The sequence below is a fragment of the Rousettus aegyptiacus genome, unplaced genomic scaffold (assembly GCF_014176215.1).
Source record: "Rousettus aegyptiacus isolate mRouAeg1 unplaced genomic scaffold, mRouAeg1.p scaffold_m13_p_16, whole genome shotgun sequence".
NCBI classification, from domain to species: Eukaryota; Metazoa; Chordata; class Mammalia; order Chiroptera; family Pteropodidae; genus Rousettus; species Rousettus aegyptiacus.
The window spans coordinates 27,037,693-27,550,182 of NW_023416291.1; the positions used below are offsets into that span (position 1 = coordinate 27,037,693).

General features: G+C 37.5%; 4 protein-coding genes, 2 long non-coding RNA genes and 1 pseudogene across 16 annotated transcripts in view; 4 read left to right on the plus strand and 3 right to left on the minus strand.

Annotated features, from left to right (window-relative positions):
- Positions 1-17,474: 17,474 nt before the first annotated feature.
- LOC118612438 lies at positions 17,475-26,154 on the minus strand. Its single transcript, XR_004954892.1, has 3 exons — positions 25,924-26,154; positions 24,296-24,435; positions 17,475-19,366 (listed from the first exon to the last, which is right to left on the minus strand). It is a non-coding gene; the product is annotated as an uncharacterized LOC118612438 (long non-coding RNA).
- Positions 26,155-59,448: 33,294 nt separating this feature from the next.
- CBR4 (carbonyl reductase 4) lies at positions 59,449-143,875 on the plus strand. Of its 3 annotated transcripts, XM_036233614.1 has the most exons (6): positions 59,449-59,746; positions 61,942-62,062; positions 62,795-62,931; positions 65,128-65,262; positions 110,079-110,160; positions 142,660-143,875. In XM_036233614.1, the coding sequence occupies exons 1-5, from the start codon at positions 59,461-59,463 to the stop codon at positions 110,123-110,125; spliced, it is 726 nt and encodes a 241-aa protein (XP_036089507.1). In that variant the 5' UTR covers positions 59,449-59,460; the 3' UTR covers positions 110,126-110,160; positions 142,660-143,875. The 3 variants fall into 3 exon arrangements, with proteins under 3 accessions (XP_036089507.1, XP_016003676.1, XP_016003675.1); XM_016148190.2 differs by lacking the exon at positions 142,660-143,875 and having other exon boundaries at positions 110,079-112,435; XM_016148189.2 differs by lacking the exons at positions 110,079-110,160; positions 142,660-143,875 and adding an exon at positions 73,701-74,493 and having other exon boundaries at positions 59,452-59,746.
- Positions 111,081-458,081, minus strand: PALLD (palladin, cytoskeletal associated protein). 3 transcript variants are annotated; one of them, XM_016148183.2, is made up of 21 exons: positions 457,968-458,081; positions 442,193-443,165; positions 313,221-313,399; positions 304,251-304,317; positions 302,948-303,053; positions 300,438-300,512; positions 296,293-296,434; positions 295,730-295,753; positions 283,791-283,910; positions 281,390-281,732; positions 150,228-150,803; positions 139,652-139,787; positions 136,278-136,376; positions 134,082-134,303; positions 130,452-130,601; positions 121,625-121,719; positions 119,663-119,795; positions 117,232-117,439; positions 114,813-114,978; positions 114,163-114,296; positions 111,081-113,159 (listed from the first exon to the last, which is right to left on the minus strand). In XM_016148183.2, exons 2-21 carry the CDS (start codon positions 443,083-443,085, stop codon positions 112,987-112,989), a joined length of 4,041 nt encoding a protein of 1,346 aa, XP_016003669.2. In that variant the 5' UTR covers positions 443,086-443,165; positions 457,968-458,081; the 3' UTR covers positions 111,081-112,986. The 3 variants fall into 3 exon arrangements, with proteins under 3 accessions (XP_016003669.2, XP_036089505.1, XP_036089506.1); XM_036233612.1 differs by lacking the exons at positions 442,193-443,165; positions 457,968-458,081 and adding an exon at positions 343,844-344,084 and having other exon boundaries at positions 139,640-139,787; XM_036233613.1 differs by lacking the exons at positions 281,390-281,732; positions 283,791-283,910; positions 295,730-295,753; ... (5 more) ...; positions 442,193-443,165; positions 457,968-458,081 and adding an exon at positions 191,009-191,125 and having other exon boundaries at positions 139,640-139,787.
- On the plus strand, positions 190,039-191,429 carry LOC118612439. Its single transcript, XR_004954893.1, has 2 exons — positions 190,039-190,465; positions 190,638-191,429. It is a non-coding gene; the product is annotated as an uncharacterized LOC118612439 (long non-coding RNA).
- On the plus strand, positions 389,633-389,751 carry LOC118612766 (annotated as a pseudogene).
- On the minus strand, positions 447,797-449,562 carry LOC118612384 (iron-sulfur cluster assembly 1 homolog, mitochondrial-like). Its single transcript, XM_036233340.1, is given in 3 exon segments — positions 447,797-448,198; positions 448,293-448,402; positions 449,457-449,562. Coding segments are annotated over 3 exon segments (618 nt in total).
- Positions 458,082-484,707: 26,626 nt separating the features above from the next.
- Positions 484,708-512,490, plus strand: part of LOC107512537 (probable ATP-dependent RNA helicase DDX60) — an 88,484-nt gene continuing 60,701 nt past the window's right edge. For 5 of the 7 annotated variants that reach the window (XM_036233615.1, XM_036233617.1, XM_036233618.1 and 2 more), the window contains exons 1-10: positions 484,709-484,867; positions 491,900-492,012; positions 492,190-492,259; positions 492,893-493,082; positions 494,176-494,517; positions 496,205-496,321; positions 503,369-503,530; positions 505,035-505,193; positions 510,536-510,677; positions 511,626-511,781. In XM_036233615.1, coding sequence (XP_036089508.1) covers positions 492,009-492,012; positions 492,190-492,259; positions 492,893-493,082; positions 494,176-494,517; positions 496,205-496,321; positions 503,369-503,530; positions 505,035-505,193; positions 510,536-510,677; positions 511,626-511,781 — 1,342 coding nt within the window. In that variant the 5' untranslated portion in view covers positions 484,709-484,867; positions 491,900-492,008. Of the gene's footprint in view, positions 484,868-491,899; positions 492,013-492,189; positions 492,260-492,892; positions 493,083-494,175; positions 494,518-496,204; positions 496,322-503,368; positions 503,531-505,034; positions 505,194-510,535; positions 510,678-511,625; positions 511,782-512,490 lie in introns of all 7 variants that reach the window. The other 2 variants (XR_004954894.1, XM_036233616.1) reach the window with 2 other exon arrangements.

The following is a 512,490-nucleotide window of genomic DNA, read 5'->3' on the forward strand; positions in this document are numbered from 1 at the left end:
AATCTTCCATGGAATACCAACAAGTTGTAAGCTTAAAAGAACCACGTATGTCGTTTTAAAAAATATTTTCCTGCTTTAATGTTAGTTACTCTCAAATTATCAGAATGAATAACCAGGAATTCTACATTGTGTCATAGTTTTGCCAAAAAAAAAAAAAACCTCTTTTAGTAGCCATCTGGACAAGTCAGTTATTACCTAGTTTCTTCCTGTTGCTGGTCTGTGCACCTCCCTGAGTGAAGGTGACGCACGCAAAGGAGACAATGCCACCGTTTTGAAAAGTGCTATTTTAATATATGGTACTATTTCCATCTGGTTTCAAATATTGTATCTCTCTGCCTAGGAATATAAGTATCTAATGCCCTTACTGGGTCTAATTGAGTTTAGAAGGAACAAATTAAGGTGAAGTACCCAACTGCTATGCATTTAGTTTTCTATTCATAATGATAAAAAGACAACTTTTTTGCATGCCTCTAAAAGTTCAGGTGAATGTTTCAGTCCAGAACTCTAAATCATTAGAACTGAAGTTTGGAAAATGCTTTTAATAGACTTTAGACTAAGTCGTACAGCTCACCACTGTATATATTCATGTGAAATTTTTAGAAGTATTTTTTTCAAACCAATTAATCTTTTTAGTAAGGTAGCATCCTATTGCATGTCCTCCTTTCCTGGAAAAAAAAGAACTTGTCAAGGTAACAGAGTAAATCAGCCAGTGTCTAGGCCTAGCAAGGGCATACTCCTCACTGGCCCCTGGGAACTCCAAGCGGGAGCAGGGTGTGCCAAGGTACTTTGCTCTGTCCCTGGTAGTAACTGTCAGCAGAAACAGGATGGAGCTGTTGGAGTAGGAACCAGCCGGTATGAACCATGACAGCTTTAAGATACCATCCCTCTGGTTTACACATGAACATTTCTTTTGTGTTTTCTGTTAATAACTTTCTGACTTGGCTATTTCTATTTCAAAAACCACCTTGATCTCGCTCAGAGCAAAGTCCTATTGTATTGCAATGACCCATATTTCCAGGAACCAGGGTGAAGATACCTACAGTTGGCATTAAATCTCTGAGCCATCATCCAATACTGTTATTACTATTAGTGAGTCAGACTACTTTTAGCCTTAGTGCCACGTCCTCTCAATAGAGCTATTGTCAGCCAGAGGGTGAGGGGTAACAAAAAAATAAAAATAAAAATAAGACCTTCATAGAGCTCAAAGTGTGTAAGCAAGTAAGATGTAAAATTCATAGAGCCCTTGCCAGCACTGTGACTAGAGGCATTTTTCTTTCAAAGAATTCAGTTATTTTTGAAGGTGGAGTCTCTGAAAGACCCACTACTAGAGGACATCAGTATGCCACACCCAATTGACCATTAAATTAGAAGACCTAATTGACAGCTTAGTCTAACAGCAGTTGAAAAATTACATTGGATTGATATTTAAACGTTTGGGCATTCTGAATATATATGTGGGAGCACAAGAAATAAACTTCATTAATATCTATTGTCTAGAGCAACACTGTCTAATAGAACCTCTGCTCCAGAAAACGACGGCAATGTTCTGTATTTGTGCTTCCATTATGGGAGTCACATGTGGCTGTTGGACCCTTGAAATGTGGCTGCTGTGACTGCAGAACTGAATTCCTAATTTGATTTAATTTTAATTAATTAAAAATGAACTATAAACAGCTGTGTGCGGGTAATGGCTACCATATTAAACAGTGCAGTTTTAGAGAATAAAAATCTATTTTTAAATGATCACCCAAAAAAGGGATAAGCAAAAAGGTGGCATTGCTATATCGTGTCCAGCCTCTCCTTCGGAGGTACCAACTTATAAGTTAAAGATCGCAGAACTTGATTGTGTTAGAAACCCACCCAAGAGATTTGAAAACATCTTAACTTTGAGCAATGAAGTTATTTCTTTAATTTTGAATAGCTTCTCCCTTCCCTGCCCTCTCAAAAATATATAAAGTAAGAGATTAGATTCAAGAAGAGAATCGGGGGGTCCTGCTGAAGCCTTTTGGTGCAGCTGAGTGGACCAGTGCCTTCTCTGCAAGTGGAGATCCTGTAAATTCCTCAAATGTCAGGTCTTGTCTCTTCTAAGTGTCTTGATTTTAACATTCACCATGGTCTTCACTCCACCAGGGGTCACCAGAATAAACACATGACTCCCAGAGCTGTTAAGATGATGATCAGATGATCCGCCTACTGTGAACTTAATGAACATTTTCTCAGCAGACTGAAGATAGGGTTTATAGTGAGAGAGAAAAAAAATGGAATTCTAGCCCTCTAATTAAACATGAAATGACACTTCTGGAACAAAGACCATGCTTCTTTTCCCCCAACCCCTGAAGCAAGGTCAGTTCAAGTAAAGGCCAGTGCCTTATCTTTCCAATCACTACTAGTTCGTTTCTTTTGCCAGTGGAAATTGAAAGCTTAATGGAATTACCTTTTTCCTTTTTTTAAGCACTCAAGAGTGCTACAAGACATAAAGCAAAAATGTCCTTTTGAGTAAAACCAATTTCCTTATAAATTATATCACAAAAGCACATTCAATACACTCCCTAAAGGCAGAGACAAAGTAAAGACCGACGCTTTGTGGCCAGCCCACTCTTTAATACGAACTAATTCGATCATCGCCTATGGTCTCCATTTGTGATCCCACCCCCCTGCGTCTTTTTCTTTTCGACTAAGATTTAGTAAGAAGTCCTGTTAAGGACTGAGTCCAATTGAGAATCCTGATTTTGGCGTGGGGAGGGAGGATTCTATGGGTAAAAATCCTTTTTGTGTTTTAGGAGAGACCAAGTGGTAGCAGCAAAAATCTTGCGTTTCTTGTGGAAAAAAAAAAAAAAACAAAACAAAAACAAAAAACTGGTGGCGTTAAACCTCTCCATTTCACATGAGAGCACCTTGATTGTTAAAGTCTTTTGTGTACAGTAGATAAAGGTGGACATAGAGACTAATTTAAGAGACGCGGTGCTTCAAAGTGGCTCATATGTTGGCCCCATGATGCTCAAGCAGCCACGCTCACTCAAAGCCTGCGAGGACAGGCTCTAAGGTAAGGAGTGAGGAATCGTTCCTTCATTCCGGTGTGGAAAGGAAGGGCTGGGCTCCCACAGACGTGAGAACATGTGGTGAGCTGCCCGCTCCCTCTTTTCCTCCAGCCACTATGGCCATGGGGCAGTCTCCATATATAGCCCACTCGGCTTGTTCTGGGGTAGCAATTGTGGATTCCTATGATGTGGTGATGGCTGCAGAAATCAAAGCTGGGCTTGAATTTCTACCCTTTAAGTTGAAATATTCTTTCCTGTGATTTATTTACCCACCAAGACAGATGTGCGGGATTGGCATATTATCAGTCAGCCCCTGTAATAAGACTAAAGTGAGTGAAGCTTTCAGGAAGAGGGTATCGCAAAAGAAATGCTTCACAAAAGGAAAGCTGTAATAATCTCTCCACCATCTAACTTCACCCAGTGGCTTAGGCACGAAGACAGCAGACTCACTTATAAAATCGGACTCTTGGCCTTTGATTCTGAACAACTTCTCATGCCGGAGAATGCAGCTTTTCTTACACTGTGTCTCAGATTACTGCTTGCTTAGCTCACTGTCTCTGTCTCCATCTCCACCTGCCCTCCCCTTCTTCGCCACCTCCGTGGCGTCGGTGAGGGCGTTGGGGAAGGGAGCTTGGCGTCTGGTGGAATACCCCTCACACACGTATCCTCATCTAGAAGTGGTCTATCAATGACTCCCTTAAATTGCCATCTGAAGAGCTGTTGGGTTTTTTTGTTGTTGTTTTCATTGCTGTTTATTTTTACCTTTTCTCCTTTTAGTTTTAGTTGTATCAAGTCGTTATCAGGGTACTATGATATAAAAGAGTACAGCTGAATCATAGGGGAAAATGCCTTAAATGATTCCATTTAGATTTGGATTTTTCAGTTGCCTGAAATTAATACATATATGCCCTACTATATTTCAAAACCGATTATATATTTATTGTGTGGGTTCTCACCAACCACTGTGTGTTTAGCTAGCACAGTGATTGGTATTGTGAAAGATACAGAAGAAATGCCTTTTTATCCTGCAAATGTTTGGAATAGCTTACAAAAACATATACAATAAAAATGGTAAAAATAAAAATAAGTAAAATGTGGGATCATGGAAAACAAATAGGATATCAAGAAGAGGGGATAATTAGGAGGAAGAGATAAAAAACATTGTCCTTGTTCTTGAGATTACAGTCTGGTTTGGGAGAAAGTACAAACTGAAAATTGTTAGAAATATTAGAGGACAGTGCATCATCATCATAACTTTGAGGTAGAGATCACAAATACAGTATGAGCTCAGAGGAGAGAGAAAGGCAGGAGTAAGTTTTAGATGAAAAGATAATAGGACCTGGACAATGAAGGGGGAAATTTTTAGTAGGTATCAGAGATCAAAGGACATGCTGGGGGCAGGACAAGAGGTACAATGGCTCAGCAGCAGACAGCAGGCTGGCACATTTGTGGGGAGATAGAAAACCCATGACTTATATAGAAAATGTGTGTTTTGTTTTGTTTTGTTTGTAGTTAGGTTAGGGCCAGATACTAGCAAGTCATGAAAGCCAAGCAGAAGTATTTACCTTGATACTGCTAGAGCTTTCCTAATACAGAAGTGGAGAAGAGAGTAGAGTGCCAGCTGTGTGTCAGATTATACCTGTGGAGAGGAGCAGGTGTATCGGGGGAGTGGGTTGTGTGCAAAGGGAATGACCAGAGAAATGAAACAAACTGAGACATTTTTGAGAAGAAGAAGAAAAAAAAAAAGCCAGTAGGGATTTATGGCTGAATGAATATAGGAAATGTAGGCAGTCCAACAAAAATGACACCTGAGATCTGTATCAAGATGACTGTGACAATGTTGGGGCCTTTGAAAGGATCCAGAGGTTGGATGGGAAGAGAATTTCCATGTAAAAATAAGTTTTATTTTGGAAATGTTGAGTCTGAAATGATGGCAGGACTATAAATGTCTATGGGCAGCTAAAAATATGACATTTAAGTTCAAGTGGGTGACAGAAAAATCAATCAGGTGATTTTGAACTCCCTTCGAGGAAAAGGGTTATGTGGAGACAGACAAGACCAGGACCAAAGACCGGGGTCGGGAAAGGCTCTCAGGCAGAGGACTTCATGAAGCGGAACGCCCACAGCACTTCCTCCTGATAACAGGGCCGGAAGAAGGGTCAGGATGAGTCACACATCCCAGAAGCCAGGAGAGCAGCTCCAGAAGTAGAGGTCGGCAGGATCCAGCACAGCAGAGAGAGGAACTGAGAAGGAAGTTTATATTTCCCAACCTCTTCTCACGTCCCCGACAATCCGACTGAATCCCCGAATGGGATGTTAATTTGACATTCTGAGAGATTCTGCTCAGAATGCTTTGGAACTAAACCAAGAAGTTCCTGGCAGCCATCCTGACCCTTTTCCCTCCTGTGTTTAAAAAAAAAAAAAAAAAGAAGAAGACGAAAAAGAAGGAAAAAGCTACTCCTCTTCTGGAAAAGAATGCAAAGACCTTGTAGACCCAATCAGTGTTGAAATAAAATTTCTATGTTCTCGCTGTATTGTGATTGTGCAATGACATGTAAATCCTGCTGGCAGATCATATGGGGACTGACATATAAAAAGGTTGTCTTTAAAATCATACAAAGATCTCTTTGGACACAGCACAGTATTAGCTATATAAGAATGACAACGTTCTCGTCGCATTGATTTTTTTTTTCCTGTGCAAAATAAGAACAGACCTTTTTAAGAGAACAGCCACATCCCTCTCCCTGTCCCCCTACCCGCCACTGGCCTCCAGTGCCACTCAGACAATTGTGTGCAGAGAACCCACGTCCCTGGAATGAGGAACAAGTTCGGCAAGTGTTTGCTGCCGTGGACACAAGCGTTTCCATTTGCTATGTAGATTCATATCTTGGCCAGTCATTCCCTTTATGTGATTTTCTTTTTCTCTTTTTTTTCCATCTCTAATCATTTTCTCTGCTTCTTATATTACACGCTCACTCTGGGCATGTGGCCACGGAGAGGGAGGAAACACACATTTTTGTTGATTCTGCAGTACTTGCGATGTCTGGTAACTCTGCTGGTGATTTCTCAAGATCAAGAACATGGCGTGACTTTAAAAAATGTTTTCTTCCTGACGGGACAAAATGAGAAGTACCCAGAATTATTTGTGTTTCTCCAGTGCAGAAAGGAAACATCCTGGGAATCAGACAACTCTTTGCCGATTCTCAAAGACAACAAGTCCAGACCATGGATTCCTTTGTCTTGAATTGCCATGTATGTTCCCTTTGCTAACGCTGGGGCCCCAATGCTGTCCCCTCCGGCCTGGCTTAGCACAGGCTGGAGACCTGGGGAGGTGTCATCTGTTGTGACTCAAGATTCTCTCCAGTGACCTGTGTCTGTACCTACTCTCCCCATTTCTTCTGTCCTGGGTTGATAAGTTATTGCACACAACTGTGGCATATAAAGGGCTGCCACGTGTCCCGAATTACCAATCTACAGGGTGCTAGGTCCCATGGAGGGTGGGGCCGTAAAGCGTAGTCTTGTCGCAAATTTAAGCTCTCCCAGGATCAACTCTGCTCCACTGCCTACAGGTAACTGTCAGACGTCTTGTACAGAAAATAGCAGAGAGTACTGTGGTTTATAATAAATATGTATTTGGTCTTCATTGCCATTTCTGACACCGAGGTCCTAAAACCCTTGGAAAGTCCCAATAAGGACAAAGGTGTTTCTTGTTATGCTGAGTGAATCGATGCATTTAAGGAGGGGGCGGCTCTGGTTGCCCATGGAACCTACCTTGTGATTAGAGAGTTGGAGCGCGCAGTCCCGCCCCCTAGCTCCTGGGAGGGGAGAAGCCCTAGGGTTCCTCTCAATCACAGGTGGCCAATGATTTAATCAGCCATGCCTATGTAATGAGGCCACCATGAAAACCCAAAGGGCAGGGCTGGTGGAGCTTCTGGGCTGGCCAGCTCGTGAGGGGAGAGGCCATGGAAACGCAGCCGTCTTTTCTCACGTCTTGCTCCACGAATGTCTTCCACCCGGCTGTTCCTGACTTACACACTGTTGTAAGAAACCAGCCAGCAGGTGAGTAAAATGTCTGTCTGAGCTCTGTGAGCCGCTCTCGCAGATTAATTGAACCCAAGGAGTGTTAACCTCTACTTCGGAAAGCGCTCTCCCGGCTCCCGGGATGTGTGGCTTATCCTGCTCCTTTCTTCGTGCTCTTGTCGGAACCTCCGGTCTGTAGCCCATGGGTCAGGAGCATAGGTAACAACCTGGGCTTGCACTGGTGTCTGAAGGGGGAGAGGACAGTCTAGTAGGACTGAACCCTTAACCTATGGAACCTGACACTGTCTCCTGGTGGATAGTGTCCAAACTGAGTTGAATTCTTGGACCCCCTGCTAGTCTCTGAGAATTGTGTGGTGGTGTGTAGGAAGCCAGGCCCCTCTTGCTAACACACTTAGTGTAGAGGCCCAGGAACGTGGTTTAGAGGCCCACCTGGAAAGTCTCTGGTAATTACTCATTAAAAACAAGAGTTAAACATTTTAAGCATTTCTCCTGCTTCTGTTCTTTGAAAGGGGCTAGTTACTCCGATATCTCAGGTTGCTCTCTTCTGTACTGTTCAGTCTTTTCATATGTGTGGTGATTTTTGTCTGTTGTGGTCTTGATTGTCCTTAAGGAAGGGAGTTCTATGTATCTGGTAATGGGAATGAGGTGTGTACTTTTAGAGCGGTGTATATTCTGCTAACCTTTGGGAGATGGGAAATGTTTGTTGTAGTTTTCTTTAACATCTTACAGGTAAGGATGAGAGCAGGTGGTTGGTACCAAAGGCCATATCTTTTGGGCCTAAAGATTTCTTAGAGGACTGACACGACCCATTCCACATCCAGAGAGCAAGTGTGCAAGAGCCCCCTTCTCATGATGGCGGGGAGCCCAGGTGTCAGTCTTCCTGAAATGCTCCAACTTCTTGCTTCGTATCTGTCCATGAGTATCCTGGTAGTTTGGGCCTGGCCCACCTGGGCCTGATCCCGTGTCAATAAGTGATTAGAGTGGAGGGGAGCTGCTGACTGAATAGGGCCTGGTGTTGGCAAGTTATGTCCAGAGCCCAGAGCCAGACAAAGCCCTGAACTCACCTAGTGGCCAAGGATATTCAGGAGAGAGGCAGTATCTCCTGCAGGAAATGATTTCAGAGTGTGTACTCCTTCTCTTCCCATCGTACTGGCCAGGGGCCTTCAGGTTAAAGGTGTTCCACATTACCTTCATCTCAGGGAAGGAGGGTCCCAGCCAAACTAGCCCAGGGACTTTAAGCCCAACCCCTTCCATTCCTCATCAGCTTGTGGGTATAGGGTGGCAGAGGGTACTGGTGAGCACAAGCAGCTCAGGAGTCGGGAGTGGTTGGGTCTCCTCGGTAGAAGGGAGTGGAGTAGGGGTCGACTCTGTCCCTGAATTTTGTGTGTGTGCCCTGCTGCTCCATCTAACCTAGAGCAAAGCCCTTCCTGTAGGAGCTGTGGAAACGGTGACTCCCTGGAACCAGGCTTAGTTATGGGGGACCTCACTCCTTACCAGACCCAAACCCAGAGTGATGCAGCCCTTAGAGACCTATTTTTTCATCATAAGCTCCCTTGCCCAGGGCATAACCATCCCCACCCCACCCCTTGCCCTCCAGGAGATGGGCCACAGCTTTGTGCAGTTGCAGAGAGCACCAGCATTGTCTTCTGCATGACTCCACCTGCAGCAGTGCCGCCAGGAGCCTTGGGTTGGAATGATTCCCAGCTCACCTCTCTGGACCAAGACCACCCACCCTCCTGCTCTTCCGGGGTCTGCTTTCCAAGGGCTGGGGCCAGTTTCCTTTGAAAGCCTCAAAGTGGCTTGTGCGTTTTCTCCTTTCTCCAGACAATGTGGTTTTTGACCCTTTTCTGCTCTCAGGGAGGGTCTTCTCTTTCGCTCTCACTAGCTTGGAAAAATAACTCAAAGCTAATTTCTGGCAAGGCATTTCTTAAAAAGGCATCCTGCCCCCAATGTGTTGTACAGCCATCTGAAGTCATCCAGGTTGGTGACCTTAGTCTAACTACTATACAGACGTCCTCATAGGAACCAGAGTGGGGAGAGACCTGATTTGTTCATCTCCCCATTTGTGCTAAATGTAAGCCTCAGACACTACAGCCAGATGTCCCTTGCATGGGATCCAGCATCTGGTCACTTCTAAGAAGCATTGGTGGTGCCAGCTGGCCCTGTTCCAACTGTCCAGTGGCCTCATGCCAAGCCTCACCCCACTTTGACTCAAACCAGGAAAGTCGGCGGGTTACCACTGGGACTGGCTTTCCTTTTCTCAGACAGGACTTTTCCCACTGATGCAAAGGATCACAGCCTGGCTAATACTTATTTTTCTCTGGTCTTGACCACAGTCCATGCTAAAGAAATCCCTCTAAGCTTTTGGCATGTGGACGGCACTATCCCTTACCTACTAGGAGTCGAATAGATGTTTAATCACATTATTATCGTCAGGTCACTTCAATAAGGATTTAGGAGTAAAGGGGGGGTGGCATTCTGGGCATGATGTGGTGAAAATTCTTTTGGTGTGCATTATGGAGCCCACTTCCACTGCCAGAAGAAACATCTCAGTCCTGCCAAGGTGCCCTGGTCACTTTTCAGTGTCTTAGATTTCTTAAAATAGCCTAATTGCCCACATTTCTGAATCACCACTTCTCCAACAGTGGGCACAGTTTAATGACTTAATTCTCAGAACGCCTTTAGCTGAGGGTAAATAGAAAAATGAAACAATGTTAAAGCAATTGAGTGCTGAATGTATTCGTGTTTTAAAACTAAGAAAACATGAAGTCTATCAGGATGATTTGGTATAACCTCTGAGGAACCAACAAATCACGCTGTCAGCGGGAGGGCAGGAGATGCCGGAGATGTGCTCTGTCTGCTCTGCTCTTTCCCGCCTTCTCCGCTTCTCCATCTCGTTTTTCCTCTTCCTCCCCCAAAACCTCTGCTAATTCTCTCAACTTCCTTTCTTTCTTCCCTCTGAGCACTTTGTTCTTTAGGAATTAAATAAGAGTCTGGCAATTTTGAGTTCAAATTGCTGGTTTGCAGCTTAAACAGTTTTGCAGGAAGTATGAAGGGCATTTTTTTTTAAAAAAAAATCAAGGAATACGAAGTACTTAATCATGACACTCTGGATATAATCATTCTCCTTGAAAACTACCTCTATTTTCTCACCTTTCTTATTCTCATCTTCCTTTCTTGGACATTTTCTCACCTCCAATCCCATTTCTCATGGTCTGCATATTTCATTAACTGAATAGTGTCTATTTGTGGATATATTAATTGAATGTAATATGATTTTAAGATCGATGATTCTAAGAAACAATGTGAAATAATCTTCAATGCTTTTGTTGGTCAAAGATATGTAAGCTATATTCAGACTAAAAGGTGATGCTTAAAGAAGTTAAATAAGACCCAGGTGACATAAACTACCTTTACAAGGTCATTGGTATTTTTCCACAGAATTTAAGTATGCAATGATAGCAGTGAAGTTCAAATAGTCTGAAGGTATGCCTGCGAGTTATAGTTTGTTAGCTTTGTTCCACCAACATAAGGCACTTACTATGCAAAAGAGTGGTACGTTTAGGCTTGAGGGCATGGGGTTCTTTTCAGACATTTGACATTGCCCACTAGGGCTGTTCCTTGCCTTGGTCTTCAGGGATGTAGACAGGCTTTGAGGAAATTTTGTAATGTAAACTGATGGTGTGGTCTTCAAAAATAACAAAGAATTTCTCAACTCTTGCTTTACTCTGCTTTCTTAAAGGGTGTAATTGAGTACCTTTATAAATGGCTAAAGGTTGCCAATCCTTTTTACTCTCGTAGGTTTTTATTGAGCATTCCCCAGGACTCTGCATTTTTGTGCTACACAGGGTGTTTTTTAATCAGTGGTTTGGCTAAAAAGAAAATATGCTTATTTTTTTTGCAGGTGACAAAAAAGTAGAGTGGAATGCTAATACATTCAAGGGAAAAATCAGAATCACAAAGAGCTCCAAAAGTCTGAACCAGTCAGCCCACATCACAGAACCAAGTCTATCAGTAGTAAAAGGCAGGCTCTGTTTTGGGGTTTTAAAAATCTAGCTACTCAAATATGTAGTTGCTGCTGAGAAACAAGCCATAGTTAAATGTGGTTGCCAAGAAAGCTAATTAAACCCTAGGCTGTGTGAAGAGATCCATAGTATTTAGAACAAAGCCCACTAGCTCTGCACTAAAGACACCGCAGCTGAGCTCTGTGCCAGGCTATGGACACCCCAGTTTACTAGGGATCGGACAAGTTGGAGGATGTTTAAAGGGGGGAATTGGGATGGTAAGCGATCTCAGACCCCTGTAGGAAGAATGGTCACAGAAACTGAAGGGGCTTTGCCTGTGAAGAGAGGCCTTGCAGGGAGTAATAAGATAGAGGCATACCTCATTTTATTGCGCTTCACAGATTATAGGTTTTTGTTTGTTTGTTTATTTTTACAAGTTCCTCCACCAGTGTAATGATTAAGACTTGCTTTATTAAGATTGTTGCTTTATTGTGGTGGTTTGGAACTGAACCCACAATATCTCTGAGTTATGTCTATAGTGGTAACCAATTACCGAAAGAACTACACATGAAGAGGAATAAGATTTATCACACAGGGTGTTAAGAGGCAAACCTACGGGCAATAGGTAGTCTTTAATAAAAGGAAGACTTTCTATCTGAGCTATTCAAAGCTGGACAGGCCTGTGCTGAGACCTAGTCAGTAACCTGTCCCGAACAGGTTCAGGTAAGAGGTTGGTGGATAGAATTTGAAGATGCTGTTGAGGGCCCTCAAGCTATGCTTAAATTAAATAAACTTTAACATATTTTTTTAATTTTAATATTTTTATTAAAAATATTTTATTGAAATATAATTGACAATAACAGTAGTTTCAGGTAGGCAACATAATGATTCAATATTTGTATATATTGGGAAATGATCACAATAAGTCTAATTAACATTGGTGACCACATATAGTTAGAAAATTTTTTTTCTTGTGAGGAAAACTTTTAAGATCTACTCTCTTAGCAACTTTCCAATACACAACAGAGTAGTATTAACTGTAGTCACTGTAATGTACATTATATCTCCATGACCTATGTATTTTATAATTAGAAGTTTGTAATTTTTCATCCTTTTCACCCATTTTTCCCACCCCATCCCTACCTCTGGCAACCAGCAGTCTGTTATCTCTGAGTTCAGGTTTGTTTTGTTTAAAAATTAAGATCCCAGATATGTCAGACTATTGTTATTGTCTTTGGCTTATTCACTTAACATAATGCTCTCAGGGTCCATCCATGTTGTCAAAAATGGCAGAATTTCTTTTTTGGTGCCTGAATTATATTCCATTGTATATACATGTCACATCTTTATCCATTCATCTATCAGTGGACACTTCGGTTGTTTCCAAGTCTTGGATATTATAAATAATGCAACAATGAACAGGAGGTGAATCTATTCTTTTGAGTTAATGTTTTTGTTTTCTTCTGATACCCAAAAGTGGAATGCTGGATTCTATGGTAGTTCAATTTTTAATATCTCGAGGAACCTCTGTACCAGTTTTGATAGCTGCTGTGCCATTTATATTCCTACCAACAGTGCACACGCATTCCACATCCTCACCAACACTTATTTCCAATCTTTTTGATTAACAACCGTTGGAACAGGTTTGAGGCGACATCTCATTGTGGTTTTAATTTGCCTTTCATTGATGGTTAATGATGTTGAGCACCTTTTCATGTACCTATTGCCCATCTGTATGTCTTCTTGGAAAAATGTCTATTTAGATCTGTCCATTTTTTATTGGATTATTTGATTTTTTTTTTCTATTGAGTTGTATGAGTTCTTTATATATTTTGGATATAGCCCCTTATCAGATATATGATTTGCAAATATTTTCTCCCACTGAGTAGTGCCTTTTCATTTTTTTGATGGTTTCCTTTGTTGTTTAGAAGCTTTTTAGATTGATAGTCCTGCTTGTTTTTTGTTTTTTTTTTGCTTAGAACTTTCAACTTTAAGATTCTATTTTTTATGAAACTATAAGGTTTTACAAAGGTAGTATAAATATCTTTAACATACATGTTAAATACATGTTAAAATCTTCTAATAAACAATTAAAAAGATTGTTTAATATTAAAAAATACATAAAAATATTTTGTGGATATCCCAAAGCCTATAAAGATTGCTTATCCCCATACATGGGATGCTCCAAAGGCAGAGTAGAAAGAATGCCAAGTGAGGCTCACCGATGGCCAAGGCAAGGATCTTCCTGAACTTGTTTGATTTGGGCTCTGTGAGTATGGGCCACAGTAACAAAGAATAGCCAAGAATTTAGTTCCTCTCAAGGAAGGACTCAGAACAGAGCCAAGGCTGCAGTCCTGGAGAGCTCCATGATTTCTGGACACCCACACAAGCCAACATGCTTTTCCCCGAGGACAACCAAAGCAAACAACCAGTAATCTCTAAATCAATCTCCACTGAATACTCGGGCTACACTCAATTTATCATGTAAGGAAATTTAAAGAACATCCTCATTTTACCTGCATGCTTTGTAATACTTTAGTTCATTTACTCGTGAATTATTACAGTCACATAAACCTGTGAGCTGCAGCCTTTTTGTACAAAGGGAAGAAGTGATAAATGACATTACTCCAGAGAAAGCGAATAAGGGCATTTAGCTCCAGAGTACTTGGAGAACCACAGTCTGAGCCTCTCGTCTACATACCAGGAAAAGAATAATTCAGAGGCCTAACAAAGTGAAGTTAGTGGTCATACAGGTTGAAAACCTGGCAGACTGCACCCAGTTAGACAGAGCTGGTGTCTGTCCGTCCATAAGGCTGTCCTAATTATCGTGGATGGCATTTCAAGAGGACAGTTATAGCAAATATTTACATTGCAATTTTCTGCTTCCAAGATATCAGTCAGATTAAAATGGAAAGAAATGACACCATGCTATGTATTATATTGTCTTAGGTTAGGACAGCATGGTAGTCATGATTATTAGGATGACATTGGGACCATCAATTTTCATATCAGTATTCAATATTCATGTCACCTATATAAGAAACCAAATGTTCCTCTCTCCTGAATACTTTCCCAATTTGGATTTTGGGAAGTCCAGAGTCCTGTTTTGATAGTAGTAGATTTCTGAAGTTGAAGTATTCCTGTATGTCTGGTGTAGGTCCTACTAACCACAGTCCCCAAAATGCAGACAAATTCTCAGCATACAAAGCTGCCTTTGTGATTGGAAGTTTTGGGAGGGCAGGGCTTTCAGATGTGTACAATGGGTTTCACATTTATAATGACGTCTCAGATAGGCAAAAGTAGAACTTTGTTTCTCTGTAATTGCACTCATTTATGAGGTAGTGGAAAACTCAATCTTGGCACTTTAGGACAATTGACTGCCTCCTGGCTTAAAAGCCTCTTTGGGGTAATTCCTGAGTCGAGTCAGAATTTTAGCTCCACCAGGACTTTTCTCTCATGTTTTCCTCCTTACTGAGTCCTGGGTATGAGTCCCATGCTTTCAGTTCTCTGGCCCAAATTGGCCTCCTTGGTCTTGTCGCTTGGTCATGGGTGCTGGGCTTGGTCCCTATTGCCTTCACCACTGACCCACCTTGTCATGTCATGTGATGGGGGTGCTGCTGGATGCTGACCAGGCCCCATCTCCATAGCAGGTGGTGCCGCTCTCACCAGCTCTCAGTGTCCTCGCCGCCCCCCCCCCCCCCGCCCCACAGAGCTGTGGCTCTTTTCCCCACACAGAAAGGAATTAGGGAGACTCAGGGCAGACAGTCGTTGAAGCCCTCTGTCAACCTAGGTCTGCTCTGCTGACCCACCTCTACTTATCTTCTCTCCCCATGTTCTTGTAGGGCAGGTGGTAGGAGTTTTAGAGGGAAACAAGGCCTGGGTCCCTTCTGCCCTCAGTCCCCTGCCCTCCACCTCCAGCCAGCAGAATTTCAGCTCAGGAGGCAGGGCACAGCCCCACAGTCACACACACAGCGTGCACTCCTGTGCAACCCTTTCTCTTCTCTCCCTGCCTGTCTAGGCTCCACCCCCAGCCCTGTGTCCTGAGTCAGGAAATATTTTTATTGCTTTCATTCGTGATGGAGAAATGATCTTATGCTATGACTTGTATTCCTTAGAGGTTAGCACCCATACATTTTATGCTCTGGTCCTCCAAACTTTTACTGTCATCTTAAAGCTAAGCCCTTTTGGAGTTCAGAATAAAACCACCTCTCTTCACACACACACACACACATGACCAGCTCTTTCAAGTCTCGTCCACTTTGGATGTTGTGAATTATAAATCCATCCAGCACTTCCGCTTGACTGCTCTCATGTGGCTATTTCCACTTTCTTTAGTAACGAAAGACATTGAACCAATGGGTGGAGAGCCAATAACTTTGGGAAGGAAAAGAACCTCAATTTAAAAGTTGAAAATATATTATTATTTCTTTAAACCCATATGCCTCTACTTTAGGTAAATGAAGATCAAAATATGTGAATAAAACTCAAGGTGACATCAATCTAGTTTTTCGCAGTCCTGGTGTAGCTTGAGTAAGGAGAAGCAGGTATCACTAGTAATAGCTCAAAGTAACTCACCAAGTTTGTTAATATTTCTGTTTTTAATCTGTCCCCCAAAGAAAATCATACTACCTTCATCAAAATCTAGTGGACGCTTATACCATCTACCTTCTTGTTTTCGTCGGCAAAGAACTTATCAATTTTAAAATGATTGCACTGGTCATGATTTGTTCTGTATTGTCATAAGACTTTAAGTTTTAAAGGGAAACTAGGTTTTCAAGTCTACCTTGGACCAGTTATATGTTGTCTCTGATGTATTTTTTTTGTAAATTTCTGTTGCGGAAATGATGGTGCGGTTCAAGGTCCAACGCCAGTGATCACTGGAATAGCTGTCATGCCCCCTCCAGACCTTCTGTGAAAGCGTCGCTTCTAGTACAGGCATCACCAGGGGTCCCCTCACTTCTGGATACCACCTCCTGCCAAGCCCAGTCCATGCCCAGTCTCCTGGATCTTGCAGGTGTTGGTGGGCATCTCAGCAGAGTTGACGAGGTTTTGATGGATGATCCCGATGGTAGGTAGAGACAGTGGTCCAGAGGAGGCAGCTCCAGGGAACCTAGAGAAATATGTGAGCTTGATGCGATTGAGGGTTGGCTTATTGGTGAAACAAACAAACAAACAAACAAAAACAAAGGAAATACTTTTTAATGAGAAAGAGGAAACCGCATTTAGTTTGGCGAACATTTCAACATTTTGCCCAGCACTCCTCTTACCCTCTCTAGGGGACAGAGGCAGATCTTGGATTTATGAAGTCTGAAGTTTACATAATCTGGGATGGGTGTTTGTGGGGGGGGGGGCTTGCTAAAAAAATATATAAAATGTATACAAAATTTGTTATGACATAATGAGAAAAGAAATCACAACAAATTGCATATTTTAAAAAGCTAACAAATAATACAAAATCACTTAAGTCCAGAAAAAGAATAAAACATTTTTACTAATTAACTGCATGCTATACTTTTGTACTACTTTTCCTTCTTATAGTCTGTGGCTGTATATTTTTCAGTTTCCCTTTTTTACAAAACAAACAAAAAAATTATAATTTCATTTTCTCCAAAGTAGAATCCATCTTTCCTCTGGCATAGTTGATTGAAAGTTGTTCATGGATAGTATGAACAGATCATTACTGGTAATGTCATTTAAAATTTTAGGGTTGTTGTTGAATTTGGGATAACCTTTATTGAGTTCTCTTTATATGTGAGCTATAAAATCTGGAAGAATTTTTCCCCAGACTGACTTCTGGCTCCAAGTGTTTCAAACTATGGTTTAAGCTCGTGACCCACTCGCTCGTGGGCGCCAGAAGCCACAGTGTGATCTATACCGTGATGCAGGTTCTGGCCCTGCACGCTCGTCGTGGTGCAGGGCGAGCTGGCACACCGGGTGGTAGTTTTCCTGGAATCCATTCCTGAGTCGGATGCCTAGCAGGAACTCTAACTGTACACAGACGTGTCTGTGAACCAGATGAATATATTCTTCTAAGTCTAAATGTGTCCTTAATTCAACTTAGCAGGATCCCCAAAATGCTCGTGACCACTTCTGTGCCATCTAACGCGAGGGGAGGCACAGGGTGGAATGTGAATAGTCTTAAACCTCCGAAGTTAAAATATCTTACCTTTTGCATATTTTGTTAAAAAGCGGACATTGCTAGGGTCCCCCCAGGACCTTGGAAGGGGCCTGTGCAGATGAGGGATTCTGAAGCTTCCATTCCATTGGCTTCGTAGTGTAGCCGTATCTGATGGAGTGGAGGGCACTGAGCAAGGACAGAAATCAGATTCTTTCTGAGACGACCAGCATGGAAGACCACAATACATAGCGTCCATTTCAGTGGCTTGCTATGTCCTTTGAAGGAGAGGTGAGTTGTGGGGATCAATAAAGCATGAAGCTGCAACTCAGACGGGAGTTTCTGCAGGCTCTCGAGCCTTCGCTTACCCCAGCGCCCACTAGCACAGTCAAAACCACCCCCTGCCTTGGCACAGCCTCATCATGATGAGTCTTGGGAGAGATTTAAGCAAAGTCTCTGCCATCTTCACTTTTTGGACAGTCAAATGATGTGATGTTTGTTACCACTCCGTTTTCTTTGCTCTGTTGCTACTGCGAATGGCTGGTGATATTGGTCTCGGTGACACATCTGCTAACAAAGGGCGCGTGCTTCGATACGTCAGAAATGCAGAGACTCTGCCATTCTGCTGCGCTGAAGTTTGGTGGGGAGCACATGGAATTAGAGGCCGCAAAGGCAGCATTTAGCTGAGGAATTACAGTTGTTCCCCATTCGGGTGTATTGTCTCATGTCTGGAAAAGTTAATGCGTTTCACGGTTGCTACCAGGGAAGGACACAGACCCTGGGACATCTCGGTTCAACAACGACTGTTTTATGTAACAACCATTCACTTTACGACCACCTGAGGAACCACTAAGGAACATAAGAAGGAGCACACAGAACTGGTTGTGAGGCTTCCCTTTCTCCCTTGGACTCAGATGGGAAAAGATAATCAAGGGCAGAATAACGACAGTCAGTATGGAACAGTGACTATGTGGTTATTAACCAGTGCTTGTCCTAGCACTGCCATGTCTATCTGGTGTGATCAGAACTATTTTCTATACACCCTTCCTATTCAATAGCATCAGAATTTCAGGAGTGATGCTTAAAGTAATTATCTCTCCCCCCTCCCGTTTTCTTTTTCCTCTGAATTGCTGCCAAAGCAACTAGAGTCATATAATTTTAGAGCTGGGAGCTCAGGGGGAGAGGTTTGGATCCTGATGAGCCAAGCATGGGAGAGACTTGAAAAAATTTGAACAACCCTCAGTTGTTGATCCTACACACTTAATATTAGCTGGTGTTGGCAGAGGTTTATATTGGAAAGGCTGCAGCTTTCTGTGCCCCACATAAGCAAGATGAAACTCAGAGAAAGGAGTGTTGGTTTAATTTAGAAAGGTTCTGGTTTTTATTTGATGCTAAACAAATCATGCCGTTTACAAGTCCTGTGACACTCAAAGATCTAACCAGTATTTTTTAATACGCTATATAGGTTCTATGAAAGACAGATGCTAGGATGGGAGCTTTGAAAATGTAAAACAGCTGTAAATAATAACTCGTGGACATTTCACCTGTGGTTGCTTCTTTTCTTTATATTCTTTTGTTCTAATATTAATTTCGATCTGGCATCCTCTTTCTGTTCCTCCCAATGCTTTTTGCCAAAACATATTTTTGGAATAAGAGGCAAATTGGATGGTTAAACTTCATTGCGTTACTCCCTAATCTGTCACCTTTCGCTTTTGAACTCTAGCATTTGTATATGCGGATTTATAAACCTCATCTAGTGTGAGCAAGGAATGCACATGACGATATTAGTTTTCAATCTGAAAGCCCAGGATTTCAAATACTTTGGTGTAGCTAGTAGAACACAGTCTCAGAGGTTTTCCGGGCTTCGCACGCGGGTGCTGCGGGAAGCACGCCCACTCTCCCAGGAAGAGCGCTCGGAGGTGCTCGGGGGAACGCATTTCCTCTTCTGCCAGATGTGTATCCAGGCCTGGCCTGGGCTCTGTTCCCGCACCCTGACATCAAAAACAACAACAGCATTGCTGAGAAGATGACTTTTTTTTTTTTTTTTTTTAATCTCTGCAGTTAGTATAGATGTGAAGCATTGATTTTGCCTTCCAACAGGCTCCAGTCACAACAACGACGAGATTCTTGGCCATTTTGTCTGCTATGCTGGGCACAGACAAACTTGGCTACAGGAAAAAAGAGAAACCATGTTTTCTTACAAGTTGTCCATGAAAAAAAAATAGAGAGAAAGAGTGGTATATGAGCCATTAGAAGAATAGACATGTGTCGATGACTAGGTTTCTTCAATTGAAAAGAGAGCTCAATGGTATTGACCTTCAAAGCTTAAGACCCCAGGGGGCGTTGTGACTACAGTGGTCCCAGGAAGGGGCGCAGTCAGTATGGCTTTTACAATCTTTAATCAACTCATCTCCCACAGTGAAATTTGGTCCTTGAATGTTTTGCTGGAAAAGAAGCAGACTTTAGGAGGTCTGGTTTCGGGGGTGCTCCAAGAGCTGAATGTTAGATTTTATTTGTTCCAGAAAGTCCTGGCAACTTGGTACAGCAGATTCGATCAGTGCCATACGCGCGACCCGCCTCAGGGATGGTGCCGTGCGTGTGACGAGGACTGCAAAGCAGCATGTGTTATTGGGGGAAATGACAGGCACAGGAAGGAGATGCCGGGAACATTGAAACTGTTCCTAATGGTGCAGCAAGAAAGAGGGGGCTACTGCGTGGCGGAAAGGCACGTTGGCTGGGAGGCGGGAGGGATCAGCTGCCAGCAGGAAGCGCGCAGACGTGTTGTGTGAGCTGACAGAAGAGGCAGCAATCTGGAGGAGCCTCAGATCACAGAGCCTGAGAGAGAGGGATTTCATTTCCCCCACCAGGGAGCTGGCCGGGGGGGCCCAAAGGAACCTTTCATGAGAACTACGGACAGGGCTCCTCTGTTTCAGAGGGACAAGCAATGAACTAGATGCTCACTGTTTTCAAAGGCCTAAAAGTCAGAGGCAGGTTTGCTTCAGTTTGCTGAAAGACACTTTCTTGAGAGGATTTCCACTTAGGTTCTATCTGCCCTTTCTCCCCTATCAAGATTTATCCTCCTCATAGAGGTCTAAACCTCACAGCTTTTCCATAGGGACATGTTTTTTTTCCAAGTGGCATTACTGGTGTATTTGGTCTGAAAAGCATCTGATGTACTAGAACATTGCTGTCACCAAACTGAGCCTTCCATGTGTTTGGTGTGACGGATGTTTGTCAGACAGTGCCGTTTCCAAGGTAGGCCTGAATGAAAGAAACAGGTAAAGTTGAAGGAGATGTTTGTCAGCTTTGGGAAATGCTGAATTGTCTAAAGCCTAAGCCTTAGACTGTTGTAAGTCTGCAGAAGGAGACTCTCATTGACTTGTCCAAAGGATGGGAGCAGAAAGCTGGGAACCTTTGGAGAGCTTGGAGGAATTGTCACTGGAGAGCTCTTTTCCCACCTCCCCAGGTCACACAGGCTCACATTGAGCCCTGGAAGGAGAATAATGGTCCCTAAGACTCACAGCATGCTTTGGTCTGTTTGCTCAGAAAGGTACCATGGCATTCATTGAATGACATAGTGGCCCTGTCCTCGGAACTAAGCCTGCACTTAGGGGCACAATGTGGGGTTGGACATAAAGGAAGTTCCTTTGTCGCTGTGCTTGAGTTACAAGTAATTGTCAACACGGGAGTGGTGGATCAGTGACTTTCCAAACTGGTGGCTGAACTCAAGAGGACTATTATAGACATTGTGGGAACCATGGCCTGAGAAAAGAATTACTACCTCCTTCTCTGTCCCATGACCCCTGAGAGTCTGCTCAACATGATGGCCTTTTGTTCTTGGAGAAGACAGGAACTTTGCAAAGTGGGGTCACTCCCTTGCTTCTGTAGGTCATCTTCCCAGACTTGTCTAAGCCTCAGCATTTCAGTCTTCAGCTTTGTTTTGTATATCTTTTTTTCCGAAAGTTTTTTTTTAAATTATGAACTACTGTATTTCAAGCATACAGAAGAGTGTGAAAAATAATATAGTCGATATCCAAATATCTACCATCCAAATTTAACAAATACTTCTTGCCTCATTTGTATCATATTTTTTAAAATTGTAGATAGAATTCAAATCCATGCATATCTATTTTTAGTAGATAGAAAAGCATAAACAAGTTTCATTCCTAGTAAGTTGTTAGTTATATACAGCAGCTTCCTTTGAGTCTTCAAATAATGGAAACTGTGGATTTGTGCACAGCACTGACGATCCAGTGATTTGTCCCAACCAGAAAAATTGCCAAGAATGTTTGTCTGAATGCTAGAACAGGTTTTCTCAGGTTTGTGTATATTTCTTCACTGGTTTTCCAAATGTTCATCCTAACCAAATGCCAAAGACCCTCTAGTTCCAAAAGTTATAGGTGTGAAAAAGTTCACTCTATCTACCCATCTTGCCTCATTGAATAAAAAAGAATTACTAAATATTTTTGGAAAATTAAAAAGCCCTTTAAATAATGTTCAAAACTTTTCAATGTCCACATAAGCAAAACTTTTGGAAAGTTAAGTGTTAATTCACCTACTGTGATAGAGTAATTAAGACTTTATATAGAGACATCTCTCTTGAATTCTAGTCCTAAATTTCCAATTTAATTCATTTCTACCAGAATGCCTTGTGAATGGTTTAAACTTGAAATGCCTTAAGCTAAACGTATTCTCTTTCCATCTGATTATGTCCTCTTTCCAATTTCCTCCCCTGCCCCCACCTCCATTAAAGGTACCACTAGTCTTCCAGCCACACTGATTCAAATTCTTGGAGTCAGTCTCAATTCTCTTGTTCCTTTGTCTTCAACACCTAATGATTCACTAAGTCCTGTTGAATCTTTCCTCAAAATGTCTGTACTCCATTCCAATCTTACTGTTATTTTTCACCTTTATGGTTTGGCTATAGCAGCAGATTCTGCCTTTCCTCTTTCTTTTTTTCAATCTATTATTAATATCAGATTAATCTTCTGAAGGAAGCATCCAGTGCCATTCTGCTCAAAGATTCAGTGTTCCTATAGCTTACCAAAGACCAGTTAGTTTGTTTTTATCTAAAACCTTCAGTATTTTTCATAATTTTTTCTATCCCCCACCCTAAAAATGTATCCCACAGCCCTATCCGACTGAAGGCTCTGCCCCATGCACGCAGTACTACTTGCCCTCTCTAATTCCAAGTCCTGTTCAGTGATTTCCTCTGCCTGAATCTTCCTTCTCCTCCATTAAACTAACCAACCTTCATTGGGCACCTAATATGAATCAGATCATGTGGTAGGTTCAAAGAACAACAACAAATAAGATAGACCCCAACCCTGCCTATACAGACCTTATGACTTAGAAAATAAAAGAATGAATAAGCAACCAGGCTTCCGGGCTGCACAAGAAGTGCCGTGCTGAGGAAAGAAGGGAACCCCAGACCCAGGTGTGGAGATTTGGAGCGGATGCTCCAGAGGGAGGGACACCTAAATGATGATTCATTTTCTGATGGGTAGCAAGTGGAGGAGAGGGAGAAGAGGGAAAGAGTTTTGCACCAGAGGGAATTATCCCTCTCAACTCCTACCCCTCCTTTAATACGCAGCTCAAATGCCTTCTTGACAAGCGTTGTACTTGAGAGCACAGGTTAGAAGTTGCACAGACCCAAATTATAACCCTGACTCTGCTGCATGCTAGTCATAGGGATGACCATGCTTAACTGATAGTTTTACTGAGTCGATCTCTTCATCTGTAAAAATACAAGCTCCTGTATCAAGAGTTTACCTGTTCAGTAAATATTAAGTATAAGAACAAAGTACTCTCCTTGGTGATAAGGATACAACTGTGAACACAGTAGAAGTCCTGACTTTTATGGTACTTATTTTTTATTAGGGAAAAGTAGACCTTAAATATGTAAATTATACAGTATATTAGAGAGTAGGATGTTCTATGGAGAAAATAGACGAGGGAGTGTAGAGGGCTTGCAATTTTATTCATTTGTTCTTTAACTTATTAGAAAAAAAAAAGTATTGTACATGACAGGCACTGTTCTAGGCCCTGGGAATACAGCAGGAAGCAACAAGCATAAATTTTTGCTTTTATGGAGCTTACATTCTGGTGGAAGAAACAAACAAGATTTAAAAAACTGGAAAATATAGAGATGTTATGTAAAGTAGGAAGAATGGACGGGAAAAAGAGGAGAGAGATTCAAATATTAGGTAGGGAGGCCAGCTAAGCCGACTGAAAAAGCGATCGTTAAGGACCTGGAGAACGTGAAGAGCAAAACCGAGGGAACGAATGGAGACGAGAACGCCAAGCGCAGCAAGTCCAGGGGTGCCAAAGTGGGACTGCGCTGGGGTGGGGGGGAGCAGGGAGGGGCAGAGGGGAGATGTGGACAGGTAAGGACGGCGAGGCAGGTCAGGGTCCCGTGCATCGTCGTGAGGACTCTGGCTTTTACTTGGAATGACATGCAAAGCCGATTTAGAGCAGATAAGAGACTTGATCAGGCTTGTATTTGAACAGGATCACTGGCTGCTATGTCAACATAGTCTGAAGGGGACCCAGGGCAGATCTGGAAGGACAGCTGGGGGGAGCTACTGAAATAATTTAGTCAAGGGGTAAAGTCAACTTGGACTAGGGTAGTCGCAGCAGAAGTGGGGAGAAGTGAGAGGGCTCTGGATATATTTTAAGGGAAGGACCAACAGGACTTGTGATGGATCAGGTATGGGGCACAGTAGAAATAATTTGACTCCAGTTTTTTCTTGAGCAACTAGGAGAGTGGAATTTCTCTTTACCGAGGTAGAGAGGACTCTAGGAGGAGCAGGTTGGGGAAAAATAGTAGTTCAGCTTTTGACATATTGATTTTGATTTAGAACGATCCAATGAGGTTTTGCTGAAAAGGAGAAGACACAAACTTGAAGGAGATGAGGCAAAACTTGGGAAGACTAACTGCAAGGATGTATGAGAAAGTACCTAGCACAGTGCAGTGCCAGACAAGCTCAGGACCAGTTAATTTCATTCCATCATTTATAAAGATCTGCTTGTGTTCCAGGGGGAAGCAGCTGACGCTTACTCATCATCACATCCTCATTTTAGTGGGTAGACCTTACCTTGTGCATTGTAGTTGCTAAACGATGTCTTCCGAGTGCATGAGAGAAAGGAAAAGGCTATAATCAGGAAAGGAGACTGTCCCAGCAGCCTTCCCTTCCAAGGACAAGATTCTGTGGGGGTTCTCCAAGTGCGGCTCCACCTGCAGCAGAATCAGCAGGGACTGGGGTCAAATACAAATTCTTGGACTCTTTCCCAGACCTTCTCAATCTGGGAAGGCTGGGATCTCTCTGTTACAGACTCATCAAGTGATTTTTCAGAAACTAAAATTTAGGAACTACCAAACACTGACGATGACCGCTCATTGACACTTTTCCTTGGAAGGAGATATTTTTTCTAGCTGTGATGTGGTGAATTACAGCTGCTCTGCAATTTTATGATAATGTGTACTCATCACCTAATCAAACCGCCCCAGTTGAGTTAGAACCTGGCCAGCTCAGGTCCCCACTCACATTGTCAGGTGATTGCTTCAGCAAGAAAAGCTTTTGCCAAGCATCTCTCAGTTGAACTTTTTGCAGCCTAAGGAGAGAAGTATGAGGGGACACATAATGCCAAATCTCTTATTATTCTAGGAGTTTTCAATGAGTATGACTTCATCACAGGTTCTCAAGGAACAAGGCAGCACACCTACTTCACTGCTGACTGTAATGAAGTAACAAACTCGGTTTCTTCATACTGTCGGTGAGTCTATGCCACAAACAGGAGTAAAAGTCTCATGTTGACTTTCAAAACCATATATTGAAAGGGACAAATTAAAAGATGAACCAAAGATTAAGCCGTTCGGGAAGACAGGAAAAGGAGATGAAAAAGAATTGGATGAAAGAGAAAAAGCTGAAAAACTGGACAAAGAGAACCTGGATGTTGAAAGCACCAAGGGCAAAGCTATACGTGGCCCTAGAGTTCTGACTGCAAACTTACAGGGGAAAATCCTAAGAGCCCTGAAGATGAGAGTGACAGACACTACGGAGAGACAAACGAGATTATAAATGAGATCAAGAGCTTGTGCTTCAGGAAACAGAGGCTGCAGCCGCAAGGACAGGCCAGAGGCAGAAGGAGAGCCAGGAGAAGGAGAAGCTTTGAAAAGAGGAAGAAGAAATGACAGGAGAGAAAGAAGCACTTTGGGATAAAGGAAAGACCGAAAATACAGATCCCGTAGGCAGCTCGGAAAAAACCTGAAAAGGAAGAGGAAGTGGCTGAGATGGCATAAGAAACAAGGATCGCCCAGCAGTGCAGCTTTACCAAGCTCAAAGCTGATATCCGCTGTCCTGATGACAGCACCGACTCTAGAGATTCAGGAACCAGGGGAAAAGCAAGTCTCATAACCTGAGTGCATACCCTCCCCAGGCGCACCAACATTCGTTCCTGTTAAATAGCAACTTTTAGCCTTAGCTTGTATTGCATTGATGCCAAATATCAACATCACTTAAAAAAAAAAGAATAGAAAAAAAAAATTTTTTTAAAGCCCTTTATGGCCCATCTTTCCATGCCACTAAATTGTCAGCTCCATGAGGGCAATTTTCCATTGCTCTCCCCAGTGCCTAGCTGAGTGCCTGGCCCCCAGTAGTCACTCAATATCTGTGGGTGGATGAATAAATCCATTCTGCTCCCAGAAGTGAAAAGCCAAACTTACACACATTTCCATCTGTGGAGGATCACTGTTTTCTGTAGTTTACTTCGTACCTCACCCCACCAGTTAACTACCCCCTATATAAATCGGTGCAGTTTCACTTAAGATCTAACTTCCTGATGACCCCATAAAAAATTGGCAGAAATCCTAGGAAAGGATGATATTGTAATTGGTCTCATGGGGGATCCCTAGAGGGATAAATTTCACATTATTCATGTTTCCAGATGGGCTTTAGTCCCCAGGGCAGTCATTCCAGAACCTTTTCTCAGTCATAAGTTTACTTCAAGAAAGATAAATAGTGATTTAGGGCTTTGTGGCTCCTACCAAGGCTCCCCTGTTTTTGGTGCAGAGTGGGAAGTAGGGCAGAGGAGAAGGCAGCCAGGATGAGGGGCTGGCGTCCACAGGGTGGGCACTGCGTGGGAGATTCTAGTCTGCAGTGTCTCTCTGGAGGATGAGGGCATGGGGGGCAGAGGGAGGGGTTAGAGATAGAATTGTCTGCGTGGCCAGGCAGTTTGGGACACTTACAAGAGCCTTGGGTGCTGGCATGCCAAGTTCGTCATGGGTGCGGGTCCTTCCCACCCTTCCACAGCAATAGTCTTTGAATGCCAAGGCTGCTGTCCAAGTCCACTTAGCTCAGTGCATTAGAGTGCTTTGTAACTAAGGTCTAATTATAGCGTTTCTTGAGCTTTTACTAGGTAACTCCAACAGATATTTATACGTCAGCCTCCTTGCTGGGTGCTATGGATACAGCCATGAAAAAGGAGGTGAGGAACATTTTTATCAGTGAAATCTCTGTTTCATGGCCTCAGATTCTAGCCCTAGTCAGATATTTCTCAAATGTCTGTTTTCAAAGGCATGCATGCAGATGAGGTAGGTCAGAGTAAATTCTTGAAGGATTCTCAGCTATAGGTCAGAGGAACCCCATATTCTAAGGATGTAATGTAATAAACCGAAAATCAGTCACATACTGATTAGGCATTCAACTCCCGTGAGGCTCGCCCAGAATTCCGGGGTAAGCCTGAAAGGACCACGTCTTCATTTATGAAGAAGGGAACCGTAGCTTGCCTGGACCGCTGCACAAAGCCTCCTCAATGGGAGCTCTTGATGCCACTCTTGCTCTGCAGAGTCTCTTTTCTACATTGTAACCAAAGTATTTTATCGTGACTTGGCCGAAAATCCTCCAGTGGCTCTCTGCTGCAATTAGAATAAAATCCCATCTCCTTACCGGCATCTACACAGCCTTAGGATCTGGCTCCTGCTTATATTGCTGATTTCATTAAAAGCTTATTCTGGCCTTAGAATTGACCTGAAATTCTTCCCCACCTTATTTTTGCTTGCCTAGCTCCTCATTCTTCAGGGCTCAGTTCGAATATCTTCTGAGACAAGTTCTTCCTAACCAGCCCTCTTAAATAGCTCCATACCTTTTCCCCACAGTTTCTTTATCCCTTTAGCCTATTTCATATCCTTCGTAGAAGAAACTTCAAGAGGTTCATCTTATTTATCTGAGTACATGTTATTACCCACCTTCCCCGACCAGAATATAAGTTCCTTGAGAGCAAGAGAGCAGATGACGCTCAGTAAACATTTAACTGAATTACGGCCTGTCACATTTCCTAAACCCGGACATTTTCCTGGGACATCCGTGACTGGTTACCAGACTGCCGATGCCCCGGCAGCACTATAGAAATCTTGTTTGAAAACATAGTACGTGACACACAGGCCCAGCACCTGGTATTCACCTAATGCTTAATATTTTTTGTTAAATTGGCTTAAACTAAATTAGCAGCAAACCAATGACTAGAAAAATCACATGTGACCAAAGAATCCCATTAATTCTTCAGTGAGTCAGACAGTGTCCCAGGAAGATGAGTTCATAATGACTGCTCGTTAAAAGCCGACGTCATCTCCCTTCCTTTACTGGAAATGCATGGCTGTGACAGAGCCCAAGGAGCATGATGCTACCCGTTCCCTGCTCCACCAGCCCCCCCACCAAAAAAAAGTCCGTAACTGGGCCAGGGCTGGTTAAAATGTGATGGGAGGGTAATGGCACAGCATTGCTGCACTTGGTGTCATATTGAGACCGATTGTCGGTAGGATGATGCCCTTCTGTGATATGTTCAGTAGTTGAACTTGCCAAATTGACAACCTCTCTGTTTAAAACTGACAAGGAGAAAATTAAGTTTTCCCTTTTGTGTGTGTGTGTGTCACAAATGAATAACCCATTGCTTGGCAGCTAGTTAAAATTTATATTTCCCTTGTCAGATTTTTAGCAAGTGTGAAGATCGGGTTAACTTGTCTCCCCTACCTTTGCCCTCTTTAGTAACCAGTTAGCTATATTTGCATTTCTTTTTATATAAATCTTTTTTCCATCCCTTTGACAGCATAGTATCAGAAATGGCAAATTATCTTCACAGATGTTCCATGTTGGAATGTGTTTGCTCTTATAATAAAAACAGGCATAAAGAGTCACGTTGCATGTACATATTCAATCCTTCTAATGACTTAAGGTCAGAGGTTTTTTTTGTTTTTGTTTTTCCCTTAGTGGAATGACCAACAAAAAAGACTTGTCAACTGCTAGGAATTTAAAAGTTTCTAATCCTGCTGGAAGGGGAAGTTCTAAACATTTGAGAAATAGATTTTCCCATCCATTATAGATTCATTTACAGATCCTAAACCATACATTTATGTCACCAACTTGTGGGGAAAAAAAAGACTCATTTCAACTTTAGCGTGGCTTTCACGTCTGTGAAACACCTGGAGTGGCATCTTCCTGCTCTTTTCTCAGCTCGATAGAATGATCAGATCTCAAAACTGTGGAAAACAGGCAGATTTTGCTCTGACCCTCTCTTCATGTCTCTTCTTGCTGCACAACTTAGCATAGAATTGCAGCTGAGACTCACTCACTGGCAGCTGTAGCCACAGATCTTCTCTCCGCATCTCAGAGAATTAAGAGTCGTCTCAAGTTTTCACAAACAGTGCCTCAGAAACAGGGCTGAGCATCACCCTGTACAAGGAACAAGAACCAGAGAGCAGGATATGAATTTTCTCACCCCAGAGAAACCCAGGAGAGATACTCTCTGAAGGCCTGTAGGAAATTTGTTTCTGACCCAAGGGTCACAGAATAGCTCACTATGAATTTTAATTGATTGGCTGCCAAGTCATTGCCAATTCATCTCTGACTTTGGTAGAAAAAAACTAAGTGTTACAGAAGTGAATTTAGCGGGAAGTTTTATTTTTTGGTTTTTTTTGTTTGTTGTTGGTTGGTTGGTTGGTTTTTACACGAGCATGATTCTACAGCTGCTGAGAGTCTCACAGAGGGGATGGTAAATAAACATATAGAGCAAGGGCGCATTCATTTTCAGAACTTTCTGATAAGGGAGTTCTCCTCCTACTGCCCAAAACAGGCGAAACCAATTTTGTGATGCTATGAGACAAGGCTGAAGGGACAGGGCATAAGACCTGTCACACGGTATATGTCAAGTGAAACCAACACCATCTTTGCTTTGAGAAACAGAACTCCTAGACCTTTCCTTTTCTTGTGTGCTTTAGAGGATTCCTCTCTGTTCCTACCCAGTTCTCTCATTTTTTTCTTCCCTGTTTTTCCCGACTTTTCTCAAAGTCCCATTTTCTCTTTCTCATACTTGATATCTATTACATATATGCATTATAATATTTTAAAAATTCACAGTTGAATTATTAAAAATCCTAATATCTGTTAAAAAAAAAAAAAAAAACCTGAGCAGTCTTCCCAGGAATTTATGCTTCTTTACAGGTAATGTCGATCTGTTCATTCAACATGCATTCCTAGTCACCTTGGCCCTTGTTTCCTTTATTGGCTAAAAAGGAAAACTCTCAGCTTCCCAGCTTCTCTTGCAGCTAGGTAGAGCTGCAAGAGTTTGGTTGCTGGGTGAAAACCTGTGTGGGCTTCTTCCGGCCTGACCACAGGCAATTCCAAAGGCTTCACTTGGCAGACCTTCAGGGAGAAAGCTGCCTCCTGGACACCAGACTCCTGCACAGCTTGTGTGTTATAGTCTCAAAGGGGCTTGCAGTCAAAGACCCAGGGACCCCGGCCTGCCGTGCTCATATATGTAGTTGCATTCCTACCCTGGAGCCTTTGTTCAGAGGTCTGGATTGAGGAAACCTTGAAGATTTTTTCCCCACTCTGACTCAATACTTTTCTACTCCTAGCACTTCTCCTTCACACTCCTCCCTTCCTCCAGGCCCATAAAACTACAGGAACCTTTTGCTCCGGGTTCCCTCAAGAGTAAGACAATCCAGGTTTGTGCTGACCTCCTCACTCCATCCTCCAGCGATGGGGGGGTGCCAGTCCATGGAGTAAAATGAAGCTGTGGGGTAGGTTCTTTCTCAGTTTAGCCTCTTGCTTACCCTGTTGCATTAAACAATTTAAGGTTTCACTGTTGCTTTCTTTTTGGTTTGTTTTTTGCTTTAATTGGCTGCTCTTGCACCAGCTCTCTCTCCCACCTCACCTGAGCTCCTGACAGAGCTATGTGACACAACTTTGGGCAATAAATCAAAGAGGAAGTCAGCTGGATGGTTTATAAGAAGGCTTGTACTTTCCTGCTCAGGCAAGTAAGGGAGTTTGGGCTGGGGAACAAATGGCATTCTGCCTTCATCCTGCTTAGAATGCAGAATTGATGCCTGCAGAGGCAGCAGCCATTACATGAACGTAACATGATTAATCAAGTCCTTACAGATGCTGAGAAGGTTTGAAGAGCCTGGGTTTTTGATAACACTAAGCTACTCCAATAGCCTTGCGATATATATTTTTGTACTTCTTATGCAAGTAAAATAGACTTCTTATAGTAATTTTAAAATATGTCTCACAAATTCTTCCCATCGAAAGGAAAAGCCTAATTTCATTCTCCTTAGTTATGCATCAGCTATAGCTCGTTGCTTCTAACAAAGAGAACACAGCACAGATGATGCTGAGGCCAGGTCTTTGAAGGTGATACAACTTCTCTCTTTTGCTTTCTTTTTCTCTCTCAACACATGCCGTGAGAGCCTTTAGCTGACAGATAAGATGTCCAGCTATACTAAAGCCTCCATGCTAGAGAGCCCACATTTATTATTTTTCTACATGAACATGATCCTGCAGCTGCTGAAAGTCTGACAGATAAACATACGAGCCAAGGATAGAGAGCTGGAATGTTGAGCACTAGGATTTGGATTACTTAGGATTTAGCATGAATCATTCTTGGGGGACCAAGGGGAGAGTAATGAATGCTACTAATTAGCCTCTAAGTATTCTCTGTAACTAGAGGATATCTGGTTGCAACTGGAAAGCTGAGGTAATTATCTCTTTATTATGTATGAATCTATTTACATGATCCACCTGGGCATTTATGACTGGTTAGCTCAGATAAATGGACGGCCAGGCTAATGACAATATCATGGATTCAGGCCCTGTAGCTTCCTTCTATTCTAGAGTAATAGGCTTCATCCCTTGTAGTAAAAGACAGCCACTCAGTCTGGATGCACAAATATAACTTTATCATGTAATATTAATAAGTCATTTATTATGTGTTTTATCTGCGTTTTCAGAATTTGGTGGTCCCCCTGGAGACACTCGGGTGGGGGTGGGGGTTCTTTACCAAAACTCAACATCACAGCTCTCAACCCATTCCAGCTTCTCTGAGAAATGCTCCTGATCCGCCTGAGTGGGGTCCTAGTGGCTCTGCCTATGTTATGTGACTCACCTTCCTGGCCTCGGATGATTGAAGAAGTAACCCTTGGTTCAGGCAGGACCAACCCGATCTCTCCCAGGAGCAGGAATGGAGAGCCAACTAAGCAGTCTCTGCTAACGACTGAAACAGTCACAGATAAATTCATTAGCTGTGGTTCAGCCATATTCAGTCTTATGGAAAGGGAAGCAGAGAAAGCTGAACTCTAGTGTTAGAGAATGTACAAGAAAAAGCAGAGAAGAGCTGGTTTCAGAGTACATCTTGAGATGGTGGCTGCTTTTCGTGTCTTAATTCCGGCTGTACTCCTCTCCTTATTTCCTTGGTACACACCTGTATCCTTACACCTGATTTCCCCAATTGTGCTTAAGTCCAATTGTTTTTTGTTACTTGCTACCAAAAAGTCTATCTAGCATAACTTTAAACCATAGGAGAGGAAAAATAATTTTCCCTCTAGCTTTCTGAGTTTTTAGCAGAGACTCTTGGAATAAAAAAGATTACTAAGAGAAAAACAAACAGAAATTTATTAATGTGTTTATCTCATCGTGTGTAACTGGGAGATGCCTAAGGAAAGATGAGTAACTCCCCAAGGTGGCTTAGAATTCAGGGTTAAACATCATCTTAATAGGGAAAGGGGGATGGAGCACATGGGCCTCTTAAGGGAGAGAAAAGGAAGTTTAAGAAAGATGAATGGGATCTTAGAAGAGTGGATGGGAAGTATGACAGTTTGTGACAAAGTTGGGTGTGGTATCAATTTTTAGTCTCCTCCTGTGACAAGAGTCAACCTTCTCTGGATGAGACTCCTGGGGTGGGTGGCAGTTTGTGACAGGTGAGTTCCTTTTGGGGGATCTGTCTTCTGGCAGCTAAGTGGAGTTCAGAGAAAGCCTCTCCCTACATTTGCTTTTTTCAAATGCTTGCAGCTCAGCATAATCAATACACCCAAGTGGCATATTTGGGGTGGCATACCTGCTCCCCTTCAAAACCTTGTGCGCTGTCTCCCCCAGGGATTTCCATTGGCCGTGAGGGGCAGGAAGGAATGTGGAGCTGAGCATGCATCCGCTGTCGCCGAAGTAGAAACCTTTTAAGAGCATCGTCTTCTGGAATCGCACCAGCAGCGTGATCTTTAAACAAAGGGCAGCTGGACCGGTCCTGTAGAGCGTGGCAAGCTCTTCTTTCTATTCCCAAGTTGATTTTTTTCCTAATGGGAAAGAATTTTCCTGAGGTGCTGACGTAAGAATCTGTGCTTTGCAAAATGACTCTAGATCCTCACGTGGCAGCAAATCCTCACTAAACAGGAAGCTGTCCTCAGATAGCCACGGCCAACTTGTTCTCATAAGTTTTTCGCACCGTCCTTCACTAAAATTATCTCCGCAGGGTGTCACCAAATGGAATTGCTTTCCCAGGCTCGGTTCTATAGACAATGTCCCCAAACTGCACTTTATTAGGTGGTGTGGCTGGTGTTTTCAGTGGGTAGCAAAAAGGGGCAAAACGAGGCTGCTTATTTCAGTATAATGTCCCTTCTTTATCAGGCTGGACAAAAAATAGAGGGAAAATAGCAAAAGACTTTAATTGTGAATGTGAAAGACAAGAATGAAGGAAAGAGGCTAACAATCAAAATAGCATAACGAGAAGCAGCGGGCGGGGCGGAGGTCAGTATGTGAATTCCTTAAGGGCTAGAGGATTACTTTGTCCCAGAGCCAAGAACTTCGCCTAGAATAGAACAGGAAATGAATAAATGTTTGTCAGGTTAACTGAATGGACAAATGATTGAAAGGATTGATAAAGTGAAGGCCAGAAAACTAGATTACCCACTGCTAATAAGATATGCGTTTGTTTCTGTCGAATTGCAAGTATTAAATCTTCCTGAATTTGTCCACTCCAATTAGACTCTGATGCAGCCTCTGGATATAAAAAGTAAAATTCTGAAAGCTGGTCAGACTCTCACAGCTAATGCTCTTATATTATTTTGAATGTAGACATAAGTCACGACCCTGACCTCCCCTCATACATATATAGCAGAGGGGTTCGCTCTGCCTTCAGGTAGATCCTCCCTGAGTGACCACCTCAGTAATCTAACGTCTGCTCTGTTTGGGCCGCCAACTCCTCCAAGGACAAGAGTGGGAGGAAATGTCTCTGACCTTGTGTCTCGAGTCTGGTGCCAGTCCTGTCGCAGGGCACAGGGAACCAGTGCCACCCATTTTTAATTACAGTCTCTGGAAGAAGAGGTCAAACCCCCTCTGATTCAGCGTAAGGTTGGTGTCTTCATCTTATTAACAATAACGTATCCCAGTGCTCCAGTAATTACAGACCTATCCCCAAAGCAATCAAATTGCTTATTTGAAAGAAAGACTATTTCCTTTCCCTAATAATATGAGCAGTTCCTCAGAGCCCGAAGGTGATTGTGTATGAATACCTTACTGTAACAATGAAAAGCGATTATAAATAAATGACACAGAGCTGCTCTGTTCTTAAAAATCACTGCATGATCAATTTGAGAGACATGTATAGAGATGGGACTCATGAGGTTTTGTTTTAATTATTCTGCCAGAAGGAAAATGATACTTTGTTCTTTGGTGGCACCCTGCACATTGGAGCTTGAAGAAACTTTGAAAACATGATTCTTTTCATCTTTCTCAAACCACTGGCAGATACAGTTGCCCTCATTTTTTAGGAAGGGAAACTGGGGTCCAGCTAGATAAGTGTTTCTGTTCTTAGCAGGATCATTAAAGGTTTATAGCCAATAGATTTTTATGTCTCTTCCCTACTCAACTGCTCTGATAATTTGTATTTGAAAATCCACCAAAAAGGGGAGAAATTAAGAGAAGAAGGTGCCAACTTCTGAAAAATAACATAAAGTGAGAGGGATGTGTGTGTCTATCCTTATGTGGGTACACCTTGGTTTCGAGGTCAAGAAATAGTAAGGATAGAAAGATGGGAGGGGGTGGACATTCCACTTCAGCCGGTGACGCTGGAGCAACCATCCTTCCCTGAAAGTCGAAGCATTTGAGGTAGAGGGCTTGCAACAGCCAGAAGTCAGAGTGGGAAGGGGACTGGTGAAGAACCATCGAAATCACAGTTCTTTTGGAATAAGGAATAATACCCTTGGAATAAAATATTTTAGAATAATAAAGGAGAAACCTTGTTACTTGTTGATATAGGACCCCCATTTGCGTCAAACTGCCACCCAGAATGGCAGTTTATAATTTTCGTTCAAGGGTCATGCTACAGATCACCATGATAAGTCTCAGAGAACATACTGAGGAATCAGCTCATTACCCTTCACCATTTCTAAAATATGAAAATCAAACCTGTTTGAAATTCATAGATATGAGTCTACAGAATTCTCAGCAAGATAAACTAAAAATAGTTCCTCAGGATTCCGGATATTTATATTTCCAGAAATTCTTCCCTGAAGTATTAAGTTATCAGTATTTCTTTGATGAATTTCTTGGTCCCGGATGACATGTGGCATTGCATTGCATTTTTGCACAACTCTTAGCCATGCGACATTCATCAGGAGTTGGCAGAATTTCCCCCACCCCAGATTTAGAGGAGCCTTATTTCTGCTAACTTTTAAAGGACAAGAACACAGAAATTACTTAGAATTGTTTGTGGAATTTGGCTGTAGATATGGATTAATAGTTTTAAGGGAATCGACTAATCATGTTGAGCAGATAAGATAGTTCACTAGGCAGTCCAGTAAATCAATCAGTTAACTCATGGTCTTATTGATGATCAAATCAATTAACTGCTTTTGTTTGAGTTCTTTGTTTTTGTTTTATTTTTGTCATAGTATAGGCACAGCTCAGGTTTAGGAAAACAATCTTATCAATGCCTATGGAATAGAAGTGGACAATATGTTAAAAAATCTGAGAGTTCATGTGGAAAACAGAGCCTCATTAAAGAATTAGGTGGAATTAAATGGGTTAAGCTCACCAGAAAAAAGAAAATTTAAGGAAAAGGCTGTTCTTGCCAGGGAATGTAGTCTCTGCAGAAAATGATTATGTGGAGTGTCCCTCTGGGCTTTGGAATAATTAGCTCTCAGAAAATTAGAGGATAGCCTTTGTGCTTCTGGGGGTTCAAATGTAACAGGTGTCTCCTGTCCCTTGGGAAACCTTCAGTCCTTCCAGTCTCTCATTTTTTGGATGTTTGCCCCTGCAGGGTAAACCCAAACCCTTGAGAGTTAAAGATTTAGCGTCATAGAGAGTCTGAATAATTGGATAGTTGGAAGGCATTACTTTTGCAAGATTCTGCCACAGATGTACTTCTTGGGGCGTTTTCTATGCAGAAAAAAAAAAAAAAATCCCTTCTCCTGCTGGGAAAAGGCAAGAACTAAGATGCTGTATTTCCTAAAGTGAGTGATAAGAGGACACTATTTTTTCTGTTCCTTTACTAACTTTATTCTTAGGACAAAGTGAGCAGTGGGAGAAGATAACTAGGCCTTAATCTTCTAGATGCCTGAGAAGAATGAAATGTGATCGTCGGGAGCGGAGGCAGTGTCATTAGGCATTTAGAGAAAGCAGAGGGAGCACAACAGAAAATGGCAAAGGAGAGCAATTTTCTCATTTTATCTGCTGAGAACGTTTAGATGTATTTATGCCGGGGTGGGTGTTATTAACCTGATGCAGGACAATCTGACAGAGTTAATGAAGGATCTTGAGTGTAAGGAGCCAGAAAAATAGGTATCTCCTCTCCTGGGTGGAGGAGGAGCTGTAGGAAAGGTGAATTAGAACTGTAGGGTGAATACATTTCCCGCAAGGAGGAGTCGGCACATTCTTTCTTCAGAGTAAAAAATTTGACACATTTCGGAATGAGGTTCAGCATACTGTATATTTTTAGCAACTGATGTGAAAAGTCCTGGGGAGAGACTGGTCTTTGGGGAAATTGCCTCTACCAGACCCCTGGGAGGACTGTGGTACCCAGGTCGACGAGGCCAGGGCCCAGCTTTCAGAGGCCAAAGTCAGGCAGAGTTAGAGGATGGGGCCTGAGAGCAAGAGGAAGAGGACATAGAAGAAGGTCCTCAGAGAGGCTTCAGGATTGGCCGAGGTAACATAATGTTTGTTTGATGGTAATGGATTTTTTTTTTTTTTGGAAAGCAATGAAGGTGATCCTCTAGGAGTGGAACAAAGAATGTGTGGCTGTAGGATCTGGATGCAGAGGGGTTTTTAAAACTGTAAGTCCATGGTAGGGGCACAGGAATCACAGCGGGCCCCACCTGATGTCTGGGCTACAAAGTGAAGCAAAGTCGGAATTTGAGAGGGTGTGTTGTATTTTAAGATGTGGCTGCACATAACAGCACATCTGACTTTCACCAGAAAAAGAGAGAACCACTTTGCAGTATAGAAATCTCCTCCTAGTGGTGATTTTTACTTAAGCGGGTATATTAACACATCTTTTGGGAGGGAAATTTAACATGATCTAACAAAACTTAAAATGGGCACACCTTGCAACTCAATAATTGCACTTCAAAGAATCTTCCCTATAGAAAAATAGGTGTACAAATATGTAAGTTCAAGGGTGTTTTATTGAAGTACGATTTGCAGAAGCAAAGACTTGGAAACAGCCCGGTCGTCCATAAATAGGGGACTGGCTGCACCAATTATTATACAATTGTAACGGAAGATCTCCAAGGCACTGATATTCGATTTTTTTAATGATGTAAGATTCACGTAATAGGATTAGCCATACACCATGTTAAAGGACACAGTTCGGTGGCACTCAGGCCCGTTGTGGCCTTGTGCAACCGTCACCTCTGCCTCGTTCCAGGACATTTTCGTCACTCCAAAAGGAGACCTGTCCCCACTGAGCAGTCACTCCCCTTTACCCCAAGAAATGGTTTTTAAATGTCAGACTATTGTGTACAGTATTATCTCGCTTATGTTTTCTGAAAACCTCCACGCTCCGCCCTGGGTTCCCACACACCTGTAGAGGCAGCGTAGAGCTGTGCTGATAGGCAGGAGCTCTGGAGCCTGGTGCCAGCTGTGCATCTCCGGGCAAATGTTTAGCCTCTCTGTGCCTCCATTTCCACAGGTATAAGTTGGGGATAATAACAGTACCTATAGAGTTGTCATGAAGAGCAAATTAGGACCAGCCTCATGCAGTCAATATTTAGTCTGTCTATGTCCATGTTGTTTAAAGTTGTTTAAGCCGAAATCATGAACAGATAACACTGTTTTCAGCTTAGAGAGCAGCTGTGCTGAGCACGCATCCCCAGAGTAACCCCTTTCTGGACACTGAGGGAGGCCCGCAGCAACCATGGCGGCCTCTTGCTTAAAGCAAAGGCTGCGAGAAGATGCTTTTTAGTACAAGCAACAGAGCTGTCAGTTCTTTAAAATCTTAACAGCACAGCAGAAATGTAGACTTTAAGTATAAATGAAATTCCTATTTTTGATACATCTAAAAGGCCAGCAGGCAATTCAGAGAGGAAGAGGAAGGGTCTCTGAAGCTGAGATACCTAAAAGGATAGGGAGAGAGGGAGAGAGAGAAAGAAAAAGAAGGGGAAAGAGGGAAGAAATAAAAAGAAATGATAGTTTAGGATGAAGGCAAAGAAGGAATGGGGAAGTGCAGAGAAACCGGCATGCGTGAGAGAGACTTACCTGGCCCTGCTGTGACTGCAGCCTCAACTGTAAATGGTTCAGGTTAAAACATAGCACCTGGAAAGCATTTCATCCAAAACTTAAAAAGAGAACTCAGCATTTGTGATTGACATTTTTTACAAAAATCTACGTTGAGGTCAGAAGTACAAAGCTGCCGCATGCCGAGAAAACATGATGACCACCGCCAGGCTTTCACAGTGCACGGTTCTTTCTGCGTTTCGCCCCATGCCCCAGATGTGACTGCAGAAACCGCTGCACCGACAATCCCCCGAAAAGCCCCTAACTTTGTTTCTGGGTCTGAGCACAGGCCAGTGCAGGTTCTGGGATCCTGGGCCATCGAGGGTTTGGGAACATCTAACGAGGCTTGGAGATGGTAAACAAAGTTCAGGTACGGTCAGTTTCTGTTGCAGAAGAACGTATACTGTCTTTTCAAAGGGAATATTTTAAATCTCAGATGCTATAGAACCACCAGAAATGAAGTAGCATTTTGCTAGCATACATTTTCAATGATTTAAAGAATGTTTCGTATGCTTCCATTGATTTCATGAAGTGATCCGAAAGGGTTGAGCAGGGCGTGGCATCTTCAAAATGGCGATTTTGCTTCTGAAAGCTTTCCAGAAAAATTAAATGTATTGGGAGGGATAAATTACAGTTCGATTTGAGTTGTCTTGTTAAAATGTCATTCCTCTTCCCCAGCAACCTACTTCCCGTCTCATTAAGCCAGTTGACTAGATATATCTAGATAATTATGATGGTGATTTACTACCCTAGTGCTCAGTTGTTACTGGAAGCTGAAGGGTGGGGGAAGGGAAATACTATTCCCTTCTGTGTCTCATGGAGGGATGACCAAGTCCTCAGCTGTAGCATTAAACACAGCAATAGAAAGCAGAGACACAGTAAAGCATTTTCACTGCTGTTTTGAGCTGAGATATAAATGAGATTTATTTGCAACAGTCTGATAGAGAAAATTGAGTCCTGGGGAATTGATGTCCCAGAAAGCCTTTCAAGTCAGCCAGGAGTTACTGTAGGACGTGAGTCACACAGCAAAATATGAGTCAGAAGAGAGAGAGAAAAAAAATGAGCTTTGACATTTTCTGCAGCAACTGTTAAAGATAAAGGAATTGACCAGTTTATACAATATAAATTATGGCCACAATTACAGTCTTCCCCAGATCCAGTCTCTCCTAACAGTTGGCTATCTTGGGCCCTTAAATTGGTGCCATAATTCAGCTTTTTGCATTTTTTAAATGGTGTTCTTCTGCAGATGGCAAATAAACAAAACTCACAAATGGTGCTCTCCTTTTCCCAAATGGTTTAAGCCTAATAATTTTAAATAATTGTGATGATTCTTCTAGTCTTTCACATTTAATTTCTTGAATTTTCTGAAAATTACCATTGAAATTTGAATTTGATGACATAGAAATTCCCAGTGGATATTTTAAAATGAGAGTGGAAATTACTCGGGCATTTTTCAGAGGCCAACGTTTGTCACAGTTTTAATGTGTGTCTGGTGTTGCTAGGGTATGTTTGGAGAGACGATATACGTGATTTTTCAATTTGTGTAATTTGCTTCCAGAACATTTTTCAAATCTATACATGTTTGAAAACTATCAGAGGTCACAGGTAAAACTGAAAAAAGAAAACCAAAAAAAAAAAAAAGGTGCAGGTGCATAAATATATGAAGGCTTTGCTAAAATCAGAATGACCCCTTCCCTGTAAGGTTAACTTCAATTCTTTTTAATAACTAAGGTCTCTGAAGCTTCAGAATGCCAGTGACAAACTAGTTCTACTGTATCCTCTATTGTACCTACAACAATGCTGTACAACATTCATGTAATGTCCACGCCCGTTTCAGCTGCTAGGGGGAGTACTTTTTTTCAAAAGTTATAGCAATACAGACTTTCATGTGATTCGGGGATTTTTGACCCTAATCTACAGTTATATCTATGAATGCAGTTGACCACTCCCGAAAGGGAAGACTTTCTGACACTTTGTTACCCCCTTTAGGCAGAAATGGGAGTCTGATATCATTCCGGAGTAACCGACACGTTCAGCATAACTCACTGCCTCACTCGAGGCAACAGTGTGTGCTTCTCTTTCATCCTTCTCAAAGAGGGTCAGTGTAAGAACCTTATGAGCATTTCTTGTTCATGAATATGTACAATTTATCTTTCTGGAAAAAGGTCATACAGCTTTGGTGTAGCTTGCTTAATAGTCATAGTTTGTTAATCTTTTTTTCCTAAGAGAGGTAAAAAAAAAAAAAAAAGATGTATGGTGGGTGACAGAGTCTTTCTCTGGCCCCTAAGCAGTAATAGAATCAAGAGTTTCCCAAAACAATATCATTGACTAAAAAATCACATCTGCATTGTATTTACATTTACCTTATTTTTTGACCCATTGCTCATGCTTGAATCAATTTCAGTTCTCTAAAAATTTGAAAATATTTTCATTGTTTTATTATAATTCATCTCTGATATGCATTGTTCCTACCCAAAACTTTTCTCTCTCTCTATAGTAGTGTCATATTAACTTTATTTAATAAGACAAAATATCTATCAAGCTTGAAACTATATGAGAAAACACAGATTCCATTCAGAAAAGGTACTCTGGATAGCAGTTATCTCTTTTCTGATTATTCAGAATTACTTAAAAATTTTTATATTTTAAAATAATTATAGACTCACAGAAAGTTGCAAAATGAATAGAGTTTCTTGTACTCTTCACCATCTTCCGATGATGGCAGCTTATACAACTGTAGTACAATCAAAACCAGTAAACTATTAACTGGACTGTAGACCTCATTCAGTGTTCTGCCAGTTTTTGTGTGTGTGTTTATAGTTCTATGCAGTTTGACCCCAGGTATACTATCTGTATAACCATCACTGCAATTATTCCATCGTTATGAAGGAACTCACTCGTTTTACTCCTTTATATTCTCAGCCTTCCTCCTTCCCTCCTTCCCCTGTCCCTAACACCTGGCAATGACTAATTTGTTCTCCATCTCTATATTTTTGTCATTTCTGGGATGTTATACGATGCAAATCACACAATCTGTAACTTTTTGAGATTCACTTTTTTTTTTTTTTATTAAGCATAATGCCCTCGAGATTCATCTGGATCTTTGCACTTATCTATAGTTCACTTTTTTTATTGCTGAGAAGTATTTCATTGTATGGATGTTCTAGGTTAAACCATTCACTCTTTGAAAGACATTTGGGTTGTTTCCAGGTTTTTCTATTATGAAGAAAGTTGCCATAAACATTCATTACAGGTTTCTGTGTATGAACTTTATAAGCATTTCTTGTTCAAGTGTGTGTGCATGTGAACATAAGTTTTCATTTTCTTGGGATAAATGCCCAAGACTATACTATTGCTTGATTGTATAGAAAGTGCATGTTTAGTTTAACAACAAACTACTGAACAATTTTCCAGAGTGGCTTTATCATTTTATATTTCCATCAGCAATATAGAAGGGATCCAATTTTTCTGTATCCTTGCCAGCATCAAACCTTTTTTTAGAAAGGTAAACAAACATCAAAAACATTGTAAGAAGTTGCACAAAGGCCGCATACATACTGAGCAAAGTCTGTGAAAAGAGATACTTGGCTTGTATATGAGCCTTAGACATTTTCAGGAGGGCTGACAGCATTGCGTGTTTAATAATTTCCCCAGGCTTTATCAGCCTGCAGCCACATATCATTTAGCAATGGCTGCAAAGTGAGAGAAGGCTTAGGTACAGCAGTTAAGCTCATGAGGCTCTTTTCCTCATATAATGAGACAACCAGAAATCAGAGGTTGCAGAAGCTCAAAGAACGTGGCAGCTACTGCTTCAAGAATCATTTTGACATTCATTTGGAAAAAAGATAGGATAAAGGAAAGTGTTTATACCAGAAAGGAAAGTGTTTTCCCAGGAACATCACTACAGTCTGTTTTTGTCACATTGCCCCGAACACTGTTCTGAGTCCCTTGTGGCTGAAATGCTGTAAGGAGAAGGGCCTAGGAATGCTGCTTGGGTCAGGCATTCCACGTTGTCTGCCACAGGAGACAGTCAACATTAATGGCCAAGGCCATCTTAAGGCTTCACCTAATGATGTATGGCCTTGTCTTGTTGCACTGTCTCCCTATCCTCCAGTGTTTCTGACGTGACCGTGGGGTATCTCATTTGCGCTTATAAGCAAAATCCTGTCCCACTTAGCTGTACTGTGCTCTGGCAGGTCCCTGTGAGGTATGATGATGTCCACGGGGCCCTGCTTTAGGCCTCTGACGTGGTTCTCTTTCTGTCACTACTGAGGAACTAGAACTCTCACCGCAGTTGAGGCTGCATTTCTTGCCAAAGTGGGGAGAGAGCCCATCTTCCCTGCTCTGCTCACCCTTTGCCACGGACGGTGTGCCTTGTGTTCCATGAAGCCCCTCCTGAAGCCAGGTACTCACTTGGGCCTGCCACCCTTTTCTCCATCAATTTCAGCCTTGCCCATGTGGCTGGGCAGATGACCACTCACTGGCCATCTTTTCCACTGATATGTCTGTCTCATTCTTGACATTCTCACAAAAGTACATCCTAGCAATGTCCTTTCAGAGGCAAAAACGTCTCAGGAAGATAGACAACTGTCAATGGGACTCCTCCAGTCTCACCTGCCCAGACATGAATGTCAGTTTAAGCCTGAAAAGACCACCCACATAGACTGTCTTCCTGTTTGATCACCTGTGTTAATTTAGCTGGTCTAACTCGCTGGATCACTAACTCTAAGCTCACTGCTCAATGTTTGTTTCTCTGGTGGTAGTGTTGGAGACAAAAGGGACTATTTTCCAATCAAGAATGGAGATTCAGAGCCTTTCTTAAATTCCATTGGGGCAAAGAAAGTTCCTTCTATCTTAACCACTGCCTTCTTAACTTAGTACATGCAACAGTAGTTGTGACTGGCATTGGTTAAGATGCAAATGCTAGTTGCTATAACAAAGACTCCAGCATAACAGCGGTTTAAGTAAGACAGCAGTTTATTTTTCTCTCTGGTCTCAGAGCTGATCTGGCACTTCTACCGTATCAAACATCCCATTGTCTTATCCTATTGCTCTACCATCCTCAACGGGCAGCTTCAATCCCTGTATCCTGTATGGCTAGCTGTCACCATCATGTTCAGTGAGAAGGGAGAAAAATAGAATCGAGGGAATAGTCCTTTCCTTTTAAGGGCATGTCTAGAAAGTTACCACATAATTTTTGCTTAAATCCTATTAACCCTCATTTCATTGTCCCATTTAGCTGTAAGGGAGGTGGGGGAATGTGGTCTTTATGCTAGACAGCCACAAGATTCGCCGGAGCTTATACAGCTAGAACAGGGTTAGATATATTGAGGAGCAAGTAGCAGAATCAGTATAATGCCCTCTAGATTTGGAGCCAGGAAAGACTTCTATCATTTAGGGCAGTATTTCTCAACCAAGGACGATTTTGCTCCCCAGGAGACATTTGGAATTTCTGGAGTTATCATTGATCATCTTAACTGAGAGCAGAGGGCAGGTGCTCCTGACATCTAGTGAGTAAATGCTGCTAAATGTTCTATATTGCACAGACAGCTTCCTACAACAAAAAATCAGTTATCCAGCCTAAAATGTAAGTAGTGCTGAGGTTAAAATACCCTGCCTTATGGATATATCTTTATAAAGCCTTAGCCTACCACATGTTAACAAGCCCTCTTGGGCTTCATTTTGTACTTTTCTAAGAAAATTTCTAAGACCAGCGTCCTCTTAGGTGAGATTTGAGTGATATCAGTATGCTTCCAATAAATTAGAACTGGAACTTGCTATGGTCTGAATGCTTGCTGCTCCCCACCACCACCCAATTCATATATTGAGATCCTAATGCCTGATATGATCGTATGGTGGGGTCATGGGTGCAGGGCTTTTGGAGGTGCTTAGGTCCTGAGGGTGGAGCCCTCATGAATAGGATTAATGCTCTTATAAAAGAGACCCCACAGAGCTCCCTTGCCCCTTCCACCATGTAAGGACACAGAGGAAAGTTCCTGGCTATGAACCTGGAAAAGGGCCCTCACTCAGCCTTGCTGACACCTTGACTTTGAACTTCTAGCCTCTATAACTGTGAGAAATAAATTTATTTATAGATGCCCAGTCTGGTATGTTGTTATAGCGGCCTGAACAGACAGACAAAACTGTAAGATAGTTTGCAATAGAGGTCATTTTAACCAAGGAATGAAACTTGTCAACCTTCATGCAGCATTGTGTGGTAGCCATTACCAACCCAGCTTTCAGCTAAGAAAGATTTTCTTCTTTGGGTTTTCCCAAGTATTTAATAATATATAATACAGCACTAATCCAGAGGAAAGAAGGAAATCTATTTAATTAAAGACAAGTGTAATTTTGTATAATTAATCATAATCTTCTTAAGGGAAATAAAAATAATTTGTTTTTAGTAAGACGAAACCTATAATTATTCATGAGAGGAAAACCCACTCATTAATATATCCTGTTTACTTTGAATGTGGTGACATACATTGCAGGTTTTGCTGTTAGTCTTTGGCATGAAAAACTATTAAATCTTGTCATTTCTGGTTCTGATAATCTGCTTTGATGACAGATTAAAAATGCAGCGTGGCATTTCAGGACATAAATCTCAAATAATCAACCTGAGAGAACAGCACCAACCCTCCAGAGACGTCTCTAACATGAGACAATGACATTTCTTAATAAACTCGGGGTTAGTGATGTGACTTGTCACCAGTTCAGCCAGAAACAGCAGGAAAATGTCACGGTTGCTACAGTGACCTCTCAGAAGTTGTGTTCTATAAATCTGGAAAATCAACTTCTGGAAATTCTCCCCTGGGATGAAGATATACTGTGTGTCAGCCATGCATCACGGAAACCTTTTATGATTTGGGGCTGCTATTTAGGTATCATACCTTTTTCTTGAGGACAGAAACAAGCATAGTGTTCTTCACTTCCTATTTTCCTGTATCTGCAAGGCCTTCTAGGTCCTTCATAAAACTTTACAATCACTTCTCTTAAAACATCTATTTCACAGTGAATCACATGCTGCTTTCGGATTTGTGTTCCATTTCTATTTTGCTTTTCAAATCCTTATTTTTGTCTTTTCAATTATACGGTAAAAATATATCGAGGAAATTTTTCAATGTTTATATATTTTTTCCCATGACATCTAGCATATTTCCTTACATATACAATACATCTTTGTTGATGTTGGTGTTTTAGCTTTGCTTGATCCTGTGGTTATTAAGTATGCTCTTAGTCACAATTACACTATGATAATTATGAGACTATACAATTAGGTTGTTCTTAATTATGGACTACAAAAGAATGTGGAACATAACAGAATAGAAAATAAAAGATCTGGATTTTATGTCAAGATGAGATATTTTAAATAGGGAACTAAGTGCACATATACATATACATTAAAATAATATGTTTTATTTTGTTGTATCTTTTGGTATCTAGTAAAGACCATTTAAAGTAAATGCATCTGAAATGTTAAGCTTATGTGGCAACAAAGAAAAACTTTTACTGTCCTTGTGCTTTTGTGAGGGCAAAGGAGCATAGCCTCTGGTATCCAAGGCGAAGTCAAAGACCTGAGCCCCTTGTCAGGCTTCACCACTTAGCTGTGTGTCTGTGGGCCCATTACATTAGCCTCTACGAGCCTCCTTGAGCATAAAATGGGGATTATGTTATCTTCCTTTCAAGGCAGTTGTGAGTATAAAATTAAAGGAGTTTACATATAAAGTACCTAGCTCCCTGCCTGGCAGTGTCAGAGTTCTCGGGTTACAAGCAACAGAAACCAGCACTGCCAAACTTAGGAGAGAAAAGCACATTTATTAGAGTGATATTGGACACCTCACAGAATTAAAGAAGAGGTTTCAGAACTGGGAGATTCTGGGCATCTCAGCAGCAGGAACTTCTCACTATTTTCTGTGCACAACCGTTTCCATGGGTGAGTGGATTCATCTGCAGCCACTCTTGCTTGCTTCTCAAGACTTAAATTCCTAGGAGACAGGTGTTCTAGATTAGGTCACCTGATTTTACAAAGGCTGAGTGATTAGATTAAATCATTGGCTTCCTCACCAGAACCATAAGGAAAGTGGGAATGACGTTCTCTGTAGGAAATGGGAGATATTGTTATCAAAAGAAGAAAGAGAAGTAATGCTGGGCAGACAAGACATAGATATCTGCTACACCAGCACATAGTATGTGCTCAGTAAATGTTAATTTCCTTTTGGTCATCCTTTTTAACTCTATTTGTTTTACATCTTACTATAAAACTTGCATTGTGTGTGTGTGTTAAAATTATGATTCCTGAGCAATTTTTAACAGTTGGTAGGCTAAGGTTCTCATCTCCCCTCTCCCTTTCCCATGATGGCCTTCTGTCTTGTCCTTGACACTTTCCATCATTCAGCAGGGACTCTGGTATCTGGATCATTGGTCTCTCTTTCCACTCTAAACCCTGCCATCAGCTTGGTTGACTTCAATATCCTTATGGTCACTCCCCCTCTTCAACACTAGCCTCTTTTCATGGCCAATGGCCTTTTCCTCCAGCTATACCTAAGCCATTTGTTTCCACATTTATCTGGAAAATCACCAATGCATACATCATTTCTTTGATTACAACCGACCCCTAGCCTTCTAGTTTGCTTTCTCAACTACTCTCACTATCGCATTTTACTTCATATTATGTCTTCCTGCTTTATTATCTGATTTATACAGCTTGGAATCCATGGTCTCTCATTTCAGTCACTTTCTTGCCCATCACTGAATTTCCTGAGTTGTCCATTTTTCACATTTGCCTAGAAAAATCAACATCTCTGAGTAAACTCAATAGCACCTGGACTGTAGAGTTCTTTTGAGATAGTGATAGGTATTAGCCTCGCATAAAACCTCAGTGTTCTCTGGCAATCCCACATGTTTCTCTGGTTCGCTCATATCTCAACTCTGTGTATTGACATGTTGCGTTAAAATTAATGTTTGAAAATCCACGTCCTATTGCTTTTGCTCTTAAATATCTCTTAAATCCATTGACTTTTCTCCATCCTCACTAAGGCCACCCCAGTGTAATCTATCATAATCTCAGGATTACTACAGTAGTCTTTGGTTTCCAAACATTATCCTTTATTTCCTCCCAATTTGTTTTCTCTAAGTGTATCCAAGGTCATATTTTAAAAAACTTCTATGGCCATGTCCTTAAAATAAACATTAAAATCTGCATTGTGGCCTATGAGTGAGGCCTAGCATAAGCTGGCCCATGTTTATTCTTTTATTCTTTTTTCTTCTTTCTTTTTTTTTATTTTTATTTTTTTGCTTTTTCTCATTTGTTTCATCTTCCTCTTAAGCTTCAGGTGCATTGGCCCAATGTTCAGTTTCTAGAATAGTTTTTAATCTCAGATCATTACATAATCAGATGCCTAATGAATGAATCTCTCTGACTACATCTGCAGGCATGTGCCTCCAGTGAGCTGCACGAAGGCATTCCAGTGTTGGCCCTGAAAAACAGGGGTCTTTTCCTGGTGTTGAGAAAACAGTTTATAAATCAATTTTTCTCTATTAAAATTTTTTTTCTCCAATTATTATTTTGAAACTCTGGTTTGGGTCCTCACAAATCCCTATGTGGTCCCCTAAATTAACAGTATAATACAAATTAAATATTGAAAGTAGCTAATCATGGATGGCTTTAGAGTTCTTGTCTTCCTCATTGATATGGACCTGAGTTGGTGATATATATTTTTTTAAATATTAAACATGTATTCATGCAGTACATGTTTTCCGGTAAGGTTATTCTTAGATCATGTAATGAAATTAAATATATTGCTATTTTGTGGTGTTCCACAAAAAAATTCCACGTCTTTCATGTGCTGTTTGTGCTATTGCTGTGAGGCTAGTTTGTGTTAACATTTCTTCTTTACAGACGAGATGAGACAAGACAGTGGTTCAGTGTCCAGTGCACTCTGTGTTAAGCATATATGTATTTCTATTTGATTTAACACTTTATCAATAGCTTTCAAATAGCTTCTGGAATTCCACATAAGTCCAGACTTACACTAAAAAGGAAAAGGAAAATGTAATAGTTGCGAACAGAGAAATACACTTTATTAAGCAATTCAGTATCCTTCTGAATACTAGAATATTAGAAGCCTATTTGAAGATAATTCTTTACAGATAAAGAACTTTGTCTGAGTTGAGCCCTCAGGTAATAAATACATTTTTTATTCATTGATTTCAAAAAAAAATATGAAAGGGGTGCAAGTTAGAAACCAGAAATATGATTGATGTATTTTTGTCTGAGATACAAGAAGTAGCAGATATGAGAAGAATAAAACAAGCTGAGGAAAAGAATGCTTTTTACATGAGAAACCAGAAGAATGATATAAGGCAAGGCGCTAACTAATAATTATTAAAACATAGTTCTCAGTGCATATGCCCAGAGTTCCCATTGAAATAAAGTGCTACTAATTATTGATATTTCTGAAGTGACAGCATTGTGTTTAAGTGCTTTACATAGGATCAATTCATCTTATGCTTGTGAATAACCTTATAAGAATACTATTTTCCCTACTTTCCTGATTCAAGATCTTATTCGAGATCTTTTTCAAGATCACACAGCTTATGGTACAGCCAGTATCAAAGTCAGATAGTTTAACTCTAGTTAAACACCATACTCTATTGCCAATCTCGTATTTATTTATATAGTCTTCCCTAAAATAGCAGACTAAATCTTCGTTTTGACTGAAAAGTATTCATGTTTTACTTCGTCACCTTTTAAGTAAATTTTCAACTGATTTATTCTATCTGTGCAGCAAAAGAGGAAAAGAATACTTTCTAAAATTTTGGTTAAGGATCATGGACTTTATACTAATTTATTTTAAATTACTATGGTCTAGGGGTTAGCCTAATAAATTATCCAGATAAATTAATATGTCATTTTTTAAAGTAAGAAGATGAAGTCCCCATTTTTTCTACTCATAGGTTATGTAGGGACCCATAAATATTTGCTTCTTAACTCCCTAACTTAAGCAAAAATCATGATGCTGCTTCCCAGAGGAGACCAATTCTTATTCCTGATAGTTTGGCATCTGTTTCACTTCTAAAAAATTCATCTCTCTCTCCTCAGATACCACCTCCTTTTTCATTTCACTTCATGCTTAATGTTATGTGCTGTTCTGAGACCTACTACTACTTACTTGGAACAAAATATTTACAGATTTCATGGGGCATTGGGTTCAGCTATATTTAAATGAAGAAAAATGCAGTACAGTAGTCTGTTAAAGAGATTAAGTGATGTGCATTTTGTATTTAAAGTGAATGCTTATTTTTAGCAAGGATCACTTAGGGGGGTTGACGCTTGTGTGGATGTTTCTGACCTGCTGTGGAGTACCTGCCCTCTCATGTCTGTGTTAATAACAACCTTCACTCTGAGCCCCTGTGGAGGAGGTGTTTGGCTGTGGTTGTACCTTACGTCTCTGAGCTTCTGACTTACACAGCACCCTGCTTCCCCAGCCCCACTCTTTATCCCTCACCTGGTGAAGACCAATCCAATTCCCTGTCTTAGAGAGACAGAGTTTAGCCACAAGAAATGAAAAGCCCTATGGGGCTGGAGTGGCCATTTTCAACTAACTATGTGCATGTTGGCGAGTAAATAAAGTGGCTTTGTGGGAAGAAGTAGGAATTTAGGACAGGAGAGCAGAGAAGGGGGATCTCGTGGCCTCAGAGCAAGAAGGAGGGTGAGAGATGTGCTACTGTGGACCCTGAGGCTTCCCCGTGCCCCCTTCCAGTTCCCGTGGGGCCCTCGCTGGTTTCCTTTTCATGTGACGTCACATACAGAAATCCCTGGGTGCTTGAATTGCTTTGGTAGGCTTCTCCTTCAACCAGGAAAATCTCGAATACCATTACAGCTACCTAAAGACCGTTTCCAGATCTGGCTTTGTGTGTATGTGGCACACTCTCAGGGCTCCTGCAGGATCAGAGTGAGACACTATAATGTGCTGGCCAGGAGCACAGGCTCTATAGCTAGACCGCATGCGTGGAAATCTCAGTTCTGCTGCTCGCTGGGTGTGTGATCTTGGACAGCTTTTTTCTGTGCTTTCTTTCCTTTAGTCATAAACATGAGGATAATATTTTTGACATCATAGTTTGTTGTGAGGATTAAACACATGTGAACTGTGTACTCGGCATGTAGTATTTAAGAATCCAATGAGCGTGAGCTGTTAGTAAAGCCCGGCTTTTACACACACACACACACACACACACACACACACACATACACATGCATATATGGGTGTATATATATATATACACATATATATATGTATAATGTACACATGCCTATAATATATGTATTCTCATACATAGGTGTATACACAAACCCACTCATTACCTGGCCTGAGTCCTAAGATCTGTGTTTCTATAGCACTTTGTCCACATTTATATTATAGCTTTCCTCATACTGCATTATAAGCTATTTATATGTTGTTTCTTTCACTACATGTGAGCTCCAGAGTGCAGGCAATTGTCTTTGTTCTCTTATCCCCAGAGCTTTGTGTCTGGTACCGTGGATATTCCTGAGGACAAAATAGATGTACGTGTTTGGATAGGGAGAGGCTAGGTGATACTTTACTGTTAGATTGTCATCCCCTTTACTTAACATTTGGCTCTCTCTTAAATTTACATGTCCCTAGGCGACTTAATGTTTCATGCCATTCTATTATTTACCAGTTAGAGGGAATGAATTTCAAAGACCTCTCTGAAAGTAAGCTTTGGCAAGAGGATAGGAGAGAGACCTTAGGAGGCTGAACACCTGTGGGTGGTGGGCCAGGGAAGAGGGCGAGATTCATGGTCTTCATAATTTTGCTCTGGAATAGTTCTCATGGTAATATTTCTCTTCCCAGTTCAACTCACATGATCAGCAATGGTGCATGCTCTTATCTAGCAGCTTGGTTGTAGTAGACAAGAAAGCAAATGGTCACATTGTATTATTTCTGCTGGGGCTGTCATAACAAAATCCCACAGACTGGTGGCTGAAATAACAGACGTTTGTTTTCTCAAAATTTTGGAGGCTGGGAGGTCCAAGATCAAGATGTTGTCGTGGTTTGTTTCTTGCGAGATCTCTCCCCTTGGCTTGCAGATGGCTGCCTTCTCACTGTGTCCTCACATGGCCTTTCCTCTATGTGCACATGGAGGGAGGGAGAGAAAGAGAGCTCTCTGATAGCTCTTCCTGTTCTTATAAGGACATCAGACCTATGGGATCAGGGCCTTACCCTTGCTATAGACTGAATGTTTGTGTCTCTGCACAATTTATATGTTGAAATTCCAACCTCTTGTGTGACGATATTAGGAGACGGGGCCTTTGGGAAGTGATTAGGGCATGAGGGCAGAACCCTTATGAATGGGATTAGTGCCCTTATAAAAGAGACCCCAGAGAGCACTTTTGCCCCTTTTGCCGTGAGAGGTTTTAGTGAGAAGAACTAAGATGAGCATCCTCATCAGACGCTGAATCTACCAGTGCCTTGATCTGGACTTCCCAGCCTCCAGAACTGTGAGAAGTAAATTTGTTGTTGATAAGCCATCCAGTCTGTGGTAATTTCTTATAGAAGCCCAAATGGACTAAGACAGCTCTTATGACTTCATTTAACCTTAATTACCTCCTTAAAGGCTCTTTTCCAAATACAGTCACATTGGGGGTTAGAGCTTCAACATATGAATCTTTGGAGGGACACAGTTCAGTCCATAACACACATTAATCCCAACTGGAGTCCTATTTTAATTAAAAGTTTTTGTGTCTGTTAGGCCCAAGTGTTCTACTCTGCATAAATATGTAATCAAAATGCGAGCTGAGGGATGGGTCTCTGTAGCCTATAGAAAAGGAACAAAAAGCAGTGATCATTAAAATGAAATCCCATAGTCACAAAAGTATGATCTGGAAATGCAGAAGCCCTTATGTTTCAGGTCAGTCTCAAATGTTAAAACCACACAGTGTCGATTCTGGCTTTCCCAGTTGAACTTGGAACCGAGTCAAAATGTGCAGAGGCCAAGCGCAGTCAGGGTTGCCAGTCGGAGTCTCTGGAGGAGGTGGGATGTCCCAGAGCCATGCCAGGACCTCTGATACAGATCTGTCAGTCTGAGGTGAGGCAGGGCCAGGATAAGAAAAGCTCACTGAAGACTGGAAAACACAGCAGGTGACTTGAGAGCCAAGTGAGACTCTTCAGCCAGAAGGACATGGCAGGGAAGTTGCCAAAGAAACAAAGAGGTAGAAATGAAATAATAGGAGGATGGGGTCAGAGGATTGAGGCCATCTTCAGAACTACTTTTGGGAACATCAAGTTTTCTTATGTGTGGCTTGGCAGACATACTACTTTGGGGGGTTGATCTTAAGTATTCAGAGCTGGCCTTATGCCATTATAAAAATTTTGGCAGATCAAGAAAAGGAGTTTCATGAAATTTCAGGCCTTATACTCTTCCACGGTACTTCCTGATGAAATGTCCAAGCTACGTGATCTCATCTGGGAGCAATACTAGCTCTACTTTGACTAATGATCTCTTTCATCATTAAAAGTGAATTTTTAAATTATGATTTTTATTCTGTATGGATACATTATGCTATCTCCTAGTTAATCTTGTGGTATGCTAATGGGTAATAACAACTGTAGCAATTCTTTGTAATATTTTTTAGTTATTATGCATTTACTTTATGAACGTTACATTCTCAGAGATGCCTTCTCTGACCTCAGATTCCACATTGGATCAAAGCCCCCAGTTATGCCCTCACCTAGCAACCTGTACTTCTCTTTTACAGGCCTTCTCACTGTTGCAGTTAAATAGTAATTGCACGATTGTTTAATTTCTGTCTTCCTTGCCAGATCATTTCCTCAGTGAAAACAAGAACCAGGTCTATTTTAATAATAGCTATATCCAACACTGGTTCTTGCCCATAGCAATAAATTCTTTATAAGTGAGTTATTTCATTCACTCATTTATTCATTAGCTAAGATATTTAATGTTCACAAGCCCTAGGAACCATGCTACAAACAGGGGAGCAAAAATTAATGTGTCTACATTCAAAGAGTTCACAATTTACAGAAAGTCCTTAACCATTGTAGGGGAAAGTTTCCCTTGAGAACCAATGAAAGACATCCCTCTCCCTAGAATCTGCTCATTTGAAATGGATACAAGATTTTGTACTTAACTCGCTATGTTCACAGATCCCCAAAATTCTATTTACTATCTTCCTAAAATACCATGAATTCTGAGGTCAGGATTTCTCCATGAAAGACAGACTTAAAAACATACAAGGTAAAGGGAAGGATGAAGGAAGGCATCCACATGTCATGCTATGGGTCAGGAAAAGCTTCCATTGGAAGGAATATGGTTTTACCAGGAGAAGAACTAAGAGCATTAGAGGTTGAGAAGACAGTTTGGAAAAGCTGGAGATGTGAAAGAAAACGGTTCTTCAGGGAATCGTTAAGTACCTTATATAGATAGAATGTGTGATTGAGCAGTTTGGCGGGCGAGGGGTAGGGACAGGTGATCAGGAGAGGAAACTGGAGGGGTTACTAGATTGGAGAGGACTTTGTTTTGTCCTGGGCTTGATGGGGCATTGTTGCAGGGTTTTATTCATGGAGTGACAACATCAAATTTATTTCAAAAGGAGCCTCCCGGTGATGGTGTTGAGGGTAGGTTGAAGTCCACCATTCTGGAGCATGGCTGACCAGCTGTGCTAGTCACTCAGGCCCCAAGGCCTGAACAAAGGCTAGGCATTGGAGTTTTCAGGAGAGGGTCCAGGCAGAAGTTACATTTAAGAAGGAGAATCAACAAATCTTTGTGAAGTGAATGTTGAGTATATGAGAGGGGGTAGGAATAAACTCTGCGTTTCTGCCTTAAGCCATTGAGTGCATGATGGGGGTAGGTCTCCTAGGGCAGTCTCTTTGGCATGAATGCTAATTCAACAAAAGTGTTCATGGGACACTTTTCATTCAAGATGAAATAAGCTTTTGTAAATGATAAAAAGTACATTCCTTACAACTTAGATTACCCAGCAGATTGGAATGGAGAATGTCGAGAAAACCAACACTGCTTTATAGTCACAGAAGTTATATCTATACAATCACACTGAGGCAGAGTTCTAACCTTTTTGTTGAAATTAGAGTGCAGGCTGTATTGAGCAGCTAGACTGGCCACATGCAGTCTGAGTACTTTGGGTTACTCATCACTGCCTGAGGAATCCCAGGAGGAAAGGTGACAATTCAATTATGGACCTGCGAAGTTGGAGGCACTTAGTACAGTATGTTGTGTAAGGAAGATTTTCAACAAATATTAAATCATAAATATAAATTTCTTGTAAATAAATTTTCTTATAGAGAAGGATTCTGGAAGGATTATAAACCTTATGATAAAAATAACCATGAAAGGTATAACCCACTTTCAATTAGCTGCAGTTTTAAACATCATGCACTAAGACAGTGGGCTTTCAATTAACTTTTTAAATAGCAGCTTCATTGAGATATAATGTAGATACCATGTAATTCACCCATTTAAAATGTACAATGCTTTGAATCAATTTTTATATGTTAAGATATTTTCTCAATTTTTTTTGCAATTGAATATTATTCCTTTTTTTAACAAGAAAAAAATAATACAAAGCATTATGAATATTTAAAAATTTGGCAGTACTTATATATAAGGGATTTTCTCAGGTGCCTCTGATTATTGGAGTTAAGAGAGAATTTAGTCTTATGTAGATTTAAATTAAAGTATAAAATGTGGTCAAAATATTATCGCAGATGTGACGTATAGTGAGAAGAAAAGACTGAAGGTGAGCTATTCTGATTGTTCTCTTCAATGCCCTGATGGGGAGAGGAGACCCAGTTTAATTTACAGTCTCTCAGTTCACTACCAAGGGGCTAGGGAGAAACTTCTGCCAGTAACGTCCAGGTTAGTGGTGGATATGTTGTGATGAATGTATTCTCACCCAGGATAGCAGTGGTATTGTATTAAGAGATGGGGAAAAAATAGACTTGGGGTTTAAACTGAAGTATGTGTTGAAAGAACACCTCAAGCTAACCATTACTGTACATAAACAGTGAGAAAACTGGAAGGTTTTGAGAATTACGAATGTCACCTCACATCGTGTGTTCATGACCTTTGTAGTCAATGGTATAGGTCTAAAAATTATGCTTTTTGCTAACATAACTGTAGAAAAAATATGACCCTTTTCCTATTGAAATCAACAGAACTGTCCATAAAGGTTGAATTTCTCTAGGTTTCCCTGTGATACTGGATGCCAAGAATACAATTGGCATTTAGACTGACTCATATTGGTAATTTTTCAAAAACAATTTTCTTTCCAAGTTTGCATATGAGTGGGGAGAGGGGCTTAGACAAATTTGGTCCAGCCTATCCTGATATCACTGCTAGTCTAATTCTTCTTTAACGCAGCTTTGATCTTGTGACTTCTGGAGTTAAAGTGCCTCCTTATTTGATGCCTGCATGTGGCTTTAAGCCTGCTATCACCCAGCACTATCCCAGCTTTCCTGTAATCAAACTTATTTCCTCATTGTTTCAGATATGTGAAGACTCATTCTTGTGTCTGAATGTTTGCTTATATTGTTTAACTTCCTATTATATTCACTTTTAGGAAACTCTGCTTTGGTGTGTTGTCCTCAGCTTACAATAATAGATGCTATGAAAATAGCCTTAAACTATATTTGTTTTTCATGACCATTAAAGTCCACTATAATGCTTACTTAGTGTGCCCTTTATAAGAATCTATGAGGAGGAAATTTCACTCAGACCTCTCTGCTGCACAACTAATGTATATATTTCTTATAGAAATTACTAATTGTAACTAATCATGTTTCCTTAGTGGCTTTGGTCACTAAGAAACCCAGAATCACATATTATCTCTTCTTTAATACCGAATAGATTGTTATAGCATGACTTTATTTTATAACTTTGCCACTCATCTCATATTATTGCTCTGGTCTTGGGGGGGGTGACAGTGGTCCTTTGCCTATTAATTTACTCATATATTTTTTGAAGATGACACACATTTATTAATCCGACACTTTCCATGGGTCAGGAGTCTGGGCACCGGGTAGCTGGATCCTCTTCTCATGTTTCATAGACGAGCTCAGGTTGTTGGCTGATGCTGCACTTCTCATCTGAGGCTCTGGGTCCCCTTCTCAGCTCACTGATATTGGCAGAACTCACTTCCTTGCACCTACAGGACAGAGGTCCTTGTATTCTTGTTAGATTTTTAGCTGAGGCTGCACTCAGCCTCTAGAGGCTGACCCTCTTAGTTAACAATTCACAGCATGGTGTTTTGCTCTCTGTCTGGAGGGCAAAAAGCACAGTTCATATGCCCTGAGTCCCCTTCATGCTTCAAACGTCTTTGGCTTCATTTTTCTGCCACCAGAGAAAGTGCTCTGCTTTTAAAGGTTTCACCTGAATAGATAAAGCTCACCCAGATAACTGTATATTTTAAGATTAATTGAATTAGGATTTATTTATCTTTACATTTTTTTTCACAGTTGTTCCTAGATTCGTGTTTGATTGACTAGCTGAGGTGGGAGAGGGAGGATCTTGGGGATGGTCGCCTTTAGAATTCTACCAATCTCTGTCCCCATGACGTAGGACTATGCATCTGTGAAAGGAAAAGGAGGGTCTCAGTACACAGCTATGGAGCAATCTCCAAGAATTATCCTAAAAAAAGCAAGGCATGGAGTGATATTTATAGTGAACAAACTTTTGTGAAACAGGAAAGATAGGCATTTTTTAATATTTTCAAAAAGAATGAAAGAATAAAAAATTAACAAAATTGGCAGTTTATAGGGGTAGGAAGAAAACAGGAAACAAGGGCAAGGATGAAAGCTATATTTTCTGAATGTACCTGTTTTGTGGTTTACACTTAAGAACATATAAATGTTTTATATATTAAAAGACAAAATTAAATAAAATGATAAAATAAGGCAATTTCTAAAAATTGAAAATAACATAGTATCAAGGTTGTGATATTACTTCTCAGAAAAGATATCTAAAGTGCTTTTAAGTCAGTATTTTGGCAGAAACCAATCCCATTAAGAAACCTTAAACTATTCAGTGTTCATGTTGTCTCAATGTTAATATTTGTATTGCTGAGATTTTTCCCTTCAATTTTTAAAATTGTGGCAAAATACACATAATGTAAAATTTACTGTCTTAACCATTTTTAGGTGTACAGCTAAGTAGTATCGAGTATATCCGTATTGTTGTGTAGTCATCACTATCATCCCTCTCTAGAACTCTTTTCATTTTGCGAAACTGAAAAATTATGCATATTAAACAATAACTCTTCATTCCTCTTTTCCCAGCCTTTGGCAGTTACTATTCTTCTTTCTCTATGATTTTTACTACTCTAAGTACCTCATATAAATGGAATCATACAGTATTCATCTTTTTGTAATTGGCTTACTTCATTTAGCATCGTGTCCTTAAGCCTTACTCATGTTGTAACATTTTTCAGAATGTCCTTACATAAGGCTGAATAACATTTGTGTGTGTGTGTGTGTGTGTGTGTGTGTGTACATGCCACATTTTGCTTATCCATCCTCCCTTGATAGTTACTTGGGTTGCTGCCACAATTTGGCTATTGTGACCAATGCTGCTATGAATACTATGTGTATACAAATATCACTTTGAGAACTTGCTTTCAGTTCTTTTGAGTATATACCCAGAAATGGAATTTCTGGATTATAGGGTTGCTCTGTTTTTAATTTTTTGAGGAAATGCCATACTGTTTCCAAAGTGACTGTACCAGTTTACATTCCTATCAATGGTATGCAAGAGTTCCAATATCTCCACATCCTCATCAACACTTATTTTCTTTTTAATGGTAGCCATGCTAATGGACATGAGGTTTTACTCAAGTATTTTCGTAAGTCATTTTAAATCCCTTTTGTGTTTAGGTGGAATAAAAATAATATTTTAAAAATAATGCTCAATTTGCTTAGATTTTTTACTCTTCTTTTCCTTCTATTCTGCATCCAGGACTCAAATCTAGCTTTTCATATTCCTTCGTTCTCCGTTTTCTCTGATTTCTTGTGGTGACAGAATTTTGTACCTTAAGATTTCGGACTACTCCCTAGTGTTTCATGTGTATTTACTCCTGTCATTCTACATTGTGTACTTTTTCGTAGTTGAGACTATGGTTTATACTTTTCTGAATCATCTAATGCAATGATATTATATCAAGAAATGCTTCTTTTTTTTACAGTATTATTGTAATAAATGCTCAACTTTTAGCTTGACTCTCAGAGCACTCAGCACATCTCTTTAGAATTGCAGGAATCTATTTTTGTTTGCAGCAGCTGATGCTTGTTTTATAAATCCTGCAAAAGTATTCATTCAAGTAACATATTTTTCTTTTTTAAATTTTTGTTTCAATTAGCGTTAACATCCAATATTATTTTACATTAGTTTCTGGAGTACAGCATAGTGGCCAGACATCCATACAATTTAGGAAGTGATTTCCCCCACCACCAGTCCAGCACCCACCCAGCAATGAATGTTTTTTGAACCTCTATAATATAGTATTATTATAGGGCATCCAACTTTGCAACGCCCTATGAGATGAATGGTAACAACGTCCAGCTGGGAGGAGGCCCATTTCTGAGGCAACTTGGGGAAGGGAAAGGTAAGAGAGGTTTTGGTATGAGTCCTGATACTTGGAATCCACTTCTTCAACAGGTTCTGGACATCTAGTTTCCAGTCAAAGGCAAGCCCTGGATGAAAGACTTCGAATAGTGTGTAGTTGACCCATGAACAACGCTGGAGATAGGGGTGCTGACGGCCCCCCACCTCCCAGTTGAAAATCCGTGTATAACTGCATATATTCTGGGTTCTAACTATGGTGATCAACTTGTCCTGGTTTGATGGGGACTGTTCTGATTTTAAAAGGAATACAGCATCTTGACATATCCCTCACTTATAAGGCAAACCAGAATGCTTAGTCATTCGAGCTCCAATTCTAACTCCCCTATCCAAAGGGCTTCTGGAGGTAGCGTTTCATGCTGAGTGCATTTCCCACTGCGCAGCGCGCCCAGCTCTCCTTACCTCCTGCATCTAGACTACAAGTCCCAGCATGCAGCTCAGCCCCCTTCTGGGTCAGCCCTTGGCCTGCACGGCCCCTTTACGCCTGTGGCCTCTTAAAGCATGGAGCCTGGGAGCCCGTGCGCGCTGACGTCATGCGTTTACGTCAGTCTTAGCGCATGTTTCCGGCCCTCTGGGACGCTAGAGTCTTGCCGCAGGAGTGGTGTGGGGGGTGCTTTTTCTCCGCGTCAGAAGCCGGAATCTGGAAAGAAGCCGTCACTCCTAGTTCTCTTTCCTCCAAATTTGAGACTCCCGGGTTCAAAATGGACAAAGTCTGTGCTATTTTTGGAGGTTCGCGGGGCATTGGCAGGGCAGTGGCTCAGTTAATGGCCCAGAAAGGCTACCGACTGGCCATTATCGCCAGAAATTTGGAAGTGGCCAAAGCCGCCGCTAGTGACCTCGGTGGTAGGTACTGAACTGGAGTTGTCCAGTTGTGTGGCTGCAGTCCAAGCAGCTTGGCTCCTCGTTTGTGAAACGAGCAGGTCAGGCCTTTATGGCTCTGAGGTTTAGGAGTTCAGCTGCCCACGTGCAAGAGCACTTTTGTCCCGAATGTAGCCTGTAGCTTGTGCAGAGACGCTCCTTCCCCCTCCTCCCCATTGTTTCCTGCAGGGTGCCTCTGTCCACGCTGCTTGTCACCAGTGGCTGAACTCTTAGGGTTTTCTTTTGAGACTTAGTTGTCTTGTGATGCCCTATTAATAAGAACCCACCTCCCTGAGGCTAGTGTTAGCAGAAACGAGCTGCTTTGTTTTGGCGTCTGGAAGGAGGGAAGCACAAAACAGTTAACTTTTTATATAGGGCAAAGAGCTCACTGGTGGTTTAAGAGGAGGGCTGGACAGAAGGGAGTTCTGGCAGGAAAGGTAGGCGTGTCGGTCTTAAAAGGCTTGCTTCATTTTGCTGAGGGCTGTTCCGGCCTGAGAGTGGATGCGCAAAACTGTTTCATAGAGAAATTTCTGAGTACCAACCAGTTTTGAGATGGACCTGGTTTGCTGTAATACCACCATAAGCACTTAAGTTACTAACTCCTTTTGGTGACTTTAACAAATGGGCAACTGAGATTTGTTCTGCCAAATTCCTTTTTATTGCATTTAAACTTCAATTTTTTTTTTCTGTTTTATAATGGATCAGTAACTTGTTTTACATTGTTTTTGCGAATTTAAGTTTCTTTTCCTGGTAAGAGAAAGGATGTTTGAAAGATGCTGCTATTTGTTTAATTACAAGAATGTACAGATGCACCTCATTTACTATCAAGGAGGCATTAGGGGAAAATAGAAGCCTGGGGATGCATCTGGTGGCTGTAACCTTTAAAATAACATTACTGATTGGTTCCCCCTAATTGGTTATATGGGTTGGGAGAATGTTAGAGTTCCTAAAAGTAAAAAACACAAAGAAGTTATAGATGAGAGACGATTTTAGTGAATGCTTCTTGCTGCTTCTAATTATCGCCATTATGTTACTTTGACGAATGGGCAAAAAAGTGTCAGGCCTTATGCTTTCCACTCATCAGTGTTTGCTGGACAAAATTAAAACTGTTGGTTGAGCTTTCAAGGGGTGTGAATCCAACAACTCTTCAGATGAAAGCCAAGCATGAGACACAGGGTGCTTTTGTGTCTTTCATTTCCTTGAATTGTATTCCATAAGTGACTTCCCAATGACTTACTCTTTCCAAAGGCTTTAGTAGGTAATTTTAATATTAACTATTAGACAAGGTCAGCCAGAAAATAAACAATTTTTTTTTTTAAATCTACATTTTAGAGTGTTAAAATGGTTATGGGTGGTGAACACACAATGCAATGTATATATAGGTACACTTAACACTTACTGGATTTCATTAACCAATGTCACCATAACAAAAATTTGAAAAAGTAATAAAAAAAATTAAATACAAAAAAATTAAAATGATATATTATCAAATAGAGAATGCTTTCTTTGAAGGGTAATATTTTTTTGGTATTTAAATATTTGAAAACATGAACATTAAAAAAGATAAGTAACAGTTTATAGGAAAAAGCTTTTTTTCATTGTTTTTAGTTTTAGCATTTTTACAAATTCCTCCTTTGTTTTACCTTTCCTAATGGTCAGACTTGAATAATAGCCATCGTCATCAAAATAATATATGTGCCTAATTAAAAAAAAAAAAAAGAAAGAAACTCTAGAGTTTATTATGCTCAGGGCAGGGCCAGGAAACCAATTTGACAAAAACCTAACACAATTAGACATAAATTTCAAAAAAAGGAATACAAAACCGAGAAGACTGTTGAACTGAGTTAGGTAGATTCAGTGTCAAAGCTATACATGTTATCGGATGAATTTTACAAAGCATTATGAACACAAAAAGACCCTTCCTCCACTTTTTGTTGATTAAAAACAAGTTTTAAGGTTTACATCCTGCAGTAGTTTATTTTTCCTTGTTTACAGCCACCCACTTCCCTCTTTTATTAGACTGAACTCAATGAAAGCAGGAACCAATGACAATCTTTTATCTCTAGGTTCTAGATTAGCACAGGCCTAGCTGATTACTATAAGTGATGCTTAACAAATGTGTATTGAATAATTTTTTAATTCAAGTTACAGTTTATAAGTAATTGTAATCTTTTGTGTAGGTAGTCATTTGGCATTTAGCTGTGATGTTACCAAAGAACAAGACGTTCAAAATACGTTTGAAGAGATGGAGAAAAATTTAGGTCCTGTTAGTTTTTTGGTAAATGCAGCTGGAATTAACAGGTTGGTCAGAAATTTAAGCGCCTTTCTAATATGTCATTTCTTCTCTAATTTGTCGTTGCTTAACATGAGTTAATATGTTAATTAACTTGGTTTACTTCTAATTGGAATAAAAACTGTATTTTAAAATTTGGTTAATCCATGCATTCTTTTTTTTATTGAGATATAAAATAAGGATATAGTTTGTTCAATTTTAACGTTGTATTCAACACCCATATTGAACTACAGGACATTTTCAGCTCTCCAGAGGGCTCTCTCAGTTTCTTCCCAATTCATAGTTCCTTATAGGTAACCACTATTCTGAGCTCTCTTACCATATGTAAATTTTCTTAGTTCATAAACTTTAAATGGAATCAGAGTGGGAATTCTTTTTTTTATAATGAATTTGGGACAGAATATTTAGAATAATATTAATTTTTTTGCTAAACATAGCTTAATATGGCCATTGTTTGATTAATTCAAGCTATTTTGAGTACATGGCACTACTTTTTAGTTAAGAATATTTGTCACTCTACCTGAGAGGGGATAGGAACGTGACTTCCAAGTGGATCTTTTAGTTGTTATTTTAAAGCCTCTCAAACCAAGTGTAAAATGGGACTTTTTAGGTATTCTAGTTCAAATATGAAGCATTTCTTAAACTCTTTCAGTAAAAATGTTACACATTTATTGACATTTTTTGTTTTATCCCATTTTTAATTTACGTGCTTTTTTTGTTGTTGTTTGTTTGTTTTTAAGGGATAGCCTTTTAATAAGAACAAAAACTGAAGATATGCTATCTCAGCTTCATACTAACCTTTTGGGTTCCATGCTGACCTGTAAAGCTGCCATGAGAGCTATGATTCAACAACAGAGAGGGTCTATTGTTAATATAGGTGAGTCTTCACTTTGGTGAATTTATAATTACCTCAGTACCATAAAAAATATTTAATTGACTAAATTGGAATTTGTGTGAAACTTGGATGAAATGTGTCATTGTCTGGAAAAAGGATTTGATTAACCGAGTAATAGGTAAAACAGGAACCACAAATTCATTTCCTTATAGTAGTCAAGTAGGTGTTAACTGAGTTGACACCACCAGCTATTAGAAAAATGATAGCACAAACCACATGAGAGATGACAAATGATGGCCAGCTTTGTTGTCTAGAGGCCATTTGGAATGGCAGGTGCAACCACTGCTCAGATCCAGTAGATTGTTGCTAAGCAGAATGTGGTCTCGGTTTTGTGAGCTATTTTGATTTTTTAAGATAAATTGGACATCCTGATTTTTACGTGATAACTAATTTTTAAAATATGGACAAGGAATTGAAAATTTTTAGATATTGGGGGCTAAAAATAATGTCTAGAGCAGTCACCTGGGTCGCCGATAAATCTAGTACAGAGGTTTAAAAGGAAGCTTAAGAGAATGACTTTTTCTGTTTTTTAGCATAGATGTAGGTAATGCTTAGGTTTTAGAGTCAGATAAACTGTAGTGTGTGCCTATAGACCTTAAAATGCATAATGACTTGAAGTTTTATTTCAATTTGGTAATTCGAAAATAGTAGCATACTGTCTACCTTTTAATTTTGAGCGGTAATACTTTAAAAGGCCACAAAAGGGAGATGCTTCTCTGTTATAGTAAATGACCCTGTTCTTTCTAATGTAGAAAATAGCTTTCCAAACCAGAATATAGGATTTTCCTCTTTTGAAAATGAGAAGAGGAAAGAATTCCGTACTAATAATAAGCAGAACTTTTTTAACGCTTATCCTTAAAAATATAAGAGATCAGTTTTCTTAGATGAGTAAATGAGTTGACCTTTGCCTTCTACTAGCCAGATAATGATTTGGGGTTCTTATAAGCTAGTATACTGGCCTGTATATATCACCAGATAACACGGGATATGTTTGTTTAAGTCTAAAACATTTACACTTTTTAGATAGATTTTAAAAACCCATGTCAGTTCTTCATATATATAAATTTTTAGAATTGCTCTACAAGTAAAAAATATATAATTGAATATAAATTAAGAGAATCTTATTCCAGAGAGGACTACTTTAAACTGCTAGAAAATTTATGATATTTCAGAAGGTACCACTTTTCACCCGAAGAACAGTAGTAGTGTGTGGTATGAATCAAAACAAAGCTTCTCAAGTGTCTCGTTTGGCCTTCCATGCCTGTGTTTTTCTTTCTTTTTTATATCATATTTTTCTTTCTCCTAAATACCCCTTTCTCTGTTCATCTGCATTTTCTTTCTTATCTATTTTCTCTTTGTTCTTCACAATTCTCTTCCTTTGTCATTAACTGGCAAATAATATATAATGTAAATAAGTATTTTAATATTGGATTTGTTGATTATAACATAAGTGTTTGGAATGTTTTGTAAAATAAAATTTTTCAAAAATTGTGAGGGTCTTGATTAATTTTTGTATCATAAGTACAGGTCACTGGTGCAGAAAATTACTTCCCCACTTATGTTTTGCATGAACTTATTTGCATACAGTTGGTATTTGAATTATAAATTATTCTTTCATATTCATATAAATGAGGCCATTTAATATTTAGTAGAAATTACAGGTTAAAATACATCACTGAAAGTAACAAATTGCAATTTTACAAAAAGTGTGCGGTTGAAGCTTTGCTTATTTAGATTGACAGTAGTTCACATTTAGTGAGATCTTCAGATGAACTGTTCTTTCAGGTGGAAATGAATATTGTGAAATCATAAAATTATTCAGCCATTATCTGACATTTTTTAGTTTTAACTTCTTCCTACTGGAAGCCTTTATAAATACTATAGAACTTTTATCATGTCTGATCTAATCAGGTGAGAGTGGATTCTTTTCACTTAATGATCAGTTCTCAAACCCTATCTGGCATTTGGGATTTCACACAAGTTTTCAAAACCTGTTTTCTGTGTATCTGGAGCAGACTCAGATTCTTACCACTCAAATGACAGTGGTTAGAAATCCTGATTTAACAAAGGACAAGGTGAAATAATTTGTACCTTTTTTGTTTGTTTACTATAAATTATCTGAATATTCAAATAACTCCATTATTTAGTTTGAATTTTATTTCACTTTTTTTCTCCTAGGAAGTATTGTTGGTTTAAAAGGCAATGCTGGCCAGTCTGTGTATAGTGCCAGTAAAGGAGGATTAGTTGGATTTTCACGTGCTCTTGCAAAAGAAGTAGCAGGAAAGAAAATTAAAGTGAATGTAGTTGCACCAGGTCAGTGAAAACTTTTTTCTTTTTTAACATAATTTATGGATGTTTATGGTTTTGTACTGTAATGGCAAAGATTGTTCTTGGGTCTGTAATTACATCAGCATCATTAGGCACTTCTTAGAGAGTATCAGAACAGGAACTTGGAATCTACACCGTTACTAAACTCATGAGTAGCAAAATGAGGGAGGGTGTGACTATGTCCTGACAGGACTTAAAGCGGCCATACCTGGCAACACTGCCACGTTGCATTTTTTATTGAATGATTATATATATACAAACTAAAATCACAAGAGAAACTTTTTGTTTAAAAATCAATTATAAATTAAGAATGACCAATGAGAACCCTGCTATTCTGGTACCAACAAGCTCTATTACATATGCAGGAGGTACATTTGCAGGGAGTGGCCAGCAATGAAGATGGTTAGAGAGGTGGCTGTTTAATGAATTTTCAAAATAGTAGAAGTTGGTGGGAAGCTTAGAACAGAGCCGCTGCCCTCCTGTAGGAAATCTGTCAGGAACACTTGTATTCTTAAACATGTCAGAAAAACAAAGCCCACAGAGATGCAGTTCACCTGTAAGACAAAGGAAGTGTGATCTGGGTAAGTACACAGAAAATAGAGCCTTTTCTAGATGGCAAAGGGAACATTCCTTTTACTATGCTGACTTTGGGTATTCCACATTACTTGAAAATATTGATGGATTAAATGGGACCCAAAGCCCATTAACTTGGTCTGTTAGTTAGTTACCAGTAATTGGAAAATATTAATGATCAGAATTATAGTTTAGGTTGTTGAAAGCTAAAGAAATTCTTTAATTCTCTTTTTTGATTTAGAGAGAGGGGAGTCATTAGGTCTATTAATTAATTAGTACTCATGTATTGATGCCTGGGTAGGATAGTTCTAAAATTATTGTGAAAAGAATCAAGTAATGAACTGTTGACTAGAAAAATTCTTTGTACCTTATATTTTCCATAAAATCTTTATTTTTAAATTTTGTACTAATTTTGGAGTAACTTGAGGTGGAAAGGATTTTAGAGATCATTTATTCCAGTGATTTTTATGGTTTAGATGGGACCTAGGAGACAGAGTGATTTGCCGAAAATTACACAGCTAGTTTATGGCAGGACTGTTACTAAAAGCGTTATCTTTTGATTTCCAGCTGAGGTAAGCTTAAAAATAATGGCCCCTTAGATTTTCTTTATATCATTGCAAGCAGTTTAGATGTTTCCATCCTTTTGCTAATGTGGTCTGTCTAAACTTTCTGGACTCTTCCAATTTTATAACTTTTGGCTTTATATTATTTGCCTTTTACCAAGTTACTAGTTGATAAAATTGCCTGGAATAGTTAAGAGGGTAATAAAAAGATGCTATAACTTAATTCTACTATTATCGCTCATTTGTTGGGGTGATAGAAATTTTTGTTAGGTACTTATTTGGCCTTTGAATAAAATGAGTGTTTTTATATACTTCTGCCAGTTAGCCATGAAATCTTTGTCTTAGTTTACTATAGTATTTGAGAATTGATTACCTATATGAGAAAAGACATTTCGTTTTTGTTCATTGGCTGTTTGTAAGAAACTATAGACCTTTGCCACCTTTATGTTTCAAGTCACTAATGGCTCCAGCTTGGACCCTAAAGTTGGAGTTTTATTTGGCACTAGTAGGGATCAAGGAATTGCCAAAATGTTCCGATAGCCATTTTGTTCTCTAATGTGCCTTTATCCCAATTTATTGTTCAGTAACAGACTAAATTCATTCATTGCAAATCCATTCAAATTTGATAAATGACCATGGTTTAGATACAGTACATCTATTTTTTCAAAAAAAAAAAAAAATCCAAAAGCTTCACTGTCGTTTTGGCACTGCTTTCTGTTTGTTTATGCTTTATGCAACATACTTGATTTTAGTGTTAGCCCAGTTTATATGGAGAGTAGATTATTTATGATTTAGGACTGCATGTATTAGCTTTCTTCTCTTATAGGGATTGCAATGGTGTGAGTTATGAAGAGTCATTCTGGTTCATTTTGATTTAAAAGCTGCATGGTTTAAGGGTAATGCAAGTGTTCTTAATCTATAATTAATCATTGAGCAGACTTACTGTCATGTATTCTATATGCAAAGGCTGTGCTAGGTTCTAAAATTACAAAAATGAGTAAGATACTTCTGCTACAAGGAGCTAAGTACAGTGGGAAACACAGACATAAACAAGTAATTACAATGTCATGGGATGAATGTAGAGATACATATCTGTGATCTATGGAAACACTGAAGACTGCTTAATTTTGTCTGAGTGAATTAGTTGTCAAGGCAACAGCCTCAATAGTGAGAATCCAGTTTGTATACAAAAGGAAGTTTTATGAGTGTTATGGAAGTGTGTTTGTATATATAACCTTTCCTAAAGATCTTTCTAGTACAATTTATACTGCAGAAAAAAACCTGTTACTAAAAAGGTGGCCATTTATAGGTTGACTTTTATTTTATTGGCTATGTATATCAGATTTCATGGTATGAATATGCTTCATTGGTCAGAAGCAAACTATAAGTTAAAATAATATGATTAAATAGATGAATTATTTATTAACTATATTTTAGATAGGAATTACAACCAGATTCTTCACCAGATCTTTAAATAGACCTGACAGACATTGAATTAACACATTTCTTTTTCTGTCAGTTTTTCTGGTCGCCATCAAATGGAGTTCCTAATTAAGGAAAATAGCTAAAAAAGCAAATTATAACAGGACAAGCAAGAAAAATAATAAATTAGGCTATCATTTACTGACTAATATTACTGATATTTTAAAGATGAGTTAGTTGCTAAGCTTTGGTATTACTTTACGTATAAAAATAAATTCCTCATGGATAAACCTTACTGATATGAGAAATAATATTTGATAAATTGAAACTGTAATGGGAACATTGCTTTGAAATATATGTGTTTTCAATAGATAAGACAAACTTGATACAAAATTCTAAAGTAGGATGAGGCATAGAGGGAAAAGTGAGTCTCCTACTCATCTAGTTCCTTTTCTCAGAAGCAACCTATGGTTAACTAGTTTCTTCTGCATTTCATATACAAGCCAATAAAGTGTGTGTGTGTGTGTGTGTGTGTGTGTGTGTGTGTGTGTGTGTGTGTGTATTTAAGAGAACACTATTTACAATGTTCTGTACTTAGCTTTATTTGTACCATGTATCTTGGAGTTGATTCCATATTATTCCATATATAGCTGCTTCATTTTTTGAGTAACAACTTTATGGAAATATAATTCACATACTATACAATTCACCCATTTAAAGTGTACAGTTTGGTGGTTTTAGTATAATCACAGAATTGTTCTGTCACCAAAATACATTTTAAAACATTTTCGTCATCCCAAAAGAAACTCTGTAGCCATTAACATTTACTCCCATTTCCCTCCAATCTCGTTAGCTTCTGGCAACCTACTTTCTCTCTAGATTTTCCTATTCTGGACAGTTCATATAAATAAAATCATATAATATGTGGTCTTTTGTGACTGCTGTGTCACATAATGGCTGAGTTAAAAGACAATAAATTCTGTTTTATAGGTGTACCATAATTTATTTTACCTGTTGTCTCTCGTTGGGCATTTAGGTTGTTTCTCATTTTTTTTGATATAACAAGTAATAATGCAGTGACAATATTTGTGTGTAGTTTATTTTGCACATGTGTGAGTATATGAGCATAACCCTGGGAATGAGACTGCTAAGACTTGAAGGGTACATGCATTTTAAATCTTGACGAATGCTATAGCATTGAATTGATTTCTATTGGATACCTTAAATGTTTTGCCTCCCTCCCTTTTTTTAATTCGGAGAGTTCTTATGTTTACTACTTGGAGAAAACCTTGTTGACAAATGCCGACATAAATTTGGCAGCCACTCAAAACAGATAATTCTCTGCGTGATCTTATGGGCTGTTTGGTATGGAATCGATATTCACACACTGCTTCCCTATACGTTTTATAAACATTAAGACATAGAAATTCATTCTCTTTAAAATATTGGTCTAGTTTTTGTCAACAGCCTTGTTTCTTCTGCCTTAAAAAAGTGGGATCATAATTCTTTTTATGCTCTAAAGACTTATACTAGAGAATGGACATCTGAGCTCGTAGATAAAGCAAGTAAGTGCATGCACATCCACAGTTGTTAATACTAGTGATAGGCAAATATCCTAGTGTCTTATTTAAACATAAAGTTTCTGCTATATGTAAAAATGTTCAAAACTAAAATAATGACCAAGTCATATAGAAATGAAATGCTAGTCATTTATACTATACAGCTAGCCAAAAATGGATAAGGAAATAAATTTTCTTTAGAATTTATCAAATGTGAATTCTTCTTGGACAAGTACCATACATTTTCTTTTATGAGAAAGAGTATTCCTATTCCTAAAGAGTTTATATTTTAAAAAAAGTGATACTGTTTGTGTCATCACATATACTGAACTAAAGTAGAAGTATCCTTGTGCTAAGTCAAGTGCATGTCATTTCAGTTATCCGTTTATTGATTTAAGGAGTGGTACCTTGGTAGCCAACCGGAAACCTCTAATTGTGCAACAAGTGATCAGTAATCATTTGTTGGATAGTGGCACCTACTGGTAGTTTGTAATTTTTATAGGGCAGTTTGAAAGGCATTGTAAATATGTATGTTGTAAAATGAGTAGAACCAGTTTCTGGAACATTGCAAATGAAGTGGAAGAATGATATGGAAGAGAGTCCTATGGGGCTAAGGAGAGAGAAGAAACTGAAAAGCAATACACGCACAAAAACGGGTGTGTGGAATGCTACTGATATCTCTGCTCAGGTCTTACGATATATGATTAGAATCCAAAGCCTATTTATGTGCAATGTCCTGGGCTGTAATGTCATGAAGATTCTGTAGTTCATGAGCTATAGCATAAAATGACATTCAAATTTGGTAGAGCTGAAGTAATTATCATTAGAGACTAGCTCTAATGGGGTATATGGGGGTATATGAGAACTCTTTGTACTTTCTGTTCAATTTTTCTAAAACCTTAAAGCTGCTCTAAAAAATATAAGTCCATTTAAAAAAGTTAATGAGAGATAAATGAAGAGAGAAAAATCTTTGGACATGTTCTTGCTTTCTGTATCAAACATCATAACCAGAGTGGAAAAGCCAGTATTGGTGAAGTCATCCCTTTCCTTTCAATGTGGCCTCTAAACGCCTACTTTACTTTAGGCTATTAGTGTAGATAGAGTTCAGTGATGGCTACCTGCTTGTCCCATGAGGTTTATCATTCCAACTACAAGTCTGGGGAGAGGCTATAGCAAACTTCCCCAAAAGAAATAACACCCTTATCTTCCAAGTTTGAGCAGTGGAAGGAGAATCTTCATGTGAGGTGGGTGCCAGACATCATGATCCTCATCGTCGGACTCAGAAGGCTTCTCTCTCCTTCCTTTACAAATGACCTAACTGGGACACAGATCATAGCCGAGGTGACTTCAGGGTGTACTGAGCAAGATTTTATTAAAAGCTTTGAGATGTTAGCTTTTATCTATTCCATATATCTGGCTTACTTGGTTGTTTTTGGAGGACTACAGTCTGTCCTAACAGCCCATATTTATGTGACAGAGACCTTCCCATCTCATTGAGATTGCCCTTGAACTTGTTTCACTGCCTTATCTCCCTCCATATGTATGGTTCACCTTCCAGTACCCCATACCTTGTTCTAGATCTGCCTTTTTTTTTAAAGGTAAAAACACCTTTGTATGGCCTCCCACGGGTCATGTAACATCACCCTTTGTGTCTGAAAGTACAAACACATCAGAACTCAAATCTACCCGTAGGAAAGGCAAATCAGTTTCTTTCAACACAACATGGATAAAAACTCAGATTAGCATCTTCAACTGGAATATTCTAACCTCCACACAGCTATCAGTATAAAAATTGAGAGTCCTTTTAGGGAGCTCACTCTTCTAAACCTGAAGTAAGAAAAGTCATGAAGACGACTTAATGAGGCATAATTTTCATCTTCAGGTCATAGTTTTGTAGAGCTAAAAGATATTTTAGTGATCTGTGATTTTCAGTCTATTTCATTTTGTGAGACAGAAACAGCCATACAGTTTTAGACAGTACATGACTTTCCTCAGGTCATAACTTTGATGGTATTAGCAGAGTAGGGAACAGAATCTAGTTTAATGTATCCTAATTCATTGTTTTTGTTGTTGTTGTTTGTTTTTTAACCACAAAATGCTCACCAGAGCCAGTTAGAAGTTGAACCTAGAATTTGTTAATCATAGTTACAGGATCTCTTTGCAAATCATTTTTACAGCAGATTATTGAGTTTTTTTCATTAAGATTAAAAACACATTTTTCTTTTGGCTGAGAGTTTGAGATTAGTGGGGAAATATGTTATGCGCATTTTGTTAGAATTCAAAATGACTTTAGAATAAAAGATAATTGTATCATGAACTTTTTCAGAGGGAACAAGCTTTTAAATGTTACATTCATAATTTAATTCATTAAACTTTTTAACTTGTGAGGTGAATTTTCTTCCTAATACACTCTGAGGCATCTTAGAAAATACGTGTGTCCAAACACATAAAACTTTGGTTATCAAGAAGCCCCATGATAGTGTTTCTTATGATGTTTGAATCATCTATTGATTATTATGACTTCACTGTAGATGAAGTTTCATTTACAATTCACTTGAAATTCAGCAGAGTGTGGTTATCTGGTTTTATCATAATTTCTATCAGCTGCTGCTTTTATTCTTGCATTCCTCTGCCATCTCATTGTTAAAGATGAAAGGGAGCGAAGGAAATGTTGCTGACTTTTAAAATGTAATATTTTATAGTAGAGAAGATCATATTTCATAATGTAATCTCACAATGAAGCACATAAATAATACAAAATTGTTTAATTATTCCAGGCCCTCATTATAGACAATCTGGTTAGTACTGTGCATCTTTTTTCAATAACTTTTTATCTAGATGCAGAAATAATATATCTCTTGTGGACAATTGGGAAAGTACCTACAAGTACAAGGAAGAAAATAATCATCACCTGTAATTCTAGTATCTAATGATAATCACTATTAATATTTTGGTATATATTTTTTCAGTCATTAGTATAGATTATTTTTTAAAATTTTTTATTTTTTATTGAGGTATAATTGACATATTAGTTTCGGGTGTACAACATAATGATTTCATAATTGCATATATTATGAAATGATCTCCACAATAAGTCTAGTTAACATTTGTCTGCATACAGTTACAGATTTTTTTCTTGTGATAAGAACTTTTAATGTCTACTCTCATCTATATTCAAATGTATAATAAAGTATTAACTATAAGCACCATGCTGTACATTACATCTCTGTGACTATTTTATAACTGAAAGTTTATAGCTTTTGATAGTAGTATAACTACTTTAGTAACCTGCTTTTTAAATATACAAATGTTATTTTTCATGCCTGGAGGATGTACCATGATCAATTTAACCACGTCCTTATTGAAAGACATTCAACTTGTTTCCTATTTTTCTCTAATAAAGCTATCATTGTCATAGGCTTCATGATAGAAAAAAAAATTATGGTAATTTCTTACACGGCTGTTAATAAAATGTTTCAGTATTTCAAGTGAAAACCTAAGGCAAAGAAAAATTAAATAATTATATAGTAGTACATAATAAACTTATAGCTTGATGCTAATTCTTAATTCAGTACTTAGTTCATATTTAACCTGGTATTTTAAATGACAGTATATTTAGATTGGTTTACAGTTTGAATTGTAAATGATTTAATACAAGCCAATTTTGGAGCTGTACTTTTGAGATTTCACATTAGACTTTCATTTCATATGTCATGTCTAACTCTTAATCCGTCATTTTTTATCACTTTAAAAATTAAGATTTCTCTAATTGTTCATTTTATGAGGAGTAATTATTCACTTTTGCTTTTAAAACTTAAATGATTGAATAGTGTACAGAATACTGATTATATAAGTTAAGTATTTCATAGGTAATATAGTCGTGATGTCGTCTTCCCTCTACCACTTGACCCCACGCAAGTGAAAATTAATCAATTCCATTGTAATTTGTGTATATCTCTATAAGGATATTCACTAGACTTTCTTAAATTATAATTAAGGGTGCACGTAACTATTTCCTCCATAAATTATAGATTTCCTAAGGAATAGAATTTTTATTCATGTTTTTACATACCTACTTACGAGTTGGGCCAAATATTTGGGAATTAGGTATTGTTCAATAGATGCTCATTGAGTTAAAGTGAATAAAAATGGAGACTTGGTTACTCGATTGCTAGCAAAACTCTGTATTTCCTAAATAAGATTTATTAGTAACTTCAAATTATCAGGAGTAAATTCATTTTTATTTGAAATTGAGGAAATGTCTTAGTGTCTACTCTTTTCTTCTAAATAAACATTTCTCTTTTAGGATTTATTCATACAGATATGACAAAAGACTTGAAAGAAGAACATTTGAAGAAAACTATCCCTCTTGGGAGATTCGGAGAACCTATTGACGTGGCACATGCAGTTGTGTTTCTTTTAGAATCGCCGTATGTTACAGGGCATGTTCTGGTGGTGGATGGGGGATTACAGCTCAGAATGTAATTTACAGATTATTCAGTTATAGTGGTGATTAGAACCAAGGGCACATTTTGGCTGTTGATTAGACAGTCTTACTTATGTGGGTGACATTTGCTAATCAGATCTATTCATGCTATAAATGTTAACTTCTATCTTTATATGTATATCTCTGAAAAAGAACAAGGTGTGATCAGATGTGCTTTGTTGATGATATGTACCTTATAGACTAGCAGTGTTAATATGTAGACATTTGTCCAGTGATAAACAAGAATTAATTTATGTATTTTGTCTCAAAAGTGGGAAAAATTATATAGTTTAATTTTCTTGAGTTATATTATTGTATCAGACTGAATACTCTAGAACAGCGGTCCCCAACCTTTTTGGCACCAGGGACCGGTTTTGTGAAAGACAATTTTTCCACGGTCGTAGTGTGGGTGGGTGGGATGGTTTTGGGATGATTCAAGTTCATTATATTCATTATCCACTTTATTTCTATTATTATTGCAATATATAATGAAATAATTATACAACTCACCATAATGCAGAATCAGTGGGAACTCTGAACTTGTTTTTCTGCAACTAGACAGTCCTGTCTGGGGGTGATGGGAGACAATAAACAACCCAAAGTGTGTTGCTTATGCCCAGTCTACTCTGTAATCTTGTTTTGGTGGCTGTCACTGCAGAAAACTGTGCTTCGCAAAGATAGGATTTTGGAAATGGAAGCAGGCTTTTCAGTAGTTTTGTGATAATCTCAGGATATTCTGCCTTGACTGTAATCCAGAACGTGTGAAGATTTGAAGTTGTCTCAAAGATACTTTCAAGGCCACCATCATGTGTGATCTCAAGCAGTTGATCCTCTTCTAGCATGGATGAAGTTGATTCCCCTGGCTATTCACAGATGGGTCACAGATCCATTCCTTCCCAGTTCGAGGGTTTTCTGTAATTGGGAAGTAATGCTCACATTCTTGCAAGCTGAGACAGGTGACCATGCACCAGCTGGGAGAAAGAAGACCCCGGCTCAGTCTCTTTCAAAATCTCTGCTAATGTTAGAAGTATGTCAGAAATCCCAGTGTTTACTCATTGCCCCCATAATTTCAGTTTGTCTTTGAATGCAGCCATTTTAACTGCCAACTTGAACACAGTTGTCATTCTTTCCTGAAGTGACAGATTGAGTTAGTCAAGCAGGTTGAATATGTCACACACGTAGGCAAGTTTTGTTACCTATTCCATGTCATTGAAATGTGCTGCCAGTGGTGACTATTTTTTTTAAAAATAAATATCTGGAGTGGCTCTCGTAACTTAAAAACTCTGGCAAGTGACCCACCTTTAGAGAGCCATCTCACTTCTCTGTATAGGACCCGTGTGTGCCCTGTGTCCGTCTCCTCACAGAGCTGCGCGAACACACGTGATGAGTTAAGGGCGTGCACTTTAATGTGGCTGATCGTTTTAATCACATCCTGCAAAATGTTAAGTTCAGGTGACATTTTTCAGCTAGCCAGCATTTCTCTACGGACGACGGTGAGTAGACTCACATTCAGAAGTGAACTTTGACCCAAGTAGTGAAACCAGAAAGCCATCCAGTCTTGGCAGCAGCTCCATCAGTGCATACACCGGCACAAAATGACCACTTCAGTTTTCCTTATATGCGATCATTCAAAAACTTGCATCGTTCTGCAGCTGCGGTGTTGGTTGGCAACAAATGTCCACATAACATGTCCTCATGCCCATCCTCCTGAAAAATACATCACACAAAACAAGCATTGTTGCCTCGTTGTCATCAGTAGACTCGTCAACCTGGATCGCAAAGCACAGTGACTCATTAATCCTCTCTAACAATTGTGCCTTAATATCCTCTGCTGTTTCATCAATTCGTCTAGTTATGGTGCTAGCCGAAAGAGGAACACTTGCCACCTTTTGAACTGCAGCCTCTCTTAAAATTAGTTTACAACAAATGTCCTTAACAGCAGGCAGGATCAACTCTTCACCAATAGTGAAGGGCTTCTTTGCTTCAGCAATGCGGTTAGACACTGAGAATGGTGCTCTCAGTGCACACGCGTTTGATGTAGTGGTAGCCTTCAATAATTGCTTCTGTTATTCATAGACACGTTTTTTTTTCTTTTGAAAAACTCCAAAGGCCTTTCTTTTAATGCAGGGTGTTTTGTCTCCATGTGGCGAAGCAGTTTTGAAGGTTTCGTGGCTTCATTGGCTAGCCGGTTGCCACATATTATACAAAACGGGTTTGGAGAATGTGAGTCACCTATTGCAATGAACCTGTAATTTAAGTAGGACTCTCGGTATTTTCTTTTAAATGGAGCTTTCTTTTTGTTGGCAGTCTTAGAGTTGTCTGCTGTCTCCTCATTGGATCTTTCCCTCTTTTCAAAGAAGTTCTCCAGTGATGTTTGTTTTTTACTCATTTTGGCTAGGGTTAGCTTGTGGGCTTACCAAAACTGACTGAGACAAGTGTGCAGTATGAGAAAGAGGTGTGGACAGAAGTGGTAAATAAAATAACAGGTGGGCCAGGCGTGGACTAAAATAAGTGTCGGATTCTGACTTAAAGTTTGCCACCAGATGCAGCTGCACAATTGAAGGACATCAACTCACTTGCTACTATAAAGCCTGCCACCAGATGCAGCTTAATTGTGACTTGCCACTCACTGATAGGGTTCCGATGTGAGTCTGCAAGTAACTGATTTATTATGGTCTCTGTGCAGTCAAACTTCTCTTCTAAGGTGAATCTAGATTTGCAGCTGCTCCCCAGCACTAGTATCACCGTCTCAGCTCCACCTCAGATCATCAGGCATTAGATTCTCAAAGGAGCGCACAACCTAGATTCCTCACATACACAGTTCACAGCGGGGTTCGCGCTCCAATGAGAATCTAATGCTGATGATCTGAAGTGGAGCTGAGGTGGTGATGCTAGTGCTGGGGAAGTAGCTGCGAATATAGATAAAGCTTTGCTTGCCTGCTGCTCACCACCTGCTCTGTGGCCCGGTACCAGTCAGTGGCTTGGGGATTAGGGACTCCCGCTCTAGAAGTGAAACTTGTGAGTCATTGTCAAAGTAAGAGTATTTACAGGGTATTAGTCGGTTGTCAATACTTTAGTAGCCCTGCTAAGTTACACATTGTATTCCTTTTCCGTATTCCTTGGACGATAACTTTTTATACAGGTTGAAAAAAATATCAATTTGATACAGACATGAATTTAGTCTGATTTATTCGAGTGGTGTTACTGGTGATCAAGTGACTGGGCAAAATAGTCAACAAGCGTTAAGTGTGGTAAAATCAGTCCATTCTATAGAAATTCTCAAAGATGATGAGGTTAACCCTTAAGATTTTAATATCCGTTAAGTTGATCTCATCAATTTAGGAAATTGAAGTTTTTTTTTTTTAAATCGCAAACCACTCAGTATAGCAAGCTACTGAAAATTACTATAAGAAATAATGAAAATTTAAAAACGAGAGTATTTTGCATTAATATGATTCTTTCCCTAAAATTTTACTAAGATAGTAAATACTTAAGTACTTATTAACAATTGTAAATGATAAATGTGCAATAACAATGGGCTGTCTTTACAAGAGACAAAATCATTAGTCTTAATGGAAAATATTTGAGAATAGAAATAAAGACACAAACTGAATGTAAAATGTCAGGCAACATATATTTTGCCTTAAACTATTTTGTGAGGAATAGTATGATATTTTAAATGTTATTGGATTCATGTTGATTTTTATTACTTATTTAAAAAGTTTTTAAATATTTATTGCATTTTAATCTTTTTAGTTTTATTGAATCTGCTCACTATTTTATATAAATAGATTTAATTTTATAGGAAAGTCAGTGCAAAAGTATGAATAGTTTATAATTCTAAAATAAATAGAGTTATAAAAATAAAAAGTAATAAATCCATATTTTAAATTAAGATTATTGATTCCTTAAAAATTACTTATATCTTTGAAATAGTATTCTTTACTTACAGAAGTCTATTTAGGATGTGAGAAAGTTAAGCATGAATAAAATTACTGTTATTAATCAAATTGTTTACTAAATGCAAGCATGGTAATTTACAGAATTTTTTAGGCATTAACTATTCCAGGCACCTATAGGAAATGTAGCATTAAAGATAGTTTCAAATGTGGTAGCTGATGCTTCTAAGCTAGTAGAGTTTATGCAGACGGAGCAGGCCATTTTTCTAACGCTGTCTCACCTCCAGGCCTTTGGCTGCCTGCACCTCTTCATTATGTCGTCCTCTCAGGCTTGAATTCCCTTCTCTGGATCTTCGTGTTCTAAACTCATCACTGAGGCTGATATGACTGGTGATTAAGAAGAAAGCAATGTATTTCATGGAACTGATGACACTAAAATGTAGGTTACAGATAGGTTTAAACTTTAAGTGTGTATATTTACACTTTTAAGAAATGTAACCATTTTAACTATTCTACCCTCTCCCTCAACCCATATTAAATTGCTGGTGGAATATGGGGAGAGATCTCGAAATTGTTAAAATGAGACTTCACTGTTCCACTCCAGGTGAATATTCCTTCCACTTCCACTAACTAGCCTGGTAGAATTTGTAACTTAATGCTTGTATCTACTGCTGAAATGTTTCCTTTGCATATGTTCAGAGGTTCAAGAATTTTAATGAATTTTTAACAAGAAGACTTCTCTGTAGCTGTTATGTGACTTATGAGCCCATAATCCAACCTGTGTTTAGCACTTTTAAAAAAATTGTTAGTACTTAAGGCAAGTGTGTTAAAATTTTTGCATGGAATTTTTTAAAATTTGTGCTCTTTTTCATACTTTTATTCATACTCAGTTTATGAGACAGTGTTTAGCTGCTTTCTAGAGACAGAATTATATGTTATAAATTACTTTGGGAGGACAGTATTTGTGCAAAGAATAGTGTTTATATGATTCCGTTACGTAGAATAAAAAGAGGTGACTATTCTGGATATTAAAGAGTGTTGCCATACATTGCTGAAACATTTTCCAAGCTTTCAAAATGGAAATATGTGCAAATTGAGAAACATACCACTATCCTAACTTGGAAAATACACTAAAAGTATTTAATAATTTTTTTAAGTTTATTTTAATTTCATCTTTTAACTACATGATAAGCTCTTCAGAGTAAATACATCTAGGCGGTCTTTAAGGAAGTTTTTATAGTTTTCATCATACACATCTTTCACATATTTACTGATACTATCTCTTTTTTTTTTTTTTTTTAGATATAATGATATATACAGCATATATACAGTATTTGTATATATTGGGAAATGATCACAGTAAATCTAGTTAACATCCATCACCACACATAGTTATAAAAATTCTTTCCTTATGATAAGAACTTTTAAGAGCACCATTAGCAATTTTCAGATCTAGAATACATCGTTAAATGTAGTCATTGGGTATACATTACATCGCCAGGAATTATTTATTTTATAATTGTAAGTTTGTGCCTTTTGACCCCCCCTTCACCTATTTCACCTACTACCCACTCCTGCGTCTGGCAAATACCAATCTGTTCTCTGTATCTATGAGCTTAAGATTTTTAATTTTGTTTTGGTTTTTTTTTGGTTGCTGTTGTTTTTAGATTTCACGTATAAGTGAGATCATATAGTATTTGTCATTCTATATCTGACTAATTTCACTTAGGACAATGCCCTCAGGATCTATTCATGTTGTCATAAATGGCAGAATTTCATTTCTTTTTGTAAATGAATAATCCGTTGTATGTATGTGTACACACACACACACACGTGAACACACACGCACACGCATATCACAATTTCTTTATCCGTTCATTTGTCTATGGACACTTGGGTTCTGACATGTCTTGGCTGTTAAAAATAATCCTTCAGTGAACATGAAGGTGCATATATCTTTTTGAGTTACTCTTCACATTTTCTTATAAGTTCCCAGAAGTGAAATTGCTGCATCATATGGTAGTTCTACTTTTAATTTTTTAAGGAACCTCCATACTGTTTTCCATAGTAGCCATACCAATTTGCATTTCTCCAAACAGTGCACAAGAGATCTCTTTTCTCCACATTCTTACCAACACTTGTTATTCATGTCTTTTTGATAGAAGTCGCTCTGATTAGGTATGAGAAATGCTTGTAGTTTTTGGTTTGCATTTCTTATTATAGTTTTTATTGTAGTTTTATTGTAGTTTTGATTTGCATTTCCCTGATGGTTAGTAATGTTGAACACCTTTTCATATACCTGTTGGCTATCTGCCCATTTTTTAAATTGTATTATTATTACTATTTAGTTGTATGAGTATTTTATTTTGAATATTAACCCCTCACCAGACATATGATGTACAGATATTTTCTCCCATATAGTTTGTTGGCTTTTCATTTTGTTGATGTTTCCCTTGCTGTGCAGAAGATTTGTAGTTTGATGTAGTCTCATTTGTTTGTTTTTACTTTTATTGTTTTTTGGTCTTATTAAAAGAAAATCATCACTAAGACAGGCTCAAGGAGCTTACTGTCTGTTTTCTTCTAGGAGATTTATGGCATCAGGCCTTACATTCAAGTCTTTTATCCATTTTGAGTCAATTTTTGTTTATGGTATAAAGTAGTGGTCTAATTTCATCCTTTTGTATGTGGCTGTCCAGTTGCCCAACACCAGTTATTGAAGAGCCTTTCTTTTCTCCATTGTATGTTCTTTGATTCTTTGTCATAAATTAGTGATTCATAAATGTGTGTTCACTTCTGGGCTCTAAATTCTGTACTTTTGGTTTGCGTGTCTGTTTTTCTGTTAATATCACACTGTTTTGATTACTATAGCTTTGTAGTTTAGTTTGAAATGAGGGATTGTGATACCTCCAGCTTTTTTTTTTCTTTTCTTTTTTCCTCTCAGGATTGCTTTGGCAATTTGGAGTCTTTTATGGTTCCATACAAATTTTAGGAGTTTTTGTTCTATTGCTGTGAAAAATGCTGTCGAGATTTAAATTTTTTTAAAATTAAGTTTATTGAGGTAACATCATTTAATACAATTACATAATTTTCAGGTGTACATTATAACTTGACATCTGTATATTTTATTGTGTGTTTGTCACCCAAAGTCCAGTTTCCTTCAGCTACCATATATTTGATCTACTTTACCCACTTCACCTTCCCCCAACCCCCTATATTTGACCCCCTTTACCCCATCTATCTCCCCCCTCATCCCCCACCCCCTACCCTTTGGTAACCACTAGTCTCTAGTCCATGTCCATGAGTCTCTGTTTGTTTATCCTGTTCCTTTGTTGCTTTTAGGTTTATATGCCACATATAAGTGATATCATGTGATTTTCAACTTTTTCATGTGGTTTTTTTCTCTTAGCATGATTATCTTGAGGTCCATCCATGTTGTTGCAAATGGCAGTATTCCACCTCTTCTTATGGCTGAGTAATTCTCCATTGTACATATGTACCACGGCTTCTTTAGCCAATCACCTATCATAGGACACTTCGGTTGCTGCCATGTTCTGGACACTTTGAATAGTGCTGCTATGATCATCAGTGTGCAAATATCTTTTCAGATATGGGTTTTCAAGTCTTTGGGGTAAATACCCAGTAGAGGGATTGCTGGATCATATGGTAGATCAATTCTTAGTTTTTTGAGGAACCTCTATACAGTTTTCCATAGTGGCTGTACCAATTTGCAGTCCCACAAGCAGTGTATGAGGGTTTCTTTTTCTCCGTATCCTCTCCAGCATTTGTTATTACTTGCCTTGTTGATAATAGCTATTCTGACAGGTGTGAGACGGCATCTCGTGATTTTGATTTGCATTTCCCTAATAGCTAGTGATATTGAGCATCTTTTCTATAGTCGTTGGCCATTTGTATGTCCTCTAGGGAGAATTGTCTGTTCAGGTCCTCTGGTCATTGTTTGATTGGATCGTTTGTTTTTTTGTTGTTATTGTGCAGTTGCAAAAGGAATTACTTTTTCTACTTCTTTTTCTGATACTTCATTATTAGAGTATAGGAATGCTATAGATTTTTGAACATTGATTTTATATCCAGAACATTTACTGTATTTGCTTATTGTTTCTAGTAGTGTTCTTGTGGAGTCTTTAGGGTTTTCTGTGTAGAGAATCATGTCATCTGCAATAATGACAGTTTGACTTCTTTGTTTCCTATTTGGATGCCTTTTATATCTTTCTCTTGTCCGATTGCACTTTCTAGGGCCTCCAATGTTATATCGAGTAACACTGGTGATAGTGGACAGCGTTGCCTTGTTTCTGACCTTAGAGGGAAGATTTTTAGTTTTTCACTATTAAGTATAATGTTGTCTGAGGATTTGTCATATATGACCTTTATTATGTTAAGGTAGTTTCTTTCTGTACTGATTTTGTTAAGTGTTTTGATCATAAATTGATGTTGTATCTTGTTGAAGGCTTTCTCTGCATCTATTGCTATGATCATATGATTCTTATTTTTTAATTTGTTTATGTGGTGTATCACATTTATCGACGTGCATATCTTGAACCATCTCTGTGCCCCTGGGATGAAGCCCACTTGATTGTGATGTATAATCTTTTTAACATGTTGCTGTATTTGGTTCGCTAGGATCTTACTTAGGATTTTTGCATCTGTGTTCATGAGAAATACTGGTCTGTAGTTTTCTTTTTTTTGTTTTATCTTTACCAGGTTTTGATATTAGAGTGATATTGGCCTCATAAAATGAGTTGGGAAGTATTGCCTCCTCTTTGATTTTTTTAGAAGAGTTTGAGGAGAATAGGTAGTAAATATTTCAGTGTTGGGTAGAATTCACTGGTGAAGCCATCTGGTTCTGGACTTTTACTTTTCGATAGATTTTTGATGATTGTTTCAATTTCTATACCACTGATCAATCTATTTAGATTTTCCAGATCTTTTTGATTCAGTCTTGGAAGATTGTATTTTTCTAAGTACTGGTCCATTTCTTCTAGGTTATTAAATTTGGTGTTATATACTTTTTCATTTTCATAGTATTCGTTTATGATTTTATTTCTGCAGTATCATTATTTCTCCTATTTCATCCCTGATTTTATTTATTTGTGTCCTTTCTCTATTTTCTTTAGTGAGTCTAGCCAGGCAGGGGTTTGTCAATTTTATTAACCTTCTCAAAGAACCAGCTCTTTGTTGCATTTATTTTTTCTATTTTTGTTGTTGTTGTTGTTCTCAATTTCTTTTAGTTCTGCTCTAATTTTGATTATTTCCTTCTGCTGATGTTAGGCTTCATTTGTTCTTTTTCTAGGGTTTTTTTTTTTTTATTTTTTTTAAGATGAAGCGTTAGGTTATTTGGGCTCATTCTTGTTTTTTAAGATAGGCCTGTAATGATATGAACTTTCCTGTTATTACCACTCTTTCTGTGTCCCAAAAGTTTTGATATGTTGTACTGTCATTATCATTCGTTTCTATGTATCTGTTGATCTCTCTTCTTGTTTCTTCTCTGACTCAGTCATTCTTCAGTAGCATGTTGTTTAATTTCCATGTATTTGTGGTTCTTCCCACTTTCTTTTTACAGTTGATCTCTAGTTTCAAAGCATATGATCAAAGATTACAGTTAGTATCATTTCAACCGTCTTGGATTTGTCGAGGCTATCTCTGTGTCCCAGTATGTGGTCAATCCTTGAGACTGTTCCACATGCACTAGAGAAGAATGTATAAGCAAGCAGCTGTTTTGAGATGAAAGGCTCTGTAAATGTCAATTATGTCCAGTTTGTCTAATGTGTCATTTCAGGATATTATTTCCTTATTGATTTTCTGTTTGGACGATCTGTCTATATCCAACAGTTGGGTATTTAGGTCCCCTTCTATGATAGTGTTTTGGTCTGTTTCTCCCTTTAGTTCTGTTAGTAATTGCTTTATGTATTTGCTTTATATATTTCGGGGCTCCCTGATTGGGAATATAGACTTTTTGAATTCCAAGCTCCTGCTCATTTCTTAGATTTGGGAAATTTTCGTCAACTATTTGTCTGAAAATGCTTTCTGATCTGTGCTCCTTTCCTCCCCTTCGGGAATACCCATTCTATGTTTCCCTTCCTTATGGTATCAGCTAGTTCTTGTATTTCTTTCATTATTTTTCATTCTTCAGTATTTCTCTTCTTCCTTCTGACTGATTTCTAGGTTTCTATCTTCAGTATCACTGATCTTTTCCTCTGTTTGGTCGACTCTATTTCTCAAGCTTGCTATTTTATTCTTTGTCTTTTAGTCTATTTTTCATCTCTAGGAGTTCTATTTGGTTCTTTTTCAGGATTTCATTCTCTTTGCTAAAAAACTCAATTCTATATGATTTAGTTGTTGTTTTTCCAATTCCTGGAATTGTTGATATGAATTATTTTGGATCTCAGTGAGTTTTTTCAGAAGTACCATCCTGAATTCTTTGTCATTTAAGTCTCATATTTTTATGTATTTAAACTTATTTTCTGGAGATTTTTCTCTTTCTTTATGAGCTGCCTTGTCACCTTAGTTGTTCATGGTGTTTAATGGACTATTTCTCTGCCTGAGTGTAGCCTCCCCCCCCCCCTCCCCCCGCCGCAGCAAGAATATTTATTATATAAAGGTCTTTCTTTAGCTTATTGCTGAGAAGGCATTTTTCTTTTGGTGTCCAGTAGGTGGCGTCTAAGCGTCTTGGATCTCTGCTCTATATATAGTCTTAATAATGTCCTTTTTTTCTTTCTTATAAACATTCAAACAGGATTCCTACCCTCAGTCTCAGCCCTGTCAGTGTTAGTGACAGTTTCGCTAGCATTCGCTCAGATTTTCCTTTGGCTTTGCGGTGTTGGGTCTTGGAGGACATGGGGGCAGGGAGTACCCAATGGGTTGGAGAATGAAAATTGTGGCTCAGTCTTGTGTTTTGCAGCCATGACTGGTAATGATCAGCTGTTGCCTCTCTGCCATTCCCACTTCTCTGCTTTCTGCCCAGGTCCCTGGGCATTGCCGCCGCATGGAACTTACAGCTGTCCCAGGCAGGGTCGTTCAGGAAACCAGCTGCACCTTCTCCCCTTTCCCTCCTCCTGTGGGGTGCTCTGGCTGCAAGAGGCAGCTTCTTTGTTTCTCCCAGTCTCCCTCCCACCACGCTCCCGTGGTTCTGACCTGTGGTGGCTCTTATTCACAGATCACTTGCTCACATGTGCTTTTGTGCAGGTTGGGTGTTGTTTGTTGTGTTTTAGGTATTCACCTTATTGTTATTTCAACGAGAGAGATCTAGGGACATCTCTCACTTCACCATGTTTCTCATGTCAGTTCAATATAGATTTTTAAAGTCGGGGTGCCCAGTGCGGTGTTCAAACTCCTGATTGAGAGTCACTCTGTTGGGGTTGGCATTTATGGCACGATCGTGTCTAAGCCTCTCTTACCCATTTCAAAGTGGGGATTTTTCTATTTTGCTCAATGTGTAGGAATTTCTCAGCTAGTTTTGAATTTTTTTCAGAGTAAATTATTCAAACGTGTGTCTGTAGATTTGGTGTGTCCATGGTGGGAGGTGAGTTCAGGATCCTCCTACATTACCATTTTCTGGTAAGTCGTCTTAAGTAAACCACTTGTACATGAATTTTTAGCCCAGAAACTAAAATGGGAGGTAAAACGTTGAGTGACCTGGCCCAACATATTTCATACAAGTAGTGCTGCCAAGAAGCAGATTCTAAGGTTGGGATTCTGGAGTTAGATCATTTACTGAACAGAATGGCAACAGGGATTACATACAATTGGAGTGGTCATAATTCCTGTATGTTGTAGCCCTGCATTTCTGATTCACCTGTTGTGGATTAGAATGGCCTATAGATAGAAGAGAATGTATTGGCTAGCTCAGTATCTCAAAATTTCATGACATGGGGCAAATGATGATTATGGGAGCTGTGGGATGGTTGTTTGATACCTAGTGCCACTGATAATGCTTAAAAAAATAACGTGCAGGTCAGCTAGTTACCCACTTAGGACACAGTGTGACAGTAAGTAGACACTATTTAAAAACATCCTCATCTATTTGTATTTAGACAGTAGACTGGACTGAAGATGAAGTCAAGGACTTGATAGAGTATAAGAGCTACAGTGAAAATTGAATTCTTAGCCTTGGCAAGTCTTCTATACTAAAGGGCTCTGATAGGAAAGGAGTGAGACCTGGCACCTGGGGTGGAGCATTTGGGCAGATGCACTCAAGGATATTGAGTCTTAGATCTTCCCCCCCCCCCCCCACCCCGCCACCCCACCCCACCACACACACACACTGAATCTTCTGGGCCAGTAGGAATGGCCCAGTTACCCTTTCTGGAGGATAGAGGCCTCTCCTTGCTTGGCTATCATGCGGAACCTTCAACAGAGAGTACTTGAAAACCAGTACTTGCCCACTTTAAGATCTATTTCCACCTTCTCTTTTGGATGTAAGACCAAACTATAGGGTCAAGTCTCATAACCTGAACATGGAGAAGTAACGATTCCGCTAAGGAAGGAGAGGGATTCATTTAAGGAGCAGCATGGAAAACATGAACTGACAGGAATATGGTATAGGAATAGATCTTGAAGATGCTGCATAGTAGAGGGAGAGTCAGGGGAATGGGATATAAGGCTGAATAAAGGTGAATTTGTTGATATGGGGACTCTCCTGTAAATCAAGATTTAGCTTCCTGAAAAGGTCACCTGGAGCTGGTACTAATTTGCTACTATGATGGCTCCTTTGAAGCTTGGAAAAAATGAAGGTTCACATTACATGAGGTGCACATAACAGAGCTGCCTTATCAGAGTGGTAACAAAGTGATCAAAAGTCTGAGACCAACATGTAAAAATAGATGTATACATGCAAGTATTATATACGACCCACAAATCTCCCAAATGAATACTTCCTTTAAAGGAACAACTCTGTTGTCATGAGATAATAAAGGAATGCGCTAGTGAGGGGGACACAGAATCATTGAGGAGTTGGGTAGTGGCTGTTCTCAAGGGTAAGGTGTGGATGTTTCCATGCACATGAGTTCCCAAGTATCAGTGGAGATGGTAAAATTCTTGCCATTTGCTTAACTGTCTGCAGGAAGTTGGTCACATTAACTGTAGTGGGCAGCAAGGCCAGAAAGACCAGAAGGACCCTGGCTTGAAAGGATCTGTGTTCATGATTAATAGACTTTGGTTTTCCCAAAGGTACTACATATAGATGGGTAGAGAGCAAGGGTCTTGCTTAAGATATAGGATTGACCCTTGAACAGTGTGTGGGTTTGCGCAATTGAAAATCTGAATATAGATTTTGTCTCCCTGAAAACCACAGTCCCTCAATATCCATGGAGAATTGGTTCCAGGACCCCCCACAGATACCAAAATCTGTACGCTCAAGTCCTCTAAGTAAAATGGTGCAGAACAATGCATACAGTTGGACATCTGCACTTGAGGATTTCCAACCTTGGATCAAAAATACTGTTTTCGATCCATGGTTGTTTGAATATATGTAAAACCTGGAATATGGAGTGATGACTGTATATTTATTGAAAGAAATATGCATATAAATGGACCCATGCAATTCAAACCCTTGTCGTTCAAGTGTCAAGCATTTAATCAAAAAAGATTAAGAGCAGATGAATAGAAGATAGTGTCATTCAGTTCCATGAATGTATTATTTTCTATTGCTTCTGTTATAAATCACCACATACTTAGCATATAAAACAACACCCATTTTTTATCTCACAGTTCTGTAGGTCCAAAGACTGAGTATAGCATGATTCTCTTGGTTCCTCTGCTTAGTTTCACAAGGCTAAGCTCAAGGTATTGGCAGAGCTGTATTAATTTCTAGAGGTCCTGGGAATAAATCTATTTCCCAAATCATTCAAATTGTTGGCTAAATTCATTTATTTGTGGTTAGAGGATTGAGTTCCTCTTTTCCTTGCTAGATGTCAAATGTGGCCCAGTCTTTGCTCCTAGAGGCTGTCTATCTTCCTTTTCATGTGTCCATGTGCAACATGGAAGCTGAATTCTTCTCATGCTTGAATCTCTCCAACTTCCCCTTCTGCTGCTTCTAAATGCAGCTCTAAAAAGTTATTTGCTTTTAAGGGCTCCCGTGATTGGATTAGGTCCATGCAAATAATCCAGGATAATTTTCTTATTTTAAGGTCCATAACTTAATTATATCTGCAAAATCTCATAAGCTATGCAAAGTCATGTTCAGAGGATCCAGGGATTAGAGCACAGACATCCTTGGGTTATTCTATCTGCCATATGGAAAATTATGATCTTCCACTCGATTCCCAGACCTGGACTAGATCTCAGGCCCAGAATTCATTAATTTAAGGAGAAGCTGTGTCCCCTTGATGAAGTCAGCAATAATATAGCACATGTACACAGCAATTTCTTTTCTTTTCTCAAAGGAATCTGAGATCGTTTTCCCAAGTAACAGTATTCCGGAGAAACGGATATAACCAGATTTTTCAAGGATTATTGGGAACGGGGTCAAACTAACATTACTTCCAGAGGACCCAAGAAACCGTAATGGCTCCTATGTGAAAATGGAGACACCTGGAGGCCGGGCAATAAGCGATGTCCTGGCTGGCTCAAGTTCATCTCACAGCTGAGAGTTCTGTGTCCCCAGACCCACTCTGTGGTCATTTTCTGAGTTCTCGAATGCATAATCAGAATAGAAATCTTTAGTAATTATCAGAATCATCACATTGGTTTTTTGACCTATGGAGAAAGAGCCATCATAGTAGACTCATAGACATGAGTAGACAAGTAGAAATTACTGAAAAGACATAAATCAGAAGCAATACAATATTATGGTAGAATCGTAGAGATTAGTGTCGGTCTCAAAGACCTGATGACTGAGGGACGATGATTCCCCCGTCATACCCCCATTTAGTTGAGATTGCTCTAGCAACAGACTGTGGTAGGTGCTTGTGAAATGTTACACATTTAACCAAGCAATTTCCTGACTATAGCTGCTCTTTCAGGTATAGCTTTAGTAGATTAGATCACAGCCCGTGGCACTTCTCATGCAGCTGTTGACATGGAGAATGCCTTCTTTCAGTACCTATTAGGAAGGAGGATCAGAAGCAGTTCATATTTATTTGGAATGTAAACGTATACATTTATGCTCATGCCTTAGGGCTGTAACAGCTCTTCGCCCTCTGTCACGGTATAGTTCAGAGGGACCTTGATTGTCTTGAATTAAGCAAAATATTTGCTGTATTAATATTTGTTAATATTTGTTAATAACACTCTTTGGCAATACCCTACATTCCCTTATCCCTTTGTATTTTCATCACGTCTGTGTGGTGCAAAACCATAAATCTATATGATCAAGTTTTAGCTTTCTTTGTGTTTGTGCCAGAAAAGGTAAAGGCTGTCTTAGACAGTCATATAGAAGGGCAGATTGATTTTATTTTAAGTTCATGACTACCAACCTCAAGTGGTGACTTTTATTTTCTCTGTAGAATCCGAGGAGTTATATTTTAGGAGGAAGGGCGTTAGGATTTTAGGAGAGTAGAGGAAGTTTGAATTTGTCTTTATGGAGAACAAGAGAATGAGTCACTGGAGGAAGGTAGTATAATCACTGGATAGTGTTGAGGACCTTTTTTGAAGACTAGCTACAAGTGTTGAGGCATGGTGTATTCAATAATTGTTTTCTCCTATTCTCATTTTCGGAGGTTTTTCTGGAATTAATAATTGTTTTGTTTTATATTTAGTTTAAAATGTATCTAGTGACAAGATTCAATCACTAACTCTTCAACAGAACTGTAAAACTCATAATACCATGACTTATCAGTTTTTGTTTGAGATACCTCCCCTGGTCCCCCCCCTCCCCCCCGCCGCCGCCAATCCACCTGCTTCAGTCTGAACTGAATGTGTAGTGTGCAGCACTGTGCTCAGTTTTCATACTAAGACTTTCTTTTACCACTGTCTTAGAAATTTATTTTGGCTTATTTTTTGTCTTAGATAACCTATTCCCTAGGTAGCAGAGATTGCTGGTTGTTCTCTGAAGTCTGTTTCCTCCTTTTATAATAGAATCCTCTGTTTTAGGTTTGACACATGGACTTCTACAATGAAAACTACATTTCCAAATTGTTTTGTAGCTAGATGTGGCCATTTGACTTAAGTTCTCCAATGAAATATAAGTTTAAGTCACTGTCACTCTATTGTTTAACATAGCGATCAATTCAGATGCATAATAAATATTTCTTGACTTACTAAATCAAAATGTTTCCTCAGCCTTGGAGCTTTATCTCTTGACAGAGAGTTTTTCCTGTGTATTGAATTCTTACTCTTTAAGGCTTCTGTCCATATCCTCCAATGAATTTTCCTTGTCCCCAATCCTCCGCCATTAGAAGTATTTCTTATATTAATGTTTATACCTTAGTTTGGGGAGTTACAGCTGATATCCATTTTCTTGATAATGATGATCTCTGTGTGGTTGCTATGGTGGCTGAGTTGCTTAATATGAAGAGTATTGGGTACTAGTCTAAGACATTTTTAGCACTGTTTACAACAAAAAGTTGATGTAAGTAAGAAGGTCCTCTGGCTTGCAGCAAGAAAAATAATGCTGTATTAGTGTAGTCTTTACTTATCTCCATTGGATTGTGTATTTAAGTGTCATCTTTTTTATTTCTCATTGCCTTGCCACATGTCTGGCACCATGACGTAAGGAAATTGATTTTGGCAAAAATAAATTGTATGGGTGACAGATTAGATGAGAATTGAGAATCTTTCCAATGTTTAAGGTTACTGATTTCCTGGAGGAAAAGTCAATCACTATTGCTAGATGTTAGTCTTAAATTTATCTATATATAGATTCAGTACAATCCCAATCAAAATTTCAGCAGATTTTTTAAACCTAAAATTGATGAGCTGATTTAAAAATTTGTATGGAAGTGTAAACAACCTAGGTTAGTCAAAGCAGTTTTATGTAAGGTGTACAAAATAAGAGAAATTACTAATTTCAAAACTATAATGCTACAGTAATCAAGACGTATGGTATTGGTGAAAGGATAAACATGTAGGTCAGTGGAACTGAAGAGAGGACCCCCTCGAGGATGATCAGTCGCCTTTTAACAAAGATGCCAAGACAATGCAGTGAAGAAAGGTGAGGCTTTCAGCAAATGGTGCTGGAACAACTATGTAAGTCATATAGAAAAATGAGCCTCGATCTCTACCTCATACCATACATAAAAGTTAACTTGAAATGCATATGACATAAATATATAAACTAAAATTATAAAACTTTTAGAAGAAAATATAGGAAAAAAACTTTGTGACCTTGGGTTAGGTAAAGATTACTTGGATAAGACACAAAAGGAAAAATACAGAAAAAAAAAATGATAAATTGGGTTTTATCAAACTCAAGAATTTTTGCTCTTTGGAAGACACTCTTAGGAAAATGAAAACATAAGTTGCAGACTAGGAGAAATTATTTGCAATACGTATATATGTAAGAGGACTTATACCCAGCATATGTAACAAGCTGTTAAAACTAAATAATAAGACAACTGAATAAAAAATGGCTAAAAAATTTGATTAGATACTTCACAAGAAAAGGTAAATTAACAAAAGTACATGAAAAGATGCTCAGTTAGCCTCAGTGATCAGAGAAACTTAGAACAACAGAGTGTATCCTTTCTGTTAAATTGAGAAAGAGTGATCATACCAGTTGCGGATGTGGAACAACCAGAACTCTCATATGCTGCTCATGGGGATGTAAAATGTTAAAAAACCCTTGAAATTTTTTAGTAGTGTCTGTTTTTTTTTTAAAGTTTCAAGTATACAGTACATTGGTTATATATACATTTATAGAGTTTAAGAAACAATGCCCCTATTACTCTTACCTCCCCTCTGGCTCTACACACAGCCATTATTTTACTGCCATCTGCATTTCCAATGCCGTGCTCCCCATCCCCATGACGGTCTATCAGCTGCAAATTTGTACTACTTTAACCCTTCCCAGTTTCCCAACCCCTCTCCCCTCTGCCCGCCACCCAATTGTCCTCTATATTTGTGAGTTTGTTTTCGATTAGTTCATTTTATTCCCTAGATTTAGCATATAAGTGAAATCATATGGTATTTACCTTTCTGTCTGACTTATTTCACTCAGCATAATAACCTCTAGGTCCATCCATATCATTACAAATGGTAGGATTTCATTTTTTTCATGGATGAATAATATTCCATTGTATTATGAACCGTAACTTCTCTATCCAGTTGTATGTTGATGGCCATTTAGGTTGCTTCCATATCTTGGCTATTGTAAATAGTGCTGTCATGAACACAGGGATGCATGAATCTTTACAAATATTGTTTTGGTTTTCTTTGGATAAATACCCACAAGCGCCAAAGGGAGATCCATTTTTAAATTTTTGAGGAAACTCCAGACTTTCTCATAGTGGCTGTACCAATTTTTAATCCCACTAACAGTACATGAAGGTTCGCTTTTCTCCACGTCCTCACCAACACTTGTTCTTTTGGTTTATTCATGATAGCTGTTCTGACAGGTGTAAAGTGATACCTTATTATGATTTTAATTTACATTTCTCTGATGATTTGTGACCTTGAGCATCTTTTCATATGTCTACTGGCCATCTGTATTTCCTCTTGGGAGAAATATCTGTTCAGGTCTCCTGTCCATTTTGTAATTAGATTGTTTCTTTTGTCGTTGACTTATATTAGTTCTTTATATGTTTTGGATAAGCGAATATCTTCTTCCATTCAGTAGGTTGTCTTTTCATTTTGTTGATGGTTTCCTTTGCTTTGCTTTTTAGTTTGATTTAGTCCCATTTGTTTATTTTTTCTTTTGTTTTCCTTGCCCAAGGGGATATATCTGAAAAGAAATTACTAGTAGTACTATCAGAGAGTTTACTGCCTGTTTTCTTCTAGAAGTTTTACAGTTTAGGGTCTTACATTTAAGTCTTTTGTCCATTTTGAATCTATTCTTGTATGTGTGTAAGAAGGTGGTCTAGTTTTACTTTTTTGCATGTATCTGTCCAGTTTTCCCAGCACCATTTATTGAAGAGACTAACTTTACTCCATTGTATGTTCTTGCCTCTTTTGTCATATATTAGATAAGTATATAGATGTGGCTTTATTTCTCAGCTCTCTATTCTGTTCCATTGATGAATGCATCTGTTTTTATGTCAGTACCGTACTGTTTTGGTTACTGAGGCCTTGTGGTATAGTTTGATATCAAGTAGAATAATCTGTCCAACTTTGTTCTTTCTCAAGATTGTTGTGGCTCTTAGGGATCTTTTATGATTCCATATACATTTTAGGATTATTTGTTCTAGCTCCCTGAAAAATGCTATTGGTATTTTGATTGGTATTTGATAGGTAATTTGATTTCAATTGCACTGAATTTATAGATTGCTTTGGGTAGTATGGCCATTTAATGTTGATTCCTCCTATCCTTGAGCATGATATATGCTTCTATTTGTATCTTCTTCAGTTTCTTTTTCAATGACTTATAAATTCCTGGGAACAGGTCTTTTGCCTCCTTGATTAATTTGATCCCTAGATATTTTATTGCTTTTGATATATTTGTAAATGGGATTGTTTTCTTAATTTCTCTTTCTGAAAGTTCATCATTGGTGTATAAAAATGCAACTGACTTCTGAATATTAATTTTGTATCCTGCTACTTTACTGAATTCATTGATCAGTTCTAACAATTTTGGGGTGGAATCTTTAGGCTTCTCTATATATAGTATCATGTCATCTGCAAATAATGAGAATTTTATCTCTTCCTTTTCAGTTTGGATTCCTTTCATTCTTCTTGTCTGATTGCTGTGGCTAGGATTTCCAATACAATGTTGAGCAGAAGTGGTGAAAGTGGGCATCCTTGTCTTGTTCGTGATCTTAAGGAAAACACCTAGCCTTTCTCCATTGAGTATGTTAGCTGTAAGTTTGTCATATATGGCCTTTATTACATAGAGGCACATTCCCTCTATTCCTACTTTGCTGAGAGTTTTTATCGTAATTAGATGCTGGGATGCGTTTTCTCCATCCGTTTATATGATCATATGATTTTTATCTTTCAATTTGTTAATGTGTATCACATTAATTGATTTGAGGATATTGTACCAACCTTGCATCCCAGGAATAAATCTAACTTGATCATGGTATATGATATTTTTAATGTATTGTGGAATTCAGTTTGCTAATATTTTGTTGAGAATTTTTGCATCAACATTAAGAAATACTAGCCTATAGTTCTCTTTTTTTGTAATGTCTTTCTCTAGTTTTGGAATCAAGGTAATGGTGACGTCATAAAAGGAATTAGGGAGCCTTCTCTGTTCTGGAATTTTTAAAAATAGTTTAAGAAGAATAGGTATTTTTCTTTGAATGTGTGGTAAAATTCTCTTATGAAGCCATCTGGTCCAAGACTTTGGGGGGAGTTTTTTGATTACTGATTTGATTTCGGTGGTGGATATCATTAGTTGGTTCCGATTTTCTCTTTCTTCTTGACTCAGTCTTGGGAGATTGTATGTTTCTAGGAATGTATCCCTTTCTTCCAGATTGTCCAATTTGTTGGCATATGATTGCTGTTAGTATCTTCTTATGATCCTTAGTATTTCTGTGGAGTCCATAGTTACATCTCCTCTTTTATTTCTGATTTTATTTGAATCTTCTTTTTTCCTTGATGAATATGGTTAAGGGTTTGTCAGTTTTGTTTATCTTTTCAAATAACCTGCTCTTGGTTTCATTAATCTTTTGTATTATTTTTCTAGACTGTATTTTGTTTATTTCTGCTCTGATCTTTATTATTTCCTTTCTCCTACTCATTTTGGGCTTCGTTTGCTGTTCTTTTTCTATTTCTTTTAAGTGTAAAGTTAGATTGTTTATTTGAGCTTTTTCTTGTTTCTCAAGGTAGGCCCGTATTGTAATGAATTTCTCTCTTAGGACTCTTTTGCTGTGACTCAATTTTTGAGTCATTGTGTTTTCATTTTCATTTGTCTCTAGGTATCTTTTGATTTCTTCCTTGATCCCATTGTTAATCCATTATTTATTTAGTAGCATATTATTTAGCCTTCATGTGTTTATTTTCCAGCTTATTTTTTGTAGTCGATTTCTAGTTTCATACCATTGTGATTGGAGAAGATAGGTGATATGATTGCAGTTTTTAAAAATTTATTGGTATTTGTTTTGTGGCCTAACATGTGGTCTCTCCTGGAAAATGTTCCACGTGCTCTTGAAAAGCATATATATTTTGTTGCTTTGGAGTGAAATGCTCTGAAAAATATCTATTAAATCCGTCCTTTCTAGTGTCTCTTTTAGTCCCGTTGTTTCTTTGTTGATTTTCTGTCTGGAAGATCTGTCCACTGGTGTCAACGGGATGTTAAAGTCCCCTACTATGAATGTATTACCATTGAACTCTCCTTTTATCTTAGTCAATAATTGCTTTATATACGTAGGTGCTCCTCTGTTGGGTGTGTATATGTTTAGTAGGGTTGTGTCTTCTTGATGTATTGATCTCTTTATTATTATGTAATGCCCTTCTTTGTCTCTTATTATAGCCTTTGTTTTAAAGTCTGCTTTGTCTGATATAAGTTATTGCTACTCTGGCTTTTTTTTTTTTAATTCAATTTGCATGAATAAGTTTTTTTTCCATCCCTTTACTTTCAATCTGTGAGTGTCGTTTGATCTGAAGTGGATCTCTTGTAGACAGCAGTTGCATAGATCTTGTTTTCTTATCCATTCGGCTACCCTATGTCCTTTGATTGGAGCATTTAATCCAATTACATTTAAAGTGATTATTGATAGATACAGTTATTGCCTTTTTATTATTCATATTTTTTATTTTTGTCCCCCCCTTTTTTTTTCACTATTTCTTGTAATACCAGCTTTTTAGTAGTATCTTAAAAAGTTATACGTCTATCATGTAGTTCAGCCGTTCTGCTTCTAGAGATTTTCCCAGTATCATTACAAATATATGTCTGCACAAAGATTTTTATATTTCACAGCAGCTTTATGATAGCTCAAACTGTAAACAACCACATACTCATAAGAGAAATGATAAATAAAAAGTATATCTATACAATGAAATGCTACTTAGCAATACAAAGAACCAACCACCAATACACTTGGATGAATTGCAGAATAAGCTTAGTGAAAGAAGCCAGACTTAAAATTTGATTACATACTCTGTGACTCCAGTTATATAAAATTCTAGAATATGCAGACCAATCTAAAATGACAGAATGCATATGAGTAGTTGCTTGGGCCTGAGGGTGGATAGAAGGATAGACTATAAAGGGGCATTGGAAAACATTTAGAGGTGATGGAAAGTTTTATCTTGATTGTGATAACAGCTTCATAGGTATATATGTCTTCAAAATCAGTCAAATTATACATTTTAAATGACTGAATTACACCTCAATAAAATTTATAAAAAAGAAAAGGAGAATGGTAGTGGTAGGGGTAGATTTGTGAATTTTGGATGAGGGTACAACCCAGGACAGAACATTTGAAGAACAAAATTTCCCTCTGCGCTATGGAGCACAATGTCAGTTTGATTAATAGTCTTGCAGTAACATCTTATGTATGTCATCTAGTATGACATTAACCAAAACAACCAAAGTGATCATTTAGTCTTTTAAATAGAAGCCTCTAAATTGTGTAAAACTGTAAATAAGATTACTTTATTAGTCTAAATAGAAATGTTTAGTATTAGTTTCTTTCTCTGAAAGCTTTTGGGTGATAAAGGCCTCAAATGAGTGGTGCTAATTGGTGTTCAGAATATATCCCGAAGGGCAATTCTTTCCTTCCTGAAAATGATAGTAATCTATGCCTTATTTTTAAATTATTTTAGGTGACCAACTTATTTTAGTATACGTGGGTGTATTTGAAATTAATTCCTACTGTACTTGAAGAAGTATTATAGGAATCTTGTTTGAGTGGATCTTGTTGGAATTTTGAATGACCTCTTATACTAACTTCTCATCTACTGAAAAGTCATTAACTAATTTTTAGTGGCCTTTCGTAACCATTTAAGTCCTGATCCCAGCAGAGGGTTTTACATCTTTTACAATGAGGTTAGTGGAAAGATGGCTTTTGGAGCCAGAAAATCCTGGTTTCAAGTTCCAGCTCTGTAACTAATTGACTGTAATTTTGGCCAATTACATCCCTACTTTGAGCTTGTTTTCTTGTCTGTACAAGAGATGAACAATTCCTAGATTTGTAAAGATGAAATAAAATAGCATTAATTGTACTCGTATAATGCCTGGCACATAGTAGGTACTTAGTAAATGTTATTTCTATTTCTGATAGAAACCTTCTGGTAGATTGTATCTGGCGTCCTCCTAGTGCTGGAAGCATTACGTATTATGCTCCAGTATTTTCCACTTTTATTGATGTACTTTCTGAGTCTTATTTTTCAAGTCCTATTTCCAGACTTATCTATTCATCTTGATCTGAAACATATGGGCTATGAGCAGTGAGATTTCTGGTTTATTCACAAAATGTTAATCCTGATGTGTATATCAGCATATTTTGTAGGGTGAAGCGATTCTAAAAGTGGTGTCGCTGTGTAGATTGCATTATTTACATTAGATACTTTACTCCCCTTAGTTAAAGAGTCAATTAGAGGTAAATATTTGTGCACTTAGGCTATTAGGGAACTGGCGAGCCACCACTCAACTTTCCCATGGCTTCCCAGACTCTGACTCATTTTAATCATACCTTTCCCTGTGATTCTGTTGTACTGAGCTCAGATTCATCCTTGTGGCCATTGCTGTTTCACAGCGGGCAGCTTTTATGCTTTTAGCCCAGGCTCCATGGTCTGCCTTGACCAGTATCTTGACATACATACATGATGTCAGTTCTAAGGCTGGTTATCCCAGTCCTTAACCTTTGACCCAGAGGGAGGGTGGGCAAGAGCTGGGGAAATATTCTCACAGAATACTTTGGAGTGTTAACCTTCCACAGTGGCTCTGCTTTGCTTGTCAATTTTCCACAAGTGGGAAATAGTGTATCAGTCTTGTGAGAAATGTGACCTGAGCTGCAACATGAACGCAATTGATGAGAAAACTACAATAGCAAAAAATATACTCTGCCGTCTTTGAAGTGGTATCTGTCCTTCACAGCTCCAGTTAGGTATCATTTGTATAGTTTAGTATTTAAATTTAGTTTGTTACATATATTAACATAATTTGGAGAGTCATTTCTTGTTCCTCAGAAGGAATCACTTTTACCTCTCATTCCTTTGGTATTAATCTCCTTATTTCTAATTAACATATTACTTGATTTTTCAGAAATAGTCATTGTATATCAACTTTCCACTAACGAAGATGACGATTTACCCTTCCCTGACCAGCACCCCTACTACTGCCACATGCAAGCACATTTCTCATTCCACCATCCCCCGATTAGTTATAGTCGTAGTCAGCAAGTGAATTATTGTAATTATAGAAATACTATTCATAGTTGAGCTATGTAGTATTTGGTGGTTACTTTCCTGCATAATATTTTGTTTTCCCTGAAATTAATAATCATGTAGTTTGTTCATTTGTTTAGTTTTCTGTTTTCTCAATATCACTAATTCCAAACACTTCCCAGTTGTTAAATATCCTGTTGGTATATGCAGAAACACTGGGTAATTCATCAGTTTCCTGTCTTCAGTAATCTTTCTAGTCTCCTGACCTGCTTTTGTCTTGGGATCTTCCCTCAGTATCATCTCCTAGATTCACTTCACCTCTCCCATCCGTCGCATCCCTTGTTCCCTGGATCTCATGTCTTGTCTTGATTATGCCCTCATTTGGGAAAGCACATCTTCCAGTAACTTCCTGGGAAAAGGTGCATGGGAGATAAAATTTTTGAGGTCTTCACTGTTTGAAAATGTCTTTAATCCTTCCTATTTTCTAAATTGACTAAGAATGGAATTCTAGATTAGAAATCATTTTCCATCAGAATTTTAAGGAATTACTCCATTGTCTTAGGTCTTCCAGTGTTGCTATTAAGAAATTTTAAATGAAACCTATTTTTAAAATATATTTCCCTCTGGAAGAGCACAGGGTCTTCTCTCTGAGCTCAGTGTTACATTTTATTATGTCGTGCTTTTCCGTGGGTCTTTTTTCATCCACTCTCAATCTCAATATCCATCTCGCTCTCTTGTTCACTGTCTCTCGCACATGCATTCTCTCTCTGCCCTACTTTCTGGGAGATTTCTCCAATTTTACCTTCAAACTACATTGGAGTTTTTAATTTTGCCTGTATTTTTAATTTCTGAGTACCTTTTCATTTTCTGAGTAGTTCTTATTCATAGCATTCTGTGCTTGTTTCCTGGATTCAGTGTTTACTTCTATTTCTCTGAGCTTATTAGTGATAGTTTTCTTTCTCTATTTCTCCAGGTTGCTTTATTTTTTGGATCTTTAACATATTAGATGCTATCCTCGTATCTTTTGTGATCCTTGGCTGTCTTTTTATACTTAACAGTGGAGCATTAAAAAGCAGATTGGATCAAACGCAGGTCTGATCAAGCCTCTGGATCCACCTCTGGGTTGAGTGCTAATTTGCAGGGAATACCTAGGACAGAGGAACATATTGAATTGAACTTTGAGTAGGAATTAGCAAAATCCAGACTGTAAGACATTATGCCAGCTCACCTGCGTTGTTGCCTCTGCAAATAAATTATAAGAAAGGAATGGAGGGAAACCTGTGCGTTAAAAGAGATTTTAAAAACGGGCAAACAGCTTTGCACTTGAAAAATGGCTAAAACAGTAAATCTTATCTATATTTTACCACAGTAAAAATAAAAGGAGCAAGACTGAACTATATCTATGGGATATGTGGAGAGGCTTCTTGGGTAACTGGCAGAGTTCTATTTTCTGACATGTATGATGATTTCACAGCGTTAACCTCAAACTAAATCACTATGTATTTGTTGTGTGTGTGTGTGTGTGTGTGTGTGTGTGTGTGTGTGTGTTTTAAGAGTAAATTGAAAGCTCCATATACATAGGTGGTTATTGTTGGCTGTGGTCCTCACTGTGGGATGATGGAGACAGACATTTTCACCAGCAGAATCCTCAGTATCAGATTTTTTTTAGCTCATTGGTTCTCAAAAGTTTTCATTTGAGGACCCCTTTTAAGATAAAAATGATTAAGGACCCTAAAGAACTTTCGTTTATGTGGGTTACAGCTATTAGTATTTACTATGGTAGAAATTAACACTGAATTAAGAAAAAATAAACACATTACATTTTAATATAAATATTTTTATGAAAAAATGTTTTTTAAAAACAAAAAATTAGAAGTGACATTGTTTTACATTTTTATGAATCTTTTTACCACCCTGATTAGTAGAAGACAGCTGGACCCACATTTATTTCTGCTTTCAAAATCTTACAATATCTAAAATTTCACTGTACACTTCTGAGAGAATGACAGTGAAAACGGCAAATAACATCATAGTACTATTTTTAAAATAGACTAGACCTTACCCGCCCTCTGATAGGATCTAGGGAATCTGAGGAGTTCCTGGACCACACCTAGAGAACCAGTGTTTTAGCGGGTTTCAGATTCTCCAGAGAAGGCTCTCCTGCCTCGAATGCCGGCTGTCAGCATCGTAGCACCCAAAGTGAGGAAGAAAGCTGTAAACTTTCATTTTATTCCTGAGTTATTAGTATGATGTTCTGTCTTCAGCAGTGCCTGATATCTCTCAGACCAGTCCAGGAACCTTGTGTTTTTCCATCCAGTTTCCAGTGCGAAGTATAGGAGTTGCAGAGCGTCTAGTTGTTTTTAAAACATATTTTCAACCAGTCCTGCTGTTTTAAGCTCTACCATCATCCTGACCTCCAAAAATACCAGATACTCTTAATTCTAGAGCCTTTTAGGGGATTTGTTGTGGAAATTGGGTTTTTCACTTTTTACCATTCTGGCCAAATTCAGCTTTTTTGGATCTGCTGTAAGTCAGTACCCAACTTCCATTGGCTTTCTAGCTATCAGAATGTCCTTGTATTTGCCTCTCTTTCTCCTTGTCCCTTTCCATTTATGCCTAAAAGAACAAACAAACAACTTTGAAGGGTTTTTTATTGTTGTTTGGAGACATAGTGGAGCTAAAACTGTATGTTCAAGGTACATCTTTAATTGGAAATCCCAGCAGTTCCATTTAAATGGATGTTTCTTTATTACTTATTTGCATTTTGTGATAGTGCATTATTTTCATGTGGTAAATGCATATTCTTAGGGCTTACCTCTCTGATCAGATAATCCTCTTATATTGAGAATGGTTCTGGTGACATTATCCAGCACCCTAGAGAGCCTGAACAGATGTGAGGCTGCCTCTGCTGAAGCAGTGACCACTAGTTCAGGAAATTCAAAGTTCTGGAGGCCTTTTGACGTTAGTCTTATTGGCAGAGAACAGACTTTCATTCTATTATTCTCATCAGGTCCTATAAAGAACCACGTACAAATACCACTGTCTTATCTGACAAAAGATTATTTTACTAACTTTAGAGTCTTTTTGAGATACTTTGAGAATACAACAGATATATATGGCTCTTGGCATCAACAGAAATGGGAGGGAATTAGGATTCTGAACCTCTTAAAACAGTCATTTTTAAGCTTTAGTATATTAGAATCATCTGATGGGGTTCTTAAATCTCACTGTTGGACCCCATCTTCAGTAGGTTTGGTGTAGGATTCAAGAATTCAAATTTGTTATAAGTTTCTTATGGTCTGGGGATCTCACTTGGAGAACTACAGCTCTAAGAGCTAAGCACGTCCTTGAAACTTCCCCAAAGAAGGAATTTAATGAAAGCATGGTTAGTGTTTAACATAGAGTTATTTCTACTGGAGTAGGCAAACTCTTTAGATAAAATTTTAACATAGAGAACAGATCAGTGAGTATGAATGAAACAAAATATCACATGTAGGTGAAATCTGAAATGTCACATGCTCCGAATAGCACAGGTTTATAATGGAGTCTTCTGGTTTTCCATGCTTGACAGGCTTTATGAAAGTCAGTAAGGAAACAATTGAGAGCTAGACCATATAGGGAATATAAGTGAATATGCAGAAATCCCATTGCTCTTTAGAAATAACAATGGCATTAAGCATCATCCCATCTACTTCTTTATTTTATAAACACCAAAACAATTATCTCTAACACTTTTTTCCTATTAAATTCTTCAGTGTCCTTTTTCTTTTGAATAATTACAATTTGTGAAAACATATATAGTCCACATAATTATAAACCCTCTCTTATGATTGAGGAACTTAAAATCATATGGGAAAAATAAGGTTGAGAGACTAAGATTGAAGTGTTTTTTAAAAGAGAATATCAAAATTTAGTGTTGCATTCTCAGAGGGTTTTGTGGTGGTTTAGCCCTGTATATATTCAGCTTCGCTCTGATGTTATGACTTGAAGTTGCTGAGTTCAAGCACACTTTGACCCTTATGATTAATAAAAAGGGTTAAGAGTGACCTTTTTAGACTCCGTTCAGTTTACCGATGGTCAAACTGTTCTTTCTCAAGTCCCTTCGCAGTGTACAGGGAGGTCTATGTGTAGCTTTAGCTCCACCTAAGGTAGCCCATGGGAGAGTCCTTCAGAGCGGAGTCCTAACACCTGGCTGGCCGCCACTTTCCAGCCTCTTCCTCCCGTGGATCCCAAGTTTAACTCTATTCGCAAGTTTCTTTTTTCACAAGGCTACATTACCGAAATGTCTGTTTTTATGCCAGCTTTCATTTTGCACTCCTTTTTCTAATTATCCTCTACAAGAGTGATATACCATCTCACATACTAAAGCTAAAATTTTCATGGTCTCGAAAAGGATGATGGGTGTTATCTGAGTATTATACATTTTCATGCAACAAAAACTCATAGGTGGGGAGGTTAACCTCTTTGGTTAAATGTTCTGTAGTATGCAGAACTGATGTTTTTCTCATTTTACACTTTGCAGTCAAGAATATATAGTCAGCCAAATAGTCAGCTGAGTTGTCGACTTAGGAAAATCGTTCCTTCTCAGTCAAGGAGGGGAGTTTGTTCTGAATTAGAGTATAGTTAATTTACTTGTGTGACTGCTTTAGTGTTTTTATATATCCTATTCCTCTTTCTCAACAAATTATTTTCTTCTTATATACAACCTTTGTAGTATTATGTCTTCATGATATGCCTTCTACGTTTACTTTAGCAAGCCACTTTGCTCTATTCAGTAATCAAAACGTTATCTCACTTAAAGTTTTATCTGAAGATCTCAAAAAACTTTAGCCATGATTATACCTCCTTGTAAAAATAATTATCTTGCTGTTGGTTAAGGTGGAGAGATTAAGAAATTGTCTAGAGACCTTCTCATTGGTGCAGAGATCAATCAGTAGCCGTAGTACTTCTGATCACCTACGACAACCTTAAGCCTTCATTGCTGTAACAACAAAGCATTTCTCAAGGTTTAGGCCCTAGATCTCTATTTCTAAATACTTTAATTCTCAAGAGAGTTTATCTTTACGGTTTGAATTGTCACTTTTAGCATGTGACACCTAATATATAGCATTTACACCCTTGAGACTATTGTTAAGATACCTGGAAGGTTCCTCACATGTAGTGAATTACACTTTCGGCAAAGTACGAATTTGAACATTAATTGTTCAGGGCTGGCGTGGTAGCCTCTTAAGTAATAGTGATACCGTCAACCCACCCACTGCCCACATAACAGCACAGCTTTTTTATTCTTTACTTGTCACATATGTATAAGTGATAGAAACACTCTTGTGAAACATCAGTTGATGTTACTTACAGTGGAATGAAGACGTCTAAGAAAATGATCATTCCTAGCCTGAAAATTAGAAATTTTATAAGGGAAATTGTTCTATATGACAGCTCTTCCATAATTTTGTTGCCCAGGATGTTACTGGTCTTATGGGGACTGAATAAAAAGAAGTATTTTATGAGATGCTTCTTGAAAAACACATCCTGTGGTCAGCCTGTTACTTTGGATACAATGGATCAACTGATTTCTTCATAGCAAGATTTTAAAGCAATGTTTAATGTATTGATGTGTATACTTAATTTCTTTTAAAATCTTTTTAAATTGACATATATTAGTTTAAGGTATACAACATAATGATTTGATATTACTGCATAATAATCACAATAAGTCTAGTTAACACATCACCACACAATTACCTTTTTTCCTTGTGATGACAGCTTTTAAGATCTCTTAGCAATGTTAGCAACATTCAAATATGCAATAAAGTATGATTATTGTAACTATATCCTAGGACTTATTTATTTTATAACGGGGTGTTTCTAACTTTTGACCACCTTCACCCACTTCACTCGCTCTCCCATGCCATGACTCTGGCAACTACCACTCTGTTCTCCATATCTATGAAGTTTGGTTTTGCTTTTTTACATGTGTACGTGAGATCATATGGTATTTGCCTTTTTCTGTCTTATATACTGACTTTAAGGTCCATCCACATTGTCACAAATGGCAGGATTTCCTTTTTATGGCTAAGTAATATTCCATTGTATGTGTGTTTTATATATGTGTGTTTACACACACACACACACACACACACACACACACACGTTTTCTTTATTCATTCATCCAATAGCGAACACTTAGGTTGTTTCCATGTCTTGGCTGTTGTAAATAATGTGACAATGAATATAGGAGTGCACATAGCTATTCACGTTAGTATTTTTTTGTTTTTTTTTTGTTTTGGATGAATACCCAGAAGTGACTTGTTGGATCATATGGTACTCTATTTTAAATTATTTGAGGAACCTCCATACTATTTTCTGTAGTGGCCGTACTGATCTACATTTCCGCCAATAGTGCACAAGGGTTTTCTTCACATCCTGGTCAACACTGGTTCTCTCTTATATTTTTTTAAATAGTCATTCTGATAGATGTGAGATATCTCCTTGTGGTGGTTTTGCATTTCCCTGATGATTAGTGATGTTGAGCAGTTTCATATATCTCCTGGGATTCTGTATATATTCTTTAGAAAAATGTCTATTTAGATCCTTTGCCCATTTTTATTCAAATTTTTTTGGTTTTTGCTATTGAAATAAATTCTTTATATATTTTGGATATTAACCACTTATTACCTTTTCATTTTGTTGATGGTTTCCTTTTGCGCTAAAGCTTTTTCAATTTATTTAGTCACACTTGTTTTTGTTGTTTTTGCTTTCATGTCAGATTCAAAAAATTATTGCCAAGACCTATGTCAAGGAGCTTACCACATATGCTTGCAGTTTTACGGTTTCAGGTCTTACATTTACGTCTCTAATTCAGTTTGAGTTAATTTTTGTGTATGGCGTAGGATAGTGATTTAGTTTCATTTCTTTGCCTGTGGCTGTTCAGTTTTCCCAGCACCATTTACTAAAGAAACTATCCTTTCCCCATTGTATATTCTTGGCTCCATTTCATTAATTAATTGAGCATATATGCATGGGTCCTTTCGGGGGCTCTCTGTTGTGTTCCATGTGTCTATTTTTATGCCAGTAAGTACCATACCGTTTTGATTTCTGTAGCTTTGTAATATAGTTTGAAATCATGATTTGCAATGTTTACTGCTTTGTTCTTTCTCAGGATTGCTTTGGCTGTTTAAGGTCTTGTGATTCCATTGTTCTATTTTTGTGAAAAATACCACTGGAATTTTAAAAGGGATTGTATTGAATCTGTAGATTGGTCTGGGTCTCATGGACGTTTTAACAATATTAATTCATCCAATTCATGAGCATGGAATATCTTTTATGTCTTCTTTGATTTCTTTCATCAGTGTCTTGTATAGATTTTTCACCTCTTTGGTTAAATTTACTCTTCAGTATTTTATTCTTTTTGATGCAATTGTAAATGGGATTGTTTTCTTAATTTCTCTTTTTGATAGTTATTAGTGGATAGAAACAATTTATTTTTGCACATCGATTTTTTATCTTGAAACTTCAATGTGTTTGTTTATTCTAATAGTTTCACTGTGGAGTGTTTAGGGTTTTGTATACACAATATCATGTCATCTGCAAATAGTGAGTTGTACTTCTGCCTTTCTAATGCGGATGTGATTTTTTTTTTTCCTCGTCTAATTGCTCAAAGACTTCCAGTTCTGTGGTTAATACAAGTGGTGGGAGTGGACATCTCTGTCTTGTTCCTGATCTTAGAGGAAAAGCTTTCAGCTTTTTTACTGTTGAGTGTGATGTTTGTTAGCTGAGAGCTAGTCATATATGGTCTTCATTATGTTGAAATATGTTCCTTCTATACCCACTTTCTTGAGAGTTTTCGTATCATAAATGGATGCTGAATTTTGTCAAAAACTTTTTCTGTGTCTGTTAAGATATGATTTTTATCTTTCATTTTGTTAACATGGTATAATTCATTGATTGATTTACAGATGTCGAACCGTCCTTGCATTTCTAGACTAAATCCCACTCGATCATGGAGGGTGATCCTTTTAATGTATTGTTGAATTTTGTTTGCTAATATTTTTGCTCTGTGTCCCTCAGAGATATTGGCCTGTAGTTTTCTTTTCTTTTGCTGTCCTTGTCTGGTTTGGCTGTCAGGATAATGCCGGCCTTGCAAAATGAGTTTGGAAGTGTTCCCACCTCTTCTATGTTTTAAAAAGTTTGAAAAGGATTGGTATTAATCCTCTTTTTAAATGTCTGGTAGAATTTATCTGTGAAGCTCTCTGGTCCTGAACTTCGTATTTATTGAGAGGTTTTTGATTACTACTGGTAATTGGTCTGTTCAGATATTCTATTTTGCGATTCAGACTTGGTAGGTCGTATATTTCTAGGAATTTATTCATTTTTTTTTAGGTTGTCCAGTTTGCTGATGTATAATTGTTCACAGTTGTCTTAGGGTCCTTTGTATTTCTGTGATATCAGTTGTAACGTTTTCTCTTTCTGATTTGAGTTCTCTCTCTCCCCACCCCTCCCATGTCAGTCTAGCTAAAGGTTTGTTTACTTTTTAACAAATAGCTTTTGATTTCATTGATCTTACCCATGGTCTTTTAAATCACTTTTCTATATTTCTGCTCTGGTCTTTGTTATTTCCTTCTTTCAACTAACTTTGGCCTTCCTTTGTTCTTTTTCTAATCCTCGGAGGTATAAAGTTAGGTTGTTTATTTGAGATTTTTCTGTTTTTCTTTTAGATATAGTCATTTATCACTAATGACTTCCCTCTTAGAACTCCTTTCGCTGCATCCCATAAGTTTTGGCATGTTGTATTTCCACTTTCATTCGTTGTAAGGTATTTTTTTATTATTATTTCTTTGACACATTGGTTGTTCAGTAGCATGTTAATTGCCACATATTTTGAATTTTCCAGTTTTCTTGTACTTGCTTTGTTTCATATTGTGGTTAGAAAGATGCTTAATATTTTATTCTTAAATTTATTACAACTTGTTTATTGGCCTAACATGTGATCTATCTAGGAGAATGATCCATATGTGCTTGAGAAGAATGTATATTTTGTTGCTTTTGAATGGAACATTCTCTGTAAGTCTGTTAAGTTCATCTGGTAGAACAGGTAGTTTACAGTTAATGTTTTCTGTCTGGATCTATCTGTTGCTGAAAGTGGGGTATTCAAGTTCCCTACTATTGTGTTTCTGTGTATTTCTGCCTTAGATCTGTTATTATTTGCTTTATATATTTATAAGCATCAATATTTACAAATGTTATATTTTCTTGTCGGATCGACCCCTTTATCATCATCTAATGACCCTCTTTGTCTATTATTACAGTCTTTGTCGTAAAATTTATTTTGTCTTAGACGTAAGTATGGCTGTCTCAGCCTTATTTTGGTTTCAGTTTACGTGGAATTTTTTTCCCATGGCTATACTTTCAGTCTTCGGGTGTCCTTATATCTGAAGTAATTCTTTTGCAGACAGCACACAGAGGGGTCTTGTTTTTGTTTTTGTTTTTCATCTATTCAGTCATTTTGTGTCTCTCGATTGGAACACTTAATTATTAATAGGTTTGTACTCACTGCTGTTTTGTGAATTTTTTTCTGACGGTTTTGTAATTCCTTTATTCGTGTGCTCTTCCTTTGGGAGTTGGTGATTTTCTGTAGTGTGCTTAGATTTCTTCCTGTTTATCTTTTGTGTATCTCCTACAGGTTTTTTTCTCTGTGCTTACCAAGAGGCTTACATAAAACTTGTAAATCTATTTTAAGTTGGTAACAACTTTAAATGCATGCTGATACTCTACATTTTTACTCTCCCCCACACATTTTATGTTTTTGATATCGTAACTTACAGGTTTTTATTTTATGTATCCCTTCATTATTGTATTTTGGCTACTTTTATCTTTTAATCTTCACGTTAGCTTTGTGCGATTATCTCTTTGTCTTTAACTTTTGACATTCTGATGTGTTTTGGAATGGGTCTCTGGGTTCATCTTTTTCGGAACTTTCTGAGCTTTCTGGATCTGGATGTCTGTCTTCTTCCTCAGGTTAGGGAAATTTTCAGCTATTATTCAAATAAGTTTCCTGCCCCCTTTTGTCTCTCTTCTCCTTCTGACACCCCTATAGTGTGAATGTTGGTCCACTTGCTGTCTCATGAGTCCCTGAAGCTATTTTCACTCTTATTTTTCTTTTTGTTCCTCTGTTTGGATGAGTTCCTCTGCCTTGAGTTTACTGTCCCATCTTCTGCTTCACCAATTCACTGTTGAACTCCTCTATAGTACTTTTTTAGTTCAGTTATTGTATTCTTCAGCTCTATGACTTCTATTTGGTACCGTCTCTTTGTTGAAATTCTCACTTCGGTCATGCATTTTCCATGAGCTCTGTGAGCATCTTTATGATTGTTGCTTTGAATTCTTTATCAGGTAAATCCCTTAATTCCATCTCATTACAGTCTTTTTCTTAGTTTCTACCTCCTTTCGTTTGGAATAGATTCCTTTGTTTCTTTGACACTCTGTGATGGTTTCTATGCATAAGGTAAAATAGACACCTCTCCCAGTTTTGAAAGAGAGGCCTTGTGTGGGAGCCGAACCTTATTGTTCAACCCCGTGTGAGCTGTTGGTTGTCTCTCACACCTTTGTGATTGTCCACACAGCCTACTTTATTTTTAATGGCTCCCGTTAGTTGAGGGTGTGCCAAGATTTGTCAGTGTCCCAATGGATAGACCTTAGCATCTAATTCAGGATGATTCGAAGCTGGACTCTTGGGTAATGGTTTTTGGCAGCGGGAACCAGTGCTCCTGTGAGAATCTAATGCCTGATGCTCTGAGGTGGAGCTGAGGCGGTGATGCTAGCGCTGGGAAGCGGCTGCAAATCCAGACGAAGCTTTGCTCACAGGCCCATCTGCCACTCACCTCCTGCTGTGCAGCCCAGTTCCTAACTGGTCTGCAGCCTAGGGGTTGGGCACCCCTGTTTTAAAGTATGGAAATATGCCTATATGGGGGAAATACTGGGAGAAGGGTGTTTATGTCTTCTCCCTCTGTACTGAGTCTTGGGGTTATAGCCAGTTAAGAGCTGTTTCTTTGTGTGCTGTAGTCTAGCTGATCCTGTAAACACAAGTTGATTGGCCATCAGGGCCAGATTATCTAGGGATGTGTCCTCTGGGCAGCAGCCACAACAACTTGTCAGATGTGTACATAAGCTCCTTCCTTGGAGACACTGGTACCCTGGGGCTGCGTGGAGGGACAACACCAAGGTGGTGCCTGCTGATGTCCCCATCTCTGGAGAGGATTATAGTCAGCCCCTATTTGTATGTTGAGTTAGAAGCCTGCCCCTTAGGTAACAGCTGTGTGGCAAGCTACGTGTCCTCTTTCACAGAAAGACTGGGATTATCTTTCAGTCTGCTGACTATAAGCCTCTGCCAGGATGGGGGATAGTTGGTTAAGAACTAGTTTTTTCTTTAGTCTTATGGGACCCATAACTGTGAGCACCACAGGCCATTAAAGCCAGGTGGTCAAGGGGTATGTATCATCTGGATGGCAGGTGCAGTATGTGCAGAAGCTGTTTTTCAGGAGATACCAGAAACCTGGAGCAAAGCAGAGGGAGAACGAATAGCACCTGTATTTGGAGGTCTCTGGTAAGGATTGCAGGCCACTTTTAGATGTTTCTTTAGAAACCTGCCGCTTAGGCTGTACCTAAAGCTTGGCCCCTAGATGTGTTCTAAGTTAGATGCCTAACTTTTAGGCCGACTCTTTAAGATAAGCAAATAGGTCTCTTTCACAGAAAGACGGGGTACCTTTCAGTCAGCTGTCTCTGTATTAGACCCTTGGATGGGTGAGTCTGTGTCTGCACAGCCTTTAAGACCTGTTTCTGTGATTGCTATAGTCTTGTGGGTCTAATGGATGCAAGCCTCATTGGCTTTTGAATTGAGATACTTCAAGGGCTCATCTTTCATTTGCAGGTCATAAACGTTGGGGTGCCTGGTGTTCAGACCTCTTCACTCCTTAAGGAGAAGCTCGGGGTTGTTGAGTTTCCTCCCAACTGTGAGTTGCTCTGCCAGGGATGGGGTTTTGGGCAAGATTTTGTCTCAGGCTCTCCTACCTGTTGCAGTGTGCATCTTTTCTTGTTTGCTCAATTTATATGAGCCATCTGGCTTTGGGGTTTCTTTCAGAGAAAATTATTTGTTGTAGGTAGTTGAAGATTTGGTGTATTCATGGGAGGAGGGTGTTCAGGATCCTCCTGTGTTGCCATCTTGAACCAGAACCTTTATATTTTATTTCTAAGAGAAGGGGATATGGTTTGTGGTCACAGAATACTTTTTTCTGGGGTATAACATGACTAATATTATTTACATGCATACATACAATAAATCGATATAGGCAGAATTTCAAGATGGCTCCCATTATCCCCACCTCCTGCTGTACATACACCTTCTTTCAGTTATCCAGTCAAACAAATTGCTTTGAAGTGATTCTGCAGATGTAATTAGGTCCCAAATCCAGTGATTATCTGAGAAAGTTTGACAAGAGATTAAGAGAGATTACCTGAGTGGGTTTGACAAGAGATTCAAAATGTGAGAGGGATTTGTTGAGGAAGGGTCTCATTACTGGTTTTGAAGATGGCAGTGAATGCAGGTGGCCTTTAGGAGTTGAGTGGCCCTTAGCCGGCAGACTAAAGGAGACTTCTGTCCTACAACTGCAAGGAACTGAATTCTGTCATAACTCCTTAAGCTTGGTAGAGGATCTTGAGCTTCAGATAAGAATACAGTTCAGCAGACACATTGATTTTTTTGCCTTGTAAGACCCTGAGCAAAGAACCCAGCTATATGGTGCCTGAACCTCTGACCTACAGATCTGTGAGCTGAGAAATGAGTATTGGTTTAAACCTCTAAATTTGTACTAATTTATAGAAAAAAATAAAAAACTAAAACAGCTGAATATTTTACTTCACAAAGCTGCAAGTATTATTTGTTAAATATTTATTGATGTTAAAATCCAGCACAACAATCCAAAGTAGTATGATAATACTATTTTTTTTTTTTATAAATACAACATAAAAGGTGGCAAAATAATGCTACTTAATCCCAAACCCAGCAAATTAGCAAAAAGTCACATTTAGAAAAATTTGGCAAGTAAGATATGACATAAGTCATAATACTACAATATAGATAAGTCCTTTAGGGACTTTGTATTGTATCTTAAATTCCATATTAGTAATGCACATAAGTGTGGTCAGAGAAACTTGTACCACTCTGCATGGAACATCTACCACCCAGTGCTCAAGCCTATTAGTCATTTAAAGCTTGGTTGGTTGGTGTTCTTACAAAGAAGTAGAAAGCTGTACATGTGAAGCGGTAATATGAAATATATGGGGTGGTACAAAGATATAAAATTATTTTTAAAAATACTACATATTGAGTAACTGAACTAAGAGAGTTCAACATTTTTATTATAAATAATGAAAGATATATGTGTTTTGCATAAGGAATACAGTGTTTTCTTTTCATGGCAAAGTACCATTAAAGCCTTGGGTTTTATAATATTAGGCCAAATTGTTTTTTTCTCCTTTTTAAAGTTTATTGGCTCCGACTTAAAACCATCAAGTCTGGTCAGAATCAACTCAGTCTAGCCGATGCAGAATCATATGCATTTGAAAATCAGTCTTTGCTGAGATGTCTTTACTAACTACTCAGGACTCAGCACCTTCTTAAGGCTTAAGGTTTCATGACAGCAGGGAAGTGAATGATATTTTCCATTCACCATGTCTTGGTACCATTGAAAAAATACATTATGGCACAAACCTAACCTGTTTTTGTCTCTCTTAAGTCTCCATTTCCCTCAAGTAGACCAGATGCTACAGGCAGTTTCTCATTTATGCCAATCTTGCAGTCTCAGTCCATTTTCAACTTGCTCTAAACATCTAAAATATTCAACTACTACACAAACTTCAGACACACTATAATTTCCATAGCACATGTGCCTCCAAACTTCCAGCTGAACCTAGATTTCCTGACTTGGGAATGGCAGTGTTTTTTTCACCTACATGTTAGATTTAATTTTCAAGAAAACCAAAGAAAAGCCTGGCCTTTAACATGTCTCCTGTCCCTTCTGCTTTTATCTAAGTGAATACAATGTACTAAGTATCCCCATAACATTTTCCTTCATTTTCCCCACTTCTTCCAAACTGGTTTATATTTCTACTTAATTCAGAATACTTTATCGAAAGTAACCTTTTAATATGGTTTGTAAGTAAGGTTTCTACCAAGGTAGCATGAAAATATAACACAAAGGAAAAAAAAAGGTTAACCTTTTTAGAAAACTCTTGCTATTATTAAAATTAAGGCAATTCCTTCCTTATGATTTACTTTAAAACCATTTGCAAAGACAAGGCATTTACTTGGATTTCTTTGCCATTTCCTCTTCCTTCTTCAATTCTTGGTTCACTGTAGCTGTCTGAGTACACTGCCACTTGAGAATCATTTTAGTATTATTTGTGGTACAATTGCCTCATTTTAAGCATTCCACGCTATCGTGCTATGCAGCACCTAAAGCTAGTGTTTAAAGGCACTTTTGATAATACAAATTGTGGTTATGTTTGAACAACTGGTATCCTTTAGCATTTCAGACCATTTCAGTCACATTAATTAGAAAGTTTTAAAGTGGATGATGAATGTGAATTTACTATGCACTGTGTACCTTTCTATTAGCACTGCCTACTTAAACTCTAAATTTGGTATATTAAGAAAAATTTTTTTTTTTTTTATTTCTTATAGTCAAAGGTATGCTTTTGCCTTTTACGTAGTGTGACAAAGGAGTACGTTGGTCAAGACAAGGCTGTTTCAGTGTTTCAGCTTTAACAAGAATGTCGTGTTACAGGTCCTCACTTTCTACTAAGCCGGTGTTCAGTGTCAGGTGAGATGGGCTGGCTTCCGGCTGGAACGCTGCTTTGATGTCTAGTCCCTGGTCCGAAAGTGCTGCATAGCGACTGGCTGAGGGGCGTACTTTTTTGGGCTTGGTGCTCTGTGGCTGCTGATGCCACTGGGCTACAAACAAACAAACAAACAAAATTAGGATGTCTTAACCAGGATATAATTGGAAAGCCCTTAGATATTTCAAGTTATTACAGAATGTCTTTTGATATACCTTAGGCACATGTTCTTTATGAAAGACTGGACACATCCATAGTAGAAATACTGAAATTTAAGGATAGTAGGACTATAACAGCTAGATAGTAAAGTGTAAATACTTGCTGTAGCACAGGGAATCCTTTGAAGAAGTCTCTAAGTTTCCTAATATACCTCTCCCCACCGAAAAAAATCTTAAGAGCTCAAAATGTATCAATGCCACAATAATTAGGGTAGTCTGGTATTCTGGATGGATGTTTTTACACTGATCAAAAGGAGGGTGAGGTCACTCATTTCCTTAAAATCCTCACAAAGGAGAGAAATTCTTAACTTTTTCTAGTTAGTTTTATGTCAACAGATCACACGATGCTGTTGTACTAGTTTTAAATTCAACAGGAATGATTTTCTTTAGGATGCACGTAGACAAATGCACAAACCTATTGCTCAGCTGCTTTAAGATATATTAATGGGAAAAGCACCAAGCCACAGAAGTTTGCATTCCAATGGTACACACATTTAGAGTGCGTTAAGACACTGTGATAGGATTATAATATAGGAAGAAATGTTAGACAGTCATTTGTAGAACACAGTAACAATAATGTGGAAAACATGGTTATGCCTTCGCCTACTGTTAACGCCTAAGGATGCTTGAGTGAGGAAGCCACAACTGACTAGGCAGCATAAATCAACATGCATGTTTTGCTAATAGTGCAAAGTTCCTGAATGATACTTGAGTATTTGTTCTCCTGGTGTAGTTCACTATTAATGTTGAGAAACTATAAATAGAAAGAGAAAGAGCAATATGAAATTTTTGGCCAAAACCCACTATAGTTTATAAGATTATATAAAAGTAATGTAATTTGCTCTAATTTTTCATAATTTAACGCATAAATTCGACAAGATGAGATGAAGTGGCACTCACTGTAAACGTCCAGCCTGGCAGTACAGGACACAATCCCTGCTTCATTCTTGGCTGACACTGTATACCACCCGGCATCTTCTTTTGTGGCTCCCTGAATGAGCAGGCAGATGTAGCCATGACTATCCTGGTGCATGCTGGCGAAAAGGATAAAGTCATTAGGGTTTTAAATTTTTAAAAAATGGCTTTGGACACGAAGCATTATTTTTAATTAGATCACTAGAAACAGAATTGTGCAAGTAGTGGATAATAGGGTCATACTTATTCTGGAGAGGCTGCTGGCCCCATTAAAGTTAATGGGAAAGAAGAGCGGACGTCAAGAGGTTGAATAAATCTGAGCACTTAATTTCTAGTTAAGGATCCGCCCTTACAAAACCACTGCCTAGTCTGTCACCACTGAAGCAAATGAACTCTTTTCTTTTAGGTATAAACACACAAAAATCATTATATTAACTTATAATGTGCTTCATCACATACCATTATAGCTTCTTTCTACATAAAAGTTTAATTATAGATTAGGGTAAATATTTTTGTCTTTACTATCATCAATAGCATGACTTTTATACAGATTTATGTGCTATAGAAAGTGTATCTTTTTATGTGTCATTAGGACCAACAGTTAAGGATTAGGTTAAGTCATTGTGTAATCTCACCTCACTCGGTCAGTACTGTAAGTGAGTGATTCATTTTCTTTCTTCCAAAATATCTGAGGCGGTGGCACTCCTGAAACACGGCATTCCAGTCGCACTGGGTACCCATCAGCAACTCCTGTGTTCTGCAGCTTCTCAATAAACACGGGGGGTTTGTGTGCTTCCTTAGCTACCAAAACATGAGATGATCGATCACTGATAGGGAGAAGGAGTACTACGAAGAATTCAGAAGCTTTTTGAAATATTGCTTAAATATATATTTTATGACACCATTTTTCACTTCAGGTGGTATGATGCTAGTCTTCTCTCCAGATTATTCTTTTACTAAGAAAGGTTCCCGTGCTTCATTCCACTCATTTCTTCAATTAATTCAGCTCTGAGAGCCCACACAGTCCACTGGCCATCTGCTGCATGGAATGCCTGTCTGTCAGGCTGCATGAGACCCCTAAATCATTGCTAGCATCTGGGGTGGCTTCATTACTAATTATATTACTGTGCACTCTCTGCCTTTACCAATCACTGCCACCTAGTGACGTGAGGAAGAATCTGATTCACTTAGATTCTGTCCCTGCTGTCTGAAATGTTTACTCTCAATATTTTTTAAGTCCTGGCTTAACTGAAACATACCATAGAATTTAAAGTGGGGTGGTGGCGGGAGAGGGTAGATAAAGGAGAGGCATCGTCATCTAAAATTGGCAGCTTTAAACTGTTACCTATAAAGTAGGAATGTACATCCAACAAATTTCAATTTGTATTCTTTCTAGGGCTATAAAAAAGACAACTTAATTATTACCTTGAAAGAAGCCATAAAAAAGAGATAGCTTCATTAGTCTGAAAAATTCAGAGCTTATTGTTAATAATACTCTAAGTATCACCATTCAATGGGAAATTGTTTTCTTGGATCTGAGATAGAAACAATTTCAGAGAAATACGTTTAGTTATTTTCTTCTGAGCTACTAAAATGTCTTTTTCCACCACTCCCATCCTCTAGAGTGACAAATATATCAAAGCAGCCAGGGAGAGACAAGTGAAAAAGATAAAAATTCTACCTGAAATTTTTAAATACCTAAGACTTTGAACTATATAGAAGGTTTTATTTGTCTTGGATTTTACATGGTTATCTGACCTCAGCTATTTGAGGGGAATAAACCTCACTTTGAAAAGAAATAAAATGTCTATAGAACTAACATCTACCATTTTGGAGCACTGCTATGCAGGGTACTGGTGATTCAGAGCTTCATGGATACTATGAGGCATTACGTTCTCCATTCTCTATATGGGGAAATTGAGCTGCAGAGATGTTATATGTTTGCCAAAGGACAGAGCTAGTAAACGAGAGCAGGGCTTGGAACTGAGATTTGATGTCAAAGACTTTGCTTCCAGTAACAGTGTTCTGCCATCCTCTAACGGAAGTGCCACCTGAGTCATATAGAGATGTCTACATCTCAGACCCTCAAGTGTCAGTCCTGATGGACAGAGAGCACATTTAACAAGAGAAAATCGATTTTAGTCTGATGAGGGATAGTTGGGGGAATGAATGAAATCAATCCTAGTAATATCGAATACTTCACACACAGTTTAAAAGCATAGCTAACACATAGCACCACAATCCAGATATTATGTTTTTGTGTGAAAAACATCTTTGTGCTAGTATAAAGACCTCCTGGGTTTTATTCTCATTGCTACTTTATTTGTTGAACGAGCTCCGCAGCTCACTGTTTGGAAGAGCACTAGGGGTCAACAAACCATTTGAGTCTGGCCCTCAGCTGACTAATGGGACCCTGGGTAAGTCACTTAATCTAATTTCCACATCTCTAAAATAAGAAAATTTGCTCTGATTACCTCATAGGGCTGTTGTGAAGACTGTATATATGAGGTGCTTTGCAAACAGAGGTGTGAGAAATAAACATTGTTTCTTTTTAAAAAGAGAATATCAGTCTTTACTTATGCTCGACCCCTAAGGAGGATGTAACTCTTTCCATAAATATGTTGTCCTTATCTAACAGTATAATCAATTAAAAAGCAAATCTGAATTTCACTATGACATTTGGGGTAATGTTTAAAATTTTCAAATTTTGAAATTGGTGCACATTACTTTAGGGAAAGATGGAGACCTTTATCCACAAGCATATCCTTATCCATGAAGTCGGGTCTTGGGGCCCACGCTGCCTCTGTGCTTTCCTCATGTTACACTCAGAGCCAACACACATGAGAAGCACCAAGATCCTTTTCTTTCTTTGCTAGGCTAGTGGAAGAAAGATTAATAATAATGGCTTCACCCAAGAAAAGTCAGTGACCTTCTACACCTTATAACATGTCCTAATTGGCTATTTTCCATATTGGTTACTAATGCAGGATTAGTTTATTTTTCTAAATATGATGTTCATTCTGGGAGAGAGAAAGGATTCACACACAAGCCTACCTGCAACCACAAGCTCCAGGCTGAACGAGTTCTGTCCCGCTCGATTGGTGGCTATACACGTGTAGATGCCGGCATCTCGCGATGTGACGGGCTCTATGATCAGAGAGTGCACCCCGTTCTCACGGACGAGCATCTTGTGAGCACTGTCAGGGCGGACTGGCTTTCCGTCTAGTTGCCAGCTTAGATCTGGGGTTGGTAACCCACTGACCTAAACAAGGAAATGCATATAAATTTAATATTAAAACAATGAAATCGATAGCTAAGAAACCAGCATGAATTCCTCCTTTGGTAGGACAAGAGATGACTTTTAGTATCAGGTCATGTTAGTCGTTTGATTAAAACCTTCCAGTGGCTTCCTAAGCATGCATGGCCTCACTTCTAAACATTACCTATAACAACCTAAAGAAAAGTGAAATGGGGTTTAAAAGAATTTTTCTGTCATCTTATCTCACCAAGGGTTACAAAGATTACTGGGATGGCATCAGCACAGGGCTCTGAGCTCTTTGGAAAAAGGTGTTCAACCATAATAGCAATAACAAATACTCAATAGTTAGGCAGCTTGGCTTCTGAGAGGGTCAGGCTCTTATGTTCTCCCATTTACGCACTGTAACGCTTCTCATCAAAGAGTTGCTGTAGCTATGGAGACATTAGTTAATGTATCCATCAGCACGTAGGGCTATGACTATTATTTTATAATCCTTGAAATTGAGCAAGAAGAATACAAAATTGCCCAGAAAGCCATATCAACAAATTAGCATCAAAATGGAAACATCATAAAATCTTGAGACCATGACAGTTGTGTTGACCAGAGATCAGACAAAAGCCCATTTAATTGCTAGTAAATAAGTTGTGCCGTGAAGGGCAAGGATGGTTGCCATCTGTCGACTCTTTACAGCTTTGCCCTTGATTTTGAATGGGAAGAAAAGCACCATTAAAGAAAGCCTCTTACATCACCCCGAATTTACTAGTGGGAAATTACATACAAAAATATGTCCATTGGACTATAAAACTCTTTTGAAGTCCCAGCTCTGCCAAAATCAGCCAGAGAACTCATAAATTCCATTCCTGCTGCGTAATATTCACTTATACGACCTAAAAGATTCCTCCTGCAAACATAAAGGTCCAGAGAATTTAAAGGAAATAAAAGTAAATTTAAATTACTGCTCAAAAGGACAAAGAGATTTTGGAAGCAAACGACAGTAGGCAGCGTGGCTTCTGAGAGGACCAGGCTCTCCTGTCCTCCCATCTGTCTCCCAACTCTCCACATGCACCGAATTCACCTGTCTGGAGGTCAGTGGGAGTGGTATGAAGATTTAGGAGAAGACACTTCTGGCCAGGATTTAGGCCCTTCTCAAGCCTAGAAATGAAGCGGCACTGCTTGTTCCCACTTTACTGGGTTAAAACCTAGACAAGGAGGGACATGGACCAAGGCCACGGCATGTTTAGCAGGAGGTTAACAGGAGAGATGCCTAAAGCACTGTGCACTCCCAACCCACCTCATTCACACTGTACCTGTGCCAGCTGGACACAGCTATTCATGTTAAGGCAAAGTGAAATGCCTAGTTTTTCTGCCCCTTTTCTAACCCCAGCCTTTTTGGTTGCTTAAAGAATTTAAGGTCATTATGATTAGGTCGTAATTTGAACAGATCATTTTATTCTTTTTATACAATTCTATAAGCCCAGATTTACTTTTGGGAAAAAAAAACAAAACAAAACAATGCCCAAATCCTCTAACCAACGTATATTTGTGTTCTGCAATTCCAAAGAGAACCAGCAGAGGGAGGCCAAATAATTCTTAAAATCTTAACTTTATGAGCTAAATTTTGAATTAAGATCAGCAAATAATGGGGAAAAAAATTTCAGAGCAGAGATTCTTAAACATTTTTGGCCTCAAACTCCTTTGAGAAATTGACAAGAGCTATTTCACATGCAATTTTGTATACAATGTGAGAGTTCAGAGGTGCAGTGAACCTGCCTACTCTAGGCTAAGAAGACTTGCTGTAAAATAGACGAAAGAAGGCTGTCACTCTAACTTCACTTAGAAATGGGAAATGGGAGGAACAGAAGTTAGAGTAGATACTGGATGAATAAAGAGTGAAGATCAACTAATTAATGATTAGGACATGACAGATTCAATACAGTTATTTTTTTAATAATGGGAAACTTAAAGGGATGACTCTCCCAGTGACTTTCTGGAGTATGACACATATATATGGTTCTACATAATGAACATATTTAATAAACATTTAAAAATAAAGAAAAAAGTGATTTCAAACCATATTTAAACATCCATATATTTCATTAGCTTTTTTCTCTTAAGCTGGAAAACATTTTAAAGATGTACACTTTAAATAATTTCCTAAAAGGAACTAAAGAGAAATGATGATAGAGAAGGAATATGATAGATTTATAAGCAATAACAAGCTCTTACCTTGCAGTCCATTCTGCACAGTTTTCCTTCTTGAACAGTCAGATCCCCAGGAGCCTGCAAGAAGTGAGGTCTGAAGAACCGCTCCTGAATTGGTTCATTTTCATCTCCACTGTCCCTTGATCTAGAACGAGGCCTTAGAATGAAAGAGATAATAGATAATGGGTGGTTGGATAGATAGCAGTTATTTTTAGGCTCTAAGTTATCTGTTTTTTAAAAAACTAATACATAAAGTAATATAATATCCTTACCTGATTTCTATTCCCAAGGTTTACACTCAGAAAATTCAGCAAAATCTTGTTTCATTTGCAATTTTATAAATTTAAGTCTAAACAGTTCTGTTCTCCTAATGCTTAAAGTTAGTATAAATCATAAAAGGGGAAATAAGAAAAAAATGGCTCGCACTACATTAACATATTTTTCCTAAATATTTTTTAAAGCTGTATGAGAAATAGCAGCAGCTACTGCTCATTTATTACCAAATCTTTTTAAACAAAAACTGTCACTTTCTGCTGTGATTTTAAACTTATAGGAAAATAAGTTCTTAGTATTTTAGAAAAATTGAATATCTTTCTAATAAAGATTTCTTATTATATTAACCAGGAAAACAAATTACAGTTTTAGGCAAGTTTTCTTTTATAGCGGTTATCCATGTACCTGAAGACAGGAATAACCCGAAGACAGGAAGTTTTGCTTTTTCTAAAAATAAAATTGTGCAAATCTCCCAGATTTTGTGTCTGTTTCTTGCTTTTAACTATGTAGTCAGAGGTGCTTTAAAGAACAATACAATTTAAAGTAATTACAGGGAAGACTTAAGAGCAAGATGTTAAATTCTGTCAATAATCACTAGGAAGTAAGTTTAAAAACACTTAACTAGAAAAAGATAGAACAAAAGAATAATGTATTAGGCTAATAATTATCGGCTTTTAAAATATAGTTTTACTCTTCTCCAAGTACAGACATTTTTTAACAACTTGTTTTTGTAGGAAACACTGGGACATGGAAAAGCTTAAATATATTAAAGACCACGAGAAAAGCAAGAGAATGGATATGCTGCTAAATGTGTTCACAGCCATAGGTAAAGGCTTAGGATGCTGTGAACAGATATTGCCACAAACAAGTTAGAATTAAATCTGCACATGCCTAGATGCCAGAATTATCTTCCAGATGTTGAACAAAGGGCCCTGTGGATCCAGTCACACAGGGCAGCACAGACACACCATTTGTTTGTTTACTCAGCTATTCCGTACCTTTGTGAGCCTAACTTAGTAGATGTTCTCTTCTCCAAAGGTGTTTGCACCTGTGGCTTCTATTTTACAGTCAGGACTATGTGAGCATGCTGTCTGTAAAATATTTAAATAGGATCCCAAGATGATATCTTTTCCTCGCCCCAGTCTACTATTATTTCATCAGCATCCCTGCATAAACTCAGGGCTACTGGAAATGAAAAGCACACTCTCTAGTTAGCAGATATTTTTTGAACATTTAAAGTATGGCAGATATTATGGTCTAAAATAAACTTCTGAATTAAGTACAAAATGAACATTAGCAAACTAGCTGATTTTAAGAAATCTCATGGTTTATAATGGTCAATCCACATAGCCCTTGGTTAGAGGAGTTTGGTTTTGAACATTTGTGTACCATTTACTATTTTCATTAAGGTACCTGCCATTTAAAGGCACTGAGTCTTGATTTCTTCAAGTATAAATTGGGCCCTATTTAACGAAGTTGAGGTAGTATATCTATCTGAGCAGGCTTAGCACATGTTAGCAAATGTTTGCTCCCTTCCCCTTTCTGAACTGCGAAGGAGCACAGTCATTAAGGAGCCATACATTGCACACACTTTAAGATTGTATTCACATTCTGTCTTCAAACTGTGTTCACTTTTATGGTCATACTATGATTCTACTAGTATTGAATTACAGTAATAATAGTAACACCTATGAGAAAGAACATCTGAGATACCTTCTGACATGAGGGTGGCCTGAAGGAGAGCGGGGACTGCGACCTCTTGGGTTGACAGCTTGTACCATTAGCCGTCCAGTACAACTGACGCGGCCCTGTCAGAGACATCAGGAAAAGAACTTATTTGCTATGTAAAACAACTAACCATCAAGCAAAGTTTATTTTCCTGTTCTCTATAAGACATTAACAAACCAATGTGCCATATTAGTAATGACAGCAATCCCTCTCAGAAACGTACTTTCTCTGAATTAAAAAACCTTTACTGTTTTACCTAGGATGGTATTTAAAATGACAATCCTCACTGAATGATTCGTAATCCGCTGAAGTCTCCTTAACAGGTGAAGCTGAGTCATAAAATATAGCATCAGGACATTACTGTCGTGTGGTGATCTCAGCTTCGTGGAGAAATAGCTACTGGTTGTCATTAAATCTGAAATCAAACTAGATGATTTTAGTTTTCTGTCAGATTTTTTCAGCAATTTATTTATTAATTGTTTGTGGTATCCCTCCCAAAAACCACATATTGAGAGAGAGATGCCGGCATGGTGAAATGGGCATCATGTAAGAAGTATGCATAAGGATGACAAGGAGAGTATAATGAGGATAGGAAACCGTGTTTTCATGAAATGAACATATTTGAGATTTAAAAACCAAGAAGCAGTTAAATACCTAAATTAGGTCCATGCGTATCTAATGTCTCAGACCCATAGTAATATAATACCAGCAATGGTGAATTTATTAATTTGTGACATCAAAAACAGTAGTCCCCCTAATCTGCAGTTTCGCTTTCTGCAATTTCAGTTACCTGCGATCAACTGTGGTCCAAAAATATTAAATGGAAAAGTCCAAAAGTAAACAATATTAAAGTTTTAAATTGTGCTCTGAGTAGCATGATGAACTCTCACGCTGTCTTGTTCCATCCTACCTGGCACATGAATCATCCCTTTGGCCAGTGTATTCACAGTGTATACACAACGCAGAAAGATTCTGAGACCACACTCATATAACTTATTATAGTACATTGTTAATAATTGTTCTATTTTGTTAGTTGTTGTTTTGAACCTCTTACTTTATAACGAGTATGAATGTCTGGTACTATCCGAGGTTTCAGGCATCCAAAGGGGGTCTTGGAACGTATACCTTGTGGATAATGGGGGACTGCTGTATCATTTGATATTTACAAGATCATCTTAGGTTGGATCATTTAATCTTTACAAGATTCTTGTGAGACAGAATAAGCGCCCCAGCTTTTGCAGAAGAAGAAACAAAGGCTTCAACAAATTCAGTGATTTGCCCAAAGTTTTTGGAAAGTCAAGACTCAAATCCAGGTTAGGGAATTTTTTTAAGCAACCAATATCTGTTTCCCAAATTCAAGGCTAAAGATTTAACTTATATCTTTTTCTAATCACACAAGTGATTAGTTAATATTAATTTCTCTGTGAATCCTCTGGATTTTATACCACAAGGAAAAATCTATCTAAATTAAAATGTTTATTGAAGCAACAAAGCAAATAGTAAGGAAGCCATATTCCATATGGCTGAAGGTATTTGTGTAAAACAAAACATACTGTCTTGTCCTCATATTCCAAAAAAGAATCATGGGTCTTATATGTTAATTTGTTAAAGTATCTCCTAGGATGCATCTGTTGGGTAATTTATAATGAGTGTCTTCTAAACAAGTCACACCTATAGCAGGTACAGTTTTGGAAAGGTTAGATGAAATTAATTTTCAGATTTGAAGCTAGCTTAGGGAATCACAGGTGTTTGCCAAAAGCTCAGTGTAAGAGAATTTATGTCATGTGGCCTAAACTTCAGATACAATTAATCTAAGTTAGAAATAATTCCCCTTCATAATGTTATGTTTCATGTCTCCTTGGAAATTTTCAGGATAGGTAGTTTTGTTAACTATTACCTCAATAGCGCATACTGTGAATGCTAGAGGAAGTTACATATCTAATGGTGTAAGACTACTTGAGAGTGTTTCTTTACAACCACCTCTTTGTATTTGGTAATTCCTAATTCTTCTCTCTGTATTACATCCCTATGTGTCTTTGCCTTTTCTGGGTGGTTATGGCCCTCAAGAAGTCCAGGCTTTGGGCAGATCCCCCCTGGAAGCCCCACTGCTTGGATTTCTGCCCTTCCCTGAATGCTGCGGTGGGGTTTTTCCCTTTGTGTTTCCTCCACTGATGTCCTGTCCCTCATCCCAACTCACTCTCAGTTGTAACCCAGGAAGCAGTTCTTCAGAACACACAGAACACATCTTACTTCTGTGACCTCTCTATACTGGCAACTTGGAATGAAAATGGGAGTCAATGGTAGACTTTATTTTGACTGCAAACGCACATGAGGGCTGCTCTTCAACCTTGAGCTAGAATTCCATAAGTCTAATCAGTACCACAACTGCTTCTCATTTTTCTTGCTCCTCAGTGCTCATTATGCTGGGATGAAGCCCAGACACCTTTGTATGACACTCCCTAGCTTTGGCATCAGTCTGGGTTTGTAAGCCAGTTCTGTCCTTGATAGCTGAGTGACTTCAGGTAGGTAACTTAACCATTTAAGTAAGTTTCTTATCTGTAAAAGAGAACCATATATTTAATTCCACATTGGGTTCTTAGGAAGATTAAATGAGTTAACAGGTGCGACATACTCGGTATTGTGTTTTCTGTACATAGTAAATGCTCAAAATGTTAAAATTATTATAGCACCGAATATGCATATAATTATAGCAAGCTAATGAATATGAAGCATCCCTTAGAATTGTTTAAACACAATTTTTTCCAACATGTAATGGAACTTGCTTGCTCCCTCCCTTCTTCCTTTTTTTGTATTAGGATGTAAAATACTCTTAGCACAGAAGGCAGAATATGTGGAGAGTAGATCAACCTTTTTAACTTATGCTAGTGCTTGAAAGGCACACGGTTATATTCCAGATGTTTAGATGATGGCTGCATTTGAAGTATGAAATGAAAGATACCCTACTCAGCTCTAACCATGTGACTAAGCTTAGTATAAGCCATGCCTCTCTTTCTCTCTCCAAAAAAAATAAGCAGGTTGGCATACTACTCTTAAAGATTACAGATTACTACAATGTTTTCACAATTTTCACTGCTACTGCTTAGAACCATATACACAGTATTGCCACAGATATTTCTTTAACTCTCAACATTTAAGAAAAAGGACTATGTTACCATACAGTGTACCATTCACCACCTTTCTAATCCTACATAATCCTTTACTTCTGAACATAAAGGGGAAAGGTACGATCCTTGGAAGGCAGAACTATTAGTTTGACAGTGTTACCGACTAATCAGTAAATGACCAGGAGTATATAAAATTACCCAACAGATGCATCCTAGTAGATATTTTAACAAATAGACATATACGACCCATCATTCTTTTTGGAGCCTGATCAGTAAATGACCAGGAGCATTTAAAAACCATCCAAACTGACAAGTTGTATAATTTTGACATTTTCATTGGGGGGCGGGGGGGGGGAATCCAGAATTTAGTGAAGCATTTTTGAAAAAATGCCTCCAATGTGCACAATTGAAAGTTCAGCTTTTTAAGTCTGAACATTTTGTTTATGAGGAAGATCATACAAAATGAAAATTAAATAATGTTAATCATGATAATGTGCAAATTAACCCTAGTAATCATAATAATTAGTAGGCTCTGGTGCACATTAATGCTGTTGCATTTGGTGTTAACTTTATCATTTCTGTCTGCTTTATTATTAACACATGAATAATGGAAGTGAATGTTTAAAGTGAAGCTTGAATTGAGCCAGGCAACCTTACAATGCTAAAACAAAACACAATCAACAAACTGACTTTAAATTTAACTCAGCTGTGTGTTACTTTTCTATGCCAAACAAATCCACAGAATTTAAAGCTATAGTACAAGTAATAAGTTTGAATTCTTAAAGTGACTGTATTAAACATCCGTCTTATAAAGATTATTTGATGCCTCATGCAAGGCCAATTATTTATATAATATGGAAATAACATTTATGTTCCTAGTTTATGAAATTTAACTTGTGGCACACACATCTTTATAAAAGACTGCCACTTGTAAACATAATGTATTTTGAGAGCAAATCAAACTGCAAAACAGCTATTCCAAAATCCAAGTGCAATAATACAGAGTAACTTAGCAACACAACAAAACAAAGTAAAACATTCGTGTTTAGATTTAGTTATGTCTTAAAGATAGGATTACAGTCTAAAATAAATTGTATTTGTGATCGTCATTTTGGCACTACGTTTGGTGTAACACTGCACAATCACTCATTATTTCACTAAACTATGTGATTGCCTTGGTCTCTTAAGAATTGCCTGCGCGGCACACACTGAGCATGATTCGCAGTCTTGTGTATGTTGAGAGCTGTGTTCTGTCCCAAGCTGAATTTGGATGCAGTCAACAATAACTAACGTGTTTCTTATTCCCCAAAGATTAACCCAGGTGGAAAAATATTCTATAAAATATTCTGCTGAACTTTAGTGTTTTCCTCTTTCTTTGGTTCTCACCCTTTCTCTTGGCTGCTTTCTGTAATTATTTTCCACTGCTCAGGAAAGCTCTGCTGTCTGCGTTTCATTACTGAACCAATCTTTCCACTCCAGCCTTTTTCTCTTTCCCTTGGTCATTCACATCATGGAGGCTACAGTGTACCAGAAAAAAATAGGTATAGTGGTCTCCCTTTCAAACTTTCAAAACTTTTTTAAAATGAAAAAAATTCAAGGTAAACAAAGAGCATCAAGGAAGTGGGGGGTCAACTTTAGTTTTCTGTTGTCTACGTTATGCTTTTGGGACTAATATATCTTGAAGAATTTAGTTTTTACTTTTGAAAACTTTTTTCAGTACCTGCTAGTATCATGCTTCTTTTAAATCACTGTCTTAATTCATGAATTACAAGAATGGCAAAATAATTTAGTATGTAATAACAAATGTTATGAAGTTGAGATTATGACACTGTTTAACATTGCTATTACAGTATTCCTATGGCAACAAATGATAACATGCCAAAGTGTTAGGTAGAAAAATGGTATGCCACTTGAGTTCAATCTCATTTCTAGGTGAAAACTCATAACCTACATCTGACATATTTGGACATACCTGCTACTAAAGACCCCAAGATAGAAAAGGAGTTTTACTCTTAAAATCAACCAGGTAAACTGCTCAGAAACTTGGAACAACAACTACTATCAAGTGCCGTGTATATAAAAATTCTCACACGATAATTTCAATTTGAGTCCTGAACGCCCACTTTTAAGATTTCCTGAGATTTTCATCCTTAGCTTCCCCTCCTGTGCCTGCCTTTGGTCATTCAGGTGAAAAAAAAAAAGGGTACTTTTAGTCCCACCCTGTTTAGTTAGAATATTAGGTGGATCAACTAACCTTGAGAGACAGTTGGAATTCCAGACATTAGGAACTGCGCTGGTAACTGTGACCTCTGGGGTTCTAAGAACCGTTTGCTTCAGCCACAAGTGAAACGAGATATTTTGTTAGAAGGGCTCTGCTTTTGGCTACCTGATGTAAACTGGTCCACTTCTCACTTCTTTGCCTTCTCTTCCCAGGGAGGGTCAGCCATGGGGCGGACCTGGGATTTGGCGCACTGGGGCCTGGAACGAGGGCAGTGACAGCTCTTCCGGGCCTTCTCTTGGCCCCGGGTGTGCTGGGAGCAGAGCGCGGCTTCCCAGCTTCATGTGTGGCTCCTGTCAGCTGTGCTGTGGGTGTGACCTGCTCTCCAGCTCGCAGCTCCCTCCACCCAAGCCCACAGCTGTGGCAGTTGTGGCACAGCCACATCTGCTGCCTGACTCCTTTCCCATGGGGGTGGTAAAAAGGAAAAGCCAGGAGGTCAGAAGACCACACACTAGCAACATGCCGGGTAGAAATCCTAACAGTACTGTGGGAGCGGAACACCTAGAAACAGAGCTGATCCTTTACATCCTGATTCCACAGGCTTCTGCCAACTCTTTGGGCTGCTGCTCTAAAACAGGGCTATTAGTGTCTTTGAATGGAAATAATGTCAGTAACTAGCATTTGCTGAAAGCATGTTAAGTGCCAGATTAACTGAGTGCTTTACATTTATTATTTAAATCCATATTATTCTCATTGCATAGATGAGGAAATAGGAACAGAGGTTAAGTGACTTGTTAAAGGTCACAGAGGTTGTGAGTGGCAGAGCTAGAGCCTCAATGCAGATCTGCCTGGAGCCAAAGTCCATGCTCTTATCCCTTGAACTGTACCTTCTAGGCTTTTCAGTATCAATATTGCTCTACAATTCGGTCGGTGTTGTGCCATTTCTTTCCTTTGATTTCTATCCCTTCCTCTTTTTCTTTATTTACAGAGGGGGTCTTCGGCAGCCCTTCTTTATCTAGTGACTTCGTCACAGCTTGTAAGTAGTTTAAATGGTCAGAGACCACTAACCCTTCAGGCTGGCCCGCTATCTCAACTCTGCTCACTGCCACTAGCCACAAACAGAGACGCCTTTCCCCATTAGAACTTTTCCACATGTGAAAATACATTAGTATAATATAAAGACTAGAAGCAGCCTCCTAATCACAGTTTTACATTTTTGTTCTATAAAACTGCTTACTCTAGTAACAGTTTAAAACTTTTGCCAAAGAGAAATACCTCGAAATCAATAGGATCCCAGTACTGGCATATGTTTAAGAAGCACAGTTAATCCTGCCTCCATAATGCAGCCCAGCCTTTCTAGAGGAAAGAGGAGTAAAGAACCCAACATGAAGAAAAATTGTGGATTTTGATGAGTTGGCCACTGTTTTTTTTTTTTTTTTTTTTTTTTTTGGAAGGCAAAAAGCTGAAAATTGTAATTTGCTAATATTCAAGGAAACAAAGAAAATAGTAAGAAAAAACAGTTCCCTTAAATACATTTTAATGCTTATTTTGGTTCTTGTTTGGTATAAATTTTTAGGAAAAGCAGTGGTTTTGACTATTTTTCAAGGTGATGATAATGTATTCACTGATTGAAAAAAAATCAGAACCTCCATTATTAACATGGAAACTGCTGCAAGTGTAGTCTTCTGTGCTCCATCACAACCTGATTTGTGGGTAATTTGAGTTTCATTCTAATCTTTATATTACTGCAGAATTATATCTATACAACATGTACTATTAGGATTCGATGAACACTGTGCAAACTTTCAAAAGTTTGTAAGCTTTGCAAAAATTACTTGTATCATTTTCTAACACTTAATATTTCTTTCAAAAGAAACAATGAAATATGGAATGATATAAATAGATCTGAGATTTTGAAAAGATGACTTCAGGACAATCTTCATTAGTTACATAACAAAATTATTAATTTTAGCTTTCTTTTTTTTTTTAAAAAAAAATGTTATTTAGATAACTTTTGCAGACTTTGCGAACTTCTCGTCACACAGTAATCTTAAGGCGCAAAACTACTTCTCACTGTGCCCCCTATGCCCAGCATAGTGCTTAAAATATACAAGATACTAAATGAAAAATAATTTGCAGTCTTGAAATGGGAACGTGATACTAGGCAGCTGCCTATTAACTTCTAAATATTCAATGGATTTTTTTTTTTTTTGACCCTAAGTATAAGGGGGAAAACAAGAGAAAACATTTGGATGGAAACAAACAAAAGAAATCCTGAATGCTACACAGTCGTCTTCCGCCCCTTCTCTGAGGGGAGTATGTTCCAAGAACCCAGTGGATGCCTGAAACCTCGGAAAATACCAAATACTACATAGAGGATGTTTTTTTCCTATACATACGTACTTGTGATAAAGTTTAATTAACAATTAGGCACAGTCAGAGATAAGCAACAATAACAGAATAATTACAACAATACACTGCAATAATATTTATGTGAATGTTTTCTCTCTCTCTCTATTGTATGGTACATACAGCCTGGACAAAGGGATGATTCACATCCTGGGCAGGAGGGCCCAAGATTTCATCATGCTACTCAGAATGTCACACAATTTAAGAGCTGTGAATTGTTAATTTCTGGAATTTTCCATTTAATACTTCTGGACTGTGGATGACCAACTTTAACTGATACCATGGAAAGTAAAACTGCACACAAGAGGGGATTGCAATATATGGGCACTATCAAAATTATAATTCATTGACATTCTTTCAATTCCACTGAATTAGGTATGTATATATTTCTTTTAAATATTTTACTTTTTTTCCTACTACAGCACATATACACAACTCATTATCCTTTTCTCCTTCACAGACTTATTCCTATCAATGATATTAATTTATTTTTATTTTGTTTACTGGCTTATTTTAATGTCTCAGGACTTTGTCCTCTCCACCGCTGCAACCCTGTCACCTACAAAATAGGTGTACATATTAAGCCCTCAACATTTGTGGGAAAAATGTACATCTGCACCTGAACTATTCATGTAAAAAACACCAGATGGAATAAATACTCATGAAATGAAGTATTAGTTCTACATCCAGATGGATGTAGAAACTAGGAAAATAGTTTTAAGTCAAAGAAGCACGATTCAACCTTTTAAACAATCACTCTGTCCAAATAAATGCCTGTAAACACTATACAGTTGACCCTTTAATGTAGAGGTTGACTCTCTGCCCCCCACATAGAGTAGAAAATCTTCATATAACATAAACAATTAACACATATTGTATGTATTATATACTATATTCTTTCAATAAATTAAGCTAGAGGAAAAAAAACATTAAAAAATTTTAAGGAAGAGAAAATACATTTACAGTATTTATTGGGAACAACCCACATATAATTAGACCCATGCAGTACACAAGGGTCAGCTGTACACAGAGCTGAAGCAAGACCTATACCCTTCTGTACCTGAGGGTTTGCAGCCATAATCGTGTAATTCCCATCGTCGTCTAGGGTGGAGGCCGTGGTATGGAGAGAGCAGGTCCCATTAAGATCTCTTTGAATGGTGTAGTGATCATTCTTCGGAGAGATCTGCTTTCCATCTTTAAACCAGTAGATCTGTGAAAGGAAGCGAGGATTAAAAATTAAAGATGTGTATATAGTACTACTCTATTTGAGGAATTAATAAATAATTGTGCGGTCTGCAGAGATGAATTTTCATGTTAAATGTTAAAAAGAACTGAATAGGAAATTGATTTTTGAGTAAAAAAAAAAAGCAGGTAACAAACAAGTTTAGGATATCTTTTAAAAATATTTAAATTCATATGTTATTTACATTGAGGGATCTATATTGAATGTTGACAGTAATTATTTCTGACGTGACATTATAGGTATTTTTCTTTTTGCTTCTATTTTCAAATGAACTGAATTAAAATGTGTTACTTGTAAAGTGAAGGTTAAAAGGTTATTTTAGAAAACAAAAACAGACCCAAAACTCTAATCATTCTGCTGAATTGTGTAGGCAAATAAAACAGAGTGGTCAGGAAGCAAGTGAGAGTTAGGAGTTGGTGGCAGGTAGAGCTCTACTGCTTGAATTCTGGATCAAGGAACATATGATCAGGTTGAAAGTTTGTCAGCTTTCCCCACTATGTTAAAGAAAACACAAGAATATTTAAATGTATAATAATTTTCAAATAATATTTTAACTCGAATAGAAAATTAAATGTGAAAAATAAAGTAAAAATGAATCTTGATTAAATAAAAAAAAACGAAACTTTTTAATGGTTAAACTACCTCTTCTATAGGTCATCCTTCTTTCCCTCACCTTTATACAAAATAATTGGTCCATGCAGCTTTCATGATTTAGTATTATTTTTGATTTAGTTTGTGAACTACACAGTTGAAAGATAGGGCCACATGATGAATCACAGTGCCTGCAGCCCTAATATGACTGAGATGCTGAATTAATGCCTGCGTCAACCCACCTCCAGACTTACCATTAGTGAAGAAAATAAATCACACAGTTTTTAAGCTGCAACTTCTTTGTTGTCAGTTTTCTTCCTTGCGACCAAAAGCATTCCTAACTGATCTCTAACAGAAGAAACCTACTTCAGAGCCTTCAGTTTTTAAAATGAACTTTTTCCTTGATATAAAGCAATATGCAAATTGAGACTACGACTGGCATCCAATTTAAATTCTGTCAAAGCCTTGAATCTGAAAAATGCCCTTTCCTAAGGTAGGAAAAGGCCTGAAACATACAGTACTAAATAAGCACATGAATAATCAGGGTCTGACTGCTGTAACTATTCCAACCCCTAATTTTTAGTTAGCTTCAAATTTATAGAAACTATATATATCTCCAGAACCTAAAAATTAATCAACTAGACTAATAACTTTTAATTCTAAAAAATTAAATTATATAAAGCATGATACTTGATAATTACCATACTCTTAGTGATTTAAGGATTTCTGATAGAACATAGAAGCTGTGGTTAGTATCCAATTTTTTCCTTTTGCATCCTGCCACTATGCTATTTCTTCAGAATTATTTCTTTCCTTTATCATATATGTATTTTTTACCTCCATTATACTTGGAAAACAACTTTCAAATGAGAATTGATAGTTCCAAATTTTACAGGACTGCTACTGGAGAGGGGATGGGAGTGTACAAGAAATGAAAACAGTGAATTAGACATTCCTTTCCATTTTCTCAGAGCAAGCATGTCAAGGGCAGAATAAATTTTTTAAAAAAACAATCTCAAAAAGGGCTACATATTTTTTAAAAATGGATATTCCATACTTGAATAATCGCAACATAATTTATATAACGTGCAGAAGAAAAAAGTTCTTCAGTAAACGCGGGAGGGAAGAAACAGAATAGCAATGAGAAAAGGAGAGAATGGAATAGAAAAGGAAGGATGAAGAAGAAAATCTAATGAAACGTTCTCAAAAAAATTAAGCCTCTTAAAGCTATGAAACATTTAAATTTGTAGTGGAAAAAATAGTTATATTAAGAACAGCCCATCTTCAAGTGAACATAATATGCTTTAAGGACAGGAATCAATAATATTAGGATTCCATCAATGACTAAGACTTGAGTAAGGTTTAAAAATAATGGGGAATCTTTTTGTGACTGTTCTGGAAGTTCAAAATATAACTTCTTGTCGAGTTTCATTCATAAGCTGCAAATTAATTTTTATTAACATGCATTTGGTGCCATGTTTGTGAATACACAGCAATTATCCAAATTATGCCAAGAATATAAGAAAGAGGTTTTCTCTAACAACTTTATTTAAAAGTCTCGATTTATTAGGAGGCGGAATTGGGTTTGAAAATTTAAGTCTGTTCTCTTTGCCCTATGTTTCCCTGACCATGGGACTGGAGTTCAGTTTTAGGGAAAGAGTATGATGGTCAAACTTACCTTTCTGAAAAGACAAAGTGACACACAGAACGGCAGCATTAACACGAGGTTTCAGTCGACGGCATGCCCCTCTCCCTCCTTCCGTCTGATTCTCATTTCTGCTCTTTCATAACACGGTTAAGCTTTTAATTTCAGTGAGTATATTTTTCATTTCTATATGCTCATTTTACAAATTTGCCTTGTCTTTGGTAGTATCTTGTTATTTCATTAAAATTTCTATTCCTTTAAAATTTCTATTCCTATTTCAATCATCCTAATATAGTTATTTTATAGTCTCCTTAAGATTATTCATTATTGTGTGATACCTAGGCTTCCGTTTCCCTGTTTCTTGTGCTATTAACTGTCCTCACTGTTTCTTTCCTCATAATGGTTTGCAAGTTTGTACTGGGAACTCAGTTTTCCAAACTGTGAAAGTGTCCTATGGGGCAATTTTTGTTTGCTTCTACCAGAAACCCAAAGATTTTAATCATCCTGGACTAAATTTCCTATTAATTTGTCAGCTTTTGGCTTATATCATGTGCTAGTGTAAATCTGAGGTCTCAGTTTCTTGTGGGTGTCTTTTGCATTCTTCACTGCTCTGCTGGGTTGGTGAGAAGTCACTGCCGTCTCCCTTTGAAGATGGGGAAACTCTCTATCAGCAGTTCTGTGTGTCTGTGGGGAGAGGGCGCCCAGCAGGTCAGCCTGCTCCTCCTGAGTCTCAAACAGCTCCTTTGATTATCCTTCCTCAGCAGTATTCCCACCCCACCACCCTCTGTAAACACAGGAAGTCTCGGTTTTGTAGACTGAAGATCCGATTTTTTTCCAATCACTGGCAAGCATACTTTTCTATGTGGTACACAGCACAGGGTTCATGTTCAAGCCTGGCCACTCGCCAGCTAGCTCTCTCATCCTGGTAAAGTTAAAATCGATGACTAAATGATGCAGGTGTATGAAAAATTCCTTGTCAATTATTTATTCTATTCTACTCTATTCAAACTCAAATTCCACCCGTTTCCACCTTTATCAGTTTCCAATGCCTCCTGCAGGTGGCCCTGAACTTACAGTACTTTGAACATTTGCCATTGTGGGTATTGAGGAGGAGAGTCTGTATCTCTTCCTCCTACCACACGTGATATATTTGGGAAGCTAACCTCTTCCTCAGAAAATATGAGTCTTAAAATGTCTTGTTTTCAGCTCACCTTTGGCTTTGGATTCCCAGTCACTCTGCATGTGAAAGTTACAGGCATTCCCTCAAAGATTTTGTAATGTTTCAGCTTCATCTCAAAGAACGGTGCCACTCCATTTTCCACAGGCACATCCCCATATTGAACTTCATCACCCGATTCATCCACAGGAGACCTTTCTAGCCTGTATTCTATTTCACTGATGAGTCTCTGTTCACAGCTGGAGACTTTGTATTCCTGTATTAAACAGAGCAAGGTCATGTTAACAACCTCCATCCCTGTGTTACAGTGTGTCATGAGTCTCATCCCGTCTCCAATAAGGCACTAAGAATATTTTTACCACTGAGCTTAAAAACAAATCTGAGCCAAATTCAATTCCGTATGAAACAAAAAACATCTGGAAGTATATATTATATTTCAAATAGTCTTCATCGAAAAAACCTCCCCGAAAAACTATGAAGATGAATTTCTTTCTCTTGTCTCGAGGTGGGGGGAAGAAGGGGGAACAGGAGCAGTGAGAAAGAAAGCAATGGCAATATATTCCTGAACTATTCATAAAAATAAAAGCATGATGGAACACTTTCTTCTCTGGAGGGTAAAAGCTGATGCGGGGTGGTGCATTTCTCTAGAAGGATAATAACAGTACATGTGGCAAGCAGCTGCAATATTACATTGCATTTTGTCAAACAATGGAAAAAATGGTACCAAAGTTTTTGTTGTTGTGTTGCTTTTTTTTTGTTTCACTCAAAAATGATCCTTAGTCACATTGCCTCTGGAGTCCTCCTCAGCTCTGCAGCTATTAAGAGCAATTTTTCACCCTCTTTGAAAGAAAAATAGGATGGACAGTCCAGTCAAAATGTTGATTAGAAAAAAAAAAGCAAAGTAAAGACCTCGTTATCATCCTATGGTGATTAAGGTTGATCCTATAGTCCCTGGCTTACAAAGAACAATAAAGACAAGGCAGCCCACTATAAAATATTTTCTACTTATATTAAATAAAAGATTGTTTTAACTAGGCTTTCTCTTAAAGAATCGGCCTTAAAAAAAAAATCTGTTGGGTTAAGGAGAAAAATAGAATACTGTGAATAAAACTGCAAAAAATACACAAGTTTTGTTTTGTCTAATTACTATCAAATTAATGTTTACAAATGGCACTTTTTCCCTAGAAAGGTATAACACTAAGAAACTTTTCACAATTTAAAGTTTAGAGTATCCACTAATGACAATCGAATTCAAGTTTGTAAAAAACCACATTGCAATAATTTTGTTCATTTGATGTTAAATGAAATTAGACACTGTCACAGTATTTATAATTCATATGTGGCAGTAAAGATATAGATAACACAGATTAACAAGGAAGAACATAAGAAAATAGATACAGTGAAAAGACTGAAAAGAAAAGAAAGGTGAAAAGCTTAACCTTTTGACCATCCAGAAGACTCCCTACAGAAGCATGAGGAGACTCAATTTCCTGTAATGGTAGAAAAAGAGAAGTGAAGACTAATAACAGAAATAGTAAAAATCTAGTAGAATTTCTGGTTTTCTCTAAGTATTTGTGGTAGCTATATTTAACACAGAAAAATTCAGATATTGAAGACAGATCCGCATCTCAATAGACATGAGAAAGAGTTTATTTGATTCTTTAAACTTGTTTTGAAAAGCTTTAGAATATGGAGACTACATCTGGAAATTCCAAACAGAAGCAGTTGCGATTAAAAAACAGCTGACATCAAATCCCTGAAGTGACTTTTTTGGTGGTAGAGGGGAACAGAAATAGCATATAAGTGAAGGAAAATAAAGATAGTATTTTCTGCACATAGGTCTTTTACTTTGACTAGATATTAAGAATATAATTGGAAACAGTCACTAACTATTTTTAAAAATGTCAGGGAAGATAGTTTCTCCACACAAAACTATTTTGCAATAAAGCTCAGGACAAAAAAACAAAAACAAAAAACAAAAAACAAAGATACTTAAAAGGAGAATAAATTGGCCAATAAGATAAAAAGAACAGATATCACTGACTGAAATAATTCTATCAGTAATTTAACACATAGAATGTGCTCAATAAATATAAATAAAATAACGCTTTTCTATGGCTTGCACTCTACTTTCCACAAACTTGATCCCAAGAAGAGTGTCCATAAAGAGTATGGGGAGAGGAGACACAGTAATTTTTATTTTTCTAAGAAGTCCAGAGGAACATAGTACCTGATTGGCTGTTTCCTCTTCTGGCTCCTGAATATTAAAGACAGTTGCACTGTCAGCACCTAGTAGCCGACGAGCCATTCTTTCTTCGTATGTTAACCTCTGAAAAAAGTCACAAAAAGGATAAAATTAGAAAAATCGCAAATATATGCTGCCTCATGTCGAAAGAAACAAATGAATTTTGGTGTTTCCTGTAACTATTTCTCTCCTTCAGATACCTGGTATGTGAAAGGAATCTCTCTTGCTTCAGCTGTCCCGCCTGTCACCTCCCCTTCTGGCCCTAGTGGCCTGATCCAGTGTTGGGAAAAGGGGTAACTCATCTTGAGAGCCACCAACTGATACAGCACAAATTTAAGGTGATAAAATAAGCAACAAGGCAGAAACCACCGAGAAAATATATGTCATATACTTAGCCTTAATAAATATGTAGATCAAGTGGCAGTGCTTTGGGGGCCTCACCTCAAAGAGCATTTTCCTAGCCTACGGTGTAACAGGTGAATATAGGCAAATATAATAATTGACAGAGAAGGACTACACATGGCCAAGCTGGCAAAAGGACTATGGAAGATAGTTGCCAATGCTAATAGCTCCAATTCGTGACTCTACTTAGAGGAAAACTGCTTACCCATCAGGCAAAATCAGTGGTAATGTTTCTGCATCTAGCACCAGCACTTAGGCCAAAACCATGTTTGGTAGGCCATTCTCATTTAAAAGAAATGCCAACATTTTTGTTCTGTCTATTGGGCTTATTCCTGCTCTTGAGTGTTGGTTCTAAAATGCCTTAGAATTATAGGTCTGGGAGGAAATTTCAGAGACCACTTGCCCCATTGGGGCATTTTACGAACAAGTGTTTGATTGGAAATAGAGAATAATGAGTAAGGCAGAATCTAAAAAAAAGAGTACAGAAGTTATTTCATATAAACTTTCAAATGTCTGAATATAGATACAAATTCTATTGGAAACTCTCTAATCAGAAAAATATGTTGGGTAAATTTACAGTTTCCAGTAATTGCTGGTTTCAGTCCCAGCTGAAAGCGGGAAGTGAAACAAGTCAAGTGCCAAATGACAAATAGTCCTGAAGTTCCAATTATTTCATTTAATAAAGAAGGGGCAGAGGACAAGAAGAGGTGGAGGTAGGAGTTTAGTTCATGGAGTGTCTCAGTTCACTGTGTTATTATATAAATTAATGTGCTCAAGCCCCTTAAAAAATCGGTGAGTTCAATTTTCAAAGAGTTTTAAATGCCTGCTCCCTTGAAAGCCTTCCCAATGTTTTCATGGAGAACTGCATCAACATCAAAGCAAGGACTGGAGTAAAAATACAATTTGATATTTAGTCCTTCATCAGAATGCACCTGCTACCATCAGAAGGCAGATTTACTTTGCGGCATTTTCTAAACACTGATCCACGTGGACACGCGAACCCTGTCTACAGAAGCCGAAAATGAGAAAGAGAATGATACGTGACGTCGGGCAAAGGTTGTTTGAGGGGCCCATTTTCTAAAAAAGGGAAGTCTTACTTTTCTTGTCCCTTTAAACTCTCAAATGTGGAAATCTATGGAACTTATTTAAGAGTGAATGCCATTCACTCTTAAATATTTTAAAAATAAAGATATTTATATATAAAATCTTTTATAGAAATATGTATATATAAAAGCACTTATATTTATATACACTTGTATATAATACGTAATATATAAATTCAGTGTTAAATAGATAAATATAAATACTGTGTACATATAACATACATAATATGCCATACTAACTTATTAATTTATAGAAGTCTTATTCTAACCAGGAGAATCTTAGTCCATAGGAATAAAAAAACAAAAAGGAAAAAAAAACTGGAGAGATGCCTTTCTGTACCTGGCTTGAAAAAGTTCCCATAAGCACTAGTTTTAATCTCTCAAAGGCTTTAGTTGACAGAGCCAGGGAAAACTTCCAGAGTATGTACATGTACACATGCAATCACTTATTTCAGGGAGAAAATATTTTCCCTTTGTAAAAATCTATTCTCAGTGAAATGAATAACAAACAATCTCATTGGAATTTTAATCTTCCTGAACTCCAATTAATTAAAATTGGCATTCAACACCTCTCCATTCCCCACCTTTCCAATCAAACATAGTCTATTCTCATATGTTTATTTATCAATGCTCAATAATTAAAATTCCTAGAAAACATAATTAGCATGGAGAGCTTTATACTCCGAAAAGGTGTCTGAGAGGGAGATTTTATACCAGACCCTTTTCCTCTTGTACTTATAGCCAATTTTTTCTGGTGCTAATTCTATAATAAAGCCTGTAAAAGGCCCCTTTCCTTTACCCAGGAAACCTTATTTGCTAGATTGGCTTCCCTGTCTCCTTAAAACAGGGGTCCTCACCCCCCGGACCAGTACTGTGGCCTGTGAGGAACCAGGCCGCACAGCAGGAGGTGAGTGGCAGGCAAGTGAACAATTTGTATTTGCGGCCTCTCCCCAGCACTAGCATCACCACCCCAGCTCCACCTCAGATCATCAGGCACTAGATTCTCATAGGAGCACTGGTCCCTGGTGTCACAAAGGTTGGAGACTGCTGCCTCAAAATATTCTCATGTGATAAGAAGCATTGAAAAAAAAAAAAATGATGAGGAAACATATAAGTCCAATGGAGAAAACATACACACGCGCGCGCGCGCACACACACACACACACACACACACACACACACGTACTACTCTACAATTTTGCAGGCTTGAAATATGATTTTTTCCTTGAGTTTGGCTGTCTTGCACTGAGAAACTAAAACAGGACTGTAAAACAAGCTTTACTTTTCATATTTATTGAACCAGTATCTAATAATCATCTAGAAGAACAGAACTAGACGTCCGCAGTGGTTTCCTCAGTCAAGACCTTTTTTGTACTTCTACAAGCAGTACAGGTCATAGAACCCCGATTCTCCTATTGGTACTTTAATCCTTATTCACTGCTTTGGGGTAGATGCAAACCTATTCGGAGCACCTTCTCCCTCCCTCTCCAACCCTCCCAGGAATTTGTTCCTACTAAGTATTTATAACATCGAAGTCCCCCGTTTATTCTACTCCGGACCTGAAAATCAGCCTGTCTTCCTTCCTTTGTCTCCAACTTGCTACCCTCAGTCCAGGAACAGCTGCGTGACTAGGAGGAGAAGATGAAGGAGGAGACAAGTAGAAGGAAGCCAGTTCGCTTTCTTCCTTTTGCCCAGATTCAAGCTATAACACTAAGGGGAATGTTGCGATTCAGGGAGCTATAAAATCAATTTTGAGGCTAAATCTTAGGGACCTAAGTCTTAGTGAAGTGAGAGAAGAGCTCTTTGATGTGAGAGCTAAGGTTCCGAGTTCAGGCCCCAGACCTCTCTCAGTACCGGCTGGCCATTATTCAGGAGGTCCTCCTTGAAGCGAAGTTTACGTTCCAGGTCTTGAATGACTGCATCTTTTGTGCCTTGAATCTCCTCATCAGAGGCAATTCTAGCAGTTCTGTTGGCCTTCTTTGGAAATCCTCTGAAGGACAAAAGCACAAGGAAGTATAGTCAGTCATCAAGCATATAAATCCAAGTCAAACACTCAAGTCCAACAAAGAGTACAATGTGTCAACAGGTCTCCTCCCACTCTTTTTCATGCAACATCATATTCCAACTCATTATGGAAAGAACCATGAAAGGTGGTTTTGATGTTCAGGTAACACTAATTGGAACCAGTGTTAAGAGGAAGTCAGGATACCTTGGGGGTGTGCCTCAGTGGTTAGATAAATGCCAAGGATAGAGAAGGCCTTCATTTCAGCCCTAGGGAGGCAGCAATGTAAATGAGAACGTGGATGTGATTCGTAATCAGACCTACATTTAAAATCTGGCTTTGCCTTGTATGAGGTTTGTGATTGGGCAAGTTTCTTAATTTTGTATGTACAGGTATAAAAATATATGCCACATATGACTATTGAGAGGATCTGAAAGAGAACATATTTCATTCACACTTTCATAAATTTGGCCCTTCTGATCATTCATAATTTATTCAACAACAGTACTTAGCCTATTATAAGCGAATACTGTTTGTCACATTCCCTTCTATTCTAATTTGAGTAGGACAGGCCAGTGTTCCAAGATCAGGTCTATTTTATACTGAAGGACCCTGACGGGTGTGTGACTCTTGCTCTGCCTGGTACACCCCAAGTCTCCTAAACCTCCTGGAGAGCCTAGGCTCTTATCCCTGAGCCATGGGAGCCAGGGGACCCTGGTGCTGGAAGCCTGATAGGTTTGGAATCAACTTTTGTTGGTGCCTTAAGAAATGTGCTTCCTTTTCCTCTTCCTTTTCCCTCACAAGGCTGTGGGAAACAATAATCAGATGTGGTATATATTTTTAAGGAGAAATGGAATACTATACAATGGTGAAAATGAATGACTCGTAGCTACCCACATCACCAAAGATGAATTTAAAAACTGTAATGAGCTTAAATAAATTACAGAAAACACATACATTTATAAACGGGCATTTGTGAAGCAGTGGTTCTCACGGTCCCTGCACCATCATCTCCTGAGAAAGTGTTGGAAACGCAGAGTCCCGGCCCTACTCCACACCTACTGACTCGGAAACTCTGGGTGAGGGCCCAACAATCTGTTTTAACAAGCTCTCTAGGTGATTCTGATACATAGGAAAATTTGAGAAACAAACTTAAAGAAACGTACGTATATAAATTATAAAGAGAAGAAAATGATTAACTCAGAAATTCCGGGTGGTGCCCCCTCTCCCCCTGCCAGGTGAGAGTAGTAGATGCAAATGGGGAGAGTCATATAAGGAGCTTCAAAGGCACTTGAAACAGGTAAGACTGTAATGTCATTATCCTTTAAACTACACATACATTGTACATACTTCCTTATTTTTATTATGTATTTTATGATAAGACGTATCTAACTTTTAGAAAGCTTTACTGTAAATGTGTCAGGGCATGGAGTGCCTGGCTTCACGTCACTGGTATTGGAGAAGGCCGAGGTTCACCAAACCCTCTGCTTCTCACCATGTCACCCCGACAGCGCTGGGAATAAGATGATCGCTAGGTAAGCAGTAGAGACTATGAGCATCGCTAACAGCCCTGTACCCAGCCCTTGTCAGTAACACAGGTTTCTCCCTCATCCGGAAGTAGAGTGTTCCTGTGAAGCTTTTCTAAGCTGAAATGGCATAGAGCAAGGAAGCAATTACCATTATTTTTGAGCCTTCCCACACACCCCCAAATAACCCACCAAATTATACCAAATATGCTTAATTATGTCCAGTTTTACACTAAGTGTAATACCCTTATGAGCTCTCTCAGACTTTTCTGATACCGGAGGACACATTTTGCTAACGGATACACAAAATAAATCAAGATAAGGCACAGGTGCTCACGGCTCCTACTCCTGGGAAGGAGCTGGGCGGGGCCCTCTCCCTGCTTGGGGCGCACGCCTCTGTAAGGGCTCCTGTAAACCATGCTGAACACTTTCACTTTTTGCATTTTCTCCTAAAAGTGAGTCTTCTTCGGATTTTTCTCGATCAGGGAAAACAGGTACTGACATGAGTCTTTCAGAAATGTGAAGTGCATAATGCAAACTTTGGGAGAGCGGGGTACACCTGCACCATGGACTCCCGAGGTCCTGCACCCGGCCGGCCTGCCCAGCAGCACTCTCTCCTCCCGCCCGCTCCCCTTCGTTTCCTTGCTCATCTTCCCCTGATGTGCTCAGAAAAGGCAACCCCAGCTCTCCCCAAACTCAGGGATGACTGGCCTAAGTCAGTTTGAGTGCTCTCGGTGCCCTGGACAATGGCTAGTTTGGCCAGACCCATGTGGTGGAGCTCTGGCCAGCGAGGTGGGGGGAATGGCAGTGGGAGTGAGCGGGTGCAGCGCTCCAGGTAAGAATCCTCCATCTCTAAAGAGAAACACACAGGAAGGACTGTGCCTTTTCTTTCACTGGCTACCACTGTGTCTAAGGTGTGATGCCCAAAACCTCAGCATCCGCTGTGTGGCCGTGAAGGGAAGACCCACAGCATGCCAATGACGATCGCTTGGAAAGAAGACCCTGGGTCCCTCATTGTTCTGGGGACACTGTATTAACCTTCCATGGAACTGCCTGATCCCCTACTTATTATGTGTTATGTAAATCAATAAACCCCATGCACTTAACCTACTGGTAGTTGAGTCTTCTGTTACATATAGCAGAAAAATTCTGATAGCTTTTTCAGGTACTTTCTTTCTAGTCATTTGCCCCTGAAGTTCAAATAGGGTGACATTAAGACACTGGTTTTAAAGAAACAAATTAAATAAAATATTCTGATACCTTGGATTTGTAATATCAAAGTGGTCAGACTTTACGTTGTAACCTACTCACTGGAAATTTGTTTTGATTTTAAGGAGCTGGGCAATGAACCTGAGCCATATTAATAGCAAGAACCATAGGAATTGATTTATAACCTTGATTTTTAGTACCGATCAACCCTTCACCAAAGACGTGCCTACTCCTCCAGCTTCCCTGAGTCTGTGGCCTCGCTCCCTCGCTCTTCTCTTCAGGCAGTGCCACCAGCCCTCGGTCTTCGGTTTAATGCCTCCTCAGGAAGGAGGGCCCTGAGTCTGCCCATCAGTTACCACGCTGCGTTTGTTTTCGTCATAGCCCGTATTACGTGTTCTGTTTGTCTTTCCCTCACCATGGCTCTTGTTAATCACAGTGCTTGTCAAATAGCAGGTAACGTTCACAGAACGAGTGAGTGGACGTACTGTCTACCTCCACTTCCAGCCTCTCTTTACCTTGCCTCCTCAGGCAAAGAAATTTGTGCCAGAGCCATCTGAAATCAAATCCCATGTAAAAAGCCAGGCTCAGAACAAGTGAAAATTATACAGTGTGGGAAATAAAGTCCTGCATTCTTTTTGACTACAGACTTGCATCTGAGCACTAAAAGAACTGCATTCTGTGGTCACTTGAAAAGTAATAATGAAGACAGCTAGCTCTCTGCTACATCAGATATTACTGGGAACACACGCATTCCCATTACTTTAAACCTGACGACATAAATCAGTTGCACAAGGACGCGATGATGAGCAGCCTCTGATGACAGAAGGTTTCACTGTTTCTGCGAGCAGACTACACTGAGAGCTGTGTTCTCCCACAGACGAGAATGGACAGACAAGGGCGACTACCGGGGCGGGACAGGCCACCTAAACGAGAGAGGCCGAGAACTGTGTTCTTAAAAGAACAAGTAAACACCTATTATCTCTTTATTACTGAATAAGTCCTGTTGCTTAAAAAGCATTTCTCAGTGCACGTGACTCTTCCAGGGGACCTAAGAACTGCTCTGGGACATTTCATACAGAAGACGTTCACCGTGGTTTGCGTTGCTGCCATCCAACTACTTAATCATTTCAGGGTACAATTAAAATTACTCTGATCCAAATAAAAACCCTGATCATTCTGTATTTCTTAATAAGCCATTTCTCTAAGCATATTAGAAGCATTTACTTCATCCTTGTTTGCTATTTTTACGATGTTATGTTCCTTACTTAGAGAATTTAAGGTACATATATTTTCTTTGTTCTGAGCATTTAACACTGAAATAAAAATCACTTGAAAGATTTTTAAGTGTCTAACAGTCATTGCACAAATATTTACTGAGCATCCAGTTTCATCACTAAAGTCTGAACACCACTCTATGTCACACGGTGAAGACAGACAAATCCTAAAGGATGATCCTTGATCACAAGAGGTTAATAATCAAATTGGAGAGTAAGGAACAAACTATGCGGTAGCAGTTCTAGCTGCAGTAAGTAAAAAAAGTAGAAAAAAATGCTGGCTGCCATGACTGCAGAAGATTCCATTAAAGAGGAGGTATCTAAGCATCTTCAAAGGTGATAGGGATCAAGACAAGCAGAGAGGGAGGGGCAGGATTCAGTCAGCATGACTAAAGGCACAGAGGTCAGAATTTTTCTTTCTCTTTCTCTCTTTCTCTCTTTCTTTCTTTCTCTTTCTCTTTCTCTTTCCTTCCTTTCTTTCCTTTCTTTCTCTCTTTCTCTCTCTTCTTTCCCTCCCTTCCTTCCTTCCTTTCACCATTTAAATGCTGTGTGGCCTGGGCTAGTTACCTAACAGCTATGTGCTTTAGTTTCCTTCTCTGTAAAATATAAAATGTGGGTATTGGTAGTGCGTATCTCATAGGAGTACTGGGACAACTACATGAGCTAATTTACAAAGCACTTACATCAATACGCAGCATAGTAAGGGTGTCTCTGGAAAGGAAAACAAACAATCCAGCATGGATATGATTCTCAGAGACAAGACTGGCCGAGGAAAACAGAATGAAGGAGGGAAAGGCATTAAAAAAGATGCCAAGAATTCCTGACCAGAGTTTCCAAGAATGTGGAAAAAACTTTTACTGACTGGCTTTTTAGTGCTCAACCTTCTCCTGCGTACTAGGAATGCAATGTTGAACAAAACTAAGTCACTATAGTTACAAAAATCATATTCTATAGTGGGGATGGCAAAAAGGATAAAAAAGGATGGAAAGGAGACACTGAGAGGTAGTAAGTGCTATGAAGTGACAGCAGTGTGTGTAGATGACTACATTAGACAGTACAGTCAATCACAGGTCTGAGGAGCAGACACTACAACTGAGATCAAGAGACAGGAAGGCCCCAGGAGGACCTACGGCAGGAGCTCGTGCAAAGGTCCTAGGGCCAGAATGAGCCTGGCAGTCAACAGGGCACTGTGAACCTTGAGGAAAGAGGTATGAGTTACAGTAGTTTTCATATGTGTTTTAACGTGGAAACATTTTTTTTTTTGAAAGTATCTCATTTGTACTAATGTAATTCAGAAAATACTTTTAAGAAATTGTGTTTAAAAATCAAGCATGCAGTTTAGGGAGTTAGTATATAAACTTAAGGTTAGAAACCAAAATGGAGTATTTGGACAGGGAAGGCACCAGGAAAGAAAAGTGGCTTTAAGTTTTTGAGGCAAAATTTTGGCAACTGGGTTTGGTTTCCAATAGGACTAATTTTGTGTTAGAGTTTAATGTAAATAGCTATGGTCTGCTCACCAAAATGGCACCTACTTTTGATAAATGAAGAGCAACAACTTATTAGGAAATAAAAGAAGTATCTGGTGACAAAGATATGATTTGTACAACTAAAAAATAACATGCTTATTCAAAGTAAACTGTTATACCAAAATCTGCACTCTTCACAAAAACCGATACCCAGAAGCAAACCTCAACCAGTAAACAATTCGTGCATGCCTCCCATGCGAGGTACTTAGTGTATACAGACTCAGCCCAACTGTGCAGAACACATAACTGATCTGTTTACTCTGGCCTCAACAGTAAGTCGCTTACCATTTAAAAATAAGTCATGTGGTTGGGAATAAAAACATCTCAAACATACACACAAGCATCTGCAAGGCAAATCTTCCAGATTTGGTTACCACCAAATCCCAGGTGTTCCTGGCTGCTGAGTAATCTTGAGAGCATCCTTCCCTTGACTTACTATTGCGGGTCAGGTCTGTGGGTGTACTTCAGAAACGCAAGTCTCCAGAATACGACACTGAGGTAAGAGGTCATGTGCCTATCTAGCAACCAGAGAAACTTTTTTAACTACTAAAAGTTTTCTCATTCTCCTCTTCTCACATTCAGTGATATCTAATGGTAATAAAATTCTACAAAATTCCAGAGTAAGCAAAATCATTAACATGTTGACATTTTGTTATCCCTCATATTCAAGAATATATGAATTAATATGTACAAGAGCCAAAGATATACAAACTGAGTTTCTGTATATCAGAAGCCAAAGACATTAGAGTACAAGTGGGTATTTTAATCTCATGCTTAAAGGAAAATCAATAACTGTATACTAATATTGTCTTCACATTACCTTTTGGGTACCCAAAAGAATTAAGTTACACACGTTTGCGTGCTACGCCTATGCGTTCACCCTGTACAACTCGGTACAGAGCCATCTAAGACTGAGCAAGTCTCATTCCAAGCAGCTCCTTGGGGCAGACATTTCAGCAGAATGTCACAGTAGACCCTGAGACCTCTCTTACTCACTTGCTGGGAAATACTAGCCCAGGACTGGATGCAACTTTGTACAGACTCTTCTAAGATACAAGACCCTGGGACGGAGCCTCTGCCTCTAACGAGGAATGGCAAGGCCCCCGCCTACTTGTTTCCTGCAGGACAGGAGGAAGACAGGGGCGATGAGATAATGTCTGCCAAGTCCAATGCAGCTTTTGTCTTTTCTTTTAGCTACCATCTAACCACTGTCTTGACTTGTAAACTGTCTAAAGCACATCTAAATCTGTTGATAAACTTTCCTTAAGACTCAGGGGATTTTATTTTGTTGGTCTGCAGTTTTCTTTAATTACAAAATATCAGACATCAGATTTATTAGAGATAAACCTGGACAATACACCCTAAGCTAGTCATTAGATCCAATGAAAACCCTCTGTTGCTCAAGCTAATTCCAGAACCCTGGGAAATCTCTTCACCTCTTGGTGCCTCTCGCCTTGAATGTAGAACGATGAGAGTGTCCCCACCTACCTGCTTTCATAAATCAGGGAGAAAGGGACAATGAGATAATGTCTATAGACAGCTGAGTGCCTATGGAATAAAAGTTCTCATTAATACATCTGTATAAAGGGTCTTATTGACACATGCTTTCACTTTTGACAAACATAGGGTAACATTTCAAACTAAAGCTCTACTTCTATACCTTCCAAAGGAATGGAAACTATAAAACATTGGAGCTCGGTGGCTATGCGGTACCCCCTTATGAGAACAGATTCCAAGAGTATGAAGGTGGGCCAAAATATAGTGCCGGGCTGGTTCTTAGGGTTGGATCTGGCCTGATTCACCTTGTGCTAGGTACAGCCACTCAGAGACCGGCAGAAAGGAAACTGTAGCACTATCCCGAGGTAGCGCTCCCAAATCCTCTGGATTCCCACCAACTCTTCAAGCCGATGTAGAACAACACTGATACAGCAAGGGAAGCTGTAAAACTATCACCAAGTGTGAGGTGAGTTAAAAAGTGCAAACAGATTTTTCTCTAAGGCATGTTTTGTCCACTGCCCTATCTGAAAGATTTAGTCAACATCTGTGTCTGTCAGCATCTTTGAGAAGGGTGGAATTTTCTCTGCTAGTGACCCCGGTGTCCTTGGGGACAAATGTAGCAGTCTAAAGAAAGAAAGGCACTAGAAGAACTGGATGTGCTGAAGTTCCCCAAACTGCAATCGACCCACAACGAAATACTGTTGCTGTGAGGCCATCAGAGGCCTGCTGTCATTTGTCCTGACTTTGCGTTTATCACTGGCATCCGTGGCCTTTGTTCTCTGCCTTGACCCGCCACAGAGATATCTGAGAAATGGAACCTTATCTCCACAGGCTATTTACAAACTTAATACATAACTAATCTATTCTTTAAGGAGAATGCTAAACATTCAAACAGAGTGAGGCAGCTAGTATGCAATTGGTGATTAAGAAAAACTGATGTATCTGAAATTTATATTTAAGATTTTGTTAAAACGAGGCAGACGAAAAGAATCTAATGTGTTTCTACTTCACTGAGTCATGTGTAATCAACTATTTACTGAAACTTGACATATGGCGAAATCATCTAGTAAAAGAAATAACACATATAAGTGAAACTGAATTTGCTGTCATAATGACCACACATTACCAATGACATATAAATGAAAGTAATTTACAAGATTCATTTGACCAGAGTTTGCAGTTCACACCAGTTCAAGGATGCCAGTTAGTAATGGCAACCCTGAAATGGACACTCAGTCTTTGGCAAATTATGTGGATGATTATGATGGATAAATAGCTACCTTTTTTTTTTTCATTCAGAATGAGGATATCAAACCAAAGCACATGTATCAAACCAAAGGGATGAATTCTTCAAGTGTCTGATTTAGGGTAGGACAATTCCTTGAAGACAAAGGGGAACCATGTGAATGATGGCTTATTAGTCTGGTACAGAGCTAAAAATCTGCAGCCTGGTATTGTCATTTATGTGTGGTCACAGCACCTAACCATCTTTGGGTACAATTTTCTACAACCACAAAATTAGTATGACTACATTAATTTTTAAGAAACGGCAGGAGCGAATGGACTCTTTTGTGGTAACAATTATAAAATATTTGATTCCATAAAATGAGTAACTGTAATAGATGTGGATAATGAGCAAGAGCTTCTATTACTTGAAATAAGCTCTTAAAACTGCTTATCTTCTTAAGAGAATTTCAAAGTCAAAAATCAGAATAAACCACTGTTTCTACTTAGGATGCTAAAAGGCATAACCAACCACCCAATGCCTTTTGATAGACAAATCTTTGACCAAATTCTATGTAAGGAATATTAGATTATTTATACAGTACTCATCTTGCTGGGAAGCAATATTTGGTATCATTTCATAGTAAAAGAGGACAAAAAGTGTCATGCAACCAACTCCCACTTTTTGAATCTAACAGTTAACCTTCTTTGTATCAAGATAATACTTCCCTTCCTATCGGCTAAATACAAGCTCAAACAGAAAAGTAGGGGAGAAATAGATTTTCTCAGGCAATTTGACTCAACTTTCAACAGAAGCCCAAGACCACATTGTTACTATACAGACTCTCCTCCTTTGTTTGACTTATTTATGTATTCATTTGACTGAATTTTCTCTGATAAAGATTTGAGAAGCGAGATTTAAAACTTAGAATTTACGTAATCAACATTTAGAAAGTGCCTAACAAAACAAGATGTTGCTAACTGTATCTCATTGATACACCTTGTCAAAGTTGAACAGCAGTGGTCATTATAAGTGACATTAGTGCATCCAGAATGGAAAACTTTTTATGTGAATGAAAATTACCTGAACTCTAAGATCTTCTCATTTGTATTCCTTAGTAGGGTTTCCTTCTTTTCTCTCTGAATGACAGGGGGATTCTGGCAAACTCTGAATTGGACTTCAACAAGAAGGGTTGAGATATGGGAACTGGCTTGACCCCTGCTAGCACATACTTATTTTTGAACTCTTTAGTAAAATGAGCATGTGCTAGCTTTTACTCATTTTATTCTTCAACAGGACGTGCCAAACACCTGTATGATGTTTCTTTTGAAGATTTTAACATATTTTTGTAGATGTCATCTAATTGATTCTCATGGATTCTCTAAAGATTTCAGAGGCCTGCACATCATTATCATTATAATAGAAGGAGAGACAGGTATTAGGTAATATGCAGTAATGAAAGGGGATCCACTGTCATCTCTCCAGAGAGCACTGTTAGCTGCGGCAGAACCAGCATCGTCATTTCTTCACTAGATTGCATACGCCCTCACTGGTCTGCATCAGCTACATAAATGCGAAGTCTTCTTAATTCTGTTAACTTAGATATTTCAAAAACATTAAATATATACTTAATAACCAAGCCTCACATCTATTGTGATACTGACCGGAAATATTATGATACATAGTGTGGTGGTAGGATCATGGGTTTGGAGTCAGACACAATTCAAATCTCAGTTTGCTGGCTATGTGACCCTGGGCAAACAGTTTAGCTAGTGGAATCTTCAGTCATACATGAGGCAATCATACCTCTTAGAAATGTGCCAAATGAGAGACTACACACAAATTGCACAGCACGATAGTCATTAATAGTAGCTAAGGCCACTATCGTCAAAATTATTAAGAATATCGCCTAGATTTGGGGTAGCTCCTGAGGAGACTCTTGTAATGTATAACGCGGAAAGGTGTTGACTTCGGTAACAGTAAGGGAGCTATGCAAGCGCAGCTTGACAAAGCTGCTGTGACAAGAATTTAAAAATCGGACAGAGGGAAGTATGTAAGAACGTTACAATGGCACCCCGGGGCTGCAGCTCAATGGGCGCAGGTTGGCGGGTGTGCGCAGGAGGGGCAAGGCGACCACAGGGAGGCGAGGCGGGGATGCAGCTGTCACTCACGCGGGGGTGACGCCCTTGGGCAGGCCCAGGGCGTTGACAGCGACGGGCGGCGGCTGCGAGGGTAGCAGGGCGCTGAGGAAGGCGGCGGGCGTCTGGCTGTGGCCGCAGCGGGCGGAGGGCGAGGCGCAGTGGGAGGCCGGGGCCTGGCTGGGCAGCGGCGGCGGCGGCGGCGGCAGCGGGAACACGTCGGGCACCGCGAACGCCGTGGGGCTGAAGGTCGGGGGCGGCGGCGGCGGGGGCGACGGCGACGATGGGCACCAGGGGCCCTCGGCCTCGGCGCCGAAGGGCGGCACGAAGGGCGGCGCGGGCGAGCGGCCGAACTGCTTCAGCGTCGGCGACATGGGCGACGGGAGGCTGGAGGAGCTGGGGCTGGAGGCCGGCGTGGCGGGACCGGACGCGGGCCCGCGGCTCTGCGCCGCGATGAACTGCTTGGGGCGCGCGTAGTTGAAGGAGCCGGAGGGCTGCATGGCGGGCGCGCTCATGGGCCCCGGGGCGCCGGGCGGCGGCGGCGGCCGGGCGCTGGCCTCCTGCTCCAGGCGCACTTGGTGCTGCAGCTGCTGGATCTTCAGGGGGTCCCTGGGGAGAGGGAGAAAAGCGACACCTTCAGAGAGGGAACTACAGGGAACTAGAAGGCACGTCCGTAGGGGGCAGTGAGGTTAAGTCGTGGACACGACTGACCACGTCTGCCAGCTCCACGCTGCTCCCGCTGAACGAGGCGCAAGTTACTGGCCCGAGCGTGTTTGTGCCTGTCATTAAATCCTGGACCCAGTGCTAAGTCAATTCGGTGTGATGGGTTAGCCCGAGATCTAATTTGAGTTCTACCTAAGGTGAGTCAAACCAGTTTACTAGTTGGGATGGATATTTTGTCTGACTTAACAGGACCAGAAGTGTTAAAAGGAAAACTTTTGACATGACTCTCAGCCCTCTCATTTGTTGCCAATTTTTGGAAAAAGAACTCTTATCAGAATGAGAAAGGTAAAAGAATAAAACGGTCGATTTAAGTTATTTTTGGCAGATTTAGGTTAGTCCAGTTTGACAGCTTCAGTGCAGTCAACTCTGCCTCCAATAAATACCACAGTCTTGAATCCATTTTTAATTTCTGCATTTGTTTCCTAAAAAAAGTACAAAACTTACTGTAGGTGAAATTTTAGTAGTAGACCCTGAAATGCCAATTATTTGTATTAAACTTAACAAATACTGGTACTGATATTTTGTGCCATATCTAAAACATATGAAGATGACATCTGCTGTTAACATGTAGGTGCTTAATAAGCAGTAACGTATTATTAATTATAGAGTAATACAGTTTTAATTCCCCAAGTATTTTCCATTGAGAAGAGATTGAATTTTAATTTTTGAAAAAGAAGTCAGTAAGCTGCTAGCAATTAGCTAAAATCTTACTCTGTTTTACTCAGAAGTTTTCCTGTTTATCTGAATTTTACATCCAAGATGTTTTCCTTTGTTCATGGCAGATAGAGACTGAGGGCTATCAAAAGAAACTTCAACAGAAGGTGGCACTATAATGAGCAGATAAAACAGGAACGATGCCATGAATAGGAAAAACTATGCTCTTCACTTCGAACCCTTTTAAACTAAAAGACAAAAACCCAAAATCTTCCTTATCCTCAGGTATTTAATCTCCACATTCAAGCTTTCATAAATTCAAAGCACTAAAAGGAATTGAAGCTGCTGACAAAGAGTAAAAAAACAAGATTTCGATGTGTTCTCAAGTATCATTAGCCATGGGAACATCAGCAAAAATGTTCTAAATTCCTTCCTGTGTCTTCTGTTCATTCTGGATAATTATCCAATAAAGTGATTACACTTAAATTCATGAAATAACAGAGCAAGGAACACATTCCGGGAAACTGGAAAGTATAAAGAGAAGATGTTTCTATATGCTGAATCTGTGCTGAGCATCAAAGATTCCAACACCAAAGAACTCTGGAAGTCCTGCAAAACTTATTCGGAGCTTTTTAAAAGCAGCCGTGCCACTGCTGGGATTCACCAGGACACCAATGTTCCAGATGTCCGTGTGGTTTGGGTAGCCTGTCCAGCACATGTGCTCCTGTGCTCATGTATTTAGAACTGGCCCCAAGAATAGAACTCATAAAAACCACCCACCAGCTTTAAAACCCGTCATCCAGCACTCTAATTCTAAATCCACAAACGTTCCTTTCTGATTTTTCTGCCATTACCATCTCCTATTATTTCCTAGCTATGGAAAAATACACCTTATTTCTGGAGTGTTTATCATCACCATTCAACTGACCTGTGCACCTGGACTGGGAGTGATCTGTGTGGCCTTCCTCAAAGGCACTATACCCTGATCTTGGTCACCCTGGGTACATAAAGGCCAGAGTCACCACTGTCAATTTTAAGGCAGGGGTCCCCAACCCCCAGCCATGAAGCTTGATCTGTGTTTACAGCCACTCCCCAGAACTAGCATCACCGCCTCAGCTCCACCTCAAAACCTCAGGCATTAGATTCTCATCAGAGCACTGGTCCCTGCTGCCAAAGAAGTTGGGGACCACTGTTTTAAGGTATTTTAAGCTTGGTTTGGCATCACCAAATAGTGGTGTAATGGCTCTGGCGAGGCTGCTACAAGCATATCATGCCCTGTATGTGATGTGAGGATTCCTCTGCCCAGGGTTAGGGAGTGGCTCCTGAGAAGCCAGTCTTCAAACAAGCCAGGGCAGGAAAGCACAGACCACTACGCTGGTCCTAACTTTCTTCATGGGGTTAAGCCTACCCATTTGGGCATTTAAAAAACCCATCAAGTTTGCTAACCCAAGTGGGCTCAAAGCTGCTGAGATGCTCCTTTTAATAATAAGTAACAGTTCAAGAAATTATTTATGTGGCATTTCACAAGAAACAAAACTAGTGTTTTGACTACTAGTATATATTGCATTAAACTTCGCTAGAGTTCCCCATTTCCCTGCCCCACCCTCCCCCATCATGCCCTGGCTGAGGAATACAATATGCAAGGAATTGGAGAGGTGGGGAAAGGGAGAGCAAAGCAGTTATTTTTCATCATCAAGTGTCTGACTTAATTTCTGTGCGAATCATCACTTAAAAAATACTTGAATTCAATAGATATGACATGGGTTCTGAGATGATGAGATGCACAATTCCAAGTTGTTTTCGCAGTCCTCATTTTTTTTTTTTTTAATATAAGCTGTTTTTCACCAAGATAAAAAGGCAAACAGAATGAAGGTTACCAGAAAAGCAAAATTGCTTGTGGCCTTTGGAAATTACTTGAGTTATTTATTATAAAAGTTCATCACTTTTCTGCTGTCCTTTCTCTGAAAATGAAATAAAACTGAATTGAATCTCTTGAAAATACTGTGTAAAGGTTGAAAAGTTAGGTTAAGAGTCCATTTAGACAGCCCTAGTCACAAGTCCGAGGCTTGTTAACATCTTCAGTTTTGCACGACTACTCCATCGACCCCTCCCAGTTTCCTTTTTTCCTCTCTCCACCACACCCTCAATTCAAAAAGACTAAGATATTCCTTACTCTTACCCCTCCTTCTATTCTAAAGATTCAATGCTTAAGGAAATGAGACTTATAGATTTGTTAGGTACCTGTCACAGTCCATTTACAAACAGGAGAGGTCACTGAGCAAGTTACCTGCAGAGCCAGGTTAGGTCTGTGTCTGTCCCTGGCTCCCTTCTCTCACCAGGCATGTCAACATAAAAGGACCTGAACTAGCACTAGACTTGGGGGTGGGTTGCTTTGTAAGTTATATAAATGTCTAATCACTATGCTATATGCCTGAAACTAATATAATACTGAATGTCAAGTGTAATTGGAAAGTCTTTTAATTTAAAAAAAAAAAAGAAGTAAAAAAGAACCCTTATCATCAATATTTTCTTTTTTTAAAAAAAATTGTAGTCATCTTCCCTTCTTAGGGATTTGTTATCCCTCCTTGCAGCCATAGCATCCAGGGCCTTTGGGGTCTGAATTATCAGTCAAGGTTTTAAGTATTTACATATTTAAGAGTATATTTAAGAAGATCTGACTTCAAACTTTATTCTTTTTAGGGTGAAATGGTGAAAAGATGAGAAGATTTTGGAGCTCAGGAAGGGAAAACGTAAATACTAACTCAGTGGACTGAGCTTCTATATTACAGAAAATCATGAGCCTCCCTACCCTACTCCAAGAGCTTGAGCACAGCTTGTAAGGAGAACAATTTTACAGGTATTTGAATAGGGCAAAGATTCAGATTTGACAGAGATTTGGAAACCGATTCACTTTCCAATTCAGTAATCTCTCCCGCCACTAAAGCTGCCTTGGAGAAAGTAACCAGCTGAGCAGCAGCGTGGCATAGGAGAAAATGACTGGCAGTAAATGGCACTGGCTTAGAACACAACTCTGCTAGCTACTGCCTGCGGGGTTGCCGTGAGCATTACATGAGTACAGTGCCTGGTACACAGGAGGAGCTCAATAAATGTTCCACGGCAGAAGAGAACAGCCCCATCAGTCCTGGTTACCTTACAAAATGGGCCTTTAAGAAATGAAGATAGTGTTCTACTTATGGCAGATTTTCCTCTTCGTCTGTCCCACTGCAGGTAGCTGGCAAGGGGAACAGCAATGGCACGTGGGGACATGGGAAACTGGAGATGGGTGATGAGCTCCCAGACCAGCTAAGATGGCCTTAGTGGCTGCTCCTCGCCCTTCTGCTCACAAAACGTCTGGATCGCGAGAAGTAATTTATCCCCAGTTCATACTAATAAGGATGGAGTATCTGTAATGGTCTGGAGAAACTCCTGGGATCGTGAAGCTGGAAAACATTTGTGTTTTCGGAATACGTACGCCATTGGTTCACGTGTTTTATCTTTTATTGCGTGGTGCGGAAGGCGCTGTGTGACACAGAGCTGTGCTGCCGCATGCGCCTCTGACCCTGGGCCTCTGGCCCTGCCACCTGCAAGCACTCTGAAGGCAGCCCCGGGACTGTCAGCATCCTCGCAGCCTCGCAGCGTTAAATGTGGCAGACGTGTCACCATCAGTGACGACAACGATGTTAACTTCTGGCTGCGACTTCTGTACCCTGCTGGGGTCGTCAGCCACATTCAGCAGGGTGGTCCTGCATTGGAGGGCCCCATATGGACTGGGGAATTTTAAGAATTTTCCAATGAATGTAGTTAAGTGAATTAGGGGGCAAACTGCTGGGTGTTCGCAGAACATAGTTCTCTTTCAGGCTGGGATTCGCTCAGGATCATATATATAGGAGAGAGCTCAACGCATTAATTCTAGGAACTTAGAAAAGAGAATATGAAACTCCTACAAGGGCTTCAGTTCAGGGAGTACTCATTAAGTTCCATCTGCAACTCTATTATATTCATACTTTGATTGTCTTGTTCTTATTGTTACTCATGATTCCATTTATGTCTTCATGTCATAGAAACTGGGTTCACTGGTGAGAGCTCATCTCTAACAGCTTGCTTTGTTTAGCACTAATTTATTATTGCTCCTCAGTAAAAGGGATATAAATCACAATCTTAAGAACAGTCATTTACACAATAAAAATAAGTTAACATAAGCCGAATGAGAATGTATTACAATGGGTTTAGGGGAAATTATTAAGTACAAAAATAACTGAAATACATTCCTCATAAGTCTGAGGGAGAAGGCAGTGATAGATTTGGATTTTCCACAAAGTACCATGAACATGAGAATGTTAAAATCAAATTAAAATTGACCACTGCTTGGGAATGCGTGTTTAACATGTACTGCAAAATGACACAGGTTTGTTTATAAAAGCCCATTCTTTGATCTTTAATTCATTCTGAGCCTTTTGTACATCACGCTGACTCTCCGGACAGAGCCAGTACTGAGCACAATTAATTACATGGGAGGGTTCAAGAAAGAAGTGACCTGAGTGAAATCAACACACGACTTGAGTCTCTTTCAGAAAGACTCATCTTTTCCTCTTAGAATAAGAACAGCATTTGGCTTTGCTACGGAAAAACAGTAGCTCTTTATGTCGTAATACATAAAGCTGATCTCTATTTGAAGTCATTCCATGTACCATGAGAAGGAGAGGGAGCAGTTGCTGACCAGTTCATTATCCTCCTGGGAATGTCTCCAGAATATCAAAGGATGGCTGTGTCTCTCATGTATGTAGCACAGGGAACAAGGACTGAGAGGCTACGAGGTGGTGTTCTGACAAGGGTCAATACCAACATGAGCTGTTCATCAGACCTTGAACCCTGCAGCTGGCTGCCCAGATGCAGAGAATTCTCCTTCCTGAGGCCTGTGGAGATCCAACAGTCCATGGGGTAAATGGTCTCTGGCTTTGTGAAGGCTGTAGGACATGGTCCAAAGCACTTACAGCCCCACCAAAAGAAAAGGAGGTATCTCAGCACAGATTGTGTGTGATAAGGGACAGGCTTTGATGATGTTTACAGTTGTGATAAGTCTGATGAAACTGAGTGATGTGGAGCTCTGGCATTTCAGCCTTAACCTTTTCTGGGGAGGAATGTGAGGTCAGGTTCTGAAGGCATTGACTCCACATCACAGTTAAATGCCTTAAATAATTCTCATTTCTCTTGCTGCATAGGGCAGTGAAAACAGCTTGAAGATATTAGCTGCTGATTCTTATAAAAACTATGCTAATTTAATAGACATTAAAAGGAATTAATATGGACTGTTCCCAATTGAAAAGGTTTAGTATTAATTCTTAACATAGACAAAGTACATTCTTTAGGAAAAAATCTGTTTTCCAATCTTTTCTGTCAATACTTAAGGCAAAATCAGTGATCTCATTTCTAACAGAAACACCAAAGAAAATCTGCCTGAGAGACAGATGTTGAAGAAGTTTAAGGTCTTCGGCATAAAATTTCTCTGAGATTTTAAAGAATTAGGAGGAAAAAGATGGACAGATACTCAACTTTCGGTCTTATGATGAAATAAAGAATTTGGCATGTTTTACGGTCTCATGTAACCCGCGCTTCCTCAGGTTCCCATTTTCTCACTGAGAGAGCCCTCCCACCCATTCTGTGCCATCTCCACTTTAGCTTCTGCCTGCCAAACTGAATATATCTGAAAGCGTGCAGTGTAGTTTGTTATCTGTAAGAATGAGTTATTTCTGAGTGTCATATCTTTTATATGAAATAACCATCACCTACTTACCAAATGGCTTTGATTCTACGGACAGAACAAAATAGCAATCCTCTCACTTCTCTACTCTTTCCAAACGCTTTACCTTCCATATCTCCCTCTCCACTCACATGAAAAGGCTCGGTAAATATTTTTTGAATTTAATTAAAATCCTCAGAGTTCTCTAAAGTACAAAATTAGCTATTCCATCAAGCTATATGGCACTCAGGAACACGGCGATGCATTTTCTAAAGGAGCCCAGCTACCCTGCAGATAAAGCCACGGCTGCACAGGTTATGCACAGGTAAGAACAAAGTCAACCAAATGTTCAAATAGTTCAACTCCACTTTGGCCACTAGCTATATGACTGGATAATTCACTTACCTTCTCTGGGGCCCAGCTTCTCAACTTTATAATGTAAATTATAAATAATGGAAATTTATAATGTAATATCTGTAAGGTCTCAATAAACTTTCAGATTTTATTATTGTCGCTCTTTAGTCCAGTAACATTTGAACATTATAAAGAAATTAATTTTAAAGAAACTTGTAAACAACTAACCAAGTCTCAGTACGGTGCTTATTTCTATACGTGTATTAACTAACCTCATGCATATGCTGTTTTCATATCCATTTCAACTTTTTTTGAAAAATGAACATATAAATTTTTTGGTAAAAAGAAATAGATTTTTAAGGGTATCAAAGGGGCAAAATAAAATCATTTGATAGTAAATTTTATTAAAAAGATGCTTTTTTAAAGGAAGAAGATAATTTTATACCATGAATAATTATCACCTACTTGACTAATATTAGTTTTTTCTCTTAAGACATACACCTGTAGATAAATTCTGTCCAAAAATTAAGAAAAAGTAGTTCTTGGGTTTTGTGTGTCTTGAAACAGTTCCTACGGCAATTGGGGTGGACGTGGCCCTGCTACAATGTTCTCCCTTAAAGCAGCATGTGAACTGTTTCAGTGGCTCGGTAGCCACTGCTCTGTTAATAAACCTTTCCCTTCTTTTTACCAAAAAACTTTTTTTTCCTTTGGCCTGATTTTATAAGTTGTCTTAAAATTAATTTAAGGTATTTCGTTCAACATAAAGATAGGGTTATACTGTGCTCAAGACCTGTAATTCGACAGGCCCGGTCGTTTCTGCAGCCTCGGACGGTGTGAGCTCCCGGGAGCCCTTTCCTGAAGCACTCTCCTTTCTGACATCGGCACTACTGTCCTTGCTCTCCTGCCTTTGATACTGGGCTTCACGTTCCTCAGGGGTCCTTTTCCAGCTGTCTCACTGTGGATGTCCCATCAAGATCTAAACTTAACCTTTTCTTGGTACAGGTAATCAACAGCATCACTACCTCTAACCCAGACCTCAGTCTTGACTTCATTCCATTTCTATTACCCATTTCCATATAACTTAATCACTTCAAACTGGGCATGTGTAAAACAGAGTCCCCTCTCACCCCAATCTAATTTCTCCCCTGAGCAATGCCTCATATTCAGAGATTCCAAAATTTTGGACCATGATAATCCTAACTTCCTTATCTCCAATGACCCGCTCTACCTCTACTTTTTCATTCTTCCACATTAGCCTCACTGCTCCCTGAACTTGCCCTGCGTTGTCCTTGATCTTGGCCTCTTCCCAATCACTGCTCTTTTGGAAGGCCCACCCCCACATTTCTCTCCATCCACAGAGGCTGTCTTGACTTTCTGTGCCCCTGTCACTGTCTACCTTTTCTTGAAGGCCTTCCTAATGGTACAGCCATTCTTTCTTCCTCCAACCTGCTCTGGCCCACAGGATGGGATGGAGTGGCAGGGTCTGGCAGTGGCGCTACTGCCTCACGCCACGGCCAGACCTCCCAGAGCCAGGCCTGTGTTCTTTGTGTCCTCTTGGTGATTACAATGCTTGGCGCATAGATGTCACTAAATACTTGTGAAGAGATTGCCAGGAAAGTGAAACAATCAGAGCTATTACAGTGTCAGTCCTTACATTTCTGGCTTTTATGTATCCCAAATATAAAACTCCCATTCCCCAAATGAGAGCGTTTGCGGGCCTGGTAGCACAGTTCCTAATCTGGCAGCTGTGAGGCACTCCGTCATGTTCCAGGCAGCTGTACCAGTGCCCATTTTCCATTTTATTTGGTTATCAGTCAAAAATGCCCCAAGTTTATGTTTACCTTGAGCAAAAGTGCCTCAGGGATATTTTCAGCACTTGGTGAGAACTTCAGTCACCTCTAGACAATTCTTTGCTTTAATAGGGCCCATTCTTCCCATCACAGCAATGCTCTACAGCCACTATTTCAAAGCCTAGACTGCATCCTGAGATAACAAAGTTGGTCCCTACACAGAAAGAGGAAATGGTTCCCTTCTGTGTCCATTGTGTAGCAGGTCATAAAGACCCAATGACCCAACTGAGTGTTACCAGCAAGGCAGCAATGAACGTCTGTGCTGGAGCTGGAATCTGAGGCATTGATGTCTGCCTGGAACTTCACACTGAGACCCAGACTTGTTGTTCGAGTGTTGCAAAAATACCACCAAGAGTTCTTGATGGCTGATAGGAAGTTAAAGAATGTGTAGGTAGAGATCATGCTTTATTTCTGGAAGGAGAATGAGGCCATGGGTTGGTGACATGCGGTAAGAATTCATAAAAGCGAGCGCGATGACTCAACAGTAAGTGAAGAATTGAATGCATTCCTTCTTAAAATCTGCCTACGCCTTATTCCTTATGGGTTTGTAATCGCAGCCCCACCAAACCTTGGTCACAGGGTGAGCATGTGACCCAGGACTAGCCAGTTATTGTATGGCTTCAACAAATCATTCCAGGATAAATATATAGTCCAGGTCGGGCCAAGCAAGCTTTTTTTTTCATACTGAAGATGACGGGGAGATGTGTCTCTTATTCCTTTGACAGCTAGCTACAAGGATAAATCCCCCAGAGCTGCTGCCTGGCATGGAAGGAAGAACCCAGGAAAAGGAAGCCAACACATAAAAACTGAAGCCAGGTGGAGAGATAAAAGACAAGAAGGGAGACAGTTAAAACTGAGAGGCTATCATAGCACCTGGATCCAGATAACCCTCTGACCAGTTTATCTCTGACTTCCATGCACAGAATAGTTAAAATACTTGCTCTCTCCCCACCCTGCCCCTTGCTCCTGGCCTTTGTTTGTTTGTTTGTTTTGTTTTGCTTAAGTTACTTCAAGTGCTCTCTAATAGTTTTTAAAAAGTGGCCTTGGAAAGTAACCCATCCAGTTTCCCTATTTTAAAGATACGGAAATGGAAACAGAGATTAAGTAACTTCACAAAATTATCAGCTTTTTAGTGCCAAAGGCCTGACAAGAACATCTTGCTGGTAAGAATAATATTAAAAATTAATAGCACTATGTGAAGTTGATGAATCACTACATGGATGAATACACAGACTGTTCGTAAAGTTATGAAAGAAACTATCAGAAGGATGAAAAACAAATGGTTAAAAGTGCTTATCCTCTGGAGAGCGAGACTAGAATGAGGTGGAGGAAGCCTTTTCTTTTACAGGTTTCTATACTAGTAGTTTATTTTTTTAACCTTGTGCCTATAAAAAAATTAATGTTTAAGATATATAAAATTCTTAAAACATGTAAATTATAAACATAAAATCTTTAAAACAAAAAGTTCCAGAAGCTCGTATTTTAAAGAAGGTCACATCATGAAGAAAAATATCGTACTGTGGTTGTAAGACAGAAGCTAAATGTCCTGGCGGCCTAAGTACACATGTTCCCTATGTTTGAAGTCGCCAGAGAAGGCCCTCCTCCAGAGAACGCGACTGATCACGACTGTTACAACTACTACCAGCAGCACCAACATCGTCACCACTATCACCACGCGCTACCCACTACCCCACCACTGCTACTGATAATAGCTAAGTATTACGGAGCACTTAAACCATGTACCAAACACCATTACACATGCTCCATCTATATTAACTCACTTAATCTTTACCATAACCCTAGGAGATACACCTCTTTTATTATCTCCATTTTACAGATTAGGAAACTGAGGCATAAAGAGATATTAAGTTGTTTAAGGTTACACAGCTGGAAGCACTGCAGATAGGATTTAAATTGGGGAGGTCTGCCTCACGAGCATTAGGTTACGGTATCTATAATGAGGCAACGGGACTTACCTAGCTCTGCCATGTGCACGGTGACTTTTTCAACCACGGAGGACCTTTCTAATGTGGGTCCCACCCAAGACTGGCTCTCACTGTCACTCCTACCCTCTGCTCCTTTGTCACTGGGATACAGACACTGCGGTGGAGCTCAAAACAGCTACGGATGGCAACAACCCGGCTACATCTGGACATTCTGCAGGTGTAATTTTAAGTAGGTCACGTTTACGCCTCATATGCTAGGCTTTACAAACCTTTATTTATCGGGAAAACTATAAGAATATACAAGGCCACTTGAAGAAGTTGGTTTTGAAACTAAGAAATTAAGTTTGCCCCAGAATTTATTATTTCAGTATGTACGGTATCAACCAACATACATGACATTGAGAGACTATTAAATGCTCAGTTTCTACTAACTAATCACCATCTATTCACAGCTATACACTATAAGTGTAGGGACAGGAATATGAAACTAGTTGGTAGAGATTCTCAGTGCACATTTTACTAGCTAAAAGTGAATTCAAATTTCTGAGAATATTCAAGAGACATGTCAAATAACAGTAATAAATGTTATCATGGAGTTCCTTGGAAAAGAATTACTACATACTTATAATTCTGTCCTTCACTTTCCTCTTTGAAGATGCTCATTGTAGAAAAAAATAAAGGAATGAGAGAAAAACAATGTCTTAAACAACTGGAACTGAACTCTTAAAAATGGCTTTGTTTCTGAAATCACAGACAACCCTTTTTAGCATTTCCTGCCACTGGGCTACTTAGTGCCCCTGGCTTAGTGATTGTGCCACCAATTATTTGTGTGACCTGGATTAAGTTAAGAGAGGTCCAAATTTCTTCATATCTGTGAAAGAGAAACTTGGACTGTTTTTAAATAGTCTCTTTGAAGATGTTGTAAAGTTCCACTAAGCTATAAAATCCATTATCTAGTCTTTTAATATTAATAATTCAACATTATTAATTTATTATGTTTATCTCTTGAAAGACTGCATCACTTAAATATACTGGAATTTTTTTTAAAAAAATTATATCTCGCAAATGCTGATGAACAACACTAAATTTATAAAGATGACTTCAGATTTCTTTTAACATTGGCCTATCACTGAAGAACTAAACATTTCTGAATAAATAAAAAGCTGCCAATAACGTATTTCAGTCTCACAAGGGTAAATAATGAAAGGAATGCACACTTGGACTTGGGTACTCAGAGTAATTCATCTTCTCTTAAAGGTTGACCATTGCTAGTCTAATGTTAGTGGCCAAGACATACAGCCAAGGTTCCGCGGGCAAATTCAGCCCTCACCTGATCACCAGGCTCCCATTCTCATCTCTCCTGCAAAGAGGGAACAAGTTCTTCCAAAAAACTCAAAAATGCATTTTGGCAAGCTCAAGAGAGTAACTTAGCAGCATGAATTAAGAGACTTGTGACCATGGAAAAGAACTGTAAATTTTAAATGGCTTTGACCTTTCTTAGCTTTTGACCAACTGACCTTGACATTCCTGAGAGGCCAAGGATGAGACGCAGTAATGCCAGTGCTGACTGACCTTTATTCGCAGGAGGCAGAGCCCATCCTTCCAGCAGTAAATGGAGTCTATCCAAATGTGTCTTGGGAAGAACTGTAATAAATGAGCTTCCCTCCCTGAGAAATGACTAAAACCCCTAAAATAATTCTTAGATAAAACAACCCAATTATTTAACATAATTACCCTTAAGAAAGAAATGAGAGAAATGTGTCATAGCCGGATGAAGTTTCCAACATGGTTACATATGACAATGTATTGTTGACAGTCATTTTATCTGGCACTCTCTCAAACGTAGTTTTCTATAATATTACACTTATGACTATCTCCATTATAAACAAAACAAAACAAAACCCTTAACCTCTTGAAATGCCTTCTGAAAGAACATTTTATAGTAAGTACAGATGTAATACTGAGCTTATTTTACTGTATTTTATTACTCTTTTCTAAAATACATAAAAATAAAGTTTGCTACCTACTACATTCCTACTACATTGGGCTTTTATGTTTATACTGTAAGATTTTATACATTAAGTGGCCCTTCATTTAGGGAAGTAGTATACACACCGGGATATGATTGTGCTTTTTAAAGTACAAAACAAATAACAGAAAGAGCCACCTGAATGGGTCAAGCACCTGTATGATGATGTATACAGGAAGTTCCCAAAACGTGCACATGGAAGGCACCCGGATCACCTCTTCCAGCAGAGTAATGTCAGTCTGCCCAAGCACCACATAGGAAGTTAAATCAATAACTAGGTTTCTTTGCTCTTAACCTCTCCAGCAAAAACATCAAGGTACAGACTTCTTTCACTAGAAGACTTGTACTAACAGTTAAACCAAAAGTCATTTCCAGCAAGAATACAGATAAATATTCCCAAGAGCAAAGGAAAGATGCATTCCAGATCAGTCAGGTTCCAGCAAGGGCTGCTTCTTCCTGCAGAGTGAGGAGCGAGACTTTGCTTAGGAATAACGCAGAGCTGACTGCCCCACAGTTTTATATCCCGATAACAAGGCACATCATTCATGTGTGTGGGTGTGTGCGCATAGCCGTACATATGACTAGATGCAGTGATATCAGCATAATGCAATTTCCAAGTTTAAATATGATAAAATTATTCTCTAAGGAATATAGTCCTGAGTAAAAATAGTACAGACTATATTTAATTACACTTGAATTCCTAACTTCACCTTTGAAATATGATTTATCTTGATGAGGCCCATGGTAAAGAAAAGCATTATCTGTAGTGTCAGAAGCACAAGCAATTCAACCCACAACTCTCACCTTATATAAAAATTCACTCGTATGAACCTTCAACTTAAATATGAACCTGACACTACAACATTTCAAGAAGACATAGGAAAATCTTTGTGACCATAAGTTAGGCAAAGATTTTGTATCTAAGACATTGATCCATAAAAGAGGGGGAAAAAAAACTTGATAAATTGGACTTCATTAAAGTTGAAAACTTCTGCCCTTCGAAAGGCATAAGACACAAAAAGGACACCTTGAAAAGTATGTCTTCATCTCCTACTTTTTCCTCCCAATCCAATTTCCCTCCCCAGCATCAACTGAATATTGTTACCATTGCTGGTGTTCACTCCCAAGAGGGCTCATGCATGAGCGTGTGTACACACATGAGCGCACGCACACACAAAACATGGGAGTTCTATTGCTCTTTATACCGAGACCTTTTAAAAACATAAAACTTTTGATATTTATTAGATTATTCAGTGTAGTCCCACATTCTTGATAGCGTTCACAGTCACACACGTAGCAGAGACCAGATTCTTTGGAAGTAATTAGTTTTGAAGTTTACTTAAGCAACTATGGAAAAAATAAAATAAAAAATTCTTTTGCCTCAGTTAAAACAAACTAAAAAAAACCCCTTTTCCTATATTACCAGTCTCAATGTGTATTATTTAGGCCACACTTCATGTTTTAGCTATGTCAGCTATTGTATCCTGTGGGAGAGACATTGTCACCTGGGGCCTGGTACCAAAATATTGTCTGAAGTACATAGAAACCAGTTTCATCAGTTGATTCTATTTCTTTGAGCTTTGGTATTTTAAAATGATGAAATTCTCTTTTAAAGAAAAATAAGGCTCTCTTTAGTCACTTTGATGATTAGATGTATTTGCCTAAGGCTGAACTGAAACCATTTTCACTCTACAAAACCCAATTCCCGTCCTAAAAGGCTCATTTAATATGTAAATGAGCAAAAATACTGTCTCACTCAAACTCATTTTCTTGTTTTATTTCTTCACAGCATTTATTATTGGAATTATTGCATTTATGTATCTCTTTTCATACTTCCTGCCTGAATGCCCAGCCTCCACTCTGGCCCACTCAACCTCTGGGAGGCCAGTGCCTTACGGGAGGGGACATTTTCTGTCTAGTCATACATGGCTGTGGTTCAGGACCCAGGGTGGGCCCCGATGTTAGATAGTTAAGGAGGCATGAGCAACTGGGGAATGAAGGCCCCTCCCAAGACCTCCCTTTGGACCTCCCTGGCACACCCATTTTACAGTTATAAATTACCCCTACATCCTGAAGAACAAAGAAGTAGAAGGTCATAAAATAGTGGCTGGTTTAATCCAGCGGCAAGGGTGTGTACAATCGGTCTTACACTAACTTCTTCGTAACCATAGCTTCATTATACCATCAATATAACATAATGTCTATTCCCAGAAGTTCATGAATCTAATTATAACAGACTGAATTCTGGGTAACCACATGTACAGTAGGCAGAGTTATATAACACCCAAATGTTAATCAAAATGATCTCACATGCCAATCACCTAGCACCACCCCTGCAACCTGCTATCAAAGCCACAATATGTCTCGTCCATAATGGCTTGGTGCAAGAACATTTGCATATACCTAATTTTATATCTTCTAGACCTACACTGTCCAAATATGGTAGCCATTAGCCACATGTGGCTACTGAGCACTCAGAATGTGTCTAGTCCAAACTCAGTTGTGCTGTAAGTTTAAAATACATACCAGATTCTGAAGATTTAATTAAAAGAGTGTAAAATGATTCTGAAGATTTAACTAAAAGAGTGTAAAATTGTCTCATTAATGATGTTTATATTACTTACATGTTGAAACTATTTTTAATATACTGGGTTAAATAAAAATATATTACTGAAATTAATTTCACTTATTCCTTTTTTTGTTTCTAACGTGACTACTAGTAAATCGAAACTGGCTGTGTGGCCAGTAGTTTTGGTTGACATTATACTTCTAAAAGACAGTGCTCCTAGAGGCCTGGTTGGTTCTAAAAACTCCCTTCTTCTCACAGGGGTTACTGTCTTTTTATCCTATTAGATATCCACTAGGGGCTCCACTGAATAGGAATCATACTACAGACCCTTTAAATCTAAGGAGTGGTGATGGATTCATCCACGATAGTGGCAAAAAGCTGTCCTACAGCTTCTTACTCATTTTCTTACTTATTTACTGACTTCCCAGCAAGTAACATTAGCAATTAATCTATGACTGTGTTTCTCGAACTGTTCCACTCTCCTACATTCAGACACAACAGGCCTGTTTGCTGCACCCTCAGTGCTTACTCATTGTGATGGATAAGGACACTCCTCATCTCCAGCAGATCATCTACCTTCGGGCAATAAAGAAGAGACTCCATTTCCTTCGAAAGCCTTAACCCATTAAGAAAATTAATCCTGCCCGCTGCAGTGAGCACAGTTATCAATCAGTTATGGGGAAGGAGCTGTGAGGTGAAAGGCAAAAAAGAGCAGGCTCTGCAGTGAATTTTCATGAATTTGAATTTTCATTCACATGAAATGAAATACAGTGTCACCTTTGGATCATGTAATAGAGCAAAACAAAAATGATGTAACGTGTCAACAAAAGAGGGAACAACCAAGTTACAAAGCCAAGGTTGTATGTTTAAATAAGAGCACATATTTGATTTTTTTTCCTTTAGTTTATGTGTTTATATAACAGTTTTAGTTTAAAAGTACACAAACAATAGCCTACGTAAGACACACAGACTATTATTATATTTAGAGTAAGCTTAGGGGAATGGGAGAGAATCTAGACTGAATAGTGCCAGAGAGGCAGAACATGGCTCTTTGATAGATATTATCTTATTTATAAAAGACTACATTCACTTACTACTGCCTCCTTGGTAAAGTCCTTTCTGAAAAGTTAATACAGTCTTCTCAACCAGAGTATTATCATTAAGTAACTATCTTTTGATCCAAAAATCATTATCTCAGAAAAAACCTGCCAAGTAAAGAGACTGCAACAGATACATTCTTCATCCTCTCAGTAAAAGGTAAAATGTTAATGAAAATATTACTGATGCTTGTTCAAACTTTATAAAGACAAGATGCCTGGGAAAACATCTTATAGTGCACTGGTAAGTGTGTATCTTAAAAAAAAAAAAAAAAAAAACAAAGCCTCCTGGTATTACTAACTTAGTTTGGCTAAATGTAGTGGACAGCCCCCCTGCTACGTAGCACATTTCCCCCTGGGATTCAGCTAATATAAATGAAGCAAAGGGAGGGACCCTGGCTCTCCTCCATGGACATTACATCTTTCCTCCTCATTAGGAAATCTTCTTCGAACCCGGTGTTTTGCTCTAAGCAATCGGAGTTTAATTCTCAATGAGCAACTCTAGACAGGGAGCTGCTCTCATCGGAAGGGCTGCTGTATGTCAGGAGAAACATGGGTGACATGTAGTCTCATTTTAACAATGATATTTTAGTTCCCTAAACAGTAGCATCATTATGGAAAGCATTAACAAGATATGTTTAATGTTTCCTGCTGAAGGTAGCTTTAAGAAAGCACATTTAATGTTCCTCAAATTTTTGCTTTTTACATATATGTTTTGACATATGCATGTGTTGTGGTGAACAGAGGAGAAATGAGAAATTCTTAGATTCTTGATTTATCACAATTGCAGTATTGGTTCTGACCAAAGATTCTTGTATCTGATTGATCTTAAGATGATGTGGAAGTTAATAAGCTAATAAGCCCCCTTCCTCTCCCATGAAACATTCCACAATGTGATGTTTAATTTGTCAGACAACTTTGAGTTATCTTTTTTTTTTTTTTTTTTCTTGCTCTGAGATATCACTATATTAGCATGTTAACCTGGCAACAAAAGCAAAAACAAACAAGTGGGACGACATCAAACTCAAAGCTTCTGCACACCAAAGGGAACTATCAACAAAATGAAAAGGCAACTTACTGAACGGGAGGCGATATTTTCAAATCATATATCTGATAAGGGGTTGGTCCCCAAAATCTATAAAGAACTCATACAAGTGAATTACAAAAAAGCCCAATAATTCAATTTAAAAAATGGGCAGAAGATCTGAATAGACATTTTTTCCAAAGAGGACATACGGATGGCCAGCAGTTACATGAAAAAGTGCTCTACATCACTAATTATTAGGGAAATGCGAGTCAAAGCCACAATGGGATATCACATGATACCTATTAGAATGGCTATTATCAAAAAGACAAGAAATAACAAGTGATATAAAGAGGATATGGAGAAAAGGGAACCCTTGTGCACTGTTGCTGGGTTGCAAATTAGTGTAGCCACTCTGGAAAACAGTTTGGAAAGTTCTTAAAAAATTAAAAATAGAACTACCATGTGATCCAGCAATTCTACCTCTGGGTATTTATCCAAAGAAAACGAAGACACTAACTGAAAGAGGTATATGCACCCTGCCCCCTCCCCCCATGTTCATTGCATCATTATTTAAAATAACCAAGACAGGAAAACCTAAGTGTCCATCAAAGGATGAATGAACAGAGAAAATGTGGTACACACACACACACACACACACACACATAGAGAATATTATTCAGCCACAAAAATGAAAGAAATCTTGCCATTTGCAATACCATGGATGATCTTTGAGGGTATTATATGCTAAGTGAGATCAGTCAGAAAAAGACAAATATGAATACATATGATCTCACTTTTATGATCTAAAAACACCAAACTCATAAGAAGACCAGATTGGTGGCTGTCAGAGGTGGGGATCGGAGGGTAAGGGAAATGGGTGAAGGTGGTCAAGGTGCAAACTTCCAGTTATAAGATAAATAAGTCCTGAGGACATAATGCACAGCATGTTGACTGTATTAACTGTATTATATATCAGAATGTTGCTAAGAGAGTAAATCTTAAAAGTTCTCATTATAAGGAAAAAAATCTATAACTATGTCAAATGATGGATATTAAGCAAACTTATTGTGGTAATATTTTGATATACATACATATATATAATCATTATGTTGTGCACCTTAAACTAATACAATATGTTAATTATCTCAATAAAACTGAAAAATAGTCATGTAAAAATTTTACATAATAAAACTTATTTGTAAAAGAAAACATGTTAACTGATATAGACTTCTTGTTATGAAAGGTAAGATTTATGAAGTTAAAATATATGTGTAAAATAAAAATCAATCAAAGCAAATCTCTTCTTTAAATAATTACTTTTCCATGAATATAAATAGGATTATTCATCGATTTGCTGATTCTACCTAGTATTTTACCTTTCTTTCATCTTGACATAAGGCCTATTTTCATGAGAAATAAGAGTTGAAAAAAAATGTTCTCAATCTAAAGTCCACAGTGGTGCGATGGTATTGACAAAGCTAATACTATATTTTTAAATGATTAATTTATACGTAAACAGTCCTGAGATGCAATAAGTCGTGAGGGTAACATGCTAATGCAAAGATGGAGTCTTCTTATACTGTGTGCTACTCTGGGCAGACAGTAAGTAAGAAACTGCTCACTGATTTCTCATTTTCATTTTGGTTCATTAATAAAGTAAGATTATTCGCATGTTCATGAAAACATGGAGGGTGAGGAACAGCTATCAGAGAAGGGTTGTGAAGAGAAGAAAGGCTAGCCTAGTACTGTTTTTTTTTTTTTCTTACAGCTTCTTATTTTTTCAAAGGAAAGAAAAACAAATACACCTGAATCTCTTGTACTCAGTACAATTTAAATCTGATTGTGGATATCCTCGTCGTTTCTATAAAGGATCCGGCACTGGCAGACTGGGAAAGTAATTTCATTTAAGAACTCAAAGAACTTTCTCGTCTAACAGGCCTTACCATCTTCTGGAAATTTTATCTATACACTTCTTAGTGATTTAGGAATTAAAGGTCCTGGTGTACTTCACAGGACTGTAGATGCGAATTAGACTGCCTGTGTTTAAATCACTGGCTGAGTGTCCTTGATCACTTAGCCTGTCTGAGCCTGTTTCCTCATCCTTAAATGGGGGTTATAATAGTACTGGCCTCCTCGGCTGTGAAAATGAAATGAGTTATTACATATACAGTATTTAGAACAAAGCTTGAGTAAACCTTTACTCAATATCATAATTTAGTATCCGAATATAGACCCTTTTGTCCAGGGTCGGGTAGAACTTGGACAACAGGCAAATTGACAGTCCTGGGAAAAATGAAACTGTCATCCCATTAATATTATATAATGTCAAGGTCACATAATATAGAGATAAACTGATTTACAATTAAAATTTGTGCCTCACAGAGTACTAGAAAGTATGAGATTAGGTGAAATAAGAATGCCTAGACAGAATACAAGAGACTTAATTTAAAAAATCACTAACTGAAATTTAAAGTGTTTATCTTAAAACAGACCTACAGTTACATTAATCACCCATTCTGTTGAACTTAGAACATTCCTTGTCAACATTATCCTAAATACATTGTAAAGTTTGGTTTAAATCACTTTAGCAATGTTTTCATTCGCCCTCAGAGCCCCCTCCACTCAGACATCAGGGGGTTTGGGAGCAAGAGAGTAACATTAGATAAAAAGGTAAACGGCAGCACAAGTGTGTTCACCACGGGCCCAGCTGTGCTCTACACCGACAGACACAGCCGTAGTTCTATAAGCTCTGGACCTGCAGAGCTGTCCCTAGGTATGCTGTCATTATAGAAACAGAGAAAACACATCTGTAAAAAATGAGCTTTAGTGGAAAAAATTCAGCTGGCATTCTCTTTTCCACTCCATCTTTTTTTTTTTTTTTTTTAAATTGCACGCTTATGTAAGTCCTATACTATATATAGTACAGAACAGGGAGCTGATTCAAGCTGTCAGAGGCCATCAGGCTTGGGCCATTTCCTACCACCTCGTGCCCAAAGGCAGCTGCACCTGAGGGACCGACAGCAGGAGCAGCCGGGTCCCAGAAACCCAGCTCCTTCAGGCTGGCGCTGGTGCGCCGCTGCCTCCTCTTTCTGGATCTTCGGCCTCTCCACCTATGAAAATGGCATGCCGCCTGCCTCTGACCTAACTCACTGGGGGTGCCTGTGGAACCTCGGGGAGCATCTGGGAAACATTTTTTTGGCTTAGTCAACAATGTATATTTTTCCCCCTATGTCCATCCAAGATTTATGCAAGAGCTAGAATGCTAATGTTTCAGTCTAAGCATCCTAGGCCATCCTCCCATTCCTGACCAGCCTGACCAAGCAAGATAATTGTTTGTTTATTATCTGTTTTTCCACTAGGCTACAATCTCTGTAAGGACAGGGTCTACATCTGTTTCATTCCTCAAGGTATTATCTAAAGCTTAGCACATAGTCCATGAATAAATTGATGAATCAGAAGAGGCAGTAGTAGTTAACATTTATTGAATATTGAGTTCAATGCCAGACACAGTCATACACACACACACACACACACACACACACACGCACACACACACACATATACACACTTCCTCCGTCTCTCTCATATAGGTATATACAAGTTCTCTCCAGTACCTACTAGCTAGCTGTGTGATCTCTGACAATCTTTCTGCATCTCAGCTTTATGTGTAAAAAGGCATGACAACAGAACCTACGTAATACAGCTGTTGTAAAGATTAAATGAGATTAGTGCTTGGCTCAGAGGTATGCTCTGTTACTGGCTGTTATAATCCTCTCCCCCTCCTTAGTAGATGGCACCTCCACCAATACAGTTTCACAAGTCAGATGCCCAGGTGTCATTCCTGCCTGTCCTTTACCTGCCTTGTCTAAATCACTACCAAGTCCCGCCTTTCTCTCTCTTCGACATCTCCCATGCAGTGTTTTTCAGAGATTTTTTCCAATTGCTCATCTAATCTCTGTAACTCTCTCATTTACTGGCTCCCAAAAACTTCTGCCTACTCTTGGGACAAATTCCAAATTCCTTAACTTGGTCCATGAGGCCTGGTGGACTGGCCATAGCCTCATCTCACTGCCCACATCTCCCTCATTTTGAGTTTCAGCCCTACCTGTCCATGTGCGATACCTGCTGACTTAACACCTATCCCCACCCTCGCCCCTCATTCATCCTCCAGATGTCGGTTCGAACATCACTTCCTGAGGAAAGGCGCCTTCCTCGTGCCTCCGAACTGTATGAGGTCCTTCGGTTTCCTGCCCTCAGAGGTCTTGGCAAACGTTTTCATGCATTTGACGCAAGAGCACTCTCCACAGTCTTTCACCTAGTCTCTGATGGGTCTGCCTACCCAGACCCTTGGGGGGCCCCTTCTAGCTTCAGTAAAATGAGCAACAAGAGGCAGTGTGATAACAGAAGGAGAAAGGAGCACAGGCTGGTCGAGTAAACATCTGGGATCTGGTGTGGACCTCTCCCAGCACGGCCATTTCTGGGCTTCCTTCCGGTCCACATCATAAAATAACCTGTACCAGATTTCTAAGGCCACAATTTATATTGGGGTGGGGGGGGGGGGGACTCGTCACGCACATGAGAAAGCTAGCAATTATGCTGCATGAAAGAAAAAGTTACTCTGTGAGATGCTCATACAGTTCTTAGATGCTGGCATCCCACCTCTTGTTTTCTTGCCATCGTCCAGATGCGACTTTTCTCTCTTCACACAGCTATGTGATCTGTTCTGTTTTTCCCCACAAGACTAGATTTATAAAAACTCATTTTATTAATCCTAAAAAGTAAACTTGACTTGTTTTTGCAAAGTTTAACAATGAATGGACAATTAATATTACCAAAATAACTCTATCAAAAAAAAAAATGATGATTCCGGCTCCAAGTCTCACTACCCACCCACGCATGAGTCAAACACAAGTATTCTAAATACAGTATGTAGATTTCCTGATATCTATACCCAGAAAGCATTACAGGAATTATTAGAAATGGTAGCCACATAACTCTTCTAAAAGTCCGCAAAGCAGAAGAAATGTAATTATCATGGCTCAAGCCAAAATTTAATGCCCTTGCAACATAATCAAAAATTCAAGCTTAAAGAGCAACTAGAGATTCTTGTATCTACTATTAACTCTGGGTACGGCCCTATTTTTTTTTTTTTTTTTTAATTCTGCCTTCTTGCCCAGAAGCAGGGCGCTGGACTCGGTGCTAGAAATCTAGCAACAAACAAAACAGGCACAGCACTTGCCTTCGTGAAGTCCCAGAAAGCCCGCAAGTGGTGTGTGAACAAAACAGAAGTAAGAGTGTTTAACTGCATTAAAGCTAAGGAATTCATACCGCTGGGTGTAGCCTATATTTGCTGTCGATTTAATTTAGCTTTGAATTTGCGCAGCGCCGTGCGCCTGATGGGAGGACGCTAGGCGTTCCTTGTCAGATGGCACGAGGGCAGCGCTGTGTCTTCGGCCCCTTCGGCCCCTCCGTGTCTCCAGCCTGCAGGGCGGCTCCTATAAATCTGACTCACCTACGGGAGCAGGTGATTTCCAAATCAATTCCACTGTGAGTAAGAGCTACATTCTGGTGACAAAGCTGTCACAGGACCTCGCTTACTGGACCGCCTTTCTCTGCTCTCAACAGCAAGGTGCTGCAGGCCTTAGCATATGTCCGGGATCCATGAAATGTATTTGGACTGGTTTAACGTTGATTATTTTGCTAGAATTGCAACTATTTAGGGTTTCCATTAGTGTCACCTATGTGCTTTTGATAAATTACTTTCTCAAGTTCTGAGGTATATGTCTTTCAATAGAAACAGGTTTGGAAAAGTCCTGTTTGAAAAATCCTCGAAAAATCCACAAGAGATTGGACAACGGCCCCATCAACTGGCCAAATAAAGTTGTACCTTGTCTCTTTCTTCTGTCTTACATCTGTAGGTCACGTCTAACATGTGGGAGTGTGAGGGAAACACGTATTCTGGAGACAGAGAAAGGTGGGCAGCTCCAAAGTTAGAAAATTGAATGGTGGTGCGACTGGCAGACTCGGGCACGGCAGGGAAGCGGGGGGGGGGGGGGGAGGGCGTGACACCCGAGCCGAAGACGGAACGGGACTGTGGGGACCGCGGCACGCGCTGGCCGGCGGCCCCACGGCCCCGCGGCCCCTAGCCCTCTGCCTCTCAGCGATTCATGCATTCGGCAAATATTTCTTGCTTGCCCACAGAATGTACCAATTACTGTGAGAGGATCTGGGGACAGTCACCTAAGCAGGACCCAGAAGTGTGCATTCTGTACAACGCTTGGCTACTTCTGAGCTCAACCCAGGAGGTCATATTATGAATGACATAATTAGAAATTCTATCATTAGAAATTACATTAGTGGCAAAAAGGGATCAACTTTCCCAACAGTGGACTGGATTTTCTACGCTTTTGAAAGAGGTCCGGAATGTGAAGAATTGTCATCTTTTAGAGGACTTTTATGAGGGAGTGTAATAGTGTACGCCTAGATACACCATATTAAAAACAAACCACTTTACAGTCAGGGAAATGTTTTCCTCTTATCTGTTGAATTCTTGGCCGCGTGGGGACTGGAGGGACAGCATCTGCTCCCTCCAGGAGCCAGGCTGCAGAAGGCAGGCCTTTGCTCAGGAGGCAGGAAAGACGGCCGGCCACAGGCCTCACGAGCTCCCCCCAGCACCCGCCCCCCCCCCCCACACACACTTAAGTTCTGGCAGAACACTTAAATTTCAGGAACTAGGCAAATTAAGTTTCCTGGCTCTACACTCAGACAAAACTTTTCTTTGTAGTCAGATCCTTCATTTCTCAGTATTCTTCAAATATGAGGGAGGATAAGGGAGGCGATTGCATTTTACGATTGAACAAATATACTGAACAGCTAGTTAGGAGTTTGTTTTTTTGTATTTTATGACACCAAATTTTACCTAATTCATTCGTAAGCGTGTGTAATAAAAGAGAATAAATATACCCCAGGATCTCTTTCTAGCGAGGTTGGCGGGGTAGGGGGAGGGGTGGAGCTGGGGTTGGCTTTGCATTCTTACCTCACCTGTGCGGTGTGGTGCGGTCACCACGTGTGGTCTGAACACTGCCAGTTACTCACCTCTCCAAGCTTGAGTGTGCTCTTCTTTTAAAATGGGTGAAATAATACCTACTAATAAGATTTCTGAGGTTTAAGTGAGGTTATGAATGTAAAAGTACAATGTTGAACCAGGCTTTCGAGAAATTTGGGTTTCACTTTCCTTCGATCTTGATAAACTAGGAATACTGACTTAGCTTTGCGCCGAAATCCTTTCTAAGGTCTCAGAATCTAGCAGAGAATTCAATTCAGACTTTTAAAAGCAGACATCAAGTTCTCTACAGGTTTGTCAATGAATTCGTTCTTACTACAGAAATTGTCACATGCCAAAATATACAATCTCTTCCTTTCTCCTTTCCCTTCCACAAGGAAATCTGCCAGAGCCTTAGCGATCACCTTAAAAATGCACACCTCTTCTCCCACTGGAGTTTATACAATGAACAAAATCTGATCTGGCTTCTTAAAGAGCAAACAACAATAAAACATCCCAAGCACTTAACATAACCCCGAGTCTTCAAAAGAAAAGGCTTGCACAAGGGCGTGTAGAGGTCTGGAACCTATTACAGCTAGTTCTCCCGGGGCAGCTTATCTCTTCCTCGAATGCTATCAGTTGCCAAGGAAAGATAAAGACAAAAGTCAACTGCTCTACCCAGTCGGAATGCAAGCCTGTTCGAGAATGTTGCAATACGTGAAGACTAATTTATGTCTCCCTGTGAGCGGCTCTCAAGCTGAGGGTTGAATCAGTGTCTTCTGCTTTAAGGGGCAATTCTCACACCCTGCAGAAATTGCTGCAAATAACCTCACCATCTCTACTGGGTGTAATCAGTACTCTTAGGCTGCATGTTAGGGGAGAGTTCACTCGTGTCTGCAGTGAACTTGGAAGTAATCACACTACAAAACAGTGCGGAGAATGAATGTTTTAAAATTATTTCTTTTTTTTCCTGAAGGCTCCAAGTAGCTTTTGACATTGATAAAGTTCAAAAATGAAATACATTCATAAAGTTGAATCCTCTTATTACTTGGCAAAAGACTATATTTAGAATAATTATTCAGTGAGCGAATATAAGCCTTTCCTTTCAACTATTTATGTCATAGAATTAAAGTATATTTTACATTGAAGGTTTGAATTCTACTAGTTTTTACATGGCAGAACTCAGAATAGTTCTAAGTTTGACAACTATCTTGACTTTTTGCTTTCAGTATTGCATTTCACATCCTAAGTGTATTTTACACACTCCTTTCACATAGTAAATGTATTTACATTTTCTTCAAATTATTTTATCATCAGTGATGGTGTGAAGAAGCCTTCTGGGGGGTGGGAGGGAGGGAAGGAGGGAGGGAGATTACCAAGCAGAACTGTGTCCCAGGCCCAAAGGGTATGGCTTACTTTCTGGGTTGAAAGGCAGTGAATAATGGCTCCTGCCCAAAAGCTCTGGTTTCTAGTTAGAGATCGCAACAATTAGTAGTAAGTCAATCTCTTGAATTACACAAATTTACACTTTAACTATCAGTCCTAGAACCCATCAAAGATAGGCCCCCAAACAAAACAATGTGGCAAGCTCATATTTGAGTGAGGGACCAGGGGACTGAAGGCAGGAAACTCCTTTCAGCTTTATTCACTTTCATTTTGCCCAGTGGGTAGGGAGTGAGAGACCTTTACTTGGTTCTCCCTCTGTCACAGACTGAGGGAGTCACTTAACCCCTCTGGGCTCAGTTTCCTCACAGGTAAAATGAGTAGATGAGGTTAAATTCTTGCTCTAAATTCTGAGTAACTGTTATAGGAAAGTGAAAAATAATCCTGAAAAACACTGACTGTGAAACAGTTCTACTACTAATTAGCTGTCTTGTAATACTCTCGGGATTTAGTTTCTTCCTAACTTTCTTTCAGAAGGAATAAATAAATATTCATTGTGAGAAATTCAAATATAAGAAAGTACTAGGAAAATAAAGTAAAAGTGAAAATTCTTCCCCATAACCACCCATCCTCATACAATCCTACTCCCTGGGGAAACCACTGCTACTATTTTAGAGCTAATTTTCCAGAAATTTTACCTAAATACATTTAACACATATATTTACAGTTTGGAATTTTGGTCACAAAAATCATATCAACTATATACATTTTTCTCTCAGCATTTTTTAAAAATCTTCCAGCACATATCAGCCAGTGCAGCTCTCTCTACGCCATGCTTTTTGATGGCCTCGTAGTACTCCACAGTGTACACACACTGCTCTTAATGACAGGCATGTTTTCTTTAAGTATTCAACAGTACAAATGGTGCAGTAATGAAGATCTTTTGTACAACTTGCATACTTGTTTTGAGTTTTCTGTGGGAAAATTTTCTAGAAATTGTTGGGTCAAAGGGTATGTGATTTTTACATTTTAATGAGGACAGCCCAATTGCCCTCAAGAAGATCTTATGACTTTATCGTTATCTGAAAAAGGAAAAAAGAAGAGATAGATGATTCACTCCCAATCTTTTTCCAACTGAACTTTCAATTTAATTTAAATAGAAGCTTTTAAAACCAGAAGAGAAGATAGAGGCAGTTCTGAAATCCAGTCTTTTTCTTCTTCTTCTTTTTTTTTGCTAGTCCACTAATTTCAAGACTTTTCTTTATTAGCAAGCTTTAAATGCTTTGTTTTCCTTTGGCCTCAGTTGTCAAAATAACATTTTTTTTCTTGGTAATATTGCTACCCATAAATTACAGTACAGTTGATCCTTGAATAACACAGTTTTGAACTATGCAGGTCTACTTATATACAGATTTTTTTTTCTAAAAATCATACTAAATGCTTTTGCTTGTTTTTTAAATTCCATTTTCTTTTCCCTAGTTTATTGTAATACAGTATATAATACATATAACATACAAATTGTGTTAATCGACTGTTTATGTTACTGGTAAGGCTTCTGGTCAACAGTAGGGTATTAGTAGTTTTGAAAAGAGTCAGAAGTTACATATGATTTCTGACTGCACAGGGGGTCAGCGCTCCTAACCCCTGCATTGTTCAGGGGTCAGCTGTACTGTTTATTTCTACAAGTGGGTAAGAAGAGGATTTCCTGGCACTGGTATATCATTACTTTTGGATCTTACTTATTCGAGAGACAACATATTCCTTTACAACATATTGGGCCTCAGTGATCTACAGAGCTTGAAAGAGCTTGACAGATTACTGAGTTGCACCCTCAGGACTCCTGATTCAGTGAGTCTGGGACAGGGGCCAAGAATTTTAATTTCTAACAATATCCCAGGTAATGCTCCTGGTGTGAGGACCATGCTTTCGGAACCACTGCTTTTCAGAATGCTCTTTGATGATTGACATAATCTTGCAATTAGAGGACCACGATTAGACTGTGATTTACATGACTTTGAAAGATAGTCAGCCCCCTTAATTACTATAATATGTCTTTTAAATTTCACTACGATGACATACAGGCTCTTCAACAGGCAACCTGTAAGCAGCAAGCTGCGAAACTCCACATGGATTGCTCCACAGTTACCTCTTCCACACTGTACCTACTCTCCCTCGCATAATTTGGTGTTTAAAATTTATATGACAATTTCAAAATATTTCCACCTCTTTCTCATCTTATAAAGAAGACTCTGTCGATCGGGTATTCCTGGTATTGACGCTGATGCCTTAAATGTTACTTAAGGCCTTAAGTTTATAATAATCACCAGGTACTCAGAGCTGCTTAAATTACACAAATTTAGCTCTCAGTTATCCGAGTTAAAAAAGCAACCATAAAGAATGAATGACACATAAACTTGTACCTTCACTTTGACTGTATGGACCTACAGAGCACTTCCAATATATTTTTAATTCTAGATCTTATATCTAAGAGTAAAAATAGGAAAGTATATAGTGGATGTAAACAGAACAAATGTACAAGGTAATATTTACATATACATAATAGGATAGTGAATTTTGTTAGCAGGGAAGAAGAAAGTAGGTTAAAGAACTTTTGTTTCAAGAAGAGATAGTCAAATTTGTCAGGATGCATTGTCTAGTTAGAGACTTTTTCACCAGTCACTTGTGATATACCTGGTTCATGGAGTATTTTAAGAGTTGAAGTCACAGCATTAGTTGTTGAATTGATGTTAGAGAAGATGATTTAGTAATGAAATGGTCAAAGGTGATAACTACAGAAAAAAAGAAAGAGGAGCAAAAACAATGATCCTAGAACAACTATTCATTCTCAAACTGTAGGAAGAGGAAGCCTCATTCATTCAGACCCCGTTAATTTGAAATCTGTGTTACCTCTGAGAGCTTTTCACTAACAACTAAGAAGGGAGCTTGTTAAATAAAACAATGGTATAAAAATGAGCAAGACTGTTTAATACAGGCTGCTCTAAAGTTCTTTGGGAGCATCATTACATTAGTAATTAAAACTGTGGTTCTACTTCCCACCAACACTTTCTTAGTCTTAACTATTTGAGTTCTATGATTTTGGAGTCTTTTAAACTTGTAACAACCTGCCTAATGGGTAATCAAATCAGATGATGTTATTGAAAAAAAGAACAAAGGTTTTAGGAAGAATTGATAATTAGGTTCTAAAATTCCTTTCTAAAAAGATTTCTCACAACAGAGATTGAACCATAGGCATATCAATCAAACATTGATTTTTTTTAAAAAAAAAATCAAAAGACTTCTTATATAGACAGATAAGAAATATTCTGATCAATTTATAAATACATCTCTTTATAGGAACAGCTGTTTGCGCTTTCCATGACACTTAGGATGTGACAAGCAAGGCCTCTCACTGTCTGGTAACGACACCCCTACCTCCATCCTGCAGGCTGCCCTCCAGTCACGCAAGCTGCTCATCCTCTAGACACACACCCTCTCCACCTCTGGGCCTTTGGACATGCAGCTGAGCTGACTTCTCCACTCAACTTCAAGTTCTATGAAATGTCTCACTGTCAGGTGTCAGTTCTCTTGTGGAGCTTCCCCTGTAACATCCTTTGCCTCGCCTACCCCCCAGCGGAGTTGGTCACCCTCGCCTCTGAGGACTTTGAGTCTACGTCAAATGCAGGCCTAATCGATCCATTCAGCCCACACACCACCTGGTAAACTTCTGATTCATTCAGGGGAACAATATGCTGAGCACAGAACACACTGCATAAGTATTTACTGAGTAAATCAATGGTACTGGATTTGTTTGCTCGCTTTTTAAAGCATATGGAAAGGTTTTCAAGGATGTCATGCTCCAACAGTAACTTTTTAGTATTTGGAATTCATCCTTTATTTATGAGGAAGTTGGCAGGGAAGATATGCTGTGGGATGTTATAGTTCAATTTCCTGTTGCACAACATTTTTTCACTTCATATATTCTAATAAATCTTAGATAAAATTAGAATTCCGTGACTTAAAGAATACCACTGAAATCACAGTCTTATACAATGAGGGCGTATGGTTTTTGAGGGGAGACTGGAACTTAGAAAAGCTCAAAGTGCTGCCTGACCTCTCCGAGAAATGCTTGAACTTCTCGGGCTCATTTTTCTTCTGTGAACCAGATACACATATAATTTTTTAAAAGATAAATAACGATCTCACAGGACTTCTATAAGAATTAACATAGAATATATATAAAAACACTTGGAAAATTGACAGTATCATTAAATATTTAATGAATCAACAAATAAAGAGCCACCTTTATTTCCAGACACAATCATGATTGTTAATTTTTAAAGGTGATCTAGTAATTGTTTTTTGGAGGGACTGCGGCCTAAAACAAAACAAAATGAAAACAGAGCTCTTTGTCAAAGCTCTTTGATTTGCACAGCCAGATACATTGCTTTCCTTGTGGATAATTCACAGTAAATGCACATCTATAAGCCCCACTTTTAACAGGCAGGGGATGCACACCTGCATTGTCCTTCCCTAAGTCTGCTAAGATACAAGCGTTACAGATTCTTTCTTCATTTCAACGAAAGTCCTTGGTAGATATGCAATAAAACTCTAATAATTATTCTTGAGTCAATATGAGAGGTACTCATATTTTGGCAAAGTGTGGTAAATCTAGCAGGTAAGTTCCATTTCTGTAACGTTGTTTCTAGCCCAGGAAATGTCTCAGGTGGGTTGGTATGGGTACGCTACTGCCAGTTTTTCAGGCATGGGCTTGCTACTCTTTCATGACATCATCTGACTGAATTCTTTACTCTGCTTGCCCCACAAAAGCCTCTGCATTCAATTAGTCTTTATTTTTTTTCAATAACCTCACGTGATTGCAGCATGGCTGTGTCTTCAAAAGCCAAATGGGCTTTGAATTCATGTGATGAACCACCCTATTAAAATAGCTGAAACATTTACTAATGTACACGTCAAAACCATTATACAATGGGATGACTTTCTGATTATAGCATCGTTATTACTTGAAATAATGGGCCGTAACTATGACCACAGTGCTATGTCAACAGAACTCTTATAGCACATAAGTACTAAGTTAAATGTGTTCATCCTGATGTCTAAGAACTGAGATCATTTAAAATCAAATGAAAATGAAAATTCTCTTTTTAAACTATGTAAACTTTTCTCTAACAAGCTAAACACAGAAGATAAACTCCTGATCAGGTGGAACCTGTGATTTTTGCAAGCTAAACTTTCTTCTGTTACCCTAGTTTAAGGGTTACACCAACCTATTAATTACCCCATGTTTCCCAAATTACAGTATATCCAAAAGGTATTATCTCCTAAAATATAAATTAGCATAAAAATTCCAAATTTGCAGTGTAAATATTTTATTTATGCTACATGGCCACTAATGGTAAACTTTTCTGGTAAAGCCATGGTAGTCATGCTTAGAAGCAAGAGCTGGGTTAAATGACACTATATATTCCCTGGTCTTGTATATTTTGATACATACACAATTACACATTTGTTTAAACACATCTATCATCTTTTGTGTGTGTGTGTGTGTGTGTGTGTGTGTGTGTGTGTAATGGCACTTGGGATTTTTGTGATGCTTTCGTTTTTAATATACTTTTACCCACTATGCACAGGCTTATAATTTGAACCAGAATATGGCGCTTAATGATGTCTGAGCTACATCTCTCCACTTCTCCAAGACTAGGGAATCATATCCCATAAAGTCATCAACTTCTTAAGTGTTTTAACCACACATTCCATGAGAGGTCGGAAAGAAGACAAAGAGGAAAGAAGTAAGTGGAACTGGATGGGAATGCCTTTTATTTCTCTTCTTATATGGTACTGGGATATTAAAGCTGAGAAGGTTATTTACGCTCATTTCATCTAGCCTCTTTATTTTACAAGAAGCCAACCGAGACCCAGGCAATATGGGTTGCCTGGGAAAAGACGGCTGGCTGTGAGGAGCCTGAGCTAGAACTAGCAGCCCATCAGAAGAATAGATGAGGTGACGGCCGTTTCTTCAGCTAGTTCGGAAACTGAAAGGAGGCAGCAGAAAGCACTTCCACATGGAAATCACTGACGCGTTCTAACCCTGACTACAATATTAACTCAAGATACTCCACCAACATGCAGATTTCTGTGTTGCCAAGGAAAACACAGGTGCATGTTAACCTTGCCAGAAGATGACCTACAGGTTCAGCTAGATCCTGAGGTTTCATAATATTCATAATACTTTAACCTTTAATCTGACTGCTAAGAGCGGGAATGCCGTCAGCATTGTCCTGATTCATAATTTTAGGCGCATGGCTATTGCCAAAAAAAGTGATTTTTAAAAAGTGGAAGTTGCAGACAGGATATTGTATTTGAAACCAGACCTAAAGCACAGTGATGAAAGGATGAGCTGATTATCTCCGAGTCAGAAGAAAATTCTAAAGCCATTATGTAAAAGAATCATACTCAATATTGAGAGCACAGCCAACTATATGACCAAATTTTATTTCAAGATATTCGGTCTTTATCACATTCTTTGCAAACTATTCAAATGGCTGAATATTAATGTAGATGTATTACTCTGTGAATGCTACATGATTATTTTGTTCATTTAAACCAATAACTGTTGTACTACATGGCCTATAAAATCATGCACTATCAATATGATTTTGAAATATATCCTAATTATAGATGTAAAAAGAACACCACAGTAAAATGAAACAACCAGAGCCACAATAACACTGAGCAAGCATTTCAGAATCCAATTTGATTAATCTCTTTCATTTTCAGATTTGTATTTGGCTTAATAGGTAGATAAAATCAAAATGACAGGTTAGAAAGAAAATGAACATATAGTAAGACTGAGCTCCAAGCAGAGTTGTAGAAGCCACATTGGGCCTGCCTGGGAGCTACCAACATTACAGATCCACACACAGAAGGGACAGACACAGAGCAGCCCGAGCGCCAGCAACATGGCGACCGCCACTCAGCTAAGCTGTCTACGCAACACCATCATTGCATTTTCTCCTCAGCTGCTAGGCCAGGGCACATGGCCAAGTTGCAGAAAGTACCACTGTGTAGCTCCTCAAGTAACCCAACCAGCTTCTTCCATGGGGATTACTTTCCCAAGTAAAGTGGTGTTTAGGATATTAAATATTCAGCATTTACTCTTAAAAACTTGCCTCCTGAACTTATAAGCAGTGTTCTCGACTTGTCTGCCAGATTTGCCATCTGTGCTTAATCCTTTGGTAAATGCTGCAGGTGCCCTTGGTGCTCACTGTCAAGCAGTAACATCGCCCTGCACCTCTGGGAAGACGCTTGGTTTGCTAAAGAGAAAAACGCAGCTGGGGCCAGGAGATCCAAGTCCCATGGCAACCACATCTTTGGAAAGTCACAACCACTGTACACTAGGCTTTTAAAATCTGCGTCGTGGAGATAAGGACACCTGCCCTACCCTGCTCCCTTACTAGGACAAAGCAGAGGTCCTGGTATTTTTAAATGAATGAGGCTTTCATAAATAGCACAGAATTTCACATGTCCCAACCATGATATGCCTGTAATGGGCCTAGATTTAGGCTTTTCTAAATCTCTAAATACAAAATAATTCCAAGTAACTTTTTCAAGGTTCTATCATTTATTTGTACCCTGAAGCAAGGAAGTCGACCCGAGTAGAAGAAAAGTCTGGCAGCTTCACACATCTGGAGGTTTCACTGAGCATCTATCACTCTGTTGAACAGTTATGGAAAAGCAGAAGATGAAATGATATTAAACAGAATAATTTTGTATGTTTGCAAACTGACAATTCCTGCTGGCTGTGTATGAAGAAGGGCCAAGGAATGCTTGGACCTGGATAACTGCCATCCTATCCATAGATGGTTTTTCTACCTTTCAGAGATTTGCAAATTCTTATGTACCACTCTCTCTTACAAATAAAAGCTTCCCTCTGTAGACAGAAGGCCCAACTCCTTATCTACTCTCCCTGGGTATCCTGCAGTCTCACTTGTCTGGACAGATTTATAGTTGCTGGTGTGGATACTATTTACTCAAACATTTGGTCACATAACACAATGGTGTGATATATAAGAAAAGTATGGAGTACATCTGGATGCTGTCTCTCTTAATGAGTGCCTAAAATAGGCCTTTTTAAAAATTCACATGTCACTTTCCATATAAGTATATCCTCTTATAGTTATGAAGACACATAGAAAATGAGGCTCTACCAGGAAAAAAATTTTTTTTTCCAACTCCAGTTCTGAATTAGTTCATTTGTGATCTTACTAGGACATACTTTACTTTAATATTCTACTGTATCGGGCAGGTTTTGCAAGACTGACTATAGCTTAATCAAATGACAGGATCTTTATGCCACCTTCAAATACTGAGAATCACGTTTCCTCACGTTCTGTTCTCTTCTGGGGCAGGGCTCTACTCCCTATACATGACAGATAAAGAACAGTAAGACAGTCCCTCTCAAGAAGTAAACAAGATTATAGAATTCTGAGGTCCCATACACTGTGGATGCTGAGTCAGAATTTGACCTTAGGCAGACCTAGAGTGTACATTCACCAGCTAAATTCCAGCTTCTCCTCCCCCAGGTAACTGTTTAACACCTTATGGTCTCTCCTCAGACTTCCCTCAAACAGGCCCTTCCCAACCCTCACTCTCAGCTGATGACCAGACTTTTATTTCATTGAGAAAATAGAGAGAGCAGCAGAGAATTTCTACAGGCTCCCCCCATTGCCACTTCTTCCCACGCCTTGCGTCTCTGCCCCCAAACACTGCCTTCCCGCAGGACTGCAGGACCACCTCTGCGTTCCTGGGGCAGGCCAAGCCCTCTGCTTGTGCGTCAGACCCCGCCTTCTCAAGGGTGTCCCGAGGGCAGCTGTCCCCATCCTTCCTGACCTTGGATAGACAAGGCCGAGCCCTTCATTTATCGTTCTAGAAGAGCTGCCCAGTCGCCTGTCGCAGTATTCACAGTGACTGATGAAGATGGCACATACTCAAACATTCGATGTTATACAACAAAACAGTCTGCTGCCAAGAAGCGACAGTATAAACAGTCCTGGACCTGTTCTGTCAACTCGCAGCCACTCTTCAGCCCGATTTTCTACCTTATCGACTTGCAGCCCCAACCTGCCATTCCCTGTCCTCCTCCCTAGCTTTATTTTCCCCCATAGCATATAACTCCATCGGAAGTATTGGATGTTTAGTTCATTCTGCTTACAGTTTGTCTTCTATCACTAGCATATCGACTCCATGAAGGCAGGATTTTTTGTGTATTTGTCCATTTAGGTCAGTACTTTACTCCCAGAGTCTAGCCCGTACTCAAGGTGCTGGGCTTGCTCAACAATATTTGCTGAATTAATGAGGCCCTGACCCCGCCATTTCTGATCTGTGTGACTCTGGGCAAATTACTCACCTTCTCAAAATCTTGCTTTCCTCATTTTTAAGAGGGGGGTGCTGACAGTACTTAGCACATGGGATTGTGGTGAGGATTAATTGACAGTGTGTTAAACACTGGTACATTTTCTGGTATGAAGCGTTCAACGAATGGTATTGCTTATATGGTTATTTAGAATATAATAATTATGCATTATCATCGAAGTTTCCCTTAAGTCTCTCCAGTCCCATGAAATTTGTTTGGGAATTTCATGGACTGTCATCAAAAAAGAAAAAGAAAATACCTGTAAATCTGCTCTCCTTCTAGGATTAAAGATTCCATGACTGAAAAAGGAATAATGAACACACAACTAAGTAGTGTTATTGTCTTGGTCCGGGTCCTAGAGTAAAAATTATGTGTAGCAAGGAAATAATGTCAACAAGTAGCTCTCATCAACTGGCCTGTCCAAAAGAGGTCCCATGGCTGGCCGACACCCGGGCTCCACTTCAGCCCTACTTCCCATGCCCCTTTCCCCGTCTCTTCTCCCTCTGTTGCTGTGAAGCGAGTTACTGCCAGGACCACCCTTCTCACAGCTCTGTAGTACCGGGGTGGGGTCTCTGTTAACATAAGGGGAGTGTGAAAGGAAATGTATCTCTGTGTACCTTTACTTCCCTTCGGGGTTTAAATGGAAAAAAGAAGGTGGGGTCCTTTTTGCCATTGTTGCTGGGATTAAAAATCTTTAAAAAAAATAAAGCTGGAACTTTGAGTGCATTTTCCCACACACGCAAGCGCGCACACACACACGTTATATTTAGTGGCTCGATTCTAAGGTACTATTAATAAAGCAGAATACTTTAGTTACAATTTCTGGGCTATGCTGGGAACCTAACCATGAAGTGCGCCATAGTTTCAATGAAAAAGTGTACTCAAGAGTTCCCTGCAACCAATTTACAAATTGACACTGAGAATCCAACCCATCTGAAAACTAAGGACTGCTAATTCTCAGCAAGTTTCACAATTTCACAAAAGCATCACAAATGTCATGAAGAGTAGGATTAAACCTGAGTCTTCGGGATGGGGGGTCCAGTGATACTGCATTTACATGTGGATGGAGTACCTGCTCCTAGTCCTATAAATACTGGGAAATACGGTGGGCCGACCTCCCAGCATTCTGTGAGACTTCACTGGGACAAAGGATGTGATGCCACCAGCAGAGGCTGGTTAGTGACAGCTATTTAACAAAGGTCGGTTCCTTCCCCTCCCTTTAGTGAAACTTCAGTGTCTATTCTTTTTACTTGGTTTTGTATGTCTTCCTATAAATCTATTTTTAACACTTCTATATGGGGGGAAAATTGCAAAGCTTTGCCAGTAGGAACCAGAAAACGGTTATTTGCTCATTTCTTCTGGCTGACACACCTTGTCTGCAAATGGTAGCTTCTCGCTCAGGAGGAAATCTTTTCCATCAAATAAGCTTTTATGCCTTCCAAAAGTCCATGCCAAACTGTGAAAATTACCATCTCAGCTTGCCATAGTGGCAGAGCTGTGGCAGCTGGGCCAACACACATTCAGTGAGAGGCTCAGAACTGACATTAACTAACCAAACCCATATTTTCAGTTTGCTTCCTTGTAGTCATTATCCAAGATATACAAGTAAGAGCGGCTCACCTAACTGGAATGGCTTATGTTACCAATTATGGTTAACCCTGAAGCACATAAGCAACAAGGCAGCTAAGATGTACTGTTCAGGAAGAAATGTACACCTGTAACAATGGATGGGGCTGGGCAGAAACTGTACATGCCACTAGCTTTGGAATGGTATTTCTCCTTCCCTGCCACTTGAGGCTTTCCATACTTCCATTTTATCTCCATGCCTTTCCTACAAGAATGGACTACTGCTTTCCGTTCATAAAATCTCCTCGGATGAAAACTTTCACATACACCATCTCTAATTCTTTATCCTTTGACTAAATCTGATACAGAGCATCCCTTGAATTCATATAAACTCTCAGAGATTTTTCTAGAGCCAAAAAACCTGGGTCACAGAACTAGGCAGAACTGAGTGACTCAGTTTTATCTGTGTAAGATCCTGGACAAAATCCTTCTCTACGTATTTCTTTAAAATCTGGTAGAGTTCCATTAAGAAATGGTTCTGTGTCTCAAAATATCATTACTAGAATGAGCTAATACATATAATATACTGGGAACATTTTCAAAGAAGAGTTTAGTGCTCTTTTAACATACGCTTAATTTTTAAAGTGCATATTTAGTGACTAGCCCCTCTCCCTATTTACTTGAAGAAGAGAACTATTTTGCAAGATATTGAATAGTGGGCAGTTTTAGAAGTACAGTCAACTTTGATTACCCAATGTTTATCTAGATCTTCTGAAATAAATGTTGAAAGAGTACTCTACATTTTGATATGAAATTGTTTATGTGGAAATGTACACCCAAGAAAAGACAATGTCTAATACATATTTTTACAGTTCCCAGTGATTGTGAAAGTTATCTGGAAAGTGGGAGAGGGAAGGAATCGACAACTGTTTGGATAGTAATTGTTTGAACAAATGAATACCTTCCTTTTGAAATAATGACTTTAGCACCTTGAGCAGTGTGGACTCCTTGATAATTTCCAGGAAATGTGTTATAATTCAGTAATACTATTATTTCAAATACAGAATATAATATTTAATATAGCCTAAAAAATACTTTTTTGGGAAAAAATAACTATCCTCAAAAGTAGTACAAATACTATAACTTCTACAGAGAAGACAATAAAGTTTTAAAAGATCACCCACAATGCAATGTGGTGGCATTCAATTTTTATTCTACCTTAAAAATGTTTTAAAGTCAACTGCAAACTAGAAAACCCTGAAGCATACCTGGGCTACTATAAGTAGGACAGTAACCTCTTTACTAGGTCAGTGTTCTCACCTTGGACTGAGTGGGCATGAAGGTATCACATCACTTAGAATGGGTGAGTCACTGTCATACCAGCTGTTGGAATTTTAGAATTCTTGGATTTCGGCCGTTGCAAAAAAATGAAGCTATGTTATTTTCAACAACCCACCCATGATCTTCACTCAGAGCATCAAGTTTTAACAAACAGATGGTTAGAGTCTTGTCAAGTTGTGTTATTCATCGTACCTGCCTACTTTCCTATTAATGGATGTGGTGTGGGCACTGAGAAATCCACCCCACTCCTCATTCTAAAGTAAAAAAATGCAAGAAAGATATCGAAGAAATCTATTTTACATAAATAAAAATAAAGCTCAGAAATTAGTTGAAAAATCTGTTGAGCATATAGTGCTTGCCTATTCATCACACATTGTTCGAGGATATACTAACCACTTCCTCTCCCTTAAAGTGTAATTTTACAATCATTAGGTGCAGGGGTAACACTATTCCGTATCTCAATCAATAGAAACAGACTAGAGAGGAAAATTCCCTCAAACTGCTTATCATTTAATCAAAGTTTGCCAAGTCTTGAAGAAAATAAATAATAACTTCTTCCCTTGGGGTGTAAAAAGCTGATGGCTTTGTACTGTGAGCTCCAAAAGCAACCAAACCAAAATCCCTGGAGGATTGGCTGGCCGATTTTTCCTTAGTGGCAGTTCTAACAGGAGCCTTCATAACACAAACTTCACAGTTCACGAAGTTGGTAAGAACATTACTTAAATTGGAAGATGAGGGCGGAGCAGGAGTGATGGTGAAGGTAGTTTTTCAAAAGCTGGTTACACAGGAACGTAGACTCCATGCCTCAGAAACTTGGGCCTGTCCATCTCTGCCTTTCTCCTGCTACTTCCCTGTGACTGCAGATCAAAACCTAGATGCAGCTAACGCAGGGCTCCGAAATGGCTCTGATGAATGTACACCAGACCTGGTGTTTTGCCGGCAGACCAGCAACAAGGCTTGGCTAGTCCAGGCCTGCTCTTAGAGCAAGACTGGCTCTGAGGGTCAGAAGATGCCTGCGCCCAGGGAGACTTGCTGACTCCCAAGCACGCCCCCTTCAGTCCTCAGCGAGTGTAAAAGTCCCAAGCCTCATTTTGGGCTCAAGTGCTCAAACTCTCCATTCAGGAGTCTGGACCACTCACCATTCCGGACAGAGCCGCCCCCCAATGTTAAATGAGGGATACAGGCGAGAAGCCCCCAGCCTTGCGGTGGGGCCGGCTTCCGCCAGGGGCCAGCCCCCAACTCTGCGCTCCAGGTTTGGGAACACACAGCATCTTAGAGAGGGCCAGCCTGGCTGTTCACAGAATCCTTTTAGTTGGCCACGAACGCAGCAGCCACGTCCCGGGCCCGCGCCCAGAGTCGCGGCTAACAAAGCAGCAGCCACAACCCAGGGCTGTAGAGTGAGAGCTACCTACGGGCCCACGACACCAGCATGCCCGGAACACGAGCCTACTGTGTGCCACCCACCGCGCCGCGACCAGGGAGAGTCTCCCAAGTTACAAGCAAACTTTCGTTCAATGGCCAAGGTGGGGTGAATTCTCCTAAAGAGAGGGGGATAGGGTTGGGGAGGGCGAGGGTGCAGCGCCCAGGCTGGGCTCGGGATGGATGGACCCCTCCTCCCGGCGCCGGCTGCCAGGGAATGAGATCATCCTCACCCCCATTTCTGCCACCCTCGCTTTCTCTGCTCTCCTACACCAGGTCTGACTCCTCTATGAGAGGGGCTGTGATTAAGAGAAGAATGGGTTCGGAAAAACTGGAAGAGCGGGAGAGATCATCTGTGGCGGCAAAGCATCCCCACTCCCGACCCTGTTATGACGCAAAATTCCCATCTGGAGCTCAGCTTTCAGTAGTGCGTGCTCAGATCAGGCAAGGGGAAGGAGGGGGCTCTGCGAGGGGACCCTCAGCGGGGCGGAAACTCTGCATTTACAAGTTGCGCTGCCGCCCCTCCACCTCACCCTCTGGTCTGTTTCTAAATCCCTCCCAGCCCCTGCTCTCCGGCCACCCAGCACCTTCCACTCCCTTCGAGTCATCCTTTTCTACCAGTCAAGGGGGCGATTCCCCGAGCCTACCTCTGGTCTCAGGGCCGCGCCCCGCTGCTTGCTAATCCCCGTCCGGAGCAGCCTCTAAGGGCTGCAGCGCCGGGCAGGTACCGGCACTATATACCGCTCCGTGACTCAGTGAGTCTCAGTAAAGCGTTTGCCTGCGGTCCTTCAAAATAAGAGTCCCAGCTCCCAACTGGCGTGGCCAGCAGGAGCCCAAGAAAAGGAGGCGTGGCTCGGCCTGGGGAAGCAGCCCCCAGGTTAGAGCACGCTTCCCCGCCCCCTCCTCCTAACCGAGCCCGTCCGTTTGCATCTATCTGGTGGCTAGCCCCCTTCTGGGCAGCTAAGAGATGAACTGGGCTTTCCCAGAACTTTCAAGAACTGATAACGGGAAAGCATTTAACTTTCAACTTTTTCTTCCTAGGCCAATAAAGATGTTGGCTGCATGTTATGATGATTCGTGGTTGTGATTTTCCTCTGTAGACTAAAAAGTAGTGTCCAATAGATCTGACTCCAGGGCAAAGGAATGAATGCCGCCGGTGGAGGGGAAGCGGCCCTGAGAGAATAACGCTGCGGAGCCGGAGGGGTACAAGCGTGTGGGAGACGTCCTGCTCCTATGGCTGCTCACGTTTAACTTGGGTGCTGAGCATCTGCGGGCATCACGCAGAAGGACTGTACAGTATTTAAATGGAAAAGCATAAATAATCATGTGGTCCACTTCTTTAAGAAAAAGGATAATTTCTAGATTCCTATTAATTGACTATGATCTGTGTATCAATGAGTAACTAAATTCAGGAGCCCTTAGGGTAAGAGGTGTAACATTCTGATTTAGCCAAGTCTTAGGAACACTTGTTTTGAGCTACTACTACATGGGCATTTCTATAGAAGTGTTTTAAAGGAAGAAATGGACTCATTGATTCCAAAGTTAGTTTCCTAACGTAAAATTAGAGAATTATGTGAGCTTAATTCTAAATTCATATCAGCAACTTTTACCTTTCATTAACTCAGTTAAGGACAGCTCTTGCTCTATGTATAATCCTCCAGTGGCTGGGTTAGCTCAGTGGATCACAGTTATTTCTGTCCTGTTTCTCCTATCTGCTTCTTGATCATTGGGACCAAATTTCTTTTGCACACAAGACACTGTCAATAAAATGAATGAAGGAATGCTAACACCTAAAATTTATTGAACATCTATCATTCTGTACAACAGTCACTAAGTATGCCAATAAATGCCACCTAGATTTGAATAGAAAGACCATGTCTAAATGGTCTAGTAATTTTATCCCTACCTTCATCACTAATATAAAATAATAGGGTGTCTATGTTCACAGCCTGAGCCAGATACTCCACTTCCCTTTCTGAAATAGCTTTATTAATTTTTAGCTTAAAAATTGTCTGTAAAAAATTCAAACAATCCCAAAGCTGGTGTCTCTCTGTAATTCTACCCTCAGAGGTAAACATTCTTAACAGCCTAGAGTCTACTCTTCTAGACTTTTGAATATGGACTTAAACACATATTTAAAACATAGATTATCATTTACATATGATTCTGCAACCTACTTTGTTTTTATACTACAATATATAGTAGTCATCTTTCCAGGCATAATTGAAGACATTATCTTTTCATTTTCTGAGACAGTGATATAGCTAAAAATAAATAAATAAACAAAACTCAGAACTTCACTTTTTAACTTTGCTTATCTTTAAATTTTTGGTTGGCTCATTTCCATGTCCAATGACCATCTGGGCAGAAAGGCATCACTTGATGCATCGCAGGGTTTTCTCACAGGCTTCCGTGTGACACTGAAGAAGGAGCTTGAAAATGAGAAGCAGGACTTTGTGGTCTGTGCCGTTAACTCTGGAACTCTGGAGTGCTCTTATTTCCACAGCAATGTGAATAATTTGATGAATTTTAAAAGTTACTGTTCTCAAATTTTGTGATTTAATGATTTAGGAGTCCACTCTCAACACAAGAACAGAAAGAATAAAATAGATAAGCATGAGTTACTACGACTTCAAATGTTTACGCACTATCAACTGGGAGAGTTGATGAACTGCCAGAAAACAGACCTGATTCCTTTACTCTCAAGAAGGAGCGAAAGAAGAATGACCCTTTAGATCTGCCTTCTCTGCCTTATTCTTACTAGAGTGCCCAGAAAATAGTATCATCTGGACCAGTTTCCATTTCTCAAAGTTCAGATCCAGGAGGAATTAAGGAACTGGTACAAAACATTAAATCTTTTAATGCTTTCAACTCTTAAAATTTTTATGTATGAGGCGTCAGAGGCATGGATACATCTTAGCTATCAGTTTGGCAAGTCCCAGAATTGTGAAAACTATTATCAGTAGAAGCACTGACAGGAATTTCTGCCAAGCTTGAAAAAAAACCACTCTATCCTCTTGTGCACCCTGGAGATTCTGATTAACAACCTTTTCTTTAGATTGCTCTTTCTTCATGCTCCCTTAGCTAGAACTTGGAGTTCTGTGGTCTTAAGGTAAGATGAAAGGGGTGATGAACAAAGACACGATCGACTTTTATTTCACCAGAGTCTACACTCATGGGACTCCCTCTGGCCTTGCTGGAAGCATTTGGCAGAGGGTCTGCTTTAAGAAGTCCACTTCTAGCTTCGCCTTTGGCATGCTTTGGCTCATAGACCTATAGCTATAAATGTGCAAATTTAATTTGAGAAGAAGTAATTTGCTCAGTTTTCTAGTTGTTTGGTAAGGGGCATGCAATGGGTAAAGGTAATTCTTCAAATAATTCCTTTATTCTCCTTTTCATATTCTCTCACACAAATGAAAAGAGTAAAATATAGGTGACTGAACACTAAAACAACTAAGACAACTAAAAACAAATGGCACTCACTGAACAAACACAGATAAATACATACAACTATATAGATACAACTACTAGCAGGTACTAAACAACACTTATTTCTCAAATGCTCACCACAGGTAATCATATTTTATAAGGTGAATAGTATTAGCAAATCAAACAAATCTGTTCTCACCAAGTGTCCATTAGAAAAGCTACCACCACGAATACACACTGCCCAAACATGCTTTCCTAAGATATAAACTAAAGCCAAAATCTATATTCTCACTCCTTTTATTTACATGTAGCAATAAAAGGCATTTTTCTTAAAATAATATTTTAATGAAAATTACAAAAAACTTGAGATTTTCTTAGCAGATCTTGGCTTTTGGTTTAGCACATTCTCTTTTAGGTTTTGCTGTGTATTCCTTCAGTGTGATCTATGGTACATAAAACATGTTCTCATAATAATTCAGCATAAGGATCTATTTCTAGTCACTTCTGGTGCGTTGACAGTAATTTTAGAAACTTACTGCTTTAGCTCTTGCTGCATTTTTAAAAGGTACAAAACCTTGGTTGAATGGCCTAGATGTTACTTTTGCAAGGGCTCCCAACCACATTCAACAAATAAGAACAAGTCTAGAAACATAGTAGAATAATTACAGATTTTACCTGATATTGGATCCAACTAATATTATTTTGGGGGAAAATGTTTCTGTGAGTAGAATGCTTAAGATCAGCTTTTATTCTCTTCCCCCTTTTTTTTTTAATGAGCACCTTTTAAAAACCTCAGACCACTATAAATTTGACTTCTTGTAATTAATTGCAGCATTTTATATGAAACATTTGCTTCTCTAGCAATAGCCACCAAATTACCATAACAAAACTGAAAAACATTTAAAAGTAAAAATGTGGGTCTTCTCAAGAGGCTAAGCCTGTGCATTATTTGATTATGAATACCGACTATTAGGGAGAAGGGACAGGACAAACCCCCAAGAATAATTTATACTTTCAACATAAAAACAAATTAATGTATTCCATTGGCCAAGATAATTTTCTGGCTCTTGGGTTTATACATAACTTTTTATTAAGAGAAGGGAGAAAGGATAAGGGAAAAAGAAAATGGGACTGTTTGTACTTGTGTAAATGTGACTAGAATCCAGAGGACATAAAACACAATGTAGAGGAAATATGACAACCAGAAGGTCTGCATTTGTGAAATGTAAAGGAGATCACGAAATTATAAACAAAAGAACAGGCTGAGTTTGTGAGAGCAAAGTCAGCCCTGAAACTCCACGGCAACTCCAGAGGAATCACAGCACCAGAGTTAGCAAGGGCTTGAAGGGATGACCCAGAAGGAAGGGTGTCCTGCAAATGGCCTGGGCTTTGGAGCCAGACAGACAGGTCAGTCAGGGCTCTTTCCATGACCTTAAACTCACAGAGCTTTTGTTTTCTCATCTGTAAAATGGAGGTAAAGGAATTTCCCTTGGACTGCTGTTGAGAAGATTCAAGTGAGAGGCTGCCTGCCTGTGTAGCGCCTAACACAATGTTGGGTATATAGCAGGTGGGGTTGGTTTTCTTCCTCTTTTAATGAGTATGTTTACTTACTTATAGTAGCTCGAGATTTTTTTTTTTTTTTTTAACAAAATACAGTAGTTAGGAACAGAGTAAAGAATATCCATCTGAACGTTACTCTGTACTGACACTACGCCAGTCACTTCACATACATTCTCCCATTTTATCTGACACTACAAGCTGTGGGAAATAAGGTGTTACCATCACGATCCCTTTGTGGAGGAAGACAGCCCTAGAGAGGTGAAGTGACCCACTCAAGGACACAGAGGTGGTTAAGTTGCGGGGGGCGATAACACAAATTGTTATCTCCAGAACCCAAACTCCAGGCATTATATATTTGGAGTGAAAAGTACATATTTATGCAAAGTCGATTAACAGACTCAGGATACTAAGATCTACATTAGTAAATCAGTAATTTATTATTGCAGAGTTTTAGTGTGCACAAAGATGTCTATTTGACCTGAAATAGTTAAGGCAGCTTCTAAGTATGTCTTGCTTCACAGAAGAATCTTATTATTGAATATCCTTTCCCAAATGAGTTATGCTGGCTCTGATGGAATCATCCACAGGTTCCACATGGATAATGAGAGGGTATAGTTACAAGGAGGAATTTTTCTTTTTAAGTGACTCTCCTGAGTAAATGGTAAAAATGCTGTCATCAGCTAACTGGCTAGTTATATTTATCTTGCATAAGAAAATCTTAAGCTGTGTCTTATAAATGTAGTGACTGATAACAGACAAAATGATATAATCGGTTTAGGACTAGACATCTTTGCATTTTATATTGTTCCCAATGCCAATTTATGAGGTTATGGGTGAGATGATGCATAACTTCCTCAGTTGATTCTCTTAATACTACTGTCTCTGGTGATACTGCAACAAGGAATTTTGTGTTGCACTTCATACAGATTCATGTGGATGCTTCAAAAACACACATATCAGCCATCATTCTGTTGGTGTTCTAAGAAATACAGGAAGTAAAACTGCCTCGGCAATAGAGCTGCTACAGGTGCTGCAGTGCCTTTCTCAGAACGATGATTTAAATGCAGAGGAAACCATGGACTCCAAAAGGATCCAGATAGGGGACCACACTGACAGAAAGGAGGGAATCAGGCCAAATTTCCCTAACTCTGGAACCTTCCCTCTATTAAATCCTTCACATCCTAAACCTCTGCTTCAAATTAAGGAAATTTTGTTATCTGAAGTACTCTTTTTTTTTTTTTTTAGGGAAATCACAGATTTCCTTGGGTGCTGCAGTTAAGGTTTTCTAGTAAGATATCCAACTACTAAGAGAACTGTTGAGATTATTTGATAGTAAATATCTTTGACATAATAAAATATACAAACCTAGACTCTGCTATAAACGGGAACAAAAATAGAGAATAAGGGAAAGTCAAATATTCCAATTAAATTTTCTTTCAAAACAGAAATTTAATGAAAGCATTTTACATTGAAAAATTCCCCAAATAGAGATCCTAAGACCCATAAGAAGAAATATTTGGTAACAGTAGTTAAAGAAGTTAAAACAATTTACTTAATAATATTGATATTCCCTGTTATGGGCTCATTAAATATTTACCGTGTTGTCCCTGATACAACAAAGTGCTAGATTTCAAGAGAAAACAATGAAGATGTTTACCTGATTCCATTAGATGTAAAAAATAGTCCCATGGTTCTAAAGAACTGATATTATTCTTATATAAGTATAATATATTTGTATCTTTGTTTTTAATAACCTTACAAAGAGTTAACTAATTTTGAGGAAATTTGGTCATTTTATGGAATATCAAGAGACTCTTCAAATTGAACTTTGGCTCAATCTGTTCTATTCAAAGAAACTAGTGGCTTATAAATGTTTTTAAATGACCATGTCTTTTATAATATGTAATGAATTTTAATGAATTATGACACATGGATAGAGTTCAAAGGAAGAAGGCTGCACTGAGGGAAATCAGAGTTTCGAGCACCAGTATTAAAAATGTCAGTTCTGGGCAAAGTTGACAATATTCAGAAAGCAAAAATTTCAATGCAAGAGAAAAAGAAAGACAGTAACCACAAATAGACCAAATTTGGCCCTGCCTCCTTAAAAACTAATCTCTCTGCAATTCATTGTACCAATTTTTTAAAAAGCTATGTTAATTACTTTATTAGCAATGGGTATCCACATGTTTTAGCTCAGTGTTGTATTTAGTTCATTAGCTTATAGGCAGTAACATTATTGTTCGATCTTCATTTGTGGGTGGCACAAGTAAAGCCTGACATAACTTTGGTGTCATTGTTCCCTTGTTTGTTTGCCTATAGTATGACACTTTGCAAAACTCTGTGTCCCAACAATGGATAAACTGGTCTGACAAATATTATCCTCTCCAACTGACTCCATTTTAGGGAACAAAGGCACAGTCTTTTGGCATCACCAAGGAAATAATTTTGAATTCAGTCACCTGCCTCAAGGTCATCATGCCATGGCCAAAGACCCTACTTGAGAAGCCCTACAGAGCACCAGTTTTTAAAATGTAATTTCTGAGAGAAGTGGTATCACTTGAGGAGAAAGGGATTACCTACTTATTGCTCAGGAGAAACATCAAAAAAACAAACAAACAAAAAAAAAAACATAAGTTAAAGAGGGCCAGAAATGTTTTTCATTACAATGATGGTAAAGAGAAATGAGTCCAGTTGTAGCTTATGAAGTGTCTTTGCATGTAATCTTAGGCAAGGCCAATTTTTACATTAGGCACAGTGGCTGGGGCCCACAACACTTTTGGCAGCCAACAGCAATTTTTAATTTTAAATATTTTTAAGCTAAGAAGGAAGAAAAAGGAAGACGAATATTATAATGATGACTGTATAATAATGAAACTGGCCTGGATTTTATTAATCTTTATAACAATGTGGTTCTATTTTTTTTTTTTAATGGAGAAAGGGACCCACAAAAACAAAAGTGCCTGGGGCCCATGAAAGTCATAACATAGCTCTAATCTTAGGTAGCTGATGTTTGTCTGAATCCTCGACGCTTTCCTTTCATTAGATATAAAGACCAGGTCTACCGCTTGTTCTCTACTCACAGTTGTTTTCTGTGTGACTCTAAATTCGTAGGTGTCACAAAATTTTAAAAGAAGAAAACACGATCTTGTATTGTCACACTCCTTATAATCTGAGCGAGAAGACAAAATCAGCTGTTCACAACAGGTGCTTTGCAGTTGTTCATTCATTTGGACGCTTCTTTTATGAGTTAATTACAACTCCCTTGTGAACTGCACATCTGGGAAAATAAAATTGCCCAGTGAAAATGAATTACTGGCACGTAGGTGAAGTACAATAGTTAATTCATTTGGATACCCTTAAAAGGCTTCACGAAAAGCCCTGAAGCACCTGGAAGTTCAGTTTCTTCATGTCTGAAGAATGAGTTAACGCCAAGTCGAAGGCTGCAACATGGGAATCTGCAATTGAAATTTAGCATGCAGCTCTTGGGCTACCCACTCTCTCATTTAGATAGTCACCTCCCCTGAGCCTCTAATGATCCTGGTGTCATTCAACTTCATCTGCTAAATGCTCTATTTTTCCTTTTTAAAATTCCTAGAGTTCTTTTTCAACTTGTTCAAGGGAAGAGAACACTTTTGCTACCAAAGAAACATCTTTATTTGATAAAACAATTCCTAAGCTTTGTTAATTGTTATCACATACCTATTTCACACTGATTTTTTTCCAGACGTATTAAGTATGATTGACAAAAACGGTATATATTTAAGGTGTACAATGTGGTGTTTTGATGTAAGTATACTTTGTGTAATTATTACCACAATCAAGCTAATTAACATACCATCACTTCGTATAGTTACCGTGTGTGTGTCTGTGTAGTGAGAACACTGAAGATATACTCTTAGCAAAGTTCAAGTGTACCAGACTTTAAAAACAACAAAGGTCTTATTGGGTCCTTCGTCCTCTTGGGAACGAGCTTTTTAGGGAAAGGTCCCTTACTCTCACAGTCTCCTCATCTGGTTAGTGGAGAAGTTGGATGGCGTGATCACTGTGGTTCTCTTCAGCTGTATGGTGCAGGCATCGGACCCAAGGTCACCCACTCTGCCCTGGGGGCAGGATTTCAATAACAGCTCTTCAAATGGGTGTTGGGCTATTACACAGAGCAATGGGCTTCAATAATAATCCATTAAGAAGTAAGAAAAAATACTAAAATCTCTCTTTATATTTATCTTATCCTTTAATTTTTTTCTATGTATATGCATACATGTATTTTACATATACATATATGCATGTGTATATATACAAAAAATATTAATATACACACTCACATATATGTGTGTGCGTATATATACACAAAATATTTTACTAAAGGAGATACATAATTAAAAACCTTAGTATCCCATAATTTTAAGGTACAAATACATAATCAACTCAATTTACCAGATGAAGTCTGGCCAAGGGGTCTGCTTTAGGACTTCCATCTCTATCTTCCCCTTTAGTACTATTTGGCTCATAGACATATAGCTTCAAGTATACAAATTTAATTTGAGATAAAGAAATTTGGTTTATTTCCCACTAGTTTGGGGAAGAGGATAAAAAAAGAAGGTAATTCATATGGAGATTCAACTTAATACCTCAGATAGCTAAAGACTTGAGAAAGCCATAGCAGAGGCAGAGAGCCTGTCCCACCTGGACTCCCACCCTGTAAGTTACAGAGCTGATTCTTATAGGTGAAGCTTTATGTTTGCTACGTTTGCAAACTGGATATTGTGGGCGAGCAGAGCACTGGACCTGACAAATCTTTTTTCCTATTGATGTAGCAGAACCCATAATCAAAGAAAATACAAACACATTCATTACTCAGCAATTTTAACTGAGATTTTCACAATACATTAAGAATAATAACATTAGATTCATTCATTGATATTGTATATAATATTTCAAAATGTCCCCATTTTTTTATTCAGGGATATTTGTTTCAGCATTATTAATAATAGTAGGAAATAGGGAGCTATTTAAATGCCCAATAGTTAGGAAATGGTAAACTAAATTGATACATATTCACCTTAGATATGCATATGCAGCCATTAAAAATTGTGTTTTCAAAGAATTTTTGATGGCATGAGGAAAATCCAATGGTGAAAAATCTAAATGCAAAACTGTTTAAACACTTTGATCTCTCTCCCTCTCTCTCTCTCTCTCTATATATATATATACATGTGTGTGTGTGTATGTATATATATACATATATATATATATATATATATATATATATATATATATATATATATTTTATTTGCTTGCTCAATTTACTTTCCTCCGGCTCTACACCATGCCATTGACCTGACTGCTGACTGCATTCCCTATGCCGTGCTTCCCATCCCCGTGATCCTCTAGCAACTACTAATTTGTACTTATTTAATACTCACCCCATCCTCCCAGCTCCCTATCCTCACCCTCCCCAACTGTCCTCTATACTTGTGTGCGTGTTTTTGATTAGTTTGTTCTTTTTGTTCCTTAGATTCTGCATTTAAGTGAAATCATATGGTATTTATCTTTCTGACTTCTTTTGTTCAGCATAATAACCTCTAGGTTGTTGCAAATGGTTGGATTTCATTTTTCTTTTTATGGATGAGTAATATTCCATTGCATTTATGAACCATAACTTCTTTATCCAATCATCTGTTGATGAGCATTTAGGTTGCTTCCTTATCTTGGCTATTGTAAATAGTGCTGCCATGAACATAGGGGTACATAGATCTTTATGAATTATTGTTTTGGTTTTCTTTGGATAAGTACTCAGAAGTGTAATTGCCAAGTCAAAAGGTAGATCCATTTTTAATTTTTTTGAGGACTCTCCAGACTGTTTTCCATAGTGGCTATACCAATTTGCAGTCTTACTAACAGTGCACAAGGGTTCCCTTTTCTCCACATCCTTGCCGACACTTGTTCTTTGATTTATTGATTGCTGTTCTGACAGGTGTGAAGTGATATCTCAATGTGTTTTTAATTTCGATTTCTCTGATGATTAATCACTTTGACCACCTTTTCATATGTTTACTGTATCTGCCCCAACTGTTATTTACGTAGGCAATTTTTGGAGCTGTCTTTCTAATTATCATTCTAATATTCAAACTGACAAATTACCACTTGGATACCTGGCATGGATATCTTGAAGCTCTTTTTTTTTTTTCCCCCTCAGTTAAAGTGAAAGTTTTTTCTCTGACCTTTGGAAATTTTTAAAAGAACTATCATGTATTTGTGATACTTTAAGGCATCCTCAAAAGCTTTCACTGTATATCTATGAAGTAATACAATTTCATATTTAAGAGCACATGCTTTGGGTACCAATCCCAATTTTGTCACTTTGCTGGGTATATGTTTTGGGAAAACTTATTTAATCCCGTTGTGCCTCAGTTTTCTCCCCTGTAACATGGAAACAATAATACTGGACATCTCATCAGGTTGCTGTGAGGATTAGATGAGATGCTGTAAATGATTTGGCACAGTGTGCATGGTACTGCTGCCAATACATTTAGCAATTTCTATTGTTATTGAAAAACGTGGCCACATGGTGCCATCAAGGAGTTTATATTCTAAATAAGTAAATAAGATGAAGCAAACTGTTAAGGTATCACCTTGACTAAATAAATCAATAATATGGATTAAAGCTCTTCGAACTCTTAGTGTATCAAAATGAGAATGACGGAAGTGCTGTTTAAATTCACTACAGGAGAGGAGACAGAAGAGGAGGACAATGAATAGATTCTTGATAGAAAAACATCCATTAGGGACTTAAACACTATATATTCAGCAAAAGGGTTGGCTGGCTCTACCATTAGCTCACTGTGAGATCTTGCACAATTCACTTGAGTCCTGTGTTTCAATTTTAAATCTGCACAACAGGGGGTTGAATGAGATTGCATCTAACATCTATAATTATTAAAGTTATTATTAATCACCACAGAAAATTCTATAAAGATTTCCGTCTTTGCTTCTCTTTTTGATAACTGGATATGTAAATAATTTATGCATTGTCCTAAATCTCAATTAACTTTTCCCTGTAAATAGAATAATTCAAACGAGTTGATTTATGCGAAGTGCCTTCTAAGTACTTGGAAGTTTTTATATAATTACGTTCAGTAGCAGAGGGGTCGTCAAGACTGAAGCACTGAAAGAGTAAATGAACTGCTCTCGCCGAGGGCAGAGGTTGAAATTCTGACATCTGGACATCAACGTTTGTGACCAGGTGCTATGGCACTGCTGTGAGGCTGGATCCTGGACAGACCCTGCCAGCCTCTGCTTCCCTCACAATCAGAGCTATACTGGAGAGAGCACACAGAAATAGTCCAGGAGCCTTTGCAATTACATTTTGTTCTCAGAGAACTCCAGCTAGCTCTGCTATTATGCAAATAACTGACATATCAAATCAGTAAAGCAATAAACTAACTCACAAAGTCTGTTCTGATGTAATTAACTATGCAAACAGAACTTTGTGACTTACATTTGTTGTCTAGGTAAATTCTAAAGCCACAGTTCTTTCTTACTCTAGATGCTGCCTTAGTTTTTTCATGTCTTTCTAGAAAGGTGTTTATTACAAAAACATACAAATAATAACAGCAACAAAAATGTATCCATATTCATAATAACTATTGTTTTCTCTCTGTTTTGCCCAGTCTTCAAAGCATAGCAATACAAATAGTGTGTGATTTTATAAGCTAATTTCTTGGCATCATTATATTATTTTTTGAGCCCCGTGATCAATAAGTTTATTATCTTTTTATGAAAATCGATCATTCTATATTTATCATTGTTTTTGCCTTCATAGTCCTAATCATTACTAGTATTAATGGTTGCATATTTCATTAATTGGAACAAGAGAATTAACATTCTATGTTGACTGCTAGATGTCTTTCTTTTGAAGTTGTACAAAATACTACAGTGAACGTGTTCAAGATTATACAGTGTTTTCTTGTTTTAAATTATTTCCTTGGGGACAAATACTGAAAAGTATGATTTTGGAGTCAAATACTGTTTGTATAACTCTTGACCCTAATTGCTAAATTACTTTCTTAAAAAAATTTCAACTCTTTGTTAGTAATGATACACATTTTCTTAGAGGGTTGACATCTTCCTGAACAGGGTGATAAAGGTGGCTTATTAAGAGGGTTGATATCTAAATTTAAGGGGATGGTTATTTTGGGAAAACAGAGTGTACTGCATCTGAGATTATCTCAATGCAGCAGTCAACCTTCGTGCATTGTGAGTGGTCTCCCTTTTTTTTTTTTTTGCCCTCCAGTCAGCTCTCTACTCAAACTCTTTTATTTACTACTAGGCAATGTTCTGGTGGTTCCTGATTCAAGCATGGGCTGTCCAGTTGTGTATCTCAGGTGGGAGCAAAAAGGTAGGTCCATTCACTTGCCTACCTTAAAGCTGCCAACAATTTAAAGTTATCGAGGATCTAAAACATTCTGACCCAGGCTGAATGCCTTATATCAGGGGTCCTCAACCGCCAGGCCATGCACTGGTACCAGCCCTTGGTCTTGCCGCACGGCAGGAGGTGAGCAGCTGGAGAGCGAAAGAAGCTTCATCTGTATTTGCAGCCGCTCCCCAGCACTAGCATCACCGCCTCAGCTCCACCTCAGATCATCCACCAGGCACTAGTTTTTCATAGGAGCACCGGTCCCTGGTGCCAAAAAGGCTGGGAACCGCTGCTCTGTATTTATTCCTAGCTGTGAACATAAATATGTCCCGGTTAATAGTAATAATTTCTGTATGTTGGCTTTGTGGCACAAAAAGTTGTTTTTAACTATGTCGAGGAATATCCTAAAATTTTTCTTCCAAACCTCTGTTCTCCTTTACCCACATTACAAAAAAAGTATCAAAATAAAATCAATGGTAATTCATATTATTAATAACAAATATTATTTACCATTTTGGAGCACCGGGGAGATAAGATTGAGATTAAAATAGGCATGGATAATTTCTCTGCATAATTTGCCCCTTTGACATTTTCAGTAACTATCAATATATTTAAATTAGAGAACATGTTTCGTGGACATTTAATTAATTTGTTGACAGGTAAGCTTTTCCTCAAAGGATACAACTACAACTCAGTGTTCACGGCATGTCTGAAAATGGTATTCACAATATTTTTGTGGCTTCTTGGAAACTTTCATCATCTTTTGCTAGAAGTTTCATAAATTATACATAAAAGGAATGCTGTGGTGCTTCTAATGTACAACTTGCATTTTTCCATGTTTAACAAGAGAACGTTTATTATTTCAGCTGCTCAAAGAGTTTCTAAACATCTCTTTAGACATATGTCTACAAAAAGGCAACAGAAAGAGAGAGAGACAATTTGTATTTCTCACCCCTGCTTAAAGCCCTGGGATACTATTTTCCCTATAGATTTTGTGTAAGCAAGTGAAACAAAAATCCTTTGACATTTTTCTTTGCTTATTTTTCCTCTCCCAGATGGCCTCGAATCTCTGACACACTTCTATTCTGAAATCCTTTGCGCCGACTTCCTTATTTGGTTGCTGGAACTGCTCTTTGTCTTGTTCAAACATTCTGCTAGGCTTGCAGGCTCCCTCTCCCCCACCCCTTGCCCACTGCTCCTCCTGACACACACACACACACACACACACACACACACACGCACGCACGCACTCACACGCAGCGCTGGCTCCAGCAGGTCACTCTGACTCAGCCTGCTCTGTTGTTCACTCGCCAATCACCCATCAGTTATGCCCATTTAAGGAGTACCTTTTGGAAATCGTAAGGGAGCAGAGAGCTTTCAGCTGTTTGGAAAGACTACTCTGTTGCATACACTTTGAGTCACTGCAAAGCATGCATTTCACACAATTGCCCTCCTCATATGGCAGAATATGTATTTAAAAAGGAAAACACACACACACACACACACACACACACACACACACACACACACACACACACACAATTCCAGGCTGCCTAATTTGTGGTTACATTATTCTTCAGTGTCCTGGCACTTAAATTTGGCTGACAGAATGGTGTTATGTTGTTTCCAACTTTCCTCAATTCATGCCAAATACTACAATCTAGTATTTTAAGAAATATATAACATAGACCCACATGGATATGCTAATGAGACAAAGAAAAGCTCTGGGTTCCTCAGTGAAGAACTCGGCCCTTTTGGTAACTGCTGTTCATTTTGCCCCCTGGAGTTGAAAACTGCTAGGCATTTGAGGTGCAGAAGGGATTTTTTTTTTTCTGGTTTCTCTGCTCAGATGTATGCGGAGAAAGCACAGCTCTCTGCATTCCCTATTTAAGAAAGAAACCACGCTGGTCCCATCCAATAAAACAGAGCAGTGTTTCCTTACACATAAACAACTGAGAAATTCCTTGGGCAAGCTCATAGCCTTTTGATTCTTGAAACAAAGTGGATGGTGGTATTTATTATGTCAAATAAACACATCATCTACACTCGAAAGAGAAACCTGAAACAATGAGCTGAACAAAGCATTTTTTGAAGGTTTTAATCCTCTTGCAATTAGCTCTCGTCTAACTTGACTGAGAAATTAAGAATGAGCTGTTTTCCCATAAGTACCCTTAGTGATTAAATAGCCACAGTTTGTTCCCAACACTTGCTCTGAAACAGAATCAGAGCTTGTTTCCAAAGTAATATAAACATACAGGATATCCTATCGCTTAATATCATTTCTCATTACCCACTGAAAATAGTCTGTACACTCCTTTGTCCACTGTGCTTATTACCGAAGCCCTGTTATTTGTCAGGCATTAGACTAGAGGCTGCAACCAATCTTTGCAGTTACCACTGTGATTATTACAATGAACACACCAGATTCTACAGAAAGCACATTTTCTCCCTTCTTGTTACCACTTCAGTCAATTTGGCTTATTTGTGTTCACCATAATGGCCAAAGTGGAAACAGCATTCGGCTTACGGAATTCTCAAAGTGTACTGCCCTCTTTTATTTAGCAAGTTTCAGATTGGCTTGGATGAATTCTTATTGGTAAAAGTCCTAAATCCTTCTTGGACACAGGCAGGGTATAAGTTATAAATATACTTTTAATCATTTCCATTGGTCGTAACCTCAAGGAACACGGATGTGCCTTATAACATGACTTATGAGTTCAAACTTGTTTAGGTTTTAAAGCACATGGATATTGTGACACTATTATATTTAACTTTACCGTAGGAACACCAAGTGATTCTGCTACAAGGATATGGTATGCCCACAACGCTGAAGCACAGTCACAAGCACGAGCCTATGAAAAAGACATCTCTGAAAGCCTGTTTGTTTTTCAAATTAACATTTGCCTTTGCTCATTCATCTTGTTATTGAGAAGAAGAGTGGCAGTAGTCACTAAAAGATTAAAAACATTCATTGTTTCATGGGAGAAAAATTTTAAATTGAGAAAGTTCTACCATGACTTGGGAAGACATCCCTGTGCACGTCCAGCGCAGCATTCTGGGTGACCGCTGGCATCAAGAAACCAGCTCTGGACTGGGCTGGGAGACCTGCGTCCTCTGCCAGTTTTGCTGCAGAGCAGCTGGGTCACTTCTGAGTAAGTTATTTCACCCCTATGAATCTTACTTTCCACATCTCGAAAATGCAGACTTTATTTTAAATCAGAATACTCAATGTGGATAGGATTCAACATTCTTCAAAAAAGAAACCTTGGCAGAAATTGTGTATTTGCTTAATAGAGACCATATAGGCTACTACTCAATACATTTCCATCTCCATTGCCCCTGCTTTGGGGGTAAGCAAATTTGGCATATAGGTTGAGGAATTTGAAATCTGAGTTCTAAGTAAAAAAAAAAAAAAAAATCAGGAACTATTAAAAAAGATAATTTCAAATAATTTCCCTGAATCTAAACCTTTTAAAAGGGGAAATGTTATTGGTTCTTGTATTTTGGGTTTGTGGTCTTCACAGTGGTGACCCCCAAATTCAGCTAGAAATTTAGGCTGACTTAGACCCAAGCCTTCTCTTAGTGTTCTTGGGATCATGTACTTCCTGAGACTGGCTTGAAACCCCTCAAAAGCACTGCCAAGATTATTGACAGACTTTAAATACATTTTTTGTTGTTGCTTCATCCCACTCTCTCCCTACTGAGTCCAGGGCTGACTTCAGCTAGGTTTTTTCCTAGGCCCCATCCCTGAGATCCTCCAACCTCCCATCTCACTCCTAGGCTCAGGGATGTCATGAAGTGAAGCTCAGATGTGAGGGAGGTTTCTGATGTTATCTGATCATAACAATAGCTTCTGAAAGCTGAAATAATAACTTTTGTGGCATAGGGGAGTCAAAATATTATATATACCAAATTTACCATTTGAAATATATCTGATTATGCGGTCGATGTTTTCATTCTGAGTAACTGTCTTGCTCTGAAGTAGGGAAGGGTTCTCAGAAAAAAGTCCTTCTTTTATCTCCCCTCTGTACCTAGGAAAGTGTTGGTAGCATGAAGTAGTTAGGAGACCCCTAACTTGGAAGTGAGAAGACAAATTCCATGATTCCAGTAAAATCGGTATTTTTTTTTTCATTGCATTATTCTCTCTGTAATTTCCACAGGCTTGAATATTTAGTTGAAGTTGTAATTATTTTGAGGAAAGAAAAAGCATTATTTGGATCTTCAAACATGAGACAGGAAACAGATTCCAAATTGTTTTTTCAAAATGACTATCTTTTTTAATAGAAACCCACACCATAGGAACTCCAGTGATGGCAAGCCTGTCTGCCCTAGCATTCCCGCTGTCTGTCTGCCTCTGGGGGAGGGGAGGGGTCCCTCACTGCTAGCCCAGCATCCTTTCTGACAGCCCGGCATTTTCTCTAGTAAGTGTCTGTGGGGTTGGGAACTGGTGCAGTTTTTAGGCCTTCGTCTGATTTCCACACTCATGTTCATACTCTAGCTTTTGATGGGGAAAGAAGAAAAATGGTTGCCATATGCTTCCTCACATTTGTTTGAAATACAAAAAGAAACACACACATATACTCTTCATTATATAACTTTAAGCAAATAAGTATAATTGAAAGCCGATTCCTCAAATTTGACTCCGAACCTAAATACTCATCAAGGAGGCCTAATTGTGAATTTAACATGCTCATAACATAGTGTCTTCACATTAACTACTATTAAAAAGAGCTGCAGAAATCTCCCCTGAAATGGAAAATCTCTGCAAACTAACAGGCAAGAGCGAGATTGTGACAAATTATTAACAGCAGTGCGGTGGAAATGTATTTTTCCTGACATCTGGGCATGACTCAGATCACCATCCTGAATGCTTCCTTGCTGAAATTTCTGCCAAACTCTGTTCCATAGATGCTGCCCCCTTGTCTATCCATGCAGATTGGCTATTTGACAGATTCTGTGATTAATAAGAGGCCCAAGGGATACGTTTTTATGTGTGCAGTGCCCTGACAAATGAACTTAAGTGAACCACCTTCGTGAAATGACAAGTTACAGCACATTAGTTAATAGTATTTATTAGTATGTTGTTACTGTTACTAGTATAAATATGTTTCAGAGATTATAAACTTTATAGGATGCATAGGAAGGCCCTGGAAATGTTTAATGCCTTCATTGTCCATCATGTATTCTTTCCCTCAGGGGAAACAACAATAAAAGTGATAAAATGCTTTTGAAATTTAAAAAAAAAAAAAGTAAAAAGAAATGGCAAAGAGAGCAAGGATTCTTAGCAAGTTCTGGATACCCCTTATCAATGGCCTGTACTGACATATTTCTCAGGAGGTAAGATTTAGACAAAGAGGGTCAGGAGTAATCCTTGCTGGGGTCTTAACTGGCTTCAGGCCTCACTTTGAGGTTAGTTCTCTTTGAATATAAGTCTAGCCTTTGTCTTGCCAATCTGATAGTACAAGGAAAGTTTTATAAAGTAATTTATTGACAGGTATCTCGTCTGTCATCATAACCACTCTCCTCTCATGATCTTCCCTTCTTTTTATTGAAGTACGCTCTCACACTCTTTGATGTCCTACTTTCTATTTTCGGCCTTTCTGGGTTGTCTAATAAACGTCCCGAAACAGGTCTACAGCAATCACCTTTCTTAACTCATTCGACAGCTCTGCAGCAGGCTTGGTTTTCATACTTGTATTTCACACTCCTAACACTCAAAGCTGAACATATTCTTTTCCCCCTTGAAGCCTTAATAATCTAAATTTCTTGTTTCGCTTCGATTCCATAAATGTTTATAAATACCTATTGGTTAAAAAATACTTCCCTATCTACTGATGACAGAAGTGGATCAAGGTATTTATCTTCCCTTCCAAGTAGAAGCACAGACATAGTTCAACTCTGAAACAGATAAGTGCTGCTATCAAAGAGAAGAAAAGGGGACGTGCTGAACCCAACATGGGTGTTATGGGAGCGCTGGGAAAAGGCCAAGGAAGAAGATATGAATGGTAGCTGGAGAATATGTTTGGGGTGTTGCATTACTTTTCATATTAGCTGAACCACAAATCCAGGCAATTCTGTCTCTTTTAGTTGCTCACATTCATTTTTGGAATAATGTTGATTCCTTAAAATGTTGCTCTCCCATTCCCCTCAAGCCATCAAATCTCTTTCCATCTCTCAACACCCGTTCTACCTAGGAGGCAGATGTCCATCATCTGACCGGTGATCACGCGACTTTCCTATTCTCAACCTCTTACTGTGGAGAGGAAGTGCTTTCATTTCCTTGAGATACTATCCAAGCCCCAACTTGTGTTCAAAGCCCCCTGCTTCCCGGTCTCCTCTAGTGCCCACACCCAACTCTCATACTTTGGCTTCCTTGAATTTTCAATCCTTAAATCTCCTCCTCTTGTCAGTGGTCTCCTTACAAAGTTCTTTTAAACTAAGACCATCCTCTAATGACCTTTTTTGGTCGCTGAGGCACCATTTTTTTCTCTTTCCTTTTATCACCAAATGTTTTAAAAATACAGGCTGTCTACTCACTATCTTCACATACTCCTTTTCTAGTTTCTTCTCCATCTCTTAGTCTTGCTTCTTCCCCTTGTGTTGTACTCAAACTGATCTGCAGAGGTCCTCAGTGGTCACCAAAGCACCAAATCCAAGAGCACAGTCTTGGTGACCTTCTGTTCGGTCTCCAGCCACCTGAAGAATGAGCCCGACCTTTCTCGGAGGCCGACCGCCACTGTCTGCCTGAAGCTCTGGGCTTCCGGTCCTCTTTTTCTACTTCCCTCACCACTCCTCATCACTTTGGCTTCACTGACTTCACTTTTCTGTGTCTGATCCTTAAATGCAGGCATTTCTCAGGCATCTGCCTTCAGCCCTCTTCCCTTCTACTCTGCAAACTCCCACAGGAGTATTTCTCCCATTCCATGGCTTTCATCATTCTGTCTAGGTGGATGACCAAAATACACCTTTAGTGTCAACCTCTCTTCCGAGTTCATCCTTCCAACCACATACCAGGTACGCCCACCATGATGCTCAGCCGCACCTTGAAAACAAGATTAAAATGGAACTTTCATTCCCTCGATTCTGCTCCAAGGGCCTCAGTTCATTTCCCATTACTTGTCATCTGTACTATTATAATCACCTCCTAACTTTTCTCTCCAATACATCTTCTACAGAGCTAGTTTCCTAAAATACAAATCATATTTTAGAACTTTTGTTTCACATAATAGGGTTGGCTAGGTATCTTGATCCTTCACTAAAAAAAAAAAAAAAAAAAAGCATGATAAATTATAAAAATAATTTTCTTTAAACACTGAAACACTGTTAAGTAAGGATTCATAAAGGAAAATTCAAATAAAGGTGGGAACATAGAGTGGTAAGCAGGGCACTTACTGTTGTTTTACCCTGAGGGAATTTTCCAGAAGCTAGAGAATGAGTTTTTGTTTTCACGGCCTCATGACATCAAGAGACTGAAGAAAGAACCTCACCTTAGGATGGCCTAAGGTGAGAAGCCTAATGATCATGGACCCTTCTCCATAAAGTTGAAGCCCCTCACCAAAAGGCCTTTGCTGTGAGGGCAAATCAGAAGTTAAAGCTGCCCAGCCAAGGGTCTCTGACCAGGGCATTATAAAATAGGACGTGACCCTGGTATTCAGAAAATCAGAGGGAGATAAACAGATTGGAGAAGCTAATCCTACAAGAGACCCTTTCTGTATATTTATAACCCAGACTGCCATTACCAGGATGATTGAAAAAACAAACAACAAAGAAACAAACAACCCTCAGGCCTTGCATAGCTTTAAACAGTTCCACACTGGTGATTTCTTTAGATTGGCAGAACAAATTTTCCCTGGAAGAAGTCACCTTCATCACAGGCCTCCAGGGATACTCACAATTTGCCAAGGAATACCAGTGGCTTACAGTAAAATAATAAAGATAAATAAAATTCCGAACAGCGCATGGAAATAAGGTACCATGAGCGAGAATCAGCAAAAATAATAGGAGAAACAGACCTACAAACACTCCTAATATTAGACTTGATATAGGGCATATAAAAATAATATGTATAAGAAATGAGACTTTTTTTTTTATTATTTTCTCACTCCGAAGCCCTTAGTTGTTCCTCATTGCAAATACTTAAAATCCTCAGTCTGTTTATGTTAAACTTATCTGGATGTGCTTCCTCTTACGCGCCTACTCAATTTTCAACACTTAGCTCAAAACCCCACCTTTTCCACAAAGTCTAAGAACTTGTTAGAAGGAATTAGTAAGTTTTCTCTTATATTCTCATGGGCTTATTGCAGTATATAGTACTCATATTACATTACCAACATGGTCTGTTTTTCCCACTGGACCGTAAACTCTTAAAAATCTGAAGATCTCTTAAAAAAATCTGTGTCACAATACCTTGCACAGTACTTTCTACACAATCAGAAATCAACACGTATTTGTTGAATTAAGTTCAATTAACTATCACTCACATTGCTAAACAGTCTCTCACATCTCTCAAATTCTTGCGGCACAAAGCGAAATTTTGGTATTCACAGCTTTTTACTGACCTCCAAATTTCTGTATAAAGCCTTCAGTCTTGTCAATCTCCCCACTGCCCTTGTAAATTCCTGCTCAGTTTTTAACTAACTTTTACTGGCATTGTTTTACCCTCTTGTTAAGCTCCTCCTCTTCCCTCTGCTTACTAAAACTATCTTACTTACGTTATTTCTGGACCGCATCATGCTGAGGTTAGGCACCACGGCGTATGCGCCTTGATTTCCAGTGCCAGCATAGCTCCAGGCCCATGGTTAACACTCACTATGTATTTGTTGAAAGGATGAAACTATGTATGTATATGTGTGTGTCCAGACACACACACAGATCTCATTAGCTCATATAAGCTATAAGCTTCAGGAAAATAACAAATATCTTACTATTTTTTTTTATTCATCAAATCTAACTGCTACTTGATAAAAATTATGCCTATTAAATGATTGATTCTCTTAGTCCAGGGAGACCAGCCACATTAAATTTTTACTTAATAGGAGCAAACAATAACTGAACAGCAGTCCGATTTTGTATTTAAAAATGACAGATGATTGGGTCTCAAGGGCTACAAATTAGCATTTGTTGAATACCTATTATGTTGTGTTGGACACTGGACCATGTACAAGAGAAACAAATACAATAAATGAAATAAAATCCCTGTCTTCAAAGATCTCACATTCCAACAGGGAAACAAAGATAGACTATGACCTAGAATTATAAGATGCTAAATGCTATAACTTAATAGGAGATAGAACAGATAAGGCCAAAGCAATGACCTCTGTAACAGAAGGGGCAAGGGGAGGCCTCCCAGTTCATAAAAAGTCTTTTTTGAGCTACCCCAAAAGGATGAGTCTAAGGGGGTGGAGTGGGGGCAAAAGCATTCCAGCTTCGGGAGAAACTATGTACAGAGGCATGAAGTTGCACAAGAGCTTTGCATGCTTAGAACGCTGGTCAGCCGTTGGAACAGAACCTTACCGCAAAGTCAGGCAAGTTTAAGTCCTGGATTGGTCTGAGGAAAGGAAAGAGTACTTCAGGCTGAACCTGGGAGAAAAGAAATTCCCTAAATATTTTAATTTGTCCTGTTCTCATTTTTGTGTTTCCTCTCGAAGAGCACTGGAGCTCAAGTCCCTCCCGCAACACAAAGTGTTCCTCAAATCTCACATTCCCTAAGAGAAAGGGTACTTACTACACACACTATTAGAGACTCAGCCTACAGACCACGAAAGGCCTGGCGACCCCAACCCTCTGCACGGCAGAGGGAATGCAGCCTCCCACCTCAGACTATTGGCTAATGTTCTCATTTTGGAAACTCTTAAGACAAAATGAGTAACTCCTGGTCTTTTTTCTTCATAGAGAAAATATACACCTACTCATATTTATTCTGAATATGTAACTCTTGCGATGAAAACAACAATTCCTTTTAGGACACGGGCAAAAATTTAATGTTGTGGACCACATCCACAATATTTACCTAATTACAACCGATAGCAAAACTAATTTATATGCATATTTAATTTATATGCATATTTAACAATAGGGCAAATGCCTTGGAAAACAGATATTTGTGACTAACTGCTCCCGCCCAGGATGGCCACCCTGATAAATTAAACTGGGGACATTTGGTTATATGGCTTTGCATCCACATTTGTTATCACCATAAACCAGAAGTATCACATGTGATCAGAGCCATACAAACCTACAATGAGAAGGAACTTTAATTATTATTACTACAGAATTAGTTTAAGCTACCATGTACTAAAAGATAATGGTCTTGAAAATCTGAGGATTGCCCTGAAAAACATCTATTTGTAGACCCTCAGGCTAGAATCTGGATATTACCAGGTAGGTGGTAAACAGACTGGTTTCTAGTTTATATCAACTTGGACAAATAAATGAGAATTATCCCAAGGGCTTCATTCCTGAGTTGTAAAGTGCCACATGTTAGTTTCTGAGTTAATACATTTCCAATCGGCTTTACAAAGAAGGAACGTACCTCCTTTCTTTCATCAGAAAAATAAAATCTGCAAAGGATAAATTTTCTATCTGGTGCTGTTTTGGGCAATACTCTCAGGAGAAATATGTATGTGATTAACATATATTGTTCCCACACCCAGTGAGTAATAATTTAAAAAGCTGAGCCTATTTACAACTGTAAAAGCGATCCACTGTAAATGGAAAAGAAAAAAGACGACAGAACATCACCAACAGAAACATGTCTGAACAGCATTCCCAGAATCCTTCAGCCACAGGAAAAACAACTCTAAACAAGCAGCCCTCAGTCCCACGCAGGGTGTATACTGGCTTCTACCGACAGCACAGGCTGGACACCTTTCTGCACCAGAGTCCTCTCACCACGCCAAGGCCAATGGGGTGCCCCCCACACCGCAGGGCCCTGAAGCTCTCTGTTGAACCCTCACAGTCATGGCTGGGAGATCCAAAAAGAACATTTAAAAAGTTCCTGGAACGATTTTCAATGAGTGTAAAGTTTGTACTTCTGGGTGAGCCAGAAAGTTTCAAAGGGCAGGTAGTTTCTTTTTATAGATCCTTACTGTTAAGTAGTTTTGTTGATTTGTGTTGCTCAAACAATTAACTCTGTTTTGTGAGAGTCTAGAATTTAGACCATGTGATGTTTACTACATAGACAAGTGAAGTAGCAGTTTCTCCATTTTTAGAGAATTCTGAATAGCCAACTCCCCCATTTTTGTAGGCTATCAAATATTCCTAAATGGTGAATGGAGTGAGGGAATAAAGATTTCGTGTTAACTGGAAGCCAAAAAATCCGTCTTTTCTTCTTCATGGGGACTGAGCTGGATTACTTTCCCCAGCTTCTTTTACAATTAGAACTCCTACAAACCAATAAGAAAAACGCAGTACCCGGCGTTTATCTAGACATTACCCATGCTGCTCTTGCCTTCACTTGAGAGAATGCGCATTTTCTCAAATGGACCTGCTCTCAGCTGGTGTTATTCATGTGGGTGGCAGGAGAGTTCACCCAGCCAGGGGTGCCCCTGCAAGCACCACTGGGGGCCAGTAAGAACAAAAGGGCAGGTAGTCTAACCCCTGTTATTACTTTCCTTGGTGTGCAAATTCTTAGTGTATCTGGGATATTTGGGGGCTGCTCTCTTTCCTTTTGTCTTCTAACTAATTCTTATTTTTTTTCTACCTGCACATCTCTTTTTTTTTTTTTTTATAAATCATTTACAGCTTAATCAAAGAGTTATTAAGCACTGCAGAAGTACCCTGTGTGTGCCCTCCCCATCAGACCCTCGGCCCCACAGTAGTCACAATCCTGACCTGTAGAATTGTCTTCATACTTGGTTTTCTTTATAGTTTTTCTGTTTGACATATGCATCTCTGAACAATGTACTTTGCCCCTCCCCACTTTGTAGCTTTAAGGAATATACTGTACTTTTTTTCTTGTTTCTTTTCTTTTTTTGTGTGTCTGTAAGACCTATCCATGTTGTTTTGTTTAACTATAGTTCATTTATTTTAATTGCTAAATAATATTTACCTGAATGATTCCACCGCAGTTTCCTCATGTGTTCTACTGTTGGACTTTTGGGGACATTTCCACTGTTTGGCTATTATGAAAAGGGCTGCCATGTGCATTCTGGTACATGTCCTTGGGTGCACATGTGTAAGCTTTTCTTTGAGGAATATACTTAAAAATGGAATTGCTGGTCATAGGGTTTGTAAAACATTGGGTTTATCGAATGATGCCAAATTCTCTTTCAATGTGGTTTTTACTAATTTATACTCCCACCAGCAGGGTATGAAATATCCTGTTACTTCACATCCTTGCCAGAACTTGGTATTGTCAGATATAATTTTTTGCCAATAGGGTGGGAGTATAATGATATCTCTTTGTTGTTTTAATGCATATTTTTCTTATTACTAATGAAGCTGAACATCTTTTCGTGTTTATTAGCAATGTGAATTCCCACTTTGGTGAAGTGGCTGTTCAAAGATTTCACCTATTTTTTCAAATTGCCTGATTGCCTTTTTCTTACTGATTTATAGGAGTTCTTTATTTTGCAATTTATATATTCTGGTAGTGGTCCAGTGTTGTCTATATGAGTTGAAAATATTTTCCACTCTGTGACTTGTCTTTTTATTCTCTTTATGGTATCTTTTGATGATCGGTAGTTTTTTTTTTTTTTTTAATATATTTGAATTTATCATACTTTTCCTTTAATGTCTTGTTTAATCTGTCTGGAATTAATTTTTATATATGGTACAAGGAAGAAAGTCATTTTAAAAATAGAAGTGTTAGTCATTAAAAGAGGAACTTTCAAAGCAAATATTTTATATTTTCCTCCTTTATTGCAGCTATGAAGCCCGCTGCTGACAAGAGGCAAGTAGATCATGTACCCTTGTTTAGGGACAATACAGTGTCAATCTGTTAATTCCCTTGAGAAGAATATATCTGTGTCATGGGCCCCATATAAGAAATGTCCCCAAGGGTACTCTATATAAGTGCATGAATGCACACCCATGTCGTACTACACTAATGCTTGTAAGTTAATGGACAAGTTTTGGAAAGATGCACAGGAAACAGTTATAGTAGCTACTAAAATGTACTTTTAAAATTTTGTTTCTTGGGAGAAAATAATATAATGTTTAAGATAAATTACCATAATCGCTTAATAGAATCAGATATACCAAACAGTTTAATAGCATCAGATATACCAAAATTTGTTTACACATGTTCTTTCAGGAATCTATCAGTCAAACAGACATGGTGCTTCTCGATTATTTCACATGTGCTTTTTCCATGGACACAAAATATTGGTCACTTAAGAGGTATAAGACTACACTGAATTACAACATGCTCTATCTTCCTTTAAGTGATAGGACTTGAATTCCAAACACTATTCCCAAATTCATTATCGAAATAAAAGATAGGGTAGTGCAAGTGATGAGGAATTGCATGTAAGTTCAAATGAGAAGAAACGGTATGATTTAAAGAATTTGTGTTAGAAATTTTTTGATGCTAAACAAGGATTTCTCTCAGTCTTTAACATTGTTTCCCGAACAATGGACGACAATGATTTATTTTAAGTATTACAGTTGCAGCAAATGTCAGAACACATATTACTTTTTAAAAGTTTAAAACCATGTGCAATTTAGTAGAATAAAAGCTATATATATAGGATGGTCCCATTTAAGAAATATGCATATTCATGCATTTAAAAAATTAACAGTTACTACCTCTATAGAGGTAGGTCACAGGAAATCTATAATTTTCTGGGTTTTTTGGTTTCTGCAAAACTATATATTCTATCTATAGTTAGATATTATGGAAGCATTATGAAAATTTTAACAAATTCCTTAGTTTTAGTCATAAGAAGCTTGTTTCTAATATTCTAAGCAATAAATGAATTTTACTGTATTTTGGCAATTCGAAAAATGACATTGCAAATCTGTTAGCTCTAAAATTTTTCAAAAAAGAAAACTTTGATTTTTAAGCTTTTACTCCTTTAAATATAATAATTTCTTCTAATGGCATTTTCATTCACAGAGTTTGCCAAATAGTAGCCTTACCTTTTAAAAGGGGGCAGCATTTAGATAAGTAAAAGGTTCCTTGTCTAAGAAGAACACATTTAGAAATATGCTGTGGAAAATCTATTAATAGAGAGTATTCTGGAACATACCCCACTGCCTAAGTTATGAATGCCTGAACTTTGAATCTATTATGGTAGTGATTAAATAAGTGACCAGGCACCCTTTTTATACAAATAAGGTGGACTTATTTGTGTACAACTCTGATTTTGACCCCCTTAAAAGTGTCATTGGTTCTGTTTTCATGATGCTGAACTCAAAAGAAATAGCCAAAGTGGGATCAGAAGGGACGTTTCATGTCTAAATCACTTTGCTGCAAAATTCCAATAGAGAATTACTAAATTGTGATTAACAGATAGGGGAAATGTGCTCTGTAATTACGAGAGGTGTGGAGGTCGGGAGAGAAGACAGCTAACTATAGCCATCGGTAAAACAACACAACAGTCTGGGGTTTGGCTTTATGTTCAATTGTTAAGTAGGTCTGATGTTTTTTTTTAATTAACATTTTTTTTTCCTGTGAGCTAAATGAAGAGTAGTTTCACCTCACCGTGGAAACTGGCAATTCTATTTGTACTATTGCCAACTTCTCCCAGGCCTTCTCTTCGAAGTAAAGCTGAGAATATAAATTGGAAATACCGATCCAATTCTCACAAATATAGCTTATTTTCCTTAAGGCACCCACTCTTTTCCAAGGTGAAACTGCCTAAAACTTCCTTGGTTATGAAGTTATCCCAAAGTAAAATAAATTTGAGGTGATCTGATAAACTTCTTTATTAGGAATTAAGCAATTTCCCGGAAAGGGTGATGATGAACAGACAGATAAGTAGCTCTGTTTATCCTGTTAGATAGTCTGGGTGGTCTAAATATACCTAATTTTTAGTTGAGTCACAAAAATATTGCTACATATTATTTGGTAAAGAAGGTTAGAGTCAAAGACGGGATGCATGCAGTATAGACACAGGGATTTCGAAATAAGTACACATTCATTCAGAACTACCTGAAAGTCATTTGATTTTTTTTCTCTTTTTTTTCCTCATCCAATTTTGTCTTCTTCGAGACAAATTATTTTAAGAGCAATAAAAATGTTCAAAATCTTCACAGATTTGAATGGGTCAAAATCATAAGCAAACTGGTATCACTACTATACTAAGTTACATTTTTGTAAAGCAAGTGAAGACAACCCAAACTTATTTTAGTGAGTTTCTTGGGAAGTAAAGATTTTTCCTTGAAGCAATACTCCTTGACTCCGCAGAATGAGTCAGGTATCTATAATTAAGTCCAGGTTAACTGTCTCCACTAGAGCAGGTTCATCCAGAACAAAATGTACTTTACTCCTTGGAGCCCAACTTTACATGACCTCAAATTACAAGACAGGAAAAGTAAAATGTGTTTTCTATAACAAATTTACTATTACTATCAAAATGTTAGTGGGTGTCACCTCACTTCAACTTGGTCAAACTGCATTTTTATGAGAAATTCTGTAATCTCATTCCCGGCATATGAATATTTTGAAATTTCTCAAGTACCAAATTATACTGAATTTAAAAAAAAAAAAAAAGATAAAGGAGATAAGCCATTTGAAAAGTTATACAAGAGATATGCCATTTGAAATCAGTCACCAGCGTTTTTCATCTTGCAGATGGAATAGCTACTCATTCCACAAATATTTACTGAGTCTACAGTGTAGACCCCTGGCCCGATGGAGACCCTATGAGCCTGGTATATCTTGATAACTTGTGAAAAGTGCAAACTATGTATGCAAAAGCAGCAAAATCAGTTAACACTTTCAAAAATGATCACAGGACAAGTCAAACGGCCACACTGAATATTGGACATTAGTCAGCACTAACCATGCTCTCCTTGGCTGAGCCCTGTGAGGAACCCATTAGAAATGTAAAACACATCCTTGTGTTTTTGGGGTACAATACTTATTCTTAAGAAAAAATTAGGGAAAAATAGAAAACACTTCAATATTATCTACAGATTAACTATATTTACTTCAGAGACCTTTGGGGAACAAAGTGCTCTACATTCCTTAGATTTTATCAACCCACAAACTATTTTAGTAATTTCTCACACATTAATTATTGTGGAAGAAAATCTCAGATGCTACCCTACAGCTTGGTGACTTTTGAATTTTTTTGATTGTAAACTATAATATGTTTGTCATCACAACACACATGTATATACACATATGTATGACATTTATTTACATAAAAACAAGAATTTCACAAAACAATACCTGTTTTGAAAAATGCATTCTCGATTTTTCTATTCTCTTTTCTACTCTTTGATTTCGTTTAAAAATTGCCACTTGGGAACATTTAACTTGGTTTCACAACAGTGATTATGAAAACAATGCCAAAGACTACACTGCTCAAACTAGGATAAACCTACGGAATACATGAGATCATGAGAAAGACATATTACTATTGCTAACGGTAATGACAGTTAACATTTGTTGAGCTAATACTATATGCCAAACACTGGGTTCAGTACCTTCATATTTATGACAGGATGCTCATGGTAAATCTTTCAGCTTCATTTTGACTGAGGCCTCACAGGTTCTGAACAATAAAACAGATGCCAAACAGATGGCCCACACCCTGAAGAAAAGCACTAACCCACCAAAGAGACCAAACGACAGTTAGGCAGGGTACCAGAGACTGAAAAACCAGTTCTATGACCTTTAGCCCCCAGCTAATGAAGACTGGGATTGAGGCCACCAAAGACTGCTGTGTGTGTGCTGTGTGTCCAGACTTCTGCTCCACAGAGGGAAGGGTCTGAATTCCCCTTGTAGTCATGGAATTTCAAGCTGCTGTGGGAGATGGACAAGCATGTAGGAGATCCTCCTCGGACCAAGCGGGCCTGGGAGAGCCTGAGTCACTATAAAAGGAACTCTCCTCAAGAAGGCTGGCTGAGTGAAGAAACTTAACTGAGAAGGCAGCCTGGTGGATGGGCCTCAAGAAGCCCAGAGGCTGAGGCCTGGAGAAGAGGGGCCACCTGCACCTCGAGGAGCATCAGCAGCTGGAGAGTAGAGGAGGTGAGGGAACAGAGTCCGAGAGAGGAGGCCAACCCTGTGCCTCGATGGAGTCCCAGCCAGACCAGGGCCTTACTTGGGATGGTGTCAGGGTCGGGTGGGAGAGGGTTTAAGTAGGACTGGACCCGAGTTTGGATGACTGTACTAGACAGGATTTTAATTACAATGCGAATGCTCTACTTTCTGGTGACATAAGTTCTAGCTAAAAGATACTAAAGAGCTATGGGATGTTCTGAGCCAGAGTTCACCGATGGGGGAAGGGCAAGATTAGCCCCATCCTCACTACTCAGAACCTCATCGTGTTCCACGCATTACACCTTTCTTGAACACTTTTAATCTTTCCAACTCCATGACGTAAGTACTTTGTGACCCACTCTTTATGAATGGGGAAAATGATGCTCAGTGAGCGGTCAAGGAATCTCTCGCCACGCTCGTGAGTGGCACAGCCAGCATCCGAACCTAGGCCATTGCACTTAAACACCCCGGGCATACTGTCCTTTGGACACTATGATTGGGGTGGGGTGAGAAGGAGCAAGAAGGGAAAGTTAAATAATTCAGTATATAGTTAAAGCACTGGTCTCCAGTCTATGTATTTATTTTTATTTACTTATAAATTATATACATTTCTGCAGTAATGTGTACTTTTAAAAGTATGCCTCCAAGTATAAATTTTGGAACAAGTTTATACACACACACACACACACACACACGTATATAATGTTTTTTTTTTTTCCTGCTAGATACACACACTCAACATACTTAAACAGATATATTCTGGAGTAGATATATGTTAGGGTATAAGGGCTCTCTTCTGCTTGGGTTACTTCAATAGAACAGTTTGATGACTGGGAGGTTTGAGTTGAAGGACAAAGGAAAGCTCTTGGAGTGAAGGGGACGTAGGTAGTAGACCTTACCGATTCCAAAATTTTGGGTAGGTGAGAGGAAGCACAAAGACCATAAGAGAGATTCAGAAATGGGGTAGAGGCTGTTGACTACAAATTTCTTTCACTTAGCAATATTACTTGGTTACTTCTGTTTTCCTCAACTTACTAAGTATCATGTAAAATTACTCTCATGACTTTTTTTTTAAGCAACCCTGTTTTGAAGAAACTTTTATTCTAAAACGGAAATGTGGTAACTTTGGAGAGTCACGACCTAAACAATGGCCTCTGCTCTGTGATGTGATATGAGGTGATGAGGAAGCTAAGGGAACAAGAAACCCTCCACAGGTATCTTAATTCAATCACATTTGCCTTACTAGACACCAATTATGCAAAGACCCTAATCTCTGCTAGAGTTGCAACGACTTTGCATTCTCTGAAATCATACACAAAATTGCAGCTATGTGTAAATGTGCATTTTCAGGTAAAAGTGTCCAAAGTTTTCATCAAATATTTAAAGAGTTCCTTGACCTCAAAAGGTAAGAATTACTTTATTGGATATTCATTTGAACAGTTCCTCCTTTAAAATAGAACTCATCTTGGGAGGGAGAAGGCAAATTGTTTTTATCCTTAGCCAGGAGCTACCTAGAAATAATAAGATATTTAAATATCCTTTATATTTACATATTTTAAAAATCACATCTCCTCAAGGACAGGTTTTACTTTGTGAGAAAGTAGTGCATTTTACATAACAATTTAAAAACTATACAAGTTAATTTTAAAAACCCTCAAAAGGAAAATGAAAACCACCAGCAATGAAAGAAAGTTTCTAAGGCTCCACATTCTCACCAGCATTTGGTGGTGTAAATATTCTGGATTTTGGGCATTCTAATAGGTATATAGTGGTATTTCACTGTTGTTTAATTTTCCCAAATGATGACCTAAGATGCTGAGCATCTTTCGTATGTGTATCTGCCATCTCTTTATCTTTTTTGGTGAGGAAGTCACGACTGATTTCCTGTGTTTCTGACAGTTTGACATCTGGGGCCTTGCCGACCCTGGACAGACTGCCCTCCCAGGGCTAGCCAATTCCTAAGATAGTAAATGACTTGTCTTTGAGCACGCCTTCCACATGAAAACAAATCAGTGCAGAAACCACATCCCCGCAACCTCTATGGGGCTCTCACACTCAAGGCCAATTTTTTCCTGTTCTAACCACCCCGAGGCCAGAGAGGAGAAAACTGGAACAGCCCCTACACCCTAAAACCTGCTGGAGTTACTCAGACTAGCCAATGCTAAGCCTGCTGACTTTGCCTTGCCTATTGCTTCTCAAGGAAACCACAATAAAGACCCTTTATTGTGTGGGGAGGTGCCCCTGTGGCCCTGAATTGTGATTTACTCTTTGGGTTGTTACTGAAATGAAAGGTAGGAATTAGGTCATTTTACCTTCTAGCTATGGGAGTGAGCAATAGTTGCTGTTCAAAGTCACTGAAGTTTTTAGAATGGTTTGCTACACAGTAAAGCCCAATGAAAGCCAGCTACTTAGCAAACATGCCAGGTTATTATAGTTTAACAGTTTAACATTACTGAATATGTTTTTTAAATAAAGTTATGCAGACTTTGTTGTTCTTGCAAATCTCAAATTTCATTTACAATCATTTCAAATTAATATTTAACCAAATGAATATGCATACATATTTGGTCCTTGGATGCTTGCTGTTTGGAGCAAGTACTAAGAAATACTGAAATTCTCAAAAGCTTCTGCTTAGAAAGCTTGGAGCAATAAAAAAGAGTTAACTATCAACAAACATCTAAATTCTTAATAAATGCGGAGTAAAATTGCGGAAATGCCTCCTTATACACAAGCACTCTTGTCAATTAAGTTTAGAACAGCTGTGTCCAAGAGAACTTTCTGTGAAGTAAATATTCTACATCTGCACCATCTAATATGGTAACAATTAGCCACGTGAGCCTATTCAGTACTTGAAATGTGACTAGAGTAACTGAGGCATTGAACTTCTACTTTAATTTAAATAGTCACATGTGGTTACTGGCTCCTGTACTAAACAGCATAAGTTTAGACAGTTTCACCAATTTAGTAGCATTACCTTTCCCCTCTATTTAAGGTACCTTCTATAGTACTTCTGGAGAAACTGCAACTATTATAAATCAAGACTGCAGATAGCCTCCCTTGATCCCTTGTACTCAAGAGGAACACATAAAAGATGATCCAAAACATAAAACTTGATCAATGAAATATATTCTAGCCACTTAATATCAGGATCCCTACCATGCAGTATAATATCTAGCTCATAGTAGGTTCTTAATAAATATTTGTGGAAAATGAATAAATAAGCTCATGAATGAATTGGCAGACATTTTGTTCTCTGACTGGGAAGGAGAAAACTACAAGGCAAAGGGTAAACATTTCTTTGAAATTTAGAGCCATTTTCTCTCATCTTTTAAAAAATGAGTTTAATAGGATACATGTACTAGAGATTTGGATGGATGGGTGAAAATGAAGTTAGCCAGACAGACTGAGAGATAATTTGACATATGGACCTTAGTAACAGACTTTCGAATGTTAACCTCTTGCTAGGATGCCTCCATCTTGCTTTGCGACCCTATTAAATGTTTGCTTCATGTTCGCTTAACTCCCTTTACTTTTTCCTGCTTTGGGAGAAGGTAGCAGATTTTATGTAACAATTTAAAAAGTATACAATTTTTAAAATCCTCAAAGGAAAATAAAAATTACCTGCAATATCACTACCCAGAGGTAACTGGGTATAATTTTGTTGTCTATCCATCCAGTCTCTTTTCTGTGATTATACATACATGTGCATATCATATTCTAAAATATTCTAAAACTAAAATTAGATGGTACTAAATAATATACTTAACCTGTTTTTCAAATATTCCAATATTGGTGAACATATTTCAGGGCTAAACAGAATGCTTCTACCATCCTATTTTAACCACTTTAATTGGCTCTACACATTCATGTGAATCACAAGGCTCTCTCACACTCCATGTGGCTTCAACAACTATGTCAATTCGAACTGGTTTTAAAACAATATAAATCTCTACAATTTATTAGAATTTACTCTCTCCCCCTGGATCTCGCAGTTATGTCACCCTCTTCCTTTGAGACAAAATGATTTTAGATTTGAGACTGAAATTGTTAATGGCGCCGTCTCCTCCCCATCAGTAGGAGGGCCGGTATGCAAGACCTGGACCCTCAGCTGTCGGACCTCCAGACCTTGAGGTGAGACTGGGAATGAGGAGGGAAACAGTTTCATTCCTGAAGCAAGTGTGAGAAATTTAGAAAACGCTTGCACAAGTCCAAAGAGTTACTGCTTCCCAGAGTTTGGAGAACTGGTGGATCAAAGAGTAAATGTTCAAATTCTTTACTTTAGTTCAGGGTGCATTGTTTTGGTCTAATTCTGACAGTCTTTGAGTTCATTAACATGAAAAATAAATTTCCACTGGATTTATTCAGTACATAATCCAAACATATTTGCAAAGAAGATAAGGGTCCAACGATGCACAGTTTGTTCTAGCCAAGTCATCAACTTGGAACCAGAGGCGAGCAAAGGGTTGTGATTCACTTTCATCTTTTGGACGGATGAACAGCAAAGTTCCTTATACTGCACATTTACACACATAGCTAGCATTTGAAAGCATACAGTACCCTCCCTTGTTAAAACGGAATCCCACTGGCTAGCTAATTGATTCACAAGTCTGCTAACTAATTCCATACTAAAAGCTTAAATGAAAAGTTAATGAAACACAGCCAGGGCCCCATTATGTTTTGCTTGTAACAACCTTTCTCTTTAAAAAAATGGAAGAGGGAGAAAAGCATTTGGGGCTTCATGAAAAGAAAAACGTCTGGGCCATCATCCTGGGCTGAAACGCACCCACAGCCAGAAGCATTCCTCAGACTGACCTCTCTGCCAAGTCCCACGGAAGCCACTTCCCTGAGGCGGGAAAGAAATCCCACAGGTATCCTGTGACCAGACTGACCAAAGCTCCAAAGGCAGCATTGTTTGCAGTTCTGCAGGGTCTGCTCAAAATGGGAAAAAATCTGTTCACAGACTACTGTGCACTTTACAATTTCACACTCCTTCCTGCTATGGACTCATATCTGACTTGCCCTTTACAGGGGAGAGGCAGGGAATCCCTGTGCCCTCTCCCGCTGCCTTCCCTCCTCCAAATTTGGGTTAACAGCAGTAGCTTATATCTTCCAAACAAATGAAAGTAGGCTTAAAGTTCAAGGGTCAATGCCCTGATCCCTGCTGACCCAGTTCCCTATCTCAGCACTTTGGGGGTTGCCTCTATGCTGATGGTTCCCAAGTCTCCATCTTCAGCCCCAACTCAAGCAGCTCTCTGACTTCAGGCTATCACCACTTTTGCCTTTTCACCAGTACTTCTGACGTGTGCAACATCATTCCTCATTTTGTCCAGTGAAATAACTCTGAAATAACTCCCGCTTGGCTTTCTAACGCTTTCTAACAGCACTGGATGCCGGAACCTGTGAGCTACCTTTTGCATTCATTCCTCACTTACTCGTCACTGATTTAGGATCATGGGACAATCACAGATGTCATGTGGAGAGGGGTTTGGCCATTGTTCTGAAAGTAGTGGACACTGCAGATTCCTGACTATGTAAGTACATGATCAAGTGTTTTGGAAAATCATTGTCCTCAATCCTACACCATCTTATCATGTCTTAACTATCACTACTTCTACCTCTAGCATTTATTTATTTGACAAATACTTATAAAATATTTACTACGAGCCAGGAACTGTTCCAGGTATTTTACAAATATTAACTTTTAACATTTTCATGACGGTCCCATAAAGAACCACAATTATTATTCTCATCTCACGGATGAAGGATAAGAGGCATTGACTGCATGGTCTTGTTGTCTAGCCCTGGCTAGCCTGGTGACCTGGCTTTACTTTAAATATTATTTTTCTCCTGAACTTATAGTTTTTGTTCACATGCCTCCTGGTCTTATCATCTCTCACCCAAAATGCTCTTCTCTCTCTCCTCACTTTACAAATGTGTGTGGCTTCCAGACGCATCGGAGCTACACCTCTCCAGGAAGACCCCGCTGTTCCAGTTCATACCAGTCCTTTCCTTCTTCGAAAGTCTCCTCCACTTACTCTCTATACGGTGTCTGCGCTACCGTTTTGCAAAATTACTTAATCATTTTATATTTCCCAACTATACTAGAAGCTCCTGGAGGTGAGAGGTCACCAAGATATTCTTTTACCTTCCTCTAGTACTGAGTAGAACTATAACTGGTACTCAGTAATTATTAAGTAAATGAAAATGATAAATATTGTCATTATCTAAGAAAATAAAAATTACCTTAAGGTGTCTTCTGCTTTTTGTAGCTACATTAGTCTCTGTTCAGCGAGAACAGCATATTACATATATTTGTGGGTAAAAATGCTCTCTTCTTGTTTTCATTAGGTCGGGGATCGACAAACTATGGCCCATAGTCCAAATCTGTACCACTGCCAGTTTTCGTAGGCAAAGTTTTACTGGCACAAAGTCACGCCCATTTACTTCTGTATTGTCTATTCCGGCACCACAAGGACAGAGTTTACTTGCCACAGAGACCACGTGGCCTGCAAAACCCCGAATATTCACCATTTGGCCTTTTATAAAAATAGGTTTGCTGAGCCTTGATTCTGACAAAAACTAGACGAAGCATCTGAATAGGAAACATTTCTGCATATTGTTTTTATTTTTACTTTGAATTTACTTTCCCCTACTACTTTTCTTGACATTATCTGTATACTTTTCTAGTTAAGCATCTACCTATGGTTGATCAAAATCAGAGTACTCATCACAACACAGTTACAAGTACACTCAAAAAGAGTGGCCACGGTAGTATGAATTGAAAAGTTTCTTTGCTTCTTATAAAGTTTCTTCTGAACGTGTGTTCCACCGTAATCTACATCTGTAAATGTTTCACAAAGTTGTACGAAAACATTAAGTCTCAGTGATGGTTAGCAGTCTGAAAGACGAGTTTGCTTGTTGTTACCTAGACTTCCCATACCCATGGAGGCAAGAAGAGACACGGGTGATAAAATTAGATAATCCCCAAGCATTTATTCCTGGTTTTGGAAGGCAGGTAGAGACAGCATCTAGCTCTAATGGATGCTGGGGTGGTTTTTTGTTTTCAATCAAAGCAATGTCAGGGAGAGCGGGCCGTCTCATTACTCATACACAATAATGCAAAGCACTCAGTTGATGAATTAAAATCACATATTTTTGACATAGTGATGAAATGACTCTAAGCTTTTACTCAAACTTTTTTTGGTCTGGCCTTGTTCTTGGCTTCTGGGAGTCACAGTTGTAGGACTGAATTATCTGTCTTGCCCCTCGTTTCTGACTCCCTCTCCTAGGACCCTGCTTAGTAACCTGTCCTCCCACGATAGTGTGAGCCCCACAGTCCTCAGAGTTCTGACTCTGACAGCAGCCCAGCGTCTGGGTGTCGGCTGCCTGCTGACAGGTTTCCTCAATGTTGACAGCTGGGTCAGCTCCCTCAGAGCTCCCAACGGCATTTGCTCCCAGACTTCCTGTCATCGTGTCAGCGCCGTGTGCTGTGCTGGGCCTCCTGGCCGCTGCCTTGGGCCCTGCGCCACGTCATGGTGACCCTGACCACTGCACCGGCCATGCTACGCACGTGCGACGGTGTCTGCCCAGTGTGGTGTGCTCTTCATCTGGCCACTTTTCACCTGCCCCGCCCACTGCACTTACCTGGGCTCTGCCCAGTGTTGACTGGAGACTGGACAAATGCAGGGGAGGAAGACAGTTCCACTCACTCACGAAGTCTGCTCAAGTATCATACTGTTCCACAATCACAAACCTAGTGCACTTATAGCCAGAGTCCAGTGATTTTCGTAATTTTCATTTCACACTAAGTTATTAAAAGCTCTGAGGACAAGATGCCTTACTGCTCAGAAATCACATTCGACATCTCTGTCATCAAGAAAGATGAAACAAGTCAACAAGTATCTGTGGCTCTTTTTTCTGATTAAGTATCAGTATGTTGGCATTTTTAAAATGTTCAATTTAATGTTTTCAAATGGATACTTTTGTCTATGGCTCTTTTTAAAATAGTATATACACATATACGTGTATGCACACATGCAAGTGTATGCGAACACCTTATATGTATATATAATCTTTAGCATGAGCCTGTGGACTATTCTCATAGCTAACCACTGGGTTTCTACATGGCCAATAGATTTATAATAACTGGCTACAAAAGGAAAAAGGATGAAGGAGGGTGAAAGAGAATACTGGATAATTATGTATGAAGGGGGAAATACTAGAGCTGAGAAACAGCATTGTTATGAATAATATAAATCTTAAGAAACAGCAAACTATCTAGTCTCTAATATTCCATAAAGGTAAATGAGGACTAGGAAAGTTGGACTGAAATCTTCAGGGAGCAAGACTGCATCAGTCAGGGACTGCAGCTTATCGTCAGTGACAGCTTGGAGTTCCAGGGGAGACAGGGTTAGTATGAGAAGGTTCTGCTCTGTGCAAAAGGAGGTAAAAGGATATTTTGACAGAGAGACTATTAAAAGCATATCAAGAATTTACAGTACATTAGAAATGAAGAAAAATGATAGCAAAATGTATACCAAAATAAAGAATTACAGAAGAAATCTGAAGATAAAGTGATAAAGATATTAAAGGAGGAAATGAATCTACTTAGAATCAGGTCATTACATTTAGGATATTCTGGGGAACTATTTGGAGTCAAGTACTTAAGAATGTTGCAGCAGCTTTTACACAGTGGAGGCTCTGTCAAGTGAGTAGGAAACAGACAAATATGACAGAGTAGCAACAGTTTTACTCTGTGGTGCATTCAAAGCCAAATAAATAACAGATTTTAAAAAATTAAAAACATTCTAATAGTATGTGTTTATGTGTATCCCAGAATCCAGTTAGATCAAAGTATATATATCAGGTATGCGAATTGAGTTTATACTTCTAACTTTAAAGCTGGACAATATTTCACTATCGATACAAAAGAATGTTTCTTCCCAACATTCTTTACATTAGAAGGTCTGAAATTAACAGCTCCAAGGAAAGAGAAAAGGGAGAGATTTCAAATTTGTAGTGCAGGATACGAAAAAAAAGAAAAACAAATAGCTATAGGACTCTTTAATTTCTATAGAGTAAGAAAAGCGAAGACACTCTTTAAGCTCAAAAGGTAACTGGGCATAAGGGCTATGCTGCAATAAATACGTGGAGCTACCAAAACGGAATCATTAACCAGCAGGTAATTTAGGAAGAGAAGACATATTCTGATGCCTGGCACTTAACTCTCTCAGATTAATGTGATCCCCATTTTTCATGCTGAATCATATCACAATCTCATAAGCACTGATAATCTCAATGATTAAAAATTCAGTATCAGCATATTCTCAGGAAGTGTTAAGAGCCAGTTGGCTTGGGTTGAAACGCCGGCTTCATCCTTTCTAGTTGGGTGGCTTAGACAAATTGTTTGATCTCTCTGGATTCAGTTTTCTTACCCAGAAGATAAAGATAGTCATGGCATCTTCCTTATAGTGAGAAAAACGAGTGTGGAACAAATGAGCTTGTATATTTGAGGTATTTAGAACAGTGTCTGATACATAATCAGTATGATGTAAAGCTTTATTATGTAAATATTTGAGTTTCTACTGCCCTAAAAGGATTCAGCAGCTATCTCATAGTTATGAGCCACCCGAGCCAAGATACAAGTTTAAGCCTCTACGCTGATTTTCTAAATTTATATTCTAGGCCCCATAAATGGACCAAATATATTGAATACAGTGATTATATAAGGGATTTCATCTATCTGTCTCAAACCATAAGCATATGAACAATTTGGATCACTTCCTTAGAGATTAGGATGTTCTCTCAGATGACGTATGTCTGTGAGAAAGTGCCTAGCCTCCCACTGTCTTCCAGTACCAAGATTCTGCGAGTTAGAAACAAAAAGATCCTACTAGTCATTCTAAAAAGCAGAGATTGGAGCATTTGAAGACTCCTCTACAGAAAACGCACGCGCGCGCACACACACACACACACACACACACACACACACACACACACACGGGAAAGATCAGAGGAAGGAAGAGTTCTCCTGACTTTGGCTTTCATACCTATTTCCCTTTCCTTGCTGATCTCTCACTGTGCCCTCCTCCAAATGAAGTTCATCCATGAGGGAGAAGAGTGGACACAAAGGGACAGTCTGAGGCGGTTGTGAGTCTGGCACCCCTCCGCTGGGTTCTGTTTATGATAATCTGAGATTATTATAAACTATTGGCAGAGGTATTTTCTTCTCCCCAAGCCAGCTGGCCCTCTGAATTATAGTGGAGGAGTGGTGCTTAAAAGAGCAGGTGAGGCCCGTAGAAGTGAATGCAAATTAGACAAGGTTGAATAAACAATGTGGTGTGAGTCTCAGGCAGTGCAGAGCGCCACTGTATGTATTCGGCGGTCCTCAAACTTTTTGGCACCAAGGACCGGTGCTCCTATCAGAATCTAATGCCTGATGATCTGAGGTGGAGCTGAGGCGGTGCTGCCAGCCAGCACTAGGGAGCGGCTGCAAATATAGATGAAGCTTCACTGGCTTGCCTGACACTCACCTCCTCCTGTGTGACCTGGCTCCTAACAGGCCACGGATCATACAGGTCCACAGCCCAGGGGTTGGGGACCCCTGTATTAACCTGAGGCCTAAACATGTGTTATGAGGTACCATTCTACAAGGAAAAAATTACTGCTAAACTTAGGTAGGTGGGAGTATTTTCTGACTATATCGAGAGGAGAAAAAAGCAAGTATGTTCTTGGATTGATATCCTCACCTGTCTAGTCTTAATTTTCTTATCTGTGAACTGAACTGGTTAGGGTGGCCTTGGGTCTCCACAGTCCCCTATGACCACTCATATTCTCTCAGTCTCTGTATACAACCCACTGGAACCCATTGGGCTTTTCTCCTTGTTTTTTTTGGCCTTCCAAGGTCTACTGTCGTACAGGTGTCTTGTCAGCATCTACCTCTTCCTACTTAAATCTATAAGCCTTGAGTCCAGTCTCTTACAGTCAGATTCTGAGTGATGTTGAAATACACAGGTCTTTGTTGATATGCTAATGAAAAAGGCCAGAGGTTATCCCTCAAGTCCAAGGCGGGATTTCTGTATTTTTCCTGAACCCCGAGTCCCTCTATCCCATTTATCTTGGGACAACGACTCTATTTCAGTTCAAAGTGGCAGGAAGGCTTGTCAGAGCTGGTATACGGGAGCAATAGATGGCATAAAGCAGTATTTACAGTGCTGCCCCAATGCATTGTGGCAGTACTTCTCCTTCACATCCATCTTCTCCAGGCCACGCCGAGACTGAGTAGATCTCGTCTTATATTAACTCTACTAAAAAGCCCCTTTTGTCTCCTTTCGCTCCCACTATTTCCTGGTAAGCCTCAATGAGGCCCTGTCTCTATGTGAGACTGTAGAGACTGTGTGTGTGTACCTCCTTGATTTTAATGATCCTTGGCCACAGTTATATAAATATTTATAATAGAGGAAAAAGTTGTTACTTATGGTCATTAAGTAACTGAGGATGGTTTAGTTGAAGTTTAGTGCAAGGAGAGTAATCTAAATTGCCAGACTCAGAGCCCAAATTAGCAGTATAACTGGGATTTTTAAAATATAAAGAAACTAAGCAACATTTTAGCAAATCAAATCCAACAAAGGTGTGTGTGTGTGAATGTGTGTGTGTGTGTGTGTGTGTGAGAGAGAGAGAGAGAGAGAGAGAGAATGAATGAGAATATGAGAATAAAGGATAATACATCATGATGAAGTGGGTGGTTCAACATTTGAAGATCAATGCAATTCACCATTTTTTAGAAAATGACTCAATCATCTCAACAAAGTCTGAAAAAACATTTGATAAAATCCAACATCCTGATAAAAATTCTCAGTAAACTAGAAATAGGATGAAACTTCCTCAACCTGATAAACCACAGCTAATATCATACTTAACAGTGAAAGACCGAGTGCTTTCTCTTTACTAGTACAGACAAGGCAAGGACATCTGCTCTCATCATTCCTATTTAACATTTTATTGAAGGCTCTCCACTGCTATATGGCAATAAAAAGGTACAACAGGAATCTAGTTTGGAAAGGAGTGAAATTGTGTTTATTTGCAAACAACACTATAGTCTATGTAGAAAATCTGATGGAATCTACCAAAAGAAAAAAAAAAGTTAGTAGAATTAGCAAGTTTGGTAAGTTTGCAGACTATAGGACCAATATACAAAAAATCAATTGTATGTCTATACACCAAGAATGAACAATCAGAAATTGAAATTTAAAACCTCATTTACAATAGCATAAAAATGTTAACCAATTTAGAAGAAACCTAATAAAAGATGTATAAGGCCTATACACTGAAAACTACAAAGCTCAGAGATATTAAAGACCTAGTAAATGGAGAGATACTTTGCTCATGAATCAGAAGACTCAATGTTGTAAAGACGTTGACTGCCCTCAAATTGTTCTATAGATTCATCAGAATCTCAATTCAAATCTTATATTTTATAGAAATTGACAAGCAGATTCTAAAACGCATATGAAAATGCAAAGGCCCTAAAAGAGTCGAAACAATTGTGAAATAGAAGAAAAGTGAAAGGCTAATATAAACTGATTTCAGATGTATTATAAATCTATAAGAGTCAAAACAGTGTAGTTTTGGCAAAAAGACAAATAGACTAATGGAACAGAATAGGGTCCAAAAATAGACCTACACATCTATGGACAACTAATTTTTGTCAAAGTTACAAAGGCAAATTAGTGTAGAAAGAATAATCTTTTCAGCAAATGATGCTGGAACACCCAGATATCTATATGCAAAAAATAAAGAAACCTTCGATCTATACCTCATCATACACAAAATTTAACTAAAAATAGATCATTGGTCTAAACCCAAAACATAAAACTATAATATTATTTATGTCTGAAAGAAAACATAGGAGAAAATCTTTATGAGCTTAAATTAGGGAATAATTTCTTAGCTATAATATCAAAAGCATGATCCATAAAAGAAGTTGATAAATTTGACTTCATCAAAATTAAAAACTTCGGCTGTCACTGTTGAGAGAATTAAAAACCATCCACAGGAAAGGATGAAATATTTGCAAAGCACATACCTGATAAAGGACTTGTATTTAGAATATGTAAATAAGAAACTCAGCAATAACAACATGAAATTCAATTAAAAATTAGCAAAAGATGTGAACAGATAGATATTTCACTAAGAAAGACATACAGATGGCAAATAAGCACATGAAAAGATGCCCTAATCATCAGCTATCAGGGAAATACAAATTAAAACCATAACAAAATACCAGTACATAACTATTAAAATGGTTAAAATTATATTAAAAAAATACCAGATACTGGCTAAGATGTGGAAGAACTTTCAGAACTCTCGCACACCATTGGTGGGAAAGTAAAATGATATACCAATGTAGAAAACAATTTGGCAGTTTTTTAAAATATTAAATATTCACCTAGCATATAACTTAGCTGTTCCACTCCTAGGTTTTTATTCAAAGAAAAAAAGTGTAAGTCTGTCCAAATACTTGCACACAAGCAGCTTTGTTAATAATACAAAAGCTGGAAACGATTTATATATCTATCAACTGAATGCATAAACAAATTGTGATATATATATCACATGTATAGATATATATATGTGTATGTGTACATGTACATATACATATATATATGAAATGGAATCCTGTTCACCAATAAAGAGAAATAAACTACATGAAATGAACATGAATTTTAAAAATTCATTTTAAAATAATTATGTTGAGTAAAAGAAGGCAGACACAGAAAGAGTACAAACTGTATGTTTCTATTTATATAAATCTCTAGAAAATGCAAATTAATGTATGACAGAAAGCAGATCAGTGGTTACCTGTTAGAAGCAGGTGGCTAGAAGAAGGAATTGCCAAGGGGTAGGAAAACACTTTTTTGAGAATGATGGACGTGTGTTCTAACTTGGTTATGGAGATAATTCCAAGGATATGTACATGTGTCAAAATGTACTAAAATTTTACCCATTAAATATGTGCTATTTACTGTATGTCAATTAAACCTAAACATGTTAAATATTATCCAAAATAAAAAATATATATATTCTTTCAATCGGGGTGTGAATACTATAAGTTATAATAATGCAATAACTTTTCGGGATGGCAGGGAATTGGGGCAATCTCATGGAAGGAGCTTCCTGGTTCACTGGCAAAGTTCTACGTCTAGACATGGGTGTTGATAATGGGGTGCTTGCTTTATATTCCTTCATTATATATGAATTCATTAGATATACAAATTATATAATGAACTATACGTTTAGAATTCTTAAGTCATATTGGTTTTGTGTAGTTTTCTATATCTGTGTTTTATTTTCCAAAAAAAGTATATCTTTTTTAATCCTAAAAAAAAAAAATTAAGAAAAAAAGTGGCTTGAGAGGAAGAGACACATAAAATGTGACTCGGCTTGTGATAGGCACATTTCCAACTCTTATTCTCAGGGCTTTACAATACTGAGGAAAAGGAAATTGAAATGATATGTGGTTAAATTGAAAATGAAGTTAAATAGACTTGCTAAACAGCTGGAGCATTTAATGAACATTTCCTATGTTAGAGGGGAAGCTAACTAAATGCTATCTGAAGTTGGGCGTGTACCTGTGACCTTTCAGACTTGAGTGGGAGTCAGGCAGCGGGGTGGGTGGGGAGGTTGGGTGGGGCTCAGCAGATGCCATTGAAACTAAGGAACAAACATTAATAAGAAAGAAAGGAAAGGGGCAAAAGATCAGTAGGTCTTGGCTTACCCTAGATGAAACGTACCATGGGGCAGTCTAAGATGATGGTTTCCAGCACTGGTTCTAAAGTCAGATTATTTGAGTTCGTGTTTTATTCTACGGACACTTAGACAAGGACTCGTCTGCTGTCTGCCTCACTTTCCTCATTTGTTTGTGCCACAGGAACTGACAACAGTGTGAAATGTTTTAACAGTTAAATAAGATAATGCCTGATACGCAATAAGCATGCTACCTATTATTACAACTAAATTTTTAAACTTAAAAGTTAAAATCTTGGTAATTTAAATAAAGGAACATGTTTTAAAAAGACCTTATTGTATCCCAGCCTATTTCTAGGGCTTGCTATTATAAATATCTGCTAGAAGCTCCTGCCAGGAAATCCATTTAGAATACGTTTTTATTTGGGGCTTCTTCAGACACTAGGACTTTGACTGATAGTGGGGAGGCTGAGGTTTTCAAATCACATATGGCTTTATAGACAGTTACTTCACTTCAAGGCAACAACTGATGGTACTTGGACTCTAAGCAATACTAATTTCATTTGTTACTATTATTTTTAAATGATCCTCTTATACTCAAAATTCTTAGGAGAATGTCATAGAAAGAAAGAGAAGCCAGCATGGTGCCCTCAGAGATGGTATGCTTCATTTTGAAACAATGACTGTTAAGGACTAATGTAAGCCCATTAAACATCCAGCCAGTGACAAAATCCATACACAAGAGTGCACACTCCAAATGAAAAAGGCTTACCCACCTTCTATCCCTCCCTCCTTCCCTTTTTTCCTTCCTCTCTCCTCCTCTCTTTTTTACTTCTTTTTGGTATGGCACTTACTGATATTTTATTAATCCTTTTATTAATTCATGCAATATATTTATTGAGACCTTCTAGTGCTAAGGCCTGGAAACACAGAGATGAAGGGATGCATGTCTCCTGCTTTTAAGAAGCCTGCCTCCACCAGGACATAAACAGGCTACAGAGAATCCAGTTTGCACGACGAACATGTGTCATTAACTGGTATAGGAACTCTCTATTTGTAGGATTTCAATTTAAAAGCTTCCATAAACAAGACCAAATCTCTGGTCCAGAACTCTGTGTTCCTGAGTGGGCAAGGTCATTTCAGTCTTGGGCATCAATCTACTGCTGTTTGTGCTTTTTGGAGGATATTAAGCAATTATTGGCCCCATGTTGCAAGGTGAAAAACTTTTTAAAAAGCGCATATAAGAGGTGTGTAACTAAAATAAAAACATGAGCCCAGTTAATATAAAAACTGGAATAGGGAGGAAACGTCAAGTGCAATCCATGTGGAATTCCTCTGGCGCTAACCGGACAGTCCCGCATGGTGTTTCTAGAAGCCCAGATTCTGAGCCCGACAGCCTGTGTTCAAATCCTAGCTCAGCCACTTGCTCACTCTGTAACCTTAAGTAAGTGGATACTGCTCAGTGTCTGCTTCTTCATCTGTAAAGCGAGAATAAAAATAGGGGTAACTCACAGGGCTTTTGGACGGTTGAATGCTTACCACATATTAAGTACTAGAAGTAATATTATTCAGAAGAAGAGGTTCTATATGCCAACCAACCACAAACTGACAGACTATACCTGTGCTGATATTTCTGCTATCAGCAAAATGATTTGATTATTAATGGGAAATATGTTTCTATTTACAAAAATACACACTGCTCCCTCTCTCCCCAATATATCCTAAATACCGCTTCTGGGGATCTCGAGTGATTGGCACGTTGAGAGGCAATGGCAAGCTGCTGCCACCGCCTTCCCAGCTTCCAGGGGACACAAAGTGGATGCTGGGGACTAGCTGACAAACGAAACTTCAGAGCATCTAAAGACACCCTTCTTTAAGGGCAGAGGTCACCAAGCTACAACCAAAGGGAGCTGGCAGAGGGAAGGAGGGTGGTCCTGACGGAACCAGATGGTAAAGAAACCCAGCTGGGTGTGTTTGGGGGTGACGGATGAGAACAAGTGTAGACAGGGCCTCATATGTGGGTGTGCACCCAGAGTGAAAAACAATCCCACAGGAAAGATCTGAATTGCACTATATTGATTAACTGTTTACAGAAGCGCCAGTGATGGGCCCGGTGGTCCGAGGAGAATGGAGCGGTATTTGTGGTGTGTGAAGGTAGAGGTGCACATCTTCTATTTCTCCTGGGAAGAGGCAGCATTGAGCAACTACGGGGTAAAGTGGACCACACAGCGGGCAAGGCCTGTTGCCTCTTCCAAGCTCAGCAAATATAAGTTTTTAAAATTTAGGCAAAGAGACTATACGCGTATTGTGTTAACTTGACCTATAAAAAAATGTCAGAATATGCGATGCTTTGAATATTAGGCTTGAATACCTCTGCAGTAAATGGTATTCACTAATTTTTTGTTTCTGCAGTATTTTACATACTTTTGTTTAGGGATTCAGGCAATTGCATGCTGATGGGATATACTTATCACATATTCCAAATGCAATAAAATATGTATTTTTGAGGTAAGAATTCTGAGACCTTTGCAGGACTATCTAGTCATAGTATTGGTTTCAGAGACTAAGTTTTGATTCTTAGAACTTGTTAATTGGTTCCTGATGCTCTGGCTATCTCTGAGTTCATAGGAAAAAATGGAAATTCCACAGAATTTTTGAGTTGTTTGTAGAAAGTCATGGAGCATCACTTGATTTGGGGAATGCTAGAAAGATCTTCTTCAGTGGAAAGAGAAGGCAGAAAAGTATAGAGAAAACTTAGTGCTCTAAGAAAATCAGAGATGCTTCCTTTTCACAGGAAGGTTGAAAGCCAAGCAGAGTGGTCTGCTTTTCCTTGATCACTTCTGAGGACCCAAACTGCACTGCTGTCTCAGGACCTGTCAAATTAGCAGGCCGTGCTGCAGAGCTGCTGGAGTGTGATTCCTGACCATGAATCTTCCACAGCCCAGCACTGCTCTCAGAGATGGGGAGGGCATACAACAAGCATGGCCCCCACTTGAAAGGATACAGACTTCTCTGTTCTAACTGGTAATCATTTGAAAATGGTACGAAATCCTTGAACTAAGCTTCTGGGTAAAGTGAATCTGAATACTATCAGACAGGGCATAATTTTAAACAGCCAGTTCAGAAGTATATGCTGCTGGTGATAGACAACCAGTGTGACTGGTTTGTCAATTTGTCAATTCCTCCTTCTCCTGGTCATCCCTGACCTTCCTCTATGATCCTTCCTTGACCCCCATTTCTGCCTCTCACAGAGATGGTGCCATTTAACTTCAAATAAAACAAGAGTCGATTTTGGATGCCTGCCTGTGCTTCGTATGAATGCTGCTGAAAGCTCTACACATAGGAGGAAATTTCTGCAGGGCCTCATTTGGGAAAGATGAAATATTTTAATAGTAGTGTTTATGTTCTCAGTCTGTAGATAACTAGAAACCAGCGAGATTTTGCATCAGGCTTTGAAATGAAAAATATCACCCACTCAATGGAAACACAAATTTCATCCCTTTTGCCCTCTGGCCCTCTCGACGCTATTAGTGTTCCTCTAAAGTTTCCTGCTCTCCTTGAGATTTGAGTCACCGCGGAGGGAGACCCAATGCAATGTCTGGCCAAGTTTTGCAGGTTTAGCATTTTCAAGAAAAGCAGACTTAAAAGGTTTCCTTTCAGAGTTCCCTAGACTCCTCAGACAGTCTGGAGCAGAAACTGTCCTGGGACCCATGATAGAGTAGACACCAGAACTGCAGCAGGCAGGTCGAGTTCAAAAGGCTAACGCCAGCCCACAGCTGAATTCTGGGTAGCAGCTTTGAGACCAGCCGGCCCCTGCCTCTCACAGACGAAGGGAGGGTCCCCAGGCTCCACACTCAATCTTAACTTTACATATTTTGCTCTTTGAGGGATTTAAGCCTGCAATTCCCAATCCTTTTCCCTCTCCTGAAAGATGGGAGCTTACACAGACAAAGTAAATTTTTCAATGTCAGTGTGAAGACAGTTTTAACGAATGTCTCTGGATTCATGCTCATGGGCAGACATGTGGACATGCACACTCTTCCAAGACTAAGTGTGCTTAAAAATCTGATTTATTTAAGCAAAGAGAACAGCTTATTTTTAATCACTGACTGGTTAAAATAGATGTTCTTCACTGAAAAGTCACCAATACACAAACAAAACACATACCATTCAAATTAGCTGCCTTGGTTGGACTTATTTTTTTTATTAATTTAGTCTGTGTTCTCCAAAAATTGAGTCTATGTTACACTTTCCTAATAAAAACAATCATGAAGATATAAGAGTATTAATGTTTGTAAGAAACTGTCTTGAAATGTAATGTCTTGAGTCTATTAAATAGAATATATCTTTTTTCCTTCTAGTCTTAACCTTGACCTTTATTCCAATATCCAATCTGCCATGTTTTAGAGCAAAGTGTCTCTAATACATGGTAATTAATGTGAATTTTGACAAAGAGAAGCCATCATAGAACTTCCTTAGCTCTTCCTTTTTTGACACAGTTTTTAGTTGCTACAGTTTGGACAAACTAAAGTGGCTATTGATATGCAGCTCCCCGGGTAGGACTCGATTATGATCAGGCATACGCGACTACATTAGTCCTCCATTATTTATGGAGGATACATTCCAAGACCCCCAGTGCATGCCTGAAACTGCAGATAGTACCAAATCCTACATATACTATGTTTTTATCCATACATAAATACCTCTGGTAAAGTTTAACTTATAAATTAGGCATAGTAAGAGATTAACAACAATAACTAAGAACAATTATAATAATATAATGTATTAAAAGTTTTGTGAATATGGTCCCTCTCTGTTCATGTCCTCCACCCACATATTAAATGCCTTTTCTATCTTACTAAGCCCTTATCATGCTCTGTGGCCATAACATCTGCATTCTGAGAAGCAACAGCAAAACTAGAATGAATTTCTTTTTCCTTCTTCACAATTTCAAGGGTAGATTTGTTCTTACCACAGATTTTAGCATATGATTTTTTTTCTTATTAAGTGGAAAACTTTCACCTTTTTGCTTAAAGGAAACTCTTTATGACTTCTCTTTGGCATATCTGAATTGCCAGCATCACCATTCCTGTGCTCTGGGGCTGTTATTCTGTAAAATAATGGTTATGTGAATACAAACACCGTAGTACCCACAGTGGATCTGATAACGGAGATGGCTACTAAGTGACTAACAGGAGGGGAGGCAATACGGCACAGGGACACTGGCCAAAGTGATGATTCACATCTGAGGTGCGATGAAGCCAGACAGTGCGAGATTTCATCGTGCGACTTAGAATGGTATACGATTTAAAAATTATTAATTGTGGAGTTCTGGAATTTTCCATTAATATTTTCAGACTGTAGTTGATCGTGGGTAACTGAAACCCCAGAAAGTAAAACCGCAGATAAGTATAAACTTTCGTGTTGTTAAAAAACTAGGTCAAAGATCAACAGAGATACATTTAAAGGAAGGGTGAGTTCTGATGGAAAAAGGGTGGGAGAGGAAGTCAGGCGAACTTCATGAAGTTTGAGCTGTGTCTTGAGGGATAAATAGGAGTTTTCCAAAAGGACAAGTTTCCAGGAAATTATAGCATGTATGGAAGTCTGGACCATGGTGGGTATGGGTAGCAGCTGGGCAATGGTTGGAAACAAGGCAGGAAAAATGGGCTGCTGCAGGGTGAAAACCAGTCTTGCCATGGGTATGGCGATCTTCAGAAGCAGCGCAATGGGATAAATCAGAGACGAGGAGTGATACACACATCTGCATTGTAAGAAACACCGTAAATGCTTATATTTTCATAAAAAATAATTTATACATATTAATGTAAGAAAATTTAAGAAAATCATCCTCGCGTATTGCAGGCTACGATTTTGAAAGCTGTTTTTTAGTTTTTATATTACTGGGAGTACATATTATTTGTATAATAAAAAGGAAAAATCATTGAATGTGTAGGTACAGAACTGAGGAGCTTTCGCTGAGTATGAACACGGTCTGTGCCAAGGGATGCCTACGGTGACTAAAACACCTATCGTAAATGCAAAGTTTGCTAAAAGAAGCACAGGGTCTAGATTAAGCACAGGCAAGATGGTTGTTATAGACCCAACACTCCCCTGTGTTCATTATTTCCGAGGTATAACATCCACTTCTAAGGACAATTTAAAGAGTTGACATTGAGTTTGTCGGGAAGAGGACTGTCAGAACAAGGAGGGTGTCTGAAAGCCAAGTCATAAAAGGAAGGCTTGTGATATCTTGAGACATGTACCATGAAGAAAGGATGACTTATGGAGGTCAGTGTAGCCATCTTCAAATACTTGATGATCTCTCATGTCAATAAGAGATAAGACTTATTCTCTAAAATTCTCAAAGCCAGAACTGAAACCAAGAGCTGGAAGTTACAGAGAGGGCGGTTTTGGCTAGAGATAGGAAATGCAATTTTAAATCCTAATGTTATGGCTATAAGTGACTGAGACCATATCCAACAGCCTCATAGTTGACAAAAGTGAGTCATTTTGAGGCATGGTGACTTATCCCAAAGACCCTTCAGCTGGTCAGTGGAAAAATGGAGCCCGACCAATTCTCATGTCTCCAAGTCTAACTCTCCCCACAGCCCACTCCATCATGCTGCCTCCCAACCACTGCAGATGCCCAACAACGAAGGCTTGGCTTTCTCAGGAAGTGGGCTCCCAGTCTCTGGATGTGTCCCAACACAGGCTGGATGACCACCTGTCAAGGGTGTTCCCAGGGAATGTCTGTGATGGGCAGGATGTTGGGAAGGATAATCTCTAAGAGTGCTTTCAAGTTTATGCTGCTACAATTTGATTTTTGGAAATAACCTGAAGATTTGGGTTGTGTTAAATAGAGCTATAATATTCAGTACAGAGAAGACAAAGAACTTAGGAATAGTGGCTGGTATATGAAGAAGGCAGAGGAATGTTTTAGTAGTTTCCCAGTTTCTTAACAGGACTCATTATGATGATTATTAGTATTACAGTGGTATATCACTCCCACACCTCACGTTTGGCAGGAGCAGGGGTGTGCTGGGTAGGGAGAAAACTATCTTTTTGCTTTGGTCCCTACCCTGCCAACTAGAAACTATGATATCCCTACAGGAAGGGACTGAGTCCATGTGGGTGTGTCCTGACTGATGGCAGAATGCCACCTGGAAATTGTCACAGAACAGATTATAAAAACACTCAAAGCATTTTCGTTCATTTTGGCCTATGCCAAGAAAAGACTCGCCCTCTTCTCCTCCCCACCCTCACCCATCACACTTAAAAAAAAAATCTACATACCCATTAGTAATTCAGCCATTTATTTGGCTCACAATCATAGGAAAAGGGCTGAATTGCTTACCTCACTAGTTGCATATCCAGATCTTGAATCTACACCTAAAAGAATGTGCACTACAGGATTTCCCTCATTACTAGTGAACTGTAGACGACAAATTAATTAATTAAAAGCTATTTTCTGGCTCTTGGTATGTCTTTTCTTTGGGAAAAAGATTAAGATCTGTGGTACACTGTGATTTGACCTATAAAACCGGAATCCATTTTTGCAATGTAAGCTGACTCCTAACTTAATATCCACAGGTATGTGACTAAATTAATGTAAGATAAAATTGTTAAGTCAATACTGTTGTGATATAATATCTTCACTTTGAGGTCATTTTGTGCCCCTGAGTAACCATTCTTACTTGCATTACCTGGAGCTCTCTTTGGATGAAATTTCTAGTATCCTTGCATTCTTTTTCCCTATTAAATTGTCACCATTCCAAATCTCATGTCTTCAAGGCCATGCTCTAATGCCCCTTAAGATGGATACTAGCCATCTAAATCAACTATTTCCTCTATCTTCATCATCATCATCACTTCCACTTATTAAATATTTTCTATTTGTCAAATATCATGCTGTTTTACATACATTATCTCATTTGATCATCACTCGTTTTTATCCTCATTTTTCAGATGATTAAAAGAACTCACTCACATCAAAGACATTAAGTGCTAGAGATGGGATTCGAACAAGCTTTTTCTGTCTCCCAAGCCTGTAAACCACCACACTATAGCAGAGGACTGAGGGAGCTTGCTCATTGGGAAGAATAGTCTTCTTCCTAATTTATATTGAAATTGTGCATTGGACAGTGTATAAACCCCTGTTCCAAATGAGGAAAAGGTATCAGATGCAAAAGTGAGCCTTGCTATGAAGTAAACTCTGGGCCTGCTCTGACCAAGAGGAGGGCAATAAGAAGACATGATAGAAGGGGGTGTTTCTTGATGCTGGAGGACAGGAGAGACGTGTGAACCCAGAAGACATGTTAAAGGGGAGGGGAATTAGGTTAGAGACGGTATGGCCTGATTTGGGCTACAAGGGATGGTCTGAGAAGCCTAGAAGGAATTTTTTTTTTTTTTTTTTTGCCTGATACCTGGAGGTCAGTTAGAAAAGGCTGGGGGCAAACTTTCCGAGAAGGGTATTTTGATCCAGAAAAAAAAATTATAAAATATCCCTAAAAGCTAAGGTATAGAAGAAGGTTTCTAGCCTAGAGATTATATATGTATATATAAAAATATATTTTATAATAAATATCACTCGTAATATAGAAATAGATTACCTGTAGAAAATGACAGAAATAATTGGTCCTATATTAAATCATATTGTTCTAGGTAAAGTAAGAATTAGTCACTCATTCCTCCATTAATTCATTCACAAATATTTATTGAGCACTATTTATAAAGTGCTATATTTATAAGAAGATATACACTAAATGTATTCTTTAAAAGGAAATTTGCAGTTATCTCTTTTCCCCAATAAAACTGCTATCGCCAACGCCTCTGAGACTATCAAACAATGTCATGAATGTGAGTTTGGGACACAGCTCTGAGGCTCTGTGGCTGGCCTTCAGGGAGAGGGAGAGGCAAAGGCCTGTGGGAGGCCTGATCACCCCTGACCTGACCGAAACTGAGTTGAGCTCATTTCTCTTTGGTTCTGGATTTCTGGACCTGGCACCAATGTAAAACCAAAACCTCGTCCTGGCCATCATGGCGCCACACATCAGCGTTCATCCCAGTCGCTATCCCACACTGGTCCCGACGGTGCGACTCAGAGAACACGGCCTGTCCCAGCTCCTGCAGGTGTGGCACCAGTAGATCTTGCTTCCCTCAAGGGAAACACCTGCAGCTCATCTCCTAGTTTCTTCTAAGTGTGTGATTGGATGGGAAAAAGTCTGTCATCCACTTCCTACGCATCCAAATATTTTGGATACTGTGTGGCCTACAAGAGTCAGAAATGGATTCAAATCTTACTCTACCCCTTATCCTATGTGTGATGTGGGGCTCTGTAATGGCTTATAATTCCTCCTATGTGAAAAAGAGATAATATCATCTACTTTGCTGGCCTCCTGAGACAGCTAAATGACAACAAAATAGAGGATACCAATCAGAGTTTCTGGCACATAATGGGTATTCCATAGTGTTTGGAAATTAGGTCTAAATCCCATAGATAAGCATTGAAATAATTAATTTTACCTATTAAAACTATATAGTAAGGGATTTTCAAGCTCTGAGATTAAATATCAAATTCTTTGTATGAAGAATGGCGTTTTTATGTTTTAAGTTTGATGATGTGTGAATGCTCAAGTTATGAAGTTTTTAAGTAATCAATTTGTAAGTATATGTATTTGAGTCTCAAGTTATTGTACAATGTTTGATTAAAATCGAATAAATTCTAAATAAATCTTTAACATTGCACTTGTTTTTCATTTCTTTCCTCATAAACAAAAATCATAAGGAAATAAGACTTTTAAAGAATGGAATGAAAAAGCAATCCAAAGTAATAAAGACTAAACATGGTTCATTAGGAAAAAATACTTACAACTCTAATCCTTTGCAGGTGCAAGACAATGGAAGAAACGAAAAGAATACCAACCACATTCTCCTGTGGACACCAGGGCAGAGTGTTTCCTCAGGCCATTTTCTAGCTATCTTACAAAGAAAGGTGCCACATATGATACTGCAATTCATGTAAATCAAGTGACTGTGATTTGAACCGGAGAGAAAGAATCTCAGTTTCATAGGACGATAAAGTAGAGACTCAAGAGGGTCCCTACAGAAGAATACAGGAAGCCGGGGACCCACTGGCGAAACTTCTGGTTGGAGAAATCCTACTGCTTGAGAGCCAAAGTTTTTGGAAAACGTTGTGGGAATAACAAATCCCATGGAAATGTCTGTCCTAAAATTTTTCCACATGAAAAAATAAAAATATTTCTTCCTAACCAGCAGTGTTCTAGGGTATAAGCAGCTTAAGAATGAGGCAAAATAAATTCTGAGATATTTTAGGTTTAGGTTCAAGTTTAACCTTTCTGAGCCCTTGAAATTCCAATTTGTTCTTTGGTTAAAAGAATGACTGAATAAAAAATGCATCAGATAATATTCTAAACATTTATGTGGCACATTTTTTCTCCTTGGTCATTCTTACTGAACTTGAGCTATTCACACTTCTCAGGAGGGCAAAACTCAATGGAAAACAAGAAAATCTTTACTGAGTTTTGACTTTCAAAATAGATTTGTAAAGTTATAGAAAATAGTCATGAGTGTTCTGAATTTCAATTTTAAGAACCAAGGCACCTGAGAGGGAAAATAGAAGTCTTTTCCCAGTCTCCCATGGCTGAGCAATAAATATCTAGATCCGACTCTGGGACTCTGAGGCAAAGAACTTTCTAGAATGCTCATCGGTGAGATAGATGTTAGACCTGGTGTAGGGGAGAGTGTCTCTCCTCAGACTGAGGTAGTATAAATACCTAGGGACTATTTCTCTGAAGAAATTTAGAGGGGATGATACTACAGTTAACTTGCTGCTTGGGCCCCTTTGCAGGTACTCAGTACCCCTTCCTTCCCTATGCCTCATGAGGAAGGGTAAGAGGAGAAAGAAAGATATTAGAAGCCTCAGACAGGTTGAGGGGGAAGCCCAAATCAGAAAGGCTGCAACATTGCAATTTGGTACCTGGAGGTAAGTTACCAAGCCTCAAGACAAGAGTAGGAAGTCAGAGCAGATCAGCAAAAGGGATGGGTGTGTGTAGGCCCTCTACTAGCTCCTCTGGTGCCAGTGGCCAGAGAAAGGCACCAGCAAGAGTCAGAAGTTTCCAGATGCTCCAGTGAACATGCCATGAGAAGGCCGAAGATTCTGAAGATCCTAAAGTCATGATGAAGTGGGCAAAGGATGTGCAGAATTTGAAGCTGGAAGCCAGGGGAGGTTTGCAACAGGGACAGCGGCTGCCGTCTGGAGAGCAAACACAGAGGGAAAAGCCACCTCCGTGGAGGCCAGGCTGGACCGCGAGTCTCTTCCCCTGAAGCCACAACGCTGCATCGCTTTCCTCTTGCTACGGGTTTCTCTTGCCTCAGAGGAATAAGGAAAGAATGGGTGAGTGTGGGCCTTTGAGACTGAGTATTTACACCCAGAGAGAATGCGTTCACTTGGGAAAGTCTACATTTGAAACAGGAAGAAACCACCTTGAATAGGTGAGCTAAAGTCTATGTCCCTTCCTACCAAACCAAGTTGAGTTCATATGTTAAAAATAAAGGTGCTTTTCCGCGCATGAATGGTTGTGGATTTTAAAAACCCACTACATACAAATACTAGTGGATTTCTGTACTAGAGAACTAGAGAAAGGATAAGATTCGTGGAGGTCACTATAACAAGGCATACATTGTTTTTACACTTTTAATCTAAGAAATACATTTGCAGAGGCCTAGCCCACCAATCTGCAGTCTGGTATTTATTTTTTTGGTGAGAGAAACTTGGGATTTAAACTATGCACAAGTAGGGGATGTGGGAGGAAAAAAAAAAACATTTTAAAACCTTTTAAATTTACTGTTCGTGGTTACAAGTTTCCTTAGGAGACATAATATTTTTTTTTCTCCTGTCTAAAAAAATAATTTGGACTAACCTCAAAAAAGCTGGGTTTAATGTTTCTCAGACTGTTTCCAAGCAGACTAAAACACCAACAACTTCATATCCACAGGGAAAGGTTTATGGTTCACCAAGTTTGCATGATTCATGCTGAAGAGCTCACGCGCCTGCAATGCATGATGTGCCTCCTGAATGCAATGGGGCACATACACCTAAGCAGGGGTTCCTTACACTGGCTGCTGACCCAGGGGTCACTGTCAAGAAAGTGGAGTACTGAAAGGAAGACAAGAGCGAGAATGGGCAATAGTTCACATTCATTCTCGATCTGCATGGGAAAAGCATTCTGGTAGCAGCTTCAGAAATCTGAGTTAGATTTTTCTCTGAGCCAACAGTTTCAGATGCTTAGTCAAGCCCTCTCCAAAGTAACAGTTCTGGAGCCTGAAAATATGAGTTGCAAATATTTTTGTTTAAAAATAAGATAAAGTCATGAAAATGTCATCGGGATTGCTGAGCCATGATGAAAACTGTCAGAGTTAGATAACTAATTTAATGTTTGTGAAAATATTTTAAGTGGTACATATGAATAAATAAAGTTTTGTGAACAGGCTTTATAAATTCTAAAGTGGTATGACAGTTACTATTGCTATTCTTATTTTTGCTTTCAATTATCACTGCCATCAGTAGCTACAGTTGGCCAGAGGTGACTGGTCACACACCTAACTGTGTGGTACATCTGGTCACGAGAGAATGAGGAGGCTGTGAGGTTCAGTTACAGACAGACACAGACCCGTCCTGAGATTTACTTCCACCAGAAAAGAATCACAGTACTTATTTGAATTGCAAAAAAAAAAAAAAAAAAAAAAGACTATAAGTAAAATAATGAACATAAGTCCTTCTCACAATATTCAAATAATTTCTTAAAATTTCTATTAATATTCCAAATCATTAAATGGGCATCTGATGCAAATGACGCTAATATGACCCATAGGCAACGACAGCATTGTCACATCAAGGACAGCAGTGAAGCAGTTCTTTCAGCAGGCTGGCTTTTCAGATTTTACCCCAAGATATTTCTCTTGCTTAGAAACAGTACATTGGAGTTTAGACATCACCTGAAACCTCTCACTTTGCAATAAGGAATCCAAAGAAATTGACATTTCCAGCTATATATGATATTCTCTTTCTATCTGATTTTATTGTGTCTACTTCCTTACCTTCCATTTCGTATCCTCAATACACCTCACTCAAGTTTTTGTCTCCACTATTCTACAGAAGTTTCTCCTGCTAATGTCAAGCAGGCCTCCATCTTGCCAAATCTAAAAGATAATTCCTCATTTTTTTTTTTTTTAAGACCACGGAGCAGCACTGACAGAACTGATCACCCATTTCATCTTGAATCATTTTCCTTATCTGATACCCTACTTTGTTGGGTTTCCTCTGTCTTACTTCTCATCCACTTCCAGACCTATCACTGTTGGAGTGTTTCAAGGTCCAATGTTTAGATCTCCTATTCCTTTATATTCACTCTCTCAAAGGATAGTCTCACAACCTTAATATCTTTAGTGGTGTCTCTCAAATTCACAACTCTAGTTCAGCATCTTTGTGATCTGTACTTCTACTGCTTACTTGACAGTTCCACGTAGAAATCTACAACAATGCCTCACACTTAACATGGACAAAACAGAACTCTTAATTCCCCGTCGCCCAAATTGTTCCTCCCCTTACTCTGCACCATGTCCATAAATGCTGTCTTTCACCCAGTTTTTAGACCCAAAGTCCTCCTTGATTTTTTCCTTTTCTTTGCATCCCAAATGTTACCCTTCAGAAGATCCTATCATACATACCTTGAAACCCTGTCACTTCTTGTGCCCTATACTAATTATCACTGTCCTCGCAAGACACCAGAATTTTTTGCCTGAACTACAATAATCTACCAAGTGGTCTTGCTTTTTTTCTTGCCACATCCATCTTATTATTCTCCTTGACGCTACCAGAGAGATATTTTTTAAATTAAATTAGATCATATAACTTCCCCTGCTTAAAATTTTCCTGTAGCTCCCCATCACACTTTGAATAAACACCAAGGTCCTTACCCTGGCCTGTAAGTTTTCTGTTGATTTCTCCAATTTCATCTTTCATCTCTATCCCTCTTTCCCATCATGCTGTGCCCACTCTGATCACCTTTCCCTAATCTCTCTTACTCTAAGCTCCCGCACATTCAGACTCTTTCCACTTCAGGGCTTTAAACTTGACCTTTCTCTGCTGGGGCTGTTCCTCCCCCAGGTCTTTGCGTGCTCTTTCACATCAGTCGAGTCTTTGCTCAAATTTCACTTCCCTGACCCTCTGTCTGAAATAAATTTCTTCTCAATTTCATTCTCTCTCTATGCCTTTACCCTGTTTTTAGCTTTCTTCTTCATAGTACTTGTCAATACTCAAAATTGTATTGTTTGGTATTTGTTTATCTTCTGATTGTCTCTCAGAATAAAATGTAAATTTAATGAGAGAAGAGCCTTTTGTCTTGTTTGTTGTTATATCCTCTCTGCCTAATACAGTGCTTAGTACATTTGAGCAATGACTCATGCACAATAGGCACTCATTGAACATTTGAATAGGGCATGTTGAATGAAGGCTGAATGACTGACATCGAAGAGAAAAATGGGAATGAGACAGAGAGATGAGAACAACACATTTTACTCTGAGATACTCCATGATATTGTAGTTGAATCCTGATTTTTTATTCCATCGAAAGTCACATCACTGTTTTTCTTTAGGCTGTTCCCATATAAAAATCATCGCCATGTAATAAGCTTAAGAAGCACCAGAATGGAAAATAATAGTCAGCATAATTTAACAGTATTTGGAATGCAATATCTGGAAAACCACAATTATGATCTTATCTCAGATTCATTCTGGAAGACATTAACAGTAATTTTACTGCACAGCACTGAGGAATTTGCATTCAGATCAACCCAGTTGAATGAACATAAATCCAATCATTACCTTAGACTCATGAAACAAACCTTATGACCAAAAAAGGTAAACTGAAAGGTATACTCGTATGTAATAATCTTAACTAAATAAGGATGACTAAAACTTTAAAAACACAGAATGAAACAACACTGATAATTTACCCCAAAAAGTTAATAGTAGATGAGGCTTTTCCCAAAAAGATTAGCAGTGATTTCTTATAGGTTTTGGCATATATATCTGTTTTATCTAAACAATAAAAACACTGATGTGTCCTTGTTAAATTTATACAGGGACATTACTACGGGTTCCAAACATTCAGGGGAGAAAAATTCCTATTAAACAATGAGAAAAAAAGTTTTGGAATTTTTAATCCTTAAGTTTCTGACTTTTTCTTTCTTTTAGAGCCTTCATTTTATTGTTTATTAATTTATGCATATTGTATAGTGCATATTTGTTGCATAACACACTGCCCCAAAACTTATTGACTTAAAACAATAAATGGTTGCTATTTGTCTTCTTCAAGTAAGTGATGAGAATATTCTTAATTTCAACTGAGATTTGTCAAAACTCTCCCTTGCTTGCTTACCTTTCCCTTTGTTGCATAAATACACTATGAATATATTTTAGGGTTTTAAATTTCCCCACGAAAGCTTTGGTCACAAGTCTAGGCTGCCTCCTTTCTCCTTCTCCACTTCTCACTCTTCTCCATCTCTAAATTCACCCTCTAAATTATTTTGTAATTATTAACACTTTATGTCTTACAAAGATCTTAAATACTGGAAGCAATACCAACCAAAACACACTGGAAATTTAAATAAGTTTGGTCGTCACTAAAAACTAGTTATGGAGGTCCCCAATAGATAGAAATGGCAAAAAAAAAAAAAATCTTACCACATTTTTGAAGTATATAGACACTAATGGTTACATATTCATTGAATAGAGATCAGTTAAAAACATATAAATAGGTCTAGCATGTAAAAACAGAAAATATAAAAAAACACAGAAGCACAAGCTTACCTAATCTCAGCACCCTGAACTGTATAACAGAATTTTAAAAGGTATACGTTCAGAATTACCTTAATATCTGCATTCTCACATGTGCAATTTAGAAGAATACAGTCCTCCATTCTAAGGAAGAAGGGTACAATAACATTTCCCTTTTTATTAAGTCATGAGAACTGATTACTGCAAGGAATGAAAATAACTCTAACATGGTACTCAGGCAGTCACTTCTAAGTTTGAGCCTGACCTTGTGGATTCCTACATTTGGCAAGGCTGCAGGATGATGCAGGGGGACTTAGTGTGCAATCGAGCGCTGATCCATCGAACATTCCAGCCGTGACTCGCTGGAAGCCACTCGTAATGTTCCGTGTAATCCTCAGAGCACTGTTTAGGAAAATGTGCTTATTTCATCTCCCTCAGTTCTGTGAACATGACCCGCCTTCCCATGCTACCGATTAAAACAGAGTTCCTATGTTCTGCTACTCCGCCCACCCTTTTCTCTATTATTCTAACCACTAAAATCACCACCAAAGATGGAGAATACTTAAAAATAACTGTAGGAATAACACAGTGTCTATTTATTTAGTCTATGTTTGCCAGCAGGTTACCATCTTTTCTAATGAACACGACACATGTGCAGGCTAGCCTTCCAGAACTGAGCTGCAAGGCTAGGGTCCTGGACCTTGTGTGAACTGTGTTAGTACTGTCAAGAAATGGAGCGCAGGGGAATCTGATTTCAAAGCTGCTGCTGCTCCTATGTGATATCACTATCCTAACGTGATAATTTACACTGAATACATTTCATTCAGTAAGTCACAATGCCTAATGTTAATTCATTGCTTTTATAATTCAACTTAATATTAGCATATGCTACCTGATTGGCTCCAAAGATACAAAACATTATCTCAATGTAACATCTCTTTGCTAAGTTTCCTTTACCTCCAGATACTGACTGAAACTTTAATGATATAGAAAAGAATGACACCATCCTGTATGCAAGAGAGATAAGCCATCTACCCAAATAACTGTAAAGTCACCAGAAAAGTACCATAATACTGAGGGTACTGAAAGGAAAAACAGTTGCAGTTAGAAGCATCAGAAAGGGCTTTGTAGAGAAAAAATATTTGAGTAGGGCGCTGAAGAATGACCAGGAGATGCATAAAGGTGACCAGGGGAAAGAGTGCTTATGTCAAAGCCAGAAAAGATAACATTTTTTAACCGCACTGAATTTTTCTCATTGTTAGAAATCAATCTTTGACCTCAATTTACTAAGATTATAGTGAGTTACTAGATTACTTTCTCTTGAAAAAGACATACTTTTTCAAATGTGCTTCATTTTAAAAGAAAAAGTACACTAAATAAGTTGTCAATTTTGTTTAAAAAAATTTTAATTTCTCCATGTGGTGAATATATCCTAAGGTGAACTGTAAGTCACACAGCCCTGCCCTTGAGTGCAAGCAGAAACTTTAAGTTGGTTTTAACCAGCAGAATATGAAAAAGGTGACAGGGAGTCACTACATTAGGTTATAGTTTATGGCAAAAGTGATGGGATGTCACTGTCATAATCACGTTACCTCATCTATGACTCCGTCTTAGCAGACTAGAGAGTCTCCTGCTGGCTTTGAGAGGTTTAAAGACACAAACTGCCATACTGTGAACTCTTTTTGGGGGATGGTCACATGGAAGGAATTTTAGGCAGCCTCTACCCAATGACAAGTAAGGAACTGGGGCCTTGAGTCCTGCTACTGAAAGGAAATGAACTCTGGCAAAGACCTGAAGGAGCCTGGAAGCAAATTCTTCCCCCACGGAGCCTCTAGAAGAGAAGGCAAGCCTGGCTGTCACCTTGACTGCAGCCTTGCAAGACCCTAGGCAGATGACCCAGTTGATCTAACTTTGGACACCTGACCTGTAGAAACTGTGAAATAATAAATATGTGCTGCTTTAAGCCAGTATATTTGGGGCAATTTTTTCACACAGCATTAGAAAATGAATACATTGTAGAAATCAAAGGGGCTTTATTTATTTATTTATTTTTTGAGAGAGAGAGGATTTGATATATTCACTCCCATATTGCTCAAAACTATCTTCAAAATCAACTCTGTTGTCTGAACAATTTATCTATACCAGTGGTTACAATCACCTGGCGAGACTCTTAGCTACAGACTGGTAGTTCCTACCCCTAGAGTTTCTGATTCAGTAGATTTGGGGTGAGCCTGAGAATTTGCGTTTCCCACAAGTTCCTAGCTGATACTGACGTTGCTGGTTTGAAAAAACTGACCTATACCAATTTATTTTCTAAACACTTTTGTGTTGATTCATATCTCTGAAGAAAAAGGATTATGATATGTACTTTTCGGGTATCTTTAATGTCCTGTAGCCTTTGTCTCACCGTTATGCAAACACTTTCTTCTCTCTCTCCCCCGTCATCTATATTTCTCTTTCCTGGAGAAACACTTACAAATAAATTCAGAACGCGAAACCCTGTGGGAATATGAAATGGGAATTGATAAGAAGAGGTATCTCACTTTTCCCAGTATCTGAGTTGTGACTTGGTCGTAGATGCTGGACACTCGTAAAGCAGGGGCAACCTATGAGTGGCCAAAATAATTACTCTCACGCTAGCAGTTATCATCTTTCAAGATGCTGGAATTTCTTTGATGATATTTATAGTATCTCAACCACAAGATTATAATATTCACCAAAAAGCCTCTAATAAAAAGGTAAAATGTAGCTTGGGAATGTTGTATGGCCTCCCTGAAACCAGAGGAGCAGACGGGATGACCTGCAGATGTCTGCAGCTCTGTGCCCCATGGCTTTACAGCACGGACACTCTGGCTTCATTTTCTAATACAACTAAATTTCCCTTTTTTCTACATGAGGTGACTATAGAGCCTGAATTTCCTTGGACAGCTGTAGTTTCAAATATGCTGTCTCACTGTCATAGTATGTGACTTGAAAACATGGTTATCATACATTTCTCACTTTTAAGAATAATACCTACAATTGGAACTAGGCTATAAGCTTTCTGCCTTTATCCTTTCTCAATGTCTATGCCTCTGCTGAGAGCTAGACATTTTTTTTTTTTTTAACACAGGTGTAAAAATTGACCCTCAAGCTGAAGGTGAAACATCCTTACCCAAAGCCTCTACTTCAGGGTAGTTGCCTCTGTGGTAATAACTTGTCTGCCCATTTGCCTGGCTGGTTAAAGTGGAAAGCCACCACTAATATAAAGCATGAGAAACTCCAGTATATACAAGATAAATAAATAGTAATAACAATAGCTCTATTATTAAGTACTTATCGTGTCTTTCTCCCTCTATACACTGAGGCGATTTGTAGTAAATGGAGCCCAATTTGACCTAAAATCTGTTTCACTTCCGCTCTTTGCTCTGGCACTTTATGGTGGCCTTGCAGGTGTAAATTGCTTTCTCTGGAGACATCTCCAACCAGAATGTGGTTATTTGATCATGAAGATTTCTCAGAGAAAAGTCAAGTACCTTTTCTTAGCTCCTAGGCCTACATCATTTTCATTAATAGCTTCTAGGCCACTCAACTATTGTCTCGACCTCTTTTGATTGTTTCCCTCTTCTAGACAGGATCTTTAAAACTAATATTTCCTGGCTGCTATCACTCATATTTTTTGGCTTCTTGATATACCAACTTGTTTCTTCCTTTTTTAACAGGCTATTATTTTTAGAGCAGTTTTAGGTTCACAGCAAAATGAGCAGAAGGTATAGAGATTTCCCATCTATGCCCTGGTCCCCATACACTCAAAACCTCCCCATTAGCAACATCCCCCACCCGAGTGCTACATTTGTTACAACTGACAACCTACATTAACACATTCCTATCATGGAGTCCATAGTTTCCATCAGTACAGTCTATGGGCTTAGACAAATGTAGGACATGAATCCGTCGCTACAGGATCAGAGTAGTTTCACTGCCTTACAAATTCTCTGCGCTCTGCCTATGCACCTCTCTCTTTCCCCCAGCCCCTGTGAACCACTGATCTTTTTTCACTGTCCCTAAAGTTTTGCCTTTTCTAGCATGTCACATAGTTGGAATCATACAATATGCAGCCTTTTCAGACTGGATTCCTTTACTTAGTAATATGCATTTGAAGTTCCTCCACATCATTTCATGGCTTGATAAGCTCATCTGTTCTTAGCACTGAATGATGTTCCATTATTTAGATGTACCACAATTTATTAATTCTGAGAGTTACTGTCTAAGCCACTAAATTAATAACTTTCATGAGGTCCACAGGTTCATAATATCTTTCTGCACTGAAATGGGAACTGCTATAATACTCATAAATTGAATGGAAATGGAGGTTTTTTTATTCATTCAAATATTGATTGAAACATACTATGTGCTAAGCACTGGGCTAATGCTGGAAAAATGTGAATGAGTGAAAACACTCTCTTTGCCCTGAAGGCTGCATATTTTGTGTCACAGGGGTTTTCTTTCTCAGCTTTTACTGCCTATACTAGTGTTCCAAATCTTGATAAAGGGAAAAGTTTGATTAGGGTAATCTGATAATCCAAGTAGGCTTTTTAGAATTCACACATGCACATTTTATGTTTAAAGGGGGAAGACAAAAAAAAGGGAAAATAATGGCAGACTGGGAGACTTGATACAAGTTGATGAAAGAGGAGAGAAAGGTGATAATAACAGGGCCATTTTATGGTCCAGGCTGAGGTGGGGGCACAAATCTGGTTTAATTCTGAACCCATGATTTCCTGATCTTAGTGCAGTTATGATCGGGCAAAACTTAATGAATGAATCTGAGGGACTGGACCCAACATTCCTGACAATATCTAGCAGCAAAAAAAACGTAATTTGGAAACTTTTCATTCAACTTACTTCTTCCCTCCGCACAGTCCTTAGCATTCACCCAAAGGTAACTGGCCTCTTGGGACTGTTAAGATCACATGCAAAACAATATGAGTAGTGTTTACATGGACAATGCTTGTACTACCGATCACTTGGAATGCTGAAAGTAGATTGTATTCACTTCTAAAAGTTGACTGTGACAATATTGGAATGGGAAAAAAGATAACTCTTTATAATACACGCTTTTTAATATATTAGAAAATGTGTTGTTAAGAGGTAACATTACTAAAAGAGAAATATGGGAATGCAAGAATATGGAAACAATCTAAAATAAAATTTAGATTATTGCAGTATTGCAGTATCCTGATTCTTTTAAAAGTTTTTTTTTTAAAGAATGCATCATTAGTTGCCCAAGGTCACAGTCTCTAATGATATCACCACTATTTGTACTTTAACATAGAATGGGGTACCTGATGCAGTATTAACAATATATGCAGATAATCCAAAGGAATGTAGTAAAAGAAATGCTGAACCTAGAAACATGGGTCCTAGGCCCTGGCTTTGATGTTGATGGTGATGATGATGATGATGAAGATAAATAGTTGCTACTCATTTTTAGTCACTAATTAAGTACCAGACATTATGCTAAGTGCTTTCTATGAATTTTCTGTATTCGTCTCAATAGTCTTACAAGTACTATTATTATATCATTTTATAGATGGACCTGAAGCTTAAAGAGGGCAAATGACTCATTCGAGGTCGTTGACAGAATAATGAGGTAGAATTAGGATTCATGCTGATGCCTGACCCCAAAGTGAGAACTGTCCTCTTTACCACTATAAGACATCTGCCGAATAATTTAAATTCTGTTCTCATCTTGTTTCCTAGAAAAATTGAAGGGCTGGAACAAATGACCTCTGAAGTTCCCTTTGGCTTTAGAATTTTATGAATCTTTTGGTCCACTGTTAGAAGACTATGAGATTGGAAGTTTTTTTTTTTTAATTTTATTAAATATATTGGGGTGACATTGGTTAATCAAATTATATAGGTTTCAAGCATACAATTCTATCATTTCCCAAGGCCTTATCTTGGTTCTGTTTTGTTCTGTTCTACACCCTGAAAAAATCGGGATAGTACATCTATAATCTTAAGAATGTGGGTGGCTGTATAAGAGCCCTGTAGACTGACCAGGTTACAGGGAAAAGAGAACCAACTGTGACAGGAATACTTTCATCTCATTGGCCCATGGTCCCAAACAGGCTGGCCCAATACAGTAAACAGAAGCAGAAAGGAAAGAGGGCCTCCAGAAGTCGTTCTTTAGCAGCACGCCCTTCCCAGATATGCAGGATGCTCAACCTTTGATTAGACACCTGTCTCACCTGTGAAGTCAGGCTTTCTAGTTATCTGGAAAGGAAAATAATGCTGATTGTAAGGAAACAGTCTATGGCCGATATGATTGCCTCAGAGTGTGGTCCTCTGAGTTGAGAGTTTTCACAGGAGAGCCTTTCCCTGGCTTCTGATATCTGGTTACTCTCCCCCTCCCCTCTACCCGTCTTGCCAGGAAGAGCAAATGCAGAGCACCCCACGGAACTTTCAGGCTCATGTTTTCCTCTGGGATTCCCCTCTCTCTGGAGCAAAGACTTCTCAGACAAAGAAAGCAAGTTCCCATCTGTTACAATTTAGAAATTTCCAAATTCCCCCTATTTATGTTATGTTTGTTTTGGAAGATCCAGAAGATGTCCACAGATAAGTGAAGGTCTCCTGAAGGGTATTTTGAAAAGACTGCAAAACTGAATCACAGTGAAAGTCAAACTGCAAGCAAGCTTTTATTTTTAGGCCCCATGCCAGACCTGAACAAACAAAACAAGCAGAAAATAAACAAGAACAGCAAGTTAAAAGGTCCAGTCAGCAATCTCATTCAAACTCTATCTACAACAGAGATTGGGGTGACCAGCTTCAATAAAATTTCTAAGTTTAACAACTTGATTTTAAAAATGGGCAGGGAACCTGAATAGATGTTCCTCCAAAGAGAACATACAGATAGATGGCCAATCGACCTATGAAAAGATGTGCAGCATCACTAATGATAGGAGAAATGCTCATTAAAAGCACAATGAGACATCACCTCACACCTAGCAGAATGGCTATAATCAATAAATCAGCAAACAAGTGTGGTGAGGATGTGGGTAATAGGGGACCACATGTACTGCAGGATTGCAAATTGGTGCAGCCACTATGGAAAACTGTATGGAGGTTCCTCAAAAATTAAAAATAGAACTACCATATAACCTAGCAATCCTGCTGCTGGGTATTTATGTAAAGAAATCCAATAGAGCAATTCCAAGAGATATATGCATCCCTATGTTCATTGAGGCATTATTTAGAACAGCCAAGATATGAAAGCAACCTAAGTGTCCATCGATAGAGGAGTGGATAAAAAAGGTGTGAAACATATACAATGGAAAATTATTCAGCCATAAAAAAATGAAATCTTACCATTTTCAAAGACATGGATGGACTTAGAGGGTATTATGCTAAGTGAAATAAGACAGACATAGAAAGACAAAGAGCATATGATCTCACATGTGGAATCTAAAAAGCAAAATAAATGAACAAAACAGAAATAAACTCAGATACAGAGAAAAAACTAATAGCTGCTAGATGACAAGGGGGTCTGAGGGTCTGGGTGAAAAAGGTGAAAGATTGAGAAGTACAAATTTGCAGTAGCAAAAACAGTCCGAGGGATTTAAAGTACAGCATCAAGAATATAGTCAATAATATTGTATAACAATGTATGGTGTTAAGTGGGTACTAAACTTATCAGGAGGATTACTTAGTAAATTATATAACTGTTTGATCACTATAAGCTATACACCTGAAGCTAATATAATATTGAATGTCAACTGTGACTGAAATTTTTTTTAAATCAAAAAAGTTAAATAATACAAAAAAAAAATAAAAACATTATTTACAAGGGAAAAAAATGATCAATACTACCAAGATATGATAGTCCTCGAGAACATGATAGCCTAGTGATGTAATCGAGCATTCCAATGGATTAATGCCACTCAGTTTGACAATGAATACAAACCATCTATTAAACCCACAAATATTCATGAAATGCTTATTATATGTCAGATATTGGGGGAGGGACTGGAAAAAGGTAAAGAATAAGACAGAGATAAGCCTGGTGTGAGAGAACCTGTAATCTTGCTGAAGACAACCCTTACAGAGTAACTGAATGAGGGTCATCATGGAGGAAGTCCTCAGGGCCAGAGGACACAGAGAGGAACCTTACCCAGTCTATGTCTCCTGGAAGGCTGAGCATACTGTTTACATGAAAGGAGCTAGTTGGGCAAATGGAGAACAGGTGAGAAGGCTGGGAGTCCAGAGAGGGAAGCTGAATCAATGAATGTAGAAAAGAGAGAATGAATTATCAAGGCATTCTTTATAGTTTAATGGAGCTCTAACTACATTCAATAATATACTTAAATTGTTTATCCATTTAGTGCTAAACAGGGATTGTATGACTATATAACATCTTATGATCAGCATATGTCAGGTTACTAAAATGAATTAATATGATTGCAGTTAAAAGCAAATAAACCAGATATTTCAGTTGGCCTTGAAACCTACTAGATTTTTTGAAATAATTAAAAATATTCAAAAGCTCCTAATGCTGATTTTCTTAAACCATAGTTGGTAAACGCTATCCTAGTAAGTTAGTGTCTAGAACATCAAAATGGCTTACAGAAGAAACCTCTTGGGTCAGGTATGTTCATCAAGCAGAAAAGGTTCCTGTCCTCAAATCATCATGCATCTGGCCTTATAGCCAAATGAATTATTTATAAGATGTTAAAAGAACATCTTAACCTGCCATGATACTTTAAACAAACCCGGTTTTAAAATATACAGTCTTCTCCTCTAAGTGACTTCTTTCAAATGTACTTTTTCCTTCTCCAGGACAAATTTGGCCTCATTGTGCCAAGTCAAACAGCTAAGGTCACCTTCTGTGAGGGTTAACCAACAGCAGGAGCTGGGAGAGTGGAACCAGCACAGGTGAGGGAAAGAAGACAGATATGTTCAAGAGAATCTGGGTATGTAACTCAAGGAAAATGAAGGAACCAGCAACGATTGCCAGGCTGAAGCAAAGAAGCCATGACCCTCATGTTAATTCAAACCCATTGATTCCTCTGAATAAAGAAATCAGGTCTGACATACCACATTGCTTTCTTCAAAACCACTTAGGACAGCTAAGCGCGTTAGCCTACTGGGCAATAAGAGTGAAGGCAGCTGATCTGCCAGAACATGTCCACTTTAGAAAGCCAGAAAGCCAGAAAGCCAGTAGGCTTTCTTTAGTGAAGCCAGGACATGTTGAAATGCAGCCATTTCTCTTTTTGTCCTGATCTTAGGGCACTGGGCTTTTGTGTGCTCTGGCAAACAGAAAAATAAAGTCAGCTGTTGATCAGTTCTGGTTCTCTCCACAGCTCCTCTATTTCCCAATGTTCCTGTTTGCCCTCCAAGACTTGTCCAACAATGAGCTTTCTAGGACCACTGAACCTCAGCAAAAGAGGCCCTCACGTCCCAGGTTTTTATAGGCTGTATTGCTCTTTTTATTTTCTCTCTCTCTCAATTATTATAAAAAAGATCACATATACCCCACAAATATAAGAAATCTTTCTCAGAACTTCCTCACTGCTCAGAAACCAATGACCTCAAATAATAGAGATGAAGACAAATAAGAATAGTTTTATGAACTGTCACTATTCTCTGTAGAAGTTTTTCCATTTTTGGTATCTTAGAAATATGTCAGTACACCAGTTGGATCAGAGCTATCCACCACTGAGAGTTTGATTTGGTTGTTCAGAAATGAGCCATACAGAAGACTAGATCTTGAAGCCAACGGGAAAAATTTTAAACTTGGGATAACGTTAATTAAGCCCATATTACACTTAACATTCTTCTCTACTAAATAAAGGTCACTTCCTTCAAGATACTATTTTGAGCAAATAAGATTTCTGAAATTCTGCAAGACTGCAGTTAATTAAACAGAATAGCAAAATGGAAAACAGATGTCACAGAGCATTTAAAAAAGACTTTAATGACATTCAGCCTGTTTTCTTAAATTCATTTTCAGTTGTTATCATTCCTTGTACTTAAGTTCATGAGTTGTTGGAATGGGAGGATTTATACCAATTTCATATAACTGGCAGTTGAAAAGCTATTCAAAGAGAAGTACAGTTGGGGAGTGTTGCAGAGAATTTTTTTTTTTTTTCTGACATAACCTGACCAACTCTTTTGGCTTAAACTCTTGAACTCTTTTAAATTAACATTTTCCATCGTTCAAAAACAAAACAAAACAAAAAAAGCAAAAAAAAAAACAAACACAAAAAAACACAAAACACAAAACTTTCCCTACCAACAACTCTGACTCTAGTTTTTAATGGTTCTTTCCAATAGTCTTATGCTCAATTATCCTCAAAGAACCTGCTAGGTTGAGTAAGAAACTTAATATCTGTCAATTCTAGCTCTGAAAAAAATCATAGAATGGTGAAATTTTTATAGATGAAACTCATCATTAACTCAAGCATAGACACCCACAGTTAGACTTTTAATGTGTTTTTTTCAATATGATATACAGAAGTTGAAATTATGAAATTAGACCAAAGAGATTAAGCAGGATTAGTCTCTTAAAAAGTACATTCACAAAGGGAAAATGTAGAACTTCAAGAGTGAACAAATGGAGGCTTTAGGGAAGCGGTCCCCAACCTTTTTGGGACCAGGGAGCATATGAGAATCTAATACTTGATGATCTGAGGTGGAGCTGAGGTGGTGATGCTAACACTGGGGATTGGTTACAAGTACAGATGAAGCTTCGCTGGCTTGCCCACCCTCACCTCCTGCTGTGCAGCCTGGTTATGTGCAGCCTACATGCTAACAGGTACTGGTCCATGGCCTGGGAGGTTAGGGATCCCTGGAGTCTAGTCACTATTTTTCTGCTTTTAGAACTTTTCCCAGGGTTTGAGACCATCTGATGATTATTGAGATGCGTTCCCAGTAGCATTACAACATTTACAAATACTTATTATACAATGAGCTCGACTCTCTTTCGAAAATGTCAGGTACCTTTTTTTTCAAGTTCCTGTGGACATGGTAATAAAAAGGAAGCAATGAATTATAATGCTGTCTGTTGTTTATATAAGCATTCCCAAGTAACCCTCAATTTCAGGAGTTATTTTAAACTAAAACAATGATCTCTGCTAAATCTGGGAAGAGATGACATATATAAATGCCATGAGCTTGAAGCAAAAGGACAAGGAGAGCATTTTGATTAATAAAGCAAACCTGAAACAAATCCATACAATAGACAGGTACGCTCATCTTGGGCAATGACTGGCTTCTGGGGATGCCTTTAATGTGTGTGGGGGGGAGACCAAAGCTTCTGTATTAACTGTCATTGAAACAGGCCATTTCCTGTCTGAACTTTATGCTTAAAAGTCTTCTACTTGTTTTCTAAGAAAGCTTTATATTTTAAACTCTTTGCTCAATAACTATTATAATTATTAATGCTGTCATTTGCAAACTGTAATACTCTAAAGATTATATATAATAATATAAAAGTAAAATAATGAAGACTGAAGGTATTGATTTGCTATTAGTGGGAACAGGTACAAACGTGTGGGGTTAAGAAGGGTTAACAAGGGAGAGACTGGAGGCAGAAAGATCAGTAGTGCTGTGAGGCTACTTGGAAACGACATGCCCAGGCCTGCAATAGAGTGGAAATGGTAAGAATGGAATGATAGGGAGAATACACATAACAGCAGCAAAATTAAAATTGCCAGACATGAGGACTGTTCACGATACTTGCCACATACAAATTTCTTTCATGTGCTCGGTCTTCCACAGAGCCTCCCTCAGTCACCCAGCCTTCTTGAGGCATCGCCCTCCCTGCCTCTGTCATGTCATTGTTCTAAGTGTGTCTTTTGAAATGAGATCTTACAGAACATGACTCTTGAAGTGTAATTGATTCCAAACCTCAACAAATAACAAGTTTTAAGTTCTTTTTCAAATCAGTTTCTGGGCACAAATCAATGCAAAATGCAAAATGCAAAGTGAAATGGCCTTGAGAGCTGAGGAATAGGACAAAGGCAATGTGGTTTAAAAATGAAAAAGAGTGGTCAGATTCTTTCCATGCTTGGAATTCACTGACGCTACCCCTCCAAGGAGACGTCACAGTCCGGGAACTGCACTGGGCAGCAGATGAGGCACACAGCTGCTGTTGTCTCTGGTCAGCATGCTGTGCATGCTTTGCTCAGCCTAAACCACTGCAACAACGTCTCAGAAAATCATGCTGTTCTTGGTCTTTGAAGCAAGACTACTCAACGTCCAATAAGCTATATGCTCTTTTGAAGGCTTAAGAGTATGCGCTGAATTATTCCTTCTTTCTCTAATGTGGTCTGTTTCGTGACTAAGACAGGGTTACTGTAGATACGAGGAACAAAGAGTTCTACGAAATAGGTTCTTTGCAAAGCTAGGCATACATCTAGGGGTTGATAAAACTCTCCCATGTTAGTGGAAATAACCAGAATCTCACTGAAGAATTCAGAGAACAGGTCAGGGAAAACAAAGTAGTGTGCTTTTGTTTTACTGCATAGCATCTTGTTAACAAAAAAAATTGTCTCAGGAAAAAAATTGGCATCTACCATTTGTGTGATCCAGTAAAGTGAAAATGCTGTACATAGAGAAAATCTTTCCCAAACTTCTTGTTACCAACATAGCCAACAATTTTCTTCTAATGTGCCTTAATCTTACAAGTGTGTTTTCTTCAGTTTCTCACTCTACAGATGTCTTCTCCATCTGGCACTCAAAAATATTCTTACTTGCATACAATTTTATTTTGAAAAAAGACATCAAATATGTTTTACATCAACAATCTTTGAGTTATCTTAGAGATTTGAACATACTGTTAGTTAGCTTCCTTTCCGCTATTTTGAGGATAGTGTTTTGGCCCCATTCTTTTTATGGGTGTTTAAGAGAGAAGAGAATAAAAACTGGTACTTTATTTTGCATGCATAGAATTTTATGTGGCCCGTATAGCAAACATGGTCATCACTTTGCATATTTCAGTTATGCTCCAAAAGGCACCTAAAGGTACGTTTTGAAAGAATGACATTTTAGAAAAACACATAGAAAAATCCTCTTTACTGTTATACACAATCAGATGAAGCTCCTTCTTTACTGTCTTTAACACTTTATTTTAGTACCCATTCTTTCCCCACCACCCCCACCCTTGCCATTTCTCCTAATGGTCTTTTTCTTTTCTTGTCTCTTCATCACAATTGTCAGCACATTTTTGACACCGAGGTCACTAGTAATTGGAAGCATGAACTTGAGGGCCTATATTTGTGAATGTTTTTAAGCATGTTGTGGCAGATGATATTCCACTGTTTGTGAGCTTCCTAACAGCCATCCCGTTCCACCCACAATGAATTCTGATTTTTTTCAATACTGGATGGAGATCCTTTAAATACTGGGCCTTCTGCAACCCCCACACATGTAATGACTGGTCTCGGCCAGTCATGTGATTCCATTCCCCTTTGCCAGATACTCACTTTCCTATCCTTTCTTGAAACTAAAAATGGACACAAGACACAGTTGCAGTCAATGACACTTAAGGGCAAGTGTTCTAGAAAGCATTTTCCTCAGAATAAGAAAGCTGCCTCTGCCCTGTTCTTCCTGCTCTGAACACTGGTGTGAGGACCTGTTCTTTGAGTGGTTGCAGTCATCTTACTACCATACAAGAAAGGCCAACAGACTCTAAATGCACCCTGACATCTCCAAGCTCCTGAAAGAGGCCTGGGCTGCCAACATATACATACATACATGCATCCATGTATGTATGTATGTATGTATATGTATATATGTTTAGGCAAAACATACATATACTAATATATATGTATATTAGTATGTGTGTATTTTGCCTTAGTATGCACATATAGCAAAATTAAGAGGTATAATTATTAAGGTACTATCTTGTACTTATAAAATGCCATTTTTGAGAAAGGAAAAATAAAAGAAAAATTGAGGCAATGAATGGAGCCAAATTAAAATGTGGTTAGAGGCAGACATTCTATAGCAGAGCTCATCCCACTGACACCATAACACTGGAGAGTTTCTGGGTCTTTCTCTGCTATATCCTTTTGGTAAAGTTTGAGTTAACTCAAATGTCCAGCTTTTAGTAGGAGTAACTTTATTTTTCACACAGAGGTAATAAAAGTAATTTGCGAATGTGGGAGGTAGAGGAACAGGGGGAAAAAAAGTCAAAATCAAAAACGATGCAATTAATCTCCAGGTATGAAGGACAGATGCCCAAAGCTAACACCTACTCCTAGCCAAAAACAAACAAAAGAAAAAATAAACACCCTTAGTGGAATTTTCACCAATATGACTACTGATTGTACAAAGAATGAAGCAGTATATCAGAAGCACCCCCAAAACAGTACCCAATTACAAGTATAAGAAGGAAGAGATAGAAAAGGAATTTTAAAGTATGAATGGGTTTTTGGTCCCCCACCCCCCACCCTCCACCCTCCATCTCTCTCTAACACCTTGATTCTGGTCACAGTATAATAGAAATTGAAAGGTTAGATGAAGAAAAGGAACTCGGTCAACATAATAATGCATTTAAATTTTACTGTAATAGCTGGTTAATATGAGTAAGAGTGAGATTTTCCTTTCTTACAGCTGTTTTTCATAGGAAGGTGAATGATCTCTTCTAAATGGCCGCCTTCCTTTTTGCTGGCAGCCTAAGGGGAAATTCTGTCTGGGGGAAGCACTGAATAGAACTGATGAAGTGAAGGCCAGGACCCTGGAAAGGAGAGCAGGGGACCACGGACAGTGAGAGAGGAAGAGGAGGGCTTCCTGGTGGCCTCTGGGTAATAGATGGTTTGCTTGTGAGGGAGATGAGTTACATAACTGTTTTGACCTATCTTTTGAACTCAGTGGGCATGCTGATTGTGTAGGAGTAAGATATTGTTTAGGGGCAATGTTTTTCTGAGTTTTATGGTCATGTTCCCTGGCCTATTAAATAACATTTCCAACAGGCCCTCCACTGTTATGAACTTTCAGTGATGTTTTCTGGCCTAGGAACAAACAAGAGTAGAGGAGTGACTGGATTTCTTGTCCATTCAGGTTGTTCTAGGCTTATCTCAAACAATACATATTCAATTTCTTCCGTATATCATGATTCAAGCCTTCTCTAGAGCATCCCTAGTTGTTTTCCATGTTATTTATAACTTAGCATTGACTCTAAGTCAATCGATCATATGATAATAGGAGAGGAAAAGGGAGAGTGGGAGCTTTAAGAGAATCAAATAGAACAGTGTCAGAGATTCTTTAGAAACTCTTCGTACACATGGTATTGTGAAGCGGAGAATTCTCCGCCGCCAGAGACTCGGATAAAAGTTCTGGGTAGATTGTACTTTGCGCCATTCTTTGTCACTGAAAGAAATGCAGATAGGCCCTAGACACTTTAAAAACACCTCCCCAATGACACCTCAGTTGGTTATTAAACCAAAATAGTCTTTTTTCCAAAGCAGAAAGTGTGACAAGTATGAATTTTCAGCCTTTATCCATCAGTGTGTAACATGTCTCACAAAATGCTCCTTCTATTGATCTGTTAACGATTTTCTGCAAACTTACACATATAAGCTTGCACAGAAAAACAAACTGACTATCAACATGTATAGCCCAACATCTTAGCTTACCATCAGCACTACCTCTATTTATACTCAGCTTACTGGAGTTCATATGTGTAATTTCCAGAAACAATATGTTAATTTGAATGAGAACAAAAATTTATCATTAGTAGTGATTTTCCATATTTTTCCCCCACCATCTTTTTATGGTAGAGGAAGAAAAAAGGAGACTGACAGGGAAGAATCCACCTGTAGTTTTTTGAAAGTTTCACAAGTTGCTTATTTCTGAAACTTTCTATAGGGGTAGTCAAATATCTAAGGCTGCTTTGTTATAATATTCTCTTAATAACAAGAACAATGATAGGTGATGTCAGTTGAGTATTGTTCTATAGTCTGCTCTATGCTAGTACATTGTTTTATGTAACCACGATCCAGTGAGGTAGGTACTTTCATAATTCCCTTTTATTAAAGAAGCAATTGAGTCTTCAAGGCACTAAGAAGCTTATCCAAGGTCACCTAGCTTGGGAGCTGTAGAGAGTTTATCTCGGCCCTGCACTGCTTTCTTAGGCTGGAAAGTCTTCCTTTAAAACCAAGCTCTAAAGTCAGAAACTGTCATTTACTTAAACACAGTGGATTGAAAGGATGCATTTTTTTGGTTCTTTCTTTAAATTCTAAAAAAAAAAAAAATGAAACTGAGTGAAGGAGTGAAAAACTGTAAATTCTTTAGAATAAAAAGTGAACGGATGAGTTGTCACTGACAGTAGGAAAGTGGAAACCCAAGTGCCTACAGAAGGTGAAGTAAACAAGAAGGAAACTAATTTGAGTCACTGAAAAGCTGACCACTGGATTCCTTTGAACTTGGGGGAGAGCGATAAGGTTGGATACAGGAAAACCGGTTGAAGGTTTCTAGGACGTCGGCTCCACTCCCTAAGTCCTTGTAGCTAGTCAACCATGCCTCCTCCACCTCTTTAAGAGACAGGAAGTTTCCATTACAGAGATATAGAGCCAGCATGGCTTCAGACCCACAAACACCTGGTATAGCAGGTTGAAGAGGTTAAGTAATTAAATGAAGGTATCCTCTAAATGATGAAAACCAGCCCCTTCTCCCTGCTCAGCTCCCCAATGCTGTCTGCCAAGCATGTACTTGGCTCCATCTACCCTTGCCCAAGAAAGGAGACTGAGTATCTTTCCTTCTGGAGAAATTGATTAACCCGAAAAAATGACAGGTAGATACTGGCACTTGGGGTCCTTGCTAAATCACAAGGTGATACCTACAAGCTGACAAATCCCAATCCATCATATGGTTTTCAGTCAACCTGTAATGATAACTCCCTTCAAAAAATTCCATGATTAATATCTGTAAAGAGATAAGGACACTATTGCATCCATGAAACGAACAGGATGCCATAAAAATTTACAGAATGAGAAAGAAGTCTTGGAAAATAAAAATATGACAGCAGGAATAAATTCATCAGAAGGTCTGAAAGACAAAGGTATACAGAAAGCACAAGAAAAATACATCAGAAGAGAAAAATCAGAATATCAGGTAGGAGTTCCAATGTTGTAACTAACAGAAGTTTCAGAGAGAACAGAGAAAATGGAGAGAAAATGAAAAAAAAAATGTAAGAAAATTTCCAATGTATACCCATGAGTTTTTAGACTGAAAGAGCTCACTAAATATCTTGTACAAGATCTGAAAATATTACATAGCATCATAAAATTTCAGAGCACTGGGGATAAAGATTCTACATATTTCCAGAATTAAAAAAAAAAAAAAAAGTATATACATAGAACCAGAACCAAGATAGGCATTGATCTCCTCTATAACAACATTAGGATCTGAAGCAATTTCTTGAAAATTCTTAGGAAAAATCTGTAATTCCAAACCCAACCAAACTGTCAATTTAGTGTGAAGCTAGAAGACATCGTTTAGGCAAATAGGGTCTAGAAACGTCTGCCCTGCAGTCTTTCTTTGAAAGCTACTGCAGGGTGTGCTTCTGGCAAATAAGAGAGTAAAACAAAAAACGTAAACGCATGGCATTTAGGAATCAGGGGAACCAGGGTAGGTCAAAGATGAAAAGTCTTTCCAGGATGACGATGAAGGGAAGTCCTGGGGAAACAGCTGTGTGTTAAGCAGAGAGAGCGGCTAGCTGAGAACGGAACAGAGGACGGAAGGAGGTCTCCTACATTTCAGGGACACTACTTTCATAGCAGAAAAATATCATGAGAAAAACAATGTTTAAGAAGATGATTCAGATGCTGACTAGCTGTGCTGGTGGCCCCAATAAGAACCAACAGGAGATATTCGGTATAAAAAAAATCATGACTGGAAAAATACGAGCCATTTTACCACAGAATCATTTTCTAAATATTCAATAATTAATACTGGATTACTCATATTTGTACAATGTCTTCGAAATAATTTTTTTGTGTGAATTAAGTAATTCCTAATTTTAAAATGCCACGTGAATGTGAAACATGTTTAGATTATATAAATAGCAATAAAACTTTCTGGAGGAAGAAATGTCCATAATGCCTATTTAGGCTAAGTGCAGGATGACAATAACTGCTTCTTTTAGAAGAGCCAGCTTATTACTTGCCTTGGTTAAGTGTGGAGTGCCCAGTGGAAGGTGGTGGCTCTTGGCTTATGACCGCATGGTGCCTTTTCAATTTCTGTAAATTCCATGATAATCCTGTTTCATCTTTAAACAGTATACTGAAGCACATGCTAAAACTCAACATGAACCTAGAAATGAACAGTTGTTTTCTAGAATAAGAAGTGTTAATGTTTATAAATTTCATGTGAAAATAGATGATGGCGAGAAATTCGACACTAGGAAGAAAAATGATCTATTGATTTGGGATTTATATCTGACGGATTGCTCATAAGCAAGTGGAATCCAGTTAACATGAAAAGTGTGGTTATTTTATCATATAGACTGAAATTAATTTATTCTAAACTACTCAGAGTGTACAATTCAGACTGATAAGAACGTGGGACAAAGAGATGAATCTGAAACTTTAATTTATCCAATTATACACATTCACAAAGTGAGGATAACTTTTGGTCACTTTTCAGAGGCCATGCTCTAAGATGACAATCTAGCTTAGGCCAGCCTCTCTCCCAGCCCCGTGACACAGACTGAGCCTGATTACATGGCCTCCCAAGCACACATCACATGGCAGAGGTCTCAGATCCCTCCCGGCTGGCATGGACCCCTTGCATCCTCCTCCTTCCACCCAAATCCAGACTTACATTTGGGGCCTGAGCTAGATCCAGACAGAGGTTTGTCCTGCATTTCATCTACTCTAAGATCCTCCCATATGAGAAAACAGCAGATTAGAGGAAGTCACACAAAAGCATGGTACAGCACCAGGCAGAACCCTAGAATCAGTTTCAGCTGGTGTCCTCCTTTGTCTTGACTGAAAGGACAAGAGCATCGACAAACTTTAACGTATGCACCTTCCTCATTCTATTTCACTTCTAATTTTAGTAAGAATTCTAGTTTATTTCTATCGTTTACTTCTAACATCAAGAGTATAAAAAAATAAAACTTTATTTTATAAAGGCAGTTTTTGGTCCCTTGTTTTAATGCAAAAACAACAAGGTGCAAATTTTTCTCTATAGGGATAACAGTCCTCTATAAATCAACTTTTCAAGTAACGGGGCACTTAAGAGCCATCTAATTGCTTTTAGAAACCTCTCTCTGCCAATTTTTGGTAAAAATTAAAAATATATATATTTATTATACTTCTTTCCAGTAAGGCAGCTGTTTGGTATCAGAAAAATTTAATAACAAAAAAACCCAACTATAATTCTGCTTTTAAAGGTAGAATAATTAGAGCAAACATAAAGTGAAATTTTCTGTGATTCAAGAATACTTCTTCATGAATAATCCTCTCCTCTATGTGTAAGATTGCTTTGTGATAGAATAAAAATAAATGTGAACACTTCATATTTGCTTTAGAAAGCAATGGCTTGGAAGGCAAGGAGGGCACCAGACATGGAAACAATCATCTGAGTCAAGAATCTGCCCCTGTGGCTAAGCCTCTTTGGAAGTCCAAGCTACAAACTTTATTTTAGAAACTACAAAGAACAAAAGACATTTTTACTCTGCACTGCATTGTACTTAGGCCACCTTTTATGTTTTTTTTTTTTCAACAGACATTATTGCACATAATGATACATCCCTGAAACCAGATGGCATACAAACTATTTCAACAAAGAAACAGGGACAAGAAAATATTTGTGGTCCTTCCAGAAATCTTTCACAATCTTCACATTTAACGGCAATTACTAGCAAAGCAGCAAGTTTGGAATTATAGCCAAGGCATATAATTACCTATATTTGACCTATGTACAAAGTCCTCTTAGGAAAAAGAATACCAGATAGCTGTACCTACTCTTTTTGGCTCCTGACATATAGAGTGAAGTAAAAATATTTGGATAGTATGTTAGTAATTCAATGGTTTTACTAGCTTCATATCAGAGGGCTCGCAGCTGGAGTTCCTCATTTGCTGCCTACTGTGGACACTTACATCGTTGTATTTAAATAAAAATAAAAAAACAGCACAGAGAAAATGTAATTTCAAGGTTTCTGAGATGAGATGGAGTACAGTAGTGAACTCTAGAAAACACAGTGGGAATGTAGATATTGAAATTAAAAGTACATATTCACCAAGCATTTTCTCTAATCATCATAAAACCTTAACTATATCAATGCATATTTTCATGATATCCTTGATAAACAGAGAAGCAAGTATTATCTGAGCAAGAACTTCCACATCTAGAGTTCAGAAGGCATGAAACTGGTATAGCAAAGTTTGAGGTTTGATTGCAATTATTTTATAATTTCCTTTTAAATAACAAAGCAAATTTGTGTGCTCAAATTTATATGTAATTTATCCATGTCCAGCCATGGAAATGAAAATTACATAGTTTCATGTAAATCTGTATATTTTACTGAATTAGATTAATATGCACACTATTCTTAAAACCAAATGAAAGAATATCTAATTCCTTGCCACATATCGAAAAGGTTTTCAAAAAACTATATCAACTCAAGTGTTATCCACAAGGTTTGTGTAATCATAACTTCAATCAAGTAAGGAAGCAGTCATTCTTAGGTTTGTTGAGAGAATGAACAGTCTGCTTTTACACATGTAATAGAAACCAACTAAAATAAACCTCCCTGTTATACATGTTCTCACCATTAGGTGATATATTAGTTTGAATGAAAAACTTACACATTCACAGAAAAAAAAAAAAAAATCGATGGTGAAAAAAAAAAAAAAGAAATTGGCAACCTAATATACTTCACCCTGCAGTAGACAGAAATCAATTCTCTAATAGTAAAAGTCGTAGACATGAAGTGAAAGACAATATGTACGGATTAGAGACTCAACAGCTGAGATGAATTGTTTTAAAATCTACAAACACAGGAAATAGGCCTGTTCAATAAAAATCCAACTCAAGGTCATACTTTGATAGAAGAGGTTAGTAACTACCAACGTGGACCATGGTGCTAAACTATAACTGAAATAAATAGGGGGCTAAAATAGTCACATGAGTTATACTGGAAATGGCTCTATCAGCTTCCGACTATGAATAATCTCACTGGTACTTCATGAAATAACTGCAAGTGACCCCAGAATGATACTGTTTTCTCACCTATCTCCTCAGGTATAAACCTCTCCCCTACAGCTCCCTTCTTGCTCTTTCTTCACCAGTTGTCCCTTTTCTAGATCTGTTTCATTGTTCATGAGATTTCTTGACTATTTCTAACCAATATTCCCACTTCCTCAAACTTTTTCATTGGAAATGCTTTTGTCCTTAACTGAAAGCTGACTTTCCTTGATGAGGTGACTAACCATCATGATCTTCTCCAGGCGAGGAGAAGGCTACTCTTAGAACAGTTCTGCACCATCATTCAACATCTGCTTCTTTCTTGAAGTCTGTGCTCCACCTATAATCACTCTCTCTTCCCCCCTTGTCACCAACAGCCTTGGTATTTCCTAATTTTTTCTCAATGACTTTAGTACCTAGCATTTAGTTTCCTGCCATCAGCCTTGGCCATCAGCCATGCTACTGTTCCCTCTAACATCTTGAATTCATACTTCCTTGCCCACTTCCTCTACTCCCGTGAACTTAACTTCCATTTCAACTATCCATTCAAACAGATATCTCTTAAATTCCTTTATCTTTTGGAAGTTCTTTCTTTAGATCTTGAACTTTCAACGTCCTCACTTAGATCACAATTAATATTCCTTTTTCATATTTCGCACCCCCTCCGAGTCATTTGCACTGTTGGTGTAACATATTTTTTCTTGACCCTTCATTTTCTTGAGCCCCATCTCTTCTCCCGATAAGTCCTGATCCAGCTTAATCTGCTTCCCTTTCTATACACTGCTTGGATGCTGATTTCAAAAATAATTGCCGAGGATCAACAAATTAAATATTATAGCATCCTCATCCTGCCAGTACCACCAACTGTAGATATCTTTTGCTTTTCTCTTCACGGTGCTGATTATGGCTGAAACCATGAATCTAATATGAGTTTCACTCTAATTTTAAATGGGTTCTCATTATTGCTGGGAAAAACACAATTTCTTTCTTGGTATTCCTTATCATTTCTCATAGTTCTCTTCAGCCTCTTTTACTCCTCTTAATCTCACAGTTACCACAACTGTCCTTCATCTTAAGGCACATGCCTTCATCACATAATTTACTAATAATATTGTTACCTGAATCAGAATTTCAATTTTTCTTCACCATATCTTCTCTCCTTTGCCACTATTTGAAAGAAAGTTGTCATCCTACTTTCTGTGGAAGGCCTTGTATAGATTATACATTAAATATTGGTCTTTAAAATATCTGGCTTATTTTTTGGCTTTAAAATGAAAAAATTACCTTATCCATATCACCGAGATGTGTAATTAAAGGAATGAGAGTTTTCATGTGGGGGAGGGAGTATTATAAAAGAGTATTTGTGAAGGAACCAAGTCTTCTGGAGAATAGGACATTTTCTGGGTAGGGCTTTCTAGCTTGGGTTCTAAACACCCAGATGGAATCCTTAAGTCACTCTTCCAGAAGTGAGGAGCTCTGAGAGAGGAGGTGAAAGCATTCAGTGCCTGGACATTCTGCTTACAACTGTGCTCAAAACTGAGCTTGGTTACTGTTATTTTTATCAAGGAGCATCTATGATGAAGAACAAAATGAGTTGAGGTTGAATGGAGGAGGGAGGATGGAAGACAAAGGGTAAAAAGCACTTATTTCTTTTAAAATACTTTGTAATAGTAATAAATATTATGGTTGAAAAGCTGAAAAATCAGACTATTTAACAAGAAAATATAATCTTCTCAAAATTTACAGAAACCAACAGGTAACATCTGGGTGAATTTTATTCTAATATATAAAAATCACTTTAGTTGGTTAAAGTGTTTCACTGATTTTTTTTTCATAAACTTAGTATTAGGCTGCATATATCATTTTGTTTCTAGTATTTTTTGCTTAACATTATTCTGTTAATATGTTGACATCATATTCATAGCATTATCTCTTGAGCACATTATTCAAATGTGGCTCCATCTTATCTCTGACCTGAGTCTCTTCCCCCCACCTGAAAAATAAAAGGTCCCTACCTGGCAGTGACTTTTTTTAACTTACTTTGTAATCACCAAAGGGGCTCTTAAACATACTTATGCAAAGTGAAATGGAAATGTTGAAGAAATACTGAATCATCATGTACACTTTCGTGGAAAGCACCAAATATTTGAGATGTATGTATGGTACCACTTATGGATGGTTAAGTACCACTTTGAATGCACACAGGGTATCTGCAAGTATTTCCAAATGTATTTTAGACGTCAAGTAAGACTACTAACCATAAAAATAATAACTCAACATTCTTCTGGAAACGTAATTAAAACATTCTATTCACCAAGAGACTACCAAAGCAAAGCACTATTACCCTAATATCTAAGAATGCAACACTGTGTCAGAGTCAATATTTACATGAAAAAATCATAAGGAAAAATACATTGAAATGTTATTCCTTAGTTAAAAGTTTCATACGTCAGGAAGTTCCTTGATTGGACTTTCCATTTCAGGAAGGGGTTGTTTTTGAAGCGATCCAACACCAACACTGTTAATGCAAAGTCATCATCATATTGTATTTATGGAGAGAACATATCCACATAGCCAGGTACTTCAGAATTAGGACTATGATTGAGCCTACATTCCTTATTTATCATTCTCCTGTGTGTGTGTGTGTGCGCGCGCGCGCGCGCGGGAGGGGATTGAGATTGATTTTCTATTAACAAATATAAAAAGCTACTTTCTGTCCTATTTTTTCTTCTAATATTATTTTGAAGCCCCCTCTGGTTTCATAGTTTGTACTTTCACTGCTACTAAATTGCTTTGTTATTTGACTAGACTCAGCATATAACAAAGATCATTTAACCAGAAGTGAAAGCTGGTGCGTAAGTTTTCTGAATCAAAAACAGAAAGGCTTATCTTCCAAACATTAAATTGGGAGGAGAAAGCAGTTGAATTGCACTAAATCTAATTTTGGAATTGGTATTTCTTCGACAACATTTGGGTAATGTTAAAAGATGTGTAGAACTGTGTGTGTATGTTCTTGCAATATGATCTTAGCGATCGCTGGAGTATAAATTATTTGAAGATAATGCTTTTTCTTTTTCTTCTTTGTGTCCTCAGCACCCACCATCACCCACTATTTTGCAGATGCTCAATTCATAGTGAGGGAATGAAAAGTGTGTATTAGATTTTAAAATATATTTATGTACATTTAAAGACCTCTTGACAACTCTTTGATGATTACTACATGTCTTTGAACTCTGTTACTTATTTTACCCCAAACTGTTTTGCTTATCATCTTTTTGCTTGCATGTGTGTGTATATGTGTTTAAATCTACCAAGTAAGGTCTATAGTAGAAAAGAACCAGGAAACCATTTGTATTCTAATGTCAAACAGTAAAATGATGAGATCTTGAGCCTTAACTAGTAGAGTTTCAAGAATGGGAAAATGTTCAACTTTCTAAGTTATGCTGACCAAGGCACATACTGGAGTTCAAGCTGCAGTCCAACATAAACAGGACAGGAAGGGAGTAGCACAGAAGCTCTCAGCCCTTCATCAAACGTCTGGCATCTGATGGCGGTGTTAACATGTCAAGTACACTCACCTTGAAAGAGCAGTTTGATTGTACTGTGGCCAACTGACATTGCAAGTATGTACTAGAGGGTGAAAATGTCCTCCTGGACCTTCCAAATGTCTCATTTCTCCATAATGTGCTAAAGTAAGATGTTAATCAAATGAGAACACAGGAGAAATGAGGAAAGATTGAAAGAGTTCCAAAATTAAGTAACTTAGTTGGACAAACTTTTCTACTGTAATTCTATCCCATGGGATTCTTATTTAATTCTTTCACATTTATTTCATTTATAAGATAAATGTCAGTTTTTTAAGTACTGTAAAGTAAGAAAATTCTGGGATTGGTGGGGTTTGAAGACAGGAGCCCTACAGTTTATTAAGGTATAAAGTTAAACAGAATAAATGGGGTTGCTCTAACATGGGTGGATCTTGCTCTTCCCCTTTGTCGATCTGCTCTTGCTTTATTCATACATTCAAAAACATCGTTGAGCATTTACTATTTGTCAGGCCCTGACCTAGGTCCTAGTGAGAGAGCAGTAAAAAAAAATCAAGGTCGAAAAAGCTTGTAATTGTGGGGAAAAACAATACATGACCAACGAGCAAGTAAATAAGAAACCATGAGAAATAATTACATGCTATGCAGTAATTAAAGAGGATGATTTATTGGAGAATGTCTGGGTGGCTGCTTTAGATTGTGTGGTCAGGGAAGCTGGTGACATTAAGCTGGGAATTGAAAGCAAGGAGGAGGCAGCCATTAGTAGCAGAACATTCCAGGGAGCAGAACATTCCAGGCAAGGGAACAATTTGTGCTTAAATTTGTGTCTAGGAGTGTGGAAGAAACCATAAGGAACTTCCAAACACAGTAAGCCTGGCACAGTTAAGTCACTGATAAAGAGAATGATACAGGATGCTATTTCTTTCTTTTTCATCCTTCGAACACATCACCTCTCACTCCCACACATGCAGCGTAAGAACATTTTACACAGTGCTTATTGTTGCTTACTATTATGAAAATGTAGCTTCACTTTGTCAGTGCAGAACTAGACTGAGGTGACACACAGATTCCCTAATATCTAAGTCTGAGCGAGTTTACAGGACATGCCCCTCTCTTGAGGTAAGAATTACAGGAACGACTGAGTGTCTAAGGGTAGGAGTGAGAGAAAGGAGGCAGAGACACAGAAGCGAAAATAGTAAAATGCAATTATTTCGAGAAGGCTAATTTGGCCTGAAATCATTTTAGGCTTTACAGATAGGTATTAATGATATTGCTTTTTTCTTTAGAGGCTGGAGAAAGAGAAAGTAGTAAGAATATGAGCAAAGAGAGTTAAATTCATATCTAGTTTAGCTGCTGATTAAGTATGTAAACATTTTTAGAACATTTCATTATCATTCTCCCAGTCGAAGGGCATGGACTTTTATGGTAACGTGTATATTACTGGCACTAGAGTGACAAACACGCATAACTTTATCTGCCGACCTGTCTGTCCTGTTTTGGAGTGCAAGGACTCGCTTACTGCTTAATGCTTCAGTAACTTCTTCTGAATCCTCACTTTGCTTCTTCCACAGTTTATATTCTACATCCCTCCCACAAGACAGTGGAAGAATATTTTTTTAAAAAGGGAAATGGGGTTTGAATACAGAATATTGTTATTTATATCTTGTCTGTTCTAATTTAAGAGATAAGCTCAGTGGAGAAACATGACCGTGCTTTTCCATATGCTGTGCGAATCACCTACTAAATTGGGCCTAAGTTTCCCTCCAGGGTTGATTCCTGGTGATTCCATGCACATCATGCCTTTGAAGGACTGTGTCTGGGCAGGAATTAAGAGAAGCAGTGATTTTGTTTCCTATTAACGCACTAAGCCCTATATATTTTTTTGAACCTTCAGGCATCGTTTGCAGAGTGGGAGACAATCAGACTTATTTAGTGCCCTTCAAATAAGAAAAATAACATAACAAATATACGTTAGGTTTATGTTTATCCTTTCCTTCCTCTTTTTCAGTGATAAGAAAAATGACACAGGCACAACGTTGTTTTATTTGTACTGTGATAAAAGATTCTAAATGTCAGACACCAGGTCACACACATAACTCTCATTTATGGAAGCTTCCCTGTGTGGTGTCTAAGCGCACTTGAGTCCCACAGAAAGTGTTAAGGCATTCTGCAAATCCAGTGTGTGTGGCATCTGGCAGTAATCGAATAGCCTGTGTCTAACTTATACTTGAGGGACACTGTCTGAGACAAAGACACTGAGTGGATGCCTCCATGACACTGAGCCTGGACCTCGCCCTCCAGACGGGTGGGTGGGGCAGACGCAGCGGGAGGTCCGCAAGGCTGTTGGTGAGGACTTCCGTCAGCTAATAGAGGACTGGGGCTGGGCCTTGTTAAAGAAAAAAAGTCACGGCATGTTTTTTCTTCCGATAATCAGTATTAGAGCTGTTTGAGAGAAAAAATGCAGAGATTTCTTCCTGAAAATGATTTTTTTTTTTTCAGGAATCTGAGGCCCTTTTCAAGATAATTTATTGAGAGAGTAAATATTTTAAATCCTAATATTTGCCTCTCCTAATTGTTTCCTATTTGTTGAATTACAAATAATTGAGATGAATGAAATGCCATAAAGCCCCAAAATGTAAACGTCTCCTTTTACAAAGAATGAAATCATAGGTGATGAGAAAAGATTATTAGAGTGGTCCATAGTTTTTCACTTTGAACCATGAGACAAAACTCATTTTTTCTCCAATGCATGAAAAGAAATAAAGATGTGTGAAAGAATTTTACTTGTCAGTTACCCGTAGTCATTAATTATAGATAACTTGGATGCAATTCTAAATTACTTGCAGATGTCATGCAACGACATCTCAATATCAATGTATACAAATTTAACAACAATGAGCAAACTGTTTCAGAAAAGACTGCGATAGAGAAAAGAGTGGAAGACCTCCGACCAAACCAATGATGATGGTTACCTCAAGAGGGTGCTTGGGAAGGGAGAAGCGGAATTAACTTTTTCTTTAATTACTTCTATACTATTTGAATTGTCATATCAAGCATGCATTTACTTTCTGATTAAAATAAAATCCAATAAAGTATTATAATTTATAAGAAAATTAAAACATTAATATGTATTTTAAAGTGTCATTGCATATGATTTTCTATCTAGTAAATGACAAGTAATTATACAATGTGGACAGCATTAAGTGATACTTAAATACTTAAAGATCTGAAAAAAAAACTTAATAGAGCCCGATACAAGTAAATGTTATTTTTCAGCTACCAGGTTTTGTGATTACATGCTCTGCCTTTCCTTCATGAAAGGAAGAGTAAAACTCAGGTCCATTTTTCCTGTATCTTATTTTAAGTTGAAAATCCAACTTATAAACAAATCATGATGTCGCTCCTCAAACTTGTGCTTAAGCTACTCATCCTCTTAAAAACCACAAAACTGCTTTGTCTGCCATTTGCAGACATGGGCCCCCCATCATGCACAATAACATCACCATAAAGTAGAGCTAAAAGCCAAAGAGCTGTTGAAACTCCCGAGATAAGAAGGGCTGACATGCCTGTTAGCAGCTCCTCGTGTTTGCTCTCCTGTGATTTATATCTGATTTACGACAGCCATTATGGTGGACACACATCACTTAATCAGGAGCACAGTCAAGTCCTAAGCATTAAATGCATTTGCTTTCTCTCTCCCAGGAGAGAGGGTCCCTTGTTTCACTAAAAGTACAAAAAAGACATATTCACAGTATGCAGATAAAAGGGGTCAGCAGTGGCAATTGAGTTACAAGAGTGTAAATCTCTTTTAAAGCTGCAACTTTTGATCTCATTTTACCTGTTCATTGTCTCAATAATACCTAAGGAACATGGTATTAAATGTTCACATGGCATCTTTCATACTCGTATATACAAACCAAGTAGCCCTATTGCCTGAAAAACGAGCCTGGATGGCATACAGAATTACGTGCAGGGTAGTAACAGACAGGTTTTTGAAACTGCAACACAAGATTGTCCAGAAGTTCATTTTTAGAAAATTGTCTGCCCATTTGTTAACTTGAGGTGCTCATTGGGCTGATTTATTGGATGAGTCAAATGATGTTAATGAAATCACTTAGTAAATAATAAAGTGATATACAAATACATAAAATAGTCTAATGAATATCTTATACATGCTAACAATTCTAACAAACAAGCTGTTGACAGATTGGAGAGACTGTTAGGTACCAGAAAAACAAAGAAAAACTCCTATCCTAAAGTCATCTTTCCTGCCACAACTGAAAACATCAGACATCATGGGAAAATCTAAGGGGCTTTCCTAGATTCCAACACATTCATTCTCGAGGAAACGTGACCCAGTACAGTATGTATACATTTTACGTGACTGACATTCCACTGACCTCTATCAGGGCAGTAATTCAAGGTCTGTTATGCTATGATAGAACCTTTTGAGTTCATTGATTTCTGCCTCTCTCTGACACTGTCCTGCCTCCATTCATAACAACTCTCTGCTGTGTGGTGCCAATGGAAACAACTCAGGCAAGTTTTATCATCCTAAGAAAATAATGGAAATCAACTATGAAGCTGGTATGCATGGAAATATGCAGTTCCATGGAATTCCCAAGCCAAGGAGGTCGTGTTGTGAAGGGCGCTCTTCTTCCTGACGAGCCTGGTTATCTCTGGTTTCATTCCCCTCTCCAGGTTCTATACAATGAATTTCCATCCTCAGCTTTTAGTCTTATCTATATCAGATTTCCTTACTGATTCTTAAATTTAAAACATTTGGAAATGCTTTTAATAGATTGCTCACAGTGGGTCCCCTTCCCCATCACCTCTGGGGAGTGGCTACATCCTCGCTATACATTGGAAGGCCACACAAAGCACAGATATTTTCACAGCTGAAACCAGTTATAGCTCTAAGCAAAGGGCAGATTTAACCGAGCTTCTCATTTACTGGCTTTATTTTTGGTAACTTTTATATTTTTGAACGACCCCACTTGGTAACAAAGTCACATTAGCTATGAACAACTTGCCTGTAGAAGGGGCAACGTGTCACATAGCTGAGTCCAGGCAAAAAGTTTTCATTGACCAGAGAGGCAATTTAACAGGGGTATGGAAAATATTATAAAACCATGCAGAAATACTCACAGTTTTGGTTTGGCAAGGAGGGGTGGTGGCTCCTTCGTGGGTGAGAGCAGGACAGCTGATGTCGGAAGAGATTTATTGCCGTTAGCTTTGCCATTAATCAGTCCGTTTACTCCATGGTTGGGATGGACTCCGTTAGTTTCCCTCTCAGTAGAATTGAATTGCATTTGAAGGGCTGCCATGCCAAGTCCTAACTCTGGGCTCTTCACCTGCTGGATCTCAGCTGGTTTCTTTGAAGCCAACTCAAAGGGACTTGTCTCCAAGATTGGAGGGGGAGGCGGGAAGTGTTGGCAGTGATCACTGTTGGATTCTCCCATGGAATCATAGTTACAGTTTTCAGTGTTGGCTAAAGAAGGGGAGAGGAAGAAATAATAAGATGCTACTAAGTCGACAGTGATTTTCACAATGTCATAGATCATCTGAGAATCCCCTGGGCCCCGTTAAGTTGTCGCAGAAGAGGTAGCTCTGCTGCTCTCAACTGATGCAGAGACAAAGCCAGCTGGAGGGCTTGGTTCTCTAAGCTTGTTTTGGGTGACTGCTACCTGTTTCATTTCCTGAATGGGCCCATAAAAGAAAGAAACTAGCTACCAATTCATTAAAAATTTTCAAACAAGAGCTAAAAACAGAACTTGGTAAAAAAATAATAATAACACAAACAGTATCAACTTATAATGCTTTGTCCTCTCACATTTCAGCCCACAGATCCAAATGAACAGCCTATCTGAGCTTTACTTGCATTAATTCAAGCTCTAACGGTTTTATGTGGTAAGCAATGAATATTAATTCTTTTTGAAGCTAAGTAAACCTTTTAGTATAAGGGAAATGTTTCAACATCATTTTTTTTTCCAATTCAGATGATGGTCACAGCTGTAACTCAGCACAAAAGAAATTCTTCACTAGTTACTCTCAATAAACTGAAAGCATCTTGAGATAAGATCTTTTCTTTGGATTCCTCACCTTGCCCAGAGTGCGGCAGAGCTCTAGGAATGTACTTAAAAATGTTTATTAAGATAAACTAAAAACAGTTGTTGTCTACGTTTAGCCTACAGATTTACCCCAGATAAACATGGGAAATACTGCATGCCAATTCTTGCCACAGAGACTTTGAGAGTCCCAAGTTTTGGCCACACTGTTGGAGCACTGCTGCTCTACTGCCATGGATATTTGATGGGACAACCTCCAATCCAACTCAGAACAAAAACACTGGGCTCCTCCCAGCTCTGGAGCTCCAAACATGATGTGGGAGGTTACTTTTCACATTTATTATTTTTATTTTTTAGGTGAGGCAACCCTTGGTTGACCTCACAGATTGCAAAGACCTTGTTAGCTTACAATCTTTTTTATTTTTTTATGCCTACAGCACCTGGTCTTCCTAGGTGGTCTCCCATCCAAGTACTAACCAGCCCCGACCCTGACTTTCCACATTTAAAGTACTCATTCACATAAACTGTCTCCCCATTCAGGTAACCCTTACATGTCTTTTAATTAAGATGAAGAAACAGTAGCAATTCCCACTCTAAGGTCCCTAACCCAGTCTTGGTTGTGCCTCTGCTGCCACCTAGCACCAAGTCCCCACTCTTCCAAAGAAATCAAAGCGCGATTCCATTGTTCCCCCCAAGTCTATCTCATCCAGCCAGCAAGCCACGTACTGATTCCCTACTCTGTGCATGTTGTGCCAGGCTTGGTCAAAGAGATACTTTTTAATTGCTGTGAAATGAAAAACAGAGATAGGCAATAAAAATAAACTAAGATAATGCAATTAGTAACAGCAAAAAATAGCTACCTAAAGATAAAATAAAGAAATTAATTTCTAAGTATAAAAAACAGCCAGATATTTTTGAATATTGGTTTTAATCATATAGCATACTGATTTAGTTTTTCTTATCAGAGTTATATTTCACTATCAGTGAGATTTGATTTCTAAGATCTTTACAGCTTCTCAGAATTAATTAGGTTTATCTTGTATTTGTTATTCAGAAGTTTCAATTGTGGATTAAACACTGATTTATCTGTACAAATATTTCCAGTTCTCCAGTGTTGGCACTGCTGAAATGAGTGACAGCACTGCCCATTGGAGGTGACCTTCTGATGTGACCATGATTCTGGGTTGGCACGAGGATATCAGGAAACCAGCATCACCATTTCCAAGACTGAGACTGCATGATTTAAAAAATGCCCCACGTGGGTTCCATTTCTATATTATCATGATCTTTTTTTTTTAATCCACTTCCCCTCCCCCTCCCCCAAAGTCTTTTTATTTCCAGATGAAAAACTGACTGTTACTAACCCCTGGAGTGGCAGTAAGCATTCCTAGTAGCTGAGCATCTCCTCCCCCAGTCCAGGGTAGTAGAACCAAACTAAGTGCTGGGGAACAGAACCTCATCATATTTTTCCGCTCACATACCTGAGGTGACAACCAGCTGGGCAGTGCTGGTTACCGATCCATAATCGTTCCTTGCCGAGCACGTAAAGACCCCTGCATCTTCAGGGAAAGTCTCAGCAATAACTAGGGTACAGATCTCCTCTGGAAGGGAAGAGAACAGTATTCCTCATCAGAGTGAAATCATGAAGTCACTGAAGAAGTCAGACCCTCTGCCTTTCTAAACAAGCAAATTAGGCAATGATTATAAAAGAACTGCTTTCTGAAAGTGTTCACAATAGAATCTCTATACATTCAACTTAGCATTTTAGCCAAGTGGCAAAAGCTTTGGAGTCAGACCCATTCTTTGTGATTCTGAACAAGATCAGCTTTGGTTTCCTCATCTATAAAGTGGGGATAATATATACCTAATAAGATATCTGTGAAGATGAAATGTGATGTTTGCAAAGTGCGTGCCTCTGCACTTGGCATGTGGAAGATGCTCAGGAGATGGCAGCTGGTACTGTCTAGTTGTTTGTATGTGGAAGCTCTTTCTATTAGAGTACCTGCCTCTTTGCTTCAACTGAAAAGCAATTAGTGGGGGAAATCAAGCTTCTGTGAATTGCTGACAATGGAAAAGAAGAATAGAACATGCAATTGTTTTACCAGCAGACAATTATTCTGGAAGCTACGGTTACACAGCGTGGCAGAGTTATATAGCATGGAAAGCCCAGACTCTGGAAACAGCTCTCAGGGTTTGCATACAGGTCCTGCCACGTCTTGCCTTTTTGACTTTGGTCGACCCCCCTAACTCCAATGTTCTAATCTGTAAAATGGAGGTAGTAACAGAACCTACCTCATACAGTTTATATTAGTCACGACTCAAAATTAACCATCGTAGGGTTATTGTGAGGGATGATGACAACCATGGCAATACCTAACAGCTATTGTGCCTTATTAGGCATAAGGTATTGTTACTAGCACTGAACATGGATTAATTTAGCTGTAATTTTCATGTCAACATTATGAGTCATGTTTATTATTATTAGCTGATTTTATAGATAGAAAACTGAAGCACAATAGGTCTAATTGATTTGCCCAACATCACATAGCTAATAAGGGGTAAAATCAGAATACGAACCAAGTCGGATTCCAGACTCCACACTCCTAACAAGCATTTGTTCTTGTGATATGATATACGTGGTGCTTGTGATACTGCTTGGCACACAGTAAATGCTTTGCAGCCAGTAAATACTAGCTGTTACCATTAAAAAGAAGGTAGATCTAGAATGTATTAACTTTTTAAAACTGAATAACTGTTTATATTGTATCAGTAAAATAAAGATGATTATGTTGGTAAATGTTAAGAAAAGAGATATACAGTAAGTCTTCACTTATCACATGTAGGTTCTTGGAAACTACGATTTTAGGCAAAACAATGTATAGTGAAACAGATCTTACTGCAGGCTGACATGAATGAGTTAAGTTCCTATAGGCATATTTCCGGTCACAAAAACATTACCAAGATTCTAAATAAAGACCCAAAACATTTCTAACATTAAACACTGAAGTAAATGTGAACTATACATACATTTAAGATGAATAAAAACAAGATTATTATTTTCCAACTTGCTTATTCCAGTTCAGGTAACCAGAACCTCTAAAAGCTGGGGCACCAGCTGGGAACCTCCCCACCCCTCAACCCCCAACAGGACACTCTTCCACGGCAGGGTCACTCGCACACACACACTCAGATTGGGACAGTGTAGATATGCCAATTCGCCACGTGTACATATCCTTAGGATGTGAGAGGAGACAAGAGTCCCCAGAGAAAATCCGCAAAACGTATTATCTGACATGTACTCTACTATTTTGTATTCTACTTTATTTTAAAATAATGTTGGTTACTATCCACTTTTACAGGTCATGATCAGCAGTTTAAAAACATGGCCCATAGGACCTAGCATAGTCCCTGGCTCAATAAATATCAATGAATCCTGAGTAGAGGTATTTGACATAGTATGAAAAGAGTTTTCCAAAAAATATGAGAACACTAATTTGTAAAAATTTCTGTGCTCCCATGTTCACTGCAGCACTATTTACAATAGCCAAACATGGAAACATTCTAAGTGCACACTGACGGATAAATGGATAAAGCAGACGTAGTACATATACACAATGGAATAAAAAAAGATGACATACTGCCATTTGTGGCAACATGGATGGATTTTGAGGATATTAGGCTAAGTGAAATAAATCAGACAGAAAAGGACAAAAACTGTATGATTTCCCACATATGTGAAACATAAAACAAAAGAATAACAAAATAACAAAAAGCAAACTCATAGGTACAGACAACAGATTGGTGGTTAGCAGAGGGGAAGAGGGAGAGTTGGGTAAAAGGGGTCAAATCTATGGTACCAAAATCTATTGCATGATAAACAGGCAATAGAGTATGGAGACATCAAGTGATAATGTTGTACACCTGAAATCTCTATAATGTCATTATCAATGTAACCTCAATAAATTAAAAAAAAAAAAAAAAAGGAAAGCATCTTCAGGTAAAGGTTTGACAGCTACTAATACATTTAAAATATACATTATTTGATTAAAAGGTCACTAAATAGAAGGAAAACAATAGAGTAAGAGAGAGAGCATGAGATAATCTTGTGTTTCTTGACTGTACACAGTTCTTGGCTTTCCAATGAAAGAAGACAGAAACTTGAAATAATTCACGTTGGAGCTTCACATAAGATTAATCATTTGAAAAGTGAGATGTATCTGGAAGGGTACAAGAAATTGGGAATTTTTAAATTGAATATATACAGTTTACAGAATGAGTTAAGAAGTTTACTTAACCAGAGAAGGGGGAATAAAACTTAGGATATTAGCATTGTAAGCAATTTTAGAAAGCAACAAGCCCGGATCCCTCATTCCTTCAAGTGAGGTCCAAAGGAATTCTCTCGAGGTCTTAGCTAATTACTCTCAAAGTTAAGATGCCAAAGTAGGCATCCTGCCTCCCACGGCATGCTCTTTTTTTATACAGTTCATATTTTTTTTTTTACTAGTTAGGACACAAGAAATCCAATGTAAAATGAGGTAATAAAAGCTTTAAGATGGGAAGCAGGAAGTTTCCTGAACCTGAACATCTTAACTATTACTATCCAAATAATTCACTAGAAATTCACCTGTTCAAGGAGATAGCTATGGATCCTTTAAGACACAAGATACATTGGAATAAGACCTAAGACATCAAAAGAACATTGGAAAGTGGACAGATATTAGAAGAAATGAAAAGCCCAATCATGAGACATACTGTCTGCCCTCTGAAAAGCGGGCTTCAGGCAGAGGTCCAGAGGTTCGTCATCTTTGTTTCCTCTTAGCAGAGGCTGGTGGGAGCCGTTTTCTCAGCTCTCAGCAGCACCTCTGTGCCTCCTGCCCAGGCAGCCACTGCCTCCAGCTCTGCACCACCTTCCCAGGGCCTGGTGCCCTCAGGAAAGGTTCTCTCAGCCTTGGTCTATTTACTCCTCCAAAGGCAGAGTTTCTGGTGATACTAAGAAAAATGCCTACTGCCCGTTCAATGCCTGAGGAGGCTTTAACTGTAAACACAGACAGAATTCTGTGTTTTGAAACCTACACTTAAAATCAGAAGAAAATCTTATTTAGCAGGGATGATATAAAGGGGTTTTGGAGTGATGATCTTGATAACTTTTAGAATTCCTTCTTAAGTCATCTACAATTTTTTTTCAGTTATGTCCTTTTAAGAAAAAACTGAGCTCATATACATAGGTGCCCCTTCTAATCCAGAGGACCCTTTTGAAAATGAAATTTTACCGCCCCGCCTCCAACCGCCACCCTGGCCACTCATTCATGACTTGAGGATAAATTAAAAGCCCTTAATGTGACCATAAAGTCCTAAACGACCAGGCCCATTCCTTCTGTGCCGCTCATCTTTTCATGCTGAGCTCTGGACTCAAGGGCTCTTGGGTGGTTCCTGGAGAAGCCACATTTCTTCCAGTCTCTAAGTCCTCATCCCAAAGGACTTAGCCCTCTCCTACTCAGCCTCACACTTCCACCTAAACATTGTTTTCTCAGAGAATCTGTTTTGGTTAGACTGGTCAGATCTACCACCTATATGTGATTTTTAGGATGGCAAACTTCCCTTGGAGACATCTGTCACAACTGTAACAAAATAATTTCTTGCATCTAAGTTCCCAGTTCCTTGACCAGAACAGAACCACTGTAAGAGCACACAGCGTTTGTTTTGTTCATGGCTGTACTCTCAGCATCTTTCAGACAGAAGGGTCCTCACAGACATTTTTGAATAAATGTATAGATGAAATTTAAACTGGAAAAAAAGTAAACATCTGCTTTACAAAAGGCTATTTTCTAAAGGAATTCTCAATTAGACTGATTTTTCTACAAGCTTCCTTGTGTGTTTCAAATGCGACTAATCAAAATTCATTTCATATGAATTTTCAGGAATACTTTTATTGAATATATGGAGTATACAAGTATAGAGTTAAGGACCAACCGAACACCTAGAGAAGGTCACAAACTTACCTACGAAATAAGAAAAAATTAAAAAGTGCTGGGATGTTCTTGTAATCTTTACACATTGCTATGTCTTAGTGATTTTTTTACCAGATAAAATTTTAGTCCAATGCTCTAAAGGTTGCTCAGTTTTTCTCCTTTTGGAAAATGTCTTCCAAAAATGACAAAAGGCTCAGATTTCGTTGGAAGAAAGGAGCATCATAGCTTATATGGTTCTGACATTATGAATATGAAGAAAGCCATGAGGAAATGAGATGAGCCAGGTTGTAATATTGAATTTTCATCTGGTAGCATCTTATTTAAACAAAGACCTTTAACACATCTGTAAAATACATTTTAGGGAGGAATGGAAACCAGGAAATGAGTGCTTTTGTCAAAGGGAGTTAGAGGTTTATTTATTTGTACTAAAAAACTGTCTCTGGTATAAACAGGAAAAATTTTAATTATTAATGATATTATGATCCATTTTAATTCAATTTTCCTAAATGAAATATTTTTATTTGTGGGCATATAATAAGTTACTAAATTGGAAACTATTTTTGATGGTGGTAAATTCTGTTTTCTAAAATTACCTAAAAAAATATTTAATCACATCAATATCTCTAAGAAGTTGACACTGAATTTCATTGGTCTTTGACTAAACACTTGTTAAATACAAATGAAACTATTTTATTTGTAGAAACTTATTTAAAGATGAGGTAGCAAAGATAATGTTACCAGGTCTCTTACGTAATAAAGGGATATTTTCATAAATGTCTTCCTTCACAGCTTTTTTTTTGGTGGGGGAGGGAGGCATGTCCAGTCTAACTAAAAAGAAATCCAGCTTTTACTTTCTAAATTATATGGTTTGGCTAACACAACTGGTAACAAAGAACTCTTGGCTAAAGTCAGCAAGATGAGATTCAGAGTCATTAAATATAAGACTTGTATAAATTTTCATATAGGATTTTTAAAAATTATGAGCTATGATCATATATAGAGTACATTTAAAATGTACAGTTTAAGGAATAACCATGAAATGAAGCCCTGTGTACTGATCATTAAGTCTAAGAAGTAAAATCCTACCGATAGTTTAGAAATGCCCTGTGTGCCTAATTCAATCTTCCTCCTCCTTCTGAGATAACCATTCCTTTTATTTTCCTTATGTATTTACCATGTATGTATCCTTCAAAACTGCATTCTTTAGTTTTTAAAAAATTGAGTAAGAAGCACAAATCTTGTTGTGTAAAGAAAAGGCAAACTTGTCCCTGTTAGGAAAAAGCTCCCCTCCCAGTAAATTCTCGGGGGCATAAAGTGATTTCAACTTCCCTGAGAGTTTACAGAAGCCCCCACAGAGGTAACTAGTGGGAAAGGTCATGAGTGAGTCCTGGGAAATACAAGGCTCAGCTCAGAGGAGAACCTGGCAGAGCTGGACAGCCAGCAGCAACAGTTGGTAGAGCTGGTGTCTCCGAACTTTGTTTTTAAGTTCAACATAGTCAACTTTCAGATCTCAGCACCAGATCCAATGAGAACACTTCCACTGGGGGTGAAATGAATGTTCTCAGCTGACGTGGAAGCGGTACATGGAAGAGAAAGCAGGACAAGCCAAGTAGAGGTAAGAATTTGGGTGAGGCTTACTACCCACCCATTCTGTCATGAGGGAAAGAAATGGAGCAGCGGCATGAGCTCTTAGTGATGAAAGCCCCCATGTATCCGTCTCTTGAGTTATACTGCTACAATTGGACTTGTCCCCCATTCCTGACACAGAGCTGTTACCTTCCTGGAGGTTCCCTTTGCCTCTTGTTTGTATTTGATCTCCTGCTTCTGGTAGTCGTACGCCACATTTTGCTCTTTCTGGATGAATATTTTTGCTGTGGTGGAGCACATCCTACATAAAAGGTTGTAGGGGGCAATCTCTGAGACCTTGCAATCTGAAAAATCCTGGCTACATCTTCATACTGAATTGAAGGGCTGAGTGGGTATAGACTTCTTAGTTGGAGGTAATTTTACTTGAGAATGTTGAAGACTTTGCTTCACTGTCTCTTTGTGCCCAGTATGACTGCTGAGAAGTCCTGAGTCATTCTGATCTTGTTTCTACCTGACTGGATGTTTCTCCCTGGAGTCTGACAGAATTATCTCCTTGTCCTGGATCTTCTGAATTTTACAACAATGCACACTGCTGTGGATTTATTTTCACCCGCACTCACCCTTCATGAGTCCCTTCAATCCAGAAACTGAAATGCTTCAGTTTGGGGAATTTGGGAAAAATTATGTTATTGATACTCTCTCCCCCTTCTTTGTTCTCTCTTCCTGGAATCCTAATTATGCACATATAGTCTACCTGGCAGGTCCTCTAGTGTCTCTAATTTTCTTATCTTTTTTCTTCTATTGCTTCTCTTGATCTTTCTGGCTCTTCTGTGGGACATTTCCTCAACTTCCATTTCTGCTACCAACTTTCTCATTCCGAGAAGTTTTTACGTTCCAAATGTTACTACTCTTCTCCTCCTTTCCTATAGCTTTTGATTTTTACTTCTTGGATGCACTGATTTTCCTGTCTCTCTGAGGAGAATGTCGCTTTGTTTTCACATTTTCTTCTCTTTGCACGTCTGTTTTCTCCAAGTTGCTTTTTAGAGAGTTGCTTGTTTTCCTTTACATTATTTACAACAGAGGTTTCTTCAGATGTCTTTCATCTCTTCTGAACTGAGATGGGTGTGAGCTGATTAGAAGCTCTGAGTGTGAGAGAGAGCATGTCACTTACAGCCTGCCCATTAGTGTAATCCAGATGGCCTCTTTGTTGGAGAAACTTCCATACTATTACGTACAGGTTTTTTTTTTGGGGGGGGGGGGGTGGGTAGGGAATTGGGAGATTTCAGATTGCCGGGAAAAGACTTCAGTCTCTGCCAGGAGAGGAAAGTTTACAGACCATCATCCTAGAAGGGAGCGCAGGAAGGTGGCCGGCAGCAGGAGTATTCAGCATTTAGAATTCCAAGGGTCCTTCGGTCCCTTTTTGGTGCTCACTCAAGTGGGCCTTTCCCTTCTCTCCCCAAAGATTAAACCAAACTTTCTTGGTTCTTGGAATGCTAAGCGTCTCGGTATTTTTTTTTATGCTGCTCCAAAGCAAAAGGTATACTTAACAGCTTCATTTGTTAAGTAGTTATTTCCAAAGAACTTAAGTATTTAGGCCTTAACAAGTTAGTTACTGTCTGAAAAAAGTACACTTAACTTGAAAGAAAAGAATTATTATTTTATTCCCAAATAACCACAATTATTACTAATGGATGCTTGCATCCGTTGGGCTCTGCACAGCCCTTCCTGGAATCAGATCAGACACAGCTAGCCTCATTTCATGTTTCATGCTGATTTTCATGTGGTAATTGCTTTTTATCAAACAATCATTGAAAACTGAGTTCACAAATTTATGATGTCATAGAAAAGAATGTGAATGATGATGATGAAACCCTGAACTAGTAGTTTTGTCTATCAGATGTCGAGTATCATGTGTTCACAACTGAAATTTCAGACATTACAGACATTACAGCACCTGTCCGATCGGTAGAACTCCCAAGGCACCTTGTCAAAGTTTGGGAATCGCAGCTTTTATGTAGCCAATTCTTGTTTAACACACAATCTTAACCCGGACCTGCATTAAGTTTTTAACTATGTACAACCTACTGGGATCTCAATGAACATCCTCACCACTGCCCTCCTGCAACTCGGCACCTCAGTAGATTTAACAAGTATAATTTGCTTCGCACTTGGAATCATAGAATCGAAGCATGGACATGACCAGAGGATGTCTAGGATGATGGGGGGCACTGGTTAGCGGAGATTCATACTGAAAGTAGGAGGCACCATACTTTTACATGTATAATTCCCCAAGCAGCAAGATACCTTTTCGTATTTTCAATTTTGCATGCCATTTAGACAATGCTATAAAAGTAACCCAATATAGTTTGTGGCTGTTTTCAGACAGCTGAGTAAGGGCCTGAGTATTAACAGCTGTCCAACGAAGTCTTCTGTGTCTGCTGCCCACCCCAACCCCCCAGACTAGTCTTTGAAGGATCCAATCAGTGAAAAGTCATAATGTCAAAGAAGAAGGCCTGAGCAGGTAATATGACAAATGAATGTTGGTCTTAAGTAAGCTGACTAGCTATTAATTCACAAAACAGTCTGAAAAAAATTGTGATGCAAGCTGACTTCTGTCTAGACAGGGAAGGGACTGTAAAACATATTAGACAGATGCAATATGGTAGTGACAAGAAAAACCTGTTTCAGTTGCACAAATGCATTGGGAAGCAATATGCTAGCTCCTTCTTTAACTGAATGTGTAATCCCTAATGGGGCTGTATCTAGGTACTAATGAATTTCGATTTTATTTCTAGAGCTTTAAAACATCTTACATATGAATAAAAAAATGAAAGAAAGTGAAGAGAAAAAGGATTAAAAAATGAGGAAGAGAAATGTAGAAAGAGTGGGAGGGGGAGGGGGAAAGGGGAGGGGGGGAAAGAGAAAGAGAGAGAGACACACACAGAGACAGAGACAGACAGAGAGAGACAGAGACACTGAGACTGAGAGGCAGCCGGCAAGGAGAGAGCAAGAGTGAATGTGACAGAGGAAAGGAAGAGAGGGTAATAAAATCCAAATGCTTAAATATGTTCCTGAATTTCAAAGGCTATTAATGTTTGAGCATTTGGAAAATATCACTGACCTAGTCCTATAAAATTTATCTCTTGCCTCAGATGAATTATACTCATGTCTGTTTTTCTCCTTTCCACATAACAGTGGCTAAAAAACAACTATTAGGAAAGCCAGTTCCTACATACATTTTATATGGCTGAACAGTTCAGTGATCTACTGGATATAATAGTCAATCAGGTCATTTAAGGAAAGTAAACAGTTCAATATACATTTTGTTTTTTCCCCTTATGTCAATGGTCACCTTCAAGGTTAATGTAAGGAAAACATTTGGCTACTAGTAAAAGACTCATAGTCATACCTAGTTTTGTCAGGCATGCCAAAACATTGTTTAAATACAAATGTTTTAGCATTTGCTTACTCTGAAGTTCTTACTCATAACTCACATAAGTAGTCACTTGAAGATTCGAGTGTGTGAAGTTTTTTTTTGTTTAAAATTATGATCATGGATTTAATGATACATGCCAACTGTAGGTTTCCTGAAGCAGAGCATTTTAATGCTCCACTACGAGAGTGAAAGGAGCAATTCTAACAGTGTTGTGCTAAATATAATTGTGGAGAAATTATCAAAGGTCAGGAAGACTAGTTGTGTTTTGTTTTTAATAGCTGGCTATAGTGTGTATGTGGTGTGTGTTTTACTGTATTGATAGCTTTGCTTAAAATATTTCTCTGCCAAGAAATAATTGTTTTCAGCAAATGTTACTATGGTTGGAATGGAGGAGGCTCAAGTGCTTTCAGATCTAACAAAAGGGGGGAAAAATAAGAAAATTAGATGGACTTGAAGAGGGGAAACTTTTTTATACTTTGCTAGGATATACAGTATAAAGGAAGACCTTCCATATCTTTTTTCATGATTTTGCTACATTAAACCAAAAGATATTTAAATAAGTCCTAGAAGCTATATTATTTTGTGAAGTTGCTGAAGACTAATTTTGTCAAATAATTTATGATCAAAACTATATTCCAGAAGCAAAAGAGCAAACCATAACTGAAACAGGAGTATCTGTGGTATGAGGGAAGGGGCTTCGATTCTCCCTCCTCACTCAAATTTATTCCTTATTAGTCGGTATATTGTTTTCAACTTTCATACATCACTTACTCAAAAACTAGACTACAGATTCTAACCAGTGTTTTGATTTTTTGGATCATTAGTTTATGACTTTCCAACATAGATCATGGGGGACATTTCATGAATCATCATCACCTCTGTAGATGAGAACAATGGATAACAACGTGAATTTTTTTTTTAAAGAGCTGTTGAATTCACTCAGAATCCACAACTGCAACATCAAAAGAAGTCATAAGCCATTCCAGTAGTAACGCTTTTAGAATTTTTGGCTCAACATTTTAGTTTTATTAGTATAGAAAGCATCAGAAGACATAAATTGCTCCATATATTTGTTCGCATAAACTGTCTTGCAGATAAAAGATATTTGGTTCCACCCACCTCCCTCCCTCCATCTTTCTCTGTATTTAAAACAGCAAATGCAAAAGATATGCCCTAACTCCCTATAGGATTTCCATATTAGCTCATGCAGTAGGTTGAGTCTCAGAAGTTCCATGTATCAGGAACTGGCATTATGCAATGTTATACAAAGACATATCACAGACACAATGTGAAGTTCTGCATTCCCATGGTTTGGAAAGTGATTACAGTATTTGATGTGGTGACTGACACATCAAGTGGGGTGACATGCTCTAGTTGTAACTCATGACAAGAAGGCAGTAGATCAATTCCAGCTGTTCCCTAAGGAGGCTACACAGCATCCCTTAAATGCTGGGTCTTCATAGGCTCACACTCTGTTTTTGACCGAAACTCAGACATGAGAGGTTCAGGACTGACTACAGTAATCTGACCTGAAAGAGCCCACTGAGAACCTTCATGATTTAAAGCACGGACAGAGCAAGGTCATGGCTCTAAAAGGACACATAGCAGGCTCTGCTTGATACTGAAGCAGAGGCGTGCATCTGTTTGTCTGCCCGTTGGCAAGAAGTGAAATCGGCGACTTTGCCGATAGAAAAAATACAAAGAGTGGTCCCAAGGAGGATGTACGATGATGCACAAACAGAAAATTGTGTTTCCTTTACAAACATCATTTCAGTCCATGTGGTGCCATACACAATACAAAGAGTCTGTGGTGGGAGAATAGTCAGACCTGATGTTCTGAACAACGTAACACTCTGGTGAGGTCACACGACCTGGAAATTGAGCAAGATCCTAGGGCAGGATGACTTTCTTCATGCTTGGAGAAGAATAAAATTTTATGGCGTAGGGCACATAAATGAGAAATGCCTGGTGGTCAGTGTTGCTTATGTTTCCGGGCTGCTCTCATGTGAGGCACATTTCTACACTGAGGAGTCTAGTTGTTAGTGGGTTTTGGTCAGTAAAAGTATGCAGTAGATTGTTCTTTTTGACTGGAATTTTAGAAGGATTTTTTTCATCATTAGCTTAGTTTGCTTTGAGTATAAAAGTCTATATTTTAAAAAGCCTTAAGTCACTGAACCTGACATCCTTCTCTGAATGAAATTTAATGTTTTACTAATAAAGAAGTTGATATAAAATGCAGTTTACAGACCCCATGATAAAGAAGATATTGTCTTTAAGGAGGTTTCACATTTCCAGGGAACTACAAAAACACTGTTCTGCTCATGGCTTTGAAACTGAAACAAAGAACTATTGAAATCCAAAAAAGATACATTGCCCCCTTCCCCCTCCACCAAAAAAAAAAAAAAAGAAAAGAAAAGAAAAAGCTTACCAGGTTCAGCTGTAGATCTAGGTTCTGTTTGCCATATAAGAAAAAAAAAAAAAGGTAAAAAACAGTATTAGAATGGGGTTCCATTAATGAACTTACCTAACTTTTCCCATTATCTTGTCTAGGACATGTCTGCAGAAAGGTTGTAGGTAAACTCCAGAATACCAAAGACATAACGTGATAGTAGATCAATTTATGCTGTTATAAATATAGAAACAAATTCCAGTCAGGGGTTACCCTAGGAAGTTATTTTATAACTGCCGCTTGCAGAAAGTCTTATAGGAGGCTCATGAGCCTCCAAAAATCATTTGCCCAACTTTCAGTTCAAATGCATATATGCATTTTTCTGAAGAAAGAACATACAACTTTCATCAGAGTTTCAAAGGGCTCCACAAGGGAGCACCCCAGCTTTAACTTACTTAACCCCTGTCATTTGCAGATTATCTCCTCTCACCTCTCTTTGGAAACAGAAAGCAACTCATTTGAATGACTCAACCCTAACTGGTTTTTCTGACACTTGAGAGAAGACTATGGTTGGATTGTGGGTAATGGGCATCTCTCCTTACTTTTCTGTAGAATTCTGAAGTCGGGAGAGTCCTGGATTTCATTCCCTTGTCGGAACCACTTGACCTGCAAAGGGGGCGCCCCTCGCACCCGGCACTCCAGAACCACCACCTGGCCCTCCGATGCTGCAATGTTCTGCAGTTCCTGAAATTCAAAAACAACACTGACCATCATACTTCGGTGTGTTCTTATACAATTTCACAGCAAAGAATAGGACTTTCAAATTGTAGAGGAAAAATGCAAAACTTCTCTCATAAAAGAATTACCACTAACTCAAGTACAGATAAACATCTTTAAATCCACTGACTGTCAGCATTTCATAATCTCTGTGTAATGAAATTAGTAAGGTTTACCACTGGGCCTGTAGAAATTATGGGGCTGTCTGTAAATTTATTGATTCTTTCATAGTTATGCAATTTTATGTTACCTTTATCTATGTTTAAGAATAAGCTGTTGGAATGCAAACTTCTTAAAGCAAATACACACTATACGAATGTAGATTCCTATGAAAACCAGATAGGAAGAAAAGAAAAAAAAGGCGTACACTTGTTTTCACACGCTCCAGCCTTTCCATGTACTCCCCTCGCCTCCGCCTCTGCCCAACTACTTCCCTGTGTCAGGTTTGTGAAGATAAAGGGTTTGATAATTTCTCATTTTGACATTCTGTGTAAAATAAAACATGCAGCACTTCTCTCTTCCTGGTCTTCGTTTCCTCCTTTTGCTGTAAGTTACCCGTTACCCGCCTCCATCCACCCCAACTCCAGACCAATAAATTTTACAATCCAACAGATCAGAAATTTGACTTCATAGCTGCAAAGAGGTACAGCTTTTATATTTGTTATTAAATATCAAAAGATTAATAGCTATCTTACATATGTCCCCTCTTTACCTTCCTCCTCCAGGATTACTTAGTCATGAGGCCTCCTTAAACTTTTTGACTATTTAAACGTCTGACTATAGAGTAGTAGGTCTGATAATAGGGTATGTAGAACCCTTAAATTATAATAAAGTAATTCACAAATGAATAGATCAAAAGCAAACAAATTCACATTAGGAAGTGTGTGGGGGATTTTAGTTGTTTTAAATTATCTGAAAAGACAACAGTGTTGTGCTGGAAAAAACAAATGCTGTGGTCTTTGGTGCCCTGTGGAAATTCTAAAGGTTGATGGTATTAGCAGAAGAACTGTAAAGTCTAATGTAAAGTCTGAGAAGGCATTTGATAAGAATTTCAAGGAAAATGTTAAGATTAACTACTTCTGATTGCATTATTTCTCCTTATCTTTAAATGCAGAAAACCTCTGGTTTTAAATTGACTTTTAGTTTCTGATTGTGTCCAGAAAGGGCTAATTTAGTGGATCATATCAGAAAAAGTGTCACTCAGGGACACAGCCCCGTGTGGATTAATTATTAAACACCTCTGGGCTTGTCCAGGAAGCCATTCATGGTAGATTACAAGAGGTACACAAATATTTTCCATGTTTGAGCTTACAGGCACCAAAGAGACTCTGATTTATTCCTAGAGTTACGCGTTTTGTTAAAACATTAGAATGTCAGCAAGGCAGGAAACGGGTAGATGCCAAGGACCTTAAGCAGTCAAAACTCTGTATTATTCTAGGATCCTAATCTGGCTCTTTCTGTAGCAAACTTTACCTTGACAAAAGTTGTAGCTAAACATAGTTAGCCATTGGGAGAACTTGCAGGAACATAACGAGGAGACCTGAAGGGCACAGAGAGGCAACCTTCAGAAGCCTCACTTGGCAATCCGGATCATCCATTCAGGGTAGGATTTGGAACCACTGGGTATTTTAGGGTCCATATAAGGGCATCTCTTGACATACATCAAGTCCAAATAATATTGTGATTCCTTGGAGGGGTCTAACTACTTGGGAAGAAATGTGACATGGACCTAGCTGCTCTCCCGGCCTTGTGCGTCCCTACTACCCCCAGTCCCACAGTCCACACCAGGTCTGCTGCCCCTGCTAAGTTGGAAGGTAGAGGCACTGGCTGTGGCTCTGACCAGCTGTGAAACCTGAAAATCTTTCCCAGAGCAGTACCAGAAAATAGATGGAATTACCCCTCGGACTGGCAAACCCTAGCCGCCATCCATTGTCAATCATTATACCCAAGAGAAAGGCCAAAGAAGATGCTAAGGCAGACAAAGTGATGACTAGGTTGAGTTACAGAGATCGGCATATTTATTTCCTAAAACTGCCCCTTCAATAACCAAAGTCCAGGCCCACAAAGAACCCTGAAAAATGGGGAGAGGAGCTGCCCAAAAGGAAAAAGAAGAAAGGAAAAGGAAGAGCAGATACAAGCAAGGAAGGAAACAACCCTGCAGAAAACAGACACGCCATGGTCCGGACACGGGCAGTGGAGGTGCTGCACTTTTGTCACTAAACAGTGTGAGTGTTTTTTTTTTGTTTTTTTTTGTTTTTTTTTAAATCAACCTTAATAATGTAGAATTTTGTTTTACATTTCTTTTTACTAAGCTACACAGAATGCTGCATAGTGTTCTTTCGGGGAAGACAGTAACACCACCAATAGACTGTCTACATCTTAGGAGCTGGACTGCAGTGGACGAGCCACAGTTCTGTGTCTAGTGCTTGAGGATTTCTCCTGGTGCCCGGGAGGAATCCTGTAACGTTTGCACATACCAGGCCACCGTGGTGAAGCCATATGGGGAGGGAAAAATCTTACATCCTCTTTTCCTCCCCTGATGCCTCCAGTGTGGGCTTTATTTACTTAAACCAAGAGGTGCATTGGGTCCTGGCACCCCTAAAATCAACTGTCTTGGACAATAACACATCAGGTAACAGACCTTCTAGTGATGGTCTTGAGAAGATGCTTGTGAAAATTTCTTAAACTACATATAAATGGGAAGTATCCACCCCTCTGCAAACATTTTCTGTTCTAAGCATCAAAAGACGACTTCATTGGCCATTACAGTGACATTGGTTTTGGTAGGCTTTTACGTGACCTTTTTTTTTTTTTTTTTATTTTGGTAGTTTATCCAGGATGGGACTTTCGAAGTTATTGCCAACTATTGTCATTAGTTGCCTGTGTCTTACAGTAAATGCTGTTTATGAAAAGATCTTTAATAAAGCTGGGTACAGGCTGGCTTAAGAGAAAAAAGTCATTCTCTACATAATTAAGATGCTCTACTCTATTGCCTCACAGATGTTTTATAGATTTGCTTGTCCTGTTTGTCTTTAGTTTACCTGGAATTAATTTTTGTTGAAAAGTGTGAGCAAGAGTCTAATTTAATATATCTCACTTCTGCTAAAAAATTCATTCTTTACCCAGTGGTTTGTGGGCTCTATTCCGGTTACTTGTCAATTTCTAGCCTTGTGTGAGCTCCATACTATCCTCACACCATATATTTGGAAAGTCTTTATCTCAGAAGACAAATACCACCCCTTCCCTAACACCACCCCTATTTTTCTTCAGGAGTGTCCGGGCTGTTCTTAGCCATTTTTTGTTCCACTAAACTTTTAGAATCAAATTGCCAAGATCGATATAAAAAATAAAAATAAAAACAAGAAACGCGTTGGAATTTTAGCTAGATTTGCATTAAATTTATAAATTCAACTTAAGAGTCATGACTTCTTTACAGTCTACCAGTCCATAGGCATTGCATATCTTTACTGAAAGACATTTAAAAAGTCACAAATAAATCAAGTTTTATAATTTTCTCCAAAAAAAGGAGGAGAAGAAGAAATGCTAAATGGAGCCATTTCTGAATTTAGCAGTTGACCAACAAAATGGATTTCATTCAACCTGGTAGTATAAAACACCAACTTAGAACAAATGGAAAATTAGCCTTTTTTTTTTTTTTGAATTTTTATAAAACTTACCAGTTCTAAGAAGTACCCTACATAAAATTTTGTCTTTTTTTCTCTAACTACTTTGGCTTTCACACCTTATTTTGAGCTCTATCAGGTCACTGACCATGCTCACACTTCTCAGAATCGTCATAAGATCATACTTGCACAGTAATTGTTCAATGAATATCTACTTAGTCCCAAAGGTAACTGTGATCACCAGTCTGCTGATCTGTTTTAATTTTTAAAGGCTACTACACAAAGCCACATGTCAATGGAATTTATGCACGAAAGCAAACAGAGAATGCGACTTGCAGATGTCAGACCTTTGTAAAAACAGGAGGAAAGTAGGCAGAAGTGGTTCCATCAGGTCTGCAGAGATACGAGGTTGGACTGTGAACCTGAAAAAGCAGAGACATGTGGATCAAATCCTAAATATATAAACTGCTGAAAAGATGGGCTAAAGAAACCTTTCATTATTAAGATTGCTCCACGTGAATGAAATGAGTGAATGAAAGGATCTCCATATATCATTTTACTGATCTACTCTTACAGCACAGACATTGTCTGCTTCCTCATTTCACATCTGTTACTCTTCTCTATTCAAAAGGATATTCTAGGTAGAAGTTCCTGATTCCTTAGGGATCCATGAGCTTTTAAATACTATTACCAAATGAATTTCTGTGTGTGGGATTTCCACAGGGGTCTTTTTAAAAGTTCTCACAGACATTGTTTTATTTTTTAAACCTAGTCTGGATTTGTTGAATAAAAAGCACAAGTTACTAATAGAGGAGGGTAAATGATCAAACATCTAAGTATCTTATCTTTAACTTGTATTCTTTTTTGATATAGGAATTATAGGAAATGAAGAAAAAAGGAAAATATTTTTTTTTCTTGATGTGCAAAAAACAAAGGTGCTGAAACATTTACTGAATGGTACTCATGTCTGGAAAAATATAAGGATTTCGAAGTAGTAAATGGAAAACATTTCTTTGTGTACAAACATTTATTTTCGAACACTCCAGATTTATTCACTTCTATATGAGCAATTACTAGCAATTACTAAGATGATGGTGATCTTATATTACTTGTCTAAATATGCCACAGAACATCATCGAAAATGTTAGCAGAGTTGTAGAGATGCTAGGATGATAATGGGCCTTATTCATTAAACTTGTAAGAATTTTTTTTTTATGGACTTGTTATTCAGAAGGTCTGGGTCTCACTTTTCACTGTCTTTTTATGTCCAAAGAACATGTGAACACTTGTACAATATTTAGTCTTTACCAGAAACTGTTCTAAGTATCATATGGAGATTAACTCACTGAATCCTCATGAGAATCCTATGAGATAGATGGTATTATCTTCATCTTACAGATGAAGAAACTAGGCACAGAGAGGTATATCACTTGCTCAAGGTCCCTTAGTTATTGATAGAGCTGGGATTTAAACGGAGACAGCATGATTGTAGCATTAACCTTTATGTCACTTTCCTATAATAAATTAATGTTGTTCTCTGAGCACTTTATTTTCCCAACTATACAAGTGGGATATATTACTTTCCATTAAGTATTTCTGTAAAAATTTAAACCATGTTAAAATGTACTATTTACATTATGGTACTTACATATTTAGATGCTTTTAGGCTTCTGTGTTACATCTTAATATATTTTATCAGATTCAAGAACTGTTTTGTGCGTATATTTCCTATTTCCCATGCACAGTTTATAAATTCTTTGGGAAAGAAGCTGGTGACATGTATTTTTTTTTCTGCCATGAAATGCCAAGCACTGTGCTCGGCATTCATTTAATGTATATCAGTAATTAAATATTAAACACAAAATGAATCAGAAAATTTCGGTAAATTCCATTCTAGCTTAAGAGCTTAAAGGAAATATCTACGATATATGACATTTGCAAATAACTTATACTGGTTGGTTCTTTTCATGTTTATGAACTCAGGTATCTTCTCTACAGTTTGCATATTCCATATACAACAAAATAGATGGCACACATTATAATTACTAAAATATCTATGAATGCTCAATAGATAGAGGGAATGGTGATGCTCATAAAACATACTTACCATCCTTATGAGTTAGGAATGAGTTTACAATTCAAAAGTGTTGGGGGAAAGTTTGTGAGTGTTGTAATTAAAAATACTCAGCACAGCAGAAAGGCATATTTGAGTTAGAGACATTTAGATAATAATTTTTACTTAAAAATAAATTTTACATTGTCTGTGTCTGCAAAGTAAACTCACTACAATTTGTTTCCAGTAGTTCGCATTGTTCTTTCTTGGATAAAGTAGTCTTACGATGAAACAAAAGCAAGATAAAAACGCATGATGAAGTAAAAAAAAAAAAAAATTGATTTTTTTTCTTATTATCTGCTTAGCACTTAGAGGATGAGAAAACTTTAGTTGGTATGTGGACTTCTCTTGTCTTCTCATTTGTTTAAATAACTAATAAATGTGGCTAAATGGAAGATAGCACAAATGTGGGAGAATAATCAAATCCTCATAGCTAAATCAGATACCATCCTGTCAGACTGTTGGATGTTAGAAAGGGAAGTTCCCAACGGAAACGCACATGTTGACTAATCAGTGGTGTGGCGTCAATTAAAGGTTACTTTTAATGGATTAAAAGGAGAACTTTACCTATCATTTTCTTTTCTCTCAGTTGTGTTTTCACTCAGAAACAATTTCAAGGGTGTGAACTAGTTAAAATTGAAGCTCTATTCTTTAGCCTTTTTAAAATCAAAACTATATTCTTTAAACCAAGAAGTTTGCTAATGAGCTTGACTCCTCGTGGGCACTGGTCCAAGGCACACTTACTTGTTGAACAGGGACAGATAATGGCTGAATCACAGCTGTTGTCACACCTGTCTTTGGAGATGATGATCCTATTGTCAGGGAAACTGAAGTTGTTTTCTTTTGAGCTCTGGAAAATAGGGAGGCAAGTGTTCAGCAGCAATTTAAAACAGGAATTAGTCTTTAAAACATTTCCACCGATTAGCCCAGTTTGTGTGTGTACTTAATCCACTTCACTGTAAGTGCTTCAGAAATGCATAGAAAGGACCTAATAGATATTAGCAAAATAAACACATGGACAAAAGCAGTTGAATATAACTCAGTTATTATCAGAGAACCTAAAGTACTGAATTTGAAAATCCTAAGATAAACGAAAATGCTTAGAAAAAGTCCAATCTTTAGCAGTAAGCAGGTATTTGAAATCTTAAGGTTTAGGGTCCTATATTTAATTCAAAGTTTTGGTTGTCTATTTTAAGTGTAGCAGCTGTTCTTTGTTCTGGCTTCTAATTTTGTTGAGAGTGTCTTAGAATTGTCTTTTCTTAGTTCGTAAAAGTTAGTGAAGTGTAGAGAAAGGTTAAGGGGAGTTGGTTTCAAGGCCTAACATTGCTTATTCGCTGGTTGTGTACTCATGAAGGACACAACTTCACTGAACTTCACATCCTTATCTGAAATGAGAGGTGGCAGAGTACATATGTGATTTTATCAAGGTCCCTTCAGCATTAATACCTGGTGACTAATGGACGCTGAATGGATATAACTGTTATGTATATACAGGTATACCAAAGGAACTTAGTGACGCAGACTCAAAATTCATAGTTTTCTACAAAACTCTGGCAGATTTTGATTTTTGCAAAACATTAAGATATTAATATTTTACTAATAATCCATGTCCTTGTAGAAAAGAATTTTGATAAATTTTCAAGACCAGACCTAATTAGAAATAGACTTTATCCAAATAGAAACCCATTTCTGGCCTAATGAGACATTATTCCAAGTTGTATAAATAAATTGATCCTCATTTACATTTTAGTAGTGATTTAACAAATGTTCTCTCAATGTGATGAATATTTATACAAATGTTTTACACATTTATAACCAGTCAGTTGTCTTTGAAACTAACACTGAATGATTAAAGAGTGGCACAGCGATGAGAAATGCAGACTTCAAAGTTCAAGTGCATAAGTTAAAAACTGTGTTCCAAGTTCAAGTATTTGATCTTTGATTGACATTGGTTGACATTTTCCTTCAAAGCACAACATGCATGTCTTCATATCCCAACAATTCTGACACTCTTTGCTATATAACTGATGGAATCACAGGTACTTACTGTGGCATAGCTCCAGGTTTTGATTTGAAAGCTAAATTTTCGCTGTCAGAATCTGTCGAACTGGCACCTGAGGGAGTTAAAAATAATAAAGATGTAAGTAGAATCTATAATTACATCAAAGAGTAATGTTCATCTTTAAACAATAACATGTAGTCTTTTTCTGAAATAGAGAATGGTTCAGATCATTTTTACTTGGCGTGTATCTTCAGAAAATCATATTAAAAAAAGAACTACCATGAAAAACTTTCTTCAGTGCAACATGTTTTTAATGAAAGACTTATTATTAGTTTCATTTTTCTCACTTTGGTCATTACAACCATACTCTTAAATGGCTTATAAACCATGAAATAAATGTGTGTGTATATATAAAACATCCATGGTTTTAAACTTTAAACCCTTCCAAGGAGATTACATGGTGTGGCTTATTAATGTCTTTATTACTCATTGCTTAGGAAATACTTTCTGACTTATTGATGAACTAGAACATGACGGTGGCTTCATTCTTGAATAAGAGTCTCTGATTTTGGATCATGCCTCCCGAATTCATTTGCCTCATTACGGTTTTTGAATTACTGGTCAGATTTTTAGTTAACATTCAAATTACACTTACATTTTAATGCTCACATATTTTGTGACAAGAGATTTTAGATGACATTTAAGATAACTGTGATGATTAGAAGTATATTCTTGATATTTCTTTTATGAGGCATAGTTAACTTGAGGTATTTAAATTATCTATTTAAAAATGCTCTAACTTAAAATACTTGCTTCCAGAAAAGTAACCAAATAGCACAGAATTGTATGATAGAATAGCAAAGATCAGTGGATACCTTTCCTGATGCCATTCGGCATACGTTAACAGTCTGGTATGCATTTTTCAGGTAAATTTAATGTATCAACATACACATACTTATGTACATACTTATACAAATGGAATCACACTATACATACTCTTTTCGATTATTTTTGCCTATGAATACATTTAGAATATATATGTATATTTAATTCTCTTGGATAGCTGCCTAGTGTTCCTTCCCATGACTATGTGCTCTTCCAACCTTTTATTGATGTCGATGGTCATGTTTAAGCAACTCTGCTGGAATGTTTGCTGTCCCTTCCTATCTATTTCTGTAACTACCACCCGGTGCAGGCTTTCTTCACCTAGTTCCTGGACTACCACAGTCTTCTATCAAATTTGTCTTCAACCCATGGCAGATTAACTTTCCTGTCTTCTAGAACCTCCTGCACTTCTACATCCCATCACCTTAATCCAGAGAGTTAAACATACTCCCTGTTGTATACTCCACTAGGTAATGGGAACACAGCAGTTAAGCACACACACACCCCTCTACCTCTGTGGAGATTACATTCTTTTGAGAACACAGACATCAGAATGCGTGATATGGTGGACATGGGAAAACACAGTGCTGGGAGCAATGGGAATGCAGCGGGATGCAGTTTTCAGTAAGATGGTCAGGAAGGCTCCACCAAGATGGAGACTTTAAATAAAGATCCAAAGTGGGTAAGGGCTTTCCCTTCTGGGTCTTTTCTCATGATGGGACCTTTAGTTATATTATTCACTCTGGCAGAAAACTCCTACCAGTCTTCTCTTGATAGTCTATCTTTTGAGATCAGCCGTCATTTTTCTGGGCTCTGTCTTCTCTGAACTCCCAGTGTTCTTGTTTCTACTGCTCACATCACTTACAATATCGCATCTGCTAGAAAATTATAAGTTCTTTGAGAACTCAAGCGGTGTTAAGAAGGGGAACTACCAATTTTTGAGTACTTACTATTTGCCTGACGGTCTGCTAGGCAGTTTATAGCATTTAATTATTATAATAATGAACTTCACTCACAGGAATGTTATATCCAATTACAGATGAAAAAAATGTGAGGAACCAAGAGGTTAAGTAATTTGCATAAGGTCACATAACTACAAAGCAGTGGTGATAGGAACTGCACCTGTGTTTTTTGAACCCATGCTCCATGACTTTGCCCGCACCATATGACTTTCATGTGGAGTGCATGTCTGTATTCCTCCAGGGCTTAGTTTCAGGCCTGCTCATGGAAGGCCTGAACTTCTCACCAGAATGGATGGATGGAACTAGGGAACTGCAAAGCTTGTTTGGGACAGGGAGTGGACCATGCAGCGACAGCAGAGCAGCATGTTGGGGAAACACTGATGGGAGGTAAGTCTAGAAACACACGGTAGAACCTGGAATATCAGGGCCAAAGTGTCTGGACTTTAGGCATTGAGAGTGGTGATCTGGAAAATTAACTGTGCAGGATGAACTGAGGGAGTGGGGGTGGGGTGGGAAACAGAGCGAAACAAACAGCAAACCATCTAAAATAGGTGACGGACAAGGAGAAACTTTTAACCATGATGAGGAGGTGGGGGAAGCTGAACAGGGGAAACAGAAATACCAGCACTCGGTTATCAGAAGGTCATGATAACCTGAGAAAGATCTAATTTACAAGAATCATGAGAGTGTTGAGGAGGAGGAGAGGGATGGCAAAGTGGCTCTCAAAGTGGTCAGACAATGGGGAGAGAAAGAGGTATTTTCATCTGATTCCATTTAACTCATTAAAAAAACAAAATTTCTGATTATCTCTATTGAGAAAGCCATTCTCTTTTTCATTCTTTTTTGCTACCCTTTTTTTTCCAGCTGATTTTAAAGGAAAAACGTTCAGGAACGAAAAAGGTTCTGTCCCCTGAATATGTTCACTAGTTTTGCATACCTGTCAAATCCCTTGTGAAATCTCAATGTCACCTTCTGTCTCAGGTGTCAGCAGCTCTTGCAGACAGCATCAGATCAAATCTCCCCATCTGTGCCAGCAAGTTCCCTCCCCTCCCCTGCGGGCGACCCTTCCCTCCTTCTCTTCCGCCTCCTCCCTTTAGTCACCTGCTTTGCACCTGCTGGTCAAGAAACAACACTCCTGTCTCAGGTTAACATTTTTCTCTGTATTTATTAAAACATCACTTTCAGTGTTTTATGTAGGCGCCCACCTGAAAGAGACATATGTTCCAGCCCCTGCAATTACTATAGCTGCTCATCGAATATTTACCTGCCTAAATGCTAACTATTTCTATACTGCCTTCCAACAGAATGAAGTAATCAAATGCCAACGATCTTCACTCTACTCCAGTGATGGCGTGCATGTGGAAGTATCATAAAAATGAGCCTCCTGTCTTGACTTTAAAAAGTGTTCCCTTTCCATCTTTAAAATGTACTTGTAGGAAAAGACCCACAAAATATATGAGCAAAAACTAAAGAAAAAAATCATTTGGCACACCATCACCCAGATACTTTGGAGCATATCCTCATGTACATACATAAATATTTTAAAGACAACAAAAGCTGTAATATTTTTCCATTATTGCTCTTTCCCTACATAATATATTGGGAAATGCCTATTTCAATAAATAAACACTTTATAATTTTTAGTGGCTGCTTCAAATTTATTTGTGTGTTTACCATAATTTTATCATTCCACTGTTAATGGATGTATTTATTACTTCCATTTTTTAACATTTCTCCAAAAAGGTATGTAAAGTAGAAATATACCAAATGCCCATTTCCCATATACTCATGAAATCAGTTTTAATTATTTTTATTTTTTCACTCTATCTTCCTTGATTAAAAAAAGCTTTAATTTCTGAGTGAAAGCAGATTAGATATAAATCATATAGCTTAAAATTCAGGAAATAGGAAGTCTTCATGAAAGCAAATATCAACCATTAAAAAATTATATGAATACCTGTTTGTATATATATTAAATGTGTATATGTGTGTGTATGTATGTATGTGTTGTATGTATGTGTATATATGCATGTATGTATGCATGTGTGTGTGCGTGTGTGTGTGTGTGTTAAGTTCTGAGTGACTTTAATGAATCTAGTCATGGAGTTCATCTTTTTGCACGTTTTACCTTTCGAAATTTAAGGACCAAATACACTCTGCCCTCTATTTGTATTACTCATTTTTCTCCCTTCTTTCTCAGTTGTTTTAATTATCAGCACAATAATTATCATTCGACAAGTTCGAAAACCATGAGTGTAAATCTTGTCACCACTACATTCTAGTTATGATTGTGCAAACTACTTAACTTCTTGGTTCCTCAACTTTTTTTTTAAATAGGTTATGTTTTTAAAAAAGGTATAAAAGAGTATGCAGAGTAAAATACATACTCATAGGGAAAAGACTGGAAAGATAAAAATATTAAGAGTGACTGACCCAGGGTAGTAGAATTACATATAATTTTTATATTTTCTTTTTACCTATACATTATAGATTTTTGGAAATGAAAATGTTTTTTTTTTTTTTTTTTTTTTTTTTTCAAAAGTAATGAAAGTGTACATTATGGGCCAGGTGCCACTCTAGGGAATTCACTCATTCAGTCCTTAAAACAATCTGATTTTCTCTGTGCAGAAACGGAGAAACTGAATTATAGAGCTGTGAATGACTGTTTAAGGTCATGGAGCTGGTCAGAGAATATTGTGAAATGGTCAAAGCTGTGCATAGACTCCTTCAGCTTCTCTTAGCACATTTTCAAAATCCAGCAAAAGGAATCTAATATAGAGGCTTAATCATGAGGAGTCAACAGGAGCAACTAACTATTCATGTAACATAGCAGCATGCTTCCAAAAGTGACTTAAAAGGGGAACATATTTTATCTGATTATTTGAAACACTGAGAGTCTATAAATAAATAACAGAATCTGCCAACATGCATCGAGCTTGAATATGGTGCCCCTTTTTCTATCTTTAAATGCTGCCTTGTCCTCCTCTCCATCCAACCCAAATCCTCATCCACAAGGTCCAGTTTAATCCGCCTTCCTCCATCCCACATTTCAGAACCACCATTCTCCCCTACTTGGAGCGCCTACAGCTATAATCATCTGTGGAATCCATTTTGCAATCAGGAGGGGAGCAGTGGTGGAGACTTGAGATGTCTATATTTATTTTGGATGTTTACCTTTCTTAATCACATCACAAAATTCTTGAGACTATTTCTTCGCCATCTAGCCATTGAGGGTACCCACCCCGGCACCACCCAGCACTCATGTGGGCCAGATTCCATTTCCTTTTCAAAGACTTTGTTCTCTATCTTACTATTCCTCTCTTCTTCATGATCTATGTTTTCTCTCCTGGATTATTTTCATTAGCATATAAACATACTCTATTATTCTGGTGTGAAAATAAGCAAGAAAACAAAGAAAATTGCAAAAAAAAAATCTTCTTATCCAACAATTTCCCTCTGGGTATTCATCCAAAGGGAACAAAAACACAAACTGAAAATCATATCTGTAACCCCGTGTTCAATGCAGCCTTATTTACAATAGCAAAGACATGGAAACAACCTAAGTGTCCAGCAATAGATGAATGGATAAAGAAAATGTGATACACACACACACACAATGGGATATTATTCAGCCAGGAGGAGGAAGAAATTCTGCCATCTACGATCACATGGAGGGACTTTGGAGGCATTATGCTAAGTGAAATAAAATAAGTCAGGCAGAGATAGACAAACAGGATAAGATCTCACTTAGGTGTGGAATTAACAAAAAAAGCACAAACCCAAACTCATGTTGAGAACCAATTAGTGGTTGCCAGAGGCGGGGTGGGAGGCTGGAGGAATTGTGAGGGGTAGTGAAATGGGTGCGGGATGTCAAAAGGTACAAATTCCAGTTATAAATAAGTCCTAAACGTGTAATGTACAGCATGGTGACTGTAGTTAATACAGTATTATATGTTTGAAAGTTGCTAATAGAATAGATCTTAAAAGTCCACAAACACATCTGGTCTTCCCACTCCGGGCCCTCTGTCTGAAGCACTCTTTTCCCAGTCTTCCTATTGGCTTCTTCTCAGGGTTCTGGTCTTAGATCGAATGCCCTTCAGGGAGGCCTCCCTGATTACTCTATTCCATCAGCACCTTTATTTTCTTCCCAGTACTTGCTGGCATAGGAATTATTTATGGGTTGACTAGCTTACACTCCCTCCTCTCCTGGAGTGTCAGTGCAGTGAGGACACAGGCCTGTCCTTTTCACGAATGTGCCCCCGTGCAGGCCACTGCCTGCCGCACAGCAGTCCCTCAGTAAATACCTGCTGCATGACTAAGAGAGCTCAATTGTGTGCCCTCAAGAATGCCATGCTCAGATCCTAATTCTTGCTACTAGATTAAGGTAAGGATTACAGCTGTCCCAGTAACGAGTGCATCTACAGTTTATTCTTAGTGGTTATGAGAGCAGATTGAGGAGTTAGACTGCATGGTGTTAAATTCCTGGGGGGTGAGTGTGTGTGTGTGTGTGTGTGTGTGTACACGCTGTGATGTTGGGCACTACTTAGCCTCTATAAGCTTTGGTTTCCTCAACCATAAATGGGGGTAATTTTCATAAGGATTAAATAATATAATACACATAAAAATGAAGTGCTACTGTTCTTAAGCTATAATTTCTTCTGTATCATTCTAAAACTTGATGCATAAGACAACTAAAATTTAGACAGTTTCCAACTAGTAGGCTGTTAAACTTTCAGCAAAGGCTTTGTTTAGATTTTTAAGTTCTATAGAAAATTCCCCGCTTTCTGATAGAACGCCAATGACTACATGCTGACATATTAACAACAACATGCATTAGGAAACAATTCAATAGTGATAGGACTGAGTCTAATTTAGTGCTAGATGAGCAAATATAAAAATTTCACACTTTCAGTCGTACTGGCATAAGAATTTATCTGAAGTTCTTGGGGATAAGAATACACTGGAATCTCTATGAATTTTTTAAAAATTAATATCCATATTTCATAGGCCAATGGACTAGTTTCTAAACCATTTTATATTAGGTATAGGAGACTGAATCTTAATGGCTCTTTATTCTTGTTCTGCCCAGCTTCCTCATCCTACCTGAAATCACAGATATCCAATGGCTGGTTGGCTAAGTAAGTTCAGTGTTATCATGTGAGAAACTGAGCATTAGAAAAAAACCAATATCTTTGTTGACTTTCAGGCCACAAAATATATGTGGCATATAGAACTAGAGGTGTACTTTTCCCATACTGAGTAGCCTACCTAGACGATTTCAAAGTCAGAAGAGGACTGGTGGTTCAGAAGCTTCTCACGGAAGAACCAAATTCAATTAAATAAAATTAAAGACCACGTTGTGAATGTTTTGGGTCTGCCAGGTTTAGATACTAAAATTGGTTGCAGAGGTAGAGAAATTTTTCCTTTTTTTATATGAAAAGTGAATCTAGCTTATATATCTTACAGTTAATCTTTGAATTCATCTGTACCCTTATAACACTTTATATATTTCTATTATATCACTTATTACAATATTTATTTATTTTTTTTTATGTGCTCATCTCTTTTAGATTGGGACTCCTTGATATCATGAACTGTGTCTTAATCATATTTGTACCTGCATATCTGGCATATAGTAGGGCCTTAAAAATGCTGGCCGAATTGAGTTGATAGACTATCACATACACTAATGTAATTTAACATCTGTAGTATTTAAGCAATATACATTAAAATTCACATTTCTAGCAATACTGAAAGCAAATAAAGAATTTAATTTTAAGATGCTCTATTTGAACTTAGATTTAGGATGTCTCCCAAATCTGATTATCATTAACAAACAGGTTTTAATGGAAGTTTAAGTTCCCTTTATTGTATTCTAAAACACTTCAAGAAGTTTATTACACAGCCCACCCATGACTGATGCTTTATGGCTAACTTATTAAATGTTGAAAATCTCTGTCAACCTTTTTCTAATAATTTAGCCCTTTGATGTGTGTATGAGATTGTGTTAAGCATATGGGTCCCGGGGGAGTGAGACTGCCTGGGTTTAAACCCTTATGTAACTTTGAACGAGTCCCTTTAACCTCTCTGGGTCTCAGTTTACCCACTTGTAGAAAGAGAATACGAATAATACCATATAGGCTTACAGTGACATTTAAATGATTAAGCACAGAATGTCTGCTTGAATTAACAAGACAAGGTCCCTCGAGAAGCTCACAGACGTTTGCCTTCAAAGACAATGCAGAAGAAGCTTTAATTAGAAGGCACACACTTTTAGTGGTAAGTTACTTCTAAAACTAAATTTTTTTTGTCAGTTCTAAAAATAATGGTTCACGTCCTGCTTCTACTTTAATAACTTGATGGTATTAAACAGTAAAAAAAATAGTAAAAAGATGAAGATTAAGGTAGTGGAGACCTCGGGATTTTTATTTTTCTATATTTTAACTACCATTTTGAAAAGCAACCATCAATTTATGGATTTAGGGACAATAAGAATATAAACACTGCAGTGCTTAAAACACATTTCCACATTAAATTATTGGTACTGATCGAAATACAATAATAATGTAAAGCTATATAGTTTAATATCAAGTTTTCTAATTCTCTACAGGTTGAGTCTTGTCAAAAATGAATTGACAGAGCAATAGAAATATTCTACTCTCTCTTACGTTACTATAAGGCAACATAATTCTTGAATTTTTTTTACCTAGTGATTTTAAGTTCACAAGACATTTACCAGGAATAACAGAGTTTAACAAGAGGAAATATTCTAGAATAAAAATAAGAACATTTAAAAATATCCAATCATTCTCATGATTTCCTAAGACATCTACAGTTTAACTTTGCTTGATGGATATGGTATTTTAATATGCTCCCTTTATTTATCCACTACAGAAAACCAAAAATAAGTTGGGTAATTTACATTTTAAGTAAATTCAAGTTAATGTAGCTGAAATGTTTGAATTAAAAGGAACAAATGTTGACATTAGACATGGTTGACATATGCCTAAGTGTCAGAACTGCTCGATTTATTTAGTTTTCAGGAGAAATGAGGTTTGAATCACACCACCATTATGCTGTTTGCACTGGAAAAGCTCATCCACAATGAAGCTTTGCTGATACCCAAGCTGTCAGACCATCCACACTCCCTCACCACACATCTCCTTACCTTCGACAAACACCTCAGCAGATGTTGTGTCGGAGCCGCTGGGGTTTGTAGCCAGACAGGTATAGCGACCTGTGTCGTCCTCAAAGGCTTCTGCTATGATCAGGGTGTGGAGGTCCCCGCCCTCAGAGCGGATCTGAATATCGGGAGTGTTGTGCAGTTCCCTCCCCTCACAGAACCATCTGCAGGCCACATGGAGGTCAAAGGACAGGAGAGAAAAAAAGGAAATGGTGATGTTTAAGATAATAAAGTACAAGGCTAGATGCTATGTAATAAGATGTTTGTTTGCTTTAAAAAAAAAACTGTTACTGAGGGAAACTACATTTTAGAGCATGAAATTAACGACTAAGACAATTCCCACAAGTTTTCTTTGTAAAGCATCCCATCCATTTTATCAACCTTGAAATAAGTGACACCGTCAAAGTTGGAAAGACAATCTCAGTCACAAAAGGAAAAGAACAGAAATTCAAAGTGTCTTATGAAATGTTTCATAATAAATGACTCTTACATTTATTACAATTTTATCTCTTATTCTTATCTAAAGAAAAATATGAAAGTAATATAAACGTTATGCTCAAAATATCTAATGTATCAAGGGAAACTAATCATCACATTAAAAAAAATCATAGGCAGCAATATTTTTGTTGACCCTAAGACTTCTGATCAGCTGAGCAATAACGAATTTAATGCCTTCCACATTTCTGACATTCACAAAACTTTCTTGCAGACTGCTTGGCCTCCACAACGAAAGAGACGGAGCAGTCGTGCTGTAATTCATTCTTGCTGGTCAGCGCTTTTCCTTCCCCAAACAACCAGGACCTTGGTGTGGGAGGCTGTAAGTTGCCAGACTGTTTTAACACCGAGTTCTCTCTCACACTCTTTCCTTTATTCCCCCAGCACCTCAAACTCTCAACAGGAATTTTACAAAAAATATGAAACTGCCCCAAACTCCCCTCGTAATGTGATTTATGTTTAAAGAAATATGTAGGAATGTGCCACTTACAACTAAAAAGATTGAAGTCTCTGGGACTGTATTGTCTGTTTACTTCTTAATCAGCACTTGGAGATTTTCTGAGTCTAACCTCTAGAAAATTGTTTGGACTTGGCACCCTTTGTGAAAACATGGCCCTGAAGACTAACTTTTTTCTATATTGAGATAGCATAATATCACTGTTAATCTAAATTTAATCTGTAAATAATATGAATAAAACAAATCTGTTTGCTAGTACTAACTTCAGAGTATCAACTCCAGAAACTACATTAAAAAAACAAATATGGGACACTCAGAAAAGAACAGATATGACTTTGGGAATTTAAAAAAAAAAAAAAACAGTTTAAAAAACCCAGCTAACTGAGCATTCTACACTCTGAAGTATGTATTACTTTTGAGGCAATTCAGAAGGGCTGTATTTCTTGATTCTAAGGCATTTTGGGTTTCCTTTGTTTTCATAAAGTCCTAGAGAGCATTGCAGCCTGGAGCCATCTTCCAGGTCTCCTTTTTCCATAGTCATGGTCTAGATCTTCACCATGAGAACTGACTGTGGCTTAAGTTTTAATTGATCTTAAGTTTTTTAATTGACCTCTTCACCTCCAGTAAACTATAAATTCTTCTATATCCTGTACCACAGGGGTCCCCAACCCCCAGGCTGGTACCGGTCTTTGGCTTGTTAGGAACCAGACCGCTCAACAGGAGGTGAGTGGCGGGAGAGCCAGTGAAGCTACATTGGTATTTGCAGCAGCTCCCCAGCGTTAGCCTCACTGCCTGAGCTCCACCTCAGATCGTCAGGCATTAGATTCTCAGAGGAACATCAGTTCCTCGTGCCAAAACGGTTGGGGACCACTGCTGTACCAGATTAAAGCTCTTGAAGCTCTTCCTTACTTATATCCTTCCCTAAATTTCAGATATGTATTGACTTACATATAACTTAACCCCAATTTTATTTTCTATTATTTTGTCATACTAATCCTCTGTTTCTGCCAACTCTTGGCATAGATTTTATTGTCCCTGGCACAGCCCTTACGTATTAACTGCCTACTCTCCCCTTCTTGGAAGTCTCTTACTCTCTTCGTTATTCCATCCGGGAGCTACTCTTCTTTACAGAGAAGAGAAAGGCTCTTTCAACAGATTAAATTCAATCAAACACAGGCTTGCTAGGCATCTTCTACATGGAAGGCACTGCATTACATACCACAGGTGGTAGGAAGAATACCTGATACACTCTGAAACTAGCTGGAGTTTATCTGTCTGTACTACTCATTAGTGTTTTTTTTATTTTCTTCCATAAAGAAGATACAAACTATTAGAGGAAAAAAGAAGAAGAAAAAATGCAATTAAAGTTTAAAAGAGAGAAAGATAAATTGCTTTGGTTAGATATGCTTCATAGAGAAAACCCTGCCTACTCCCCAAGGGAGCCTGTAGTATCTTGACCTCTCATCTCAGCAATTTAGAGCCTTCAGGCACCCTGCTTGCTTGTATATGGTCTACGAGCTTACAAATGTTTAAAAAAAATTTTTTTAAATACTTGTGACATACAAAAATTATATAAAGTTCAACTTTCATCGTCCATAAATATCGTTTTTTTTGGAACACAACCATGGTCATTCATTCACATATTGTCTCTGGCTGCTTTAGCATTACAATGACAAAGCTGAGTAGTTGCAACAGACTGTACGGCTCACAAATGCTAAAATATTTACTATCTGAACTTTATAGAAAAGGTTTGCCAACTCCTGCTCTTTTTGCTCTTCAAAGTGTGATCCCTGGACCAGGAGCACCAGCATCATTTGGGAGCTTCTTAGAATTGCAGAACCTTGACCCTCATCTCAAATCCACTGAATCAGTTTAGATTCCTCTGGTGATTCATGTGCACATAAAGGTTAAGAAGTTCTGGTCTATTATATTTGGATCCCACTAACTTGCATTACAGAGTCCTGGCTCTCCATGTAGGTTATTCACTTCTCTAACATAACCATATTTTGTTTTGTATTTCTGGATGCTTGCATATAAGTGTATGCAAAATTGGGTGGTTTGTTTCTCCCACCTCTATATATACTTAACAAATTTCAGCATTGACAACTGATGATATACCATTTCATATCTTCTGTGTTGTTTCCTTATGCTACTATTTGAGGCCTAAGTGTTTACAGTGAAGGATCTGTGGCCTACTAAATTTGGAAGATGCTACATATTATATATCGCTTCTTGATGTTTGCAATTCATATTTTCTTATCAAAGGCCCTGAGAAGTCCTGCAGAAAATAAAATTTGTTTAACATGTCTAATCTAGCATTAACTTATTTGACTATGGTCTTTCTCTTTTAGCATCTACTAACATCCTATGTGTGGTCACAGAAAACTTTAGCATATTTAACCCATAGAAGCTGTAGTTTAAAAAAGTAAATTAAGAACAATTATAATCTGAGCAATGATGATAAGTGTAAGACAAGAAAATAATCAGTAAGCACGATAAAATACTAGAAATATATTTTAATACTGGCAGAGAGCTTAAGGCAACAAATGCATTTTCTGCAACAGTCTAACATCTTTTTGGTCTTCTGACATCGTATCTTCAACAATCGCATATGGTGAAATGGTTGGTGCTTTCAAACCATTAGGCTGACCTGTTTTTTTGCTTTCTAATATTCATGCCTTTTGTTCTCCAGCTCTGTGAATAAAATGTAAAAAGCGGCCCAGACTGTAATGCATAGAAGAAATAGTACAGAGAAAAAAGACGAAATCAGTCTAAATCAGGTGGTAAGTATAACAGTTAACATGAGTCATTCTACCCCTTTGACACTATCAGGTAAAGTCAAATTGTTACTGATGGAAGTAACTGTCAAGTGACCAACCAGTTCTGTTGTTAAATTGTGGTGTGACTCAAGAGGCCAGGGAAAAAACTGCAAATATTTAGATGGCAGACTCCCTTTGGCAACGAAAAAGCAGCATGGTTCCAGGGCCAATATTTAGATTAATGTGTGTTTAATTTATGATTTGCACATTGGAACTAGTAATGGCTGAACAAAGCAGCTCAACTGTGACTTTAGGGAAGTCATTTAGCCTTCCTGGTTCAGGTTCCTCATCTCAGGGGATGAGATTTTCTAGTTATAAAGACTTGGGATTCTAAAGTTTTTGGTGAAATGAAAGGTTTGTATATTTAGTGATTGAGTTAAATATATTCCAAGAAATGATGTAGAGAATTATTTGATGAAAGGTACAAGTAACTAATGGCTTTGCATTTTTTGGCCTATAGTAAGATATAATAGTGTTTCTAATATTACACACCCACGTTGGGTCCTTAACGTATCAATGAATTTAGCACCTGATCTTTATCACTACCATAGCACATAACTTTCCACATTCTACTGAAATTATTTCTTAATGTGACTTTCTATTCTATTAGAATAAAAGTTTTTCCAGGGTAGAGGCCTCATCTTATTAACTTATTCACTAATAAGTGTGTTGTATGTTCCGGCACAATGCCTGGCATGTGGAGTGTGTTAATCGTGCCTTTTTATTTTCTGTAGTTCCAATACTTTGACATCTGGGTACCTGGTGACCTTGGAGAGACTGCCTTTCCCAGGAATGGTCAATTCTTAGCTATTACAAATGACTCTCCTTCCAGCACTCCTTTCATATGAAAACCGACCAGTCCAGAGTCACATGGCCTCTACCGCCTCTATTTGGCTATGGCACTCAGGGCTTCTATTCCCAGGTCCTTATCGCCTCAGAGCCAGCTAGCATCAACTGGGGACAGCCCCTGTGCCTCAGAGCCTGCTGAAATTATTCGGACCAGCCAATCCTAAATCTGTTTACCCTGCTACCTTCACTCTTTCCCACAGAAACCACAGTAAAGGCTTTTACCCATGTTTCGCTTTGCTCCCTCTGGCACCTGACCAGCTCTGTTGAGTCTGTGTGTCCCCACCCCCACCACTGGAGCACACTCCCTACTCTTGGAAATTGTAATAAACTATCTTTCAACGGCAGCCATCTCCTGATCTGCTGGCCTCAACCTTCCTGAATAAGAAAACCTACTTTTTAAAACACTGAACTAATCAGAGATGAATATGCTTACAAAGAACTGAACAGATAGACAGTTTATATAATAACTATCGTAGTTTCTGCCTTAAGATATATATGGAGAGATGTTTATCTATACTCGCCTACTAAAACTGAAGTGCACTTAAAAGCATAAAATGAAACTTAATTCATTTAATACAGATATTGGAAAAGGAAATCAGCCTTGTCCATTCTTCATGTAACAGAGCAAAAACAAAACACCTTCTTATCTAAGAGAATCCTAGAGTTTTGAAGTTTTGACACCATAAAGTTAGATGGATGAGATGTGCTACAGTCACGTTTGTTTTATTAAATTACTTAAAGGTCATCATTCTATCAGCTTCCTGGCAAAGGACTCAAAATATTTAATATTCTTGAAAGAAGAGGTAAAAGTCAGGTCTGCTGATTAAATTTTGACCCTCTGAAATTTTTCTTAAATTCTTGTTGCTAGTGCAACTTAGGAAAAGCAATGTTGGCATGATGAGCTAAAATGTAAAGCATACAAAACATGACAAAGTACAAGTTTAATAAACATGTGGCACAGGTAATGATACCCCGTCCCCTGTCCTTTTTCCTCAGCCCATGGCAGACATCACTAATTAACTGGAATGTTTTTGCTCGCGAGACTGAACATCTCAGCATCCTCGGCATGGTTGCTTAAGCAGTCTACAAAGGAAATGACATTGAAGTCTGCAATAAAACACATTTGCCAGCCTCAATTTGGTCTCCTTCTATAAAACACCTTTTCTCCTTCCTCCATATCCTGAAAGCTGTTTCTATTTATTATGAGGTAAGAGTGGAAGAGATGATTTGGTTGAGACGGAGAATGTAGAAGTATGTAATGTGGCTAAAAGAATCTACTTAGGTAAAATTCCACTTGAAGACACACCTGAACCTTTTTTTCATTCCACTTTTAATACTTGAAAACCATTTATTTAGTGGATAGGGTACTAGAGAGCATATTAGAAAATCAAAATCCAATCAGCTACATTCCCATTCTACCTCTGATAAATATCAACTTCAATCATACTTCTAATTTGCTACTATAAAATGGTTAAATTATGTAAGTATAATCTCATAGGATGAAGCTATGATATAAAATTTGGGAAGAATGATAGTTCCTAAAGACTTATAAATTCAAATTAAAGAGAATATTTATTGAATGCCTATGATATGCTACATGCTGTATAAATATAGCCTTATTTTATTTCCTAACAACCTTGTAAAGTCTTTGTCATATTTTTAGACATAAACAACTCTCATTTATCTATAGAAATGAAAAAGACAACTATGGACAATTAAATCCAGGTAATCTTCAAATTTTCCTTTTCCTCAATACTTGTAGCTTCATCTTTCATTAATATTTTTTTTTTTACTATGGTTCTAAACAAGTTTTAACAAATTTTACTAAGTCTTCCTAATCTCTGGTGGAGCTACTAAACAGCTATATAACTGCCAAGCAATGGGGAGCTAAGAAGGAAATCTTAGAAAATCAGTGTGTGACAAACCCCAGTCAAAACCGAGTTACTCACATATGAGTGAGCCAGTTAGACTGGTTGTTAGACTTCAAAGCCATGAACAGGGTATGAGAATAACCTTGCATTAATTGGAAATAAAATGTAAAGTGGTTAGGTGTCGTCATATTTGCTCATCAGTCAAACATTTATTCATTCATCAAAGGGCTGACTGAACTTCACCTCCAACCCAGGGGACCAGAGGTAAACTGGGTTTATTTCATGAGACTACTATGGGAAAATAGAGAACATCCAATTACAGACATGAGGAAATGCTAAATACACTTCATTTGACAACCTTAAAAGTTCTTCCAACACATGGAATCATATATTGCTTCAAAATCTGGTTTTTGCTTCATACTTATAGGCTGTTTGGACAAAATAATTAGGTTGAAAACAATTTATTAAAGAGGAAATAAGGTGAACAGACTCTATGAGTCTTGAATTTTTGCTTTCTATTCACAAAGAATTCTAACACAGGAAAAAAGGATTATCGATTTTAAAGCTCCATAATATGGTACAGTTCTTTATATTATTCTGTGCTGGAATGTTGAAATCGATATCATTTAAATACATATATGTCTTTTTAATAAATAATATCTTTTCCCTCCTCCGGATGTTTGTTGAACATTCTAGCCTAAAAATAAGATGGTGCCGAAAATTCAAGGATTATACTATGGCACCAGTAGGATATAGAAGGACTGAAATTCGCGAACATATTTTACATAGAAAAGTTCAATATTTAATTGTTCACTTTCTACATTTCAAAGTGAGGTTAAGTGTAACCTCTGACTTGGTCTGAGGCTGATTGCTGGAGGAGAGTGGCTGTATCCATTGCAGTCCTAGAAACTGTTTGGATAGGGATCAAAAGTGGTCAGAAGGATAACTAAATTTTAAAACTTACCTCCCTGGTGTGGCCTTCCTTTTCCCTTCTCTTATGATCCTGGTAACTGAAAGTGGGGCTCAGAACTGTATACTAGAGTTGGGATATACATTTGGGAATGCTCAGAACACGGCGGTTCTCCAAAATGGAGCAATATTATTGACTTTTATGAGAATAAACTCAACTGCTAAATGGGAAGAACTAACAAATCCACTGGCAACGTATAATATACCCTACCTAGGATAGTATACTAACAGTTTATGTTACACACACATGGCACCACTTGGCTTAGAAGATGACTAGTAACATCTATTCTGATTCTATCACTTAAAAGGAAACCTAGATTTTATGACTGAGTTTCTTTTGGTATCTTTCTTTTTTTGAACCACAACTATGTGTCATGGAAATTTTCTGTGCCCTATATTTTAAACATGTGGCTTTACAAATGAGCAAAGCTGATTTATAAAAGTTATAAAGCTTCATCAATGAATCTTGGCTAATATTCTCCAACTCTGCTAGAAAATGGTAAATTTTAGAAGCCACTTAATAGAAACGATGAGGTGCTTTAAAATAAAAACGTTTACAAACAGTTGAGTTTTTGTTTTTTCCTATAAGTCATTTTCTTTATGCTCATGGGAAAACAAGTTAAGTTGAAAGATGTCTGTCTGCCTATTTTTGCTTTACAACTCCACTGATTTGTACTTTCTAGAACATATATCTTCAAAGGGATGTCAATGATGATTGCAGGATGGCAAATTTAGCCTGCAGCTGCCCCCTTCTTCCAAAATGCAAGCAGCCACATGGCTTCATGGAAGTGCATGCTTGAAGAAAACTAAAGGCACCAGTTTCTTTCATGTTATTATAAAGAAAATAAAGGGCAAAAAAAACTCCAGAGACATCAGTGGTTCCACAATGGTTATATTTTCCAGGTGTTCCTTTCTCCAAGGGAATGGCAGTGCTCAGCCATGAACCGGTGACCCACCCAGACAAAAGCTGCAACTGCGGCCTGACATGAATTTCGTTTATGCCTCAAAGTCAGGCCATCTGTAAATATCACATTTCATACGTCCTTAATTAAACACCAATTAATTTTTATGGAGTATTTTCTGTCTCGTTACCAAAGATTTAATTTTTTACATGTGCTCACGTTAACCACAGGGTACTTCATGTTTCTTCTGTCATGTGAATTAATAGGCAGACCAAAGTGAAATTAGCCCTTGTCTAAATTTACTATGGCTATAATTTCATGACTGCGTAGCTCGAAGGCCAATAGTTAAATCTGTGTGGCCAACAGATGTACTTTAACCCTATGGTCCAAAAGAGTCTAATAGAATTTTTTGAAATTCAAAGCCCACGAAAGGATAAACTGGATTATGATCCAAAACCAGACTCATATTCAGTAATTCTTCTCTCAAATAATCGCTTTATCTCCTAAGAAAGAAAGATAAAACAGAAAGGAGCAGCGAGCAGCCCGGAGAAAACTAAAATTCAACAATGATTTTTTTCTGTATGGACCATGAGAGGTAGCTTCTTGTCTGGATACTATGAGCGTGCAGATATTTAAATACTATCACTGAAGAGCAACTATAAAAATAGGCAACTGGATTCTACACTAACTGTTCGTGCTATCAGAAGCTGTTAAACTTTTAGAATGCCCCTAACACCCTCTGCCCTGGTGATGCAGTAGAAAGGAGACAGGACTGGGTGTCAGCATTCCGGGGTTCTGGTTTTGCCTGGTCACAGACCAGCTGAACTGAATGTGATCTGGTCCTTTTTCCTTTTGAGGCTTGAATTTCCTTATTTGTGAAATATGAGGAATGAGCTGGACCAGTACTATTTCAAGTGTGTCCCAAGAAACTAGTTCTTCAGCAAGTTGACAGAGACCATTGAAAAAGGGTTCTGTGGCCAATTAGGTTTACAGAGTGCTGGGTTAAATGAAATTAAACATCTGTCTTTACTACAGAACTTTTTAGAACTTTGTGCCAATATATAGTGAATTTCCAATACAATGGCAGGCATCATTCTCAATCTTACTGGATAACGGAGCATGTGTTTTGAGAATCACATGGGAGAATTCGTATTCTGTGGAACACATTCTGGAAAATATTCGGTCGAATTATCACTAATATCCCATCTATCTCTATACTGGCAAATTTGATACCTGGCCTATATTTTACAACTACCTCTTCCAGTGCTCATGACAGACATCAGTACTAAGACAAAGCCCTCTTTCCCAATGGCCCCAGAATTGATTTCCGAGTCATCCTCTTATGGTTCTCTGGGCAGCCACTGCCAATTAACTATGTTTAAATATTATTTTCTTTCACAGGAATCAATGTGAAATGTTGATTGCTATGATTACTAACCTCTTTTTTTTGGGGGGGGGAGGGGGGACAAGCTGCCATTTTGCAACAGCACACAAAATTACTGGTATTTGCTCCCCCCGCCCCCGGAAAAAGCTCAAGGTGACCAGATAATAAATATAATGTCCAAACAGGACATGTCTGAGAGTAAAACAGGCAGGCTACCATTAATAACTACAGGAATAAATGGTGATTATTCCAGGTCAACCAGAATGTGCAGTTGTCACTTATACTTCATTGCAAGAACTTAAAATTGAGATTTTTGGCTTTAGCGGATATTTTGACTCTGCGAATGCAATTCATTCCCATGAGTAGACAAAAGTTAATTTCACAGTATGTGAGGGGGAACAAAGGTTGCCAACCCTCCTGTCACTCATCCACAAACTTTCAGGTTACACCTGTTAGTTAAAAAAATATTCATCCTCATCAATCCTGTACGCAAAGCACAAAAACAAGTCAGCAGGACCTGACAAGTTACACTTCAAAGTTACCTACACTGTGAAAATTTGCACTGAATGTTTCCGAGCCTTTAAAGTGTTGGAGGAAAGAACGGATTATACAGAGAGCCTGAGAGTGAGAAATTGCATACGTGAAAAAGCTAGAGGTGCACATTCAGCTATTCTGTTGCTACAATTAGGTCAGGTAATTATTAGCCATTGTCATAACTTGGATTACATTCCAAAGGGGATAAAATGGGAGATGTTTTATTAGACAATGCTGTTAGTCTTCTATGCTTTTGGAACTTGTCCACTGAAATACGATGACTACCTCAGAATTATGAAACCCAAAACAGCTAAAATCAAAGTAGGGCGTGGGCAACATGTCCTCTTGGTATCTTCAACTCTACAGAATTACAGAAACCCATGCAAAATCATTCACGTATGAACTCCTGGAGAGCCCAGTGGTTATTTCTTTGCATCTGAGGAGAAATTACATTGAATACAACTCTTTCTTTAGCAGTAGAACATCTTTCCTTAAAATCAATGAACAGAAGATTTCATCTACAATTTTTCCTAGTTTATTAGTCAGTCCCTCAATTTCTTGCCTTAATCATGCTGTCAGCTAATTGTGATTAGGGTTAAGAGAGGAGGAAATAAAAGGAAATAGAAATTGAGAATAAGGGGAAAATACCTCTCTTTCTGTAAAAACTTTGCTTCTCTTTCATCTCCTCTCCAAAGGAGTTTCAGCTAACACTGCCCTGGTTGAGGTCCCATCAGTGGAGCCAAGCTCAGCTGCTCCAGGCAAGGAGGGCAGTTTCGGCCTCCCGAGTTGGCGGATATTCTAGCCGAGGCTTAGTGAGGCTCGGTGGCCTCCTCGCACAGTGTTCCAGCTCTAGTCTAGTCTAATGACGAAGGTCTTTAGATCAAATGTGGCCGTTGTGATCTCAAGGAACCACAAGACAAACACCAAAAACAGAGCGTGTGTTTGAGCAAAGTTAAAGTATACACTGGCCCTGTCAGTAACTATATGTACAGAAATGTTTTCTTTCTTTCATCAAGTTAGGGTTTTCCCAGTTAACTCATGTCACAGCCACCCCCTTTCCTGAATGCATTTCACTTGTTCTACCTTGTGTTCTTTCTAGAAGTCCACATTTAGAGATCAGCTTTGCAAGGAGAGTTATAATAAATGAACTTTCACTGTGGGGGAACTCTTAACTAGATAATGAAAAGTGAGGTACAGAAGGGCTATGACTAGCAAGTAGCACTCAGAGGTCCTGCATCGTCTATCCTATCGACTAAATTGTGAATGCCTTCATCGAAAATGTTGAGCAATATTTTACACACGCACACATCATCACACCACGTACCTATATGCACACATACCTGTATTTAACATCTGACACACTCCTCGAGTCAAGTTCCTGAAAATCCCAAACACCCTGCAAATGCTGCTTTGCAACTAACTTTCTGATTCTGTCCACAAAGGTGATTCTCTAAATCATATCTGTTCTCTTTGTCCCAACAATGTGGATCAAATACATACTTCTGAATTTGTAGAAAAGTGAGCCATTTCCCAAGCTGCCTTCAGTGCTTCCTCTCAGATCCTGGGTATGCAGAGCTGCAGCCAGAGCAGGGAGGAGCCTCAGGTATATGAGCAAGAGCAGGAAGTCAGGACTAATTATACCTTGTTTTATTTGGCTGTCTGACTAACAAATGAAATGGTATGTTTCATTTCAGTTGGTTTTTCAGAGCAAATTACCTCAGGCTGATATTTCATTCCAATGGACTAGATTATTTGAAAGTGTTAAAATTAATATCATGATCAAGTACAGGCCTAACTCTTTTTCTTTGAAAAATATAGGTTTTCATGATGAAAAAGCTCTCCTTTCTGATGACAATTAGAGCACCCGCCACCTGGCTACATTCCATCATTCAGTGTTTATATCCTGTATCCTCCAAAGCTTCTGGGATCACACAACACACAACTTTTAGAAATTGGCTTCAGAGGCACATAAAGACTTTGCATAAGACAACAACTAACTCTAAAACTATTATGTGGTGCAAGTACTAGGGACCAAGGCTTTAGGGTATGTAGTTTACTAGCTACAGGAAGTCATAATAGTTCCTCTGCTTGCATAAATAAAAATGTTTTTTTTGTATTTAAAAATGTCACTGGTCATAATGGCTGTATATGTGTTTGCTATGCAAGAAAAGGTCAATATACTGAAAACATGTCTTGTAGAGCAAGATTCGAACGCTGAATCCAACACGTGTTCATGAGGACATCTAGAACACAGGATCTTGGCCTCAGCCACACTTCTCTTCAGAGCTCCTAAGGCTGGCTTGTGACAAAGAAGAGTGCCAACAGCTTACTCTATCCTTTCGAATCCGTGCACATCGTGAGAAAGCCTTTCCCTACTACCTTATCATGCTGGCAATCTATAGATAGATGTTGGGGAAATAAAAAATTACTCTCTGCTAGAAAAAGGTGGAAGCAACCATGCTATACGTAAATGCTGCTTCAGACTCATGTCTTCCCTCAATTTTGGGGACAAAAATGATCAGTCTCCCTCCGATTTTAATGTTCCATTGGTCCACAGTTTTTCTGGGTTATTTGAAGTTGGGCTTAAACATACTTGTCTGAGTACGATATAGGTTAATTCTGAAGGATCTAAAAACATTCCCTGTGGTTTCTAATGGCTAAAATTATTCCATAGGCCCAAAGATGGAATGGGTTGGAATAAGTGGGCTCCTTGTTACTAGATATACTGAAGATGGAGGAACAACTGGCAGGGAACTTTGAGAGGGAACTCCAGAAGCGGATGAATATTTGACTGAGAAACTATGATGACTGCTGCTATAATCTGTCAGTAAACAATTGACAGCTGATATATGAAAGTGGGACAAAACATCTAATGCCTGGTGAACTGAATACTAAAGAATGGCATAATCTTGTAAGTATGATGTATTTACTAGATTTGCCTAATTTAAGCAAAACAACTCAAGATTTACAGGGGCTTTTTTTTATTTTTTAAATTTATTTTTAATTTTATTATTATTTTTTTAGGCAAGGCAACCCTTGGGTGACCTCACAGATTGCAAGGATCTTGTCATCTTAAAATCCCTTATTTTTTATTTTTTACACCTACAGTACCTGGTCTTCTTAGGTGGTCTCCCATCCAAGTACTAACCAGGCCCGACCCTACTTAGCTTGCAAGATCAGACAGGATCAGGCTTGTTCAGGGTGCCAAGGCCATAGACTTGCAGGGGCTTTTTAATTAGGATGGCTTTTGGGGGATGCATTAGGTCTTAAGTGAAGCTTATACTGAGCACACAAAATACTATAATATTTTCATGTTCAGAAACAATTTGCATTACAAAATGTATTTTTTTTAATTTCATACTTTATACAAAAACCTGGGTCAATATGTGACAGTAGAGAATTTCCTCTAAAATAAAAGCTCTCTAAACTTAACCATATTTATTATTAACTTGCTTCGTACTAAAGTTTCCAATGTTTCTTTGCCAAGGCTTATGTTTTAGTCTTCATTTCACTGGCATAGACTCTCTGACTTTGAAATTTTTTTTTTTCTGTTAGGAAATGACATGCTAAAATTCAGACCCAATGAGGTATAATTTAATTTTTCAAAAACACACTTGAGAGCTTTAAAGAGGTTTAAAAATTTCTATAACTAATTTTTATGAAATTCATGTTATACGTGAATATCTTACCCTTTCCCCCAAATTTTTGATTTGCCTTCTTATTTTTCAACATTCTTCTTGGAAAAGAATCACATACCACTTAAGGAGTAAAGGAAAATCATGAATCCTGGGGGGATTGGCTCATCCATAAAGGTATCTGTTGGGATGAAAAAGTGCCTCTCTCTACAGAAGGAACTCCCTGTAAGGGTCATACTGCTTGTGAACCCATACAAACTATACCTGCTTCCCCAACGGTTCGGCCCTCAGACCCAAGTGTCTGCGGGAGGCGCGAGCCTTCCGACTCCTGCGGTGTTTGACCCGCCTCTAGCCCATCAGGTATTGTCTAAACTCAGCATTGAGGTGGGGAAAACAACTAAAGGAAAACCCCCCTCTAGCTAGTTATACGGATCACTATTTTTACTCTTTATTTTTGCCCCAAAGCAACTCTCCTAAATAAGCTGTAAATGGGTATTTTTGCTCAATATATATAACACGCAGATATTCGTAATCGTGACCTCCCAGTTTAATTTATCCTCATGTCATTGGGAGGAAGAGTACAAATGCCTCCCTCTCCCTCACCTCTTCTTCCTGTACAGCATTATTGTGATTTGTAAGTGGCTAAGAACTAAAATAATAGCTCTAAAATTCTGGCAGGATTAGAAAGAGACTTTCTGGCCAGCTACTAAAGAGTTAACCTTAGACATTACAAGGAAAATGTTAAATCTGTTGCCAGGTCATTTACTGCAATGTTAAAAGCTTAAAGAGTGAGTTTGCCCAACACTCTGGAGTCTAATAATGTAATTGTAACTAGTATACTGAGGAGATGGAACAGTCTTCTAACACGGTTTTAGAAGTGATTTATTGATCCCTGCACAATAATTTTTCAGCGATTCATATAACCAGAATTTATAGATTTATTCCTAACTACAGGAAAAGCTGACTTCACTCTTGCACCCTGTGCCTTTTCACATTAGTCTTTGAATTGCAATTAGCTAAGTTAAAGCATGATCTTGAAAAGGCATTTCCTCCACCCCCTTGGGGGACAGGATCTAGTTTGCTAGTTTGGATTATATCACTTCATCTTTAGAAAGCCATCTAAGTACATTTATATTCTTAGCAAATGATACCATCAGAATGTACATACTTCACATGGAGGAAAGATATTCAGAAAGTACTGTTGTACTTCGCAATATTATCACACACGCATGATATGTATAAAGTACGCAGGCTACTTAGGGGACGTGGTAGTGGAGGATGCCTACAGGACTTTTCCAATTGGGAGCTCTATGAACATCAAAAGGAAATTGAAAACATTTAGAATATAAGCTAATACTCCCATATATTGAAATTTGTTGTAACTAATACAGAAATATGAGATGATGTAGCCTATTCAGAAGAGAATTTGCAACACTAACATATGCGTTTGACCCAGCAGTTTTATTTTTAGGAAGTTATGCTTTGATATGTTCCCACGAGGGCAGAAAGACACATAAACATATAGGTTGTTCATTTTAGCACATTTTTTAGAGTAATAAGAAAACGCTCATCTTGTCCTAAATGTCTATCAAAAAGGAAGTAGCAATTTAATTATGGTATCCACTCAAGGAAATACTATGCAGCCTTTAAAAATATTACAAAAAGTTGTCAAAAATATATTATCCAGTAAAACCACAACTGTATAGAACTGAACAGTGGACTTCTGGAGGGTTATATAAGAAACTTGTCACTTTTAAGTTACATTAAGAAGAGAGGGCTTGAAGCTGAGGGAAGATAAAGAACTTTCATTTTTTCTTTTGGAATGTTTTATGATTTTTTTTTTACTAAGAATACTACTTTCTACATATTAAACTTATTAAAATGTACAAAAATGAAACCTAGAGAAAAATATGATATTAGAATATCCAATCTATGCTACATTTTAAAAGTTAAAAAGAAATATACATGTTTTAGGGCAATTATGTTGTATTAAGAGAGACTTGCATTATCATTTCATCATTCATTAACTCCTGGAGTCTGTTATTTTATTTGTACTACCCTCATAAAGTTGTTAGGAGGATTAAACAAGGTAAGGCATATACAACCTTTGGTTTGGGGCTTGATGCATTTACTCAACGAGGTTAACCAGCTGTTATAATTTCTTATAAAAGCCAAGGGAAGTGTTCATTGCAGGAGCACACAGAGCAAGTCAGAAAAATCTGACTTCAGATGTATGCAACTAAATATCAGTCTTCTATTTATGCTCCTAAATGAGACCTCCTCCACTAGACCTCAGTTATAAATTAATGGGTTTGTAACATTTGCCTTTACTCTTTCATCTATTTATGAAGCTTCCTACTACTAGGAGGGCCACTGTATGCTTTCTAAACTCGTGGTCACAATAAGAATTAAATGGATTCTATTAAAGAAAACAAATGTTAGCATATTGTCCAATACAATAAGGCTTTAGTTCTAAAACTACATCAATGCAGAGATGCTTAAAAAAAAAATCACACCAGCCAGGGATTATCTCATCTTGTTTCAGGTAGTGGGTGAAAAACATCACCGTGTTTCATAAATGAGGATCTGTAGAATATGACATGTTAGGATTGTATTCTGTTGTGTTTCCTTAACAACCAAGCAATAGATTATAGGAAAAACTTCTTGGCTCTGCTGAGTCAATGTCTCAAGAACAGAATGCCTTTTAACCATGAAGTGATTGTTACAGAGGTCAAAAGAACCTGAACTCCATCTTACAAGTATCCCTTGGGTTGAATCTTAAAAATCTTGCTGAGAGAGGAGAGAAGCTAATTATGAAGCAAAATGAAGACCTCACTATGTAGAAGACAGCAATGTGCCTACTCATGTGCAGCTTTTACTCCAGCGAAGATGAGAGTGGGGAGAGAGAATAAGCACTTAAGCTACCCTATAAATAAAATCATTTCAGATAGGGCAATGCCCCCCCCACACACACACACACGCAATACGAACGATCAACGCTCCATTAGGTAGGATAATTGTGGAAGAGAGTGAGGTTGTTTTATGCTATCACAGTACAGCGTTTTTCACCAAGATTGTATAAGAATAAAGATATCAGCGCATAAAAAGAACATTCATGAAGAGACCATGAAAGCGTGATGCAAAAGTACCCATACCTAGAGACTCTCTAATGAGCATCACATCGCCTATCTCCGAAAAGTTTCCTTTCCCTCCTTGCATTTGTGAGAACTAGCAAATCTTTCACCTTCTAAGTAAATAGAATTTAAACTTTTTCCTGAGAGCACTCTCTCATATTAATTTATACCCATAAGGACCAAAAAAAATGTTCACTCATGACTTAATACAGAATTCAAGTCTATCTCTATAGTGAAATGGCTCATTTTCTCCCTCCATTATGTCATGGATTTCTAATTTTTCTCTCAAGCTGTAAAACAGCTGCTGCTAATGCATATGGACAGATTTCAAAATTGAGGCTCCTATTACATTATGAGCATTACTGCAAACTGTTTAGTGTTCCCCTTTGTCTGAGAGGGCTGTGGTGAGTAGGGAGAGCGGAGGAAAAGTAGCTTAGGGGTTGTTGGGTAAGAGCTGCTTGTGGTACTCTTTGGAGCGTATTAGTCCTTTTTAAGAAGCAGACAAATCATAAAAGAGTTCACGTCAAATCACCGTCAGAAGCTGTCAACAACCCCAAGGGAAAGACCTCAGTCGACAGAAAGGAGGAAAGGAGAAAAGAAGCAAGATGAACCCTTGCTCTAAGTGTACAATTTGAATAAATAAGGAAAGCAAGAAAGTCTTAAAAAAGATAAGTGTCTACTATATGGACGTCTATTAACTTGAGGGGCGCACAGTAACAGAGTGGTTACATGGAGGGGCTCTGAAACCTGCCTGGGCTTTCTTTCCAACTACTTTAGGGACATGTGCCACCATCCCTTGTTCGAGAGGTCATTTCACACATAGGCTTATCCCTGTTGGGATCAACTGTTATGGGTCTTCCTAGCAGCCTTAAACAACATCTTTGTCTGTAAATATTTCAATAATTCTGAATTCTGAAGGGGGAAAAAAAGCAGTAAGAAAAATATTCCTTAGTAATAACTGAGCCAGACACTCTACTTTGAATTGCAGTCAATAGTCAGCCAAAACTTTCTGAAGAACTTAACTAAGCTAACCAGACCCTTCTAAAATTTTAAATGTCAGAGAAAATATTTTAATTCTAATCTTTACCCTTTCCAGGACTTCTACATTTAAAAGGCTATTGAAATATTCAATTCTTGTCATAACTGACAATTAGTGTAGCACTTTTGAAGTTCATTGAAGACAGAAGAATAAGCAGAGAAAATTATTATTTTTTTTGAGTGATGGACTTTTCAATTTTTTTCTTTCCCAAACTATGTTTGCTATGCGAATTGGAGGGCAGCCTACGTTTTCATAATATTTTATTCATAAGTATTGCTTTATGTGCTGTTAATATAAACACCTTAAAATTTTTAATAGTTTTGAGGATTGATCTTCTCATATTTATATCATTATGTGGAGAAATTTTCTGTATTTTTAAATTGTATTGTTACCAGAAAAGTATAAATAAAGGCTCCATGTCACATAGTGTTATAGTCTTGAATGATGAGACTTACATTGATTTTATCTTTACCTTCTGAGCCTTTATAATGTAAGACATCACAGGTAGGATACTATTTATTTTGTAGCAGAAAGAAATATATTTTCTATGATCATCATTTGGAGCCCTTGAAATTAATCTTATGCCACTGAGATCAAGGGGAAACCAGAAGCCTTAAGCTATGTGGTGGCGATGGGCCAGATCTTGATTCACTCTTGGAAGCCTCATACACACTATTTCACAAGTGATACCTGGAGACCACTTTAAGTATATGTCATTTTGGTGTTAGTATTGTTCTGGAGAGAAGAATGTTTCAGGGGTGGGTGGTAAAGTTGTAAATAGGGACTGATGGACTGCCATCTCCAAAATCACACAGTTGTGTGCTCTCCACACACTTGTCAAAGCTTGGCAGCAAAACCTCACACTTGGCCCAGACCAGGACTGGAGTCCTGCTGTGGAAGCAGATGGCTGGTGGCCCCTAAGTCATCTGTATTAGTACCAAAGTATTCTGCTCTGCGGGTTCTAACTTACAATACTGCCTCCTAGCTCTCTGAAGGGAGCCACAGGCAACATGATACAGGAGTCGGGGCAGGCACTGCATCTGGCATGGGGCTCTGGCCCTTTCTTCTTCTTCCAAAGTCTGTGTGGGAGAGTGGAGCGGCCTGAGGTCAGGAAGAGGTGGTAGAGGGCCTGAGATCTGCTTAGGTGAGGCTGCATGCCGCCATCCTTTGAACGGTGGCCAGGAGACCACTTTGTCACCTGGTGATGAAGTTGGCTTCCTGCCCCAGTTTCTTCTTAGAATAGCAAATAGCATATAAGGTTCAGCATCCCTGTGAGGTTGTCTCCTAGTTTTTAATAATTCCTTGTATTTATTTAGTGCCTTTTTCCTCTCCCAAGAGCTAACTATAAGAGTTTTCCATATGTTACTTCAATAATCCTCATTAAAGCCCCGTGCCTGGGCTGGTTAGAGAACAGTGCTAATGGGGCCAAGGTCAGCACTCAGCCTCTCACGAGCCCCCTGTGAACAGCCCCATTTGCACTGAGACGATTCATTTCGTGGCTTCACTCTGCACAGCTAACCATAACCACTTTGTGAGGACACAAAGATAATGGGTGGTAGTAGTATTAATAATAATAATAATAATAGTAATAATAATAATGGCAGCTAACATTAAATGAGTGCTTACTCTGTACCAGGTATTTCCTAAGTGCTTATCACCTACTAATTCATCTCTCCCAAAAACTCCATGAGAGAAGTACTATTGTTAGGCCCATTTTAAAGAAAAGGAAGCTGAGGCCCAGGGAGGTTAAGGTCACACAGGAAATGGCAGAGCAGGGATTTCAGCTCCATTGGTCTGCTCTTAACTACCACTCGGGATGCGGCAGCACTGTGAACGCCACACCTCAGTGTACAAAGTCCTTATATCTGACATTAAGCACAACTTACTAATACGTGGTACAAGGTGGAGAGTTGAGAAGAGGGGTGCAGTTAACAATTAAAAGTCACTACCGACAATCCCCATGCTACACACGCAATGGACACCGTCTCGTTTAATCTTTACGGCGGCATTTAGAGGTGGGCGCTGTTACTTCCATTTTATAGATCAGGATACTCGGCTCCATTACTGAGGGTCAGAGGAGCTAAATAATTTGAATGCTGATATTCAGTGGAAGCGCAGGAATTAGAAATCTGTCTGCTTCTACGGCATGTGCTGCTTCCAAGAAACTTCAGATGGCATTCCCAGTTCAGTTAAAGGAAATATAGTCATGAACAAGACACGGAGGTTTAGAGGAGATGGAGACTTACCATGAGAGGTGGTGTCCGGGACTAGCACACTTTTGGCCTTCCACTGCTGTGTCCTCTTTCCTACAACTACCAAACGACTATTTCTTTTATCCCTATTTACATATCTCAGTCAGAAAATAGGTCAACCCGTATGGCCACAAGGACAATGCGGGGTGATGGGAGAGAGCAGCAGTTTACTCATCAGAAAGAAAGGATACCAGAAGCCGTATTATTTGCTTATTGAGCAGATTCAACAACATAGTCCATCTAAACCACTGGGACAAAGCGAATGCTAAACAAATGTTTAAAAGACATCAACATCCAAAGAGCTTCTGCCTGTCACTTGAAACAAATGAGAGTAATTACTTAACCATTTCCTTCTTTGGAAGCACCATTCTCTTGAGAGAAGAATGGCCTCCTGAAAGCATGGGTTCTGGTTTCAAACACATTTAGGTTAGAACTCTGGCTCTGTCATTTCCTCCATGAACTTGGATGCATTACTCAGCCTCTCTGAACTTCAGTTTCCTAATCTAGAAATCAGAATAATAATGGAATTTATGTCATGGGATTATTAAAGTAGGAAATAAACATAAAGAGGCTCTCAATCGGAGCTCAGTAAAGGCAAACAATTATTGTTAAAGATTTTCATGACACTAAAATATAGCACTCTGATGCCATTTCCCCATTTTTGCGAGATCACCCATGATCTATAAACGGGAGTTCACTCGTGCTGTCACTCTGCGTCTGCAGACTCTCTTAACCGACATGCTTTCTTAAAAGTGTTCATTCGTGGAGGGGAATTTTGCTTTTTCAGCAGATAGAGTTTCAAAGTGCATTGGCAGGACATGTTGGGTGCCTTGATTAATGGCTCAGTACACATTCACATTGGTAGTAATAACTAGCACATGGGTACTGGAAATCACACGCAGCATACTGTGCACTCACATTCTGATAAATAGCAGCAAGATCTTAAATAGGGATGGTCTGGCTAGCTAGCTGTGATGACTGTTAACACTACCAATGCCAGCTTCTGGACTGCAAGTTCCTCATAGATTAAATACCAAAACCCAAAGAAAGAAAAACCCCAAATTGTTTTCTGTATATTATTCTCACGTCAGACGAAGCAATCTGGGTGTGAATTCCACCCGAAAGCAATACTTGCACTGTGGTTAGCAAACCAGTCTGCCTCTCCCTTCTAGTTTCACTTGACCTAATTAAGGATAGGGCACAGAATCTTGACCTAATGCTGAGATCCTTTAACAAGTCATCTAACATTGGTAGTATTCCTAACTTGCCAAATTATAACAAAAGGTTAAGTGCCTATTTCAGCAAAACCTAAGCTTTCGTGTATGGACAACATTCTAAGGTGCTAAGGCTGGCACCAACAGGGCTCCAAATATCCCTTTCCCTCCAACCTCAAATACTTTGCTGTCTCCTCAGATCTTTCATATCTGCTAAAGATACGGCAAGGTATAGATCTAACAATCACTCAGGAGGTTTATGCTTGGAAATTTCTCTTCAGGGTGTCACAAGATAGCAAATACCAAGGTAGGGGCAAAAACATGGTTTTTCGCATGCTGTTGTCTGCTGTCAGAGTATGTTTTTGTTTCCTGTGCCATTATCACAATCTGGATATATTTCTTAAGTGCAAAAGAGTCAAGCCTATTGTGTAGAAGATGCCTGCACTCAAAACGAGAATATAAAAGAGGTGGTGAAGGGAACAGGTCTATCAGGGCTGGGAGTCCAACTGAGTTTCATGGGAAGTTGCAACCACTCTATTAGCCTCCTTTGACCCTAGAAACTATTTTCTTCAGGACTTCACTTCCTCCTTAATAAAACATGCATAAAAGGATCTAGCCAGAGACCTCTAATGTATACGATGAGCCTGAAAGACTTAAGGGCCTCATATGTAGTAGTGTTCGATACTTTTAATTCAGTGAACACATAATCTCTAAGTGCCTGAGACTGGGAAATAGGCACCATGGTAACTATCCTGGATGAGCTTCTTATTGAAGGGGTTATATGACGAACTCATGGAAAGAAGCCAGCACGGTGCCAGTCTGTTATGGGTACCCAAATAATGTTGACTGCACCGCCCATTCCCCAGGCATCTATTGTTCTACTGGCATATCCAGGTTTTCAAATTTCAATTGTGAGCTCTGCTGAGTGGTAAGACTGCAAGAACTACAGTGACTGTCTTTGAGGGATCTGGCTATGAAGCTTTCCCTCGGAGAAGTTTATAAGTGATATCCGGCTGGGGCTCATGTGATGAGAAGGTTCCCCAGACAAAGACCTCATCAGATTCCCTCTCGTGATTTGTGGTTAAGGTCCATTATATGATCGCATCTTGAAAGGACTCAGGGAGACAGGTTTTAAAAATGGGGCTACAGAGATCAACAAATTTAGGGGCCAGAGCTTATCCAAGAGTTGAGAAGGGAACCAAGACAGAATACTCAAAAGAGAAGGGTCAGATAGGTTGGCAAAATGAAGGGGCTCAAAGCAGGATTGAACCAGGGTTGGATGGCAAGTACTAAGGGTCACAGCCGTGTGTTCAGGGTAAGCAGGTAGCTCTCTTGGGCAATTATATGGATTAGATGTGTGTGGTTGGTTTTTATGTGCCAGCTTTGTCAGGGGGCAAAGGCAGATGCATTTAAAGAGTCTATTCTGGATGGGATTGTGTAAGAGGGTTTCTTCAAGCATGGTCTACTTGATCATATCCCCTGAGGTGCTTATGAAAATGCAGGTTCCAAGGCTCCTCTCAGGCTTCATGAATCAATATGAAATGAAGCCAGGGACCAGGAATCTGTATTTTTGACAAGCATCTCCTCCTTTACGCCCCCATGAGATATTTAGGAATTCTAAAATTTTAAAACCACTGAAATATGGTAAAGTACAAGGAATTTAAATATAGGAAAGTTGAGTTCTATTCTTAGCTGTGTGATTTTGGGAGTCTCTTGACCTCACTTGAGCCTTAGTTTCTTCAGCTGTAAAATGGGGATAATGTATTTCTTCGCAAGGATTGCTTAAGCGAAATGACGATCGAAGTTGTCTGTAAATGCAAATGTTTATAATTATCACATTTCCAAGACAAAGGGAAATCTCAGACTACAAACCATTGCACTTACAACAGATCTGGGCTTTGTTATTCATCTCAGAACTGACCAGTGGTATATCCCTTAGCTATGTGTCTCCTGAAGGCTCTTCAATGGTCTCTTTATCCAGCACTTATAATTCTACCTGATGGTCAGTTCGACCGCCGGCATTGGGAGATGGACTGCTGCTCATTTTTCAAATCCTGGAGTGGTGAGGGAGAAGTGCTGTGAGGGGCTAGAAGTCTCAGGAGTCTGCTCCTCTATGGGTGAATTCCGGGGACCTTTAATGTGCTAAGCTACTTGGGACAGTAGCTGGGGTGAAAAATTAAGAAGCGAAAGAACAGGAGTAGAGTCCCAAATGAGTTGACGAATTGGAGTAGTCGTCAGGAACAAAGGAAAAAACAGCTCAATAGGAAAAGTTCTGGATGATAAATGGAGGAAATGGTTATTATCACAAACACGGGCTAAGCAACGTCCAGCCAAATGAGGATAATACGCTGAAAATGATCCAATGCGGTCCGGTGGCCACTTAAAACATGAGTGTGAAAGTTGGCTGGACTAACTGATGCACAATTTGTAGGAACTGTGAGGTAATCGCCACTTTATCCTACCTTTATGAAACTTCTTTGTCCAGTTCTGGATTTTAGTTTGAGAGGCATGGAGTACTTAGACACAGTTCAACAGATAGAAATAAAAATGATGAAATTGTTGGAGAACAAGACTATGAAGAAAAGCAAAAAGATCTGGTATTATTTATTTAACCTAGAGAAAGAAAGCTAAGGAGAGACTTAACTCTTATAGTCCATGAATTAGAGTTGAGAGTGACCAATTTCTATTTGTATTCTGTTGAGTAAATAGGCTTTAAGTTCAGTAAAAGGGATATATGTTAAGGAAAGAAAAACATTTGTGCATGTGATGAATCTTAAGAGTCTGAACAGGCTCTTATGACAAGAGGAACCTTTTCAAACACTGACTCTGGGGCCACACCAGACTGGGGGATATGGATGCGACAAAAAAAAGGCGATTTAAACCATTTTGAAAGTTGGAAGGAAAAACAGTACTGACTGGATTTAGAATTGGCCCCCAGCTCTAGCCCAGAGCTGTGCTTTGGGGTAGGCAATTATCTTCTCTGGTCCTCCGTTCCTGCATCTGTAAAATAAAGGTAACAGGCTAGATGACCTTCAAGGTCTTTCTCAGCTATAAAAAGTCATATTCTGTAATGTTCAAGAGTAATATGGTGGCTGTATTTAACATGCTCAAGTTTTCCTTCCAGTAAAGCAAAAACAGTCAATATGCTGAGGGGAGGGGAGGCATTTGATCTGGGCTTGATGGGCTGATGCCATGGGTGGGGATGGAAGAAATCGTGGAGAGCTACGGGGCCCTTGTGGCACGTTCTGGCCCTGAGACAGGTAAAGAGAACGCAGGGTATGCCTGGAGTGGGGGGTGGGGAAGCATAAGGGGCACCAACAAGCCGCCTAGGAATGAGGACAAGGAGAGAAGACTGTGGGTGTGAAGGACAAGCCGATGAAGATAAAGCATTATAAGGGACCCAGCCAAACCCTAGGACTTGGTCTAGACAGGACAGTTGACAAGGCCACTGGAGGGATTGCCAGGAGATCAGGTACAACCGGAAACCAAAAGGACTGGGTCTGTATCCAGGTAGGAGAGGCCCCAATACTTCAGTCTGAAAGCACACAGACTTGGGAAAGACAGACTTGATTTCCATTTAGCCTCTGCTACTTATCACTCACGTGATCTTGGGAAAGATGCTTATCCTCGTTAGAACACAACTTCCAGATAATAAAACGGGGATAAGAGATCTACCTTGTAATATTTTTATGAGGATTAAACATGATTATGTGCCTGACACATAGCAAGTATGGAAAAACTGCTGTAATTCTGACTTGGGCCTGGAAATGAAATTAAGGCAGGAAAACTTCCGTTACCTCATGGTTTACAGAAGGAGCCTGAAACTCAACCACTACTAAGTAATGATCCAAAATTAAGCTTTTTCTAACCTGTTCACCTATGTTCCTCAATCTGATCCTTAGGAATATTAACAAGGAGATAACACCTTGTCCAAGGTCAGCCAGCAAGTTGTAGAGTTGTGACAGTTATTAAAGTGTTCTGGCTTCAAAGTCATTGCTTTTTTCCCTAACACCTATTTGGGAAAGAAACAGAAGAACATGGGAAACAGACTGGTGCTTTAAAATTATAACCGAGTTACCTGAATAATGTGAGATTGAACCTGTACTTTGGTCTGATTGCTGGAAGTTGTCTACTGACAGTCCCTTATCCATGAAAGGTTGCTAGACCCAAAGCCTCTCTCTCCTCCCATCCCCAGTCTGCCACTAACCCTGCCAAAACAAGCAAAGTCAGAACTAGATTAGCACAGTTTTCTATTGGTCACGCTTACTGAATGAAGATTCTTTTGTTTGTGTCTTTAAATAGAATCCTTAACAATGATCTGTAGACATCACTCTCTCCAGGAGCCTTTAATAAAACTTAAGATCATTACCGAGTCACTTAGCTCTTTTTGCCCTCATAGCCAAGTAACTATCTCTCTGATCTCTCCTCACAAAATTCCTTTCCAACCAGCCAAGCACGCCTGTGACTCTCCTCTCCTACTTTCGATACTAGTCCCAAGACTAGACATTCACTTCCAGTGAGGCGAGACGCGCTGCTTTGGAGCCCAGAGAATGGCTCGCCCTGCCAAGCACTGACGTCACAGCTCCTTTCTCACCCCAGAATGCACTCAGACTCTCTCTGGGACCCTTTCTTGCTCTGGGATTATTTTAAAAAATTTAAAAGAGCTGGCATTTTCTTTTCAAAATAATTTAGATAGAGTCCTGCTAGAAGCAAGGAATTTGACTAAGTGATTTCTTAAAGTCTCTTCCAACTAGTGATTTACCAGACATAGACTTTTAAGCTGGAATAGACTGTCATACTCTGGGCCAAATGTCTCATTATTGCAAATAAGAAGTGTGGATCCAGAGAGGTTAAGAGTTGTGGAGGCTGCTTACTGCAGTGGGAAGAACATGGGATTTGAAGTTAGAAGTTCTGAGTCTGAGTCCAAACTCAACCAGCCACATGCTGTGTGACATTGAGCAAGTCATTAACCTCTATAGCTTCAGTTTCCATATTTGTAAAATGGAAACAGTACTACATATTCTACTTGCTTCCTAGTGTAGTTTTGAGGATAATATAACATGTTTATAAAGGACAAGGCAAAATGTAATAAACTACTTTATCGACATGTTGTACCATTAAGTAGCTTGTTCAAGGTCACCCTGTGGCAGAACCAGGATCCTCGATTCCAGTGTAACTCAATTTCCATCATACAATGCTGTCTTCTTGACATTTTTCCAATTCTATAGTTATAAGATTTTCTCATAAGCCACTACACTAATTTGATCTCCACATGCTTTCCTTTAAACCCCTGCATATATACATAGACTCGAACTGTGGGAAAACAGACAGGCTCAGATGGATTATAGACCAGCTTTCGAAAACTTGTGGATGTTCTCTCAAGTAGCCTTACATTACATCACAGTTATGGCCCTCAGAACTTGGATTGGTAGCTTCCGAGGGACTGGGTATATTCCCAAGCTAGCTTCCCTGTAGCTTCTCTAACCAGTTTCATAACACCAAACTGGACACTGGAGATGGATATATGACAGCTTGTAATGGACTCTTAAGCTACGGCATGTACCTTGAAGACTGAAATAGGATGAGAGTGAGCCACAAAGTAAAGTGATAATAGATAGTTGAAGTTCATGCTGGATAGAGATTTGGGAATATGTTCAGTGGTAATAGGTGGTTTACTGTGCCAATTTGTGGCAGTCCACATAGGAGAGGTAGGAGATGGCAGCTGAGTTTCACAAATGACGTGTGGGCCTAAGGTTTATGTGTTTCCATGGACCACTAATAGAAGGGGCCACTGGGCTCCGAGCCCTATCATCAGTATAAGTGCATTGGAAAAGATCAACCATGCTTCATCTGGCCTCATATTAATCACAGGGTATAGTGAGTCCTCAGAAGGCTGACCAAAATCATCTCTCCCACTCATCAAGAGATGTCGTACACTGCCCTGCTGATTTATATGGCCCTCTGGTACAATGGGGTACCTTTTTCATAACTGATGCCTCCCCAAGTTTGATGCGGGATATTCTTTCAGTTATTAAAGTTGTTTCTTTTCCAACAATGGTCTTTGGTCCTTGAAGAACACAAAAGAGAAATCCTACTTCTCCCTGTTTTCTTAAGCTAAAAAACGTTTAAATTTTAGAAACAATGGTGAGAGAATATAGCTGTTTTCTCTAAGCAGTAAAAAAGAAAAAAGTGTGTGTGGGGGGGTGGGGAACACTGTGAGCCAGTTCAGCCAACAATTTCCATGTTAAAAAAAAGTTGAAGTTGGAGCCATGTGGTCTCAATAAAGTAGTAAAATATATTTTCTTTACCCTACACTTCGTGTGCCCATAACCTTCCTTTTAAATCATCTCTAACCAGGCCCAAATCACTGACCGCAAATCATTTGGTGGCTTTGGTCTCCAGGCAATGCAATGTGCTGGGGTAGACAGGGAGCCGCTCCCAAGAGCGCTCAGAGGGAGCTTCCGCTCACTTGCCAGGCACACAGACCCCAGCAAAGCCCAGAAAGGGTTCCGCACCGAGATAGCGCATGACATCATAGCTCAGTCATTCAGGAAAAAACTGAAACGGCTGCAGAATAGCACAACATGCCACAAACCACAGTGGGCAGATAAAGCCGAAGAACAGCTTTTCTTACGAAAACACTCACGAATGCCACAGGCAGCTGGCAGAGACACGTTTAATTACCTTTACAGAAACCCATCGTATCCATCGGCCCCGCCATCTTTGGAGGTGACCAGCAAGTGAGAAGGTCACTGAAGTCCATCTTTGAAACAGGAAAGCCAGGAGAACTTGAAGTTTATGTCGCTGCATTTCATAATGTGTGTTATGGTGAGATTTGACCCAGCTGTAAAATCACTTGGTAGGCTTTGAAAAAATTCCAAGTGAACTAGACCTCAATGAATAACCTATCTTTAAATTTATAGCTGGAGATTAAATGCAGGTGAAGGTGTGGGAAATCAATTATTCAATTCATGATTAATTTAAGAGACAGGGAGCTTGTCCGGAGCATAAACAAAGCTCATTCGATCGCCATCTGTCATCACATCAGAGGACCCTGTTTTGCATTTTGCAAGTGCCATTTGAACTTTTACTTTTTTATAAAGGAACTGTTCAAAGAGTTGTTATGTACACTTTGAGGGAATGGTGAATGGATTGGGAGTGCCTTAGTCCTCAGTGAAACAAAGTTTAATGTGTAGTGGTAAAGTATGATGAAAGCTCAAAGGAAAAAAATCCAGATGAAAATGCTATCTTAAAGAGGACTTAAGCATCAGCTTACACTAATTGCTAAAGTGGGAGTTTGAAAGGAGACTGCAGAATCTGCTATGAGACAAGAAGGATATGTCTGAAAAGCCCCATGGACTTTTCTAATTTTAGCCGCAGAGAGCAATCATTGTTGCTAATTCTAGTCTGTGATTTCACCTGTGTGAAATGAGATTTTCTATATTAAAAAAAGCAAAAGCATAACAAACAACACATGAAAACACTGGTGATCAAAGTAGGTCTTGTCCCTAAATGAACAATGAAAAATTACATAGCAGCTTGAGGCACTAATGTCTAGTAACTACAAGCTTTTCAGAAGATGTTATTTTCTAGCCTGGAAATGTTTTTGGCAATAATCTTTTTCATCAGACACCCAAGGATAACTTTCCATTTCAGTTGGGAGTGAGGGGAGAGTTCAAATGCGTGCTCATAATATCTTCATGTAACCTCTATAGCAATGGTTGGAGAAAATGCAAGACTCTTGGTTTACTGGAAATAACCTGTTTGCCATTATGTGGGCAATTATAGCTAGGACTTGCTTTTTAAAATTGCTAGGTTCAGCAAAGATTTCCCATAGATTTATCAGCAACAGAAATAAACATGCATTCCACTGAGCTCCAGTTGGAAGTGTGAGAAGGGCCATTTATTGAAAGTCTTTTTCAACATGTGGACAGGAATTCAATTTAAACTACTAGGATTTTGAAGTACATTCCAGTATCCTGATGATTTTCTTCATCAGAAGTTGAAAACAAATTTCGACCCCCTCTCAGGGGGTCCTCCCCCTTGGCCCTTGCCACACACATCATCTCTCTCCATTAAGAGCCTATCTGCTGTCAAGAGAGAGGTGACTTCAGCATCCTTGTAGAGCTCAGGTGTCAGGGTCTTTATGCTTGTAGTGCAGGCAGACTGAGGGAAATCTCTAAAAGTCATGCTGGTTACCTCTGGATTAACTAATTTCAAGAATTCACCAAAACCTAATCTTTATAAAACAGTGGCAGCATGCTTTCCATAAAAACTAACGGAGAATGTCAATTTTTCAGTTTAGTCTTTCCAGGGTAGATGAGTCATCAAGAATGCATTCTCCCCTATTGTATTCTGCCTGCCACTTGTTCCCTGAGAACCACAGCCAACTGAATGCTAACGAAGACAGGGATCTCATGCAAAGGGCTTAGAGAAGAACAAGAGAATGAGAATGGAGCGTTGGAGCTGGTTAGACAAAGAACTGCGATCAAGCGAAAGCCAACAAACATCTTTCAGGCCACTGAAGAGCAACAGGTGTGAAAACACCCAAATTTGTCACGGGAAAAATCACCGAAACCTGCAGTTAAAGGGTTTCCAGCTAAAGTTCATTCAGCCACTGAGCAGCAATTCGGCGGTCACAGACTGCTGGCTTTGCTAGTTTCCTACTACTTTGCAGATTATGCTGAAATTAGAAAAGAGAAGCCAACCTAGTGCGAACCGCTCCAGGCATAAACTCCCGAAAGAGAAGTTTCTCTCAAAGTATCAAAAAAAAAAAAAAAAAAAAAAAAAGGGAAAACGGCGGAGAAATTCAACCTCACGCCTCTCTCCCCTCCCCCACGCCAACTCTAACAGAGAAGTCGCGCGGAGCAGGACCCACCACCCCCGCCCCCTAAGAGCGATTTAAGGAAGCATTAGGAAAACCGTGGCGGCGACGGTCTTCGGAGCCCACTACAGTGAACACCCAGAACACATGAATACCTGCATGCCGCCGCCCCGAAACGCTGTAAAACGTTATTTCCTGCACCGCTACATAAAGCTAACGCTCTCACTTACCGGCTGAGCAGGAAACGCCCTCTGCCCCCAAAGAAGCTCTTTCAGTTCTCAGCTAGTCCCAGCTTGCAACTTCAGGACTCTGAATTCAGTCTAGTTTGCAGAATACAGCACAGAAAATGAACAAGCAGCCCAGAGCCCGGCCCCTAGCAGGCTGCGATGAAGACGTCGTGGCGTTCTCGGGCTCCCGGGAAGCCTCCTGGCGGCCAGGCAGCCGCGAGCAGGCTCGGTGGGGCTGAGACTGCGAACGCGCCGAGAGCGCCGCGACTTGCCGAGGGGCGCGTGTGCGCGGGGGTGGGGTGGGGGACTGCTGAGGAGGGAGAGAGGGTGTGTCCAGGGGAGGAATGCTGCTAACTTCCAGAAATAACACTCGGAGGGGACGGAGGGCGATCCATCTCCCCTCACTCCAAACCAAACCCTTATCACACTTAGAAAGGCGTTTGCCGTGGGGGATTGCAGGCACCCGTGGAGAAGGCAATAAGCAAGTTCAGCTGTGGCTTGAAGCATTTCTAAAGACTTCTGACCACTTAGTCGACCAAGACACCTGGGGGGAATTCCAGGTGGTGACTGATAGTGAATTTGCATTAGTTATGAAATAAGTCTGTTTTTTCTTGATCTTCCCAACATATCTTTCACACAAGCAATATCTTTCAATTACTATTCATCTACATTATTTCTCGTGAATTAAATTGTTTCTCTGATGCTGCCTTACTGCAAAGCTATAAATTAATTACTACATTACACATGAAGACCCTAGAAAAGGAATGCCAAGAAAAAAAATCTGTTTTTTTCTTGTTATTGTTAATTTTTATGCTAAACAAGTCTGCCATTAATCAAGGCTTTCCACCAATATCTAGGAACAGAGCCAAGATTGCGACTCATTGAGAGATGAACATGTGCATACGTCTGGTCGTCCCACAGTCTTTCTTTGCAGCATTATGTCATAGTGACTCAGTTACCACACAGATATTATGGAGAAACAATATGAGAGACAAAAACCAACCATTTAATAAAGACCTGCTTACCAACTATAACCAACAGGCAGACAGGGCCTAAGTTTAAAATTTTTTAAAGGTTATTTCAATACTTCCATGGTTTTCTGTTTTCAAGTCAGAGAACTGCTTGTCATTGGTCAGTCTGGGAAACAGAAACTCAGGATTGTATTTGAAAATCCAAGGAAGAGACTCATAAGGAACCCACGAAGTTATTCATTTTAGCGCAGCACATAAAATGTCAAAAACATAACAAATTCTTGAAGTCAATTGGAAAACATATCAGAAAGTGTGTTCCAGAAACAGAATTATGATGAGAGGTCCAAAATAGAGATAGTGTAAAAAATACTTTCTGATATGAAAATAAAATGTCAAGAGAGTTTACTATATAACTTTAGTTCATTTTTATTATTCTGAGAAAGTGATGGGTCATGAAATATTGAAGTTTTTCTATGTTATTGTATTTTCCTTTTCTACGGGAATCGTCAAAAAGTAAGGATGACTTTACTTTTTAAACTGCAAATATTACAGGTTTGGCAGGTTCATTCTCTTCTTGTATGTCATTAAGTCCTTTTATTTTGTAACTCCACACTTTATTTGTAGAGTTTTACTAGTGTCATTGAATAAGAGTTGAGTACTTGTGTTCATTTGAAAGGCATTTCCCTGCAAAGCAGGGTGGCCTTGTTGGGTGGGCCTCTCTAAGATACATTTCAGATCCTAACCATCTTTCTCACCTCCAGGAAGGGGTGTTAGAACAATCTTTTCTCTGTAAATTAGGGGAAACATTTTATTGATTAAAATGCCCAGGCAAAAGCAGAAGGAAAAATCGAGGCTGAGAGTTCAGTGTGTGGTCACCATGAGCACAGGAACTTGAGTAGCCCCTTCAACTGCCTTTGCTAAAACTGTGGACATTTTAGAAGTTTAAAATTTAGTTGAGATATCCAATACATTAAATGTCTTAGTCAAAGATGACACTCCCTTTAGCGGTCCTGTTTACTCGTGCAGATGAAAATGAAGGAATAGATGCAGTTTCTGCAGTCCGTCCACACTGTCTACACGAGGAGGCTACCTTTTGGGCGGCAGCTATTAATGGCGCCAAATGTTCCTACAAACTCTGCCTTTTGTTTCTGTGCCTGTCCATTTGCTTGTATTCAAATGAGAACTATCCTAATGCTGAATGTTCTGTAGAGTTTCTTGGGTCAGGAGAGAATAGTGACAGTCTTCTCAATGTGCATGATCTATGGAGCACTTGTCTCAGGGAGCAGGGACGGCTGATGGTTGAAAATACAGATACCCTGGGCCCTACTCAGAACTACTAAATTAGGATCTTTCTGTCTGATGACCATGGCATCAACTTGTGTGCGTGTGTATGTATTAAATGTTTTGTATAAGCAATGCATTCGCGTAATTTAAATAAAGGTATATACTGCGCAATCTCTATCTTACCACTAGTCCACACATTTCCTTGCAGGTAGCCACTGATATTAGTGTTTTCTGTGGACTTCCAGATTTCTTTATGCACATACCAGCAAATATAATAAATTCTTGCTCTTTCTTCGTTATTTCTTAAAAATATTATGTGTAGAACTATATCCATTTCCTTAAATGTTTATTTAATCAGGTCCCCACTGATAGATATTTGAGTTTCTCCAATATTTTCCTACTAAACAATGTTAACAAACTTCCACATAATATTTTACACTTGTGCAAGTATATCTGTGGTCATAATTCCACAGTGGGATTCCTGGATTCTGCATTTCTAATTCTGATAGACATAGCCAAATTGCCATTCAAAGGGCTAGACCAATCAACACTCCCAACTAACCATGTTGACTAGTGCTGGCTTCCCCCATGGCCTTGCCAACAGAGCATGTAATCAAACCTCTGGGTGTTTGCCAATCTGATAGGTGAAAAGTGATGTCTCAAGATAGTTTGACTTGCATATCTGATTTTAAGTGAAGCTGAGCAACTTTTTCATATGTTTAAAAGTCAATTCCATTCTTTTAGTCATGCCCTCTCTGTTTATATATTTTCTCTGTATTCTATTGGGTCTTTGTCTTTATAGATTTCTTGAAGTTCCATGTATACTAAGAAAATTATCCCTTCATACTATGAGCTATAGATTGTTTTCTTATTTTATTATTTGTCTTTTGACTTGGCATATGATATTTTGTGGACATACAAAAGTTTCTAATTTTTATGTAGTCAGAGAAAGTATGTAAAAAAGCCTTTCCTAAAGCATATGCTCTTGTGATTTAATATTTTTCCATTTAAATATTTGGTCCATTTCTGTTTTTTCCTTAGTTTGTTTATAAAGTGTTAAGGTGTGGTTCCTGCTTTATTTTGTTTCAATTAATGATCTAGTTACTCCACTACCACTTTATGAAATTTATTTAAAAATTTAAAATTGTTTTTAAAAATATATAACAAAATTTATTATCAAGTTTCATTTATTTTATGGCACCCAACAGGACTTCCTCCCTTTTAAAGGCTGAATAATTCTCCATTATATGTGTATACCACATTTTCTTTAGTCCTTCATCCGTGGATAGACATCTGGATTGCTTATACCTCTTGGCTATTGTGAATAATGCTGCTATGAAGCATGGGTGAACAAATATCTATTTGAGATTCTACTTATAAGTCTTTTGGACACGTACCCAGAAATAGGATTGATGCATTATATAATGTCTACTTTTAATTTTTTGAGGAACCTCTGTACTGCTTTCCATACAGCAGCCACACTATTTTACGTTCTCACCAATATTGTACATGGGTTCCAATTTCTTCACATCCTTGACAATACTTGTTATTTTCTGTTTTTCATTTGTGTGTGTGTGTGTGTGTGTGTGTGTGTGTGTGTGTGCATTTTATAGTGATCTCCTAATGGGCATGAGGTGATATCCCATTGGGGTTTTGATTTGAGTTTCTCTAATGATTAATGATGTTGAACATCCTTTCCTATGCTTGTTGTCCACTTGAATATCATCTTTGGAGAGATGTTTTTTCAAATCCTTTGTCCATTTTTTAATTCAGTTATTTTTTCTTGTTGTTGAGTTATAAGAATTATTTTACAGATTATGGTGTTAATCCTTTATCAGATATATGATCTGCAAATGTTTTCTCCTATTCCTTAGATTAGCTTTTCACTCTGTGGACTGTGTCCTTTGCTGAACAGAAGTTTTTCAAGTTTGCTATAGTCTCACTTGTCTAATTTTGTTTCTGTTGCCTGTGGTTTGCCTTATTACCTCCTTATAGCAGTAATCTTTTACCTACTGTTTTGAGATGCCATTGTTAACATGTATTAAATTCCTGTCTAGAGTTGGATCTATTTCTGGACACTTTATTTGTTTCCTTGGTTGATCTCTTAGTTCAACTGCCACTACCACGCTTTTAATTATTGAGGCTTTTAATTTTAATATCTCATGGGCCTAATTCTTTCATTTTTCTTCTCTCTCAGAGTTTCCTGGTTTTTTTTTTCTTATAAACTTCAGAGTAAACAAACAATAATAACATTAGTGATCCTATTACTATTTTTAAAGCTAGAACTAAATTTAGGCAATTAACATAGAATCAACATCTTTATGTTGTCAAGATTTTCTAGCCAAGAAAAAAATAGATTGTTTCATTTGTTCAGATCTTATTTTGTGGGCTTCAGGAATGTTTTACAGTTTTCTTCAAATGTATCTTGCCCAGTTATTGTTACATTGGTCCCTAGCTATTTTATCTTTTTATTACTATTGTAAATGGGGTCTTTTCTCTCATTACATCTTCTTACTGGATATAATCAACTAATTACAGGGTATTTATTTTGTACTATTTTATTTTACTAACTTATTGTTTATAGATATTTCTCAATTCTCTTATATTTCTAACCAAATAATAATATCATCTGAAAAAAAGATTAACTTTCTGCTTCCTGATTTTTACTTTTAATTTCTTTTCTAATTTCATTGTTTATTAGGTCTAGTAAATGTTAAGTAACATTAATGATAGTCGACATTCTTTTCTTATTTTCGATTTTAGTAGAAACGCCTCCAGTGTTTCTGTACTAGGCATGGCATAGACTTTGGCGCGGGAATGATGTATTTTATAACGATAAGGAAATATTAATTTATCATTGTTTCATTGAGGGCTTTTTTCTTGGGTCAAGTATGACTATTGGCTTTTGTCCAAATGCTTTTTTTGGTATCTTTAGGAATAATCATATAATTTTTCCCCGAAGAGCTATTAATTTGATAGAACATGATATTATTTGGCAATAAACTATGCTTACATTCCTGAAATAAATACCACTTAATCATGGTAATTTTAAAAATGTGCTTATAGATGCTATTTGCTAATATTTTATTTAAATTTTTATACTCATTCATAGTTGAGATTTTGATAACAATTGCTTGTTTTATTGCATTGGGAGCATAGAATTTTATCTGCAATATTTCTATCTTTTAGAATTGATTGACTTTTTGAGGCTTAATTTATGGTCAATTTTCATGTATGTTTCTTGGTCACTTGAAAAAATGGGGGTGTCTATATTTTCAGAGTACATAGTTGAATAAGATACATCTTATTAATTGTTATTTATGTCTTCTTTAGACTTCAGATAGTTTATCTTGATTTTTCATGGAACAAGAGAGTTTTCATTTCTGTGTATTTTCCCTTGCGTCTTCTGTAATTTCTGCTTTATAAGGTAGCTGTATGTTATTTGGTGACTACATGTTCACAATTGTTACACCTTCATATTGAGTTTTATCACTTAGTATTACAAAATATCCTTTTTTTTATTTATTTGTTACCTCAAATTGCCCCTTATCTTACACTAAAGACATAACCTTACTTTATTTTCAGTTTCCTTTGCCTGGTATGTCTTTTCTCATTCTTCCACATTCATACTTTCTGAATTGCTTTGATCTACATATTTCTCTATGTACAGGATTTTATCTGTGATATAGTCCACGGCCTCCATCCTTGCTCACTGGGTTCCTGCACCAGGTGTTGCAAAATGATGGGTATAGCTTTCTGATATTTCTATTCAAGTGAGTCTTTCATCTTCAGAGAGAGAATTTTTTTTCCTAGTGCTTTGGGAGATCCCAACATCTAGTTGGCTTACATGCTATTTCATGAACAAAATGCTTGTATCTGTCATTTAGACATAAATATTTATAGTAATTTTTTCAGGAGTCTCTGTTACTTCTATAATAGAGTAAATTTAAACAACTATTTCCAGATTCAGCTTTAGAATGATTATTTTGGTAGTGATACAAATGATACTTCACTTGGGCAGCTGACACATGATTTCTTTTGATGCTTCCAATAATACCGAGTATGGTAGAGTAGGGAGAATTGAGGTAAAGCTTCTCAAAATGTTATTTCCTCATCATTTCTTACACAAGTAGATGATTCAGCTTTCAGGTACACTACAGAAAGGCCTTTGTGATGGAAGAGGTGTTTTCTAGGGTCCAAAGTACAGAATTTCAAATTAATAACAAGTCAAGTGATAGTAGGTTTACTTCTCTTCCGAAAATGCTAACATCATTGAAACACTGAAGAGTTTACTTTGGGAAGCCATGGAATCCTCTTCTCCAGGGGAAACTTTAAAAAAATAAGAGATCCTCATCTCTTTCAGGTGATTAGAGTGTGATCTTCTTCCTCCACAATGCTCAAAAACAACAATAACAACAGCAACAATAACAACAACGATAACAACAACAACAAAAACATCTCAGGAATCCAGATGATCAAACTTAGGTCCTAGAAGTAAGGAGATGGTTATCAATGATATTCAGATTTAAAAGCATAAAGTGGTTATGTAACAAGATGCTACCTAATGGAGAAATTTAAGTAAGGAATCAATTACAGCAATAATAATGCTACTTTTCTTTTGGGGGTAGGGACAGGAAGATTACTATCAACTTCAAATTGCCTCATGTTAAAGGAAACATAAGAATTTCCACATTTCTTTCTTGACTGAGAGAAAAAAGGCAAAGGCTGGAGGAATACATGTACATCTTCACAGTGAGACACCTCGGGATTATGTTTTTTTCCTAACCAGAAATTCCCAAGTTGTCCCAAGATTCAACATCTGAATGATGCCGACAAGTAAGATGTTGTTTGAGCAAGAATGGAATTCTGAGCATTCTTAGAGATTTCATAAAAATCTCCAAATGATGGACAAATGCTTACACTGTGGTCATGCAAAGAAAAGTCCCCTCGTGATTTGGGATTGAGTTTGTTCATTTTGTATTTATAGTATCCATACCAAAGGAATGTTGAGTTTGGCAGAGAGAGAGGATGAGGAAGTAGAGAGAAAATAAGGAATGGAGACCAGGTTTTGACTCTGTGACTCTGTGACTCTGTGTGATATATATATGAAAGAGGGAGGAGGGGAGAGAGAGAGAGAGAGAGAGAGAGAGAGATCCTAGAGCCTATGGAGTATGGGGAAAGGGAGTGTTTGATAGTTTTGTTTGTTTGTTTTTAAAGCAGAACCTTCTTCAGGTCTCTAGTGTGGGAGAATGACTGGAGGAATTTTACTTTCCTTGTTAGCAGCACCATCTGTTTACAATGAAAGCTTGGCTTCCAGTTTTTGGCCCAAATAAAAGCCCTAGGGTGCCCATATAAGTCAAATGGATGAAGCATGTGTTCGCAGACCTGAAGAATCGCCCTCTTTTGCCTGCATGGGGCTTTTATGGTAGATTTACGCAGCATGTTATCCCTACATAAATTCAGGATGACAAGCTTCTGAGAAACAAAGGTGGGTCATAGGTCACTGGAATTCACAGCCCAGGCAGCTCATCTGCCACCTAACAAAATGATGGACCCCTGGGGTCACACTTGCCAAGAGAAAGGTTGGCAAATGGCAAGAGAGCCATACTTTTCACCACTTGTCATGAGATTCTTATACATTTGGGAGGGAGATTTACACACCAAAACAAGGAAATATGGAAATATAGCCTTCGAGTAATTGCTAAAATTGAACCCAAGTTCCAGATAAAAAGGCACATTTCCATAAACAGCAAGCATAAAGGGAGCAAACGAGAAAATATTTTAGTACCAAAATATCAAACTCGTGGTGGAAGGTGGAGGGTAGAAGGCCAAGGAATTGAAAATAGGAGCCAGTCATTCTGCCTTTCTCATTTTGTTTTGCATCTTGTCATTGTCCCATGTGGGATTCCATAGCTCTCCACCTAGGGGCTGGAGATTTTCTCCCTTTCCCCAGAAATAAACTCCGAATAAAGATTTGTAAGGCAATGACAACAGTGAATAAATTGTAAGACTTGAAAATTTTTAGTAGTGATGAGAGAAGCTTTACATAACAATGTTATTTGCATACCATTGTATCAATCAAGTATTTATTCATTGTTTATTAAACCCAGCCTTTGCTGCAGTATCTGATGGAAGGCCTAGGCCTAAACTATCAGAGGTTTATCAATGGCTAAGGAAGAGAAACAAAATAAAACAAAACAAACCAATACACATTTGAAACAGCTGCAGAAAAATTATGTATCTGCTAGTCTGCAATGTGGTTTTCAAGTTGTGTGCATCAGAATAAAATGGGCCTTAATAAAATGTAGATTCCCCAGCTCCACCACTTGGATTCAGAGGGGCAGGGGAGGGACCAGGGATTTATATTTTAAAGCAGCATCCTCAGTGTTTAGACATAAATAAATCTCAAAACCTACTTTGAGAATCCCTAGTCTGGAGTATTACTTTATTAAAAAAAGAAGTGGGAGGGAAATAACATTTGTTGAGTTCTTACCACCTGTAGTTTTTGTACACATGTTTAATTCTAATAAAAATTCTGTATCCACAGTTTAGTAGAGGTCTGCATCTGAAGTCTGGACTCCTAACTTGACAAGTGTGCTGCCTCTTTCTGAGATAAGAGAAAGTCAGGATGTGTAGGGCAGTTTGCACAGCCTGGGTGTGGTGTGTACTTGTGTGAGCCTGTCTCCCCTAAGCCAGCTTCCACATGGCCCCCAGAATTGCCTGGCAAATGCAAATCCGATCATGGCCTAACATTATACTATCTTTATTACTCCGTGACTTACTTTTTTATCAAGCAATGTAATTTAGACATCTTTTTGGTTGGGTTCCCTGGTTTTTTGCTCATTGGAGGACAATTTTTTTTTTTGGAACTACCATTAATACAAAAAAATTAAGTATCATTAATCAAGCCTGTTGACTACATTGTTAACTTGGAGCTAGGGTGGTTTGTGCCTTGGATTTATTTAATTTTGCTCTATTCCATGGCACCAGGCTGTGTGTTTTATCCACTAGTCTTGAACATTTATGCTACAAGTCAAGAAAATGTGTGGATGGATTTGCACAAACTCATCACCATCACTGGAAAAGTTTAAAGTGCACATTCTGCTGATCATTGGTTAGCAGAACTATATTTTTCATTATGTAGCAACATGTTTTTGTTTAAGACTAAGTTTGGTTACAGTTATAGCTGAAGTTTTTGAATGTTTACAGAAGACTAGGCCTGGGGCGAACCCAGACTCCTGGATTCTGTTTTTTTGTTTTGTTTTGTTTTGTTTTTGTTTTTAAAGGAATCCATCCGCCACAAGGTTTAGAAGTGTCAGTCCAGTCCTAATCAACTTCTCAAATATCGTGTTTATAAAATAATCATGGAGCTTATTACACGTTATGAATACAGATTCCTTAGCCATTCTCATTCCCCACTATTAAGGCACCATTGATCCGAGATGGTTTTATTGAAAGATTCCCCATCACAGTGTGAGAAATAGTAGATGCCCAAACTTCTCCAACTCTGTTGCTGCCAGCCCAGTCTAAGCCACCATTCTTTTCAGCCAGTACAACTGAAGAGCCCGCCCCACCTCGCCCAGTGACTGGTTATCCCCACAATGGCAGGTATCATTTTAACATGCAGATGGAGTTAGGTCATTCCCCTATTTAAAACAACTAAGTGACTGCCCATTGAGATTAGATTAAAAACAAAAGTCATTTAAACGCTCCATGGGACATGCCTGATGTGGCTGCTGTTTGCTTCTCCAACTCTCCCATCTTCTATCTATATATCAATCTTCTGCTTTTCTTTTAGCTCATGGTCCATATCATTTTTTTTTTCCATACCTAGGGCCTTTGCACCGGTTCCTACCTATCCTTCAAGTCTTAGCTCTTAGTCATCTATCTCCTCAGAAAGACTTCTTTCATCATCAGACTCTGCCTTCCTATTTTGTGTCTTTGTATAAAGCAACTTTCAGGAACACGTTCATATCTGTAGGTCAGCACCCACCGTAGACCTGGCACATAGCAGCTACTCAAAAAGAAAGAAGCAGTCGGGGCCTGGGCATGGCTGGGCATCCCCCTCATTTAAAAACTATGTATGCATACTAAGTACCCAGATATGTTGGATGTTGTATTAAAAGTATACTGAAAATTATCGTTGCCCCCAGAAATCTGAAAATGAATCTAAGAGAGTGTATCCATGTCAAAGTAGTGTGTGCAAGGATTTATAAAGACATAATAGATGATGCAGCTAAGGAACTGAGCAGGAGCAAAGCTCATGGATAAATACAGATAAACCTCCTAGCGGCCAGTATCCACCTTGGAGGAAAGGATGTGTTCTCATGGCTGGGCGGAGATGACAGCAGCATTTTGACTCCTGCCGTTATCTAAGAGCTTCAAACCATGAAGAAGTGAGTACAGCCCCCACCCCACGCTATCTACCATATTTAGAAGTGATTTCTGCATCTCTTCCTATTATTTGAATGACTAGTTTTTCAAAATTCTTTCTTTTTGCACAGTGAAGGGGTTAAATAGGGACTAAGATAGGAGTGCAACAAAGATTTTTGAGATGCACTAAAGTATTATTCTTGTGGATTAACTGTAGGAGTATGGTGTATACAATTGTGGTAACAATCATAATAGTTATCCTTTTTTTGGGAGAAATTATTATTGATATACTAGACTTTACATATATCATTGATTTCTCATAGTAACATTGTAAGGTTGGTTTTTAACTACCCTTATTTTTATGGTACAGGATACTAAAGTTTGAAGGACCTGGGTAACTTGCTGAATAGGACATGAAAAGTAAGCGAGAGGCCGGTATTTAGCCCCAGGGCATCTGACTCTTCCTGCTCTTAGTCATCTCATCATAGTTCTTTCTTGAACTCTAACAGATTGCACAAGGTTGCAGAGCCCCCACACCTTAATTGGCCTTGGTTCCTGTTCTGGTGACTCAGGAGCTGCTAAAGCTATGAATCCAAAAATGAGGGAACCCATCTCAAAACCCCATTTCCTCCCAGTGGACTGCTTGCTTGTAAGAAATCAGCTTATCCACTGGTAGGTAATAAGCAGGTTCTAGGACTATGAAAGGAAAAGCAGACTATTTTTCTTAATGTCTATATCATTTAGGATTCTGCTCAGCTGTCTGTCTATAACATCTAACCTACACACCTCTCAACTAAAAACAAAAGGCAAAAATGAATGAATTACAAATTAGACCAGACAGACATTTATGCCTCTGTCATGTAAAAGATGTAAAGTTAGGATGCTTGGTTCTGTTATGGCATCTCAGGATCTACAGGAATTCAAGGTTCCTCCTATCTTGTTGTTCTGCCTTTTTTCTTATGTAACCTAATTTCTAAGGTTGTTGCTTGAGTGCCAGTCATCATGTCTCTATTCCAGCCACAAAGAAGGAAGAAGCAGGTGAGAAAGACAAAATACGTGTGTCAGCCATCTTTTAAGGTACCCACAGCACTTCTGCTTACATCTCCATGGTGGTCCAGACTTAGTCAAATGACCATACCTAGGGGTTAGGGAACCATGTACCTGGTTAAACTCTGGGGTTCTACTACTTGAGAAATGAGGGAGAAATGGAGTTGGTGTAAGCAATCAGCAATCCTGTCACAGTCTCCATTCTGGAGTCTCTTAGGATATCTATGGCAGTTATTCCCAAAACTTTAGGGTCTTAAGAATGCTAAAGATTCAGATTTTTGGAACCACTGTTAACATTTCTGGTTTAGTAGATTTGGGATGGGGCCCAGTAATCCTCATTTTCCTCAAGTAGCATAACTCCTCACTTAGTGACTTTGATACAAATGGTTAGGGACTCACTAACCTCTTGAGAAATACCATATGAGGTTCCAGTTAGAAACCAGGAGTAGAGAAAAGAGGGTATGATGAAATCTGTATAGTTATATACATTATCTAACCTTCCTCTCTAGGAACTGCGATGGTTTTCCATCTGAAAGAAATGCAAGTAAATTCTCTTTTGTACAAAAAGAGAATGAAGTCAGCAAAATATCCTTTTGGGATATCTTTCAAATTTAAGACCCATTTTTCAAGAACTATCTAATGTAGATTTTTTTTTATCTTTAAGGCTTGAAATCGGAAAAGGCTTTTATCATCTCAATAGATGCATGCACCTATTAGAATCCCTTCTCAAATCCCAACCTCTGGTCCAGAGGACTGTGGCCTGTTAGGGACTGTGGACAATTAGGAACAGGGCTTCACAGCAGGAGGTGAGCAATGGGGGAGGGGGTGAGGGAATGGAGGCGGGAAGGGGAAGGGTGGTGGTGAGGCCTTGCCAGGAAGCTTCATCTGTATCTGCAGCCGCTCCCCAGCGCAAGCATCTCCACCTTGGCTCAACCTCAGATCATCAGGCATTAGATTCTCATGGGAGCACTGGTCCCTAGTGCTAAAAAGTTTGGGGACCACTGCTCTACATGACTTAAAGTAGAAAGATGATAAGGTGAGGAGTATACAAAACAAAGGGTGGATATTAATGATTACAGATTCTTTGGTCACAAAACTAAGATTGACTCCTTGCGATACAACCCAGTTTAAACTCATAGCCAAAAGAAATATGTGAAGAATAGGCAAAAAAATACTGTAGAAGTCATCAAAGCCCAAGGATTGTAGGAAGGAGAGAGGGGTGGGGGGAATGGTAACACGATCATTCCTTCTTTAACAATCACATCATAAATAACTTTCCCCAGCTAGCAACAAACTCTTTTCATCCATAACTTGAAGGCAGAGACCTCATAAATTGACTGGGATAGTCTTCCCCCGTTTGACCACAAAGCAGTGATTATTTAAAACTGAAGGCTCCTGTTGATATATTTTTCAGAGTGAGTCACTGGTGGGATTCAGAACAACTGACATTCATTGCTTTGGTGACTGATACCTCAAAGATAATGCAAGAGGAATCACAAGCACCCCTTTTAGTTGGGGGTGCAGCCCCTTGGTCTTTCAGATGTCATCTCAGACATATCCGAGTTTCGCCCTGCAGATCACTACCATTGCTATTTGTCCAATCTACCATCGGTGAAGCTGTTTTTGATTATCTAGAGGATGAATGTAAAAAACAAAACCTAATCCAAGAAGGAATGTAAATCCAGTCTCTCCGTGCCCTGTTGAAATGTAATGTCAGTACTTAAGAATTCCTTTTGCCACTAAATGGACTTGGGCCAGATACTGACACTCAGACCCCAAATTCTGTTATTTTCCTCGTGAAATTGTAATGAGAATGTCTTTATGAATACCAAAAGTATGTGTGGATAGGTGGTAATGAAGATAGATCATTTTTTCCTTTCCTGGTACCCAAGCCCTATGTGGCATAGGCTACAACGGAGCTTTAAAAACATAAAAAACTATATATTTATTTTCATGATGTTCGGACAGAAAGTATGTGAAACTAAAGTATGGACATGATTTCTATTCGTAATATCTTTTATATAAATTTTTTAAAGTAATGTTTTATAAAATTGTTTTTTTTTTACCTATCATCTTCTGTAGGAATTAGGGTAAAAGTACTCAAAAGATACATTGCAAGAAATAAGAGCCAAACCTTACATATAGCAGTTCATTTCATTCCATTAGCCTAATCCTTTAATCATGTAACGCTAATCAATCACCCTCTTTATATCCATGGACTAGAGGATCATTGGCTCCAGCTATCCCTCACGTTTGAAAAATCTTGAGCCATCATGTTTTAAATACCAACAGCCTATCAACAATATCACGGCTGTTGCTTTTTATTCATGCGTTCAGTTTTGGTAAATTCAAATTGCTCATTGAAATGGCAATGTCCCACACTGTTATGATTTACCCTGCAGGGCTGGGAGAAACACATGCTTTTGTAAAGAAGAGAGGCCTTTGTTATTAGGATTGATTTCATTTCATTGTATTTTTGGCTCCCTTTTCAGCATTAGGTTTCTTTCTTATGATCTTTTAAAAAAAAAAAATACTAGTGAAAAATATACCCAAGTTAGTGGACAGAATGGGAACCCAAGCCCATCTGGAAGTGTAGATGAACAGTGAAGGGTCACTACACAAACGCAAAGGCAAAATGAGACCATTTAATAAATACTCGTTAAAGTATGCATGACACTTATAAAGGGGTTTTCACCAGAGTTCCATTTGTTTATTGCTGCTTTATGGTTTTCCAAATTGGAGAAAACTATTTCAAACATGTATGATACACATATGAGCAATTTCCAGGGAAGAGGAAATCTTTGGCTAAAAACCATCCAGCGGCCAGCCAGAGTAGTTGCTCCCTCCCTCTCTTGGTCTGGGGGGACTATCAGCTGGGGCTTCGGGGTTCTCCCTAGGCAGCACTGTCACTGTCACGGGCCTCCCATTAACTCATTGCTATTATTACTTTTTAAAATAGAAGTAAAAGAGTCTCTACGGTGTCTTTTTCAATAATCCTAAAGTCCAGGATTTTTAAGAAAAAATGATTAAGACCAATATAATGCTTATGTGATAGGAAAAAAAGACAATGAGAGGTAGAACTCAAGCCAAGAGGTAAAGGAACTTCATTTTCTTCATGAGACTGGAGATTTTCCACTAGAGTAAAGGCGCCATCCACACAGACAGATTTACATCTGATGCTCATTACTTATGACATTACTTAAGCAGAGAAAAACCAGCTGAAACCAAATTCTCCAGCCTTTAAATAAATTCCCAGCTACAAACCAGAAGAATAACACTACTAGGTCTTCAGGGCAACTGAATTGGAGCTGTACGACTCGAGTTTCTTTTCACAATGTTGGCATGGCTTTTCGGGATCCATGTGTTATTTATGTGGCACCACTACCATGTTTTAAACTAATCTTTGGATATATGCCATGAATTAGTCTAATCTAATTCTCCCACTCTTATCCATAATGAGTTCTAGTCTTCATAGCCAGCATGACTTGGGGCACTCTCTGAATCTCCTGGAAGACTTGGGGTAACCCCTGTGGCTCATTATTTATAATTATTTTATATCTGAATGTGTAGTACTGAGCTCACCCAACAAACCAGCCAAAGTAAGTAGGATTCTTCCCTCTACCACTTTCCTCTCAAATATAAATATGTATATTTCACAACCAGATCCTTGCAGCCAAAACCTAAAATCTACATCGATTTCTGGCAGTGTTATCTGGAATACAGGATGTAGCACAATTAACTGTAGAGTGTTGACACACATCCAAAAGATGAGCAAAAGATGATGTGGATAGGTAAAGATTAGGGCTGGGGCAGGATATAGGACTGGGGGAGTTCTGAAAAGAATTACGATCTATGCTTTTTGATGCAGCACAGCCATCAAAAACATATGGTGCCTCAGTCAAGGCATTTCCTTAGTGATATTTCAGTGTCTTTATTCATATTGGGCATGGAACTAGAGTGACCATGTCATCTAGATTTGCCCAGCACTTTCTTGCTTTCAGCACTGTGTCCTGTGTCCCCAGAAACTCCTCTGTCCTAATCAAAACCAAGATGATTGGTCACTCGGCAGGGATACACACAAAGGTATTTGAAAGATGTAAATGCATACAATACAGTTCAAAGAGTGACATTAGAAATTAGTTTTTCTGTCATGCCATCTCCTGGAATATTTTTATTATTCTCCACTTGTTACTGAAGAAACTGGTAAGGAAAAGGCATACAAGAAGCAGAAATTTCAGCACGACGTTAGCAAAATGGTCTTCTTTATGATAGAAGCCTGGTCATTCTGAACACACTATACGGGGATAGTGCATTTGAATTCCATGGTTTCAGAGACACTAACCCTAATGTACACATATCCATTTTTCTTCTAAAGAAAATTCTGTACCATGCCGTTTGGCTCTGGGCCCTCGGAGAAGACTTTCAGAGCTCAGCTCTGTGAAGCACCATGCAAACTCCTCCTCTCTAACCATTAAGAGCTTCTTTCAAAAAAAAAAAGAAAAAATTTTTTTTTATTAAGATATTTTTAGTGACACATCTCTGTTTCCCTTGGATGGGCCACCATGTTGAGACAGACGTCAAAGCAGGTGCAAAGCAATCTGACTTAATTCAGTTTACATTTGAGAACAAATGCCTTGGATATTGGACCCAAAGAATAATGCACAGCTGCACCTTGAATAAAATCATGACACCAGAATAAAGCTGAGAAATACTTTTACCATCGTTCAGCTGTTGAAAATATGAAGCAAAGGAGTGGAGTTCAACGTGAGACAGGCCATAATAGTTCTTGATATGTCATTCCCAAATCACATAAAACTGTGGAGGTTTCTCTGGGATTAGAGTTACCATGGCGGGAGAAATTATGTACTGGGGCTGGAGGGATCATGGGAACTACCATGCGCAGATGGTGTGGCCTATGAGTTCTCTGAATTAGAAGATGCTGAAAGGATGATCTTAGAAACTATAGGCTAAGGATTTTTTCTTTTTTAACTCAGATTTCAAAGATACTGCTATGGACTGAATGTTTTGCGTCCCTTCAAAATTCATATGTTGAGCCCCTAATCCCTAATGTGATGGTATTTGGAGATGGCGGCTTTGGGAGGTGATTAGATCTTGAAGGTAAAACCTTCATGATGGGATCAGTGTCCTCATCAGGATAGGAGAGAGCTTGCCTCTTGTCTCTCTATGCTCTTTGCATCATGTGAGGACACAGCAAAAAGGCAGGTGTCTGCAAACCAGAAAGAGGATTCTTGTCAGGAATTGACCACACCGGAAACTTGATCTCAAACTTCCAGGCTTTAAAACTGTGAGGCATCAACTTCTGTTGTTTAAGCCACCAGTGTATGGTTATTTGTTATAGCAGCCTGCACTGACTAAGACAGACATTTTATTTCTTCACAAAAGTGAGACATTTCAGAAAGTGGAGAAGTTGTTTGTGGACATGTTTGGACTGGTATATCTGAGTTCATTAATGGGAACTATATCTTCTGAGTTCTTTTGGGAGGAGCAAGAACCAAGCAACCTTTGAAACCATTGGTGAAGGCAACATACTTCCAGAAATCAGAAATATTTGGGAAGAGTGTTAGATCACATTCCAGGTAACTGTGCATTAAAATGGTACTGGAAAGGCAAAACTTCATAATAGATAAAAGCTAGAAATTCATATTTTGTCATGTGGGCTTGGTCATACGATAAGATTTCACAGGCCTCAGTTTTGGTTATAGACATAATCTGATAGTCCTGCAAAATATATATGTGAAGTTGAGAGTTAATGGGATTTCAGTGTTAAGGGTTTTTTGTTTGTTTGCCTCACTGTTTTATCATACATTACCAGGAAGGGGAGAGAAAGGCCCTACTTCTGTGTTTGGGCTTCAGGGGCTCAGGCAGCTGGCCCCCTGGTGTGATGGAACAGTTTGTAGGAACAGAGGCAACCAATTCAGGTCAGTGGGGAATGATTTATAACCAAGAGTTCCTGAGCAAGCTTCAACTTCACTACAAATTGGTGGAATGACCTGAACTGTCACTGTTGGTGGAGTTCTTTAGAAGAAAGGGAAGGAAGCTACTGTGGCAACCTCCAGCAAACGAGATGGAATGACAGAGTCTGGCTCAGGTTCTTGAGTAAATTTCAGAGCTAGAAAATAACCCAGTTTGCTCTTATCAGATCTAGAACAGCGAAGGCCTGGTCACTGATGACCAGGGATCCAGCCAGAGTCACCTCGTACCGAGTCATAGACAGCTTCCAGGATTTGCTTTTAGGATTGATCACAAACTGGCCAAGGGTTAACAGAATGTTCAGGTCATCTGGCCAAATCCAGGCATTGCCATCTCCTCTACCTTCCACACAGAAGTTTTGGCAGTCCAGGAAGAGTCCCCAAGGAACAGAGTCACCTGTTTGGGAAGTGGGGAGTGCTAAAAAACAACATGAGAGAACCCAGAGAATAACACCTGGAATTCCCAGCCCTGTGGCTCTCTGGGAAGGGCACAGATGGTGGCTCTGGCTTCCAGTCTTCTTCCCAAAGATACTTTATCCACCAAGGAAAATGATGCCCTCAGGAGAATAAGTACTCTCAATGAAAAACACTAGCTTGCCTAGGAGAATAAAAAGAAAGGTCTCAAGTGCAACAACTATCCTAGTGAAGCATACTGCATAGGCCAAAGAGATTAACGAGTTTAAAATAAGCATCTCAAATATTCTCAAACACATGAGGTAAGGTATTGGAGATATGAAGCAGCAATAAACAGTAATAGAGAACAAATGGAGATATTAAGTGGAAAAATACTAGTTGAAATACATATTGTGAATGAATCAAATGATGGATTAAATACAGGCAGAAAAATGAATTTGCAAGCAGGAAGTTTAGGGTGCAGAACTTGGTCCAAAGGAATTGGAAAGGGCTAAGAAAATAGAATCTATAAAAGGAAACAAAACATTATGGAGGATAACATTATCCACATTGATACTGAAAGAATCCGAGAAGGAGAGAGAATAAATGGAAGGAGTGCCACTTTGAAGAAACAGTAATAGAGAATTTCCCAGAATTAAGGAAGTGTATAGAAAACGTCAAATTCAGAAGGGTTTGAGCTGCATGAGACAGGCCTGGGTCCTGCATTTCATCCTCACAGCCCGTCTTTTACTCCAGCCATTGTTCGCAGCTCCCTGCAAGTATAATTTGACAGCATATTCCCTAAGCTGCCCCAAGTACCTCTTGTGTTCTGCTCCCAGGTTTCTCTGATGCCACGGCATGAGGGCATGCAGGAACCCACCCAGCACTGTGCGTTTGCAGCCTAGAAGTGCTGATGACATCCACGGGATAGCTCTTGTCTGATGGGGGTGGGAAATAAATGCACCTTTCTATCATCTGTTGGTTGGACTGTTCCAAGTACAGTGTTCAGATATCATCAGAGGGACCCAGTAGGAACAAGCCCTGGTCATGCAACTGGAGAACCCTTCCTTGTATCAACGTTCACTCTGCTTTCTTATATTCCCCCCCTAGTTCTTCACTCCTGTTTCCTAGGATCACGTGATGAGCTGAACTACTGAACCAACATAAGGATCTCCCTAAGTCCAGATTTCTTGTATGAAATAAAAAACCTCTATTGATTTAAACCACTGTAAATTGGGTTCCCTGCTATTCACAGGTGCACATTATTCCGGCTAATATATATCTTGACATGAGACGCATGGCTGAATGGAGGAAAGTTGTATCCTGCTGCTGAATATTTAACTTCAAGATTCTTCTAGATTCCCCTGCTTTACAGAGAGGCAATACTTTAAAGTGCCTTGGAAAGAATTCTACTCAACTCAGCAGAAGACAGGAAGAAAGTGGGTGTTGAGGCATGAACTGGAAGAAACTCGGGGTGCCTCAGGGGATGACTCGTTTGTGGAAAACTGCAATGATTTCAGTAAGACACAATGTGGTAAGGAAAGAAATATTCCCAGCTTTTCCCCTTCCCCATTTTCTACTGTCTTATGCATAATATACTGATCAGAGTAGTAGTTGGAGAAAAATGAAAGATACCCCCAAAAAAGCCAATGATATAAGTTAGAGCACAGAAAACACCAAAGAAATGAAAAACCAAAACAACGCCGCCACCAAACAGCTCTGGATATGAGAGAAGGGCTAAGAGAAGAGAGGGATTGAAGTGAGGAGAAGATGAAGAGAAACGTCTGTGAGGATTTTTAAAAAATTTTGATGTGTATTAAATGATGTTATTCCTTCTCTTAGCTACTTCAGGACACTTCAGGAAGCACTTACATTATATTTCAAGAATTTTGAGTGTGAATTTGTGTTTCTTGGGAAGCATTATAATGACAATATAAATCATAAAGTCTTAGTCTCATGAGTACTGTATTAACTTCATGAACATTATAGCATTAGAGAGAAGATGAAACCATCTTGAGATACAGATATAGGCTCATTAGATGAGCGATGGGGCTTACTGTAGGCATGCTTCAGATTCGTGCCTCTGAAAAACTGTGCAATTTTAGTTATAATTTAGTTATAAAGCATGTAGTTTCTCACAGTAAGGGTCTGCTGGTTGTTTGCTCAAGGGTCTCTCCTTCCAGACCATGTATGTATAAATGGAACGGGAATATGCTCTACAGCCCCAGTTAATTATTTACCTCAGGGCTGGGCACATGACAGAGGGACCAATGAGGGTCTTCTTTCTAGAATTGTGGAAAAGAGACCTACGGATAAGAAGCCAACTCTCCATATGGTGGAACCTATAACATGGAAACTTGAGAGCAGCTGGTGGCCATATTTTTAACCCCATGGATTGGGAGACAGGAAGTTGTCAGCAAAGCAAGGGAGACAGAGCAGCAGGATCCTGAGGGTGTGGAGTCTTTTGTAGTCATTTGTTTCAGAATCCCAGTTACATGCCTGCCCTTGGGTTTCCACACTAATAATAATCTTTTTTTTTTTTTTTTTGCTTATGCTAGCATAAGTTGATTCTCTGTTTATTGCAACCAAAATAATTCTTTTATAACACTCACAAATAATTAGCATTATAGAGGAATAGATGATGCCTTGACACAACTCTTGAATACTCAACTACTAGATTATGTTAGCTCTGTCACCTTAAGAAAGTGACTAAAACTTTCTGTTTTCTCAACTCATGATAATTTTTATCAGACTTATAGATTTTTCATAATTAAATATGCTAGTGATATATGTAAAGCACTCAAAACATTGGCCCTCAATAAATATTATCTATAATCACTTTTGCTAACATTTTAATTACTAAATCTTTGGAATATAAGGATCTTTCATAGTTGATTACTATATTTTAGAGAAAAAAAGCTCATATTGAATGTGAGCAAACTTTCAAAAATGTATAAAAACCTATTTTACACTTGCATAGCAAAAAGTCTGAAAACCAAAATGAGAACAGTAAAGTCTTCTGGTGGCAGGGATTTCTTTTAAAACACGTTTTATGCTATATAAATGTTTTTATGAGAAGAAAAAAATCATTTTATTATTTTTGTTAATGGCGGTGCTGATACACAGGTGACAGCAGCTACGGAGACGAAGTAGGGCAGTCCCCAGATGTCCTAGGCCCTGCCTCCAGAAGGTTTCGCGTTGCCCATTCTTGAGCCAGGCTCCCTTTTCATTTTCTTGGGTCACTTTCTTGGATTCTCCTGACTGATATTTATTACAGCCGTCAGGTTCCCTTGCCTCGACACTGGCCTGTTTTCTAATATTCCATGTGCTGGTTCCCAAGCAGCTGGCTGTATGCTGACCGTGGGCTTGGAACATTTTCTTCATGCTTAATTCTTTGAATTTTTGGATCATTCACTGAAGACTAGACAGCCTGCTCACTCACTGGTCATGGATGTAACAACAGTGTTTGGAGGCTTCTGACTTTTATTTTGAATCACCTAGTGAACTTTTAACAAATGTAGATTCCATTCCCAGAGAGTCTATCTGACTCGTACAGGATAGGGGTTAGGCATGGGGATTTTTTTAAATCTCCCAAATGAGTCTACTGGGCAGCCAGACATAAACATCTCTGGTCCCAAGTCAGAGCACAGGTGAGACTGTTTGAATGATTTGCAGTGACCACCAGAATCATCTCATTTGAGATAGTTGATTACCTACTTGATCATGCTTCTAAACTGGAAAGCAGTTTTAACAAAAAGAAATTTAGTTTCAGAAGGTATCTGAATGCAAGGATTTTAAAAACAAAACAAAACTACTCATTTTGCGGTGTTTTTTTTTTCTTTTTCTTTTGATGACCAAAGTGGCAGACGGCAGTCAAAAAATCATTTGGCCAATGGAATGCTCTATCTCTACTTGCAGAAACAACAGAGCATTGCAGAAAACTGTATCAGTTGAGAACTTTTGATTTTTACCCTCTGTTTGCCACACTGAATAGAAATGAGTCTGCCAGGCATTTTCTCAGACACTCATTAGGCCTGTGTCTGAATTTTGGATGAATCATCACCAATGACATTGTTAGGTAGCGAGCATTTCCCCAGTAAAGTCCTTCCTCGTCATTCATGACAGGAATTCTCAGACATGCACTTTATTCAACCTTTTCACTACTAAATCAGATGCACTTTTAATATTCATATTGCAACATAATAAATTTTATAAAAATATGTTCTGTTTTTCCAATTTCTCTGTGCCTTAATCAACCATTGTTAGTCTGCTAATGTAACTTTTCTTTGTTATGTCTAGAGATGTTCAAATTCAGACATTATTCTATCATTTTTTTAGATTGTTGGCTTATTGTTAGATTGGCCATGTTAAGTTTTCCATTTATAAGATTTTATGAGATTTCTCTGGTTGCTGTTTGCTTCTTAAGGTAAACTGAGACACCACCTTTGATTGCCTTCCTACCTTGTTTAATCTAAGTTAGAACTCAAAAAAATAAAGATGATGGATGGATGATTTGCTCTTGGTCCCTGTGACTCCTTGATCAAGAGAGAAATTTGGCTTGTAATTTTCAAGTATCTTTTTGTCCTCCTTGGTTTATGTGATGCTCCTGAAGTTACTGTCTAGCCCTCAGTTTCTATAGAATTAGTCAGGCTTGTTTTTTTTTTTTTTTTTTCTCTTTGTTTCTTATCACAGCTCTTAGACACTAGTTTCTCAAAGAAGAGTTTTCAGAGTTTTCTTGAATTGCTATAAGACAGGGAGTCTAATGAAGGATAGCATTTACCAGATTATGTTCTATAGTAAATCTCATTAGATACTTCTGGATATAAAAGGTTTGATGCTCATGTATGTTTGGGAAATGCCACAGACTCTCTTCTTGGAGATTTACAAAGCACATTAGCATATATCTATTCTCTGAGATGTCTGAAATTAAAAAAAAAAAAAACCCTCAAACTATTTAGCTTTCTTTATTCCAAACATTTCCCAAACTACTTTGATTGTAGAACACTTTTTTGCATTCTGTGAACATTTTGAGAAAGATTAAAAGAGTGGACCAATTCAACTTTTATCAACTGCACAACACTGAGCAAGTCATTTAACTTTTTAAAATATGCCACATTTGTTAAAAAGGGAATAACATCTGTCTGTACATCTAGTAAAAACCCATTGTAACCTGAGGACTACTATAAAAATAACAAGAAACATCCTTAGCAAAACATAATGAACAAACTTAGAGTTAAGATGCAGATTTTTTGTATTTTGAAAAATAATTGCTTCCTATAGTTATTGATAAGGCATAATAAATGTTACTGATACATTTATAATAAACTGGACACATTGTCATCTGAAGAACATTTGGTTACTCTTTTACAAGTCTGCTCAGGAGCAAATCAATAGCTTAAAAAATACTTTAGGATATAAAACTTGCTATATAAATATTCTTAGATGAAGAAAAGACTGCCGTATTTTTTTTCCTCAGGATAATAAATCCTAAGACTTTTTAAACTGTAATTTAGCCAGGTCAAGAATGCTTAATTGGACTATTAAAATGGTGATAAACATCAGACATTTCCAGATGGCACTGGGTTGTACAGGCTCTTTCAAAGATCCTCCACAGTCAGTCCAAAATTAGAAATAAATGTGGACTTGATAGAAATAGAATTTCTATTTAGAGTGGTTAATCCATGCATGGGATGTCACTGCATAGTTTTAAATTATTCAGCTGGGTACATATTTCCTCAAAGCTACCCTCTAGGAACCACATTTTTCTACAGTCTCTTGGACAATAATAGTCCCTTATTCTTTAAGGTAATTAGTATTTTTATTTTCCTTACAGCATCTGAAATGCCTGACAAGGAGTCTAGACACAGGGTACACTAATGATTGGCTGAGCAGCATCACTGGAATTCTGTCAACACAGAGGTAAATCCATTTGTGCCTCCACACCTGGTAGTACTTCTGTGTGGGTACCCTTCACACTTTACTTCATCTAACTGATGGAACTTAGCTCAAAGTTCACATCCTACAGAAAGTCTTCTGGATTCCCTCCTGTTCTGCGTTTCCATGGACCTGAACACATTTCTCTTACAGCAGTTGTCACACTGGGTGATACTTGTTTATTTATCTGTTTACCACTTTCACTAGACTCTAAGCTCCTTGATGTCAGAGGCTGTGCGTTAACCACTGCTTATTTCTAGTATGTAGCCTGATATTAGTGAAGATTCAGCTAATGATTAATGGCTGAACCAATGAGCGGTCTGTATTGTGCTCACCATGCAAGTACATTGCCCTCTTTCGACAGGTAGCCTTTTCCAAAATTTCAGTGCTTAATTGCCATGCTGTGTACCTTATGATTCTGCTGCTCTTGCCCTAACTGGCCAGACCGTCTGCTGACCCAAACATTGACATCTCCGAATTGTGGTTTCCCTACCTGTTTGTCCACTCTCGTCTTGGTCTGATTCAATGAGAGACACACAGTTACGAAGTAGAGAGAGCAGAGGAACATAGAAGCAGAGAGAGACTCTGAAAGATGGTCAACGGCAGGCAAAAGTTACACCATAGAATGCTGAGCAGATTGCTATTGCTGAGCTCTGGGGCCCCGACATACTCTTTTCCTGCAAGGAATGGATTTCTACTTCTCTGAACCAGGCCGTGCAACTGCTGAGACTTTGCTTTCTTTTCTATCCTCTTGTATCTTTGTATTAAACTTCTAGTATTTAAGTTAACCTAAGCAGCTTACTAGACAATGCTTTTTTACTTCCACTTTTACATATTAGGAAGCAAGGGGTTGGGCTTGATTAAGGAAAGGAATGGGAGGTGAGGTTCTGTGTAGTGGCCTTTCTCTCAAGTAGGCCTGCAGCTCTAAGGCTGGTTTCTCAATGAGGTTCTGAATCACAGGGTGGTAATGCTGGTGGCTGGTTCCTTCTAACAAGCTGTTCATGGCATCGTTATGCATGTGAATTTTAAGAATTATTATTCTTTAATGACATATGGATTGAGCTAATGCTCTAGAGATTTTCTGGACCAAAGTGACCAACAACTAGTCTTGTTCACTTGGGGGCCATTCAAAGAATGAATTCCACATGATTTCATTTACATGTGTAATCTAAAAGACAAAAAAAAAAACGAATAAACAAACAAAACAAAACAAAACAGAAACAGACTCACAGATATAGAGAACAAACTGATGGTTGCTAGAAGGAAGGGAGGTGGGGAACGGGGGAAAAGGGAAAAGGAGAATAAGAGGTACAAAGCTCCAATTTCAAAATAAATAAGTCACAGTGATGTAATCTGTAGCACAGGGAATATAGTCAAGAGTATTGTAATAATCTTACATGGGGACAGATGGTTCTTAGATTTATCATGGTGACTACTTTGTAAGGTATATAAATGTTGAATAACTATGTCGTACACCTAAAACTCATATAATGTTGTATGTCAACTGTACTTTAATAATAACAAAAAAAGTTCTGCTCTGAAACAAGCTATTCAATCTCTTTCATTCTGTCAGGCTGTAAGACATATTATGTACTGAATCATTTTAAATAATTTCTCGAAATCTAGTTTTTTTGTACATATGTTGTAACTAGCTAAGATTATTTAAAAAAAAAAGTCTATGACAAATCCAAACTTGCAGAAGAGAAAACACTGAGACACAAGGAAATAGTAATAAATCATTGCTTTCTTAATACCCTTGCATCATTTAGCAAAGTATGCTATAGACGGCTCTCAGGCAAGCCTGCACGTTCCCCTCTCTCCCCAGGCAAAGTTGACATTGCATCACAGATATTATATTCTTTATGATTTACCTTTTTTCCTTATAAGGCAAACACTCTTAATAGAATATATCCATCACTCTCTTCTGAGACGACTAGAAGTCTACTAGTCTCTTGTACCCCATTAGTAACTACTTAAAGGCTAGAATTTCTTTATATAGACTTTAATATAGAATCAATCATATAGAGTCTATTTAATCATGATAACCACTCTTCAAAATAACTATTCTGGTTTCAGAACAAAATAACTTAAATAGTTCTAATCACCTAGTCATCATGATATCTTACTCTACTAAGGCATTATTTGAGAAGTCCTGGCAAACTCTGGGTTTACTTTTCTCCTAAAGCTCTGGCCACAAACTGAAATTAATACAGACCAATCTGAAAGAAACCCTCAAATAAAAAAAGATAGTTGGAAATAGGGTAATCCATTGGCAAGTAGGATGCTCTAGGGGATAAACTTTAATTTAATGTTTTAAAAAGAGAGAAAGTAGTAATGTATGCAAGAGAAATAGTTTTGGGCAGCAGTTTAAAATTTTTTTATCATAAAAATAAAACACTAAAAAAGGGAGGGAATAGTATTAAATATACAAATATTTATAAGTAGAAGGTCTCTGTCCCCTTAGTCCAATTTCCAGAAGTAGTTATATAAATAATACAATTTGTATCTGTCCAGAAATGTTATACATAAATATAATTATATATAACCTCAATTATGGCTAAACTATATACAGTATTTTATAATTTACTTTTCTTCATTTAAAATATAATTTGAATGCTTTTATATATGTAAATATATGTATATAACATTCTTATTCTTTTTAATAACCAAATAGCATATCATAGTATAGATATCCATGACTAATTTTACTAGTTCTCTATTAATACTTAAAGTGCTTCCATTTTTGCCTCTGCTACAAACAATGCTTCAAGAAACATTTTTATACAAAAAAATTTGTTCATTTGTGAGAGTCTATCTGTAGAGTGAATTACTAAATGTAGAAGTATGGGATCAAAGGATATATAATTCTGAATTTTGGTACATACTGCCAAAATGTCCTCCAAATACATGATTAGAATACCTACTTTCACCATAAAAGTGTGCTGAGGAGTATTTATAGTGAGCTACATAATCTTCACCTTCGGATCTCCTTACTTCCATTATTGGCTTCTTCTAACGTCTAGGACCTTGAAATGTGTAGGCGTTCTAGTATTTTTGTAAAATTAGCAAAAGTAAGCTACAATCAGTTATAACTGCTGCCTCTTTACTCTGACTTCTCTGCTGCCACACTCCTCACATACCAGGTAAAGTAAGAATAACTAGTGAGTGTTTTTGGATTCAAGCTTAAGGGAAGGTGAGTTGAGAATATGCCATTCTAACTGAAATTTATAAAGACCTTATAGAAGGTTTCGGTACAATAAATAAGAAATTAAAGACTCTCAATAAGAACATACAGGCAAAATTCCTTTTTGTTCATCTTTAAAGTTACTTATTAAAGAAATTAAACTAAATTCAGATAAAAAAATAGTGGAATATGTAACCAAAGCAATAAAGATGAAGTTATTTTGATATAAAGAAGTGATTTGTTTTTAAAAAATGTTCAAATCACTCCAAAAGCAGTAATCCATTAAAAGAATACTAAAATTTTGAGTAAGTAGTGAATAGGCTCTTGGTTTATTTGATAATCAAATTTATGAAGAATAAATTATATAAACACATTGAAAATGATTCAGTTTCTTGTTGATTTGATAGGACATACTGGCATGGATAACAGTAATATAAAATTTATGATATACCACTGTGACAAGGACATCAGCTACCACCAAGTGGAGTGTCATCGATTTAAAGATAGCCTAGTCACTATGTAACAACAGTGAAATTCCTTGAAATATTACAGACCATATGTAAAGTTTTCCAAATTTGACACCTAACCTAAAAATTTACATGATGTTTTTAGTAAGTTGTGAATCTGAAAGAAACTTTTCTGAACTACCAAAACTGTGAAGTATATTTCTATTCTTTTTGTATAAAATATTATAAAATTGTCACATGAAATGACAATCAGAAGGTATGCAATGAAAAATTTAGGTAAAGAGGTATTATAGAGGTATGCCAGGTAGTAAATTAGTACAGATATATTATTTTTTCTGGATTTTCTGGATTTTTACAATGTCTGTGCTTTTGTTACCTTTTAAAAATTTATAATTCATAAAAATTTTGGATTTTTTTCTCTTTAAGAAAAACAACACACTATCAAAAGAAGCTTCCAAAATTGTATGAGCTTCAGGAACAAATGTTGGATCCACCCCTGAGTTTATGAGAGGCCTGTTTCCTCACACTCTTACCAATATTAGGTAATATTAAAATTTTTTTCCTTGTCAATCTGATAAGTAATATATGATATATTCTGGTTGTTCTAATTTATATATCTTTAATTATGAGTTATATTGAGCAGTTTTTGTAAGATTATTTTCTATAAAATTCCCAAGTTCATTGCCTATCACTTGCCTTTCTTTTTTTCTTTTTCAAGTTTATTTGTGAGAATTCTCAATATAGGACAGTCCTCCCACTCTGTCAGTCATACCGCAAATTCTTTTCCCATTATTTTTGGTCCTTTAACTTTGATTATGGTATAATATTTTTTCTCTCATTCAAAAACATTTAATTTTTATTAGACTTACTAATTGATAGCAGCATTTCAAAAACAGTAAAAGTGCTATATTTAAAAAAAATTGAGGCTCTGATACAAGTTGACTCAAATATCTTTAATGTGAAATAAATGTAATTTAAGAAACATCAAAAAACCTGGCTACCTAGGCTTACTTACTTTCTCTAGGCAGAGAGATGGTTAATTTTTTTTTTTTTTTTAGAAATCAAGTATTCTAGGTATTTTCTCCACCCCCCCCCCCTTTTTTTCTACCGAATCAAGTTGCTCTACACTTAGAATTGTTGAGAAGCTAGGCCCAGCCTCTAGGATGTGCATTTTCATTGCCAAACGCTGACTCTGAAAGTACCAGCCTAAGCTACTCTGCAGCTGTCCTCCAGAGGAAGTATCACTGCTTTTATTTTCCCTGAGCTGAAATTTCTAAACGTTACTTCCCCAGGCTCTTAGCTCTGCACGGAGTGTGATGAGTGAACAATGACAACCTCATACAAAAGATAAGACTGCCCACGTAGAAACATATTCCATTCATTTGAAAGCCTCCCCCGGGATGATAAACCAGAGTTGCTCATTTGACTGACAAGCTACTTCTCATCTTTGAGGCCCACTTCATGTCACCTCAATAACTTTTCTGGATCCCCAAGGAGTAATTAATCATGCTCTCATCGACGTTTCCATAAGGTTCATTGTACCCCTGCTGCGCTTAAGATGTATTACAATGTGATGTATATTATGCATATTTCTTCTTCATGAGACCGTGAGCTTTTCGTATGGAGGACTATCTCTCATTCATCTTTAAATCCACAAAACCCAGCATAGGGTTTGGCACATAATAGATACTCATGACATTTTTGTGGAATGTGCTTAAAATCTATAAATATGATTTAAATGGGGTATGAAATAGTATGCCCAAACCACCAAAAAAACTTATTACAGGTACATTTATAATAACAGATGTGTGGTACAGGTGTCCATGATAACAGAAAGGAGAATACTCTGTTGAGTAGGCAAAAACAATGCGCTGCAGGCAGGTTTTATTGTTAGGTTTCTCAGATCCTCCACCCATGACCGAGAGCATATCCATCCTCACCCTCACACTCCAGAGACATTGCCACAGGAATCTGGAGGCACTGCTTGCTGCACTATAAATGGGCTAACACATTTACTGTGGTACAACCACACTCTACATTAAGTGAAAACTGCTAACATCTATAGAGAGGCATGATTTTGTCATTAAAATGACAATATACTTACTTTAATAAATACTCATTCATATAATTATACATAATAAATGTCTTAGACAAAGGCTTCAAAGCCTTTTAAACATTTATGGTAAATGGTGTGATCTGGTAGAGGAAAGAAGGCCTCTGGGGGATGGCCGTCCCATGTGCTTCTAGCGTCACCCATCTGTTTGTTATGTAGTACAGATCTTCTCAATAAATCCTGCTACTTTGGAAGCATAAGTTTCTCATGTATTCTCCCACACTCACTGAAGTACAGCCGAGTTGGGGAAGTTAAAATAGCCTAGTATTTCATTGATTCTAGACAAGTACTGTTAAACAAACCAAATTATTGATTCAATAAAGAGAGCAAATAACCTCAGGCCCCACCACCTTTCATCCTTATGGAGGTCAGGGACAGATAAAGACTCATTTTGGGTCTTTACTGACATCTAAACAGTTTATCTAATCCATAGCCTTTTGCTGAAACAGGTTCCACAATGACTAGTTCAAATGCATTTTTCCTTTAGCTGTGAAATGAAGGTGATAATTCATTTACTTGGAATAGATAACTTTCTAAGAAGATTCTATTAATTGGTTTTTTTTTTTGAAAGTCATAGGCCCAGCAAAGCTTCTACAGCAAGTCTGACCCTCCCACATAGAGTTAGCTATGTTTATCTTGCTGTTAATCTAGTATCTATTAGCATGTAGCACAAGTTAAAAATATCTACTTTTGGTATAGGTTCAAACACTATGAGTATATCACTAGACACATAACCTATAAGGCATTACTGGCATGATGTACATAAAATCCTTCCAATAACACACTTTGTGCTCATCTGTAATATATCCGAATTCAGGACCAGCAAGCTTAGACTGTTTGTCCAAGATCACATAACAGAGCCAGAATTCAAATCCAAGTTGGTTTGACTAGAAATGCATGCCGTTTCCACTATACTGGTTTCATTAAATTCTACACAAGCTTGTCAAAAAATATTCATATCCTGTGATACAAACATTTAATGTGTGAATATTTTATAGAACACTGCCTCTCCTTACGCATCTCTGCTTTTAGTAACTAAATAGCTAGGAATGATGTGTCACCTGGGAACCAGGGTAAGCAATCGCCTTTTTCTTTTTCTAAGTTTTCACATGCCTTGCCTCTACTCATGTGCCTTTTTTTCTGACTTTCACTAATAACTGATGGAGGAATTCCACCTCAGAGTCTTTTTTATTTCTACTTATATCATCATTAACCATTTCTTTACCTTTCCTCTCTTTTCCAAAGCTTTCCCAGTTCTTTAAAAACAAACAATCCCTTTCTTACAACTTCTACTTCTTATTATTTAATTTCTTATTCTAAGGGTATCCTAATCATGATTGACAAATGTAAGAGAGCAAATAACAATACACCTAAAACCAAGAGGCCATTGATGTCCAACACTCTGAATCTATCCGGATGGCACCTGCCTGCAAGCCACCAAAAAATATCATCTAACTCAATGTCTTTTGCAAGCACATTTTCGAAAAAAAAAAAAAAACGAAACGATTTTAAATCTTAAAACTTTTTAATGACTATAACTGTAATAACATTTTTTCTTCTACTTTTTCATTCAAATGAAATGAAATGAGATGAAATAAGATGCACATTGAGTACCCACACAACAAATTATATAGGATTTCATGATGTGCCTTCTTGGTAACATTATTTATAAGGCAAAATAAATTCTGATTCCAAACAACTAACAAGTGAACTTAATAATTACTTTTAAAAATCACTCTTTGTATTCTATTTCAGTGGAGATGTATATTTCCATTTTGATTATTCATGGATGAACAATTTGCTTTTGGGGTCCTCCTGTCATCTGGCCATTTCCTCCTCCAGTTTCTGGGGAGATTATAAATTGCCAAAAGAGACCCAGCTGGGAAGGGTTGAGGTTGCAGGTAGAAAAGGCCTTTTCCATCAGCGTGAATTTCAAATCTAAACCTTTGATTATCCATGGTTTTCTCTGTACCACTTGCCTTTCCTTTTGCCTGGTGACTGGTAATTTCTTTATTTCTTGGCTGAATAGACATGCACTGAGTAGGAAGAGTAACCTGAAAGCTTTCTCTTAGTTCCTTTAATTAGAACAGACCCAGCCAAGGGAAGCTGGTGTGAATAGCCCACTACGTTTGAAAGAATCAAGAACCTTTCACTGTACTTGAAAAAAAGTTTAGTAAAAGGGACGAGGATTTACAAGAGTCAATAGGGAAAACCTTATGAGGGTATTAGATTCAATTAACCATAAACAGTTAAAAATATATATATCATGATTTTTAAAAATCCAAGTCTATAAAATGAAATTTATAGACAAGATTGTTTGGGAATTAGTAATTTCACTGTGTGCTATACTTATTTAAGTGCTTGTCATAATTTTTGCATAGTTGACTATTTTTTAAAGGAAGGACTCAATTACATTGCATTTCATTTGGCTGTAAATGTCAGAAGTAAAACTTTAATTCAGGTGAATGTTTGGCATGGTTCTAGATGTGTAGGTGTCTTGTAAATTTGAAATCTTAGATCTGTCAGGACAATGACCTAGATTCCTCTTCAAGTTTGGTCCTGTAGGGCTTGTTGCCTCACATACTACAATTGCACTATTCTTTATATTTTGGCTTCTAGGCAAATAAGACTAAGTCAGAAAAGACATACAGTGTAAATGAAGATGAGCTTTTAAAAAAACACCTCAAATTGCCTCTATAACAGTGATTTGATATCTAATAGATGAATTCCACCTCAGTCTTCTTTATTCCTACTTATAGCATCACCAAGTATTTCTTTACTTTCTTTCTAACAATAGAAGTGTTAGTGTCAAATGGCAAAATCAAGTAAAATATTTTTACTTGATTTTTTGCTGCAACTTGGTGATCTCCATGCAGTAGAGTTCTTGAACTTTAGGAACAGATCAGTTTGTTAAATTGTGTATTCCTTTTCTAACAATTGGTTTTTGAGGCACATCTTAGCATGACTTAACCAGTTTTTGAGATATACCAATACTATAGAGAAACAGATGTAATCATACATAAATGTAGAGTTGATGTTAGTGAGTTTTGCAGGTGGTACTAAGGGTTGGAGATGAGGTTTCCATGTTTATACTGGAGATGAGAAAGAATACATAGCAGTAAAAATTGTTACTATCTTTTACTGAATGTCTGCTATACCCTAGACTATGCTATACACCAACATCTCTAATTCTCACACCAATTTTATAGGGAGATATTATGATCTCTTCATAAACGGGGAAATCCAAACTGTGAGAGATTGAGGATCTACTTAGAATTAAATGATGAGTATCTGACTTGCTGGGATTGGAAACCATCACCTGGTTATAAAACCCCATGCTTTTGGTACCTTGATGCAGACTCACGGCGTTACTGAAATCTCTCTATTGCCATTGTGTGGGGTACATGTTGCAGTAATTCTTCTGACCAGAAGCTGGGAGGTGCTTAGATGAAAAGTACACACTTCCTAGATCCCCTTCTGAGTGACGAGAAAATGCTCTTCATCACCTATTTCATCCCATTCTCTGTTCCATGACCTCTGTCCTTCTGCACTGAAGTGTAGGTTCACTACGAACATCTCCTAAAGCCCAGCCTGTCACTCATAGACCATTCTTCTAGTGTTTTAGAGTAGTCACCAAGAATCATTCCTTACTCCTACCAGAAAAATAAAATTCAAAACCATAGATTCTGATACTTAGAAGACACTCAGTTTTTGATTTTCAACTAGATGACGTAAATTAGTGTTGTGCCATTAGTGTATAGAAACCCAACATTATCTTCGTGAATTCCTACCTTTTCTGGTGTGAGAATTTCTTTGAGGAAGAGATGTGTTTGTTGGAAAAATTTAAGATATGCACTAGAGGTAAGCTGACATTAAGGCTTCTGTTGGTAGGGTTAAGACTTCCAGTCAACCTGAGGAAAGAATTTCGAGCTAAGTGTGACAGTCCAAGAGGCTTCAGCAAATTTTATCACCATGTGATATTCACTGCAAATGACCTTCCATGGAAAAACTGGTGAAGGGCTGAGTTTTACACTCAAGTTGATATGAGGACAAACAGAGGCAGGACACATATACAAAGAACAGAAGAGAAAGGGATCATGAGAGCCAAAGTAGTCTGGAACTCTAAGAAATCTTCAAGGGTTTAAGTCTTTCCCAGGCATGGCATCATGCAAAGGAGCCCATTACGCTTGATTTTCTTTGTTGAAATATCTGGATTATAATATAATTTAGCCACTAAGCTTCTCATCCTTATAACTCCCTCAACTTCTCTTTCCTCTCTTTAAATAGAATGTCAGCTCTGAAAAGAAGTTTCAACTTGTTATCCTCACTCTTGTGCTTTTAAATATGAAGAGATTGTTTCAGAAATATATTTTTGGTGACAGGGACTAGGAGAAACGGTAGACTGTGTTATCCTAGGGTTATCCCAGGAAAGAAAATCTCATGGCTATAGAACACTTAACTCTGAAACACAGACGCCGGTAGTCACAGGATGAAATGAATAAAGAATCATCTTAAAAAAAAAAAAAAAAAGACTCAGAAATCTGACTCAGAGGGATTTGGGCCAAGTTCTGATCTCATCCTGGAGCTTCGTAAAGCACCTGGGCTGTCCCTGGAGGTCTCCTACCTAGACTGGGGCTTGGGCCACACCTGTTTGGCCCCGAGGAAATAAGATGACAAGAACCTTGCTTGCAGTGGGATGATGCAGCTGTTCACATTAGATCAGACATGGATCAGAGTAATAGCTTTTTTAGAAGCATAATTTGTCATATATTTCAATCATGAATGACAAATTACAGCACATTCAAGAGCTTCTAAAAAGGATGCAAACTTTCCCTGCTCAGAGCGAGCCGGTTTTGAGAATCAGTAAGTTTGTGTTTGACAATAGCTGGCTTTACTCTAGAAATGTTGTCCTATTATCTGAAATTTTACGGAAATTCTTACTTTAAGTTCAAGTTTTGATCCAAATATGAAAACTCACTGTCAAATTATCTAGAGTTATAAACTTAATGCTTTCTAGAAGGGAATACTTGAAGGAAATTGACTTAAGGAAAATACTTTAAAGGGTTTCGACAGAGATTGAACAAAATTGTTGCTTAAAATATCTTGTTCGTCCTACATTAAAATTTTTTAAATTCAAGAAAGTAACCTGAAAAGGATTATTCACTAGGGTCTGCTCAAAATAAATAAATTAAATAAATAAATAAATAAATAAATAAATAATAAATACATAAATAAACAAAAAAACATTCAAGTTGGTTTCTTTTCATTCATAAAAATCTTCAGAAAACCCATCTGGGGTTGAGTAGGTGGACAAATAGTCTTTAAGAAACTCATGTCTTATATTTCTTTGACCTTAAAAAGTTTTCAGAATAATGGGCCAGTTTCATGGCTCTGGGGGCTTGGTTCCAGGGATTTTCACAGATCCAAACTCCCAGGGCTACCAATGATCCTAGTAGGAAACTGGGAAAGGAATCATGGAGAAGAAAGCAAATCAGTGACTCAGAATTGCACAAACTTATGAGATCACCGCTGAGAGGAATGGACACTCGATAGCATTCTCAGACCACGCTAGAGACTGACCCAAATCCAACAGGACCAGTTAGGACTAGACTCATCTTAAGAATGACTCAACCAAGTTTCTGACTAAATAAATTTAAGTCTGGGAGAAAGACAGCAGGAAACTAACTTTCTGTGACAATCTCACTGTCTTCCTTCCTTCCCTCTTTTCTCTCCTCTTACATTCTTACCTTGCCATTTTCCCCCTCACGCTCCCTTTATATGCTTCCCACTGCCTTTTAATGAGTCATCTGAGCAATACTGGGCCAAGTGGTGACTCTGTTCTTTGGCTGAGAATGGAAGGACAGTTTCCCCCACTCAGTGTGCACAGCAGATTCCTGTGTGGTGGGAAATGGGGGGAGGCAGTGGAATTCTATCCCTCAGATGTGCTGGTTACAGAATTGGTAGAAGTGGAATAGGGAAGAAAGTAGCTGGCGAGGGCTAACTTTAGCCCTGCACAAGGCAATCTGAGGTTTGAGAAAAAAGTGGAAAAGCTGAGAGGAATTGGCAAAACCACCCTGGTCATCTTCTTCATATCCACTCTGCTTAGTGCCGAAGCCTCGCTGTACTTAAGAGTCTCTGGTAGAGCCTGTGCTGGGCAGTCCTTGCTGGGAGATCTGGTGAGCTGTCTGCTGCTTCAGCCAAGCAGGACTGCTACTGAATGATGTAACTGGTTCCTGCTCTTCAAGGGCAAAAGGGTGTGTTCCAGCAGACTGAATAAAAGGTAAAACCTATTTAAGTTCTGACATGATGACTTGACCAGGTGCCACCTATGTGGCCTTTGAAAACTTTCTCCTTTGGTGAATTATCATGACTCCAGAATTTTCCAAATTCCTAGACTCCTGAAGACCTTTCTAGCTGCCATCATCTGAAAGGTTAGCAGGTTAGCGTTGCTATTTACACACCTGGGTTTTCAAACTCAGCACTATTGACATTTTGGGCTGGATGTTTCTTTCCATTGGAAGTTCAGCAGCATTTCTGGCCTCTGCCCTCTAGATGCTAGCAACACCCTCCCTCCCAGTTGTGATAACCAGAAATATCTCTGGACATGGATAAATGTCTCCTGGATGGGCAAACCCCCCACCCACAGAGAAGCACTGCTTTACACAGGGATGGCCCAGGATGCTGCACTTTTTCGCTTCCCTCACCTTCCTGGTCCTATCTCCTTGTCCTGAGGGAATATTTGAGTTTTTAAAAGGCAACCCGGAAGAAAATATTTTTAAAGTCTGCCAAAGAATTAACAAAGAATTGAGAGACTGATCTAATTGATTTGGTATATTAGAATTTTAAAGATCCCTACTGTTTAACTGAGGCCTATTCCACAGATGCCCAAATTGCCCTCGAAAGCATGACCCCTCTGAACCCAAGAAGTAATAAACTCTGCTGCTAGGAGCACTGGGCTGGCTGATGATTAGAATTATGTTTATAATTAGAATCTAATGCTGAATTCTAATTCATATTTAAGAATTGACTCAACTTACATTTTAGCTCGATAGGTTAATAAATGCCTGGCTATCTCAGTTTTATAAGTTCTAAAGTAAAGGTAGAGAGTTGCCCGCTCCCCCCCACCCCCACCATTCCTAAATTAATGATTGCCTGTGGCAAAGGTAATTGGGCCAGCATCAAGGATACAGTCAATTCTGGGCTGTGCCAGGTGATGGAATCTTGACTTGAGGCTCAATTGTGAGGTCTAATGAGGTGTGTTAAAAATGTGCTCTGTTTCTTTAAAAGTGTTGCTACATAAATCTGGGACATTTCCAGTCCCTAGTGGTTTGCCATGAGTTTGGGATATACTGGAATAAAGTGGGGGAGAAGAAGCTCAGTTTTCCTTTTGATGGGACTGGGAATAGAACCCTGATAATTATTACTTGGCTAGAAAGCCAATTTTTCCAGGTCTCTTGAGTACTAGGAGAGATGGTATACTATAACTGTCTCAAAGTGCTCATGACTTAAGCAAAACCAAAACTTTCAGACATTTCTTCCCCATTTCAAACAAATTATCAGAATATAAGCCAGTTAACAACATCCAAACGTGGCTTTAATGTGGATAGACCTACAATAGTTATCAGTGTTACTCTTGGATTTCAGGGAAAGGAGTTCATCGAGCCAATACTATTTTCCTGACACTCTGCCATGTAAAGGACCTTAGAGCCAATCTTTTTAAATAGTATGTCAATTGTGTGAAAATCATAAATCAGTTCTCCTAAGTGTGCCAAGAGGATTCAGCAAGTCAACTGTAACACTGCTCTGAAAACGTGGTTCATGGAAGTAGTTGGGTAGGTCCCTTGGTTCTACCCTCTGCTGGGAAGATCCTCATCAGTTATTGTGTCCACGTGCTCCCTCAACTGGTGCCTCAGAAAACAACATAACACTGTCCCTGAGCTTTAAGAATTAAAATGTCTGCACTAGGGGCTCAGAAAACTCCACATGGGGAATTGGATTACTCATTTTTGGATGGAACTGGAGTCCCTCTGCCTTCTTTCTTCCATCGAAGAATACTTTCACATGTAGTCACTATTGTGCAGGTGACCTATGGGGTGGCCCTAATCCTTACTTCATAAAGAACCTTAGAGGTTAGAGGAAAGAAGTGGAGGTAAAAGCACAAAGTATATTAAATTCTTTTTCTAGGACTCAACAGCACAACCAAAGTTCCATTGTTAGTCACACCGCTAATGTCCTCATCCATAAAATGGGTTAATAATGCCTTGTTCTTCCTTCTCTCTCTCACACTGATACACACGCACACAACACATTCTCACACAATCACATACACTCACATATTCTACTTATGCTCACACACAAACCAATTACAAGGTTGTTGTGAGAATTGAACAAGATAATAGTTATGACACCACTTGGAAAACTGCAGTGGGCTATAAACTCAAAAGTATTATTTTTATTATGCACTATGGCCAGTGTATCCTGCAGGTCTTACTTCTTTCAGAGGCTTCTCAATACATTGGAGTTGCTGTTACCTCTGTTATCAAATAGAAAATTTTCTAAAACAAACATTTTCTTGTCAATTAGAATTTCTATTATACTAGCTAATTTGAATTTTATTCATAAAAAGCTGTTCACAGTTATTTGGGAATGGTCTAAAATAGTTAATAGTAGATATTCCAAATAAATGTGTACTTTCTCTCCACCGCTTCCCTGCATGTGTGTGTGAGCACGCGGGTGTGCGTGATTCTTTGCTGAGGAAATATTTTGCTTACCACTGTACTCCTAGAACCTGGTGGAGAATAAATGTTTGTAAAATGAATAAATGAAAATATACAATAACTTTCCATTAAACAGTCTACCTCAAGTGTATCATATTCTTAGCCATCAGAGAATTTTCCATCACACATGGTCCACATTTGAACATTCATAGTCAGAAACACAGCTGGGTGTTCCTAAAGTTTACTCATTTTTGGATGGCAGAAACAAACCACAGATTAAAATAGAAGACATTTAAACAATGTCTCTGACATGCTTGGTGATTAAGATAAAAAAGAATTCTTTAGATGCCTTAAAGGTGACATTTATTTTATATATTCTATTTTTCATTAAGTAGTTATACAAACTGAAGAGTTTTAAACATATTGTAATGAAGGATTAAGTAAAATCTAAATGAAAATATGAAAAATACAAAATTATTTTTGGTCGAGATCCAAGAGAGCTCATTCATGAACATGTCTCTTTAAAATTATATTTGTTTGATGTGAGAGACCCAAAGCATCACCTTTGCTATTTGCCATTCGTGCCATGACTGCTGTTGTTCCGAATCAACCTAGACTGTAACATTATAGTGGCTCAGCCAAGGGAGGCTTATGAGGTGTGGAAATCACAATCAATTAATATTAATTGCTGTAAATAAAACTTGAAGAAAAGCGGTGAAGAAAACTTGAGGGTCTTAAGGCACTACATAATCTAGGCCAATTTTGCCATGCTGTCCACATGTAATGGTTTCAGATTATATAAAACTGCATTGGAGTAGGGCAAGATAAGAGGAAAGGGACGGAATCCGACGCCTACTTGGCAGCAACTCTGTGCAGACATTTTGTAGGCACTTTACGTGCCTTCATATACTCCCACGCTCCTCTATTTCAGTGGTTAAAAATTTGGGGCTCAGAAAATTAAAGGGTATTTATCAGGACTGATGGACATAAGAAGGGGACCACATCAGTTTGGATTTGGAAGACTGGATGGATGAAAAGAATTTGAAGACGAGGAGACATAGAAAATAGGCTTGGTAAGCAGGGAGCAGAAGCAGAGTAGAGAAAAACCACATTGGTGGGAAAAGAATACTATCACAGCTATCCCAACAACCGAGATGTATAAAATTCAGTCCAATTAGATGTCTAGCCTTATATGGAAATTTTCTTTAAGTGAGTTCAATCTAGACTCTCCTTTCCTGACTCAGTCAGACTGATCAGTGGATTGTAGGTCTTCATAGATAAACCCAGACTAGAAAATAAATCTGGTGTACAAAAGATGGCAGCCTGTGTAATCTAGGGTCTCATTACTCAAAATGTGGTTCACAGACCAGCAGCATCAGTATCACCTGGGAACCGTTAAGAATGCGGTCTCAATCCCCAGCTCGGACCCACTGAATCAGAATCTGCTTTGACAAGATCCTCAGGTGATTTGTATGCACATTAATGCTTTGAGAAGCACTGATCTAGGAGATAATTTCTTAGTTTCAACATCATCTATTTCCTTTCACATCCTTTTTACTTAACTATAAGTGAAACTTCATTTTATTCCTCTGCAGCATACACATAGCAAAGTATCCTAGAAATAAAGTCTTAGATTTTACTGCGTTTCACCCTCCTGCCTCTTCCTAACATACCACAAGGAAATAAAGCTCAATATTTATTTTAGTTTCCACATACCCTACTTGGTCTTTTCTCTTGTTCTTTAGGCTGTATGACAAAACGTTAGGGCCGAAATGTACAGAAGAGATTTAAATTCCTATCAGAGAAAAAAATGAGACAGTTTCCTAATGAATAAGCTGTTTACTCTTTATAATCAACTCATCATTTTTATCATATTTATTATTATTTTATTATCAATTCTAGTCATTTTCCCCAGTCCTCTATGGCTTCCGATGAAGGGTGAAGTAGTGGAAATAAGTAGTATGAAATCACAGGCACTGGTTTAGGTTGGAGAAAGCAATGAGCATAACATAAAATTATGCTTTAAATGTCACGTAAAAAAAAAAAACAATTTTCAATGTAATGAAAATTACCTTCTTAAGCAAGCAAGGTTTATCTTTACCATAGGGGTATCAGTGTGATTCTAGTTTTCCCTTTGTCATTTTTCCTCTAAATAATTATTTTAGGAAGAATGACCTAGACCATTCCCATGTTTAACCACCCAACATTATGTGTACGTTTACCTACCTCAATATATATTGATTTATATCTATTTGTACACTCATATATCACCTACTTTTAAAGGAATTGCTGCAATATTTAAGTATTCTCATGTTTTCAAGTTCAATTTCTCAAATAGTCATAGATTGAAATTTAGCTACTGGTTGTATTTGATAATACCAATAACTGACAGTCATTGATTATTTACTGTGTGCATACGGCATTTCATTTAATATTCATAAGGTCCCTCTGGAGAAGACATCATTCTTACTTACATTATATGAAGGTACAAACTTATGCTTAGGGAGATAACGTTACTTTCAAACAGCTGGACTTCACATGGTATGACCAAAGCCATTCCTATGAACCATTGTGGTAGATAACCTTGACCTCACATTGTGGGAGACTTAAGGGACCTTGCTAAGGATTAAAAGCAAGGTCAGTCTCAGGAGAAAGCATAGAGCTGAAGTCTATTATTAATTGTGATTCCCCCCCCCCCTCAGCCCTTTCTCTGTTTTCCATATGCTCTGTTTTCCTATGAAAACCCTTTCTTTAGTTGAAAAATAAAAAAATGCTGGTAGTTAAAATTTGAAATTGAAATATACAGAGGACACCAACTGGAATTCTACAGAAATGGTTACTAATGCTAACGGGTGTGCCTCATAGTTTTCTGTGTTCAAATGGGCTTGGGAAATTCTGAGTTTAAAAACATGAACCACTTTCTTTACCATAGATTTTTTTGTTCCTTAACACTAGGAATCTCTCTGTCTCTTCTCTGTCTCTCTCTCTCATCCATCGTCTGTTTGTGACTTTGTTCCTCCACATCAATAAACATTTCCACACTCATTATCTAGAACACCAATTTTAAAATGCTTTAGTAAAGGCTGTTTGATTCAGAATTACATTTTTTGAAGCCCTAAATTAATGGAGCCATAAATTAATATAAATTTAAATTATATATATACATATATATGTATGTATGTATGTATGTGTGTGTGTGTGCACGTGTGCGTGTGTGTGTGTGTGTTATATCCAGGGAAACTACCTACCCTAGGACATAATGCAGAGCAAATAAATGTTATTTTTAAATTTCAAATTAATAAATTGTTTATGAATATTCTAGATCTTGTCTCAGCATGTGCTGCATCCAAAGAAAGCATACATTAAGTTCAAAAAACCTTGAAAAGTGCTGAGGGTCATTATAAAAGTTTCTCCAGGAAATGATGAGGATTCACAGTGCCGTCTGTACATTCCCAGACCTCCCCATGCATGTCTCCCCTCTTCCCAAAGTTCCATCTTCCAGGCAGCTGCTCAGCCCTTTGCTTTTGTCTTCTACTGCCCATCGCCTGGTGCTGGCTTTGTGTTTTTACTTCTCTTTTCCTCCTCTCTTTGTCTAGGGTTCTTCAAGAGTCCCTGAAACAAATGCCTTTCTTTTACTAAGATCAATTTGCCTCTCTTCCTTTTTACAAATTGCCTCTTTGTTCTCCAGTCTTGTCCCTAGTACAAAAAGCACCCTTTTCTGTAGAAAAGGAAGAAAACTTGCAAATATTTTGATATATTTTAAAACCTCATGTAAGGAAAATCTGAATTAAACTATACTAAAAAGTATTGACATATGGTGATAAGGCCTGTTTATTTGTGTTTCTTCAAATCATTTAAAATTAATATACTGAATTTCATGAAAAATAAAAACCTCCATGTTTTATAAACCGATCATTTTATGTACCACTGAGAAATAGGATGCTGCCAATTATTGTTGTAAGCCCATTTCCTCCAAATATGGACCACAGATCATGTGTAACAGAATCATCTGGAGATGCTCATTAAAAATACAGATTTCTGGTCCCCAGTGCAGTTCTATTTGAACAGAACCTTGTGGCAGGATATGCGCAGCAATATTTTTGAAACTTTTCAGATGATTCTCATAAGCAGCCAGAAAAGAGAATTTATCAAAAGTGATCCCAGACTAATAGCAATGGCATCACTTGGGTGTTTTGTAGAAATGTAGAATCTCAAACCCCACCCCAAACCCACCGAAGCAAAATCTGCTTATTAACTAGATGCTCAGGTGATTCATAGGTCTGTTAAAGTTAGAGAAGCATTGTGCCCCAGGGGTTCTTAGAGGGTGGTTTCTGGACCAGTAGAGGCAGCATCACTGAAGAACTTGTTAGAAATGAAAATTATTAAGCTTCAGCCCAAACTTAGACAATCAGAAACTTGGTGGATGGGTTTGGGTGCAGCCCCAGTTGCGTGTTTCAATAAGCCTTTAGGTGATTCTGATGTAAACGAAAGTGAGGGAACCCCTGTTGTAGCCTACCCTTTTCTTAAACGTACCTAATGGCAAGTGCTCATCAGACTAATTCAAGGTGGAGATTCATAGGGGCAAATACTTGTTTCAGAGTCATGGTTATTAAGAGGTATTAACTAGCTTCTCAAGGGCTAAGTAAGCCTTTAATCCCAAAATGTTAAAATAATAGCAGATACAACAATTGGAAAAAGACAAGTAATAAAATACTGATGAATGTCAATCTCTCATTTTTAAGTGAGTCAGAGAGTTATAAATACATTCTAAGCCTGAGGACTTTTTCTAGCTTTAATCTTTTATTTTAGCTTCCCCACCCTGCCTGTCATGCCCCCGCCCCCACCATGCTTAGAGCAATTGTTGACAAAGCTATCACATTATGAGTCCTCTATAGTATCTACTAAGTTCTGCTTTGAAACACTGCCAACTGCCAACTCAAATTTAGGACATAAAGGGGAGAGTTTTGGGGAATGCTTCATTATTCAGCTGATTACTGAGTATCTACTGATGATATTGGACACTAAGAATTCAAAGAGAAAAAGGCAGTTCCTTCCCTCAAGGGGCACACAGTCTATCAGGGAGACAGACATAGGCTAAGCAGTTTGAAGATGGATTTAAGGAAGGTGAGAGTAAAAGTAGAAAGGCCGGTAAGAATTTAAACAAGAGCCTGAGCACCAACACAATATCGAAGGGACATTCATATAAGCATCTTCTAAAACAGATTTACAATCGGCTATTGATTCATTGCACTCACTAGAGGTAAAAAGTGACTCAGGTGATTCCAAATAACTTTTCAAAAATCTCTGACTTTGGAAGGCTTTCTAAAAATTATATTTTATACTATCCAATAAATGTCTGATGCTTCTCAACATACCCTTTTTATTATGTCCAGCATTCCAGGACTATACTGTTTATGCCAGTACTACGCTTAATTAAGCACCATGACAATATCAATAAGAGTCAGAAAGCAAGATGTGGCACAGAACATCCAAAAATGCAGCTCTCCTGGCAAGCTAAGGATAAACCTTGCAAAAAAGAGAGATGTTTCCCAGAAATTGTTTTTCCTTTAACAAAAAAGATCCAAAAGTAAGAAGTTCTATTCCAAGGGTAAGTGAGCATAGTGATCATGGTTACATTAGTAGTCATCAGCATTTAGAAGCAAAGTTTTAGGGTTTATATTCCACATCAACTGATGTTATGCTGTTTCATACATTTTAAGAAGGGTCCCCTTATGCTTTCTTATTACAAAATGAACAGACTTTAGGAAAGAGAGCCTCCTGTAAGCACGACTCTCTCTAGGGAGCTCTGTCTGACATTCCAGTCTGAGATGGTTCTTCCCCAACTTCCCATGTTCTTTTAAAATTTACATCATAGCACTCATTCTTTTGAACTGTAGTTACTAATCTATTGTCCTTTTCCTTACTGATAAAAGCCAGAAAGATGTTTGGGTTATATTACTTACAAGACCATCAATCTTCTTAGCCATTCATTCATTCATACTCTACTTTAGGTGCTGTTTTAAACACTGGGATGGGGGGAGGTATAGCATGGGAAAAGACAGACAAGACTCCCAGTTCCTAAGAAGCTACAGGTATAGTGGATATAAAAGATAATAATGAATCATACAAGTGACAACACAAGGCAATTGGATGGGAAGAAATGGTGCAGGAGACGGATCCTTTTGCTAGAGTGTTCAGAGCTGACTTTCCTGAGACGGTGACATTTGAGCTGAGACATGTGACCATCAGATGATATGGGCTTTAAAGAGCATTGCAGGCAGAAAAAAAACTGTAAATGCACAGTGCCTGAGATTTCCTACACTTGGAAATCTTAAGAAACAGAAAGTCAGTTTACTCAGAACATAGCTTTAGGAGTCAGATGCAGAAAAAGAATGTTAGATGAGGTTGGAAAGGTAGGTAGGCACTAGCTGTGCTTTCCTTGTAGATTGTAGGAAGGAGAGTGGATTTTGTTCTAAATGCAATAAGAATCCTCCGGTAGGTTACGAGCAAGCTAATGTCATGATCAGGTTAGCTTTTTTAGAAGACCATTCTGACCATTATATGGAAGACAAAAGGAGAGCTTTTATTTGGAAGGTAGCTACTAATGTTCAGGGAAGAAACGATGATGGCTTGGACAAGGTTGAGCAGCGGAATGTTCAGATTTGGAGGTTATGCCGATAGGCCTTGTTGATGAAGTGGGCTCTGAGGGAACAAAAGCCTGACTCCTAGGCTTCTCTGAAGCATCTAGGTAGATGGTGGTACCACTTACTGAGACTGTATGAGGAAGTGACTGAGGAATGAGATGCCAAATCAAGTGTTCATTTTTGAACAAATTGAATTTGAGAAGACTATTGGACATCCATATGTTCTGAAAGGATTCAAGAACCCAGGACAAATCAAATGGTGGAGGGGCCTCTTAATATCTTTCTATCACTATAGGAAAGTAGTTAAGATCCTGGCCTTTGAAAGGAAATAGATCTGAGTCTCTACTTCAGTTTGCCAGTTTAATTAAACATGTCATCTTAGATAATCATCCTCTTTGAGTCTTAGTTTTTATATGTGAAAAATATCTACCTCATGGGATTGTTGTAAAGATTAAATTAGATTGCACATTCAATTCTTCATGGGGTGCTTGGATCAGATTAAGTTTTCAACAGTGATACCCAAAATCGATGATTGTAATGGTGGTGATAATGAACTGGTTTAAGAAACAAATGCAGTGGGAGACTTCATTGGAAAGAAGAGAGCTGTGTCCACTGCACTGAGATTGTATCAAAAAGGACAAAAAGTCTATTTTTCAGTAAGAATTGTCTTTTTCCATCTATGGCCATGCAACTCTGAACAAGCCTGATCCCATCTGATCTCGGAAGCTAAGCCAGGTCAGACTTGGTTAGTACTTGAATGGGAGACAACCTAGGAAGACCAGGTGCTATAGACATAAAAAATAAGGGATTGTAAGCTAACAAAGTCCTTGCAATCTGTGAGGTCAGCCAAAGGTTGCCTTACTAAAGGAAGGAAAGAAGAAAGAAAGAGTTCTTTTTTTTATGCTTTAGGTTTCTATTATTTCAGGTCTTATGGGGGCAAAACTTATTCCCAAACTTACCATACTGTATGTATAATTTGTTCTCCTGATCATGAGTAAAATTAATTTTTTGGATATAACATTTTTAAAATTGTTACTAAGATATGCAGTTGACTGTTGAATAATACAGGTTTAAGCTCCACAGGTTCACTTATGACTGCATTTTTTTTCAATAAATATTATAAATGTATTTCTTCTTCCTTATTATTTTTTAGAACATTTTCTTTTCTCAATTATTTTGTTTTAAGAATACAGTATTTAATTTTTATATATAAAATATAAAATATGTATTAATCGAATGTCTGTGTTATTGGTAAGGCTTCTGGTCAAGAGTAGGCTATTAGTAGTTAAGTTTTTTAGGGAATAAAAAGTTATACATTGATTTTCAAGCATGTTGGGTGGGGGAGGTCAGCATCCTTAACTCCCATGTTGTTCAAAGGTCAATTGTACATAACAAATGTTAGCATTTTAACCATATTTAAGTGTAAAGTTCAGTGGCATTAAGCACATTCACATTCTTGTGCAGTTGTCACTACTATCCACCTCTAGAACTCATTTCATCTTCCAAAACTGAAACTCTGTAGCCATTTAACAATAACTCCCTATTCTCTCATTCCCCAGTTCCGGCAACCACTAGCCTACTTTCTGTGTCTATGAATCGACTACTCTAGGTGTCTCATATAAGTGGAATTATACAGTATTTGTCCTTTGGTGACTAGTTTATTTCACGTAGCCTAATATCTTTAAGGTTCATTCACATTGTAGCATGCATCACAATTTCCTTCTTTTTATGACTGAACACTACTCCATTGTATATATATATATACCATATTTTGTTTATCCATTCATTTGTCAATGGACACTTGGGCTGCTTCCACCTTTTCTTTATTATGAGTAGTGCCCTTATGAACATGGGTATACTCTACAGGAGCTTTTCTGAGGCAGTATAAAGATCTAGTTACTTATTAATTCTTTTACTCATTTTCTCCCTCAATGAGTATTTCCCCAAATGCTTATTTAGGCTTGCACTGATAATGCTTATATGTGAAAGTGCTTTAACTCAGTTGTTTGCATTGTCCTCCATAGGCAATAGAGTCATGCAGAACATTAACTTTCGTCCAGGTTTAAAATGTACAGAGGAAACTTCAAGATTCATTGCTTGAGCAATCCACTCAGCAAGCAATTTTTGAAGGTTGATGTTGTACATAGCCTGAAATTTGCCTAAGAATCTCGTATTCTGCCCCACAAAACCAGACTTCTAAAGAATTCTAAAAATTGTCAGTAGATAATAAGGAAATAAAGAAAACTGAGTGTTACATCTTGTATAGTTTTCACAATTCTGAATCTATGAAAAGTAACTTACATTTTAAGAGTCAACTGGAATTTAGATGAAGTCAAGAACTGTCATTAAATTTATTCCTTATATCTTTTGTCTCATAAAATGTTATAAATTGGTCGGTTGATAAGTTATGTAACTATTAACCTTATGTTTATTGTAGCAAGTCAACTATTGAAGTAGATGAATTTAATTAACTTGGAAATTGTGCTTAAATTTAGGGAAAAAAAAAGTATTCTCTTAGTTATAAAATAAATCCAGTTAGAATTTCCACCTAAGAGAATTCACAAATTCACACATGGAATAAACAGGCAAATTGGCTGCTGTTTAGAGTATATGCTACAGAAAACAATGAAGAAGAAGAAAAAGAGGCAGCAGTAGTAATAAATGGAATAGAGGAGAATTGAGAAATGAATAGTAGGAAGGCAAGGGGTGGACAGGATAAAGTGCCAAGTAAAGTCAGGGTCTAAAAGGTCTTAAGATGTCTATGCTTCTTTCTTCTGACGAGAACCCTGCCATCATTTTAAAACAATAGAGCCAAAGAAATAAGATCCAGAGAGTAAAAATCAAGATTACAAAACCAAGTCAGGCACAAAGCCTAAATAAATTCTTCACAAGGCATACATTTATATTCACCCCTTTGTTATTCCTGAAAAGTGATTTGAGAAGAAATGCAGATAGGAGAAAACTTTTCCAATTTTAGGTATGTTGGAGGGTAAGAACTAATCAATATTCAGAAATTCACCAAGAGTGTCAATCCAGGACAAAAATGAATGTGAACAGCTGTGTTCTACAATCTGACCTCAGGACATTGGATCTTTAGTATTTCCATAATATGACTATAAAAAACATGTCCCTCTAGCCTTATTTGCTTCCCTTAATGGATAATGCTTCTGGCTTGGATCTTTGTGTGGAAAAAAAGATCTTTTGTCTCATAAAATGTTACAGATGCTGCTATGGTAACACATTTTAATTTTATTCCTATCTCAGAAGATAAACATGGAAAAATGCAATTGGCAATTTATTCTAATATTTAGCATTAGCTTTGGGTCCATAGATCATTCTGGTTTTTGTTTTTAAGGAACATTGGCACTTTTGTTAACCTGCTGTACTCAATTAAGCAGAATCCTAAAGCCTGTCTAAAAGGTATTACTCTGCCAACTTAAAAATACCATGTGGCCAAGTTTCAAAATCCATGAGGGAAAGAAAGCATGTTACTTCTATGACAAAATTCTTAGGTGGCCAGAATGAGTTTGCACTTGTAGGGATTTTCTTTTGAGCTAAAAACACACACCAAACATCTTAGCCTTTATAAAAATGCTATCAATTTAGTTTGAAATAAAACCCATCAGTTGAATAGAGAGACAATTATTGAACATTTTTTTCCTATTAGTGAACACTGTGACATATTGGATTAAAACCTGTAACACTAAAGCAAGTTGTTTACTTTGCACTAAGCAAACAACTAAGGTCATTGTACCTGGAGGAGGTCATTTGAAACCCCAATTCCCTGATGAGTTATAATAATATACATTTACACAGGAGGTAAAGGCTTCCATGCTTGCCAGCATCATAAAATAAGACAAAAAGCACATGTAGAAGGAAAGACAGAGGCAACTTGGTCTATTTTGTGCTGTACAGATCTAAATCTTGTCATATTTCCTTTAGAACTGTAAAGAGAAACCAGCCTCCAACTGTGTTTTTAAAACGCTCATTTCTGCAGTTACCCATATGTCACAATTTTTATTAATTTTTCTCTTTTGTAATATAAAGGCTTGGAGGCAGACAAGTTAATGAAGGGTGTGGTCAATTTACACAAACTTTCAATTATGAAGCAGTGGGGGTCAAGTCCGATTCTTACTCGCAATATAGTACGCTAACTGGTTCCAGGGCACTTTGCCAGTGTCTCAGAACCAGATTCCTGGTTCATTCATTAAGTATTAGGAAACACGCAGCCTGCTTAATTTTAGTTATTCTAGATCTTTCTAGAGTAATAAAAACCATCACTATTAGTGATTTATACACTGACATTCTGAAATATCCGCAATGAATGTACTAACACTACAGCACTTTTCCAGCACCACGACATCTACCAATTGCTAGTCATTAAGCTGAAGTGCCTACCTCAGTTGTCCTTGAAGCAAACTTCAGCACTTTGTAATATTTTCCCTTCATAAAAGTCCCCAAGTATTTACAGTCGGTAGATGAGATCATACTCTTGAAATGGTAAAGATTAAATGAGAAGGGAATGAGAGTGAAAGAGAAGTTGTTCACACTAACACTACTTGTATTGAAAAGATCCGAGAGCACTATCTTGCTTCTCATTGGTCACTCAGTGGCCTGAAACAATATTTGCCCAGTTGCTATGTAGAGAGGGGTGGCTGCCAATTCACTTCACTAATAAGCCTGAACCTGGCCTTTGCAGATAAGAGCGGTTATTGTTTGAGTTAATGTGTTTGCTGATAAGATGCTCACCAGTGAAGGTAAAAGAGATATTTTTCTTTTGTGACAGACTGTAGAACTGCTATGGACATTTCTCTGTCACTCTCCAAATTCTAACAGTTGTTGCAAAAAGTATACCAAGAGATGACTTTTTTTTTTTTTTTTAATTAGACTTTCCCCTTTCAGGAATGGATATCTAAAAAGCTTACATTTAAATGTTTTCTAAAAAAGGACACTCTACCCAAAATATGAAAGAATAACTCACCCACTCCAACTCTGAGAATCCATTAAAATATAATTAAGCATTCCATTGTACCTTTATATATACAAGTACATAAATACATATACATATATGATATATTATGATATATTGTTGATATATTTCTCTATATATACATGTATAATTAAAAAAATTTTCTTAGTGGAGGTTTACATTTGGAAAATTTCCCAAAATTTCAAGTGCAGCACTAGATTTGTGTGTGTATGTCCACGTGTGTGTGTGTATACATACATACATGTATATGATATATACACACATACCCCATCAACAAATTGTGTGAGCATACATAATGAACACATATGTATGCACATTTGAACAATACAGGACTAATGTAAAGCACATGCTAATTTAGGCAGGATTTAAAAGAAATTCAAAGGCAGATGTTTCTCTTTTCGTATTTAGAGAAACGCCCTACTATTTTTTCAACTTACACTGAGTATGAGTGCATTTCTGTGAGATTGTATGAAGACAGTTTAGACCCTGAATTTAACTTCATGTAATAATCAGAGGCACACGAAAACAGAATATATTATATATGCCTTCAACAAGTAATTTTTAGTAATGGTTTTAGTGTGCCAAATACTAAGAGAAAAATGGAATAAATTATTTAAATAGGATGCTTTTTAGTGGTCTGCCATAGAATTTCTCCAGATGATAACTATGATGGAAATTATCCCTATATCTCTAATTTATTCTTTATCACTAGTTAAGTAATCCACAATAGATTTTTTTTGCCATGTAGTTACTTATTGGTTATTAATAGAAATTAATAAAAATAGTACATAATAATAGGTTAACAAAATTTCTCATAGAACCAGAAGGAGTCATGGTGCTTTAAATTCTTCACTAGAACTGAGGAATTTCAACTTTCATCTTTAATATTTTTCAAAATTAAAATAAAAAGGTTTTTAGAAAATTGAAAAGAAACTTCAGGGACAACTCAATGGGTTAAGTTTCTGGTATCTAAAAAAATAATTTATTTAACTCAAACATATGAGGACCACATGATGCTACTGAAATTTGGTTATTTCTAAAATGGACGACTGACAGGACAAGTGAGGGAATAATGCTCATAGCTAGAAAGTGCTGCAGAACGTGGTTTCAGGTTTTTTTTTTTGGGGGGGGGGCGTGTTGCTTCACCAATTAAGGCAAGATGCTGCGAGGGAAGAATTTGGTGAATCCCTAGCATCAGTGTATTCGCTGATCTCTGCTGAGCCTGGCCATCCAAGGTGTCCACAGATCCTTCATTTAGTGCCTGTGAAAATACACACGCTACTGGTCCCAATGTTTATAGCAATATATAGATTTCTTTTATTTAGCACTTTACTGCAATATCTGACTGAGGCTAAAGCTAAAAGAAAAGAATAAGATTGGTATTCCTTATGTCACTGTGGGAAGAAACATGCTAAGAAACAATATGTTTATTAAGTAGAACGCACACATATATTTTCATGGACTCATGAATCAATACAATATCCAAAATATAAGTAATTAGAATTGGTAATTATAGGTGTCTCTCCATAAAAACTGGAAGAATTCTATTCTTTACAACAAAGTCTAAATCTAGAAAAGAGTGTGAGCTAAAGCTGATGTCTCCAAAAATCTATTACATTTTAGTAACTGATACTCCAGCACTCCCAGAGAAAATTTTCTGTTGGATGATGGCCAAAGAGATTAGCTAAATGCTAAGAGGCCATATCCTTTCTCTTACATTATCTCTGATCTATTTCACACTATTATAATCAAAATAGTCCCTTTGTGTCCAGAGTTTAGTCATAGAACAGGTCAAAAATTCTATGAGTATTTTAAGGAAGGAAAAAAAAAAGCACTATATAACACAAAACACACTAATTCTTCAACAGACACCAGCATTATTTGGCAAGATTTAGAAGACAAAATTTTCTCAAGGCTATAAAATTTCATGGAGCATAAAAAAATATGAAGAGAAATCAGCTTTTTGATTATAACAGCTTTTTATTTTCCAATTCAAACCAGACTCTCTTCTATGAGCTTTTCTCTTTTCCCATGAAGTGGGGTGACGGCAACAAGGTAAAATACGTCATTCAACAGCAAACAGCAAACTTTTGCATCTAGGAATGATTTCTTCAGAGCCTAAAACTGGCCATAGGCTTCCCTGCTTGATGCCCTCATGGCTTTCCCAACCTCTCCAGTTTCATCCTATCTCTCCCTTACCCTGGATTGGTTTTGGGTGAATAAACACGTGACATTCTTTCTCATTCCCAGCTTCACACGCAGGGTTCTCTGGGTTCTTCTTTGCTGCTTTTCCTGACCTATTCTCCTCCAGGTCTCAGCTTGGGTGATGTATCATCTGCTTGCTCTGTATTGCCATAGCACTCAGATTTTTCCTTTTTGTGGCACTCATTTCATGTGTAATTACTTGTCTGCAAAGGACAAGAACTGGCTCTAAATGTCCCCTGCCACATCCTCAGAATTTACTGTAATGTCTAGTGAGCATATAGTGAGCACTCAATAAATATGTGTTTAATGAATATGAGTTTGAACTGGAATAAAAGCTTATGTTGGTGGCATTGGCCAGAAAAAAAGTAAAGGACTAAAGTTTTCTCAAATATATATTGATTTTAGGAAATATGTGGCTTCTTTTGGGGAGCAAAGTTAATGAGGGTGGTTCTGCTTTTAGTCACTCTAGAGACCTATGGCTTAATTTTAATTTGCGATGATTTTTTTTCTCTAAAAACATGATGATGCAAATATAAAATTAATAAGTACATAAATTCTCTTTGAATCTGAGAGAGGTTAATTTTGTACATGTAGTAAGTACATGCCATTATCTAGGCTGTTGTTTTCATTATTTCACTTCTAGGTTCAGCCCCCAAACTTTAAATTCCTCCACAGATTTCTGTCATTAGTCTCAGTCAACAATTTTAATAGACATTGCATATTCCCTCCTTGGCCATATATAGATAATATCTTAATGCCTCTATCCACACTTTTAGATTATTTCATATTTTCTATTAAGTTCTTGAAGAACAGCATAATTCATTTGTATTCCTATCTGTGCCTAACACAGTTTTATGCTATAGAAACTCCTCAGATCCTTGCTAAGCAAATAGATAAATGAATAGAATCATAACCAGTTATATTTTTATTGAAAGAATTATACAAAGATTAAATGTGGAAACTCACAATAGACCGAGGGGGAATAGGCCACCACACTTGTAATACTGGAATCTAAATGGCCTTATCTAATCTCACCTTAGTAAGAAATACTGGCTTTATTAACATTTGAACAAGAGGCCTGGAAATGCTAATATAGGCATCTCACATTTGAATAGTGGGAACTATGATAATGTCATAGTAAAGGACAAGGAGGCTCACAATGGAGCTTTCATCCTCCCCATCCTAGTGAAGCCCAGTCAAGTTTTCTTTCACAGGCCTGCTAGAATTGCTTCACAATTCTTTTGCAGCCATAGGACATAGACTGAAAATCAGCACCTTGGGAAAGAGATGCTATAAGGGAGAGCTGCCTAGTTCCTGGAATATTTTATAATTCACATCACATTAGGCAAAACTTTTATAATGTGTTATATCTATAAATAAGAAACCCCATTACTTCCTCATACGAACTTTAACTGAGGGTACATAGCTTTTTCTTGCTAAAACTTCACACCTAAAAATCAGCATTCATTTAAAGGGCACTTATATTAAAATTACTAACATAAAGAAAAGCTGAGGGGAGAAATAATAGTTTCCTATGTATTATTTTGGGGGTATCTCAATGTTTTCAGTTGTATTGAGATTTGGCTTTAATCACTGAGATGGATGGTAAAAGATATCTGACAGATCGTGATGCCTCAGATTATGATTTACGTGTCCCGTCATAGAGAGCCTCAAAGTTCTAATTTCGTTTTCTAGCAGATCAGATTCCTGTGGCTCCATGACTTTAAATGTCTATATATGCCACCTTCCAGCCTATCATCTCTGGCTTCGTCTTTTTCACTGAGCTCCAGATTCTTATATCCAACTGGTCTGAGATCACGAATCAGATTACTGACAGATACAACATAACATGTCTGAAACAGAAAACTTGATTCCAACTCTCTTCTCAGTCACCTACTATAAGATAAACGTGTGACACGCTGAGAGAAATTTTAAAAGCAAGCCTTTATTGGGAGAGGGCTCCTGGGCGAGGTTCACTGGTCCCAAGAGGAGAAGGGCCATAGAAGTCGCGCTGTGGGGTGGGAGGGCATAGTTTTTATGGGGTTATGTAACGGTAGGGTATAGAATGGGGGAATGTTAATTGAATGTTAGTTGAGCATCCAGATTAGGGTGGTGGTGCCAGGGCTTTAGAGGGGGGCCCTTATCAGTCGGACTCCGGACTTCGATGTCCGGCTGGAAGGTCTGGATTCCGATATCAAGCTGGGAAGCCTCCAGGTAGGCATATGGCTGGTCCTTCCACCTCGCCAACCTAACACTTACCTGTAGAACATATTCATCTACCAGTTGTTCCATTTCAGTTAATAGATTCATTATCAGGCCTCAAACTATCTTTTATTCTTCCATCTCTCAATTCTCACAATCAATCTGTCAGAAAGTTTGTCCAGCTCTACCTCCAAAAATATATTGTAAAGCTTACTTATCACCATCTCCATGACTACAAGTCACTCTCTCCATCTTGTTGAACTCACATCTCTCCTTTCATACATTCTTCCATAGTCCATTATTCACAAAGAGTATGGAGATAGCTTCTGAAAACAAAACTCAGATCATTTTTCTTGTTTGCAATTATCTAATGGCTTCCCATTGCAATTAAAATGAGGGCCAACTCCCTTCCATGGCTTAGAACCCCAACATTGTTTTTTTTTCTCATGTTCTAGCCGTACTGGCCTTTCTGCTGTTTACATGTACCCCTCTAATTCCTATCTCCGGAACTTTCTCCACTGCTTTCCTCTTCCAGTTAAACTATCCTTTCTGCTGAACTGTCATTCTCAAGAAGATCTCCCCAGACCACACCATCTAAAGAAATACCACATCTCTGGTTATTCTACAGCCTATGTCATTATCTTCCTCAAGCGCTTAACACTATTTGAAGTTATACTACTTACTTATTTATTCATTGCCTTGTTCCTCTTGCCAGAACATAAACTCCTTGAAGGCAGGAACTTAACCTGTCTTGTTCATAACTACATCCCTAGTACCTAGAACATTGATTTATCCCTAAAGCCTCCTTTAACAATGAATGAATGATTTAATGAACGAATCTCAGGCTTTACTTAAACTCCTTGTGCCTCTTTTTCCCACAGTAAGTATTGTGAGGTTTAGAAATTTTGTAGGAAATCACCTAGTACCAGAAATATAAAAGACACAGAACAGATATTTAATGACCAAAGGAAGGTGTGCTCTTCCCATAATATCTTTTTCACTCTACCAAATCACCTCCCACATTCCAGGAGTTAGAAGTACTGGGGTTGCATTTCTGTTTATTTTACTACCTATGTGGCTTGAGCCATTCTTTGAACTTCTCTAAATCTATAAAATGATAAATCAATTATTAGAAGGATTAGTGCTTAGCCAATGACTGTAAAAGTAGTTTATAAAGTGTGAAGTGCTGAGCAAAGGCATGTAATTTAAATATTATTATTATGTGGAAATGTCTGTTGATTAATGGAGAGAAAGAGTTGCGGTAGCTCTCATTCTTTCCACTGACATTTCTCCTGAAATAGTTAAGTATATATATATATATATATTGAACCTCAATACCGATCCCTTTTCAGATGGCCTAGTCCATCCAAAACTGACGGATGGGCTTTCCTCTAGTTCAAGTAAATGTAAACTTTGGTAATCCCCTTTAAGGGACTGGAAAAATAACAAAAGTTTGAATAATCTGTGAGTTATAAGCATGAATGAAACTTTTTAATAAGTTAAGACTGAAATTTATGAATATGTTTTGAACTTCCTTTTTCTAACTAAAAAAAGAGTTTTGAAAATTGGCCATTTGCCATGACCATGCCACCCAGCCCAATCACGTCTGATCTCGAAAGCTAAGCAGGGTCGGGCGTGGTTAGTACTCGGATGGGAGATCATCTAGGAAGACTAGGTGCTATGGGAATAAAAAATTAAAAAATAAAAAATAAAGGATTGTAAGCTGACACGGTTCTTGCAGTCTTTGAGGTCAACTAAGGGTTGACTCACCTTAAAAAATTTTTTTTAAAAAGGAAATTTGTTATTTGCTTTTCAGCCCTTATCAGGTGGCCTGCTCATTTATGAGTAGCCTTTTCCAGCGGCCGTCTGTGGCAGCTTTGGGGAAAATGGTCCCAGAGGTGATTCGGGATTCATTGGCTCATCCTTGACTATAACCAGGGAGACTTACTAGGGGCAGGACCCTACAAGACTAGGTCCACAGCAGGGCCTGCACGGGTCTCACTGTCATCGTCCCAGCTCCTGAGTACCTGCCTCCCTCTCGATGGCAGATGTGTTTTCTTACATTTCCACCATCAGTGCTTCCTCTGTTATTACAGGTAACTCTGCTTTGTAAAGTTAACTGTCTTAGTTCAGGTTGTTGTAACAAAATACTACAGATGGGGTGGCTTACAAACAACAGAAATTTACTGCTCACAGTTCTGGAAACTGGAAGTCCAAGATCGGAGTGCCAGGGTGGTCAAGTTCTGGTGAGAGTTTGCAGACTACAGATTTCTCACTGTGTCTTTCTTTACATGGTGAGAGCACAGGGGATCTCTCTGGGATCTTTTTCATAAGGACACTAATTTCATTCACGAGGCCTTTCCCCTCATGACCTAATCAAGCCCCAAAGACTCCACCTTCTAATATCATTACTTTGGCCATTAGATTTTCAGCATTTGAATTTTGGGGGAACACAAACATTCAGACCATAGCATTCTGTAGGTAGTAGGGATCTCCAGAGAAACAGAACTAATAGGATAGATACAGATATAGATATTGATATAGATTTGATATAGATAAAGATATAATATAGATATAATAAAGATATATAGATATACGAGAGAAACTGTTATAGAAATTGGCTCGTGCGATTATAGATAATGAGATATGCCATGATACACTGATATGCTGTCTGCAATCTGGAGAACAAGGTGGTATAATTCAGTTCAAATCTGAAAGTCTGAGAACCAGTAGAGCCTATGGTGTAACTCCCTATCTGAGACTGCAGGCCTGAGAATGGGAGAGGTGGGGAGGTTGAGGGGTTATGTTGGTGTAAAGCCTGGAGTCCTCAGGCTCGAGAACAAAAAGCTCTCTCTCATGTCTAGGGCAGGAGAAGCTGAATGTCCCAGCTCAAGGAGAGAAAGAGAGAAAGAGAATTCACCCTTCCTCCACCTATTTGTTCTATTTGGGCCCTCTGTGGATTGGATGATGCTGCCCACATTGGTGAAGACATCTTCTTACTCAGTCTACTGATTCAAATCCTAATATTCTCCTGGAAACAACCACAGGAGACATACCAAGAAGTAATGTTTTATCAGCTCTCTGGGCCTCCTTCAACCCAATTAAGTTGACACAAAAAAACAACCATCACAAATAATCAGCAGCCTAGATATGCTAGAACATTTTTGTGTGTTTCAGCATTTTTCAATAGAATAAAATTTTGTGCATTTCTAGCATAGAAATCCAAATAGTAAATCAGCTTTCTGTGATAATGTATTTAAGGATTAACGTTCCATGAAGATAGAATTAATGTGCCTGGTGCTTAGTATGGTTCCTGACACTTGTACCAGGTACTCGATAAAGGGTAGTTAAAGGAAGGTCTGAGTATTTTAATGAGATTCTTCTCTGATCCCCTGGTGGCTGATTATAGAAATAGGTACCATGGGAACAGAAACTACTTGGAAAGGTACAGGGAATCACTTAAATCATTCTACTACCATTTAATTTATTTTGATTACTAAGAATAACTTCTTTCCTGATAATTGTACTCTTTGTCTTCCAGTTAAAATAAAACCTTTTAGAGAAAGTTTCAAAAGAAATGTGTTTCAAATTATGTATGAACCTGATACTAGAAATTGCTGAGCAGTTTCAGATTACACTGTCAACATCGTGTGCAGATCTAGTACTTTCTACTGTCAGCCTCCTTTCTAGCTGCAGTTTTACTGGATGAGAAGAACTTCATTTTTAAAGGATTGTGTAAGGTAATGGGTATTGCTGTGGAGAGCGAAAAATGGCTTTACAGAAGGAGAGGGAAATTTTTTTTAGAGATCACAAATTTCATTTAGGATATCTTAATTATTTTGTTCCAAAGCAAGCTACAAACCTAGTTAATAGTCCTCGGAAAGAATATCCTATAATCTGTTTCGGTTCATGTCTGTCATGAAGTTACTGCATTGATAATCACAGCTGAAACTATAGTTCTACCTGAAACTATATTTTGAGGGTACATTTTATATATGAAACATACACTGAAATTTGTAAAAGTTGCAAAAATTTGTAAAACATATTTATAAAAATATGTTGCCATTTCAACCTCACATGTACTTAAATATTTCTTTTTGATAAGTGTCAGGTAATGCACACTGGTTTATGTGCTGCTTTCTTTAAAAGACTCAAGGTTCTCTAAAAGCGACTGTTATATTAACACGACAATAATGTTCCTTCATTAGAAACATGCATATTTAAACATGTTATCTTAAAATATTTCAACTATGTTTGCATTTGTATATAATTCTCTTTTCTAGTGATCAAAATCCAGTGTCAAGATTAGGCCGTTCTTTACTCAGTTCAAAAGTAAATAGTTTTATCAGAAAGTTGGGGTCAATACCCTATGCTCTGTGCTGTTAATGAGCCCTCCTTTCAGCAAAACTGTCCTGAACTTCTCCTTTTTTTTTTTTTTTGTAGTTTTGTTATGGCATTCGCTGGCTAACTTAAACTAATTTAAATTTTTAGAGGGTAAAGACTCCATATGAAATATGAAAATCTTAAGGTAGATATTTTATGGGAAAATATAAAGTGTTCTAAAAATTTTGTTATGGCTAAAAACCTAGGGTTTCTTTTGGATTTTACTGTTCTTCCTGGGAAAATAAGCTTTTATTGCCAAAGGCATTTGTAATTCAGGATGAATTAAAAGAGGGGAATTTCTAGCATCGTGTCAGAACTATAAGGAGCTATTTTAGAGTAAATCCTATCATATGGATAGTCCATCCATTCTAACCTAGTCCTGTAGTAACCTCTGAGCCTGTAATTTCAATTGCTATGTGGAAAATTACATTACAATGTGAACCTTGTCATTGAATAAACACAGAAGGTAGACACACCTAGGTCATGCTTTACAATAAATGGCAGAGCATTATTGCTTCCTCTGGTATTTCCTTTGTAATGCTGATTATGATGAACTCCTGGCATCATGACAATAAATGCCATTCCAAAGAAATTCCATTTTCACTTATGTAATAGGATGTTAGAATGGGGCTCTTCCGGCCTCTGCTTTAACTGGAGCACAAGTGTGGAATATATCAGGTACCCATATGTGTATGAGACAAATCCACACATGTGGGTTTTCAAAGAAAATAATTAAGAACCAATTTCAAGACTCTTGGGCCCTTCATGTAATGAAGAATATAAATTATTGAACAAAGAGCAAGTAGAAATATAAATTGAGAACCCTTCGAATATTGATTCTTCCTGGGGAAAATGATTGAAGAAACACCTGCTCTGTTAGCCTTCTAATCCGTGCATGGTAGCTGCTTTCAGCATAAAACAGGGCTGCAAACTATAAGCAGAAGTGGCTCACTTCTTTTAGACTTTATACTTTAGTCACAAAAGAGTTTGGAGTACCCTCTATTTCTGGGTCAGAGTATCAAGGAGATGCTCAAACTTTGAAACTTTTACTCACATTTTTCTCTCTAGAACAATTTTCTGCGCTTTCTCGAGTCGTTTTTGTTAAACTACTTTTAATTAGGATGTAAAGTCTGATATTAATATGATGTTCTTCCTAGATATAACTCACATAACTAAAAGAGTAACAGAGGGTAAGGGTTTCCAGTTTGTGTGTGGGATGGATATTTTGGCTTTTTAAATTCATGCTACCAAGAGATTAATTTGCACACATTGAAAGCATCCTGCTGTGCTTTGCTTACACTCTTCCAGGAATTCTACATCCAGAAAGCCCATTTTTAAGAAATGGAAAATATATGTGAACAGAAGATGGAAAATATTTCACCTTCTTGGAAGTTTCCTACTTTAAGAGACATTAAATATATGAATCATCATTTATTAGCACATAATATGTCTCAGGAACTGTGCTAAGAGATTTTTAAAGCATTTTATCTGGAATCTAAAATACTGACCTTTAAGGTTGTTCCATACATTTTACAAAAGAAGAAATGGAGGTTTAAGGAGATTAAATAATGTCTTAAGTCGCATAACCAGTTTGCATCTGAGCCTGGAACTGATACTGTGTTTTTGACTGGATTTCTAGCTCTTAACAACTATGCTATACAGAGCTAAGCTTTTGAATAAATTATTAATAAGGTGTCAAGACAGGCCATGAAGCTGGATACATAGTAGGATAATGAGAGATTAAATCAACTGCCTTGAAATGAACTGCATTTGTTTCTAAATCTGTTATACTTGGCAGGTCTATTCAGAAATGGAACAGCTGGCCCATTTACTCCTGTGGTGATCTTCCTCACTCCCTGCTTTAATGGTATAACAGAAAGCAGGGAAAGGGATGATTACTGCTGATATCGAACCCTTCCTTCCAATAGTCAAATTCAGACTTCTAACTAAATATGAGCATAGCCTGTGGCTGCTCTGGAAGAAAACCAAAGAGAAGCAAACGAGTATTCCCAGCGAGCAGAGGTAACACAAGCCTGGCTACAGTGCACAGGTCTGAATAAAGAAGCTCCAACCCCAGCAGACTATCCCCCACCTCCACTAAGCAAATCCAGGTATCTCCTTTCTTAGTTAGGGAAAGGCTGCAACCTGCTCTGGGTTTTTCTCAAGCTTCAACCCGCTGGAGCAGCTTTAGTGGTCTTTAGATTCTGTGGTTCTTTTCTCTGTGCTCTGTCCCTGACTAGGAGAATTAATATATATCCACTTAGCAATTATTGCAGGCATTTAGAATTTATTAACAAGTTGAATTTATCTAAAAGAAATGGAGGAAACTCATAAAAATGGTAGATATATATCTTTTTCTTATTTTTCACAATTCACTAGAAGACTGGACTCCAGAGAATGAATGTTATATTGTTTATGTTTTTCTCCTGAAATATATATCTCATTGCATATAACTAAACAATTCAGAAACATATACAGAAAAATCACTCAAAATCATACTACCTAGAGGCAAACACTGTTTTCATTTTGATATATTTTCTTCCAGTTTTTATCATTTACATTTTACTTGATTGAAATCATAATGCATAAATAGGAGATGCATGTGATAGATTTGTCCTTTAAATGCCACTGAAGCTCTTGTGATAACCTGAAAGCTGATGAATTTTTTTGAGAAGCTCGAGGATTAAATTCTGGTACTTTCTAAAATCTGGATTATTGTTAGAAAGAATCTGGATTATTGTTAGAAAGATATAAAGGCAAAATGTGGAAAAAGTTTCTTTATGTGTAAAATATTGAGGACTCTCAAACTGCTTCATAATATAAATCTTTTAAAAAATTAATTAAGGGCTCACTTAGCCTTAAAAATTTCAATCTATTTATACCCCCTCTTCCATAAATGTAGAATAAGTTTTGTAGCAGAGATTTAATAATTTATCATTAAGTCTACATTATGGTTTGTTAAATAATAATGGTTACTTCTATTTTTTAAAAATTTAAAGATATCCTACAGATAAACAATACTACAAGGCCATGAATGTCTGTGGTGATGACAGGAAAGGAGATAGGAATTTTTAAGTCTTTTGCTCTGGTTTTATGATTCTACCAAATTCTGCAAATTAAGATGTGAATAATGCTTGTTGCAGTTTTGGTGGGTTTCCCACTAATTGTTAGTGACATGAAGAGTGAGAGAGATACTGAATAAAGGTCCTAGAAAAAGTGAAAAGTGAACCACTTTTCCTTTCCAATCAGGGGTCACAAGAAGCAATGCTCTCTTAACATAGCGAAGAAAGTCACAAAAATAAATCTAGGAACAAAGAATGATCTAATAATTGTTTTCCAAGTATCAGATATTTCATAGAGAACAGTAACCAGATGTTCCCACCCCCATAAAACAGAGTCGATGGGCTTTATCTGAAAGCTGAAAGGTTTCTTACATGTAACAAGGACTTAATGGTAACGCACTGTGTGCCAGGTGCTGTACTTGGCAGAATGGAAGCAAGACAGACAGGTTCTCTGCTCTCATGGGGACCCATGGGGTAAGAGGTTAAGTAAATAGTTTTCAATATTACCATTGTCATGAATGCCAGAAAGAGAAATACACTCAACAGAGATTCTTCTCAAAATTTAGGGTTGTCTGATTTAGCAAATAAACATACAGGATGCCCTACCTTACCCAGAAGGCCTCTCCATTGGTTTGGGCTGGAGAGGAAGGAGGAAGGGCATTCCAAGCAGAGAAAAATTCAAAGTCATCCAGTTGCATAAGCAGCTTAATGCATATAGGAATCTAAGTTTAGATAAGCTAGGCCAACTGGAAAAAAGTTGGGTAAATTCACCTAGTGATATATTTTAAAAACTATAGATCAAGAATCATCAAATAGAAACAGTCTCATTCACCCGAGTCCTCTTTTCCAGGCGGCAATAGCAAGGGTTTTGTTGTCGGCAGACAGTTATCTTTCTTTAGTACCAACTCAAACATACACGTATTCTCTTTAATAATCTTATTTTCCTTAATCAAAAATATGCCACTTACTAGTTTATTTTGACATTTTACATTTTAAATATTTTAATTGTATCACTTATATTAATAACTCTCATAAAGGAATTATTTTCTTTTAGAGTTAGTCTACTCTATTTGCCTTAACATCGTCCATCCCTACCTTTTGTAGACCTTTACAAGAGCCCTTATGAGGCTTTCTCTTTCCGGAATGACTTGCCCTCTTCACAGTCCCTTTAGGTTCTTTATGGAGGTAGTTCTTTCTTTTGTCACATACGGGGCTGTAAAGGATAGGTTCTTGGATTGGTTTCAATTCCAGATTCCTCACTTCTGGGCTGGGTAAGCTTGGGTGTCTTACCTAATATCTCCAAGACTCAGTTTTCACATCTTTAAAATGGACCGATGATACTGGAGACTTACCTTATAAGAATGTTGTGTGACTTTAATAATTTCACACAACATGCAAGGTATTAGCATGATTCCTAACATATATTAAATATATAATGATTATTAGCTTTTAAAATTTCCCTTAATATTTCCTTAGCTTTCTTAGTATAGATGTGTTATGATTTTGTACCAGCAAGGATAATGTTTGTCATTGATTTTCCAAATGGGAAAATTTAGTTAATGAACTCAATGGATTTTTGCTGGCTGGCTAGTACTCAGAGCTTATGTACTTATGGATGGTATAAGATATCATAGATTCGTTATTCTGCAGTAATAAACTTCCTTAAACAGAATCTCACACTTGTCCAATTTAAACCTATTTGTCTCTTTTCTGCCAACTCAAAAACTAAACAGACCAACTTCTCATCTCCTCCCCATTCAAAAAGAAAATTCATGGGCGCTTAACATAATCTGCAAATTGGAAATGTCACTGCATACTTCATTCAAATCATTATTACAATATTAAAACCACACAGTTCCAGCATCGGTCGTACTGTTTAAGTATACTTCATTTAAATAGATTTGTCCTTGGTTTCCTACCTCCGAATCAGTTCGCTGTTTCTGGAAAGGCTGCTCTAAATCCATGATTCACAGTGCCTGTTTTTCAGCAAGTTACAAAATGTGGCTAACAGCTTCCTGATCCAATTAAAAGAAAACAAAGCAATGCAAAACAAACAAAATAAAACTATTTTTATTCTGAACTGGTATCAAAGGCCTTTGAAAATCTTGTCTTCAATTTTACATTCCTCCACATGCATATCCCTTTCCTCAAACAGTAGATAATAAGTCAGTAATAATTATTACTTTTGAAAATTTACTGTATTTCTTTGAATGTTCAGAATACTCAAGAATTCTACTACTTGCAAACAAGAAACTGTGACTCCCAAATCTGTAATAACAAGGTATACTCATGGAATTCTTTTTACAAATTAGGTCACATTGCCAGTTCTTAAGCAAATTTTTAAAAAGTAGCTAATAGCTTCTTAATTTTAGCCTTGAGTTTCTTTAAATTACTGAAATGATGGGCAAAAGACCTAAGTAAACAATTCACAAAAGAAAAAAATTAAAACATTTGATTAACATTTAAAAACGTAATTAATGTTCAAGGAATGTTGTTAATAAACATTGAAAAAATATATTATCCAATTCAGGCAAGAATGCAATGATTGGACTTGCTTTTATATAGGTGTAAGAATATGTTTGAATAACCTTTTGGAAAACAATATTTAGAATAAGTCTATAAGAGATACAGAAATTTATAATATGTAATAAATAAAGACACAAATTATAGTTTACAGATAACTCTAAACTTTTATCATTGGACTTACAAAATGTAAAACTTCCTGAATCATTTGAGAACTTTGTAGGTACATGCCAGTTCTGGTAAATTCTCCATTAATTCAAAATGTGTACGGTTAGAATCAATAACGAGATACATAGTTAGAAACCATGTATTCACCAAATAATAGTGAGATGTAGCTAAAATATGGCAGTTCAATGAAAGAACTTGTACTTGGGACAGAATATTAAAATGAAAAACAAATCAAATTAATACGTGAAGAATTCATGACATGTGCCTCTAAGCAGACAAAAATTAATACTGAGCTCCTATAAAATACTTTGCTCGTATAACAAAAATTTGATTTTGAGAGCCCAGTATGATTATAAAGTTACAAAAGAGTGTACTCACATAATGAACAGTGAAGATAAACTCAGAAGTCTGGGTGAGTGTCTGGGGAAACTCTCCTAGTGCATCTTTAGAAGCTCGCAAATATATCTAGCTTGAAGCCCAGATTGGTTCTAGGGACTTACTGTCTTGTCATTTTGCCAAAGAAGCCATTTTTGCTTCAGTTTCATATTTGGCTTTCCTTGTAAGTTTTATAGGATTTTTAGTTTTCTGAGGGTTAGAGAGTTGTTTTTTTGAATTCCGACTCTCTTTTTTTCATTGAATGAATGGCCACAAATATCTAAGAGTTACCTCCTCTAAAATTGAATAACTATTTGATCGATATCCTTGGTTTTGCATCTCTCACTGAAAAAAAATTGCTTGATATATTTTCTCTAGAAATATATTATCTGCCTTAAAAAAAAAAAGTTTGGTGAAGTCTTAATAAGAAAGAGAGTTTGGACTGGATTAAAAATGTCCAGATCATGTGGTACTAGATGTTTGAAAAAATCCATAAGAATAAAGGGTGGAAAAGATCAATTAATCAAATAATTGATTTTAACAGTATGTTGTTTACCTAATTGACATCATATAAAACAAGTAAGCATTTACATATGTAAACTGTTAGCTTGAGTCTTTGTTTTGAGACTATACAAACAGAGACATCTGACTTAAAAAATTTTTTTTAAACACCCACCAGGATGAACATCTGTTTTCCATTGACTACTCTTGTGCTTTTGGTTTAGAGCTTGTAACACTGACTTTTTATTTTAAAGGTGTGACATCACAATCACTTGACAATTTTAATTATTACAATAAAAACTCTGTAAAAGAAGAAAATTCATCACTCAAAAAGGATCCCACCTAGCAGGTTAATTAAATATACAAATGGTGACATTCATGTGGTATAAATTATTAGGTGGCTATTTTTTCTGAGATAGTTATTTTCTCCTCAAGCTTTTATAGTAACTTTCATTTTATTTACCAGCTTCCCCAAATTGTATTTAAATAGTTAACTGCAAGAGGAAAAATATTTAAGGTAGTAATTTTAAAGAGCCTTTAGGAGAAAATAACATCTAAGATAGTTCAATAGGAATTTCATTATATCTTTATTAGCCTTTATTATATGATAGGACCTTCCTTTGTAGCCTTTCAGCTTAAACTTTTGCTGAGACTTTATGTCTCACACAGTGTTTCCAACTGGACCTACACATTGAAGTCTCCCTGATGATGGCCAGGCCCCACCCCAGGCCATTTCAATCACAATCTCTGGAGGTTGGAATCACACCTCAGTCTTATATTTGCCTCTTCTGAGACTCAAACTGAGGGAAGTCTCAGATCAAACTAGTTACTGGGAAGAACAGAGTTTTCAAAAATCATCTCAAACAATTGCTTCTTTTCTCTCTGTACACAAGAAAACAAAGAAGTTTGAGACAGTTTAGAAGTTATAAGATCTACTGAGTGAGAGCACTGGAGCTTTTCCCTGTTTTTTTTTTTTTTTTTTCTTTTTCCTGAGTCAAAAGGAAATGATCCCTTTTCCTTTTTTTTTTTTTTTTTAAATCTGATAAGAGCAGAGAAACAGCCCTTTCTTACTCTAAAGCAGAGCAATGATAGTAGTAAATACTAGCTCCTTGTGGCTGAACTCTCCCCTCCCCTTTCGTCTTTTAGGATTTCTCATCAATGGCTTGAGATAGGATACTTGTGTCTCATTATTTTTTGTAAATTTAGCATCTGCTACATTCAGTTAGGTATATAGTAGGTGTCCAAGAAGCAAATGCTGATAACTGTCTGTATCAAGTTCTCACCTGAAAGAAGGTATTAAGGGTATGCCAGAGGGCTCTCACTCTTCATGGCCTTATTGACAGTGTTATCTTGCCCTCACAGAACACAGGATGCTCAGCATACTAATAATACATATGTTTCATAACAATTATTTTAGTTTAAAAAGCTGATTTTGCAAATGTGTGTATATCCACACATATACATACTCCTCACTTGATATTCATAATAATCTGAGGTAAATTTGCCAGAGATTGGTTTTTCTATTTTACGAGTGGGGAAATTAAGGTTCAGAAAGGTGAAGTAACTGGCCCAGTGCCTGTAACACCCAGCTAGTGGTAAACGTGGGTCAACAGTCCAGGTCTTGAGATTCATATTCCTTTTTTTTTGCCCTACGACACCCTATAACCCCTTGCAGGGTCAAGGCGTTGGATCGAATCTGCAGCCAACTCATGGGATGGCAGAATTAGAACTCAAATACTTCAACAGATGGACATACTGGCCAAGAAAATCCAAAAGATGGAATTTACTAGGGAATAATATAAGGTCTTAAGTTTAGATTATAAAAGTAAATTCTGAAGTACAGATTTGGGAGGGGAAGAGGGGACCTAGCTTGTTCACGTGAAAAAAAATCTGTGAGTGTGAGATAAGCATATGATAGACTGAAATATATAATGCGAACGTAGGTTGCTTTGACAGCACTGACAGTGTATAGTATGTTCTAGGAAATGAGAAGGGTCCTACGTTCCTCTCCGTGCTGGAGCTAAACCATTTGGAATTTTGTATATTGTTTTAGCCACTACATTTTGAATGGGACAGTGACAAACTAGAAGAGAGTGACCGCTGTCATCCACACATCAGGTGGCATCTTCAAAACCCAGATCATACTGGACCACCTCCTCTCATTTTAGGACTGATGGAAGGTTTAATAACCTTATGAAACCTCTGTGAATTCACGGGGGTTTAAATTGTCCAGGTAACTTCTGGCTTTAAGTCCTGCTTCTTTAAATTTAAATTACAGTAATCTGCCTGGGTTATCTGTACCTATCGTACTCTTCATAGATCCAGCAAACTAGGCTCCTTGTTCTGATTTATACAGAATTTTACTCACACAAGACTTCCCAGGGCTAAAGACTTTACTAATAAATTGGGGAGACAAGGAAAGTTTATGGAGCAGGAACAATAAAAATTTTTAATTGAAAAGCAGACATCTCCCTTCTTAATTTTTGTTGTTGTTGGTGGTGGTGTTTTTATTGGCCATCCTGCTTCTGGGCATTTCTTACTGTCTGCTGATGATGCTCTACACTCTGATCTTACATGCCGCCACTCCGTTTTGTTCTTCATTACTTCCTCTCAGATTTCCTGCAGGAATTCCATATGTTTCTCAGATCACTCCCAACAGCAATTCACCTTCCCCATTCCTTACTCTCACACTCAGTTCTAGCCGACTTGTGCATTTACCAAAACTATTAAGATGCTCAGTTAAACAAAAGGGCCACTTCAAGATTTCTTCCCTAACAGAAGTCATTCTTCCTAAAATAGAATTGTGCATTTAAGCAGCATTTTATTCTTCTGTTAAACCAGGAAAATGAAGGGTTTGAAAGTGGCTTCTTCCTAGCACTTATGTGAACTGATTTAAAAAAATAGCTCATTTAAAATTGCTGCGTGAGGGATCATTCCACTTTCCCCATCATAATCATATATGAATAGAAACTATTCTTTTTGACTGTAGAAAATGCTTATTTATGTAAACTCAGTTGTTTTGTAATTATAAGTGAATACTGGTAGTTATAACATTACAGCCTTTGCACTGGGCAAGAAGAGTGAAATATTGTATGTATGGCATGGATCTCGGGCCGGTGTGGGAAACAGGATTAACGAAAGGCTCAGACTAAACCAACGCGGTAGGTGAGCATTAGTTTGTACACAATTTGCTGGGAGAAGCAAAAGAGAAAGAGAAACTGAGTTCATTAAAAGTAAAGGAAATGGTAACTGATAGCTTGGGATGCAGGCTTCAGAGTGAGAATAGGTAAGAAATTTGAGTTTTAAAAACCAAAGAGAATGGGGGGGGGGGGGAGCTCATGGGAAAAAGTAGTTTCAGCCTGAACTTCGGTTGTTTTGGGGAACCACGATTTACTTCATTCTCATGAGTTGAGAATTAGTCTAATTGGCCAAGGACTGGAGTAGCTGGGTTTGAGAAATCAGACTTGTATTTATCCAGATAATGCTGGCTTCTACTCAAGCTGAGTGATGGTCATTTAAAGGCACATGTATGGGGTTTGTGCTCTAAGAGGCCCCAAGATGTGAGGTGGCTTTTGCCTTCCAGGCTCTGGGGATGACTCAGGGAATAAAGTTAGCTGGGAGTAACAATGTCCTAGCATAATAATAGTATAACAATGAGAGTCCCTTTTTTTATTAGGGTGGGCTGACCGATAACACTACCTGAAAAATCAGTGAGCTTTTCCAGTAAAATCCTTGGAATTTTCTTAATAAACTAGGAGATAATAAGGAATGAGAAAATTTCTACAAATGCCGATAACAAAAATAAGTACAAAACTTACTCTTTTGATTTCACAATTTATTTAGAAATTTTACTTCTTCTAGATGATTTTTAGAAGTCATATAATCATGTTTATATTTTAAATTAGAATAAAAATTCTAGCCATTTCTTAATTCATTTATAAAAACAAGCCCACTCTCTCATTCTTAAATGTCCTATAGGTAGACCCCGGGCAGTTTCCCGTTAAAGATGTACCTATGGATGTGTCATTAACATTCACATTAACCTCAAACTTGTCAGTACCAAGAGCTATTCTGCACATCGTATCACTCAAGGCAGGGACTGCATTTATTTCTCCTGATATCCATAGGACATAGTATAATACTGGGTACATAGTAATACTGAAAATTTTTGTCAAGATGAAAGAATAAAACATGTTCATGTCTTAATGACACTGCAGGTTATATAATAATACAGTATAAAACTAATTTTCAAGTAATCTTATAATCATTATGTACTAATGAGAAAAAATCATGATCAGAAAATATATTTCAGTTTCTGATTTATTAAATTAAAACACATATACACAGATATATACATGGGTAATTAACGATATTTGGAATAGCATATTGTATGATATTTGCCTTGTTATAGAAATATATCAAGGAGTTTGTTTCTAGTATTTAGGCAGTAAAAATAGATTATATGTATGTATGTATGTATGTATGTATATATATGTATATATATAGCAATTATTGTTGCTATACAGTAGGCCCTCTTATCTATGGGGATATGTTTCAAGACTCCCCAGTGGATGCTTAAAACCACAGATACTACCTAACCCGTTACATACTGTTTTTTCCTCCACATACATACATACCTCTGATAAAGTTTAATTTCTAATAATAAAATAGAACAATTATAATAACATACTTTAATAAAAGTTATCCACATAATAATACATAGAATAATAATGTGGTAGCTTTCAAAATATCTTATTGAACTGGTACTCACCCTTCTTCATGTAACGATGTGAGATGATTAAATGCCAAAACTATTCCTGAATCTGTGTAATCATCCCTTACTTGCAGTGAATGGGTTGGTGTCACTTGTTTCAGGGCATCCCTTGCTGAAGTTTTAGTATAGGCCCAATGCTTTTTGGTGCAACACATTGTCATCAATCGAAAAATGTCTTCTGTTTATGTACTCTACACATAGATTTAATGTTTTTTTCATCTTAACTAAACATTTAGTATGCACTTTGACCATAACTTTTGTGGTTTGAAGTTCCACAGCAAAACTAGCATGAGTTTTTTTCTTTTTCACAATTTCACAAATAGAAGATTTGTTCTTACTGTAGATCTCAGCGACCTCAGTACACGGTTTTTTTCTTTCCTTATTGAGAACTTTCACCTTTTCCCTTAAAGGAAGCACTTTACAGCTTCTCCTTGGCATATCCGAACTGCCAGCATCACTACTCTTGTGCTTTGGGGTCTTTATTAAGTAAAACATGGGTGACTTGTACACAAGCACCATGGTACTGCGGCGGTTGATATGCTAACCAAGATGGCTACTAAGTGGCTAACTGGTGGGAGAGTGGACAGTGTGGACACACTAGACAAAGAGATGAGTCACGTCCTGGGCTGGACGAAGTGGGACTCGTGAGATTTCATCATGCTACTCAGAATGACTTACAATTTAAAATTTATGAATCGTTTATTTGTGGAATTTTTGGTTGACAATGGGTAACTGAAACCACAGAAAGTGAAACTAAGAATAACGGGTAACTACCGTGCAGATACATGTTACAAATATATACCAAATTCATTTATTTATTCAATAAAATTTTAGTAAGTAAAAAAAATTGGAATAATCTCTTCCTTTATGGACCTTGCCTTCCTTCTAAAGAGAGTGGATTTTTTTTCCAAACGCATTAACATGCTCAATCAGAACTAAAAGTTTGTGAAATTTTATAAACGAAATAACAGTCTGCAGATTTAGAATTCATTAAGACCGCCTGAGAGTTTGGAGGGAGCCAGTGATGTCTGTAAGACAGGGTACTTTTCCTAAGCTCGGCTGGGTGTGGAAAGATGCCCTTTAAATAATGACTCAGGCTCCTGGGACAGGGTGCAATAGATACTTTATATAATGGTTAATCAAATTGATGCTTTAGTTCACCTCATCAACCCCATTATGGTTGTGGAAGTGTGTATCCCTTGTAACAGCAGCAGAGGCAGAGTAGGAGAACTTTCTGATATCGTATTTTCTACATGAAACTCGATGCTCCATTTAGTAGCAAATCTTGCTTACTTAGTTCAGTTAAACTCAATTACAGCTCCTGGACAATGGAGACACAAGACTACAAAAAGAAGAAGAAGGAGAAAGAGGTTTACATAGCATGTGCTGCGAATCAGGTGTCATCCTGATCACTTTTCAGTTTATTAACTCATTTATTCCTCCTAATGATATTATCACCTCTATTTTACAAACAAGGAAAATGAGGCACAGACAGGGTAAGTGATTTTCTCTGTGTCACGTGGCGAGTAAATGGCAGAGCTGGGAACTGAGTCCCAGCGGACAGCTTCAGAGGCTGTGCCCTTAAGTACCAGGCTATACTTCCTCCTAAAAGCAGTTGAGGAAGTGCCAGCTCACAAAGGTTTAAACTCTACTTCAGTAGAAGTGGCACAGAATCTTAGTATAATGAAATACAGTATATAATTAAGTGATATGGAAATATTAGATGTAAAAGGTCCGAGGAGGCAGGTGGATCAAGCAGGGCTGGTGGAGGCTTTCTGGAAGTGGTCCCTGCTCTGGGTCCTGCAGAAGGGAGGAAGATCAAAGCTGTGTTTGGCTGTCTGACTTGGTAACGTGTTCAAGGATATAGTAAGGGCAGTCACTTCCCCTACGCAGAGTACAAAGTCCTTGTGCTTATTTTGTTAAAACCTATGACATTTTATTTGATATGCAAAAGAACCTCCAGAGGTTTTATTATCTCTGTATTTTCCAGATGAGGAAAAAAAAATGGCCACCCAGTATGGCTGATAAATTCCAAGACTGCAGCCAGAGTCTGGGTCAGGGACAGTGATGCAAGTTGGCAGGCTGTTACCTAGGCCCAGACTCTTCTGAGAATGAGCAAGTTTCTTGCCCAGAAAGGTTTGTTTCTGCCTGTTTTTCATATATAAAGTAAATAAATAAAAAGAATGAGCTTTACATAGTCATGGGATTAATTCCTTTATTTATAGAAACTGATGAATTATGTTCGATATCAAGTGTCAAGTTTGGTAAAAAACCAGTTTCTCAGGTGAGAGCATGTACAGACTGCTTCAGAATTCTATACCTCTAAAAACCTGACACAGTAATGGTTTACCAGGGAATGGCAGTTTTATTAGTATAAAAGTACATACTCCAGGGCCAAATTGCTTGGGCTGGAATCCTGGCCTTGTCACCCACAACCTGGGTGATGTTGGACACAGTATTTACCCTCTCTGTGCCTCGATATTCTCATTTGTAAAATGTAAATAATTACAGGTGTGTGTGTGTGTGTGTGTGTGTGTGTATGTGTGTGTGTACATGTGTTGATGGTTCTATAAGCTTAAAAATTTGAGCATATAGTAATGTTACTGATGTGTTAGGTGTTATATCCACTGCCATTTCTCTCTCATCCCTATAACTAAAATGGCAGCTCCAGAAGGCAGAAATTTTTGTCTATTTTGTTCACAGTTGTAAGCCAGGCACACTGAGCAATGTCTACATATAGCAGTTGCTTAATAAATATCTGTTGATAGGAAAGATCACTTTTTAACAGTTCTGCAGCAAATTAATTAGGTAATCAAACAGTCTACTATCTTCTATAAAATGTGTGAGAGAGTGAAATAAATAAAAATTTAATTCTCAGATATTTTTAGTTTATAACAAAATGTATATTATAATTAATAAGATAATAAAGAGAGGATACTTTTCTAAGATAGGAGTCTGGATTTTGTTATGGGAAATGCTGTCATCTGAAAAATTTACATATGAGAGAATAGCAAAAATAAAGAAAAAAGTAAAAAAAATGAAATAGCAGACAAATGGATGAAGAAGGAATGCAGTTGCCTCCTGGAATATTTATCTCCATCTTAATCCTACTGAATTAAGGATTGAACTGCTCAGTTTATTGAATCTTAAGTAACAATGAATCAACATATTTGTGTACATACTGCAGCATTTTTGTATCGCACATTTCATTATTTTCTTGTAAGTGTAAATTTCATTGAAATAAATTGTACTTATTAGTGGGGAGACTGTCGATTAACTTTACCCCTAGGGAATTCTGAAAGAAACTATAGTTTCCAAAATAAGTCAACAATTTAGTGTATCTATAGTCCTTTCACAAAAATGCAATGCGAGAGGAAGGCTTAAGGCAGTGAGGAGCAATGCTAAACAAAAATTCCAGCTCTTTGCAGTTAATTCACTAACATTATGGTACAAAATGGCCCTTTGTCATTTCAATGGCAAGTGATTTTTTTTCTTCCCACCTTCTGGAAATGTGTTCTGTTCAGAAAGGGGCTCAGAGAGTCATTGGAGATATAGTAGAAGAGGCAATACTATGAACCCAGAAAAAAATAAATCTGTAAAAGTGGACTTCTCATGGTTAACTGGGCCTAAACTCATAACCAGAGTCTAGCAGTCATTGCTGACTGAAGCTTCTCATGAACTCTGCATATTGAGAAAAGCCACAGACTGAGCTTTCAACTCCTGTATTATACTCCTGACACCTGAGTCAATGATTACAAGAAACTTCCTGGTTTCGCCTTTTCACCAACAGATTGAGACCTGCCCCATCCAATCAGAACTGCACAATTATATTCTCATTTGCATCTATATGGGTCAATCAAAATTGTATAATTTGGAAACCTCATTTGAAAAAATGGACCTAAGTGGGAAACTGGTTGGAAACTTTATAAAAGATGGCCTCCACCCAGAAATAAACCCAAGCCTATGTGGTCAATTAATCTATGATGAAGAGGCAAAAATATACAATGGGATAAAGATGATCTATCAATAAATGGTGTTGAAAAAAAACTGAGCAGACACATGCAAAAAAAATTAAAACTAGACCACTTTCTTATACCACATACAAGAATAAACTCAAAATAGATTAAAAAATTAAGTGTAATAGCCAAAACCACAAAACTCCTAGAAGAAAGCATAGGCAGTAAACTCTTTGACATTGCTCTTAGTAATATTTTTTTTTTTGATATCTCTTCAGGCAAGGGAAACAAAAGTAAAAGCAAACGAATGGGACTACATTAAACTAAAAAGTTTCGCACAGCAAAAGAAAGGACTGACAAAATGAAAATACCACCCACAAATTGGGAGAAGATATTTTCCAATGATATATCCAATAAGGGATTAATATCCAAAATTTATAAAGAATTCATAGAATTTAACACCAAAAAAACAAGCAATCCAATTTAAAAATGTGCAGAGGAACTGAATAAACATTTCTCTAAAAAGGACATTCAGTTGTTAAAAGATGTATGAAAAGATGTTCAACGTCGCTAATCATCAAAAAAAATACAAATTAAAACTACAGTGAGATATCATCTCACACCTGTCAGACTGACCATCATCAATAAATTGACAAAGAAGTGTTGATAAGAATGTGGAGAAAAGGGAACTCTTGTGCATTGTTGGGGGGATCGCGAATTGGTACAGCCACTGTGGAGAACAGTATGGCGATTCCTCAAAAATTTAAAAATAGAACTACCATATGACACAGCAATTCCATTTCTGAGTATTTATCCAAAAAAGTCCAAAATACTAATTTGAAAGATATATGCATCCCTATGTTCATTGCAGCATTACTTAGAATAGCCAAGATATAGAAGTAACCTAAGTGCCCATTTACAGACAATTGGATAAAGAAGATGTGGTACATATATATAACAGAATATTACTTGTTGATGAAAAAGATTGAAATCTTACCATTTGTAACATGGATGGACCTAGAGGGTATTATGCTAAGTGAGATAAGTCAGACAGAGAAAGACAAAAATGTCGTATGATTTTCACTTATATGTGGAATCTAAAGGACAATATAAATGACAAACAAAACAGAAACAGACTCATAGATATGGAGAGCAAACTGATGGCTGCCAGATGGGAGGGGACCTGGGGGGCTGGGTGAAAAAGGTGAAGGGATTAAGAAGTGCAAATTGGTAGTGACAAAATGGTCACGGTTGTAAAGTACAGCATAAAGAATATAGTCAATTACATTGTAATAACTATAAAAGGTATCAGGTGGGTATTAGACTTAGTAAATTACGTAAATTTCTAGCCACTATGCTGTACACATGAAACTAATCTAAAATAATATTGAATGTCAACTATAATTAAAAATTTTTTTCTGAAAAAAAATTTTATCCTGTAAAATAAAAAAAAAAGAAAGAAAAGAAAATCTTAGTTGACAGTTTCTAATGGCCTTTAGTTGAAGTTGTTACTCTTTGTAGGAACTCATAGACTATCATAGACTTTTTGGGAACTAAACATTTGCTGAGATGTCCCAAGAACAAGTAAAATCACGTAAATAAAATTGTTGTATGTGGAGTTTTTCTTCTTTCCTTCCAATAAAGTATTACTTAGTTTTTTTTTTTTTTTTTTTTTTTTAAAAAAAAAAAAAAAAAAAAAAGAAAAAGAAAAAGAAATTCCCTTCCCTCACCCCTTTATCTTGGTGGAGCGCACTTTTTCTCTTTGTCTCTCTGGTTTGCAAAATGTTCACCTGAATATAGTTTCTCCTTTTCGCACCATTATGGAGGTTGTTTTTTGTTTGTTTGTTTTTTGGTTGTTGTTGACAATACCCACAACTTTTCCAGGGAGGAATTTATCATCATTCAATGCTAATGAGTCATTAAAAGGTAAAAGAAGACAAAAAGAGAAGAATGTGAAAACAAATACAAACCTATCTTTTCCTCTTCTATCAAAAATGCACATGCTAAGTGAGGATGGCAACTCATTTTCAATAGTTCTTGTCCCTTTACCCAGAACTCTAACTGAAATAGAATTGTCATGGTTTGACAGGGCCCTTTAGTCCTGAAGCCTGTTTCAGGTTGAAAACATCATTAGGGCAACCTCTAAGAACCGAAGAATGTGAGGTGCTTTCCGCAGCTTTGTGTATCAGAAACAGAGAAGGAAGACCGGAGAAAGGCCAAACTACTGTAACAGACACAAATCAAACTTAATTACCCACTCACATAAAGTGAAAGACTTTCTGATCTTCTAAGCTTGCCTGTAATTCATGTTTGGAGACTCTGCCTGTGAAAGTGAAAAGTAGAGAAGGAACCTGATAGCAGCAGCCTATTACTGTCAGTAACTGTGCAAAGGCTTCATGGAAACCTTCGCATCTGCTAAAGAGAAAATCATAGGGTTCATGTACTTGCATCAAGACTGGAATGACTTGGTCATAATACACTGTCCCGTTAATGTTCTTTGTTAGCTTCAGGTGCCATTATGGTTCTTGGAGTACAATATTGTTTCCTTCATAAATGAAAAGTGTGACAAATCTGAGTTTTGCAGCTGTGTTTTAGTTCAGAAGAATCAACAGGGAATCAACAAGGATAACAAAGGTAGTTTGGAGTCATTTGATAATGAGGCGGAGTTCTGGCTGCATTTCACATACATCAACTATGGAGAGCAATTGTGAGAGGCCTTTGCAGACGCTTTAGCTCTTCCAGTGAACCCTAAACTGAAACAGTGAAACGACTTGACTTAGGGTCTGAAAACTTAGATTTGAACTCAGATTTTATCATTTTCTAGCTGATAAATTGTGGAAAAGTTACTTAATTTCTCTGAGCCTCAGTGTTCCTCTTCTGTTCAATGGGATATCACAGCTATTGTGAGAATGAAATAAAATAAGATATTCCATTAAAATTCATCTCTCATGTAGTAGGTATGCAAATGTTTAAAAAATAAATCCAAAATTATAATTCTGGAAACTAGCTCTATTATACATTATAAACTTATCTAGGTCTGTGGAAAATTTCTGTTTTTTATAGTTCATAAGATTAATCTTTTTTGTGGGGATAGGGGTAGTGCTAAATTCTGAACAATACGAGCATGCAATCATATTGTTTTGAAGACAGAAAAGAGACTTCAGATTCAGGAAGAATTTTTTCCCCCAAAGTCCTGAAATTATTCCAAAAGTATTGCCAGTGTAATTTGAAATTTAATCTAAAACCAAGATTTATTTTATGTTCAACTTTGTATGATCACATCTTTCTTGGAGACTGAGAACAAGCCATACGGTTCTGAGTACAGGTAGAACTATAACACTAGTTAATTTGAAACATAGTTTCTATAAAATTAACTTAATTTCATAATTTTATTTAAATTTAAAACAAACAGCCTAAACTCAAAATGTCATGACTTTAGCAATTTCTCCTTCTATTAAATCTTTAGATTCTCATTTTATGCTTACTTTTTCATTTTAAATGCAAGGGCTTTAAAACATTTTATTGTATTCCAGATAGAAAATAGGGTGTGGATTGTGAACTTAGAATAATTGACTGGTTCTTACACGTCCAATCATGAGGCATATTTTATAATTATATACATTATCCGTAATCATTCCCATTTTGTTTCAAATGATGTTTTTTTCTTTGTCTTACCTAATACCCTATTTGATTTAGCAAATACCTCACTAAGTATTTTCTTGTAATGTCTATGTATTAGAACAATTCAAATGAAAACACAGCTTGTTTTTGTATTGCCACTCTTGTGTGTTAAAACAGGGAAAGGACCCAAGAATATAAAATATCTCACAGAAAGTTTCTTCAATGTTTACTCTTACTTTAAGTCGGAGAGAGTCCAATTTTTGACTACAGTAATAGGTTAAAGGTGAATGCGACAATAGGAAGAAATTATGTTGAACTGGTTTTAAAGAAAATAAACTTTTCTTTCCTACAAATCTTCACCTATTTAGAAGCTTTGAAATATTTAGATAAAATTTTCTCTCTCACCTTCATCTGCATTTTTAGTCTGACTTTGAGCCAGGACTTGAACCAGACACACTGGGCTCTTGCAAAAAAAAAAAAAAAAAAAAAAAAAAGCTTGTTCTCACAAGATTGCCAGCCAAATTTTGCAAACTCAAGATGTTTGGAGAGTTTGGATAATCATCACATTTTTTGGACGCCTATCTGAGGTAAACACAAATGCCAAACCTTGAGGGTCTCATTATTAGTGTAAGTGTGATCCAATATGAGGTATTTCTATTCTTGGTTGCTTGATGTAATTATAAGGTTTCTTAATTGAAATTTTATTGGAAATACAACGTAATGCATGTTAGTTTATAAAGCATCACAGATAATTTACTCTAGTATTCCAGATGAGCAGAAAACGAACACATTCTTAGAATTTCTCAGTGATAGTTATGCTAATAATTGCTTCAATAATTAAAAATTTTTTATTAGCTATTGATTGATTAAGACTATTGTTTGTTGTCATAGTTATCATTTTAAAGGGTTATAGGTAAGGACAGCTTTTTATGCCTGAAATAGTCTCTCAGTTCTACATTCTCCACCTATACAACGTAACAGAAATCCCAAAGGCATATCATTTTAAATATTGTGTCCATAGTAAAGACAATTGGTAAATTTGCAAATCTAGGAAAATTTTTTCAATGTTATATATTTTCAAAGGTAATGGGAGAGAGGAATAAGAGGGGTGGCTCATTAATGCTTTACATGCCTAGAGAGCTTTAGCCTTTTTACAGAATTTGGAAGAAAAGTTGTTACAGTTTGTCACATTCACACATCGTTTTCTTTCACATTTTGCTGAAGGTGCAGAGAGAATCCATTTGCGCTAAAAGACAGACTGAAGAGGAGCATCAGAATCAAGGGTGTTTTGTGAAAGACTTGAGTGGCAGGGCAGTCACAAGTCTGAGGTAATTCAATTAAAGCAACGCTTGAAGAAAGCGGGGCAAAGATTCAGGACAGTTCCACTTAACTCTCCTTTTTATTAAGACAAGTAAAGAGTGGCTGATGAATTGCAATTTATTAAATGAAGTCTCCGACACCTAAGTGCTTAGAGTTCTTTAAATCTTATACATTACGCACCATGTTGCTTATGTGATTATTTATGTAATGATGTAATAGTTGTATTTTTATGTAGAAGGAATATGAGCTCGGATTTCTGCTTTTACTCAGTTACCTCCTAAGACTAATTTTTGGGCACTTGTCATTCATATGTTTTCCTTCTTTCCTTTTAAGAATAATAGCTAAAAGTTTTGGATTATTACGTTGTAGATTTTTGATATAGATATTATACAGGAAGATTATCAGTTATTTGTAAGGGTGACTATAATACCCTTTTTTTTTTTTTGCCTAAACTTGCTGGGTTTCTCAATAGGGAGGTCAAGTGGCATTCGGATGAGTTAATTCTCATTGTACTGGTCCCAGTATTGCAAGATGCTTAACACTAAGTGCCACAAACATTTTCTAACCATTGTGATACCCACAGTGTGATAACTCTACATTTCCAACCACTCCTTGGAGAATGGTATATGCATACACACTCCAATATCACTCCCCACCCCCATTTCCCTGTGACCACCACAGGAGAACCACCACCAGCCTAGGATATGTAGCTTTAGTTCCTTGAATCTCCATTATTACAGAAAATAAATAGCAGTTCTGACAGTAAGAGGACCCAATGAAGAATCAAGAAATCTGGATTCTAGTTTTAATACTGAATCTTTTGTAAAATCATTGAATTCCTTCAACCTCAGTTTACCAATCTATTAAATGGTAATAAACTTTCCTATTTAAGAAGAACTTATCAAAATCAAGAGATCTTATGTGCATTAAAATGCCTTTAAATATAAAAAAAATGTATGTTAGGAAGGAATAGTATGAATAATCCTCAGCAATCATTATCTTTGGGTAATGTAACATGACAATTAGTTAATATGAAAAACCTATTAATGTTTCAGACACTGTTCCAAGGGATGTAGAGAATTAGAAGGAGGATAAGGCATGGATCATGTGAGTGTGTGTGTATGTATATCTTACACTACAGAGGGGAAGATAAAATGTACATAGTTGAAAAGATGACAATACAAAGGTAGTAAACAATTAAAACTAGACGTGACATGTGAAGTTAGCAATACATACTAGAGAAGTTTAAAAGAGAAAATGGAAGATGTAAAAAGCTAAAAATTGTGAAGGAACCACTTCCCTATTACACCAGTTGAGATTCTGGTTCCCTTTCATCCTCATATGTAGAAAAGTATCAATCTTCTCCATATGGATTTTTTTTTTTACAGGTCATAGATGTGATAAATGATTAAAACTTTTTCGTGTGAGAAATACTGTCAGATGACAACCTATTTATCGACTTTAATAAGATAGAGAAGAAGTGGTCAAAGAAAGAAAATGAATCTCCCTCACATCTCTATCCTTTTCCCCATATTTATCATTTCCATTTCTTTATGATCCACATTCTAAGAAACTTTATAACTTTTTCTGCCCTACGATATAATTAGTGCTCTCCTTTGGTTATTCAGACTATCCAATGAAATTTTTATTTTCATAATTCTATTTTAAATTTCACTATGTCTTATTCTTTTTTTCTCCCCAAACAATACATTTTTATTTTATCAGTGCTATACCTTCCTATTGTTAATTATGAGTAAAAAAAAATTCCTTCTTTTAAAAACTTTTTCTTAAGATACAAATCTGTTCTATTTGTTCATCTTTATGAAAAGAGAGAAGCAAAGTTCTTTCATGCTATTATTTTCCTATAACACCTGGTGATTCTTGGTCGTTAGATCACATTTATAAATGAAGATCTAGGATAAATGGTATAAGAAATTCGCTGTTTTCTCTGCTATAGTAAAGATTTTATTTTTCTGTGGGTTCTGTAATAAGAGTAGGATGAGAAGATTTCCCCATAAGACACCATACCTTACTCTCGATTGTCAAGGCAAGAAAAGATTTACTCAGAAGGTAGAATCCTTTTCTGTTTAACATGTCTTCAATTAGAGCACCTGTTTCTGTTGACCTAATGGCCAACACCTTTATAAAGACAGAATTTGCATGTCTTGTATTTGCATTGTATTAGCATCAGTGTGAGGGAGAGTTTTACATCAGCATTCACATTTTTTGTGTGTGTGAGTATTCCTTAAGCATGGCCTGACTCTTTAGGTTCATTTATAAACTTTATAGCTGAGTTTCCTAGACCAAGTGTATTGGAACTGAGACAGAAGATATGTGACTGCTATCACCCAGTATCCTACACAGTCATTCACTCCTTCTGACTTTGCAGCTTTGCTCCAGATCAAAATATTGGTACTTTATCATTCCTCTGCTTATGGATGAATTATACCCATAGCTGGGGCATTCTCTCCTGAGATTTGGAAGCAGCCTTTAGTCCTTGTAATTTGTTAAAAAAAAATAATAATCATAAGGTTCTGGGTGTAACAATTGATTTCAAATTCAGCAGCAGCAACAGCTTAAAAATTATATCTAGTCTTTTTAAACAATGTTGTTTAAAAAGATAGTATAGAAAAAATTACATATTCCACAATTAAACAGTCACATATATTTATATACACATATATATATAACCAATAAATCTCACTACTATAAAAATCACTAAAAATATATTATTATTCTTTTATTTATGTTTTGAATTATAAGTTTTAATAATAAAAAGGATATTCTTAAAATATGATTTATAATGTGTGCAAGAATTTCTTCCAGGCAGAGAATTCTCTGTTGGAAATATCTAGGTATCAGATGATGCCAAGACATCTTGGCAAGATGGAGGCAAGAACTAGGAAAATCCCCAAAATGGCATGGCAGTCATGATGGTGATTGCTGAACATGAATGTCTCCACAGATTATTTGCCCCCTTGGCTCACATATGTTATGGGTCTTCCTACGATCTCTCATCTTTTCCTTTTGCACCATTTTCTGTGAAGTTTATTAGGCTCATAAATATGAATAAAAAAATTTAAAATGTGGAACTCAAAGAGATGCTAAATTTACACATCTGAGTCTGCTCAGCGCAGCACAGAAGCAGCACGTGTAGGAACAGGAGCTGAGTGGTGAGGAAGGAAATGGGGGAAATTCTATGGTATGTTTTAAACTTTCACAACCCATAAAATCGGCAAGAGAAGGAAACAATTATATCTATATCATGAGAGGCAGGAAATTCTATTTAACCACGTTGTCTGTCTTCCTCCTGCAATTCTAGGTTTGCGAAGTGATGGACCAAGTCATTGTACCCTCGACACTGGACAGAGCTTTACCCTCTGGGAATATTCTATAAATGTTCATTCTATGAAATATATATTCCAAATTCATGCTTTAGACACTCAGTAACCTGAGAGGAAAAGGGAAGAAGACTCATTTGCAATGAAACATTTAGTTTAATAAGGTTGAGATTAACGAGTAAAATACTGGTCTTCCAATCTTTGAGATATTAATGAATTCTCTTGCTCTGTTGCCAGTCACAGTGGATAAATTAGAATTAGTTATAGTTATTTCATTTATGGCAACTATATACATTCACTATTCTGAGGAGCGAATTGTCCTGAAGGATTTATTTCAACTATTTCAATATGTAATTATTCCTACATAGAATCTGAAGGCCACGGCACGTTGATGAAATAAAATATTTAAAAAATGTGTACCATTTAGAATGGCAGGAAACCCGGCTGAGAAACATGAAACTAGTTTGAAATTTATACATATTGTATGGGGGCCAGTTTTCACTAAAATGAAAATAAATGTTTAAACCAATATTTCAGGTGAAAAAGATATATATTTTGCTTGGATGTCTTTAAACACTTAATTTTACTTATTTAATCTGATTTTCATTTTGAACAACAAAGTGTCAATAATTAATCATTCTGTATGTAATTATTTGATTTAAAATCATATCTGCTTTATTTGATTTGTGATTGTCTTCTACTGCTTCTTGAGACTTCCCTCTAGAGAAGCTATGGTTAAACTGGATCTTAGGTAGTTTTGGAAAATAAAATGCCTCAAAATTTTTGTTTTTCATATTATTGATTATTCTCCAGTTTTAATAAAACAGACACAGTTGCACATACATTTGCCAGTTTAATTTTTTGGAGGGGAAAACTAGCTATAGCTTTTGAATCTGCAACTTGGAAATCCAGTTCGGTGGGAGTCTGAGAAGTCCATGTCCTTCTCGACTGTGTGATGTCCTGCTCTCCACCTTCTTCTAGTTCCCAAACTCGTGCTCATACTACGCTGAAGTTTACATTACTGAAAAAGGAAGTCAAGCAGAGTACAATTTTTAATAATTCTCCTGAAACTTATGATGGGTTCTTCCTCCTTACCTTTAATCTGGACTCCTCTGCCTACCTGTATTTTGACTCCTAATTCAAACTATAACCCCATTGTACCACCCTTCTCACCCTTACCCCATGGTATCCTGTGTCCTGAATTCTCATTAGAGTTTGCTCAGTCCAAAATATAGACGTGGAAAAAAAAGTCTTAGAGTACACCTGTGGTAGCTATTTTTCAGATAGACTAGTAAGTGGAAAAAGATATTGTTTTAAGTCACTAAGTTTTGGACTGTTTATTTTTTCACCATTAAATATTCAAAACACCACTTCAAATACATAAAGCACTAATGATTAGGAAGTCTGACAAATAACTAGCCAACTTTGGCATTAGTAATCCCAGATCCACCATTAACCAGGGGTGTGTTTGAGAATGATTTACTTACCTCTTTGAGCCTTGGTTTCCTCCTGTATAAAATGGTGATATTGTACAGTAATAATAATAGAGCTTACCCTATAGGGCTCCTGCCAGGATTGAATGAGGGACTGAATATAAAGTCCTTAGAAAAATGTCAGGTATGTAATACTTAATTAAGTGTTGCTCATTATTTTTCTCATTGACAGAGAATGAATAAACAAGGAAATTCCACTAATGACATAAAATATGTTTTCTACCTTCACATCAATGTGACTCTTTTATCAAATGTCAGAATTGAAGTTGAAGTTTACTTAAAAAGCCCCGAAGCAAACAATGAGAAGTAAAAGGGAGCATAGAGCTGGAGAAATAATTTCCAAGCTGGATAGCTAGCCCATGAGTAATCCAGAATTTACCTTAGCAATTTCAGGGTAAAGCATTTCAGGAATTGGTCATGCTGACATATGTGGATTTTAAGGATTTGGGGTCATTTTCCTACACAGGTATGGGCAATCAGAGGAAGAATGTTGTGGTCTCAGCTAGGAAGAGAGAATGTACTAAATCCCAGATAACATAGGAAAGCACTAGATCCAAAGATGGTGTCAGGGTTCAAGGAGACCACAGAGATAATGTGTCACCTGAGGCTGTAAAGCAGATTGTTACAGCCCCTAAGCCTGCAGGGTCAAGGGCTGATGCAGCTTCCTGAACACAGTAGAGAGACCAGTGTTGAGTGGAAATAGTCATTTGAAGGAGAGAGACAGGGCAAACTCATAGTAAGGAAGCTATGGGACTAAATTCCTTGAATTTTTCTCCTTTTTTCCTCTCTGGGCTCCCTGGGGTTGAACTGAACCAGAGCTTGAAGAAATCTGTTACAATCCACCCAGATCAGCTTCCATGGGCAGGACAGGGATGTGGAGAAGATTGGAGAGAGGATCTACAGGGGCCTGTGAAAGAACCAGTCTGAGGATACCCAGTGCAAAAGTGGCAAGAGCAGATGAAAGAGAAGATTCATGTTTAAATACTTGTATTTCATAACCTTAATACAATTTTGTGGCAGCTTGGACCAAAGGAATATTTGAAAATTTGTTTTCTGATTCATTAAGAAAGACTTTGTGAAGACATAAGGAACTCCCTCCCTAAAAGGTGCTGTCTTCATTTCCTTCAATGCCTATACTCTTAAATCATAAGGAAGCAATCCGCGAACGTTTCTCTTTTCAGCAATGGCTCACGTCACTTTAGAAGAATTGTTGTCACATAAGTGTGGTGAGCAAACAACTATTTCTTTACAAACATCTGAGACAAATGCCACAACTGGTCAGAAAAGCAGGAGACTCTTGCATATCAACTTATTTCCCCCTGGAGGTTTGATCTGGAAATATTTGGTATATGGCTTTCATGATGGTCACTAGCACTCAACTGTCTCCAGCGCTGCCTTTTCTCATTTCTTCTTGGAACAGTTTCTGAGGCATCTGCTTCTAATCCTTCACCTGGCCTCTTTTTGATTTTCTGTTTGGAGCCTTCATTTGCTTCTCTGTAACTTTTTAACCCTTGACTTCAAGCTTGCTTACTACTTTCATAATCTAAGCTCTATTGACTGTGTTTGGTTGACTAAACATAGCTATGCAGGTGAGGGTTTGAGAAAATGCTCTATGTGCCAAGAGCCTTGGGTAATTTCTAGTATTCATCACCCATCATCCTGTGGGCATTAAGCAGGGGTGATTAGTGCAGGTAAGGCATTATGTTTGAATGCTGAAAGGCAAACTAAGTTGTGTTTCTATAAACCCACTTAAGGGACAAGCAGGCCTTCTAGATGAAAGTGAGGCAAGAGAGCTGAGATAGCATTCAGTGTGTCAAGAGAAAGAGAACTGATCTGCCATGTGAATGTGAGTGAGAGAGATGAATCCAACTAGTCTTTCAGTTTTGATCATAATTTACTTTAAATCCATGAATGTGAGAAAATTTAACATTTCGACCCGAGCAAACTATAATGAAAGACAGGTTTTGGCTGGGTTTGATCTCTTTCTGATTTGTCAAAATCTGAAAGCCAGACAACCATCAAAAGGAGAAGCGAAGAAACACATGTGTGACAGTTGAGAAATTGAGGAAGACCTCATGTGGTTAAGAAACTGCTGAGGCCACAGAGTGCATTCTGAATTGCAGGTAGCTAAGAGCCAGTCTTGTGTTCTGAGAAAAACATGGCTTTCTGAGCTTGTAAGATGAGTGTGGGAAGCTGAACTCTGTGCTGGAAGGCAATGGGCTTTTTCTAGTTCTTACTTAAATTCCAAAGAGCTAAAGACATTTTACATAGCACACTGGATGAATAAATGTTAAGATTTTAAGATCTGCAGATGAAAAAAAGTAGGTAAATATGAAATATAAAAATTGGCAATGTAAGTATTACAGGTTTATATTATATTTTCTATAATGATAGTAAAGTTACTTTGATTTGGGGTAAGATAGACATTCCTTGATAATTGGATTCATCATTCTACCTGCATTGGCCTGTTAGAAACTGGAAAAAAAAATACAATCCAAACACACAACAGTTCTTGTACTAAAGTGATTCTACTGGTCATTTTTCTGTGGAATATCAGTTGCTTAAATTAAAAGTGGCATCTCTAATTTGAGGTAGCACATTGGCATGTTCCATTAAAAAATAATAAAACAAATGAGCTCCTTAAGTCTCATGCTCCAATCCTCTCCAATGAAATTTTTCTCAAATATTAAAACCTAGGATAGAAATGAATTGGTCAAGATATTTGTGGAACTGAGCATTTACAACTGAGTAGCACATATATCCTGCAAATGAAACTGACCCAAACCTGAGGTAAGATGGCATTTTTCTAGAGAACCCCTCGACTATACACATAACACCCATGCCCTATCTTCTTCACACCACATAGCACTGATGAATGTTATTCTGGGCTGAAAAATATCTGTTGTTTTGATGTGTGCATGGATTTTAATGCTATAACGACACTCATCCTACGCATCGTCCAAAAGCCGATTTGACTTCTTCAATATTGATACTGCACTCAAAGTTAAAATAATTTATTCTGTAAAAAATGACTTTCTTGTATCGTATTTTGTAATGGCCTTTTGCAGAAAGAGTCTATCAAATTAGTTGAACTAATTCTTTGTTGGTGTTATTGGGGCCCTTCCCCCTTTATTTCAAGCAGCGATGATTTGTCCTTGTTCTTGGAGTATAGAATGATTCCATGTGTCAGGTTTCTAGCCAACACATGACAAGACATTCTTAATTAAAATACTTGCCTTTAAACATGAGAGTTAAATAGTCTCATACTGAATTACAAATCTGAGAGAGAAAGAGAGAGAGAGAGAGAGAGAGAGAGGGGGAGAGAGAGAGAGAGAGAGAGAGAGAGAGAGCGAGCTTGACTAAATGGCTTGACAGTGGCAATTACAGGCCACGCCTTCGCAAGCTGCATCAATGGAGGTTGCTCCTGCTGATGCTGGCTCGCCTTCTGTCAACACTACGGAGTGGGCTGGGAGTGTACACACTATATGTTTCTCTCATGAGGATCAACATATCATTGGCCATGGGTCTTTCTTTTTTCAAGTTTTCTTAACATTGTGTGGGGCAATGGAAGAAAGCCACTCATAGGCATTTTGCATTTAGAGAAAAATGACTACTATGTCAGGTGTTTCTAAGGGTAAGCTAGGGATCACCCCAATCCTGTTGGGGCACCATTCTGTAAGAAGGACCATGCACTTGACTCTGCTTTGTTTGGAAGTATAGTGTGGTGGACAATTGGGTTATTTCCCTAAGTTATTCATGTCTTAACTCCCTTTTTAAAAAAGTAGTGATGATAATATTGCCTTCATTGACTGTTACATGCCATTCACTATAAGACACCATTATTTTATGAACCACTAAGAAAGAAAAAGCAGTATTGTATTATCGACAATGCAAATAACTCAAAATAACAAAATAAACAGTTCTGGCCAAGTTTCTATGTGCATAGTCAATGACAACCACACCATGACTGTGGTCTGACAGTGATTGTGAAATGCTCTTTACTTCAAGATACGTTCTGATTAAGAGATGTTAAAATGTGGTAAACTCTGTGTCTTAGAATCCAAGAAATATGGTAGCACTTACCTTATTTTATAAGGAAGATTGTAGGAATAAGTGAGTTTATGAATGGAAATATCTTAGAAGAGTGTCTGGAACATGCTAAGTACTCAAGATATGTTGGCTATTAATATTACTACATCTATTATTATTATTATTAGCAGAATGATAATTTTCTGGACATTTTAATGCTATAAGAAAAAAAGAGAAATTATTTTAACTTGCGACTTTAGAATGATATAGCAAAGGGTTGAGAAGAAAGAAAATGATATTTTAGTATAAATTTCCTACAATTTAGTGGTATGTATAATTCTACACAATGATTGAACAGATATAATGCTACAGCTAAGTTTCTAGTGTTAACTGTCAAGGTCTCTTTATTAGGAGATGACAAAGCCCCCAGACAAGAGTGACTAGGCCTAGCTAAACTCTAATCCTTGACCAAATTCTCTTATTTCTAAATAATACCTTCTCTAGAAAGCTTGCTGGTCCACATTGAACCTTCATCAAAACAAAATTCACACAATATTGTGGAGAAGAATACTTAATCTCTGTCTGTGATAGTTCAAAATCCAGAACTGAAACAGAAATATTTCTGCCTCATCATCCTAGACCTCGTCACCTACACATTATTGCCCTCTCTATGCACAAGCACAAGTGGAACATTCTCTGCTCATTCAGTTGGTCTGTGATACTGTCTATTATGGTAAAAATGATTTTGAAGATCTCTGCTTTTAAAGGAAGAACCAATTATCTTCAAATGTGAATTTTCTTCCTTCCTTCCATCCTTCTTTCCTTCCTTCCTTCCTTCCTTCCTTCCTTCCTTCCTTCCTTCCTTCCTTCCTCTTCCCTTTCTCTTCTTCCTCCTCTTCCTCCTCCTTTTCTTCCTTCTCCTTCTTTGAAAATTCTCTTCCATTATTTGGAGATTCCATTCCCTCATACTTGTTTTCTATTTTTCCATTAGAAAATTCTTCTTTAGTTCCAGCAACCAAGGCTAAAAGCTGTCACCTTAGGAGAAAAAAATCTTATTCCTTAGGGTATTTTAATTTACATTTCCTGGCCCACATGTGGATTATATAACTAGTGACTGGAAACTTGTTTCTGTGACCTGATTCTCCATATGCTGTTTACAGAACCAGACTTCGCTGTTAGAACTCATAAGCAAGAGAACGGTTTCCACTTGGAATTAGTAATCTTTCTTCCAAGAAAGGCTTTTGATCAGGTTTCTCTATCAATGCTCAGGCGACTAGCAGCTTAGTCCTGTTCCAGCAAATATTAAATATGACACTATTTCTTGGCTAGAATTATAAATAAGAAAAAATCATTTCTATTGCTACGTATCATTTGAATACACCAAGTGGTAGGAGAATTTTTGCATCTTGGTCAGCACAGTAAACTGTATAGAGTTTCAGATTTATAATTGTATTTGTACAGTTGTACTTGTAAAGTAAGTCCTGCTAGGCAGAGTTCTTGAATTGCTGTAATCATGCCCAAACATATTCAGTGATCCATGTTATGGTACTGCCCCAAGGCAAATGGAGAAACATGTTAAGAAGTGCTTAAAATAACTCAACAGAAAAGATTTGAGACATTGAGTAGTTTTGACTGAAAGTATCTGAAACTTCAGAGCCAAATTCTTTCAAAACAACTGTTTCACAGTAGTTTGCATAACAGTAAATTATACTTCCAAAAAGCACATTCTTTTCTTTCTGAGGGCTTTGCTGTATGGTATAATACTTAGCAAAAAGAAAATACAAAACCAAAGCCAGTTAATCTGTCTGGGGAAAAAGCCTGCATTTGTTACTCAAATTATTCTTAGTTTTCTTCCTGCTGAAATTATTAGAATACAAAAACAGGGAGTGGCTGAAGTGTTAGGGAACCACTTTCAATAGGCTTTAGCAAATATTTAACAAGGAACCATGAATTAAACTCAGGAAAATTGTTAAACCTTTCAAAAAGCAGCAAGAAAACAATAGTCAAAGCAATTTGATTTTGGAAGGCTTTCCATGTTGACCGTAATCGACAATAAAGATGACCACAGCTTTAACGTTTAGAAAGAGAGGGTGGGGAGATACTTAGTTGTAAGAGGAAAGGGTAGAGATTGAAAGAAATGACTTTTCTTTGGCTTCGATCCCATCCGCTGTAGCAGGGAAGGAACAGAAGGCCAAGTGAGGTAAAAGTTTATAGAAAATGACAATAGACAGAGACCAAGGGAAAGTATTCCACTATACTCCATGGCAACTCAGACTCTGACCTTGAGATGTACATCTAGGACTCACTGTCCAAATAGGATCAGAAAAACCCTTCAAGATATATTGTGTTCCTCATAAATTGTCTGTTTAGCCTATAACTGTTTAAGTGTGCCCTCTCCATAAGCTCTACTTTATTGTGAATTATTAGTTATACAGAAGAGAATTGTAAGATGAAGATTTTAAAGAAAGGAAACAGATTCAAAGGTGTTTGAGAAGGTAAGGTATAGGATGTTTATATGAAATTGATGACAGTAAACAATAAAGTGAACCTTTTATAATAATAATAATAATAATAAACTTTATAATATCTTAATATTTAATAATATCTCAATATTTATTAAGATAGTATTATGTGCCTGGCAAAGTTCTAAACTCTCTGTGTTAGTTGATTTAATACTCATAATAGTAGTAGGTACTCTGATTATTCTCATTTTACCAACAAGGAAACTAAGGCACAGAAAGTTTAAATAACTTGCCAAGGAGACCCTACTGATATGAGACAGAGCAGGATTCACACTCCTGCTCCAGAATCTGTATTGTAAGTTACTAAGTTCTCTGCTGTTTGTTCCATGAGCATATATATCTGCACAAGCATATTTTGAATTCTAACGGGATTCTCTGTGACTACCTCTATTTCTTGGAAAATTTATGTTGATGTTTGTTAATTGGTTGGTTTTCGTGTTAAATCCAGAAACTTGGCTGTTAAAATGTAAAGTGATATAATGGAATCAATTCTTCGGGACAGAGGTTTCTGTCTGATTTGCTTCTGCTACTTCACAGCCAGATATCATAACTGTTATAATCAATTCAAATTTTTGACTATAGTAATACTCCACATTTGCCTTGACTATCAAGCTTGCACCTTGGTTCACTGAGGTATCAATATGAGCAGTGTTATCATGTACAGTGTGCAATGAACTTGTCACAGCATCATGGTGTGATGGGCTGACCAAAAAGAGATGATGAGGCAACTGCTGTTACTCTGTAATGTGCAAATCATTAAACAACAACTGAGTAGCAATATTTCCTGTGTTCAGTGATACTGTTATCTCCTTATTCTCATTGGTCTACAGAAGCAGGTTCAATATTCTCATTAATGAATGGTCTTTTAATTAAGTATTACAGAGGTATAGTTAATTTTTCAAGGGAAAATTACACATGGGTAGATACTGGATGGAAATGGGTTGAGAAAGAATGAAAGAATAGGAAAGAGGACAAAAGAGCACGATAAGTCATATCTCTTTAATTTAATAACTCAGAAATTATCTGTGTGGAAGAATGAGAGATAAGGTGGTATCTTTGCTTCAGTGAAAATAAAGGTACTGCTCTATTGCTTAATCATATTTGATTTCTAGTTCGACGGTGATTAAATGCCATAGGGAACATTTATTGCCCTCTGTAAAATCTAAGATTTAGTTTTTCAATCCAATGCAAATGTACAGAGAAGAAAAAAAAGATTTTAAAATGAATTAAAAGAAATGATAAAATAATGATAAGATAGAAAACTGTAAAATGTAGTGCTGTTTCCTTTGAATTCTGCTTCATTTTGCTTCCTCCTCCCATTCAAATATCATGATGGAGGGGAGGGCTATTGGGTTGGTGAGATGGTGACATGTGACACTTGTTAATTTTCAGACTTTTGTTAGTTCTAAAAAGGTACAATGTGTGTGTTTTTGTGCAGGTATGTGTCTAAATGTAGACACTTTTACTTAAGAACGAGAGACTTGTGTACAAATTTTTGTACCCTCTGCATCTAATAAACTGGGTAGACCACACCATAAAAGATCTTTGACACAGGCTGAATATATTTAATGTCCTATTAAATGTATTATATTAAATATATTGAATTCAAAACAACAGCATTTAAAAAAACTAAAATATAACTAAAATAACCCAGAAAACTGATTAACTTATAACTTAAAAGGGCAAACAGCTAAGAGCCAACCTATCCAATTTGCATTGCCTAACAAAGAGACATCTTCTGGGAGATGTTTAAGAATTAAAGCATGCCATTTAATAGAAATAATGCTGCTGACCATATCAAATACATAATTGGGTTAGTAGAGTAAAATTAAAAGTCAACATTTTTCAGTAAGTATAAAAATAACATAATTTACACCTGTGTCTTTACTACCTATCTTAAGACACAAAACCTTGCAAACACAGTTGAAACTCTATGGGTACCCCTTACCAATCACATTCTTCTTTATTTCTATGGTTACCGTTATATGAAATTTAGTATTTGTCACTCCTTTATATTTTTCTATATAATATTCTTACTCTCTCCCTAACCCTAAAATAGTTCTCTTTTGCAATTTTAACTTCATATGGATAAATTTATTCAGGCAATATGTATGCATTTTTTGCAAACTTTTTCTTGGATTGTCACTATGTTTGTGAGTTTCAGACTTCCTGATTCATTAAGATCTAGTTTATTCACTGTATAAACATAGATCATAATCTGTTTTCTTTTTTTCTAACTTTATATCATAATTTATGTTTTCTTTTTCTAATTTTATTGACACATAATTGACATATAACATTGTGTAAGTTTAAGGTGTATGATGTGATAATTTGATACATGTATATATTGTGAAATGATTATCACAATAAGGTTAATTAATACATCCATCAGCTCACATAATTACAAGTTTTTGTGTGTGGGGGTAGTGATAAAATTTAAGATCTATTCTCTTAGCAATTTTTTAGTATATAATACAGTATTGTTAACTACAGTTGTTACAATGCTGTACATTAGATCCCCAGAACCTCATTCATCTTATAACTGGGAGTTTGTACTCTTTGACAAATATCTCCCCAGTTCCCTACCCTGCAACCTCTGGCAACCACCATTCTACTCTGTTCCTATGTTTGGCTTTTCAGAGAGTCCACATATAAATGAGAGCATAAAGTATTTGTCTTTCTCTGGCTTATTTCACTAAGGATAATACTTGTAAAGTACATCCATGTTGTCACAAATGCAGGATTTCTTTCTTTTATATGGCTGCATATTATTCCATTGCATATATATGTCTTTTTGATAAAAAGATAACAAGTGCTGGTGAGAATGAGAAGACAAGGGAACCCTTGTGCACCGTTGGTGCAAATGTAAATTGAAATAGCCACTATGGAAAACATTATAGAGGTTCCTCAAAAAATTAAAAAATAGGAGTACTGTATGATCCAGCAATCCCACATCTGGGTATACAACCAAAGGAAATGAAGTCATTATCTCAAAGAGATATCCATTTTCTTTTTGATGAATATCGAGGTTCTTTACAGTTTCTTTCTACATTCCTATACATGCTGCTATGAACATTCTTATACATGTATCCTGGTACAGGTGAGCAAAAGTTTCTTCCAGGTATACACCCAGGAGAGGAATTTATTCATTTATTTATTCAATATGTATTTATTGAGCATCTATTACATATCAGGCATTATTCTAGGCCCAGAAGACACAACAGCAAAAATCAAATGAAAGTCCCTATATTCAAAGTTTTTATAGTCTACAATAAAAAGAAAATTAAACAAATAAATGTAGAGTGTTATCAGATAAATTCCGTGGAGCAAAACAAAATAAAAATGGAATAGAGAATATGGTGGGCAGGACCTGTTCCTTTATATAGGGTAGTTATGGAAGGCCATATTCTGAAGGTGACATTTAAGGAGAGAGATAAAGGAGATGAAGGAGCCAATTCTACATCTATGTGGAGGAAGAGCATTTTAAGTAGAGGAAACAGCAGGTGTGCAGGTCCTAAAGAACATGTCTGGAATGTTGGAGTAAAGCAAGGATACTGTTGTGGCTGGAGTGGACTAAGCAGGGGTGTGTAGTAGATGATGAAATCAGAGAGATGGGGCTTTATCGATGTGTATAAAGACTATGTATTTTACTCTGAGTGAGATGAGAAGGCACTGGATAGCTTTGTACTGTGTGGTAATCACAATTTCATAAAAAAAAAAAATTATGCTGGATGCTGTATAGACAGACTGTAATGAGCAAAGACACAAGGAATACAGATTAGGAAGGACTGCAAATAACCAAATGAAAGATGATCGTGGCTTAGATCAAAGCCTCATTAGCAGAGGTGGTGTGAAGCGACCAGATTCTGGATACATTAAAGTTAGAGCCACCTGGATTTGCTGGATGAATTGGATGATACGAGGTGTGAGAAAAAGAGGACTCCCTGACTCCTAGGTTTTTCCTTGAATAGCTGGAAAAAGGACTGTCGTGTGTTGACATGAAGAAAATATAGAAAAAGAAGGTTTTTGGAGGAAGGAAGAATCAGAAATTCAGTTTTAGATATATTAAATGTGATATACTTATTATCCAAGTACAGATGTCAAGTAGATAGTTGGATATTACATAAAAGTTTAAGGTATATACATCTTTAACTTTATCGTATATCACAAAATTGTTCTCCAAATTGTTTATACCTACTTACATTTCGCGTTAAAGTAACAATACTTGTATTGTCATTTTTTCATATTTATAATCTAACAGTACTATCTGGTGTTTCATTGTTGATGCTATTTTTTAACAACAATAATACTCTTGGCTAAGTCACCTGGCTTTTAATTTTATAAGCACTGCATATTTATAACCTACTGGCTGGTGGTACCATTGCCATATTTTCCTGAACCAAAGTGGTCCATAAATGAGATATACTGCATATCCTTATTAAGAAAAGTGAATCAGTGGCTTATTTATATATATTTTCTTTTGAGGAGAAATTTCTACAGACAGCATTGCACATTTTTGTTAGGCTAAACCTTCTTGTTTTGGCTTTTGATGATGACCAAAGTCTTGCTAATTTAAATTAATTGAAGGCATTGGAGTTGCTGGGTTTTGATTATAAAAAGAAAGAATTTAATTATTTTTAATTACATAAATTAATTAAAATTTCCTATGCTAAAATGATGACCTAATAGGCATCTTATGGTTAGATAATGAGTAATTGTACTTAAATATTAAACATGCTTGGACTATTGCTGAGTTATATTTTTAAGTGGGTGTTTCAAAAAGTGGTTTCTTTCTTATGAGTATGTTAATATTTACCTTATAGTATAATTTGAGTTTTTGTTGGAGCTATGCAAGAGTAGAGGAGGAAAATAGTATTTCTTTTTTAGTCCCATTTGTGGTTATAACTGGTATTTGTGCCAGTTATATTTGTGGGAGAGTTAAGTGATTCTATTTAAAATAGAAATGTCTTGAAACGACTGGCCGGGCTTTGGGCCTACTGTTTCCATCAATCCTCCCTTTAGCTGGGGCTCCTTTATCTACATCTGTAAGTTTCACTAGGTGCAGGTTCCCAAACCAAACGGTTTCTATTTAGGCCAAATTTAAAGAGCTCCAGGCCGGCAGCTTAATAGCCTAGCCATGTCAGTCTAGCATTTCCTTTCCCCGTTCTGGACCCGGCACAAGTTTAGTCACTTAAGTCTTGCCATGTTTAATCATGTCTGAGTCTCCATTTCGTGCTCCTTCTTCCCTGTCCTTTTGAAGCAGTAGCTTTGCCTTTTTCTTAACTAAACTCTTAAAGGGTGGAATTTTCTCCCTGTGCCCAAGGCCCCAATCCTTGCTGTCATATTTTCCTGTGGTGCATTCATTTAAGTAAGTGTGGCCGTTACCATTGGCAACTGCATCACACCTTAACCAATGTCACTAACAAATTTAATTAAAAAAAACTTCCCTTCAAAGAAAATTCCCTCTTTAGTCTGAGAAATGTCTCAAGTGGGAAAGGAGCTCAGTGAATGTCCATTGGCATTTTGTGCACTTACAAGTGCATGGCAGAGGGGACCGGGATCTTTAGAATACAAATTAAGAAATCCAATCAATGCATATTTACTTTGCTTCTCTAAAACAAAACAAAACAAAAACTCAAAAGAATACAAAATGACCAGCTAACTTTAAAGAACGAAGCATTCTCATCAAAGACAATTACTTTAGAAGGGCACAACTTGTAATGACTAATGGATATTGATGGTGAGCTTTGGTAGACTGGGAGATCACAAGAAAAAACTAGTTAATAATTCTGTAGCTGCTAACTAAATTAATGACCTGCTCCCTCCATAAAAAGAGGCAGAAGCATGAATGTGATGGTCCCACAAAGGCCCAAATCATTACATGAACTTTGATACAGCAATTGCAACCTGCTCACCTGAATTAAACCTTTGGTGTTAAATGGACTGATTTATGTCATTTTTGAAAGGGTATGGTATACTCACTTGCTACAATAATACATTTGGTAGGGGTCTATTTCGGAGGTAAATGTCAGTGGAGCCAAAGGTAGTTTGAAAACCTGCGGAATTGTTTGAGCGACATGTGAATGTATTTCTAATAAGGAATGATTCGTCCCTAAGATTAGTGAGTTTTTAAAAAAAATTAAATAAAACCTAAAAGAAATGCTCAATTTTATTTTAATCATAGGCAAAACTACAAGGAAAATTTTTTATGGAGAAGATATATATGCAGAACGTAGGATGACATATCTAATTAAATGACCCATTAAGAAGTTTTGTACTGCCCTCTACTGTCGGTTTCTAAAATAAATATAGTAAAATTACTGTAAAAACTGACTTTAGGTAAATTAGTTGAACGAATTGGTTGGGAAAAAAAATTCACTGCCTCTAATTACACCACTTTTCAGCCAGTAACACTAATGCTTACTCCATGTTTTTGAGCAATGAAACCAAGAAACCAAGTCTAGGAAAGTGTGTATTAGTGGACATAGGGTAAGGAGTAAAGTTTGTGATTTGTGAAATGCTATATTAATAAAAAGTACCAGTGTTTTGTAGCCAATGAAGTCTACTTTACCATTTCTCTAAATTTCACAATTTTAAATTTTCTTTTTTATATTTATGTAACTTAGGCAACACAATCTTCATTAATAAGAGCAAAACTTTCAAAAATGGTTTATTTTTTATAGTATAATCCTGACTTGGAATGTTATTTCCATGTTGGCATTTGAAATTAAGAAATGAGAAATAATAAAGCTGATAGGTGATGCTAGTGCAGCAGTCACTAGGTGCAAAAGGCACTATTTGATTTTTTTCACATATTATTTTGTCGTCATAAAACAGTATGAGGTAGATCTGATTACGATTATGATTTCCATTTCACAGGTGAAGAAACTGGGTCACAAAGTAACTGGCCTAGGTGACTTGGTTGGTAAAAGGTGGAGACATGATCAGAAACCCTGCAGTCTGCCTCCAGGGTCATGCCTCTCAACCTTCTGCACGGAAGGTGCAGACTTGGCAAATAAGGAGGACGAATTTATAGACATAAAGGACATGGTGGTGTAAGTGTTTACTGACTCCGATTAACCACACACTCATCTAATGGTGATTTTTTTTTTTTGACATACGCATTTTTTAGTGCCCAGAGCCAACATATGAACAACGATCTGTTGCCCTCTCAGTTCTGTTTATCTTTCGTTGCTAGAAAAGTTCTGCCCTCCTTGGTGGCATCACATTGAAGATATGTCACTGTGCTTACCTTAAGCAACTATATGCCGATTGGGCCCATGCCTTAGACCAGATTATGTATTCGGCAGCTATTACTGTGGCTGGCCTCTACACACTTTTCATCTCTGTACTGACAGATAACTTTTAGTTTTAGCCACAGTTTCAGCCATCTTCAGCAACTCACATTCAAACTATGCATACAATTTTCACTGTACTTTGAATAAATCGGTTGTACATTCTAAGTTTCCCTGGCTGTTATTAATTCCGGAGTCTGATGTAACAACCTGTTAGTGCTCCCCTATGTCTGTCCAGTCCTCTGCTTCCCCTCTTAGTCAGTATAACATGGCTCATAACAACAAATATTCTCACCAGGGAAAACTAGAACAACTAATATTTGCAATTCTGGGATGCTTTTGCCTTGCAGGTACCTGAAAATACTACCTGAGGCTCCAGAGGGCTAACTGGAGAGGGAATCTCTTCTCTTCCCACATTAACACAAAAACAAAACTCAAAACGAATCATCTGATATTCATGATAAGCAATTCTGACCTGATTTGAGGCGTTGGGTTTCCAGAGACTCTACACTCCAGATAAACTTGACTTCCTTCTGCCACTTCTTGGCTCCTCAGCTTCTGGATGAACCGAGGAGCTGATGGGAGGCAGGGTGCATTCTGGGGCTGTGGGCGAGAGATGCTATTGAGTGGCACTGCATCGTCCTGGTCTGCTTCATAGCAACGCCTGGCCATGGGTAACTTTTCCACTTCCTCTATCTCTCGTTGGTCTTCGGTGGGGCTCTGGCTGGCTGAGGCGCTCATCAGGGCTGAGGGCTGATTTTTTGGAGACAGGTACCCACTGTCTGGTGATGAGGACTCGCCATTTGGGCTTCTGTTTCTTGGCTTTGCTGTTCTTCTAAATATGGACGTCAGCTCCTCTATGAAATTAGCTGCCTTGTCACACAGCTGGTTCTGGGGGCCAACTGTACCTTGATAAGCTGGTTTGGGCTTTACGCTTGTGTTGGGAGTTCTTGTATCATGTTTTTCAGCCTTCCGGAGGCTCCGGATATAGCTGGGTCTGGCAAGCAGGGGCGAGATGGTAGGCTTCCTCTTTGAACCAGGTGAGGAGATACACTCAATTTTTCCTTCTGGTCTATTATCTGGAGGTGTTCCTGAGGAGGCTGGCTCACCCAATTTGGTCTCCTTTGGGGAAGAATTTTCACAGAGTCTTACAGAAGTGGTGTTGAAAATCTGTGAGATTTCCTTTTCTGAGTCAAAATCTTCTGTCTCAGAGTTGGCTATAGCTCTCCGTGCCAGGTCAAGGCTGTTGTTTATCTCTTCCTGGCTGAGAAAAGCAGATAACCCAGGGAAGAAGTCAGCATTCTTGTTTTCTTCCTGCATGTCTGATAGGGAATCATAGAAAGAGTCAGGGGAGGAAGTCTCTGACATATCGGAATCCTCTTCATACACTCTTGTCTGCTTTCAACAGGAAGTCCAGAGGAGGCACTGGAAATCAATTTACTTCTGTTCTGAAAGACAACATAGAGAGAATTGCCAATAGTAGTAAGATTGTGTGTGTGTGTGTGTGTGTGTGTGTGTGTGTTGTTATAATACTACTAATTTACAAGTTGGGAGAAACATTAAAGTAAATAAATATACAACTGACCCTTGAACAACACAGTTTGAATTGTGGGTTTTTTCATTAAATACTGCTGGCCCTACCTATTCTCAGATTTCACATTACAGATTGAGCAAACTGGTAGAAAACAGTATTTTTGCTTTCCCAACTGCAGATTCCCAACTGAAGATTCTCGTGGGAAAAAAATACTGTTTTCCATCTGTGGTTGGTTGAACCCCCAAGATGCAAAGGGCCACTGTTGTTAAGATTTTGGGGAGTCAAAAGTTATGCACAAATTTTTGACTCCAAAGGAGGAGGGGAAGTTTAACCTCTCCATGTTGTTGTTCAAGGGTCAACTGTACTTTTTAAACAAAGCTGTTCTATATGTTGGAAGAGACACTAAGTATACTTGTATTTACCATTTATCACTTAATTTAATATTTGCTCATGAGTGAATATGATCTTACTCACCAGCATTGACTAATTCAAGAAGACAGCTGTCTTCAGTGTGTGCCACGAGTGCAGTAGGGCACTTCTCAGAGCCTCCCTCCCCTCTGCCCACCACCGCACACCTCTGGACAGCTCTGACTTCACTGGTGTTTTGAGATTAGTAGCTCGTTGATATTTTTAGTAAATATGACCTTGCTAGAAAATAACCACAAAATACGTTTTGATTCCAATCTTCATTTGCTTTTAGTTTTCAATGAAATGTTGAAACCTTATAGCCTCATTCTTTCTTTGTGTCCAGTCATGTGCATTCATATTCATTCACTCAACGGTTAATTCAACACATAGTCCATAATCACATAAAGTTTCAGGTGCTAAAAGCACATTCATGCTCTTGACTAGGGATTGGCAAACTTTTACATAAAAGGCCAGATGTAAATATTTTTGACTTTGTGGGCTGTTTGGTCTCTGTCATAATTACACAAATTTTCCATTGTAACATAAAACCAGCCATAGAAATACATAAATAAATAAGTGTGGCTATATGCCAATAAAACTTAATTTATGAACACTGATACTTGAATTTTACATGTCGAAATATTATTCTTTTGAATTTGATTTTTGTACAACGGTTTAAAAACGTTAGATTAAAAAAAAAAAACACTCTTTTGTTTGCAAGCTATACAACAACAGGCAGTGGGATGGCTTTGGTACAGGGATTGAAGTTTACTGACTCTCAACCCAGACTGATGGCACAGTCCTCGGGTCCAGAGTGAAAAACTGTGTGGTGTGGTGAAGAAGGAGGAGTGGAGGAGATGAGAGTAGAGCCGAACTTCCTTTTAGAAGCAGTTTTCCATCTAGAGATTCTTCTTAGAGTGATGAGATTTTGTTTTATTAAGTGAAGTGTTATTTTTTTTGCATATGATCTAAAAGAGCCAGCTTGCATTTTTTGACCTCTAAAAGTCTCTAATCTCAAAAAGCATTGCGTAGAGAGGTTCCAGAAATCCACCTCAAGGATCTGCTACCACATGCAAAAAAATGCAGTGATTCATAGAATCTGCTAATTTCACAGAAGATTTGTAATCAGAGATCCTAAAGTTTGTTGGTGAACCTCTGGGTCAAGAGTCAATAAACCTCATTTGCGCCAAAGCCATTCCATTGCCTGTTTTTAAATGACCTGCAAGCTAAGGCTTTTTTTCTTTTCTTTTCTTTTCTTTTCTTTTCTTTTCTTTTCTTTTCTTTTCTTTTCTTTTCTTTTCTTTTCTTTTCTTTTCTTTTCTTTTCTTTTACATTTCTGCAGATGAATGTTATTCTTGTGTTTTTGATGTCCTCTTAGAAAGATTATTCACTTAGCTGAGCTTGAATTATGAGATTCTGCACATTCTAGTCCTACTCTAGCCACTAAACCACATTTCCCACTGTTCTCTAAGTAAAGCTTACAAATCGTTAGAGTGCTCTCATTATTGTCCCCTTTTTATCAACCCAAATATTACTCTAAATCTTTTGTCCTGTCTGTGCTCCAGAATAAAACCATTCTTATTTCTCAACAATTCTTTAAATATAGGCCACATGTGGAGAAAAGTTATATTCAGTGTATTTTGACTATTTGAATATGTTTAATTTTAATTCACTTTTTTGTATTGATTTCAGTGCTGAGAAGGATTGGGAAACATTTAATGTCAACCACACCTGGGGTGGCTAAGCTGAAAATCCAGGCAAATTTCAAAACAAAATCTTTGATTCTTGAAGTGACATAGAAGAGAATTCCTCATTCAAAATGTGTTCATGGAGTATCTATGACATGCCAAACAATGTGCTAGGCACTGAGATAGATATAATTTTGAAAAAGACAAGGTTTCTGCCCTCATTGAATTTAGTAGTGTAGAAGGGATACAAATAAGTAATAAGCTCTATAATTTAGTGTGTCCATTGCTATGATGAGAGAAGAACAAAGTGCTATGTTAGCATCTAGAAGGGGCAATGAGATTAAGATCAGGAAAAGTTTTATGGAAGAGATAAAGCCTAAAGGGTGATACAAGAAGAGTGAGGAAGAGTCGGGCAGGTAAAGAGGATACAGGCAAAAGCACCTATAGTCATGTACTGCTTAAAAACAGGGATACATTCCGAGAAATGTGATAGGTGATTTCATCATTGTGCAAACATTATAGAGCACATTCACACAAACCTGGTTAGCATAGCCTACCACTGTAATCACATGTGCTATGCTTTTAGAACAACCGATAGCACAGGTTTGTTCATGCCAACGTCACCGCTAACACATGAATGATTGTAGCGCGCTCCCTGACCATTGTTTTTTCTTTCTGTAATCCAAGTGCCTAAATTAAGCTTTGACTGTCGAGGTATCCATCCACTACAAAGAGGCATCTGCTTCAACAAAGGCTATCTGGAATAAGCATATTGCCAGCCACAAGACTGAAACGTGGAGGTAGGGCGCCTTCCCCCACTGAGGCGACTTTGTTTTAAGTGTTGGTTGATTTCGGTAACCAAACGTTTGGACTGCTTTTATTTTTCTCTTTCCATGCTTTAAATTCTTCTTCTTTCTTTCTCTCTCTCTCTTTTTTTTTATGATCACAAAAGAGGCTACATTTTTTCATTGACAACTCAATCTCTAAATACATTCAGTATTACAAAATTATAAGTGGATAATCATATTAATAAAAAGTCATGAGCATAAAGATACTGCTTTAGGCTCTGGTACATTTTGTGCCAGGTATTTTAGTAAATGTGGCAAATATCAAGGAACTAAGCTACTTCAATTTATAGAAATCAGTTTTTAAAAAATGCCTGTCATCTCATAAAACACTTAATATGTCAAACCCAGAAATATCAATAACTAAATGACAAAAGTAACATTGTTAAAGAAAAGTTGATGACAAAAAATGTTAGGTTAAAATATTAAGCTTAAAAATTTTAGCAATTGAACTTAGGATCCAGAAAGTATACGCATATTGGAAAATTTAGGAAAAGATCCCTGTGTTCTGCTTCACAGTTACTACTACATTCCAGAAGGGGATCTCTGGGTTGCTACAATGTCTTCCCTGCTAGTATAAACCACTGCTTTACAGTTCAGAAGAAACAGCATACATGGGTTTTAAAATGAGATTTCTCTCACTTAAAATAAAATAAAAATGTGACCTCTTCCAAATTACATAGAAATCTTATTGAAACGTCGGCTAGGCCTTTATGCCTGAGCACCTGGCTGCTGTGCCACCTGTGTAGGGGAGATGCAAGGCGTCCCCACTCAGGTGATCACAAGCGCCCCCACTTCCGTAGAGTTTTGCTTCCTCAGATATAGAATTGAGGGAGCAAGCTAGATGGATTCCGTGAGACCTTTCACATGAAAGGATCAAAGTCAGCTTGAGATCCCACCTTGAGCAGATGTCTAAGGTGGCAAAGGAAATGGCCAAAAAATGGTGGGTGAAGTATTTCTTACCTTTTGATGCCATCACTCAGAACCATTCTGTATTGTAGTTCACAGAAATCTTTGATACTCTCATCCAATAGCTGATGCTACTAAAAGATCAGCAAATGAGGCATCTGACAATGAAATTTTGCATAAAAATGGAGAAAGGCCATGCCAAGTTCGGGTAGAAAAACAACAGACCACCATGTCACATCAGTCATCAGGACTTTCTGCCTCTGAATTTTAAGAACCATCGGTCTGGTCTGGAGATGCACATTCAAGCCATTGAACAGAAATCTATGGAGTGCAGCAAATCTACTAGGGATGTGTCTCCCCAAATCCTCTTAGGCAGGCACCTTCCCTGAAGTTGGTTCTAACAGGAAAGATGTAAGAGAATTAAGTGCAGGATGGGATTTTTTTTTTCTCTTTACAGAAAAATGACCCCCAAAAAGTGATGGCTTCTCATTTTCTCTCCCCTAAAAATAATACAAATATCAGTTCTTCTGGAATCTAACACGTTGGCTTCATTTTCAAAATGCATCACTTCATTTTCCTCATAAGGCAGCCATGCATTGTAAACATTAAGCACATGGTAGTCAAATGATTTCGTCAATAAGCCCAGGGCTTCCACAGGCTTTCCTGGAGCTTACAGCCAGAGTAGTCTAAAGGGGTCAAATATTAAAACTTTCTACACAGCCAGATGTTCTTTTGACATTAGGGTTATTGAACACAAACTCACTGGATAACTTGTCTTCAACACAGTCCTCTGCTCCTAAAAGTGTTAGGTGTGCTCTCTTTTCAATGGATACTCTGACCTCATCAGGATCTCCTTTTGTCCTCATACATTCTAAAGTATAAGAAAGCCCATTACAACTCCTGTTTTGGACACCAACTTTCACACCTGCATGTTTAGGCTTATCTTTAAGAAGTTGTTTTATCTTGTTTACTGCCGGAGGTGTCAGGGTGAGGGTGGCTGCGGCGGGCTGCAGCTTCCTCTTGCTCACAGCCAGGAGAAGGGCTCAGACTAATGAGCCTATATCCTCTCTGTCCGGCTTGGGCCGGAGCTCTGCTGCCTAAGGTTCTCTCCATGGACACAGCGGGCGCATTGACGTCACAAGCTCCAGCTCAGGGCACCCTTTAAATTCTTGTCCATATGTCTTAACTCACCAGAAAGAGTGACCCCTGGAGGTCCGAGGCCCCGACGCTGGCAGCACGCTTCCCCGCCTCACACTTGAGAACCGTCTGTGCGCCCTGGCCTGCCTTGCGCACTGCGGAGCCTGTAAGTGATCAACTCTTTTTTTCTTCAAAGTTTCCTAATAGTTATCACGGAAGCATGTCTTGTAATTGTAATAAGAACCACGATGGCACTGCCGGTTGTAACACTGGTGTGGAAAAGGGAGAGGTCCGTGGGACGCTCCTGCGCCCAAGTGTGTGCCCAGACATTTCAGGCTGATAGTTATTCATTGACTCACATCGGCACAAAACAGTAATGCCTTACGTTGTAACACCATGACTTTACGACAGCTATGTCACTAGGCGATAGGAATTTTTCTGCTTTGTTATAATCTAATATGACCACCGTTGCACGTGGCATCTGCTGTTGACTTAAGTATGTTATATGGTTCTCAACTGTACAAAGTCTTGGATCCAGAAAGAGTGTGGTGGATTCAGGTAACTCGGAGAGATTCAGTTAAACAGAAATCTATCTGGAGATTAAGAAAAGAGCCGGAGATAAGGTTAGAAAACAGAAATGGGATCAGAGAAGGCCTGAAGCCATGCGAAGAGCTTGAATTTTATTTTATTGGCAGTTGGGAGACAAAAGAATACTGTTAAGTATGTGATAAATATCCCAAAGTTGCAATTTAGAAATATGACTGCAGCCTGGTTTGAGGACAGTCAGGGGTAGAGGAGGCAAGGTGAAAAAAAGTCAGTGCGAAGGCTTTTCTAGTGTTCTGGAGCAGGGCTCCCCAACCTCTGGACCGTGGACTGGTACCAGTCCGTGGTCTGTTAGGAACCAGACCACACAGCAAGAGAGGAGCAGCAGGGGAGCAAGCGAAGCTTCATCTGCATTTGCAGCTGCTCCCCAGCACTAGCAGCACCGGCTCAGTTCCGCCTCAGAGCATCAAGCATTAGATTCTCATATGAGCACCGGTCCCTGGTGCCAAAAAGGTTGGGGACTGCTATTTTAGAGGTTTTGTATATCATTGTTTTATTTTTGGTTGCACATTATCTGAACCTCCTTCTTAGTTTTGGATAATTCCTCATATCATGAGCCTCAGTGAAAAACTGAGTATATTTATAATAACAGGATTGAAATCTCCAAATATTTACTTTCCCAGCATTCTGGAGTCTGGGCACAAGTCTTGGCACATGATCTAGACTTGGCAATAAGATGTATCCACCTTGGACTTCGAAGCAAGGTCCATGGCAAAACCATTCAGACAGCTGGACACTGATAGTGGCAGCAGAGGCAGCAACACGAAGTGTTCAGAGGCAGCAGCTGTGGCTGTCCAGAGGCGCATCCAGGGCTGGAGATGGAAGCTGCGGTGTGGGCTGCTCAGCTGTAGCCCAAGGGAAAGCCACACAGGAGTCTTTCTGGCACAGTTCTGACTGTGGTCTTGCCTCCAGCATAGACTCCGGGCTTCATTCTGTGAGTTGCCACAACTCCTATTGATAAACCTCTTTATCCTCAAGTTGACCAAAAAATATTTATGTTTCTTGCTACTGAGGAACACAATTGATAGTAGATAGAAAAAATGATGGACATATGAACAAGCGACAGTGAGATGGAAAACAGGGTACTGAACCAATGGAAGAGAGAAAGAACAGACATCGCTGATTGATTACGGGAGGAGATGACGCAGAGGAAGGATTATAGTTTTCTTCCTCAAACAATAGGATAGACGGTGCCACAAGTGAGGGAACAAGTTTTGAGAAAAAGAAAAGCTTAATTTTGATTTGCACTTTTTGCTTCTGATGGGACTCTGGGACCTCGGGTGCTGATGTCTAGAAGGCAATTTGATATAGTGGTCCAGAGCCCAGAAAAAGAAAAGAAGGGCTGGATTGGGAATTATTCACCTGTGGGTGGTACCATAAGTCGGGGGGGGGGGGATATGGTCATTAAGGAAGAAAGGGAGAAAAAAGAAAAGAATCTCCAGAGAGGTGGGGCAGAACCAGGAAAGTGGGACGTCATGGACACAGGGTAAGAAAATGTCCCACGAAGGAAGGAGCACCCTGTGGACTTAGCAACTGGGAAATTTAGCGCAATCGGCAACAGCGGTTTCAGTGTATGTGACAGAGATATAAATTAGATTCCAGATATGTTGGGAAATTATGGAAGGGAATGAAGTGTAGATTGCGAGTGCAGTTGACTCTTTGGAGTTTATAGAAAGGAAGAGAGGCAGTGCAGCTGGACAAAAATATGGAATCCAGCGAGGATTTTTAAAATTAGAGTGGGGCACTGGAACATGTTTCAATGCTAATAAAATTGGTCAGTAGAGAATGAGAAGCAGAAGATCCAGATTGGAAAGTGCGGATAATGTATAGACAAGTATCCCAGGATGTGAGATAGAATGAATTATTACAGTGTGAATGGCTTCGGGTTGGAAGGGGACAAGTTCTTCCATTGTGAAAGGAGAAAAATAATAAAGTGTGTGTGTGTGTGTGTGTGTGTGTGTGTGTGTGTGTGTGTGAGCGAGCGAGAGAGAGAGAGAGAGAGAGAGAGAGAGAGAGATTTCCTTAGGAAGGATTTACAGGCAGAGATGAGGAAATAGTTGAAGTTAAGCATGATGTCTTTATAGTGTTACTAATCTTTGTGATTGCACGGTTCTCTCTACCAGAGCTCAGCGGTCCAGGTGGAGATGTGGAGATGATCCAGGTTTTGACACACAGGTAAGATGGAAGGGAAATAGGCAAGGTTGTCGAGAATATTGGCAAGAAAGGGGGTGGGGATTCTAAAATCTAAACTGGATTGGAGTTCATAGGTAGGAGTTTGAACATAAAAAGGTTAAGGGACTGAAGACCCAGTGAAAACAAAAGAAAGGTATAGCAAAAATGACTAAGTAAGAGATCCAGAAGGATGTATTAAGCTAGTGAAACGTCTGAGTGTATCAATTTAGAGGTAGAGCCTTTTGACTTTGACTGCATTTAGAATGTGGCCGTGTGACTCTCTTTGTTTTTGTGGAACAATGCCAGAATAGAGTAGTTGCAATAGAGACTACGGTCAAAACAGAGCCTATAATATTTATCCAGACTTTTACAGAAAAAGTTTGCCAACCTCTTCTATAAAACATCAGCTTCCTAATGAATTCATATGACATCAATAAATACTAACAGTGATGATCATGATAATGATAATGGCTAATAATGGACTGATCATGAAATAGGCATTGTGCCAAGAGCCACTATGTGGATTATCTCATTAAAAATTCTCACAATGTACCTGTTTAGAAAGAAGAAAATTGAGGCACAAAAGGTAAGAGAGCCAAGATTCAAACCCAGACAATGATTCCAGAGATTGTGATCTTAACCCATTATATTATAGTTTTAACAACCGAGCATCTTAAGCAGTATATCTGACTAATAAAACTGTGGATCAGCAATCCGAGTTCTGCTATTAATTTAATTATTTTTAGTACAAAATGAACATAATATGATAAATTCTAATATGCTACAGAAAGACATCATATGAAGTAGCTTAAAGCAAAGTTCTGAATAATGAAATAACTTTCAGGTTTTTTTTTTTTTTTTTTTAAGTAGGGAGTGTTTACCAGAGACAGATTAAATCACTTGCTTATTAACTTATATTTTGGTTTTAAAGTGATGCCATTTGACGGGATCTCATGGTCAGGATTAGGTGTGTCCTAAAAGCAGCTTGCACAAGGAAAAAGAAAATAATAGCTCTATGGCATATATAGTTCAGGTTTAATTTGCAACGCAGTTATTGTGCTAGAACATGCATGTCACCTAATGAAAATGCTTATTCAATGCGGATGAACAAGGGGGGTTCCAGGTAGCCCAGACTCACTGGAAAATTATGCTTCAGAGATTTCCGTGTCAGTCAACACCCAGAATAAAAAGATCATAATCAAAGAGATATGCAAACATTTCCATTATTTCCTTGAGATTTCATGTTTTATTTCAAACAGTGCTTTTGGTAATTCTATGCTGGTGTGATAGACACTGAAATGAAATATACTAAAGAAACCCAGTTGTACAACCTTTAACAAGTAAAGAGGAGATGAGGTAAATGCCAACATTAAAGTATTTCACTTTAGCAAGTGGAATCAAAAGATTTTGAAATTTTGAGGAATAAAGTATTCTCCCACATCTTTAAAATTTCTCTGCCCTCTCTCTGACTCTCTTCTCTTAAGGACTTTGAATTGCCTGGGAACTCCTTTTTTTAGCCTTTTTCCCCTTTGGATCTTCTTCATCATCATCATTCATAATTTAGCTTGTCGCGTCCCCTAAAATTCTCACAAGTCACAATTATTTTCTAATTTCTTGGAATTTGTGTAGTTCTAGCTTCTTCACCATGGGAAACATGGCTCTTATTTGGCCCTGCTCATGTCATAGTCCTACTTTCTTTCTTCTACTTCCCTTTCCTGGAATGGTAAGTGGAACATGAAATCAGTTAAACAACTGTATTATCACGTACTGAATGCAAAGGAAGCTTCAAGAAGGGCAAAGATGAGCCAGACTTAGTTTGTTTCCTTTAATGGATTTACAATCCAGTAGGAGGTTTTAGAGGAATTAGACAAGAGTAAAAGAGACTTAAACACAAGGAAGAGCATGATAATTGTTATTAAAATAGTTTAAACACATTTTATAGGAGATCCAAGATGGCAGGAATGATCATATTTATATATTTGGTCCTGTCATCCCTATGGTAATTTTTTTTTCCCCACTAGTACCCTCTGGCTGATAAGTGAAGGTCCAAAGCATGATATGCAAGTTGTCTACATGCCTCTGGATAGTCGTCCTAATATAAACTCTCCAGCCTCATGCTCTGTTGTCATCCTGACACATGGCTGCAGTCTCGCCTCACTGACCTACTCACCATTCCGTGAATATTTCATGTTTTTTACGTCTCCGTGCCTTCACATGCTGTTTCTTTTGCCCTTCTCTTCTATTTCTGGGCTTTAAATTCCAGTTCATCTTGGAAAACTTTTACTTAATTTCACTTCTTTTTTTTTTTTGTACTTTCATGATTCCCCAGACAGTATATTTCTCTCCTTCTTTTACTTAACACTTTGTACCATATTTTAACATTCATCTTATTAAGTTATAAAGATGAGGTCAGAGAATCCTTTCTCCATTACACTGTCAGCACCTTGAAAGCAGAGCTGCAACTGACAGTCTTTGTATGGCTAGTTCTTGGCACAGTGTCTGGATCACGGCAGATGATGGAGAGAAATACACCTGTTATTTGAGAATTATACCTGCTTTAGGTTCTCTCAAATTGTATCATGGAGGCAGCTGTAGGTGTCCTCATGGTGTTCAAAATGCAATTTTTTTCAGGTGAACCTTGATATTTATACTTAATGCCAAACTCAATCTTTTTTTAAAAAAATTATATGATGTATTAGTTTCAGGTGTATAACATAATGATTTGACATTTGTATACCTTACAATGTGGTCATCACAATAAATTTAGCAACCACCTATCATCTTACAAAGGTGTTATGATATTATTGATTATATTTCCTGCAAACTCTTAAGCAAGCATTTGGGGAAGCAAAGGTTTGGGAGGGTCGCCAAATATTGTGAGGCATTAAAGATTCTTTGCCACCTTAGACTTTAGCAGGAAGCTTATCAGTACCTTAGCATATCTCAAGTAAATGTAAACTTTCATGGTCACCTGTTTTTTAAATCACTGTGAATATTTTATTAATTTTTAAGGAATTTTATACAACTTAATTTATAGATTATTTTTAATTTTATGGTTCACCACTTCTCCCTAAGCTAATATCATCTGAATTTTGTTGGACTTATGTTCTACTATGAAATATGGAACATGTAAGTTTTCATTGAATATTTTATATTAACTATATAAAAAATTCTGACATAGCATTTTTATCATAAATTTTCTTGATATTATTATCCTAGTATTTGAGAAAACATTTATTTTTGAGTTCCTGAATATGTACTATACATATAAATACATAAAATTCACATGCCTAATATGCAAATAATAAAAAAGATAAACAAATTTAGGAATGATGAATATTTGTTTTTAGAGTTGCTGACTTTTGAGGATAAATATCTGAAAACCAGATCTATGATATCCAGGATAATTATTTTGTCAGTCTAAAAATGCTGTGGGAGGCAAGGCACTTATGGGCTGTTGAAATGTACAATATTTCCCTGGCTTGGGAGGAACTTGGATAAGATAAGGCATATGCATAAGAAATAGCAGAGTCTTGTAGAAAGAAGAATTCAGTTACAAATAATAAAAACTGGCCTCTCTTAGGATTTTCTTCTCAACAGCTTCTGAAGTGTAAATTGCCTCCCATCAGATAATGAACCGTCTGATCCTCAGAAAAAGTAATGGGGTAGACATTATTGTTCTTTTTATTATTTCTATTACCCAAACTACAACATAAAAATGTTCCACTATTTGGCTAAAGTTGAATTATCAGGGAATGGTAGACTGAGAGCTGAAACCAGCATTTAACCACAAAGTTTTCTTTTCCCATGGAGAATATTAAGGGTATTTACTTTAAGAATTTAGATAAGGGGAAAACTTTTGCAATTCATTTATAAAATGTTTCAGTAGAAACATTGATGAACTACTACAATTTCAAAAGAAAAAATGTTTGATGTTAGAAAAAGGCTGACAGGCACCAAGGACTCCACAATACTCCATACCACATGGGCCAGGGCATTTAGAGCAGTGGTCCCCAACCTTTTTGGCACCAGGGACTGGTGCTCCTATGAGAATCTAATGCCTGATGACCTACAGTGGAGCTGAGGCAGTGACGCTAGTGCTGGGGAGCGGCTACAAATGTAGATGAAGCTTAGCTCACAGGCCTGCCACTCACCTCCTCCTGCTGTGCCCCCCTGTTCCTAACAGTCCATGGACTGGTACTGGCCTGCAGCCCAGGGGTTGTGGACCTCTGATTTAGAGAGGCCAGACAGTAATGTTTCAATAGGCATTTAAGAATGTATATATGTAAAAAATAAAAAGAATATATGTATGGTTAGGAATAAATATGTGAAAACTGTTAGAAGACTGTACACCAAACAGTGCTTATTACTTCTGTGGTGGGGCGTAGGCAGGGACAAGATCGAAGAGTGGGACATTTAGGGGAATCTTTTGTTGCTTATTTCATGTTCTTTGAAAAAAAAATGTTAAAATTATGAGTGGTTTTAAAATTTAAATTTAGTATTTTTATTTATTTTTATATTTAAACAATTACTAAACAAGTAATCAAAATTGTTGGTTTAAGGATTCAATAAAACCAAAACTATGAAAACCAAAGTTGAAAAATTTTGAAACTCTTTTTCCTTTTGTTTTAGAATCACAGGGAATCTATAGACTACATTTCTTCTTTTGAAATAAATACCTTTCTAGGCCCAAGAAGGAGCTCTCATCCAGGGTGCCACATTAGCAAACTGAAACATAGGTAATTCTCATGTCCCTTTAAATGGTCTAATTGACCGGAAACAATTTATTCAGTCAGCCAATCCCCAAATACCATACTTTTTCCTTATTCCTTCTCACCCCAAAACAAAGCTCATTATGTGGCCCAAGCCAACCAGATATTTTTCTAATTTTTGTCTTAATTCTTTATCCCGTAAAAGTTTCCTGCCTTTGTCCTATTTGACAGTTCTCTAAAAAGAGACTGCTTCATGAAGTGTTAAAAATAAATTTTGTTTGTATTACCTAAATCGTTTCCCTCTTTCCTTCCTTCTTTCCTTCCACCCTACTTTCCTTTTAACTTTTTTGTAATGTTCTTTTCACCAAGGGTCCCTTAGAGCAAAAGTCAAACATGAAAAATTTATAAAATCTTATTTGATGAAAAAAATACACAACAATTTTAAAACCTACTTTTCACCAATGTGGATTTCTTCTTTCTTAATCTTTAAATTGTCATTACAGAAAAATATGTCATATTGATTCTACAGTTTTAAATACTACCAAAACAGCATATTTATCTCAATATCAGGGGCATAGTATAATAGCCCAGAACAGTCATAAAATGTATTTTACAGAGAGAGTATTTGGAGTTATCATCTTTATTCATCATATTAAATCAGTTGCAAATATCTTTAGTTTTACTTCTAAATCATCCATTTCCACTGCTGTTATTCTTATTCAAGGCTTCATTCCTCTCACTTAAATTCAAAACCTCTCTACTAAATTTGTTTCTATATTTTTTAATATGATTTAATAGTTACTAATTATAGTCAGAGCTGTTCTGCTCCATCTTTGTTTTCTTTGCTGGAATTTAACCAGGACCTCTAGATGGCCTAAATTCCTGCCTGGTACTTAGTTATCACAATACCCTGGGATATCCTCCACACACATATTATCAATGAAGTGGAAGCTCTTGTCTTGGCCTCGAAGTTTTCAGTTGGTATCTCTTTAAGAATGTGTCAGATTTATTTTGAAAACTGACTACTGTTACCCTCCTACATTTTTTAAAAAGAGGTAAAGAGATCTAAGTGATTGTAATGATCCAGTGTAATCTAGATCTTTACTCTATTGTGATGTGCTGCAGGGTCCCGTCGATATTTCGTTTTAGCAGTAAAACTGAGAGATGCAGACAGAGAACTGACATAGAGTCCCCAGGATACAGACTGTAATCTTTATTGGACACTAGAATGTGAGAGGACTAATTTGTATTCTAGGAACATGTAATCATATGTTTACAGAGCAGTTGTTGGCTTGATAAATCTCTTAGGCTTTGTGTACTGTTAGCAATAATTTGTCAAATAGAAACCGATTTTTAAAATCTGAATAATTGAGGTGAACATTCAAGTTCTTCCTTTGAGGAAAAATATTGGAAACTATATTTATTATATAATAAGGGTTTAATTTCTACACATACATGATTAAATAGTATTATATTATCGGGCAATGGGCTCTATATATGATTACATTATTCATAATAGAAAGCAATTAATATTTTTAGCAAATCTTAAAAAGTGATATGTGCCTGAAATAATTTTGTATTAAACTCATATATTGGATTCAAGACAATTTCATGTGTAACTTAAAGCAACATGATATAAAATTATCCTGTGATAACTGACTGAAATGTGGTTTTTCTTAGTAAGCTTTATCTTTTTAAAAAAATATGTAAATATTATGCATAGATATAATTTAAAATGTCTGCTATTACTATCTCGCTGATTTGAAAAATCTTTTAAAAGTATAAGTAACAACTTAAAATGTTACTAAAACCTAAACTATATCATTTAAGCCATTGGCATTTAGCACAAGTATGGGTGAAGTTCAAATTAACTGCATTCTTATTTTCTGTAAACAAACATGTATATAATTTTGACAAATGTTGGTTCCATTACTACATTTAATCCTTTTGGAATTGATAGCACCAATTTAGCATGACTAAGAGTATATTAGAAAATGTAGTTATTTGCACGCCAAGGTAGAAATAAAGCCTGAAGAGAAATCTTATATATTCATTGTTTTTGGAAAGACAACAAAATTCCCATTATTTTTCATTTCCAAATAAAAGAAGAATTAAGATATCTCCTAAATAGTATTATATCTTTAGGCAAACTACTAATATATTTTTTAGCGTCTTTTTTTTTTAAAAAAAAATTAACAAACGTCGCCCTACTGGTTAGTATATTAAGATACATCTTACAAACCTTGTCAGTCCTTGGCTACTTTGAAGACTCCGAAAAGGCAATGGGTTTCAGATGAGCATTTCTTCTTTCCCAGGGAAGCACGGGTTGGCCTTGCCTATTCATTAAAGAATGCTTGGTCCGTGGTCACTTTGAGGCAACTGTGGCCTCAGAATTGCATCTGTCCTCTTACCTCTTACTCTACTCAACTATATTTGGTAACTGAACTCATGTTTCCTCAGACTGCCACGATTAGGAATTCCATCAGTGAGCTGGGAGGCAACCCCAGGTCTGCTGGCTGGGTTCTTAGAAATTAAAGGCACTTAGTGTAGAAAGACATTTTTTTTTAAATGGATTTCATAAATATAGGATTTATACATGTTCCTTTACACGTGGCCTTGTGGCTGAAAATCACTACCTTTCTTTTTAACATGTTCTTAGTTAAAAGTACAGTATGTGATTTTAAGGAGAAAAATGGATATTCGTAAGGAATACTCTTCCTACTATAATCTTCTGCTCAGTACATTTAACTTTTAGTCATATGGTAGATTATCCTAAAATAGTAAGTCCACTAACTATTTAAAAATTTAGCCACCTGTCAAATTGAATGGGGAATCCACTGTTCAATCATTAATTTAAAATTATCATATGACTGTGGTATGTATTAAAGACATAGTTCATAGTAGGATTAAATAGACATAAACATATGAGGAATGAATTTTAACTACATTATAACTTTGAGTTCTTAGCCCAACTCCTAGCACATCATGAGCATCCAACAAATATTTGTTGAAGAAATAAATAGTCGATGAACATTATTCAGGATACGTATGGATCCTCTTATAGTTGCAAAAAAATGTTTTGCAACTACTCTGTAACTTATTCTGTAGACTCTCATGGTAACACATTCTAACATTTTGAATGTCCAAGTAACACGTAGAGGTCATGAGAGTAGAAAGCTTTTCTGTTCCAAGTTTAGGTAGAAGAGACAAATCTAAGGGGAAGAAAAGAATCACACAAAACCTCCCAGTTAGTTTATTTGGAAATGAAGTGCAGAATCTTTCTTTTTCTGGATAATACTGTTATAGTTGACTCAGTTTTTTATCTAAAGAAGTTTTTTTTTTTTCTGATGGTGAGACACCGATGAAGGTCTGCTCTTGTACTTTATGGGCACGACTGATCCTTTAGAAATGGTGCCTCTTGAAGTTAGATAGTCTTGGGCTATTTTAGCCATTACTTTCATTAATATATACTTTAAAATTTATACTTATGGGGTAAAAATATTTTGGTTGATAAAACACACGTCTATGTCTTCTTACTGAAACAAACAAACAAACAAAAAACCCATAATAGTAAAAGACCAAAAGTTTAGAAGTTTAGATGGGGAAGAAGACATTCTAGAAATGGACAAAATTGTTGGAAAATGGTTAATATAAAGGTGAGTGGTTTAACTAAGTTAGAAAACTTAAACGCCTGAAGAAGGAGATGCCAATGAGAAGTAAGTGATTTGCCTTACAGCATCACAGAATGCCTCGGGAATTAAAGGCTTCAGGCCCCTCCTTGACAATAATTTTAATTGGCCACATTGGATATTGCTGGAAGTGTGAGGCAGGAGGTGAAAACAGGGAACCGGCTGAAAGAATCTCTAAGAAGCAGTTAGACCCTATTGCTCCATTTCTACTTCAGGTAGCCAGGAGACTATTCCTTCCCATACGTGGAGAAGAGGTTTATTCTCTGGAAAATTCAAAACAGACATTCTCCGGTACCAGGGACACGGCACACAGAAGATGGGAAGAATGAGGCACTGGAAGAAATTTCTGGGAGCTGGCTCAGAAAAGGAAACAGAGGCTTCAACTGTATCTAGTGTTGTATTTCTAAACAAATAATAATAATGGGAATATGGGAAAAGAGTAACATTTGATACATCTTGGTATTGTTTTGCACATCTCTTACATTAATAGATGTACTTTTTATGTTTGAAAATGTCATAATCAAAAATTAAACAGAAACCTGTGTTGTGTCCTAAGGAAAACTGAATGTGGAAGAGACCATAGGAATCAAAATGTTGTAACCCCTCCATGATATTACCTCACTTATGGAAAGAATTGCTGAGACTAGACAAGTGGTTAAAATGTCATGTATATAATGTCTATATTAATAATATTATTATTGTTAACTTTAAGATAAATGGATGCTAACCATATGACCCAACTATCATCTCAATGTGTTCTTTTCCTTAGAAAAGATTCTTGGCCAAAGTTTTTAAGTTACTATGACAAGATTCAATCATATTAAAGATGAGATTACTGCACAGACAGCAATATAGTTTGTTTTTTAATATTTAACCCTAGAGCCCATTTCTGTGCATCCAACATAGGGAAGCGAGGTCAGTGACCCCTTCACTAGGTCTCAAATTATTTTTCAAATGATTATTTCTTCTTATAAAAAAAATTCTGCTATTTTGAAGTGCTTGCATTGGAGCTGCACACCCTCCATCCACTTTTTTTTGGTTCAGACTTTGGATCTTTGAATCAAGTCGAGCTCTTGATTCTCTTTACTCCAAGTGCTTCCAGTATCCTGGATGATGTCAGCATCTTTTTGCCTATTTACTCCATACCCTGGCATATTGCTTCTTTGATCTGCTTTGATCTCCTGTGATCTTCATCTCAATTCTTCTTCCAGGAGACATAAATGGACCCGCGTCACCTTTCAATTCATGTATTAGTTACCTAATGTTTCATTTAAATTATTTTAAAAATTAGTTTCTTAAAACAATGAATATTCTTTATTTCACAGTTTCTGTGCATCAGGAATTCAGTAGGATCTTAGCTGGGTGATTCTGGATCAGAGTATCATGAGATTGCAGTTAGGAAGTTGACCACGGCTTCTTTCATCTGAAGCTTGACTAGGGCTGGAGGATCTGCTCACTCACGTGCCTGGAAATTGAACGGGGACAATGGGGCAATAAATAAAATAGTAACTGAGAAATCTGGTCAAGAAGCAAACTAAAAATGGAGGCACAGAATGCTTGCAAAATTGTCCTAATGAGCTACTTATTGGACTGTTAGTAAGTATCCTTCAAACCATGGCCAGTGTTCCTACTTCTTCCTTTTACCTTGTATTTGGTTTGGAGACATGTCACAGAATAAGGTATGCCCCAAAACTTGTTGGATTAAACTGGTTCTGTCCATCTGCCTATTCTAGTTCAGATTTGTCCCTCCTGAGTTATATGTTATGAACTATGGTTGAATCTGCTGCATATGTGTAGCCCACGCCTGCAATGGTCTTTGAATCACAAACTTTTGCTGCTTGGGGTGTTTGCTAATTTGTATATGTGCACAAAAATGGATAGAAAGAGTGAAAAAAGTAGAATAGAATTTGAGAGTAGATTCCATAATCCATGCTTATATATGGGTTTTCAACACAGTTAGGTATTATGATCCTTAATCAGAAACAATTTCATTTTGAGTTTAGCTTATAGGGCACCAGTGTAGAGAAATTTTATTCTTCTGAGCTTATAGGTATGTAATATTAATTCCAAAAGAAGATTTTATTTAAGAAAAATAGTGTAACATTTCTTTACAGGGACAGAATAACATGAATATTAAATGAAATAGAGAAAAGTACAGATTGCTATTTTGAATTGTAATATAATATCTGGAAAAATTATTGGAAAACAGAAGTCAACCGTATAATTTAAAGAAGAGTACACCATGGGTAATTGGTTGGTAGCCCAGTTATAAAGTTTGGTTTAATTAACATTCAAAGATCTAATACTTAATTCATAATATTAATACATCAAAAGAGAAAACTTATGTGACTACCTCCATAGATTATTAATGAATATTTGGACAAAATTTAACATCCACTCTCAATTTTCATCTTTTTGGGATGGGATTCTACCTTAACATTATATATTAGGATCTATAAAAGTGTATGTGCCTGTGTGTGCATGAGTATACATACACACATTTATTCATATGCACATATTATGCAATACATAGTAATAAATGATAAGACACCATGGAATACTAACAAATAATGTACAGGTCTTAACATATTGAAAAAAAGAGAATGGAATAAATGGAATGCTATGGGAAGAACTGATTTGTAACATAAACAAGTCATAAAAATAATCTAAAAATGCCATATAATCTCAATTAAAATGGCATTTTAATTTTATTTATTTATTTATTTATTTATTTATTTATTTATTTATTTATTTATTTATTTTGTAGGGTTTACCTAGAGGAGTTAGCATGGCAAAATCTCCAGGAAGACTGTGAGAAAAGGAATAGTCCTGGAGGAGGAGAAGTAGCCCTTTCAGACTGTTGAAGTGCTAATGAGTTTCTTTTGGAGGGAAAACAAGGAATGGAGTAATAAATTGGGTGGAATGACATCTTATTTTTGTGTAGGAAGAACACTAAACTGCAATGGCAGCATATCTTAAATAACTACATCTATTTTGGTCTATTTCTTGGGCTTGTTCAATTTCACTGACCTGCCCCTCATTACAGTGCAAAGAACTGGATTTCTATTTCATTTCATTCAGCGAAATAAAAGTTCTTTTGGCTCATACAAATTGAAAAAAAAAAGATATGGAATGAGTAAATAATATGTAATTCTGAGACTACATTGAAGATAAGATTAGGATAAAAATAGTATACACGACAGTGTGTGTAGCATCATCATACATAGGTCTGTACAATTATCCTATATATCATAATCTATGTCTATAATTTCTCTCTTTTTTCTGGCATGCAAATGAAAAATTTTTGTTTTCCTGGAAGGTAAGAGTGGTTAATTTGGGAGAGGAAATGTTCTCTGACTGCGGTTGCAAAAAGGGTTGGTGAAAGTTTACTACAATGTACACATTGTTTTCCTACTTTTAAAAATGGTATCGGAAGGAAAATATGGCATCAGAAATTATCTTGACTATTACTCCTTTCACTCTTTATACTTATCTATATTAATAATAATAATCTTAAAAATATACTTTCTAATATAGTACAACAAAAAGTAATATGGAAAATGTATTTCAAATATACTGTTAAGTAAAATAAGCACACTGTATAGTTATTATACCTGGAAGGTAAAATTAAAGGAGACTTTTAATTTTTTTTTCCTTTTGGTGTTTGAAATTTGTTGTGCTTGCATTACATTTATTATCAAAAAAAAAAAAAGAAAGAAAGAAAGAAAGAAAGAAAGAAAGAAAGAAAGAAAGAAAGAAAGAAAAGAAAAGAAAAGAAAAGAAAAGAAAATTACCACATAATGAGCCTAGAGTCACTTTAATCTTTTAGAATCATTTCTTGATTGATAAATCTACTAGAGAGTAACATTTTCTGAAGTTCTTTGGGTATAAACTAGAGAATAATAAAAGACTTTTAATTCAGTATGTTTCAATTCAGAGAATTGAAAATAAACGTCTTTGATTTTAAACATATTAAACAGATTTTCTACTCCTGTGGGTCAGCTTTGCCTATTAATTTGCAACTCATCAGATCCATTTACAAGTGGGCATGTTCTGCATATGAGCATTCAGCTTCATCTGGCTAACTTTAAAATGTCACATCCTTTGACCTATTCTATCCTAGGGCTGTTCTGAGGACACAATCCTTACTACAGGAAAAGTTCTATGTAAAAACATGTTCAGGTTCACCTTGATTCTAATAACAAAAAAATTGAAGCAACTAAATACAAGTTATGGAATGGCTTAGTAAATGAATAGAATTTCGAAGTGGTCATAAAGAGTGATTTTCCTGGTGTTCATATTAGCATAGAAAAGCTCATTATGTATCCTACGGAAAATAACAAGGAAACCAATAGTTTTTATAGTTTGAATAAAATTTTTAAAAATTTAAGAATCTTTGCATGGCTGAAAGTTTTGATAGATTAAATGGAGTTGGCTTGATATTTTAAAAAATATGAAGAGGTCACTAAACTGTATGAGTCCATTTATTTTCCTCAATTAGAAGGATAAGGCAGATTTACCAAAAACAATTGGATATTTAAAAATGGCTTCGAGACTTTTTAATCTAAATTAAAACTCACAGCCTTTTGTCTCTCTTAATTTTACATGTCTCAAGGTGGTACTTAGTGAAAAAAATATCAAACTTGAAAGTGAAATAATCACTGCCAAACATCTAGGGACAGCTGTATGACAATTTCAGAAGCTACTTACCAAAGAAAGTCTAATTTGGAAGGATGTGGCTGTCACTCCCTGGAAAACAAAAATAAAGAAAGAATATGATAAAGGAGGAAATCAGCTGTTGGGCCAAAGAAGGATTTAAACGTTGAAAAAAGTGCCAATCGTTGAAGACAGTTGCTCTGCCGTACAAAATCCCGAGCTCTGTCCATCATTGACTTCTGTTGGCCTAGCAATTTGCTCAGCTATTGCTATTTTGGGCAAGAATTTCTACAGCGCTGGCATATCTTCAGCCCCGGAGGTTTCCTCTGATTGACTGATCAACAGGTGTTGAAAAAGCCTGTGACAGAAATATTGCAGACCTAGTGCTCTCGTCTGACTTCTGTAACTGTGACTGTAGTTTCACTGGAGCATATCATCTCTCAATCAAGGGGGATTTCTGCAGGAGAAAAGCTAAGGAGATTATATATGACATTTATAGATAATTGCTTTTCCACAGATACGGCATATGCATTTGTTAATACCATGTTCATTCACTTAAAAATTGAATATTGTACTAATGATTACACAACCGAAATCTAAATGATTATAATAGTGAATGAACTTTTCAAAGAAATAGTGTTGACATTATAGTCCTAAAAAATATTAAACTATCTTGACTTAATTTTCTTTCACAAGCAAATTGTCACAGACGGTATTAAAACAATGTTAATATTAAGGAAAAAACAAAATAAAAAAAGCATATATGAAGGATTAGATTGTCAAATATGTAAGGAATATAATTTGTTCTACTATTTTATACTAAATTTTATATCTTGATTTTTAAAAAATCAATAGCAATCAAATATCCATCGCAAAAGAAACACATGTATGTGAATTATTTAAATTTTCATTAAAAATAAGAAAATAAAAAAATATTCTCAACATATTTAGGATGCCATGCATTCCTGTAATATTCAGTGTAAAAGCCACAGTCCTTTTTTGCTCTCTGGGGTCATACATAAACCACCCTCTCACTTTATCTTTGTCACTTAACATTCTCCCTCTCTCACTCTGGTCTTTCAGCTTTAGCCACACAGAGATTTCTGCTGTCTCTTGAGCTCATGGGGTTTACTTTATATCAGGGCTTTGCTGCCCCTCAGTCAGTCAAGGTATCTTCCAGAAAACAGGATGGCAGGACCCCTCACTTCCTTCAGACCATTAGTCAGATGTCACCTTCTTGATGGGGCTTTCCCTGTTTGTCCTATGTAAAATTTCAACATCTTTTTCCACCAACATGTTATTTTGTCTCTTCCTTGTATATTTTTTTCTACTACGGCTTATCTTTAACAAAATGCTCTCTTTACTTATTGTTTTCATCCTCACTAGAATATAGGCTGGCTCTGAAGGAAGGGGTTTTGTATTTCGTTTACTTTTCCATCATCAGTGTCTGGGACATTGTAGATCCTTGATAGTACATGTTTAGTAAATGCCTAGAAAGAAATGACTAGAAAATATAATATTTGAGTACAATTGTTTTGATATTACTGTTGTCATTCAACACAAGGCTTTTAATACTTGTATCTGCTTCATAACTCAGAGAAGGACATGCTATCTAGTATTTCATTCAGTATTTTCTGAAGAGAATATTAACAACAACAACAACAACAACAACAACACCTGCATCCTATCACTTTGTACTTGGCCTCTTTATGAAAAGGAAATAATTTAATCCTTTAACAATGCTGTGGGTTAGGTCATATTATCCACATTTCATGGATGAAAAATCGAGACGAGTTAACTAACTTTACCACTATCATCGGATTAGTGGTAGATAGACCATTTGACTCAAAATACTTATTTGTCGTCATGAAGCTATGGTGTTCCAGAGATCTTAAAAGAGATGAAATATAAATAGGCAGATCTAATCTGAAAGCAATGAAGATATGTTCATGGATTTTAAAGCAGGGAGTGATGTAATTAGGTTTACATGTTAGAGAAATTACTCTGGCAGTGGAGTGGGGAATGGAATGGAGAGAATAGGCTGGAGCCAGGAAGTAAATAGGTTGTTGCAATAAACCGATGACAACACAGGAAGCTCATTCTAGTTGGTGGAAGAGGTAATAGAAACATAATTTAGATATGTCATGAGCTGGAATTTCCTGAAAGTTGAGGGAAGTGAGGACCCAGCAACGGCTTCCAGCTTTCTTACTTGGACAGTTAGAAATGTACAACAGTGCCATTCATGCTAATTAGGAATGTAAGAAAGAAAGTAGATTCAGAAGAGAATAGTGTAGTTGAAATCAAGGGAGAAGAGGCGCTTTTAAAGTCTCAGAGACTGATCTAAATCTTAAATATTGCCAAGAGGTCAATAAGTCAAGGACTAAACAGCATTGTTTGGATTTTGGTGCTCAATAGGTCATGACTGGTAGTGTTTGGTAGATGAGCTGCAGGGCAGATTCTGGTGTAAAGGTAGATCAGATCAATCATCTTTAGGAGTTTGAAGGGGAAGAAGTGGAGATAATGAATATATATTCCTACAAAATAACATACTGAAAAGGAAGAGATGAAATAGGACAAGGGGCTCATTCTTTTCATTGTTTTAAAGATGAAAGTTACTTGGTTATTTAATGGAATGGATGGTAAATGCCAGTTATATTAGATTTCTGTTGCTGCAGTAACGAATTACCACACATTTGGTGGCTAGAAGTCAAAACTCTAAAATCATGGTGTTGGCAGGGCTGTGTTACTTCTGGGAGCATTAAGGGGGAAATCTATTTTCTTGCCTTTTCCGGCTTCTAGAGGTTACCTGCATTACTTAGCTTGTAGCTCCCTCTGCCATCTGTAGGCCATCAGCAGAACACTTTTCTCTCCTCTGATCTCCTGTCTCTCTCTTATAAACATTCTGGAGATCGTATTGGGCCCACTCACCCCGGATAATCAAGGATAATCTCCCATCTTAAAATCCTTAAATGAATCTGACATATGCAAACTTTCTTTTATCATGTAAGGTAATACTCACAGGTTCTGAGTATCAGAATACAGACATCTTTGGGGGCCATTTATCTGTCTATCGTAGTCCAACCTCTGCCTCCAAATTTTCACATGAAATTCATATGAAAAATATATTCCCCCATTCCCAAGTCCTCCAAAGCCTCAACTTATTACAGTATCATCTCAAGTTCAAATTTCCATCTAAATCTTAATGACTCAAAAAACCCAGATCTCATGATCTAAGTTGTTTAAATCAGGTATTGAGACTTTGCCTATAAATTGTCCTGAGGCAAAATTCTTCTTCATCTGCATACCTTTAAAGCTAGAAAACAAATTGTCTGCTCCCCAAACACAATGGTGGGACAGGGATAAGGTACCAGTCATAGACATCCCTGTTTAAAAAGAAAGAAAACGGAAAGATAAAAGGTATCACTGGTCCCAAAAAATTTAAAACTTCATTAGATTTCAAGGCATGGGAGTAAACCTTTGTGGCTCTGGGCTCTGTCCTATGAAACTGAGGCTTTGCCCTTAAAGTCATTCTTTTATTCATGAAAGGTAGAGGATGTTTGAAGCTGAGTAATTTAACAGACTGTTTCCCATCTGCAGAATTTTGGGAGCCCGAAGCCTTCTTTCTTTTCTCTCTCTCCCTTTCAGTGAAAGCTGGCAATAGTTCTGCTGATTTAGCATCCTTGTGTACCCTATGGATCTCCTCTGTAGTTGTAGGGATTCACTCCATTGGACAAGAATCTTTCATGAAAATCCCATTTATATTCCTGATTTTTGCTGAGAAAGCTGAAGAGATCCATGAGCCACAGGATTAATTTTTCAGGATCACCTTGTGTGATTAACAGCTCTTACTTTTTGATCTTTTTAAGGCACTAGTAAAAGATTGTCCAGGCATGCTCTTGTCTTTCTTGCCAGAATATACTTTCCTAACAGTGAATCTCCTCATTTTAGGATCTTTTGAAATCTGGATAGGCTGAGAATTTCTCAGTTCATCACATCCTGGTTCTTATTTGTATAACAATTCTTCACCCTTGTAAGGGCCCTTGTGATTATACAGGTCCACCCAGATAATCCAAGGTAATCTTCACTTCTCAGGATTCTGTGCTTACTCACATCTGCAAAGTTATTCTTGCTGTGTAAGGTGACATATTCACAAGGCTGAGGATTAGGACATGGACATTTTTGGATGACTGTTATTCAGCCTACCACACTTATAGACAGGGAGATGTTAATGGTATAGAAACTCAAAGGATAGTGGGGTAAGATTCTTCGGGAAGCTAGATAATCAAATTCAAATCAAAGGGAGTTATCTGTGCTGTGTCTGGAGTACCATACAGTGTCTGGGGGCTATAAATAAGGATATGGATGAAGGTGTCAGACATTTGGAAGGACTCTCTTTGAAATAGTGGATTTTATATACACTAAAGAAACTTGAAGAGAACAGTAAAATGCTGTTGAGTTTTAAGGTCCACTGTAAAAAATATAGAGGAAAGGTGGTCATAAATATTAAGTGATTTATCTTAATGCCCTGGCACAGAAAAAGGATGGTTTAAGTGATCCAGATTATCAAATCTCAGGGCAAGTATAGAGGAAAGTCAGTGGATGAAGCAATTGAAGGTGCTAATGAGAGAAAAGTCAAGTGACTGCTCGTGGAGGTGAGTCCGGGGAGGCAAAAATGTGAGGCTGCCAAGGAGGCTGAGAAATTGGGAGGAAGTGGAAATAGAGTTTATGGTTCTCCAGTTGCTGAACAACGTCCAGGATGGGGCCTGGAAATAGATTGATAAAGCGGTAGAAAACTAGGTATCAGTTTTGAGTAGAGTTTGCTTATGTGTACTGTTCATATACTTTGAGGTGGTAGGTAGGAAGAGTGGGGTTAACATTTATGGATCCCCCACCTGATAAATCTGTATTATTAAGAAACAAAACAACAGAGTATCTCCTTTACTTTCAGAACTTGTTAGACCCATTTCAGTAGCAATCAAATGCTATAGAACACGTTCTTGCCGCTCATGCTTCTCTCTTCACCAACTCTAAGCCTAGAAAGACACATCATTTTTAAAGTTCTCCTCTGATTTTTGACATTTTCACCATAGAATCTCCAGTGATTTTCTAATTGCATAGTATTTTATAATTTTAAAAAATGGTTTACTACTTTGGATGGTTCAAGACTGGTTATCTTTAATCAGCTGTGAATGCAGTGTCTAGCAGTACTTGGTGAGATTACCATTCTGGGCCTGTATTCTCAGCAGCTATTAATGGAGTAACTGGAAAGCAATATAACCACTACAGTGTGCTCTGACCCCATATGACTTCTGCATGGCAATCTGTTGTATGAGCCTTCTTAAATTTTGTCTCTTTTACATCATACCCAGGGATAGAGACAGAGACGTATACCTTTTTAAATGTTTAGACAACCTTGGTTAATTTTCTGAGGTGTGCATTTACATAAGATTAAACTGAAATTGCTCAATCATGAGGGGAAGCAGATTGAATTGAGGCAACAAGAGAAGAACAAAAAGAAACAGCCTGGTCCTCTCCTCTGATATTCTCTCAGGGAAATTGTTTCAGAAAGGAAGGGTTGGAGCAGGATAAGTGAACAGTCTTTAATCCAGCTGTGGTGAGGGATCGCCTACCATCCACATTAGGCTTGTTCCTGGGCAAAGAGAAGAGTTGCATAGTCTTCACTGTGGATTATTCTGCCGTAAAAGACAGCTGCTATGCTCCCTGAGAGGCTGTCCGCACCAGGCAGTCCTGGAAAGAACTACCATCAGTCTCATTCCACTTAGTTCAGATAAATGTTTACCAGCACCTATGACTTTTGACTCAAAATTCATTTATGTTGTTTCATTTCACTTTTATTTTTGCAAAATGAAATAAGAGCATTGTGGAATGATATAATTGTGTTTATGAATCAAGATCTAGTAGAAACCAATGATCCTTTTTTTATTAAATTATCACCTAGATTTTTCCAAAGTATACCAGATAATTACAGGGGTAAAGGAGAACAAATGAGTTTAATATATCCTTTTAGAAGTTGATAGAATTGATAAACTGAAAAAGAATATCTATAAGTTGATAATCTATCAATTTTACAGGTGGGATACTACAAAAACATCGGTCATTTTAATAGTGCATTGAATAATAATCTCCATTTTAGAGATGAGGAAACTAAAACATTTATAGAAGAATGAGAGATACTATGGAGATTGCATCACTAATAGTCTGTAAACCAAAATAGAAAAAATACCATCAGTAAAACTCTAATGATTCTTTGAAAACAAATTACTTAAGTAAGGGATAGTCTCACTTATAGAAAGACAGTGTGGTCACCTGTAAGATATAATTTATAAGATACAAAATCCTCACCTTCCAAGACAATGTACACATTTATTGGTCTGTTCATATATAGTACTTATATTTAGCTAGCTTCATAGAGCCAACCTGGAAGTCGTTAAACGATGATTATTTATATTCGTGTTGCTTAGTATAGTATAAACATAAAATTTTAACATATTTAACTTTGAATATCACCAAAATCCTGAAAGAAAACAGTGTAGGCATTGTCATTCTCATACTGAGTTGAGAAAAACCCAAACCTTGGGAGCTAGTAATTAGAGCTGTGATTAGAATTCCAACCATGCTACACTCTTTACTACACCAAGCATCAATTCTTCCAAATAGTGTTATCTTTGGAGTTTCTCCTTTAGCTCAGTATTTCCAATCTTTTATGAACTATAGTAGGTATTTTTTAAACCAAGAGTTCCTTTAAATAAATTGGGCCAAAGCGTAATGCTTTATATCTTTCTCAAAGAAGATTCACAGTGCTCCTTAACACAACAAATGACCCGAAGATGCTTGATTAACTGTGTTTCATGGGGTATTTCCCATAGATTATCTACTCTTAAAAATTTTTTCAAAGGTCATAGTTTGAGAGATGTTATTCTAGTCCTTTTGCACACAATAGATTAGGAATATTGGTATTTGAAACCAAAAAATCTACAATGTAAACTTTATGAAGTAGGATTTTTTTTATTGTGCCTGAAACAGTACCCGGCATATAAGCAAAACTAAAAGCATTTGTGACAGTAATGCATACAGCACATGTTCTAAGGGCTTAAGACAGAACCTAGTTAGTAATCTGGGTGGCCATTAGGAAAGAATTTTCTTTGGATATATGAAGGCCGTCTGAGGCCCTTTGACTTTATGAAATTGACCCTGCTTTCATATTGGATCTCTAGCTAACAAAGCTTTATTCCTTTTTGCATGATCATAGAATCATCCTTAACTCTAAACACATTTTAAATTTTGTTTCAAAGGAAATTTAAAAAGGAATGTATATATCTTGTCTAAATTGAGGCTACACTATGAGTGTTTATATTTTCCAACAGCCCAGTAACCTCCATGGCATTCTAGAGATATTTCATAGAGGAGTGTCGGTTAATTGCAGATAGTACAGATAGACACACACACACACACACACACACACACACAAAACTTATTAGTGGACTTCGGGTTTTTTTTACTTTAGCAGTTTAGGGATGCTTCTTGATTAAGATTTTATTAACAATTAGATGCTTGCATGGGTGGAATATTTTAATTTATACTCTTTAATGTCTCTAGACTCAAGATAGAGACTTGAGGCATAGGATAAAAGATAAAATAAAATAAAAAGAAAAATAAACATTTCCAATGTATTAATGTATCTTTCATTAATTTATTCACAGATCAAAAAGTGTGGATTCCTTCTAATCTTACTCTTTCTCCTAAGATAACACTCAACTTTATGATACGATGGTTTTTAAGTCTAGGGATCTTGGACCAGTGTGCAGGTAAATATATAAATATATGTTTATGGAGACTATTTCAGTTAATGCTTTTATAGAATATTAAAAAAATTACTCTTCAGTTAAGCATTTTTATTGATAGTGATACTTTGAAATAATCAGTTATTCTTTCTTTTCAAATATTCCTTTTGACTATTATATTTCATAACATAGAATATCCTATAATTCTTGAAAATATTTCTTGTTTTTTACTATTTTGAAAACTTTAGTTCTCTTATTGGATTTGTATTCTTTTTTATTTTACTCTCTTCTCGCTGCAGTTTTCAACCTTGCTTTGGTTTTGCCCTATATTCTTTCCTTTGAAGAGTTCATCCCTCATCATAGGTTTATGTGTTACAAAAAGATATTCAACAGCCCCTTTCCTAAGGAATTTGAAATTTAAGTATGGAACTGTGCAAATTTAAATGTATCATTATATTTTTTTATGTAGGTTGCATAAATTAACTTAATTCCATAATAATTTCTTCCCAAGAAATTGTGTCCAGAAGAACTCATTCTTAAGACTGTCATTAAAAATTTATATCCTAGAAAATATAAAGAAAACTCAAAGATAGGACTAACAAATTGTAATAAAAATGGCAAAGAAGGTAATTTTTATACTCGTGGGACCAAATTTCTCTTCATTGTTATCTGTTTGGACTTATATAACTTAGCTAATGCTATTTTCTATTCCACTTTTCATTTTAGGATTATAATTTAAACATGTTATCCAGTGCAGCTGAGATAGAACAAAAGGGAGGAAACTCTTAGCCCAGTGTCCACTAAAACACTAAATAATGTGTCATAGCCTTTCGGTTCCTTTAGTTTGTTATAATAACTAAAAACAGAGAAACTGTTAGTAGGAGATTCAATATTGTTGATGCTGCTTTCATAGAAAAAGAACCGGGTAATAATACTTGAGAAGATTTGGAGTTTGCAAAGGAGTTATACTACATATGTTTTGGATAAAAAAAAAAAAAAATCTATAAAAGTAACCAATTTCTGAAACTCATGTAAATGATGATAGAGTAGAAAATATAAGTATATTTGAAAAAAGATTAGGCAAGTTTTCAGTGACAGACACTTAAGTGGTTACTCTGAGACTCAGAGATATCATTGGGTATTAAGATTGGTAGACTTTTGGTTCTGGCCTGCTACCTTTACACCATGTTCACTTGCCCTTTTTACTGCAGTGATAAAATAAATAAAGGTAAAGATGATAGGGTGTTAGGAAATACTACTTCAGCAAATAATAAATAGCCTACCTTTTTAGCACAGCCAGAATGCTAGATTCCATTAACTGTTAACTAAGAAAACACTGCCTACCCTCTATCCTCCCAAATGTCTAAAAGGGAAAAGTGACTTTATCAGGAAAATGTCTTCATGACAATATATTATTATTTATTTCACCAAAGATTTTCCATAGTATGCTACCTAAAGGAATTTAGTATTAATTTTCTTCATGTAAAATAATGTTTATTTCTTTTCTGATTAAAAGTAGTAGTAGATGCTCTTCATAGAAAAGTGTTAATATGTAAGTGGAATGAAAATCATCACCCACAATTTCATTAGTTTGGTAAATAATTTATTGCACTGTTATTCAGTCCATTTTGTAATTCTTCTCTTAAATTTTCAGTTAAGCATATCTATATATTATTGTAAATTATTGGTAAATATATTTTAAATATTCTTTTTTATTCTAAGAGTCTTTTGTGTTGCTTATTCAAAATTTATAAAACAGGAAGTTATAAAGAAAAAAATCTCAGCAATAGGTGATTTATGAGTTCATTTTAAGGCACAATTGTGAATATTAATGGCTGTTCCTTGTTTTTTTAAAAAATGTTTTGCTAATTTGATAAAATTTTATCTCAATTTTGCTTTATTTTTATTTTTAAATACTAGAACATCTAAAACTGTTCATATACATTTGTAATTTGAACTTTTTATGTTAACTTTCTATCCTATTAGTGCTTTAAAATTTTTTCAAGTTTTTTATTTTTTGTTTAGGAAGAAATTAACCTTGTGTCATATTGCATAAAAATAATTTTCTTATATATACATATTTTCAAGACTGTTGATGATTTTCTACATTTTGAATTTTTTCTTTTATAACATGAAAGAGTCTTTAATTTTTTTAGAGTGCAAGATAGTCAACTTTTCTCAGGTGACTTTGTATTACTTTAAATTTGAAAAATCTATTCTCAACCAGATAAGTGATAAGCATTCTCTTATGTTTTCTTCTTGCAATTTATTGTTGATATGATAAACTCTTTAATATATTTAGAAACTATTTTACTATCTAATCAAAGGAGAGGCCCTGAGTTACTCTCTCCAACAGTTAAAGCAGCAACATTTCCTGATCAATCTTTTTCTTCCTGACTCAAATTTAGTGACTTTAAACCTATTATACCTATTACTGTTTGTATTTTGATAACTATTCTTTCATACTGAGTTATACATTACTTTGTTTTTTAAACCATAAATCGATAATATATTTTAAAAGTACTATTTTTTAATAATCCACAAAAAAGTTACCACTGAAAAATACTTCGAAGTTTAGCCAATTAAATGACTTTTCTTTGTCCTATTTATGAAAATAATTTTTCAAATCATTTTTTTTAAACTTTAGGACAAAAGAATACTGAAGAATCTTAGCCCTAATTTGCTGTCAAGTTAAGAAGATATAGAAAAAATGTCTCCCCTTCTCATTGAAAAGTTACAACAAATGGACAAGTTGCCTGCACTATTTTTTGGTAGGTTAATGAAGCTTAATTTTCTTTTTATGTGTTAGAAGTTTTTCTTTTGTTTAAAATTTTTCACATGCATATGAAATGGGTAGAAGTAAACAAGCATTTAATATTTCAGTGCATATTTGAAAAATACTGCTAATTTTAACTGTAAAAACGAATACATGTTTCTAGTTCAATTCTTATAAAATTATTTGTTATTATTACCCATTTGATACTGGACTCCTGATTTCTTCTACCTTTTTAACTTTGTTAATTTTTTATAAGTAAGCTTATTACTTGAATATGCATTTTAGAAATGATTCCTTAACAATCAAATTGTGTATTTATGTACACATGTAAAAGCACATAAAATGTTCACGATTTATTGATAAGTTGGCTTTACATTTATAAATAGAAAAACTAAAACCCAGGGGGCATTTCTCAATATTATGTGCTATAATACAAAAAGCTTGAGTAGATTTTAAGCAGATAGCTTTGATAAAGAGAACTGAAGTGGAATGCATTAAGTGGGTAATGCTTTGTATCCTGGATTAGCTCTGGTAATAACTTTGGCATCAGAACAGAAAACATTATTTATCCAAGATAACTTTTCATTGTTTCAACTATAGAAGCTTTGTATAGAATAAATTGTTAGGACCTTGATCCAATGGTAATGTTAACTTATATACAGAGACGAATATATAAACACATATGCATGTAGGTATGTTAAATGATAACACTAAAGACACATATGTATTGTTACACATCCAAATGTCCATTTTGGTGGTAGGTAATCAAAACCAGATAATGATAGGCATAGAAAGGTAGTACGACTGAGAATTGCAAGAAAATTTCTTCCTCTTTTGTGATTGGGTCAAAGTAAATACATGATGTATTCTGCCAACACGTGTTTACCTAGATCCCTTTCTAGTGTGGCTCTCAATTTTAGTTAGAAATAAATGTAGTCTTATATCTCAGACATAGCTGAAAAAATAACTTTGAGATAGAAATTGAAAGAATAACTGGATTTATTATTTATGATCTTATACAAATTTAAAAATTTAAATAAATTGTTTTGTAAAATATCTAAATATTTCAAATATCTGGGAATGGGATTTTGGCAAGTCACACTAGAACTTTCAGTTTTTTTTAAATATATAATACAGAAATCCTGAGTCTCATCTCCTGGTTTGCTGTAGTTCAGCAGCCCTGGAATGTTGAGAACTGTGTATGACCATTGGTCTAGGTTCCAGTTGGACCAACCGACCTTCCCTAACCTGAACTCCGGAAGAAATACATGGCATTGGCAAGGTGCATGTTTAGCATCTAGTGCCCATGCAGAGGAGTGGTTAAGAGGGAACACTTTGGGCCAGACCTCATCTTAAATCCCAGCTCTGCCCTACTTCAGCAATGTGACATTTTGAAAATTATTTAACGTCTTTGAGCAGCATTTGAAAAATGGAGATAGTAATGACTAATTCATTGGGTTGGCATGTGAATTGAACACTTAATAGTAGAAAATATGATTGGTTCACATCTAGCTCCTAGACCTTCTTTTACACTGAATTTGGGCATAGATAACAGAGGAATGGAAGAAGGGAAATTATTTCTAGGTGACTTAGGTTTTTTAGTTATTTTGTTTGTTTTAAAGTAGGATGGAACCATTGGATGCCATGGCGTAAGATATCATTTGCAACCAGTAATATATGGGTATTGTACATTAACTTATATGCACAGGGAGGAAAATTTAGCATTGCGAGAAAAAGAAAACATGGCTTCTGGAGCTGAGTTGCTTGGGTTCTAATCCCAAACTAACCATTTACCAGGCTGTGTGACCTTGGATAAGTTTAAAAATTTCCTTTGGAATCTAGTGTCTCAACTGCAAAGCAGAGATAATAATAGTACCTTCCTCGCAAGGTAATAGTGAGAATTACGAGTTAATATATTTTGGCCACATAGGACAGTGGCTGGAACTTGGTAAGTATTTTGTAATTGTTTGCTACTTTTATTTTTACGTTGCTTACATACCAAATTTTTACAATGTACATTAGACTGACGCTCTCGTAGTCTTTTTTAAAATTGGGATATAATTAACATATGACTTTCCTAGTCTTTATTTCTCCATTGCACTGATTTAATCTTGATTGGCCAAACAACATTCCTTCTCAAAGCCTGCTTTCTAAATGTGGTAGTAAATCCATGGCCTCAGAAGTAATGTTCTAAAAATTTCTTGGGTGGACCAACCTATAATGAGTACAGTATAACTTAAAGCAACATGATATGTTATGCTGTAATGTTTTAATTTAATTGGAAGTAGTTCTCTTTAGTAAACTTTAATTTTTGAAAGACAAACATAAATTTCATGCATTAATATAACTTAAAATGCCCATACTTAGAGTCTCAAATTATATCCAGTAAGTTATTGAAATAATCCTTTAAAATTTGAAAGTATAATCCACAATCTTCAACGCTACTAAAAAGTTTCACTTAAGTATGGGGTAGGGTCTAGATAGCTACCCTCCTGTTTTCTGTGAAACATAACAAATGCACAAGTATAGGCCTTCCTGTAGCTGTAAAAATGCTACATCTCCTTTTCTGTAGCATCTCCTCATAATGTAGTCTAACATTTTAATCTTCCAACTAGCAAATATAGGTAATAAAATCATAAAACAGTTCTGTCTCAATATTTGGCAGAAGAACCCTATTTAAAAGGCAAAAATAGTTTCTTGTCTAAAGGAATTTCTTATTGAGCTCGGCTGATTAAACACATGTTTTTTTCCCCAATCTAAAACCCCAAAATATAGTTGTACGAATCTGAAAGGATGAAGATTGGGGTAAGAGATAGTAAAAAATGCCAGAAATCAATAAAATTGAAGAAAAATGGTAAACAGATGAAGCAGTGGTCTAACTAAATTAGAGAGCAGGAAAGGTTAAAACTTGAACTCCTGTAGAAAGAGATGATGGTGAGAAGCAAGAGTAGATAAATAGATCCCCAGAGAGATGCAGGGACTTAAAGCAATACACATAAACCTAGTCTGTTTTTATCCAGAGCATTAAAAAATATTATTTTGTATTTATGATTTTTCAAAATTTATTTAAATTAATTTCAAGTATACAGTGCATTGGTTAGATATCTATGTAGTTCATAAAACAATCCCCCCAATTGCTCCCTCCGTCCTCTAGCCCTTCACCTAGCCATCATATTAATGCTAACTGCATTCCCTCTGTGGCATTTCCCCATCCCTGTGACCAACTATCGACGACTAATTTGTACTTCTTTAACCCTTCACCCCATTCAGCCCTCCAATACCCCTCCCCTCTGTCTGTCACCAAATTGTCCACTGTATTTGTGAGTCTGCTTTTGATTAGTTTGTTCTTTTTGTTCCTTAGATTCTGCATATAAGTGAAATTATACACTATTTATCTTTCTCTGTCTGACTTATTTCACTTATTTAACTCAGCATAAGCACCTCTAGGTCCATCCACGTCATTGCAAATGGGAGGATCTCATTTTTTTGAATTGTATATATGAACCATAATTTCTTTATTCAATCATCTGTTGATGGATATTTAGGTTGCTTTCATATCTTAGCTATTGTAAATTGTGTTGGCATGAATATTTGAGTGCATAGATCTTTACGAATTATTGTTTTGGCTTTCTTTTGATAAATACCCAGAAGTGCAATTGCTGGGTCAAAAGGTATACCCATTCTTAATTTTTTGAGAAAGCTCGATACTGTTTTCCATAGTGGCTGTACCAATTTGCAATCCCAACTCTCTGCATCCTTGCCAACACTTGTTTTTGATTTATTGATGATAGCCATTCTGACAGGTGTGAGGTGATATCTCATTGTGGTTTTAATTTGCATTTCTCTGATGGTTAGTGACCTTGAGCATCTTTTCATATGTCTATTAGCCATCTGTATTTCTTCTTTGGAGAAATATTTGTTCAGGTCTTCTGCCCATTTTTAAATTGGATTATTTGTTTTTTTGTTGTTGAGTTGTATAAGTTCTTTATATATTTTGGATATTAAACTATTATCAGATGTATCATTGGTGAATACCTTCTCCTAATCAGTCATTTGTCTTTTTGCTTTATTGATGGTTTCCTTTGCTATACAAAAACTTTTTTAGTTTGATGTAGTCCCATCTGTTTATTTTTTCTTTTGTTTCCCTTGCCCAGAGAGATATATCTGAAAAGAAGTTCCTGTTAGTAATATCAGAGAGTTCACCGCCTATGTTTTCTTCTAGAAATTTTATGGTTTCGGGTCTTACATTTAAGTCTTTAATCCATTTTGAGTCTATTCTTGTATATGGTATAAGAAAATGGTCCAGCTTCTTTTTTTTTGCATGTATCTGTCCAATTTTCCCAACACCATTTATTGAAGAGACTGTCTTTGCCCTATCGTATATTCTTACCTCCTTTGTCATATATCGAGTGAACATATAGGCGTAGATTTATTTCTGGGCTCTCTCTTCTGTTCCATTGATCAATGTATCTGTTTTTATGCCAGTACCATGCTGTTTGGATTACTATAGCCTTGTAGTATAGTTTGATATCTCTGACTTTAAATCCCTGAAACAAGTGGCCTCTACTCCAGACCAGCTCTTATCTCTGAATTTCCAAATCTTCAAATCCATTTATAAATGGATTACCTTCACACTTTAAATGTTTATGCTTTAAAATGTTCATATCCTTTGACCCATCCTGTCCAACTCTTCTTTGAAGACACATGTGACATCATGTTTACCCACACATTATTTATAATAACAAAAACTTGGTAACAACCTAGATCTTCAATTTATGGAAATGTTAAGTAAATTTACGGAATTTTAAAGTGCTCATAATAAATGATGTTTATTAAATGTTTATAATAGCATAGAAAAAACTCTTTATAGAATGATAATGGAATGAAGAAATCCTTTATGTTTACAATTTGAGTGAATTATTAAAAATAAAAACATCCTTTTTAATGCCTGAAGATTTTAATGTTTTAAATTGAATTGATATAAAGAGAAATAAAAGCTTGCTTGGATAAGAGTTTATTATTTTTTTTTATTCACTAGAGGGGAAAGGCACACCTACCAAAATAATTGGATATTTAAAAATGGCTTTGAGACTTATTTGACCTAAATCAAAACTCACAGCCTTTTGTGTTTCTTGAAATTTGCATTTTACATGCTTCACGGACATATTTAGTGAGGGAGTATCAAACTTGCAAGTGGAGTGGTCACTGTCAGACAATTAGGGACAGCTGTACAACAATTTCAAAAGCTGCTTACCAAAGGAAAAGAAAGATAAATGTGGAAGGATATGGTCGTTATTCTCTGGGAAAACAAAAATGAAGGAAGAATAGGGTAAAGAGGAAATCAGCTGTTGGACCAAATTGGGATTTAAATATTTTAAAAATGCCAACCGTTGAAGACAGTTGCTGTGCCACACAAAATCCTGAGGTCTGTCCGTTATCTATTTCTTTTGGACTAACAGTTTGCTCAGCCCTATTTTAAGAAAGAATTTTCACAGAACTCGCATATCTTCAGCCCCAAACGTTTCTTCTCATTGACTAATCAACAGGTGTTAAAAACCCTGTGGCAGAAATATCACAGACCCAGTGTGTTCATTTTAATTTTATACCCGCATCTGTGATTTTCATTGAATGTTTTATTTGTTTCTGCAGGATAAAGAGGTAAATAAATTATTGCTTACATAATTATTTTTGCATCAGTTTTCATATAAATTTATTAGTACCATATGTTTATTTATGATTTGTAAATTTATTCTTGAGGTTATGATCACATGATTAAATCCTAAACAAATTTAATAAAGACTGAACTCTCTTTGTAATGAAAGATGTTGGTATTATGATTTTGATAAAGCATATAACAATCTTGGCTTTAAAACAAATCTATTATATCTGGAAAAATAAGTTATATTGAAATTCCTTACAACTACATATCAAGTAAGCTTAGAAACAAGCAAAGAAAAAAATTAAAAAAAAACAATAAAAAAATAGTATTAAACTGCTGTATTCTTGACAAATAATTTTCAGAAATTGAACCATAAGACCTAATTACATGTGACCTAATGAATGATGGGGTGATAATCCTCACTGTTTCTCCATTTAACGGCCCAATTTGTCATGACCCTAAACCTGAAAACAATGAATGGCTCTTCACAGGGGATTATGGCACCCTCAGTGCTATCGCCCCAGTCAAGTCCTCGTACTCCAACTCAGCCTTATTAAAATTACTGGCTCCATCCAATCAGCAGTCACTAAATAATGTGTGCTATTACAGAAATAGCTAATACAGTAGTCCCCCATTATCTGTGACTTTGCTGTCTGTGGTTTCAATTACCCATGGTCAACTGTGGTCCGAAAATATTAAATAGAAAATTTCAGAAATAAATAATCTATACGTTTTTAATTGTGCGCCATTCTGATCACCATGATGAAATCCTGAGCTGTCCTGCTCAGTCCTGGGGTCACCACACCCTCTAGTTATTACAAAATCTGCCTGCCACTGTCCTACCTTTTTCACTTTTTTCCCAGGTTTAAGCTCTGTGTGACCCTGAGTGGTGTCCAGGCTTCTCTTGCCCTGGGCTGTGAGTATATGTGACTAAGAAATGACTGCAAATCACATCTGTCTAGTGGCAGGTGTCCTGTGTTTGGCCATCGTCATTACTCTAGGATAGATTATGATTTCTCTTTATAGCCTTTACCAACGGGGTGAAAGGAGGCATATGAAACACTTGGAGGATCTAAAAAGAGAAGATATACTAATAGGTAGATTTAATCCGAAAGCAATGATTAATTGTTGAAGTGTCTTTTAACAGGGACTTGATGTGCCAGTTTATGTGCTAATAGATAACCTGGCCCCAGGGTGGAAAATGAAATGGAGGGACAGACTGGAGTCAGAAGGTAATAGGCCTTGTCGGTCATTCAGAGGGGAAATGGTGATGCTTGCTCTAGCCTTTGGAAAATGGGGAGAGGAGATTCTAGATTCCAAAAGTGTTAGGAATTGAAATTCACTGAGTTTTAAGAGAGATGAACAATGGTTTCTAGGCTTCCAACTCAGCAGGTTTTATGTGATGGTTTCATTAATCTTGATAGAAAAGGTAGGAAGAAAAATAGATTTAAAGAACACTACTGTAGCTGAAACCAAGGGAGAAGAGGCTCTTTGGAAAAGAGAGATTGGTTAAAATTTTTTCAACTATTTTGTAGAGAAAAGTAAATGAATCATGGACTACATAAGCATTGTCTGAATATCTCAATCACCGAGTCATCATTGGTGATCTTTGACCTAGCAGTTTCAGAGCAGATCTGGATTAAAGGGGCCTGAGGAGTTGTAGAAGAGTGGAGAAACACAGACAATGGGTGTAGACCACTAAAGGGTACTGTGCCTAAAAAGATAGCAGAATAAATACTACATTTTAGTTGAAAAGGTGAAGTTGAAGGTACAACATACTGAAGAATAATGACTGAGATGGTTGAGGAGGAAACCAAATCCAGATCATAGGGAGTTAGTTATGTTGGGTATGGGTGGCACGTGGTGTATTCTTCTTAGATTCTAAATAAAGATGTTATATGGAGTTATTATGAAGTTGAGAGGGAATTGAAAAAACAGATGTTCTGCAATTAGAAAGGACTTAAGGAGAATATAAAGTGCTTCAGAGTGTAACCATCACTGTAAAATATGCCAACAGCTTGGGGGAAAATAAAAAAAGGTATCAGCTAAGTTTGGGGGCGGGGGGAAGATATCAGCTATGTTTGTAAACAGTTTGATGTGACAAACTAGATCATTTCCATAAGTTTTCAGAAGTTGAAAAAAAAAGTAAATTGTTCCAGATTATCAAATTGCAGGCAAAAATATAAAGGAAAATCACCAGGCCCCATTAGTTGAACATCTTAATTAGGGGAAGGTTGAAGTGTTGACTTGGGTTGTCACCCTGACAAAACAAACTCTTAGGAGTCCCAAGAGGTGAAAGTTCAGGGAGTAAAAGGGAGGGGTCTGAAAAGTAAAGTGTAGTTTGTGATAATTAAGATTGGACAGAGCCCAGGATGTGCTCAAGGGAGTAGGTTGTTGAAGTAGAAAAACAATATTAGACTAGAGTTTTTGTGTGTTGGTTAAATACACTGGGGTAAGAAATTGAAAAAGATTGGTTCAAGATTTATTGAGTTCTCACTTGTCATTAAAAATTGAAACAACCAGAAATATTCTGTATAACAAATCTTAACATCTCAATAATTTACTAAAAAAGAAAGCAAAATAAAATTATTTGTCCATTAGGGGAACACTTTCAGTTATAGAATGTTTTCCTGAGATCATGTAATAGAAAAGATTGTGGATAGACCTTTAGGTTAGACTAGCTTTTGAATCTTGGCATCATTTGCTAGCTGTGTTATCCCTCTAAGCTTTGTCTATAGAATGACAAAAATTATAGTACACACATCATGAAATGCTAAGAACTAATGTAAGAATAAATATAAAGATATTAGTATATTCCTTAGCACACAGAAGCCTACTCAATTACTGCTACTTATTATAACACAACTCATTATTTCTGCTGCTAGTAAGTATGTTATCATCAGTTTCTTAGTATATTAGTTCACGATAGCGCATTAATTTTCTATTGCTGCAATTATAACAAATTCAGTGGCTTAAATTAATACAAATTTATTCTCTCATAGTTCTGAAGGTCAGAATTCCAAAATCAGATCAGTCTCACTGGGCTAAAGTCAAGGTGTCAACAGGACTGGTTCATTCTAATGGCTCTATGAAAGAATCTGTTTCCTAGCCTCGAGACAACCTGACTCCTTAACTTGTAGCTCCTTCCTCCATCTTCAAAGCCAGCAGTATAGTGCCATCACATTCTGTCACTGACGCTGCTTCTGTTATCATGTTGTCACATTGCCTTCTCTTGACACTTTGCTCCTGCCTGCTTCTTGTCAGGACCCTTTGAGCCCACAAAGGTAATCCATCATAATCTCTTTATCTCAAAATCCTTAATCTGGTCTATTCTGCAAAGTACCTTTTGCTATGAAAATTAACATGTTCGCAGTTTCCAGGAATTAGGACATTGACTTCTTGGTCGGAGAGGGGGGTGCATTATTCAGCTTACCACAGGCAAGTACATTAGATACATTTGCAAAGGACCAATATAAATATAGTATAACTTTAAATCAATCATGTGTCAAGTTCCTAGTTCCTTTCAGTGTCACCAGCAGCAAACACAAAACAAACTTCCAAATAAACAAAACGAAAGTCTGACAGATATGAAAAATGTCCATCCTTTCCAACTACATCTTTTTCTTTAATAGCATGACTCTCCAATTTATCACAAGAAAACATGTCATTCACTGCTTTCTCCTCTGTTTTCCCTGTGGAACAGTGCCTGTACCTCTGCTCTTAGCTTTCACACTCATATAGCTGCTTGTGGTTACTAAGACTACCAAAATTTCACTGCTGTCCCCACCTCCCACCTGCTAGAATGCTGATATATTTGCAGTTGTAGCATTCATGAAATTAAACACACTAGGACATGAAAAAGAGAGGCTAGTGTTGAAATCCAAATTGCAACCATCAATAGGTAGAAAATAACATCAATTAAAGCAGAAATAAAAGTGAGCAGGTTACATTTTTAATTTATATTTTAATGGTGTTTCTTGGCCCATAAAAGCTCCAAATATAGCTCATGCAGAACCAGTAATCATTCACTTCTCATAATAGAAACTTCAATTTTATGTATTCTTACATACTGTTTTTGTTCTTTTTGCATAAGGGTAGAGCAGCAAGACCCCCCCCCCTTTCACAGTGGAATTTCAGATTTCACTGTGTCTTATATTTCATCTATTTCTAAATTCTGCCTCTACTTGATTTTACCTTGTTTAGATATCCCACATTTCTCTGCTTCATTTCTCACTATTTCATAATGTCCAAATTCCAAAGCCCATATTTTGTCTCTGCTATCTCTTTCTTAAAGCTCGAATTAAAGGAAAGATGCTAAAACCCACATTTCCTCAACTTGCCTCACCGGATTCGTGATGGCGAGAAACGAAACTTAAATATCTCTGAGATGAGAAAGGAAACCGAAACTCTCTACCTAGTACAAGTAGGCTGAGAGCATCGCCCTGATTCAGGGTTACCCCGGAGCTTTGCTCTCGGTCCCCTCTCTGTGGCTCTCTCCCTGCAAGGCGAACCAGTCAGCCGGCTCTTCAGACGCGTAGGTCCCGGTCTCCAGAGTCCCAGGTTCGGGATGAGGGGCGGGGTCGCGCTCCGAAGCGGGAAGTTGGATTGCAGGTGGTGTTTGTGTCAAGGCGAAATGTATCACTAGAGCGGGGCCTGGGGCGGAGACGTCTAGGTCTCCGCGGGGGTTCTAGGTCTAGCATCAAAGGGGGAGATGGTCCGGGAACCGCTCTTGGGCGCACGGGGTCGAAGGTGCAGGGAGCTGCGGAAGCCACTGGGCTCGGGAGGGCAGTGGTGAGCTGGTTTCCAGCTCTCTCGGAATGCAGGGCCAGGGGAGAAGCAGAGGTAAGGGACACTGTAATGAGCGCGAAGGCCTGAAGTCGGAAGGAGAGGGAAGCGTTCAGGCTTTTAAAGGCCCCTTATTCAAAGAAAGTGTGCCTGTGCCCGCGAGCTAAGATATTGAGGACAACGAAGGGACATCACAACTGAGCACAGCCAATAAAACCTACTCATTGACAGCAGCAAGCAGTTTGCTCCTCTGTGCAGAATCCCGGGCCCAATTCAAAACTTGTAGAATAAGAATGCATTTTAATAAGATCTCCCAGGTGATTCCTATACACCCTGAAGTTTCAGTGACTTAACACAATAAAAATTATTTTTATATAACAGTTAACAGAATGTATTCATGGTCAAGCAGCATACATTAGTTTCCTATTGCTGAATAACAAATTATCAGAGATTTAATGGCTTACGGCAATAGAAATTTATTATTTTTTGGTTTCTGTGAATCAGAAGTCATGGCACGGGTAAACTGAGTCCTTTACTAAGCATCTCACCAGGTTGAGAGGAAGGAGTCTGCTGGGGCTGCCATCATCAACGCGCTGGGTGCTCTTTCCGTCTGTTGGAAGAATTCGAGTCCTTGTAGCAGTGGGGTTGGGGTTTCCTCTTTCCTTGCTGCCTGTTGGCTGGGGGTTACTCTCAGCCTTTAAATTCCACCCTCAGGTCCTAGCCATTTGGCCCTCTCACGACATGGTGGCTTATGTCTTCAAAGCCAGCAGGAGAATCTCTTCCCTGTCTGCTGTGATAGAGACTTATATAATATAACCTTATCATGGGAGAGACCATCCTATTAAATTCACAGGTCCCACACACACTCAAGTGGAGGAGATTATATGGGGTATGTAGACCAGGGTGGCTGAAGTCACAGAGGCCACCTTAGAATTCAACCTACTGCTGGTTAGCTCTTCTCTAGACAGTGTTTCAGGGACTTGACCCCTATCAGGTGGCTCCACCATTCTTGTTCTCTGGATTGGGCTATCTCCCCTCCAATACATAATCCATGATTTCTCTCTCTCTCTTTTTGCCTTCCCTTTTCTTTTTTAAGGTTATTTAAATCAGAATCAATATAAGGTCCTGAGACTACTGTAATTGGATGATAAATCTCTTAAGTTTGTTATAATCTTTTTCATCCTCTTCTAATTTATTAGTTAATAAGTGGAGATTTTTGTTTTTATTTTGTTTTGTTTTTAGGTCCTGTAGAGATTCTCTTAGTCTTACTGCTATCATTTAACATGCTCTTTTGTCTTCTAAATATGTTGTCATTACTACTACAGTTTTGATCAAATTAAGGTTTAAATTTTTTTTCACCTAAAAATACCAAGATCTAAATTCATTGGGAGTTGTAAAATGGTGATATTCTGTCATTCCATCTTTGCTTATTAGATGGATTACCTTCAGTTAATGGAAATGAAATGTCCTCATTTTTATTATTTGGTAACCAAATGGTATAGTGTTTATAAGAAAAAATAGTTAACTTCTTGATTCTAGAAACTCTTAATTTTTGATATAGTATCATTAGGTGCTATCTCTTGACTTCCTGCTATGAAAAATGAAAAACTTACTATACACTCTTCTTTTTCTACTATTCGTCCCTTTCTGAACTTCCCAATTTGGTTAATTGTATTATTTTTATATTGTAAGGGTTAGTTGTACTTTACAATATTTTATGACTTTAATTTTTGTGATTTGTTTCTATGTTGAGTCAAAAATGGAAAACCAGTAAACAATAGTTACAAAATTATCATTATGTACACATTATTCATTGTAGAAGCAAAATGTATATTTGGTTGAGAAATGTAGTACTATATCATTAAGACTATTATTTGAAATTGATATTATTAACCTCAAAATGAAAGGTTTTTCAAGGTGAGAGGCAATAAGCATTTATTTGAGATCAGTAAGAATTGCTATCTGAGAAGCACTGATTCAGGTGGAAGCCCAAATAATCTTTCGATTAGGAAACAAAGGCAATGGTACTTACGAGAAAGGGAACAATTACATCAATGAAAAGAAAGCATTTCTACTGGCGCAGACAACATACCATAATGATGTTAATTCTAAACAATAAAAAATTCTTTTAGTTCAGTAGCCATCACTCTGGTAGTTATAATATCTGTTTTCTTGTTATCTTTGCAAAAAGTTTTTTGGGACACAGCGTTGCTTTAAGCTCAGTCTAAAGGTTATTTTGCCCTCTTTTAACATTCCAAAGATTGAGGTATAAAATGTGCAAGGCAGTTCCTTTGGCACAACAGCTCTGGCTCTATTTTAAGTGGCTCTATTTTAGTTTTTTACATTTTCCCTTGTTTTGATCAAGATCTTTTCTTGAAAGTGTCACTAATCAATTTTCAGAAAGTAGCACTATTTAGTTATTAAAAGCATCATTGGTTCTCCATTGTCAGGTGGCTCTTTTAGGTATGTCATGCCATTCTTGAGGTTTCTCATCTGAAGTTTCATAGGCCTTAGTAATCATTTCAAAACGCTGAGCAACCATTATTAGAGTAATGTCTCTATAGCATCAAGTTATGTGAAATAAAGTTTTGTAACAGCAAACATTTCTATAATAACAGAATGCTAAGTCCAATTTGTAGATCTGAACTAGAGCATAATACTCAAGGGCAGTTAGCTGAAGATATTAAAGAACCATAATGTGTTAGTGGGCACTGTATTTAATCATTTGTATTGTGCCTGGATTTTATCTAGTTTCATATTTAATTTACCAGAGGCGTTTTATATCAGTACAAGAGGTATTAGTAACAGAGCAAACTCTACCTTGCTAATATAATATATGGTCAAGGGCAATTCTTTTGTCTAATGTGCAAGAAAATTTAAAGATTTATCCTTTGGTTGACTCTTTTTGATTTCATCATAATACCTGCCCAAGGAAAAAGTAATTTTCAAAATATGGTACCTTTATTGAGTTGATATCATCGGGCATTAAACATTTTTTAACTATGTGTATTACAAGTTGAACATTTTGACCTGTGAAGTGGGATTAAAGATGATGCCCAATGTTGAGTTATTTTTCTAGTCAGAATTAAGGGGGAAAAAGGAAAAAATAATTTTATAGTGAGTGCTTGATCTCTTATATTATTTGTGAGATAGGAAGGAATTAAAATAAGGAAAACAGGAAAAAAAGAGAAATATGAAGATGCAAATTACACAGGCTTAGTCTGGAATCTTGGGTTGATAGTCCACAATAGATGTTGTCTGCTTCATTTTCGAGTAACTTTAAAATTTCAAATCCTCTGTTTATTGAGCAGTCTAGTTAGGTGTAAGAGATTTCTTTAAATTGGGAAACATGAATCCAAGAGTCAACATTTCTAAATTCAATTGCATATGAATTAGTTAAGAGTACCTGAAATTTTAGAGAGATCAGGTAGGAAGAAAAAGATAAATGTTTTAATTCTGCTTACAAAGGTATAATTGACGCAATTGCTATAGGTCATAGGTAGCTTAGGGAAAAAATTATTTCTTATATCTGGAAAACAAAGATCAAAAACTGGTAATATTTCATATAAAAATTCATAAAATTATAATTATTAGTTCATTTAGTCTCATGTTACTAATTCTTATTGTTCTTAACCTTTTTGTTAGCAGTTTTATGAATCTAATTTTTCCTTAGAGTTCTGTAGATCTTTATCTAGCTCAGTGTTATGTTTTTAAAGTTGTTAGAAACTTGCTTTTTAGAGTACATGTCAGTTTTTTTAGGTGAATCTTTAAAGATGAACACGTTTGTTAAAATATTTTTTCCAAAGTAGCAGAGTAAAACAAGAATTGTCTGTAATAATAAAAGACTTAAAAAAATGGCTATGATTAAAGATCTAGTGAGAGTTTACATAAATACATACATAAATGATGTAACTGACTTAGTTATCCATTCCAGTCTTAGTTTGACCATATATATAACTCTTTTTTTAAGATCCCTTTTTCATGAACTTTCTGCAACTTCCGCAAATCTGTAATTTATATATATCTTTCAGTTTTTGTCCTTTCACTTCTTTTCTTATTTTGAAACTATCATTTTACTTAAGGACTAAATTACTTTCTTTTTTCTTTACCAAAAAGATAAAACAAAAATAAAAACAAAAACAAAAAAATCTCATGTACCTAATATCCTTCCTTATCCAAAAAACATATTCTCTTCTACTTTTCCTCAACAGAAGTGTATCTCCATGCTTCATATCTTTTTCTATTGAAAACACATCCTGTTTTTTATATACAATCATTTTGTTTATCTTTAATGTTTTTTAGTAGTTCTATAAAAAAAACATAGATCTTATACAAATCAATTTTGGTAAAGAAACTTATATAGCAGTTTATATTTTAAAAAGGCCACTTTTTTTTTCTTGCCTCAGTTGCAATGGGCAATGATTCGGTTAGATTCATCAGCAATTAATGTTTCAGTATTCGTCTTATTTGAAAATGATCTAGATAATCAATCATTTTTATCTTTTAATTTAATTTAGTAAAACTCTAAGATTTCAGTTACCAGAAGATTTTGAGAAACAAATATTTTAAGTTCACATTCCATGAAACAATTACTGCTGAAAAGTTTTACCGAAACTTTTCATTCTTCTTAACATCTATTTAATTAATTCTCAATAATTAGATTATTACTGAAAATTTTATGAGATATTAGATAGTCGATTATTATCCTAAGCTATTTTCCTGTTGGCAAATCCTGTAACAGAGATAACACGAACTTATCGTTTATAATTTGAGATAAAATTAAAATATATTAAATGTTAATAATTTTAAAGATATGTCAGCTTTAATTAAACCAACAAACTTAAATCAGTTTTAATATTAAATATTTTTTCTATCACATGATCTTGAGAAGCATTTGGGTAAGTTTCTGTTATACTTAATTTATATAAGCACTTAATTTCTTTAAACAAATTAAACAGAGCTCTTTATAAACCAATTTTATTAATTCTCTGGAGGTAGACATTCATACATAAATGAATATGGACAGACACAACCAAAGATCTGATAGTTTTAATTTTTAAAAAATTTTATCCAAAAGACAGGTACAATAAGGCAAAACCCATTAACTTGTAATAGTCGGAATAACTTAAGTTTATTCATTCAGATGGCTAAAGCTTTAAGATTTGTATTTGTCCTCGATAAACCATTTTTAAGGAGACTGAGGGGAGGCCTGCTTAGGCAAGGAAACCTTTCCAGCCATTTTTTAAAGCTTTCTTTTTCCATTTTTTCCCCTTTGTTTAGTCAGGCAACATGGACTGTGTGCATTTCTGGTTATCAGTAGAAAGAACATGAAATCTGTTGAGGCTTAAAAAATCCTATTAGACTTCTAATTTTGCTAAATTTCCTATTATAGAGTTATTAATATTCTTTGAAATATCTTGTCAAGTTTGGTAGGACAAATAGTAAGAAATTTCAAAGCACTTGCTCGAATGGCCAAAGTTTATTTTAGGATTCTCTTAAAGAAATTATTTTATCTTTTTGAAACTTCCGATTAACCAATGAATACATTCCATTGCCCCAGAGAGGTCTGGATTTCTCTCTTTGGGAAGTCTTTTTACTTACGACAAACAACATAACAGATGAGATAAGAAAAAGAAACAAAAGAGCACAATTAAATGCGTACTCACTCCTGGGAATCTGCTCAGCACAGCGGCCGACGTCTGACCGCCCCTTCCCACCCCCCCGCCCCACCGCGCCCCGCCCCGCCCCGCCCCGCCCCGCCCCAGTTCTTACAAGCCTGGTTGTGAGAAGTCCCTTTTGAGGGGGGAATTTTTTTTTTTTTCTGCACCATAGCAAGCTCCTGAGGCATCCCATGTTTCCTGAAGCATCCCAATCATGTTGACACCTAGGGCAGTCACCCCTTATCTTGAGGGAAAAACCCCTCCCTTGAGAGAAAAACCTCTCCCTATCTCATAAAGTCATCTGACCTCAAACAAAAAAAAAAAAAAAAAAAAAAAGAAGAAGAAGGGAAATGCAAACCTAAGAGTATTGCACAGTCAGTAAGTCAGCAGTCCATGGAAGTGGTGGGCACAAAAGAGGCTCTGTAGGAGCCACACCTAAGGGGACACTGGACCATGAAGATGAGGCCACTATAGGTTCTGTTTGTAGTTGCCAGAATACTTTTCTAAATTCAAAGAATCATGAATCCTCTTATTTTTCTTTCTTTTCTTGTTATATCTGATATTTTAATTAGATTTTTTATTTTGAGGTAATTGAAGATTCACATGTAGTTGTAAGAAATTATATAAAAAGATCCTTGCTCCCTTTACCTCGTTTTCCCCCGTGGTAACTAACACAAGGCAAAGCTGTCATGCAGGATCACACCAAGATCCTGACACCGATGCATCAACATAGTGAGTAGCTCCAGCATCACAAGGATTCCTCATGTTGCCCTTTTATAGCCGCAACTCCGCCCATCTGACTTTCACCCCCTCTTTAACCTCTTTAGCTTTGTCACTTTTCCAGATTTGTTTATTTGATTATCTGATTCACGTTTGTATTTCCTTATAGATTTTAAACTTCGTAAGAACTGATAGTATGTTGACTTGTATCTTGTATTCCCGGTGCCTAATGTTTTGCTTAACTCACCATAGTTGTTTAATACTATTTGTTGCTGGAATAAATAAATTTCTAATTTTTCTTCTTCTTCTTCTTCTTCTTCTTCTTCTTCTTCTTCTTCTTCTTCTTCTTCTTCTTCTTCTTCTTCTTCTTCTTCTTCTTCTTCTTCTTCTTCTTCTTCTTCTTCTTCTTCTTCTTTTTTTTTTGTAGGGTTGCCATTTTCATTAATAACTGCCACTTAGGAGTACTCAAACAAAGGACGTTTTGCTATATTTAACATTTTCTGGTTCAGGTTGGAGGCACAGGTAGCAGGAAAGAAATGGGTAATTATTTTCAATTTAAAATATTCATAAATTATAAAATAATGATTCTGTATGCTACACAATTTTAATAGAATTAAAATAATTTTATTAGTTTCTTTTTTCTCAATTACAAGTAAATGATAGCTCTTTTAAAAATGTTTGATTGAAAATAATGCATTCTCTTCCTCTCTTTTTTAGGTTTAAAAGAATGCACAGTGTTTTTAAAGAAAATATCAGAGTTAGTTTTGAATGAAATGCCAAAAGCTGAGTGAGTAATATTGTAGTAGCAAGGAGATGTAAAATTCTATATATTTCCCTATATCTATGTGACCTTAAAGTGCTTTCTAGCTATATAATTATCTATCTCCGTGTATATATTGTAGTATATTATATATGTTTACAGTTATATATACATATTATGTCATATATATATATATATATATAGTTTAACACAGACATTTAGAGCTGGTCTATGGTGGATGGAAACAGTTTTTCCTTACTTTCATTGTCTACAGCTGTCAATAAACTCCATTGTTTTACAAAGGAATGAGACTGATTACACAGGACAGAAATATACCGTAGGTCTATATTCAGAACATAGGTGTTAAATTTCTGATTCCAATTCAGCTTCTACGATACGGACTTAGATAATTTTCTCTATCTCTTTGAGTCTCAGTTTCCTTCTCTCTAGGTTGGGAATGACCCTGCCTTTTTCCTATGAAAGATAGTCATGCATATGTATATATTCAAAAAGTTTTAGCATTGAGCCTGACATAAAATAATTTCTGAGCAAGTTTAGCTATTGATGGCTATGCTAATGAGATAATAATAATAAGGCTGCTGTCTTTTGGGATCATATTTAACTTACATGTAATTTTTGTTTTAACTGTTTTCATTTTAGTTATTCCAGTATATTCAATGATTTTGCTGAATCTGAATTTTTTCTGATTGACGGAGATTCATTACTTGTCACGTGTTTCTGTGAGAAATCATTAAAGCAGGGGCAGGAGCTCCACTTCTTCTATCTGGTTGAATGCTATCTTATGGATCTTATTAGGAAAGGAGGACAATTTGCCATAGTTTTCTTCAAGGTAACATGACAGTTGAGTTCTTTGATTTGAGAACTAAAACTAAAAATTCTTATTATTTTTTCTTATTACAAATCAAAATATATCTATAAGAATTCAGAAAATTTAAAAGGAAGAACATAAAAAATTACCCGTTATTCCAGTAGTCAGAAATTACTACATTTAAGATTTTTATTTGCAATAGTGGAACTTTATCATAAGGACACACAGGATGATGAAAGAGGATGAGATGTCTCCTGCAGTGGTTTAGTTGATCTCTGAATTCCTGTCTTTCAACTCTGAGACTTCTGTCTTCAAAAGTCAACCATCAAATTAGTTGAGCCCAGAAGAATGTCAGACTCATTAATGCTGCTTCATTATTATTTGGTCTATAGTAAATGCCTCCAAGGACATTTACTCAAATATATGTATATTTGATCTGCTTATTTTGATTATGAATTAATTAATACAATTTCAAATACAGATATGTATAACTACTACCACTGCTTCCTCCTCCCGTCCCTTACGATAACCAGTGTGTTACTCTTAAGGATTTTGGTGTGTGTCTATTCAGTCGTTTTGCAATCCACATTATTGTTAGATTTTTGAACACTGCTGACTGCTTGCAAGCAGTGCTTTAAATAAAGAGCTAGAGTTCTAGCCTCATGCTTCGAGTCTGGTTTACTGCACTTATTTTGGTCTGTTGAGAAAAACTTACCCTGCTTTAGGAGGGTCACAATGACCTGAGACACTCAGCTTCCTTTTTCTGGATAATTTACACCCACCATTTTGCTTTGACATATTTTTTATCCTTTTTTTTTTTTTTTTTTTTTTTTGAGAGGAAAAGAATTAGAATGAGAAGGGAAAGTATAATAAATCCTGAGAATCATGTGCCTGCTTAATGGGGACACATGTATTTTAAATTTAAGTTGTGGTTTATGGTGTGTATTTGTGAAATGACAGTCAAAGTTTATGGGTCTATTCCCTGACAATAACACAGAACAAAAATGTGCTGGAACCTATTCTTCAATGACTTTAATGATATGTGTTAACTAACTAAACTAGTAAACTACTAAAGGATAATTTCAAAGTAATGTACTTTACCTGTCTCCCACAGGATGCTGAGTATGCATATTTCAACTTCCCGGAAATTATTCCTTTGAGAACTGCTTTAATTCTTCATCTTCAGCAAAATACCACCATTGATGTTCTAACAAAATTTTCTGGATGCTTATCACAAGAGTGGGAAATTTTCTTGGAAAAGAGTTGTCCATATTTCCTGATAGTTGCAGATGAAGGCCTGAACAACCTGCAAACATACCTTTTCAACTTTTTAATCATTCAGTCCTGGGCAATGAAGGTCAATGTTGTGATTTCTTCAGGGCAAGAATCTGATATTCTTCGACTTTATGCATTCTTTATGCCAAGCAAGCTTAAAAACCAAGAGTTTCTCAAGAAGGTAATTTATATCTAAAAGACAAATTACTTCTAGAATTTTACAAAATTTTCTAAATTCCTTAACTCAGTTCTATTTTCACCTCTTTTATAGAAATTATCATAAATTTAACAGAGAGGTATAGAATATTAATAATAATAATAATACAAATGCAGTCATTTATTGAATACCTACTATCAAAACAATAGTGCTTGGCACTTCCCATGAGTTATATTATTTAACTTTCATAACAACCCTGTCAGGTAGGTGTTAGTATCCACGTTGCTTTGTAGATGTAGAAATACTTGAATAAGCAATCTGCTCATCATCAATACCAAATGAATAATAGAGCATGAATTTGAAAAGAGGCAGCTTGACTCTAGCCCTTGTGTTTAACTACTGTGTGGCATACTTTCTTCAAGTTAATGATGGCCAGAAATGCATTAATTTGGAGGTAAAAATTATGCGTCTGTTGCTGAGATATACTAGTGAAATGATAGTTAATATGGTAGCTTTTAATGAGAAAACAATGGAGAAATTTGATGGAAATGAAAAATAAATGAGATAAATTTATTTCTTAATATTTCATCATTAATAGAATTATAAAGTATTTAGAAGTTTAATTCCACGATTTTATTATTTTGCTCTATTTGTATATTTGACAACGACTATATTTAACCTTTGGAAGTCAAAAATGCATAATGATTTCATAAATAAATCCTCTTTCTGTTTATTTTTACTACCCATAGCAAATTCTGAATATGAAGATAATTCTATATTTCATCAACACGATTTTTGAGTCAGTTAACGTTTTTGCCCTTAGACAATAACGTCAAACAGCTCTCATGGTTGGAGACACCCAGATGGTTATCATACAGTCTGAAAAGAGTTTATTTTGCTTTGATTAGTACTCCAGTCATTAAATTTTAGTTGCGTATTGTGAGCAGGAACACTTCTGATATTCAATTTTATATTGGGAGGAGATACTGTAATCAATTGATCTCATTTTATCCCGTTAGAGCAATTTCTAAATCTGAGTTTGAAGAGTACCTGACAAACATTCTTCCTAAATGCGCCTTAAGAGGACTTTTTTTTTTTTTAATGGAGGATTTTATTACTGATAAAATAATTTATTTTCTAATTTACTGAACACTCACCTTAAAAAGATTATTTCATTTACCAATTTGAGGACTTCATGAAATACAAATAAAAAGTACGATGTACATCGCTAATGGCTGTTGCTGGATGATATGTACCTGGTGGGAGGTTATACTATTTTCTATTTATTTGTATGTTTGAAATTTTTCATAGTAAGATGTAATACATTAAATGGACACAATGATTTTTTGAGATGTTGGAAATGTTCTAAGTTAGATTACGGTAATGGTTGCACAACTCTGTAAGTTTACCAAAAGCCATTGAATTGTAACCTTAAAGTGAGTGAGTTTTATGTTGTTAATTATACCTTCGTAAAGTCGTTAAAAAATTAAATGTACTAAATTCCCAGGCAAAAATTCATTTGGCAATGACAAAATAATGCTGGTTAGTAGGCTTCGAATAGCATTATTGATGATTTGTAATTACATTAGTGTAATTTTTTTTACTTAGAAATATTATAATACTTGTATCTTCAGGATCTGATTTTTTTTTTGTAGTCAGAAAGTAATTATTGTACTTATGACAATTTATATGACTTGCCTTCTTTTTACAGAATGAACAGAAGATTGAGAATGCTTATAAAACTCTGATTAAACATTTGGAAGAATGTAGAGTTTTGGTATTAGCAACCCTTTTTGGAAATTTAAAATGGAAAAATATCATGGAAGAGGTAATGAACCTTAAAAAAACTTTTATTTTAACTAATTTATTATACAAAAAGCTGCAAAAATAGTACACGGTTTCCATATATCTTTTACACAGCTTCCCCTAATACTTACATCTTATGTAACCATGGTACATTGATCAAAACCAGAAAATGAACATCAGAATAATAGTATTAACTAAGCTTCAGACCTTATTTGAATTTCACTTACTTTTCCCCTAATAGCCTTTTCCCGTTCCAGGATTCTGTCCAGGGTCCCGCTTCCATTTATTTAGCTGTTTCTCTCTAGCCTCCTCCAATCTGTGCTAGTTTTTCAGTCTTTCCTTGTCTTCCATGACCTTGACATTTTTAAAAAGTATTGATTAGTTATTTTGTTAACATTCCTCAATTTGGGGTTGTCTGATGTTTTCTCGCGATTGGAATGAGGTTACATTTTTTGGTAAGAATGCCACTGAACTGATATTGTGTCCTCCATGCAGTATATCAAAGGGTTCATGATGTTAATATGTCTTAACCTTAACACTGGTTGAGCTAATGCCTGCCAAATTTCTCCACTGTAAAGTTACTATCTTTCTTGATTGTGCAAATCCTCTTCTCAAATTTTAGCCAATTAATTTTAGAACCCACTTAATTTTGGGTCTGATCTATAATGGTTATTACTACGATTATTTCACTCTTTCATTCTACATTTGTTCATTCGAAATCTACTATAAGGGATAATCACTTTAGCTGTGCTATTATGTGTTTATTTATTTGTATCGATATGGACTAGTAGATATTTATTTTATATTACGAGTTGAAGTCCAATATTATAATGATTTTGGTGCTCAAATTGTTTCGGGTTTGAACATTAGAAACTTCTTTAGATTTGAACCCGTGTTCTTTTATAAGCTCCCTATTTTTTTTTCTTTTTTATAACCGCTATTGAAGTATTATGTCATAGGTTGCGTTAATGGTTACACAGATGAATATTTACCTTCAAACTCATCAAATATCATCTTTTTGTGCACTGTCTTACTTTTTGAAACCATAAGATGTTTCAATCTCATCTTGTATTCTCCTTGCTGCAGCCCTCAAATTATCTAAGGAGTTCTGGTTGCTTTTATTGGAAAATGGCATTTAGAAGCCATGATCTGGGAATGATGTTTGTTCATTGCTACTAGGGTATCATTGTTACTAAGACTTTCTAGCAGACAGAACAAGAAAATATATGTATGTATACTAATCCATGTGTGTATACCTATTTTTAATTTATCATCCATCTATCATCTATCATCTATGTATGTATGTATGTATGTATGTATGATCTATCTATATATCTAATCATCTATCATTTTTGTATCTCTATCATCTATCATATCATGTGTTCATATGGATAACTTTTATTCCAACTTCATATAGTTCATTTACTCCCCTTTATTTATAATTTCTTTCTTCAATTGTGAGAAATTAAGCTCTCCTTACCTACAATTATTTATTTATTTTTTAATTCTAGTATATGAATAAAGTAGTTTTAGAATTGCTAACAACATCTGAGTTATTGTTACTAAGAATATTGTTATTCTTAGAATAAATTATTGTTACTAAGAATATTGAAACATTCACTAAATGGATTACAGGATTTATGTTCAGTTTTTTTTTTAATCTATAGTTATGTAATATGTCAAAATACTGTTTTCCAAAGTTATTTAGGTGAATTCTTTCCTTGTTCACTTCCTTTAGTGTGGTTATATTATTAATTATGAATTGAATTAATTTCTTTGGTTAGTGTTTGTATTTCATTTTGGATCCCTCCTACTCATATCCTGATTGCTTTTAAATACTTGCTTTTTTTTTTTTTTTTGGAGGGTATGTGAAAGTTATACCAAACATTATGATTTTAAGAATAAGATATATGCAAAAATATATACTCAAAGAAATGACACTTTATTCTTTTCCCTGCTGCTCTGGTTCTATTCTCCTCTACAATTCACCCCTTTCTCAAATACTTCCCATAACTTGTCTCTTTAGCCTCCAGTTTATTCTTTATGTATTTCTTTTGTACAATAAAGGAAGATACGTATGTATTTTCTTATATCCTCTCTTTCTTAAATAAAGGATAGTGTATTATGTCCTTTAGTATTTTTCTTTTTGCATTTAGCAACATGTTTTAGAAATCATTTTAAAGCAGTGTATGGTTATCTTCCTCATGATGTTGCATAGCTGCATGGTACTCCTTTGTGTGGATGTACTCCACTTTATTTAACCAGTTACTTATTACAGAATTTATACTGTTTCTGACATTTTGCAATTACAGTCAATGCTGTGATGAATAACCACATCATATGTAATTTTGTATTGTTGGTGATATATCTTTAGAATAGGTTTCAGAAGTGAGATTGGTGCGTCGAAGATGAATGTATATGTAGTTTAATTAGGTTTTGACAATTTCCTTTCCAAATAGGCTTATACCATTTTTTTGTCTTTGTCTTTCTGTTTTTAAGTGTGATGTATTTTATGAATACACACATGTGCGCGCGCGCGCACACACACACACACATACATACATATACATATAAATTACATGGAAATTTCTCAACTTTCATGTGTGTAGGGAAATCTCCTAACAATAAACTCATTATATATATATATGTATATATATAAATATACACACACATATACATACATATATATATATACACACGTACACACATATATATGTATGTGTGTGTGTGTGTGTGTGTGTGTGTGTGTGTGTGAGTGAGTATATATATATATCCCTAACCCATTTGGAGTTTATTCTTGTATACAGTGTGAGATATGAATATAATTTTTATCTTCTTCAAAGGGATACTCTGTGTAATTAATTAAAAATTCAATCTTTATCCCAGTGATTTCAGATTCCATCTTTGTCATTTAATAAATTTTTATATGTATTTGGAAATAATTTTGGATTTTCTACTCTGTTCCACTGATTTATTTACAAGTTCTACACTTTTGATTCTAAATACTTCATAGTATTTTTAATGTCTTGTTAGGCTTGTTTTTCCACTTATAGTTTTCCTCTTACAGTATTTTCACAACTATTTTGCATCTTTATTTTTTCCATATGAACTTCTCTTATTAACATATCTAACTTCAAAAATATCTTCTTAGTATATTTATTGAAGTGTATTGAATTTACAAATATTCTAGGAAAATCGACATCTTTATAACACTGAGTTATTCCATGCAAGAAGAGGGAATGTATTTATATTTGTTTAAATCTATTTTTGTGAATTCGAGAAATTTCCTCATCTACCTTTTATACATTTCTCATTAATTTTCTTTCCAAGTATTTGATGTTTTATTGTTACTGTAATTAAAATTTTCTCTGCCATTGTGTTTTCTTACTCTTTGTTGTTTATGCATATAAAATCTATGGATTTTTGTATGCAAATTCTATATTCCGGTGCCTTGTTGAGATTTTTACTTTTAAATTAGTTTTATTATTAATTCTTTGGAGTTTTCCATATATCATCTGTGAACAGAGATAATTTTGCATCTTCTTTTCTTATTCTTATGCCTCGTTACTTTTTTTATATATAATTGTATTAGCTAATAAATCTAGTACAATGGTGGATAGTAGCAGAGATAGTGGGTACCTGCCTTGTTCCTTAATGGAAATGTCTCTATTGTTTCTCTAATTTATCTCTCTCTCTCTCTCTATATATATATAGATAGATAGATATAGATATACTATATATGTAGATATACTATATATATAACATGTATACTGATATTAAGAATGTAGTTTCGAACTTTTTTTTTAGTGTTTTTATTATGAATGTGTGTAAAGTTTGGATATGATCATGTTTTTTTCCTTTATTAATATGATATTTTATCAATGAAGTTTTTAACATTGAAGCAACTCTGCATTCTTACTGAGTTTCATTAATTTGTGTGTCCTTTTATGTTTAAATCCTACTTGGTCATGTCATATTATTTTTCTAATATGGTGTTGGATTCTGTTTGCTAATATTTTGTTTAGAATATTAGCACCAAAATTCTTGAATGACACTCTTCTGTAGTTTTCTTTCTGCGAACTATATTTATTTGGTTGGGTATCAGTGTTATACATGCTTCATTAAAAAATTAGAATGTTTTCCCTTTCTTTTTAATATTCTGAAATAGTTTATAGATTATTGGGATTATGTGGTTTTTGAAGACTTGATCGAATTTCCATGTAAAGACATATAGGCCTGGTGCTTTTTTCTTGATAATCCTTTTCTATGAAAATTGGTTTCTTTAAGCTTTTTAACTCTGATGGGGTCAATTTTAGTAATTCATTCTTATGAGAAAATTATCCTTTTCATTTACATTTTATTTGTGTAGGAGTTTGCAAAGTAAGTTTTTATGACTTTTAAAGAATTTCTTTTGTTTCTGTGGTTATTCTTTCTTTCCATTTTTATTTTGTATATTTTTAATTTGTTTTCAGTTTTATTATTTTATGTTATACTGTCTGGTTCATGAGGGCTATTTTTGCTTGTTTTTCAGTATCTCTTAGCACCAACTTACTGCCTGTAGTGGGTTTTCTTAGATTATCATTTTACATATTAGCCGTTTTATTGTTTTTGCTGCTCTTTAAGTGTCTGACAATACAAATATTGTTCCATCTTTGCTTCTTTCAATTTTTTATCTGACCTTTTTTTTTTTTTTTTACTTTTTTTATATCATTCGTTGTTTTCTTTTCTCAATACTTCATTAAATTTTTATTGGGATTATTATCTTTGGAGCATCTTATAATTTATTCTTCAGTTCCGAGATAGCTTTGCCTTTTTAGAGATTATTTTTCTGAATTAAATTATTTTATTTATTTCTCCTTTTCAATTCTGTTTCTGGTTTATGAGTTGCTGAATAAATATAATTTTTCATATCATCAGTGCTTGTCTTAGTTTCTTCAGTCATGTTTAAAGTATAGACTCAGGTATTTCTTCTGCTTTATGGTTGTTATTATTTTTGTTGGTGATAATAAGACTCACCTTAGTTAATTTGGGTGAAATTTTGTTCCTCTTGTCATTTATACAGTGGTTCTTTATGTACTTCCCCTTCCTTTTATTCATTTTTATGATATTAAGGTGTGTTACAAGATTTCTAATTTAAAAGGGAGTTAAATATGTGGTGACAGAAAGAAATCTAACCATGGGAGGTGAACACACAGTTTAAATATATATATGCCTTACTGTTAAAGTGTACAGCTGGAACTTATTGGATTTTGTTAACCAATGTCGCCATTAAAAAAAAAATTTTTTTTCCCTAACTTAATTTAATTTAATGGTTCTTCTTTCTGTCGGCCTAGCAGAGACCAGTCATGTTAGTGAGAATTTTGTTTGTTTATTAATTTATTTTGGTGGTGGATGAGGGGTTGTGAGTCATAGAATTTAGTGGTTTTCTTTTATCTTCCAGAGTCTTAAGTATTGTCCTTTGTCTTCTTTTCCCCTTCACTACTTAATTGCTATAGAATGCTTCTTCCTTCCTTCTAGCTTGGTTTTCTTCTCTAAAGCTATGTTTTGAGAAAATTGTCTCTTTGAACAGTTCCTATTCTGTAAATAATTACTGTCCTCTTAAGTCATATTTATCTCTATAGATAAGTCTGTCTCTGCCTGGCCCTTTTATATGCGATCCGATGTTTTATGTTGTGCTTAGTTTGAAATTGATTTCTTGTAGTCTATACTATATTCTACCTGGTTACTTTTTTTCTTTTTGTATTTTCAGACTTAGGGTAGAATTAATTCTTCTAGTGGTTATTCCAATTCACTTTTCACTAATGGTTCTCCTGTATATTTCCTACAGTTTTTCTCAATCTCTGATCACTACAAAGCCTTGAGTTGTAACAAGTGTGGCAGAGGAGCATGAGGGCATGCAGAGCTGAAATTTGTTAATGTTTCCCTTTATACACAATTATTTTGTGGTATCACTATTCTGTCTTCTTAATTCTGAGGGTACGATTTTTTTGTAGACAATTTACAGTTATAAAAACATTTAATATTTTTAGGAATTTGATTACTACAGACTCCATTGTTTTCAACTACATGGAAATCCCACAAAACTATGTGTCTATGTACATCTAACAGAATTTTAATGAAATGCTTGATAGAATTTGAAAAATATAAAACTGTCCTATGAATATTTTATAATGCCTTACATTGGATTATAGGGTGGCTAAAATTTCATTACTAGAAGTATAATATCTAGATTTCAATATGTCATAGTTGTATTTTTCTGAATACCTTTCATATTCATACCATGATTTCACATAGTTCTACCACATAGAGCTAAAACTCAAATTTTTTTAATATACCTTTTTGATTTTTTTAATATACCTTTTCCATTATACAATGGAAAGCATAGCATATATACTCTTTCATTCACTTTCTAAAGTAATATTATTATTTAAATATTTTCTGATTACCACAATTCTTCACAAATTTTATTCTAACTGGATACATAATATTTCCTTAATGCTAAACATTTAAGTTGTTTGAAAATTGGCTTTTACAAATAATTCTGTAATAAACATCTTAGTACATAAATTTGGTACACATTTTGTATTATTTATCTAATTTAGATTTAGAACTTAAACAAGCAATCATAAGTATTAACATGTTTAATGATAAACATGAGTATTGTCAATAGCTTTGCAATAATTCTGTATCTATGTATACTCTCATTAGCAAATTATTAGAGAGACGACATATTGCATATCAGTGCTTTATTAGTAAAATATACTTTGCTAACTTGGATGCAAAATTATGATATCAATTTTTCTTTTTATTATTAGAGAAATGAATATTTTCCTCCTTTATTATTATTTGTATTTCTTTTGAGTATTATCTGCTCAAGTCTTATTAAAAGCTTAAATGTTTTCCTATTAATTTATAGAAACTCTTTAAAATGTTTATCATTATTAATAGAAATATTTAGAGTTCCATGTGGTCATATCTCTCTTTTCTGTATGATTTCTTATAGTAAGATCACTTATGAATAAAAATATTTTTCTAATTATTATATTTTTACAATTTCCTTCTGTGACAGACATGTGAAACTATTTCTCTCCTTAAGCAACTCTGGCCAGAAGGATCCGACATTCGGCGCGTTCTTTGTGTTACTTCATGCTCGATGACTTTGAGAATGTACTATCACTTTTTAGAAAACAGAAGGAAGACTGCCTCTGATGAGAAAACTAACATCCAAAAGGTGTGACTGTTATAAATTTACCGTGAACCAGCATCATTTTCCACTTTTGAAATTGTATTGATTTTCATCTATTTCTTCCATTTACTTCATTTATTTCCCTAATTTGTTTATACAGACTTTCCCAGGGTGTGTGTGTGGGGGGAAACCTAGAATTTATTTTTAAAAACATCTATTGTTCTGTTATATGATTTTTTTTTACTATGCAGATGTTTCCCTTAAGTACATATTTCATCAAATTTGTCTAATCATCCAGAGGAAGGGAAAATGAGAAAAGAAATTACCTTACACTTTATAACATTTTGGGCTCTTTATATGCCTCATATCTTTAAATCCTCACAAGAGCATTTTAAGGGAGGTATTATTATCTCTATTTCACATATGAGAACACTCAGGTTCAGATAGTCCAAGTAACATTCCTCAAACCAAATGTATTAAAGAGCAGTGTAGATTGAACCTAGGTCTGTCTTGTTCAAGTTCCACAATACCAAACTGTATTTTAAAAGAACATTCTTGCTATAGTTTCTTAGTACCATCCCAGCTGGAGAGATATAAAAGTCTTAACCTTTTCATGGTTGATAGAGTCCATTAAGAATCTGTTGATCAGTATGGGTTTGCTTTCTAACTAGTCCCATATGTATGTGCACACATGCACATGCACACTCAAAAACACACTCTTATGTACATATACTATTTTGTATACAATTAGAGTGCTGGGAGACTCTTGGTTAAAGATTCTTATTAAGGAAAAATAAAGTCTTTTTCAGAAATGAACAGGGCTCATCATTTTTTTTACCTAGCATCTTTTATATACAGTATTTGGCTTTTTAATATCCACTTGAATATATTCTTAGTAAAATATTTCTATGCGATTTGGCATACCATTTTAAATTGTTATTACAAAAATGATACTAAATCAAATGTATCTCTCTGGAACTTCTTATCATTAGACCCTATTTGGCCCTTTGGAGTTATTCTGAAACAAGTCTAAGACTTACGATCCTGCAAACATTTGAGAAATGGCTGTTAGGTCCTTGCCCTATCATGTTAAATATGCCTGCTTCTTTACCCTTTTTCTAATTGGGTACATTGTTTTAGAAATGTTCTGGTTTCCTCAATCTGGTAATTTTCAATATAACTTTTAAAATATGGTGCCTTAGACAGAATTGAGCATTTCCTGTTTGGCTCTATCAGTGCAGTCCTGTGGGATCATGACTCATTACCTGCGTGGTCAGCTCATGTAAAGATCGCTTGACTAAAAATGTTTTACGTAAACTGCTACTGAGCTGGCAGTTCCCTGTCCCTCTTACCTCACAACTGTATCAACACAATCGAGTTTACGTATGAAGAAAAGAGTTTTCTCAAAAGTGTAGAATGTAGGCTATAATCATATGTGATTATTGCACAGCAGAATGTAGCTGCCAACTTTTGCAGGGCTGCACGTGTATCATACATTTTGATAGCCAGCTGTTCTTGGGCTTACGGGTATTTTTTTATTATTATTCAGGTGGTAAATAATTGCTTAACCCTGCAAGAGATGGAAGATTTGTGTAAACTGCATTGTCTCAGTGTGGTTTTTCTACTCCACTTACCTCTTTCTCAAAGAGCTTCTACTAGAGTCATCATTTCCCCTTGGATTAAGGACATTCAGACTTTCTTAAAAATGGTATGTTCTTTGTTAGTTTATTAATTTATTTTTTGTTTCAACTGTTTGATATTTAAAAGCCCCAGTCACTTCCAAAAAAAGAAATTTATATGAAAACAATGTCAGCCCTTTGGAGGCTTTAAAAGTTTAATGGCCTAAATCAATCACTTCCTAATTTTAATAACTCTGTTTGGTAGTAATAAAAAACAGCATGATATATATTCAACCCAAGGAGAAAGCCCCTCTAGTTTTCTTCTTCCAATCTCTGTCAGGATCAGGGTTTTGTGTCATCATCTGTAAGGGATTGGTGACCATTGTGTTCTGCTCTCGAGAGGAATTGAAGAAATAAACGTAATAGTTTATTGTTTTGTTCATTATAGAGGATAGAGAAAATGTGTAGACTTTAGAAAAATAGGAGGCAAAACAAATGAAAAACTTACCCAGTTGCTCACCAATTAAATCAATGTTGAAAATTATTAACATTTTTATTTATTTACTTTAAATGCCTAGATTTTTTTCTGTTATTTGCTATTGTTTCTAACATTGAAAATTATATATACATATATTGTCTTTTCACTTTTTTTTCCACATTCTTGGTTGGCATCATTTTTAAATGGCTATTAGTTATTTGTTAATGGATCTACCATGGTTTACGTATCCATTTCTCTATTATTGATATTAAGAGTTTAATTATTGTATTATAAATACGGCTATTTTCTAGGTTCTTTGAGTGTAAACCTTCTCCTTCGATTTGGGGGCATTGACTTAGACTGATATCCAGCTATGACACTAGTGGCTCAATTGACATGGGCTTTTATTTTCCTTTTAGGATTTTGAGACATATTTTAAAATACTAAAAGAAAGTGTTTTAGAACCAATCAGTTAGGAATCCAGTCCACAAATATTTATCTAATGCACAAGCATTGTGTGACTCAATGAGGATACTGTGAGAAAATATAAGAATAGAATTACTCATCCTACCATACCACTTTCATAGAGCCACATTTTGCAGACGACACAGATATTGATTTTTTAAAATTATTATGAAGGAAGAACTACAGAATGCTTTAGAATCTGATAATAAAAAGACTCTAGTCAGTCTGAAAAGGATGTCTTGTCTTAAGAAATGAAGAGAAGTAACCAAAATCTTTAAGGATGAGTAGGAGTTAGCAAGTTGAAGAAGGAATAATAAGACTGATTCTAGGAGATATAACAGCATATGTAATCCCCCTGAGGATGACGTGACCAAGAACAGAGATACATCTAGTGTAACTTGAATAGAAAGAATATGGGAAAATGATAAAGCTGAAGGGATTGGGCGAGATAAATCATGTAAGTCCTCTTAAGAGAGCGGAGAAAAAGCTTGACAGTAAGCACACTGAGAACCAACTGAGTATCTTTCAAGTAGATGAGAGGCACTTTCATTTAAAAAATTTCTCTGGCTTGCAATGCAGAACACATTGTAGAAGCAGAACGGTAAATTTGGGAAAGCTGGTTAGATGACTAGTACCTTAGTAATAGACACGTGTTGATGTTAGGGACAAAGAAAGTAGTAAATAGAGATAAATAACAGTGGGAAGTCTCAAGAGTTATTTAAGGTGTAGAATTGACAAGTTTAGTGAGTGAATGTGGGATATGGGGGAACAGGGGAATCAAGTGACCAAGGATCTCTAGCCCGAGGATTTTTATGGACACTTTCAGAGAAAGATCATGGATTCAGTTTTGGAAATATTGAGTTCAAAATGCCAATGAAATATCCAAATGGAGATATCTAGTAAGCAATTCAAAATACTGTTTTGGAGCTTAGCAAAGTGGAATGAATTTGAGAAAAAGAAGATTTGGGAATCATTAGCTTATTGATGTTAATTGATGCCATGTTGTGGATGAAATTATTTTGGGAGAGAAATATGATAACAGGATCTAGGGCAGAGACTTGAGCTATTCCGATATTAAATAGTTAAGAAAAGGTTGAGGCACTGGTGACAGACACTGAGAAGAAGCTGCTTAGATAAATGTAAAGGAAAGCCAGGAGAACGAATCGTTCCAAAGGTCAGAGGCACTGAGCCTTTCAAAAGGTGGGCACGGTTAATAATATCAAATGCTATAGAGAATTGTATGAGGTTGAGAACTAAAAATAATACCTTGGGTTTAATGACATAGGGCTCACTGTCAATCATAATTAAGAACCATATTAACGAAGTAGTAGGAAGCACAATCTATGTTAAAAGGAATGCAATAGTACTGAGTGAAAGGGAGCAAATAAAGGTGAAGAGACATTTACATGTAAGAAGTTGAGAATAAGAAAAGGTGACATAATATTCAGCTGAAGAGGAAAGTGGGTCATTTAAAAGTACTTTTGAGGTGGGGAAGATTGAGCATGGTTAAATGATGATTATGAAAATTAAGGGAGGCTAGACTGAAAATACAGGGAAGATGAGAGGGAATGGGATTTAGAGGATGTCCTTACATAGAGGTGAGTTTCCCTCTTTAATGAGGATGGCATGGATTGTTGGGCATGATAGGAATAGCTACCATGTATTTTGTACCTGCTCTATGTATGGACCTATGTTACTTCAGGCATAATAATACCCTTATGTTCTCATTTTACAAATGAAAATTTTGGGCACAGAGAGGCTAAGTGGCCAATTAGCACAACTAATAAATAATCAAGTTGAGATATAATTTCTTCTTTGTCCAGCTTCCAAATCTGCGCCCTTCTCACCATCCTCTGCTCTCTCAATGTAAGGAAACAGCTGATCACCCCATAGGTGATCCGCTGGTCTTTCTCATTCTCTATTCTTCATTTTGGTAACACTTGGTAGATGGAAGTGTAATGTCAGGTAGCCTCTGAAATTTTCACAATACAGGGCATATTTCGAGGCCTCTGGAGAAAGCGACTAAGCAAACTGAAGGGAGAGTTTCATGTTTACTCAGATCTTGACACTTGGAGACTACACAGAGGCACTTCTTGTGTGATGTGAATAAAATGAGGAACTTTGGCTGTACTGTTTTCACATATTACTATTTACTCAGCGATATTATGAAAAGGATTGGTGGGGCAGAGTGGGGACCTAATATAGCAGTTTTTCTCAAAGTATGGTCCCCTGACCAACAGCACAAGCATCACCTGGGGAAATTGTTAAAAGTGCAAATTCGTAATCTCTACCCCGGATCTACTGAATCAATCTCTGGAGGTGGCGCCTAGCCATCTGTTTTTTCTTTTTTCTTTCTTTCTTTTTTTTTTAACGACCTTTCCAGATGAAATTTATGCTGAAGTTTGAGAACAACTGCTCTATGGTTCTGTGGAGATATTTTGGGTATTTTATAGTCATGCACAGCTTAACAATAGAGATAGTTCTGAGAAATGTATCATTCAGCAATTTCATGGTTATGTGAACATCACAGAGTGTGTTTACATACACCTAGAAGGTATATCCCACTGCTGTAATTGTATATGCTGTGCTTTTATATGACTGACAGTGCAGTAGGTTTGTTTACACCAGCATCACCACAAATACCTGAGTGGGTTATTTTAGGGCAAGTCCTGGCAGTTTGCTTTACTTTCTGTACTCCCAGGCCTGAATTAAGCTTTGACTACACAGGCATCCACATCAAAGAAGCATCCACTTCAAGAGAGCTATCTCAAATAAACATGTAGCCAGCTATAGGACTACAGTAAAAAAATAGGGAGCTCCACCCCCACCCCAGTCTCCTTTGTTTTAGAGGTCTTGGTTGATTTCACTAATTATCATTTGGGTTATTAGCTTTAAATTCTTGCTCTTCTGTTGAAATTCACCAACAAAATGTGGGGCCCTACAAACCCTAGGCCTCCGCCCTCGGTCTCAATAAAAGCAGAACTCCAGGCCCATGCACACTGGGACCTGTGTCCCTTATCCCAACACACACCTTGCACGCTCCAGGGCCTTTAAATAATAAACATTTTTTTCTTCAGAGATTCCTAATGTTTATTGTTGAAGGGTGTTGTGCAATCATTATAAGAAATACAAGAGTCAGTCCAGTTGTAACATTGGTTTGGAAAGGGAAAATGTCTGTAGGAAGTTCCTGGGGCCCAGTTAAGTACCTCCAGGCATTTCTAGCCAATACTGGTACTATCAATTTTCTGAGATTGGCACAAAACTATAATGCTTTACGCTACAACATTATGACTTTATGACAGATGCCACATTATAGGCGATAGGAAATTTTAAGCTTCATTATAATGGTATGCGACCTCGGTCATATATTCAGAGTGTCACTGATGGAAATGTCATTCTTGGGCTCGCGGCGCGGCTGTATTTGTAGATAAAACTACACTCAGGTAGGATTTTCTGCTTCGTTGATATTCATGACTTCATTATGAACCTTGGGCAGCCTCCCTGACATAGCTGATTAGAGCTTGGCTGTTCAATGCAGTAGCCAATTGCTACAAGTACGTACTGAGCACTTGTGGGTAGTCTGAACTGAGATGTGCTGTCAGTTTAAAAGAAACACCAAATTTCAAAATCTTAGTGTGAAAAACATGTAAGCTATTCCTTCAGTATTTTTATATCGATTATATGTTGAAATAAAAATATTTTGAGTAGATTTGAGTTAAATAAAATAAATTAAAATTAGTAACAGTTTTTTTTTTAAATGTGTCCAGAAAATTTAAAATAACATGTACAGCTTGCCTATTTTACATTTCTATTGGATACCTCTGGGTTAAAGTTCCACATCAATACAGATAAATGAGTCGTTTACATTTAAAAAGCATTTGTGTTTTATCATTAAGGGAATGTGGAGCAGAGAAGCCTTAGTTTTCTCCCTCTGAAATTAACTTCTCAAACACTGAAGACTTTCTGTCCATGTTAGGCGAGAACATAGCCTTGATCACAGACCTGGTAGGTACATACGAGTGTAGGTAGATGAAGATTTTTGAGTTTGAAGAATTCAGCATCTTCTTGATCCCCGAACAATCAAATGCTCTTTTTTTTTAAAATGCTATTTTGACCTGAAAGTAAAATTGGAAAACACTAAAACATAATTAAAGAACAGAGATACACTTGAAAGCAGAAATATTTCTGAAGCCTCGTGGATTACAGTGTGAGAAAAAAATCATAATAAGAGTCAAATATGGATTTATCTGCTTCGGAATAAAGAACTACATTTAATTTAATTTTTTGGTCAGTTTGATTTTATTTTATGCTTTAATCCTTTAAAGTATAAAGTATTCATAAATATTCAGATTAAAAATGCTTACATTATTAAGAATTGGAAAGAGCCCCACCAATTTGCCTGTCAATTGGATTATAGACATGTTTGAAGTCATAACTTATTGCTAATGTAAAAATTGTCAATAACTTGGTTTTATTTCCAATTTTCAGAAAAAGTGGTGTGAATATTTCATCCTACATAATATAAACATTTTTGAATTTTGGAATCTGAATTTAATTCACCTTTGCGATTTAAGCGATGAGATTTTGTTGAAGAATATTGCTTTTTACTATGAAAATGAAAATGTTCAAGGTACTCTCTTATTATATTACAATAATGCACTTTCATCCAGATCTAAACAGTATAAAGAATTTAAAATTTCAAAGTCATTTTTCTATATTTCCAGTATATAACAGCAATCATTTTTTCTCTCAATCTTTATTTACACACACACACACACACACACACACACACACAAATTTTATTTAGTCACAGAGCGAATGTTGTATTTTAAAACATTTTTTTAAAAAACAATATTATTACACAAATATATTTTTAAAAAATATGTGTTTAGGTGCTTGGCATATCCAGATAATTTAACAGTTGAATTTTTCATTTAAATATATACATAACATTTTCTCATAATAATTACTCTATTTAATATAATCACCTACCACAATTAGATATTTAGGGAATTTTTTTTTAGAAGCTAAAGCTTATTTATGTATCTGTTGTATGTGATTTTTTTTTTTAGTTCTTAAAATAACTTTTCTGCTGTTTCTTAGTAGTGAAAAATAAAACACATTTTAGAGAATTACAACTGATTAAGCATTATTGAAGCTGCTTTGACCTCTAGGATTTTGTTTCTTTATATTGCAAGCATTGAAACAAATTGGCTATGTATAAATTTAGCAATGTGCTATAAATTTTCTCATTTTTAAAAATCATAGTTTTTATTCAGTTTATTAAATATTAAATTATATGTGACACATATTCATTACCTTAAATGATAATTAGATATTTACCATATGTTATTAATAGTTAATATAGTTATAATTTTAATACTTAGTAATCAAATAAGAAAACAATATAAACATTAAATCTATAATCCTATATTCAACACTAGGGACCATTGTAATTTAGGTGCAGTGTGGAACTCAACGAAAATTTTACTGTTTGACAAGTATTTCAGAACTATGAATTTTATCAAAATGCATGTTTCTGTGTATGTAAAAAAAATTTTTTTAAACTATCATATAGGCTTACATTTGAATTTGGGAAATGTCATTGCGAAGGATTATGAACATCTCTGGAATACTGTATCAAAGTTGGTCAGAAAGTTTGATGTTGGAAAGCCATTTCCTCTGAGAATGACAAAACTTCATTTTCTTGAGAAGAATCCATTACCAATCAAAGGTAAGAAATTTCTAAATTAATTTGAAATAAAAGCATTATTTCTCTGAGAAAGTTTTAAAAGTACCACTAACTAAATGTCACAAGTATAAATAACTTCCTGGTGCTACAAAATTTAATAATGAATTACCTTTATTGTCATATCATCAAGGCGAGATGCTATGTTTATAGTTTTAAAGAGTTATATGTTTTGGTTATAGCTATGTGATTTTTTAAAAAACCAGATATAAGTGACTTTCATTTCCATTAATATGGCAGGATAGATCAAATAAAAATATTTTGTGGGAAACAATTGAAATGCTGGATAAGAGACACCAAACATCTTTTTGTATAATTATAGCTAAGCTCAAAAGAGTAGAAGGGAAATTATAGGGGCCAAAAATGACAGGAGAGCCCGATCTCTGGATAATACAAAATAAATCACTCTGAGAATTTCTGGTTATAGATCTGCCCTCTCAAGAATCTGGGGCTTTAATTTACACTATTAGCAGAGTCAAGACAACTCTAAGCCAGAAAATTAACTTTAAGTGATCAAAGGAATCTGGCAAATTTTTTGTAGAGGAATATAATATAAACCCTGGTTTTACAGGATTTTCTGCTAAATATTAGTGTAAGTACAAATTTATAAAACCACAGAGAAAGTAAGTCATAGGAGAAACAGTAAGCTAAGAATAGAATTCTTCAGTACTTCAGATTTTATAATTATCAAAAG

Bases quoted from the DNA above. Each gene is read 5' to 3' on its own strand.
- PALLD (XM_016148183.2), bottom strand. From the start codon at position 443,085: ATGTCAGAGACTTCCTCCCCTGACTCTTTCTATGATTCCCTATCAGAC. The intron at 300,513-302,947 runs GTAAGTGTGCCT...CTGCTTTTTCAG, and splicing joins TATCTGTCCCTGTTCAACAA to GTTCACAGTCCAACCTCGTA. The intron at 136,377-139,651 runs GTACTGAGAGAG...GACTTTTTTCAG, and splicing joins TCCTGAATAATGGCCAGCCG to AGGTTAACATACGAAGAAAG.
- CBR4 (XM_016148189.2), top strand. From the start codon at position 59,461: ATGTTTCCGGCCCTCTGGGACGCTAGAGTCTTGCCGCAGGAGTGGTGT. The intron at 62,063-62,794 runs GTTGGTCAGAAA...TTTGTTTTTAAG, and splicing joins AATGCAGCTGGAATTAACAG to GGATAGCCTTTTAATAAGAA. The intron at 65,263-73,700 runs GTCAGTGAAAAC...TTTCTCTTTTAG, and splicing joins AGTGAATGTAGTTGCACCAG to GATTTATTCATACAGATATG.